Source organism: Apteryx mantelli, chromosome 1, assembly GCF_036417845.1.
Source record: "Apteryx mantelli isolate bAptMan1 chromosome 1, bAptMan1.hap1, whole genome shotgun sequence".
In the NCBI taxonomy this organism is placed as follows: Eukaryota; Metazoa; Chordata; class Aves; order Apterygiformes; family Apterygidae; genus Apteryx; species Apteryx mantelli.
Window position 1 is genome coordinate 35,719,600 of NC_089978.1, and position 455,192 is coordinate 36,174,791.

General features: G+C 38.4%; 3 protein-coding genes and 1 long non-coding RNA gene across 8 annotated transcripts; 1 reads left to right on the top strand and 3 right to left on the bottom strand.

Annotated features, from left to right (window-relative positions):
- Positions 1 to 353: 353 nt before the first annotated feature.
- DGKH (diacylglycerol kinase eta) lies at positions 354 to 156,929 on the bottom strand. Its single transcript, XM_067292456.1, has 29 exons — positions 156,735 to 156,929; positions 76,154 to 76,264; positions 74,703 to 74,783; positions 57,116 to 57,220; positions 56,662 to 56,794; positions 48,950 to 49,056; positions 47,696 to 47,821; positions 46,251 to 46,353; positions 44,370 to 44,532; positions 41,822 to 41,930; positions 41,421 to 41,560; positions 39,608 to 39,695; positions 35,551 to 35,636; positions 33,917 to 34,016; positions 32,293 to 32,569; positions 31,711 to 31,839; positions 25,522 to 25,656; positions 24,292 to 24,409; positions 23,223 to 23,333; positions 22,972 to 23,068; positions 20,187 to 20,294; positions 17,423 to 17,536; positions 16,999 to 17,133; positions 15,842 to 16,008; positions 13,882 to 13,987; positions 11,972 to 12,064; positions 9,131 to 9,250; positions 8,656 to 8,764; positions 354 to 1,015 (listed from the first exon to the last, which is right to left on the bottom strand). The coding sequence occupies exons 1-29, from the start codon at positions 156,906 to 156,908 to the stop codon at positions 963 to 965; spliced, it is 3,498 nt and encodes a 1,165-aa protein (XP_067148557.1). The 5' UTR covers positions 156,909 to 156,929; the 3' UTR covers positions 354 to 962.
- Positions 156,930 to 177,342: 20,413 nt separating this feature from the next.
- On the bottom strand, positions 177,343 to 200,621 carry LOC136991405 (uncharacterized). Its single transcript, XR_010883601.1, has 3 exons — positions 200,539 to 200,621; positions 199,553 to 199,710; positions 177,343 to 177,563 (listed from the first exon to the last, which is right to left on the bottom strand). It is a non-coding gene; the product is annotated as an uncharacterized lncRNA (long non-coding RNA).
- A 226-nt stretch (positions 200,622 to 200,847) lies between these two features.
- Positions 200,848 to 395,039, top strand: VWA8 (von Willebrand factor A domain containing 8). Of its 4 annotated transcripts, none has more exons than XM_067292461.1 (45): positions 200,848 to 200,940; positions 212,698 to 212,775; positions 223,454 to 223,584; positions 225,697 to 225,807; positions 238,361 to 238,528; positions 240,466 to 240,630; positions 241,030 to 241,079; positions 241,410 to 241,518; positions 244,491 to 244,595; positions 250,956 to 251,087; positions 252,464 to 252,598; positions 252,680 to 252,757; positions 257,468 to 257,628; positions 258,980 to 259,093; positions 268,366 to 268,534; positions 268,875 to 268,952; positions 272,343 to 272,458; positions 273,336 to 273,442; positions 275,378 to 275,484; positions 280,245 to 280,316; positions 290,866 to 290,942; positions 307,129 to 307,204; positions 307,891 to 308,026; positions 309,233 to 309,352; positions 311,389 to 311,594; positions 317,371 to 317,522; positions 325,999 to 326,107; positions 327,039 to 327,177; positions 328,220 to 328,422; positions 334,861 to 334,977; positions 335,460 to 335,524; positions 335,625 to 335,750; positions 336,490 to 336,599; positions 338,669 to 338,823; positions 340,577 to 340,778; positions 347,092 to 347,173; positions 349,652 to 349,856; positions 367,004 to 367,112; positions 367,839 to 367,995; positions 371,711 to 371,819; positions 377,049 to 377,174; positions 379,055 to 379,213; positions 391,259 to 391,357; positions 392,616 to 392,854; positions 394,641 to 395,039. In XM_067292461.1, coding segments are annotated over exons 2-45 (5,496 nt in total). In that variant the 5' UTR covers positions 200,848 to 200,940; positions 212,698 to 212,774; the 3' UTR covers positions 394,750 to 395,039. The 4 variants fall into 4 exon arrangements, with proteins under 4 accessions (XP_067148562.1, XP_013803767.1, XP_067148576.1 ...); XM_013948313.2 differs by lacking the exon at positions 200,848 to 200,940 and adding an exon at positions 212,369 to 212,445; XM_067292475.1 differs by lacking the exons at positions 200,848 to 200,940; positions 367,004 to 367,112; positions 371,711 to 371,819; ... (3 more) ...; positions 392,616 to 392,854; positions 394,641 to 395,039 and adding an exon at positions 212,369 to 212,445 and having other exon boundaries at positions 367,839 to 367,954.
- Positions 395,040 to 429,324: 34,285 nt separating this feature from the next.
- On the bottom strand, positions 429,325 to 441,672 carry RGCC (regulator of cell cycle). Of its 2 annotated transcripts, XM_067289678.1 has the most exons (5): positions 441,585 to 441,672; positions 441,244 to 441,420; positions 433,217 to 433,324; positions 431,644 to 431,706; positions 429,325 to 429,767 (listed from the first exon to the last, which is right to left on the bottom strand). In XM_067289678.1, the coding sequence occupies exons 1-5, from the start codon at positions 441,619 to 441,621 to the stop codon at positions 429,760 to 429,762; spliced, it is 393 nt and encodes a 130-aa protein (XP_067145779.1). In that variant the 5' UTR covers positions 441,622 to 441,672; the 3' UTR covers positions 429,325 to 429,759. The 2 variants fall into 2 exon arrangements, with proteins under 2 accessions (XP_067145779.1, XP_067145780.1); XM_067289679.1 differs by lacking the exons at positions 429,325 to 429,767; positions 431,644 to 431,706 and adding an exon at positions 431,713 to 431,886.
- Positions 441,673 to 455,192: the final 13,520 nt, after the last annotated feature.

The following is a 455,192-nucleotide window of genomic DNA, read 5'->3' on the forward strand; positions in this document are numbered from 1 at the left end:
GTGAGGTACCGGTCTTTCAAAAATACTCATAAATTATTTACCTGATATACCTTTTGTACATGGTATATTTAAAAATCTATCTGTACAGTGTTTCATTCATATATAATGCATATAATTTGCTGAATATGGCACAAATGCTAAGTTTCCACACCCACACATCCTTTGCTGTAGAACACATTTAGGTAAAACACAACACTGAAGAATAGAAAAGTGCCTGAAACTGGGGGGGTGTGTGTGGGGGGAACGACACTCAAGTAGTAATAAATTAAATCTCATTCAAACCGATATAAAAGTTGTTCAAGTGTTTTAAGTATCAGATGGGTCATGCAACAGAACAACAGACAGGTCGGGCAGGCACACCATGCATTATAGCTTGCATTCATGGCATAACAAGGTATCTGTCACCGCTCTGCGTGGCCAGGGAGCGCTAGGTACCTGAGGCATTGCCAGTCTCACGTGTTCAACCCCGGAAGAGCCAGCTCTCGGTCCCCTGCATGGGAGGCGTTACGGCAGCTATGCCTCGGGACGACCAGATAACCTCATGCTGTACACTGATATCTTGCTGCATTGTAAAGAGAGGCATACTGAGCTGCATGTAAGCAAAGCAATCATTTCTTAGTTATATTTTTCCAGTCAGTGCAGTTCACTGTATACCAATCAATTTACCCAGATGTGCTTATCCAAACTGGTCAAGCTTGTACACCAAGAAAACATCTTCATGGAACCTTTTACTTTTTTTTGGCACAAAACCTTTTATACTCTTGAAGCAAGCTCTTCACCGGACAAGAATTCAGAGATTTTAGCCTGTACAAACACACCAGTGCTTTTTCTTCCGAACAGTAAACTACAAAGACAGCTAAGTGCATGTAACAGCTTTGCTTCTCCAGCAACTTCCCCTCTCTCTCTAGGGAGGGCAGCAGCATAATTACACTTCAGACAAAGGGGTGTTCTTGCCAAGCTCTTTAATTCCCTGGAGAATTCGCTTCATATGGCCCACTTTCGTTATCCCCAGGTCCTACAGAAATAAAAAAAAAAAAAGAAAGAAAAAGAGGAAGGCTTATTTACCAAATAAATAAAACAGCAATGATTATGATCTAGCTATGCAACACATATCTAGAAATGTGCTTACTGCAATCAACTTAACATTAACTGGAAAAGATTCTGGGGTGCTAGCAAGTATTGCCTAACAAGAAATTAGCTTACAGCACACAATGAATCTCTCTCTGTGCTGCAGAGAGAAGATTACTTACCTGCAATAATCTCAATCCAAGGCGCTGCAGTATCCCTCAAAAACATATCTTTTGCTTGACCACTAAGTATAAATGCTTTGCACAATTTCTGGAGAAGAAGAACAATCTCCCCCTCCTCTCTAACACAGCCATCAACAGCTTGGTAGGATGTGATGGATTAGACCTTCTGTCCAGCAGTGTTACTTGATTTGTGGCCCTATGATGTCTATTTTCAGCAATGAGTGCACACATCCCCAGTTTCTCAAGGGAAAGTGGATGTAATGTGTACAGGCATGTAGGACAACTTCCCTTCAGAGAACAATAGATAAGGTTAAGCATTTGTTTTCATTCTATAAAGGTAAGTCTCCTTACATGGGTACGCTTGATGATTAGAGAGCTAGGAAAGAAATTCTGAGAGACATGACAGTCACATCCTACAGGAAAACGAAAAAGCATAAGTACAAATCTCTTTGTAGCCACCACTAAAGCAATTAATATCAGCCAAAATGTTTCTAATACTGGTTTCTGGGACACCTCTCCATATGACTGATAGTAGACAACAGATTTTTACATCAAACCTCTTTCAGTATTAACAACAGCTTTAGCAGCATCTTTTTCCAATTTTTACTAGTCCAATGGTCAGAGAAGCAGAATGGGATCCCCAGCTGTGCTACTGATCCCCAACTGTGCTAATAAATTTTCATCTTGGTTCTCTGGAGCTCTGCTTCCCTTATCTGTATAAACCAGCTTTGAAAAACTCTTTAAAATCCTTGGTTAATGATGTCAAATAAGTGGCACACACAAATATTAGTTATTTGTAGAATAAACCTTATGTAAATAGTTTGTGATTAAATAAAAATCTTTTAGTAAAGTTCACTATCTATTCTTCTGAAATACAAACCCTTTCATTTTAATAGGAGAATTTGCCATTACAAACACATTAAAGTGAGGGAGTACATGACACAGCTTGAAATAATTATTTTCATGCAGAGTAAAAAGTAAAGCCGTATACAACATTCTCTACATACTTTGCACAAAAAAGACTGTATCTACCTTTCCACATCCACAGAAACCTCAGAAAATCTGTATAGTACTTAAAGGTGTTAGCATGCAATTCATTATGCATTTCTCCAAAGAAAGAAAGGGGTGGTAAGATGGGCATGAATTCATTATTTTATTATAAATGAAGCATAGTACAGATTTAACAGGTGGATTAATTTTCAGAGAGCCAAGTTTGAATTCTGGTTAGGTGAAAGATGGAAAAAACCTGTTTATATCTTCGACAGAAAACTAGCAATACTATAACATGTGACCATCCTTTCCAGTACTTTGGCACAAAATTAAAGAGTTCAAGATGTGTTCGTAGAAGGCCCAAAACTAAACTTTCAGGACGATTTACTGCTGTTCATAAACCTATCTGAAAAAACTTTTTTCACATCACATCATTTTATATTTTGTTACAGCTAATACATGATTATCTCATTTTTTAAAAGCTTAATACAAATTTTTAAATTAAGAGAGTTGATATGCAAGCAGTAATTGTTAAATGCATCCAACAACAAGAGCAAGTTTTATCATTATAAAGTTGGAGAATGTTTTTTCTTATTCTAAACTTAAATTTACAATGAATTTAAATACGCACAACTCTCTGAAATATCCCAGTTGCTATCTGGAAGAAATTCTACATAGGGAAAATCCATAGGATACTTTCCAAACCACAAGAAGCCACACATGTCAAAGGTTAAGAACTTCCAAATTCTTCAAAAGAAACATTTTCCATGAGTAGAACTTCTGCTGGATAAGCAATATAGCGAGGTATTTTTAGACTTCAAAGATCACAAAGGAAAGAATCATATTAAGAAATTTCCTGAAAATCTAGCCGCTTTTTCATCAGCTTTTACAAAGTCTCACCAACACTGCCTATGTTACAGAGGTGACTTCAGTTTTGTTTTCATTCTAATTGAAGTTACTGTAATTTAGACCAAAACAGTAAGTCTCAAAAGTCTTACCTCAATTTTTCATTACATTCTGCCACACTTAAGGGGAAAAAACAAAACTGACCAAATAAAGTCTAAATTTTTATGCTTGTGTAATTTCCTCCAAACCAGTCTATTAAGAGTTATACAATCCTGATACTAGAAACTACTGAGTGTTCTCAGTTTACTACTGGTGCAGGAAAGTTTGCAGAAATTCTCTCATCTTAAAGGAAAAGATTTTGCAACAGCAGCATATCGTGTATCATTCACAAAAGGAAGATCTGCAAAAGTGCATGCATTAGTTACATCATGAGCTGTATAATCTGTCCCTATTTAACTGATATCAAATAACAAAAAGTTGATTTCATCAAAATATGGTTTTGAAGACAGAAGTCTAGCCAGAGTTTGAGCAAGGAAAGAGTCCTCCCTCCTTCCCAGCTACAGCCTTAAAACTACAGGATCACCTCTCCTTATGTTCTCCCCATCCTCTTTTCCATCTCTAGGACTCCAACAGATGAGGCTCAAAACATTCTCAAAGAGAAAAAAAGAGCTGGGCAAAAAAAAAAGCTAATAAAAATCCTTGAAACAGCCTTCAAGAGTTCTTCATCTACAATATATTATGGTGATTTGCCCCCTATCTGCCTGGCCAAGAAACCATTCATCCCAGGTTTGCCCCACAGATTTTGTCAAAATCTAATACTATTAAACAATTTTTATAAAAAGTCTTTAATACTAACATCTTCCAGATTAGAAATCTCCCTGACTTACATTGCCAGTGTCAAAAGACTTCAAATATGTCTAAAGTCTAACAAATCTTACAAAAAATTTTCTCTGTAAGTCCTTTTTAAAAAAATCCTTCTGCAAAACACAGAGATGAAATTCCACAATTCTTGGCACAGACTTTAGCTTAACTCTCACTGCTCATTAAAAGCTGTCAAGAGATGTGGTAACCATTTCTGCAAAAAACCCTACATTTCCATGGAGTGCTATGGAGACATTAGAACTGCAAGTACCACCTAGCCCTATCAAACCTGTTGCAGTTCCGACTACTACTAAATTGCATGCTTAGGAACAAGCCTGTCAATGCTAAGAAGTGCCAGCATTTACTTCAGCAAAATAAGAGTCTAGTTTTCAATGAGCTTACTTGTAAAAGAAGGTTAATTAGGGAAAAGAAAAGAAAAAAGAAAAAAGAATCAGGATGAGCCCTCTGTCTCCAGCTTCTACAGCACACTTCATAATTCACTGCCCATCCTTACCTTGAGGAAAATAAAATCACATCGGTGTACAATTCTAAGATGCCCTTAAATAAAGTCAGGCACAGGAGACTGGAGAAGGGGTATTACTGTGTGTGTGTGGGGGGGAGGAATGAAGAGGTGTCTGGTTCGAGGTGGAGGTGTTCTCCATTTGCTAGTTGCTACCCACTGAGCTAACTGAGAATGAGATCCACAAGCAATGCAGAAATACAACTATAGGAGTCTAATTCTTCAGTCAAGGTATTGATCTACTTCAGTGATGTGGGGGAAAGGAAAGGTTCATCAAATCCTTATCCCTACTGCTTTTCATCTCTATTTTTGACCACAGAAGGAAAGGTGGGCCCAGGGGGTTCAATTAAAATGGACAACTATTTTTCCTGGTGTAGATATGAAAGGTAATGGAAGGAAATCCATCACACATGACTTAAGAGGCTGTGAATCAATGACAGTTCCACTGAGCTTGTTAGGAAGCACAACGGTTGCACTGAAGGAGAGGCTGCAGACAGACTATAGCTCACAAAAGCACTGAAGACTCATCTGCACATCTCAACAGCCAAACGGAGGACAAATTAACAGGGCAGCTTGTGACATGTTCCTCGTTTCCCCAGGTACCACATTATATGTCTTGACACCAATTCAGGTCACTGGTCAGGAAAGCACAGCCTGCCTTGAGCTATCCTTAATTGGCTGCCTGCAGAGATCATGCCCCGTACGTATTGAGCAGGATAAGTGCTAAACTCGGCTATTTCGATTCAGCGCTGCTACATAGAGCACAACCCACGTCTGGCCAAAAGCCTGGCCGATCTTACAAACAGCACTGCTTTGGAAGGTTTCAGCTCTGCTAACAAACAGACGGGACAACTCTAGTGCCAGCCACCTGTTAGCACGGGATCTACCCTTTTTGCAGCTTACATACAGCAACCCCTGGCCGAGCTACAAATAGAAATTTAAAACATGCATAAATGCTTCCAGAGAGCATTAGCGAGAGGGGACAGTAAAAGTTTGTCTCGCAGTAGGCTCTATCCAAGACAAACCTTTAGAAATTTCAGGGCATTACCCTTTGTGATGGTGTTTTATTTGCACTGATTCAGCATTTGTCTGAGCAACAGGGATAATAGGTTGATGAATACACTGCTGCAGATAGTTACTTGGTTGAAGTGCCAGTCAATCTTCCAGGCATGCAGACAAATTGGTACCTATCTAAGGCCAGAGACAATGCCTAGTTAAACATTGATCTTGCCACTATCATTTATTTCAACAAATTTGTCAACTTGATTCTTTTTTTGAGAGAGAGAAATTCTTACTCTTTTAGCAAAACTATGCATTGCACGATGCTGAGTTTCCCATTTAAGTTTTAAATTTATTCAGTGACCATTCAGGATAGGAACTTAACACACCTATGACTGGAACATTGTGGTGGATTTCTTGGACAGGTTTCTATTTTTAAGTTTTTGCATGGAAAGACTATACTATCCTGAAAGAAAAGCACTTAACATCCTTGGAAAGAAGTTTATGGGACCTAATACCAAAGGGTACGATAATACGCAACAGCTAAATGCATCATATCAGACACAGCTATCTGTATCAGCTACATGTTACTGTAACAGTCACACAATGTAAAGCACTACCTTATAATGTCAGGATTTCAAACTACATGAGAAATTTTAGGAAAAATGGCATATGTGTATCAAAGTATTGCCTATATCTGGAGGCTACTGCACTGTGGCTAGAACAATGACTTGCACTCTAAATGTAAATGTTTGCAATTTATACAATACCCTACTTCCTATCTTACATGCTAAAAGCAGTTGCAAACACATTATCAAGAACTCGTTACCACTGGGTTCCCGGAAAAAGTCATGTAATGAATCCCCAAAGATATAGTCTCTATTACATATAATGGATGCACTTAAGTGATTCCTGAAAAAACAGCAAGCTCAGATAACAGCCTCAGACTTTTAGGTAACATTTCTCCCTGCAAAACTTAGTTCTTATCAATCTGACCTCAGAGGAAGGAAGTTTCAGACTCTTCAAGACAACCAAAAAGACAAAAGAAAGTGCTTTAAAAAAAAATAATCTATACAGCTAAAATCAGGCAGAGGTTTGTCATGGATGAAAACAACTACTGAGAAAGTCTGTTTTGACACACAAACGCCAATGCCATCTAGGTCCAATGCTGCAATTTATTAAACTGGCTTTTCTTTCTCACACTGACTATCCAAGTGTAGTACTACAGTAAATCACCTCAATGAATTTTTAGCTGTTGACCCTGCAGTAGATATATTCACAAAATTATTTCCACCAGCTTGATAAACTGATCCACACTGATCCTGTTTAATGAGTCTAGGTGAAACAGTGACTTTTGAAGATAACAATGTATTACACTGATGTCAGTAAGATATCAAAAGAGCTTTTCCTGTGCCTTCTGCCATAAATTATTGTGCTATCATTCTATATCAAGTGCAAGAAAAGGAAATTTCTGATATCACAGATATTCTTGGCTGCAAGTACAATTCAGCATTTAAGAAATTCAGGCCAGAGGACAGAGCATATTAGTTTATTGCATGTTTGCACAGTGTAAGCCAAGCTACAAGCACATAACAAGTGCAGGGAAAGAAGAAAAGTTGGTTGTTGTTTTGTCAAAGAAAATGGTCAATAGCAGAAAAGTAGCACAAAGGAAATACCTTAAGATCTCGCCTTTCCAGATGTAAAAGCTCAGAGCCTCGGATGTCATGGCTGATGAAGATTTCTTTGTACTCTCCCAAACTGAGCAGATCCAGCCAAGCAGCAACTTCATCTGTGCCCCATTTTTGAACTACCAAAGTTAAGAGCAAAACCCCCTTAATTTCTACATGCTCAAATGCATTACAAGCAAAGGTTAGGCCAAAGAGAGTGGAAAACAGAGAAGAATTGCCGTGCTAGCAAAGGGAAAGGTTAGAGATGTCATTTCCACAAAAACCTGACAATTTCCTTTTACATGCAGGTTGTAGGTTAGCAATTAACATGAGGAAGTATCTAAACAAAGTTGGGGTTCTTTGCTTTGCAGCCATGCTTTCAGCTTTACTCCAGTTTCTTCAATAAGGCCCTTAAAACCTCATGTCCCACAAATTCACATCAAATCATCTTAGGATCAGTGATGCAAAGGCTAAAGTTGTTCTTCCTTATACCATTAATTTATTAGTAGTCATCCAGGGGAAGGAGAAGCCTTCAAAAACTAATTAACATGTAAAATTAATATATAAACCATACCTCAGATATAGCAATGGCAGCAAGCAAGTCCATTTTTATTTGAAAATTTCTAGTATTCTTAATTAATGTAACAAGTATTCTTTAAGCTACTGTGTTACACAGGCTATTAATAAGCTCTCTGCAAAACATTGTTCTCTAAGGTTAGTTGCCCACATTAGTTCAAGTAAGACCACGCTTATTGAAAGACAATAGAGTTATGCTAACAATTGCTACAATTTTGCAACTCCATTCAACACTGGTTATATTCACAATGAAGTGAAATCTGAAGTCTAATCTGAAATCTAATCAACAACTGCAAGATTTTGCAGATTTCGACCTATTGCCCATTAAAAAGACCAAGATGTGGAAACAGTTTTAGGACCATGGTCCTTGGATGTAATCTTAAGGAAGTAAGTTCACAGATAACAAAGGGAAGAGAGGAGAGTGGAGTTTGTTCAAGTTCTACTGATTAAGAGATCAGTATTGACTACTGTGGCTTTTCGTTTGATTTGTCTAACTAACCCTAAAACTCATCTGAAATTTAAGGATAGCTGGTTAATTAAACCAGTGTGATAAAACCTATTGCACAGCTTCTCAAACTAATCTGAAAAACACGAGCTGGAGTTTCACAGGGAAACAATGTGTTCACGTATGGCTTGTGTTGCTCTGAGTTAATTAAATTTAACCACCAGCCAAGACCCAGGTCCTGTTTCCTGATGAAATAGCAATTATATGAATCTTTGCAGTATTTCTTTGGTTCACCTGGAAGTCTTGGGGTCCTACTGAATCATGCTTTCTAAATGCACTGAAAGAAATGTTCCTCTTAATGAAGACGTCAGTTCAGTTGCCTTTCACTTTGACTGGGTCAGGACTTTACTCATAGGTAGAGTACATTACTTCAGCTCTTACAAACACATAAAATCACATTTTCCCCAAATGCTATTTTTCTTGCAATGTCAAAACACATACCAGGCTGAGGGCTGGTCTTATGCTTCTGGACTTTTTCTTTTTTAAACTTTGGCACTATGCGAAACACTGTACTTCTGTTGTTTCTCTTAGCATAATCCAGAGGGGGATCCTACATGAAAGGACAGACATAGTTACCTTTAATTAACTGAAAGCAACAAGGTTAAATTCTGTACTTGAGAAGGTAATCCATAGCTAATCTCAAAGACTAAGACCAAATTTTTCTTCTGTAAAGAAGTATGTCAGGATTTAGCTCTCTATTTGTTTCTTTTATTAAATAACCATTAAATACCTTTAAATTCAGAAAAGGAAATAAAACTGAAAAAGCCCTAAGCTTAAAAGCTTGCTCACAGCAGACAGAAGGATTCGGCATCATTACTGAAATTGCCTATTCAGATTATGAGGGATTCTAACTTATTTTCACCTATTAAAACAAAATTAAGTTCAGTTAGAAACAGGAAGTATTAATCAGACTCACCTCATCATCATTTGCTTGAAAAACATAATAAAGCCAAGGAATCTCAGCAAGTTTTCTCAGCTCTATTTCCACACTGTGCAAAGCATCAGACAACAGCTCTTCATGGGGAGCTTCTAACTGCTGTTTATAAAGAGATCAGAAAAATAATATTAGTAGTATTCTTAACCTATAACATTTAACCTAGAGGCATTGTTACCACAGAAATAGATGACTAGTTTGCAGTGAATATATATAAACAGTGAAAACAAATAATCTTACCAAATTAAATCTTCCTTCAAAGATGCATCAAACCACTCTGACACTACATTTAGTATGGTCCCAGCCACAAAGGGATGACTGATACAGCTGAGATTTTGGGTGTGGACCAGCTGGACCTAGCTGTCAATCACTGTCATCATTCACCACGCTTCTGACTCTTCATGCACCAAAAGTTATCTGATAACATTGCTACTAGAACACAACATTAGAAATGGGAACTTCCAGCACAAAAGAGATAAAAACTCACTAGAAGAACAACGGCCTGGAAAATCTTTGCGTGAAAAGCAGTGAAAAAACTTGAATAGATGGTAGTATGACAAAGCCCAAGTTATCATTTGCAAATTTCTTCATATGATGGATAACTCTCTTCCGGTCAAGAAAGAAAACATAGATCTTGTGCCTTACCTAACATGCTCCATTCTCAAAGGCCTTTCAGTGATAGTGTCTGTGCTACCCCTTCTGAATAGGTGAGACATGGAGTGGTAGCAACCGCTGCCAGGGGCAGCAATGGGGACAAGGTCTGGAAGAGGGTCACATACGGCAGCCCCAGAGGGGGAGAGCCTTCAGGGAAGGGCAAAGAGGAAAAAAAAGTGTTGGTAATGTAAAAAAGCTTGGGCTTTCCTGACCCATGTGAATTTGGCTCTATCAACATTTTGAGAAACTCATGGTGGTGCCAGTTTTCCTTAAAACCCTGGTCTGAAAACTGTGTTTTGCGTCTGCAGTGAGAGTCAAACCTGTGAAGAAGGGAACAGGCAGGCAGCTGATCCACAGGAAAGCAGTTTGGGTCTTTGTCTGGGGTTGCTGAAACAGCATTTTGAGGCAAACGGTTGAATCCCAGAACAAGTCGCGTGAAATCACTAATAAAGCAATCTGAACACCCATTTCTCTCTTTCAGGTAAAAGTAGTACCAAAGCAGTATAGAATATCCTTTTGAAAGGATCTAATGAAGTTATATCCTAACTAATATATTTCTAAAATAGAGTTGTAAGAGAATCTTTGATCTTTAGTGCTGGACAAAGATTTTGATATTGTGACTTTAAAATACAGTTCTAAACAAGCATAATGTCAAATGAGTGTAATGGACACCTCTGGACGATAATCTAGATATCTTCTAACAGCCTTGTTATTAAAAAATGAGTTTGATGTAGACTCACAAAGACATTTGCACAGACTATAATGAGAAACAGAAGAGCAATATGTAAGAATCAGAAATGCACAAATAAATCAAATTAGGCTTTGGAGTCTGATCAAGGGACCAATTCAACAATGCAATCACACCTGGCTGTAGAAAAGGTAGTGTTTCAGTGGGAAGGTTTTCATAATAACATTATGTTCTAGACTGTCTTGATAAGTCATACTTGTCCTAGTATTGAATCACCAGCTCAAACCTTTTCTTCTAATTCCTCTTCCGAAGCTATTTTAAAATTAAAACAAATTTCTCTATTTTGATTCCCCATTAAGTCTGAAACGAGAGATTAGTAATAGCAATCTGGAAAAAAAAGCAGATATTTTTCCTTTTTCTTGGACAAAATTATCTAATGAATAACTTTCCTTTTTAAAACTCCATAAAATTTATCATATGAGCCTAACCTTCGACTACTTTTAGAGCTTCAGCGGTCATAAGCCTTCAGACCATACTAACTTTTGGGTACTTTCGGACGGACTTGTACCATCTGTCACTGGTGTAAAAAGGTACCTGAACCAGCACCATAAGCTTCATACTCTAACTCACCCAAATGAAAACATTCCTATTGATATCAATTTGTAATTATAACACTCAAATCAACAGTAAATTAATAATAAGTTTGCTTCTGAATCCAAAGAAAATGTAACTGTTCCTACTGAGGATCTTTTTAATATCAAAACTGGACCAGCATAGAAAACCTGACATCTTTCTTCTCTTCACGATGTCACATGTAGGAATTTTCTGATTATACATCCAAAGTTCAACAATTCTTAAGCAGTCTTTCACCATTTTAGATACAGAAACACTAGCAAAGGGAGAAGATGCAAAAGACTTCAAGTGTCATCAGATGTAGGAGCACTTAACGATTAACGGCTATAAGATACCTCCTGCCAGGTATTAGAACAAGGGTGAGATTTCCTCACCCAAATTAGATGTGTAGAAGTTGAATGTATGAATCTGAATGACTCTCTCTAATAAACCAGTCATGCCAGGTTCTCTTTAAACTCTGAAGATATGCAGTGGAACATCAAAGGTTCCCTTAAATGCTAAACCTCCAGAAGATATTTATCTTTAAGATAGGCCTCCAGGACAGGTCTGGGTGAATCACCCTCTGCAGCTTTACTTATTTCTCTCCACAGGCCATTAAAAAGAAGAGCCCAGGCAATGAGCTCTCAGACATCTGAAGTGAGGTGAGATGGCTGCCAGCCTAGGACAACAATTCATAACTCATTCCAGTTCAAGCTACCAATGCAGTGTAATATCCTCTGATCGGCCTTACAGAGCTGCAATAGCATGTCATAAATTCTGCGTTGATCTTTTAAATCAGTGCAGAGTGCAAAGAACAAATCACTTCTAGTATCAGTGAAGGAATAAAAACAAGTATTTTGTCACCTTACCAAAGGAACTCTTCCTACTAGCAGAGATTCAGTTTCATTATGCAGGGCCTTCACATTGACAGCTATCTCCATGGCAGTGTTTCTGGTAAGACTCTGGGGAATAAGAAGGATAACAATCATTTGAAGGAATGCATGTTGGACTAGCAAAAGTACTCTGGGCTTATAGTACACAGCTGAAGGACCCTGTCCTAGGAGAAATATGTCAATTTAGCTCTATACTGACAAGCCAATCCACTCAAACAAAAGACAACCACCATAAAGCACAATTCACAAGCTGAAATCTGTATTCTTAGATAAACCTAGACCTGACTGTGTGTTAGGATATCTCACCTGCTTATCTGGGGACATAACACTCCCTTTTAGTCTGTTGCAGCACTAAGACTGGAAAAGGAAAATGTACTATTTATTTATTGTCTTTTCCTCAACTTTGTTTAATATGACCTGATATGACCCTGAAGATCATGCAACCAGACACCTGTGAGATGGACCCATGATATTTATAGCTGGCAAAGGCCAGCAGAAATGCTGTAGGCCTCATTTAACAAGATTGTCCATCTGAATTGTTCACATTATCCCTAGCAGAAGTAAACTGCTAGATGTAGTCTAAGAAGAAAGGGTTAGCTAGCATATTTACCATAGCGATGAGTGACTGGGTAAATTTAGGTTAGATAAAACTACACAGACAGACTCTACCCAATTTATCATCTGGGTCCAGCCTCTGAAAACACCCAGATTGTCTAGTGTAAAGAGAGAAATCATCAAACTCAGTTTTCCCCTACTTTACATTTCTCTGGGTAGCACTACAGCCCAACATCTAAGCACAAAAGGAGGTGAAAATTTGTTATGAATGCATCCACATTGATTGACTGTTATTTATGTGTGTGTGTGTGTGTGTGTGTGTGTGAGAGAGAGAGAGAGAGAGAGAGAGAGACATGTATATACATACATATACATATGTGTAATATATACGGTATATATGCAGTTACAGCATTTGTTCAGCTTTGTCATGTCTCCACTCTGGGGATATGTCTATATATGTCTTCAAGTACATATGAGCCTACTTTGCCTATTGTATTTGCTCTTTGCTGATATGAGTTTGGCTTACTCGTGCTCAGAGCTACATTAGTACACCACACTTGATTTAATAAGCACTAGTGCATCGCTTTAGGATGAGCATCCCAGGCTGTGGCACTTCCATTGCAGACAGAGCAAGTCCTTGATTGCTTCCAAGAGACAACAGACACACTCTTACCATGCCCCTGATCCAAACTCTGTATCTCCCTTTTGGCTGTGTGCTCCCCCCTTAACAAAAAACAGAAACTTTGCATTTTCACTATCGTTAATGTCCCATTCTAATCTCCAGCCATCAAAAAAGGCAACATCATCGGGGGAGGACATGGAGTGAATGCAGAAACTGCATCTTTTGCCTTCTCAGATGTCACACTGTCTAAGATCAGGAGAAGACTCTTGTGCCTCTTCAGTACAAACGCGGTTCTCCTAACTCCCATTCCTGGTATTATTAATAAATTTCAGAATCATGGAGCATGAGCTCTGCCACATTCATCAGCTACAAGATGTTTCCATAAGCCTGCAAAGAGCTGAGACTTCCTGCTGCTACAGAGAGTAGCACCTTCAGAATTGGAAGTAACTTTCCCTTTACCTCCACCTTTGATTAAGTGGCAAAAAGGGGAGAAGATACAGCATCCATTCATCCATTAAGCAACTTGACTTAAATTTGAGCATGTGTGTGTATATATTTGGGAGTCTTGGTTATCAAAAACTTCAAGAATTATCATCCTATTTGGTATAGTATGGGGACACGGAGTACAGAATAGCTCCTGTGTCACAACCTTAGGCAAACAGATGGTGCAGTTTATTTACTTATAAGGAAATCTCTGTTATTCCTTTACCTCAGGAAACCTTGGGTTGGCTTTATTTAATGCATGCGAACATGCATTGACAGCATGAGCAAGCTCCTGTTCCAAGAGGCCATGTACTTTTGCTGCTTCACAGATTCTACAAAAATACGAAAAAGAGAAAAATATTTCTTATTGTATTTACAGAGCAATTCTTAAAGTACAATATATCATCAGATGAGAAAATATACAAAGATGTGTTTCACAAAACACTTTAATGAGTCCTAACTATAGTCCTTTATAACAAAAGTTCAAATACAAGAATCTCTTTTAGCAACAGAGCACCTCATGTAAATGACATTCATAATACAGAAGATTTATTATTGTTATGAAATACCGAGACACATTTATTTCTCTTAAAGCAAAACTGCCATGCAAAAATTATACCAAAAATGTGGGGCTATTAATTCATATAAACATTAAAGGAAAACCCTACTATATTAAGATAGCTTATGTGAAGTTATTTAAGAAAAATTACACCTGTTACACAAACCATATCATGAAAAGCTCAAGAACGCCTTTAGATTCAACATTAAAATTGGCTGCAAAAGCTTGAGGTTATGAGAGGTCCAATTATAAATGGACCTTTAGAACAGTAAAGTTTTTAAGGTGTCTTGGCTAAACCTTATTTTGGGTAAATTATAACCTAAATCATTCTTCCTTGCCTACTTAAGTCACCACCACAGTATAAAGACAATACATAGTTCTTCAATTCCTTTCTTATATTGTTAGTGCTACTAAACAGCCACTCCAAGAATTAATTTTGAGGCTTAAGAACATTCATCATGATGATAAACCGAATAGAAGCTTTATAAAATGTTTTGATTTAAAAAGACCTTTTCTTAAAAAGTAGTTTTTTCTGTGAAAATTAAAGTCTCTTTATTAAAAAAACTTGCATTTCAGGGAGAAAGTAGTTCTTGAAGATAAGCAAGGTTGTGGGATCAGTTTTGCAGCAGCAGCTCACTATCACCTCAACAAATGTAAATTACTGAGATGTCCGGGGCAACAGAGATGTTAGGATTTTGAGTGTTAGCAATCAAATAGAAAACTGCAATAACAATAAATGAGTGGATGAATACATAAAGGTACAAAGTGTTTATTTGGCAATTTGAGCTCCTTGAATGTTGGTGTTGTAACTGTCTCTGCAATATTTTAAGAAAACTTTAAGGGTCAGTGAAAAGTGGTCATCATTTTTTTCAACGTGAATTACGAGTCTTTAGGGAGAAATAAAAAAGGAAGAGGAAGCAGTGATGGTGGAACAGAAAAGTCAACAGAAGAAAAGATTTGGCAGGTCAAATCTGGAACAGGAGAATATTTCAAATACTCAGAAAAAAAACAAAAACGAAAAACAAGCAGCAAACACCTGAGATTCATCTGTCACAATGAGACATCAGCAATGCAGATGCCTATACCTGACCTAGTCCTCAAGATTCCCGTTATAACCAATGGAGAGAAATAGATAATTTTAGGGCACAGGCATCTCTTGTAAAGGGTGCATCTAAAAGAGGTCAAATGCACAGGGGCTCTAGAAATATCTTGAAATATCTAGAAATATGACTGACTATCTGGGGAGTCTGGCATTACTAGGTCAGATGGATACATCCACAGCTCTAACTTATAAAGTTGACCTCTAAGGTCTTTTTTTTTCTAATGTATGCTTTTGTATAAAATGAGACGTTTCAAACAAAAACCTCTCTGGAAAAAACTTTGTTTTTCTGTTTCCATTACTCCTTCAAAAAGGCAGTTTTTACTAGAAAAAAAATCTGAACAGCTACATACATAAACAAGTTGAGCCTTAAAAATCCAAAATCCAAAAAAATCAAAAGACTAATAGAGTGGAACATTAATCAGAAGATGAGGAAAATATACCCTTTTAAGGTTATATATGCATTTCTATGAATAATTCAGTCTTTGTGTATAGATTGCCAACCCAAACTTATTAATTTTACTGTACCTGGTAATAAGTTCTTCTGCAGCTTGCGAGCACAGCTGGATCTGTGCAACTTCCTCTTCTGTAGCCAACTCAACAGCCTGTTGAGGGTACAAGGGAGATCGAATGACAGGTTTGCAGGAATCATACTTCTGTTTGTCTTCCCAAGACTTCAGGGTATTTTCAAAAGCCTAGTCAAAATGAATTATACATTCAGTTCACAGCACTTTCAGTATTTACTTATATTTTTATATATATATAAATATGTGTGTGTGTGTGTGTGTGTGTATGCATATAAACGCATGTGGAATTGCACACAATCTTACATATATAATACAAGCGCTATACATAATGAAATGGTATTTCTTTTTTTTAAACTTAATATACAGAATAGGTCACTTCTGAAAGCTGTCTCTCTCCCCCTTATCCTCAATAAACATCTTTTCAAAACTATATGAACACAAAGACAATACTATAGGCATATTTTGCGAGGATAGGAAGTTCCAAATCTGAAAGTACTACAAGGTTCAAACCTTAAAAAAAAAGGTAGAAAAACGTAACAAATTTAATAAACAAGTAGTTCAAATGCTATTAATTCCAGAGTAAATTCAACAGCCAGTTAGCAGACAGAGAACTGAGGGACAGTTAAGCCTTTTATGCCATTGTCCTAAAGAAGCATGACCTCTCCAGTGGCCGTGTGACGAGATTCTGCTTGTGTCTCCTCTTTTTGAGGCTGCGTCATGGGGAAGAGGAAGGACTAGTAGGGCAGAGACAGGGGACAAAAATCTGCAAGTTGATATTCTGAAAAATGGAGATTTTAAAACTTTGCCACTTCTGCAATTGTGCTAAAACCTCCCATATGTGACTGTGTATATACAGAGTGCCTCAAAGAAAAAACATATCAAGTTTTGACTGTTATTCATCTTAGTATATTAATAAGAATATAGGAATAGCATTAATCAAACCGATAAAAGTTAACAAAGGCCTGAGTCATTTATATGAATGAACAATTCTCTGCTAGGCTTATTATATAAATTATATAATTATAAATAATTATATAAATTATTTAAAGTTATAAAAGTTATTTTATAAGCTTTGTTTTTGCATGTTACAATTGAACCAAATTACTACAGAAAGCAACATTAATAAAGGTATCTCATAACACACTTTCTGCAACATACTCTGTCTCGTGTTAGCATCTGAGCTCTGTTTTTATGTATAATTTTAATAACACCGGGGGGCTGGATCCACGCCTCTCCATCGACTTGCACTGGAACCCCTTCATCGCCAAGTATGGTGATCTTTACTGACCGACACTGGAAAAGAACAAACATGTTATTTTACAGAGCAATAAATATTAACGAAACTGACAGTCCACCTGAAATATGTTGATTACTAGGAGCTGTGGCTTCCCTCCAGGTTTGTCTCAAGGATGAAGCACTTTTATAGTTTGTTCATCATGCAAGACAATTTGTTAGCCGCTAAAATTAAAACAACGTCAACGCTTTATTAATGCATAGGGCAGTGGTCATCTAGAGTACGACTGCTCTCCAGCACCCTGAACTGCTGCCAACTATGTTGCGTGCTTTCAAACGAGAAACAAACCTGAGCTATCCTGTGGTGCTGCAGTTTGATGACTCTTGAAACTGCCATCTGCATGCTGCCAAATACTGCAACAACTTCTAAGATTTTATCATCAAATGATGGGGCCCCAAATATCTGAAAGAAAAAAAAAATCCATTTTTGATGGTAAACCTATTGCTTAGCTCGTATGTTAAATGAAACATGAATTCAGTCTTCTTTTCTGTAGGTTCAACTCCAGATTCACTTTCGACACTTAAATACTCTAATTTATTTAGTGTAGAATAATTATACTGTCTCTCAAAAGTCATAGGAGTGCGATACTGTAGATTGTAGATAAATGTTATCTTAAAAGGGCAATAATAATAGCATTTTGAATATCTGAATGACCAGGTATAATATCCTTAGATGGCATATTTCAGTATGAAGACTAGGATATGTTTTTCAAAACAAGATGAAAGGACTATTCAAATCTCCACTTCGTCAAAGCACTTAATACGTAAGAGGTTCTTAAGAAAAGTAATGTTGCTTTTTTCTTCTTAGAAATGCTTCTCTTCCTACATTCTAATTCTCTGGAAACCAACATCAGAGTCCACAGTCTGCATTATTAATTGGTGCTTTAATAGTGAAGAGAATCTTGTTTGTGCTGCATCAAATTATCTGCTGTAAATATGAAAATTGCTTTTGTACAGAACAAATGTCCTCATCCAGCCAAGACTTTGGATTTCTGTGAGCTCACGAAAAGCACGCGACATGCCATTGCCACCTGGTGTCCTGCAGGGGAATTTAGCCATGCCCTGGGGAAGTCTTAGGATGGAGTTTGACTGGCGCAAGGGCCCGGCAGTAGATACCATAAGCCCTAAAGTCACTTGAAGCTTGACCTTTTCATCCTGATATGGAAAAGGGAGCAATGAGGGAGAAAAATCAGCAGGAGAAGTCACTCCAGTAAGAGTTTAAAGGGTAGCGGTGCTCAGACTACCTCAAGGGACACCATGGGCAGAGTCCATGAAAGGAGTCCAAAAGCTGCAAGTAGTCAGAGCCTGTCCAGGAGTGCCCTGAGAGAGGACTTCCTGGGGGTGAAGAATAAGAGGGTGAAGACCCAGGACGGTGTAATCTAGATAGCAGCTGCAGCAATGGTTCAGGGAAATAGGGAGAGGATGGGGAAGAGGGTGAGGATCTTTGGTCCTCATTGTCCCTTGAGCCAGCAGGAGCCCTTAAGCCCAGTGTAGTGAGTGGTGGCTTTGACCAGGAAACCGAGGAGGGGCTGGTTCTCAGGGAAGGAACTGCACAGCACAGTTGCCATAGATTAGTACCACATCCAGGTGGCCCTGGTCCCCACAGCATCCCAGGTTTGCACAGATAAATCTTTGACAGACCAGTGTCAAAGAACAAAAGCACAATTTAACTTGGTCTAGAGTGTTTTGAAGCAAAATTTTCTCACTCTCTCTAGATTTTTTTGTTTACCAGATATGATTATCTTGAAAAAAGCAAAGATGGTGATTCTGTTATTCCAAGGTAAAAAGGTATGGATAGCTCTTGATCCAGTTTATGCATTTTAAAGCTCTACAGCTTTTTTCTCCAAACAGTATTTCAATAAGTGTAACTGATATCTACATGGCCAGCTCAGCCAGGGTTAAGAAAAAGTGATTACAAAAGCTCATTTATTTTTTGCTTCCATTTTAGCAAGAGGAAGGGCAAACCACAACCCAGTCTTCTGTGTCTCTCCACAAGTAAAACATCTTTGCTGATAAAACAACTGTTTTTTTGGGTTTTTTTTTTTTTTTTTTTTTTTTAACAAAGACAAACAAATCTGTAAGTATTAACATTCAAGAAATAATTCCCTCCTTCCTTAGCGCATCTCATCACAGGTCATGTTTCCAGCCTGTCTTTTTCAGACCAGAAAAGCATGCTTAAACAAGCCCAGCTCAACTCAGTCAGTGTGGGGCTATCCTGCTTGCCTCACCGATAATATCTCAGAAATAGCTGCAGGCAACCACTTTCTTCTGTCCAGATAAGCAGAATCCGCAGCATTTCAGACTGTCATCATCTCTGACGATCAGTCACTCCAAATTGCACTAAAGCAGCGAGTTATACACCTAACTTTGTCCAGAACAAACACGTCACTTTGCTGGCACATCTGATCACCAGAAGACTAACAGTATCAGTAAAACTGCTCCAAGAAATATACGTTTGCTGTATACCACTATGACAGCTAGGACGGATCTTCTCTCTCTCCCTCTCTCTCTCTCTCTCTCTCTCTCTCTCTCTCTCTCTCTCTCTCTCTCTCAGTGAGGGGGCCCAGGGAGAAAAATAAACACCTGAACAGGAGCTGGGCAGACACGAGAGATGCATTCAAGCTATGAATGCAAACATGGAGAATATCAAAATGTTAGATATCCCTAGCCAAATACAAACATAGCTGCCACGCTCTGACATATAATAAAAATAAGAAAAGGACATCAAAACTTGTTTAAATTTTTTTGTGTGGTGTGTGTATATATACATATAAGCATACATATATATAAATAGATATATCTATATCTATATCAATACACATTAGAACCACAATCTAATTTGAAGTAGAGTTCTGAGTGATAGTTTAATGCCAAAAAAAAAAGCGCCATATTTTGATTGAGACCTCACAGTTTAAACTCAAACAGTAAGAGTCCTGAGTAAGAGTTGTTATCCATACTATATGCTAGTACTACTAAAATTAAATGAGAACAGCAGCACATGGAATTAATTGCTGGTTCTGCTCATAAGGTTACTTTTCTTTAGTGCTACTCACATCATCTTCTTTGGTTCCACCCCAGAAGTTAGTCCCACCAGCGTAGCTGGGAATGTTTAGCACAGCTATACCCTGCAGACTTGGAAGGGGGATGTACTGTCCGTCACACTGTAATGGATAAAAGCTCATTCAGTATGTAAGATAAGTAGCACGATAAAAGTAATCAACCATTTTTAATATATGAAGCTTCAACGGAGCCAGCAGGGGAGGACAGTCATTAATACGTTGACACAAGCTCATTCCACCTACACTGTGAGGCAGCTCAGATACAAGCCTCTTCTTCTCAAGCTCAGCACCAATTTTAGAGTTGAAAAAACACTAGTACCTAGAGCAGAGCTGTTAGATATCTCTTCAGAGAAACATTTTCACATCCCTTATTGTGAAATTTCTCGTGTGCTATCTATCAAGCATTAGGAATCTTTTTGCAATGAGAAAAACTATATCACTGAGTTTAAACAGATGACCATGGACATTACAAAAAGTCTCATTTACCCATTGAATAATTAGACTCCCATCTTATAGCTGCATTCCCAAAATTGCAATACATTTGTTATTTAGGTAAGTCCATTAAGTTGAAGAAAAAAAAAAAGTCCTAAACCCAAGAATGTTTCTGGCACAGCCACAAACATGGAGTTAAATATTTATTTTGTTAGCACTTGTATACTTGGCTTCATGTAAAAATAACTCACTCTCCTCCCAAAAGTACAGAGGCAAATCCAGAACTGAACCCACTGTTGTTACTCTGGCTGTGGTTGGAAGTTGTTGATTTTGCAGGCAAGAGGTAAGTTCTATGACCTCTTGCCTTTCAGTCCCTCTTTGGTCCTCCAAAAAACATAAGCAACTTCAAGTGCTACTCAACGTGATCGCACATAGCCATACGTACAAACATACTGTATAAACATACATGTATGTCACCATACATACCATGCAAAAACCATACATAATCAATCTCACACTACTTATGACCAGAGTAAATTTACTGACTTCAGAGAAATCACTCTTGACTTAAAGCCATGTAGGTGACTGTAGAGCAGAGCCCAATAGTCTCAAAGCCTTGACCTGGGAGTCAGAAGTGCTGAGACATGCTGAGAGCCCTAGGCAGCTGCTATACGTTAGTTTTCTTGTCTGCTCACCAGGAATACTTTCAGCAAGTCCTGCAGCAGTGCCACAAATGTGTATTTGAAGCAAGCAGGGAATATACTGTCATAAGTGCTGGACTCTCGTGTTACTTCGCGATAGCAAACTTACAAGTCAGGTAAAATTTCCTTTAAAGAACATTGCTAGATTACCAAAAGTTACATGTCCCACAGAGTGTCTTATAATTACACAAATGAACTAGAAATCCTCAGGAAATTTTTGGTAATTTATCAGGAGGAGAGAGTTGCAAAACATTTTCAGAAATGTGCTTAGTTTTTTGATCTTAGCAACAAGACAGAATTCAACATTTTAATCAAAATCTGATAACACCCAAAATGTGCTGTGAGATTAATAGATGCTGCATAGCCATTTGTATTACAGAGCTTTGCCCCTAATTCCTGATATTAATATTTTTAATTTTCCAGTGCTGTGCACCTAATCACAGGTTTTAGCATAAGGCTGATATTATGCAAGGCAATACTAAATATGAGATTTCTGCTTGCTGGTTTACTTCCAGAAATATTCAAAAATAATTATGGAAAGGTCAGATTTGAATGCCTTATTGAATCTTATTCAAAAGATCCTCAAATTAGAAATCTATCTATCTGCACCATACATAATGTTCTTTCCTGTCATTATATTCACTAACTACTGCATAATTCCTTGATAATTACTCAGTCCTTAGATAACAGCAATCTGCCTCTATCATACAAAACCCTCCTAAAGCTCAGTGAAGAGAGATGCAATAAATTAAAATTACTCTCTCAACTTAAAAAGTATCATCATATAAATATCATGAACTTCCATATGAGATATTTAACATGAAAAAATATATATACATATATTCTCTGTCAACCCCCAACCTAGATATTCTTTGGGTGAAAACAACTGTAATTATCCCTTTTTCTGCATTTGGTAACCATTTATATCTCCTTTCAGTTCCTAGTATTGTGAAAAAGACTTATATTTGGTTTTAGAACCAATTTTAAAATTAACCATGTTTAGACAATTTACACTGCATTTGTTGTTGCTGTGATACTTCCTTGCTTCCCCTGTGTGCCTATCTCAAATACATATTTGAGAAAGTCCCTACATTCAGAACCTGTCTTTCTCTGTCAGGAATTTTTCCTCTAACAACTTCTGTGTCCTTTCTCTATATGCGTAATCAAGCTTTCAGACGGTTTAAACTGAACCTGAAGGATTAGGACACTATCTCTTTCCTTCTGTTTAGTATATGCAAGTTTCTATTATTGTCCTTAAAACCTGGTCTCACCCTTTAGTGTGGTGAACATTAGGAAACATATCCTTGCTGTATTAATTATAAAAGATTTTAAAATAAATATATAAATAACAAGTAACATTAAACCCAGTATTTTGGAATATTTTCCACCAAGGAATCACCTGGGGAATCACCTCTTATATAGCATGCATATATATATATATATAAATATATAAGTAAATAAATATATATGTGTGTGTGTGTATATATATATATTTTTTTTTTTTTTTTACAGTGTGCATTTGAGGGCAGAATTTTAATGTCTTGGGCTGACACAAGAACGCTAAAAGGTTTCAAAAGGAACCCCAAATTCTGAACTACATGTTGCAGAAGCAAAAAAAACTCATTAAGCTTACAAATAAAAATTACCTCAAGTTGAACTTTTTGTTCTAAGTTCTTGTAAGTCCTCTGCAGTAACTCTTTTGTGCCAAGAACTCCATACCACATCATGTTTTTCGTCCGACTTCTGAAAACAGGTAAAATAAGATTTACATACTGAAATACACAGATTATTATGTCTTGTAATTTAGGGTGAGGAAAAAGTTAAGGACTTCAAATAAAGAGATAAGAAAAATAAAATTATGAATATGTCTTGGCTCTGCCCCTTAGAATCCTATTACCTGCACTTTTCAGGATGCTCTTCTCGCTTGTTATTAAATTCAAGTGAAATTTTTGCATCTAATCCAATTCCAAAGTAATTGTTCATGACACATTTTTCCGAATATCCCTCCCTGTTAGAAGAAAAGTGGTCATTATGTGTGCATTTGTACAGTACCTGGACATACACAGCTTTGACCAAGATTGTGGTTGGTCTCAGAACATCAACAAAAGATGACATGAGGTGTTTCCTCTGAATTTCTCCATGGAAACACAATGGCAGTCGAAGAGACTGACTATCTGCCAGATCCTTCACGAGTGGGAGTTCCTCCCCATCAGATGGAGAAGCAGCAGCAGCACATTCCCATCCTAGCATTTCTCAACCAAACCCAAAATATAGAGTTCTAACACTAGAGTACGGGAAAAGAGCTGCCTCAGGCACTGCTCTGAGACAGCAGCACCAAACCAGGAGAGCATACAGGCTGTATTTAGGCACACTGGGGCTGGATGGTCAGCCAATGCTGCCTGTACATCAATGCTTTGCTCTAGGGGATCCACAGAGGGCAGTGGCCCGCAATCCAGTTACCATCTGTAAGTCTCTGCCAGCACTACACCAGGTTCTGGGAAGCGGAGGCAATTGAGGACACAAAATTTGCTCCCCCTCCACCACTCATTCAGGGGACGTCCTTGTTCCTCCTCCACTGTCTACTGGGGAGCGCTCAAACCCTGCTTCAATGCCTTGCTGTTCAGTCCAGCACTTCAAGCAGGAAAACCCAGCTTTCAAGCACTGCCCTCCACTCCTCCTTCTCTCAGAGCCAGTAGGCAAGAGGGAAATGAGCAAATGATTTCTGCTGCTGCCACACTGCTCTGCACTACCTATAACTAAGGGCCTATTCTAAAATGGCACAATGCAATCTATTTTCAGACCTTGAGCTCTACTGCCTAAGAAAGCTGCGAGTTCATCTTAGTCATTCAAATGATGACAAAACAGAATTTCATGACGAAAAAGAGATTAAGAAAAACTAAAGAAGTTAAGAAAAGCGAACTAAAAAAAACTCATAGTAGATATGAAAAAAAAAATAAAATTCTTACAGCGAATCTGGATCCGGGTCAATAAACGGTGTAGCACCAAATGGATCGATATTTGCTAGTAACATTTTGCTAATAATTGAACTTCCTGCAATAGAAGCAGCTAATCCAGCTCTTAAACCTGATAAGAAATAGGAAGAAATAACAATTTTCATTTGATAAGCAGAGAAACATAGATTCTTATAATGTAAGCCACATAATTCTGAGAGACAACAGCATTCATCAAATCCATACACTGAGTGATTGTGTTTCCATCTCAACTTTTGCCTATATTGTTTATCTTTTCGGGTCTAGGCTCTCTTGTACAGAAAGCAAGCTGGGTGAGGTGCGGTGATTAACTATTCAGGTACCACACTGAAAGAAAACAAAAAGGAAAGAAAAGAAAGTTCGGGATTTCAGGCCAACAGTGACTGGCTGTACACAGAAATCAAATGGATTACCTAACGTCCAAAAAGATTACTATAGATTTTTTTTTTTTTTTTTAAACTTAGTCCCATCTTCCTCTCCAAACTTTCATGGTTTTCCATGGGTCTAATATAGGGGTAGGCCACTATCATAAATCAACATTCATGTGGACGGTTCTGCAACTATCAACTATTCTTCAGTTAAATATTTAGCTTCATAAGTATAAGCTGAGTAGGAAGTTCTTTTCTCACTCAAGATGTGCAGAAGCTACCACTTGATGCTTTCAGTAGAAAGGAAGAAGGGACAGAAACCAAGCCAAGACTAGGAAAAAGCAGAGAAAACAAGCATGCAACAAGAGAGGAATGGAAAAACAATACTGGAATGAAGCAAGCAGGTAGGTAGGCCTGGTCCAAGAGAGACTGAAAAATGAACATTTCAGTTATACTTTTCCAAAGAGGTATGTATGGACATCTCTTATTCAGAGGGCTGATCCTGACATGAGCCTGTCCCTCAGCCTCTTAACAAGCTCCATTTATTAGGATGAATAATAGAACATCTGGAATTTTGTTTTTCCTTTTCCAGAATCAAATGCAACACTTCTGCTACATATCTGGTGCTGTGCCAGTCAGGAACATTTTACATGATTTGCATTTCCTAATATGTGATACAACACAAAGATCTGTACATCGGTTCACCTCTATTCAGAAAGCGGCACTTCCAGGTAAAACCCAGGGCTTGAAATAAAAGGTGTTATTTGACAGGAAGCAGGGGAAGAGAAGGCAATATTAAAGTTGTGAAAGGAACAGCAGATTTCAAAATCACGATTACCTGGGCAGATAATCCTCGTGTTAAGCACAGGGAGGTTTTCTTTGCTGGCAGCCAAAGCCGGAGCAGAGAAGGAACCTGTCTGAGAATGGATACCTCGACTTGCACGTCGATCTGGAGATCTTGGTGCAGTTTTAACTGTGCAGAAATAGTAATAATAAGAGCACTAATTAGATATATCAGCACATTACCAAATGCATAGCTTTATAGCCCTCAAAATATTTCAAAAGCAGTAATTAATATCACCCTTCTGTGAGAAATGTCCTTCTACAGCACACCACTTTTTTTCTTTTAAATACAGGGGAAAAAAACCCTCACAAACAGAAAGATCAAGTGACAAGCAAAAATAAAAATGCATGAGTATGCAAGGATGTGAGGAGTTCCCAGCTTCTGGTTCCACCTGTTAGCAAAAAATAAATCGTATCAGCCTTAAAATGTTATAGTATTTAGTACTGTAGTAAGTTTCCGCTAAACATAACAATAGGTTTCACAAAAAAACGCAGACTTCAGAAGAAATGTCAATGAAATAATAAGAATTTAAACTTAAATTCAATGTATATTTATTCATAAATATATTATATGGCTCATTATTATTTATACCAATTTTAATATAGGTAACCATTAGAACCCAGGCCAAAATCAAGCCAGGGTAATACCCAGTCTAGACTATTTGTTTTAAGCAGCTGCAATGGATCTGCCTGCATCAGGTTTCTGAACTTGACAAAAGCAGAGAAATCAATCAGACATTCACACAAAATTCTGACATATTTATCTACAGCCAAACTGAACACTGCAAGGGAAGGGAAAGCCATATCCAGACACTCTTGCCTTCTGCAGTTAAAAAGATCATGGGGGAGATCAGCTTACTATCACTTCTTTTTCACAAAGAACACAAATTCCCCAAACAGTTGAAATAACTTATTTGTTAAGATTCAACAGAATAGGGATCAATAAAGCTTTATGACACATAGCAAGCAATGTTTGGTAGCTGATCAAATTGTTGGTGACAAAGGCAGACAGGAGCTCAGGAAAAAGAGATGGGAAAAAAGTCATGGGGAAAGAGAAGATATTCACAAAGAGAAAATACCAGCTTAGTGAGGCCAGTTACTCCTTGGGGCTGCCTCCGTAGGTGAAGAAGAAGGACAAGCTTTTCAGAGGGCTAACTTCGGGTACTTTAATTTACTTTCCTGGCAGAACCTGTCTTTGACAGAGGGAGCTCACCAATGCTCACACTAGCCTTGGGAAGTCAACCTCTGTGAAAGTCAGCCCTCCTAGCCTTGGTCAGGAATCGGTGCCCCGAGAAAGAAAGTTTGGGTATTGCCGAATGCTCTTTGGTATGGCACTTCCACGTGCACTCAGAAAGCTTTTGTACACAAGATGAGCATACTCAGACAATTCTTGGCTCCCTCTGCTCCAGTTTATTTCACATGTTAAAAGTACTTCGGCTTCGGAACAACTTCAACCTTGACAAACTGAAGAAACTCAGAAAGCAAAACAGAAGGATTTCAAAGTGATCTGAAATCTTCCTCTCGAAATCTCAAAATTAACTCAGCAAAAGCAGAAAACTAAAATGATTAGGGCTAGCACCAAGAAAGCAGTAGGAAAGCACTGCCAAGAACGGGGTGGGAAGGAAAAAAAAAATACCCTTTTTTGTGGCAGGAGGGACACAGATTAGCTCATGTCAATCATGAAACTTCAGCCTGAGAGTAACGTGGGTACATTGCACAAAGACACCATTGAGAACAAAATGCAGAGCAGGAAAATCTAAAGAGAAAGGTAATAACAGGAATCAGAGCTTAGAAATTATATTCAGATCAATTCAAGCTAGGATTTGGGCATACACTTTTTAAATGCTGACAATTTATCATGGACCAATCAGTGAAATGCTGAATTCTTCTTCTCCTTGTATCTCAGGAATAAGATTACAAGCCTTTCTGGATGACTTGCTTAAGTTGAACAGAAATTATTAGACTCATGACAGGAATAAGTGGGTGAAATTTTCTGGACTGTTTTATGGAAGGTCTGACTAAATGACCTAATGCCTCCTTCTGACTTTAACATCTGTAAACTAGCCTTAGCAATTATCACAAAATGAAGTAGTATTGTGTGGTATCAATACAACACAATGATTTGTATATGTGCGTGACAAAACATTGTCCTATAATGTTAAAAAAATGAAAAGAAATAAAAATGGCAAATGATACCTAAAAAGAGTTATTAAATATTTAGATGAAGGTAATTAACATATGGAAAACTATTACCTTCATCAAATGACCAGGGAAAATTCTCAGAGGGTAAAATATAATATTCAGAACACAATTAACTTCCATTTTTCATAATGCTACTGAAAAATTCACAATGCTGTTCACGCAGTTTGTTCTCTCTGTACTGGGGAACAAGGCAGTTATATTAAATAGGAAAATCAACAGAGCAGCCGCTCTTCATCTGACAAATGAGACTCTTGGGTATAACTGCAATAAAGATAAACTTTTGCTGTTCATGCTCTGATAAAAACAACAGAGCCCTAATGAGTAAAACTAATATTTCATTGCAGATAATTGAATTCATGTTTCATGCTTTCTCCCTAAACACCTCTCTCCCACTGACAGCATTAATATGCACTCTATTTCCCACATTTCAGATGTATGAAGAATAACAGACCTCCCTAACAAGCACAGAAATTGTATCACCAAGAAACAAGGGTTTTATATACATATGTGCATATATACGTATGCATATATATGTATGCATATATATTTGTATGTATTTATGCATGTATTTTTATTTTATTATATATTTACAGCAGTAGGAACAGGTCATCCACCATGCCCATAGAGCTGACATCCTCCATGAGCTACCGCTGAAAGTGAACAAGCAACAAGCACTGATCCCTATAACCAAGGTAAAAGGAGAGGGGCCAAACAAGAGACAATCACTGAAGAAAGTCTGGAATCCATTACTGGGAAAAAGGAAGTGTGAGATCCTGAATAAACAGAAGCCCCAAGAAACTAATGACCTACACTTAAGGTAGGAGCTATTGACACAGACACCAGATTCAGTGCAGAGCCTCAGGAGGACGATACCTCTTGAAGGTCTCGATGCAGGCTATTGTAATAGGAGGAGATGCAAATACCAAACAACTTTGTTGAAAACCCATTTTGCCACAGGCAGTGGCTTGCTAAATATCTAGAGGATGCCTTTTGCTGTCCCCACCAGCCACCACTGTCTCTCCACAATTCAGATTTTCTCTAGTGGCCCATTCTGGTAATGTGGCAAAGACTGAAATTTCCACCTGCAGTACCTAACAGCTTTCCTAAAATTATTACGCACTTTGTTCTCTTGAAATAACCCTGCCACATGAACTACTGGCCAGCACAGAACACCATACTGAAGTCTGTCATGGGAAATGGCCAAACATGACATCTGGTTGGATTGGCTTGGTGCCCAAATCCAAGCAGGGGGAAAGGTAAGTGAGGGTCTCCTACAGATGACTCGTTCTTCTGCCACTGCAGCCACTCATGGGCAGTTTTCATAAAGGACACATGAAGGAGTGATTTACCCTATAATTTGAATGTGGGAATTAGTACTGTGCTATTTCAGGAGATAAGTGGAGAATACTATTCTATAAATACTATTTTAAGCTCAGTCACCAAACACTCCGTAGCCAAAAGGAAAACTGAGCAACAAAATGGGCTTAGCAACAAAATGGGCTATCACTTCATGAAAATGCTACCTTCCAAGAAAGTTGTTTCAAACTCAAATCACTCACTATTCTGATTGCTTCATACAATGAATGACACAAATAATACAATTGTGTTATTTGTGCTGCATTTTCAAACCCAGCATAGGCCACCCACACAGAAATGCTGTCCTCCTTTTTTGGAAAGTAATCTGCAAAACCCCACAGTGTGGAGCAAATGATGCTCCTACTGAAAAGCAGGAACAGTTAGACAGCAGCAGCAGTTGAAGTGGATCCGACCAAGGACAGAGCTGGCACGGGGCTCTACAGCTTGGAAAGCAAATATAGCTTGCTATAGTGGCTTACTATATGGCTTGCTGTATAGCAGCCAACAGTTGTGAGAAGCCAGCTTGATGTGGCTTTGGGACAACCAAGCTAAAAATTTTGCCATGGGAAGGAGCCCTAGTAACTTTGACAGTGATCTTCCACCTGAAATAAGCTGTGAAAGCTCAGAGTTGAAGATTAGAGCATTGAGTAGCTAGAAAAATTAATAAGATCATGTTATTTTTCTTAATCCTTCTTTGGCCTGTCCATTTCTAAATGATTTAACTTAGTTAATTTCTGCAAGTATTTCGTAATGGGGTATTCTAACACGTGACTGAACTATTTACAAATCTGTTCCTCTAAAGGAATATCCAGACAATAATCAGTCAATTAATAAAAATGAAATAAAACTCTTAACTTTTTATCATTTAAAATACATTTTAGCACTCATACCATTCCAGCTTTAGAGTCTGGTACAGCTCAACAGAGATGGCAGGAACAATTTTCCATATTAACATTTCTTTTTAATTTTCCAACCCAAACTGAATGAATACAGAACCTGTACTGCTTTTTTAAATAGCTCCATTCCAAATCTTTTAAAATCTAAGATACCCTGCAATAAGACCACCAAAGCATATACTATGTATTTAAGCAAGGTGCTATTTAACAAAACATAGGAAAAAGCAATCACTAAAAAACTCTGACAGTGAAAATAAAGTTAAAATTAAGACACATTACACATTATGTAGTCTTAAGTAAATGTTACAAGTAAAATTCCCCAAACACTGATGCCAGGAGTTCAAGAAATTCACAAATAAAGGTTCCACCATCAAATTAAGTCCACCATCCTCTAGTCCGCAGATAATAGATCCTTGCCTTTTGGATAGCAATGGCTCATCCTATTGAAAACATAAATTTCAATATATTTTTGAGACACCTAAAGATAGAACTTGAAACAATCTCTTTAAGCTATCTGTGATACAGGAAAGCCTCATCCTACCTTTTGTGATAGGTCATCAGGGCAAATGAACAGCTCTAATAGGTATCTAAAAATATCATAAATAATGGCTGTTTGAATAATCAGTATCTATGCAATGCCTAAACAGGCTCCGATATGTATTGTATATTTAAATGTGTATGTACCTGTGCATACATGTGCCCATACAGAAATCATGCATTTGCACATGCATTTTAGTTACTTTTGGAAGTCAATACATTCAGGATACATAGCAATGCAAAATAAGTTGTTTTCAGGCTGAATTAAATATTTCTTGATGCAACTTAAAGAGAACATTTAATTTAACTCTTGAGCACAACATGCATGAGAAAGAGGCAGTAGTGCTAACACTGCCTGCCAGGCAGGCTGGACACAAATGGGATACCAAAGACTTTGGTTCAAATCTCCGCTCTAAATTAGGCAAAAAGCAGGACTGAACTCAGTCCTGACACTTCTCAGGAGAATTCCATGCTCCAATTTCTATTGTATACTTTCCTGCTTTAAGTTGTTCCAGTTCATTCATATAAAACACTTAAATATCCATTCTGTCTCAGTTCCAGTAACTCTGTCTCGAGGTAAACTCCCAGATGAGACATCAGAATTTCATTGCTGATGCAATGAATGAATATGTCTGTTTTATACAAAGTTAAGTACCCTCAACAGAAACGACTGACAGAAATTCCTATAATATACCCTAAAACCCCTGTGACTGAGACACGCTATCACCGCTACTAGCTAGGTTCTAGTCTCTGCTCAGAACTGGACTAAACAGGCACTTCTTTCCTCAAAAATGCCTTCTCAGCTTTGTAAATCTATTCCAAAAGACTGTTCATCTTATTCCTGGCATTTTTTCTCCACTTTTATTTAGCCAAATCTATTGAAATGTGTGAATAGTTTCTACTTAAACAACACTCCAGTACTTGGCAAATAATAGTCATGGAAAAATATTCTATCAGACCAATTAGAAATGACAATCAAAGCTTTAAGCTTTCACACACTGTCCCAGCACATGCAATACAAGGGGCTGCAACAATCAGAGATACAAAAGAAAGCCTATGCAGAAAGAAGATTTTTTCAGAAAGTATATGATATAAAAACAATAGAAATAATCTAACCATTTTAAGTATGGGGCCAACAAGGTTGGTTTCATAAAACTACATGATTTAAATGATTTTATTTCTTAATTACTCACCTGACTGGGACTCAAATTCCTTTGTATCTTCCTCTTTTTCCTCTTCTTTTGATTCATCCAATTCTTTGCCATATTCTAGTGGGGACTGGTTCACTTGTTCTTCATTGTGAGCATTCTGCTCATCCACAACTGCTTATTAAAAAAAAGTTTCAAATATTTTAAAGAAAAATTTACACAAATTGAAAATTAGCTTCTTGTTTCTGTGGCTTTAATTTCAGGTTTACAAATATTAACAAAGGGTTTCTGTTGCCAATTCAGTGAAAAGGAGCCTAGCAACCTTTTGCCCATTGACAAAGATTTACTGCTGGAAATTTTCATTCTGTGGAGGAGTATAGTTACAAAAGAAACACGCTTGTGCACATTCAGACATGCGCATGTGTGTGCGTGTGTACACTGCATACAGACAGTCACCAATATCCAAACAAGCAGAACTTCTTTTCCTTGCAGCTTGTAACAAGCATTTAATTTTATCCGCATGAGAATGGAGAAATCAAGCTTTAATATTGAAAACTTATGCTAGTTAAAAAAAAAAATCATCATCATTATTATATCAATAAGGAACAAAACATGGCTGATGTGCACCTTTTTCTGCTTGTTCAATGATCTGCCTCACTGCCTTCTTTAAACTGTTTGCCCGCAGCATGAGCTGTTCTTTTGGTTTGAAGAGTTTCTGGGTGGAAGACTTTGCAACACACTCTGCCAACTGCTCTTTACTTTCAGACAGGGATTCTTCACTGGAAAATTCCTCAGCTTCTTCTTCCACGATGGGGGGAGTGACGCCTGGGAGAATGGGAGCAGCCTGGGCTTCGGAGTGGAGAGCCTGGAGCAATAGGTCTAGCTTCTCATTTAACTCTGAACACTGAGACAGTACATTGCGAACAAAGGGGGACAGAACACACACACGCACACACACAAAAACAACACAAAGAAAAGCAGTGAACATTTGGGGGAAATTAATACCAGATTATATGGAGGGTTCTAAACTCTCCATGAGGGAGGAATTAAAACCGTCTATGTGAAGTCCAAACTCAGATTTACCATTTTGCAACATCAGGTTATGAGTAGGTCTGCATGGCTTTTTGCAGACAGACCCTGTGACATCCACCCAACCAGACTGGAGCAATTACACCCCAAAAAGCTATACTCAGACTAAAATAATATACCATGCTAAACCCAGCCTGCCACACAGTGAGGGTGCAGATTAGATCTTGCTCCTTTTGGATGGTTTGCAGCACAGTCAGAAGCACCACAGATTTGCCCACACCCTGCATTAAAACAAATTGTGGGCACTCAATAACCCCAATTTGAAGGACTAATCTATGGGAAGATGCCCAGCTGCTCAGCTGAGAACTCATGGTATACTTTTGGCCACACACCTGTACATTTAAGCAAGTGTGAATTGTCAGAGAGCAAAGAGGGTTAAGCCAGAACCAAACATGGCTGAACACCTCTACCCCCAACTATGCAGTTGCTCTCTGCAGGAACACTGGAAAAGAGGTGATTTTCTGTGCTTAACGGAAAAGAAACCAACAATATTTTTCCTGGAACAGAAAAAAAATATATATAAAAAAATATTCCTTTTCTAAAACGTACACTGAATAGCACAGAAATGTGAATCACAAAATAATTGCCATCTAGTAAGTACATTTCTTGACCCTGGGATTGTTAGTGGTTTGGGGTTTTTTTTTCTTTTTTCTTTTTTTTTTTCAGTTCATGTAGGTTTTGTGCCTCAAACCAGATCCCTTTTTATTTTTTTTTAAACTGATTCTGCAACATGATCTCTACAATTTGCAGCCTAATCCATTATTTTTAACATTATAGTCTCTCCTCCCCTCATTCTCCCAGCATATTTTCTCTTCATTATTCTATTGGTTTCCTGTAGCTAACTTAATTCCTTTTAGAGGAAAGTACAACTTCCAATGCAAAATATTTCTGTCTATCCCTATGTATTTTTATCCTGTGTGCTTTAGCCTACATGAAGGAATAGAGAAAAGAAAGCACTACTCGGTTTAAACAGAGTTCACAGAGATGTTTAAAGTTGTTAAAAATGTTTTAGAAATAACTGCTCTATCTACTAAGAAGAGAAGCATTTTAAAGTTATGGACCTCAAAACGGAAGCCAAACTGGGCATCCACGAGCTATTTGAAAATTAAAAACTGACAAGCTATAAACTTAAAATTAACCCCCCAAATAGTCATAATCTTACTTTAGTGGCCATGGCATCAGCTTCTTCTGCATTTTCCATTGGTTTTTCATAAGTCTTCCCTATTTTGGCAACAAAGTCCTTTACAGTTTCACATAATATTCTTCGGACAAAAATAGGAAAGGGAAGAAATCAAATGAAATAAAATAGATACATTTTAATATTAAATTCTTGGATTAGTTTTATTAAAGTTATTAACATGTTTTTAGGGTTTTTACTTAAATTAGATCCAATGCTACCCAAAACTCCTATGGATTAAAAAAAGCCCTTTAAGCCCTTTTGAGAAGAACATACTTTACATAAATGTATGTGGATGAACAACTGATTAAGTTATGGCCATCAACTCATATGCATACTACTATATACCATTTTTGTTGTAAAGGGAACTCTGTGATCATATTTGTGAAGTTGATAATATTCTCCATGGCTTGTAAAATTCAAGAGAGAAGCTTTAAAACAAAACATTTTTCTCCCGTTTTATTTAACCCTTCCATTGCTTTCCCTTCCATACCAGAGCTAGTAGCAAACTTGCATTCCCTTTATTAACTTCAAATGCAACCTCCCATTTGAAGGGGGGACCCTACAATCCATGGTGAAAATCTACTGACTTTAATGGAGCACTTCTTAGGTGAAAGCCTATGTCCACATACATCCCATTACAGGATCCACAGTCAGCCCTGAGGCATCTCTATACAAACTACAGTGGCTGAAATGAATTTTCATTGTGTAAGCCCAAGAAAAATGCGGTTCTTATTGCCTACTTGGCAGAGGCAGAGCAACTTTACTAACAAGGTGTGAACAATTGGTTAGTAGTGTTCATCTGGTTTAAATTTATTTTACGGAACTAAATAGTGAGATTTAGGAAGATACAGACATCATTTAGAATTTGAAGTTACAAAAGTATTCTGCAGTTTAACTTTCAGCATGCAGCATGTGAATGTTAAAAATGATATTTTATTAATTTAACAGAAAAAAGAATGAGATGTAAAGACAGTCACATGTATCATTGATTCTATGATCAGTCTTTTGCATACCACAAAATATAAAACAGTTTTTCACATATAAAGTATACGCAGAATACTTCTGATTTCAGATGACGTCCATGATTTCTAGAGTAGCTATCCCTCATTTTTAAGAGTTTCAGTTTGGAAAAAAATCTATTCTCTGAGACCACTGGCTTTTTAATTGATACAGACAGAGCTATAAGAGAGCTACACAGCTGAAATTCTTCTTTGCATTGGTGAAATAGTTTGTCCTCTTACCAATATGGTATAAGCAAAACAAAACATAAAAATTGTAATGTGAACCAGATCACCTTTTTACATTAGTAACAGTAGATTTCATACTTAAACTGCATGCTGGATTTGAGTGACTTAAAATCACATTATATTAACATAACATGATTTTTTTAAATGTTCATGTGTTTGGTATTAAGAGATCCATTACAGTTGTACCATATAACATTTCTACAGAAAAAAACATCCACTCTACAAAGTACAAATGAGGCTATATTAAGCCAAGCCAGCTGAGCCAGTCATAAGAAATTCAAGCTTACACAGAAGATTATTATGGTCATATACAGTGATGTTACACAGGCAGTTTATCCTACATATCAAACGTAAAAACCATCAACTCACTTGGCAGATGATATGACAACTGAGTGCTGATCAGAATTGAGGATTTTTGCAAGATGAGCAGCAACTGAATCCTCATAAGCAGATATCTGAAAACACAGAAAAACAAGACTTCAGTTTCCACATGCTTCAGCTTTTTAACACCAAGTAGAGTGTTAAAACACCTCCAAGAAACAGCAGGATTTCCAATGCAGGTCTAGCCCAAGGGCAAAAAGCAGGCAACCCAGCTTCTACCTGTACACTGTATTTTCTGTACTGTATTTTTAATACTCAAAATAACAGTGAATCTGAGAACTTCATCTAGAGAGCTCTCTTTCCTCTGGTAGAGGAAACAGTAATTTATTCCTAGGCTATAAATAGTCCATGCAGTAGAAACAATCTACCTTCTTTTTAGATTTATAACAGTCTATGTCTTCTATTTCCAAACAAAGCAAGTTTCCCTCAGACTAAGCTGTTTGACAAAGAATCAAAGTTTGAGGATAGGTTCCTGAATTTTCTTTTTTACTGTCAAATGGTATCTTCCTCCCCAATATCCCCACTGACAAAGGCTGCTAAACTGATACAGTTATATCAAAACCAATCCTTAATGAATAAACCATGCGGGGATTAGTCTTTACTAGAATGTTTGGGAGAATGAATGTGTGCATCTTCCTTCTTTTATTGCACAGAAGAATTATAAATCCTATGATACTCAGGAAAAGGTCTGGAATGGATCAGAATTGCATTTTCACGCACTATGTCCTGTCTCAAAATGGGCATAGATCCAGGTTTCAGTTTTAAAAGAAAATTCTAACCAAGCTCTAAATCTGAAGCTAAAAATAACTCTGCAGTTCTGAAATTTTCTCAAGGCTTCTTTTAAGAATCTCTTAAAATCTGATACTTAGTGTGTTTTGGTTCTTGATATTGAACAGCTAGAAATGTCATTCTTCCTTTCCCCTAAAACCCAACCTTAGCTGTATAACTCTGACAGTAAATCAATTTTAATTTCAAGGGAAAAAAATACATAAACACCTAATTTATAAGCACAAACATACTAGTGTTTGAGCTACAGCAAAGTCTTCTGGGACCAAACCAAATGAAGTAAGTATCCCGAAACTGGAAGAAGGGAAAGGAAAGGGAAAGGAAAGGGAAAGGAAAGGGAAAGGAAAGGGAAAGGAAAGGGAAAGGAAAGGGAAAGGAAAGGGAAAGGAAAGGGAAAGGAAAGGGAAAGGAAAGGGAAGGGAAAGGGAAGGGAAAGGGAAGGGAAAGGGAAGGGAAAGGGAAGGGAAAGGGAAGGGAAAGGGAAGGGAAAGGGAAGGGAAAGGGAAGGGAAAGGGAAGGGAAAGGGAAGGGAAAGGGAAGGGAAAGGGAAGGGAAAGGGAAGGGAAAGGGAAGGGAAAGGGAAGGGAAAGGGAAGGGAAAGGGAAGGGAAAGGGAAGGGAAAGGGAAGGGAAAGGGAAGGGAAAGGGAAGGGAAAGGGAAGGGAAAGGGAAGGGAAAGGGAAGGGAAAGGGAAGGGAAAGGGAAGGGAAAGGGAAGGGAAAGGGAAGGGAAAGGGAAGGGAAAGGGAAGGGAAAGGGAAGGGAAAGGGAAGGGAAAGGGAAGGGAAAGGGAAGGGAAAGGGAAGGGAAAGGGAAGGGAAAGGGAAGGGAAAGGGAAGGGAAAGGGAAGGGAAAGGGAAGGGAAAGGGAAGGGAAAGGGAAGGGAAAGGGAAGGGAAAGGGAAGGGAAAGGGAAGGGAAAGGGAAGGGAAAGGGAAGGGAAAGGGAAGGGAAAGGGAAGGGAAAGGGAAGGGAAAGGGAAGGGAAAGGGAAGGGAAAGGGAAGGGAAAGGGAAGGGAAAGGGAAGGGAAAGGGAAGGGAAAGGGAAGGGAAAGGGAAGGGAAAGGGAAGGGAAAGGGAAGGGAAAGGAAAGGGAAAGGGAAGGGAAAGGAAAGGGAAAGGAAAGGGAAAGGAAAGGGAAAGGAAAGGGAAAGGAAAGGGAAAGGAAAGGGAAAGGAAAGGGAAAGGAAAGGGAAAGGAAAGGGAAAGGAAAGGGAAAGGAAAGGGAAAGGAAAAGGAAAAGAATTGGGCACCCACTTTTTGAAATGAACTTTAACACATTACCTATAGCAAGCTTAATCTATTCTTTTCCGGAACATCACAATTCAGTAAACTGTGCAAAAAACATTAAACCAGAGATAGAACAAGGTAGTCAAAACAGCTTTCTCTAACTCAGAATAACGGCACGTAACAATAGCCTACAGAACTGATTTTCCAAAACAGAGGTTTTGTATGACCAGTTCCTTCAATTTTGAGGAGGGACTAAACCTAATTTCAAAGGCAGAACTAACTAGAACAAAATGGTTTTTTTTGTTTTGTTTTGTTTTGTTTTTGTTTTTACTTTGTCATCCTGACAAGAGGATACACACACCAACAGTCTTGTAAAATCAGAGAAGATAAAGACGCAGTGTGCACTGCTGACACCAGAAAGAGCTGTGTGCAAAACGACCATATCAGAATTGCAGCCAGTAAAGTCCTGGCCTTTCTGCATCTCTATATCACAGAATGGTTGAGGTTGGAAGGGACCTCTGGAGATCATCTAGTCCAACCCCCCTGCTCAAGCAGTGTCACCTAAGAGCACATTGTACAGGATTGCATCCAGGCGCGTTTTGAATATCTCCAGAGAAGGAGACTCCACAACCTCTCCGGGCAACCTGTTCCAGTGCTCTGTCACCCTCACAGTGAAGAAGTTTTTCCTCATGTTCAGATGGAACTTCCTGTGTTTTAGTTTGTGCTTGTTGCCTTGCGTCCTGTCACTGAGCACCACTGAAGAGTCTGGCTCCATCCTCTCGACACCCTCCCTTCAGATACTTGTACACATTGAATAGATTCCCCCTTAGCCTTCTCCAGGCTGAAGAGTCCCAGCTCTCTCAGCCTTTCCTCATAAGAAAGATGCTCCATCCCCCTAATCATCTTCAAAGTCCTTCACTGGACTTGCTCCAGTAGTGCCACATCCCTCCTGTACTGGGGAGCCCAGAACTGGACACGGTACTCCAGATGTGGCCTCACCAGGGCTGAGTAGAGGGGGAGAATCACCTCCCTCGACCTTCTGGCAACACTCTTTCTGATGCACCCCAGGATACCATTGGCCTTCTTGGCCACAAGGCCACATTGCTGACTCATGCTTAACTTGGTGTCTACCAGCACTCCCAGGTCCTTCTCTGCAGAGCTGCTTTCCAGCAGGTCAACCCCCAACCTGTACTGGTGCATGGGGTTATTCCTCCCCAGGTGCAGGACCCTGCACTTGCCTTTGTTGAACTTCATGAGGTTCCTCTCTGCCCACCTCTCCAGCCCGTCCAGGTCTCTCTGAATCCAGCCAGCTGTCAAAAGTTATAACCTCCATGCCAACTAAAACATCCTGAGTCATCAAATTATGCAAGAACCTGCTGATTAACTGCTTCTCAAGTACTCTTGTGCTAAAGTTGATATGCATTAACTTGTCAGGAATAAACTAACTTGTCATTCTGAATCAAACTTTTTATGCTAATTAATTTGATTACAGCCTTTCATTCTCCCTCAAAATCGAATCCTCAACAGATAGTATAAGCACAAATCTAGTTTGAAAGATATACTAAGCTATTCTTTCAGGCCACTTAGGATTCTGAGTTCTCCAAAAGAACAAAAAGAGCATTAGACAGCATCACCCTAAGTCATTTCTACAAGCTCTGAACAGCTCCTCTGTTTCCTTCATCAAGAGAACACAAACCTTGCTTTCAAAAAGGCATTTTTAACTGCTTATTCCAAATTCAAAAGGAGTAATAAACATTTTGCTTTTTCAATATATACTTGCAGAAAGAAATTTTTCTGACTGTTTCACTGAAGACTACTCAGCTTCATTCATTTTTGGCAAACAAAACAGAACTGGAAGTCCTAATTATTTGATATACATGGCATGAACAGAAGTTGACTCAATTCAATTAGCAGATCACAAAACATCTGTTTTCTATTTTGCATGCAAGTACTTTAATTATATTTTAAATATTGTCATTCCAGCAGCTCAAAGTTAAGTCTATGCAACAACTAAACAGAACAAAAACTTCACCTGGCATTCCTCCGATTCTTCTTCTGCAGTGACTGGAAGAATAGAAGGCTTTGCTGGTAATTTTAGTTCATATGACATTATACTCCACCTAGAAGAAATGTAAGATAGCTTTTAGGTTTCCAGATTATTATAGTATCATCCTTTCTCTAACATAGCAACAAAAGAAAATTCACTGTCACCCCATAGAATAATTTGTTTAAAAACAAAAAAGGAGTTTAAGTTTTAATTGTAAGTTAACTGAACAAAGATGAAATATTTGAGTCTAAAGATAATAATTTGTTCTTTGCTCAAATTTTTTGTTAGTGATTCACGAACAAATCCTGGGATGTTCAATGATGGTAAAAAAGACTTTTCCAGCAAAATATTCATGGTGCAGAAGAATTCACATCATGCAAAATAACTGCAGAGGTCAAAGGAATATAGATGTGCTCCTAGAAAAAAAGCTCTAAATAAGATTCGCTTTTCATCTCATTTGGGGGCAGGTAGCCATGAGAACAAAGCAAGTGGTGAAATATCTTCACTGGCATATATACTTTTTTTTCCCCTGGAAAAGGACAGTACTCTAGAGTACAGATTGTATGAAACTGCTAATATCAACATCCTTCAAAGCCTGCTGAAAAGAACAAGTAATCACTGCAGGTGGCCTTGGGAGCAAATCTACAGAAATTAGAGTAAAGAATGTCACTAAGCTCATTTCAGTACAGGAAAATATAAACATGATTTAATCTATGAATATTTCAAAATGTCCAGGCCAGCAATTATATCTATTGATCAGCACCAAGCTTTTCTTATGCACTTTGTTGTAAAATGATCAAATAGTTTGCAAAAGAGTTAAAAGCAAAAAAAGGATTTTCTTCTCTATTTCACAAAATACAAAACTAAAATAAAATCCTCTTTCATTAGATTCAAAGGTTTGTAACTCTTATATACGTGTGTGTGTTTGTAACTACAGCAAGAACATAAACACTCATGAGAGAAAGCATACACTGAGTAAGAAAAACCAGCACACACATACATGCAGTCCCTTCAAAAAACAGTGCAACACCTTCATTAGAATGACATGATCACCAATTTCTCTTTTTAAAAAAATCAAGATTCTTCCTTTGTTTTCTGGATGAAAATACCTGGCCTGCAAATATCATTCAAAACAAGGAGTAGGATGACATTTGGTTTCAACTGAGAAAATGCCTCAAACTGAGAAGCTCAATTGGCCCTGTGTTTATTTTACATAAGATATGTTCAAATAGTAGTACTGGATCAAGCCAAAGATCCATCTAGCCCAATGTGTCATCTACAGCAGCTGATGCCTAAAGAAAATACAAAAAGGGTGAAAGCATAAGATGAGGTTTCTCTCTACATCCAAAGACACAGAGCTCAATTATTTCCTAAATAAAGATGCTAACTCTAATGGTATTCAACAGTCCACATGGAATTTTCATCTATCACACTGAACAAAATGGTTTTGAATTTACCCCATTTCTTAATGCTTACAACTTCTTGTGACGGGCAGTTTTGCAGCTTCACCGGTTACCTAAAAAACTACCGCCTTTTGTTCACCTTTGGAACTCTTGCTAGTCTTGTCAGATGTTCTCCCCTCTGACCCTGCAGTTGAAAAAGGACACTGAAGAGCTGTCCCCCATTTACCGTCTTGACTTCACTCATGATTACGATCTGTACACTATACCATTTTAATCTCTTTTAAAAAACAAAACAACTCAATATTATGTTTCTGGGATAGATTTTAGGCCGTCAAAAACCCAAACATACAATTTGAATCTCATGATAAATCCTGCGTATACACATTTACGTTTACCTGTCTAACATTTTTGTGCTGGCTCGTTCTAATTTTTCCAAAATCTGAGGAAGCTGCGTATCATCATCACAGGATCCTCCCCAACCAAGGACACGAGCAAGGTCATTCCCAGTACCAAGGGGTAACACTCCTAACTGACACTGAAAAACAACATAAGAGCAAATCTATTATCGAAAATTAGAAATAAAAAGTACAAACTATTACAAATGCTTATTATTTCAAGCAACAAATGTTGATTTTATAGCTGATGTCTAAAGCTTGCAGATCAAATTGTGTAGTCTCAATACAATTTGTCATGTTTACTTAAGTGAAAATTTTCATTTAACAGTAACTATTGAGCTTGGCCCTACCTCTACCAATAGATAAATGACAAAGAACCAAGTCTAAGTATACACACTTGCCTGTTTGTGCAAGCTGAGTTTATCAATTTCGGACAACACCCAACCAACGCTTCCATCTCCACCACATACAAGAATCCGGAAGTTGTCAAACTTCTGAAATAACCGTAAACTGGACGGAAAATGTGACCAGTTAGAGCCTATATTCTTTAGCAAACATTACATGAAAATACAGTACACAATACCTTTCATGATGATTCTTCTATTGCTCTGAAGTATGTGGATACAACTTACTAAGAAAATAAATCTATCTGCATTCCATCTATTGCTGTACATTCCACTTATACTGACACTTCTGATAAATAACATGCAGAGTTTTTTCCCCTTGATATATCACATATTGTTTTCAGGATTTTATTATTATTGTTATTTAAAAAAAATACTTTTCTAAGCTATGAAATCTCAACTGCTCTATGCTTCCTACTGAAGTCAGAAGCATAAGGCACCACTGTGGTCACTAGGAGTTTTTCACAAGAAAAGGTTAAGACATGACAACAGGATGTGCTCCACAGTATGGGTGGGCAACTTAGCCTTTTGCAACTTGTGACTTGTGAAACTTGTGAAATGCAGGGACAGTTGGAGGCAATCATTACATATAAGGTGATCACAACAATATAAAACAGATAATGCTCTATTTCATATGAGATCCTTAAGGAGTATGCTGCTCTCACTTCCTGTGGCTCTTCCTTCTATTCTCTAAGTATTAACAGCTACAGAATACAATACTCTACAGCAGTAGAGAAAGCAGGATGAGAGAGACAGAACAAGCAGAGAGGTGAGACAAAGAAGAAAGAGGAATGAAATGTGAAGAAACAGGCAAGAGATTAAAAAAAAAACAGGGATATAAACATAAAAAATTTTGGAGAATGTTAATTCTTAAAATTATAAAAATATATCTATTTATTTTAATGCATGTTATTTTCCAGAATATGTATCATCTCAGAACTATTTTAAAAAGCAGCATATTAAGACCACAAATTTTTGAAGCATTTCTGCTTTTCTAAAAGAAAATAATGTCACTTGTTTATGATCGGCAGATACCTATTCAGAACAACAGAGGCAGGCACAGAAGGAAAAAAATGTTGATTCCAGATCAGTTTCTGCTACTCTGAGAAAAGGGAGAATATCCCCTAGCAATACACTCCCCCAAAGAATGTGACTGTGCTTCTAAGATCTAGTAGAAGAAAGAAGACATCAGCACTAACTGATAGAACAACTGCTAAGGACCTCTCTTTGGAAAACATTGGGGAAAAATAGATAAAAGCAAGCCAGCTGACCTATGATTATTGTGCAAAACCAAAGTGAACCTCCTAAACCATGCTGCTGTTAGAGACACCTATACAAAGCAAGAGAACTTGCAAGCAGAAAGACACATTTTTCAGACTGTCTTCTCTCAAAAATTGTCTCTCCTGTAAGAGGACCCTTCCTTAAGTATACTTTGTCATTAGAATTACATGCACAAAATGTTAGCTGAAAGGGACTTACGTTAAAGTAAGATTTAAATCAGGGTTATAATGAAAAGGAAGTTACAATTTAAATAGTTAAAATAACATTTCTATAACACAGTACTAATTATAAAAATCATCAGCTGTGTTCCATCATATTTGTACAATTTGTCCACTATTTGAACTTAGTTGTTCTGCATTTTTGTTGTCCATATTTTTATCATACAAGCATAATTCTGCATCTTTAAGAATACAAAAATTAGTGTTTCCATTTGCTGTAACTGATATTAATAGGCCATTTAATCACAAGGCTACAGCTGAGTGGAACAAAATTAACAGAACCCGAACAGAAAGACATGCATGAATTCAAACTTTATGAGTCCACAAGGATGCTTGTATAGTGGCCACTGCTATGCAGATTTCACCCCTCTCTCTCCAACAAGCAACCCCGGGAATTTGAAGAATGCCTGCTGGTTTTAATCATGGATTTGCTCCAAATTCTGTGGGATGCTCATCTTCATAACCATTTGCATATGTTACCTAAAAGAGATTTCAAATGTAGGTCTCCAATGACAGAAGTTTTAGTGCACTAGTCAATCGCTGGTTGTAGAATCCTCAACTGACATTTGTGTTTGGAATTCAAAAAGTGATAGAGTATATTTGGACAAATAGGTTTTTCTTTAGCTAGTCATTCATGATGAAATTACAGGAATATCTGACTTATGTATCTGAGACAGAAAAAAACATCCAGACAACTGTGCATAAAGGCCCTGCTTAAGGAAGGCATTTAAACACGTTCAACCATTTTGAACCTTACCAGTTAATATAACTCAAAGCTAGTCAAAGAGCCACAAAAAAATTTGGACTGCTGAGATTTTTGGTTTTGAATTTTCAAGTGAATTTTTCTAAAAAGAAAATATTATCTTACAATCACTTCACCCACCAGAATTCATATTAAAATTCCATTAACTATGACAGATTTTAAGTAGGAAGTCACATACTAAATACTGGTGATGGAATTATAATAATAAGGGGACAACACAATACTATATTTTGCACTAAATTCCCTTGCAGAAAGGATTGCTCAAGATTTCCAAGGTCATTACCCTAAGTGAGGTCCTCCATTCATTAAATCGAACACCTGAGCTGGATTTAACGACTGTTTGAATCGACGAAGAAACTTTACTCCCTGATTGTCTCCACTCTTTGAGTTAACAAAAACTAAAAGAGGACTGGCACAGGATGGCGGGCATGTGGCTTTCCAGAAACCTGTGAACATAGTTAGAAAGAATGAAATAAATAAGGCTTTCTAATATGAACAACACAAAAAGAAATCATGAGAAAGAGGAGGAAAGGAATGAAGGACAAAAGGAGTACATCTTATCATGCATAATGTAAATGCTAAACTGAATATTAGCCCTACCAAGGAAAACATCATTGCTCACTATTTACCAGTTCATTTTTTTTCTCTAATATTTCCAATGCCTAGATTTAGTAAAATCCTGAAGACAATAGCTTTATTGTTTTTTCACAGCAAAAAAGGTGACTTTCTAGAATACTTCTCAAATCTCTTCTTCACAGATTATCACATAATGATATATATGTTTCAGTTATAAGTGTTTGTGTTTTATCTGATTTTTTTTAACCTCACTGGGTTGAACTGGATCATCCAAGTCTGTATGAACTTTCTAAGAACACTCATAGATTTAAAAAGTTACAGGATTCAATGGCTCCCAGCTGAGACTTTGCATGAGAACTTTTATTTCAGACTGAAATTATACTATTAATTACAATGGAATTACTGATCAGACCTTCAATTGTGATACAGAGCTTAATTAAAGTCAATGCAGATCTTTCAGCTGATTACAGTAGGCTTTCAGTAAGGCCCTTAATATGCTCTACTAAGGGACACCATTGTCACTAATACTACTACTCCATGAAAGAAGTGGATTCTCAGCACCATTTCAAAATCAGACATCACGGGTATAGGTTTTGACATTTCAGGCAATATTAACTATGTTTTTTTTAATTGCCTAAAACACATAAGGAAGCAACAACTTCTATTAAAATAAAAACATAACATTACAAATCTAGGAATGCTAATATAATTCCACGTTATCATAATGCATAATTTAAAATAAGGTTTGTTTTATTTATTTAACTGCCAAGAAATATAAATGCACATATGGAACAATCTTCTTAGCATGAATAATAAATAGCAGCATGACGCTCTGGTCTGAGACATTAAATAGGAAGTGAATATGAAAGAGTGAATATGTACAGTATAAACAATTATTTCTATTAATTTCACAGATTAAAAGTCATTACATTCTGTTAAAGTTGTTGGTCTACATTTGCCACCAACATAAACTACAAAATTAAAGCAGTCAGATTTCACGATACTCCTTATTAATTCCCTGACCTCATATACAGACTCCTATTGCTCCTACAACTCCTCTCTATTCTGAGCCACCAATGAGCACCTCTGAGTTTTGAACATCTGCTGGGTTTTCTATCTGTGTGTTGCAGGATTCTTACACTGCTTATATTCAGATTTAGAGAGAATGTGGGAGTGATTCGTCTTTTCAGCCTATTAAAGTAGCTATTGGATCTGAGCCAATCAGATAGCTAACCTCTGCATAGAGCAAAGTTATCCAGATTTTGAGAACTCATTCTGTGTATGACCCATGTCAGGGAGGCATCAGGCCCCTTTATCCTGAGGACTCTGGTCATTCAGTTGAAAAGTTTCCAACAATCATAAATGAAAAGAAGAAGAATTTCAAGTGGGAGAACTTTCAAAAATGTTTTTAAAACCATGGTAGGTAAATATTCCTCTGAAAAAATACACGGAAAATTCTACTCTTCTCTAAACTTGAAGACTACATCCACCTGTTCAGCAGAAGGATTTTAGCCTTGTTTAGTTATACAAATCTCACTAACCACAACAACTTCAGAGCTGCCACTGAACACACCACAGTACTACGTACCATCAGAGTCTATACTGTTTAATGCTGTTGGAGGTATGATCGATACCTTACATTGGCCAAGCGGACATTTACGAGGATAGAGATCTTTACAGGCAGTGTGAACCTACAAAAGAAAAAAAGAATTATTTCCCTACCCTACAATGTAATTTTTGGGTGAATGCATAACTGATATAGTATCTAGGTAACAAAAATGGATTAATATATAACATTTAGGTGTAGAGGGAAGAGGAGTGGAACTATACAAAAACATATGAGTGTTCAACCACAAAGGCCTTTCATTCTACAAAATATAAGTTTGGAGTACTTCATCTTCAGATACCCCTATGGCAGGTATGAAAAATTCTTATGACCAAGTAAATCACTTAGCTCCATCCAGTAGCAGGGGAGGACCAAATTCCCAGCAGCCATGCCGGGGAGAGCAGGCACACACAGTGCAATAGCTCTGTACTTGCCCAGCCGATCTGGATGTTCTGGAGGACATACGTGCACTAAACCTAGCACACCTACGAAGCCAGAGAAACCAGCCAAAGGCAGGGCCTGTGACCCATAAATCACATGTTGTACAGGCCTCTTCCATAGTTATTGGAAAAACAGGCTCTCACAGCAACTGCTGCAGCTCACCTAAATTTTGAATCACCTCCGGAGGTGCCAATCACTTTCCAGTGCCTGGACACAGAGCCTCAGACATCTACATGCCTAATGTCACAGTGAAGTGTATAGAGTTAACTTTCAATTAGTAAAACCTACACAAAATGCCCTGAAATACTTTAAAAATCTGCCGATTTCCCACTTCTAAAGCCTAGCATAAGAAAGCAATTAAGTGACAACGAGGAGAAAATTGTATTTTAAGGGAAACAGCAATAGACTGTTAGAGAATTTCAGTCAGCAATATGGAGTACACTGAAGAAGAGCACTTCAAGAGTCCAGCAGCAATATTTTTAAATATTTCTAAAGATGAATGCAAATCATTCATAATAAAAAAAGACAAGTAGATAACATATAATCAGACCTGCAGAACAGGCTTCTGAACCTTAAGTTATCTTGAAACACTAATTCTTTAAAACCCTTTCCTCAAAAAAAGGCTCCAATCTGGACCAAGTAAGTACTACAGACCTGATAGAAAGCCTACAAAAGTCAGTACACACAAGACACTAATGTATCCAATAAGTTTTGAACCAGGGCCTCAATGTTTGGAGAAGGCAGAGAAAACACACTGGATGTCAAGGTCATTAAATAAAAGCTGCATCTGTGGGGATACTAAAAACTAATTGTAGCAAGTAGGACAGTCATAAGAAGTTATGAATGTTAAAGAAATATGAGTTTGTAGAAGCTGCCTGCTCCTACTTCAATTCAAAAGCACAGTTCTGAAATGACAAAGTAAAAATAATGATGAACCATAACGCTGGCAAAATCCTAGACATTTGGATGTGGTCCATTGCACCTACCATAGCTTTACACCAAAGGCACTTCCAGTCTTGCAGGCGTAAAACACTGCCGCAGGTCTTGTCGCAGACTGCGCATTTGGCACTGACAGGCAAATTACCCTCTAACCACTGGTGAGGCATAGCTATCTGTGAAAAAGGAGTTAAAATGTTAAACACCCTGAAATAGAAATTGAAGGCTCTTGTCTCTCAGTTGCAGGTGGATTTAAATGACTTCCCGTAGCTCTACCCTTTGAGCAAAACTTCTTGCCCCCATATGGCAGACTAGGATAAGCGACACCGATTCTCACAAGCGAATGCTATGAATGTGGACTGCGGTGCTGTTTCATATGCTAAGCAGAAATACGACACTGAAGAAGTAATACACATCTTATTCAACTGTTCTTGATACAATGGTAATAACTAACCACAAAAGAACAGGTCACTTAAATCTAGAGTCTCCATAAAACAAATAAGTACCCGTTCACTTAATGTTGCATACATTTCACAAGCCAATTAAAAACATTACAATTCAGAAGAACAGGCAAGACAGCAGAATACCTCAGGGGCTTTAGTCACCCCTCTCAGTCACCATGAATGTCAAGTCACAGCTCTATAAAGCTCAGCACAAAGCTTAACTCAACACACTTTTTGTCCCAGTAATAAGATGTGCAACGCTATGTAGGGATGAAATTACACTGATATTTGTGCAATTTAGGACTAACCTTCTAAGGAAAAGTTTCATGCCAGTGGCACGTGCATGGTTGTGTTTGTAAAAATAACCCATCTATCACAATAAACCTCTGAAAAGCTTTTGCTGTTTCTTCTTTCAATTTTAAAATTCTTGCTTTCATCAGTAAAAAACCTTCCATATGTCAGTGAATTCCAAACAGGCCTCTTGGGGAGTAACCATCAGCAGGAAGGACACAAAATGGATTGCCAAAACAGTACAACAACAGTATAAAATACCACCTTTGCTCAAGAGCAGTAGGAACTTCTCTGAGCAATTCTCCAGCCTCAGAGTTTCTCTGCATGTGGTCTTTAAAATCTTGTAACACAGCCACATTCTCATGCCCACGGATATCAAACTTGTCTTGTAAGAGAGGAATATCACTTTCGTTCTAAATATCATGTTAAGCTTTGAAAAGTGTTCAGGAATACAGCCGCCTACCATTAACTTTAATGGGTCAAATGACAACACTTCTATGCTTAGCCATTTTTTCCCCCATAAGGAAGAACCAGCTTTTGGAAAATACTGTAAATATGAATAATACTTACACCATCTTCATCTTCAATGATATCTTTTCCAATCGAGGCTAATGTAGTCCACTTGCAGTTATTTGTTGCTCTGACAGCACATCTTTTATGTGCTTTGAACTTACACACTGTAAGGCACACATAAATGTACGCTATGTTATTTGTTATATTTCTATGACACGGATCTTAAAATTTCAAAAAAAAAAATCAAATACAGCTATTTCATGAAACAGTCAAGTACATGTTCACTTTGTAGTTGCACACATGACACAAACCAAGAAAAAGAAAAATCTGAGTTTATAATCATTCTAGCTTTAACTCCCTAAACTGGGTTTAGGGATAACAGAAACTATATGCAGACTTAATAGTTTTTCATCTATCCTTTGAAAGAGTTCAACAGTCACAAACATTCAAGACCAGAGTATCTCTGTCACCTTAGAGCTGACTTAAGAGTCAGTTAAGAGAAGGGGCTCTGATAGAAGAATGATTAGAAAATTCAGCAGCTGAGGAAAACCCTGTTTTGTTTGCTTAGCTGTGGACCGCATTACGGCTGTCTTCAAATTCACATTTGTCCCCATTTTTCAGATGCAATGCAAGGTACTAATATACCTTTAACTATGCTTTTGCCCTTTCTCTTCCTCCTGTGACACAACTGAGATACCCAGTTTGATTTTACAGGAGGTCGTGGGAGGGTATTTCTGAGAAGAATTGTGCTTCAGGAGCTCTGCTTCTTTCTTAGGCTAGAGAATCCCTTCTGGGCACACCGCTGTGCCTGTTTTCCTAGAAGCTGCGAAAATGAAGGATTAGGTGGTGATATGTTTATTCAGGAGACTGGTAGTTACGATATTTTCCAAGAGGTTACATGAAGTGAGGAAGCGCCTGACTTCTTGCTGGACTATTTATACAGCAATACACTAATTGTAATATTTAGTACAGATATCTAGCACAGGCAGACATTCTGACAATCTAATAACTGTATTTTGTTCAACTTAATTAGTATGACTAGTTAAGGATACCGTACTATACCAGAAAGACTGATGCATACAACTGTGAGTATTTATGTTACTGGAAGTGTATGAGATCATTCTATTTAAAATGCATTATATACGTTATTTTGACATAGAGCATTAAAGGTTTATGAGAACTAGCCAGCAGACCAAAAGCAGTAGTCTTTTTTCAAACAAATATTTGACAGGAAGCGATCAAAAGCTTTGGCCCATCACTTGTTCACCATTAAAAACATTAAGCCTCGGTACAAAAGGTCTTGTGAATCATAAATTTCTCATTTTAATTCCACTGATCTATTGCCAGATCAATTTAAAAAAGGGAATGGAGACTAAGCAAGCAAAATCTGAGTTTGAAAGCAGTCAGTTGTCCCTGCTCTGGGAAATGTGTGAAAGTATATACTTAGCTCAAAGAGAAGCAAACAGAAAAAGGGGGTTTGTTGGTTTACAGGAACTCCCCGGTCATTTCAAAAAGCCGCATTCATAGACCCCAAGTGTGCAAATATCCCGTATTCCTCAGCTAACAGGATAGGCTCACATTTTCAAAATAGCTCAGCATCATATTTTTGCGTGTTTGCCAATATAAACCGGTTCTAAAAGAACTCAGCTCACACTGCAGCACAGAAGTAAAGGCTGCATTCTCAAATGTGCTGGGCCTTGAGCAGTTTTGCCACTTGAACATTTTGGAGAAGAGACACCATACAACTCAGTCTCGTACCCAGAAATGACACATTCGTCTTTGCTGTGCAGATCAAGCTGTCACAAATCAGCAGTGAGGGATGGTAGAAAATGACTAAGAGATTGGATAATATACAGGCATAGGAGGCAAAGTAAGGGAATTTTCAAATCCTATTGGGCTACCGTTGGATTAGATCTCAGGGCTTTGGATTCAACTTCTGCTGTCCCAATAAGGCAAGGCTACAACTCACGAGTTCAAACCAAGGATCTATAGAGTTTCAGCAATGCACACCGCTGATAGTATCCTGACAAGCAACAGCTAATATTTGCTTTATGGGCACAGTATAGCCTGCTCAATCTCAGTTCAGGCTTTCTGTAGGTGCCCCCCCGCAACCCAACTGTCATCAAACAATAATTCATGTTATTTCAAGCATTAAACATTGTCAGAAACAAGGATGGTAAGACATGGATGGGACTTTAAAGCTTTTAAAATGAAGTCTCTCAAAGTCACAAAATACATAGCAGCATGGAAGACAGGGGTATAAAAAAGGGAAATTTTAACTAACTCTCAACCTTAGTTTCTATTGCCCTCCAACTTCTTTTTTCTCAAATAATATTACACTCCATTCATGAATCAGTCTGATATCAGAAATCTTTTGGAAACATGCAGACATATTGCTAAATATCAATTGTCACTACTTCGCCAACGAAAATTAAGAGATGAAAAAAAGAAAAAAAATAGCCAATCCAAAACTAGGCTATTCATAGAGCAATTTTTTAAAGTTTAATTTCCTGTGTAAATAGTTGTAACTGGCATATGAAACAAGTCTCTCTGAAAGTCAATCAAGCAAACCATTTAATTAGCAAACAGTTGACACAGTTGCACCAGCATCTGTTGTCAGACACAGTGATTAAATCTACAGCCATTATTATCTATAATGAAGTTAAGTCAACATTACTGAACATTATCATAGGGACCTCTTACACTGAAAATATACATCTTTGTAACAAAACCCTTTTGCCCCAAAGGCCATTTATTCTATCCACTCATCAATTAACTCAGCTGCACTGGGAAAAAATATTGAGTGTCCTGCCAAACTTACCACTCTACCACCAATTTTCTGATGAGCTTTCTGCATTCTTCAAAGAATAGCTGCTGGCTCAGACTGTTCTTTTCCAACCTCAAAGGCCAAAGGCAAAGTTTTGAAATTGATCTGAAGATCCCTGAGTCTGTATCTACAGTTTAAGGGGTCAAGACGGAAGGATTTATCTTGGGGGATTCCATGAAACCTGCTGTTTTGTTTCCAAGAATATTCTCGCAGGCAGGATTCACAAGCCACAGGGAAAATAGGGTGACAGACTGACATGAAAACAGCAATCTAGCTTCACTTCAATTTGAAACCTATGCTAATGATGCTATAAAAGATAAAATTCTCTAGCTCCTTGTTAGTTTTTACTATTTTCTTGAAAATAAATAACTTTGAAAGTTAATTTAATATTACACACAGTATGGTAAAAGAACACTTACATTACGAAGTCAAGGACTACAAAGTTAGGTTACTTGTGCAACCCTAATATAGCTTCTTCCTTATGCAGGTGTGAAGTCTTCAGTTATATGATCACATGCTTTTTTTTAACAGGACCCTGATTCACCACCTGGGATGAAAGGTTCTTGATAAGTATGCAGCTGTGCAGTACTCTAATACCTACTGATTTTCAACAGGCATTTGCCTTATTTACCATAAGCTAATCCAATACTGCTTTTAAGACACAATTGTTCATTTCTTCATGAGCTTTTTTGCTGTGCTCACCACTACAACTTTTGAGTGCTTAAAAAACGCATGTTAATTTTCACAGTGTACTGCCATGATATGGGTTTGCTTTTATTGTCACTTACAGAAGGGGTAACTGAAGCATAGAGAGATTAAAAACAATGTTGTCCAACAATTGTGGGGGTTAAAAAGACAATGGAGGCCTGACTTTTCAGTACAATGTATCTTCAAAGTATGTGTGTCTTCAAAACACAGCTTTAATTGTTTTTTTTTTTGCAGTTACTGAATACTCAGCATCTTTGTGATATAGACCCCAGGTCATCAAGCTAGGTGCCCAGAAAATAAAAAATACACAACTAATAATTGGATGAAAAATCCAGTTTATGTGATTTCCCCAGGATCACATAGGGCTGCAATGCGATACAAAGTCTCCACGCACAGTTTTCTGTTATAGCCTTTAATCTGTTAACTGTGAGGCATCCTCTCTCTTCCCGGCTACTTCATTCACAATTCACTTTCCAGCTTTTGCAGAAAATGTGGCAAAAGTCCTGGAGACAGCGACTACCCAGCCATTGCTTATACAGTATTCTATGCAGTGAGTAAGATGATGAGGGTTCTCTGGGGAAAAAAAAGCAATTGTAATGGAAAAAGATCAGGTGAACAATGGACCAAGAACCATTTGTAGAAGCAATTTATTCCTGATTCCTGGTATTTTCTTATTGCCCGACTCCATGCTCTTAAACTGTTCTTTCAACATTGTTTTGTGTGTGTAATTCATTATAGCAGAAAGCATCTCATCTGCATTGCATTATTCATATTTATGAGGTATATTTGATATTCAACCATCAAGATTCAGTCATAATAATGAAAACACTACATAGAGAAATACTTTGTGAATAATCACAAAGACAGTGTTCCACTGGCAATGTCTTGGACAGAAATGCTTTATTAATCCAGAGTAACTGAGGCTAATGAGATTTGTAAGAGTTAGATAATGATCTATAGATTTTTAGGTTTCTTTGTCTAAGCATCCCACGTATCCCTGTGATAACCTGATAACCTCATACTCCTGAGCATACAGCAAACTAAACTCTGAATAAGAGAGACTTTTGAGGAGAACAAGGAACAAAAGTCTGACTTGATTCAAATGGTTTGGAACGATTTCCAAAGGAAGGCAGAAAATATAATTTAATTTCTCTGTCCTAGTAAAGACAGTAGATGAATGCAGGGGAGATCAGTCCTTTAGAACTAGCTAGAGGAAAATGCTTATTTTTCAGCACAACATACTTAGTTAGACAGCACTTGAAAAATATAGTATATTTTAAGAAGACATAGAAGGAAGAACTAGTGGGAGGAACAGCATTGTATCTCAAAGGAACATACAATTAAATTTTTAAAAAGTCAAATATTTCTTTGAACAGTACAAAGAATGAAGCGTGGTTTGATATGAATTTACTTCTCTTGCTTGTTCTCCACACCGATTCTTTGACGTCTAATAAGATGCAAGTTCATACTATATTCTTTGCCCTAATGAATGCGATAACATACTCTTTTTCTACACTGGCTTCCACAAAACTTAAGGAGTATTTTCAAGGTGGCCTGCATTTAATTTGTTCAACATTTGCTGAAAGTTACTGGGAGGGAAGGGCCCTGAAAAAAGGAGGCAGACCCACAACCCACCTTATTTCCAAAGAAAATGAGGCTTGTGCAATCAGGCAGAAAAACAGTTGGGTAGAGCTGCTGGATACCAGCAGGTTGAAGAGAATGAAGTATTAAAGGACTGATCTTCTAAAGCATTGTGAGCTGCAAAGTATCAGCAGTGGGATTTATTTTTATTTTTACCTACAGATAATAGTCAAGAATCAGACCACAAAGAGTACAAAGAACCTAAGCTACTTTCAAGAGAACCTGGCATGCCAGTAATCTGATCCGCTGAAAGGAGGAAGAGTTCCAGTATCTACTGAGGCACATCATCTCTCCAATACATGAGATAATAGAGAAGCCTGGGTTCAACGACCATACAAATAATTGAATTTAATATAGATATAAATGGATTCCCAGCGTAAAGCAGCACTCAAGGCTTCAGATGTCAGGCATGAATATTTAAACAGGTTTTTTAAAGATGCAGTGAGAAAAAGTGGAACAGATGATGTCTGGGGAATCTTAAGACTCCATACCTACTATATCATCTCTTCAAAATCTCTATATTGTTAACATAGTATAAGTCAAGGAATAGATAGTGAAAATGTATTTGAAGTGCACATGAGAGAAGCAAAGAGATATGAATTCAATCACACAAGAATTTCAGACAAATAAGTAGTATCAAACCAAAATACACTTGTTATATGAAGAAATTAAGGAGGTTTAACAAGGGCTTTTACAGGCATACAGAATCAAGGTACAAAGTATGAGTACTTCAGTTAAAGAACCAACCTTCAACTAAATCAGATTAGATGAGTAGTTAAGGTCCTCATATATAGAGAGAGACAGAGACAGAGACAGAGATATATACATACATACACACACACATAAATATGCTTCAAAATTTAAAGAACAAATATATAAACTAGTAGCTAAAAAATGAGAGGAGGTAAATTATTAACAGATAAAGGAATATCAGAATATCCACACCTAAACCAATCCAGGTCCTGTATGTTTATGAGATTGCAGAACAGAGGAAGAAAATCCAATCTACCATTAAGAGACATTTGTAAAAATTGCTGAAAGATCAACTGGCATCACAAATCTGGATAAATGTATCATTAGTTTTTAATATGCAATGCAGAAAGGTGACAAAGCACAAAACTGGAAATATAGGAAACTTCCTTAACGTAAAGCTAATGCCAACTCCTTAGAAATCAAAACCACGCTTAGAATCAAAACAAGATATTGAAAAATCAGAAAACAATGAACTAAAATCATTAACACAGATAATCTTACAGGAATAACTCTTGCTAAACAACCTTTTAAAATAGCTATAACATTACCTTATGAAGTTAAATACAGTATGAAAGGAAAGAAGCTCAGGCAATACAGTATAACTGTATTTTAGTTAAGCGCTTGTTCCTACATTTGCCAATATCAGACACTGAAAATACCCTAATTGCCTTAAAACGGTCTAAGTGACTTATAGACAGTGGAAAACATATACCAGAAAAGCTGGAAGTAACTGTGTTACATCTAATTTCTATGAAACAGCTTCATTCCATTTCTTGGCAATTGCACCATTAGCTGCCTTAAAAGCATGGACAATTCAGGACAGTAGGTTAATGTTTCCTTTAGTACAGTTTCCCTAGTCCATATTATGCATATAGCTGAAGTATTGTAACAGCATCAGCACCATAAATGCATTTGCAGTCAGGTAACACACATCCAAAAATCAAGTTTTGAAGGGTCTATGTAACAGTAATTCTTTTCTGGACAGTTAACTATTTTGTAAGTAAATACTTAATGATTATTAATACATAAGTGTGAAAGCGTCACCTAAACTCACCTCTGAATTTCATATATACCATAAGGACACAACAATGCTTAATTTTCTGCTGGATTCTAACACAAGCAGACTTGTTACTGCTTTTTCACTGAACCTAGCAGAAAATAAGTACATTAAAATTGAGTGTTTCAGATTTATCACAGATATTTGCTTGCAAAAGATCTTTTCCCTAGATAAGCTTAATGCTGAAGCTTTAGCCGCATCTCCTTTTTGTTTCTGTTGGTTATTATCTATTTAACTGTCAAAATGCAAAGGCATCTACATCTCTATCCCTTAAATGCATTTTAAAAGCTATACATCTACCCTCACAGCCTGTACTGCAGGATGAGCAAGAGAGCAGCAGAGCAAACAGTAACTGGAGGGGGAAAGGTGACAGCACTACAATGTTAATAATTTTTATAGATTTGGAGCAGAAACAACCGTTATAATTTTTTCTGGGGCATGTTGATTCTGCAAATTAGTAAGACTATTCTGGTTCACATCTGCACTTTTTAAGTGCAAATCAAAGAAATCCTATCTTTTCTTGCAAACCTTCCACCCAGGCAAGCAATTTCCAAAGTGGTAGCTGCAGCAGGAGGGACCATTTTACTGAAATGAGTGAGGAAAAGGCGTCCAGAGCATGAGGAGTGCGAGTCATGTCATCAGCAGTCATTCTACCAAATAGATTTCTCCTTCCATTTTTTTTCTTACTCATTATTTGCAGAATCATTATCTGTCCTAAACTTTCAGTAATTTGTCAACTTGCACAGCATTATAAACAGAGGGAGGGGAAAGCATTAATTTTACCTTCACAAGACAGGCCATGAGAGGTGACTCCAGAGAGGCTCTCCCTACACACGTTACAGAAGGTAGGTCGGGCATGGGAGCAGGCGTACCAGTTATGCATCCCTGAGAAATGTTCCACATTAAACTGTGCGGTCTAGTAAAGGAGAAGTTAAGACAAATTTGCAAGTACAGAACACAGCTACAGTGACTGAAATTACCGAGGGTTTCCGTATTACTGGGGACAGTGCAATACTCAGGAAAAGCAAGTTCAAAGGGAGTTTCAGCTTGCTCTTCCTCCAAACTTCTGAACAAAATTATCATAATAAACTGTCATTTGGCTAGTAAAGTTCTTAACGCGAAGCTAGGTTTTGACTTTAAATATACATTTCATGCTAAGGAGGGCTAAACTACTCCAGTTGTGTGTCCTGTAGCTTGATCTCTTGAGCAGGTTGCACTAACAGGGATATTAACTTACCTCATAGTGTTCTCTAGACTGTACAGACTTCAGAGAGCTTATCCAATCCTCCATTTCTTTTCTGTTCTCAGCACACAATATTAGCCTCCTGAACGGAGTGATTATCTGAAAAAGATTTGCATTGTGAAGATTCTAGACAGTGGAAATCATTACAGAATAGAATATCTGATAAAATTTTTCCTCCAGGATGATGTAAATGAAAGACACACCCCAGATCACAGGATATTAAATGCTTAAAAATTATTATTTTCTTTAATAGACTACCAAAAACAGTTTGCTTTTCTTTCTTCCGTTCCTAAGATTTGTATCAGGTTTTGATACAGGTTTTTACAATGTATGTCGATCATGACTCCTTTTCAGCTCTTTGTCTACGCACTGGGATTTGAACACTCAAATAGAAAGCTCTGAAATTGCTAAAATGACCTTTCTAGAAATTATTAATTGAGGAAGATTTCAATCCTATTCCATAACAGCATTATAGCAGCTGCAAGGTCCATTCAAATTGCTGGAGACAGAAACAAATCATATTGATAAATAAAAGCCTGGAAGCCAAAAAGGAAAAAAAAAAAAAAAAAAAAAGCTTTCATCATATTTTTCTATCTCTTATATTGATATTAAGTTTACAAAATTTTAAGCATATATAAATTTAAAACAAAACATTCTATATAAAAGTTAATATAGGAACAAATACAAAAGCTTTATAAAAAGACAAAGAGAACAAAAGCAAATAGCTGAAATCATGTCCTGCAGTCCTAGAATGGTTGAATGAATTCTTGAAACAAGTTGATGCTGGGGGAGCTCTAAGTGGTCTGAATTTAGACTCTAGAAATCTGAAAATGCAGTATCTTGGAGGGTCAGAGTATAAGCTGTTTTCCCCCTTTCCCTCACCAGTAGAGAAATAATCAAAATAACAGTAAGGCACCAGAAACTATCAGCTAACTCCCACTGAAATTATTTTGAGCACTGGACTAAAATAGATGAAGCAGTTACTTCCATAGCAAGGAATTTAAAACAAAATAAGTATATAAAATCAAAGGAAAAGTTATTTGTTTTGTTGTATGAAGCCTGAAAAAATAAAACTAAATCCTCTATAAGTCGCATACATAAATCCATTGCATATTATGTACCACCCACACTTGCAAATTACTTAAATAAAACAAAGATTAGACTACCAAAAAAAATGTCTGCTCTGAGTATTGTTTTAAATGCTACAGGCTAGATGTTGTAACATTTGTACAATATTAGCAATCATTTATCTACATCTGCATTTACTTACCCGATCTCTGCTGGAAATAGTCTCTAGTCTTGATTTGTCCTACCCACTTCTTCATTAAACTGACTGAGCTGCACTTTAACATATCTCAGAGGCAACGTAACTGAAGTGCAGCAGGCAGCAAGTCACATGAAAGAGAGGCAAAAGCTCTCCCGTTTTTTTTTTGTTTTTTTTTGTTTTTTTTTTTTAAGATGCAGGCACTTTGCATGGAATGGAATGGTTTCTCTCTGTTTTCTATTTCCTTCAATCTTGCCTAAGTTTTTTAATAAGGTTTATTAGTAGCTATCCACGACTCTTCCTAAAGAACAGTTAATGCAAAGAGCAATGCTTCTCTCATTAGTTTGGAGCCAAACAGACGCTTTATTACTTCAAAATCTTTTTCTAGGCCAGATCATCAAATGAAGCCCAGAAAAGCCATTAAATCATAATATAACCCTGGCTCCAATAATAATCAGCATTCTCCAGGAATTTCCAGGTTTCAGTCGCCTCAGAAATCTTATTTGTGCAAATACACCCACCAAACTATTTCCTATTATATAGCATGATATCATACTATGGATTAAGTTAGGAGAAGTCCACCAAAAACACTATGATTCATGTCAGTCCTTCCCGCATGTTCACTACTGATTCTAACCAGTAGCCAGATGTTGTGAAATGCCCTTAAGCAACAACAGCTGCATTTGTTGCTGAAGACTTGAAAATCTTGGTCTTTCCGAGTAATATTTATTTATATTACTCATGTCTTTAATACTTCTGATCACAGAAATCCCCCGCATGCCCCCCTTCACTCTCCCTTACCCCCCAAAATCAAGACCTTGGTTCAGTTGCTCAAATGCAATTCTCTAGTGCCCACTGAGATGTCCTTTGGTACCCAAAGCATCAATCCAGGGCTGGCAGATACAACAGAGGACCAGACCACCTGGAGCAGCAGCTATAACCCTGGTGGGACACCAAAGGACATCTCAAAAGGTACTACCCATCCACCTGTTAACAACCAAATCATGCCACCCAACATTGCTAGTGAACATACCATTGCATATAAACATACCAGAAATTCCTATATCCTAAGTTTTTATTAAGTATTTGTTCAGAGAAATTTCAAAAATCTAAGGGTTATTAAGTTATACAGTAATGATCACATAAATGGAGGACAAATTATTATTAGTGCTATAAAAATAAAGTGGAAAGTCAGAAGACTCATACATATTTGTATACGCAGCACACAAGATGATGATTAATCTACATATTCTCCTTGATTTGCATATTTCTAAACAACAAACTTCAGGAAGGAATATGCTATATCAAAAGAGAAAAAATGTATTATATGCAAAAAATATTGACTACACTTGGATTCTTTCTTCAAAAAAAAGAGAAGCTAAGCAGTCCATTTACATTCCCATTCATTTTAATGTCTAAAAAATTACGGAGAAGATATATTCTCACTATTTGTTAGGTATTTCACATAACATAAGAACTCAGTGAGCTAAGGGAATGATTAGCAAACAAAAAGAGCTGTTTGGGTTTTTTTTAAGCAACACATCATTAGGATTTGAAATTTATTCCCAAAGGATGTTCAGGAGACTAGAAGTATAAATGTCTAAGAAAGGATTTGACAAATTCATCAAGAGTAGATGCAACACATACTATCAAAGAGAGTACTCCTGACCTTCAGCTTAGTAAATCCTTAAACCCCACTAATTACTGAATGCTCAGAAGTTATGCAAGAGGAAGGATCACTGTACGTGCCGTTTCTTATGCTACTTTCAGGATTATCTGCTGTTGTTAATGATCAAACACAAGATACTATATTACTCTGATTCAGTATGGCTTTATGAGCTTTACTCTAACTCAGGATAGCTGTTCTTGCTTATCCCAAACTCAGAATGATTTCATACACCTTCTCATTTGCACAGAAGGCATGCTTTCTTTTGGATGCTCAAAGAAAGTTATGAAAAACTAACTTAAGTGGTATTTATTATAGACAGTTAAACCGATAGGCGGACATAATAGTAAAACAGCTTTAATTGCCCTAAAAGCTAATTCTAGCCATGTAAATCTGGATTTTACTACTAATGTCATCTCATTGCTTGCAGCCATATTCAAAATCCCGTGGGCAGTACCTTATCTTCTATTGTCTTATTCCATATTACCTTTTTTCTGGATTAACCTGCCCCAAATATTATTATTTATATATCACTCAATACACTAAGCTTTCAACAGACATGAAGAAACTGTTTAATTCAGTGACAAAAGTAGCGTCAGAGGAAACACTGGAAGAGCAGTTGAAGAAGTAACATGAGAACAAGAAAACTCCCCCCCCCCCCCCCCGTCTCAAATCTCAGAGAAACTCAGGTGCTAATGGTTCACACACTGACAAAGCAGTAGACAAATCGAGAAGGATGAACACAAATGAAAGGCCTTAAAAATGAATAAATCAAACAAATATAATTTAGAAGATTAAGTTACTCTGAAAATTTTCACCCTTGTCAAGTAGCCAGGAAGAAGTCATTACTGATTTTGGAGGAGAGAGTTACCAAAGCCAGATACTGCAGTATATTGGAAAGTAATGAAATTGAGGTAGTGGGAAGAGACAACACTTTTAATGCAGTGAGCGTAGGGAAAGACTATGCAGTATTTAAAGTTGAAGGGAAACAGTGCAAGTGCTAAGACATCAGAGGGAATAAAGAATATCTGGATAGGAAGAAAAATGGCCCATTATTGTGATACTGTTCCTGTTTTATTCAGAAAAGCAAGGGGCTTTTGAGTGGGGAATAAAGAAGAGAACAAGAGCACATTCTTCAGTTTGCCACCACATAGGTCTTGCCATAAATTGGGATTTTTCACACATGTTGATACTGGGATAATTCAGCATCTAAAAACATACACATACTCATATATAAGTACATATGCTCTTATGTGCATGTAAAAAAAAAAAAAAAAAAAAAGGAATTTACTTCAGTGAAAATTACCCAGTCAAGTTTTGGGATACTACTGCAACTTTTCTTTCAAACAACACCTGCCAAGACCCTTTCAAAGGAAATAAAATTGCCATTAAATTAAATGGAAATTTGAAAGCACCTTTTGTTTTCAAAGGGGTTAACTTCAACTCAGTTCTACATAGCCTTCAACACAATGAGTTTAGCCTTAAGAACTGTAAAATAAAATAAAAATCCAGGCTTTTCCCAGTAATCCTGTGATTTACTTTGTTAAAATAAAAGTTTTGATATGATAGAAATATATTAAGAAGAACAGTTCCCAAAACTTGGTGGCTACTGTTCTGGGTTCCCATCTGTGGGAGTCCCTCTCTTTTCCATGCACTCCACATGGTGCCAGTTTAGGCAGCTGAGGTAGGTACTTACCGGCTTTCAGATTCATTCTCATAATTGCAATACAGGAATAAAGATACTGCTATAAACATCTCCCGCACATGTTCATGAAGTAAAATATATAATCTCTTTTCCAATGGTCACTGTTCATTTTACTATCAAGTCAATAAAATATAAGTCATCTATAAATTAATGTCAGGGTAGCCCAAGTAAAATGATTAGTCTTTGGTAGACTCTAGCACTTACTGACAGGTACATCAACTAATACTTATATTAAGTACTGTCTAGAATATTTATACTTTCCCAAAGAGAAAACAATGGTGTAATATTGCAAAATTAATGCTGTCAACAATGCAGTAAAATGGCAGCTCCTTTGTGGATCTTCTGGAATATGAATTTTCTCCTTCCTTTCTCACTGTAACTATATCAAAACCAGATTCTTATGGTTTCAGTGCACCCATGAATGACCATAATACTACAAATTCACCCCTAAAAAAATTGCACTAATAATTTGGAAAAACTTCAGGCATGCTGAATGATATTCTAATCTGACATCAAAAACAAAGCTGAAATATCATTAAAAAAAAAAAAGCACACATTACATTTGCTAACCAAGAAAATAATGGTCTACATCTCTGCAGCACTACAGTAACAACTGTAAATCACTCAACTTCCTGCAACATGATATTTGCATTAAAGCACCTTATGTTGCTCTAAATTATTATCAGGCATTACACAGATAGCACTGTGTATGGCAGATCCTGAATTGGTTTAGTAATGCATAAACATCACTTACAATCAACAAGGGGTGAGGAAATGGTTTTCCTATTCTTTGAAGAGGTATTTTTAAAATATCTTTCTAGAACTATTGAAGAGAGGGTGGTATCAAGAAAGAGAGTGTACCCCACTTTCTTCATAGAAACAACACTTGATGCCTGGGGCATGAATATGAGCGATTTAATGCTTTGAAACTTCCCTGCACTACAAGATTTATTTCCCAGTCTCCATGAAGGTGAGTACATATGAATACTATGGAATAGGAAGTAAAAACACTAGTGTTTTCTTCTGATGAGATGGGCACCACTACAGAGGGGTGGGGACAGACAGCTGGAGCCATTGGTGCACCAGTATCTACCAGAACCTGTCTGCAAAAATCACAGCAGTAACAGTTGGAAAGCTTTCTACAGTACCCTAGTTTCTTTGGATTAAGGATACTAAACAAATTATATAGTGCAGTCATTACCAAAGATGTATTCAGTGCTTTATGATGAATTGTCAGTATTATTTTTTAAGTTGAGCAGGCAAACATATAAAATACCACACAGGGGGAGCTGATGATTTAAAAGCAAAACAAGTAATAAGTGGCTATTATATTTGCCTGAGTACAATACAGAATTTATAATCAGACCAATTAGTTTTCTCTGCTCCACTAAAATGCCATTTTCCTCTTCTTGCTGGCTTTCTGCTATTTCACTGTTGCCAATCTAACAAGTAATGAAATAATGTGTGGTTTTGGTCCCCATTATAAGAACACCACTTAGGAGGGAGAAGGAAAGGGTTAGTCCCACACAGCAACTCCCCCACACCAGCACGTCCTAGCCCAGAAGCTAGGAACAGAAAGTTAAAAGCAACAGAAGTGTGGATGAAACTCAAGGATACTATTCTGTTTCTGATGTATGATGACTTTCTTTTGCTTAAGCACTGCAGTACATCTCCAACTGTTACACATAGGTACTTGTATTCACAAATCTCCAAGGAAGGAGGAAACTAAACAATAGCTGAAAACCTCCCAATTTCAGAGAATCAAGATACAGGGTGAGACCCATCCCCCTTAGACTTTCAGCATGATTTAGACTAGCCATGGTGGGATCTCGTCAGCCAGAGTTTTCTGGTGGATCTGCGGAGGTCTTCTCCTAAAGGAAACTCCCAAAGTCAAAACCACACTTCTTTGATTATTTAAAAAAATAGGAACAAAGCCTAGGTAAGAAAGAGTAGAAATAAAAAGGTTTATACACAGCTCTTGCTCTTCTCCATGGCATCCTCTCCAAGCAGGTTCAGGCTTGATTTTCCTTAACTCTGAGTTTCTGACTAGCTGTGAACTGCCCCATCCCTTCTGATCCCTCTCCAGTCCCTTTGGGGCCTAACTGTCCACCCCCACCCCTCTCTGCAGTCTCTTGCCCAGGAGAAGGAGCTGCCAGCTCCCTGCAGCAGCATGGGAGACATGCCTGACACATCCTCTCATTTCTGCAGTCTGCTCTGCCCAGAGCAGGCTCAGCAGCTTTTCAAGAAAAGGAGCGATCTCCCTCTGCTTTCAGAGCATTCCCTCTCACCCCATCTTCTTAAAAGACCACAATACACATCACACATACCCTCTGTCATATATGCACTTTTCCCTGTTGAACTTAAAAAAAAAAAAAAAAAAAACACCCTTTGTTGGTAGAGACTCCAAAAATGGGATAGCTCTGCCAAGAAGCCTTGGCTGAATCCAGCAGGCAAGTACAATAGACTTTGAGGGACTGCAATCCTTCATTAGTAAGGGAAATAACAGAACCAGGTATTCCTGGTTGAATATATTGGGGCATACTACAGAAATCCAGCAGGAAAAACAACATGAGATGGTTTCTTTGCTCAAAGTTCTGGGAGTTCTTTTCAGCCAGCACTTGCACAAAATATTTCCTCTCCCAGCTCCCCATTAGGGTTTTGGTCCAAGTGTGCTTTGGTTTCTGGACAGGCATGCTCAAGAAATGTTTCAGTTTGCGAGTGATGCTGTGTGCTTCTGCCAATTCAGCGGGATCGGCACACAATGCTTTCCTGGACAGTGTTGAGATTCTTTTTACTTTAGATTCAAGTGCTAAGGTCCTAATAAAAGTAAAGGGTCACAACATTGCTTTCTTGCATGAGTTAAGGAGGATAAGTAACAGTGAACAGTGACAAAGCCTCTGTGTTTATATTTTAATGTAATCACTTTCCTGAGAGTATGCACTCTTAGATTTAATTTTTTCTATGAAGCCTCCAACCTTTCTTTTAAATTTGTTAATTTCTTCTGGTCTTGTTTAATTCCTTTTACCTATTTTTAGTTTCAGCAAGTACCTGCCTCATTCTATCTTGATATAACAAGAACAAAATCATCACTCTCACTGTGTTCTGATATTCTGGTAGTTTCTCTTCTTCCTTTTTTTTTTTTTTTTTGGGGGGGGGGACGACAATGACAATATTTAACCTCTCTTGAACTGTTTCCAGTAAAGAAATCTCAGTCTCTTGATGTCATTCTGTTTATTTCTGAAGAATAGAAGTAAAATCCTGTTTACCTAAATATGGTAGCATCTATAGCAGCGGCTTTCAACACTTTTTGACTCACAAGCAGGTAAAATTTTTCAATGTGTTAAAAATTTTCAATAGTTTGTCAGCCCAAAGGATTTATTGTTTGCAGACTGTAAAGCACTGATTTAGACACATGAGCTGAGAGACAGATGTGCAGGCTTGGATGAGATTGTCAGGACTGTGGCTTCCTCATCCTTGGAGATGCTCAGAACTCAATGGGACACAGCCCTGAACAACATGAGCTAGGTTGGCCCGCTGTGAGTGGGGCGTTGGACCAGATGACTCCAGAGGTCCTTTCCAAGCTAAATCACAGAGCAACTCTATTTAATATGTCATGTAGCCAAAACAGAATCCAGGTAAACCATGAAATCCAGTTGCAACATGCCCAGCCTAAACAAGTAAAACAGATCAAGAAAGTGACCATCAATGATAACTTTGTCAGAAATCAACAGTACCTCAAATTTGACCTCATGTGTCTAACAGCAACCTACTGCTAAAAGAAAAGTATTATGTCTTCTGAAATATAAAAAAGCCTTATAACAAGACAGTTACAAGAACCAGAGCTGGAAAGTTTTATGAATTTGGATTGAAGAATTTCTCTTAAATCAGTATTTAAATATAATAAAAACAATAAACTATTCTTGCAAATGTAAACTGCAGACTGCTAGGTACAGTTCAATGCCTGCACATTTCTTTAAAGTTCTTACATAAAGCTTTCTTACCTATGTTACTTTTTACTACTATACACCTAGTGCCCGATTCACAAAGATCATTGTGTCTAACTGTCAGATGAGATGGCTTCTGTACTTAAAGGAAAGTATCTGATTCTGTATTTAATGGAATCAGGTGCAAAGTTACATAAAATAGGGCAGCGACTGAGTATTTTCTTCTTTTGGAACAACAGATTCCTGTTTAAACATAATCCAGCTGCTCGAAGCCAGGGATCCTTGTTCACGAGAAGCAGGAAATTTATTCAAAGCTTACACCAACGGCACTGTTTATAAAATTATTCTGTATACAGGAACTGTACTGAGGGATACTTTTTAAGCCTTCTTCAGCATTTTAACTATTTTTTTTTTATGTAAGAGGAGAGAAAAAATACAGAAAACTAATGCAAAACTGCAGATATAATGAAATTTGGTAAATCTGTTGCATTAATTCATAGAACACTGATTGTTTTCCAAATGCCGTTACTGTTTTAACAATGCTATACAATGCATTCAGACAGGGAAATAAATGATATTTTTCATCTCTTTACTTATATGCAAGTCTTTTTATTGTGTCTCACAAATTAAAGAAATTCTTCAAAAATTAGAGGAAGAAACATAGAGGATTTATGTTTCCTGTGACCTATATTTCAAAAATTTCTGTATAAGCTCAAAAAAATGTTGAAAACAAGTTCCATGTAAATGAAACTAGATCTGAAATGTATGGTATAGACCAGAATCTTCACATTTTTAAGAATACCATTTTTTTCTCTTCTGAAAAGCTTTCAGCTTTCTTGTAATGGCTCAGTCCCAAGGGATTTATCTATGGATTTTAGCCTCACAGTTGAAATACTTTATTGCTTTTTCATAATGAAACTTAAAGCTTCAATGTCTCTAGACACTCTAGGGAAAGGGAGACAGTGCATCAAGTCAGAGATAAGCTGCTTAAAACTTGAAAGTCACACCCAAAGCTACCCAAAGAGCTCTCAGTTTTATTACGTTTTTTGTCACTGTCAGGGGGTGGGGGAGAACTAGCAAATGCTAAATGGAGGAAAAAACCTAAGTGCATCATAAGACTCCAACACTAATTGCTTTTGTCTCTCCCATTCTTCTCTGCAGCATAATTAATTTGCTATTGCAATTTTTTTTTGTTTCTAAGCTGCCTGAATATAGAGAAAAAAAAATCAGTAGAAAATTGAACAAAATGGGATCCAAAGCACTTCACCTCTGTTTCCGTGGTTGGGTATTGCTCAGGCTGGGAGCATCAAAAAGCCTTTGTCATTTAAAGGCTAATCAGCATTTGCATGAAACAGGAGATAGTTCACAACTAGAGAAGAAGTAAGTACATCAGAATAGTTAGCTACCCATGCTTGAACAGCGGTTCAAGACAACCCAAAGTTGAATCATGCTGGTGGGACTAGCACAAGAACTTGAACTGTTTCCAGGCATGTTTGACATTCTTGAGATAAGAGAGGCCCCAAGTCCTCACGGATGTCGCTCCAGGAGCTCGGGTGAGCCCTGCGCTGGACCGTAAATCCCGCATGAGGAGTGAAAGCGCCATTCCTGGATCTCAAAACAGTGCCATGCACTGACCCTTCTGATAACACCAAGGGCAATTCCTAAGAGACAACGTTTCCGGGGGTGGGTTTCAGCTCACAGAGTAAGACACTTAAAGATGACTTTACACATCAGCTACGTGTTTGAACTCCCATCACCATCACCACAGATTGGTAGCAATGTTAACACTGAATTTGAACACAAACTTCAAAATGTACTGCAAACCGGGAAATTATCTTACATTTAAAGGACAAAATGACAAAGAATACCTCTTGCAAATTATGCTGAGAGGAATCCTAAGGACAGCACCATACACAGTACACAGCAGTTTACTGATTTCTCTTTTGTTTTCCTTCACACGAGTAGTTTCACAATACTACCACAAGCTCATAGACCTTACTTGGACACCAAAGTTGTATTATTAGTTTATGTTAGTATGCAGCTGAGTTAAGATTCACTAATAAGAGAGGTTCAAATAGATGAAGGAGTGTTCACACAGGATTCTGCACTCAGTTAACAAAATTTAATGTGTAAATTATTTGAAATATGTGGTTTATGGAAGCTTATCAAGAAACAGAAACACATTTCCAAACACAAATTTGTTCTTTCTGTGCCACTATGGCTTGTTAAAGGGAGAAGTCCAACAAGCATGTCTACCTGCAAGGGAGTATCGGCAGAGACTACATGTAGAAATCTACTGAAAACATGTTTTTCCAGAGAGAAATAAAACTGCAGATGGACATGCTCCAGAGTATTCCCACAGAGAAAAATGAAAAATTTAATCACCCAGGCAAGGCCCAGGCAGTGATACTGAATTGTTTCAACTCCTCACATCTATGACACGTGGTGAGGACGGCTGCCCGAAATCTCAGCAGTGCGGAAGCTCTCCGGCCAGATCCAGGGAAGGACATCTGGCTAAAACGGGCAACCCCAGCAAAGGAGTAAAGCCAACAGGAAAGATAATATTATGCGGCTAGTAAGCAATTGGGCATCCTGCTGAGGCTATGCAGCACACAGTGTCCACCTTAAGAAAATGGTTTGCTTAAGCAAATGCTGAAACCAGAGGAAACCACCCAAATCTGGAACAAGCACAAGCCTCAAAGGCAGTTGCTAACCACATGATCCCAGGGGTCTCCCAATGCAGGAGCAGCATGGTGATTTCACAAAGCTACAGAAATAAGAAAGACAGCGAAAGAAAAGCAGTAGAAAACCCAGAAAAGGTCAGCGTAATTTTTAGTTGGGTGGCCCCTGGAAAAAGTATAGAGGTGGAAAAAAAAAACTGAGGTAGGATACTGTCGGAAAGAGGCTTGATGCTGTGAGCAAACAAACAAATCTCCCAACGTTCACAGATACTGGGCTGCAGTAAACTGGATTTTGAAAGCAAGCAGGACAGCGTCAGAGAAATTCCTCCATTAGCATCCACAAGCATATCTGCACTGAAATAAAGCCCAAGACCCTCAGCATTGGCCTAAACCCTTTCAACAAAAGGGACAATAATAAAATTGAATTGGTATTAGAATATCTGAAGAGGGAAACAAGAATACCAGCATAATTATTCCCAGCTTTAAGACCATGTTTCTAATATTGCGAAAGACAGAAAACTGCAGTGTCCAAACCCAAGGAGAAGATAAAAGGTTTTAAACTCCTTTGGGAAAGCACTCTTCTCATTTCCTCCTGATATGGCCTGGGGAAAGTTAAGCAGTTCTCATATTTAGCCACACTTTCCTCCTAACCCCCCCCCCCAATGTTCCTGAAGAAAAGCCTTGACAAGAAATCTGAGTGGCAAGCAAAGTAAATCCAAGTCTCTAAGAAATTCACACTGTCTATCCAATATATTGCAAAAGTCTGGCAACACCACAAAACACATTCTGTTTTTCAAGCCCATAGTGAATATCAAAAGTTAATTTTCTAAAATCAGTTAGAAGCAGCTAGTCTCAACAATGAGTACAGAACTGAGAAGCAGCAGTGCTATTGAAATAAACTGCTTAAAAGCACTATGCCTTCAGGCCCAGTTGTGAGAAAACTGGCAATTCTGAAAAATCTCAAAAGTAAGCAGTTGACTTGCTCGTACAGCCGAGCATTAGAAACAGCCACTGTACAGGGGGATTCAAAGACGAGAAGAATTGGTTTATGCTTTAAGCTGGTTCCACACAAATTATATGCCAGTAAACTTTATATCCGCAGCCAACACGTAGGATATGCTATGTTCAGAAATATGGATAGGAAATAGGGTAATCAGAATTCTGGAAGAAAACCGTATCAACTTTAACCAGTACAGTTGCTGCAAAGGAGTACTTGGCCTCACTAACCTATAAAAAAAGCTAACTATATCAAACTATTCAGTGAAAGGAAAAATCAATAACTATAAATACTTAGTTTTTCAAAGCCTATCCATATGTGCAGCATGTTAAGGAAATCAAGGACAACTGGATAAAGATTTTTGGTTCAAAAAGCAGAACCCTCTATTTTCAGGTCAGAGGGAATTGCTAAGTTTGACCAAAACAATGGAAATCAGGAAAAAAAAAAAACACTATTGTAACAAAATAACATTCAGGGACTAACTTTAACGAAATGCAATTCATTGCATTTTTTAATCTCTAATTCGAAAAAAATGCTCTAAAACAAAACTTAACTCTTTATTTTGAAGTAAATGAAGTATTTCAGTTCAGCAAAAGTAAAAACATCAAGTTGGCCCATAACTATTTCTTACCTTTTCTTTTTCCAGTTCAGCCACTGAACCAAAGGGGTTAACTATTTTATGCCATGACCATAAAATGAGAGAAGCTAACTAAGGAATATATTTTAAAAAATAAGAAAAATAGTCATCTTTAATATGGCAAAAGATTCATAGATAATCAGCACCTTATTCCATCGCAAAATTTTGTGATGCAATTCTTAAACTGGAAGAAAAGTGTAAAGTAGAGAAGTGGAAACATTTACAGATAACACAAAATTTTGGTTGCTCAGCTCCCCCCTTTGATCATCGAGGCACTGCAGATAGAGCCAATAAGCAGACAGCACAGTGACTTGAGAAATTTCAGTGTTGGTAAAAACAAAGAAGCAAACACCAATCAAAAGCTACATAAATAGAAAAATAGAAATTTAAAAAGAGAGAAAAACAGAGAAATAGAAAGTATTTAGGAATTACAGACAGCTCCAGATTAATAGGAAAGGAATCTTGGTACCATTTTAGAGAATAAAAAACTTGCATAATGCGGGGTTGCAGTGGAAAACAGACAAAATGCTGGATCCGTGAGGAATGTAAGAAAGCATAATTTGGAAAATATTATTAATCCCAGATATCTGTGATTTATTTTCACTTGGACTCCTGAGTGCCATAACAGTCATTCCACTTACAAGACGATATTGCAGAATAAGAGAACAGCAAGAACAGGTAAGAGTATAGAGAAAGTTTATAAAAATTATTTACCTTGAAAAATAGGCAAATAAAAAGGAGTATATAGAGATATTCTCCTTTTTAATGTATTTGTATATAAGAACATATAAAATAAAGAACAGACAGTTCACTGGCTTTTGTTGTCTTTGTCTCATAATGCTAAGAGAGGATACTTAATTAAAGCCCTATACATTAAAAGCTATCAAAGGAAATATTTTTCCACACAATATATAATGAGACTGCAATATGGTCTGTAGCATTACTAAAACCAAGAAATCAGCAAAAAAATTCATAACATTAGACATTTTTGCAAGCATATCACAGTAATCAGTGTTATTGGCTGGAATATAAAGTCTCATTTCCAGCCAATTTCTAATTACTAAGAATTGCAGTAGGCTTTCCAGGACAGCAGATCTGCAGTTCCCTGAGCCTTCCCCTCAAGATGACCACTCTTAGCAGCTGCATGTTTGACAAGAAGGATGAGATTCAGCACATGATTCAGAAAGCTAAAAGTAGGGGTCTACATTTTAGGTGGCCTGGAGGACACAGCTCCTGCTACAGTTAAGGGAGATCTAGTCAATAATCAGTGGAGCCCACAGAGACACTGAGCTGAACAACTGTATGAATCTACTTTAAAGAGTTATTAATCTTATCCTTGATAACTAAATGTAGGTGTCTAAAAATCCATCACTGAATCCCACCCTGAAGTTAGGGCAAGCTGAGTCCCTACCTTAAGTATCATCCAGTATGTTTACTCTCACATTCCCAGAGGGCAGTTTCCCCAGCTGTCATGAAATTATTTGCTCTGTTATTCTCAGAAGCAGTTAGATAAGAGAATTAATCTTTTTAGGATTTTCACTTTTCTTGAGAATGTATATTTAGTAAGAAATCGAGTGTCCACAGCTTTGTATGCAAATCTAAAATGGACTAGAAGCTGGCCTTACCAAGATCAAATGTTCAAAGACAGCTATACAAAGTAAAACCTCAAAACCAGTGTCTCTATCCTGAAATTATTATCTTTCCATCGTATCTGTCACAGAAGAGCATAACAATTAAAGTGTTTCAGACATCAGTTTGGATGGACTAAATATAAGTGCTGCCACATGATGCCTGTGCATTTTACGTGAAAATAAGCCAGGATAGATTTATAATAACCCATGGCATTTTACATGTACATGTGGATCAACAACAGAAAAGCAACACGGTTAACATTTACAGCTTTTTTTCCTCTCCCAGTGTGTATCAAAAGGTTTTTTTGTCATGGAGAGAAAGACAGAGGTACATACCTAAGACAAAAGCTACCCCGTCAAAAAGAAATCACAGTTCATAGTCATCTTTGCTGCCCTGTAGAGCTTCATTAATTTGAATATGCCCATACAAAAGTCATATTATTATTTAAAAATCCTGTTCCTTATACAAATTTATATATATAGTTATATATAGAGAGAGTTATATATATATTTATATATATATAAACAATCCCCTGAGGTAGAAGCAAAGCACTGGGTGGGGAGGGGGACACACATTCAGCAGAGTACTCAAAAACATTACGAGACTCAGCCCCAGTCCACGCCACTGGACTGTGGGTACCTGGGGAGCAAGAGTCACGCCGTGTGGCTGATGGAGAGGGTGACACAGAGCTCAGCTGGGCCCAATTGCCCTATTGATCTGCTCTCTTCCAGCACTCTTAGGAAACCGGTACCCAACAAGTAAGTGGGAAACAGAAATATAAAATGCCTGTAATCTACTACAAGCCTCTCTAGCACAAGCCTGTTCACAGGGAACTGTTTGCTAGCAGAGAGTTGATTGTTCATTGAAAAGTAATGACAATACCAGCAATAAAGTACAAACTGAAACAGATGAGCTGTTACAAGTCTAGCAGCTTCTTAGTTTAATCAGCAAATATTTATTTATCTCAACTTCCCCCTTAACCTCAATTTGTTTGTAGTAAGAAAGGGAAAATAATTCTGGGCAATAATGCTGATATTTAGTTACGTAAAATATTCTACAAACATGCACATTACAAATAAACTCAATCTTAAATCAGTGTGTTGGAACTAATTTTAGGACTTGAGTTTTATTCAAAGAAAGAGCAAGGGAAACCTTGACACACACAACTCTGTCTCCAAACAGACAAACTAGAATGGGCAAAAGAAGGCAAAAGAGTACTTTCACAACAAGTTGGGGGGTTGGGAGATTGGGGACAGGAAAGAAGGGGGTTGGACTTTTTTTTTTTTTTTAATGACAAGGACATTTGTAAAAAAAAGCAAACAAATTTAATGAAAATTATAAAAAGCATATTTTTCTTGAAGTATGTTTATTTGGACTCTATTCCATGTATGTAAGTTTGTGTCAGCAATATTCTCTACTGGGACAAGAAACCAAGAGGAATACAGTAATTACTGAAAGCAAAATTTCAGGATTTATTTTTCACTTTTTTAAACAAATGCAATGCTAGCAGAGCATTTAAAACAGAAAGAGAAAACAGAATTCTAAGAAAGACTGGATTATCTTTTAATAAGCTGGGGAAAAAAAACAAAAAGAACTGTTTCTTTTTATTTATAAGGAGTATTGCTAGAAAGCTACCCCACCCCTCTCTCCAAACCAGTGCAGGCAAGGCCAGAGATGTCTTACCCCACTGAGCTGCATTGCTTGGAGATGGGGTTAGGGAAACACAAAGGAAGAAGCCAAAAGATTAAAAGAGATGACAACTATTACCATATTTCACAGTCAAATCAGATGACACTTCAATACCACCTTTCCTCTCCACACAAAATTTCACATATAAACAGGAACGTCTTATTTAATGATTCGGTGATCGGTAACATTATACCCAGAGTTTTATTAATTTTCTTTATTTCCATAATAGAGACAACAGTGAAGAAGATTTAGGTCTTCAGTGGATGCTGAGTCTTATGTCCCTTCCTGAATATAATAAGCGACAATCATGACTCTATTGGGATCCTCAACTAATAGCCTTTGTATGCCTCGTTATTCCTCAGCTATCCTGATGCCTGAATGACAGCTTCAATTCTGGACAAGAGAAAGACCGAAGTGGAGTTTCTAAGCAATAAAAAGTAACTTTTCAAATGGCAAGCTGGTATATCATGCAGGACCCCACTCATTTGAGTGGGTCAAATTAGTCTTTTTAATATCATATTTAGTCAGTAAAGAAACTTTTATTGGCATAGCATGCCGGCCCGTCTATGCTAACGGGACCACATCATTCCAGCGCTCTGATTACTCCAGTAGCTGCCCGAGAAATACCAGAATAAGGAAGTCCTGGAGCCATAACCCACAAGCTTTGAGGCTGGCATCAGGACTGCCTCCAAAATAAACAGCAACACTGACAACACAGATCACTTGTGATAATTAAAATCTTCAGGAAAATGGAATATAAACATTTTCAAAGAGAATAATAGCATCTGCAAATAAAGAAAAGTAATACCATTGCAGTTAGTGGAAGAATTCGTGACCTTCAAGAGGGCAAGTTTACCACAATCTTCCTCATAGCTAGTTCTTGTTCACAAAACTTACTTTGCCAGAGGTTAAGAATGAGCATAGGAATGGTGTCAGATGTTATTATAGTTCCAGCAATGCAGTTAAACAATAAATGTCAAGAACTGTGTGTAAAACACACTTGTGAACTTTATATAAACATGGATGTTATGAGCACCCTTGTTTCTCATACCATTGTCAGAATCAAGGTACAACCATGAAGACAGTTTTTCATATGACTTAGAAGCTATAAAAAAATATAGCAATGTGGTTAGCAATGAAAAAAATTGCTAAATTCTGCTAAAAAAAAAAAAAGTGAGGTAACTGAGACAAAATTATCAATAGCCTATGCAATACTGTCATGTTATAAGTTATGCCATTTCCAAATAAAGGGCATTTTATTTTATTTTCAAACAAAGGAAAATGGTAAGCTATTCAGAGGATTCTTGATTTTCTTAGTAACAGTCTACGTACAGGTTTCAAGATCAGCATTATAATTGTTCCATACCGTGAAGCTGTTGTTGACATTTTTTGTGCTTGATTCAGCTACACTGGCATCTGACAGGTCAACTTCGTCAAATATTAGAGACTGTGAATGGAAAAGAACACAAAAACATCAAATACGATCTGAGTCCCCTTTCAAGTAAGCTTTATATTTGGTGCTTTCATTTCCTCTTGTCCAACCCAACTGGAAAATAAAAATAGAAATAAAAATTGAGGGGGGGGGGGGGGAGACAAGACTGCTGAGGTGATAAAACTTTCTATTTCACATCTCTAAACCCCGTTCTATTCTTTATCTAATCAGCTGAAGAGTGTAAAAATCCAAAATGGCTCCCCCAAAAATTGCTTTAAAATCTCCTTTGAGAGATTTTTTTTTTGTCTTTTTTACCAGCAGATTCAGTTGTAATGTGTACCATAAATATGTCAAAGGAGAAAGATCCACACTAATAAAATACAAATGAACTAACCAGTTTCAGGATAGAATTCTAAATTTATTAATTCAAGTCTAAAATCTGGCGCTGTCATAGGAGGAAATGGAGCTCAAGGGCCTAAAGAGATCCCATCCACTCCTTTGTTTGCTGCTCCAGTAAGACAAACATGTCATCTCCAGCCACCCCAGACTCTGGCAAAGGGTTAGAGAGCTTCTGTTAAACTCACAATGGCTCATAAAAGCAAGGAAAGACCAACAAAAACACCCTGCTCTTTCAGTGCTTCAGCCAAGTAATAGCTTTATTAAGAAGAGCAGCCTACAGATGATAACGTGGTCTTGAAGCACCTCACCTGCAGCTCCCAAGGGTCGCTGGGACAGACAGACACCACAGCATAAAGAAAAGCAGTGCCCGCGCCTACAAAACAGCGTGGTCTCAGCCAGGCCAACAAGCCAAAACGCTCTCAGTTCAGATCTTGAGGGGGAGGGAGGAAATGCCTTTCAGGACAGCACAAATATTCCCCACTTCCCACCCCCAATTTTCCCAGTGAAAATTTTAATTGATGAGAAACAGCTTTTTTCCCTTATAAATCAATTTTGGCAGAAAAGGTTCCCATCTTGATTTCATGTAACCTTTTACATCTGTTTAAGGGCACCATGGGCATCAGGCTAGAAGAATTTTAATGGAATTCAGTCAAAAGGATAATTTTTGAACAATATCTGATTTTTACTTTCTTTGGAATCTAAGATTTGACTGAGAGAGCCCACACCCCTAAAACAACGCTCAGATAAATGTATTATTTCTCTAAGTCATCTAAAAAGGTTAAAAGAACTTTTTTTTTTTTTTTTTTAAGGGAGGGAGGTCACCAGCCTTTCTTGGTTAAAGGTAATTTAGCATACTACATCTTACATATGCTTTTTTTTTAATCAGGCAATCACTAACACATCATTAAACTATTATTACAATTATAAACCTAAACAAAAGTGCATTTACCAGTATATAGCATTACTTGGTAGTATCACAGAATTACCTTTGAATCCTTAGCATAGTAAAGGGTACGACCTCGAAGTTTGAAATAACGCTTTTTCCACCTCTGAAAAGAACTGGTTTGCTTCAGTAGTAATCCTTCTTTTATGCTTGTCTGAAAAATATATTAAAATACAGTAGACAAGGTAAATACATAGGTAAGTATATAGATGAAAGTTAAGTTTTTAAATATATGTTATACCTCATATGATTATCAATTTTAATTTGTATCTATTCACATTAAATTCAGATTAATCCTCTGGACAACCAGACTATGCATAGCTATTTTTAAAACAATGACAATGTCGGCAAAATGCTAATTTTACACATACAATGAAAAGGCAGTGGAGAGGCATATAATTATTGTGGAGATGAACACAAAATAATTCAGTTGTTTGGAGAGCTGCAAAACTGCAAATGTTAAAGCGAGCAACAACTGAGGGTGGCAAAATTCAGAAAAAAAATGCTGATAACAATCCTCGCACGGCTATTTGCAGCTCCCGAATCTGATTATGTTGAACGGGAATACAATTTCCCCATAGGCCCTAATTCAACAAGGTACTTAAACTTGTGTCTGATTCAAGAACATAAATTATGCCTCTGAAGTAGACAGCATGATCCAATATGCTAAAAGTTATGCATGACTTTAAGCACCTTGTCGAACTGAGGCCTTAAGCATGAAATCAGCTTACAAATAGGCTTAATCATTTAATGGAAAGTGTGGGAACAATAATAGCCAGGGGCATTCTTGCTAGGCAAATATTTTTAGTCAAAACCAGATTCATTATGCTGATCCAACCTATTCCACTGCAAACCGAATCCTGTCTACACAGAGTCAATATTTTGAAATTAGCAAAATACAAAATTAGTGCATTTTAAATGTGTGTGCTGCTCTTGACAGCATGTGTGGGATTCAATCACACAACAGATTACATAAATTCTCCATTTAATCAGATGAAATGACACGACGTAGCATTCTAATCACGTGTCTTGAAAACATTTTTTTCAGTTTTGAAGCACACAAAGGGTATTAGAAAAAGCAAGTACATTTGGATATTATATTCCAAAATGGTCTCTAAAGCATAATATTCCCAGTTTGTACTGTAACAATGTGATGCAAATCTAAAAATACAGTTTCTAGACAACATGATACAAGGGTCATTTGCAGTTATTCTAGACTGTTTAAGGGCTTAATCAAGATCTGACTGCAAGTTCATAGACACATTCTTCTGTAATCAGATTTCAAATTCTCCTTAACTTTAAGTAACAAAAATATAGAAAGAGCAGAAAACCTTTTTATCTTCCTACCATTTCCTTTAAATGAGAAACATCATTGTTATGTGCATACACAGCACCTTCATTTAGAGATTCCTAATGTAATAAACTAAGAATATGGTCCAGTGATCATAAAGCAATTGAATTAATGCATTCTAGAAAGCACCCCTCTCAGATGAAACATCAGAGATGAAAGTTTGGATTTATCTGATTTTACTTCCCATTACAATGATCCCAAACAATGCATCCAGCCAGGCAGCCTGTGCTAGCTCAGGGGTAGTAATTCCCAGCTGAAAGGGAGTGGAGAGCATTCTTAACGCACACAATTTTATGATTGCCTGCAATTTTCTGACCAGACCCTAAGATAAGCTATTTTTACAAAGTATAAATAGATTTAATCAGTTAGCAATTCAGCCCATTGTAAATACAAGCACATATTCAAAGCTGTTTGTCGTAGCCATGCAGCACTCGTGCTTCATATGGCTCCCTGAGATTGCCAGAATTCATCGCGCAGGATGGGAGTACAGGACTTGGGTGTTAGGGTTCAAAAGAAGAACACAGAAACTCAGTTCCAAGGGAAACAGTACACCAAATACACAGTGGGCACTGACTTACTGAAAAAAATCCTAAATGGAAGGAAATCCACTTTCACTACTGTACACTGCACATACTAAGCAAACTCTGAACTTACATTCATGAACTGAGTATTTTCAGGAATTGGAAGGTGGGGTCGAAGAATATAAATCTCCTTAAGCCCTGATCTTATTGCTCACTAAAGATTAAAATTAACTCTTTCGTGTCATTTTTATGCCTACATAAGCCATTTTCCCCTATTGCACCCATTAAAACACCAGTATCCCTGGGATCAAACTAAATGCTTCAAAATTAAAATTGTTAGCAAGTCAGCCCGTCAAAACTAACTCCCTGAAACTGACAGTAAATAACCATGCCGCCTTTACAGAATGTATTTTTGTATTAAAACAGGAGAAAAACACTGGACTGGTAAATGTTCCCCCCCAAAATACAAGCACTTCATGAAATACATAACCAAAGTTTACCTTTTACCACCAATAGATATAGGGGACTGAGGTTTAAGCATCGAACATAGCCAATTCCATGGCTGCAGAAACCACACCAAGCATCAGGTTTGGGCTCCATATCTTTAATTAATTTCATTTAGCCTCTAAAACATGCAGGAAACCTCAAACTGCCAACTGAGTCATTAGCTAATCTACTAATAATGCTTTCCTGAATCTACACACAAGTCACCATACTTACAGTAATTTAACATCGGAGGGGACCTCTCCCATTACTGAATTTGGGTCCCTATTATTATATACAGCCAAGTCATGTAAAGTTCTTCAAATACATTGATCAGGCTGCAGCTGCCCCTTCAGAAAGCAGTAAGTACCTTTTCTCTCACAACTGCAATTAAGACACTGCTCCAAGATCTCACTCTTCTGATTATGAGAAACCTTCTTCCAATTAATCTCAGCTGGACATTAAATCTGAAGCATAAGCAAAAATCATTGCCAGTTATATTAACTACTTTCCTGCTGTAAATTAGGAGAAACTTAATGTGCAAATCCCACAATCCCATGTTACTTCACACATTTACAGAATCGCCTCTCATCTGCTTGGCAAAACCTCTGACTTCCCCCTGCAACAACCTGTATAATCCAGTAATACAGCATCACTCCTGATGTATGCAGCTATAATAAAAGCAAAAGTTTTAGGCATACAGTAAAAACTCACAATTACCATAGCAACTACTACAACTATAAAGAAAGTTTTAATTATCAATAAGCTTGACTGTGTTTTCAACTCAGAATAAAATTAATCAGTAACAACCTTTACTACTTTAGCCATGAACAACTAAGAAAATGATTCACATCATCCCCATCACAACATCACAATGCTTCACAGTTGTATATTTTCCTAACCAAATCTCTTTCAAAAAATAGATGTGTTTCATAAAATTAAGAAGGTATAAGTTATTGTTCAATTTTCCAAGAACATTTAACGCAACTCTACATCAAAATAATCTGAATGATAAAAATAGGTGGGATAGGTGGATATTTTGATCACTAAAAAATTAGAGGCACCTTCTTTTATTCAGTTGAATTTTTAAATCTAGACAGTTTTTTAAATATTCAGTATACCACTCCTGAAATTTCAAAACTAACACTTTGTTTCAAAAAGGACCACATTATTATTCTGATTCACTCATTTTGTAAAGTCCCACATCTGCCCAAAAGTCAAATTTTGTACTTCTGTTGCTGTGAGAAAGGCCCAAAGAAAGGAGAAAAGATGCTGAACTTGGAGAAGAAAATAGTAAAAGTGACTATAGACAAATTATTGGCAATTGCAAAGCAAAATACTGAATGATTAGAGATAAAAATAACTCTCCTCTCCACTCATTTTCAGTTATATAACTGGATGTGCTGCTTAAAATGTGTCAGGAGAGTGAAGAGAAGAATATCAGGAAGTTTCTGAAAACGAAGAGAATGAACATGGGAAGAGGAATGGCCATAAAACAGCACAAGTCAAATGTAAACAGGAAATTAAGGGAATAAAGAACAATTTTAAGAGCACCTTACAACAGACGCTCAAGCTGAGAGTAAAAAGTTCTTTAAATACTTGGAAAGATGAAAGTCTTTCATCATTTCAGCCACAGCCAGAAAAGCCAACAAAATGTTGGGCATCATCAAGTAGAGTATCAAAAAAAAAACCCCAAAAGACAGACACTGCTGCTATTTAAAACTTCTGGACAGTTCTGGTCTCCCCATCTCAACAAACAGTTAAGAGAAGATACAGAGAAAGGCAACTAAAATGATTCAGGGGATGGAGCAGCTGCCTTACGAAGAGAGACTAAAAAAGCCGGGACTCTTCAGTTTGAAGAGCAGAAGACTGAAGTGGGATATGATCAAAATTTACAAAATCATTAAGGCAGGGAGTACGGAGAACACAGAACTGCTATTCACCATATCCCACAATATTAAAACCAGGGGGCACGTGATGAAACTGTACGGAGATCAGTGTAACAAAGATAAATAGCAGCACATCTTTACACAGCAGGTAGTGACTTTATGAAATTTGCCGTCACAGAAGATTGTAGAGGTGGACCGTAAGAGCAAGTCCGAAAAAGGATTAGACAAATTCAAGGACAACACCTCTATATATGGCTCCTTTAATATGCTATGGGGAAGTACTAGGGGAATGGACTACTTAATGGCCAAACTCATGTGCTGTTCCTTAACCACCTTTCATACTGCGCTGTTAAATAGCAAATATTGTCTGACCCAACAGGACATTTATGATGTTGGATTTTTTCCCCCCAATTTGACAGTATCCATTTTGTTTTAAAGTCTGATGCTTGAGGTTGTAAATGTATCTAGGCCCTCATTTACTGTAGTAATTAATACTTGGATTGTTGATAGACCAGGCCACCAAAAAAAAAAAAAAAGAGAGAGAGAGAGATCCTATTGATATGACTTTCCAAAGGCGACTACTGAAATAAAACAAACCTTGACTGTTTTAATACTGTGGAGAGTTTTGTTTGTTTGCACAGGTATGGCTAAAGGCAGACAGAATCCTCATTACGTTACTAGGTAAAGTGTCGCAGCTCTTATTAACTCAGAGCCCCTTAAAATATTCAAAGTGTTCACTAGATTGAAAATGACATTCATTATTAAAAAATGTGACAATCAAACTCTCAAATTTTGATTAAAATTATGACCTGGGAGTTCCAAGCTCACGGTTTGCTTGACAATCACAGCATAGCAGCTTCCATTACTGCCACTTATGCTGACAGATATTTCATTACTTATGTCAAAATAAAAATAGATTTTATCTGCAGAGAATAAAAGCTTCATCAGCTGCTCAGTAAAAGGTTACATTTCTATTGAGGATTCTTAATGATAGTGAAGAAAGCCTGACATTTGAAAAACCAAACCAAACCAAGAACTATGTAATACCTATGAATTTATATAGCTAAGAAGGTCCATAATAAAAAATATTGAAAAACAGTATAAACAAATTGGCTATAAAATTGCTTCAGTTTTAGGAAAATCTTCATAAAAATAAGTACTAACAAAAACTGATCACTCAGTGTAACCTATTCAGCAATTTCCTGGGCCACCTAGAGTATCACGCTTGCCTGAACTGAGTTGGCACGGACTGCACTGCTAATGCATCCTCTGGGTTACAACCAAACACCACTAGTGACAGAGAAATCGCGAGAAGCAGCAAAATGCATATGGTCAGTCTGCCACTGTTGATAACAGCTATACCCACCCAGTTTAAAAAAAAAGTCTAGTTAGCTTTGAGAGTACAGCTTTCCAAAAATCTCAGAATGAAAACCAGTCACTTCCTCCTCCACCACAGTACTAACCTATGATTAAGCATAACAACTTTGTGTAATGAAAAAACAATATATTCTTCCAATGTTATCCTTATATTCTGTATTTTTGGGGGTTCTTTATGTGGATGGAGTCTAGTCTAAATGAAACTGTAATACAAAAAAATGCAATTATACAGCTTATATAGTGCACTTTTTCTCAACCTTGATCTTCCCTCATGTTCCCTTCCAGACTACTTTGAGGAAACAGATTTTGCATTACTGTTCTTAAACTAAAAACAATCTGACTTTCAGATTCCTATACTTAGAATAGACAGTAGAGCAGTAAAACATGAAGTAAATATGAAATTGCAGAGCAATTTTTATAATGAAAATATATTGATAACAAGGTGATATTCAGTTAGTAGACTGATGTAAAAATATAAGTTATGCCATGTATCAAACATTAATAGGATATTACTGTATTAGGATGCAACACTACACTGGGAATTAAAGAAAAAAATGTTTTAATTATAAACTTAATACTAGATGGAGAGTCAGAAAAACAGCTTTATCTGCAGTTCAAGTATTTAAACTCTCAATTTCCATCCATGTACAAAATGTTGATTTCAGTCTGTGTTCTCATTAATCAGGGGAAGGAGAATCAGCTGCAAAACACTGAAAAAGGATGGAACACTTTGTAGGACTGACTAAATGCCAAAGATCTACAGGTTTGGGTGTTATTTCACTGGGTGTTATTTCACAATTGAGCTAACTTCAGTCTTAGAGTAATATTTTGCAGCTACTCTTTAGAGCTCTATAGCTGTTCATTTTGGATTACACATGCTCTGAGCAAAAAGATTTAAAACAACTAAGTCTAACTTTTTGAGACAGAAGAATGTAAATGGCACATATCTTGGGGAAAAAAATGGAAAAAACCCAAAATATAATAAACAGTGAAACCATTCTGCTGGCATGACTTTTATTCTGTACCAGAGTTATTTAGATCTTGGTGTGGACTTGGAATGATACTCAACACATTTGCTGTTCTATAAAGCGTATGTAGTGTAGGTCCAAAATAAACCATTAGAAACAAGATGCCTCCCACAGTCAAATGCAAAAAAATCCCATTACATTTCCACAGAGAAAAGCAAACTGTTTCTGTAGTTCTATCTACTGTTATTATGCAAATAATATTTGATCAATTACTTGAGGAAATTACAAAAGCAGCATGGAACAAAAAATATATTAAGCGCTGCTGCAAACTTTAAGCAAGCCTTTCTTTAAACAAAATTCTAAATTAAACTTGTCATACTAAACCTTCTGTGTTTTACTTATTGCAGCTTTAATTTTCCCCCTCTGCAAATGCTTAAACAAATTCCACCGATGATGTCAGAATTCCTAGGAGCTACGCTTGCTAGCATATAGCCTACGCAGAACAACTTAAAGCTTGTCAGTTCCCAGGGAAAGCTGGAGAACAACCAATTTCCTTCTTGTAGGCATTCTGCACACCTATACCTGACCTTTGACAAACAAGTTAGGAAAGTGAATTTTGTCGCTGAATGCTTTTTCTAACAAGCTCAGGAATATCTGTAAATACACAATTTCAGGAAACATCGATATTATGCAAATGTGTTTCAGAAGAGTATGTTCTTAGAATCTTTACATTTATTCACTTCTTTAAAGAGATGAAAAATGACACAATATCATCCCCCCATTCACTCTTAAACCTTTTCTAAATTACCAGTTACTGTTAGAAAGTGATCTGTCGTTGCAGTCGATATCTTACTATATACTCAAGTCTGCACAGGCAAATGGCCAACAATTTCATAGATGCTATATAGCCCTGCAATCTGCAGATTCCTGATGTGCTTAGAATTATAACAAATAGAGAGGTTTATTAACTTAATACCCATGCATTTTTGAAATTTTTATAGTGCATTTCCTTTTGCTGCAGATACAAATATTACATGTTTTAATCTAATTCAGAGTTTGCACTGCATTTCAAGTTTATATTGGCCTCAATTTTGTTTCACTGGATGGCACATAAAATCCTGGATGCACATTCATCATGTTTTGAATTACATTTTCTAGTATTTTTCTGCTATCAGCCTTAGCTTAATAGTCTACTGGAATAGCTAACTCAATAAAACCTTTAATTCCATAAGAACTCATGGGCAAGAATATCTTGTTTACCTACAGATCTCTTTGGGTATGGGGAGGAAAACAGTAATAAATACTCAATTATTGAGAAAACCACCTCTATGTGGGAAGCCTAGGAATCTAATTTAAGTGACCACAGTACAATTATACTGGCAAATTATGTAACAACAGAAAAAACAATGTACAGCAACAGGCAGTTAAAAGAGTTGAAGTATTACACATTGTGCTAAATCCTTTCAAAGAGTTCATACACAATGTACCTTACTGCAATGCGGGGTGGGAGGGGCAAATCAAATTTTAATTTTTATGAAGAAGTATGTTTTGAAAGACTTTACATTTCAAGGTGTTTTGAAGATATTAGTCAAATGGTTCTCAAATCAAAGACAATGTTCCAACAAAATGCCAATGCCAATTCACAAAAAGCTCTGCAGCAGGATAAAACAGATATCTTCCAATTCTTTAAGAAAGTTATTCTGAAAGAGAATGGTAGGACAAACAACCGGTGTATCAACCATTCATCCCAGTTTTCTATCATCTGTGAACTTGCTGGGGGTGCACTCTGTCCCACCATCCAGGTCATTAATGAAGTTGTTCAACAATATTGGTCCGAGTATCAGCCCCTGGAGAACACCACTAGTGACTGGCCTTCAGCTGACTTTGTGCCGCGGATCACAGCCCTTTGAGCCTGGCAGTTCAGCTAGTTTTCAGTTCCCCTCACTGTCCATTTATCTAGCCGGTACTCCATCAGTTTGTCTATGAGGATGTTACAGGAGACAGCATCAAAAGCTTGGCTAAAGTCAAGATAAAGAACATGCACTGCTCTCCCCTAGTTCACTGAGCTAGTCACTTTGTTGTAGAAGGTTATCAGGTTGGCCAGGCAAGATTTCCCCTTTATAAATCCACTCTGACTATTCCCAGTCAACTCCCTGTCCTTCATATGTTTGAAAATGGTTTCCAGGATTAGCTGCTCCATCACCTTCCCAGGGATCAAGGTGAGGCTGACTGCCCTGTAGTTCCCCCGATCCTCCTTCTTGCCCTTCTCAAAGATAGCAGTAACATCTGCTTTCTTCCAATCCTCATAAAACTTCCCTATTTGCCATGACCATTCAAAGATCATTGACTGGCCTCACAGTAACATCAGTCAGCTCCCTCAGCACTTGTGGGTGCATCCCACTATGGCCCACGGACTTGTGTATGTCCAGTTTGTTTAAATGTTCCCTAACCTGATCCTCCTCCACTGATCCAGTAAGTCTTCTTTGCTCCAGACTTCCTTCTGCTCTCAGCAATCTGGGAATGCTGAAGGCAAATCTGAGCAGTAAAGACTAAGACAAAGAAGGCACTGAGTACTTTGGGCTTCTCCATGTCCCCTGCCACCAGGTCCTCCATCCATTCTGCAGAGGTCTTCCTTTCATTTCTGATATGCCTGTGGAAGCAATTCTTGCTGCCCTTCACATCCCTCACCACATTCAACTCCAGGTGGGCTTTGGCTTTCCTAAGCCCATTCCTGCACACTCAGACAGTGTCTCTATATCCTCCTGGATCACCTGCCCCTGCTCCCACTGCTTGTATGCTTCCTTTTTATGTCTGGGTTTTGTCAGAAGCTCCTCATCGATGTTCATCCATCCATGTTCATCCATCTGTGTTACATAGATTGCTTTTAAGATTCTGGGACCATTTCCCAGGAATCCTACTGTGTACTTCTCATGTGAGGATTAATGATCAATTATTACCTGAAGACATCTGCTCAACAAAATATGAGGTAATTTCTTTTATTTTTAATAAACAGAAGTGATCATAGAAACAGCCAGATTTTGACTCTCAGTTAATAAACCTCATCCTCTTTTATCCTGCATTTTTGTCAGTTCTAAAAGTGAAATTCCTTGTAGCAAAAAACCACCTTATTCTAAGTGTGTGCTTTTCTATAAATCCTTACAATTATTATTAAGTTACCACTTACACAATGTCTGGAACCCATACCGGCAGCAAAATCTCAGTTCCAGTTACTGTATTTTACATAGTATCAGGTTATTAAATTTCATATAATTAGTAGGTAAATATTTTATAGCCTGTATGTATAGCATTTTGGAGAAAAATAAAGAACAGTTGGTGACAAAGTACAGGATGAGTACTCAACAGATCTGAAGTTTACTTTCTGGTCAGCTACCAATTTCCTTTGTAATCTTTGATAGGTCACTCACTCATTGCACTTTGATTCTGAACACGCAGAAAAAAGAATAATACTTCTCCACCTCAAGAAGATGTTATGCTGATTCTTTCACTTGTGCAGCTACATATAAATATTACACAAGTAATATAGTCATGTACCTATTGAGCTACTATTCATTTAGGATACAGACTACTACCAGAAGAGTTCTGATGAATTCCCCAAAACAGCAAAGCACTTTTAGTAACAGGACAGGGTCTAAGCTGCTTCTAGCTTTTTCTAGCACTTCTCTTGGCAAAATCCTATTTTTTTTTCCCCCAGTCTTTAGCAGCAACCACAGTGGAAGCAGAATTCTCATATTACAATTGGGAGGAAATTCTCTCTTTTCAGATTATGAGATTGGAAAGCAGAAGAATAACATACATTGGATCCTCCCTTCCCCTCTGCTTATTGCCAGGAAATAAGGGCCTGTAAATACTTTTGAATTCAAGTTTTCTTTGTGATAAGGCTCATTCATGTACATGCTATTTTCTCTCATTCATTGGTAACTCCCAAAATTTTATAGTGTGGCTCACGCTCACATCTATCCTCTAAGAAATGCAGGTTTCTACTCTTACTCCATGTTTGAATCCTTGAATTGAGAAATCCAACAAAATGCCTCACTTCAGTCCCTGGTAAAATCATGGAGTGAGTCCTCTTGAAACACATTTCTGGGCACATGCAGGAGAAGGAGGAAATAGCACAGATTTACCTAACTCCTGAACCACCTGAATGCTTTCTAAGAAAGCATGAGTGAATTTGTGGATGGAGGAGAAGCAGTAGATGTCATATACCTCAACTTCAGTAAGGTTTTCAATTCCTTTATTTATTATTCTAAACGCACAAGTATCAGAAATAGAACAAATTCCCAAACGTATTCCTTTTCCTGCAAAAAAAAAAAAAAATTGTTGGCTGAAACCATTCTGCTGAAAACAGGGTCAGGATAAACTGAAAATTTTGGTTTTCAGCTCCTGGAAAAGTATTTAACTAGAAGAGTTTTAAATATTCAGTATTCTAATTGCTAACTTCAAATCTGATGAATATTACTGGGGTAAAGCAACACAGTAGCTGCTTAGCTACATCAGTTAAAGAAAAATATATACTTAACATTTTATTGAAATCTTTGTCGCATTTAAGATATCCATCTTTCACTTCTGTGAAAACTTTATTGAAAATATTATGTAGAAAAGCCAGATTGTCCAAATATAGGTATATTTTGGGGCTTGTTTGCTTGTTTCCCAAGCAGAGATTAGAACTGTCAGTTTGTAGGCTAGATATGTGTATTCCCTCACCAGAACAGTAGCCAAGCAAGAATCACAGAGCTCTATGTACCAAATCTCTAACTTCACTGAAAAGCATCATAAGCATCATTTTGCAGAAACACATCAATTGTCTTTAATACGCCACAACTAGAAAGGGATAAGAGGTAGATGATGAAAGAGTTATGGCTTTCTGTCTTAGTGGCCACGTATACTGTTTATTGCATACAAAGGGAAAATTTAAAAAAGGTCTAAAATAGAGAGTCAAGTCAAAATAAGTAAGAGAAGCTAGCAGTGGACTTCCAAGAGGCTGTTACTGAACTTTCATTGCCATCTAAAACACAGTAGAAAAAGTGAGAAAAAAGCTATTGGAGGAATGAAGGCAGAAAAGGGAGCACAATTTCAGCAGCAGGCGATGGTCTGATTTCAGCCATGTGTCCTATCTCAGCAAAAGCCCGACTGCAAGCTGAAGCTGCTCTGCCCCACATCATGCAACAGTTCCTGTAACAACTACAGTCCTGCACCACCTTCTAGTTTTTGATGCATAACTGCTTTAAAAGTTTTTAACGTTTGTGAGTCTTGAATGGTGTGAGTAGGATAATAGTAAAAACATTCATTTCCTATCATCTAGCAAGCTCCTTCTAAATATGGTTTGTAAGAATTACTCCAAGGACACTTTTCTAAGAACTTTGCACCAGAAAAATAACATAATGTCTCTCATACAGCTTGCTGTTCAACAGCTCTTATCGCTAAAATATAACAAATGTAGTAATCACTCACTTTCCTTTTTTCAGTGAGTTGAGCAGTTAAGTATGCACTTTGCCTTTTCGGTTTTAAATAGCTTGATGGTCACTTTTTCCATTTAAACAATTTAAATCGCTATTAACAAAATAGTTGTAGTATAAAAACAAGTAAAACCACAAACATGGACATAAATGTCCTAGAATAAAACAAGATGAAAGTTTAACATTACTATGTTTCTATTTTATTGAAGTAAATAAATTCTGGATTTTATAAAACCTGTCACTTCATATATTCATTGTGTGTGAGGATTTGGCACCTTGCAGGTAAGAGCATTTATGTGCTGTACAGTGTACTTGCTTTTAGATTGTTATGCAAAAGCTACTTTTCAGGGGAGCTATAAAAGGCAAATTCTATTTTAGCTTTAACAAAACCTCAAACATGTTCTTAAATCTTTGTTCAACAATATTTGCTCCATATCCACTAACAAAATTGGAGACTCATAAAAGAGCCAGGAGGGGCAAAAAAAGGTCTTTTAGTCCATCCTCTCCCCCAAAGTAAGATTAATTTTATACAGATTTGCAAAAATGGGTTATCTATCACTTTATTCAGGTGTCCTATATTTCGTCTGGCCCACTTGTTGTCAAAACGGCCGCTATCATCCACCATCTGCATCAGAAGACAGCAATATGCAAGCAATAGATGTGTTGTATCCCACAAGCCCAAACTCATTGATTCTGTAAAGTTAATCTTCACATGTCCTACACTTCTACAATATATATTAGGCCCCAAGTGCAGAATCCCTAGACAGATCTATGGGGGCTAAAACAGCACAAAAGGCCCTGGCTTTTCACATGACCTGAAAATCATCACAAAAATACACCCTTCTCCTTTCCTTTCTGTTTGAATCAGGTCTACACCCACCTTTGACAGCCATACTTTGCCCATTCCCAGAAGACATTTGTCTAAGATATTCTTAAAGCTCCCATCAATGGAGACTCTCTGCCACTAAATGTTTCCTTTAGTCTAAATCTCCCTTGTTGCACTTAGCATACAGCGTTAGAGGTAGTTATGATTATGCTATGCAAAACGTCTCAATGAAGTGTCATCTTCAAAAGCATTTTTGAGTTAGAAGCTCCACTTTCCTCTGGGATGTAGGTCCAGCGTCCTAATTATTTCACTGGCCTTTCACATAGAAGTGGAAAGCATGGAAAATATATATATTTTTTAAATAGTTGTGGTTAATCAGATTTCCTCTTATGTTTGCTGATCATGTTTCTTTGGTATCTACTATCTTTCTTCTGCTAAAAAAAGAATATTTTTTCTCACAACTGCTTGCTTTGGTTTAATATAGGTACCATAAATTTTTGAGATACATCCAATTTCTATGTAGGAGTATGCTGGATAAGCTCTAAAAAATCTTGCCCATGCTGTCTCACCCTTCCCATGGTTGTGACGGAGTCATCCAAAGGGAGCACGCAGCCACGCTTCAGCCATCTCAGGGCACTGTTCAACACTTCAGGTTAACAGCCAAAAACATGTTATGAGTTTCACTGCCGGGGGCAGAGGCATGCATCCTCTGTTTCAGGGCCAGCAACTTTGAGCAGAAAAGCAGGGCAGATGCTCCTTTGCCACTGAAATCACTAAAACCATCAAAACTTCTGAGACAGAGCATCCCATTTTCTTTGCATATTTGTGCTGGAGGCCAAGCAGTGCTCTAACTTTTTCCATGCACAGAAAAAGTCATAGAAAACAGACTAAAAATCATTAAGAATAAATTAATCAGATCTAAGGTGTATGATGAAAATTTAAAATCTACAGGGTAATATTCAGTCTCCTTTTAAACTAGCATGGCTTCAAAGAAAAGGCTAGATAAGTATAGTGTCATGCTATGTTAATTCTAAGAAAAATAATTCCAGCTAATTGTCACAATGCTTTATTCGTTAAAAAAGGAAAATCACTTCAGATGGAATACTTTCAGAAAAAATGAGTAGTCCAAAATCTCATTTGCACAAAGATACCGTTAGTTTGTTAATTGGTTCCAGACTAGAGACACCATCAGAGAAGCTGATTAGAAGGGACTTGGATGAGAGAAAGGTGACAAAGAAGCGAAGGCACCTACGTCAAGAGTGATTTCTGAGTCACCAAAACTTATCACTCTCTTTTCTTTCCACTAGATTATGGATATAATCATATACTAGCAAGAGGTCTGGCAATAAAAGTGATTAATACTCCCTTTTTTCTCTTTTTTCTTTTCCTTTTTACAGCAAAGTGTTTGTTCTCAAACAGTTAAACCATCTTTACACTTTGTATCTTAATAGGTTAGCCACACTGATTCAACTGGGGAAGCAGAGGAAAAACTACACTTGCCTGTTTGTATGGATGATATGCCGGCTTTATTTATCTGGGCAGAAATTACCATCACTACCAATTCTAGAGACATAGCAGTTAGCACTGCCAAAAAATTGATGTTTCCTACAATCTAAGACAAGTTTAAAATCAGCTGTGCTGATTTTAAAGCAGGTCCATTGATTTATCCCATCAGCTGCAGAGACTGCAACCATTTTTCTTTAATGCCACAGTTACTAGCAGATTCTCAGGCTACTAACTGAAGGGTGATCAATCAGTGAAACTATTTAAGGACAGCCACAGATGTGAGGAGGGCATCTGGTCCAGCTTCATCAGGCAGCAGCCTGTAAGTGTGCTCATTTGCTCTAAAGCTGCCCAACCTGATAGAAGATTATTCATCTAATTATGTTGTAGTTGCTGCTTACAAACTATCGTTAGACTTCAAGTTGTTTTTCCAGACACCATATGAACATACTGCAAAAACAACAGATACTCTAATTACTAAAGATAGAAATTACTTCTTGGTAGACTTTCCTCTCAAAACTGCAAATCAGAATTGTTAAATCCCTCCAAGACTTTCAGTTGCACTTCAAGTAGTAGCTCTGTACCCTCAGAAGTGGCAGAATATATAAGGGTTGGCCTTACGTCCCCATTCATTAACCAGTGCAGTAAATGCCCTATGAATGAATGTGCTCTCAACACAGTACCATGGGGGCACCAGCAAACAACATACTTAAACCTCTCTATTCTCCACTGGAAGTCCTGGCTTAATTTATATACCTGTTAGTTAATGAAGGTTTTAAGCTCACAAGAAAAGCCTGTAGGGGAAAAGCCATGGACAGGCACTGACAAGCTAATACACGATGAGAAAGGCAGAGGCCCTGAGGTAGGTTGGTTATTGAAGGCTAATGGCCTATTTCATCTTCCTTGCGCCCAGCTCATCTATCAGGAATGCAGCACCAAGCCGCAGAAGCCTATTTAATTAATGGATCCTGCTAGGCACCAGGCTTTTTGCTTTTTCTTCTGCATTAGAAACTGGTTGGGTTATAATTCTGAATGAGAAAGCAGAAGGTTTCTTTATGCACTTTTAATATACTTTAAGACTGATGGAGTAACAATATACTTTTTTTTTTTTTTTTTTTTTTTTTGAGGTTGAGGGTAGTTTTACTTTCTGCTACCTTAGCCACTAAAGATGATCGCTGAACCTGTTGTGCCTTGGGACATCCTTTTGGTGCTATTTATATTTGGACCAAAAATTGGCTGAATGTGGTCCAGGGACAAAAACAAGGAGTTAATGGCCCAAAGAGGCTGCAGCTTCTTAAGCAATCAAGATACAACAAGGATGCACTATGAAGCCCGGAGAAAGGAATACATTCGTTTCCAAACACGAAGCAGCAAAATTGGTCCTATTGGTTCAATACTGAAAGGAGATGAGGGAACTTCAGTGGAGGGAGACAAGTGACATGCCTGAAACAAGAAAGAGGGTCCTTAAAGCAGCACTGGCATAGAAAAAAGGACGGGGGAAAAAAAAAAAGGGGGTAGGATTATTAAGTCTAACATCATTGCCAATGCTGGGAAAAGCCTTTTGCAAATCAGTAAGGGTCTCCCACAGCACGAGCTTACATCCTATGTTTCATAGTAACAATTCACATATTTTATGAATAATCAAGGATTGCAAATAACTACACTTTGAAGCTCCTTTTTAAATTGTTAACAACATTTGATATCATTTGGTACATTGTGAAACTGAAGTCATAGAGTCATTAAACTACTTAATTGACCTATCTAGAAACCTTTTCAATGAGCAAACAGAATCAATACTGAAACACAGATCTATGTTGAAAGAATGTGCATTAACATTGCTACCAAGAGAGGAGATACCTTTACCGCTAAGGCAGCACTGTCAGTATAAAACAGGAGAGGAGTACGTCTCCGCACCTAATGGTAAGTTAAGTATCACATTCCCGTTCTACAGGTAGTTGGAAACTAATTGCAACCAGTCACCTGAGGAAGAGCCAAGAAAAAGTACAACTATAACAATTTTAAAATTACACTAATATTTCTCTAGCCTGGAAGAGAAGTAATCAATGAACAGAGTCCAGTTAGACTGTAAGTGGATATGCCAACAATAAGAACTGAAAAAAAAAATTTTTTTAATGGAAACCACTGTCTATTCTGGAACAGATTTTGGGTAATAGTAATACAGAAAATTTTTCCTGTCTGCCTCTTAAGAAAGATTAATGCATTATTATGTACAAATTAGGATTTGAGTAATAAATAAGTGATGACCACTGACCACCTTTTGTGTGTATTATATCACAACTGGGACAGATTCTTGCAACAGAGGGAAGAAAAAGCCCTCTCACCACAAATCACCATACCACACCACACACTGGTAAGTTATATATACAGGATACATATAGATACATCCTTTGCTCTGAACGAAGCATTTATTTCATAAACATTTCTTGCATATCCTTCTGAGTATACTGTTATTGACACTGGTCTTTTATATAGCAGGATGTCATGGACACTTAAAAAGCATCTACTGGTTTTGGACACAAAAACTACTTCAGAAGTAAATACTGCACTTAATAGTTTATTCAAAGATAGCTATTGCCAATGAAATCTCATATTAATCTTCTTTAAATATATTCTATTTTAGGTTTTACAATTTATTAAGATGACTGTGTAGGATTCTACACCCGAAATTTCCAGGTGTTATTTCTCTAGTCAGTCCATAAAGGCTGTTGCAAAAGGCTAGTTCTTATATCAGCTTCTTAAGTAATATTGACTTTGTAACAGTACTATGTGACAAGAACAATACATGATGATTTTTTAAATCTCTTAATGCTTTATACCTAATGTCTTAAAAAAATATTGAGATAAAAACGCAAGCGGTGTCCTTTTTTAAAATGAAAATTTACTTTTAAGTGAAAATAAACTGTAAAAGAACCTTTTGTTCCTTTCTATAAAATTGAATTATAGCTAACTACCACAAGGGGGTAGTAGTGTGATGGTAATGCTCATATGCAGTATTTTACGCTTAACCTTCCACAGTAATGGAAGCATATGGTTGCAAAGGGCTGCAAGTAATGCAAGCGCTGGCTGTGTGAAAAAGACTGCATTTCTGCAATAGGCTTTGGACAGAAGTATGTTTGATCTTTTAAAGCATACATACTTTAACGTTAGATATGTACATATATGTGGCTGATTGCATTACCAAAATCTTCAGTTTGGGCATGGGAGACTCAGGGAAGAAATGTAAGCTATCCTCTCCTTCTATAAAGAATTTGCTGTGAAAAACAGAACAGTCACAAATTAACATTTAGCGAGAAAAATATATAAAAGACTTTTGGCAGTCATTTACTGAAGACTGACATTTTCATTTACTAAACTACAGAAGAGTAAGCATTTTTGCTAAGACAAGTTGGTAAGTTATCAGTGGTTAGTCACTTCTTGCCTTAAATATAGATTTGAATATTCTATACATAAAAGAGAATGCTCAGGCTTTACTTTACCAAAAGCAAAGTTAATTCCTATGCTCACAGCTAGTGTAAGCAGGCCCGGTGTTGTTCTGATTGTTACACCAGCCGGTATCATATATAACTCACAAGAGTCAGTCTTGTGAGAGTCACTTGCCTTTAAGATAAATAGGTAATTATTTATTAGATTTGTACTGTATGCAATCATAATGGAGGAGGAAAAAGCAGAAAGTGGTTACCCCGTATATAAATAGCTATAAGTACATACAAGATCATACAGTGCAGCTGTATTACAACTAAGCAAATTGTTTGGGTGTGCAGTATTAATTGGGTGTGCAGAATCAGCTATGCTGATTCACAGACTTTCTAAATCTATTATTTTTTATTCACACAACAGTCACAAATGCATTTGGTAGTGTTCTTACATATGGTTAAGGACAGACTGTCAAGAGAAAACAGACAGGAGAAGAAAGAAATTTTTAAGTTGGCTGAGCTACAGTCCAGTGATTCGTTCCTCTCCAATCTTTTTTTTCCAAATGGTACTGCAACCAATATGTTGCAAAGTCAATAAACACCAGCCTTCCCAGAATATCTGTGTAAGTAGTGTCTGTATTTAAATTTAAATAAGTATTGTTAAGGGCTTGCCCATTCTTGAAAGTTAACACAGATTATAGGAGTGTTTGACAGTGCTGCGCAATAGCTGGTCCAGTGTGCAGTCACTCTTACCCTCAGATGAAAGCATCTCATTCCTGCTTTGCTTAATCTCCAGCTAAAGAACTCTGCTGTCAAGATGATTCATTAAATCAATAGTGACTTCTGAAATAATTCTCTTCAATGGAGTAAATGAAGCTCTGACAACTATGCTTAACACAACCCAAGAAAAACACAGGAAGAAAAAGGTTAGAAAGGGGCAAGGCATTTCATGGCAAAAAAATGGTTAAAGTCAGGGTGTACAAGTGAGGGCAGTATCATCTTCAGCAGTGACTGCTAAACCTGACTGAGTTCAAGAGCATGACGTTTCCTGCCTTGCCAACATTACTCGCAGAAGAAGAAGAGATTTAAATGGTAATGACAACAGCTTGGTTAAATAAAATGTCATCCTGCTCTATCTGAATATTTTCACCTACCATTGTAATACGGAAGGGCTTCATAGGTTGGTTAATACACTTTTTTCCTAAAAATAATCTTTCTCCTAAGCCAAACAAGGCTGAGCAATTTGTGTTGGGGCAACTATATTGGTAACTAATTTGCCAGTGTTAAACAGACTTAAGATCACCATAATCGAAGGAGACTAGAAAAAACTATTCTTGGTTTTACTTTTTGCACTTGCTAAGTCTTTTATTAAACCAGTTAATTTTAAAGTATAGTAAAGAGTCAATTCTTCCCCTTTGTAAGGCTTTTCACAGAGCAGCAGAGAAAGACATTGCAAAACAGCAGTAAAAACAGGAATACATAACTTAAAAAAAAAAAAAGATGTTTTAAGAATGGAACAAGTATTGAAAAATTTGTTAAAATTAGTTAAAACAGAAGTTGACTTCTGCCCTTTCATCTGCAGCAGTCAAAGCTTCTGGACAATGGAAGAAGGTAAGATAGAGAGCATATTTTTAGCCTGAGCTGCTGATACATAGAAAAGTTAAGTGACTTGCATAAGGTCACAGTGAGTCAGCACCAACAGAACAGTGAATCTAAATCCTATTCCCATTCTCAAACTACTGGATTGACTCATTTCCCACATCTCGTTACTGTTTGTGTTTTATGCAATACTTCATTCAAACCATGAAGTTGCTTTTGTAAATGGAATTTTTCATGTTACAGCCCAGTTTTGTAAATCAATCAAGAAAACATTTCATTACTTTTTAATGATCTTATGTGATCTCATTTCCCATGTCTTATTGTATATCCTTGCTCAATGCTAGATAAATGAGTCAAGTTTGGCATTCCAGATGACTGATATAAAATAGTTTTAATAGTTTTAATGCTTCCAAAGAATAAGTCCAAGAATATGTCTCTACAAAAAGTCTGATCACAAAATAAGTACGCTAAAACTTAGACATCACAATATCTGTAAATTAACACACATTCTTCAGGAATCATCTGCTCTGGGTTACAGAAAAAATTAACATTCGATCAGATTCTTTTCATACAAAATGACCTGGTCATTTCAAAATGACAAAAGGTACTGACAAATGATGCCAAAGATCCTAAGAAAGTTCTCTCTTGCAATGCTCATGAAGGGTCCCATGACAAAAAAAACCCAACACTTAAGTCTGAAAGAAAACTAGCCTAGTCTGGAACTGGTCACTGAAACCTGCTGAAAAGAGAGCAGTGTCCAACACTCACACTGCCTCCAACTGTTACGAAAAGCATGGATCCAAACCCTGTGCAAATACCAAGGGCTTCCCTTCTGCGCTTCTTCGTCTAACCCTGAAAACCTGCTTGTTGGAAACTTCGCTGAGAGGAGCAGGAGATATTTCCCTTCCCAAAATTAAAAGCTCTGATGGAGTCAGAAAGAGTCATAAATGCCGCTAAATTGTTACAACAGAAGCCATGCAAGGCTCAGGGCTGGGCTGAGGCAATTCAAACTGTTTTTTAGGTATCCAAAGCATTTCCCCACCAGGTTAAGGGACAACCCAAAACTTCATTCGAAGGGACAGCAGAGAAGCAGAGATCCTCCTCCTGCATTACAGCAAACCTTGGCACTTGCCAGCTTCATTCCAGTTTCAAAATTGTTTCATCTCTTCATTCATGAATGAATCAAACAAGAAGGGACAAAGAGCTTAGCTGCTAATACATCAGCTGCCACCTATCAGGAATAGTTGAACTTCTTATTATTCTGTTGCAATTTCTCATATCTTCCAAGGTTGCAGTAGCATAGACGATCAGGCACATCATGAGAAGGAGGAAAGATGTGAAATTCTGCCTGGAGATAGTCATTACACAAAGATTTTTTAAGCCATATGTTATATTTCCAGATCAAAAATCAGATGTGTGATACACCTGGTTGTGTTAAGCAGTCTGGAAGCTATCATGAAATTGTTAGTTCACTGACTCCATTTGAAGAACATCTAAAGTCCCTGATTGAGTACAATAAACACTTTAAAATTTTTTAAAATATTTAAAGCTAAGCTGGTGACTGAAAAAATTCTAACATAAGCAGTATAGAAAACAAAACTTTGAGTAGGAAAGGGCAGACAGAGTGGTTATGAGGCCACTGTACTTCCTTCCTACACATCACTTTTTCATTCCTCTAAAGGTCCCAATGTCAAATTTTCTGTTGCCAATAGCTCAAGAGCTGAACAATGGTGCACTAGCCGCTACCTTGAGACACTGGAGGTGCTTTAGGTTACTGCTGGAAAACAGTTGTGAACACATAGGTACTGCAGTAGAGACATATGCCTTCAAAGCCCAGAAGATCTCGGGAGAAAGGACACTGAGACAAAGAAGAGAAACAGAAAAAAAATCTATTGACAGCTCCCACCAGCATATCTAAGATTGCAATCTCAGAAACACTCCATTTTAGCTGCATTAAAAATATTTCCTTGGCAGAGCTGCAATGAAATGCATGTCTGTATGACAACAGACTTTCACAGATGCTGTATCTATCAGCAAACTGAATTTTTGGCAGTATAGGTTATATCAGTTGTCGGAAGAATTATAAGCTGTACAAGAAAAGAATTAAGCTGTACTAGAAAAGCTTTTGAGTTTTTCATTGATATCGTTTGTTTAAGTTCTTGACGCAAAAACAACAAAATAATCCCACTCCGACCCTACAGTCGCAATGACAAAAGTTTCTCTTGGGTTTCACGGGCCCTGAAACTCCATGCAGATTCAACAACACTTGCTGAATGGATTCTGCAAGAGCACTTGTCTAAACCTAATTCTGAAGGAACCAAGTCCAAAAAGTTTTCCTAATCTCTCAAATTAATTAGTCTATGTTAAAGAGATGATCAGATTATATACTCCAACCACTTCATAATTTTAAAGCTGAACAGAACAAAGAGTTTTAATTAGTTTGTGCTAGTATTCAAATTCAACACCTTTACATTTCCCTTCCAGGAGAACAATTCAAATATCAACTGTCCATATATCTTTAACAAATTCAATCTATTTAATATGAGAACATGGAAATAACGAACTCAGTAAAATTCTAGCACAGGCTGCGCTATTCCACACTGACACACACACAAAAATACTTCTGAATTAAGTTGGAAAACTTGAAGAATCCAAGAGCACAACGGCAAATAGAGACAGATCTTCTGGTCACGCTTTTGGAAAGGAAATAAAGTTTCACTGAGTTAAAGACTACATTATTTAATCCAGTGGTAAGAAAATGTGCATTGATTAGCAAATATATACATGTTTTAAAAAATAAAACAGCTCAGAACACAGAATACCATAGACCAGTAAACCAAATATTGATCTGATTAGATTATTCATTGGTTGGGCTGGTGTGATTTTGAAATAAGTTGAGAAAAATATACTTATTTCCACACATCTGTCTTGAAGTAAGATGTTTTTTAGTGAACCAAGACTAATATCAAACCTTCCAGATTAAAATCCCTCCCCTCTGATGCATTAAGGAACCTTGGAAAGTCTTTACCATCTCCCAGCATTCCAGTTTCCCATGATATACAGCAAGGATAATACCTCTGCCATCAGAGAAGATGGGGAAGTAATTATTTAGCCTTTGTATACAGTTTGATCTGCAAGCTTTTTATGGTGTGCCAGGTGTTTTCAATGCACCCTTGCCATGGATATAAACCAAATGAACATAGTTCACATAGTTCAAATGATCACAGAAGGCACTACTTTTTGCATACTGTAAGACTCAGCTTTACAGTAATAACCTCCAACAGAATAAGTATTCGCCTTATACATTTTTTTGTAACACGGAACCCTACTATATATTGAAAAAAGAATTTTTAAAGACCCACAAGTTAGCAAAGTATATGCATTATCCATGCTGGTTCAAGATATGTACAATCCAATGTTCCCCTCTAAAACATGGGCCTGTTCATACCACAATACTGGCCTGCTTCACAAACCATAATGGAACGTCCAGTTCATGAGTACAAAAATTCTGAAAACACTATAAAAAATATGATATTCATTTATCCTGAAATGTAATAATTTTGGTGGAATGCAGAGGCGTAACAGCCAACACTGTTAGCTGTGTCATCTTTGTATCTCACTTGTGCAAAATCTCCATATTCTGGCACATCCGAAGAAACAGGGTTTTGCACAATTTTCATACTTATTCCTCAGTTAACCACAATAAAGTAGATCCCTGCTGCAATAGCGTAGATCCCTGTACTAGGGGTGGTCACTAAAAATCTTTAAATATTTAGAGAACAGGGTTTTTTCACTGATGTATGTGTAACATCTCTAACTGTGGAATATATACACAGTGGCAGTATATATACATATATGAATATTTATTCATTTACTGCCATCAGAAATTCGTATCTCCATGCCCACAGAAACAGAGGTGCAACAGCTTCTTTCCCGGATTTTGGCAAGTGAAATAGCCTGGCTTTTCTTCCTCTTACCCAGCCATAGTGCTGCTCAATCCAAAACAAAGCCAAGTCTACCTTTCACCACTTAAAGTATATATTCTCAGGTTATCCATTTTCCCTCCCTGCAGGTAAAAGGAGTGCTGATTGCAGGGGAAGGATAGAGGACAACTTTAAGTAAGTAAATTACTTCTTCTGGGTCCTGAAAATATTTTTCAGGAAACAAAATACAAGAAAGAAAAGAATGAGGAGGAACTGCATTTGAAGCAATACCACTTTCTCAAATTGCTACGTTACTCATAGCCATAATCCATAACGACAGTTCCCCAGCACTGCTTGTGCTAGCTTTATAGGACTGTATAGATGTACTCTGTTGATTTCCCTACCTAAAGTTCTTTAGAAACCTAAAGAAAGACTTTCTGGGTGCCTACAAGCTACAAAGGCACACTGCAATGCAAAACATGCTCAATAATCACATTCATTGAGCTCTCTCCAGTTGCTTTAGGAAAAAAAAAAAAGAGAGAGAGAGAGAAAATAGATGCAAGTAGTTCCCCTCCTCATGCAGAAAGCAACACAGAGCCACTCCCTACTTTACAAACATTTTTTTTTCCTGATTAGTTCAGACAGAGCACACCCAAACTGCAGCCACTCTCTCCCAGTCGGAATGACCTCCAGCAACCTTCCTGGTAGGCTTATGCAACCAGGAAACCAAAAGCAATTCTGCGCAACTTGGCTAATTCCAACTAATAGTGCCATTGCAAACTGGAAACAAGTAACTGCCACCAAATTTACAATCAGCAGCCGGGAGTAATTAAAAAAAATGGTATAAAAGTTGCACCGAAAATTCTGAAGTCTCTGAATATTGTTCCAGTGTTTCAGTCAAATTCACAAAAATGTTTTACTTTAATGGCTTCTTTCCATCTGTGAAATAAAGACTATTAGAATTCAGTAATCTGTTAAAAACAGAAGTGTCACTAGATGCTAGGTGTACACTTCTGTCAGAATTTTAAATGCAACTTTCACCTCACACTTTCATTAATCAGATGCTTTATGCCAAACTGTTACTTTAATAAATCCTTATAAATTGTATTTCATTGGTTTTACTTCAACTTAACAATAGCCTGCATTAAAAGGCTGTTTAAAAATTCATCTTATAGGAACTTTCCAAGGAAATACTGCCTCTTTGTACATTTATATGCAGACTAAAAGGCATACACAAATTCTTATGTGTAGATGAAGTGAACAGATGGAATAGTTTCCAGTGCAGATGAACTACGGAAAAAACATGTGCGTACATGGATATGTGAGTGTGAAAACGTGAGCAACAGTGATAAACATATTGCTTATAAAAATCTTCTATGCTACAAATGTATCTGCATGGAGAAGCCATATCTCAGTATCTCAATCTTCTGCCCTGTAGGTGACATCAGGCTGCCAGATTCATCCATCATTCCAACAGGATATCTCCATGTGTAGGCAGCTTCATGGGAAGTCTGAGGACCTACAGACCACACATGTGCCACCTCTCAAAAAAGCAGGGAAAGGATCTTTTTAGGGAAGGGATGAAGGGCAAATAAGAGCCAGAATATTCCACATCATAGCACACACATTGATCCTTCTTCCAAAAAGGTAGTTGGAGGAACAGGTGTGGACACTGAGTTTTCTGAACAGCCTAAGAGAAGGAGCATGAAAAGAAAAAGAAAAAAATGCCATCATCTAACTGATGCTAGTTAAGTGATCTCACCACAGCAATGGATAAGAGAATATCTGGCAAACAACTAAATTTTGCCAAATTTTCCTAAAAATAGCTGCTCACCTGAAGCACTGGACAGCCAAAAATAGAAATGTGCTGGTTTTCTAAGTTGAGGTGACTCCAGATATGAGAAACTTGACTTCACCACAGTCTGGTTTACTGTCTGTCTCCATCTGCTGGTAAGTCCTATTACCATGTTAGATAACTAAACTGTATTTAAAACTCAGTTAAAATATCTTTAAAATGTCATGAAGTCATGCATGTTCAGGCAGATGAGTTTGCATTTCATCACTTTTAAGTAAGTTGGAAACTTTTGTACCGTGAGGCCACCGATGACACAAGGACAAAAACCAGCTGGTCGCCCCATCAAAACCCTGCACAGCCTGCATTAGCCTCAGCAGAAAGTTAAAATTTTACCGGTGCATCCACAGTCATCATCACTTCAAACAGAACAGACAACGGTAGATGGACCTGAAATGAAAATACAGAGTCTCCAGACAGTTCTTTTTTTTAATCACATTTAAATAATGATTCATTTTAAAGAGAGGAATGAAGACGATTTCCTTTGGCCTTAATAAAAGCTTTCACTTTCACCGTTATTTCTAGCCTACTGTTATCTTCTCACACAGATAAAAATTATTTAAAGAAAATCCTCAAGTTTATACAGTGAACTATCACATAATAACAAAACTGAAACTTTTATGCACACGTGCAGAGGAATTGTTTGACGAGCAACTATAAGGCACCGCTGCTCACTGCTTTACTGTCACTTCAGTCCTCAAAGACAAACAGAAATCACTGGCGGACCCCCATGTTGGTCAGTACTATCACTCAAGTTCTTCAAGATAAAACTTATGTCATAAACCTGTCCCTAAGCAAGTTCCCAATTATGTTAAATTAAACCTCAATTCACTGCATCCTACTTTATCAAGTACCTATTTTTGACATGACCATATTTATAATAAGCATCCTAAGTCATGGGAGGACAACAAAAGGGGGGGGAGGGGAAGGAAAGAAAAATCAATATACCCAATAAATACACATTAATATATCCAAGGTAGCCGCTGGATGAGGTACCAGCTTGCCTTAAGCTTTCAGTTGAAATTGCAACTGCAAAATTACTAAAAATAATCTTTTTCTTTGGAAAATTTGATTTTCATTTGCAAGCCAGTCACCGCAGTTTTGTGTTAATCCAATTATTTCACTTTAAATTACTAAAAGACAATATACAAGGATAATTATTTGGAAATAGAAAGCCAGGCAATTATGCTTAATATAGTGAAATAACTGCAAATTAAAAATACAATTTATCAAAATTTGCCTTATCTATATTCAGCTTCTTGTCAGGGTATAAGATTTGGTTCAATACTCTTCATATTAAAGAACTGCAGACAGGAGAGTATTTTCCTCTGCTTTAAATATAAAAAGAAAAAAATTCTCTTAAAGGAAATTATGAATATTAATTTCTAACAACCCTGAGCGACAAAAAAATATTAATGAATAGTGACTCTGTGATCCTGATAGGCAAGTAGGGCATCCATTTTTATATTTTTAATAGCATATCCCATTTTAGTTTCTCTCCAAATACTCAACAAATGGCTGGTGAAGCCTCTGGAAAGGCTGAACACAATTAGTTGTACATGTTCTTCTCGAAGAGCAGTCCAGGGCCAGAGAGAGAAGGATGTGGAAAAACTGCTTCTTTTGTCATTTAATGGCATCTTTAAAGAAACTGAGGCAACAGGCAGCTTTCTCTGAAGATCTGGATGGGATAAATTGCTCAGTCAGAGACCTAAGATTTACAAAAACATGAGCGTAGCCCCACTTATCAGGCAGCAAGTGATTTAGCTGTCAGCTTTATCACCCGGAGCCATTCTCCTTCGGTTATGAGAAAGTATTTGCGTTCAAAGGGAAAAACATTTCTTGGCTGTCTCAGTCCCCTCCCCAGCTCCCCTGCAAGTCCACGCAGCGACAGAGGGAAGCCGTTTGCAGTCACCTCTGACTAATATCCTGGTAACCCATTTCTCACGTGCCTCCCAGAGGAAAAGAGGGCTCCGAAGACTAAACGCCCTCCCTGGTAAATTGGGGTCAGCACTGAAAGCCGGGCAAGAACACTTCTTCCATCAAAAATAGAAGCCATTTTACTGCATTTTTGCATGGCAAATTTTCATTTCTATCCTGCATACATCAGAAAAGACACCTGCAGGGATAACTTGGCTGTATGGCACGTATGCAGCCTCCGGTATGCAAACCAGACAAGCAGTCCACAGCTTTCCACCTTCTTGCACTGTGAGAGCAAACTTTACAACTGCGTTTTGCTGCCTATGTCTAAATGCAGAGTGCTTTGCTTTGTGTTAGCTGTCTCCTGTAAAAAAAGCTAACATATAAAAAGAATTATACTTTTGTCAATTCCCGGTCAACTAAAGTTTGTACTCTTTGGTAACTTAACACTAAAACGTGCTATGCCAAAACACCTGTAGAACCTATTTAGGGTCAGATTCTTCAAAGCTGACTTTCCCTTTTGCGGATGTATCTGAGAGCATACAAAATCCACATTTTTCATTTATGTTTAAATTACAGACGCAAAGAAAAATATCAGGTTTATTCCTTGTGTTAAAGTATCAGACATTTGGTGGCTTGGGGGAAAAATGCAAAAATTTCCAAGTAAATTACATAGAGATTCCCACAAGTAATAATTTTTGAGAATAAAACAGTATTCCTGAGTAAGCATAATGACTTGGTAAAATTAATTACTTTCCTTTTTAACCCGTTCATCATCTGGTTTTCATTCTGAAGGAAGCACAGGGTTTCATCTTCTTTTGTACCGCAACATTAAACCAAGAAAATTGCCAGTGGCTAAATAAACATAATAATGTTTCATGTAAGGTTTCCAAGACTCTGGTGGGAGCTCTGCACAAAAGAAGTATTTCTGTACTCTGGGTTACGACATTCTGTTATTTAAATATTAATAAAACAGTGATGTAAACCACATTAGGAAAGAAAACAAATCTTTTCAATTAAGTTTATTTTTAGAACAAGTCCTAGGATTCCGAATACAGCAGCATTTTCTGAACACAGTGTTTTTCCCTTAAGATTTCTAACTGGCAAGACTCCATAATCTACTCAGTGGTGGGAGGTGAACTTTTGTAGAGAGAACAGAGGCTGTTTAAAGGGTACCTCAGAACATTTCTAAATGGACAGTCAAAAAGCTGGCGGCGACACGTTGTGCATCTGCTACAAATGTTCAACACAACATTCAAGTGACAAATAAAAGGGAAATTTTGAATTTTTAATGGCATGAAATGCCCAGTTATCAGAACACTTTTCAAGACAATTTTGTAAACTCAACTCTGAAGGATCCAATGAAGGATGTTAGCTCCCAGTGCAACAGAAATGCAGCCAAGTAGCACTGTAACGGTAACAGCATGAACTCAATTTATTCACCAGACTGATGCAATCTGGCCTGGACCAGGCTGTATTGTCACATCTCTACATGGAAAAAATAATAATAATAATAATAAAAATTCAAAAGCTGTTATTTTTAGGGGAAAAAAAATATTTCTTTAATGTTGCTGGATAATAGCCAGCAGCACAGGGCTTTGTCAAGATGATGGAATAACTCAGCTTTACATCTCTAAGCATCACGGTCACAGGAAACAGAGGCCAAGGCTAAAATGTGACCTGTTGTGGGAGGATTTGGTTAATCTCAGGCTTTAAATGGAACAATTTCTTTCCAAAAATAAATAAATAAAATAAATAGTTAACTGCACGGATCATACCATATTTGTTTAGCAACCATAAAATAGCCACTTGCACTCTCCATGCCACACTTCCATGGAGGAAACTGCGTGCAACTCTCTCGCATGCGGTCCCTCAACAGATCCATCAAAAGCGAGACCTCGCTTTGAACTTGGTTACTCAATGCCAGTAAACAATACCAAGAAAACCCTGTTCACACCATGACTGATTGGCAAAGGCTCTACTGTAGATTGCTTGGAAATAGCATTTTTCATTCCTATAAAAACACCTACTGCTGATGGACAGCTGGCATTTTAACAACAGTATCAGTAATGTTCGGTGCTTAATACCAGGCTTTTCAACAGAAGACCTGAAAGCCTTTGCTTACATGTACTTACAAATTCCCTTATACTGCCCCTGAGATACAGGTGAGCAGGAATCCCACTGCATAGTTAGCAGAAATAGCAGAGTTTCTGTCTAGTGTAAGGTTAAAGAGGGGGCTGGCTGCAGGAACAGGACCCAAGTGTCCAAACCCTCCATCTGTACTTTAGGAAAACCTCTCCTCCCTTCCCAACTGCAGCCTCCGTGCAGCTCCCAGCTCCCCGCTAACTAAAAGTGCACGTGCAGGCAAGCACAAACACAACCTAAGTAAAGTTCAATAAAGTGAATCATAAATACTGCAAAGAATGCACAGCATTTAAAAATACCTCCAAATAAAAACAATCTGTAACTAGCAATATAGAGAGGTTTTCTGACTGGCAAAAATCCAACACTGGTAGGATCAAGCGGGCAAAACACCAAAGGTAAAATGTAAAAAAGCAAAATAAAACAACTCCCCCCAAATCCCTAAGCACCTCTTAAGTCTATCTACTGCTCATGATTAACATAGCCATGCTTCTGATTACACTGGCTTACTGAGGTTTTCTTTCTCAAAAATAAGATGGGACAGTGATAAACTGGGAAAGTTATTGGTTCTGGTTACTGTGCACTGGGAAACCCAAGCATAAAAACAGATATACCAGGCTCTATTGGGAGAACTCAGTGTTTAATACAGCAAGGGGGTTGAACAAAGAGAAGTTGAATTTTTGATACAGAAATTATTTTAATGAAGAAGTATACAGAAAAATCTCATATTTAACAAAACGGAGCCTATTGTTCAAGTACATCACTGATGACCCTTCTTCCAGGAATTCTCACTGTCCTATATAAACATGTCTGGAAACAGTATATCAGTAAAAGACCAAAGTATTTAACAAATCACAATAAGATACCCTTACTAAAGTCACAGATAGAATAAATGTAAAAAATGGTCAAGCACAGGAGGACTATGAAAAAAAGCTATGTCACTGAAAATTTGTAATAATTCTGGGTTAGGCAGAATTGCTTTTATTCATAGGACCTATACAGTAGCAGTAGGATACAGACTACATACCTTATATGCGTACATCTCTCTAATGGGAAGCAAAACAGCAGCAGACATGATACTGGATTTTATTATAGGTCTGGAAGATTAGTGAACAGCTAACAAACATGTGGACATACAAGAAGGAAGGAGAATTAATAAAACAACAACAAAATATTTGCCTAAAGACAAGAGCAAATTTAATACAGTTGAAGTCTGGAACACACTCTAAGAAAAACCTCATGTACACATGCTTCCTAAATATGAGAAACTCAAGTAAAAACACTGACTCTCATCTGTGAACTCACTTCAAGACAACCTTGTAATAATCTTCCACATAATTACACCACCGAAAACATAACCTAGAGGACTTGAATTCTGTTCGACTTCAACTTACAGTTAAGTAATAGACTGAACATGTTACTGAAAAAAAAAGAAAAAGGGAACTCTTAGAGTTTCTGGAGTAAAAGAGATTCTGCAACTTGCTTTCCTTTGGCTATAGCTATACCAGCAATTTCCAGCAGAGTTAGCTTGAGTATTTGTGTGAATACTGAAATCCAAACCAACTCTGCCCTAGCCAGAATGGAGACCTGAGGCGCTCGGCAGCACCTGCCTCAGCTCTGCTTCAGTTACCCCAGGGAAACTGCTAGTGTAGCTATATAGTTCATGTTTCCTCTGAGTAAACTTGTGAAATTTAAAAGCTTTAAAGGAGATGGGAAAAAGGAAGTAGGGCAGAAGGATGAAGGTTACTGTAAGGGTCCACACTGCTTGCCCATCACGACCATGTCTGGTTGCTCACCACAAAGCAAGAGCAATTAATGGGGGCAAACAAAATCAGCCGTTTAATTACAAACTAGAGAACTGTTCTGAAGGCAAAGAAATTATGCTCCAAAAATGCTATTTATTTACTGCTCTTTCTAGAACAGTAGGAGCACTAGGGGTAAAGGAATAGATTTTTTTGAGTCAGTGAAAGTCTACTTGCTACCTTAACGTATTTTTAAATACCACAACTGATGCAGATACTGTTTCACCCTTTTAAAAATACAGTGTCTGACTGAAGTTCACCCCATCCATCAGCACTGAAGATAACCAGAACATCCCCTAGCACAGGTTTTCAACTGTCTTACACTAAATATCATACCTTACAAAAAACCTATGTGCATTAAAACACATTTTCTAACACAAATTTTAATACATGCCTACCTTCTGCTCTCTTCACCTCCACCCAGCATGGAGAGGGATATACAAAAGCAAACTTCACTCAACAGAAAGTATGCCTTTGGGTGAAAAGCACACAAAAAAAAAATGAAGGCTCTTCTCTCAAGAACAACATAGCAAAAACAAAAAACTATTCAGAGCATGATCCTGAGAGCTGAAAAATATCCTCCACAGACATTTAAGCTGATGGAGTAAAAACTGATTTCTTTGATTTGGGACAAAACAATTTCTATGAAGTACTTGCACGTATTGCTTCAAAACCATGAATGTAAAAAATACCAGGTGGTTCTTCAGCCTCGTCAGTTTCCACACAGTAAAAGTTCTGCATAGGTGCCTAAAGCTCGGGTTATGCAAGTGTCCAGAACGGGCCCCACTCTGGCAGAAATGAGCAGTTCAGATCCTCCCTCACATCTAAACGTGCTTCGGATTCTCAGAACATCCCCGAGGTGTCTGATCTGGCAGGTGTTGTCAACATAAACCTTCACAAAACCGACACCATGCCACTAGGAAGGAGGTTTGAGCAAAAGAGCAAATCACAGTCACTTCTGTTCAGCAACATGCAAAAGGGCTGACAGTCCAGCAGGTAACAAGTTCAAGTATTGGCCCATGACGCAAGAAACCTGTGACTGCACTCTAGCCTTCAGCTGGAGAGGGCTCAAACCCCTATGTCCATCTGGAGACAATAACTTGGCTAGAAGCTGCTGGGCTATGAAACAACGCTGTATTCATCCTGCCAAAGGTGTGCCACTTTGGAAAAAATAATTATTCCAAGGGCCTCCAAAAAAGTGGCACGGCTCCATGACTCGACATAGCCATATGATACTTCCCCAGAAGGGGAAGACCTAGGCTCTGACCTCTGCTCCATGAACCCTCTATGCAGTTTGTATTATGCAGTCCCTGGATAAAGCGCTGTTACATATTTTTTGCATTTGATGCATCATTTTGTGGATTTAACACTATGATTTTCAGGCCATAACATCACAGCTATTTCTTTTGACACTTAAAGCAAGTGAGCATGATATCTAGAACATAACCAGAACAACCTTTTTACCCAAATCCACATCTCTGAAGTTACAAGAAATCTAATAATTTCTGCTGGCTTTATCTTTATTTTCCTCATATTTCTGCCAAAATATGGTTCTACCTTGGCCTGTTTTTCATATCCAGAAGTGGTAGGGCAGTGCTTTACTACCTCAAGAAATACTACTTAACCGGCACTGAATCCACAAGCCTTAACTGAATCTACAAAAAAACTCAGTGTGATTTCCAGAGTGAAACAATAAAAATCTAGTTGTATATATGCATTTAAACCACAGAATCTTGTAAATATTTAGGTTAGTACCTCAGTTTTTACATCTGCACCTTTGAGTCACATGTGAGTAATCTTCTTAGTCTATCAACAAGTCAATTACATTAAATTAATCACCAGTAGCCCAAAATAACTATTTTGAATGTGAAGTGCTATATTTGACACTCATTAGCTAATTAATATTCTGCTTTTAGCTAGTCAGTTTACAACATTTCAAGTCTATTTTAATCTCAAGTACTCCGGTTGCTGAAATTTTGATCTGTTTAAACAAGCTGTCACAAAAAAAATACCCAACATCTTTCCACCAGGTTAACACTCTAATGTCTAGGCTCCAAATAATCCCAAGTACATGCTTTCAGGAGTTAGAATCATTTAGTAAGAGAATTAAGTTTGTTTAAGGCACAACAAAAATACATGATATCCTGCGCTATACATCCGGATACTACTGTCATGAACAGCGTATACAGGGAAGTAATTCTGAACACAGCTGCCAAATTACATTTTTCCCAGCATGGGTTCTCAACGGGGAGCACAGTTTCCGCCTTTTTTGCATTGATGCAGCCACTCTAAAGGCAGACATGACAACCTGCTACGCCCGGATCTGATCCAAGGTCCCCCCAAAGTTCACAGAAAAAATTCCTTTGTTTCCTCTGGGAGGAGGATTAGGTTCCCGAAGAAGCCACAGTTCAGCTTCTCTTGTAAGTACCTTTTCACCCCAGGATCTACACAGCTTTTTGTAGTATCCGGTCTCATTTTCCCTCTCCCCGCTCTCAGCTCAACTGTACAAACATGAAAATCTCCATGCACGTTTGTAATCGGTTGGGATGCATACTCCATTTGGATGCAAATTTCAGAGCACTCCAGAACTTTATGCTCAGACACACATGAAGAATTAACCGTCTGTGTCACCCCATCTGTCTCCTACAGTACTTTATATCAGCCCGCAACACAGTTTGGCACATTTCACCACCTAAAGTCAGAAATATTTTTTTGTTACAAAAAACAAAGTGACAGACTAAAAACATACATCTTTCTATACTTCAGGTTAGGCAGTGCCATTTCAGACAACATTACAACTACTTTTTTGGGGGAGGGGGGAACTTACTGATTTGCAATTCATCTTCATTAAAATATTCATAGTCTACAAGATCTGAAGAAAGAGGAAGTTTTACATATTAGACTAATGAAGAAATGTAAGTATAACTGGAATTTTAAAAACTGTCTTTTTTTTACTTTTGCTTTAAATGAATGGAGACAATAGACCTACAGTACTACTTATGTAATAGCAACTTACATGTGTTAACTGTCAAGAAGAAATCATACCTATTTGTTCCTGAAATACCAAGCAACTGCAACTGAAATGCCAACCATAAATAATTAGTAAACACTATTACCCGCTATGTTGTTATTTCATTAACATTTCTGTAAGAGAAAAAAATATCAGCACTCAAAGACAGTAACATCATTTAGGACTGTGGAGAGTCTTGGCTTTCACTTATACTGCAGATAACAAAATACTGATACATTTATGGAAAAGTTATCATCAAGAGAAACAGCTGATCCAAGGACTCCTGAGAATGTCAAATGTTGATATTCTATGACATTTACTCTTAAAAAACAAAAATTTCAGAAACACCCTCTAGAATCTAGAAAGGTTTCAAACTTTGCATGAAAAATCTACTGCAAGTGAAAATAAGTCTTCTGAATTTCACGTTTGGTAATATGTTAGCTTTTATTTATCATGCTATTTCTAAAAGCAACACCTCTTATAAATGTTCGCATCAGCAAGTGTGTTAGAACCAGTTTAGAGGCTTTAAAAACTCTTTGCTAACACTATCTCACAAATAGGACCTGGAAAGACACAGTGGATGAAAAAAACTTTATATTCTGTCCAATCTTATGTCACAACTGAAACTAAATTTACAAGTACATATTTCTGATGAAATGTAGACAGCACTGAAAAAATTATTAATTTTACAAAACACTATTAGAAGCCCAAGAAAAACAGCGTGATAAAGGCATGACTTGTGAATCAGGGATCTGGACTTCATTCCCACCTGCCACAGACTTCTTGATTATTAGCAATATGGCAACTTTTCACATTGTTTTTAATCTTGATTTCACAACTGGAAATAGCAAAAATACTTTCTTATTCATAGAAGAGGGAGAAGATAAATTTAGTTATTTTGATGATACATTCAGATACAATAGTCATTCTAATATCCAGAATAAGTTAGACAGACAGGCATTATTGGCAGAAGTTTCAAATAAATCTTATGCAACACCAAATTATACTGCAGTCTATTCAACTATTAGAAGTGAATACTCCATTATTTTAAAGCACATTCATATAAGATTTCCAGACAAGTGAAAAGAATGTATGGCATGATGATTTTGACACCACATTATGGCTAGCTGTACCTTATTCTGTTAAGTGTTTTTAATATACATCTTTTAAATAATTTAAGAAAGATGGTTTTATCCTTATTTTTCTGGAAGCGTCCAGAGTCAGTTCAATGCATGCACAGATGACAACAGCTTCTTAATTTACTTCACTAACCTACAAATGTGGGAGCATTGCTTTACTTTATGCAAGAGAGGGAGTATAACTCAACTCAGGAAATTTCTAGATTAGAATACACAGCATATTTTTAAATATAAAATCTTACACTCTGTATGTTTAAAAATCTTTATGTAAAGCAGACAATGCACATCTGAACTGTTTAGACGAAGAGGAGGATTTTAGCCGCAGAAATTCTAGAAAGAATGTTTTGAGTGTTCAGATTAATACCTGCACTGTTGTTCAAGTCTAATCAGAAATTAAAAATTATAACAAGGCAGATACTCTAACCTAGGTGAGCTCTCAGACAGATTTTCAGTCCAGAGCAAGGCATCAAGACCAAGTACCTGACTTAGACATGTTTCCAGTAGTACGCATGGCTTAAATTAAAGGGTTATCTGCACTTTATACATAAAATAACTCAGGTAAACTTTCAACACAATGATCTGAATTTACAAACATTTATAACAAAACATGTGACTTTTTAAACATGTCATCATATCAATTTGGAAGTGCGTGTATTTTGACACTGAAGTATCTTCACCAACAACTGCAGCAAAATAAATGTGTATGTCTAACTGTCCTAAGGCAATGGTTGATTATCTGCAAAGTCCTCCAATTATTATTCCTCATGGTCTCTGGCAAAATCAGCAGGCCAGCTTTTTATCTGAATGTCATAAATGCTAGAGAATTTATGGGTCATGTTGGGTCATCACAGACCCAACATGAGCTTCCCATTTAAGTGTGGGTACACAATCAGTGACTATTTATGATGCAGAATTTATATGCATGTGTTACATCCTTTATTACTTGAGTATCAGCATGGTCTTTTGACTACCTTGCCATTAGGAAGAAGTGTTTTAAAGTCCGCTGGTATTCTATCCTGCTTTGTTGATAAATCTTCAGATCATTGTGTAGGACAAAACAGGGTACCTGAGTACAGCTCCAAGTCAACGGTTTTCAATCTTTTTTGACCTGAAGGTCTCAAAAACAAAGATGCAAACATATGAATAGAGGTTTTACACTCTCTAACAACAGACTTGCCCTCCTCTATGACTTTTTAGAAGCCTGTGTCCATAGACACAGGGTGAACAACATTGTTTTATGAGAAACAATCACCAACAAGTTAAAAGATTACATATTCCAGTTTTCAGTATAGCTTTTGGGTCTGCAGTATCTATGAGACTATTTATTGTCAAAACATCTCACTGCTCAATGAGAGCATTTGTGGGAAATTCCCCATCAGTGACAACAACAATAATAAAATTCGTGGATTTTATCACTAGGAAAAACAAGAGACAGATACATCCATGAAGGCCATGAATCTGACTGAATTCAAATACTGGATGATACAACACAGTATCAAGGGATGAAACTGTAAAGGAGACCAGTCAGCAGGTTCACACATTCAGCCAACCGTAATTCTTATGGCTCACCACACTAATGCAAAAGAATCCAGATGCTGAGTGTGTGTGTGGGGGGGGTTGTTTTTGTTTTTTTAAATCAGCTCCAAGTCATGACTTTGGTGGACGCATGTTCCCAGACACTCTCCTGAGAGTCAAAAATTTGTGCTGTCATAAAACAGGTGAGTACAGGTAAAACTGGTTTTCAACTCTTCCCCCCCACACACACACCTGTGGACACTTAGTTAATATCACATAAATCACCCATGAAGAATCAAACGTTCAAGGAATTCTTGGAATCTCCAGGGAAGGAGAGAAACTTTGTAGAGATGGGTTCCCAAAGCATTATAGATTAGGGAGAGACAAAAGAACGGTAATTTTCACAAACATGGTTTTTGAAAATGGAGGATCTCAAACAGCCATGCTGGACAATAAAAAGAAGGCCATGTGGTTAATGACCATCACTTACGTTACATGTACTCTTGCAGTCTTCAGTCTTTCAATACCTCTGAGATACTAGATTTGTCCCTCAACGCTCTCCAAAAAAGCCCTCTTCTAGATATTGTAAAACAGCTGTGGACAATGACAGATCCACCTTTCCCCCTTAATCCATTCCTCCATTGCTTTGATGCTTTTAACTTTCACTGAAAGTAAATCTTAACAGGCTCTACATGAATATATTCACACTGTGTGAATCCCACGGAAAGCATTCCAGCTTTGCACAGTACGCACACCAGCACGAGCAACGATTCCTAATACAGCTTATACACAAGCAGAACAAGATGTTTCCTGATATGCGATCAGAGAGTCCCTCCAGCTGCTCAAAACATTCATTAAACAGCTCATTATGCTACCCACATCAAAGTCCTACTTCCAGGTATATCCACTCATTGCTAGTACAAAAACTCCAAAAGAACACCCACCAAAGCTGCATGCTCGCTGTCATCCCTCTGCTGCCCCGGTTCTCATTGCAGAAGTTCAATTGGGGCTTGCAGCAACCTTCTTAAAATCAGCACTGATGAGACCAAAGACTGGCAAATTTTCAGCCTTGCTGGTTTTTTACCCACTCCAAGGCCTTCCTCCACCAGTCCATGTATGTTACATTTACATCTTGAGCATATATTGGAATTTTTAAAAGGTGGAGTTTCTTTTAAAGTGCAGGGGTTAACACATTGTAATATGGATCTAGCCATGGACACATTTTAGTCTAGAAACATACCAATTCTGTTCACACCTGTAAATTTACTAAGATAAACTAAACTGATAAGAACCAAGTTTAAAATGAATTGAGCATTGTCACACAGGATTGGTACAAGTTCAAATAAATTGCTTTGAAAAGCTGTTTTGCATTAATCTGTACAACTTGGCTGCAAGTGCAGACCTTGGGAGATTAGACTTCTGTGATTTCTTTTTGGTAACAGAAACAAAACTGATTGGGGGTCAGATTTGTTTTTAATGAAGTTGTATTGAAAAAAAAATACAGTATACCATGGATTGGATTTGTTTAATGTGTCATATTAACTTTGACTAGAATATATAGTCCAAACTCTGCAGTGTAAAAAAATTACCAAACCAAAATTCTGCCTTTACTCTTCCTAATATTGGTTCAAGTCCTGCCCTTCCTTTCCATTACATGTAGCCACGGCAGGTACCTTGGCTGCAGAGCTGATGCAATTCTGTTATCTATATACATGGATGGAGATGAAGAAAGATCAGAGTGGAAAAGGAAAATCAGGCCATGGATTTTTTCGGACCTGAGAACTCATTCTAAAGGTCCCCAAGCAAAATTTTTATATGATATTGCTGGATTCATTGATCATTTCAAAGACTGAAGAAAAATGGGATGAAAAATGGGATGATCACTTAGGGAAGAAATATTTATCAGCAGAAAACACCAGCTCATACTGAGACAATCCTTCCCATCAAACCTCAAAGTTGGTGCTTTCTCTTAAAAGCCTTGACATATTTTCTTCAAAATACAGTAGAAAGTTCAGCCACTTTTCAACCAAATACATTGATTCTACAGGATGAAGAGCACAGCTAACAGAAGCAGCAAATAGATGCAGCAGTTTGTGCAGCAGTGTCTGGGCTCTGCTTAGAACTTCTGAGAACCTTCTTGGATATTATGGGGGCTCTCTAGGGACCCTCTGAGGAATGAGAGGATGCTTGCTGCAGACAGGTGAGGAGAGCTAGGCAAGCACAGCTACAGGAGGCTTGGGAAGGCCCTGGGAAGCTCTGGCTAGATGTAGCTGCTGCTAATGAGCTCTGTTGGTTGCCTCTGATCAGAAGGAGTTGGGGCCTTTGTTCCAGCTGACCCTTGATTAGGGCGGGTCAAGGACCCCCTTAGTCAGTGCTAGGGAGAGGCTATATAAGAGCCAGGCCTAGAGAACAGTGGATATTGTCTACCTTGACTTCAGTAAGGCTTTCAACGCTGTCTCCCATAACATCCTCACAGATGAGCTGATAAAGTGCAGGCTGGATGAGCAGACAGCGAGGTGGATTGAAAACTGGTTTTATGGCAGAGCTCAGAGGGTTGTGATCAGTAGTGCAAAGTCTAGTTGGAGACCTGTTGCCAGCAGGTTGAAGGAGGTGATCCTCCCCCTCTACTCAGTCCTGCTGAGGCCACATCTGGAGTACTGTGTCCAGTTCTGGGCTCCCCAGTACAAGACAGACATGGAGCTACTGGAGCGAGTCCAGTGGAGGGCTGCGAAGATGATTAGGGGACTGGAGTATCTCTCCTATCAGGAAAGGCTGAGAGAGCTGGGCCTGTTTAGCCTGGAGAAGGCTAAGGGGGGGATCTTATCAATGTGTACAAATATCTGAAGGGAGGGTGTCAAGAGGACGGGGCCAGACTCTTTTCAGTGGTGCCCAGCGACAGGACAAGAGGCAACGGGCACAAACTGAAACACAGGAAGTTCCATCTGAACATGAGGAAAAATTTCTTTCCTGTGAGGGTGACAGAGCACTAGAACAGGTTGCCCAGAGAGGTTGTGGAGTCTCCTTTCTTAGAGATATTCAAAAGCCCTCTGGATACAATCCTGTACAACGTGCTCTAGGTGACCCTGCTTGAGCAGTGGGGTTGGACTAGATGATCTCCAGAGGTCCCTTCCACCCTCAACCATTCTGTGATGAAACAATACAAGCAACATGTAAGAATCTTTACAGTGAGCTGACCAATTTGTAAAGAGCCATATAAAAATGAATCAACTGCCCATCGAGGGGATGTGGCAAAACTTCTTCCCATGTTATATATTTTTATCAAAACACAAATCTTATTTTCATACGTCTTCCATTTGTGGACTGTACACCACCACCTTTCTTATGCTCTCCAGACAATCATATGAAATGTTTAAGAACCTGGGGACCCACCACATCAGTGCTGAACACAAAACAGGACAGGGTTGTGCTTTGAAATGTTTGCACTGTAGATCAGGGCCTGAGAAATAGGTATAAGTTTCCAGAGCAACTCACATAGCACACAGCTTGATGTGGGTCAGCTCTCTGTTGGGAGCCAGATGCATCATTCTGGCTACTCCTCTCATGATGGAAGGGATTTTACTTTCTTTCAGAGCTTCTCTCCCATTTCATGAGCTGTTCTGAGGACAAGACACTAGCACAATACAGGCGAAAAACCTCAACAAATTGAGCACTCCCCCAATGTAAGGAAAAAGTAATAATCAAGGAGCAAACAGGCATTAGTTATTCCTAACGCCTTAGTCCAAAATAAGATTTGGAATTAGCTGATGGCCCCTTGAGTACGACTGTCATTTGTCACAAATTTAAAATATCAGAACTTTGCATGCAACAGCAACCCTGATAAACAAATCCTACCTCCCCAAACCCATGTGTAGTAAGACAGTTACAACTATGTCTGTCAGATTTACACTTCGCTACCAAAATCCCTCACTTGTTATTCAAGACAAGACATTTGGAAAGCTCTATTTAGAGTCTACACACTGACACAACCAAGAAACTTCAGCAAAGGAGTGCGATAATTTCAGTGTTCAGCACTATCAAGGTGAAATCAATTAAAAGAGAAAGACAGACATTCTATATATGTATGCTATGGACTTGAAGTCATTTGTTTCAAATTCAATTAAGCTACCAGTATCTCCATTTTCAAATATTTTGCTGCCATTACCCTTTATTCATATACTTCTGAGGAAAATCTATTTTAGTGATATTTATCCTAGCTAAAAATAAATGAGCACTTACTTCTCAGTGGCTTCAGCCTCTAATTAAAACCAGTTCTGCAGCCAGACACAGACACTATACTAAAAAGAAACAGCCTCAAGTAACACAATTTTCATTGTTAAAGAAAGTAGTTCATAAGCAATTATATCTTGTCAGCTCTAACAGTTAATCCAACCTCTTCAATGACACCCAGTTATTTTCGCACTCAACATCCTGCCACGAACCAGTAATTATGGCCCATACTTGCTACATCCACTGACACTGATTTCCAGACTATAGAGACATAGGCAAATGAGCTTATAACCTTAAGATAACCAAAGGACATCAAAGAGGTTATTTTTTGCAACATGACATTTATTCCTGAAATTGTTTGACCAATAAACAACCACCATTTTATCTTTTAACCTGATTCTAAGAGACTCTACTTCAAATGGAAATCTTTTCCACTGTGTCATTTTTTTCATTAGAAGCAAGTCATTAAAACAAAATTAATACATGGTGAATACATTGTAATAAAGGAAAAAAATGTGTAGATCTTATTTTACTCCAGGAAGATAAAGATTTCTCTTTCTGGAGAAGGGGGAGGAGGGAAAATCAAAGCTGTCAAGCAGGGCTTGCTCAAGCACAGACTCAAAGCACCTTCTCCCTCCTCCCCAAAAATGACTGGCAAAAGACATTAGTTCTCAATGTTTGTTTGCAATCTGACTGGAGTAACGTCAGAACATCAGCAATAATCTTTGAGACGTCACAGAGCAGGAGTACAGCTTGGAAAGACCAAAGAGACAAACACAATCCTTCTCTTTAAAAAAAGTTTAAAGGAAGAACCAAAGAATAATGGACGAAGACAACTTGAATTCCCAGGAAAACATTGTCAAATTGAAAAAATTGTCAGTCAAACTAATTTTCTTATATGATAGGGTAACAAACCTCTGGGTAGAGCAAAAGCAAAATGTTCTATATCTTTACTTCAGCTGACAAAACTTTTGACAATCCCTCATGACATTCTCATAACAACATACAGGAAGAGAATCAAAATGAATAATATGGGTTATTTACAAAGTTTATGAGGTGGAAGGCCGTAACTGAAAGATGTCTCTCACAATAGCAAGTATCAGTGCATATTGCAAAAGATTTGTTAATTGAACATTGCAGTGTCACTAATAAGTATAATCAAAATACTGTAGAGTACTATTCTACTGATCTGCCTGAGAACACAAAGACCTGAAGAGTTTGCAAAGGAAGTTAAGGACCTTAAGCTCTAAGAGAGGGAACTGAAGAGATGACATGATCCTATTCACCTGCTATGTAGAGTTGATTTTCAAGAGAAGGAGACATGCTATATTATGTCATATCACCAAAATGTAGTGCATCATTTGCAACTTAAACTATTTTCTTTGGTGTCCACTCCTATTTACAGCTGATAACCCAAGTCACAATAAAGCTGATTTTAAAAAGAATTATACTTTTAGTAGTTACTCAAGTGGGGGATTGTCAGATCTAGCACTACTTTGCATATTATGTCTGGTCAAGCAACTGTACCAGAGTAGCATACATCTTGGAAAAGTTTTGCTTTAGATTGTTGGCTAAAAGTTTAATGTGTGTATGTATATCATATATGTATGTATGTCAAGCTTCATGGATGTAACTATCACCAGCAAGAATCGAAAATCTGCACCTTGGAACAATTTAAGCACCAACAAGAAGAAAAAGTTTGTGTTCTCGTGAAGCAAATTTTCCAGAGGTGTTTTGTTGTAAAACCTTTTTTTTTTTAAGAGCTTATAACTTTTAATAAATTCCACTCGATAAGTTACAATTATTTAATTTTTCCTGATGCAGTTCTCCTGTACAGGGGGCTAAAGTGTTTAAGGAAAGAATAGGATGGCTGACTTTTACTCAACAAAAGGAAGATCAAGGATATCACCCTTGTCCAAGGCATGTTTCACTGATGCATTTTTTTCTCTGGCTGATGGTGTTATCAAAAGTCCCATTCCAAAGAACCAGCTCTTTAGGTTCCAAACTACAAGATTTAGAACTTTCATATTCCATCTTTTGTTTTCCTTTTCCCTTCCCACATCCACAGTCTGTAGTTGCCAACTGCCCTTTAGTGCCTAAATTTCCATTGAAAGAAAGTTCTAACTCAGCCAAGAAAACTGAAAGAGTTTGGAGACAGCACAGGTGGGAAAACATTAAAAAAAAAAAACTTAAAGAGAAAGATATCAATTGCTCTCTCACTTCATCTTATAATAAGGAACTTCTCTAATGTTCAATTAGGGTACCCTAGACAAGGGCAGATCTAAAGAATCAAAGTAAATTTGAAATGAGTTTCAAATCTATTTAACCTCTCAATGAAACTTAAAAAATAAGAAAAAAAATCACCAAGGAAATCCAGAGACAAAGACAATATTTCTCCCACTGCAACTGCAGGATGCTGGATCATTCTGATTATGATTACCCACTCAGAGAGGTTTATAAACAAATTTAGTCCAACCAAATAGTACAATGGTCGTTCAACAGCCAAACAGGTTTGGACATCCACCTGTGCCATATACATCTTCACTGACTTGGAGAGCATTCCTCCACAGTGCAGTGTCCCAAGCACAGTAAGAGAAGAAACTAAACTTAAATTAAAGAATGATTTAAAGTATTTAACATCTTTTCTCTTCCACAGAAATTTTCATATATTTTTTGCTGTCAAGCAAAAAAATTTATTTTCTAAGACCAAACTAAACACAGAGAGAAAAAGGACAAGGGACAATCCTGCAATACAGGGCACACTCTGGAAAATACCAGACTAACGAGAACAGTCAAATTCTCCACAAAACTGGAAGTAACTAGGTCACGAGTTTATAAGTGGAAGCTGTTCATCCCTGCTAAAATTCCAAGCTAGCAACAGACAGTGCTTTTTCTGTTGAGTACTCACCTCAAAACAGGTAATGTCTTGTTCTCAAAATAAACAGAAGATAAGAAGTCTGTTTAAACATTCACCATACTGTACATAGTATATTAAGCAGCTTGTATAAGGAATACTGTGCTTCTTCATGTACTTCCCTTGGTTCCTACAGCTCTCTAGGAACAACAACAAAAAAACACAAGAGTACAAGCAGAGAACTGAGTTATAAATAGAATTTTTTCCTCCTAAAATTATTACTACAACTTCTTGGTAAACAGTTTGAGTTGGAAGAAGCCTGAGAGAAAGTCTCATTTGATCCCCTTGAAATATGCAGAATTTCCACTTCTAGCCAGACTTTAAAAGTAAGCAAGTAAGCAAGATTGCTTGGAATAATGCAGGCCATCAGAGACATCTAAAGCTACATTTTTCTAATTATGCTCCATAACACTTTGCTATTTACACAAAACAACAACAAACAATAAAAAAAAACACTCCCCATTTTCATACAGGAAATTAAAAACCCTAATTATACAATCAGCATTATCAACACAAATGTTACTATCTGGAGCAAGAAAAGCATTTTACAATCACAGGAAAAAAAGAGGAACAAAGAAACAAATATTTATATTGGCTCTATCTTTATTTCAAAAGTATGATTGCATTACATTCACTAAAAAGATCTTTTTTATTACGTGACAAAATCAAGCACTCAAAAACTAACCAAAAACAGATTAGTTTGGCTGAGCAATCATAATTTAACTTCATAAAACACATATATATTTTTACAGTCCTGTAATTACAAAACGATATGCTATTTCTTCCCCTGGATCCTCAATCAAGCCAGTGAGCAGGCTATAAGATGTTCAAAGAGCAAGAAAATTGTATATTAATTTTTATCCCAATCATTTGGGGATGCCATGCCACCTAGTCTTTTATTGGGTTCAGAACTGCTAATTCTGAGCCCTCATGGCTGCAGAAACACTTCACCATCATGCTGGTCAAGCATCAGCGCACATAATCTTCTTATCTGCCCTGCGGAACAAGAATATGCTACCTTTCCCATTTTATGAATCAGGACAGTGAATTAGTGGCAGAGCCAAGAGCAGAACTTCAGAACTTGTCTCCAGTCCCTTAGAACACTGTTCATTCCTGTATTTCATAGATGTACTTCGCATTCCTGTTCCCATGGACCTCAGGGAATGTGATGAGAGCTCAGTTCTGCCATAAATAGGGACCTCAGCATCCAAAAATGGACTATTTGCAATTTTAGTGGCCATCTGTCCTAAAATTGACTTAACTAATCCTTTAAAGACTATGAGGAAGCAAGCCTTACACAGACAGTCTGCTGTTTGTCATTCATTTGTCTAAATCCCAAGAACATCTTACCTGGCCTTGTAATTTCTGGCTTCATTCTCTACACACATGATGATCTACCACAGGTGAGACACAGACTACTGCCCCAATGGCTAGCCCCACACCCTTGCTGAATTTCTTGAGCATCTTCTGTTAGTCCTTTATTAAAAGCAAACCTGTCCTTTGCACAGTTTCTCTTTCCCAGTGTTACCATTCCCTTCCTCCTTCCCAGTAACTCACTGTGTACTGCTGACAGCAGTGTGGAACCAGACTTTCATAAGAATATTTGTGCTCAGACATTATTTTGACAAGCTGCCAAAATTCTGCAGACAACAAAAGCTGCAAGAGAAAAAGAATATCTATTTTCAATCTTTTGTAACTGAGCTAAAAAAAACACTATAGGATTTCAAGCAAAAAAGAAAAAGCACTTTTTTGGCTCTGTGGTTCTCTCTACTGAATTCCAAAGACCTGCAGTAAATAATGAAGTTAACAGACTGTTTTTTAAAAAAAATAAGAGAGGAAGAAAAATCTTTTATAATGAAAAGTGTTAGGCAACCTAACGTACAATAAAAGGACATCAACCTCAGGCTCTTGATGCCTTTGAAAAATAATTAAAAGTACAGTTCAGACAGCAGCAGTAGCCAAGGCCAGATAATGTGCAAATCTCAAATCCACCTCAATGAAATGATACTTCCGTACCTGTGCAAAGCTGACCTCATTTCTTCCTTCTCCATCCCACACTCTTCCCGGTCTACCAACTATGTGCAATTACAATAATGTTGCCTCAGGTTATATCACTTCTTTGATAGGTTCTTTTTCCAAAGATATGGCTTAGAAACAAGAGGGAACCAAACAGGAGCTAAAACTTGCAGGAGCAGAGAGACAGAACCTCTGCTTTTGTAGCTACCAAGCGCACAGTCCCTGCCACAGAAAACCACTGCAATTTTGATCTTAAATGTTGAACTATAAAGTAAGCTCTACAAAGAAATTTTCATGGGCATTTCTATGGAAAATATCCTACACTGCAGCTTCAAACATCTGTGGAAAAAAAAAAGTCAAAGTCCCCAAACACTACGTAACCTACAACACTGAAATCTCATTCTGCTGATCAAAATATTAATCACAGTCAAAAAGCAGCCCCCCTTCTTCAACAGAAAGACAGCAAGGAGTTTTTTAAAAGTCTACAAATTTGGACTATACAGGACGATGACTAATTATTTCAAAACTGTGTGAATAATTTAATTTTCACTGATCTTGTCAAACCATGCTCTTAGCATTTATAAAACATCCACACAGAAGCAAATTTCTTCAACACATTCATTATTTAAATGTATTCAACAGGTTTGGTTTGGTTTTTAATTGTAAGAGATTCATTGTTCTGTGCAAACACCAATATACTATAAGGTTGTCCTGAAACATCCAGCACTGTATTCTAAATGACTCAACGAGGAAATTGCATCTGCATTCCTCTGCACATCTGGCCTTCTCCTGGCACTACAGCAAAACGCACATCCTCAGCCTAAAAACCCTTCCTTGAAATTCAGGCACTTTCCCCTCAGGGTCTAATTAGTTACAAGAATGACATTATTTTTCTAAGTTTGGACAGAATGCAGTCTCTGATACAGTTATGTCTTGGTCCACAGGTGGCTTTGCGAACTACGACCAAGTTCTCAGTTGTCACTGAGAAAGTGCAGAGCATGGAAGTGACACAAGGATGCAGGCACATCATGGACATGGAGAACTGCTATACAGCTGTCCCTCCACAAGGTGACCACCAGGACGCCTGCTAATGGTGGTGAAGGAGGGAACTAATCGCCCTTATAAATCTGCCCATCAGTGCTGTGCTGCTGGTCCTGGAAAGGAAAGTTACTGAACACTGTACCTGAGGGAAGCTCTTTTTATCCTTCCAATCAAGCACTAGAATAATCTAGTCAATAGATTATTCAGTCATTACAAAGCATGGGCTCTTTCTCTAGGAGAATTCACCCCCAAAAAATGTGACCTAAGCTTAACAGTGCTTTCAGCACAGGCTTGGTGAACACACAGAAGAGTACAGCTGGATTCTCATCTGGAAGGGTGGAAGGAAATCTACTAACGAGATGAAGTTGGAAAAAGTTATTCCACCCGCTGTCATCACTTCATTAGGTTTCTCCCTATTGTTGGAGGCTATATGACTTTTTCCTCTAACGAGTTTCATTTTGTGAGTCATTAAGCTGCTTCCTTCATAATTCAGAATCCTATTTGTGATTAAACTACAAGCTTGACTTTAAGCCACATAGTAAAAATTCTCTGCGAGTGAAGCATCTTTTTTGTCACCCTTTTGTCACCCTTGCAAGTTGATGCAAGTAGCAGACACCTACTGTGGGATTTATCTGAGCTAGTTCCCCAAGCCTACCTGTGTAGACAGTGGAAAAAAGGGTTTTCTATCACTTGATTCACTTTATCTTGAAATCTGAAAGCATCTGAAACAGGTCAGACATATCAACCTAAAAGTGTCCATTTCTCCCCATTGACTACAAAGTGGAAGTGAACTAGCTCTGTAGTAGGTAAGATGAATATTACCTCTGGCTGTCATTTTTCCATTGTCTTCTGTTCTAGACTGTTTCCCTTTTGCCTTTTTTTCTTGATACTGAAAAGCATAATCTGTACATTTAGAATTGTTTTTTTGTTGTTCTTCTTCTTTGCCAATTCTATCCCTGTGCTACAGCCCTGACATGTATTATCCACCACTGGAGATTCATTCTTACCAGATTTCAGTTGGATTCTCTGCATGAAAATCACTGCATCTGAGTTGGGTTTTTTTTTTCCTTAAAGGCATAACAAACACAAAAGCTAATTATAAATGTAACATTTGGATCTTGATGGATTCATTCCAGGGTTTGGTTACAGGTAAATTTAGGGATTTACTTTGATCAAAGCCATATCAAAAGTCAGTCCTGACCGAGAAAACCCAAGAAGATGAATTGGTTTTGCAGAATACTGTCTGCACACAAATTGCAACAGAGGCTTGATGATGCATCCAGCGCAGGGATTAGAATCACCACAAAAGGGGCTGAATAAAGACCTAGGCTTTATCCATTACCATCAACTGTACTTTTTGCTAATTATTTTTCATATTCCTGGGATTTTTGCATGCACATTAGTATATCAATATATTTATTCATCTTTTGCTTCTAACTTGCCTATCTAGTTTCTCCCTCTGGACAGGAATAAGGAATGTACTCCATAGTCTAAGTAGGGAGCATCAGACTCAAACCACTTATTTTTCACATTCCACTTCTTTAATGAAGTGCATTAAGATTAACACTCAAGCAGCTGAAATAGTATTTATATATATATTTTAGCGGTCAGGTCTCAGCAGACTGCTAATAACAGCTATAAGTTGCTATTTTATCTTAGGCACTTGCAGTTTCAGTAGGGAGGAACTGCATCAATTCACACGTTTGACTGTAAATATTAAAGGCACAGAGAGAAAAAAGAGGAGGAGATCATGGTCACACACAAAAACACACACACATAATTAACAGGACTAAGTTAGACCTTTCTGAAGAAAGGAATATTTTGCTGTTCTATATGCTTCAATGCTTAAACCAAATAAATCTGAATTACTTTAAAGAAAAATGCTAATTAGCATTTGTCTAGCACCTATAAAAATCTTAGTATCAATTTAATTCAAAAGAGCTGCAAATCTCAGGTTAAATTGGTCAGCTACAAAACAAATGCACTGATTTCTTGTACTTTGTCTTCACTTAGAAATACCACATCAGCTGAGCAAATAAATTGACAGATTGACTATTTTAAGCAATAAAATTTTAAACTCTTTTCAAAACGTACAGTCTTAACAGTCGTATGTTCAATGGAGTCAAGAATGTCAAATACTCCTTCTATTGGAGACACTCAGCCCTTAATCTCATGCTTCAGTTCACTTCAGGCAGGTCTATGAAATATGTCAGCCTTCAAAATCCTCACAAGCTGGAAATATGGTTGCTTGTCATAAAGAGAAGGTTTCTGGACATTCAGCATAGAGAAGGGAGGAAGATGCAATGAGGAGATGCACAAAGAGAGTCACAATCCAGCTCATTTGGTAAAAATTGCATCTAGCAGGATGTTTAAAAATGAAGTGTTTGTTTCTCAAAGTAAATCCGTGGAGCATTAAAGCAGCGTTTTAAAAATAGTTTTTTCTATCATTCTAAAATTTACATTTTTATGTCAGTCTAGATTTACAAGCAGCTTCTATATCCAAACATCAATGACATTAAAAAAAATACCACGTACATCAAAGAGATGATATGCAAATTAATCACTGAGCAGAAATGAATTAAAAAATAAGCCTGTTTGAACAGATTATTTTAGTAATTTAAACATGTACTTTTTCTTAGAAAAAAGTAACAATATTATATGGATGACTTTCCTCCAGATGCTACCACTTGGTAGGTAAAAGTATCTGTCTCTATACTTACACAAGCGCAACAGGAAAGAAAGACACAAAAACTATATAGGAGATAATTGAGAAATAGATCACTTTGTTAGACTGTTCTACCTAAAGACAAATTTCTTATAGTTTTCCAATTCAGTCTACTTACCAGTTGAAAATTCGCATATGAATTAGAAGGGAGAGTTATGGCTAACATTTTTTAAGTGCCCCTAATTCTGTGCAATTCACTTTTCAATACATGAATAGAGACAACAGAAGCCTAAATTTCAGAGATGTTAAATATATTCAAATTTTATCAATTAAAACTGAGATTGTGGGTCCCAGGGTTTCTAGGGAAAATGGTGGATATAAAAAAATTACTTATTAGTGAAAAAGTTAACCCCAGCCTTCTCTGAGTAATCACTCTGCCTACTGCTTAGGATGAAATAAGTGTACCGCCTATTAAGTCATATCAATTGCAATGAATAAAGATAACTAGCAATATAACCCTACATTTAAAAAAATCTCTAAGGTGGGAGACTGCGCAGGAGGGAGATAAACTTACTTTCACTTTTATTAAGATGTACTAACTACTACAGTGAGAAAGTTTTACACTGAGCTTGATTATTTTTAATCGGTTGGTCTTCCTTTTATAGAATAGAGAGAACATTACAGGAGATATTAAAGTTTAGAGAAGGAAGTCTATGGTATGTTTTTCCTCTGTCTTCTACCAGGCTTTGGTATCTTTCCTTTGCCAAAGAAGTAGACATAACAGACTGCTGCCTGAACTTTTAAGTTAAAATATCTTAAAATCTATTTTAGGTAGTATTATCTACTCATAAAAGTAAATTTTTGTATTTTTTTAACCACTGAAAGTTTTCAACTAGATTTCAACAACATATTTCAGTTTAAGTCTATTTTTGCTTCCATGTTCCCTATGCCGTGTCAGTAAGAGAGCAAATTGCAAAACAAATAATTTGAGAATACATAATTTCAAAATTTGTGGTTATTAAAGGTACACCTACCTCATTTTTGATAGCTAAAACAAACAGGCCTTAATTGCAGTCTCAGCATAGAAAAATCCTCTAGCATGTTAAACAGAGAATTATAGAACTCATTAGCTTTTCAGCAGAAATTTAGGTTAAATATGTGACATAAGCAAAGTTGCAAAAACTAGGCAAACTACCTCTGACTAATGCTAACTGCTTGTGTACTGCCTTATAGTTCCTAATACAGCACTACAAAACACAAACAAAACCATACACAGATAAGACCAAGTTTTTAAAGCTTTTTTCTCTAAAAATTATTGGTGTAACACTTCAGTGGGTTCTGAGTGAAATACAATTAAATTAGGTGGTTAAAAAACATACCACAGAGATTATCTTCTCACACCATCCAGATTACACTGTGAAAGAAATTTAAGTTAAAAAAAACTTCCCAGAGTAATAGATTCTAGAGAGCAGACCAAGGTTTGCATATTTTTTAACTTAGCACATATACCCAGTTTTGGAGAGGACTGAGGGTTGGAGGTAAAAGCATCGTAGACTTCAAGCAGGCATAATGCAAAACTATGAAGAACACTTAAGCTGGATGCATTAAAGTGGAACATTGCACTAGCAACCTTGTGAAAAACCCTGCATTAAAGGCTTGCGTTTTCTAAAATCATATGTTTTAAAATTATTTGAGATGCCTAGTCAAGTAGATATATGAAAAGTAAGCATCCTTTTATCAGTCTGATGATCTTACTTTGGCTCCTTGGTTAGAACTTGTATAGGTATTCATCAGCAGTTTGTTTAAGAAAAGGCATTTGCTCTCAGATCCTTTTTTTTCTTTTTAATATGTCCTTACAATGAATTGATGACATCACAGTTAATACAGTAACATCAGTGAAACCACAATTTTGTTTACTGTTTCCCTGTCAGACTCAAAGGTCCTCATGTTTCCTGAAGTAACTAGTTACAACAAAAGAATAGGAAAAATGGGTTATTACTGAGTAGTACCAAAGCAGAATTCATATACAACCTATATGCACAAATAAAACTTAGAAACTTAGGGGGAATTGTCCAGTTACACTGCTAATTACACAGTCCCAAGCATACCACACACACACAAAATTAAATTAAATTAAATTAAAGACAACGATGCTGGAAATGGATAATTAGAAAACAACCATGATCCAGCAGACACTGCCAGCTAGCAGCTGTCGTGACTAACAGAATATTGACAGAAAGCAGCCAGCCCTTTCCACCAGTTACACGTCTGCTCCAAAGCTGCAGCGACGAGATGCCCTTTAAAACCAACATCAAGGCCTGAACAATTGTCTTCTCTTCGAGATGAGCAAGGAGGCCGCTACTTGTTGACTTATCTCAGTGTCTTCTGGAGTGAAAAAGAAGACTGAAGGCACAAAACAAAAACAAACACAAACTGTATATGTTCCTCCTGCCAGGAAGACATGCCTGAAACCCCTAAAAATCCCAAAGTATGTGCAGAATACATGTGTATATGTGTGTGTGTGTATACCTACACATATATATACACACAGTGTAAGTGTATGCATGGTATAAAAGTACATATGTATCTATACATACAAACAAAATCTCAAAAATATGCAAACATAAGTATACAGAAAGCATGCATATTTGTATATATATATTTCTGTGCAAATATATATATTTGTGCACACATACATTTGTGCGCACACACACACACACAAAATTTCACCCACATCTCTTTCAAAATTCACATCCCCAAGATGTGAATCCTAGGATTAAGTTTGGCTGAGGAGAAGCAGATATATATATATATATATATATATATATATATATAAACGGATCTGGACTGTTAGCTGTTACCACAGTAGGGCACAATAATCACTCTTATTTCCAGTCATCTTTTTCACACTGTTGTTCTGCACAGACAAACCTCGAAACAAGGAGAGCTACCAAACTGTATTCCAGCCTCCAGAGCCCCAAAGGCACTAATTAATTCATAGGCCACCACTTAGAAATTTATGAAAGTGAGTATCTGAAACTCAATTAAAGAAAAGCCTCCTCCTCTTTTGAGTTGTCAGGATTATTCACTGGCCTCTCTACATTTCTCAAGACTGTATCACATTACTTTAGCGGACCATTAAATATAAAAAGCTATCAAAACATATGAGAAAAGCAGCAAAACTAAAAGTGCTTACAAAATGAGAAAAGTCAGCTTTAAATATCACTTGTGCCCTGAGAAAAATCAAGCTCTTAGATTCTGCATCTACATCTACACACTCTCTGCCCCATCTTTTAAAGGTGCCTCTTCCATGGAGATATAGGCTTTTTGTCCCACCAGTCATCCGCTGACAACTGCACCCCGACTTTCTGCACTAACAGATAGTAGGTGAAGCACATGAGCAAAAGAAGGGTATAAAACATAGAAACAGATTTAAAAAAAAGGGGGGGGCAGGGAAGAGCCCATGAATTTGGGAAAGGGAAACAGTATGAAGTTACCTCAAATTCCCCACACCATCATCTCTGCCACACTTCAGAAGTGCTCCTGTGCCTCAGGGGAGGAAAAAGGGTTACCATCTATATTTCACAGAATTTTAGTCATTTGTGAAGTGCACTAAGGAAAGTCAAGGAGAGCTTGGGGGCTTAATCTAAATTCTACCCAGAGGTTTCCACTAACTGCACTGGGGCTTCATTTACCAAAGTTGAGCAAGAAATCTGCAGCAGAACTGGCAAAACATGACAATGGATCAGTTCTCATCATCTTAACATCTGCTTGCTGAATTAACATGAAAACAACTGTAATTATTCAACTAGAGTAATCACAACAAATAGCAAGAGCTCCCTGTCTCCCGAGTGACTGACTTGATTTCCTTGATTCCTGCTTTTCGCTAGAGTCCATTTATTACGGTTTTTGCAGATTGTAAACACTTGCAATTCTATTTCAACTGATTCTGTTTCTTGTTTTTGTTGATCAGCGCTGTCAACTGTTTTAGTTCTGTGTCTCAGAATATTATAAACTGTAAAATACATCGATACAATATGAATTTTAGGTGCAGCTACCGTATATATTTATGGTCCCATGTATACCTACATATAAATGCATATGTAAATAAGTGTGTGTGTGTGTGTGTGTGTACGTATGTATGTGTACGTATGTATGTGTTCTCCCTCCATATGAATAAGCAAACAGTCCTTGGTATTCTGATTAGGACAGGCTTTAATTTTTTTAAAAAATCCCATTAGAAATAGAATGTCCCAATCACCAAACATTTTCTGCTCAATGTGTAACAGACATCTAATCTGTAGTTTTTTCTCAATTTATAAAATAAGTTTCAGAATATGTTTTATGTGTCAGGCACAGGCTGAAACTGTTTCACTGAAGAGTACGTCACTATCCTGTTGAAAATGGATAATAATCGATATTTTCTTCAAAAATAGACTTCTGGAAGAATCAGAAGCATTAAAACTGCATTGACAAAAATTCTTTCTTTCCTCTTGTATCTCCAAAACTGCCTGCATTTATACAAACAGAACTGCACCTACCAGTGAAGACTGATTATACTATAAAGATTTTGAAAATAAGGAAGTCTATTTATTAAACTGTGTGTTAAATCAACAACAGAATTCAAGATGTTGGAAGCTACTTAATTCCCTAGATACTATATTATTTTGATGGAGATTTTAACCTCATCAGTGCTCGAGTGATAGAAGAGGATGGCAGTTAATCCAGGCCTTTGTACAAATTTCAGTGCTTGAAATAAATGAAGCAGAAAGATTGGACTTTATTCCCCTTCCCACACAATTCATCCTCTACAAATAATTGTTTTTAACTTCCTGGTGCACTGCATTTCTGTCAGAACTTGCTCAGCTATAATAACCAACATTGCTAGGTCAGATCATGCCATTCCCTCTTACTCATTCTTACTAGTCTTCTTTACTTTTAAAAAAATTTATTTACTCTTAACTACCCTTTTTTGACATTCTAATTTCCAAAGAGATTACTTCCTCTCCATTTGACCATTTTTAACTAGACTCAGTGATCCAATGATTGTGGACAAAAGAATGCTATATGTAGATGAAAATATTTGCTTGGACCAAAAAATAAAAACAAAAACAAAAAATGTGTGCAAAAAGCCTAAGTATTGGAATTAAAGAATATGCTCTGATGGTACAGTTGTACAGCCATCATGAAACCTCCAGTTTGTTTCCCATTTACCAGAGCTGCAATCACTTAATCGGAGACACACTGTTTAAGGCACCCATTGGGCTGGGACTGCATGAAAACGATAGCTACCCACACAGCCAAGAAGGCTTATGGCATCCCTAAGCCAACACCCCCGTTTCCTTCACAGCAGGCCACACTCTCACACTTGTTTCTGCTTCACAGGTTTTCGCAGATTATTTGTGAGCCAGATCAAGTTCACCGTGGGGGCTGCACAAACCTCCCCTTTCCTTTCCCGATTTCCTTTCTGGTTTTAGAACCGATAGACTGACGTAGCTCTCCTCCTCTATTTTAAAGCCTGTGTTTATCCCCAGTCTAACATAATTCTTTTTTTACAAAATTAATCTCCAGCATGCTCAACGGAAGTTTTCCACATGCTCTATTTGGATGAGCACGTATTAGTTAGTGGTTCCTATTTTTAGCTGTTTTGCCTTACTTTACAGTTTATTTCCTTAAATAGCAATCTGAGTATCTACACAGAGCTACGCAGATGAAAAATAAAACATATTCTCTGTTTCATATACATTAAGGTCATGGAATTTTAAGTTTATAAATAGCAATATCTAAATTTGAGAAGTATTGAAATACAGTGTCATAATGTTAAATTAGGTGGTTTTATTTGATTATTATGACTTGACACATTGTGCAGATTTTTCCATAAGGAAATAATACACTTAATTTTATACACTGTTTGTTGAAAAAGATGGAGCTGCAGTAGCTGCTATAAAATAAGGTTACAACTAAATTCTACTATAAGCTTTATTCTGAATCCCCTTTAAAGCGGAGGCACCCAAACTTAGGTGGACAGGATCTCCCTCTGGAGGCCTTCAGACGAATCTTCCTCTCTCTGCAGACAAGGTAGGAAATTTCATTTAGTTGCACAGCAGATTGCCTTGGGCATGCAAACGTGTCCCCAAATACTCAACCTCTCCCTCCCATTTCTAGCCACTGCTCTGTATTTCACTGACCTCTCACTTATGTAAAACGCCCTGTAATCTGGATCAATGAAATCATTCAGGTTGAAATCTTTTTCTCTTTTATTTTTTTAAAGGAGTTATTTTCAGCCCAGATCATTTCAAAGATCTCATGTACAGAGCAAACCATAAAATTATATCAGAGTAACTAAGAGGAGCAAATGGCAACACAAGAACAAGGAACCACAGAAGGGGACCATGATGAGAAGCAGAAATTTCTTCATAGGGTTTCATCATTGAACGTGATACGAACAGTGAATGGTATTCAGTATGATTTCACCAAACTGGTAGTCTGGGTGCAAAATCCTGCAGTGAAAATGCCAAAGAAAAATAGCTTGCCAAACCTCACTTAGAATCAGAGGAAAGCACCGTACCTAATGATTGCATAAAGCTCTGTCCACGCTAGGGGAAAACGGTAAGCGTTGCGATTAAAGGATCCAGCTCAGAGAAGCTGAGATGAGGGAAAAGCAGCTGATGTTTTCAAAGGTGTTGGCAAGGCATGTAAGCAGGTTAGCTAACAACGGCAGAGCAACTTCTTTCATAAGGCAGACACATCAAATACAGCACAAGGAAGGGGAAAAAAAGGATTCTCTCTGTGATAGCATTGATATCGGTTTGAATTAACCAAAATCCCCTGCTCCAAATAATACGGTGCATTTACCTCTGCATTTTTATGACTGGTTCCCTTCAGGTTTTCCATCTTTTCCTTATCTACATTTTCATCGTACATCCCAGCAAGGCTATCTGCCATAACCACCTAGGCACCCTAGTGATATCCCCTCCATTTAATGTAGATTAAGCAATCTACATTAAATGTAGTCTTTAAGAAATTGGTCACCTCATCCCTGAACAACCCCTTCTCCTGTGGGGTACTTCTGTGCTGCCAGTAACTTCTGAAATATATTCACTGACTCCAAATGGGCTTCCCAATCCTTTTTACAGTACTGGAGTGATAAATTTACTAAATCAAGATCGAGATTAGATTTTTTTTTCATTGACTTATTTTTAGACTTTTATAGCTTTTTTCACCTAACAAAATGAACATTTTAAAGAAAGTATTTTTGATAATGGTGATGTCCAGAGCACGCTTCTGCTTCATAGCACAGTGCACAGTGCAATACAGATTATAATAGAAACATCAATAAATCAAACATACGAAATAGTTTAATACTATACAATGCTAGAAGTTGCCATTTAATACAGTCACATTTAAAAAAAAAATCTAAGTAAGAAGAAAACAGATGCGTATTCAACAGGCAACTGTTTTCCTGCTTCTTAGTGCTTTGAAAATAAAGTATTTTAAAAGCTGAATTAATCAACTAGCATATATCAGTAAGTATTTAGCAACACAATATAATACTCTCTTTGATAGGTTCTAAATACCTGTTCCTGCAATGTCATGTACATAGGTTTTTCAGTAAAATAAGATTCCAAAGTATGTGCCTTTGGAGCAAAAAGCTTCAAGAGGAAGCTGATCAGCTACCTGTTGCCAAAACATAATTTAAGAAATTGGCATTGTAATTAAGAAAATCAGTATGAAGGCAGTCACAAACTGCTGAACATTTCCATTGTAATAACTCATTATGCACTGTTTTACAATGAGTGCTCATATCTAATTACTTTCATTTCTACAGTAATGGGGATCAAAATAAAACTAGGATAATATTGTTGTACTATCAGCAACACAAAATCATAAATTTGATTCCTGAAAAGCAATATTCTGATCCTTTCTATTGTCAGTGAATGCTAGAAGTCTGAGAAGAAAATGTTATGAGCAAGGGAGAAAGATGGTTTCAAGTAAGTGAAATTTATGTACCCCAAATTAAAGAGAATAAAAAAAAATAAGACAGATGCTGCATGAAAATACCAAGAATACACTATACACTACTAAAATAAACCAGTTATAGATAACAAATTCTATTACAAAGAGAAATAGAGAGTGAGATACCTGTAGATTAATTAAAAATTATAATAAATAATGAAAATGAAAGAAAAGATAAAGCATAAACAGATGCAGGACCAGAAAGGAAAAAAAAAAATACTGAGACCAACTAGATTTGCTTCAATATATTGGTGACCATAAAAGAAATCTGTTTTAGAAGAAACAGTGCTCATTGCACAAATGAGTTTACTGAACACAAATATTACTACAGCAGCTGAAATTAGCTCAGGTAAAATACATGTCTCTTAGACATGTTTGTCTACCTATAAACCTGTTTTTACAGATAAACCCTTGCAGCTCACAGTGTTAAGGAACATTTTCTTACAATACTTACTGCTTCAGTGATTCTGTAGACCCATGTCTTAAATCATGGATCTATCCTAATTCCATTTTCCAGGAGTTTCCTCACAAATATGCTAAATAAAAGATTTCAAATATGTAGCGTGGCTATTCTGTCTCTCAACGTTTTTATATGCCACTACCCTCAGTTATATTTATTACTCCCAACATAATCTAATATAGAAAGAATTCATCTGATTGGCTACACTGTACAGCTGGACTGTTAGTGAAGTATTTCTATATAAAGCAATAATTTTGAGCTTCCAGTTTTGGATGTTCCATGAGCACAAAACTTTGAAGGACGAAAAGAAAAATCGCCATCTCTGAGTAAATAATAAGTTCCAGCCAAAGCACTTTAAAGCCATTTAATTTGTTTTTGAATGATCTGCATTTCTTATCAGCATCAGTTAATTTCAAACTGAAGAGAAATGTGAGACTGAAGCAGGGCATGGCTCTCCTTGCCTACCCAGATACAGATAGGAGATAGGGGCTCTGAAGAGCAAAAAGGAAGCACAAAAAGGAAAGTACTCCTGCTCATCTTCCAGCGTACTGCATGTTCCCACAAAAGCCTCCTTTGCAATGGATGACCTCTCTCCTGCAGGTAGTTTCAGGACTGAAGTATGAAAAGCACAACTGATACCAGTGGAACTCAGACACAGAGCACAGAGGGAGACCAAAAAGAATAAGGAAGGGGTGGACACAGTGGCCATTGAAGGAGACTTCAGTGTGAATAAAGGAAAAGGGAGAAAAAGCGTGAAAGAAACGTGAAGAAGTGGAAATACTGGAACTTTTCCTAAGCCAAAGCCCTCTGCCTTCCAGGGTCACCTCAACCAGTTGACACCTGGCATCTTGACTTGTCTAGACAGTCTAAAAACTTCTATTAACATCTTTCAAAAAAGGCATATTTAAAAAAAAAATCATTTCTCCTACTCTAAAATGGCACTTGATTAAAGCAATTTTCTAATAAAGAAAAACCTGGTTTTATTTATATTTTAGCATCAAAAAACTGTACTCACCTTTGTTTTCATTAAATGAGCCTAATCTATAAATACTATCTACTTACTTATCTATAATGAAAGCTAAACAGCTTAGGCATTCATCACAATAAGATGCATTTCCCCTTTGCAAGCATCCTTTTGAAATGCCTATTCTGCTGGTGTATGCACTCCTGTAAAAGTTAGCTGTGCTCCAAAGTCTCATGTAAACTCACTTCACCAGTATACTTAGTGAATTAAAATACAGTTCCATTTCCCATGTTATTTTGATTCATACTTTCCATAAAGATATTACCAAAATCAATAACAAAATGCTCGGCACTTTGTACTTCTACACCACAATCTTAAGCTGGTAGAACTGTTCTATCAAAAGTAGCTTTTCATATAGTGGACATCATGATTATGAACATTCAAAAAGTTATTTGGGAGTGAATTGCTCTTGTTCTCTAAATACACAGCTACCTTGCTCAGGTTCTTATTTAACCTACTCGTCTGAGGTAATTAATACAGCTTTTCACTAGATGACCTCAATGCTAGGTATGACTTGGTAACTCCCTCCCCACCTCAAGAACCCACAGAATCACCTTGTTGGGAACTCATCAGATCACCTCAAACCATCTGGACAAATTATGTGTATTTACAGCAGAAGAGAATGCACCCCAGAATTGCTAATGCACACACCAGAACTAAATTCCTGGGAAGAGGGGGGAGAAGGGAAGCAGTAACATACTGCAGAAGCCTCTGGCATCAACAGCAAGGCTGCTCCATCAGGCTCTGTGTTAGGAAGTGTATCTGCAGTTGACAGTTGTGGCTAAAGTAAAATCTGCCTAGATAATAGTAAGTGATTTTAAAAAAAAGGGGAAAAAAGAGAAAAAAAAAGAGAGAGGAGACCAAGAAGATAGGGAGAAAATGGGATGAATTGCTTTGGAGGGATACCTTCTTCCTTCTACTGATTATCCAGGGAGTCTGCATAACTGGCTTGGAGTAGATGACTAACTTTTGTATCGGTGAAATGAAGTGAAATGAATCCCACCTTAACCACTCCTTTCAGAGCTTATAAAAAAGGTTATTATATTCACAATACAAAGGCTAAATTTCCCTCCATTATCCCCTGATAGCAGGTTTATTACACAATTTTTCTGTAGAACAATTTGGTTGAGCAAAGGAGGGTTTTTTAATCAATTTTTCATATAGCTTTCCAGATTTAATCTATTTTTAACTCAAAAAGCACTATGGTCTTATTTTCAGGCTGACAGTTAAAAACATCTTAGATGACAGATACTGTCTATATTTACTTGTATCATAAAGCAGTTGGTTTTCTGAAGGCAAAGCATAACAAGGGTATTGTGAATTCTCTAATGACAGAGACACTGAACCTACCTGCATAATTTATGAACACATACTTTTTTAAAGTAATTATTCAATGATTTACTTGAGAAATGTTACATGGACATGAAATCTGAATGATCAGAACCTAAGTGGTAAGAAGATCAAGCTAGAAAATTATACTGGTATCTAAAAACAAAAAGACCCCTTGTCTTCAAAAAAATAGTTTAGACTATCTTTCCATGTTGTCTGTAACAAAACAGATGACTCTCAGTCCATTATTACCAGACACTTTGTCCAGATGGGTCTGCAATACCTCAACTCTGAAGTTTATTAGTTCATGACTTTATTAGAGAAGCCTAGGAGTAACCAGGTAAATGGAACGTAGTTCATTAGCAGTTATGAACAGAATACACACTAATTCAGTGTTGCAACATGCAAAGTGAATGGAATTAGGGAAAGTAATTTTAGATAACAAAATTTGAAATACTCTATATTCTATTAAGTTGCTTCCAGACTCCATCAGACAAAAGACAGACAGACAGAATCAGCTATAGAGTTAATTATCCTTCTTTTAGATCTTTCTAGTGAAATAGTCTGTTCTATTGATAAATTGATTCACTGAACTAATATTGAGGTTTAAAATTGTGGTTACATACAATTTTTCTGAGAAAACTTATGATACTGGCACCGATAAAACAGCTGGACACAATAGCTACAAAGCGTAAAAAAGTAAACACTGTGTGACTGTTAAAAATACGCATCTTATTTCAGGATCGTACATTGGTTTCTAGTTCCATCCAGTCTCTGCAACCATTGACACTTTCACTGGAAAAGAATGCTCAAAGCTGCCAAGGTATATTGTTTACTGGCATAGAGACTAAGCGCTCAAATGAGCAGTTACATCAGGTATGCATTCAGCATAAACCAAACATCACTCACAATGAAATGATGTAACAAATTAAAAAAAAAAAAAACAACTGGGGAAGAGAAGGGAACATGGGGCTCCCGAGGACACTAACTCAGGGCGCAGAAATGAATACAAATTGTGGGGTGCACTCCTGTTCCTGGAATCATTATTTTTTGCCACCGTCCGAGGTCAGCTGACACATTCCATTAACAGGTGGTGGAAGGCCAGGGCAGATGCCAGCTGAGCCCTGCTGACTCACTGTGGCAGGTGCTGCCCATCAATTCACCCATGGTGGAGGCAAGGGAAGGTGACCTCCTCCAAACAGGCCACCCATATCCAAGAAACAAAAGTGAAACCTTAGGTGCCCCAGGGACACACTGACAACACGCTCTATCCAAAGGTCATTCTCTGGGGTTGCCTTCTTGGAAATAGTTCTATTATTCTTCACAGACATTTCTGTCTGTCCTTTTCTTCTAGTTAAACACGTGCGTGCCAAGCAGCAATAAAACTCAGAAAGGTGCCTGCAAATGCATGACAGGAGTTCAGACGTATCACAAAGCCCCGCAATAAAGAACTACTTCAGAAACTGAGAAATATGCTTTCTAAAAGGATATCAAGTTCTTATCCTAGTACAACAAAACATTTAATTCTACCACCTTTATTTGTAAAATCAAAGTTCTCTTAGATGTAACTATGCTCATGTAATAGAAGCATTTTTTTTTAATTCGTTGCTAAGGCTTTCCTCCTTTCCTGCAAGGATAAAAGGGCCCTATTCTCTTACCCTGCACTAACTTCCAAGATTTTGCATAGTTAGAAATCTTTGCCTGTGTTTTGCTCAGAATAAGCACTTCCATTTACTTCATTCACTAAACTTCACAGAAGCTGCTCCCGAACAATGATTAAAGCTTCAGGATTTGAATCACTGAGGCCAGATCTACTGAAGTCTTTCAGCATGAGCCTGGGAGCTCAAAACAAAACAGAAACCATCCTGACACACTTTCATACCCTTCCCAGCAAGAGCGCTTTTCATCTCCCTTTGGTGGAGCACATCAGGAGCTGCAATGAGGCAGCGGGGACTTGGATTTGTCCTAAAGCCAAACTGGAGGGTTACAAGAGTTTTCCATGCCAAAACCCATGTACATTTGGCTACTTCTCCCCCTTCCGAGGGCTTCTAGCCTGCCTTGAGCTCCTGTCACAAATCATCCGATAAGCGAGGCTTGTCTGTGAATTAATGAGAAAACAGACAATTCTCCCATGTAATGACTGTGTAAAAGCTTCTCCAGGTACACTATTCTCTCTTCTGGTGAGTGGATAGATCTGGCAGGGTATCCAATTGGTCCTTAGAAATGCCTGAGTTTGTTATAGCTGCTTTCTTTTGCCTGGAGATGGGGAAGCTTTTGACCTCAGCCGAGAGAGTATGGTAATAAGCTGAAGTTTGGTGGTGTGACAGAACCCTTAGCCAGCCGGCCTCCATCCTCCTCAGGTGAGCACAGCAAAAGACACTAAACCATTCCAAACCCTAGGATTAATACTTTAGTATAACATATAATTAGTAAACTACAACATCATCCCATAAGCAGGGAAAATGAAAAAAGGCCAAGTGAAACATTAAAAACTTTCAAAAACAAATCTCTCCCCAACTACCTATGGCCTTAGAGGCCAAGTCCTTTCTTTGAACTCTTTTCAGACCAGCAATTCTCAGTGCTTTCTGCAACTGAGCATATTCTCCTGAAGACCCTTTAGGCTTAAGAAAGTCTCTCTCTCTCCTTCCATCACTTCTGTGACTTCCCTGTTATTCTCCCTGTTCTCCCCAAAATTCCCAAAAGCTAAAGGTACAAACTACCCTCTCTCCCTTCTCCTTGCTGGACAGCAAAAAATGGTAAGATGCCTTTCAATCTGCTGCCCACCCTCACAGTATTCTTAATAAAAATATACAACATTTGCACAGGTAACTGTGAATAAACCAATTTAAATAATTCTACCATCTGTTACGGTCAGTGTTTCTTGTTGCCTCTATCAATGAACAATCTGAAAAGCCAGTATGAGGTATAGCTGGTTCTTCTTTAAAAACTACTCATAAAAACAGACTAGAGATCATGTAGAAGATGTCCTAACATGGATGTAAAGTCTTCCAAAACAGTAAGTTTAGGACCTCCATCTTCACAGCAATCAAAAGCTCAGCTCCTAAGAAATCGCTGCTTTTTGGCAGCCTATATATTTGCAGGGTGTGTATACGGGCCTCATCCTTGAATTCAGATTTCTGCTTAAGAGAAAATAAATTTACCCAAGCCCTTTGTTTTATTCTCCGACTTCAGTTCAGGATAAGAGCCTGCTTTAAACACCATCAGATTTTCAAGAGCATTCAGCACAAACAACTCCCATTTAGGCATGTAAATAAGTCACTTTGGAGCTGCTGGATGCTGAGCGCTCTTAAAAAGCTGCCCAATGCCAGCTACTGCTGTACCACTACTTCTGTATCACTTCATGTACCGTTCACTGTGTTTAAAGATAACATTTATAGAGAGATGGTGCACTACTCAGAAGAAACGTAGATTTTTATGCACAGGTGGAAACTCATACATATATTGTTTCTTATATCTCTGAACTTAGTAAGTGTTTAAATTATACACTTCGTACAGGTGTCAACACTGAAAATAAAATGAACTTCCCTAATACTCTTCTTGTATTTCAAACACTCACACAATTTGTACTAAGTTGCAGCAGGTGATCACGAAACAGACTCATTCTTCTCTCAGTACCCATGGATACACATATTTTAGTTTTGCTCTTTTGCTACTTTTTTGATATTGAAACACCTGAGAGAGCCCATTATTTAATGGCTGAAGGGAATCCAACGGATTAAACTTGTACAGCCTCTTCTCCCATGCATTTCATTACGAAGGTAAGAATTCATATTCTTCTAAGAATTAAAGAAGCATGGACATTCCCAGTTGTTGTCATGGAGACAGCTACTGAGAAAAATGTCATTGTACCCCTGCAGATAAATACATGTGCCAAGTGCTTTGAATACGTGGTGGTAAAACCACCACAGATGTTAAATATTCTCACATGGAGATCAATTTTCTCTCAAAATATGCACTAAATATATTTTTTAAAAAAGTTATTTTTAAACATAAAGGTTATGGCATGAAGGAAGAAAAGGCTAGGCAGTTTAAAAAAAATGTTGGCACTTTCATAGTTCATGATGTCATGGAGGAAAAAATATTATGGAACAATAGTATGAGTAAAGGATCAAGTGTCAGCCCAACTTTGAGTTATCTGGATTTTGTCAGTGTGTGTTATAACAGCATTGTTAACTACAATAACTATATTTCTTAGGTCAATGGAGGATTAAAAAGCAAACAAAAAAGCAACAAACACGTCGGAAAATTTTAAACTAGGGAGGCTCTGATCCTGATTAGACCATCTCATAGTGCAGGCATTTTTATTTGGACTAGAGCACTTTGAGTCGCTTGCCACTGCAGCTTCATGTAACTGTTTATGGGGAAGACAGATCACAGAAGACGAAGAGGCTGAAAACACCAGGCAGTTCAGTTCTTCCTTGTACCGTTATCCGTATCGATTGATCTAGGCCCTCAAATGAAGCAAGGCGACTATTAAGACACTCCCTAAAGTTTTGTTGCATACTAGTTACGACAGTAGTGCTAGCAACATTGCATTGCACTGTTCAGGTAGAAAAAGCAAAGAAGGTCCCAGCAAAGAGCAGGCAAGGTTTGGGATGCTCCTTTCCTCATCAAGTGGAAGCACACAACTTCCTCTCCGTCCTCACATAACCCTTCAGATATCTTACCCTAAATAGGTATAGACAGGGCAAAAGGCAGGTTGTGAGCTCTAAAACAGCCCATAAGTTTAACAATGAGTCACCCAAAGACAAAAAAAGGATGGCTCCTGCACGCAGAAGGAGGCCTTAGACAGCATGGAAGGAATCACCCCAAACTGAGAACCTAATTCACCACTGTACAAAGACTGGGGAAACAAGGAAACAGGATTAATTGAGTACCCTGTTGTAAATCTCTCTCCTCCTAAGTTTTTTGGGACAGGCCTCCACAAGACAATGCAGTGTTTTGCAGAGATACATGAGCTATCGCTAGATGAAGTGCCGGGGAACTGGAAGCAAGATAACCATTTTCAGATGATGTAACACCCCAGCTAATTAGCTCCACTGGGAACAAAGCGCGGTGCTTAGCACGGCTGCATTGAAGCCAGAGTGCAAGTTCATTTCGGGCTACCAAGGGCACCTCTGTACAGCACTGATGTGTTCCAGACAGACATAGCCACCATATAGCAGCTGAACATGTAAAAGATGATTAAAAAAACAACAACAACAACAAAATCACCTTACATTGAGGCATAATTTTACTGGAAAAGCAGTTTTGAAATACATGCTGTAAAAAAGCAGAGAACATACAATTACACCCCAAAATGGTGATTGTTTTACCAAAGTTGGAAGGGAATTCCTACATTTGACATGCAAACAGGCAGAGCATGGATCCTGCGTTAGCACAGATTCCTACGCTGCTGCTTTCACAATAGGTAATTATGTTTATCCTAGCCAAGAATATAGCTGTTGACCAGGGTTCGGCCATATCAGGAATAATCTCTATGGCCTAACACTCTGCCCTAGCGTCCACTGAAACACAGACGTCTTTGAACCTAGCCAGTTGTTTTAGAAAGAAAAACCACAAGAACAGAAAATAACTTTAACAAAGCAGCTCATTCAGGACAGCCGTTCCCCCTTCTCACCACAGCAATCTACAGACATCACAGACATTTGACATAATGGCTAAGTGGTACACAATTCGATTAAAGACAGAATTAAAAGGCATTTTAAACAAGTGTTCAATAGATTCTATACTGTCTGTCTTAGCTTAGGAGTTGTAACTTTCTTCTCAGGAATTAAAATGTTTTCTGAAGAATCCCCACTTTCATCTGGGGCAGGAAAAAAAAAAAGTCTAGCCTTTCTAGTTTGACAGATATGGTTTAAAAAATAAGCTTGTGTCATAAGTACAGTCATCAGCTACACAAACTATTATGGCATAAGAATATGCATTTCAGAACATACATGCCTTGCAAAATGAAAATTCTGTAATAGTTATAGAAGGGCTTTCAGCACCTGCATCAACATCTAAGTCCTTTGATCCCACTAGCCTACAACACCTTCCACATTTGTCTAGCAGACAAATAGGGAATAAACTGCTTTTAATAAATTCTTATCATCCTCAGAAGACATACAAGGCTTAGAACACCATTGAAAGACAGAATAGTTCAGCTGGATTTCTAAGGAGACAGGCAATCATGTTTGACTATTTGGGCTCTGATAACAGCAATTAAAAACATACTCTCAACAAACAACATCATGAATTCATGGGCAGGGACCCACCTGAGGAGAAGTAAGGAAAACAAAAACCAGTGTACCTCAGGAGCTACAGATTATAAAAAAATAAGGGCTTTCATAGGCTGAATACTGGCTTTCAGACAACATCTTCCCTTTTCAGATCCACTCACAGAATTAAAGCATGTCCCAGAAGCATCAGCCAGTCACATAGACTAACTTCTGGGAGAAACGCTGTTACAAAGCCATTACAGCAGGCAATATCTGATATGGTGCTATAGATGTAGCACCCACCGATCATCTTACTGACCAGTCTGCCCCACAGCAATTTTAGGCCTATAGGAGCAGCAGCAAGCACATTGCACAGGCACCCACATCTTGGTTACTGTTTGCTATAAACCTGCTCAGTATGACCTGCTTATTGTGAACACAGAAGGTTAGGTGTGCACTAAGCGCAGTGTGCAAAGCACTAAAGCGTGCATATCCTCACTCTTTCTCCAGTGATAATCCTTATTTCATGCTACTGCTTCAACCACTGTATGCCTGGTCCTCTGTCCAGAGCAGGAGCTTATACGGGAGTGGATCAAATACCATATCCTTCCTTGCCGATAGACAACACACTGCCCCTCCACTGAACTTTCATTTAAGCTTCTGTTGGCTGTGATGATGCATGAAGTCACCCTAGGAGCTCAAAAAAAAAAAAAGACCTATTTGTTGGCAAAAGAAAAAAAAAAGAGATGTCAAAGAGACAGTCAAATTAATCACCTACTGTCATGTGTAGTCCCAGGACTCCAAGACACTTGCCCCAAAAGCTGTTCCCTAGTTATTTTGCTGTTTGCAAACAACCCTCTACCTGTGCATGGACCCAGCTTCGGAAGGAAGCTGTCCCACACATCACACCGTAACACGTTTAAACTGCACTAACGAAAGGGGCTGGCTGCCCTCTCTATTCTTCTGTCTCTTCCCCAGAAGCTTTTAGGAATGCTAAGCTTATCCATCCCCGTTGTCCAAATCCCAGGATGTTGACATTTCCAATTGTATTTTTCTCTGTGCAACTTGTGGAAATAACAAAGAAGATAAAAACCTCCCACCAGTGCTCAGGCAGCTGCGTGCCTTTGTTCAATAAATCCAGCACAGGTTGCCAAGAGAGACTACAATGATGAGCAGCATTTATTCTTGAATACTCTCAAATGGGCTTTCGCTATATATTCATTCCAAGCAAAAAAAAATATCAACACTACATTCTTGTTTCAGTTTAGAATTAGTTTGTATAGCCAATATATAAAAGGAGATCGTTGTAATAGACATGCTATGAAGTTCCCAAATGGAACAACATAAACAGCTTCTATAATAGGCACTACTCTGAACTTCAGGCTTCACGCTTGGCACCGCTTTTCCCAAATTTTAAACCTAAAAGAAACATCTGTAAAGGTGAGAACAACCAAGCTACACACAATGCACTAAAAATAAATAAATAAGTAAGAGAATAAGAAATTCTCAGATAGCATGCAAAGAAATTCCCATTGCAAGCTCCACTCCCTTGGGTGAAAAATAAGTGCAAATTCAGTCAGAGGTAGGAGGCTCTAAAGAAAAGAAAAAGTCAGCCTATTATACCACTTAACAAGATACCACTAGTGATTTTCAACCTTTCTACCTAAAAATAAGGTAATTTTGCAATTAAAACAAAAGCCACCATTAAATGTAACGTGTCAGAACATTTTTCCTTATTTATACCTATCAGATGAATAATCATTTTATACACTGTGTAGCTGTCTAGGGAACAAAAGTTCTATTAAAAGTGTTTCTAAGGCAGCAGTACTACAGCCCTGCACATATTCTTAGACTTTAATCATTGATTAAATGTTCCAAGCAAAATTCAACACTATCAACAAATATTCTTTCTGGGGATGTATTATTTTTGTATAAATAAAGTAAGCTAAGTATAAATGTCTCTTTGTATCAATTACATCAACATACCTTTCCAATGAAAGGAAGGCACAGAAATGTTTTTCTGCACACTACAAAATTCTGCATGCATCAAAAATCAGAATTCTCATATTGCTTAACACTGGGGAGAAGATCTGGAAGTGGTATTTGTCCATTATATGCTGAGGTAAAACAGATGAGTGATAGCAACAACTCAAGTCCCACCAAGTTTATGTGGTTCAAAGTCAAGTAAAAGGGAAAATCAAGTCTTTCAACTTAACTGCATAGTTTGAAATGTTTCATAATCACTTCTATGACAAACAAAGCATTTATAAGAGGGAAAACATAAAAAGAATACCCCGGACATGAAGAGCCAAGAAACCTAAATTTTATCAAGTCCTTGTACCAAACATTTCCTCGCTGCATTTAGATGGGTCTTGCTCTGTACCACCCTCATGACCTCTGCGTCGTCCTTCAGCACTTGCGAGAGGTGCAGAATCACCTCCATTGACTAGACCCAATGATTTAGGAGGATCTGTGAATATCTATCACTAACCAGTCACCCTCAACAGCAGTTTTCTGCATCCTACCCAAAAACCCAGGTCATCAAAAGTGATGCAGAATGACACCAAAAGCAAAAGAAAACATGGAAATAATTTAAGTTCTTGCAATTTTCTTTTGGGATAAGGGAGTTTAGTTCCTAATTCCCTTAAGTGTCTCTTAAAATTCCAGCTTTCAAATTTCAACTGCAGCAGCATACAGTCTTATGGCAAATCAACCAGTGCTACAGCTGGGAGACTATTCTAAAATAGCAATTGGCCTGGGGTGGGGAGGTTTTGTTTAGAGGGAAGGGAGAGATTTTAGACCTCGACAGGACATAACATGATTCCATACCACAGATCTGCAATCACACAGCTTTATCTCTGATACAAACAGAACATTATTTAGAATAATGCCTTCTAATTAGGCCTAATAAGTGAATCTATAAAGACACAGAAACACCATCATTTCACACACTCCTGTTCCATGCTATAAGGAATGGGGGGATGAAGACACTTTTACCTTCCAAGACCTTTCTTAAAGCTGTGTCATTGAAAAGAAGTGGTTTTTTTTTTCCTTCTGAAGACATAATCCAGTTTTTAAAACTGACAAACCCTCCTTAACAGATACAGGTTACCCTTGACCCTCGTGTAAAAGAGAGAAAGAGAGAGAATAGTTCATTTGAACTAGATCAGAAACCACAGTCTAGCAAAGCGTAAGCCATTCGCAAAGACAAGGCTCTGAGCAACCTCACGTTGCTTTTTGAAATTTTCCCTGCTTTGAGCATGGGGGTGGGATCCCATGACCTCCAGCAGTCCCTTCCAACCCAAATTATTATTATGATTCTGTAACAATTCCCATAATCTTTTTTCTACAAAAAGCCCCTCTATTCCCTCCCACACCTACACACAGTAATTTAAACTGTAGAGTAGCTATAAATAACCCTAGTGTATATTTCAAAGAAAAGGTATAATCATCCTTAGCATAAAATTCAGCAAAAGCTTATTTGCCTCTTTCCCTGGCTGTGATTTTTTTTTTTTTTAACTCACATAGAAGAATGTAAGATTTCCCAGTCACTTCCAACTCCTCTCTGTGAGCTTACCTCCCAGGGCACGGGTCTATCACAGGATCAAAGGGTAATTTGAAGTAGGAGCCCTTTACAAAACTGCTGGCAGCACAAACCTGACAAGGCTGACAAGGGGTGGGGAAGGAGGAGAACCTATGACATTACTTTCATCTCCTCCAACCCACAGCTCCCTTCTCAACAGCAGACTCACATATCAAGTGAAAGACTGACATTTTTTAAAGAGTGTAAGCAAAAAAAAAAATGTAAATAGATATTGATATGCGTGCATGCACATGTGCACAGATTTACCGGGCACTTTATGCAAGAGGTAAGATCATCTGAGTTGTACATATCATCAGGACTACAAGCAAAAATGCAAAAATTAAAGAGCTTGAATAAAAATTATATAATCTTTCACAAACCAAAGCTATTCACTGCAATCACATTTACATGGTAACACCAGGTAACATGATACAATACACAAAGTACTGATGGGCTTTTAAACATATATGGCTTGACATCGCCAGCACGTTTAATGCTTGCTTTTGGCAAAAGCTGATCAGAAGTCCTGTACTTATTAGTGTCTTCTTGTTTGAAATGCTGAAGCAGCAGCAGAACACAGTTTTGCAAGGTAGTATCAGGCACATTCATTGAACTCTTGACCTCAGAGAATTGTCAGGTTTTGTTTTTTAATTTATCTAATAAAATAAGCAAGTGGGGCAAGGGAAAAAAGTTTGTAATCTAGTAGAGAAGATACAAACACAGACCCTGACTTGTTTAATTGGTTTTGAATTTGTGCAGCTTACATTGCCAGTGGATCAGAGACAGTTGGAGACCACTGGCCTAAGCAGTAAAGCGTGTGAGGTACAAATTTGATCTTGCTTGTACATAGTTTTGAGGCACATTCTCCATTATTAACATAACAGGCTACAAAAAATAAATCAGTGGATGCACTTCAGGGAAAAATCCTTTCTTTGCCTTATAAAGGTTGAACCAGAAGCAGGCAAGAAACAGCATGCAAATATACATGTTATCCCAGCATTCATGCATAACAAAAAGAACAAGCAGCAGCCAACAGCTATGTGAAGAAGCTCTCTTAAATTCAAAAGCATTATACGGCAGATTTCCATATTATATACAAAGTTTGCTTAGACAATTTCATTCACTCAGGGGAAAGAAAATCAAGTTTAACAACACCAGAGAGAACTTTAGGTCTCATGGCTCTGAAGGTTATCCCTGTTTATTTTGTCTTTAATGAGAAGCTGTGTAAACGATAAAAATATTTTTTATTTCCTTAAAAGCTCTAGTTTAATCAGAAATGTTTGCTCTTCATCTCTAACGCAAGTAACTCACTTATATTAGCTGTCCATTGCCGAGAGTTGCTCTCTGCACTCCATTTGCTCTCCTGCACCCTCTCAGCATTCTTCCCTGGCAGAATCCACATATTATAAATATACCAAGTTAATACACAACAGAAAGAATTACTGTATACACCAATAACACATCATATTCTCTCACTGACGGGATCCTTGACTCCCCACAATCCCTTCTTTTACCCTTTGTGCTCTGTCTTTTTCACTTTTATTTAAAACGCAAAGCTTGAGACAGAGGCCCACTCAATGCCTGTCAGTAAAAAAGCTAATGTGAAACTTTCTGAGATATCAGGCAAAAAATTATAACAACAGCTGAAAATCAGCAAAAAAAAAAAAAAGGTGCACTAGTTTCAAAGTTTGTAGTGAGCCGTCTGCTCCCGAGATAGATGAGTACCCCTGAAGAAGGCAGTGCAGAGCGGTACTGTCCAGAGGAACAACCTCATATACCTGCAGCTCCTCGGAGCTTCTCTGCCTGGCAAACTTTTTTGGTCTTAGCCAGCTCCTCTCTTTATGCAGGTTATTGAAGGAACCCTTGCAGAGTTGCCAGCTGAAAGGAAAAGAGATGTTGCCCTTTCTCTGCTCAAGCTCCCAAAAAAACCATGGCGGCAGCAGCAGGCAGGAAAGGAGAGAGATCAAGAAGCAAGACATCTCTATGGGAGCATTAAGGCAAATACAGAAGTACGTGTCTGTCCTTGTGATCAACATCAAGCATACAGAGGGAGGGAAGACCTCTCTGCCTGACACACCACTGGGACTGCTGGACCTTTGAGACATCACCCTTCGCTGCTACCGAACCAGAGACAGCCACCGTTTTCACCGAGACCCGGCGAGACACCATCCTCCCTGTTTTTCCCAAGCATAGCAGCAGCTATAAGGACGTTCAGCTGTCAAGCTGAAGATGGGCAAACTCAGCTGCTAAATTTAAGCAACCACACAACAGGACATAACTGATCAGAGCAGCACGTCAGCCTCTCGGATCCGCTTAAATCTCTGCAAGCAGGAAAAACCTCGGCAGATCTTCACAGCATGACACCATGCCAGAGCTGCAAAATGACACGGACAGCCAGCTTTCTTCAGCCAGCACGTCTGGAAAGACACAGGAATTTGATGGGCACACATCCTCCCCCAGGGCTGCCCCCAGAGGGGTTTGTGCTGTTTCCTACCCAGCAAATACATTGGGAAACTGGCAACAACAAGCTACTTAGTTGCAAAAATCTATTAAGGTTGCTAAGTGACAATAATGTAGCTCCCTCTCACACCATTTATAAAACCCAAACATTTAAAGGCAAGGAAACGAATGGCTCGTATGATCATAAATTTCACACTGCCCATATAATACACAAATAAATCCTCATCAAGTATAAAGCTGCAGTGATTTCATCACAATAATGTTAACTCTCCCATGAGTATAGCTCAGTTTTTTGCTATCATGCTTTTGGTATCAAAATGTTTTTCTTCTGAAAAACTCTTCAACAGGAACATCAGTCAAATGAAAAAACTATCTGGAAATTTTTTTTTGCTATTTGTTCGTAACAGTGCAACATAACAGGAAAATTCATACATGGTAAAAGTTTTATAAATCAACTATGTTCTAACTTTGTTTTACGAAATTCTTATGGCCTACATCCAACAAGCACTTAAGCTCCAGCTTAATTTTAAGTAATTAATCATATAAAAGTGTACAGGACAACTGAAGTGTTTCAGTATGTACTTAAACGTTTTACTAGAATAAAGCTCTTATTTCATTTTAAAGAGCATTTAATGCAGTGTTCTTATTTTAGCATATCAATGAAATATCTATTTTGGGTTAATGTTAAGCTTGCTTATTGTGATAAATGCAAGGTTTATAATAAGAAAGAACGATGTCCTTTTTTTTTATGATGTGGAGGAAGTAAGTTACGGATGCCCCCAAGCTAGGCTTTTTCCTCCATTGCTAGCAAATTGAGGGTTGTGGCTTGAACTTAGTGTTCAACTCAGTTTTATGGTAACCACACTGTTATTTAGCAGCCTGAACTCAGGTTTTCAGAGAAAGATTTTGGAGAATGCAGCTCATTTTCTGGAGTCAGAAGGGGAAAGGATAAAACAATAATTGTAGAAGGAGGTAAATACAAAGGTGAAAGAAAGAGTTATTTCTCTTCATAAAAGACAAGGTCCAGGTATCAAATTATTAAACTGAAAAAATGATCAAAGCTAACCATGCTATCAATAATTTTATAGCATTACATCCACCTATGTTACAAAAAAAACAATAAAGAACACTACGGGAAAAAAAACTCAAAAACCTAATGGCCCATCAGAACAAAATATTGTTCTTGTTCCTCTGCAAATGTCAGTCTTGGTAAGCTTCAGAACTACCTTCACAAAACACTATATGTCCGTATGTCTTAACCATATTAGAGGGAAAAAATCCAAACCATCAAAATTTAAAAAAAGGTCTTCTTCTATATCCAAAATTCCAAGTGATATTCTGAGCTTCAACCAGTCAACACACAAATGCCCAACTTTACTTTACCTTTTTGCTGAGCTTAGATTTTGAAGTCTCCAGACAACATATGCTATCCTATAGAGCCCTTACCAGAAGCTTAGTTGGTCAGAGTTCAAAGAAAATGGGAGTGACAATATGAAAAAAAACCTTAGCTTTTTGGAGAGTTCCAGAGCAAGAACACTGGTTTAAACTGTTTTTTATCATCTTCAGCTAGAGGATTCAATACTTCCCTTCAGATAAAGGCTTTGTGATAGCCAGACTATTCGTTTGATCACTACTTGAATTACAAAATCACTGTAATTCTATGTGGTCTGTTACAGATACCCAAGCTAACTTGAACAGTCCCAGATAATCCATAATGTCATACAGCAGTCTTGTGTCTTGGATTCTGATGTAGCTGCTGGAAGAAATTCAAAATGTCCTCAAATTATCTATATAGCCTTACATGGATAAAGACCCAGCTATAGAATAGTCCTTCCTTGAGCTCTGGCATGACTGTTATGTGTCTTCAGGATTGTGCACATGAAGTTCACAAGATAAGACATGTCAGAAGAGGGATTCCTAGCTGTCATTTAGTCTTGAATTTGTCTCTTCTTGTACTTCTTAAAACAAGAAAATCTCTGTAAATTACACAACCAGCTCAACGTGTTTAACCTGATCTTTCTGCCAGAAAAGCATTCCCCAGCTCCTTGGAACAAAACACAAAATAATCAAAATTTCTTATATTAAAGATGAAAGTGTGATTATCTTGTCTTTCTTCATATTCACAACTCACCAGATGGCAGGGGGGAAAAGCATAGTTCACATTATTTTTCAGAATAAGTAGCACTACTTCTTTAAAGATTCTAGAAAGAAGAAAAAAAGACCAAAAGCAACTATTTTCTCAAAAGACTTGCTTGCAAATACCTACGGAAAACATTATAAGCTCCTCTTTTCTGGTACTTAGTTAGCAATATAGGCTTTGCCAATATATGCATCACTAAAATGCCTTAGCAGATTTCATTTCAGTTTTACACAAACATATGTCAGAATTTGGAGTGGTAATGACCACCATGCCTTAAATAGTGTAACTCTTTCCATTCTAACCCTGCTCTCTTCTACATACCATGTTCAGTCATTTTTAACTTTCCAAACCTATCATGTCGTAGGCTGAAATTTTCCATTAATGGATCCTTTTTTTTTGAAAGCTTACGTAGAGTTATATCAAGAATGAAAAGCAAGCACTACTGCATGATGTTTTATGCTAAAAACTATTTTGCTTCTTCCAGACATACTCAAGAACTGAATAATATATATACAGATAGGAAACTTTACATATATTACTCTGTACATAAATATGTTTGTCTGTACGTATCAGTAGCATGCACTTACAAACTGAGTCTGAATATTTCACTTAAAAATTAGGTATAAGCCTCCAGGGTAGGGGAGGGAATCAAATTTGCCAGAGATTTTACAACAAGTTTTGAAAAAAATTGGTGAAATATTTGACTAAGGATGGATCTGTGGCACATCCACTGAACAACTGATTTAATTGTAGAGTGAAAATTATGAAAAATACAAATATTGAAGACAAATATCCTGCAGATCTGCAAATCCTGCAAATATCCTTAAATCTTTTCTGTCAGGCGCCAAGAAATTGAGGATGATTGCTATGCACTTAGCCACTTTAGTTCTGCCTTACTCTAAGTTATCAGGGTGATAAAGTTTAGAGACACTACATATGCTACTAAGATTGCAAAGTAAATTGCAAATTACAATGCATTTTGAAGTCATGCAGATTCAAACAATCCTAACACACATCCACAATCCACATTAGAGTTCAGTTTGCTACCACAATGTTCTCTTGAGAATTTCTGGTACATAAAAATCATGTTTCATTTAATCAGAAAGGAATCAACAACTAGTTAGCCAAGTAAATCAGAAATTACCAAACAATAAGAGTGAAGAAAAGCAGATTACATTGCACAGAATAATGTTCATCAAGTCTAATACCACTACCAGCAACAGCACCTTACACTTAGGTGAATTAACAAACTATAGTAATCAGAGAAAAATGCATACCAGAAACAAACAGGAAGTGACTACTGGGACTTGGCACCGTGAAATGTCGCCATATGGAAGAGTTTAGAAACTTTTTGAAGGCTCAGTTTCCTAAATGGCTGGTGTTATCCACTAAGGCCAATAAAAACACAATGGGAATTTAATTAATTTACTTTTATTACTCCATAATGATTTAGGATATCTAAAAAAATATATTAAGACCCTAGATAAGATAATTCTAGTAACAACTCCTGCCATTTAACTAAACAACACTGTATCATCTCCACTAATTATAACACACCCGGGTTTCAGAAAATCTCCACGTTACAGTAATTTCGTTATTAACAAAAGCCATTTGGGGTGAAGCAAAGGAAGAAAGCATTCTCCCCAACATATTTCCAGCTTATTTATCTCACTAAATACTCCCTGTTTTCTTGCATTTCCTGACTTATATCTTCTGCTACAGCATGTCTGCTTCATCCAAAAATAACCACAGGCCAGATCCCCAATCTCAGATTTGAGAAAAAAACACACATCCAGCAGAGCTTTCCAATTAACTGTGCATGGATCCATTAACATAGGAAGCCAGGTCAGCAATGCAACTGCTATTCTTCATATCCACTTTTTAATGAAGAGTACTCAAGACAAGAGTAGGAACCGTAACTATGCTCATCTAACCACTCTTCTTCAAAGTATCCAAGGACTACTTCATTTTTTACTCTTGTGCTTGCCCCTCAAATGAGCAGAGCTAAAAAAAATGAAATAAAAAAAAAATGTGTCAGTCCTAATTTGAACCTTCCCTTCTAGACAGGTTCCAGTTCTGAAGAGCTGAAACATGGCCATCTTTTTAAGGAATACACTCTGCACTACAGTGATTAACTTTAAAGAAACTGGAACCTAGTTGACGACAGGCAGAGTTTGAGGACTGCAGCCCTAAAGAGCTAAAGTCCGTCATCTGTTTCACTTAAGGAAGGTACCGATGCTGCCTGTCTTAGCCAGCACCTTTAAAAGTTAAGAAGCCAAATTCAATGCAGATACAAGCAGAATTTTTCACAATTTAAATCCCTCATATAACATTGTTTGTACATCATCATATATACTGCTACAAAACCGACTACAGTTTGCCAAAGTCCTCAGAAAATATGATGTATATTCCAAAATGCTTTTTACCAAGACACTTTTTATGTCCTAAATATTCAGGTCTCACTGGGGGGCCAGTAGGCGTCATGAAGTTAAGTATTGTTTCAACACTCTGGGATTTCAGCTCAAAACTGCTCAAACTTCATAGGGTACTTGCCACCTGTTTATTCTGCTGCATTTCATCCAGGGAACACATGTGCTCCACAAATGCAACAGCTTCCAGGATAAGGTTTAAAGAAGCTGGCTTTAATCTCATAGAAGTGCTAATTAATTTTGGTCCTGGCACCCTTAAAGATGACTACTGCCACAGTATCACTTTATAAACAAGTATGGTACTTGAGTGAACAGCTCCTAGATATAAACAGTACTGTACCAAGGAATATTTTAGTCCTTAGCACTGCAACTTGTTCTCTCCTCTTCAGTTTTGCAGAGAGCAAAACATGTTGATCTTCAAGTTTTCTGTATCAGGGAAATTAGTAATGGCCATGTTTTGACACAGGCATGCCTTCAGAGTACTCTAAAAATGTGAGTAATAAGTATACATAAATTAAAAATACAGCTCTACCATCCATCCATTTTTAGTGGTAATTTACTGTGAAAATAGTTCCGCTGAAATCAACAAAGCTATTTGCAGAAGTTGTAGTCAGTTTTAACACCGCTTGCCCATGTTGAATAATAATAAAATTCTAAGTAGAAGAATAGAAAGTATATTATTAGCATATCATAAACAAGCAATGAACTTCAGTGTAATTATATCTTCCAACACATTATTCTCTCTTTTCATTTTCCCATGCTGTTTTTCATCACTCCCACAGCCAAATAATTAATTGTTTTTAATTAGGAAGAAAAGGGTAAAGCTTCAGAACTCACTATGAGCGCAACAAGTGTTAGAAATCAACAAGCCTATGTTTCTGCCAGGGAAAAGGTTTTGTTCTCATACATTCATTTGCTAAATCTTATTATAAACACATTAAAAAAATCCACTACTGAATGATTCTGTCTGCAAAGAATCACCATATGGTAGTTTTCACAAATGATCAACTGTACCAAAACATCTAAAAATAACATCTTCCTTAAGTAAAATAAAAACAATTACCAGCAGAGACTTTGGGGTATAGTTCTAAGCTAAGGAATCAATACCACGTTGCCAAAACGTTTCAAGTAAGTATATAAGCAACCTCTGGAGAAAAATAGCACAGTGTTAAATGGCCCACAAACATCAATGATAAATGCAATATACATGTTTTGGTTTCTTTCAAAAGTCTATTCTTAGCTGTACAACAAACCCCATCCATTTAATTAAAACCTTAGCCTATAAACACATTCACAGAGTAAGTGAAGCCTAACAAATCTAATTTGAATGAAAGGGACTAGCTGGGTAAAAGTGCAGTTCCCTGATGTTCCTTGCTCTAGTGGTTTCATGTAACCACTGATCACCAACTACTACAACAGCAAGCATACAACACCCTTAAACTAAATGGGAGTTGTCTGTCTAAATATAGCTACTTTTAAATAATGCATCATGAGTTATAAAATAAAGTGCTACTGAATTATTTAACGTAGGTCTCATCTTTAACAAAGATATATCACTTTTAATTAAATGGAAATTTATTTATATTCTGAGTTGCATATTATTGTAAATTGTAACCAGTAAAGCAATGCTTCATGAATACATACTAAACAATTCTGTCAGCAGTCAGATTTTCCTATATAAATCTGATTCACAAAAATAGAACTAATGACACAAAGATAAATGAAAGCATCACTTTTAGAGTTGTTTTAGAACTGTAGATCACAATTTTGCATGTACTCACAGCCCTCACATACATAATATCCCAACCCATAACAGTTGATAAGAATTTGTTGAGATCTCATGCTCCCAAAACTGTTTCAATAACATACATAATCCCCATATTCTCTTTACACAAATATGAGCCTTTCAGAGAGCAAATCCTTGAATGCACTTAACACTACTACAGTTAAAAAGTGCCATGCTCTCTGTCACATTAAAACATTTTAAAGATCTCCACACAGAAATGGTGTTAAAGCTGAAAGTTTGCGTGTGACTGTTTTCAATAATATGTAATAGTTGTATATTATTTCTGTATCTTATGTTGCATATTTTATATATTATATTTGTATATTATTAATAACCCCTCAGCCAGGCCTAACACCTGCACATGCAAAATTAACATTTAACAATAAAATGGGATGACTTGTTGTGTTTAGAAAGTTTCTGGAAAAAGTAAAAAATAAAAGAAAAAGACTTCCCACCTTCTATAATGGGATAATGCTACTGCTAAACAAGCACTGCTTTTTTTTTTTAAAGGTGGCTGCACTCTGAACGCAGCGTGTTGAGCGAAGGCTGAAGGGAAGATGAGCTACAAGCCGTCACAAATCCACAAACAGATCCTTACTGACATTAATGGGGGCTCTGCGAAGGAAACAACAACTCACGACCTGCTGTGCAGAAAGCAAACCGAGGTGGGACCTGGGGGCCTGTGCGGAGCCCTTTGCCCCAGCACCAGACTCCGCAGCTGCTTAGAGCAAAACCTGTCATCTCGACTTCACTGCACCCGCAGGTTAAGCCCAACGGGGCTTTGTGCAGGCGCAGTCACAGGATGCGGATCGCAGTCTGTGGAAAGTTACGGGACGCAGAAAGTAAGTTAGGTCTCATCATTTTTGCACTTTTAAGAGCATTCTTGTCGAAGTCAATTTTACAGGGAAAAACGTGATGTAAACACGCCATCCGTCAAGAAAGTTAAGTGAGCAGCCCCGCCAGGACGGCTTGGGCAGCCCGAGGCGGCCAGCAAACGCATTCCCACGCAACCCTGACAGCTGCCTCGCGCGCGCAGCCCCGGGGGCGAGGATGCAGGGAGTCCAGCCAGGTCGCTCCTGCAGCGCGAGACGCGGCGACCTCCCCGGGGGCACCGCCGCTTCCAGCCGGGAGCGGGGCGCCGCCGCGCCGCCTCCGCCCGCCCCCGGCGCAGCGCGGCGCGGCGGCCCCGGGGCTGCGGCCGCGCCGACGGCGCCGCCCGCCCCGGCCGGGGGGCAAAGCCGGGGGGGGGGAGGCGGGGAAGGGGCGCGGGAACCTGCCGCTTCCCCCGCATCCCGGGGCGGGCAGGGCGGCTGCCCCGCGGGCCGCCCCGGGGGGCTTCCTGCCCGCCCGCCCGCCGACAGATGTGCGCGCAACAGCTGGCCGGGAGGAGGCGGGAGGGAAGGAAGGAAGAGGCACCGCCGCCTCCCCGCCGCCGCCCGCCCCCGGCGCTGCTCCGGGCGGGAGAGGGATGCGGACGGGATGCGGCGGCGCGCTGCCCCCGGCGCCCGCACGGCGGAAACTCCGCGGACGGCGAGGGGGAAAGTCGCGGCGGGCACGGGGAGGCGGCGGGGCGCCCCCCGCCTCTTACCTTGCTGCGGATCTGGCCCGAGGTGGACACTTTCCGGATGAGTTTCTGGGGCCCCTCGTGCTCCCCTTCGCTGTCCGACGACTCGTCCGCCGCCCCCGGCGCCGCCGCCGCCGCCGGGTGCTGGGGCTGCTGCTGGATGGCGGCGCCGCTCACCCCCGCCTCGGCCCCGGCCATCTTCCCGGAGTCCTGCCGAGAGAGCGCACACGAGCCCGGCTCAGCCCGGGCAGCCGCCGCCGCTCCCCTCCCCGGGGGGGAGGAGGAGGGAGGGGGCGGCGCGGGAGGGCGGGGAAGGGGGCGGCGCAGGGGGGAGGAGGCGGCGGCGGCGAGCGGGCCGGAGCAGCGCCGGGCGCGGGCGCGGGCGCGGCCGGGCCGCCATCTTCCGCCGGCGCCGCCCCTCGGCGGGGGCAGGGCCGTGCTGCCGCCCCGCGCCGAGGGGCGCCGGCGGCGGGGCCGGGCCCGGCGCGGCCCGCTGCGCCCCCGAGGGGCCGCTCGGCTCCAGGGGGCGCCGAGGCCGGCAGAGGTCCCGCGGGGGCGGCGGCGGCGCGCCGGACCGCGGCCTCCCCGCGGCAGGTGGCGGCGCAGGGTGGGGGCCCCTGCGGGGCTCCCGCGGGCCGCTGCCGCCCCTCCACGTGCGGCTTGGGCGGCTCGGTGCCGCCGGCGCGGGCACGGCCGTGGGGGAAGGCGCCCCTTGGCTGGAGGCGGCGGAGGGACTTCGCGGAGGCGCGGGGCGCCCGGGCAGCCGCAGCCGTCGGCAGCAGGGCTTGGGGCGGCACCGCAGCGCCTCTCCTGCGGCTCGGTCACCAACGGGCCGCCGAGGCTGCGGGCTTCATGCAAGGGCGTTAAACGGGACGCGGGAAGGCGAGTTTTAAACCTTTTCCGCGAGCACAGGGATCCATCCTGCTCTGAAAGTGAGGGGCCTGCACACACGATCTGCGGTTAAAGTTGACAGCTGTGCATTGCCTGTTCCCACAAGCGCAGGCTTTCTTGGTGGCTCTCAACATGCGGCACCCAGCGCAGCACGTTCCTTATCTGCGCTGTGGCACACAGGTACTACGACTACAACCGGTCCGTCTCAAAAAATCTTTCAACTTTTAAGTATTAGACGTATTTGACAAATCCAAGAATAGCTTTCCAGTTGTTCTCTCCTATTTGCTTAATTTTCTTATTTCTCTGTTCATCTTTATCCTTATAAAAGAGTAACCTTTACCTTTGTCCAAAAAAAAAAAAAAAAGTGGCAGTTTTCCCTTTTAATCTCAGTTCTGGCAGCTCACACGATCTTGAAATGTCACCACATGTTTTAAATTGTGGGACTTGGAAATTATTGTGGCTTGTATATAGTCAGTGTTCAAAATAAGCACTTAAATCACAGCAATATGTAATAAAATATACAGATCTTAAATGCATAAGCTGGATTAAACATATGAAGGCAATCAATACTTGTGGCTTCCATATTCCCACAATTCTATTTCTAGAGAGGGAACTGAGAAATCTCTAATATGCTAATGTAAGTGCTACAGTACCTAAATGCAAAATAGTTAAAGAGAAGCAAAACGCAAACCATACTATAGAACCTATCCTACACCAGAAACACTTTGCCATGAACTTAATTTCCTAAACTGTGAGGTATCCCATTTCTTTCATTGGGACTCATAGTAGGTGAAATTGAATACTTGCATAGAGCCTTGCAGGTTTTGTGTCTTAGTTTGGTGTTACTGCATCAAGCACTTAAAATGAGATTCTACTACCCTTCTGTATGTAGAATACCTGCTATTAAGTTATATTATAATGGATATTTTACAGTATTACCTACATTCCTTATTAGAAGAATAATAGGCCCTAAATCCTATCATTAGCATCAGGTCTCAAAATAGATGAAGTTCTCATATAGCCCCTATTCCTTACTGGTTAGTTGTGAAATTAAAGGATGACTCTGTGTTGTCTCATTCTTCTGAAAGACAGTTCCCCTTTTTCAAAAACTTGAGATCAAACTTGGGCAAGAGCAAGCATATAATGCACTCAGTGTAGTAATTTAGGACACAGTTAAAAGGAAAGATAGGTTAAGAGAGAAATTTACGGACACTTGCTCTTTCCATCCTTCTTTCTTCCTCTTCCTTCTCCACCTCGATTTCAAGAGTAGCTAATTACAGCAGAACATGCTCACTGCAAATACTTGAAAGGAAGCTTTTGAAGGTGAATGACAACTGAATATTACCAAGAGACAAGGCAGAGTTGGCTAATTAATGTTACAGTGCTCACATACGTTACATGGAATGGTGACTGTGATCTGTGGAACACTTACTGCTAAATACGTCTGCAACTCTAACTCCGTTTAATTCAACTGAATTAAACAACATTAACTGAACAACACTAGTTACTGAGACTACTCATACTACTAAATTTGTTCCCATATTAAAAAAATCATTCAAAATATGCACATGCACAGGCATGTGACAGTTCGGTATCTGTATCACAGGACAGGGATCCTGTGCAAAGTTCTGTGCAAAACTGCTCCAACATGTTTCGAGGTTCCCTTTTTACCCACATAGAATATAGCTCAAAATTTAGGTGAAAAGGAGAGCAAAGGGTAAAGGCACACAGAGCATGTTACTTGAGTATATAATTTGGGATTAGTGCATTTGAACTTTGGGAGATCATGGAGTTGAATCTGTTGGCGATCCTAAATTTGCACCTTTGGGGATTTCTGAATAAAATATCATTTGTTTGCTTGTTTCTTCAATACTTAGACCTCAATCCTACAAACAGTGAGTGGTTAAAGTGTACTTCCAAAATCATCTTTACAGTGAAGCTTTGGAACAAACACACAGGATCAATACCTTCCAGAACAAGACATCAATCTGGTTCGTTTTCAAGCCAGTTTCACCTTTCTTGTACTGTGAGCTAATTTAAAAACTCATCTTGAATTTTATAAAGCATTGGACCACATAGCAATGAATGTAAAAGCATTGTGTTATAATATGCTAGATAATACACTAGGAAAACAGAAACAAGTTAATAATTTAGTTTAAATATAGCAGCCCTGGTCACATCTGATGGCTGTTAGAGTGCAGAGTAGTTGCATATCTGTTGAGAGATCTGTATAGGTATCTCAGATTTCCTTCAGTAAATTTCATCCCAAACAGGTAAAGGCTGGTAAGAGAGCATCTGTAGGTGCAATGGGAAATGCAAGTGGGCAATAAATAAAGTTCTTCACCTCAGGAGCTTAAGTAACAGCCCCAGCTTCTACATGCTTCCTGCACCAGGCAGAGGGGTCACGCATCCTCACATGGGCTGCCCTGCTGTCATCTGCCTCTCTGCTCACTGCCTAAAAATTCAGTTAGAAGGAGGGAATGCACCAGCCTTTCACTACAAAGTGATTCTCTTTTTTAATATCTTGAGGAACTTCAGAATGCTGTGACAAAAAGTACTGGAAATGTTCTCTTGTGTCACTTGCTGTGCAGGTTTTAGTAGTAACAACGTGAATCTGCAAACAACGGGAAACGTCCCACGAGTACAGTTCAATGATAATATGGTTTCTGCAAAGTATTTAGTGGAACTTGTAAAATTATAGGCTCTAAAATCTGCAATTGGCTAATGTTTGCAGAGTTCTTCAAAATGGAGAAAACCAAGCGTAAAGTACCTGAGCTATTCATTCATATTAATGTAGAAAGTTATTTCTACAAAAGTACGCATTGTCCATGTGCAAAACCAGTTTTTAAAATCTCAACATTTCCACTTGTTCTGCACTGATAAATAACCAGGCACCAGTTCCATAGTCCTTATACAGGTAAAACTACCCCAGATAACCATGAAACTGCCTAAATAAGGACTACCAACCTGAGTTCTGTCATTTTTATCTCACAGCTGAAATTTACCCAAGTGATTGATGTCAGACTTGGTATAAGACATATTGTATAGCACATTTCAGCTCAGTGAATATAGCTACAAATATTGTAGTGCAAATGAGGACTAAAGTCCCCTAGAATCCTACATGCAGTGAATCAGGCTCTTAAACAATATGGGGCTATATGCAGCCATTAAATATACCTATGATATTTGCATGTATTTATGTCTTTCATTTAACATACACTATTTCATACGTCTTAATAATCGGTTTAAATTTCCTAAGTAAAGCAAGGGAAGGCTGGCAAAAAGAGTAAAGAAAGGTTGGCATTTAAAAGGAGATTCTCAACTGATACAAAACAGCTCCACTGACATCTCTGAGCTATGGCAATTGATATCAGCTGATGATCTTCCCTTTATATTCACAGAATTCGAAAGTGCTGTGTAAATATATGCACTGTGAGAAAGTTTTAACTGCACCACTTCCAATACTGATAATAGAATTATGTCGCTAAAATGCATATGCAATGCAAAAAAATCCAAATACACATACACTCTAGCTGCCCTGGAGATTATAATTTATACTTTTAATGCATTATTTGATTCCAAGATCATAAATGATTCCTGCTCTAATATTGATTCCCTTAGTATTAGGCATATTTACTTTTCTCTAGCTCACTTTTGCATCTGTAAACTGAGAGATAGAATCACTTGTACTACGGCAGTGGCTATGTTTCAGGAGTAACTGAGGCAATCCTGTAACCTGTAGGCTACAAAAACATTTTGTATGCTTCAGAATGAAAAGGTATAAAACAGTGTAGGATATCTATTATCAAAATAAAGAGTTGCTTTGAAAATGTATTAGGACACATCTATGCATTCCAAGGGAAAGGTAAAATCAGGAGTCCGTTGTCATATAAAACATGAAAGTATTGTACAGAACTTTGTAATGCATATATTGAGTATATTCTGAGTATAAAGTCATTGAATCTCTCTTTGATGAGCCTTACATTTTCTATCTCTTTTATTTACTTTCATCACTTACGGCCTACTGAAGTCAGTAAGAGGTTTTCCTCAAAAGTGAGCTGCGAATTAAGGAAGGAATTTTATGGAAGTTTTAGACAGACAAGTTCAACCCTGACAGTCTAAAAGGAGAAGAAATTGTGGCTCCGTCTGATGTCCATCAGTTATTTCTCAGAATGGCTATAGGAACAGCACTTGTAAACGACTTCTGACAATTTGCATAGATAATTAATGTGCACAGATTCAAAAGCTGCAATAAATAGTTTCCCCTATCCTGTTGATCTTTTTCTGTGTTTTGAGAGGAAGGGAGGGAAGAGGTCTGGGCACTTTTTTCTTCATCATGCAGTTCTTCATGTAACCCTCCCTTTGTCCCCATTATAATAAAGAACCTGCTTAGAAGCAGATAATTTGTACAAAAGAAGAACAATGTGGCTTTTGCTGCAAAGTCTGTGTGTTTTACCAACAGGTTACCAGGTAAGGGGTTGAGTGTGTTAGCTGAAATTAGTCTCAAAGGAAATCATTGTAGTGCTTAACTTTAAAACTGCATTCATGCATGTACTCTTCACAAATGCAGTAATGAAATGATAAACCTGACCCAAATCCTGCCCTTTACTGGGGGAGGGGGAGACTGAGAAAAAAAATAGTGCTCTTTGTTTATCTGAGCCCTGCACACCAGAAGGAAGCGGCTTCAGTTGCTTCAGCCAGGACTCCGCATTTCCAAGTGGAGAGGCTGCAATTCATCTGCCTTCCGAGTTTCATCTGACTTTTGGATGACGGCAGCCAATCTAAATGTCACTGTTTAATAGGCTAACATATTCGCGGGAATCAGCTTTGCCACCTTCCTCCCACGATGTCTTCATCTCTCCAGGCAAAAATCTCGGGTTTCCCTTGCGTGATCCTTTCGGTGTCAGCTCCATGTTACCGGAAAACACATACAGCTGTTTTCCCTATCACAGCTGCATCTCCGGCAGCAGCTTCGGGGGGTGAGGACTGCAGAGGGCGTTGAAGGGGGATACTCAACTTCACAGCAAAAATCAGGCCAGTAAAAATGTATTTGGGAGGGCTTAGGGCTACAAATCCTACCTGGGAAGGGTGAATTTAGTTCCCCGTGGCTGTCTCCAGGGCTGGGTTGCTGCTTTCCTGCGAGTGAGCAGAATGGGCCAGCCGAAGTGTGGCTTTGCCACGGCTGCTGCTTAAAACCGGGTCTACAAGTATAACCGCGGACCCCGCACCAACACAACGAGTTGGCAAAATATGGCACTGCCGTCTAAAGGGGAGCTCGGCAGTGGCACGGGTCTGTGCTTCATGTGGTCTCACCAAGTTCAGGGCCAGAGACAGCCCAGCCTTGACCTCTCAGATCGTCTGAGATCTCCCGAGTGGCTGCCCAAAGACTATTTTTAGCTCTCCCTGCCTGGTGCGTGTGCGTGTGTGTGTTTGCACAATGAAGAAAAGCCCAACAACGGGACCTGACAACACTGAAAAGGGAAATCTGATTTTATCGCCCGCTGAGGATGCTTGTGACATGACTTCCTTCGGTTGGAAGGAGGGTCTCTGAGTTGCTTAAATGCAACGGAAAGCCACCCCAGCGCCGCTTCCCTCCCGGCCCGCCTGGGGGATGCGCTCCCGGCGCTGCGCCGCGGCTTTGCCCGCGCTCCGCGAGGCCGCCCGGAGGCGCGGCCCCTCGCCCGCCGCGCCTGGCCGCAGCCCCGCAGCTAACCGGCTGCCCCAGCGGGGCGATTCCCAGCCTGGTTGCAGGAAAAAAAAAATCCCCAGTGTCTCCTTCTGAAAACTGCCCCCCTTTTGCTGGACACGTTGCTTATGCTGCTAGGAGAACGGTATCTCATTCCCCCTGCCCTCCTTCCCCCGGCAAAGTTGGAGACAAGGCTCTCGGGGCTAATCCCAAGCTTTGCACCCGCGGAGTGAAACTCAGACAGGGCAATGAACTCCCCTTCCCCCGCAGAGCCGAGCCGGCGAGCGGGCCGCCGGCCGCGGCGCAGGGGGCGGCGCTCGCCCCGCGGCGGGGAGAGGCAGGGCGCCGGCGGCCGCGGTGCGGCGCGCAGCGGAGGCGGCGGGAGGGAAGGGGGAAGCGCTGATAAGGATGACAACACGAGCCCCGGGCGAAACAATAGGGAAGCAGGCAGGAAGGAGCGGAGGAAATGCCTGTGCACTGCAAGGCATGCGTGTACCTACCAGTTCCTCCCAGGCGGGGCTGCGGGCGCTATAGGGGGGGCACCCGTGCTGCTCCATCGCCCCGCAGCAGGTAGCCCTACCGCCGCGGGGGCGGCCGCCGGGCAGCCGAGCAGGTTGCGCGGGCTGCGCCTCCCTCCCGCCGCCGCTTCTGCGGCTCGCGGCGCTTCGCCGGCGCCGCTCGTCCCTCTTCTCCACGCCCCGCTCCTCCCTTTTCTCACCCGTCCGGGCCCCCCCGTCCCTTCCCTGCCTCCCTGCCTCCCACGGCCACCGGGCTCCCGGGGGAGCCGGCCTGCAGCTGCCGCGCCGCTCACATGACCGCCGCCCTCGCCTCCCGTACAGGGCCGGAGCCCGCCGCCGCCCCCTCGGCGGCCCCGCCGCCCCCGGGCCGGTCGCCGCGGGCACGAGCCCGGTGCGGAGGCGCCTCGGGTGCGGCGCGGCCGGCGGGCGAGGTTCCCCCGCCGCAGCCGCCGGCGCCCGGGCGGCGGCACCGCCCTGCCCCGGCCCGGCCCGGCGATGGGCAGCGGAGCCGCTCCGCGGGCGCGCCCCGACGTGCGCGCTCGGCATCCCGCGCCGCCCCGCGCCCGCCCCTCCGCGGGGGCCTGGGGGCGCCGAGCTCCGTGTGCTGGAGGCAGCCCTCTGCCCCCCGCACCACGGCTCCGAGAGGGCGAGACAGCAACCTGCCCCCTTTTACCCCATTTTCTGCCCCCTTTGGGGAGCCTCCTTCCCCGCAGAGGCTCTCGGGCCGCGCCGACTGGTCCCACTCCTGCCCCACGAGCAGGGGCACCTCACCACCAGCCTGAAGAACCACCTCGGCCGCGCGGGCGGCCGCTGGCTGCGGTGCGCCCGTCCTTTCTGGGGCCGCAGGATTTCTCTGCCCTCCATCAAGCCTTTTATTAATGCACAGTGTGTATACTTCAGACTTCTCGGTTTACTAGTTACCAGCATACCCTTGAACAACAGCCAAGTATTACGGCTCTTCGAGTGGACACTTTCACTTACTTGTTCCTTCCAGTTGCAGAATAGTTGGATTTGTGAAAGAGTAGGATTACAGAGGAGAGAGTTAGAAAATGAAGCTTGGTGACCGATGACATCTGAAATAATGCTTTATTTCACTGTAGTTTTTCTATATTCCTTTGCACCCCAGCCTGCCCTTTTGCATCTATCACATGGGATCACAAAAAGTGATTTCTGGGTCATCCACTTGATAAATACAGGCATCAGAAAAGGAGCTGGAGTCCACAAGAAGGAAGAAAGGAATTTGTTTTTGTAATAGTCTTATTTAAAGATACATTAATTTTCTTCATGTTTTAAAACTTTCATACAAAAATTTGGGAAACTGCCATCTAATCTCTAATTTTTGCAAATACATTGGTAATTTACAAAGAATAACACGTGCGCTATTGCCAAAGAAGGCAAAGGCTTATCTATACAGAGTTTCACCAATATAACCAAATGTGCAGAAAATCCCACTGAGTTTAAATGGTACATCCCCTAACCCAGGCACAGAGAAGTTCCCCAGTGGTACAGCTCATTTGAGGAATTGATATTGCCACACTTGTTCTAGCAGTAGTAAAAAGGAACTACTTTTGTTGATAATAAGTTTTTCCGTGGTCTGTTGATGAACTCCCTTTCTGGTTGGCCTGCAACCTCAGAAGGAAGCAAACAAGATGACTTAGAGCAGTTTGGTTTTTTGGAAGGAGACTTTGTAGAGCTGATGGTGAGCAATTGGGTGCTGTTGTCCAAGGATGTCTGGTCTCCTTCCCTTACTCCCTGAGCATGAGATACTACTAAGAAATGTCACAGTATAAAGGGCTTTGTAAAGAACTAATGTTAAAATAGTATTAGTCAGCTCACCTCGTTTCCTCATGATGCACGGGAGGTTCTCACAGGACCTGCTCTTGACATCTGACCTCTTTAGCCTTGCCCACACTCAGGTTTTGTGGCAAAACTGGCCTGCTATTAAATATGTCATGCTAGCACCTCACCTTTCCTTGCTTGCTGCACAACTGAGCCACAAAACCTGAAATCTCATATATGGGAACAAGCAGCTTAAAGTTACTTCTTCAGCTCAAGGGCTGTAAATACCCCTTTGCCCTGAAATTCAGACAGATTCTTGCTGTGCCTTAAGCCCCATTTTCTATTTCATATGGCCTAAATCGTCTCATTCCTGTATCTAGATAGATAGACAATTATGTACACCTCATTTCATCCCCTGGAGTTCAAAGCTTGGTTTCCATTAGCGGAGCAGCTAGTACAGGCCCCAGGAGATCAGAAAAAACTAGTTAAGTTTAAGGTATGTTTCAAGGTCTCGTTAGATAAGGAGGACAGAAATCAGGTGTCGCACAGATACGAACAGGTCTAAAGGAAAAGTGTGCAAGGCAGCTTCACAGCAGCCCTGCCCTTTTGGGCTCCAGAACGGGGGAGCTGATTTTTCACTCATTTCTCTCAAGCAGACGGATTCGGCCCTTGCTGCCCAGCCCTGCTCTATATAGCTGCCCGGCCCTGTGCAATTTCCCAGGGGCAGAGCGGCCGGGAAAGGGGCCGGCGGCCGGGGAGCAGCGCCAGAGGCAGGTCTCAGCAGCTGGCTTGGCAACAGCCAGCGATTCTACCAAACTGGATCTAAACATCTCCACCACAGCCTGAGGCTTGCTTTCGTTTCATTCTGATTTTCTGATTTTGTTCCAAGGTTTTTTTTTCTTTCTTTCTTTTTTTTTCCTTTTCAAGTTTTTTCCACTTAGTCTAGACATTATGGGTTGAATTTCTTGGTAGTCTGTTGCATATGCTGTGTTCAAAGATGCCTCATATCCCTCTGTCTCTTCTGTTCCCTGCCCTTAATGACTCAGTGAAAACTGGATAAACAGAGTGAATGTTTCATTATTGCCATTTTTCACATGAAGTGCATATAAAATAGTAAAACATGCCTGCATTTTCTAAGCAGAATATTTTGGGTATTGCACACACTGAGATTTTGATTCAAATGTTTTATTTAGACATATCCAAGGAACCCTCTGCACACCTTTTTAAGAATTTCCATTCCCTGGGAGGGGAAAAAAAAAACTTTATATTTTTGTCCAAAGTTGGGGTAGAAAAAGATTAAAAGAATGTTTTTCTTTTTTTTTACAAAATGTGTGTTTTTCTATATTTTTCAGTCAGCATTGCCTTTAGCATATATCACATAGCCAGTATATACTCATTTTCTTCAAGTTACACTAACATGTAGCTTCCTTCTTTCCTTGGCATACAGTATCCAAGGCTAGTCTGAGTAAATTCTTCAAGGAAACTTTGTTGTTCATTCTCTTTGTAAACATACAGTTAACTTTTTTCTATTAATAATTTTGTGTAACATTTGAAGGTAGGATTTGATCAACATGGTAATTGGGTAGCTCCTGCCAGGTAAATGCACAGTAATAACCTGCAGTAGGTCATTAAAATGATAAACATATTAGAGCAAAATGCTCATACTTGTCAATCTGATAATTTTTCAGCTAGAACTGAAGGGATAGAATAGGTGAAGACAAATATTTTAAAAATAAAATCATAGTTTTTCAGTATCATTTATTGGCAAAACCCTGCTATCTGCATGGAAACCCACTACTTTCTGTTCGTGAGGACATTCAGACAAACCATTTTAGCAATTCTGCATTTCTCCCAGTTTACACTGTCTGTTGCTTGTGACTGTTTTGCACAGGGCACCTGAAAAAATGTCTGTAGCCTGCAGTTTTTGCTCACAGGCTTTCTCCACCATGTGCATTCTCTCTTCATTATTATTCCTCTTGTTGCTTGAATAGCCACTTCTGTGCATACCTGTAAAAGACAGGAGGCATTTAAGCAAGTCCCTAGAGTTCTGGATTTCACAAGGTAGAAGTTATTTATGCAGCCAGCAGAAAATTGTCTTTTTCCTAAGTGTAGAGCTTTAGGAAGAAATAAATCACAGTGAGAAGAAAGCACTGGAAGAAGTGTTTTACTGAAGCACCAGCAGAGCTCTAGCTGGACAATATGCCCGCTGCTTCATTCCCCTCCCACCAGTTTTACGGACCTTTCCCAATTTTCTTCTGGATGGCAGCATCTCTTATTTGTCCTGGTGGTGGATAACTGCTTCTTTCTGAGGAGCAGCATCAGTAGTAAATAGGGTTGAAGTGTGTTTTCCCGCATTCACTTCACTCAGAGATATCTAAAGGAGCGTTTTTCTCCTCCCACCCCTTTGGCCATCCTGACCTGCTGCTGAATTTGCAGCAAGGACCCCACAAATCAGCAGAAGAAATTGTGGAGGTGCCTTGGCTACTCCAGTGCAAAGTGTGGCAGCTTAGCTTAGACTGCCAGCAGGTTCGGTGGGCAGCACGGCACAAACCTGAGTACTGGCTCCTTCGAATTCATTCAGACTCTGCAAATGCAACTTTTTGATAAACATTTATTCTAAGAGGGAAAGAAAGAGAAACAAATAGTAAAGCATAAGGGTCACTAATGTCATGTTTTTAAATCACATATAAATTAAAGGGAAAACATTTTACTTCTGAAATGTTCAGAACAAAAAGTAGGTGGAGAACTTTTTAATTTAAACAAGCTATAAAACACTAAAGGTTTATAACAGAAAAATTGGGGAGGGGGGAAAGAACATTGCCTCTCATAACACTTAAAAAGGAGAAAACAGGTGGCAAAATGGTTTATTTGTAAAATGAAAAGAATTTAGCCCACCCAACAACTTGTCAGTAAGTGGAGCAGTTCCTTTTATCTTTTGTGTGTTCTACTAAACACAATATTTGGGAGCTTTCCAGTTACAGAAAATCAATATATAAAATCACTAATTTGGTCAGTTTTCTTCTTGCAGTCTATCTGGTATATGTTCAAATAAAAATTAAAATAGGTGGGTTTTTTTCAACTCCCCCCCCCCAACTTATCTCACTGTTAAGCAGGGAAAACAGAAGAGGACAGACTTCTCCCAGCAGAGTTTGCAGAACTCACACAAGCGAGAGGAAGAAGTGACAAGATCTGCATGAAGTGGTGGGGGAGTATAAATGCAGCTCCATGGTTATCCAGCAAGTAAGATGGGCTTGTCTCTTTGGCCCTGCTCACTTTTAAGATGAGATAGAAGATATTGAGTCAAACATTGTTGTCACAGCAAAAAAATGAGTTTTCACAAGGGTTCAGGGATGTAATGCCATAACTGCAGAGCATTTGGGGGCCCATCCAGTGAGGCTGTGTTTACTTTTAAGCATGTAGCTTGTCCCATTTATTTTACTGGGACTATGTGTGTGCTCTCAGTGGGGAGAACAGAGCAAATTGAGAAGAGAAATAGTTGATATATAGAGAGAGAAAGCATGAAAGGAAGGAAGAGAGATGGCTATGAGAAACAGCAGAGAATGAAGGATGTGTCTGTTTACTTTTCTAAGAAGATATATTTTTCTGATGGTAGCGAATAACATACCAAGTCAGTAACTCAACAAATGCCAGAATTAAGTAAAACTGATACTTTTAGTGACTGAGACAAGTATAACAAGATTAAATTAATTCTTACTCTAACTCCATTGATTTAAATTCAGTTATCTCCAGGGCAAATTGCTCCACAAAGTTCTTTGCAGATTGTATTAACTTCCTTAATGTGGAGTTGAAATTCTGCCATTGTTCTAATAATATTACCACATTACATTCAAGGGATCCCATCGGATGGCCTGCATAGCTGTTTTTACTTTTTAGTAAAGGGAGGATGTCACATGACTTATTAGGAAAGAAAATATATTCTTGCTACTTTAACCTTGTATAAATTAATTCATTTGCATTTTAATTTTAAAGAAACAGTCTGAAACCATGAAGCAGCCATAGTGTATGTGAGAGCCCCAAATTAAAAGTGGCTAGACGTAGACGAGAACTAGTTTAGGTAAATAAAAAAGTAAATAAAAGGAGACATTTCTGTGTATTTTGGATTAATAAAGCTGAAATATAGAGAAGTATTAAAAATGATAATAGTATGTTCTGAAGTTGATGGTCATCTTTTCATTTACCATGGAAGGCACATGTGAATATTGTTTATCTTCGTTTTTAGGGAAAAAATATTTTACTCTGTTGCTGAAGATCTGTTCAGTTATAATTTTTATATTGTTAGTGCTACAATGCGATTTTGTGAATGAGTATATATTGCAGCTGGGCTTTATAGGTGTAAGTAGTTTACTATTGGAATCTACCAAACTGCATTATTCTGGACAAATAAAAGCATATCTAGGCATTTAAACTTCTCCCTGTTCCATGGTATTTTAGGACCAATGCATTTCTAAGAAAACAGTAAAAAAGTCTTCATCTCCATCCCAGCTTTTGCACTTCCATATGATCTGCACTTTGAGAAGTGGCACCAACATTTCATCCTGATGGTGGTGATATTTGTAGTGCTCCCAACACATTTGAGAAAGAAAAGCCAGTGAGATGGACTAATTTCTGAGGAAGTTCTGTTACCCCTGTGCTTATTATTGACGCTGACAATCTCTTTTTAAGTATCTATTACTAGTTAAGTATCTGGTGGAAATTATAACTGAGTGAAATAGGTAGTTCCTTGGATAGCACGGGGCAACCTGGGGAAGGGCATTAACTTCCACTGATACATGGAGTTAAAGCAAAGACCTATCAGATTTTCCTTCAAATAATGGAAAAGTCTCATCTCTGGATGGGATAGGAAGGATGTCGGTTGTGTGAGTTCTGCCCGCCCTGTGCCCGGAGGTCGCAGGACATTGGGAAAGGTGGGTTTGGCCTCCCTGTTGGCTGCAAGTGTTGCGATCCTGAGCAGACTGGGACAAAGGTCTGTTTGCTTGTGTCACTGCGAACATGTGTCTTTATGCCAGCGCTTGTGAAGTATCTGAGAAGTTAATGCTTCTCTTGCCAGTGAGGGTGGAGAAGGGCGTTGGTGATTAGCAAATACATTTTTGAACAGGTGAAGAGAAGTAGGAAAAATGTAAATTAACAACAACGTTTGGAGATGCTTTTTGCTTTAAATATATCTACACTCACACTGCGTAGGAAGAGTGATACCATTTGCAACCAACTTTTGCTCCTGTGTAAAGTCTGTGAAACCCAAAAGGGGATTCATATGTGTGAACTGGGGGTGAAGCTGTGCCAGAAAGACAAGTTTGTGGTTTGAAAAGAAAAGTACCGATATGGTGAATCTTAAAGAGACTGAGGAATTCCTGGTCAACTGGATTTATTAGGCACCATATTTTAAGATGAAAATGGCCAAATCCCATGGGAACAAGCAACGAAGGAGTCAGAGACAGGCAGCCTTTAACTGATAATATTTGCAGATGTCATGAAGACTGAAGGAAAGATAAAACATGAAGAGGGCAAATCATTGAAAGAAATTATTTGGATTGGCTGGCGAGAAGAACATAAGTGAATATATTTTAAACAGCCAAATGCAAAGCTGTGCGCTTAAAACCAAAGCCTCGAGGAAACACTTATCTTTATGAGGGGTTCTTTAGGGGATGCCATGATTAGGAAAAGGACTTTAGGGTCATGGCGAATAATCAGCTGTGCAAGAGCTACTAGCCAGAATCAAAATCTTAAATTGGATTTATGAGCAAAATTGGATTTATGAACAGAAGAATTTCTGGTACTATTAAGTGAGTTATATTGCCTCTGTGCTGGGTACTGAGGTGAATACGGTTGTGGTACAGACTCCAGTGCTGCTGCCTGCAGTTCAAGGGAGACAATTATTATTTGGAAAGGGTGCAAAAAAGAGCCTGCCAAACCGCTGAAAGATCAGAAAACATTTTTTATAGTTAAAGACTCAAGGAAGTTATTCTGATTAATGAAATAAGTAGAGAGATTACTTAATCAAGCTTGGCAGTCCCAAAATAGGAAAGAGGTCAAGGGGATTCTTCATTCAACATACAAGCTATCAGAAGCTCTAACTACTATAAGTTTAAAACTAGGGCTAGGAAAAAGGCAAATTTTTGAGCAAAGGTACTTAATCATTGGAGCAACCTACCAAGGCTTATGGTATTCACCAAATTCTTCAGCACTTCAAAAATTTTAAACAAAAGACGGTGTTGTTTTAAAAGAGGTTCTAATTCAAACTGGTCCTGCCTCAGGTATATCTAAAGACTTGTTCTGTACAGGACTAAATAATCAAACACCTATTGTACAATCTATGTATGTGTAGTCTTATATAGTATGTGTAATCTATACTGACTAAATAATCACCAGGGAACCCTCTGAGTTTATAGTCAATGGAAATATGAAATATACATTTTCCGTAGATCAAAAAAAGTCTGTTTTATTAGAGCAAATAGTGGTATACAAATGTCATCTCCCTTCCCCAAAAGCAATAATTTTTGCCATCGGAGCAGCAGAGCAGCTCTGGGACACTACAAAAACAAGAGCATTACAAATCCTGCAGCTGAGGCATCTCATCTGCATCTTCTGTCTTGCGCTCCCGATGACATCCTAGATGGCAGTGATTGAAACTGTCTGTTTATTAGATGTGACGGCTTCCATTGATGAGGCTGTTTGTAATACTAAGAAAAGAACAGATGCTAAGATGAAACAGCTTTAATTTTCTAACCACAGAGCTGTTGCTCTGTAGACTACTGAGACAGAGGCTCTGTGATCATTTAACACCAGCTATGTGTGCTTGTACATCACGCAGCAGTACAAATTTGATGAAAATCAGGCAAGAGCATATGATTCCATTTCTGTTGGTTTAGCCAGAGCACACAGTACAGTGTTTACATTGGCCTTATAATTTTATGTTGACTTTTTGCTGGCTGCAGGAAGACAGCATGAAGTTAGAGTAGCCTAGACAGAGAATACTTGCTCTGCATTAAATCTGCTAGGCCAAAATCCCCTCTTTTAAAAATCATGAACAAATTTGAGTCACCTGAGTGACTCTGTACCAGTATATTGCATCATATGATTATGGTGGCTTTGGGATCTGGCGCTATAGGTCCTTAAAAATGGATTTACTATCTTTTTAAAACACAGCTTGAGAGCCAAGCTGGACTTAGAGTTAAAACAGTGATATCAAAAAATAATCTCATTGTGCCTGCTCTCCAACCACAAATGCTAGTATGCCAGGCCCTGTGATACCTTTGAAATTGCCAATGATTCCTGAAAAGAAAAAACAACCAGACAAAAACCTCTAGCTCCAGTCAAAATAGGAACACTTTCAGGAAAATAGCTGGAGGTGCAGATGGTTTACTTTGAACTTCCTTTTTCAAAATCAAGTTTTGTCTCTCTAGATGTAGTACATTCTTTGCAAAAGTGTAACTTCCCTCACTTCTGACATATGTTGAGTCCTCTGGTTTTGGGAGGGTGCTGGGTGAGCCAAGAAGGCCAATTAATTTTAAGCATGGTTGTAGTCAGTTTAAGTGAATGGTCTACAAGAATGAGTAACTTCTTTGTCATCTGACTAGGCAATTTTAGAAACCATAAAGACAAGTCAGTTGGTGGTTGGGCTACAAGGTTTATGTTATTTTTAAGGCTGGAAGGAGGCACAGTGACACAGATGCACTTTGAAAGTAGGTTGGGAGAGAATATTCCATAAAAAAAGCAATGTATGCATCAGTGCAGTTTTCCCCAATACAGTATAGAAATGAAAACACAGTTGTGGTTGTCTGATTTCTAAGGACAAATACTTTGGATGTTCTGGAATTACAATATCAAAATATCAAAACCTACAATGTAGGTAGCATGGGAAACAAAGACTTCAAGAAGTCTGGACAGATAGTGAGCTCAGGCTCTGTGTTGGAAATCTGGAATAGCCCCACTGGTCTTCATGGCAGTAGATGAACTTGTCCCTGTGAAAGCAAGATCAGGATCTATCTTATTACTTGACATTTTGAAAATGCAGAATCAATTTTTAAAATGTGCTTCAGGACATGGAACAGCTAATTCTCCTAGTTATGGAGTGTCACCTTCTGATCTGCTGAACTTCACAGGGCTTTTCTAATGTGAATCCACAAAGGCTCAAGCATTTATGAAGAGGCATTAACCATCATGTAGCTAGAACAGCTGTGTGTCAAGTCCCCAAACCACAAAATTCACATTACTGGGTAGTCTTTGAAGTGACATTTTGAAGATACCTGAAAGTATCACTTAATAAAAATATGCTATTAGACTGATGGTCTTTTTTATTCCTTTACTCTGAGGTCCAAGAGCTCCCTTTCTCATGTAGTTTTAGAGTTCAGAGTCTCTCATTCTGTCATCCAGTACATTGGATATATGTTGTCTGGTTTTTTTGCTTATATTCATCCCGCATGAAGAAAATGCATAGCTAAAAAAAATACTTCAGGATGCTTTCCAGGGAATATCACCTACATATCGCTCAAGATATTCTTTAACATTCCTTAAGCCCTATCATGATATTGAGTGTATCCAATGACAGACTGTCCCCCTATAAATAAGTTCCTAAAATGAGCATACAGTGGAATAGCTGCCTTAAAAGAATTTTGATGTTACAAAGGCAAGCAGTCACAGAGTTAGAGAAATGCCAAAATTAGGGTGGTCAATACAAACTTAGTATGGTCCTGTTGTGCAAATGCCCAGTCTGAGACAGTCTCTCATTACATGAGAGCGTATTTTTTCCTCCTGATTTATTCCAACTACAGGATACCTGGTATTCACCAGATGGTAAGCTACTTGATATTTCTTTTATTCTTTCTTTATAGTAGCCCTTGCCAGTGGCCTAATGTATTACCTTTTACTTCCCATCCCTATGGTCTAAAAGTTCAGAGGTCAGTCAGCGTGAACATGGCTTAACTGACAAACCATTTTGATTGTGTCATTTACAATCCTCTCTGCATACCTTCTTTTTGGTGTGGCAAAGCTCTGTTCAGAAATCCATGGGACACGTTCGGCACTCCAGATAACATATCTCTATTTTAAGAAATTCCCCTGCTGTGTTTCCAAACACTTCCTTTCAAACAACAGGACCCAAGGATCCCTAATAATGGAAAGTATTATGAAAACCAAGCCTAGAGAGTGCTACTAGCTCCTTTTCCAACTCACCGTCACCCTCACAACTGCTATAGGCAGGAAAACTTGACCCATACCTCAGCAGTGTCTGTTCCAGAGCTGTACACCACTGAATGAGTGGGTGGAGCTGCTTTCCCATGGGAAGCATGAAGTGGTACTTGCCTATATGCATAATCTCCGCAGTGAGTATCCCTCCTTCCGTTGTCCCTCTTGGTTCCAGAAAACTGAATTCTATTGCATTGGTCACAGGGAGAAGACTTGCACTTAGATGCCAGGTCTGCATTTTTTCCAGGGGCAGGCATCTGCCTACACCATGCTGCAGAGAAAATCCCACCACCCAAATCCTTTGAAAGTGGAAGAAAATACATTGTTTAGTAAATACTCAGAAAAACAGATGCCTGAAGGGGTGCAAAGTGTTGCTGCTGATATTAATGATGCAATGATTAATGATTCCAAGTATTCAAGATGCAGTTAACTGCTTTCACCAACTCATCTCTAGCTGTATAGATAGAACTTGTAACTCGTATGACTTGAGTTCTTCCTAAAAGCCACATAAATACCCCATTTTGCATTAGGTCACAACAGCAGATTCAGAGATAAGTATGTTACTGACATGCAGAACTTCCTTTGCAAAAAATTACAGTTACCCCTTAAGAAAGGCAACTCCCCCCCTTCCCCCCCACTAGGCTAAAGTGCCTCAGAGCAGCCCTCAGGCACTCTGCTCCAGCTGTCAAAGTCTTTCTGACTAGCCTGCTTGGCCTTTGGAAGGGTTCAGAAATCCTTACTCACCTCTTCCAGGAAGGAGTGAACGAGATAAGCCCTAGCAGGCTTCCCTAAATCCAGTGCCTTAGAGAAAGGAAAGGCTTCTCAGAGCAGGCAAGGAAAGCTGCCAGCTTTGCCTTGAGCCAGTATTTTCTACCTAATGTTGCAGAATGGTCCTCCAAGCAGCGTTGCACTTGTTCTCTGCTACACAGAAGCTGTAAGATATATATATTTTTACTCTATTTTGAGAAGCAGGTTGTTTACTGGGAGATCAAACATTTTGCTTACTTATATCTTACTATCTCATATATGACTCCTTTGGAGTGGAACAGTCTGAAATGGTTATCCACATGTGTCTGCAACTTCCACTTTCCTGGGGAGCTGCTTCTGCAGAGTGGAGCCTTAGTAATCCTCAGTTATACAGATAAGATCAGCTCCCTCTTAGATCACCAGGTAAAAGCATGCACATCCTGCATAGTGCTGATATCAATTTTACACAAGCTGTGGGAGCTGCAGCTGGCAGAAGAACTGGAATATTTTTTAATTAAGGCACTAAATGGACCCAGGAAAAGTCTCGTTTAGCAAACAAAATGAGGACAAACAGCAAAGACAGGTACTTTGCTACTGATCTTAGCCAACTTTCCCTCAAGGGTGCATCAAGCTTCCCCCTCTTTTTTATCTGCTCTCCTGCTGAGTGTAAAAGGGAGAAAAAGTCCAAGACCTCAGTCCTCCCTGCTTTTCTAAGCTGGATCATGCCATAGAGGTGCAAAGGGAGATCCATCCCTGTGCACCAGGGACTACAGAGACTGACCAGCTGTTTCCGCTGCAGGAAGGCAGACATCTTGCACTCTACACCTCCCAAACATAAGCAGTGGCACCTCCTTTCATACCACCTTTGGCTCCCATGTAGGCAGTGATTTTGAATCCCCAAGAGCACAGAAGTGTATGTCTGAGCTGGTGCGAGTTATCACAGGTACTGCAACTACGACCTGAAAGTGGCTGAGGGAGGCCTGGCTGAGGCACAGAGTTATTCAACTACATTTATCTTTTACAGGTTGGGAAGTGGAAGTAATGAGGAGATGTATGTTGGTGGAACTGAGTAGCAGCAAGGAGGTGACATTTCACAGGAGCGAAAATGCAAATAAGAATCTAATGAAGGCCAGCTAATGGGAAGGGAAGATGGAAGCTGAGCGGAAAAGGGGTGTATATAGTCATCATGCTGTCTATTCATATTATAGTTGGATCTGTGCTCTACATGCCTTTGCATAGCCTCTGCATAGGGAAAGACCTGCAAAGAATATATGGTTTTCTTTTTTACATATACCTGTCTAATTCACTCAACCATGCCAATTACATATTCATTTCCCTCCTCAAATAACAAGTGAATACAAGAAGACAGAAATAAATGAGAATGTAAGACATGCTCTTTCACACTCTCACAATCGTCAGACTAAATGGATCATTTCTGCAGCTCCACGGAAGGCAATGAAGCTGAAATTAGTTCTTCATGCATGGGTTATGGTATTGCATAGTGATTTTTAGGCATCCATAAAATGCAGTATAAATAGTTTGTGCTCAGTCCTAAGGGTGTGGTGTTTCATTTGTTTGTATACTTCTGTTAGATTACAGCTATTCTACAAGCTCAAGGAAATATTTAATTGAAAATTTTAGTACAAATGAGAGAATAATTTTGCAAAAAGGGTGGAAAAGAGCTGAAGAGTGATAAAATAAAAATCAGAATGTGCCTACATTTGAAGAAAGCTGGGAAAATAATTTTGAAAAATATAGTAGAGGCGAGCAAGCCTACAAACTACAGTATAAACAAAGTTATTATGTCCATTTTTATTTGTTCAAGCCAGGAGAAAATTAGAGAGAGACATGAAAGGCAGTAGAGGCATCATGACAGACAACTTTCTGATGGATAACGGGCAATCCAAACATGCTGTTTTGTGTTCTTTCTCTTTCTTTGCCTATGCCTAACATTCATCCATTTGGTTTTCCTGTACATCACATCCACATCCTGAACACAATTCAGGTGGACTGAATTCTTAAATGTTCTTCCTGAAGGAAAAAAAAAAAGTTCATTGAGGTGGAGAAGGATTGAAAGTCAATAACCTTTAATATAGAACAGACTCCAAATCAGGTTGTTTCCTAAAAAAGTTAACACACCAAAAAAACTAAAAATCAGATTATCAGGATAAAAACATAAACATTGAGCACAATAATAACTGATATAGATTAAATGCAGGTACATACCTAACTAGGCTAAACCTTTCAGTCACAATCTGTTGCATCAGTGTACAGATTCTCAGGCTAAAGAATTCAGTCATTTCTGGTTCTTAAGGCATAAATGTCACTTTTTGTCCACTGACTACATCTGAAGTCAACAAATCCATCTGCTGAATCTCACACTTGCAGAATGTATTTACATCCTCTCTCAGCCAACGTCATTGGCCAGCTTAATATAGTTAAGTGGTCTGCATGACACATTCAGATCCTGTTGAATCTAAGCTCTCAAATTAAGTATGTGTATGACTTTCTCAGTTGCAGGAGGAAAGGGGAGCAAAAACAGAAATAGTCCTAAGATGCACATCTTGTTTTTATAGGTTGTCAAATGTGATGTTATTTGACAAATAGATTGCTAATTTTAACAAGTATAGTCTATTGCAAATTCTTTTAGAAAACCTTGTATCAATGTCCTTGGTAGAGGCTCTGGAGACTGAGGGAGGTGTGGAGAATAACTTATATCTCTTTCCATTAAAAGACTATAACATCTTTATTCAACAACAGTATGGTAGCTTGTCGAAACTCACCATGAGCATGCTAGACAACATAACATTCCTTAATGCAACCCACTAGTATATTGTTACCTAGCTCACTTGGAAGGGAAATTCCACAAAAACTATTTTGTGTCATCCGTTGTTTGTCTGAGCAAGTCCCCTCTTTAGAAAATAACCCTTATGAGATGTTAATTGATCCCTTCTTTGGCAAAAGTCTGAAAAAACCTCTTGCATTGAACGAGTCTTAACATACTAAATTATTTGTATTTTTCCATTTATTTCTTTTAATCGAAAGCACGTTTTCTCTTTTTTTTCAGAGAAGCTTGAATTTCCTTCCAATTCTGGGTGAAATGCCAGTCCAACTAGCTGCCAATAAAGGTTGTCCCATCTTGGTAAAGATTAAAACTAAAGAGAATTAGCAATCTTCTATATTGCTCCCCCAAATACTATGGTTTCTTTTTATCAGTTCATGTGGACATAATTTCTTTCTTTGAATAACTCTATTGCTAAACTATCTACACAACCACACTCCCTACTTGCTGAATCCATAAATTATGTTTTATATCAGGTTGTTTAGCATACATCTAATAATCAGTTAAAAAAAGAGCAGTAGAATAAAAAACCTTCAGAAGAGAGAGTCTTTTTTAGGAGAGAAAGTGCTTTTTTCAGTCAGAAGAATAAAAGCAATCTAGATACATTTATGCTACGTGACTGAAGTTTTGTGTCTTTGTTCACTTTTTTGCTAGATTTGACATATCCCTCACAAGAAACTGTGGTTCTTGAGAGAGAGAAGAAGGTAGGAGATTGCAGCTTATTATTCACCTAGATGATAGGAAAATATCTTTTATATGTCAAGCGGTACAATGTAGGTGGTATAATTTCCCATTATCTTGCGTTGCTACTCGTCTTTAACGACACTTTTTAAAATCTTCCTTGTCATTGGTATGGTGTCTACACAAAAAGTGATTGCACATTTTACCTTGTTGCAAAAAACAGATTTCCAAATATTAGAAGCAGCTCAGAAGAGTGACTATTCTTCACGAAAATGCATATATACAAATATACATATACAATGTGATTTAGAAGTTTTTACTTTATAAAGGTAACAGAGAATTTTCTATTTCGTAGTTTATTTCATTAACCAAAAGAATGAATGTGTTTGCAAATCAAAGCAATGAGAATTTAAAGCTAATCCACACACTAATATGGAACTGAATTCTGAGGTTTAAATTAGATTATTAGCAGAACTGACTATTTTACAATCTACTTGGGAAAAGTACTAGGCAAAAAGCTTTCATGGCACTTTGCTTTTGCATGACCCATGTAGCAATATGGGCCCTGGTCACTTCGGCAACTGATCAACAACTTCACCTTGGCTTTAAATGCAAAGCTGGAAAGACATTGAGAAAGACATGAAGTAAAGAGCTAATTTGAATGGAAGAAGAACAATGCATGGAATCATGAGCAGGGAAGTATTTTTAGGACTCTGAGCAGTTCATAAGAAAGTAGAAGAAAAAGGGAAGTTGAGTCTTGGTCAGCCATTGATTCTTATACCCATGACCGTATAAAGTGGAATTTAAAGAAGTGAGAGAAAAGGTGATGAGAGAATTTCAGAGCCTTTCCCATTGAGTCTTACAGAAAATGTCAGATTCTATATAGAGGAGGAAAACTGAAGGAAATATTCTTAAACAATTACAAAAATAAAATAAAATGTGCAAATATTATCCTTTTCTGGCAATAAGGAAACTTTAAACTCTAGAAGGCTTAGGTTGCTTATCTGGGGTACACCTTACTATCGTACACAGTATTTTTAATATTCTAAAGCTACTCAACAGCACTGGACTAAACCCCTTGTTTTTTTCCACCTTCTAAAAGTGACTGCATTATTCAAATAGGTTGAATGCATGTATATTAAATATATAACTTGAATATTATCAAATCTACATAGATTAAGAATACAATTTTCTCTCTTTGCATTTCTCATTCTGTTTTCCCTCCAGTCAACAAAGTCTGGATATTGCTTGCTTGTTGGTGTTTTTTCTTTTTTTTTGGTATTATCTTTTAACAAACTCTGTGAGAATATTGCTTTTTATCTTGCACCTGAGAAGGTCTTTCACCAGCAGCACACGAGCCATAATCCTGGGAAGTGGGATCAGGTTAGTATGAATCCAAGACTCTCACACTCTCCCACAGTAATACTGAGTCTATGACAGGAGACATGACAATGGATATAAGTTGTATGGGATGCAGTTTTAAAAATAAAAGCTTATATGGAAAGTGTAGATATGCGTGTATATTCTGTAAGGCATCTGATTTGGTACTTTTGGGCAATGCAATTGAGAATTTAGAACAATCAAAAATTAATATGATAATCAGTGGATTAAAAATCCACTAATTGAAAGATGACATGTTATCATTAGGGAATTGTTTTATTAGGTGCTAAAGGGATTTGTTCTTATTCTACAGTACGATATTGTCATCAATAATTCCAAAGCAAACACTCAGACTATATTATATATATTTCCAGATGATATGAAGCTTGAAGGAATGGCAAATAATGCAGAATAGAGGTCATAGAGCCCTCTCAATCATTTGATAAGCTACCTGTGCAATTTTTAGGACAGCCACATACCAAACAATAATTTGAAGAACAAAGGAAAGCATCTGAGGTCATGGAAACTAAACATCTGAACATATGCTCTCAGCCTGTTGCTGTTAGAAAAGGTGACCTCAATCTTTACTGTATAATAGGAATCCAAGTAGGAAATTAGACTATCTCTGACACTGATGCAACCATCACCACAATACAGTGTCCAGCCTTAACACTGATAGATGAGGAGAAAATTGAAAGTGTTCAGTCAAGAGTCACAAAAATGACCCAAAGGCTACAGAATGATCCATAACAACTCTCAATAAATTGTTCCACCATCTAACTAACTTAGCTTTAATTTCTGATCGTTGGAGTTTCTTACACTTTTGTCTGCTGAAGGGGAGACTCCTCTGTAATCAAATGGCTGCTCCATGTCATAGAAACCGTAATCAAGATAAATCAAACTTTCACCTAGGTAAGCTAAGTAGATTGAACTCACTGAGCTTTTTTACTGCAATGCATGTTTTTTAATCTTTCAATTATTCTTTTGATTAATCTAGGCTCCTGCAATACGCTTTTAGTTTTTTTGGAGGGGTGGAAGGGTTGAGGTTTTTTTCTGACATTGTGTTTCAGTTGTAGTTAATGCAAAAGAAACTCCTTGTGTCCTGAGTGAGCAGGAAAATTGCCAGTACATAATATCTCTGACAAAAAGGTGAAGCCTGTTGCTGAAAATACTGGTTAAGTATCTGTTTATACTATTAATTCAGTTATTTTAATGGCTATCCTCTCAGACACGGTCAGGCATCTTTGTAAACTCAGACTCAGGATTATTCTGTGAAGATTTATGCACAAATCTGACTTCATGTACTGAAACTTCAGAGACTTAAGATGTTTGTGCTGAGTAATGTTAAGCAAATGTATGAGTTTTCTGAGCCCAAACTTTCCGTTGTCTCTCTGCAGAATCTAGAACGCAATTGCAAATGTTGGTACTAACTTTTAAAGGCTTGCAATATCTCAAAGGGAGTTTTGTGAAGATTAGTTAGGAAGTTTTTCTTGTTTTTTTTTTTCAACTATGCATTGATGGCAAAATTCACTGCTTTGAGGAGCCCGGTGCATGGAATTTACTTCTTCTGCTGGTCCCCAGCTCTGAAGCTGAGGAAACTTCCATGCATGTATACACAGCATTTTCATTTGTGAGCTCCTTTGCAGATACTGAGGATTCTTTCCCCTTTTTAAAGTAGCTCAATTCTACTTCTGAAATAAGGACTTTTTTGTCTACTTTTGTTTTTAAATGCAATTTATTATGCATTTGTTGCTCAGTAAATGAATTTATGTGGGCTACAACTGTACAGAATTTCAACCTTTCTTTAAAATCTGTCTTACAAATCAGTGTCCTGTTGCTACCAGTGCTGTCAAATATTAATAAAATAGAGGAAATATATTCTTCTATTTCAGGAAATGCCTGTAAAGCCATTTCAGCTTAAGAGAATCAGATTTAAATATTATTTACAGACATGTCTAACACCTTACAACAGCAATAAATACTACTGGTATATTAAGCATTTGCTTAAATTCAGAAGATAGCAGCTGAACTAATTCTATGTTAGTTTTTCTCCTCCTGTACAAAACATGATATAACAGCTTGACAAAACATTTATTAAAAAAATCTGAAAACATTTTCAGGAAATGTATTTTATGTATGATATACCAGTTTGGAGTCTTGTATAATAATATTGCATGGGATGTTTGTATCTTCTTTATATATTACACATATGTATTAATTCACAGCAGAAAGGAGGAAAAGAGAGATAATTATACTTTGGGATATATATGGGAAAACTGCATGCTCGATCACCTCTCTGAAATGCCTGTACACCAATGCACACAGCATGGGGAATAAACAGGAAGAATTAGAGATCTGTGTGCGGTCGCAGGGCCATGATCTCATTGCCATTACAGAGACATGGTGGGAGAGCTCACATAACTGGAGTGCTGTCATGGACCTACTTAGGGACCTACTTAGAGGAATCCCATGGGTTAGGGCCCTAGAAGGAAGGGGGTCTGAGAGAGCTGGTTAATATTCAAGGATCACTTCCTCCAAGCTCAAGATTGGTGCATCCCTATGAGTAGGAAGTCAAGCAAAGGGGGCAGGAGACCTGCGTGGATGAGCAAGGAGCTCCTGGCAAAACTCAACCAGAAGAAGGAAGTATACAGAAAGTGGAAAGGGGGACAGGCCACTTGGGAGGAATATAGGAACGTTGTCAGAGTATGCAGGGATGTGACAAGGAAGGCTAAGGCCCGTTTGGAATTAAAGCTGGCAAAAGATGTCAAGGACAACAAGAAGGGCTTCTTCAAATACATCAGTAGCAAGAGGAAGACTAGGGAAAATTGCTGAATGGGGTGGGTGCCCTGGTGACGAAGGATGCAGAGAAGGCAGAGTTACTGAATGCCTTCTTTGCTTCAGTCTTTACTGCTCAGGCCGGCCCTCAGGAACCCCAGATCCTGGAGGCAAGAGAGAAAGTCTGGAGAGAGGAAGACTTTCCCTTGGTCGAGGAGGAGTGGGTTAGAGATCATTTAAGCAAACTTGACACCCACAAATCCACGGGCCCTGATGGGATGCACCCACGAGTGCTGAGGGAGCTGGCGGACATTATTGCTAAGCCACTCTCCATCATCTTTAAAAGGTCGTGGAGGACAGGAAAGGTGCCTGAGGACTGGAAGAAAGCCAGTGTCACCCCAGTCTTCAAAAAGGGCGAGAAGGAGGACCCAGGGAACTACAGGCCAGTCAGCCTCACCTGCATCCCTGGAAAGGTGATGGAGCAGCTCATCCTGGAGGCCATCTCCAAGCGTGTGGAGGACAAGAAGGTGATCAGGAGTAGTCAGCATGGCTTCATCAAGGGGAAATCATGCTTAACCAACCTGATAGCCTTCTCTGATGGAATGACTGGCTGGGTAGATGAGGGGAGAGCAGTGGATGTTGTCTACCTAGACTTCAGCAGGGCTTTTGACACTCTCTCCCATAACATCCTCATAGACATGCTCAGGAAGTGTAGGCTAGATGAGTAGACAGTGAGGTGGACTGAGAACTGGCTGAATGGCAGAGCTCAGAGGGTTGTGATCAGTGGTGCAGAGTCTAGTTGGAGGCCTGTAGCTAGCGGTGTCCCCCAGGGGTCAGTCCTGGGTCCAGTCTTGTTCAACTTCTTCATCAGTGACCTGGATGAAGGGACAGAGTGCACCCTCAGCAAGTTTGCTGATGATCCAAAACTGGGAGGAGTGGCTGATACACCAGAGGGCTGTGCTGCCATTCAGAGAGACCTGGACAGGCTGGAGAGCTGGGCGGAGAGGAACCTCCTGAAGTTCAACAAAGGCAAGTGCAGGGTCCTGCACCTGGGGAGGAATAACCCCATGCACCAGTACAGGTTGGGGGTTGACCTGCTGGAAAGCAGCTCTGCCGAGAAGGACCTGGGAGTGCTGGTGGACACCAAGTTAAGCATGAGGCAGCAATGTGCCCTTGTGGCCAAGAAGGCCAATGGCATCCTGGGGTGCATTAGGAAGAGTGTTGCCAGCAGGTCAAGGGAGGTGATCCTCCCCCTCTACTCAGTCCTGCTGAGGCCACATCTGAAGTACTGTGTCCAGTTCTGGGGATGTGGCACTGCTGGAGCAAGTCCAGCATAGGGCTACGAAGATGATTAGGGGACTGGAGCATCTCTCCTATCAGGAAAGGCTGAGAGAGCTGGGCCTGTTTAGCCTGGAGAAGACTGAGAGGGGATCTCATCAATGTGTATAAGTATCTGAAGGGAGGATGTCAAGAGGACGGGGCCAGACTCTTTTCAGTGGTGCCCAGTGACAGGACACGGGGCAACGGGCACAAACTGAAACACAGGCAGTTCCATCTGAACATGAGGAAAAACTTCTTCACTGTGAGGATGACAGAGCACTGGAACAGGTTGCCCAGAGAGGTTGTTGAGTCACCTTCTCTGGAGATATTCAAAACTGCCTGGACATGGTCCTGGACAATGTGCTCTTAGGTGACCCTGCCTGAGCAGCGGGGTTGGACTAGATGATCTCCAGAGGTCCCTTCCAACCTCAACCATTCTGTGATTTTGTGATTCTGTTATTTTAATGGGGATAAACAACACTATTTCATTCTCATCAACAGAATTGCTGCTGTTCCATTTTTAATTCTAAAGCACCTTATTTTAAATTTTAGAGGATAAAAAGTCAAAATATATGTAGCATCACTAAACTGAAGAATTTTCTGATCATAACCCTATACCTTAATTTTCCTTTCTTCTCTTGTCTTGTAACAGGTTATAAATACAGGACAGGTTATAAATACAGGCTGATTCTTCATCACAGCTCAGAAGAATCCAGCTGCAGAATGGAAGAGGTTAATGGGAATAACACACTTTTAGTTCCCATCTTTAAGGCCACGTTATTTACTCTGACTGCTCTTCTAGTTTGCCCTTCTTGTCTTGGTCTAAAGGATGACTCTGGTCCCACTCCCTGCTGCCAGCATTTAGCTCATTTATAGAAGCAAACTATGAGAAAAAGAAATAAAGAACCGTGGCACTGGATCTATGGTAGCCAGGGAGCTTTCTTGATGCCCTACCAGGACTGTAGCTACTCTTTGGTGATTGGTACAATCACCTCTATTGCCCCACCAGGGCTTTTCCAAACCTAACATAAAACTTTGCACATCCTTCTCTTTGTAGAATCTCAACAGTAAATTTCCAAACATTATTTTCTGTTTGCATCTGGCTGTCGTTTTGCCTCTCTCTCTTCCAGTTTATTTCACATATTCTGACACAATCCAAGAAAACAACAGATGGCAACTTCATCCAAGTGGGTGTTATCCACTAGGGACTGCAAAACAAGAGCTTGTTTTCCAATAACTTCCTGCCTTTCAGGTTAAAAGTTTCAGATGAACCTACTGTGAGTCTCATATAATATGAGTCTCAAAAGCAAGTTATAATACAGTGGCCAGTTTAGACAGGGACAGATGTGCCATTGACTTCAGTGAGTTGGGACTGAGCCCTGACCTTGAATGGAGTTTTGAATAAGTGCTAGATATACATCAAAACAGATCTAACTATAGTGACTAGCTTTGGATTTGTGATTTCTAATGTATAGTGCATGAGTAGCATTGATAATGCAGTCCACTGGGAGAAACAGGGACAGTATAAAGGAGAAGTAGCAGAATGAGAAGTTAGGTGGTTATATAGAAAATATCTGTTAAAAACTAGTTGGCAGATTAAAAGGCCAGTTGGCCTGGGAAAGAAGGGAAAGAGGGAAGAAAGAATGGAGGAGGGAAGGAAGAAGGGAAGCAAGGAGGGAAGGAAAGGTACTGAATGGAGTGGGAATGAACGGTTTGGCTGAACTCCTCCTCCTGAACTCAGTTCCTACTTTACAGCTGCCAACTGTGCCAAAAAGCAATGAAATAAATGCTGTAAAAGAGTTACAAGGCATAAAACAGACTTTTACTGGGATTCTTTGGGTAGAAGAGGGACGATATCAGTATATTGTCCTGACAAGATAGTCAGGAAAAGTTTTCTTTGCATTCCTTAGCAAGAAAACATCCTTTTGATGAGGGAAGAAAGAGGACTGTGAATACTTCAGGATAAATGTGGTGATGAGCTATGAAACTGCAAAGGAAGAGTGTGAAGCACCAGAAAGTTTAGCCCAGGTCACAGATGAAGTTTTAGCTTTTTCATATTTTGCTAGGGCTGTTCAGACTACAGCTGAATCAGTACAGCATGCTACAACTAATACAATTAATAGCAGTTACTGAAGAAAGGGCTACATATTATTAGAAACAGTGTCAGAACACAGAAGAAATACTGAACATAGTAAAGTCAAGGTAGGAGATAACCCTTAACCCTGGGGTAAAGGGGGTACAAAATTGAACTAGAATACAGGACATTTATGTTGACACTGCTGAAGAGGTTTCAAAAGGCACACAAAAAGGAGCAATTGAGATCAGATAAAGAGGTAAGTGGTTGGGCTTATCTCATCTAGCTTTAGATATCGAAAGTAACCCATTTAGACTTGATCCAGTGAGGCAAAGCTCCCATTAGACATAAATAGATGTTTCAAGGGTACAGCTCATATGAACACATATGCCTGCCTTTGGTAAAGATGACTTGCCTTTTCAGAGTGCCTCCTTCTTTTCCCTTATTATAAGGTGAACTTATGGTTGACTGCTCAGGCTTAGATGACTAACTTCTATTTGCTCAGGTTAGGACAAATAAATCCTACCCAAGATATGAACTCTGACAGAATAAACCATCAAGAACTTTGCCAATCATGAGGAAGACTTTCTATATTGGTCGGTCTTGTACTAAAATCTTGTATTTTGCCTGTTCATCAGGAAGACTTTGTACGATGGTCAATCTTGTTGACTTGAAAGATCACTAAACAACTGTTTAAACCCCTGGAGTTATAAAAGCAATCTGAAATACTGCTATTATTAAAACATGTTTTGCACTAGACATTCCTTCTGTCAAGAAACAGTAGGAATCGAAATGATGGGTCTTTCACATGGACTTGTTAATACTGAGAAAACCTTTCAGTGCCAAGAAATAGATTTTGTGAAATATGGATGTCGTATATTTAGCTGAATCACTTTGCCTGAACTAACATACTTAGCAAGAAACTCAAAACATTAAAATAGATGTCCAGATTTCCTGATATTGACAAAGAGGAGTAGGATAAGTAAGACAGCTGAGTAAATTAATAACTAAAAAAAAAAAATTAGGGATTATTGTGTTTAATTTTACACACCCTTCTTATTTCTTGCACTTTTTCATGATTTCAGTGCAATGATTTCTTCAGGTTTTCTCCCCCTGGTGGACCGCTCCTTCTGTGTGTCAGCAACATCTTTAATCCAGAATTTTTCTTATCATTCTTCACCTTTACTGCATGGCTACAGTTTTCTGATTGTAATAGAATGAGCTTTACGCAGCAGTGCCTCTATTCCATCCCTGACGACTACTTCTTTCAAGTTTATGCTTGTTCTTATTGCCCCAGGTATCAGCTGTCTGGGCTACAATGCATGTAAAAAATCCTCAAGCCTTCTCATCTCACTTGAAAGAAATATAACTCAATTGTATTGTTTTTCAACCATTCTTCTGTCAGTTCTGAAACTGGCTCAGAACGTAGGCTTGCACAAAGCAGACTTTTCAGAGGTCTAAATTAGGACCGCGTGAAACAAAGCAGACTTAAAGCTAGCCATATTTAAATCTTGTCACAAGTTTGGCAAAGTTTTTCTAAGCCTCCAGCAAAAGTAATCTTTCAGAGGCATAGATACATTCTAGTGCTTGACAGATAAAAGATAACATGGTCTACTCTAATTTTCAAACAATCTCTCTGTAATTTGAGAAAAACTATATATTTAATTATAACGGGCATGGTATCTGTCTTGGGCTTATTCATATTACCTGTATTATGATCTTGGAGTTCTTGTGGTGGATCACAGTCCTTCTGTATTTAACACCTATAAACCACAATGAAAAGGGTATTTCTTGCCCCAAAGATCTTACACTACAAAAAGAAGTTCAGAAAGAAGGAGATTCAAAAATCAAGGAGGGAACGGAAGGAAGCAATGAGAAACTTTGATGGTGGTTGCTGAATACTATTAATATTAGCATGGGCTGCCAAATACCATTGACTGCAGTATTTTGTAGGCAGAAGAAAGTTTTCAGGTTTACAAAAGCAAATCTGAAGAAGGAAAAGCCCATGATTGAAGGGACTTCTGTGTCTGAAAGGGCACACCTTTCTGAGTACAAGTTTTTTCCTGTGAAGGTATTCAAATTGTACTGCATTGCTGCTGATTTTCTTTCTTTCAGTGCTCATTCCAGAGGGCACTGCTATTCAAGCAGGGCATTAAGTAGATTCAGTAGTCATTAAGCAATTAGCTGCACAATTAAATCTGAAGTTAGATAAATGCTGTGAGCTGTACTCAGTAACTGCTTGCGAAGTGACACCCAGGTCATTTGTTTCCTGTTCACCAGGCCTTCTCTTCTTCAAATCCCTTCTAATACTAACAGGAATAATAATTAAGAATGATAACAAATAAAACTCACAGGAACTGTTAAGTTCCTGCAAACTGAGTGACGGTGCCAGAGCACTTTTGCTTGGGTGCACTGTCTCATAGGGCAGTGAGGTGGTTCATATTTCCCCAGCTCTAAGAGTACACAGAGGAGCTCATACCTGTCCCTACTCACCTTCATATGTCTACGCAGGAAGGGATGTTCAGCTGTTGATTTACCGAGAGGAGCTCTGTAAGAGGGCATTAGTACCTTCCCCTCATTACTACCTGCTTCCACATCACATAACGTAACTGTGGTTGGGCAGTCACCCACTCTTCATACAATATAAATCAAGGTCATGTTCACGCAAATCTTATAAACCAAATCCTTCCTCCCGTGAACTCATTTACTGTGCTGCATGGACCAACTCTGTTGATGCCTACCCGCATGAATAACTGTATTCGTTCCTTAAAATCAAAGCATCATTGAGTAGTTGTATGCAAACTGGGTTAAACCCTTAAATTCTGAGCTTTTGAAGGCAAAACTGCATCCAATATGCTTTGCAATGCTCTTGGAATGCTTTAACATCCTATGAAGATAAGTAAGCAAATAAATGTAGAAATGAAGGTAAGGCTTTTGAGAAATCCTTAAGCTGACTTTCAGTCAAACACAGAGGAAAGAATTATGAATGAAGAATAATAGTTTCCCAAGTGTAAATGAAAGCTTCACAATCCCATTTAAGCATTCTTAGAAGAGCATTAAGCCGTTTAAGGTATTAGGGCAGTGAAAGACCATTGTTTAGGACAGTGAGTGAAAGTCTAGAAATATAGGGTTACTCCTTCTAACATGGACAGATACCATATTTCACTTTTGAAAATACATTCAGAGAAATTTGAGGAGATCTTTTATTATTTAGGAGGCTTCATACTCCTTAGGGATAGAGAAGGCCAGTTGGGGGCTTTAAAAGTATATATTTTAAAGCAAAAAAATAGGCCACTCATGTGGCCACTCACAAAACAAAAATAAAGATAAAAAAATCCAAATCTTAATGTATGGGCAAAACATGTACTGCATTACTCTAATCACTTCATAATTACCATTTTCACATTTCTTTTGCTTGTAATAAAATTGAATCTTCCCAGACTCTCTGATAAAATTACACAGTTAGCTACAGTACATCAAAGAGAGCAGGTGAAAGCGAGCTGCATATTCACACACTGAAATTCTAGTTGACCTAAAAAGAAAGAGGTCTTTGTATTTCCTGCTTTTTCTTTCAGAAGCAATCCTCACTTCATGTAGTTAATGTTGCTAATTTTCAATTTGAACTGTTTTATCTGAACATAATTGAGAAGCAAAACAAATAGCTGAAACAACAATCAGATTATATAGGGTTTGTCTTTGCGCAGTTAGTAAAAGACAATGCTGCATTTCTGAAAACACTAAGAGAATTTTAATCAACTTGAAGTTTCTCTGGAGGATCTGTGTTAAATAGTCTTGTCCAGAGAAAGTAAAGATTGTACTTCATTTCAGATATGGACTTTATGAGAGACGAATATCAAACATGCTCAAGGTCTTTCCCTTTGGGAAGCAAATCCCATCATGGCCTCATGAGGACTGTTACTTTTTGTATTTCTTAAAGATTTTAGTTCATTCTTTAAATATAGATTTAATCAATTTTCTGCTTAAAATTCCTGGAAATAATAATCTCATTCATGTCAATTTATATTAAACATGAGATTACGTCAATGCAACTTTAAGTGGGATTTCAAAACTCAGATCAGGTCATTCAGAGCCATCTTAAATCTGCCCTTTTGTGCACACACAGACTGTGAAGGTTTTCCATTCGGTGTTCATGCAATGCTAATGCAATCGTGACATGCAGCACATAATGGCTCTTTCCACAGATGACAGCACAGAAGGCACAATTTTGTGTATTTTATTCACACTGACAAGGTTGAGGGGTCAGGCAGCTGGCTATGAACTCTCCTTCTCTGTTATATGGACCAAGAACATATGCCAGCAGTGTATTCATCGGCAGCTCCCTTAAGCGAGGATTTAGGATATTACAGTGACTAAATGGAATAGCTGGGTGCTCACCTCAGCCTTCATTCTGGGCTAAATCCTTCACTGTGTGTCACCCACAGCTCTCCCCCGTGGCCAGCCAGGCAGGTTGACAATTTTTCATGAAGTAATGCCTGCAGAGAGTTCAAGGGTTCAGGAAGGAGGCAATAAATATTTTTATCCTTTGAGACTGTGTAACCCCCACAGATGCCCTCAGGCCCTACAGGACAAATGTTGCAAGTTCTGGATAAAGTTAAGTTTTGTTTGATAACAACAAATATGAGCTTGTGAGATTGCCTCACAATTTATTTAATTTTAAATAACCTTTGTGACAGAATTAGCCTGTACTGAACAGGGCAACACTGAATTATAAGGGAGTAAGGTTAATCCTGTCTTCAGGAACTTTGACATTTTACTGATGATGTTATCTCATCAACACATGCTGTCAGTGGCCCTTTAGAGATTATTCTGTACAATATTTTCTAAATAGCATAATGAAATCTATTACTACATAAATGTTAGGAAAAGCTAAGGTGTTTGTAACTTAAGAAGAAAGATTAAAAAACTATAATTTCAACATGAAAACAGAAAAAGACTTCTTACTGATTTCACATACAGTAATCTTTGATTAAATATTTTGCTTAGCTCTTAGTGTAGCAGCTCTACTAACATTTTGTGGCTGTCTTGGAGCCATGGGCTTAATTTGGAAAAAAAATTAGTGTATGGGCATATGGGACTGTGATTGAACTACCACATTTACCAAGCTACTACCCATCAACTATAGTAACCAACTTTATGTGCAGTTTTAGCCCACCCCAGTTTTAAGGTAAAATGCTAAATATGAACCAGTGAAGCTGATTTAGCAGATGTGCTGGGGTGGGTCAAGCACACACTGTTACAAGTGTTGTCAAACAGGATCAAGACAAACATGAAGGACTCAGGCAAGGACACCAGAAATCTTTGCTAATGAGCATGTTTTATGCAAGTACAGCTAAACAGAATAAGCCATAAATGGCCTGATACCCTACACTGGTGATTAAAACACACATCCGTGGGTTCAATCATACTGAACTAGTCACTATCCAGGTGTTGTCCGCTTCAGCCAGAGAGACAAGATCTTGATGGATGGTTTTTTCTCTCTCTCTCTTTTTGAAGGGATCATTGTCTTCTCTAGTGTTAACACTACGCTACCTATATGCTAACTCTCTTGGCTCCTACATACACATTAGGCATGCTAGGTCTTATCAGGATATGGGTATCTGTAAAGACAATGAAATCATGTTTTGTACCTAGGTCTTCAACAACAAAACAAAAGCTTAAAAATTTATGCTGCACTTGGGTAAGTGATGCTGAAGTTGTGCATCAGCCTATGCTATTGTGTATGCCTGTGTAAGCCTCAAGTACACCTATGGTAAGGCTTTGGCAGCGTTATAGTTTTTTAAACAGTGCATATAGCTGGAATATCAATGTGTATCATAGCTCAGATGCTAACCAGTAACTAGCAAGCCCTTGAAATTCAAGCATGATGTACCCCTGCCCTGGGGCAGCTCACTCCATTTGTTGCATGGCAATGCCCAAGCCGTTGTAGCTAGTCCCATGTTTGCCTCATCGTTGCGCCATGGATCGCAGCACAGCTCCACTAGGCATGGTGGCATACTGGTAAATAATGAAGTAGTTTTGTATTGAGACAAAAGGCTGTGTACCAGCAACACCATCACCATTTGGGAAGTGCTCTCTGGCTTCTGTGATTCCTTTCAGGATGATGCATGTTGCCTGGGGTTCTCTGATCGCCATGTGCCTTCATGTTGAGTTTTTGACTGTAAACACATACCTGTTCCCTGTTCATTTCTTTTTTCTCAGAATCTACCATGACCTGGTTCTGTGGGCTAACAGTGTGCCTTTCTTTATGTTTAAATGTATGTGCACAACTCTCTGGTGTTTCTCCCAAGTCCACAGATTTTCCAAGTTTCCCAAGAAATGGAATGAAAGTTCTAAATAGACAATAGTCTCCTTCCCTGCATAACCTTGATTCATAGCCAGAGCAGGCTCATCATGTGCACCAAGTGAAGTAGGAATCATGTAGGGAAAGAAGAAGGTACATAACCATACAAATAAAGGCTATGTCCTAATGCAAAAGGGCCACATTAGGAACATTGGGAGAACTCTGTTTCTGCATTTTCTTTTGGAACATTTGACTTCATGCAGTTATGAAGTCACTAAACTACTACATTAGTTTAACAGAGCATTTTGTAATTTTCTAGAGTTAAAAGTTACAAAAATGAAATAGAAACAACCCTCCTGCCCCAGAAGTCCCAATAATCAAGCAGCAGAACAGCAACACAGATTCCCTCCGCTCAAGCTAACAGTGTGAGTGGAAGCTGTTGCAATTACCAGCTGCATGGAGTTTACTAGGTCAGTATCATTTCAGTGGGTTTCACAGCTATTTGTCAGCAGCAGCATACTGCGACCTCCAGTGTTGCCCAGAACTTAGAAGAACTTAGTGGTATTGCCACTTTCAGCCCCTGTCCTAACCTGATCCTTTATGACTTTAGTTCATGTAGCTTTTTACTCTCAGTCTACATCCTTGTATCATTTTCTAGTCCCCCACTCTCATTTCAGATGCCTGTGCTCAATTCACTGCTTTCTAACTGTCCCTCCAGGCTTGGCTGCTCATCCCTCTGCTTCCCCAGCCTGGGGAAAGATGAAGGAGTACTGAAAGCACATCAGAGACAGTCTCTTTGCCTGTAGTGCTCCCTGGCTTTGAAGAAGAAAAAAGAGGGGGCAGCCTGACTCAAGCCCTGTAGTCTTGTGCTAGACCATGCTTGATACAAACAGAATATGATGACTTCAGGCTAAACTATAATGCATCTCTTCAGAGAATGTGACAATCCAGTTCTCAGAAGCTCGTGGTTCAGCAAAAATCAGGGTCATCAAAAAGCATCTTTCTGAAACCAGAATGACTCCCTTAGAAGAATTCTAGCCCTGGTTCTAAAGTATGGGAACAGTGAAGCTCCTAGTGTAAAAACTATTTTCATGTGGGTAAAACCAGATACAGATTTATCAGGAAAGAAGGAGGTTTCATTCTTTAGTCTCTCCTCTGCCCTCCATTAGCACCAGGCAGGGCAGTATGCATTTCCCTCATGTAATGTGGCTGCTCAGCTGTGTAGCCCTCCCAGTCAGGTAGGGGTTATAGTTACTCTTCAGTAAAACAACACTTTTTTTTTCTTTTCTGAAAAGTGGCTAAGCTATTTTTATTCAAGTTTTCAAAAAGAAGTCTTCAGCCTGAGGCAGAAATTCAGCATGAGAAATTTCTGCCCAAATTATAAAAGAATGGCAGAGTTAAACTACTGAAAACAGATGGAGTTTGGCATCAAAAATTATAGATGCCATCACCTATGGCCTTTATACTCTGAACATTTATATTGTAACACATATATGAACGTATATTTATGCAGTACCACATAGCACAGTACTCACTTTTCTTATCTTCTATGTTTCTTTAAAAAAAATGTACAGGTTTTATGACTGCAGTAATGATCTTCGAGACATGTACTTCCAAGTAGACAGAGGCTGTTAGGTCAACCTTAGCTCTTCTAGGGAGCAATCAGTTGGCAAGAAGCTCCTCACCTCAATGTCATTATTTCTTACAAAAATCAATAATGACCTTATCCTTACTTGCTGTTTTAGTTCCCTGTAACAGTGCAAAGCGCAAACAGCATAATGCACACACAGAGGGTTCTGAACAGATACCAAGAAAGCTAATGGACTGAATGTTAATTTCTTGAAAGTTGTTGTAATATAAACAGGGAACAAAAACCTTTCAACCCTTAACTAAAAAGCAGTAATTATACATTCTTTGGGGGTGGAAAATCTATTATAAACACCATTTGTAGTACAAAACTTACCTTTGACACTTGCTTATTTTATAATAGGCAGAAGGAAAAGTTTCATCTTCTAATAATCATTAGATACAAAGAAAGAAATTATCACTGAGCAGCCAGTTTAGCACAAACCAGGATAGAAGAAAACACAGTTTACATTGGAACCTTGGCATCTTATTGGTTGATCCATTCTTAAAATCAATTTTTGGTTAAAACAGGTAAATTTAGGGCTCAAACCAACAAAAGAATAGCTGTGCATTTCCATTTTGATTTGATTTATATCATTCCCAATTGATCCCAGACAAGAGAAGCACCTTCCGGTCTCAGAAAGCCTCTCATTATTGTGAATTAGAGTAGCTCTGTGGAAATCAATACTTACATTGGTGCAAAACTGATGATACAAAACAGAAGAAAACAAGCCAGACTTTCTCCATCTAGCATCTAAAGCAAGCCAGCATTGTTATAGTTTGGGAAAACCACTGCTAATTTTAAACCAAGGAAACTAATTTTGTCTAACTGAAAAGAGACACTAAAGTAATCTCTTGATCTCAGGAATGAAAATTACTGGCAAGCAAGGCCTGTCTCTATGGCTTGACTTTCTCTGTTAGCATCACCAGATGAAACCCATGTCACTCAGGAAATGTGTGAGTTCTAAGAGATTTTTTTTCCCCTCTTCACATCTTCTGTGCATACTTTCAGAGGACTTTAATGATAAACCTAACCTCCAAACAAACGTTTAATACTAAATGAAGACCGACTGACTTACATTACCATAGTTCAGCCATAACACTGGGGTAAAATTCAGGCCTCACTGCAATCAATGGGAGATTTCCTATCAACTTCCAATGAAGGCAGGATTTCATTCCAGCTGTCTGCTCTGCTCTTATGTGCGAGAATTGACTATAATTAGGCAAAAATGATGCATTGTTCTTCGTAGTCTCCACCTGCACCTAATTTAGTCTTGTAGCTAGAGCTACACAGCAAAGTAGTTGGTAGCTACTAGAGAGAACAGTCTGGAAGCTGTCAACTGATAAGAGATGCTTTTTTTGAGCTCTCACTCGTTGGGATAAGTTCTTTTCTGTTAATCAAAGGAAAATTATTTTGGTTAAGAAACTTCATATTCCAAATAAGAATGTTGTTAAGCCAGGAAATAAAACTATGAAATAGCTATTTGTTACCAGTGCTGTAAATCATCTGTGAGAAGCCTTCACAAACACACCAGAAGCAGCCTGCTAAATTCTTCCATTTCATGACAGGACTGAACTTAAGCAATGATGCTTTCAGTAGAGGGAAGTGAGCAAGTGCCATATATGTACAGCACACACAGAGCTTTCAGTTGTGATTAGAGAAGGAAGCAGATGCTATATTCAAGAAATAATGTAAACTTTTATAGCTAGATAAAATATCACATGTGGGTACATTCATATATGAGTGTTCTATACCTTCACATTATTAAATTGCACTAAATTTTGAGTGGTGTCATTACTGTGAATATAGCACAAAAATGATGCAACGTTCAAGTTGTGCATCTAATTGTGTGTGTGCATGACTGTATGTGTATACAGGTATGTGTGCATATATAGTAAAATTTCCCTGCTTATAACTATGCATAGAGATAACAATGTTTCTATTAGAACTTTCCCAGGAATGTTTCAACACCAGTGAATTTTTTTTTTTTTTGCTGAAAATGGAAAGTTCAAGGCTGAACTTAAGACTGAAATCAAAGTTTTGGAAAAGTTGACTAATTTAGAAGTCTAAGATAATACTTTAAAAAAGCAAAACATTTTATAGATACATGACTCAGAAAGGACTCAAATTTAAAGCATTTAGCTTGACAGGTATATATATACAGAGGTAAAAGAAGGCTTTGTACATTCACAGCATGAAATTACTGTGAATCTATGCTAAATTTTGAAATGTATCAGTATTTCCAGTATAGCATAAAGCTATGCAGTTTTCAGGTTATTTAATTGCTTGGAGATCTGCTGCAATTTATTACTATTTATTATTCATTGTATATATCTGACAAGAGAATCAATGTATTCGTCTAATTTAATATCCTAAGATTACAAACATTTTTTTCATAAATGATTCTACTGTTAGTGGCCTTCTACTCTATTCTGCCAGACCTTCTTTTCACTTTACAGCCTACCTTTAGCCTTCAGCATTCATGAAATTCAGTATATAAGAAATTAGAGCAGAATCCATAAAAGGATGTTTCAATTTAGTTTACCCTCCTTAGACCCAGAAAGTAGGTTTGTAGACCTATATCAGTTACCAAGAATAGAATTCATACCCAACCAACATGTTAGCCAGTGGAAAACACTAAAGATTTTAAAATCTTACCTAAGCATTTAAAGCAGCGAATACTGAGCTGCAGAAATGCATCTAGGACAAGATCAGTCCTAGATCATACCATAACAGAAAAAACCCTTTTGGGGCTCAGAAGTCAAAATTGTGTATATTTAATCAGATGACTGGCTCACTCTTTAAAAACATCTCTAGAAAGAGATATAGAGGGTGTTGTCTTCTGGAAAAATTGTTCAATGCTTAAGGCATTCTATGCTTAAAGCATCTAGGAAATAGGAGATTTACCGGAGAAAACCTCTCAGAGCCCAGGTAAGATACCTACGTATACTGAGATACCTAAAAACTGAAGTATAGATAATAAAGATGATTCACTTAGAAACAGGTGACTTGACTCTGGCTTCTACCTTCGGCCAAGCTCCCTCACTATCTTCTTACTAGTGCTAAGATCCAAGTCTCAACTGAATTTTCCTTGAAATTAGTCTTGTGTCACTGGGACCTAATGAAAGTTTCAGCCTTTCACAAATTATTCTAAAATTTACTCCCAATCATCTTTTAAATATATTCAAGAGCAGTAACTTTTGTTAGAAAAGACAGCTTTTAAATATAACACTCCAGTAACATTATCCTTAATGAAAATCTAAAATCTAAACTACGTAGGTGCAAAATGCTACTACTGAATAACTACAATCTTGGGTTAAATTCTTCTTAAACTATAAAATAAAAAGTAATTTAATTCCAAGAGTTTAGGTAAGAAGTCACATTGGGATAGTATGGCACATTAATTCAGCCTTATTTTATTTATGGACAGTCATATCCATGTCACGTGCAATGTGGTAAATTATTGTAGCTCAAAGATCATAAGCTTTTGTGTCTCCTGACTTCAGTATGTTTAATTTATCAATTCTTTTGCTACAGCACAGTTTTATTCAATATTTAAAAATTATCTGCCCAGGATCTACATACAGTTTCAGAATATTTATCCACAAAACAGCATTCTAAGTGAAAAATTCAAAAAGGATTCCCAAAAGTGTATTAGTTGTATTTAGGGGAATTTTAAATGAAAGCCTTTGATACAAGAAATCAAATTTGATACAATTTCAAATTTGGACTACTAAACCTTGGGCTCTAGGTTTGGCTTCAACTAAAACTAAGCCTAGCTCATCTTCACATGTGAGAAAACAAAAAACAAAACAAAACAAAAAAACCTGCAGACTTTGGCTGGCAGAAGGCAAAGAATATTCAATTACAAGAAGACATAAAATTAGATAGCCAATGTTTTAGAAGCCTTTGTTCATAAAGGAAATTAGGTTTGAAAAGACCTTAAAAGGGAAAAGAGGGCAGAATTATAAAGCTGGGATGCAGGGTTACAGATAAATCAAGACAGGTACCTGCACCTGAGCTTCTGAAGAGCATTTATAGTATTTCATTAGTGCTATATAGATGAATTAACAGGCTGTGACAGAATTCAGGAAATTAGAACTGGGAAATCTCTTTTATGCACAAAATTAGTACAGCAACTGTGCCTCATACTTTATTTTCCAGGGTGTTTTAAATGTTTGTAGTTACAGAGTTCAGTCACATTCCTGTAAAGATCATCTCATTCTCATAGTTCACACTCCAACCAGCCTTACTGGACAAAACCTAAAACTTCCAATTTCACAGAATCACAGAATGGTTGAGGTTGGAAGGGACCTCTGGAGATCATCTAGTCCAACCCCGCTGCTCAGGCAGGGTCACCTAAGAGCACATTGTCCAGGACCATGTCCAGGCAGTTTTGAATATCTCCAGAGAAGGTGACTCAACAACCTCTCTGGGCAACCTGTTCCAGTGCTCTGTCATCCTCACAGTGAAGAAGTTTTTCCTCATGTTCAGATGGAACTGCCTGTGTTTCAGTTTGTGCCCGTTGCCCCGTGTCCTGTCACTGGGCACCACTGAAAAGAGTCTGGCCCCGTCCTCTTGACATCCTCCCTTCAGATACTTATACACATTGATGAGATCCCCTCTCAGTCTTCTCCAGGCTAAACAGGCCCAGCTCTCTCAGCCTTTCCTGATAGGAGAGATGCTCCAGTCCCCTAATCATCTTCGTAGCCCTATGCTGGACTTGCTCCAGCAGTGCCACATCCCCAGAACTGGACACAGTACTTCAGATGTGGCCTCAGCAGGACTGAGTAGAGGGGGAAAATCACCTCCCTCCACCTGCTGGCAACACTCTTCCTGATGCACCCCAGGATACCATTGGCCTTCTTGGCCACAAGGGCACATTGCTGACTCATGGTCAACTTGGTGTCCACCAGCACTCCCAGGTCCTTCTCCACAGAGCTGCTTTCCAGCAGGTCAACCCCCAACCTGTACTGGTGCATGGGGTTATTCCTCCCCAGGTGCAGGACCCTGCACTTGCCTTTGTTGAACTTCAGGAGGTTCCTCTCCGCCCAGCTCTCCAGCCTGTCCAGGTCTCTCTGAATGGCAGCACAGCCCTCTGGTGTATCAGCCACTCCTCCCAGTTTTGGATCATCAGCAAACTTGCTGAGGGTGCACTCTGTCCCTTCATCCAGGTCACTGATGAAGAAGTTGAACAAGACTGGACCCAGGACTGACCCCTGGGGGACACCGCTAGCTACAGGCCTCCAACTAGACTCTGCACCACTGATCACAACCCTCTGAGCTCTGCCTTTCAGCCAGTTCTCAATCCACCTCACTGTCCACTCATCTAGCCTACACTTCCTGAGCTTGTCTATGAGGATGTTATGGGAGAGAGTGTCAAAAGCCTTCCTGAAGCTAAGGTAAACATCCACTGCTCTCCCCTCCGCTGCCCTCTCCTTCATCTGATAAGATACTTCTTTTGATACTGCACCAATAAATTCTTGTCTTTCTTGTTTCCAATGTTCAGACTTTAAACTATTACTTAGTGAAATAACACTGTAAGATGACACAGTTGGCCACTTAAAAGAGACAACACGGATTGTGTTCTCTGTTAGAATTGCCCTGGAAAGGGCCTTTGCTCCTCTGGACCGTAACCCGGCATTTCGGAGGGCCGGTGTCTAGTTCGTTGCTCGCACATGGTGAATGGTGAGATGAAGCCCTTTCTAGGCCAGTCCTCTTTTCCTAATGCAATACTGGGAGGTGAATTCAGCACCCTCGGGTGCCTCTGCAACTTAAAAAACAAACAAACAAAAAAAACCTTTCCTGGTGTCACATCCCATCACAAAGACAGCTCCAATTTACTTTCCAGAAGGAAAGCAAAAAGGAAGAAAAAAAAAAAGTTTCCTGCCTCCCAGGAGCCCTGCTCCTCAACCGTGTTCCTGGGCGCTGCTGAGGGAGCTCTCCCGGTCTCCCCCGCCCCCGTATTTCTTATCCCCCCTGGCTCGCCGGGGCCCTTCTCCACACCTTTCCCCCTCAGCCTCCACCAGGTTCCCAGCCAGCCGCGGCCGCCCCGCTGGCGCTGCGCGCCGCCATCCCGCCGCAGCGGCGGTTGGCGGGGGGGGGGGGCAGCCGCCATCTCCTCCCCGCCCCCCGCGGCGGCGCATCCCGGCCCCAGCCCGGGCCCGGGCCCGGGCCCCGGCCGGCCCGGCGCTAGTTTCCGGCGGGAGTTTGTGCGGCGGCGTTTCCCTTCCCCCGTCCCGGCCCGCCCCGCCCCGGCGCCCATGGAGTCGCGGGTGCTGTGCCTCGGCCGCGGCGCCGGCGGCGCGGCGGCGCGCAGGGTCCGCCTGCTGCTGCGGCAGGTGCTGCGCGGCGGCGCCCCCGCGGCGCGGCCGCTCCGCCTGGAGGTGCGGGCGCTGCGCAGCGCAGGTAACGGCGCCCGCGCCGCCCGGCGCGGCTCCCCCCCGGCTCCGGGCCCGCCCTGGGGGCAGGTGGCGCCGGTGCGGGCCGCCGCTCCGTCCCTTCGGCGTTGCCGTGGTCGCGCCTTCCTCTGCGGATGAGTATTTGGGGAGGGGGACGGCGGGAGGCCAGCGCCGGGCCGGCCGAGGCGCTCGGCGCGGCTTTGCCCGGCTCCTCGCCAGGCGCCTGGCCGCCGGGAGCAGGAGGCGGCCCCGCCGCCCCGAACCGGCTCTCGCCGTCGTGCGACGCGGCTCGTTTGTGCGCGGCGCGGCCTTGTCCTTCTGCGGAGCCCGGGCCCTGCCGGCAGCAGGGGCTGCCGAGCCCCACGGCAGCTCGTACTTGCCTGCAGCGTAGTCTTGAAAGCGGCTTCCCTTAGGCAGCGCCAAAGGAGCGGTTGGGCTGACCTTGAGCCAGCGTAGGCTGGGCAGCACGACCTGAGCTGTCCCAGGGTGTCCCCTCGTGACCTCTGGGACAGGTGACGGCCTTGTGCAGGGCCCACGCGGTGTTCGGCAGTGGTGACTTACGCCTAGGGTGGGTGGCACGCTCCTGGATGAACGCCCAAAACGGCAAAACTGCTAAATATAGAGTGAATAAGGAGCAGCTGCGCGTTAGGGCAATAGAACGATACCAAGAGGTTCTGGTGGTGAGGTGCCTGCTAAAGTTCTTAATGCTTTTCATACTTTAATGCTTTTCACTTCCGTTTTTATTGTTTGATCAGAGGATTAGCTGACATCGGTTCATTTCTTTAGTGTATGTTTGAGTCTATCAAGAAGGAAATCTTTCTGAAGAATAGTTAACCGTAACATTCCATCGAGCCTTTTAAAATAGAAAATACTTTTTATTTGTGAGAAGTAAAAACACTTGTCTTTTTTGATACCTTAAAAAGAAGAGGAATAAAATGGAACAAGTTAAGGGTGTGTAAAAGGAGTGCCTGAAAAAGGTAGATCAGGTTGTTTCATCCCTTGTTGGGATAAACAGCCTTAAGAGTAAGGAGAAATTCAGTGAAACAAAACAGTAACAAATGCCATATTTCTACAAATAATAATTTGACAGTAAAATTCAGTGCTATAGAATGTAACTTAACATTTAGCAATATTCACAATTATACTGGATATGTATATGAATAATATAAGTATTCCCAGTTACCATCAATGATGGTAACAGTTTTGGTAGGAAAATTTAAATGTTGTGCCTTAAAGCTCTCAGCAATCTTCTAACTATTAAAGACAGGATGAGAGATGATGTTAGGGGTATTTGCCTTCTGGGCACCTGAGACAAGCTCTCTTCCTCTATGGTGCCTGTTGTGCTCCTATGAATTTGAGGCCTTGATGTTAAAAATACTATTTATTCTGCTTTTTTTTTTTTTTTTTAAAGTGCCTGCATATCCTCTTGCAGGCCCTATTACTTCTCTGAGATTACTGAAGATGCAAAAGAGATGGTCTGAAATTTTGTATGCAATATGTGTTTTCATGATTGCTATTATTGGCTGCTTTAATTGCAAGTCTTTGTGTCAAGGTTGCATGTCTCTTTTCTACTGGAAAGGGAGAAAGGAAAATACTTCTGAAAGGGCTGGAAGCTGTTAATCAGTCAGATAAAAAGTAAATTGTTGTCTATTCAGTAATTTGTATCTGATGTCTCTGCCAGACCAGATTTCCTCTCTGATGATACTTTTTAAGTGTAAGGGAGAAACTGTTATCTGTTTTTGTCCTGTAATATGTGAAGGAGTCATGCTCAACTCTTCAGCTCTGTCTTTGTAATGTGGAATGTGTCTTGCTGGCACACTGGGAGCTGTGGAGGAACTGACAGAGTTATCTAGTGCTAAGGCTGAAGAGAAATCTCAAAAGACAGGCACACAGTGACTAAAGGGTAAGAGGAATAGCTGGGAAGGATTTTGGTTTGCTCAACTTAAATGAGAGAAAATTAATTTATAGAAATAAATATTGATATCTGATCCATTTTTTAAAGCATATTTTATGTTTCCTTCCAGAAGACAAAAGAAAAATCAAGCTGTTGCAGACAGCGGTTATTTGTGATGAACTGTTTTATTAAAAACATTTGCTGACCAAAGTAAAGTTCTAACTAAACTCAGTTCACTGGCATTTAAATATTTGATCTGTCTAACTGTCTATAATATGAAACTTTTGATAAAAATCTAATGAAATACATAATTTCAGAGATTCTTTATGGGGATGATGGGAACAAATGCTGAGTTAGGTGAAAGTTGAAAAGCTTAAAAAACCTCTCTTTTCCAATCAGACAATACAGCCGGTATTACAGGCAAAGGAAGGTCTCACATGCTTTGTTGCTTAATAGACATATGACAACTGACGCTTCGTTGCTTATGTGGACCAAGATACATGCTAGCTTCATTCCCTGTTCCTGCAGGTCTTCCCTCCAGGTTTGCATCCTGTGCTTTCCAAAATATGGTCAGTCCCATTTTCTAACCAAACCCGTGCTTTAAGCCTAAAATATCTTAATAATACATAAAAGAGTGTTTGTCTGCTAGGTATAATATGGTCTATTATGGAAAGTATATCAGATTTTGGAATCTGTAATGTTAATTATTGGTAAACAGGATGTTAGTGGTTGTGGTAAAAATTCATAATCTGAAAGAAGACTATGAATGGCACCATGTGTTTAGAAGGCTTTTTATTTTTTTCCAGGTCTGTCACTGTCCAAAGACTAAAGAACTGGTTGTTGATGGAAGTTAATACTTTTCGCCATAGTCCCTTTTCCCACTTTACCTAGGTTGTTAACTGGTCAGAGTTTGAAACGTTGACTGCTGGGAGTGTAGCTCTGGCAATATTTTCTTCACTGGCAAAACCTATTTAAGAGACTTCATCCTTTTCTCTTTCTCGTAACGTTCATGCTGTTGTTCACAGCCTCCTCAGTTGTACTTGCAGGGTTGCATTGTAAAAGTGATGACTGAAGTTATTCCAGTGATTTGCTTTACAGCAAGGCCTTACAGACTGTTACATCAGCAGAACTGAGAACACAGCAAATGGGGGCAGGGACTTTTTAAGTCAGTTGATGAAAGTTTGCGGAGCTATGCCTGACTTATTTAAACTGATTCTAACAGTTAAGAGAAAAAGGGGTTATGGCAAAAAAAAAAAAAGTATCTTTTATTAGACTTACAGATCTAGCTGGAAGAAAGGGATGAGCTGTCAGGCGGATAAGCTTCGGCCTGACACTTTACTGCCTTCGACCTTCTACACTCTTCGGTAGGGTTTCATAGTTGTTCACAGGAGTAAATGTGAGTAAATAGCTTCTGAGTTTTAATATTTGGCAATTGTTCAAACTTTAACTTTTCCTGTTTAGCAGCTGTTACTGTCATGATATGTGTTGATATATTTACCAAGTACTACCTGTTTCAGTACATAAGCCTGAAGTTGAACCTGCTTGGCAAAGTCAGGAACTCTCAGAATAGTTGCATAGGAGATACCATAATGAATTTTGAAGGCAGTTTTGTCTATTTTGGTATCTTACCAGTATAGGAGGTTTTAAAAACAACTCTATATTGATTTTCAGTCATAATTTCATTTTAATTGAAATATGTTATTGAAATTATACTAATGCATTTGATGCCTAGGCTCAGTGTAGAATAGATTAATAGTTTGGTTTTTCTGCATTGAGCAAACTGTATTTCAGGAATTTTCACATAGTTTTAAAACACTATTAGCTAATTTTCACATAAGTAGCATTGGCCACGTAAATAAGATTTGAAAGGGAACACTGGGGATGTGGTGGGTGTCTGTTACCGCATGACTAAGAGGAGGTAGTGGATATTGCTTTCTACAGACAGCTAGCAGAAACCTCCCACTTATGGACCTTCATTCTCATGGGAGATTTCAGCCATCCAGACATCTTCTAGGAGGCCAGTCTGGTACTGTGGAAGCAATCTTGGAAGTTTCTAGACTGTGTTGGTAATAGTTTTGTGATGTGAATGCCAGAGAGGCTGGCCAGAGATAATGCTTTACTTGACCTGCTGCTCACAAGCAGGGGAAAACTGTGGCCAGTATAGTCAGAGATGGCAGCCTGAATAGTGGTGACCATAAAATGGTTGAGTTCAGGATCTGGAGGAAAGCCGGGAACGTGAGCAGCAGAACTATGACTCTGGGCTTGAGGAGTGCAGAGGTTTTTCAGGAAATTGCTAGGTGGAATTCCTTGGATAACAGCCATGAAGGAGAAGGGATCCAGGAGAACTAGAAGATTTTTAAAGAAAACTTAATGATAGCTGAGCAGTGAACCATCCCACAGTGCAGGAAGATTGGGAATTTCAGCAGGAGGCCTGCTTGGCCAAGCAAGGAACCTCTCCATGGCCTAAAACACAAAAAGGAGACATATAAAAGTGGAAACAAGGACAAACAATAGAAGAGCTGTATAAAAGTACTACTTGGTATGTACGGACAAAATCCCTACAGACTGACAAATGGCAGATCTTTAGTCCAGAGGGACCTATATAAGCTTGAGAACTGGGCCAAGAGAAACCTCATAGAGTTCAAGAAGTGTGAAGTTCTGCCATTGGACCTAAGTAATGCTGTCCATCCATACAGGCTGGGGAGGGACTAGCTGAGAAGCAGCTCTGCTGAAAAGGATGTGGGGGTTGTAGGGGATATCAGTTGAATATGAGCCAGCACTGCGCTCTCATAGCACATCAGGCAAGCCAGAGACTCGGCTGCATTAGGAGGAGCATGGCCAACTATCAAGGGAAGGTTCATCTCTAGTAGGCATTGATGAGGGTTCATCTCTAGTAGGCATTGATGAGGCTCCACCTCGAATGCTGTGTCCAGTTTTGGGTCCCCCAGTTCCAGGGAGATATCAAGAAGCTGGTGGGGGTCTGGTTGAGGGCTGCCAAAATTGTTGGGGACCTAAAGCCTGTGACAGTGAGGAGAGTCTGAGGAAGGTGGGCTTGTTAGGCTTGCAAGGAGAAGGCTAAGGAGGAAAAGTGTAATTGCAGCTTACAATTACAGTTACAAAGATGATGCAACCAAACTCTTCTTAATAGTGGCAGGTAATGTAAAAAGGGGAAGTGGTCACAAATTGTGGCTTGGGAGGTTCAGACTGGACAACAGGAAAAATATTTTTACTAGGAGAGTGGTGCAGCACTGAAGCAGGTTAGCCAGAAAGGTTGTGCAGTCTCCATCCTCGCAAGTTTTCAGACTCGGCTGAAGCCAGAGCTGAGCTGATCTAGTGCTGCTGATAAGCTGTCTTTGAGCAGCAGTTGGAGTAGATGACCTCCAGAGGTCCCTTTTAATCAATATTTCTAAGATTTTTTGATACATTGGTGAGATGGGCCAGTAGCACTTTTGGACATGTTGACGTGCAAGACATATTAAGACATATTCTGAAGTATATATGAAGCCTGTGTAACATCATCATAGTATTAACCATATATAAAACTGATTATTTGCATCATAACACTTTTGTAGCTGAGCATCATCAATCTTCCTAGCTTCTGGGCATGCTATTTGCCCAAACAAAAAATAGCTGTACTCTAGGAAATGACTGTAAGCTTCCTACATGACTGGATGTCAAAGAAGTTTTCATATTTATGTTGCAGATCTGGAAGTAATACAGAAAAATGGAGGAAAGGGATCACTTCCTCGAGTAAATATAAATAAGATTTTCTTTTAATGATACTTTGGACTTTAACCAGTAAAGAGAATCATTAACTGAAAGTAGATAATTGAAAATTAAAAATTAGCTTCAAAACTTAAAATGAAAAAAATGGGAGGTCTAACAATAATGTTGAGTAGAAATTAGGTAATATTCAGATTTTGTATGTTTGAAGTCATTATTTTGTTTTCTCAGAGGGAAAGGGGAAAGCATTCTTTTTGCTCAGAAAAACAGAAAGACTTAAATGAAACAGTTTTGCTGAGGTCGGAGACAGGTTTTGTTGTGTAAACATCCAATTAATTTCAGTGCTGTAAGTCTACAGTGTCACATCAGCAGCAGTTAAGCTCCAGCTCATCTGTATGTGAAGGTAGTGGAGGTCAAGGAGCAAACCTAGTGAGTGCAGGGAATGTATTTCTGCCTGTGCTACTCTTCTGTTGGGAGGCTCTCAGTACCAATATAAGAAGCAAAATACATTACAGTGCTACCCTGTGTCTGTGTATAATGTTTGTCACCGTGAAGATGGCAGTGAACAAGCCAGTAAGAAATGAGAAAAAGCTGTGTAGACGTGGTTGCTTTTCTTTGTCAATAATGTATTCAAAAAAGTTACAGAAAAAGAAAAAACAAGTCCTTGGAATTGTCATTTCTGTTTCTTAAAAATAAGTTGGCTCTTCAAAGATGATGGTTGACACTCTCTTTTCTGTGCCCCTACAGAAATGTGTTGGATAAATGCATCAGCTGAAAGCATCGGTTTTTTATTTTCCTTCACATTACAATGAAATCAAGATCTAGAAATATACATTTGGATATAATTTAGCTATTGAAGTTTTCTCTGATGTGATCTAATTGCACAGAGATTAGTGCTAGCAAAGCTTAGCACCTTTGCAGTTTTAATGTGTTTTTGGTGTTACTTGCTTTTGAGACCAGATGGACGGTCTGTGTACAAGTGAATGCGTAATATGCTAAGATCACTTTTGGAGAGTGTTAATCTCATAAACTGAGGACTAAAGAGGTCAAAAGGCAGTAAGCTCAGCCACCTAAAACCTAAGCGTATCAAAAGCTTCAGTGTGGTGTGTTATAAGAACCCTGATTGTGTAAACTTTTACACATGAGATTGGAATTGTGTTATGTAAAATTATTACTCAAAAAATAAATACAAGTACACAAAAATGTGTTATTTCACTGCAAAAGTGGCAAATAGAAGAAATAAAACCTTTCCTGCTATTTAAATTTTTAAATTGTAGTTGAGATGCAATCTATTTATCTTCAGATATGATGCATTACAGTAAAAAATTTAAATTAAACAGCCATTCCTTTTTCTTCTTAGCATATAGAAAAATAGTATAATTAGGGAATAAGATTTTTGGGGGGAAGAAGGAGAAGAAGAGGGATATTTGACATGATACTAGATTTTACATAGAAGACAGGTCAAAGGCACCAATCTTGCAGTGTTACTGGTATGTGATTAGATGCGGCTTCAAGAAATCTTCTTACTGAGATTATACAATAAAAGCATCCGCAGAGGGTCAGATAAAAGGTTCATCAAGCTCTACTATACTCTGTCTGAGAATGGTCAGTAGCAGGTGTCTGGGGAGGAATAAAAGCCCGGGACATTCACACAGTGATACTCTCCCAGTCTCTAGCTGCCTCCCCTGAAGTTCGGGGACCTGGAGCTGGAGGTGGTGCCTTTGTTTTCAGTAGCCCTCAATGGATTTAGTAGGAGAAACAACATGATGAATAGCCCTGCTGACCCAAAGGGCCTTTGTCAGTTATAGTAAGAACAGATGTATGTATTAATACTGTTGTCTGTCTAAAATGTGTCCCTAAAGAAGGGAGTATATGAGTTTCCATGTGTTGTAGTTGCTGGCTAGCTACCTATACATATGCGAATTGCCATCGCAGTGGAGTTGCAATGCAGACCTGTCTACTCCTGACACAGTAGAAAGCTCATTGCACGTATTGAGGTTCCTTCCATATCCCTTTGCTGCAGTGACCTGTTATCGGGTTGTAATCTTTATGTGCCCCCAATGTCTGACCCACATGGGATGGGCTCCTAAACCACCTGCTTTGTATGCTGACCGCCCCCCAAATGGGATGCCCCCCTTTCCCTTTGGACTCTGGCTTAGCTGGCACTTCCCTTGTTTCAGCAGACCAAGCTCTTTGTATACATCAGGCACTTCTTGTACCCCACTGTTTTCTCCAAAGATTGTGATAACTAAGATTATTATTTTCTGTCTGCGAGATAAGAAACCAGGGACACATCTTCACTGCAGTTAGCCTAAGCAAGTCTGGTATAAGGCTACAAAGCCATACCTGTATAACTTTTATCCACAACAGTGCAATAATAGCTTGGGAACTGGGATGGAGTATTTTGGGAGTATTCCATAATTCACAGTGGTCCATTGCATTGCTTACTCTATGAAGTTGTTTGTAGCATCTTCCATTTATTGTGGAGGTGGTGAGGCCAGACATTCTTAGTGGAATTGCTTATTACTAATTCAGACTGATAAGAAGGTGAAGACAGATAATATTCAGCAGCAAGAACTCCTCAGGAAACGAAGTGAGGCTGCAAATTGCAGGAGGATTCAAAACTCACCTCACTGACTGCTCTGCCTTCTTGTTTCTTTCCTGATCACTAAATATAAACAAATTATTTGGGATACGTGTCCTCAAATTATGAGTCTTACTGATTTAACACCGCAGTTTACCAAGCAGGCTATTGTCAGTTCCTCACCACCCAGTAACACATTGGAAAGAGCCTATCTGGGATGACATCTCTGTTCAAAGAGTTTGGAAATGCAGTAGAAATGGAGTAGCCAAACACGAGATTTTAAAGAAGTACAGAAGAAACAAATTAGACAAGAAAATATAGCCCAGGTGGAAGGGTGTGATAAGATTAGTGGTCTAATCCCCCCTGTGCTCATTTAGCTTTCATCATGCAGGAAAATAGATACTGCTGTTTTGGTTTATTGTGGCTTGAAGTTCTATTACACACTGGTAATATTTTTTTGCTTTGTGGACAGATGCAAGTTTAAGGCAACATTTGTTTCCAGACAGCAACAAACCTGTTAAAAGCTGAATGTGCTAACTGTATGCTAACTGTATGCTGTGTGCTCAGCTCTCTCCTCTTCCTCTGTAGAGTTCCCTCCCAGCCTGGTTTTCACTAAATTTTGTAGGGTCCATTAATGGCTGGAATATTCATTGAAATTTTGGAATTGATTAGATGCATTGTTCAAGAGTTAACATGTTATGGACTGACCTAAATACCATTAAAAGAGATGTATTTTTCATTTTTTTACCTAGACCAAATTCAGTTTGTTGCTCAGTTTTTTAGAAAGTGTGGAGAAATGAGTGTAAAGCTTTCCAGTACTCAGCCAGTGAAATAGGTAATTAAAATACTCTTATGGAGATGATATCATCATCCCAATGTATTAAAAAGTCTGACACCTTCTTGTTTTGGCATCTGGTATCTTATCCCTACTGTGTTTTGGAAGGCTGTGTCTGTACGAAAGAATATTTACAAGCTGAGTTGAGGTGATTTAAGCTAGAAGCTAATTAGTCGTATGCTCTTGTCTCATTGCATGTTGGCTGGGGAATGGTGAGAAAACAAATTGGCACTAATTTCCTAAGGATATATCAGGCAACCTGCTCTTTTTAGAATGTTAAAATTCTTCCTAGTTGAGCTAATGAGAGAGGTGTCAATTCTTGCAGGAAGCAGTGGGCTCCTGTGACGTTTCCTTCCTGGAGGCATTTTGGTCAACCCTTTAGTTGCTCTCCAGTGAGAAAAGTGGTTGGAGCTGTAGCAGAAGAAAGGGAATGGGAGACAAAGCTTAGACAGTAAACTAGTTTTTTTTGGTTTAAAACTTGGGTAAGTGGACACACCCCTGGGAGTGTCAAATCCTAGATTCTCTTCCTTCCTGAGGTTGCATCTTTTGTCCAGTGACCCTTTAATTTAAAATATGTAACAGTTCCCAGAATGGGGGCCAGATCCCTGTACTGTTGCTGTACTTGCTTTTGGAGTGAGTTTAAACACTTCAAGCTGAAGAGGGCACAGGAATCATAGGTACGTTTTTACTGCAAATTTAAAGATGGGCAGGAAATGAGCTAAAGCACTGAACTGTTATTCACTTGGTCTGCTTAACTGTTAGTTTGGCCCCAGCTCTATTTTGGACTGTCTGCTTCTTGGCTCTAGACAAATCAGCCAGAGAAGAATGCTTGCCTCTTAGCTGGGAAAGTAGCAACTGCTTGGTGGCACTTGGCATTAGGACTGGGATGAACCCTTGGTTGCCTTTTATATGGCAGTATTGCTGTTGCCCAAGTCTCCCACATACTGGCAAGCCATTTAAGCACTGTATTGTTTCATAAAATGTTGGAGGAACTACCAGTTTACCCTCTTCTGCCAATATTTTAAGGAAAAAAAGGTGGGCTGTTAATCTGGACTTCAGGAGCAGCAAAGACATCCAAGTGCAGACATGTATGCCAGGCTGTGAATCCCAGTCTCAGGGTCATTGTTAAGCACTTATATTTGGGAGGAAATCAGCTGAAATCCTTTCTTCAGCACTTCCTGTTTGTTGCTTTAGGTGCTTCTTCACTGGCTGCTATAAATCGAGTCCTAAATGTATAACTTTTCTTGGACTGTATGAGTAGTGTCAGAACCTATGAATTCTTGGTCCTGTAAGATCTGCAGTAACACCTGGAGAAGCTGGAAAAGAACTGCCTTTGAGTGTAAAACTATAGTCACTGCTGACTGAAAGGAGAGCTGCTGCATGGAAGCAGTTTTAGGTGCTTCTGTCCATTTGGACATGAGCTTCCTCTTCATCATCTTCCTCTCTGGTTCCAGCATTGGTCTTCTGAACTCTCTGACTTCTTATGTAGTGCTGCAAATAAGCAGCTGGAGAATGGATCCTCTCAGTTGCTGTAGAAGGAGGTGCAGATTGACAACAGGATTTTTAGGGTTGGATCTTGTTCAAGGCCATGTCCTTTCTACCTCTCAATTCTCAGAAAACACAACCATAAACAGTTCTAAGATTTGGCTTTAATTCGTGGAAAGGTAGTGTAATCAGTGTGTCGTGGCAAAACTGCACTACTGTATAGCAGTGTTACTGCCAGTCATTATAATCCTCTTCATCTCACACACATACTACAGTGTGTTAGGCAGTGGAGATGGTGTTATCTTCAACAACAGTAATTGAAAAAAAGAAGTATAATTTTACTATATTCACCAGATGACTTAGCTTCATGGTCTTAATAGTCATGAACTTGTTTGTGTGGCTCAGTTCAGCTATTGAAAAATATAACCTTTGAGTTTGTTACTAGTCTGCAGCTCATTTTCTTGGCTTCACAAGTTTTGGCTGTTGTGCTGTTTCTCTGTATGACCAATGCCTTCTTGGTGCTAACCCATTTCCTGGCTGCAAACTAGATTTCAGTTCTTATTTCTATGAGAAAGTACACAGGGCATGCCCTGCAATTTAATTCAAGCCTTTCAGTGCAGAAAGACAGATAAGACTTTTGCAGGTCTTGGTAAGGGACCAGTAAATAAAATGACAGGTGCTTGGTTTTAGGAAATAGTGAAACCCAGAGCAAAAAAATGCTTGCATCCTCTGGAACCATTGAAAGGTGCTGGATTCTGCAGCTGTACTGTCAGAGAGTGCAGGATGGACCCATTGGTACGAAAACGTCATTTTGACCTCTGAGAGATATTGTTTCAGGCTGATTGAAAACTTAGGAAAATCATCACTCCCACAAGCGTTTCTCACTGCTATTTCTGCAGGCAAACAGGCTAAAGATTTCATTTCAAGGTATCAGCGATGGTATCTGGAATGGAGTTCTATAGTGAGCTTGAATTCCATAGCTCCCATCAAAGTAAGTCCTGGTTATAACAACAATAACAAAATAAAAAAGTTGAGGATTATTAATTAAACATAAATTGTGTTGGTGCCTGATCTATTGAAAACTATTAGAGCCTAATTAGTAAACTAATGGTTCTCAAACACATTACAGCCTATGGTGAACTTGCAGTCAGCCTTCCCATAGCAGGCCTATGTTTTAGACGTTAGTATATTCTACACTTTAAAAGTATCTGGGAACTAAAATACTTCTTTTCTCTTTTTTTAGGTGATACTGTGACTATTGGAGATGTGTCTTTTAAACTCAAAACACCAAAGAACCCAGAACTTGTTCCACAGAACTACAGTAAGAATCTGTTTCCCTTTTGAATGGCTATCGAGACCTTATTCTATAAACTTGTATTCATTCAAATCACCCCATTGACTTAACTGAAATTATCTAAGAAATATATTTTGAAAAAGTACACAATGTGGGGAAGGCTATCTTTACTGAGTTGGAACTAATTCTTCATCATTTCTCTGATACAGCTGGTTAAATAGGAATCTCTTGACTGAATACAGCTAGTCCCATTAATCAATGGGATAGTAAAAGGATCTTTCATGTCTGTTTAAAAACTGTTCAAAAGGGGCCTCATCCAGCAATTGCTTCTACTAGTAATATAGTTATCTCAAGTTATTTGTTCAAACTGTGACAGTTTAAAATTATCTTTCAGTTGCAATATGATTATATGTCCTTGGAGTTTTGTCAGATTGAAGATGTATTGGATTTTTCTACTGTGATTTTTTTGTTATTTTCAGGTTGTCATGTTACTGTTGTCAGCAAACATACAGATCTTTGAAGTCCATCAAGTTAATAAGAAGTCAGCTGCATAGTGCTAAAAAGTGCTATCAAATACTTACCAAAGTCACAGCCAATTATGTACATTAACAATGTATACATTAACGATGTATACACTTACAATGAATTCATATTACCTTTTTGAAACCTTATTGAAAATGCCATAGGGCCTTAGCCTCTATGTTTCTTCTTTGTTCTTTGAAGAATACATGCTTCTGCATTTTTCCTTTGCACCAGGGATCAGCAGGTGAATCATGCTTTTGTTGTGTATTTCTTAGGACAATACTGTCCAACTATCTTCTGATGATTCAAAATGATTAGTTGCCATTTGCTCAGTACTTTCACACAGAGGCTGCTGGACCAAAAAAAAAAAAGTTCCAATCTTTCCACCCAGATAAATTTCAGGCCAAAAAAGAAGGCAAGTCTGGGAAAACAAGCACACATAGTATTTAAAAGGGCTATGTCTTTTACTATACTTATGCATGGCCAGGCCCTGAGAACTGCCAACCGCTGTCTTCATTGGGTTTGCAAGGTCCTATGACTGGAATCTGGGTGTCATCGTTCGCTTCAAGTGAATTTGCTTTCCAACATGTCTGCATTCACTCCATGACATTTTGAAGGGGAAACCAAGAAAACTGCTGGGGTGATGGGTTTTTTGAGGGAGGGAAAGGGATCCATGTTTTTTTTTCTTTCCTAAAGAGTGACACAGATTGTACAAACAGCAGGCTTGCCAATGCACAGCTGGCAGGGTGGCAGGTAACTGCCATGAGAGAGCCTGTGGGGACTAGCGATGTTACAGGTGTACAGTGAGTGCTACTAGTACAGCAGCAGCGAAGGCAGGAGCTGCTGTGCCACGGTTTATATTGTTGCATTCTTAGGCAAAGTACTTTAATACATTTCAGTACAAAAAGTACTTCAGTTCATCAGACACTCCTTATTTTATAGCAGCTGTGGGATAGCAGAGCTATGTTACTAGTGACATGTTTGGACTACTGTTTCTCAACTGCCCTCTCTTCTGAAATGCAATCTTTCTTCTGAAATGTAAAACGTTTCCGCAGCTTCTTTACATTTAATGTAAACATATATAAATAATAAATGTGTATTGATCTGTTTGTCCATTGAGAGATATAGCAGGAATATAGAATGGGAGATTTTGTTTGTTTTCAGTCAGTGATTAGTGAGGCCGGCCCGTAGTCTGCCAGGCCAAATCATTGGTCTGCGACTGGACTATGGACTGCTTAATTCCCGTGCCGCAGTTGGCATGACACTGTGGCACTTTCCTGCCAGGAGATCTAATGTACCAAAGATATCCTGTGCCATATGTCAGTCCCCACTGTAGTAACGCTTTCCATACTTTGTGAGTTCCCTGGGAATGTGGCCAAGCAATTGAGAAATACTAGTCTGTATCATTACTTTTTACAGCTTCTTAGATGATAGATTCTTACTTTTCATCATTTATTCTTGATATGTACTTTTTCATATTGATTGTGAAGTGAGTGCATCAGTCAATAAACGTGATCTGTTTCACTTATTTACATATTTTTGTAGATTGTTTTGCCTTCTGGTTTTCATGCACTGTACGAAATGTAAATGAAGGCTAAGTCTAAGTTGCTGGGACTTATGAAGTTATAGAATCTTTGCTAAATCTGATTCTACAACTAAAAGCAACCTCTATAAACACATATTAGATGTACCTTATTGTTAGTTGTTTCTCTCTCTCTTTTTTTTTTTTTTTTTTTTTTTTTTTTTTAAACAATTATAACTGAAAAGAGCTCATGTTGTAGCCTGGGACACTGTTGTTGATCAGGATGTATTTAATAGCAAGATTATTTAATGTAAATAATTTTGGTTATAAGCTTAAATATTTAATTAAAATTGAATAAGATAAAATATTCATATATTTAATAGGAGAAAAAATATTTCCAATACTTAAATACAATTTTTTTTTTGTACAGTTTAAATTTAGGAAACTTTATGCCTTAATGCTTAACTTCTATGATTATATTACCACCGGGGACAAAGTTATATTCATTTAATGAAATAAAATAGATTTTATTGGCTCCGTGTCAATTATATTCTCTCTGTGAGGCATTTAGAAAGTACAGGCATAACTAACTAAGCATATTTTTTCTTATTTTAAGTGAATTACTTTTTGTTTTGCTGGATGAAAGATTGTGCTGTAGATGTAACATGTCTTAGTGCAAAACAGATGAACACAGTTGTGTATTTATACTCATCTGTAAACTAAAATTTCATATCTTTTGAAATTTTATTATAGCAACTAATACTACATTTTAAAGTGATCAAGCTAGTTACCTAATTTCCTTTGAATTAGGTCCAGAAATAATTCAGTCATCCAGTTAAGTAGGAAATACCCCTGAAAAGGTCTGGAATCTCTCAGACATTGTGATGCTTGCCATGGAATAACAACTAAGAGGAGGGAATTGAAGCAGTTACCAGTTCATCTACCACTACTGCAAATAATGTTGTTATCTAGCTCATCATTTGTGTAAAATAGAATGCTTCTGCTGCTGTTGTTCTGCCAGATAAAAATCATGTTAAGATGCAGTAAGGTTAAAAGTGCGTATCTATAGTTTAGAGGAAATTTTAGGGATGTTATAACTTATTCTAAACTCAGCATTATTACTCTAGGCTTAAAATTGGCCTTAAAAATCTGAGAAAATCATAGCACAATAAGGAATGTAAATGCATTGGGTTACTTTAGCTTTGTCATTTTGTCACATAATTGATACCAAAACACTTAATTTTTGTGTTACGAAATTGACCTGCCTTTTAAGTCCTTTTTTGAACCTTGTTTCACATTGCAGAAGCACATAGGCTGTTTAGTGCTGGTTACTTTACGTTTTCATGTCTTTACTTTTCAGGTTTTATGTTAGGTACATAGCAACTTCTATATGAAATACTCCATTTTGTGTGTTAATATAAAATTAATTTGTTAATTTGTTTTGCTGTTGTTGGCAAATGACTTTTCTCAGAAGATTACAACTGAAGTTATGTAAAATCTGAATTGTTCTTATTTTTCTGTTTATAAGCGACAGGTAAAATGAGTCATACAGAAGGGAATTTTGTTAATGGAATTTCTGTTATAACCATGTCTGACACATTCTGGAAAGAGGGCACTTATTTTTGCACTGCTTTTTCTTTTATCAGTAAGAATAAAACCTGCATTTTTAAAATCTTGCTATGCCTGAAAAGCATGATTGTTTCTTTAATTATACTTTGGAGAAACTTTATATGATTTTTCCATGGTAGTTTAACTCTAAAATTGAATTATGAGAATACACATTAATTTTTTATGTTGAGTTCGTGTCAGGGCACTGCTTTTGTTAATGGTTCTGGAAATTTTATGAAAATGGCAATGTACCTCATATTTCACATATTTATTAATTTTGACAAAAAAATTCCTGACATAGCTCTTCCAGAACACTTTGTTCAATGACAGTGAATTCTCTGCAAAGTAGCAAATGTGCAGTTCCAGTCCAATGCCACATCCGCTCTGCTCTCTGAAGGGGCAATTGCATTTGGGAATTTGGCAATATTCATGTTGCATGTAACTGTATTGAATTGTGGACCATTAATTTCAAACTGAGTATGGTTTTATGCTGGGGGCTTGAGTCGAAAATGGGAGTTTACCTTAAGGGATTCGGTGTGCTTCCTTTAGGTTGATAAATCCAGTTACTGTTGTCAGTCGAGGTATTTGATAGGCTTCTTACTATGAGGAACTTAAACAGGAAGTTCGTGCATATAATAATGAATTAAAAATAGTAGCATTAAATAAAATGATGTGGTTGAAGGGAAATGGTTTTAATGTTGAAGAAATGAAGGTTGTTTCTGTGTAGTAGGATTAGTGGTGTCAGCAGGTCTTGTTTTTTTTATGCCTTACCTAAAACATCAGTACTGCCTTAACAGTAAGATGCCTCTGTATCCTTATCCTGGAATGATATGCCCCATTTGCAAAAGTAGAGAACAAGTATGTGTGTTCGGTTAATGCTCAAGGTAGGTTCAAAGTTGCATTGGAACGTGTCCTCATTCATCATTTTGTTTACTTTAAAAGTCTGAGTGTTGCAGAATGCAGCACATTATGGAGACAGGTTGTATTACATGATGACTGTAATTTTACGTTAACAAAGATTTTTGTCATTACATTTCTTCTTTTCTAACATAAAGAAAGATGTCTGATTTAGGAGATAGTGGTTATTTCAGCACTTAAGAGTTTTCATGTAGGCTTGCGACTGATACATTACTAGGCTGTTATCACCTAGCCAGGATCTTAAATAATGCTTTTGTCAGTAGAGCTCTGAATGCTTTGCATCATTACCTCATTTTGTCGATACATAGAGTGAGGCATAGGAAGGTACGTGAACACAGAAATCTTAGAAAACCTGGATGGAACTCAGGAAGTTGTCCAGACTGTTCGTTTTGCCTCAAAGTTGGATCAACTAGATATGAACCATTCCTGGCAGATGTTTGCCCACCCTGTTCTTAAAAACTGCCAGTGATGAGATTCTAGAACCTCTCCACAAAATTTGCTCCAGTAATTAACCATTTTTCGGTTAAAAATTTTTTGTTGCCTCACCAAGATCTTTTTTGATGTACTTTTACCTCATTAGAGCTCATTCTCTCTGGCAAGGCCATGGTGTACGGATTATTTTTTTATTCACTGTGATTTTATCTTACATAGTGGAAAGTAATTGTTATGATTTTTGAGTCATTTCTTTATTCTAGACTTAATTCCAATTTCTTTAACTGTTCCATGTTTTCTAGACTTTTGATCATTTTTCTTGCTCTTCACTAGAATATTTCGAGTTTGTCTATGCTGGACCGAGCTGTTGAACTCAAAACCAGGCACAGTACTTTCCTCCAGCCATACAGTGAGCTATGGAAAACTGCTCTAGCTATATATTTTCCTGCCAGTTGTGCATCCAGCTAAGAATTGTTCAATCTCTTCCATGTTTATGTGTCACTGATAGAAACTCAGTCTTCTGAGTCCTGTTCCGTGTTCCTTTTAGAAGGCTACTTGGATTTACATGGATTGACATTTACTCCTCAAATGGAGGAAATGATCTACCTGTATCAGCTTTCTTACACCTTCCTGTAAAGCAATTGGCTCAGAGGGGGGAAAAAAAAAGTTTACTGTGTACTCTGGGAAGGTAACTTCCCCCTTTCCAAGACGCTGCGAAGACTCACAACTTGCTTCCATATGACTGCAAGAACAAAAATTACTGGAATTAAAACTGTTTCTATGAAGAATTTATGATAGAGAATAGTATTCCAACAAAAACTGACTGTGATGCAGCCACATTATGAGAATTTGAAAAGCCTCTGTGCACCAGAATAAAATTGGAAGAGCAACAATGTTTTATTTGTAAAGGGCTAAATGTAAACAGCTGAGAGCAGGCCCCATATGAGTGCCTCACTCTTCAGCTCAGCCATGCTTCCTTCTTTACACTGTGCTGGACAACTCATTCCCTTCCTTTATTTCCCCCCAACCTGAAAAAGCTGTGAAATATGTCTCAGTGAGCTGAGTTTCTTGAACATTTTCCCTTTTTAAAATGTTTTGTGTTTGTAGACGAAGACTTCCCTCTCTGTCCCTTCCTTCCCCAAGCATATTTTACAGTAGCCACCCCCAGTGCTGGATGTACTACAAACTACCGTGTAATGCTAAAAGACCCTCTTAGTAACTAGAAGAGATTTTTTTCCCCCATTTACTTTCACCTCTCCTGATAAAAGGAGGCATTCTTGGTCTCCATCCATGTACTGTAACAAAGGTTCAGGGTATGCAGTGGTCTCTTTTATTCAGTTGAAAATAACAAGCATTGGTGTCTTCTAAGTGCCTGTAGGTTAGTATGGATTGTCCAAACTAGAATCATACAGGGAAATGAGCTCTGATGTATTATGCCTCACATGTGGAGTAGATATTCCTGAGAATCACTTTGTCCATCTGCATGTGAACAGTGGGAAGAGTAGGTATCTCCTGCATTTACGGGATATCTTCTGTAGGTTGGACACAGAGACCTGCCAGCAGATACTGTCTGCTATCTCCAGTGAATCTTGTGGCTTCACTGGGTGTAGCGTATGCCAAAAATCCAAGTACGATTGAACTGGAAAGTTTCCGAAGCTAGCATAGCCATTTCAGTCTTCATTTTATCAAAAGCTGATTTGTGGATCAGACAACACCAGCTGCTGTGTTTGCTTCAAAATTTATCCACAGTGTTTTCTTCTTTTCTTCTTTTGGGATTTCTCCATTCAGCTTTAACTGCTCAGTTTACAAAATGTTTGCACAGATTCTGCTAGGTGTTGTCCTACTCATCACATATTACAAAGCAGTATAATGCAATTTATTTCTCTGGCCATCCTTGATACACAAGAATAGCAAATTGTAGTGCTGAGTACTCTTCTGCATGTGCCAGATGGTGTCTTTGAGAATACACCGTAGAGGCTTCCTACGCACCATCCTGCAGATAAATAATACAGTGCCAGCTACTCAACTGGTGCAAATCAGCAGAGTGCCACTGAAACAGATTGTGCAAACCCAGTTTGCTTTAGATATCTGACTCATGGGATAATTAATAAAAACTGCTGTAATATACATACTGGTGCTGTTTTCAGCTAATTTGCCTCGTCTCCTAAATGTCACAGAAAATGATTCTGTGGTAGTTGTAGTAAAGTTGATGTATAGTACTTGAGCAGCAAGGAATTTTTTTCTAGTCAAGTTACAGAAAACATAGAAGTTTTGCGGTACAGATATCACAGTAAAAGTAGTCTAAATATATAAAAATAAAATACAAGATACTGCATATGTGCATCTGAAATTGCTTTTGAAAAGTAGGCTGTGCTTTGGAAACACTTTGTACATGAAGTCTATACTGCATACTGTATAAAGAAAGCTTTATATTCTTCTGATGTTAGGAGTGAATACGTGGGAAACTTAAGTGGGCTTAATATGTGGAGAGAGGTACAGATGTTACACATTACACACTCTACAGTAGCTGGAACTGAATAATGGGAGCTGGTGTCATGACTGTTCACCTTAGGAAATGCTCTCTTTGAATTTTCAGAGTTTATTTGTAACACACTTCATTTGAGTGAGCTTGCATATGGTCAGTGAGCTGACTTTGTAATTTGAAAAATGTTTTATAGTTGATCCAGCTGTAATCTGCATATGAGGAGAATGATTTAAATGTTGAAACAATGAAACCTTTTTTTAATAAATACAACCATATGGAATTCTGCCTTTTGTGTCCTTTTCTCAAAAAGAAAAGTTAAGAAATTATACAAGATTTTTAAAAGTTGCATTTTGCATATTACTCTTCAGAGTAAATAATATGTACTGTTTAAGCAAGACCAAGAGAACATAAATGCCCTGGAATCACAGAATCACAGAATCGCTGAGGTTGGAAGGACCTCTGGAGATCATCTAGTCCAACCCCCCTGCTCAAGCAGGGTCACCTAGAGCACATTGTACAGGATCATGTCCAGGCGCGTTTTGAATATCTCCAGAGAAGGAGACTCCACCACCTCTCTGGGCAACCTGTTCCAGTGCTCTGTCATCCTCACAGTGAAGAAGTTTTTCCTCATGTTCAGACAGAACTTCCTGTGTTTCAGTTTGTGCCTGTTGCCTCGCGTCCTGTCGCTTGGTACCACTGAAAAGAGTCTGGTCCCATCCTCTCGACACCCTCCCTTCAGATACTTGTACACGTTGATAAGATCCCCTCTCAGCCTTCTCTTCTCCAGGCTGAACAGGCCCAGCTCTCTCAGCCTTTCCTCATAAGAGAGATGCTCCAGTCCCCTAATCATCTTTGTAGCCCTTCGCTGGACTTGCTCCAGTAGTGCCACATCCCTCTTGTACTGGGGAGCCCAGAACTGGGCGCAGTACTCCAGATGTGGCCTCACCAGGGCTGAGTAGAGGGGGAGAATCACCTCCCTCCACCTGCTGGCAACACTCTTCCTGATGCACCCCAGGATATCATTGGCCTTCTTGGCCACAAGGGCACATTGCTGCCTCCTGCTTAACTTGGTGTCCACCAGCACTCCCAGGTCCTTCTCCGCAGAGCTGCTTTCCAGCAGGTCAACCCCCAACCTGTCCTGGTGCATGGGGTTATTCCTCCCCAGGTGCAGGACCCTGCACTTGCCTTTGTTGAACTTCATGAGGTTCCTCTCTGCCCACCTCTCCAGCCTGTCCAGGTCTCTCTGAATGGCAGCACAGCCCTCTGGTGTATCAGCCACTCCTCCCAGTTTTGTATCGTCAGCAAACTTGCTGAGGGCGCACTCTGTGCCTTCATCCAGGTCACTGATGAAGAAGTTGAACAAGACTGGAATACGTTAAGGCTTGCAGGGTTACTCCTAAGATTTTAGATTTTTTTGACTGCTGTACATTTATGTTCTCTTTTACATGACAATTTGTCTTGCAGATGTTGCTAAACCTTCTTAAATCTTGTTTCTATTTATAGTACAGCTTTTAAGTCTGACCCAAGTTTTTTCTTGAGGCCATCCTAAAAATAAAGATAGCTACACATATTAATGTGAAACGCACCAGAGGCATTTGTAGTCATGCTGTGTCAAAGCTGTTTTTGCCATGCTTTTAATGCATGACTTTTGACATAAGAGAATTTAGTTTTTCAGCAAGATTTGCAAGCTTATTTGAAAAATTGTCTAATATATGTAGTGTAATCTTTCTTTGGAGAACAGTCATGATAAAAATACACTAGAGGCATGTTCGTACAACAGGTGGAAGTAATAATGAATGTGCCTTTCAATGAGATCTTTGTCTTGCAATTTTGATGATACCTTTACTAAAACACTTTTTATTTGTGTGATTCTTTTCAAAAATAACAGATTTCTATACCTGTACAGTAGCAATTCTTCTGGTGTGTTGCATTAGCCCTTATTTCACAAGCAGTATGTGTAAATACTAATTTCCTTGAAAATCTCAAAGATTTGTTATTCACCAGGAACATATTATTCTCTGTGAGGAATTTATTTGGATTTTACCTAGTGTGTGTGTGAGAGATATGTGATGCTTATTGCTTTTGGAAAAAAAACAGTATCACAGCAAAGAATAATAAGAAAATATTCTTACATTCTTACAATATTAGCATACCAACATATGAGAGAACAGTATGTTAATTAAACATGGGCACATTAACAACAGTTGTATATATATGTATGTATATGTATACACACACACTATCTGTAAGGTTTATTGACAACTGATTTGGTAATACTAATGCATGAAGTGCTCATGTGTATGTATCTTAGTCATGTTTTGTATTGGTGGTAAAGGTATAATAGATTTCCCTGGAACTTGAAGAGTGTTTCCTGAGTGGCAGATCAAAATATTCAGTTAAAATTTGTGATAATTGGGGGTTTTAGTCACTTTTATGCTTGAAAAGTCTTTTTTGAATCTCATACAATCACTTTATATTGTTTCTATGATTTAAAAAAAAATAAATTTAACTTTTGGTATATGCTGATTCAAAGGAGAGTTGAAGCCCCTTGGAATGTGTTGCTTGCTATCTCTGAACTCTGCCCTGCATATACTGCCTCCCCTGCCTCAGGAGAGCTCATGTAGAACCAGGGCTTGTTTTTAAATTTTGGCTTCTAATTGCAACCAGTAGTCAAACTGCAAAAGGGTAAATTAACAAGTATTAATTTGAGATTTGGTCTTCCCCTCCTTTTTTGTTGCACTTCAAATGCATATATAGCATCCCAGGCACCGCCCTGTAGCCCCTTGCTTCAAACCCTATCATTGGTCCTGTCAGATTCTTCTGAAAGCAACCATATCCATACATGCATAACTAAACCTTCTCCCTCCTGGCTTGCTTGTGCTCTCTCTAGCCTCCTGCGCTAGTGCTTTTTGCTTGTTTCTGGGAAGAGGCTAGGCTGTGCTGTGAATATGTGAAGACATATTCAGGGGATAGACAGGTGCACCACAGCAGGAATACTGCCCCTCTTGCAATGTGCTCTCTCATTCTACATGATGCTTTCTAGTGCTTCCAACTTTGAAAAAAAAAAAAAAAGTTTAATTATAATCAGATTATTGTTTTTAAAAATAATAATGGTATGGTATGGTTTTAATTTTGAGAAAATGTATGGATGGCTGAGTATCTTTTTAACACTTTTTGGAACTACATGATATGTTCTTATCTTTATTTTTCTTGAAAAGTGACAGATTCTTTGGCCCAGTCTGTAGTCCACCATTTAAGATGGATAATGCAGAAAGATCTTCTCGGTCAAGATGTCTTTCTTATTGGTCCTCCTGGGCCCCTCCGGCGGTCTATTGCCATGCAGTACCTGGTATGTATGTTGGTTTAAATTCTTGGAAAAATAGTTGTTAACATTATTTAGTCATTCCTCTACTAGCCAAATTGTGAAAAGTAGCCCTAGAAAATCTTACAGCTGGCTACTTAGGTGATAAATAACTTGTTCCATAAACATGCTTTCCTAAGTTCAGTTTTTGTTTTATGGTATTTAGAAAGTACAGGCATTTTAATACATGTTTTTTTGCATAAACTCCAGGGAAAAAAAGAGAGTTGGATATCTATGTTACCATATGCTATTGCAAATGGAGAAACAGTTTGTTCTAGGCATTATGTATGTTAGAAGATTAAGATATCTGCCTGCTGTTACAGACAACAAATCATTTTTGCTTCATTGTACAAAAAAAGAAATGAAGGGGTTTGAGAGAGGAGTGTTCTGAGTAATATCTGGGAACCATTATCGGGAAGAGTAGATGCCTGTATGAACCTCTCTCAGGATGTAGGAAGAACTTGCCTACGTCCATCTGCAGGAACCATGGCAGCACCACGTGCAAGATTTCATGTTTAAATCATCGTTGCCCTTAAGTGATCTGGAGGGTGGGTTGTTTGTTTCAAAAGATGATGTGGGTAGGACTTTGTCTGCTGTGGGCTCTGTCTGGAATCTGCTTGGGCAGAGGATCACAAATGGAGGTCTGTAAACTAAGACTGATAGGAAGGTCAGCCATTTCTTTTCAGATCAGGAGATATGAATTCAAAGACTAGCTCTCAGAGGTAAAGCATACAGGAGAAAGCTGCAGTATTTTGAACTTTGGGAAGGAGAGCAAAGATTTCTTGATCCAGCAGATCAGATATTCTACTTGCTTGCTCAGTGGACTCCGTAAAATAGATAGAAGAGTTTGGTACAACCTGAAAAGAGGGCTTAGGAGACACCTAATATCCAGACATGGGACATAGAATATATCTTGTTATTTATGCATCTGTCTGTATGCACCTGAGCTATAAGAAAAGCTGCAGCCTACTGATTCAGTGCCATGCCAAGCAACTGCATGAAGGCTGGCCTTTGCATGGGGACTGATACGTACTATCGTCCCTTTAACGAAGCTGTGTAAACCTGGAGAACTTCTGTCTGCCAGTGCTGAAAGCTGCTGCTGTGTGTGCTTACATGAGGCTGATTGTTAGAGAAGGCCCTCCTGTATTTCCCCTTCTGTTTTTTTCTTTTTAATCATAAGAAAATAAAATTGAGTCTATCTACACTGTAAAGGAGTTGGTGGCTTTGTAATCCAATAGGCACTGAAAAAGTGAAAAGGTAATCATTATTCAGGTTTTGATATCTTTGTTTGATTTTTATTTCATCCAACTAGAATTAAACGTTATCTCTGAAGAAAGATCTCTTAAATATCTCATACCTTTAAACAAGTGGTAAGGGCAAGGGCAATTCACCATGAATCTGTGTTTCCTAGCAGTACACTTGATATCCCAGATATAGAAGTAGCAGGAATATCAGATATAAATGTGTTCTTTTTTTTTTTTGCCTTTAGGATAGAAAGTTCCAAATATAGTTCATAATGAATCAAAACAAAAAATAACCCAATGGTTTTCATTTTTTGAAATAGTCTATAATTTTACGGATGCAGACTGCATTTCATGGTATTAAAGGGGATGAGAACAATACAGTTCATCAATGTATTGAGAAAGCATGTGCAGGTAATAATTATAACTGATTCACAAGATAAATGTTTTTGAACAGTGGCAGAGTTGAAACTTTTGAATTCTTTATGGAAAACTTATGATTTTTATTCATGATTTGCAGATGCTGATTGTTCTTCAACGTCCACAACCAGAAAATTAACTTAAAGGACTTTACAGATGTTCAGTTGAAAGAATTTATAGCTGGTTGTTACATTTTTAGAACAGGTTTGGGAAAAATAAAAGTTTATTGAGCAGAAATTCAAACCATTTTGTTTGAGGCAGAACACACGATAAACATTTTAAAAATAAGAGATATTAGATTTTTGTTCAGAGTTATTTCAGATCACTGTGCTGCTGCCTAGAGCTCTCTTGTACAATTAGACCATTAGGCCCGTTGTTATAGTTCACTTACTTGGGTTATAGCTTTATTTTTGTAATAACTTCAGACTACTGTCCACAGGAGCTGACGAAGCGGGAGGTTGAATACATTGCACTGTCGAGGGACACTACAGAAACTGACCTCAAACAGCGACGAGAGATACGAGATGGTAGTGCTTTTTATCTTGATCAGGCAAGTTGCAATCACACACCAGCTATTGTTTACAACTAGTTTGAAGGAAATCCTGACTGATTTAAGTGATGTAAAATTAGTACATGTAAAGTGGTATATTTGGATTGCAGAATGACTGACATGTTTCTGATACGGTTAAAAAGTCTCATGTAATACTCTTTATCTTGTTACTTCTGCAAATGTTGTCTTTACTCAAATCCAAGATTACTCTGTCTCTTAAGAGTACCACAAGGTTGGTTTAGCTAGAATATTTTCAATATGTTTCAATAAGAAGGGGTGAGATCCATTCTGTGCAAGTTATGGTGTAGTTTCACAATCGTTTCTCTTGGTGCATCTCCTACCTAACACTTGCAGAACATTAGATGTATTCCTGAAATGAATCTTCTGATTTAGTTTCATTGAAAAAGAATCTAGTTCAGGTACATTAAGACTGCTGTGTTGTGAAACCCCAAAACAGTAAGTGAAGACAATTGGGAGATTTAATGCAAGAGCTCATTTCTGATCTGGACTAAAATACTGATGGCTCCTGCCATCGCTATTGTCCCAATCCATTAGTTGATTTAATACTACTGTAGAGTGACTTGAGTTAGCTAAGATTTCTCTAAGTTATCAAAAGCATGTCTCCCTTTTGATTCTTCAGGTAAAACAGGCATTTACTTTAGAATGTATAGTTTCCTAGACACCTAAAATTTGTATACAAGTTAAGCACGTAATTAAGCAAGCTGGGTCAGCTCTTCTGATGTAATCAAAATTTAAATGTGTTATCTAAAACAGCTTTCATTTGGTGATATTATAGAGGTTAATGATTTGACCATTATATATGTGAGATTTGTGGGAGGAAAGGGAGATGGGAACAGGAAGGAGAGCCTAAATGCTTTGTTCTCTGTTTTAAATAAATGTTTTCCTTTTTCTTAAATTCCCAATGATCTCTTTTTTTTTCCTCCCCTAGAATTAAAAAAAAAAAAAAGGCCTTTTCTTGAAACACAATGAGTAACTTTGAACAATAGAAAATTCTCAGAATGAAGGATGGCAACTCATCTAAATCAAGTATTTTTTAGTTAGTTTTGGGACTTCAAATTATCTCATGCTTATCTGGGAGTGTGTGGGCAAATGCTGCCTATTTGCAAAATATGAGATAATTTAAAGTTCTGTGCTGTGGATTAGGGCTTTAAACAGCTTCTCATTTGCAAGAGGATAAAAGCATTTATGGAGGCTGTGGGGTTAACTCATTAACTCATGTAAGCTCCATGGTTAGCTGCTGTTATGGACAGTCTTACCTTATCCTCATGATTACTACAGCATAGTTTAGGCAATTTATCCCGCAGTGTAAGGGATAAGTTAACTAACATTTCTAAGAACCGCTGTGTCAAGAACTGTAAGAACCTCACCAAGATGTGAGATGATCTATTAATTCTGTACTTGTGTGAACCCTGTACTTCTGTGAAGACTTTGACCCCAGTGTAAATATGAAGCAGCTTAGTTCACTTTGCTCAAGCTATTCTGAATGATCTCAGTCTCCAGTAAGATGTGAATCTAAGATTACTTTTCTTCCTCAATCCACAGGAAATTTTCAATTAAAAGGTTTTTCCCAGAATCCAGCACAACAGTACGTCAGACTAAGACTCTTCTTTAGCAACATACCTAAGTACTGAAATCAGTCTGAATTGTGATGTGTTTAAAACTCAGCATTCTGTATATTTAAGGTCTGAGAGAAAAATAGGACAATAAATCATTGGTATTTAGATGAGCACTCTTTAAATACTGTAAACATGAAGGATGAACTTGATAGATAGTGATGTTCCAGATGAAGTTTTCTAACCCTACATTTGTGTTAAAGACACAAAAAGTATGGTACATAATTATGTTTAAAACCATCACAGATCTAATTACATGTTAGTAATAAAAAGGAATCAAGTTTTACAACTTACATGAGGGCAGAATTTTAATTAGTTTGTTTAGTAATTTTAAGGTTTTCAGATGGAAAGTTCTATATCAATTCAGAACATTACAGAAGCCAGGCACTACTTTTCTCCAAATCTCAGACTATGAACCGTTTCAAGACAGAGAACGCTATCAGTAGGTAACCTTGAAAAAATACTCCCAAAAGAGCTTGAATTGTTCCCATTGCCATAGGTGAGCTAAGGAACAGGTGAATGTTGTGAGAGACTGAAGGTATTAAGTTATGCTGCTTAGATTCTTGCACCATTTTCCTTTCTGTGCAATATGCATGTCACCCAAGAGAAGAGAGCAAAGCTTAAAAGTCCGCTTTCCAGAATATCTACTGTATGAATTTTGTGGGTTAAATAAAACATAGCTGTTAGTTGTTTAAGATAGGTGCTCTTTGCATGCAAATCATAATGTAATAATGTAGTTATTTTATATTTTAAATAATAATATATTGTCCTATAATATACTATAATAATGTACTGTAATAATATACTAAAGTTGGCATCTTGTTACCGGAAATAACTTTAATGTGGTGAATTACCAAGTTTACAGACCCACATAAGTTTGCAAAGTTGTCTGTGAGTGATTGTTAAGCTATTATAGTTGCTTATAACACTCCATTTAATACTAGGAGATTAAATACTGTAAATGCATATCTCAGATGTTTAAAAACATCTGATATGTTTTAACATGAAGTTACTGAATATAATTGCAGTTAGGTATTTAAGAGATTTGGGAGATGATAATTTGGAAACAGTATATTGAATTCTATGTTGAAATGTATATTGAAAAGCCAATGGATCGAACGTTCTTGCAGATCTTGATTTCTTAGTACTTGAGTGAATGAACTGGGAGAAGATATGCAGTTAAAAGTTAGAAAAGATGTCTGATGAGCAAAAAAAAAAAATGCATGAGGCATAATTTTTTTCAAAAGTAGAGAAAATCAAACCAATGATTAGGCACTATTAAAATAAAAGAAAACTTGAATTATCAAATTTGTTCCCAATTAAAATTGTGTAAAATAAAGGATTATATTGGGGTAATGGTGTCAATCTTATTTGTTTTCTGTCAAGTACTGACAGCAGAAAGTTCTGTTTTCTTGTCTATACCTTGGTCCATTAATTTTGGGATTCAGCTGTCAACTGACAGTTAAAAGCCTCAGAAATGCTTTTATTGCTGTTATTGAGACAATTAAGTAACCTCTTGACCTTATTCTGTAATTTATTGCATGTGTTAATTATGTTGTGCATCAATTAATTAGTTAGAATTACTTTATATTACTTACATGTTTAATTTAGAGCTTCAAATTTGTTTTTTATAGATAGAAAAGCTGGTCTTATGTGGTGGTTTTATGTTGCTTTAACACTTTGTGCTTGAACCACCAACTTGATTGAACCAGTATGAACCTTGTCATATCAGCATATCGTATTTTCAAAAATTAAGCAGTTAGGTTTGATAATTTTATGTCTTCATTGTGTCATTTCTGAGGCAGTTTTAGTTTTTATCTTGCATGTGTAGAAAAATATTATATGGCTATGTGGTGAAAAACTACAAATACAAGGTCACATTTTGAAAGATTTTCTAATTGAACTACCCACTGAGTGGATAAGTTGTATTTCACTGTCATTTCTGTGTATGCAAAATTAGATACAGTATTTGGTGTATCTTTGAAATATGTGAGCATACTCATTTTTAATAGAATATCTTTGTATCCTTAGCTATACCAGCATCATAAGTTACACGATGATAAAATGTAAAATTGATTGTCAAGATACCAGAAGAAGACTCTTATACCATGGCTTGGAAGACTTCATGTAGTAATCAATTAAACATCCAGAGTGACAGAAATGACAGCTTCAACTATCCTGTCTGTAAAATGAACATGACGTGAAACCCCCTGAGATAGCACTACACAGAATTGAGTTTGGTTTCTTCTAATGAAAAAAGATCAAAGATAATTAAAAAATAAAATAAGACATGAAGTTAATTGAATGAAACAATTCATGATCACATTTGTGTGTGTGTGTATGTGTGTATATATAAATACGTACATATGTATGTATGTATATGTATGTCACAAAAACTCTTTATATACCCCAGGAAAGATATGGGCAAGAATAATTCAGCTTAAAAAAAATCAGCAGTGGGTGCCAATTGTGTAGTTCTGTGACGTACTAACTTACTGCCTTGGAGATCACAGTGGATTTTTGATGAACTGTTAGGTTAGCCACAGCAAAGGCACTGTCAAATAGTATAACTTGGTTTACTGGCTGTTCTGCACTGCAATATTTTATAATACAGGTAGATAAATAACAAAGTCCATACAAGAGGCACGCCAGGCAGTGCTCCAGGAGTTACCATTAATTTTCTTGTTGCATCAGACATTTCACAGAAAGAAAGAAATACTGTGTAGAGACCAACTGTATTTGGTTGAAATTAATCTTTGTTATCATGTACATAGTATATCTTATATCTAAGAAGAAAATGCATGATAAAGGACCCCTGTGTAGTAGCCTCAACTCTTAAAAGTGGTTTTGTTTTAATCATATGCCATACTTCTTCTGCATTCCTAAAAGTGCTAGCATTTAACTAGGTTTGTCAGATGAGGAGTTCAGAAGCCTTTATCTTGATTTGATGTGGAAGGCATTTATGTAAGAAGTATTAGGATTCTGTATTTATAATTCCTTATAGTTTAAAACTTAAGGTGTGTTTTGTGTGTTACATATATACAGGCACACCTCGGAGATACTGTGGGTTTGGTTCCAGACCACCACAATAGAGCAAATATTGCAATAAGGCGAGTCACATGAATTTTTTGGTTTCCCAGTGCATATAAAAGTTATGTTTACACTATACTGTAGTCTAGTAAGTGTGCAATAGCAGTATGTGTAAAAAAACAATGTACATACCTTAGTTAAAAAATACTTTATTGCTAAAAAATGCTAACCATCATCTGAGCCTTCAGCAAGTTGTAGTCTTTTTGCTGATGGAGGGTCTTGCCTCGATGTTGATGGCTGCTGACCGATCAGGGTGGTGGTTGCTGAAGGTTGGGGTAGCTGTGGCAATTTCTTAAAATAAGACAGCAATGAAGTTTGCTGCATCGAATGACTCTTCCTTTCACAAAGGATTTCTCTGTAGCATGCAATGCTGTTTGATAGCATTTTACCCACAAGAGAACTTCTTTCAAAATTGGAGTCAGTCTTCTCAAACCCTGCCGCTGCTTTATCAACTAAGTTTATGTCATATTCTAAATCCTTTGTTGTTGTTTCAACAACGTTCACAGCGTTTTCACCAGGAGAAGATTCCATCTCAAGAAACCACTTTCTTTGCTCATCCGTAAGAAGCAACTCCTCATCCATTAAAGTTTTAATGTGAAATTGCAGCAATTCAGTCATATCTTCAGGCTCCACTTCTAATTCTAGTTCTATTGCTGTCAGTTCTAGTTCTCTTGTCAGCCTGTCCTTTGAAATTTTGAAGCCAGGCATTGACTTCTCCTCTCTAGCTATGCAAGTCCTACATGGCAACTTCTTCCAATATAAGGCTGTTTCATCTACATAGAAAATCTGTTGTTCAGTGTAGCCACCTTCATCGGTTATCTTAGCTAGATCTTCTGGATAACTTGCTGCAGCCTCTACATCAGCACTTGTTGCTTTACCTGGCACTTTTATGTTATGGAGATGGCTTCTTTCCTTAAACCTCATGAACCAACCTCTGCTAGCTTCAAGCTTTTCTTCTGCAGCTCCCTCACCTCTCTCAGCCTTCACAGAATTGAAGAGAGTTTGGGCCTTGCTCTGGATGAGGCTTTGGCTTAAGGGACTGTTGTGACTGGTTTGATCTTCTATTCAGGCCACTACAACTTTCTCCATATCAGCAAGAAGGCTGTTTGGCTTTCTTATCATTCGTGTGTTCATTGGAGTAGCACTTTGAATTCCCTTCAAGACCTTTCCCTTTGCGTTCACAACTTGGCGAACTGCTTGGCTCAAGAGGCCGAGCTTTCGGCCTGTCTTGGCTTTCATTGTGCCTTCCTCACTAAGCTTCATCATTTCATCAGGCTTGCTCAAAGCAGGGTTGGCACAAACCTTCAATTTGTAAAAAATGCAATATCTGCGAAGCGCAATGAAACGAAGCGCAATGAAACGAAGCGCAATAAAATGAGGTATGCCTGTAGTACACTTTTTGCTCAGCCAGTGCTTCCTATACTGGGGGAGGGGCAATATTTTGTAATATGTGGGGTGATAACATTCCTAGACAATAGGGACTTGATGGATGGTGCTCTGAATCCAAGTGTTTTAACAGTGATAGTAACTTTATCATGTTCACATATCTGTCCAGTACTTAATTCTCTTTTTACTCTATTTCTCATCAGGAAGAAGTATTTAAACAACTCATCTTCCTTATTCTTGTCCAGAAGACAAGTGTTGCATAGAAAGAAGATAAAAACCCCTGGGTTTCTTTGCTGGTAGATAGTTGTGCTCTTACACCTGTGCAAAACCTGAAATTGTTTCCTTCTGGCTTGCTCACTACCCAAGATGCGACATGTTCCAGCATACCTAATGTACAAATGCTGCAGTTCAAGTAGACCTGGCATGAAGCTACTCAGATGATTAGACCCTGCCTAGGTGGGGAGGTAGCCTCTTGTAAATGCAATTTGCAGGCACTACTTTAAACACAACTGACTGCAGTATTGGTGGAAGGAGTGATACAAATAAAACAGATAATTTGACCTGTGGTAGTTCAAAAAAAAAAAAAAAAAAGGAAGTGTAGAGGAAGCTAAAATTAAGTGACTTAAGCAACTGCTCCAGTTATTTTTGCATTAACATATTTATGATTTCATCATATAGTGATTCATTTCCTAGGCTAAACTTAACCCTAGCCTAATTTTGAGAGTTGGACCTCCAGTAAATTCAAGTTGTCCGCTTCTAGTTGCTCTTCTTTCTTGCTGTCCTATGGCATTGCATCATGAATTAGCTGCTCACCAGTTCAGGCCTTTCTTCCCCACTGGAACATTACTGCTTCAGACAGATGAAGTCTCTTTTTGGATGCTAACTAGCCTGGCTGATAGTGCTCTGGTATACTGTGAATTCCCTGTTATCTTAAAAAAAAAAAAATTGAGTCAATAGCAGTATTATTAAAAACAAATAGACTGTGTCTGGTAATTTTCCTAGCCTCACAAGGAAAATCTAATTATAAAACCCACCCAGAATACACTTGATTGGCTCAGGTGGGGAGGTAGGCTGAATGGTGATGTAGCCCCCCATTAGTGGGGAAGAAAAAGGTTGAAAGGTTGAATTATTTATTTCTCTAGTTACTTTTTTATTTGACTAACCACATTAGTTACTATTTCCTTGCTTTTAATAAAACCTGAACATCGTGTTTGCAACATATAACTCAGTATACGCTGGCCTATATTTAGTGTATTGTAGCTGTAAAGTGCAAAACTATAGTTTGTATCGTAAACTACAGAGTGAAAAGTTTGTAATAAAAGAATAGAATACGTGTTTCTGATGAATAGTAGGTCTGTTTTTAATCTTGTCTGTGAGTGACATTATACATTCAGAACTTTTTTATTAAATACATGTTTTTTTAAACAACTAACATACAAGATTTTGCAAGTATTTAAGGAACAAGACAACATTAAGTCTTTATAAAAAGTTTGGCATTGTTGCTTTGAAATTGGTTGAATGTAGCTTTGAAATAGCCCTTTATCTTGCTACTTATTTTTGACAGTGTTTTTATGATGCAGGATGTATGCTATTACTTCAAGCTATTGAATAGTCATCCATCGCACTGTTGCTCCACAGCTTTTATGTTGGAAACATATGAGGAAAACAAAAACCAAAGAAATAAGTGGTTTAAAAACTGAACAAATATGTTAAAGATGTTTTTAGGTAAAGTCATACCATTAGAAATGCTGTTTACCTTCCAGATATTTTTAAAATCTAGTAAAGTAGATCCCCCAATAGGTCACAGCTTTGTATGCTTCACTGCTTTCAACATCTGTCTGTACAGCTATATTTAGAACTGCTTAGAGACGGATTACTCTGCCTCTGATGTATTATTTTCTTGTTACTTCCATACAAGTATACAAAAATCTTGATGATTTTATGATTTGATTGTATCTTCTTAGAAAAATACCTCAGTCATTTACAGAAAATTAGAAGTCTTGGTCAATATCCTCTTCCTTCCCCAGTAAAATGAGGAAGAAGAGCTCATAGAAGTATGCCAGTATACATCTCTGTCATTTATTTTCCTAATATCTTTTACATTTTGGCAAGTTTTAATGATTTATCTTTAAAAAATTTCATAAATTTTATTTGACCCATGGGAAGCAATTTAAAACATCTCAATTTCCTGTGCATTTTGTGACCTTTGTTAGCTTGGTAGGTTACAGGAACTCAAATTAATGCCCACCTCCCATCCCTAGAAGACAGGCTGCACTGGCAATTTAATAGCTATATATTCTGTTAGCCTGCTGCAGCCAGTAGACAACATGTTAGCTCAGAACCAGCCAAAGCTGTGTGTTCTTTACCAGATGGTAGAGATCTCTCTCTATCATAAGAGACCTCTGGGCATACCGTTGCTGGGATGTTTATGGGATACAGGAGAGAAGGGAAGGACTTTGGATGAGCTTGTGTAGGATATTGTGTTGGTGGAGGGAACAAGATAATTGCATTGGAAGGGACTTTTGAAACGTAGGACGCCAAAGCAGGGAAACCTTATCTCATTAGTTCTGTTGTTCACTATTACTTGCTTGTTCTGTTACTTTCCTACACTGTAATTTTGGGTGCTGTGCTTGAGATGTCATTATGGGGATCCAGTTTTCAGAGCAAGGGTGGTCATCTTCTACAAAGCATATCTCCAGGTAGCTTCCAAAAAGAAGACACTTCAACTAGTAATTACTGTTGTGCAATTTCCAGCAGCATTTGTTTTTGTAAAATTCTCAAACATAATCCTGATGGAAATCCTTTATGGAAACCCAGAATGATGTATGAGTCTGAAAGATAAAAGCTCTATACAGTTCCCGAGATTATTCCTCTCTGATTTCAGGAAGAATAGTTTTTTTGTCTAATTATATGCATTTTCCTGAAAAAACAGAATTGATTACAATTGATTTCAATTCTGGTATTTCAAACTGTACTGTTAAAATTTGTACATCCTTGTGAACTATTTCAATTAGTTTTATAAAAATGTCCTTCTTTCTCTAGTGTTTATGCATTTCAGTATATGCATTGTGTTGAGCTACTCTCTGTCCTTCCTCCCTTTCTGACACTGTATAACTTTGTTCATGTGTTTATACACTGTGATTTATGTCATGATTGGGGTTTACTGATTCCTGCAGTTGTCTTATTTTGCACTGTGTATGTGGAGAAGCTCAGCATTGTTCAGTTTTGGGAAAGACTGTGAAAATCTGCTTAGGGTTGTTTTTCTTTTCTAGTTTTTTTTTGCCTTAAAGATAAAATATATTTTTATAGGTGCAGTATGAAACTGAAATAAGAAATCTGCATTATATGCTTGGTGCATAAAGTCATTACTATGAGAATAATGCTGTATTAAGGGTTTCTGCTTCTAGAGAAAAAAATCAGCTTATCATAACTGCACACATCCCCTGGAGCAGGTATCCAGGTAACCATCCTTTCAGGGGGACAGGTGGGAGGCTGTAAGCTTATTTCTTCATCTGATGAGCAAAATAGTCCCTAGTTACAGTTAAAATAAATCTGAAGATAAACATTTAACAAATCCCTCTCAGCCTTTTAACAAGAATTAATATTTATAATCTCAGGTTTATAATCAAGATTGCATAATATATACCCTCCTGTCAAATTATACTTTGTATTGAACATTTTGAACAAACGAGGCTAGTGAGAGGATGAGACAGCACAGCTATTTCTGGGTTTTCATTATAGAATTATGAAGATGAGTTTCTTGGAAGCATTTTTAAAACATGATTTTCAGTGACAGATTGCAAACTTACTTTCCTTCCTCCAGTTTGTTATGCAGTTTAGTTTCCAAACCAATCCATCAATACACAGATAAAACTGAAATAATAATTCAGAGGATGCCTTGTATTATGCCTAGCTTATTGCAAAGACATATTACTCATTACCAACCAGACTGCATAAACATCGTAGTTGAACTAGAGATATGCAGCTGTTTTGGTCTTTGGAGCAGACTTCAGGCTATCTAATGCTAATAGTACTTTCTACAAGATCTTTAGAGATAGATGAATTGTGCATTTATTTCATTGTATTTTGGAGAGCAATTTCCAATATTTCAGACCTGCTTTAAAAGTACAGGAGGGAGCACAATTTGAAAAAAAGAATCATAGTAAATTAGCACTCAGGTGGTGGTGTTATTATTGTTATGGAGATTTTTTGGTTAAGAAGTGAAAAAACATGGTTGTGCACTGAGTCATTTCTGAAGATGATAATAAAAGGTATATATGGGTAACCAAGACAAACTACAACATACCTTTTGAAACATAATTATGCTAAACAATATAATTTTGGATTAAAACTTCCAATAATTTCCTAATTTTAGGAGACTCTGTATTTAATTTTTTTTATTTTGATCTTTTAAACTGGTGTTCAACAGGCAACACAGATTCTGTTATATACATCCTTATATTTGCAGTCTCCCCATACCCCAGATCACCTTCATGTACAGACCAGGACATAAATCTGTGTTGATACTGGAAGCCTGTTAACTCTGCAAACCTTCATCCATAGTGTGCATGTCTCAACGTGAGTCAACAAGATTCTGTGGATACTCAAAATATTTTGAAACCATATGAACAGAATGCGTATTTTCCTCTGGCTAATAAAACTCGGACACAAAGTCTTCATAGACTTATAATATGCAGAATCCTACCATCTTGGCAAAAAAAAATGTTTGTTAAAGCATATTCTGGCTGTATCTCCAAACTGTGTTTAAACAAAATAGGAGCATTTTCCTTGTGCCAGGTATTGCATTGGCAGCTGGAGACTGAAATTTTCTATTCAGCAGGTTGGAGCAGATTTTTGACTTAACCAGTTAGCTTCTTAGGGAAGAATGTTATTACAAAATTTGTCCCTCGTACACTTTTTATGAGACAAGGATGAGAGGAAAAGTAGGAGAGAGGAATTTTATATTGCCTGTTAAAGTATGATGCCCGAATTAACCAATAAAATCAATTCACATGTTGATTGCTTCTGGAAGGAATTAGTGATTCCATTAAAGGGAAGTAATCTGAGGACTATTGCTTTTTTAATGGGAATTTTCCAGATTCCTCAGGTATTCATTATGAGGCTAGATACAGAAGTGTTATATAGCATGTCTTTCAGGGAAGGGAACTCGATATGGAGATGTGTACCAGGATTTGTGAGTGCCTTTTTTTTTTTTTTTTTGGTTAAGTTACTGGCTTGAATCCAGTTTAGAATTCAGTTTAGAGACAGGACTTATTACCGTCTTAATAATGATGTAAAAAGCCTACATTATGGCTGGTCTTGCCAGTAGGTGTTTATGCTTCTATCCTGTGCATAGGAAGCACCTAAAGTAATAATTCTTAGTCTTTTCATGTACAGTGTTCTTTATCTTCTCAAATAGATCTTTGTTTGATTCTGTCGTATACTTTGTACCAAGCAGCAGTTCAGCTGTTGCACTGAACACAGTTATGGTCAGTTGTTTGTTTCTAGCTTATATTTATACTTCTGACCCTTGTACATCTTTTTGTTTTCACATGTAGTTTTTGTTCTTGTTATTTTTGTATTCTGATACCTTTTCATTATTATTTCTCATTCCGTCCCTCTTTCTCTCTGTCCTAGTTTTTGGCCTCTGTCGTATTCATCAGAAGTTTTTATCTAGCATCATATGAAAGGTTCTTCTGTTGGAGTTTATGGTAGACATGCTGGGAGGGAACTTTAGTCATTCTCCCTTTGCGACTCTGCTGATGTCTAAAATTGTGTTAAAAAGTAACAGAAATGCAAAGAAGACTCTCTGTTGCTTTTAAATGTTGCCTGTGCCTAAATCTGCCCCATTATTATCTGATTAAACTTCTGCAAATCAGGAATAGACAAGAATGCAGTATTAAACTTCAGAATCTTTTACTGAACAGTAATTGTGATTTACACTGGTGTATAACCAGAGTAATCCAGAGGAACATCTGACTTTTTTTTTACAATTATATTAAAGTATTTACAAACATGTAGAATGACCTTGATCTTCTATTTTCTGTATAAATAGCTATCCCAGAATTGTTAGATGGTGTTAAAATACACGGAAAACACAAATGAGTAAACAACATCAAACAGAAAAGGGGCCACAAGTTAATAATATACAGTGGGTATACACTAAAATTTCTGCAAGATTTTACATTTTATTCCATTGATAAAAAAGACGCTGGAACCGATTTTTGCCAGTTCTGTAATAGGAGATTAAAGGCCAGCTCAGGTGACAGCTATGTAGCACCGTGCAGACAATCAGTTGTCACTCTTCATGTTCATTGCTTATGTGAATCTCATGGAAATAAATACTGTAAGGGAAGCATCTGCTGGTTCGTTTTCATCAGGATTTCGTGAGATATGCAATGTCGTACATTTCTTTTGTAATACTGCTTTTTCTTGTTGAAAAGTGTGCAGTTCGTGCAGCTACAGAAGGCAGAATCCTTGTGTTGGAAGGTTTGGAGAAGGCCGAGCGCAACGTCTTGCCTGTGTTGAACAATTTGCTGGAGAACAGGGAAATGCAGCTAGAAGATGGTCGTTTTCTCATGTCTGCAGAACGTTACGACAAGCTTTTGCAGGTATGGAAGTGCTGTTTGGGTTTTCCTTTTTTTGACAGTGCTGGAATACTGTTGTGAGGGGAGGAGTAGTCATGAGGGAACTGGGGGAAATCTCAGCAAGGTGCCTACGTTTTTTTTCTAGTGTGACATGAGATTAAATTAGCAAGGTAAAAGCTATGGGAGAAGTCAAACATTCCTTTACTCGTTGCAACAAAAATTTTTTTTTCTTCCATGTCTCCTTTGTTTGCATCAAAAAGAGTAGGCCATATTAATGTTGTATGAAGCCTATATGTTTCTAAAATGTGAAAGCTACTCTGAGTAACCCAACTATGGATTGAGGTTGAAAGTGTTCCCATGAAGTTCAGATAATGCTTTAACATTGCAAAAATCTCTGTAAAGCTTTTAAAATGTTAGAATACTTAAAAAAAATAAAAAATAAAAAGCAGTCATGATGGGAGATGCTGTATTCCTCAATGCTGTCTAATCTTTAATTTGCAAAAGTATAAGTAAATAGCCAATCTAAATTATAGGAAAGGTATGAAACTTATTTTCTGATAGGAAATTGTATTTTAGTGTCTGCTGCTGTTGCTACTTTAATCATTTTAATGTTTTTCAAGTTTGGGGTACCGCTGCTTAAATTTGAGTGGATACTTTTAAAGCTTTTGGAGACCTTGATGAATTTCAGCAGTGTTTCCTATAATATTCTTTATCTTCCTGTCCTGTGCCGTAGTTGTCTATCACATACCTATTTGTCTCTTATATCAGTCTGACCCCTGCTCACTCAGATTTCTGTCTGTCTTACCCAGCTGTGGTTAGGTGTGTGGTTCAAACCAATGTGGCATACGAAGTCAAAGGAAGGAAATTTGCAGTAAGCCTTCTGCTATGGATCCTGACTGTATTAAATTGTCTACCATGCCATTAAGTACTGTAGTGGATTTCTGAAAATATTTTGGTTATTTCTTATTGCTCTCTGCAGTTACAATTCTACTGATCCATGCCTTTTCCAAAAACATTTTTATGGTATTTAATTAGTAGGTATAATTGTTGGAAGCATTATTATTATATTTACAAATAAGCTTTCTAAATGTAATTGTATTTAAAGACAGGATTTGGTTGCAGTTACGCAGGACATCTTCCTCTTTTCTTTTTTCTTTTTACCACTTTTGTAATGATAAAATGTTTCAAAATGAGTGCTTCAAGCACACTGCTAATAGTAGATGAATTAAATAAATCTCTTGCTGTGATGCTAAATCTAATATTGTTGTTTTGTTGTTTGGGGAATATTGTATTATATAAGCTAATGTTCATTTTCTTTTCTCCTGTGTGAATAATTACTCTAGATCTAGGTCTGCAGGAAGTACTCGTGCAGTTTCAAGAAAAACTTGACTGTAATGTGGGAAGACTAAAGGGTGCTTGTTTTATGTGCATTGAATCTTTTTGTGGCAAAGATTGAATATGCACCAAGTTAAATGTACTTTTCATGAAGGAGTCTAATGATAGTTCTGTGTTGTTTTGCTTATATAAAGCATACTTCAATTTTTTTATTCAGATTAGAGTCTCCTTTATAAGTAGAAGAAATGAAGAAAAACCCCTTGCTCATGGTTATGCATTTCTAATGTTTTAAAATAAAATAAAAATTGTAGTCTATTTATTGTTTGTTCTTTGTAAAAACAAGGTTGTAACATTTTTTTCTGAACTTTGACCAACTGTGGAGTCTTTGGGCAGCTTGCTAGGGGCCTGAAAGCTGCACTTAATTCAACATATTCCGTCTACCTTCATCTTGGAAAACTTTGCTTGTATGATCTGCAAAACTTTCTTGCCCTCTGGAAGGAAGATGAGAACAATACCACATTTTGTTTCAAGAGTCAGGACTGTTGGTCCATATGCAGCTCAGTCATCATGAGTTTTAATGATGTGATATTTTTTTCCTTCTTGTTACTTTATTTTGCTTCATTTAGGAACACACAAAAACAGAGTTAGACGCATGGAAGATTGTTCGGGTTAGTGAAGATTTTCGAGTAATAGCATTGGGTCTGCCAGTACCTAAATATTCTGGTAACCCTTTGGATCCTCCCCTTCGCTCTAGATTTCAAGCTAGAGACGTTTATCATCTGCCCTTTAAGGTAAGTATATTAGCAGAAGAGTTGGATTATGTGTACTGAGTAGAACTAATAAATATTTTGACCTTATGTTTTACATACTTCACCTCTGAAAAGAATCCTTAGATAATACATTGATCTTAAAGGGTATTGTTCATATTGCTACCTAATAAATTCCTGAAAAACAGGATTAGAGTTGTCAAGGAACACTGCAGCAGAAAAATAGCTTCCATAAAACAATACAAGTCTAAAAGAAAGTTTTGATAATGCATTTCTTCTATAAAATTAATTCTGTGTTAAGGAGTGGGTGAATTCTTCGTGTCTAAATTAAAGGAAAAATAGAAAATGCCACATCATGAGCTGTGACCCACAGTATGACCCCAAAAAATTAATTTACTGTGTGATCTTATGTTCTATTTTCAGGACCATCTTCAGCTATTATATTCAATTGGATCAAACATTTCTACAGAGAGGTAATTTTTCATAATTAAAAGAAATTGAAATGAGTGAAGGAATGTGATGTCCTTTCAGGATTCCTTGCTATTTTTGTAACTTCTATCACTGCATAGATACCAGAACTGAAGAAGTTTTTTAATATGTGTGGGTGTATGCTCAAACAGCCTTTCATATGCAGCCTTCATATAATGAATCCTTAATGCTTTAGAACTTCAGTCACACGTACGTTAGTTATTTGTGCTCAGAAATAGTTTCAGCATCGTATGCTGTGTTTAGCTTTTTATGCTTTAGTAATTTAAATATACATGGCATGTATAAAACTCTGTAATTACTTTTTTTCTATGCAGAATTTCTCAGCTCCTGTCTTTTGCTACAACTCTCTGCTCTCAAGAATCTTCTACATTGGGACTTCCAGATTTTCCTTTAGACAGCTTATCAGCTGCAGTTCAGATTTTGGTATGTGCATACACATGTGCTGTGAAACTGTTTGAACTTAGAATTCCTCAGAATTAGATCTAGATTGGTGATGTTTTTGGAAGAAGATTGACAGGAACATTAAAAAAATAAAAAAACAAAAATACCAGGGATAGTTTGGGTTTGGATTGGATTTCTCTGGGTAATATTTTAACAATGTACATGACAATACTGAAGGACAAAGTATGACATGACACAAGATTTGTGATGTCATCTAATGTGTCTTAGCATGATCATATTCTTCTAAATCATCTCACCTGACTTCAGGCATCTACAGTTTGCCTGATGATAGTGACGTTGTCATCTAGGCCCCCTTTTTTAGTTGGTGGAGAGAAATAAGCACTTTTAGGATGTGATTTTTCTGATTTGATAGTACACATGCAAATTGGATTAATCACATACCATAGACACCTATTACTCTCCATTGACACCTAAGAGGACCAAAAATAACTAGTTCAGATGTGGGTATAACTGTGTTGTAGGCACTTGCGTGAAGTGAATCAAACATTAGGACTTTGGATTGATTGGTTGATTTAGAATAAACATTGATAGAGGGAGTTATCTGAAGATGCAGGTTGTGCATACTTGAAAATATAATACTTCCTGACAGCTGCAGTCCATAGGGAAATATAACTACTGTATACTTTGCTAGGTTCGTGATGGCAGATCAGGCAGGCCAGGTCTATTGCTGTGACAGTGTCTGCTTTTGCTGACAGTCTTTCATCCCTCGTTCTTTGCAATTACTTGATAAAAAGTCAAAGTAAAAGAAAGAAAGTGCCTCCTGAAGGAAGTTGGCAAGATGATGAGATCTGTATAAGGAGAGATGGACTAGGTATCCTTTTGCAAGTGGGAAGAGGTAGTCAACCCAGGAGGGTAAAATATTAGAACAACTTCTCCTGAAACCCTCTCTCCAAGGTGCAGGTGTCTGCGAAAAGGGCTTCTAGGATAATTCTTTTATCTCCTATGCAAGCATTTTACCTGTGGTACTGCTCAGTTGCAGATTACTTCTACATATTTTACTGGATTACACACGTTAAAACATGTTTATTACTTGTTTTACTGTTTTGCTCAGTCCCCTTAGTTGTGTTCTAGAAAGACATTGTAGGCCTGATGCTTTACAGACGTAATTTTTGTCTGATCTAGCAATATTGCATCAGATACTATGAAGTGATTAAAATTCAAGTGTAGAGAAATGAAACGGTATTTGAAGGGCTTAAGGAAAGAAATACGTGTTGGATTTTAAAATAAATTGCAACTTTTTATTCTTTGAGGCCTGGAGTGAAAAATTATTTTTAAATGAATGCCAGATGGCTTTCAGAGTAATGGAAATAAAATGAGCCCTAAGCTATTATCTAAACTATGGAATGAAGGAAGTATTTTATTTTACAATATTAAGTGTTATCTTTGTATGACAGTGTCTTTTATAGATAGACCAGAACTGTTTCTTTTAGAATTAGTTTTAATCACTCAGTTTTCTAAACTGATCATTCTCACTCATTCTAGCTTAAGTATTTTTCCTTCACATGCTGGGTCATTGCCATCTTTTAATCTAGCTAGGATGATTTAACCATTTAACAGTGTGGAAATAATACATTGTAATGACTGTCTCCTTGTCTTCCATCACAGATTCACACAGTTCCAGAATGCTTCATTTATATATTTCTTAAGTTGAGAACTCCTTCCTCCTGAAAGAGAGAATATTTTTCTAGGGTGTTGTTCTGAAGAGGCTAATTTCAGATATGCCATTATAATTATGATTTATTTGAGATAATGTGGACAAATTATATGTTTTGTCTTTATGTATAGACAGAGGTCTTTTAAAATGCAATAAAGGGCTCTCTGATCCCTTAAGCAGTACATTGACTAGAATGCCCTTAAATGGGTTATTTTTACTGATGATTCTTTAATATGGAACATTATAAATAGTATTCCTGATTACAAGTGCGAATTGAATTTTGCATTTCATAAAATATGTATCTCCTGATTTCATTTCTGAGCAACTCTTCTACTCTTTTCAATTGGGTTTCTGTGTAAACCCAAGGTTTTTTTAATTGTAAATCTGCTGATTTTATTTGGATTATATGATATATTCTTTACTTGCTTTGATGAACTTTTAAAATAGTGCCAGTCCACTGACTAATTGTTTTTCACTAATGTTACACACAATTTAGTCATTAATAATTTATAACCTTTTGTACAACAAGTGATTGAGCATGACTTCAGGGATTTTGAAAAATTTTTCCCCCCACAGAAGGGTTCAGGCATGTAATATTTCTGGTATATTAACAGATTCACGGATGGTACTTCCATTTCTTTCTCTATTACTGTGGTAAAGTGGAATCCTTGTCTGGTTCAGGCAGTAGCTCCAAGAGAACTACTACTTCAATTAACAGACAGATACAAAAAGAATTATATATTTCTAACTGTGTGTAGAAAAGTGCAAGCATACTTAGTAACATTTCACAGCAAAACAATTTTGATCAAACCATTCAGAAATTTCTAGAAATTGATTAGGTAAGTAGTATCCATACAATATAGTAGAATCAGAATTAAATATTAGAAATTGCTGTGAATGAGTAAATAAAAGTATATTGTAGATTTCTTATTATATGGATCCATTTCTAGTAGTCCTGTGAAACTCAGTTATCTATGGTGGGGTCTCCCTATTCTAACTTTTGATGTCTGCAGGTAGCTGAGCCAATCACTGCAGATTCCCCTTATGCACAGGAGAGTGAGTCACTTTTAGGGCACAGTTCACCTGACCTGTTTTAGACATTTACATTATAATGAATTGCACCTGAGAAATACCTTATTTGAGATTTGAGCAGCAACTGGATGCAGGGGTCATTTGTATATTGCCATTATATTTTTATATATGATTTTCAGGTTAATAGCTGCTGAAGAATAGGTCAATTTTTTTTTTTACTATTATTTCTATTTCTGATTTGAATTAGGATTTCTTTCCTATGATGTCAGTCCAGCATGTTATTGACCGGCTTTACCCCTATAATATTTTCCTTGGAAAGGAAGGCAGGACTGCAGTCAAAGATACATTAAAAGTGAGTATTGTGCATTATAATTCCAGGGAGCAGTGGGTTATGACACTAGTTCTCTTAACTAGTATTACTTCATTATTTCAGGTTAGAAAAAAGAAATAATTTAAATAGTTATATTGTTGCTGATATTAAAACAGTATTTTAAAGAAATCTTTATAAGCTGATAGATTTCATTATCATGAAAGGTCAGAGCTTTACGTTCTGTAGAATATTTAATCTCAATTCAAGAGGAGATAAAAACTTTCACAGTATAGGTAGTTGATTAATTTAAAGTAGCTACTTATATGGTTAAGGTAGTCAGGTGCTTAAAAAATACCTTTTGGCTCTTGGCCTTTAAGATGACAATATGGCCTATTAAAATGACAATAGAGATCAGATAACATGAAATGCATTCAATGTAGCATGGTCCATAAATCATATTAGTCTCTATTTTTAGTCTGTATTAGCATTTTTTTTTGTTTGTCTTTAGCCTGATTGTCTGTTCGGTTGTTTTTTCCATGTTTATTAGTAGCTTATCAAGCTTGCAATTATGCTGGGTTATTCTGTTTGTTCTTCTAAAAAACTTTAGCACAGTGTTAGCTTTCTTTCATCTTTGAATATGTTGTAGGAGCTGCTGAAAATTAGCATTTGCAACCCCAAGCATCTTACCCAGCTTTTTCAGCTCTCTAAGTTAGAAGTTATTTGTACCTGCTGGGTACAAAGGCAAAACTTTTGTTTTCCTAAAACCAACCCTGTGTGTCAGGGAAATGTTTGCAGCCTGTCCATGTGCCCAGCTCCCATATCCTGCATTTTTGCATTGGAGCTCAGCCATGAGTTCCCTGTTTAGTCAAGCTAATCTCCTACATGTTTGGGATAGACAGTTCCTGCATTTGGAGGAGGCTGTCTGGAAAAACCTGCTAGCTTTCCTGAGCTCCTTTAACCTTCAGACCTGCCTCCTATGGGACCTTACCTGTCAGTTCTCTGAACAAGCCAGTCTGGTCTCCTGAAGTTCAGGCTCTGCAGTCTACTGTTTGCCTTCATCACTCCCTCTCAGGATCTTGAACTCCATTATTTCATGGTCGCTACAGCCACAGCTGCCATTGATTACCACTTTTGCAGCCAGTTCTTCCTTATTTGTGAATAGCAGAGCCAGCTGTGCATCACCCCGCCTGGCCAGTGCAGCGCCTGTATCAAGAAGTTATCCCTGATAGCAATCCAGATTTCTGGAGGCTTTTTGTCACACTGTGCTGCCCATCCAGTAGATGTCAGGGTGATTGATGTTGCCTATAAGAACCAGTGTCTGTGATCAAGATTTCCAGCTATTAACAGAGCAGTAACAGTCACTTCTGTTCTTGATATACCCTTATCTTAAATCCTTTGTGTCATTTTGTTTCCCATATCAGTTATGTATAGTGTATGTCTTCACATTCAGTATCATTAGTTTCCTTTATTTTCCATTTCTTATATTGAATTTTATATATCATGTCTGCTTTTGCTTCCTGTGTAAGACAGGTTGATTAGACTGGTAAAACCTTCTTTCTCAGTGATCATCTAGTTTGTGACTACCTTCCTGTTATCATTTATATTTTTCTCTTTTTCCTTTTTTGATACTCTTTCTCATCATTCCTCTTCTTATAGAACCTTGGTCCCTTTATGTCACCAAGTACATATATTTTTATTTGGAGTTTCATTCTATTTGCACACTACAAATGTTAAGTAATAAATCTTAAAAATATAGAAAGTAACCTTGCTAAGAAACTTCTGATTCTAATGGTCTTTTACCATTAGTAGTGTCAGAACTGCATTAAAGGTGGACAAGAAGTTGTTTCTTCCATCCGCAAAGAATGTTGGGGAGAACAGTCTGGCAGAAGCACGGTGATTTCTTAGTTTTAAGCCCTGTCTGCTTTCCTACAGCTTTTCAAAGACTGTCCAGCTAATATTTGCCAGTGAGTGCTTCTCTCTTGAAATATGTTTACAACTGATGGGTTAATTTGTGTGACATCAGCTAATATTTAAGGAAAATAAAAACAAATATAATAAAATGTAGAGTTAAGACATCAGACTTGGATACAGACATGGCGATGTAATCATCTAACTGATGCTTTATCTTAACTTCAGGGTGTCTTCTGTTACAGTCAGCTGTCACAGCTGAGAAGTGAGGTTGCTAACAGGCTAAAAAGCTAGTTTTTGCAGCTGTTAGAACTTGAGCCCATTTATTGAAGAAATTATATCCTCCAGACACTGTCTTCCCAAACATGATCTTCAACTTGTGTAAATCTTCCCTTACGTGCCTCCCTGCTCCCTGAGACTCCACCAAGTCCTGGATATTCTTCATGATGTTTATTCTTCATGATCAGTTAATGTAAGATACTGACTTATACCTTTCCTGCCAGTGAAAGTTGTTTGTTACAGTGTTAGTCTTTGGTGTTGTAAAGACACTTTGAAATGCACATCTCTTGTTGAGTGGATCTAGATGAAGTTAAAATCTGTCTTAGGTTTGCCTCTGTCTATAAACAAACTTGTTCATATGATACAAATGCAGCTGCTTGTGTCAATCTAGTTAGCACCTTGTAATAAAGTGTTTCTGTGTTGCACGCTAATCCACCATCAGCAGTGATCTTGAGAGTGACTTATACAGAACATCTGTACAAGAGCTGTAGTTTGCAACGTTCATTAGATCATTGGTTTGCAACAGACAGGACAGAAGCATCAAAACAAACTTGAGAATGATATGCCTATGTGTACCTGTATTTGAAGTTGCTGCATTTGGGAAATTGTATCAATTTGTAATCTGATTCTTAAAGAAAATTTTAAATTTGGGAGATCTTATAAAGAAAAATGTGATTTGGTTTGAATTCTGGCCTTTAAAGAATTATTCTGTGCTTTGATGAAATGCTGGAATTGACAAATCATTTTGACTGACAGATGGACTTTTGAAATATATTTGCAAAAACTGAGTCAAGAAAATTACTTGAACAAAACTTTTTCTGTAGACACAGACAAATCACTGCTTTTCAAGGGAAACAGCCTTCAGTGGAACATTCCCAAGTGGTAAGCTTAAGCACATAAGAAGTCTTCCACAGTAATGAAGTTTTCTTTCCTACATAGTATAGCTAGGCATTTATAAAACTTGTCGTCTTTATTTAGGTTGAGACTGGTAGTTTATAGGGGACTCCAACTATTCTGGGCTTATTTCTTCAACATTGTTCTATAAGCTTTTAGTATTTTGCTTCAGAATAATCAGAGATTTTAGTTTTGTTTTTTTTTTTTATTCTCACATTCCTTTTGCCCGCTTGGGAAGCACCCACTGATTTTTGCATTATCATCAAGTGAATCTTCCCATTAGATTTTATAAACACCATATAGATCAGATTTCTCTTAATAAATGAGCAAGTCCCTTTTTGTTTACTATCCAAGCATTTAACTTTGCTTTAAGGAGCTTCTAGAATTTTTCCTTCTGATTTTGTCTTGATTAATTTACCATTTCTGCAAAATGTCTTGTTCTTTTATCAAATAAAAGCTTGTTTGTTCCCTTTGACTCCATCTTTTTTGTGTCTTCTTTAATCTAACCTGTCTTCTTTCTTGAATACTGTTTCCCTGCTTCTCAGTAAAGAACCTCTTCAAATTACACAGCTCTCTCTCATAGAGAGTGGGCTAATAGTTCAAAAACTGGAATCATCTTTCTTATCTAGACAATTTTGTTCACTTCTAAGATCTTTCTGTTCCAAATTGTGGTCCAAGAAAGGATATTTTTCTTTTTTATCCCCAAAGTCTTTTATAATCCTTGGGGTTTTGCATTAATGAATGCTCTTAGTGCCAGTACATACCATCATAGTGGAATCTGTTCTTCAGGCTTCGTCTATTTATCCAGTCTTGTACTGGCAGTTCATGTTTTGCTTCTGGTGAGACAGTTCAGTCCTCTTGTTCCTTGCAAAATTCTCCTTTCTTCCCTGGCAGAGAATTTTCAGCAAAGATTGGTTGTCTTTGGATGCCCGCAAACATCTTTTTGACTAGCTTAGCTGTCTTGTGGGCTCAGCAGAGCAGCTGTCTGCAAATATGTCCCATTTAAGCTCTCTGTTCCTTTGACCAGCTGGATCACCAGAGTGTTCTTTGCAGTTTCCATGATGAGACATTGCTGATCATTAGATACTTCCGACTGTTCAGAGTCCTCCTTTTTTCTGATTTTTACAGTTTGTCTATTTCTCACATGTTTCTAGATGTGCAGAATGTGGCTTGGTGACTATGGACTGCCAAACCTCCTCTCTTGTTTTTGGTGGCTAGCCTTTTCTTTTTCTTTCCTCTTGAGTCTGTGGCAATGAGGCTGCCCATATCTGGCTGTCCAAGTATCTCCCAAACTTCCTGATACTTAACATAGTCAGTAGTTGTCCTTCCAAACCACAAATACTTTTTTCTCTGCAGCTATCAATTTGGATTTTGTGTAGAGAAAGTCATTTCTGGCTCAGGCAGAATGTAATGTGTTGTACATCCATTTCATGTCACTCTCTGATTCCATATCTAGCTATCATAATTCTGAATGTAGAACTGTATCAAGAAAGTGTGTCTCATTTCAAAAGCCACAAAGAGCTTTTTGCTTGCTGCTCCTGTTCAGGAGTAAGCGTAGTAACTTGTTTTTACACTAAGCTGTCCAGTCCAGCAGTATCTCCTTGCTAACAGGTGATAATTCGAATCTGTTGTACAAATTCAGTGAGGACCTGCACAGAAAAACAGAATCCTCTTTCACTGTCCTGATTTGGGGTCTAAAAGGCTAGCTGTACAATCCTCAACAACATAAAAAAAATCCACCTAAGAAGTCTTAGACTTCCAAGACCCTCCTACCTCTGTGCACAAGATCTGTTCCAAATCTTTGTTTTTGATGCTTGTGTTTGTGCAGAGACTGTTGGTACAAATAAAATCTGCTTGCTTACTTACAGTTGTCGTCTTCTTTGAGTATCTGAGTAGGGTATTTTAGAGTTTTGCATGTAAGCAGATTTGGCCCTATCCAAAACTCCATTAACTTAGTAAGAATATTACAATTTACTAATGAATATAAGATTTTAGAGCACTTGAGTTCATTTCTTAGAATCATAGTTTGAGCATTTCTTAGAATCATAGTTTGAGATACTACTCAGTATGCATTCCTGTCTTCTGTTGTTGTTCAGACCTTTAATGGTGTCTGAAGTAGGCTCAGCTGTTACCATAAAAATATAATTTTGGGCTTTTTTTTTTTTTTATACTAAAGTACATTTAACTTAAATTCATGTTTAAACATGAAATTTTTGTAAGTACTTGTTCCAGAATGGGAATTTACAAGAGTGATGAAGAGCCAAAGTGTTTGTATGAATGCTTTTCAGTAATCTTTCTGAACCTTAATAGACAGAGCTATGAACCCTAATAGTAGTAGAACTACGTGCTTTTTAAAAAATGATTTTACGTTAATGACTCCTGTTAAATTTTTTTCTAAGAATTCTAAAGAGCTTGACTAATACTCCATTTTCTCTTGTTTACTCGGCTTTTACTCTGATGAATCCTATGACACCACTATGATTTCAGTAGATTTTTAGTGACTAACTTTTTCATATATAAACCCCCCTGATTTAGTAATAAGTTTCCCCTCCCCAGTAAAATGTATTTTTATGGGTTTTTTAAAATGCTTTTCATGCTTCCTATATACAGCATAAAATAGAGAGTATAATATTCAAAAGAGGTTTGGAAAGACAAGTGGCCAGTGTCTTGTCCTTGTTATACCCAGAACATATTGAAGGCTTAATTTGTACAAGCTGTCCTCAATTTTCATTGCATGATAAGGCTGTGGAGCTAAGTAAACATAATGTTTGATATTTATTTTTATTGGAAGTCAGACATTTAAATCTGCAATTGGTTATAATGGCCTGCAAAGATCGGTGATCTATTATTACACATGGTAAAGGCTATCATCCATTTCTGTTGTTATTTCAGTCTATCGACTAAGACTCAGAAAAGTCATGATAGGTCATTTACATTTTAGGTCTGTCACTATAGTCAGATTAAGCAATTGGTGGTTCTTTTTAGCTTGGTTTTAAATGGAAGTGTAAAATATATGTGCCATCAAAAATTTGAACATGGGTATGTGAATTCTTGATTTCAAAGATTACTGATATCATTTAAGACTTACTTGAATTTGTTTTCAACAGATGTGAGCAGCAAGTTCTTCACTGAATAATGAGCAAATAGAGACTTTGACTCTTCTAGTAATAAGGCTCTTAAAGTAAATGGATTTAGGACTTCACAAGAAGTTAATCTTGAATATGCTTCTGGCTGTGTTTTCAGGAGGAACAGTTTTAAAAAACAGAAAGCTGTATTTAATAGTTAATTCCTCCCCTCTCGCCCCCGCCCTTAATTCTACAGCGTTTTGAGCTACAGGATTCTAAAAGCCATTTGCTTCCCAGAAGGATTACAAAAGTAGAAAGCGTACATGGAAACAAAACCTTCAAGGCTGATGTAACTGTCCAGATTGGTGAAAAAGAAGTGGTCTTCCAGGTATTAGTTCATATATTCATCAAACTATATATATTTTTAGTTATCATTTATTTAGTTCTATCTCATCCAGAATTTGACACTTACACTTGATTCTGAAACTCATTTGCATTGAATATTTAATTTTTGGTAGTGTAACATGATATTTATTAGAAGATCATTTAGCTACTGGAGTTTTAGATTATGATTAAACAAGATTTTGTCTTTAGATAAACTCATACTTTTCCACCTTTTATTCATTTAAGTATCTTGTATTAAAACAAGTGCTAAAGAACAGATGAAAGAAAATTTTCTAGATTTCTTATTTTTTTATTGGATTGGCATTATACAGAGTACACATGATGCTCTTGGTGCTGCTTTCTCTTTTTCTTTTAATAAAAGCAATAGTCTGTCTTTGTCTACACCTCAAATAAAATATAATGAGTGCTTGGTAATGTTCTGACACAGGATACTGGGAAAAGAGAACAAAAGAAAACACATCAAATATGATTAGTTTGATTTTCTTCCAATGAAGTTTATGGCCTACTAGATGGTGAAGTAAGGTCTTATTGAGGAAACAGATGCTGATCTGAGAATTTGGAGTGAATGCTTCATTTGAAGAGACTAGAGAGTTTCTTAAGAGTCCTCTGTAAAGGAGGTGAATTGATGGGAGTCGGAAAGAAATCACAGTTATATTGGTGAGGAATGTCCTCAGAGGGTTTGTGCCATGACAAGATAAGGGGAACAGCAGCAAACAGGAATTTGTCAGAAAAAGGTGAATCTATAAGGAGTTGATTGGACTCTTTTCTGAGGGAAAGATTTTTTTGCTTTCATTTTACCTGTACGTAGGTGATACCTGCTGAAAGTTTGTCTGCAGAATATGTATCTTTGGGAACACAAGGACATAAGGAGTTTGCAGATGAAGCAGTTTTCAGACTAAAACCAGGAAGTGGGAATAGAGCAAGTGTCTTAATGTGGAGGACAACTGAATATTGCTACTCTCCAAAGCTCTAAGCAAAATAATACCTTCAAATTTTCACAATACAGATTGCTCCTTCTCTTTCTTATTTCTCTGATGAGCAATAAGGAATTATATTGGTGATTTTTATGTTTTGGCTCTAACATGAACAGCCTCAAGTTCTTTGTAGACCCCAAGGCTACTGTTGAATTGATTCACATTTCCTTATTTTTTTCATTAAAAGCGGGAAAGGGAGGGGTGAAGGAAGTTGGGTCTATAACAAATTATACAATGTTAGTTTTTAAAGTGAAGGATTTAGATTTGATAGATGACAGTTATCAGCAAACTATTACAGTATTTTTGGTGAAGTGTAACCCAGTCCACATGAGGTCTAAAGCTATCACTGTATAGTTTATTTAGCATTTTGTTTTTTTCCATTTAGGTTCCAGCTGGGACTGGACCATTAAAACAACATTCTGGATCAGATTCTTTCATAAGGACTCCCAGCCATAATCAGCTGTTGGCAGAAATGATGCAATCCCATATGGTTAAAGATATGTGTTTAATTGGAGGAAAAGTAAGAATTAAAATTTCTTTTGTCCCTCATTTCTCTTATTTACTAGAATATAATCTAGTTCTTATTTTTTAACCTTTTTAGGGCTGTGGCAAAACAGTTATTGCTAAGGAGTTTGCTGATATACTAGGATACAGCATAGAACCTGTCATGCTGTATCAGGTAAGTTAACTATTTGCTGATGCTTTTAATATATGCTATTTCCTTTTTTTATAGTCCAAAATATAACACACAGAGGTAGATTCGCTGTGTAAGATGGAGTCTTCATGTACAACTGCAGCTTTTAAAATCACTGGTACAGGGAAAAAAACAAAGGACAGTGAAGATTTAAAAGATAGCGAAGTTTTCTGATCATTATAGGACATTAGTTTTACTCTCTCTGTTAGCGTGTTTGTCTGTAAAATCTTTTCTGATTTGCAGGGCTGGATACTATGCAGCCAAGGCAATATAGGTAATACACTGTTATTATATATACTTTAGCCCTGATACTGCTTTACTTCCATTATATTGACTCCATTATGAATACGAAAGAAAGATAGATAATTTACATAAAAATGTAAGGAGAATCGAATAATTTTTCTTCTAGCTGAAAAGAATTGACAACTTGTGCTGTGATTTAGCATGACTGACTGTCATAAAGAAAACTTTGTCTTTTTTGTCTTCTCCTCTTTGGATTTTTTTCTCTTTGAAGTATGTTTCCTGCCTTTAGGTCAGAGCGGTGGCCACTTGTAAGTGCACATTGAATGGCCCTGGAAGACCTTTTCTCCTTCCTTTTTTTTGTTTGTCCATATGCTGTGTAATTTTATAATGGAATTCTCTATTATCAAAATTATTTTCTTATTTTTCTCGAAGGCAGTTTCTTTTTTGTATTAAGAATGCATAGTGGCTTTTATGTTTGTGGGGATTTTTTAAAGTTATTTTTAATGTTCTATAGGCTTAATCTGTCTCTTGTTTTTTGGTTTGTTTCTTCTGTTGCCAAGATCTCCTAATATCCTCTTACCTTTTTTTTTTTTTGATGCCTAACACATATAATTTTAAAAAATATTGAAATTTCTGTACTTTTTCTTTGCCTATATTTCTGTTTAGACCAAAGATTTCAGGTGTGGCACAGCTGTGTTGCAGAAATGCACATTAATACGGTACATTATTCACAGGTACTATAACAAGCAGACGGTAATCTTCAGTCCTTAGCCTAGCTGCTACTGATTTACTCATGTTGTGGCCTAGGGTCTTATTATAAATGTTACTTTAAAGATAAATTTTGAGGGAAATGTTCATAAACATTTTTTGTAAGACACACAAGCAGTTGGCTTAGTTGCCTTAGAATGACAGTCATGGGGTAAGGTGACAGGAAGAACTGGAGAAGTCATGAGGGCCTCAGGGGTCTTTGAAGGGAGCGGCAAGGAGCTTACTGTACTGAGCGCAGTTCTAGTAAGCTGTAGAAGGAAGTTTACAATAATTGAAAAGATTGGGTCAGAGCAGTGTTTCGACTGAGCTGATATTAAAGTTTGGATTTAAAAAAAATTGAGGTAGAGGAAGTGGTAATGGTTCCCAAAAGTCTGGACATACAGAACAGCAAGGGAATGAAAGATTTTGGAGCTGTCAGTTGTCACAGAGTATAAGTAGCAGTAAATGTGGAGCTGAGAGGCTGCTGTAAATCTAGGATTTTTTTCTTGGTTTTATCTGGAAAGTTCTTCGGATTTTCTCACAGCATGTGAAGTTGTTTTGCAAACCCCAAGTTCTGTCGTGCTTAACTGATCTTCCATAGTTGGTAGTCACTTGCTACTTGTTTGGACAGTATTGTCGGGTTTGGATCTTGATGCACTCTAACTTGAAACAGACAAAAAATGAGAGAAAATCTCAAAAGTTATTAAAAGAAGAAAAATATAGAATATGGTTGAATACATCTGAAATATGCATGTTTTGATACATTTTAAAAAATACATTTGTTTTTCTTAAAAAAAAGTAATAACATTAGATGCTTTGCATAGCATATTAATAGCTAATTTAATGCCAGAACGAATATTAAATATGTTAATTCATTCAGTAATTGGACAATTAAGGCAATGAGAACTTTGATTCTGTAAATCTAACAGATTTCACTATTTTGGTTCAAAAAAAAGTATTTTTTGATTTTTTTTTTTTTTTTGAGAGACCAAATTCCTCTAAATCCATTTCTAAAATTTTTCATATGTGCTTCATCATTCTTTCTGTCTGAAGTTGATTTAAGAGCTCGAACAGTGTGAAAAGGGATCTTTCTTTTATTGATTTCACAGGAGAAAATGCATTAGCCACTTTAAAAGCTTTTATACTGTGAGATAAGGATCAAATTTATCTAAACCAGGGGTTCCCAAACCTTTTTGCACTTAGATCATCTTTTAAAGTAGAAATTGTCCTATAGAACAATTGCTGTCTCATTTGTGATCTTTTACATCATTATTTTGATTTCTGATTATGTAAAATTCCATGTAGGCAAATTGTTGAAAAAGGAAAGTCATTTTAGGAAAGATTTATTTTAGTTGTCCCTTAATGCAGTTAAGCAGCACCAAACGAGAAGCAGCAGCAAGCCAGCTCATTGTGGACTGTAGTTTGGGAGCTTTTAGTTTAAGAAGTTTTAAATAAAACATTTCAGGGGAGGGAAGTAGTATTTTTATAGTGATATTATAACAATTTTCCAACAACTTACTCCTCCTTCCTTTCTCCCCCCAACAAAACAATCTTAAGTACATTGCTAGTGTTTGTGTAGTGTGATGCTTGATTCTAGGATTTCTTTTTTTTTCTTTTTATGCATGACCTCGTAATTTTTCTTTACAAATTCCTTCCTATTTTTTATTTAAGAAATATTAACAAAATGTGAGTCCAAATTGGCATGAAAAGCAGGAAACAGATTTCTTCACCTTGTAATTGCCAAGAACATGATTATCACTGACAGTCATGAAAAACAGCTAGTTTGGAGGGGTTTATTGCTATGACTGCTAAAGGGAGTTCAATACACCCTTCTTGTTTTCTCTCCTGAACTTTGTGTGACTCGTCTGAAGACTTTTAATTAAAAGCTTGCTCTGTATCAGATTTTATGCCCTCTTCCTTTTTTTTTTCCTCCATATCAGAGATATTTGAGGAAATAAATGATAATGTAGTACGCTTAAAGTACAATGATTTATAAATGAAGATAAGCATTTTGTGTCATAAGGAATATAATTCTGCCATTGCTTTGCCCAAAATAAGAATAAAAAATTTTTAATTCATAGCCTCCTTATGTTCCTTTCAAAGGGAGGGATTTTTAGCATGAGAGTATTATAATATGATATCTCATAATATATAATTAAAAAATTGATGAGGAATGTAATACAGTAAATCACCGGGCAAGAACTTAGCCCTGAAACAAACCCCTTACAGAGAATGGGCAAGTATTAGGGAATGATACTTCTTTTTAATATGTCACTAAATTGAATCTGATTCAAGCATTTAAATTATGGTATAAACTTTCATTTTGTATTTCGAAAATATTTTGCGGCCAAGTACACTTCTGAGTTTATCTCCAAATAATTAACGCATGATTCTTCAGTTATTGTTAGTTTTGCAGATAGACAACACTATATATAGCACACTAGACTCCTGATCAATTAATACTAGACATTGTTTCTTTCCTGGAGAGGTGTCTTGTCAGAAGGTGTCTTAGTTGTATATTCTGTTACACAGCATTTACTTACTAGAGAATGCACACACAACTTTTGATACAAGTCACAAAAGTACTTATATTTTTCTCTGGCTTTGATAACAATGTGTATCAAGTTGGTTTTTAGACTAATTCAGTAATAAAATACTAGAAAAGATCAAACAGCATTAAAATCTAAAAATGCAACAATAAAAATATTGGCTGTTTTTATGGATCTGAATGTGAGGCTTTAAATTATACAAATGTGGAAGCACTGAAGGAACCAGACTTTGTCCTGTTATTTTAAGGCTTTTAAGGAAATGTAGAAAGAGGAAATGATTCAGGCCATATGACGTAATGTATGTTATTTTTATTCTTTAAAGTTCAAAGGGTTTGCAGTTGTAAAAAGGACACATGCAAAAGCTGCAACTGCAACAGAAAATATTTTTCTCATCTGATTTTAGGTTAAGTTCTGTTCGCAGCACAGCCTGGGGAAGGAATTTCAACTTTCAGGTCACAAAATGGCTATTAAGGCTTTCTTTGTTGTTCTAGTGCGCACCTGCTGTAATGGAACATCTAAAATATGTATGATGGAGGATATACTAGCTTTTGCTTTTGGTTATGATTTATCCCTAAAATATTATTTTGTGATACTCTGTGTGTTTGCGATATTTTGCAAGAGGGTGGTTTTTGTGTCTTGTCGGCTCCTTTCTTACTCTGTCCTTTCTTCTATGATATTTCCATTGTATTTTCTTTTTGAGAATTAGAATGTCATACTTTTTTGTGTTGTGATCTCACTTGAAGATTAATGATGAAATCTTTGCTTTTTCAGCTTCCATCTATATAAAATGAATGACACTTGTTTATTACAGGTGTAAATTGCTTCCCCCTTCTGTACACAAAGCTGCGTACAAGTTGTCATATGCTTGCATTACATTTAAGGAAAAAAAAAGGCTTTTGTTCTAGTTTCAAAATGGCAATATTAACAAGTCTAGACCTACCAGAGAAGACTGTTTAACATTTTGTGTGTGTTGGTGTGTGTGTGTGTTGGTGTGTATTTCTAATATTCTTTGGAAAAGTAATTTAAGATTTCCTGCTAATCTGCCTTGGGTATGTTCTCAGGAAAAAACAAATGCAGTTTTGAAGAAGAAAATAGGCACTTGTAGATGAATAAGACACCGCACAAATATATTCTTCTAATGAATTGATACTTACAGGATATGACAGCTAGAGATTTGCTGCAGCAAAGGTATACTCTTCCTAATGGAGACACTGCTTGGAGACCATCGCCACTTGTTACTGCTGCCCTGGAAGGAAAGCTTGTTATTCTTGATGGCATTCATCGAATTAACCCTGGCACTCTAGCTGTACTTCAAAGGTCAGGATGTGAACACAGATAAGTTGGGTGCACATGATCTGTGTGCTGAGCGCATACATACTGAGAAATTAAGTTTCGTCTAGTGAATACAACTTTATAACTTCAAGAATACTGTAAAAATCAATCTGAACATTGAAATTTTACAAAGTATGTAACATTCAATCTTCATATACTTGAAAGCAGAAGCAATTCTTTCACGTTCTTTATAAGTCTATGCTAATATTGGACATTTCAGCTGTTTGTTAATACAGCACACGTTTTTCTTTGAATCGAAGAATAAGCCAGATTTTGCCCTTACTAAACTCATGAAACCTAAAGATAAGTAATATGTGCACAATGATTTGAAAATGAAAGATCTGTCAGAAAATGTATTCAATACTTTGAATGCATTCTGCTTCTAAATAAAGTATGTGATCATTACAGTCATATATAAAAGCATACTTCATATCCATTGCAAAAAATGCTTTCTAAACATTATTTTAATAAATGAATGCATTTGAATAAAATAAATATGTAAATAAATTTATAATAATATAAATAATGCATAATAATATAACTATATGTGCATAAATAAAATAAAATTGAATACATTAAATTGAATTCAATAAATTCAATAAAAATAAATTAAACTTTCCAAAGACACAAATGCTAATAGCAGATAGTGTGTTAATAATAATAATAATCCATACTGTCAGGTCAAATTTTTATGCTATTTCAGTTGCTTGCACCATATAATGCCTTTCATAAACTTAAAGAAATCACCAGCTTTAAAAGCAGTCTCTTGCAAAAACATTTTGTGACTACTTCTTTTATTGCATATACGCACAGAGACAGAAGAGAGAATGATTCATGCCTGTTTTTCTCCTCTTAATCAGTTTAGTTTTCCCTTCTGATTTTTCTTTCAACATCATGTGTCGTATCTATCTATGTACACAGAATCAACTCCTGTATGAAAAAATAAAAGCTGGATTGGTATGTATAATAGCATTTAAGCCAACTGACATATTTTTCTTCAAGAAACAAAAGTTTAGTACTCTCTATCAGTATAACAAAGTGGCTGTGTTTTGTGCCATTTATTCACACTGTACTGATAAGATGGAAATTTTTCTTCATTTTCTAATCATATCTATTTAAACAAAGTTGACTGACTTTGCACTGAAACTCTTTGCTTTTGGAAATTATTTTACCTCCACATGTGGGTGCATCTTAAATTAGTATAACTTTTTCTTTGAGTGTCCTACTATAACCTAAATTTTGACTGAGGTAGCAATTTAAAGAAGCAGTAGCTGAAATAAGTATTTTAAGAAGCAGTCAAAGGCTAGATAAAGTTTACTTTTTTTTTCCCAAACAGGCTAATTCATGACAGAGAACTGACTCTCTATGATGGCACCAGATTATTAAGGGAAGATAGGTATCAAAACTTAAAAGAAGAATTACAGGTCTCCGATGAGAAACTACAGGAAAGGTAACGTGTTAGTTGCAGATACTGAATGCGAGCAATATTTCATCCTGTAAAGAGTTTAATCTCCTTTTTTATTACAAAAACATCTTGCCAAATGCTTTCCTCTTAAACTGATACCTTTTAATCACTAGGAGAACATGTTTTAAAAGTCAGTCTCCTCATGAGCTTTTTTCCTTTTGTGGCATGAGAAAATTATATCCTGTTTAGAGTGCTCAAACTAAAAGAAAAACATTTAATATCCTTTAACAGAAGCAGTTAGAAATTGAAAAGAAATTATAAGTACATAAAAACAGATATAAAAGTATATAATATTTAATTTTGGAACATTTTATTAGGAGCTTCTCAAAATTAAACTAAATTAAAGTTAAATATAACTTGCTACTTTCTTTTGCCTCATTAACTGGAAAGCTGGTATTTAATTTACAACTAGTATGGGGCAGGAAATCCTAAGGATGGGTTGGGACCCATTATGCTTATTCTTTTTGTTTCTTCACTTCCACTTTTCTGCTAGAAACATTCCACATATAGAAACATTTTCTAGTCCTCTGACAGCCATACTTGATACGTTGTCAAACACTGCTGACCAGTTTCAATTAATGGGAAGGGTTTTGTTGACTGTATTCCAAAACAGATACAATCTTAAGATTCAGTTATATATGAAATAAGTCCTCTGTCAGGAGCTAAACTCAGTGTAATTCTTAAGTGGCTCTAATCTTTGAATAAACAATTGAAGTTCTATGTCAGATGTCTGTGTTCACATTTGCAACGGGGGATGTGCATGTGCCTATGCTTTCAAGATGCTTTTTAGCCATATCAGTACTGGCAGAGGTACACTCGTGATGTCCACCTCTTGACATGTACCACCCTCTGTTTCACTAAATTGTCTTGCTGAATCAGATTTTTTTTCTTTGACTTGCTTTATAGTCTTCCCTTTAGAAAAGCTGGGTTTCTTTTACTGCCTGATTGTTATTTCTCATTCCCTTTAGACCCAAAATACTGTATTTTTTTTAAGAACTGTATTTTAAGTCTTCAGTAGCATTTATTTTGATTCTGTAGGTATGGTGTAATCTAAACCTGCTTGAGCAGGAGGGTTGGACTAGATGATCTCCAGAGGTCCCTTCCAACCTCAGCAATTCTGTGATTCTGTAAACCTGCTGGTTGCAAATTGTATCCAGCCTGCTGAGGCCATATACCCAGCTAGATGGGCATGCCCTGTATTTGTTTTATTTGAGTAAAGAAATACATACCAAGGAAGTGTTCCATTTGCCATGATTTTAAGCCCAGACTTTGAAAAGAGAAGCAAAAAAAGGCTCCAAGGTTCCATCTTGGAGTGCATCCCAACTTTGCATTGGACTTTGTACTTTAAAATAGATCTAGTCGTTGTGCCGGCTATTTTCATCCCTGTTCCCAATGTCCATGGTCTGGTCCAAGGTGTTTTCAGGCAGAAAGGCAGTGGTTGTGCTATTTTGCTAACTGCAGGGTACCCTTTGGCTCATACCAACATACTCTATTAATCTAGACAGTTGATCAGACGTTCTTCTTCAGTACTGCCCCTTTTTCAGTGTCAAATCCCTCTCACAAGGTTAGAGGTTCACAGCTCCCTGTTTTCCTTTACTATGGCTTTTTTTGGCAGTGGACTCCCTTGTAACTGTCAGTGCCTCTTAGATCGTAAGATTCTTCCAAGCTCTGTTCTTTAATGAGTATTCTTCAGAACCATCTTCTCACTAGGTCATCTCTGTACAGAACTTTTCTCCCCTTCACTGTCTTTGGGCAAGCTTTTGGTTCCCCCGGACAATGCTTATTGTGCATTGCTGTTGATTACTTTGGAGGCCCCATTTTTGTCTTCCCTTAAGAGTGTCCTTCTTTCCTTCAGATCCCATTGTACTGCTTTTTCCTAGCCACTTTAATATTTTACAGGACGACGTTCATCGTGAATCATTAAGCCACTAAATGATCCACTTGACTGACAGCGAGATTGATTTGGGAAGCACCAGAATCAGTTAGCAGCACAGCCCATAGATAACTTTGTCAGCATCAAGTCCATGCTTAGGGAACCAGTTTTTAACCTTCAAGTTAAGCCTCCGTGTGGCATCCACATTCCATGTGTGCACCCTGTCACTCACTTGTTTCTCCCCTTTTAAAAAAAGGGGGAGGCCTTGGCTTGTCAGCACAGCAGTTTTTCTTAGCTGCCCTATTGAGGTGGAGTGCTGCTCTGCTGTGGTTTCTCTTTATTTGCCTAAGTTGCATGTTATTGGGTTATCATCCAGTTCAGTCTTTGTGGCTGGACCGGCTCAGTGGCTTCACTGAAGATTACCTCTTGACCTTGTGGACTTGTGAAAGCTGGCTTTTACCTTCAAATCCATAAATGAGGGGTGTCTGTTATCTTGGACAGGGATATGTTCCTGATTGGAACATATAGATCCTACTTGATCTGAAAAAAAACAAAACAAAGCAAAAACAAAAGAAAACAAGACAAAACAAAACCCTATGCAGGCATTCTTGCATCTGAAAGTCTGACATGACCTCATAACACTCAAGTGTGACCATTTAGCACCATCTTGTTTACTGATGAAAATTCCTGGCAATGAATAAACCAGGGTTCATTGTACTGAGAAACTCACCTAAATTCTGGGTGAAGTCTACAGTCTGGCTCTTGTTCAACTCTCTCCTGTATGGGCCTCATTCAACAGAAGCCAAAATGAAGTGGTGCAAACCTGTATCAACTTTTTTGCTTTTGGCTGCTGTCTCCTTCAGCATCAGTGGACCACTCCTCACTGCAGAGGGCACTGTTCTGGTCCTCTTCATAGTCAGCCCTTGTGAACTTGAAGGCCTTTCAGGACCTCACCCTGTTTTTAGCTCCTTAGGTATTCTGAAAACATCACTGCCTTTCAGTGGCTCCAGGACATGATGTCAATAGTTGCTCTATCACTTCTGTGCTGCAATCCCCCCTGCTACTTGTCCTTTTCAGCGCCAGTTACCTGTCACTGCAAGCTTCAGTATTTTTCAGTGTTGCAGAACAGCTATGCGGGAGCACGCTTTCTCTCCAGGCGCTTCCTCATTGAATGAGGTCTGGGTAGTGACAGCTGATTTAATCACAGTCTGAGGAAACAGGATGGTGCAAACCATCTCTCCTTTGCCTGCAGGAGATTGGTTTGTAGGGAAGGTAAGCAGAATACACTGTAGCTTGAATTTATTAGCAGGTTTGCTGAGCAGATTCTTATCTCTGAATCATGATTGGGAGATGCTTTCCATATCAATCTTGCTGTGTGTCCATGGCTTTGCCTAGTGGCCTCAGCTGTGCTTCTGATGTTAGGGCAAGACAAAAAAGAGTTTTACTTATCCTGATTTTCTGAATTTGATTAAAGTAATTCTGGTACCGTTATTCTTTATTTGTCTTGTAGAATCTATACTGTCATTCCAGTTCTGCTGAGCCTGGACCTGGGATGTGCGCTGAGTGCACATTAAGACTAGTCCTATTCCTTTCCAATAAGGGAGTTCCCTATGGAAAATAGTTTCAAGTTTCATTTGAACCAGGAAGTTAATTTGACTCTCTTTTTTTCCCTAAATCGCACTCATACAAGCTGAGGCTTCCATTCTCATTTGTATATTGGGAACAAATATGCATATTTTATATATGATATATAGAATACATATTTTACAGTTAAAAGCAACTATTTTATTGTTAAACTTTTTATTATCTACTTGATCTCATGTATTAATGTAGTTGTTATGAGAAGCAGTGTAAGAGGAAATCACATACTGATGTATATCAGTAATATAGTGGAAGTGCTTGACAGAGTTTGCAATGTCTAAGCAGTAAAGCAGGGGCAAACCTAAGTAACTGAAAATAGTCATAGACAGAGTAGATAAAAGAACAAGAGAAAAGAAAATATTTCTGAAAGACCAGAATTTGAAGGAATGATGCCAAAAGTTTCATTAGGAAATCATTAGATTAGGAGATATCAGGTCATCTTCAGGATTTGGGGAAAAGCAATAGCTGGAGGCTGGAAGGCACCTGTGATAGACTGAGGTCTGATACCTAACTGCTATTCAGAAGAGGAACCAAGTAGATGGGTTACATGCTCAATTTCTTTTTGGGGACAGCTTTGCTGGGCAAGAGTATTGTTGATTTTAGTTATCATTTATCATAGTATAGTTTGCAGTTTCTCTCTGGAGTACTGCTTGTAATCATTCATAAGATACAAAATATCTCACTGTTGCTCTCCATTCCCTCAACTTAAAACTCACTAATGAGGTGGCTATTTGCAGCAAGATTCTTCTGCAAATTAGATAAATACAAATACCTTTTCCACAATGGAAAAAAAGAACGACTGATAACTGATGCGTTTAAGTAGACAATGTGGACTCGGTACTTAGTGATTGGAATTTTACAGCAGGATTTCTATTAAGCAAAATCTTAATAGATTTTGGAAAGGAGTACTCTCCCTAACCAGTGAGCCAAAACTTCTGTAAACATTTTTTCGTCTGTTTGTCTTCAGATTTGCACACACCTGAAGATTTTTTCCAGTTCTAAGAGGAAAATTTGAGATAGTAATAGAGAGGTTTTAGGCAATCCTTCTTCAGAAAAACAAGAAAAATTTTTACTAAGCTTTCATGCAGTCACTTCTATCTGAAAATATTTGATAATAAAATAAAGTAATGGGAATATTTTTTCACAGTTTGTTTTAGTGCCTTTATTTTTTAGCTTTTCAGGTATTCACTCATGTGGTAGAATAGAAAGCAGAATACTGCATAACCCATCACTGAAAGAGAACTTCCAACACTGATAAATCAAGAGAGTTTTTTCTTTTTTATTAAAGGGTGGTTTTTCAGATCACACTATGATCTAAAGAAATTGCATGCCTCTGTATCAAGAATGTAAACAGTATTATACTAAAGAATGTGAACACTATGAAACCATTACACTGTTAGTAACAAGGCTGGACAAAGGGAGAGGTATTCTTTGGTGTTCAGAGTGGTCTGAAGTTTTGCAGGTTAGAAATAGTATTATTATTCTTAAATTTAGTGCAATTTCATTTAAAAGTTTGATTACCTATGTAAGAGCTGATAAAATATATTCTTATTTTAAATGATGCTAATTGTTATCATGTAGTTGCATGTTTCACTGTATATTTCACTGTATTTCCACATCTGTAGTGTCCACAAGTGTTTTTTTGAAAAGGACTTTATACTGGTGGGGGTGCAATAGCTCTGTCAGGAATGACAAATAAGAGCAGCAGGTTTGCCCTTGTGAGATTGTAGGAAACTCCTTGGCCTGGTAAAAGCCTATAAGCTACATGCTAACCAGCAATTGGCACTGAATATTTTTCCTCTAGTCTTTCTTGGGCCAAATTGGCTGTGCAGTTAAGTTAGCAAATAGTCACAGTAAAACGGAATTCAGTCATTTGAAGAAACTTAGTACTTCTGTTTATGAAATTTGGGGAGAAGAAAAAAAAAAGATGTTCCTGAGAAACTGACAGATAGTCCTTAAAGATCTTTTACATAGAAGGAAATTATAGCTGCTGATTCCTTAATCATTTAACAATTGTATGAATAATTTTCCTGAATAGGTTCAAAGATTAAGAAAAAGTGCATTCAGCCACTGATTCACAGTGCATATCCAAGAATTCTGCATAGAATTTCTTATGTAATCATTGATTACTTCACTGAGACAGAGAGTTAAAGGTGGCATACAACCTTTACAAGACAAGCAGTGAAGTGCTGGTTTGTCTTATGAAGCAGTATTTTAATGTGTTTGAATGGATATTTTGGCTTTGGGGGTTTTTTCCCCCTACACAGGAAGTCTTTGGTGTGGTGAACAGAAAAGCAGCTATTTCAGGAAAATCTAGATGTATGTATGTAATAGGATTGTTTAAAAGCTAAAAGAAGTCGTTCATAATGCTTGGGTAGTCTTAATGCCTTGCAGACAGTGGATTATTTTCCATCTGACTAAGTTGAAAGGGAACACATACAGCAGATGAGAAAAATATCAAATGTGGCAGGAAGTGAATTTTATAGGAAATAGAATTTCCAATATACTAAATTTTTAACTAGTTATATTTTCTGGCTTTTACTTTCTCTTTTTTTTTTTTTTTTTTGCAGCTTTGTGATTTTCCAGATAAAGTAATCTGTTAATGTTAGAATATTATGAAATTGAAGAAAAACAGCAAGGAAACTAGAATAGGTCATTTGTAGTCCTATTAATATAAAAATTCCCAACTCATAAAATTCTTCTTATTTTAATTTTAGTAGAATATGAGATTTATGAAATCATGTACCGGGAAGAGACAACAAAAATAGTTTGCTTTTGCAAGGTGGCCTAAGGAACGCTATTCTGCATCTTTTTTAGGAGTGGCTTCAATTGCTTAGAACAGTGTGTCAATTACTAGAAAACCTTTCCTTAAAGTTGCCCTGAATGAACTGCATTCTGGTCTTCTTTTCAAGCAAGGTGGTGGTATTCCTTGTTTGGAATTAAACACTGATGTCCAAAGAAGGACATAGATGTTACTAGCCCATAGGTACACCACTATCTGTGTTGTTAGTAAACATTTAACAGAAAAAGGATAAAGACTTTCTGCATTAATAAACTAACACCAAATCCTCCCACTGTGTTTGAGGCTCATTAATTTAAAAAGTGCCAAGTTTTTAACAGGATAAATACTTGGCCTTCATCTGCAAAGAACAAAAGATGTCAAGGATCTCTGTTTTATAGAATGTAGCTCCACATAGAAACTCTTTTACATTCCTTTAGGGAACTGCTCTTGCAATGCTATGGAACAACTTCCTCTACAGTCACCGTGGTGGAAGCTGGGAACTTTCAGTGCTTTGCAGGATTGAGTCATTTGTGACATTTGTTTTAATAATAATTATACTTAGCTTGACATTTCCAACATTGCAAACATCAGTCCAAATAATAGGCTTTTGAAGTAGCCAAATATTTTTATTCATGTTTACAAACTGGAAACCTACAGCAGGGATGTTGTGATATGTCCCAGTCTAAAGAGAACATCAGTAACTTAAATTGATATTGCCATTTTAGTATGCCCTGACTTTGCTTCTCCTTTCCTCCCCATGCCATCCCACACTGTCCCAACCATGCCTTTTGAGTTAGGTGGTGATGTGGAGGTGATGCAAGAGAAATGTGTTTCCTTTACTAGGGAAATCTGACTGCCTCTTGTGCCCTCTTATGGTATTGTAGAAGGACCAGAATTAGTCCTTGGAATTTAGGTTGATTAATGGAGGGGGCTGTTTTTCTTATTAGTAACAGAGGGAAAGATAAGTCTGGAATTTATTTTATTTATCCTATCTAGGAAATATTTTCTTCTGTAATAAGGTTGGTTAATGTTCTCTGACCTTCTTTTATGCTTAGTGACAGTGACATTCCCATTGGTTCCTCTTTCATGTGATGTTTTCAGACATCTACTTCTATTTTTATCAATCAGAGAGTAGCTTCTAGGCTTATGACTTTCAGCTGAGAGTAAATGATGCCACCCCCTGTGTTTGCTTTGATACAAGCGGCTGTTTTCTATATTCACTCTGTTGTCTCAGAATTTTATTATTGTAACTAGCAAATCAGCCAACTACGGAGTAGATTTGGTAATTCATATTTAAGGGTCTTATTTTGTCTTCAGATTTTCTTGTTTGTACTATCATTTCCCTGTCAATTTAGCCAAGAAGAATACTTACCTCCAAATGTTCTGATGTCAAACATTGTAATTATATGCAAAATGACAAATGATAACAGGCATAACTACTAATGTAAGCTATCTAATTCCACTTCACTTGCTTTTTTTTTCCCAAATTAATGTCTGCTATTTTAATAAGAATACTGAGAAATTAATTGTCAAAAACAGGCTCTTCTTGCAAAATTTGACTGACTTTTATATCTGACTTATTACTGTCTACTTGCTTCTAGAGATAACGCCATTGTGCTGATTGATGAGTACCAATAAATTCCTAATTCAAAGAGGTGGTAGTCTTAAATAAGGCAGTCAAAAGATATGACGATGACGCCACCCAAAAGCAAGGGAGTGGGCTTCCAGTGCCCTAATAAATGCATCTAAAAGTTGTACATTTAAATCTGTGTTAGTCGCACTATGTCCTGTTACATTCAGTGGAATGAAATAGGCAGGCATCTAAAATACTGTTCTTCACCAAATCCTCCAGTGTTAGAACTAGGGGGCACTCACTAATTCTAGCAGATCAGTTCCATACAGATTAAAAAAAAAAAGAAAAGAAAAAAATAGAAGAAAGTACCTTTTACACTGTGGATAGTGAACTTTCAGAATGCATTGCCACAGGAAGTTGTGGAGGCAGATCGGATCAGGAAGTTCAAAAAGGGATTAGATAAACTTGTAGGTAAATAGATACGAAAGCAAATAGGTAGGGATGTATCCTCTAACCTTGAACATGGGTTTGTGGATGCTGGGAGAGTATGAGGGGACTAGGCTGCTGATAGTGGCTAGGTTTATGTGCCTGTCCCAAATAACAGCTCCAACTGTCACCATCAGAGACATTTAGCTAGATGGAGTAGATAGGATGGACCCAGTAGGGCATTTCTTAAGTTCCTGTAAGTCAGATTAATCTGCCATTGGAGGGGCCTGTTTCTCTCCACTGACTCTAAAATGAGCCACGGGTGACTGGCTTAGACTTTGAAGTATAACTTTTAGAGATATTGTGAAGTTAGGTGCATTAATCCCACCCTAACAGTCTAGCTGATTTTCCAAAGGCCACAGAGAAAGTCAGTAACATAACTGGGAAATAAATCCATCTCTTCGTGGTAGCCAAACTGTTCTCTTTAAAATATCATCCTTCCTGTCAATCTAATTGGGTAAAAGAAGTTACTCATTACTGCAGCTCCAGCAGATCTTGTTCCCTCCCTGATTTGCCTGTTAGACATGCTGCTTTAGGTAAAGCACTTGTAAAATTCCATCAAATTAGTGAGATGTGTCCAGTTCAGACATACAAAAAAGAGTAAACAGTAGCTTTGTTGCTGGTATTTGCTCAGCTTGAGGCATGCAGGTCAAATCGCAGATGAAGAGGAGACTTGGGTGCCCTCCTAGGCATAGAAATTACAAGCAATTTATAAAATTGCAAGTCACATTATACAGTTTTTGTCAGTCTTGTTTTTTATAAGGTTGAACTGCAAATGTTCTGAGTAAACATGGTGCTATGGCTCTGTGCAATAATTTAATTCTTTCTTCAACTATTGTAAATTTAAATTCGATACCCACTGCTTAAGCCACATAATACACTAAAAAAATTTTTTTTTGCAGGTCTATCTTTCCTATCCACCCGTCATTCAGAATAGTTGTCTTAGCAGAACCTCCTGTCATTGGAAGTACTACCCAGCAATGGTTGGGTCCAGAGTTTCTGACACTGTTTCTTTTTCATAATGTTCAATCTTTAAGCAAGAAGGAAGAAATTCAAATTATTAAAGAAATGGTAAGTACGTTCATTATTTTAGCCAATTTTGATTATTTTTTACTGAATATGATTATTTACTGTGTACAAAATATTTCATTATTGCAGGCCCTATTTCTGTGTAGCATAAACAATTCTTCGTTTTCAAATCCTGCTTATCTTTTGATGGCATTGGTATAAATTAGCCTTCTTATGATATTAAATGATGCTGTAATATAAAAATGTTCTTTTTCAAAACTGTATTCCTTTTCGGGTGATATAAAGCATCTGCAGCAACTGTATACTCATAGCATCTGTGTGTAGCTGTATATGGATCTTACATATCCTGCAATAAGATTAATACTGTTTTTCTTTCAAACAGATTCCAAACGTACCCAGTGTTGCTGTGGAGCAGTTGTTGTCATTAACGCACAAGCTTCGGGAGACAAATGACGCCACAGTAAGCCCTTTTTTTCAAATTTACTTTCTCCTGCTGTGACTGCATGTTTTAACAAAGGCTGGGTAAAGCATGCTAAACTATGGTGCTATTTTAGAGGCTGGCTGATTGAAAAACCAGGCTCAGAAAATTCCTGCTGGTAGTTATTGCACCACATATTGTAAACTTTTGAATTTTGATTTACATTTTTAGAACCTGCATAAGTAAGGCCTTTAGGAAATTCCCTGAATACCAGTGAAATCGGACAGAACAGTATATGTTGTCAGTGGTTTTAGATACATGGCTAAGCATGAAACGCATATGAGGTGCCTTTTGAATAGGTACGCATATAATCATGTGTGTCCAAATATTTTTTGATAACTTTGCTTTACTGGATGTTATTATATATAATACAGATCTTCAGTCATTGGAACTTTGATAGTAGAAATTATTGGGGCTTTTGGGGCAATGAGAACTACCTAACCATTATAAAATGCCAACAGGCAACGGTGAAGACTAGGAGTACAAAAGGGAAAGCTCCAGAATTCCTAGCTTCCTTACTGCTACAGGCTATTCTATTAAAGTAATTTTGTCAAGAAAAATAAGTTCTGCTGATATAGTAACCACAAAGTTCTTTAAAAAGATTCAGTCAATCTTAGTGGAAAGAAAAAGAAAGCATTGCTATAGCAACTAAAGCAGTGTATGATTTTAATGTATCTAAAATGTAAAACATTTTTAGTGGAATCCAGCAGTTTAACTAGTATGTAAATGTAATCCATTCTTCTTAGTTTTCGTGAATTTGATATTGGTAATGGTTTTCACAGTATTACTATTTAAGAAGCTGAGAAAGGCTGAAAGGCTGCTATGCTTCTCTGAGCTTAAAAAAATAAGTAGAAAGGTTGACTTTTAGGTACACCTTTTGGACACTGTTGTTACTAATAGTCTATTTAACTTCCTCTGCCTAGTGCTGTACAAATGTAGACTGGTAAATGTGTTATATTTTTGACATATTTAGAGATATACCTTGCTTGAACAGAGCATTAAAAAAATCCTCTCCAAATATGCAGATGTCTATAGCATTGTGAAATATCTAAATGAAGTGAGTGATGTTGGATAAGAAGTGAGTCATAATATGGATCGAGGGAGGATTCTTGTAGATCAGCAGTGACATGAGACATGTCGGGAATAGCATGCCTGCGTTAAGAGCTGAAATGTGTGCCTTAGGTATGTCAGGCTATTTATAGAGCTGCCTAAGTAATCCTCTGCCAGAGATTATCCTGAAATATTAGCCATTGTTTAAAATGATTTTGTTAACAATAGAAGAATACCTGTAGAATATTCAGCCCGTGGGCGTTGTCTGCGTCATTGTAATTGTTTGATTTACAATAGAACCTAGAGACCACAATCCAGATCCTGTTGAATTAGATGCCGCATAGATATAAGTTACAAAGACTGTCGCTAACCCAATTTTGAGTTTATAGTTATGCCATATAAAAATAAATAAAAAAGAGATGAAGAGAAAAGAGGAAATTTTATTATTAAAAGCTTCACACAGTTGCAGACATTCAGAAAATGTGACACACGTTTCTCCTCTGTGGGCCACTCCTCTATGCTTATTTATACCAGTGCAGAATCTGATGCTATATATATAATTTAGACTTTAAGATGTCCATGTCCTTAGGGATTGGATTTGTCAGTGTATCAGACAAGAGGCAAGAGTGGCTGCCTGCTTCCTCCCACCTGGTACAATCTGAAGTACACTCTGCCTCAATTACTGTGCCCAGCTGCCTCTCTCTTTCAATGCAGTCCCAAAGGTTGTGACTTGGGAGGATTGCTCACCTCAGCAGAATTCTTTCTGCTTGCAAATGTTTCCATTGCTTAAGATCATTTTGAAAATGGAATATGATTCCCAAAGACACTGAGAATTCTGGCTAGCGATCAAGGATCACAGGGTTTCAGGTCTCACCCCTCTCCCTGCTGATGCCTCACACATGACTATGTCATGAAGTAACACCTGAAATACCACAGTTTACAACTCAGTGTCTATAATGCTGGGTTGTAAACTATCATGGTTCAGAAGATGCTTCACAGTCCTTCATCAATGAAAGCAGGAGAGGAAGGAGTAATAATTTTACCAGTTATTTGAATCTAAATCATCCTTGTTCATTGCTCAGAGCTACACTGGAAAGTATTATCATGTGCCTTCTTAGAGTTGGAAAAAGAGTTTTGTACAATTTCATCAAGCTTTTTTTTTTTTTTTTTTTTTTAAACATGTTAATTCCTGTTGGTCAAAAAAGCAGTTTTCCGGGGAAGAGAATTGGTTTTGAGAAATTTCTCATACTTAAAAATGTTTAACGGGAAAAAAATCCTGTGAAATTCATATATTGTTACATTTCTCTCTTTTTTTTTTCTTTAATGGCAAATTTCAGTTTTGTTTTTTTTCAACTGCAACAGCATAATATGTTAAGATAATAATAATGCACTTACAAATCACTTATTTCAAAACATTTTGTTTTGGTTTATATTACCTAATTAAAATATTTCACTTGACCCAGGCAAAGCGTGGCGTGACTTATCAGATTGCACTCATTGTTGTGTGTTTCCTGCTAAAGTAAGGACCCTATTTGTATTAGATACCTTTATCTGGTAGACGTAATTATAGAATCATTTCTTTCTCAGTCTTTATATGTCTGTTTAAATAAATGATCAGTTGGAGTTTAGGGGGTTTTTGTTTGTTTCATTGTTTTAAATTTTGCTGTATTTGTTTTAGGCTTTGAAGGCATTGAATCATTTTTGTAACTCTTTGCTGAATCATGTCCAATTTTTAACATTCATTTTAACATGTGGCCAACAGAAAAGGACACAGTGTTCCAGTAAGGGCCCGCCCAGAAGGCGTGTGCAGAGGTGATACAATCTGCCTACTTCTGCCCAGTGTTGTCTTGTTTATGCATCCAAGAGTCTTACCAGACCCTTTTGCCAGAGCATTACATGTGGAGCTAATATTCAGTTTGTGTAGAATAAAGGACTAGTTTTTAGGACACTGATCCTTTTTTTTTTTTTTTTTTTTTTTTGCAATGGCTAGCCCCCATATTATTGTTAATATTGTTTAGTATTAGGTTTAAATAGCAAATAAAGTTCAACTGTCAGCACATTTTTCTTCCTCTTGCTTACTGAGTGAAGTCATAAAGCTAACCTTTTGATGGCATCATGATTTTCATGGCAGTGAATTCCTACAACAAGCACAGAATTACAGACCTGCAGATTAAAAAGCACAAGCTGCTGTAGGAGGCAAAAAGCACCTCCGAGCTAGGAGAAAAGTTGAAATGATTGCTTTTTTTTTTTTTTTTTTCTTCTGACTTGTTCTGTTAAGATCCCAGAGATCAAATAATTAAACTACCCTGTATTTTTTGACAGGCACAGTCACTGGCTTCATCTTTATCTACTCGACAACTATTGCGAATTTGTCGTCGACTGTCACACCATCCAGATGAAAGTCTTTACCATGCTGTTAATAAAGCCTGCCTTTCCAGGTAGAAGTGCTAATTTTGGTGGATGTTCAGGAGTTTCTTGGCCAACTGCTAACATGCAAGATGATTTTTAAATACGTTTTAGTAGATAATACAATTGCTATCTTGCTGCTTAAATTCTGTAATTTCTTCAACAATATTTCTATAGTATTCTCAAACTTAGGAGGAAAGAAGGAATGGTGTGGTACTGTTTTCTCATCTTTATGGAGATGTTTAACAACATCATATAAATAAAAAGACAGTCAGGTCTTCATTATAACAATACTTCACTGTCTCAGAACACTCAAATCAGGGTTATATTAATATTTGGTATGACTAGGTGTTTGCTGGAGACTTGGATTCAGTTCCAAAAACTGTATCTAAAAAAATTACGAACATCTCAATTTTTTTCAAAGAAAAGCTAACTAATTAACAAAAGCTTTGGAAAACTGAGTGGACCTAGTTCTGGAGAGCTCAGAGCTCTTTCCTTCCTCTTTAGCATCTGGGATCCAACTGAACTGAATCAAGGGAAAAGGTATTTCCAAAAAAATATTGTTTCTAATCAGACTCTAACTGGCTGTGGAATGAGAAGATTACATAACTCCAGTCCTAATTTATCCCACATTTCAAGCTTATTGCAATATTGTATAACACTGAAGTCTTTTTAAATGAATGTGTAACTACTAATTTAATTAGTTACCTATGCAAGAAGTCCAACTTATCTCCTTAGGGACAGAAGGTGAACTGTTGGAAACTCAGTGTAAAGGGAATTGACATTATTCAAGGTTTGAAGGTCCAAGTAAAGCTTCATACTGATTTTAGATTACAGCAAATAATGAAAACTTAAAAAAAAAAAAAAAATCTTTAGACAATAACCCCCCTGTTATTTTTCTTCATTTAGGTTTTTACCAAACCTTGCCAGATCAGCTTTACAGAAAAATCTGCTGGATTCTGGTATCGAGACAAGTCCAGATGACATAAGGAAACTAGGGGAGAAGGATTACCCCTGTAAGCTTTTGCTACCTTTTACTCTTCTTTTCATGAATGTTACTTAGATGATTGAGCATATAAAGCTGTATTAAATATCCTCAAAAATAAATGTAATTTGCTTCAGTTAGTTCCCTTTGGCTTTGTTCTATTGAGATGTAATGCACTCTTAGTATGATGATACATCTGTGTTGTCTATTGTAGCCCCAGCTCATGGAGCCTTGTCCTCTGTCACATTTCAGGATTTCCCAGTCAGTAAGATCCATGCCTTCAGGCTTTCTTGGACTGCTTTGATTTATTTTTAAGTTCTGTTATCACTGGCACTACTCTTCCAAAGGGTTACAACTTTGGAGCGGTTGTCTTAATCTTTCTCTGTTTTGTTCTCTTCTTTGCCTTCAGTATTCCATTGCTTCTTTCTCTTCACTGTTACCAAAATCAGCCTTTTCCTCACTGTCCCTCTTGCAGATGTACTGGATTTATGTTTTGCTTTCATTCTGATACACACTTTGTTATCCTTTTTGTTCTCTTTAAATTGCTAGTGTTGTTACATGTCTTCTTTATCAATCAGATCTTTATGTCTTGCTATATCCAACTTGTACTCTTTTGCAGTTGCCTTCAGTGCTACGCATATATTTCTCATTCTAACATTTTCTCACTTCTGCATTCTTATTCCTGCCTATCCTTTGGTATTCATGTTAGCTTTATATCTTTTTATACCTTCTGTCAGGCAGCATGCTTTGAGCGATCTGCCATTTTCCATTCACTAAACTCTTTCTTTCAACATGTATGATCTGCGCTCTTCTTCATCAGTATTCTCTTCGCTGTCCCTATCCTGCATGGTTATTCTCAGTTTTGTCATGTATTTGACTTCCGTGTTTTCACTGTTAGATCTTTGCAGTACTAAACACACCTTTGTTTTTATTTATATAGTTTCTGATTTTATAGATTCAATTTATATATGTATATATATGTAAATAAATATATGTAAATACAGACACATACACAAACCTTCATGTATTTTTATATGTGTGTGTATGTATATAGCTATACTTATAATCTGAACTCTTGCCAGTTGTGCAGTGCTGCCCATTTGTCAGGTTTTTCGTCCTGATACTTCCCTTGAATTTTCTTCATCTTTCTCTGTTACATGCATAAATAAAGGTAGAGCCATAAATGATAATAGGTGAACAAGTAAAAATATTTTTCTAGAAATCAGGCTATTTTCAGTTTCAAACCATGCAAGATTAAGAAATCAGTGGCAGATAATTTCAGAGAAGTCAGAAGATAGTACATTATTATCATTTACATTTAGGTGTTACTTTCCTAAGGACAGAATTTATGGTTCTCTTGATTTAAGAAATTTTTCTAAAGCAGTTTTTGCTCTCAGAACTACAGTTGAAGATAGCCTCAAAAAGTGCAGATTGAGCCAGATTTCACCAAGTTGTTAAACGTGTCTATTTTCTGGCATAAACCTGTTTGTACAAAAATGCAATGCTGAAAGGAGAAACCAACAGTGACTTTATATTGCTTAAAAAAAATAAAGGAAATGACTAACATATTGCTTCTGCAGTTGAGGAAATCTAGTCAAACAGTGTTAGTGGTACTTCAGTGACAAGATGAGAGTACTGAATTAAACCAGGGCAGCTGCCACAACTTTTAGTGTTCTTTAAGGTACTTTTTCCATGAGTTCACCTGTTGTCGTTTACTGTAATAGTCTTCCTTGCAATTATAAAGAGAATTCAAATTCATTATAATGCAACCTCTTGTAGTTTGTTACTAGCAGATACTCTTTGAAACATTCTCTTTCTTTAAATACTGAGAAATCATATACAGCAACACATACCCTGGGTAAAATTCATAAATTGTCTTTTGCAAGTGTTAGGGATAGCATATCTGCTCAGAGGATGCTTTAAGTAATGCGTTTGTTTGTTTGTTTGTTTCCTGAAAAATGTCTAGGTGAAATAAGCAATGGGATTCTGAAGATAGGGGCTGTAACTACACCAATTTATAACCCAGCTGAGAAAATGAAAGTGCCTGATGTTTTGTTTTATGAAAACACTCAGGTAAGTACAAATCTCTGGCTTCACAGGTACAAAAAAGTTTGTTAAATATGTACTAATGTACATATTTACATATATTAAATAACGTATTACGAGTATATTTCTGAAGGAGCTGCTTTAGGCTAAAATTTTTTCTCAGTGGATTTGATGCTTCTTTCAGATGCCTCTTTGCCATCCATTTGTGAAGAGACTATAGCAATCCTGCTGAACATTCGTAAAATGTAAAGTGACTGCTGTTGAACCTGGATTTTATGTAGAATGATTCGATAAAATGCTTATTTTATTGCTGCTGCTGAACTGAGCCACTGTTGTGGCTGGGTTATCAATTCCATTCTGAGAACATGTTTGACAGTCTTATGACATAAAGTTTTGCAGGCGTCCAGTACCTGCCCTGTATTAGAATTAACAGTGTGTTTGAAAAGCAACGTGAAGAGTAGTTAGTTTTTTAAGTCTATCCCTGTTCTCTGTGATTTTCTTTGAATTGCTTTTAAGCACACCTCCAGCACACTTACTGACAGTGTCTTGGGCGGAATCATGGCCTGTTTCCAAAAACCTGGTTATAAACTACTCAGTTATTAATCTGATTTTGAATTATGCAGAATGCAAGAGTACTAAAAAATTAGAGCAGAATCATTTGACAGGTACAGGTTTGGTGCATTCCTAGTGCATTTATGTAGTTTCAGTGTGATTCCTTCGCAAATCCTAAGATCCCAGTTGGCTAATAGCCATTTTGAGCCAGTCAATGTGCAAGAATTTCTCAGGAACTGCGTTGTAAATTAGTAAATCTCTTTAACAGGGCTACTAATGGTTAAAAACCTCTGTTTTAACAAGCAGCAGTGTTTGTAAGTTCACCAGTATTTGGCATTGAAAGGGCTGTTACCCCAAATTCTCACACTTTTTGACTGCTTTTGAGAAACTCCAATGTGTATATGAACAGAAGGAGAATAACAGAAATAATAAGAAAAAGTAGTTTGTAAACACAATGAAAGGAGAGGGCTTGGGGATTGGATTTTTCCCCTTTTGAAGAGGTAAGTGTACTGCAACTTTCCTTTCCATCTAGCATGGAGGCCTCGAAACTGTCACTTTGGGGTATCCCTAACCAAGGGAATTGCCCTCAGAGTAAGCTTTAAAATATTTTGCCTCTGAAAGGCAGCACTGACAGCTAGAGTGCTCTTGTGAAATATTTTCCTTTTAGGGGCCTGGTGTGAGTTTGCCTACCTGGAGAATTTCCTTTTCTTCTTTTTTTCCTTTCTGTTCTTTCTTCCTTCCCCCCTTGCTTGCAAACTCTTCACAGAACAGTGTGCTCTTTCTGCTAATGGGTGTCACCTACTGAAGGTCATGATAGGCCATACAAAGGGAGCAGATGAAGGTCTTCATCTTCCCCCCTAACATTTCATGTGAGATTTTTTTCTATGCTGCCATTTCACCGAAGTACTTAATTTGGGTCACTCTGAAATGAAATCCTACGTCCTGAAAGCCCTTATGTTTGCATTGCTTTTTCCATCCTCTTGCTTATAGCTTCAGTAATTATAACTGAACACTCTAGAGCAAACTGCACACAACCTGTCTTCAGATATTATGTATTTGCTTTGTTTAGGCAACGTGTTTTTTAAAAGTGCTGTGTAGAACAAACTGCTCCATATCTGTCCCTGTAGTAATGCGTTCTGAGTGATAAAGAAAACAACAACCAAATACCAGCCAAAATAGCTGTTCCCATTTAGAAATGAATTTTAATCTTAAGTTCTGTATTGCTAGTTCCTGCTGTAGTTCAGTCATTCAAATACTGTAATGATCATTTAGCAAAATCTGCCGGAATACAAAGTTGGTTTGTGTGTCTAGTGCAATACTTCCACTCTCGTGTCTAAAAACTAGATAAATAGATGAAAACAGAAAAAAAAATCCTAAGCCCTTTGCAACGCTGTACAATATAATGAAATATGTATCTTTTTCTTATGTGTATTTGGTCTTGAAACATTTCATGTTTCAGTGGAATTCAGCATTGCTGTGAAACATTACGTCTGTCCACACCAAGTGACACAGGAAGGAGTAGAAATGATTTTTAGGCGATATGCCAAATGCCACTGTCATCCCTGTCTTTAGGGAACAGAGATTGATTAAGTTCATACAATATTGATGTGTCTACATAGAAGTCCTCTATGTAAATATTTAATCTAAAATGTCTGCCTGCATCCTAATACAATGCTAATTTAGGTCATGTTGCAGAAAATATATGTACATACACACACATACATACATGTATATACACACATATATCAATACATAATATCTGTTGTGGGAAAGCTGTTGTGGAGGGGAACTAGACTGTACACACATTTGTGCAATTTAGGATGAGGAAAGAAGTCGTCAGAAGGAAGTACTCTAGCAGTAAAATCAGAAAATCTAATCAGTATGTGTGGTATGACTGACTTGGTGGAATTTGTTATGCTGTATCTGGATAAAGTTATACTCATCAGCTATAAATTTCTGGTGTGTATGCATGCCAGAAAATATGGTGATTTGCCTTGAAGTCCTCTCCCTAAATTGTATATTGAGTATTCGGTAGTCTTTTGACATGCCTGGTTAGGATTTTGCAGTATTAAGCTGTGTTTACAAGAGTTTCTTCGCTACCCCACCCTCTTTTCTGGAGAGATTTGGAAAACTAAAACATCTTCCACCCAGTTGCAAACTGAATATTTCTGTATGCTCTGAAAATGCATCAAAACTACTGTTTTGTTTTGTTTTTTCAAAATCAAATATTAAAGGTGGAATGATAATGTGAAAACAAGTATGTTTATCTAAAGGCAAGCAATCATTTCTCTAAGTAGATTGTCTGACCTACTTACAGATGACCTATTTTCACTAGACACAGTGGAGGATATACAAGACTTTCTAGTAAAGTAGCTTGCGTTGGCCTATTATCTGTAGCTGTTTGGATCCTTTTAAACAAATTATTTGTGAGGAGCAAGATAAGGTTAAATTTTGTTACAACATATGTTACCTTTATAATACTGGGTATATAAAATATACCTCAAGTACTTTGATTTAATTAGGGAATCTAATTTAGAAATTATAAGAAACATTATGAAGTTGGGCTTACATTTTGCTATCCTTATTTTCCTTAAAAATAAAGTTTAATTGGAATAGAAAGGTGTATTCGTCATTAAGCTATACCTGTCATTTAACCTTTAATTAAAAAAAGTATATAATTTTTATATTCATATCAGCTCCTTTTTATTCCCTCTGGCTTCTATAAAGTTCCACCTGGATACATTTTACTGCTTTTTTTTTTTCATGTGATACATGAAAGTGGTCCTTCTTATTCTTCATTATTTCAGTTGTTGCCATAAATGTAGCACTGCCTGCTTCCTGCTTTGTGAAGTTTTAACGTACTTCTGAGTAAAATAAAAAATGAGATGTTTGCAGTAAATAATATATTGCCCACAAGGTAATTAGTAGAGCCAAAAGGAACTATTTTTCAACAAGTGTCTTGACTGAAAATTTCAAGCGCATATTCAAATTTTAAGTAAAAATCAAATTGTAAGCTACTTCTACCTGTTTTGATTCTTCACAATTTAAAACACACACAAACACACACACACACACACACACACACATATGCTTATATGTATAAAAGCACCCTAAAACATATTTTAGGGCCCTTCCCCTCACCATTTCACAGAACAGAACGTAGGCAGCCAGTAATACCCCATCATAATTCTCATAATAATTTCTCTTAACTTTTCCCTTCCCTCCCAAAAGCTTAGTTAAAAGATGGGCCTAGTTGTAGATCTGTGAGATGAAAAGGGGCAGTTTCTCAAATAGTCAGCCTGGAAGTTCTTCATAGCTTAAAAACAACTTCAAATCCATGTACAGAAATGTGTAGTTATGTGCTCCAGGAGTACTGGTTGTGTGTATCCAGAAATGCTAATTGCTACTTACTTCATTAGTCTCTGTTTAGTTTAAATGTAACCCTATATCCTAAATGGAAAATGGAATGACAATAATATTACAAGGACCAGAATGGGACTTGAGGCCTGACCAAACCTCATTTCTCAAATTTTTTCCTTGCCATCGAGAAAGTTGTTGAATCTTCCCTTCTCTTTTTCCTATCTCCTGCATGGCAATATTGCTTTTCTCCTTTGTTTTCATAATTAAATTGTATTACTGTCTCTTACTGCCTGCTCATTTAGTGCCTAATATTGTGAGCCCAGAAACTTTCCTACAATCTCTAGACAATTATCATACCGTGTACAATAACAGTTGTAGTAAACTATGCTGAAGGTGGTAATGCATGTTTTTGTAACTGTAAGATTTGCAGCTCTCCAAAACAGCTGAAGATTAATCAGACTGGTATTTTAGAACTTTGCTTCTTCGCAGTACTGTTGCTGGAAAATAATCATACACACATCAGTGATGGTTCTTAAGAACTGGGTGACAAACATCCAGCTAGGCTAAAAGGAAACGCATTATTCTTCGTTACTGAGAAATAAATATATCTAGGGACAGCAGACACCCAAAATAATTGGAGCAGATGAAATACATAAGTAGAGTTAGTATCTTTGTTTCATTGTTTTAGTCACTGCATAGATTGCTATTATTGGCTGAGAGACTCTTTCTGTAAAATAAATAGCTGTAACTATAATGTTTAAAATATTTCAGCCAAAAGTCCTGAAAGTAAAATTCCTGCATGCTACTTTCATTACTGAGTGTATAAACTTGAGAGTATAAAAACAGGGGTGAAAGTTGTGGTTTTTTTTCTCTAGCACATGATGGTAATGGAAGATATGCTGAAAGACTTCCTGCTTGGAGAACATCTTCTTTTAGTTGGCAATCAGGTGAGTTAAACATTTCTTACAATGCATGGAACAAGCTCATTATTTAATGAAATAAAATCTCTGTGTTTTTTTTTTCAATGAAGTTGAATCCATTTGTACCACTGAGGTATTTGACCCATTTCTGATTTTTTTTTTTTTTTCTTAAATCTACTAATGTCCAAGGATTTTATGGGCATATATCTGTGGAAATATATCTGCCTTTAAATGTATTTTTATATTGCTATGTAAATAAAAAGACAAAATACTGATAATTATGTGTAACATTATTTGAAAGATATATTTACTCCTCTGAAGCAAAACAGAAAACATGTATCAAATTCAGAGTTCATAAACACTTTCCTTTGGCCTAGTTAATTTTGTCAATAATCCATAATCTTTCTTCTCTTCATGGACATTAGCATGTTTGGTGTTCACAGCCCACATGAAAACTTAGTTAACAAGAAAGGTGGATCATTTCTATTTCCTATTATGCGATCAAAATTCTCAATAAACAGGCTTTTAAGATTTCAAATTCCTCTAATGGCATCATTACAATTAATATCTTTGGTCAGTAATTCTGACTGTCCTTGATGGGCATATGTCCAACCTCTTCTTTAAAATCTCCAGTGATGGATAGCCCTAGATAACCAGTCCTGTTAATTTATTACCCTAATAATAATAAAAATCACTCTTTGATGAAAATTGAATTGTTTTCTAAGTCTAAAGTCCATTTTTGCTACTCCAGCTTGTCTCTAATTTAACATCTTAAAATGAACAAGGCCGAAACTTAGCTAAAACTATACCAGTTGTGGGAAGAATATCCCCTGATTGATTTTTTACATTTGACTTGAACTATGAAAAAAGGAAATTAGATTCTTCTGATGTGGTTTCTTCTCATCATATACTTGTTTCTTATCACCTTTTCTTATCAGCTTGTCATCATCCATCTTTCTTACTACCTTCTCATCACCTTAGGGTGCTTGTGCTAAGTAGATACAAATTGATTGTTTAGTTGTTTGTTCCACTATCTTCCTGTTTATTGAATTGGAGTTGATTGGTCCATATTGATTTAGGACATCTCTTCAGTCTATCAGAATCCTTGGAATTTGAATATTTTCCTCCTAAATCTTTTCACCCTCTGCTTACATAGCACTTAAGGTCAAGTCAGTGGGTCAGGATTGAGATGAGCGAGGTACAGGGCCGGGCACGGGCTCCTGAGCCACGAGGGCCCAGCCAGGCTGTTCCCAGCTCGCTCCACAGCTAGGTGATGTCAGAGCTGACCTTGCATGCAGGCAGCAAAAGGTGGAGGAGAAGATATTGCAGAGCCTGGTGGTGCACTCAGGCCCCTGAAACATGCTTCCTATATTGTCCCAATTTGTTGACAAAATTTTGAAGACTACATGAGTACAGTTTGGGAGGTTTAGGGTATTTTTCCAGCAGTGGTGTACTCATCTTTAATAATTTAATTTATGCCACATTTTCCCAAAGCTTACAAAACTTTCATTGGAGACAGTGCTAAAAGATTTTAATTGAGTCAAAGTATAGGAACATGTGCTGCTTTGATTCTAGACACCATCTCAGTTTCACCAGTAAAATGGAAAATCGATTGTTTTGCTATGTTTTGTACTGGCAAATTAGTAATACTTACGGTTTTTGTTTTTGTTTTTTAGTTATTGTCATGCTTTCTAAATGCTTTCAGGTTTATTTACTAATTTGTTCTGCTATTTTTCTGTGTGACTAGTTTAGGTCAACTAGCTATACTTTTAAAATACTATTTTTTTGAATACTGCATTTGCCATTCTGCAGTCTTACAGGATCACACCCATCATCCTTGATTTCTCAGGGATGATCACTAAACCTTTAGAAATAGAATTTAAAAACATTTAGTTCCTTAAATGTATGACTGTAAATTTCCTTAGTGCCTGATGAATCCTGTTCAAGTAATTTAAAAGCAACTATATTACGTAAGTATGTTTTTGTGCTACATGCACAGTTACTTTCCCATTGAAACTATTTGAGTTTACATCTTCTTTTTGTAAAGCATATGATTAAAAAAATATGTTCTTTGCTGTTCAGTTACTTTAACAGTACAATCTGTAATTAGAATTAGCTAGAGTTTTATGGTTGTCTTCTTGATACATATATCAGTGCGTGTCTGTTTTTTGCATTTGGAAGAAATAATGGTGGGTTTGGGTGGAGATACAAAATGCTGTCTGAGTTCCTTTCTATTGCATTTTTTGTTGGTGAATGAATGAATCGTGGAAATTCAGTGTAAATAACTGACAGGTTAGATACTCTGAACCTTGGTCTTTCAAAATATATGACTAACATGCCTTTGAAAGCCTTTGTCATTTCCTAGATATTTAAATAGTTGACATGTACCATAGAACATAATTTGAGGCATCAAAATTATGAATATATATTAGTGAATATCTTCTTTCAACTGTAACTGAATATGCATGTCTTTAGGTGTAGTCTTTCTTTTATAGACTAGGTTTGGTTTTGTGGGTTTCCTTTTTCTCCTCCCTCATTTTCACAACATACATAGACACACAAAATCCCTGTTGGCCTAAGTCCATCCTTTCTCATTTCAGAGCTGTAAATGTCATCTCTTCTGTGTATCTTCTAGTTAAGATCTCAGCAGCAGGAGTCCTTTTACCAAGATTGTTTTCAAGAACTGAACTTTGAAATTTAATGTTAGAAATTGAGCAAATCAGAATCCTGGTGAATATTAGGGGCTGACTTTCTTAATGAAACCAAGGAGGCATTGCAAAGAAGTGTTTTGGATACTGATGGATATCTTTAGGAGTGTTCAGCTTCTGAAGTACTTTATAACCCACTTGATTTGTGTATATTACTTGATGTTTGTACGGCCCAGAATTTCACAGAATAAATGTATTATATAAAAATATGGTTTCATCTAAATATTTGTTTACACTGGTTATTGATTTATTTTGGATGCTAACTGGAATGTGCTTCTATTTCATGTATAAGCAAACAGGTTTCTTTGGGTTCTCGGGAAAGGCAACGGATAGAAAAGAATTCTCAGCTATGGAATAGTTTTTAATTAAAGGAAATGGTAGCACTTTAAATATGGCTTCAGATATTACTTCCTGAATGAGCCTGTTTCCAGTCTGAGAGTGTGAATGAGACCATCTATAGTTTCTCAAAGCAAGTTTAAAGCAGCTTCTTCCTTGGCTGTGAAAGCAGCTATTTATTACTCTCCAGGCAACAGGCAAACAGCAGCAAGAATCCTATTTAGTAAATGCTACTTATTCTAAACTTTGCAGTCACTGTTTAGGTAGTCATTACTGTATAGCTCTTATAGTGCAATAATTCCCTAGTCTCCCAAAACAGACTGGGTTATTTATTCTTACTACCAAGGAAGAATTTTAGGCTTTTTGTGAAAATTTTCCTGATGGAGATGATACAGTTCATGGATTGGCCATTACTTGGTATCTTTTACTGTCTTCTTGAATTTTCTGTCTCCTGAAAATAGGAGAGAAGTTATGCCAATATATAACATTTGTTTATGTGGAAAAAAACTTTAAAAATAGCAGTGGCTGAAACACTTTTTTTTTTTTCTCACTGTTCTAAATTTTACATATAACATTTTCCAGGGAAGCTTTTGAAAACTATTGCATTTGGAAGTCATGTCAAAAGAGGTGTTGGATCTTTTCATCTTTATTGGTCATAGGTGAAGTCTTGGCAAACGTCAGCTGTCTTTGAAGAGGCCAAACAACATATTCATAGTTCTAAGAGGTTTCTGACTTTCTAGAGAGAGAAAGCTTATAGCTAAGTGAGAACCACAGCCTCGTCACTTCTGAATTATTTTATAACCCTGAGTTCTAAAACACCTAGCCCTGTGTTAAACAAAATTGCATTATTTTATTTGGCATTAGTCTTTTATCATAATTTATAGTGTGAGCTATTCAGATAGCTGATATAGTAAATTAAAGAGGTTTCTTCGCAGCAGTAGAACATGCCTGCTTGTAGGGCACAGTTAGCATACAGGAAGTGTTTCCTAACAAGTTGTGCTCATTTTGGCCCTTAGAGTTGCTGTATTCTCATTCACTGTGTAAATATAGAATAAATATGAACATTGTTTATATAAATACAAATATATGAATATAATGTATAAATATCTATAAAACACACTTCTACTATGGTATCTAGAGTCATCTAAAACAGCACAACTGCAGGATAATATTTCTGTGTAGCAGGACAGATGCAGTTTGTATTAGCTCCAATAGTTCTTCCATGCCTTGAGAACTACATGTAATCTATGGATTGTATTAATTACTAAGGAATAACACTATAAAAAAATGACAACAAATAATACATCTTCTCTCTTGAATAATTATTTTTAAGTCATGATGGACGTTGGATTGTCATACCTTTTTCTAGCTTTCCTTTTGCTTATGTTCTTTTTTCAACAAGAAATACAATTGTGATATTCAATAAAAATAATCAAAATAGCCAAAAGCTGCCAATTAAATTACTGCTGAAGACAGATAGCATTTCAAATTTGTACTTCTTCATTTGATGGTGTGGAAATACAGATTTTGACTTTGCCTTTGTACTTCTTGCTGAAAATTGTTTCCTCTCTTCCTCCTTCTCCCACTGGTCTTAAAGAAGGAAGGCATTTTGCAAGCTTATAAAACAAATCCTTTCCTGAATGCTGTGCAGTCTAATTAGAATGTACAAATGAGTGGAAATGAGAAAGAAATACCAAGTAGCAGAAGAATGAAGAATTCTATAAAGGTACTAAACGTTGTTGTAAATAATTTGAAAGAAGACCACTATAAATTCTATGGCAGTGCCTAGTGAAATTGTTGAAGTGGGCCCACAGTAAGTAGACTGTCACAAATATATTTGAAGAACTTAAAAATATCATGGCCTTTTGGTACATACAGTAATTTATTTCCCTGATGGAAGAATGTATTTGCATCTTTCTTTCTGCCCCCTTTCTTTAACTGAAGAAAGTGCCTCTATGAAGGCACTTTAACTTAGAGATCAGCTTACATGAGCTCTTGGACTACTACTGGGAATTTATTTTATTCTTCGAGAATTTAGTAAGACAAATGTTGGAGTCTTTCTTGAATAGATTTTAAAGGACATGCTTGAGTAGATTTTTCCTTATAAGGAAATATTCTTCTTATCTCATTGTATAATTGAATTAACTAGCTAAGTGTGGAGAAACTAAGAGTGCAGTAGTATCAGTCACCAGCAAAACTTGAAATAGCAAATGCTTAACATTCTAACTTTTCTAGAAGTAAAGGACTTGTTTTTTTAACTCCAACTTGTGTAAAAATAGACAACTTCTTCTACAAGGCAATAATGTACTATCCAAAACCAATGTTTTTGGTGGTGTTTTTCTTTTGAACATGAAGAAACTGAGCTCTAAATGAACTAAATTGGGCTGGTTATTAAGATATTTTTTGCCTAAGAAATTCTGTGTGTATATTATAGAAATCTCAGAAAATATTTGTCTTTTACTTACTACAGTCATAACAGTATTTGCATATATGCAGATATGAATGTTCTTTAAATGTGTCTCTGCTTACATTATTGCTTTGTGCCTTTGCAAGTTATAGTAAAGAAACAGAACAAAAAAGAACTGATGCGTTACTTCCTTTGGGAAGTTTCTTCCCACAGGATTCTTTCTATTGTAAATTTTTCTTATCTTTCTTTCCGTAAGGCTCCATTTCTCTTATGTATGTAAATGTAAAGATTGTATTTTGTGCAATAGGGTTCTGGGTTGAATGTGATACTTAAATTCAGAAAGAGGTATGTAATCTAGAAGTCTGTCTAAACCTGATTTATCCAAGCTGTTCAATTTATGACTTCTATCAAGGAATTGTTTATGGACTCTTGTGGTGGATTTTTTTTTCTTTTAGTGTTACCATAATTTTTGCATGCCCCAGATGATAAATTCATAATAAAATAATTAGATCCTAAATCACAGAACACTCTTGTGCAGCACATTTGTGACCAATATATAAATTACAGTTGGGGCAAGACTTAGATCACTACTGCTTTTTAGCAACTATTTTCCTTTGTTACTAACATCAAAGCAATGGTGGGGTCTGTGGCAGTGGTCCTCTGGTAGCAATGTCTCCTCTTGACATATCTTTTGCAGTTGTTGCACTGCATTATTCATATTTGTTCCAAGCAGAAAGAGAGAGACTTTTTTTTTTCAATCAGAACTATATCCTCTGGTGTAAAAAATAGCAGCCCAAAACAAATGCATGCATCCTTGCAGGTGTTTTTGTAGGCAGATACCAGCAAGCTATGGGCATGGAAGATGGTTGAGTGCCAGATGCAGGCTCAGAAACTGGACATTAGCAAAAGGGTCTTCATTTTCTTGGTTTTCATTGTTCAACCATAAGTTTCTGTGATAATGGCACCAACAATATAATTCTTGCTATGAAGTTACAAACAGAACTCTGAGACAAGGATTCTCTATGCTATATGTTAAAAATAGTGAAAAATCAAGATTGCCTTTCATTCCATAATACTAACATTTCAAAATTAGTTGTAGAATAAAACTATCTAAAAGGTCCAAGTGAAAAAGTGAAAAACTTCCTTTTTCACCAGTTGAAAAACCTGAGTTTCATTAATTTCTAATGAAACATGCTCTGTTGGAGGTGATTTAAGCTACTCACGATGACTAGATACTGAAATGAAAAAGGCCCCATTGCAATATCTTGGCTGAAGGATAGTACTGAGCAGAACAACGTAGTCACCTCTTTAACCACTTCAATGTGACCTGCAAATCATTTAAAAGAAAATAAAAATGAGATAGGATTTCTTAGCTTTTTTTCTGATAGTTCTTTTTCTAAGAGGCAAACTATTAATTTCAAAAACTTTGGTTCAGTTCTTTTCCTGTATAACTTTTTTGATTTCAGTTGAGTTGTGCAGGGGAGAAATTTGTCCCACTACTGTAATAGCTGCACCCTGAATTGCAAAATGCCTCCTGGGACCTGTAAGAACCTTGTTTTATATTCAAAGCTGCAGTTATTGTTACTGCTAGAAGATTAAGTCATTTTATCTTTAGTAACAAGTGTTTACAGTGTCAGTTAGGAGAATTTTTAAATAAGGAATTTGCCTCCTAATTGCATGATTTTATTTTTGTTATTTATGACTGCAGATTTTTACTTCCTGTTTTTCTATTTCAGTTGTCCTGTATGTCTGATGGAGTAAAAATTGTCTAATATTTGCTTTCAGAAATATTTTTATTGCTTTTAGCTGAAATGCCAACACAGATGTTATTTTCCACTTAATTTCCATATGTTTATATTTCTGTAAAATCAAGTAGCTGCAATGTTACATATATAAATAACAGTGTTAATGGCAAACTGGTTTGTCCTCTGAATGTTACCTTAGGATGCCATTAATGCAAATTGCATGAGATTATATTCTGAAACCAATCCAAGTTCAATTCAGTATTTTAGCGTGTTCATATGAAATGTGTAGTTTTGATTCTTTCTGTATAAATACTTGCCTACTAGCTGTAAGATGAATATAGATTAAAGAAAAAGGAGGGTGATTTTTTTGCCATCTTTGTCATTTCTTGTTTCTGGGATGCAACTGGCCGATTTCAGAGTTTTTCTAAAATGGGTTATTATTTTCCACAGTTCTTGTTTATCTGAAGAAGATTACCAGACACATTCTTTATCCCATGGAGGTTAGGTGAATTTGGAATAAATTTAGTTTTCCTGGTCTCATGTCAATGAGTACTACTGAAGGAACTCAGCTCTTTTTTTGCAGTTTTTTTCTTACTTTCTAAAATAATTATATTGTGCCTTCTTGCTGGAGTAACTGAGACGAGAGAAGTGGTAACTTGTTATCATGTAAGAAGGTGAAAGAACAGGATCAAAGAGCTTTGACTTGAACTTTGCTCCAACTGCTGTTGTCAACCAAGGATTTTATGTGGTACACCACAACCTCTGTGAAGGCACGTAATGTATGCTTCGAAGCAGTTCAGTCAAGAAGTTGAGCAACATTAACATGTTTCTAGTAGTTAAATCTGGTGGGAATGCCTTGTGGCTTCTGAATACTGCATGCACCTTTTAAAAATGCATCACATTCTGAAATCAAGGTATACTTAAAATAAAACAAAGGGAGATGCACAGGGAAACTGCTGCAATGCACAATACAAACTAGAAAAGGGTGAGATATGGTCATGGCACAACTCCCATGGACTTCTGTGTGTTACTTTGGTAACAGTGCTCACTCCATTCCTCCACCACGCCTGTGTGTCCTCTGAGCACTCTTTCAGAAGTGAGGTTTATTCCTCTTAATATCCTTGGTGATAACAGCATGGGTAAAAATAAGCAAAACCAGCTATGTGGTCATCTTTCCGTTGGAAAGGGAGAGGGAGAAAAAAAATCTCACTATGCTATTTTGTAGTTGGGAGTTAGTCTTTTCTGCATAATTTTAGGACGGTATTACAAACATACAGACAAACCACACGTTCTTTCTGTTAATGCACATGAAAGCCAAAGTCCTTTTTTTCTATTTACAGTAACCATTTTGCTTGATATTAAATATGTTTTACATTGATTCAATATGGTGATCTATTTCTTCAGCTTTGTTCTTGCCACAGCTGGCGAGAGTCCCACTCTGTAGAGAAAAGGATATGCAATACACTGGGGACTGGTACAAAATACTGCTGGCGGACATCTGCCCAATCCTCTGAAGGTCTCTTGGAAAATGTGAAGGAAGCTGCTTTTAGCATTGGTATTTGTGCTTGACATTAGGAGTATTCCAGTTTATTGACCCATTTACAGTTTTAAGTATCTTACTGCAAGCAGTGACAAACACATGGGAATAAAACTGTCCATATGTGCTGTAAGAGGATTGCTATCCTGTTTCTGGTTACTTTTGATGCTTCTGATACAGTTCCTGAAGTTGAATATTTTTCCTCAAATGGGTATGTTCTTTGAGTTTCTAGAAGAATTCGTTATCAAAACATCATCCTTTATTTTGAAGCACTGGGGAGTTCTTTTTCCAGGAGAGTGATAGTTTTTGGAAATGAATGGTGATAGTTTTTAAGCATGTTATAACTTCTTACTACAACCACATATGAAGCTGCAGATTCTTCTGAAGAATCAGATGGAGGAAGGCTCATGAGAAGGTGTATGGCAGAACGCTAGCCTGAATTACAGCTTTTCTGAGTTCAGATTGAGTCTGCAGTAGGATCTGTGTGGTTCTGTTTTTGTCATCCCTGCTATATTTTTTTTTCCTCTACTCTCCTGGTGAGATCTTTCCTTCCATGATTTCAAATACTACACATATGTGTTTGATTCTCTAGTCTCATAAATGTAGTCAGATGAGAGATTGTGATCCTATTTTGAGAAGTTTAAACAGTTTGCTGTTCTGCAGCTGTCAGTTACTATCTTTCCGCTAGAACTTACAGTCATGAAAGTCATAACTTGCAGTCTGAATGCTCCTATTCTGTTTTAATGCCAAGTGAAACAGATTAGATTAAACCAATTTGAGACCTCCTAATCTCTTTAATCTATCTGTGGGTTATATTTATCTCCTTTATTTTACACTAGTATGGACTAGATGGATTCATGCAGTCTCTGAATCTCAGTGGAGTGACAGTATCTTGTCAAACTGCTTCCAGCTGGGTGCATTACAACTGAACTTTGTTCCCACTCTTCCCCCCCGCCGCCAAACCTTGACAGTCTCACTTTTGTTCTGATTTCCCAAACCTGCAGCCACTTCTTTATAGGAGGGAAAAGAATTTTCTGCATCTGAACTGTCATCTGGGTGTGCATTACAATTTCAGGCCTGATCAGGAATGCACTTTTGAAGTGCATTTCCTTGCAGCAGCTTGGTACATATCATGCAGTAGTCAAGGGACATATGACCTGGATCCTTTAGGATGAGACTAAAGTGGAAGATGTTTTCCAGTAGCACACCTGATGCCTTCCAGCTGCTAATTAATTCCAAGGGACCAGACTAGGCCTGGTCTGAAATAAAAGCCCTGAAATGCTTATGTAGGCGACACCAGGGTGTTAGCAACAAGTGATTCACTCTATAAACCCACTGTTGTTGTTCTGCACTGCTAATGTATGTCTACAAGGGGAGTAATAGATCAGTTCAATTCCCAACCCAATTCCGGTTCCATCTGTTTTTTTTGTTTGTTTTTTTGTTTTTTTGCTAAATTAAGTTAAATGAGATTAGCAAATATGACCAAGGTAATGATCTAACTCCATGTGGCTGCTACTAGATGTTACCTATGGCTACCAAGATTCACCTTTTTATATTTACTCTGAGCCAACTTCCTAGCGTTCATGGCCTCACAATAGCTTTGTGAAATGAAAGGGCTGGAGAAACTGGGGTTAGTTAAAAGTATGCATAGGTGTGAGTGGTGTAACTCTAGAGACATGATCCTATTTCTGTTTATTCCTAGTAAGATAAAGAAGTGTTTTGCAAGTATATACATATGTAACATATATATATAATATCATCAGATTATGTTCAGAATTCTTTGATGTGGATTGAAATGGCTTAAACGTGTACATTATACATTTATATGTATATATTATTGCAGGGTGTTGGGAAAAACAAGATTGTTGACAGATTCCTTCACCTCTTAAACAGACCCAGAGAGTATTTACAGCTGCATAGGTAAGGTTATGTTACATTCCCATCCTTTGTTGTTTATAATCTGATTTTCCATGTTTTAAAACTCATGTTTCTGACGTTAAATTTGTTCTTATGGTTTGGAGGCAGACGCTATTGTGGTAGGTGGCACACAAACAGACCCTAGAAATGTATCTTTTATGGAAGAGTTTATATGGGCAGAGACAATAGGCTGACATTGAGGAGGGGGTACAAGAACGTACAGAGGTCACATTGTTTAACATAATAGGAAGTAGAACTCTGCACCTGCTGTTGTCAAGCCTTTGTCAAGAAGAGACTTTTGCTGAGATTTCTGGTGAGATTTTCCCAGTCATGAGGAATTGCGTGAGGAAAAAGTTAAAAGGTGCTTGTTTGAATATGTCATTCATTAGAGAAGAAATGTTCTAAATAGTAAAGGCTATTTTTTCCCCCTTTGACACTACTGCTAAGCACATTTATTTCATTCTCATCCATAAACATGTTTGGATTACAAAATTAAAAATTTATTTTTTCATATGCAAGTTAAAAAAAACCCGAGGACTTTAAGACAGCAAACCAATTTAAAATAATTCAAAAGCTGAAAGAAACAACAAGTAATGATGAGTAGTGCTTTAATATCAAATTATGTGCCTGCTTCTTATGGCCTAAATTGTGGATCAGCGAATTGGAATAAAGAATATGTCTAGAAGAAGAATCAGTTTGAATTGAACTGCACCTTTTTTCAGCTTCATCCTAATCTTTACCTATCTCTCTTCAGCTTTCTACCTCTACCATGCTGCCTCCTTCTACATGCAGTGTTTCTTAAATAGCATTAATAAAAATATGTCTTCTGATATTTTGCCCTTTAAAAACACAGTCTCTTTAACATTTTTCCCCTCAGCTTTTTGTCTTGAAATGTCTTGCCCAGGTATTCCTGATACTTGGATAGCTCTATTTCATCACTTTTCTATTGCCATTTTCTCTACATACTTCCTCTCCTAAACTTCCATCACTTCTTTCCTAAACACCGCTTTTGTGACTTGCTACTTTCAGTTTTGCATTAGCTTTCTTACTATCTTCTCTACTTGGAGCAGCCACCCATCCCTTCTGGGTAAAGCTCACTATCACTTTTGCAAATCTCATTTATTTCACAAGATACTCCAGTACTCCTATCACTCACAGTGTGTGTCTTTTTTGAAGAATTGTTCTCCAGTGAGGTGTAATTAAGCAGAACAGTACTTCAAGATAAATTCAGATAACTCAATAGAAGGATGTATAAACATACAGTTTGGGTTGATGATGGGGCTGTAGAATATAGTTACAACATGCTAGTTGGCACATGGAAAAAAAAGTCTTTTTCTCCCGTTGAAGACAAACTTCTTTAGGCTCTATACAGGACAGCCTTGGCTGCAGTGACCATGAGATGGTGGAGTCCAGGATCCTGCGAGGAGGCAGCAGGGCACTAAGTAGGATTGCAACCCTGGACTTCAGGAGAGCAAACTTTGGCCTCTTCAGGGACCTACTTGGAGGAATCCCATGGGTTAGGGCCCTAGAAGGAAGGGGGTCTGAGAGAGCTGGTTAATATTCAAGGATCACTTCCTCCAGGCTCAAGATCGGTGCATCCCTATGAGTAGGAAGTCAAGCAAAGGAGGCAGGAGACCTGCGTGGATGAGCAAGGAGCTCCTGGCAAAACTCAACCAGAAGAAGGAAGTATACAGAAAGTGGAAAGGGGGACAGGCCACTTGGGAGGAATACAGGAACGTTGTCAGAGTATGTAGGGATGTGACGAGGAAGGCTAAGGCCCGTTTGGAATTAAATCTGGCGAGAGATGTCAAGGAAAACAAGAAGGGCTTCTTCAAATACATCAGTAGCAAGAGAAAGACTAGGGAAAATGTGGGCCCTTTGCTGAATGGGGTGGGTGCCCTGGTGACGAAGGATGCAGAGAAGGCAGAGTTACTGAATGCCTTCTTTGCTTCAGTCTTTACTGCTCAGGCCGGCCCTCAGGAACCCCAGATCCTGGAGGCAAGAGAGAAAGTCTGGAGAGAGGAAGACTTTCCCTTGGTCGAGGAGGAGTGGGTTAGAGATCATTTAAGCAAACTTGACACCCACAAATCCATGGGCCCTGATGGGATGCACCCACGAGTGCTGAGGGAGCTGGCGGATGTCATTGCTAAGCCACTCTCCATCATCTTTGAAAGGTCATGGAGAACAGGAGAGGTGCCTGAAGACTAGAAGAAAGCCAGTGTCACCCCAGTCTTCAAAAAGGGCAAGAAGGAGGACCCAGGGAACTACAGGCCAGTCAGCCTCACCTGCATCCCTGGAAAGGTGATGGAGCAGCTCATCCTGGAGGCCATCTCCAAGCATGTGGAGGACAAGAAGGTGATCAGGAGTAGTCAGCATGGCTTCACCAAGGGGAAATCATGCTTAACCAACCTGATAGCCTTCTATGATGGAATGACTGCCTGGGTAGATGAGAGGGAGAGCAGTGGATGTTGTCTACCTTGGCTTCAGCAAGGCTTTTGACACTGTCTCCCATAGCATCCACATAGACAAGCTCAGGAAGTGTAGGCTAGATGAGTGGACAGTGAGGTGGATTGAGAACTGGCTGAATGGCAGAGCTCAGAGAGTTGTGATCAGTGGTGCAGAGTCTAGTTGGAGGCCTGTAGCTAGCGGTGTCCCCCAGGGTTCAGTCCTGGCTCCAGTCTTGTTCAACTTCTTCATCAGTGACCTGGATGAAGGCACAGAGTGCACCCTCAGCAAGTTTGCTGACGATACAAAACTGGGAGGAGTGGCCGATACGCCAGAGGGCTGTGCTGCCATTCAAAGAGACTTGGACAGGCTGGAGAGGTGGGCGGAGAGGAACCTCCTGAAGTTCAACAAAGGCAAGTGCAGGGTCCTGCACCTGGGGAGGAATAACCCCATGCACCAGGACAGGTTGGGGGCTGACCTGCTGGAAAGCAGCTCTGTGGAGAAGGACCTGGGAGTGCTGGTGGACGCCAAGTTAAGCATGAGTCAGCAATGTGCCCTTGTGGCCAAGAAGGCCAATGGTATCCTGGGGTGCATCAGGAAGAGTGTTGCCAGCAGGTGGAGGGAGGTGATTTTCCCCCTCTACTCAGCCCTGCTGAGGCCGCATCTGGAGTACTGCGTCCAGTTCTGGGCTCCCCAGTACAAGAGGGATGTGGCACTACTGGAGCAAGTCCAGCGAAGGGCCACAAAGATGATTAGGGGACTGGAGCATCTCTCTTATGAGGAAAGGCTGAGAGAGCTGGGCCTGTTCAGCCTGGAGAAGAGAAGGCTGAGAGGGGATCTTATCAACGTGTACAAGTATCTGAAGGGAGGGTGTCGAGAGGATGGGACCAGACTCTTTTCAGTGGTACCAAGCGACAGGACGCGAGGCAACAGGCACAAACTGAAACACAGGAAGTTCTGTCTGAACATGAGGAAAAACTTCTTCACTGTGAGGATGACAGAGCACTGGAACAGGTTGCCCAGAGAGGTGGTGGAGTCTCCTTCTCTGGAGATATTCAAAACGCGCCTGGATGCAATCCTGTGCAGTGTGCTCTAGGTGACCCTGCTTGAGTAGGGGGGTTGGACTAGATGATCTCCAGAGGTCCCTTCCAACCTCAGCGATTCTGTGATTCTGTGACTGTTTATGGTTAGAGGGCTCTAGAAATAGACTGAAATAAAAAAGGATAAACAGTGCTATGGAATTCCATAAAAACAATTTTTGAGTATAGAAAAATCAGAAATTTCTATTTCATGGGTGGCATTTGAAATACCTTGTAAAGAACCCAGTTTTTATAATACCATGGTAAAATTTATCAGACTGTTAAACAAGGATTACTGTGTTGTTAGTTAACACTATTGGATTCCAGAGTAAAATAAGAGAAAGTTTACAAAAAATCTGTTTGCTACTAAACTTCTAGATATTTTGTGGGAAAAAATTAATGCAATCAGAAGCCTGTTGGTTCACAAGTATTTTATTAGAAAATGTGCTTGAATATGCACCTCATCTTCTATAGCCCTAGGTGTTTCTGCAGGTTGGTAACTAGCTAGCATCAATATCATTAAACATGCTAACTGGAAATATTTCTGACTTTGTAGTTTTTATGGTGGCGAAATGCTGGATTATAAATCTAGAGCAGTTAAGCATTCTGCACTTGTCTTTTAGTTAACTGCCTTGTAAGGGAAATGAACAGTATTATTGCTTTCTTTGGGAGAAATACAGAGGTGATTCAGTGTCAGATGAAGGTAAACATTCTCGGCCCTTTCAGAAATGTGTCTGACAGCTTGTACCTTGATATTGCTTAGAATTTAGGTTGAAGACTCTCTAGATCCACTTCAACTAGCCTCTGGAAATGGCAGCTGAATATCTTGAGGCTCTGAGTTTCTAGTGAGCTATCAAATCTGTAGGAAACTGTCTGGTGATGACAGACGTCATCAGTTCTTGGATTGGCCCATATCAACTGTCACTTCATATAATTAGTTACAAAACAAATAATGTGCATGTATTTATAATAAAAATAGAAAATCAATAATGAATGGGTGTTGCAATGGAATAGTATCTGTTATGTTCTGAAGTAGAGAGATATATACTTACCAATGAAATGTCCTTGGTAGTGGCTATAATTAAGACATAAAGAAGAAACGGCTGGAGTGGAGAAAACTGTGAGAAGAGCTTTAAAATTAGTATAACCAACATTTTTACTAATATGTAGTATTATGTAATAAATTAAAGGGAGTGAATAAATAATAGACAAAAATGAAAATTCAAATTCAGTCTAAATACAATTTCAGAAATATTCTAAATGATTTATGAATCTAACCTCTATTTTTAAAAACTGATTTCTAATGAGACATAAGTGCCAAAATCATGAAGTAATTTTGGAAATTTTTATTTTCAATAGTTTATAAGGCAAATAGGGGGGAAGTACACTGTGATATAGTATATAACATTGTGTTATGAAGTATAATTGATTTAGGCATATATTATGAAAGACTACCTCAGCCCCTTTCCCAACAAACAGGAACATAAAAGAAATAAAAGCACTATTAAATGTGGTTTATTTGATTTTTTTACTTTCTTGAAATATTAAAAGTTCTGCTGATCTAACAGTGTACATATTCAAAGAGATTGAAGCATTTTTTAAATATCAGAGAATATTTTCCATATTAGAGGCAGTGAGCTGATACCACAAGTGATTTTAAAATCACACATTTTTTGCCTTGTACTTGAAGATGATGCAGGGAGATAGAAAACAGAATTAGGAGAAGTTTTTTTCCTTAAACATCCTTTCTAACATCTGTATTTGCTTGCTCTACCACTGATTCACATGGAAGGGTCAGCCTGACCTTAAGAATTAGATTGCTTATGGAGGTTATAAATCTTTCTTCTTAACCTTTTTTACTGTACCTCATTGAGAGGTTTTATATTCTTGGGTGTAATTGTTAAATTTTATGAACTATTTTTGGACCATAAAACGGAAACTCTTAACTGAAAGGCAGCCATGATTAGATTTAATAAGGTTTTAAGAAAAGTATTTGCTTATAAATTATTCAAAATGTTGGCTCCCTCTTCTTACCTACTTCTTAATATTTGGAGTCAATCAGGACCTAGAAAAGAGTGAGCACTGGAAAAAGGTGCTATATACTAACTCTCAGTTACCATGTACACACAACTAGCTGTATTAAATGTGGGGTTATATGATTTTAATGCTGTAACTGATAATTTGGGGTAGACTCTGCTTGGCCTCTCTCCAGGACTCTGCTCATTTACGAAGCATCTTGCTTCTTCTCCATGTGCAGTGAAGAAACTTTCATCTGCCAAGGATTCTCAATCGCCCCCTTTCCTGCAAGATAAGTTCCAGCACAGAAATCCTGAATTTCATTTACCTTGCCAGGATGGTTTTCTAGTTGTTGTTTGCCCAGGACACTGGCTCCAACTTGTAAAACATGCATCAGTGTTATCTTGCCTAATATTAAACTTTAAGTTCTTACTGCTTTCACCTTGCTTCATGTGCTTTCATGATGCTGCTAGAAAGGTGAAAATGTGAGCCCTGTGTACTTGGGGGCCCATAAGGGAACTATATAGAAATCAAAGACAGACTGGACAACTTTCTTAGAAAACTTAGAAATTTTTTAGAAACTTCGATATCCTCCAAATAAACATAACTCAGAATCAACTATTTGTGTATATTCCTAATTGTGTGAACCCTGGAAAGCCTCATCATTTTGAGGCTTCCTGTCATTACTTTTGCCCTTTCTAATGTGAGCAAAGTAGAAAGAAATCAAGAGTGGTTCTTCACAAAAATTTGAAGCCTAAGTTTCTTTAAACAGCAAGAGTCAACAGAAGAAAAAATGTTAAAGCTTTTTAGAAGACTTGAAGCAAGAACATGTGCCGCGTTAGACTATAAAATCCTTCTTAGCACTGATGAGAGTAATAGATAAATGTAAAAATGTAAGCTTCCAGCTGCTCTGCACAAAAACATCGTAAGAAAGTATCGTGGACTTTGGACTGTTGGCTCCTTTGATGTGATCAAAGAGAAAAGATTAATTTTACTTCTCTTACCATCAAATTAGTAGCTGATTAGACACAAGAATAGTTTTGCTGGAGTACAAGCATTCTATATCTGTTATTTAAGCATTTAGTTTTGCATCTGTTTGGAATTTGGTTTTACTGTCAACCTGCTTTTTAAATTTCAGTTACAATGATTTCTCCTCCTTGCAGTTACTACTTTTGTGTAGATTGTACTACAACATTTATCCTTCTGTTTCCAATGCGAGCTTGGTTTATGTCTCAAGATTTTTTTTATTTGTTTGTATTGGGTGATGAAGAAACTTGTAATAGAAAGTCCAGTTTTCTAAGCAGCTTAAGTTCTGACTAGGAGGGTGTGAAATTCAGTGGCCTACATCTTATAGTAGCTTCTGCTAATATAAATAGTTTTATGTGCTAAAGACGCTGGATTATGTGCTAGATTTATGTGCTAGATTTTATGAGCTAAAGGCACTGGATTAATACATACATCAAGCTTTTGGGATCATATGATGTTGTCTGATCTTAGCTTTCATTAAAATATACTTCTAGTCTTTAACACGTGAGCTTAAGAAAAGGAAAAAAGAGAACAAGATTTACATGTAATTTATTCTCATCTGAAATCTTAGGCAGCTAAAGAGAACTGCAGAAATACTGTGAAGAGTCACCTAGTGTGAACTCAAGATCTGGTGTTGCACAGCCATGAAAGCTGCCACCTCTATTCTACTGAGGCTCACTTGGCTTTAAGTTGTGTAGCCAAAAAGAGCAACTGGCGACAGGAACTCTCCGAAATAATTATCTGCCATCCTCAGTTGTGCTCCTAATTGCTCTGATAGCAACCAAAGCCTCCCTCTTTAAGAGGTAGCCTCTTTAAGAAAAATCGAATGTGCAAAGAAAGTCTATATTCCAAGCAGCACGTTTGTGTGATTCAGGAAGACACAATATTTTTTTCTCTGTCAGTACTTTCTTCATAAAGTTTGGTGTATGGTATGCTCATTGATTTACCAACAATTTCCGCAAGGTAGCATTTGGATGACCCCAGCTAGCTCTTATTCTAGATAAGTTGCAGTAATGTGTCTGGCAAAATCAAAATTGTTCAGTGGAAAAAATCCTTTTTTGTGTTAAAGATTGGTTTTCTCTTGTCTTTATAAAATTAAATAATCTAACAGATTAGTGATTCCTTGTGGGGACCCTGTTTGCACTGGCCTTAGCTAACACAGAAACGTGTCAGAATGGAGCAGTAGTTAAAGGTAAGGGAAATAAGAGGCGGCTTCAGACTTTTCATCGTTTTCAGATCAAGAAGAATAAGAACACTTTGTATAATAAGATTAAGTGTAGAACATTTCTTCTAGAACATTTCTTTCTTGTTATGATATGAATGTAAATAATTCATGGTTGTTAAGGGAAAATTTATCTTAAATATTTCCTGGCTTCATACTGTCTCAGCAATAGATCGGCCATAGGAAGTGCACAAATTGCAGCCCGCCATCTCCATCTCGACAGAGTGTCTGCCACAGGCATTCCTCTACAAAATTACAAACTTTCAGAAAGAAAAAGTACCAATTCTCTGCATGCTTACAGCAACTTGGTTACTGTCAGGTAGTGAGAGAACTGGATCCCCCTTGAGCTACCACAGATGTAGCCACTGAGGTTGTGATAAGCGAAGCTAGTCAGCCTCAACTCTGCTACCTGTAGTAGGTAGATCTGCAGTTACTTAGTTGTGTAAGAACGTTGCAGTCGCAGAAATAGAAGCTTTTGATGAGCAGGCTGCAGTGTAATCTGCATCAATAATACCGGATTATGAATGGATTTGGGGCTACCTGGAGCCTCAGTGAATCTGCAGAAGTCATGAGCCAATTAGGACACACACACGCACACAAAAAGAGAACAGTCCTGTTCACGTGTTCTCTTTTTGTGTGCCTGTGTGTATTTGTGAGCATCAAGAGAAAGTATTTCCCAAAATACTCTTCAGGGAAATTGAGACAGTTTGTTGTCCAGTAAGAGGATAGTGCCTTACAAGTCTTTACAGAGTCATGGGACAAAAGAGGGAGTGCTTTTTGGTGTATGAGAGTTGTTCTCTGTAATGTCTAAAAAGTTGAAGCTGCTTATGAATAGGCTTTGATGACTTTTCAGGGAAATAGAGCATATAGGAAGTTTCTTCTTTTTCTTTTAAATAAATCAGTAAGTGTAGTGCTTGCCTCAAGGGTTGTGCCCTTTAATTAGCCATATTAAGTCATAGTTCTCTGTGTGATATCCTTTCTTGCAGCTTCAGAAAACTTCTTTTCCCCCTTTCTAGACATCAGCATAGTCATGCTAAAGCTATTTGGCCTTGTTATGAATTTGATATTTACCACTGTCAACAGAATACTAACTGATATAGAAATTCTACTTATCTTATAATCTTACTGTTATTTTAGAAGATATTTCACTACCTTATACTGATCTTCCTATTGCTATGTTTCCTTTTGAAGAATTTACTTAAGAATTTAACTTCCTGTTAGAGTTACTATATTTGTTCGAGTGAGTGATGATTTGAAAGTGCGGTACAGGTTTTTTTTTTTAAATCTGCTACATTTTGTTTTGTGCCTTTTCTAGTCATCTAATAAATTACAGTAATCTGATGAACTTTTCTTCCTAAAATTAACTGAGTTTACATATGTTATCCTTTTTTAAATAAATGTAATTACATTGTGATCTTTAACAATTACATTAATGGAGAGATTTGGGGTAGGAATATGAGCTTACAGTGTCCCTACAAGCAATAATCTCTACAAACTGTGCATTAATCTTTTAATGTTCTTTCCCTCTTTTTTCAGCATGCATAATCAGTTTAAAATCTAATTACCTCTTTCCCCTACTGAGATCATTTACAACTACCCTTTCAGCTTTATTGACTTCAGATTTTTTAAATTCTGATTTAGAAAGTTGTTTCAGAAAGAATAACATAAGTAACCCAAGACATAGATGAACATCTAATACTGTAGAATTGTGGTGTACCTGTTCTCAGAATTGTGTTTGGTCACCTTTTCTTAAAAGAATATACAATTATGTGAGACAATTTAAATGCTGATATAGCTCTGCAGGTCTGTTTTAAAAGTGAAAGACCACTAAAAAGCAATCTCTGTAGCAGACTTGTAGAAAAAATGCTTTTAAGCTGCACTGTTGTGTTAGAGGGATCTACTAAATCCAGTGATAGATGTGTACATAGTTATGTGTTGACAGCCACAAAAAAAATAAGTAATTGTTTTTCATGATTTTGAGGCATGGATGTATATGCCTAGAATATTTTTCTTTGGTGTTGCAAAAAGCCTTATAGCACATGGTTTATGCAGCTCAGGTTGGGAAATAAATATAACAAGACATACTTTTGTTGTGCGGATTTATGTTCTGAAGCACTGAATGTGCTGGCTGGCATATAATAGGTTTCTTTGTCTTTTTTATTTTTGTTGTTGTTTTTCCCCTTTTCTTAGCACATTTTCAATCACTTCAGTATTGCAGTGCAAGGCTTACAGAAGTTCATGCAAGTTTGTGGTTTCTGTTTGCAATGTTAGCTTTTCATAAGCTGTGTGACTAGCTCTGAAATTGTCAGATTCCAGGTGTTAGAGAGCCGCCTCATTTATCCTTTTTGTAGAAGTTGATTTCAGCTTGAATTTTCCTGCTGGGTGGCTGTTATGGGGAAATAACTTAGGCTGGAATGCCGGGGTGTTTCATTTTCCTCTAAAGCTGAAGTAACAGTTTCTAGCTGTTTACTCAGTGAATTGTGTTCCTATACATAATAAGGGGAGCTATAGGAAGTTGTGTTTCTTCATTTATTGAGTTGACAATTAGGGTGAGTGAATTTCATTATTTTGTTAAAAGAAATTATGTGAAAATGTTACATCTTGTTTTAAAAGATGGATCACTTATAAGTAATTCTGTAACTTGATTTAAGATATAACTTGAATTAAACATATAATTCCTTTTGGCCTTTGTTCTGCCACCCTCAGTCATACCAGTAATAAGTACTTTTATACTCCAAATAATTCTTTAGATTTTAAACAAACATATGTCCTGCTGAGTAGTTACAATGCTCTAGCAGAAAAAATTTAGGGGCATAATTATCAGTGTATGCAGAGAAGGTCAAAAAGGCTTTACCATATCATTTTAACAGAGAAATGAGACAGCTGGTTGGCTTTACAGGTATTTCAGAATTTCCTGAGCATAGCGGTCAGATCATGCAATGCAGTGGCTGTACGATAGGTCAGCCAAAGAGGTAAAAGAAATTCAGTTGTAAATGTCAAAGCCATGCAGATTTTTTCTTTGGGATAAGATCTCCTACTCTTCATCAGGACAATACACGAGTGGATTAGTTAAACCAATAAACAACTTCAAATGGCTCTTGACCAAATAACTATTTTTCCAAATACTCTTAGAATGAGGTCACACCAGGTGTCTTTATTCATGTCAGATTGAAATATAGCCAAGAAGATACATGTATATCACAGAAATGAAGTACAAAAATCATTAGAATCTATATTCTGGTATTCTGATTTTTCTTGCAACGGGCATGAAGTTCCATTTGGAAAATAAGAGGGTGGCCAAAGCTGAACCTACTCTATCCAAGCTTGTTACCATGTGCACCAACCCTGAAAATACAAATTACCTTCGAGAGATATTCTCCTCCCCTTTCAGCCTCGGTGCAAGTGCACACCAAAGCCAGGACAGTATTCTTCAGCACTCGTCATGATGGAGTAATACCAGTGAATATGGATGTTTGGCATGTTAACTGAGGTGCTAATAGGGTATCCTATATTTGGGTTTAAGCCTGCTGCTGACTCATGTTTTAAAATACAGCAGTACAATACATTTTCCTTTCCTTAAATTTGATGACAATTAATAAAGTATAGAATGGTTCGAATCGTATTTTGGCATTTATATTTCAGTGTTTGGGGAGGAACAGGTGTCAGCACATACAATATATGTTTGCAGACATGTCACATAAACAACGTGCACAGTTTTATGAAGAATTTCATGCTTGGACTTCTCTGTAGGAGCATTTTTCAGCAAGGTACTCCTCAAGATAAATAACACAAATTTCAGGAAAAAAGGAACATGATTCTCCTTTGTTCCCTAATTTTTCTTTCTGGCTAGGTTCAACTTCTGTTTCTCATAACAGATATCCAGAACATTTGGTGATTTCCTTTCTTTCCATCTATCACTCCCATCCTGCTGTGTTTCAACGTCTGTTGATAGAGCTATTCAGCTTTTCCAAACAGCTCTAAATTTCATTTGAAAAGAGATAGGGAAAAACGTTTCTATCTCCAGTGGATGCAATCAGAAATGCTGAACTCGTTGGATTTGTGTTGAGGAGAATTTCATTCTAAGCAATAAAATAGATATCAGGTAATGGTTCCTTTGCTCTTTTTACGGAGTAATTTTTCGATTAAATTATTTAATAGAATTTGGATACATCTTGGAAATAGACAGAGGCAGTTTTCTCAAATGGGTATATTTGAATTGTAATCCAGGTTGCTAATAAGGACTTGGAAACTTGTAACCTGGGTGGACATTAGTTTCAGTTCACTCTTGTAGTGAAGAGGACTTAAAAATCAGATTTTTATTAAATTTTAAATTAAAAAATAAAAAGAAATTTTTTAAAATGCTGTCATCCGTAGTTATTAGCATCTGGTTGGTCTCCGTTTAAGTTACAAAGGGAAGTTGATAATTCCTTGAGACATGATCACTGCAATAAGGAACATGAGTATTTTGCAGGAAGGATGTCCCTCTCCAGCCTGCACTGTTTTGTAAGACTTGGTTAAAATCCAGTGAGATTATCCCTTCCCTTGCACCTGCTGTAGCCAAAAAAGCATTTTCTGTGATTGATAGAAATGTCTCCTGCTGTATTTCATAGTTTTTCCCAGGAAAGAAGGCGTTGCTGTCAAAGATGTAGTAACTGTCAATGACTAGTATACATTCAGTAAACCTGTAAACTTCAGAGCTGCCTTTGGGGTAAGCAATACACCAGTAGCAAAAAGTAAATCTGCATGGGCAGAACAGACAGTGATGTGAGCTAGTAAACAAAAAACATCAAAAGCAGTCTCGGAAGTGCTGCTATGAATTAAATGGTATTGTCAGAAGAAGAGTTGCTGGGTTTTGGTACCAGATTTTTTTCTCCTCCCTCTATGCTTGTGGGGAAGATTTGCATGAAAAAAATAAAAATAAGTTTTTAGGAAAGATATTGCTGAGCTCTTCATATTTTTCTTTTACAACCCGGAGAAAAATCTGCTCAGTTAAGCAGGATGAGAATTTGCCAGACATTTTTTCTCACCTGCTTCTACATTCCCACAGTCTTGCTTCTTTGTGTTAGCAGTATTTTCAACTTGGGTGCCAAATGTAATGAAGTTATGGGGTTTTGATATTCATGCCTTTGTTAGAGCCTAGTTAAGATGTTAACAAGTAAATGTGAATTAGGAGATAGACCTTTTAGTTGATTTTTTTGCGGGAGTGAAATTCTACAGTTAAGTGTTGTGAATACCAAATGTATTTTACACTTGCAAAACTCCACACCCAATATCGTTCAGAAATATTTCACATTTAGCATATTTTTATTGTTCTTTCTTTCAGTGAGTGTCTTTACATTTACGTAGTTCATTACAAAGTGGAAATTTAAGAAAAAGGCCTAAGGAGGCAAATTATTTTAGCTATTTTTTTGTACTGCTTAGTTCATGTTAGGTTTCTGAAGAACAGAAATTAATGACATCTAATTGCATAGCTTGTGCTTCTGAAAGGAAAATTACCTTTATCTGTACTAACCCCAGCAAGATCATCTTATATGCATTTGCTGAATGTAGTAGCCTAAGCAAATATTGGAGTTTTGCATGCATTTAGGTCATCAAACCAATGGAATTAATATTTGGCTATATATTTAGCTTCTATAGTACATTGCAAATCTCCTGAAATATTTCTTTAAAATATTAGGGCTGAATAACAACAGGGAACCACAAATAACAAAATGAGAAGAAAGTTAGAAGCTGGGCTTAGAATGTCAGTTGTTCTTCTCCATTCCTTCTGCACTCTTTACTGATTTATGCAACTTTCGTAGTACGTAAACTGCAAACTCTTCCAATGTTGATTTCCCCCAAAGACATAGTCAATTCTGTCTTCCTTAAATCCATAGGATAATTTCAATCTTTATGTGAGCTGTTGGTGATACTAAGCACAAGTTAGTATTCCATAGCGAAGGTTGTGCAGAGGCAGAGGCTTAACCAGTTCACCAAAAGTAAAATACATTATGTTGTGTTACGGTAAAGCACCATTTTACATTTACATTTTACATTTCTCTTTTTTCTTCCATTGTCACCTGTGCCCATCTACAGCCGCACTACAGATATCTTCCTTTCTTTCCATACTCTGTTCACTTTTTTTTTTTCCATACATTGGCTGTTTTTTATGGCTAGTGCTTTACCATCCTTTACCTTATTCTTGGCCTGTGCTTTCCTTTGATCCTCTCACTTTCTGAGTGTGCTTTTACTTTAAAGAACTCAGAGTTCAGGTTTGAAAAATATTTTCTTTTTTCTCCATGGATTAATTCCTTAAAATATTTTTTCCATGGGTTATTCCTGACTAATTAGTAACCTGCGAATGTGCCCTCATATACTCTAGGGTTTGGCTTACACATTGTAAAACCCTTCTACAGCTACAACTGTGTAGTGTGAACTAGAAATGACAACTGTTTGCAGGGCTAGGCTGATGCACGCAGTCCAAGAATTTAGTCCGTAAATAATCTGTGCCCAAGAAACAAACATCATTGGTCTGTCGTTGTTGCTTCCATTAGTGGTTTCTCTGTCCGATATAGAAGTGGGTAAACAAGGAAAATGACAATAGAAGCTTTGGTTTTGCTTTCTTAGTAGGTTTTCTAGGTTAATGGATTAAGTGGTTTTAAAAATTATGCAGAGCTGCTTTTGTTGCGTGTAGATACAATGTGAATATAATTATCTTTGGAGAGTTCTGCTATTTTTGAGAGGCTGCAGTTGCTGGAGATAAATGATGGGGGAAATCTCAACTTTTTAACCTTTTCCCTCCTGGATTAAAATTCAAATGAAGTAGCCAGATATTAAATAGCTCTCTCTGTGCTTTATTGCTATGCATGGGAGACATTGGGATAAATCTATCATGAGTTTAAAGCTAAACAAGGAAGTATTAGTTGTTAGGGAAAAAAATCCTGCTGACAGGAGTTTCAAATTGAGGAAATTTGCATGTTATGCTGTCAGTTTTAAACTGTAATTGGAAGCTGGCCATTTAGTAGTTTACTGCAAATAGCACTGTGTTTGATTTCCTGTATGCATGGAGCTTATCAGAATATTGTTGATTTTTTACAAGGTGCTACAAAATTAAAGATAGAAGTAAGGTAGACGTTTGGAACAATGAGTCAGTTTAGTTTAACCAAACAGTTTTTTATACTGCATGGCTGTGAAAGGTAAGAAATTTTTGTTGTATCAAATCTTGCACCTGATGCAAGGTTTACCAGCCTTACCTATTGACCAGCGTGTGGGTCTCAAGCAGCATAAATGTGGCTCTCATGTCTATTTATGTCACGTGAACAGCTCATCCTTCTGTTGACACAGAATTTGGATAATCCAAATTTTGAAATACAGGAGTAAAGGGCTTGCATAGCCTACTTGCCTGAAGACTGAACTGCATTTCCTATTGCTTATGGAACTGTGGGAAGCATGGGGACCTTCTGTTGTCTCCCACCTGTGGTTTATTCCTTAGATCATTTATCTCTCAGAACCCCAAGATACATGGGGCTGGTTTTATGGATCTTGACTGTATGAGGGTTTTGACAAGTATGACATAGTATCAGGAGGATTTCCCCTGGTTCCTGACATGAGATGTAGAGATAACTCCAGTGTGGAGATATCTTATGTTGGACCTTTCTGAATTGCAACTATTTTTCATTTATCTGCACATTCAGTGTTGACTGAAATAGATGATAATAGTGAAGATTAAGGAATAGTCTCATTACAGGTTTTTATTAGGCTGCTTTAAATTTGAAGGAAAAAAATCATTTGAGTAATTTAGCCACAAATAAATTTTCAAAAAGAAATACCATGCTCTTTTAGCCTCTCCATCCCATCCCAGAACTCACACTGTTTATGATACAAAATGTAGCAAGTGCTAGTAAAAGTTATTCCATCTGGTACAGTTTAGATTGAACTAAAAATAGTTGATTTTTAGAATTCCACAGATGTATTTTTAGTCTTGCTTTTTCCTGGTGATATGTCATGTGGAGAAGAGCTACTAAAATATTAACAATTTCACTATGATACAGTGAATTCCTGTTTGTTTCTTCTGGGGAGATTTCCCTGTTTGTCATGTAAATGATAGTTTAAACATGCTTAACTAGAAGTAGTAGTAATAGTAGTAATATACCTCAATGCAGAAGAAATAGATTGACTTTTCTGTGTTTTCATTTCCAGGGTTTATGAGAGATTGAGAACTGCTATGATGCTTTCCCTTGATCAACAAGCTAGCACAGTGGTCGTCTCAGTTTAAGTTCTTTACGAATTCTAAAAAATAGAGATATTGTTCCTCCTACAAAAGAGAAAAATAGAGTTTTCAACTTCATATATTCATTTTGGAGTTTACTGTGACTAAAGTTCCAGTGTATTTCAATTAATACTTTGTTTTTCCACTTTTCAGGGATACCACAGTACAAAGCCTTACCCTACAACCTTCTGTTAAAGACGGGCTTATTATATATGAAGATTCACCACTGGTCAGTAGTTACATTTTGGTTGTATATTTGGAAAAATTCATTTAAAATAGTGAAACATACTGGCATTTTCAAATACAAAAATCCTTTGTGATCTGATTACTTTCATGGGAGAGTTAGTGAGTGTGGTAACACATGGTTAACTTTTACTTTGCTCACACTGGTCAAGGTTTCTGTGCCAGCTGCTGAATAGGATAATAATCTTGGGAGTCTGCACAGACAAAGTATGACGGAAAATAATTTAGTCTGTGTTAACCTAACATACTCTAACTGATGCAGTGATGTTTTCCTGCTTCTGTTGTAGTATCTAAAAATGCCTTGCACCGACCCACTATGCTGGACTCCAAATAGTTCCTACAACTATTCTTGAGTTCTTTCAGCTTCACGTTGACAATTAGACCCAGATTGTTCATGAACTTTTCTGTCCATACGCCAGTTCATCTTCACTCAGGGTCCTCACTTCCCTCTCCAACACAGTCCTTTCCATCCATGTGCCTTTCTTTCTTGTCTCTCTTTCTTCCCCTTTGTTTCAGTCCGCTGCAGTTCAGGTCACATTTTATCCCCCATTCTGACTCCCTTTCTTCTGTCAGTGCCACTGAGATATTTACCACTACCAACTGAGAACTCAGTAATAGTTTCTTGCAGATTTCTCTGGCGGGTTGTGATGATTTGATTCTTTTCTCTTCTAGGTAAAAGCAGTGAAGTTCGGACATATTTTGGTAATTGATGAGGCAGACAAAGCACCGACAAATGTTACCTGTGTCTTGAAAACTTTAGTAGAAAGTGGGGAAATGGTTTTGTCAGATGGAAGGCGAATTGTTGCCAGTAAGTAGATAGTGCTTTGATCATTTACAATAAAACGTGTTTTTTTTCAGCAATTACATTATTAATTAGAGCCCCAGAAGAGTCTAAATTGAAAAAATATGTTTGTTTGCTGCCAAAAGGTTAGCAATTAAAGAATTTGGAGTGATTTTTTTTCCCTAGAGAAGGATTTTAAATATATGAGATGTCAAATATTTGTGTTTCAAAGATTACTTCATAAGCTACTTTTACAACAACCACAAACATTTTCTTAAATTAGTATTATCATGAATTTTGTTGAGGAATTAAAAGACTAAGTTGAATTCTTGACTGCTTATTCACCATGAAAATAAAGATCTAGCTGACCAAATTATGATTTCGGTTCTGCTCATCTGAATAGTTGGGGTATAATTTTGTCAGATCCAGGAATAAAGATGAGAGTATATCTAAGGGAGATTTTTTTAAGGGTTTTATCTAATAAAATGTGTTTTCATTATTTTAAGGTTTCCTGCAGGATGAGAATATTTTGTTATTGGAATTTTATTCATGTGTATTGCAGGAACTAAATATTTTTTATAATTTTTCAGAGAAAGACCAGTGCCCTTTTGATGTTAGTAGACACTGTGCTTTATGTAATGAGTCAACACTTAGATGGCACAATATTGAGTTGTGCTTGTGATTATAAACTGTATGTGGGCATTTTTTTTTAAATATCTTGCTAGGCAGTCGCACTTAATACTGTAGTTTTGTAGATGAGGTAAAAGGATTCCCAAATACCATGTGCCAATGGAGACGTTGCCAGGGAGCAAGAGGAGCCAGTCTGATTCATTTTCGAGAAACAGAGCCTTCACATGTGTCTCTGGCTTTTCAAAGACTTTTTTAATATATTCAGGGCAAACTTCAGTCCTGTTTTCCCAGACCAGAAGATGCCAGATCCCTATAAGAAGATACTTTCTTCACCACTTGCCTCAGCAAGGTTAAATTAAATATGAATAGCACTAGTAGTCCGTATTCCAAGAATAGTTGATGCATTTTTTTAAGTGAAACAATTCAGTTAAATTTTTGTGAAACAAATTATGAAATTTTAAAATGAAACCTAGAACACTCATAGACGAAGGACGTGCGATTAAGTTGTTGAGAGGTTTGTTGTAACCGTTAAGATCTTTTTGTAGTTGTCTGATACATCACAAAGCTTAAATATGTATTTATTAAATTTTATTTGTTTTCCAGATAATGCTAATATAGAGGGGAGAGAAAATGTAATAGTAATTCATCCTGATTTTAGAATGATAGTTCTAGCAAACAGACCTGGATTTCCTTTCTTGGGTAATGACTTTTTTGGCACGCTAGGTAAGTGATTCATATTAAATGGTGAGCTTTAGTAGAACTGATTAATAGAATGACTGTCTTTATTTCATTAGATTTCATGGGGAGAGGGGATCCTTACACATATCAATGCTGTGTTTCATGTAAGACACTCAGGGTGGGATTCAGCTTGAAGACTAACACTTCAGTTTAGGTGTGTTAATGCAAGTGTCTGAGCTTGCCCAGAAGTGGACACCTTTACATGGTTGTCTGTGTTAAAACAAGAGTTGTTGTTTTATGGCATCTAGACAACCACAGAAGACAGACAAAGGTACAAGAATTCTTTCATAATGAGTCTATACTGTATACAAGTATAAGAAAAACATAAGCTATAAGCAGTTTGATACCTCACACCAATGATTAATACACCTGCTCACTGATTTCTCCTGTATCAAACAAGCCACTGGCCAAGTACTGTCCTCTTCAGTAGAAGAGGTGAGCTTGATGGATCATTCTTTTCTCTCTCTCCCTGAGGAGGGGCTACTGTCTTTTATAGTGCTAGCACTATGCCACCTGCTTGTTAATCCTCATTAGCTTCTACATGCACATGGCCAGTGTATGATAGGCCTTCTCAAAATGCATATGTCTGACAAGATATTGAAGTCATCCTAGTTTCATGTAACCATGTCCAAATATCACATCAAAGCTTTTCATATCAACAGCAGTTTCTTTTGTACAAGCTCTTGTTAGTTCCTAAAAATCCTATATAGCAGCAAAAAGATTCCCCACGGCTTCATCTGCCAGCAAAAACAGGGATCTAAGAGAAATTAATATTGCACAAGGGTGAGTAATGAAAAAGTCTGTGTATTGGCCTGTGCTAAGGCATCGGCCTATAGGTTAGTCTAAGTCCGCCTGTGGCCAGGTTTTGGCGGTGTTACACCTGGAATACCAGCTGAACAGCTCTCCAGACTCCACTGACTGTATTGTCTACTTTAGCTTAGCCACTTATGTGCAGGTACCTTGATTTGTGTGTCTTTATTTATCTGTTAATTGAATCCCACACTCAGTGATATTTTGGCTGTTATGCTTATTCTGCAAAAAATAATAACGTACATCATAAAAGTAGGAACAAACCCAACTCAGTATTGCAAAACAGCTTTTTGTTTTTCAGGTGTAGTTTCCAGTGAATGGGCATTCCATGTCAGAGACCCACTGGCTTTGAATTTCACTCAGCCATGTTGCCCCAAGATGTTTTTATTAGAGCCTATTTCTCTTCCATGACTTAATTTCCCTGCCTTCTCATATGGAGACAAAAGAAAACTGATTATCCCAGTATTGTTGTATTTGCCTTACATGGCAAAGGTTGGGTTCAGGTTTTTGTCTTCTTTGTTGATTTTATTTGTCAAGCATAGGGATCTTTCTGCTTCTAACCCAAATCCTTTTTCAGCAGAATCCAGTCATGCTTCTGCACAGTTTTTTATGATTTTTATATATTCTTTACAAATAAATTCAGTCTTACAGAATTTACGAGTGGGGCAAATATAATGCAAATGTGTGTAAAGATTAGCTTGACAAATTTCCTACCACACTTCAAGGTATGCAGAGGGAAATGAGAAACCCAGAGGTCCTCCAGACCTCACAGGATTTGCTTTAGGGCATTCCTGAGTATCAAGATTTTCCTGCATCTGCTGGTGTTTTAACAGCATTTACAGATTGGTCCCACTCAACCTGTCTTACTTTTTCTTTAAAACTTTTTTTCTTGTCTTCTTTTCTTTCTACATTCATTTGATTTGTGTTTCTTCTTGAAGTTAATTTCTCCCTTGTGATCGCCTTCATGAAAAGGGTGGAAGAGACCTCTGTCTCTCTGTCTGGAACCTGTACGTTCTTCATAACAACTTCATCCTATGCGTTTTTCAAAGTGGTGGGGTTTTTTGGTTTATTAGTTTGGTTTTTTTCAACAAACAGATACTCAGCATCCTCTTGACCAATCACTTTTCCATTTAAGTTGCTGTTTGAAATTTAAGGAGGCTGTTGTTATGTTCTCTTTATAAATTACTTAACTGTATGCTTTTTTCTTTTAGGGGACATTTTTAGTTGCCATGCTGTTGATAATCCAAAACCACAGTCTGAACTGGCTATGCTTAGACAATATGGTCCTGATGTTCCAGAGCCAATTCTTCAAAAATTGGTAGCTGCTTTTGGAGAACTCAGGAGTTTGGCTGACCAAGGAATTATTAACTATCCCTATTCAACTAGAGAAGTTGTGAATATTGTAAAACATTTACAGGTACTGTACATCAAATTCAGATTCCATAAAAATGAAACAAAAATGCATGAACAATAATGGCATATCTTTTCTAAAACCTTCAAATATTATATTAAAAATTAGTAGCAATGAATTCAGATTTTCAATGAAAAGATTTGCATTTTGAAAGAACAAGCACATTCAGATATTTAGATACTCTTAGGGCGAGGATCAAAGATGTAGGCAAGTAGTTATTTATTGTGCATGTTTATTTAAAGATACACAAAATACTTGTGATTCTGTTTTTCCACTATGTTTAATATGAGATAATGATAAAGTGAAAGCAGTATGCATTGTTATGCTAGTCTACATTATAAAATTCCCTGTTCAGTATACAATACTTTAAGAAGAACGTGACTGTTCAGTTTATGCAGCTATGAAATTTCTGTTTTTAATCATCTCACTGGGGAGACTCTGCAGCATAACAGTAATATACCATGGGTTGAATTTGTTTCAGGAAAATGTTACATGGATAGTGACTTAGTCAACAGGTATTCGGGTACCATGATTGCTTCCTACACACATTTTAAATGTGAAATCCTGAATTCTAATTTAATAAAGACATTGTTAAAATAGCAGTAGATTCTGACTTATATCTTTATAAATTGAAGCATATTCTTTTGTCTGAGGTATTTGAAATGTAAAATACCTGAATCCTCTTTGAAATATTTTCTTCTGTTTATAATCATAAAGTAGGTAATTTATTATTTTATACTGAATTTCTTGGATTATTGAATCTTAGATTAAAAAAGCTTAGTGGAAATATTAATGTAATTATTATGATTAGAATATAATTTCTCAAATTCTTTGACCTATTATTTCTGTGTTTAACAATGCATAATATAGTAGGGCTGCATGATAGTTTTAATTTGTGTTTATGTTCATATTCACCCATATAGACATACATTTAGATCCCGCAGCTTAGAATTACTACTTAAATTTTTCAATTTGTCTAGACTTTTGGGGAGGAGATTTTTGTGTTTTGTAGTCTGTAGAGTGCCGTGAGGTCTTGTGACATGTTGAAACAGTACTACTATAATAGAAATTCAGAAAAATGCATGAACAATAACTTTATACTCAGGGTTAACAAAATTTTGACATAAAAGCTGGGGAATCTATCCAAATAAACTTGTAAATGAAATACTTTATTAGGATGCAATACCAATTGATAGGTGTTACCATATTGATAAGAATATGTACCATGTTGATAATATTGCTGGTATATTTCAACACGCATCTGAAATGAAACTGGAAAAAATATAAATTGAGGAATAATTACTGTACTGCTGAAAAGCTGATGTTTAAGGGTTTTTGTTAAGTGATCCCTTTCCTGTCTTCATATTCTTTGGCTCTTCCTACCTACCTTCTTACCTTCCTTCCTTCATCTTCTCTCTCCAAATAATCTCTAGCTGCAGTGCCCTTTATCACCAACTGGTGCTGAAACACATGGACTTAATTCTTTTCTTAGTGTGCAAACAGCATCCAGTAGAAGACTGGAAGAGCTGCATTGCTAATTGTCTTAAAGACAGTTTTTCTCTGCTCCTGCCTCCTTCACTTAAGCAGATTAGTATGGTCACTGGAAACTGGCACTGGGCATGGGTCAGGAAGGAAGGGTTTTTTGGTTTTTATTTGGTCACCTCTTTCAAAGTCAAGTGTAAATATCCAAATATATCTTCAACATGCATCTTTGATTTCTTCTATAACATTTGTCTTCAAGATACCAGTGTCTTTGAAATGATTCAACATTTTGTTTACTGTAGCTTGTTTTTCAATCTGAATAATAAAAAAGCCGGGAATAGCCAAATGTAAACAATGAATATAAACATAATGGTTATTCTAAAGTAAGAGGCTTTTAGGTCTTCAGGTAGGGAAGAAAGAGGAAGGAGGGAAATGAGTCAATGAAATTGCTGGTCCTTAGGAAGGAAGGAGGGAAGTTAGTCATATTGTTAAACAATCTGCTTTACAGCAGTTCCACAGCCCCACTTTCTTAGTACTATTGTTTTGATTTCTTTCACATAATTTTGGTATTTTTTTGCTTCTTCAAAAAAGGGTTGGAAATTTGGGAGAAATAATTGCTGTTGATTACTGTTATCTGAAAGCACATCTGAGCATTGGGGCTAGTCAGTTTAGAGAATATTCTGATTACTGAGACATCAACATGTAATTAAACTGTGCTAATCTCTGCACTCTGATTAACTGTGGTCTTCAACGTATAGAATTGTGTCTACAGTGTAGTCATAAGGACATTTTTGCATAGAGATTATGCAGACAGGGAACTCATAATACTTAGGTTGTAGCTGTAGTTTAGGTACAGCATTCTGTGCTGAGCTTTTCTTAAGGAAGGAGGTTTTTTGATGAAGCTTGGGCTGCCAAGCTAGTTTAAGGACCTGTAACAACAGGCATGAAGAAAATTGTCTACTGCAGTTGCCTAACTTGGACGTTGGAACTGTTTCCCCCAATTGATTTAATTTGGGCCTTGCAGCTCTAGATAGCAAGTAACCTGAATATAGCTTGGTAGACTCACTCTCCTGCAGTTGTCAGATTGTGTCAAATATTAGAGGTATTGATGCTAGTAGTGGCTTTTGGGTAAGGAGGCACCTCTGCTCTCCCTCCACTGGGTTTCCTCCACTGTTTCTGTGCAATCTAATTTACAATTTTTCACTAAACCTTTTCTACATCATTTTGCAAAGTCCAGATTCACCCAGTATCCCTGGCAGATATTAATCAGACAAGCCACATTATTCCAAATAAGCTGAAAGAGCTTTTCTACTGACTATTGAGCTTAGGAAACAAGATTTTTCTGATATGTCTTCTTGCCTTGTTAGTCTGAGATTGCTTTTGCGAACAGTAAATGTTTAAGGTACCTTCTGGCCCTGGCATCTGCTAATTGTCAGGCATTAAAGCATTAGATACTGATTCTTTTTATCTGTTAAAGTGCTTTCATATTATTTTCAAACACATGAGCCTACATGCACTCACCAACATTATATTAATATATTTTAACAAAAAGCATGTACTAACATATTCTGAGGGAGCTGGGGAAGCATTGGTGTTTGTCCTAAACTTTATTCTCTACAGGCAAGAGAAAGTACTTTGCTGGGTAAATACAGAGTGCCCAATACCGTACAAAATTCAGGTTTTACACCTGTTTGGTGAAGTTTTGTGCTAAGATAAGAGGTGCTTAATATTTTTTTTTCCTGTTTAGCCTAATCTCAAAAGGAAAGTAGGCTTATCCAGTCACAGTCTGAATCCCTTTCTCCCCTTGCTGCCCTGCACACACCAGTAGACTTTTACCCTTTTGGCCAACTGCAGTGAATCTCAGTCACCAGTTTTCAGAGGTCATTGGGTTTCTGCTGGTTTAATCAAAATCAGTGGTTGTGTAACAGAGAGGAACAGACTGACATTAGTTTCCCTGTGAAAGGAAAGGCAGGGGGAGAGTTCAACTGTTTTGGTTGGCAGGAGGTGATGCTCACCAAACACAAAGCACTGGTTAATCGATTAACATGCAGGTAGCTCAGGTCAAGCCATAGGCTGAGTTGCGTCTTGCCCAGCTGACAGGACGAAGGAATAGCTGGCAAAACACAGTGGGAGGGTCTCCGAGATGTAGGAGGAAGGCAAGGGTAGGGAGGAATTAGCGAATGGGGAGAGATGTTGGTATCATAGCAGGATTAGGCCTTTAGGATGGTGCTGGCAATACGGGAAATGTGCAGGGATCCGAAGTCACGAAAATATGTAGGAAAGTGAGTGATAGTGAGAACACAAGGTAGAAATCCAAAAAATCCAGACTTACTAGATATTTTGTTACCAGATAAATTGTCACTTTGTTTTCGGGAGTGCTGGTAGGAGTGCAGTAGACCTCAGTGTATATAAAATAACTTAAGATTCCTTATTTGTACTTACAAACTCTTTTTTAACAGATAACTTTTAGGTGGGCTATAGCAATACAGGTACTCATGGAAACTTAGATCTGCAAAAATAGTGATTTTTCACCCAGCCAAATTCTGTAATAATTTTGCATCAAATAAAGCATAAAATATATATAATATAAAATTATTAAAAGCAAAAACCATGTTACTGATTATTTTAAGAAACAGCCAAGAATCTAAAATGTGAAAGTACTCAAAGGTACGCACAGAGGTGTTACTTGTAAGGGAAGGAATCAATGAATGAGAACCAGACAGACTGATGAGAGATCAATAGTTTTTCCAGTAATCTGGTTTTAAAAATCAATAGAAACCAAATGATTTTTTAAAAATGTTCAACTCAAATGTTCAAACTTTTTTTTTTTCTGCTTCAAGTGAACTGTCATTGCCTTTCTTCAGTAAGTAGTTGTCCAGGCAGTTATTAAAAAGTGGTTGAATTTGTACTGATTGAAGCAGGAGAGTTGCAGTTTTTTAATAAGTGAAGTGAAGTGCCTTTTGGCAAGTACTTGTGTTCAGAACAGTTTTTTGACAGTGGTGTTCAGTTGTACCTGAGGAAATAAATTTTATAAGATGTCCTACTGGTACAGGAGGCACAGAACTATCGGTGCCATTTATTGAGCAGAAGGATGTTGATGTCGGAATGATTCAGAAAAACATGGAAATACTTGGAAACTATTAGTGAAAACAAGATAATATTTGAGGCACTTCAAGGTTTCTGCAGTCTCTAGTATAGGGCAGGTAAAACAATAGGTGCTGCGTGAATGAAATAGATTGGTGCCAGTTTGTTAGCTGCACTTTATCATAATAAAGAGCCACATCTGAAATATTTATACTGTCTTTAGTTAGACCATCTGTTGGAAGGAACCTGTGTTTCATTCAGTAAGGAGTAGACATTTTAAGCAGGATGGCACAGGCTATAAGACAACTTTTTTATATATAAAAAAAAACCAAACCTTTCTTCATTTCATTTTATCCCACTACATCAGTTCAATGACTGCTCTGTCAAGGCTTCTAAGTCTCCTGGGAAATAAAAAGGCAGGAAAATTTGTTTTCTTCTTGCGGTACAGCAATAATTAATAAGTGTAGGAAGATGACATAGGCTAGTTGTGAAATCTGGAAGGGCATGGCTGGCCCTAAATCATCAGTCCAGTTCACTAACAAAAGTTAGCACTTCCTTTGTTGGAAATACTAGTGAAAGTTTGAAAAAACTTTTTTCCTTATGTCAGTACATTGCAGGTAGTATTTTTCACTAATTTAAAAATTGTTTGTGCATCTTAAGTGAATTTCTGTTTCTACTAAAATCCATCATGGCATCAATGGCTGAAAGTCATTTTTGGTAAATAAGCAATGTATCTTCTGCTTTTCTATATTCAACATTAAGAATAAGAATGGTTAAATGAGTGGTGTGGTTGAGTACATGAATATGTGTATTTGTGTCATATCTTCCTGGTTAGCAGAAAGCAGTTCTAAATTTAAAATTCAGGCTATATTTAATTGCATTATGTTTCAATGGTTAGCCCATCCTTTTTTAGGTGTATAATAAAAATGATTATTAAAGACAAGACTAATATTGATTATTTAAATCATTTTTTCCCTACTTGTTTAATTAATTCAGGTTTAGTGTCAGTATCTTTTTTCTGATTTGAATCAGTGTTTCTTCTTTATTCAGGAAATTTAAAAAGCATTGATGACTTGTGCATCTGCATAAGCTGAGCAAAGTTACTGTTGAAACTATTCATGTTAAAAGTATTTTAACATGTTAAAAGTATTTTAAAAGTATGTAACTTAATAGAGATATTCAATAAAAGAATTTGGGGGCCTTTTTTTCTTCACAGAAATTTCCAACTGAAGGATTGGCAAATGTTGTTCGAAATGTATTTGACTTTGACTCCTACAACAAAGAAATGCGTGAAATTTTAATCAGCACTTTGCACAAACATGGGGTACCTATTGGAGCAAAACCGACCAATGTACAGCTGGCCAAGGAGTAAGAGAAACATAAGATATATATTAAAAAGACAGGTCTCATGATCACTTTTTTGATAGTCTGTTATCTTGCTGGTAACTGATCTAAGAACAACCTGGAATACTTGAAGCCAATTCTCCTTTTGCTCAAGTTTTGCTTGCTACAAATAAGTTATAATAATTTAAAATATTATATGATAGAATATTTGCTTATTACTAATATTAATCTTTAGTTAATGTGCATGTACATATTGATAGTTTGTATGGTAAACAGATACACACAAATAAAGGGAAATACTTGTTTCTTCTCCTGTGTTTTTTAATTGAATTGCAACCCATTTCTGTCCTGTTATTTGCCACCTACAGCAGCAGCAAAAGAAATAAGTTGTCTTCAGTGGGACTGGGATTTTGTCTTTAATACTCACAAAAGGCTCTACAAATATGCTTCTACAGACTATGACAAGGCTTTTAAGCATTTAAGCTCCAAGAACCATCTTTGTATGTGTCCGTATATCAGTATCTTTTAATTATTACTGGTGGTTGACACATTACACTGTACTTTTTCAGGGTTTGGAATGAAAATAGCTAATTTTTTAGAATAAACTAAATTGTAAAATGAAAACATTTAGTTCATTCTTGTACACTTCACAGAGAAAAGGCTTAAGTAAATCGTATTGAAAAGTAGTTAGAAATCTTACTCTGACTTGAACTCTGATATATAATTTGTTTATGGAGAAACAAATATTTCCCTTTAATGAAGGAAGCTTTCTTAAGAACTGGAAAGGATTTATGGAAAATTCAGTTTTCTGTAGGATGTACTACTTTTATATTTGCTAAGGAGGGACTGATTCTCATGACATGATGTCTTGATGATAGGTGTCAGTGTGTAGGTTTCTCCTGTTGGAGCACCACTGTTATCATACCTAGCATGCTACATATACCTATTAAAATAAGACTGGCAGTTTAATGGTTGTGGTGAACCTTTTCATTTTGATGACTAAAGCATTACATACCTCGGGAACCAGTGCTTGATCAACTACAGTATATATCAAATTGACAGCACACACTTGGAATTCTTGACGTAGTTTCTTTGCTAAAAGTCACTTGGAAATTTCTTTTTCAGAGAATTATAATATTTGTTGTTTTTGAGAAATCTTCATTTAAAATTTTTATATAATTTTTAGAAGTATTAGATGTAGGTTTACATGGATGATTTGGAGAGGACTGCTTAGCAACGTGAATATCGAAGGCTTAGGAAACATAATAGGAGGGACTGCTGGAATTGAGGACTGTTCAGTCTAGAAGAGAGAAGACAGAAGAAGGGTTAAAGGATCTGATCATTCTGAGTCAGGAATGATCACCTGATTGTTTTGGATCCATTGTTTTTTTAGGACAGGTTATACCCAGAAGACCCTGCAAGATGCTCATCAAAAACTTCATTTGGTTGACAGCCACACTCTCTACACTGAAAGCCAAAAGGAGGAGAAACTACAGAAGTTCACAAGCAGTTGATTAGAGTAACATCAGGATGGGACCAGGCTGATCACCTGGCTCTGGTGGTGCAGTGATCTTGGTCTCAGTATCTCACTTGCATCCCCCCACACCTGGATTTTCAAATTATCCCAGTGCTCCATGCCAAGACAGCCTTGCTGCTGGTCATGAGATTTAACCCTATGGGGCTTGCAAACAACAGGCTGATCACCCTGAATTGTGGAGACATCCTTCAGGAATGGTTTAGGTGTAGTTGTTTCTGCCTTGGAGTTAAAGAAAGCCTGGGTAACCTCTCCAAGTCGGTTCCAGCCTGTATTGCAAGCTCCCTTGATGGACTCATTGAGGCAATCAGATACGGTATTTGGACTACTGCAGAAAAGGGACTTCCCCAAGCTACTAGGTGTTTAGATCTAGAGTATGAGTACAGACCTTCTCTACACTGTTTTGCAGGAATTCAAGCGTAGAATAATGGTGCTAATCTAGTCCATCCCACTTCCTTCAGGAAAAAAACTAGGATATATCTAAACCCTTCTTATCTGATGTTTGTCTTGATCCAAGCTTAAAAACCTTCAGTGATGGAGTTCTGTAATCTCCCTAAGCAAGCCAGTCTTGTTCTTAAATATCCTTGCCCTTAGAAAGTCATCTCTAGACTAAATACATCCAGTTTTCCCAGTTTTCCCTTTTGTTTTTAAGGCCTATGGTTGTTTTCATTTCTCTCTCCTTTTTTTTTTTTTTCCACCTGATCCATGTCTGTCTTTAAGCATTGTGCCTAGAATTGAATGGGGTAGTTCCTGCTAGAGCTGAGTAGAGTGGTAGACATATGTCATGCAGCAGTCCCTTTTACGAATCCCAGTATGCTTACTATTCTTGCAACATGTAACTCATGTCTAGTTTTCTGAACATTAACCTCCATATCCCTTTCAGCAGAACCACTGAATAATGCTCATTCCCTTTCTACTGTTTATGCAATCAACTTTCTTCCTAGGTGTGCTGCTTTGCACTTTTCTCTCTGTATTGTATTGTATTTTTTCAGAGTATTTCTCTAACTTGTCAAGAGCACTCCCAGTTTTACATCTGTCTTCCTGCCTGTTTACAGTATCTTACAAGTTGGTGATCTGTAGATTTATTATGCATGCATTCTACAGTGTCCTGTTGGCAGCAATGTACCCCACAGAGCTTCACTTCCCCGGCCTTAATCTGCAAGACTTTAAAGACTTACTGGTTGGCATGATAAATTGCACAATGGTTTTAATAAATAAAGCAAAAATTAGGATGAAACTCCAAACCTGTTCAGTCTTAGGATTTAAAACCATATCTGCAACAAAATCATTGCTATTCATAAGAATGCAAATCCTCAAATTATGTAAGAGGTTTTGTGATACAGACACTAGCACATTTCCAGGAGACTCTAAGACATGAAAAGCATTATATTGATATACCGACTCATTTATACAGGTATTCTCTGGCATGTATTAACGTGTCTATTGGATCCAGCAATTTGTGAATCTTTATTTTATTTTAATACATTTCAAAGAAGCCTTTCTGACTGTCACCTATTACTCAATCAAAAAACCTGTAGAAATCAGAATTGTTTAAATCCCTGCTGAAACATAGCTGCTGTCAGTACAGGAACAAAACCACATGAGGCGCGTGAACAACACACTACAATACAGTGTCTCAAGAGGATGAATTTTGAGGATTGCATCCAACTGAAATTACAGGGAAATGTAACAGTAACCCATATGGGAATTTTAGCTAAGGCTCTGGAACTAATATACCTACTCTTAGAAGGGAAGATCAGGTGGTCACTAATTGCCAAAAGTTCTTCCAGTAGTTATTGCAGTAGTTATTGTTTCAAATGAGATCTTCATTTGTAGAAACTAATTCATTTATTTCCAAAATTAGTGTCATTGGACTTTTTTATATGGCTTCACACTGTCTTATGAGATTTTGAAGCAATTGCTAAGCTGAAATTATAGATATCCCTCAGAAAAATCTTACATCTACTCAGAGATGTGGAAGCAAAATGTTAACCTCCAGGTATCTTTTCTTTCAGAGACTGGCTCAGTATTACGAGTTCCAATTCTTCTGTAGCATATTTGTTCTGTGAAAGTTTCTCCTGTTCTCATATTAAATGGATAGGATTCTATTTAGTTCCTAAGACTTAATATGATGGTGAAACAGACTATACAATTGGACTAGTTTATATTATTTGTCACTACAGAATGTTTTTATACTGTTTTTTGAGTAAAGTAATGCTTGACTTTTTCCCCATCTAAACACTTTAGCCTTTTTGTTTCCATGAGGTTTTGTTTCAAGATAAGATGGCCATTCTTCAAGACACTGATATGTTCAGTATCATCAGCTTATAACAAAGTGATATTGTCTGTATCTCGTAGTATTACCTTTTCAAAAATTTGTATTTTTACTACTCTGGGAGGTAAAGCAGATGGCTTGTCCACCATGCATTGCCAAAACATAGTGGTAAAATGGATAACTCATTTTAGTAATTCATTATCTTTCTTTGTATTCAATGAAACTGTGTCTTTCCATTAGCATCTGTTATGTCACATTTGTCTGTGTTCATTTTAATATGCCATTTTCTTGCACAATTCAGACCATTTGAAATTCCTAGGTAAAATGGCATACAGCTCTAATTCTGGCATTCATCCTTAGTGAAATTTCCACTCCATTTTTTTTGTGCTGTCACTACGTATTTTCAAGTGCTTGCTATAACCTGAATATTCATTTTATATACTGAATACCCTATGTATACATACCCTATGTAAATTTTAATGAGTTTGCTATTCTCTTGAAAATCTCTCCTTCAAGTACTTTGTAGTCAAATGTTGGACCTGGCTCATATCATATACGTCTCTTGTCCATCCTGTGCACTGGGGCAGGGGGAGAGGGGTTTCTGCAGTTGCCTGTCAAGGAACTAGTGGTGTAAAATAAGTCTTTTCTGTCTGTCTCCTGCTTATGCTTTAATCAAAAGAGTTTTGCATACAATACAGAGATCTGGTTGGTAAAGAAGGTTCCTGGTTTCAGAATATATTTTATTCAGGTTGAAAAATTAGATGGGATGAAAGTCTAGCTAAATAGAACGCAGACACATTTAAGCCCTTGAATAATACATTCAGGTCCAACATGGAGCTGGTTTATGAGATCACATATTAAATAGTTTTGTTGCCTGTCATAATTCATGTCTGAAGCTATACTAGTTACAATAGCCAGCTTGAGAGATTTTTATTCACAGAAACTTTATTCTTACAGGGTTCTTAGCCTTTTTCCAGTATCTCTTCAGAAAGTTAAATGCATAAATTCGTAAAGCAAGTCCTATTGACTTTTTTAAAATTAGCCTAAAATGACTTTATTTTCTAAAATTGGAAAGGTACAGGTCAAAAGAAATTGGGTACTGTAGATGTCAGTTTGAAAAGTTTTCCAGCAGCAGAAGCCTCTAGAGAATTACCTTTTGACAGATTGTCTGTGACTGCTGTGTATGAAGAAAATCTGACTAAATAATAATTTTATGTAGAATTGCTGTGTCAAGTGTAGTTCTTGTGCACATCACCTTTTCTAAACAAAAATTCTACCTATATAACCATTTTATGGACAACAGTGAATTCTTGTAGAAAACCAGGATGTAAAATTAAGAGTAAACTAACATAAAAATATATTTTAAAATTTTTCTTAACCTGCAGGCTTTGACAGATCCATAATGAAAGAACTGACTAGGAATAATTCATTAGTACTTCCTTTTAAGTCTTGGGGTTTTTTTACAATCTTACTGCAGTCTGTCATGTAGGTTTTCTGTGCTATAAACCTTTTCCAGCTTTTGAGGAAAGCATAAATCAAGGTTCATTCTGTACATTACAGTTGGAGGTAGCGATGGAGTTTCAGCAGAATTCTTACCCAACCTGTGTGCTTCTGCACCCATCAGATCTCTTTGCTTCTCAGAATTTTGCCAATGGTGGCATCTCCATAGTGTTCTGTCTGCCTTTTATTATGTAAAAAGTATTTGGTTCATTCAGTTAATTTGAAATACTGCACTGTGGGAGGAGTGCCTTGTCAAGCTTTTTACTAATACTGTCACTTCAAGTTATTTTCAAAACTTGCTTGTTACCTGTAAGTCCTGGGGAGAGAAAATTGTGTCCCTACTCCAATGCACATCTTATATATATTCACTAGAGGAAAAATGTTAAGAAATACGAATGTCTTCAGTGTGGTCATGTTATTTCTGTCTCTCTTCACCCTCACTCCTGATAATCATTCAAGAGGCATGTTGATTAAAAGACCTTTAATGACACCAGCTTCTTCAATACTCTTAGTCTTTCTTAGGCCAGGTCTGTATGAGAAAGCACTAGGAAAGCAGTGATAGAGAGTTAAAAGAAACCTGAAAGATTAAGATCCCTATTACTCTTGACAAAGGAACTTTGTTTTCTGAATTCTGTTTTTTTCCTAAATTCTGATCTGCCTTTCTCTTCTCTTTGCCATTTGATGGCTTAGTCTGCTGCTCCAGAGAAACTAAATCATTCAGAAACAGGGAAGTGAATAAAACCTCAAGAATCTAGGAGAAAGGAAAAATTACTTTTCCTAAGGGAAGAGAGGAACTGTTAGCAAAGCAAATTCAGAAAGCTGAAACAGAGTGGAAATGTGTTGTTTCTTTGGGAATGCAATCTGTAATTCTGTTGCTGTATAAAGCAGGGTATTTGGTTAAAGCTGGTTATTAACATATGTTTTATTTTAAAATGTAATAAGTGTTCATGATTATTAGTGAACCCGTTGATTTCTAGGATGTTGCCCATGGGAGTAATGTGTAAGGAATTAAAAACTAAGTCCAAATCCTTGTGGAAGATGATGTTCCATTGAGCTAGCAGGAAACAATTATTGCTGATTATAGGCATATCAGAGGTTATACTACTCACAGCAATCATAACAAAAAAGTCTTCTGTTTCTTTTTGAACACAAGACAGTTTTGGCTCAAGAAATAATCAAAGTTTTGCCAACAAGTCATTTTGAAACCCAAATGGAAGCTTAATGTAGAATTCACATTCATGGATAATCTGACATATCTAATGACTTGACGGTTTGCCCTTTTTCTGTCTGCGTGAATGCCAAAATGTGAATCTGCCTTCATGAATCACAGAATTGTACATGTATTAAAATAGTACATCCTGAACGTTTTTTTTCCTAACGGTCTTCAATGTTGTAACCTAAACTATATTGTACTTGAATTTCTTTTGTCTCTGACTTAATTTCTGTTCTTAATTTGGGAAGAATCTGGCTAGACTAGATAGTTGTGAAGAATGGAAAAATGCAAACTGGAGTGAGGAAGAATGCAAAATAAATCATTCTCCAAACATTGGTATCTATTGATACTCTGAAATAGGCCACGAACAGACAGTGAAGACTCTACTGGTTCTTTTGACTGAGAGAGAGGAAAAAATTCACTGTCCTCATTGCATGTCCAAAAGTTCTGATTGCTGACAGCTGGATATTCACCTATGAGCATCAATGATCCATAGCATCTGTCTATTTTCTATTTTAAAATAACAAAAACTGTCTTTGGCTATCTGACTGCCTTGGCAGATGGTCCAAATGCAGAATGGGGTGGAAACTGAGTGACTATCTCCCTGTGAGTACTGGCATCTCCAGGTTGGTTGAGGTATGGTGTCAATGTGAAAATTGTAATGTATGTTTCTTGCATGAGTTGGAAAGATTGGAGGATAATAGTGTTTGTTCCCTGCCTTTTCCTTTAAGCTCTCAATAAAACAATTTGAAAATCCCCAAAGTTCATATATATTTCAAATGAGGTTTTTGATTTGGGATCCTTTCTTACTCTGGAAAGCATATCAAGAAGAAATGAAACAAACCTCTTATATCTAGACATGCCAGGTTCGTTGGAGGGGAGGGGTAAATTAATATAACAGTAGGAAAAAGCATCATCAAACAGGACAGAAGAGACCGAGCACAGATTTTAACAAACATTCTAAGAGAACTTCCTTAAAATAGACTTTGGAGATATTTATAGCAACTGGGAGAGGGATTGTTTTCAGTTCTCTTGCCAAGTTCTGTAGCCATACAATAACATGCAACTGCTTATAACACAAAATGCAGTTTTCATAGATCTGCTTAGGAGCAACTGATCCAAAATAAGAGAAACCATAAAGGTATGAGTTCATTAGCTTGAATGTATTTATGCCAATTAAAAATGTCAAATTCCTTTTATTTGTTGCAAATCACTTCAGAGAGAGCAGAAGAAGAAATAAAAAATGTTATCCTATTCTGCTGTCAAGCTACTTTGTCATATGCCATCATTTTCTTTTGCTATATAACTGAGTTTTGCTGTGGCCCTTATATTTCTTCCCTAAATAAAAGGCACAGAAATGAAGAAATTGCATCAAGAAAGTTAATTAAGGCTTTTGGAGATGTTCCTGTCCTTTCTGTAGGCTGTGATGGCAGAAGGCAATGGCATACACTCACATCTGTGTACCACAGCCTTTGCTCACATGTGCAGTTGCAAAATGTAGGGAAGGAATTTATTCCTTTTATTGCATGGTGAATTTGCCACTGTATTTACTGTGCCTATTTTGCTCTTTTCTCAGGGGAATGTGCCACTTACTGGAGCTCCTTTAATTGGTGCTGTCACATCCTGCCTGAACTGAATAAAGCAAACCAAGAGACATGTTTTGATATGTTTTGGATATATTTTATTATGTACCTCAAATAATTCAGCCTGGAAAAGTTTTTCTTCTGAGGCCATATTTTGTGACAGGCTCCTTATTTATTATGCTGTTTTGGTTGTGATTGTATTAGTATTCCAGAAGGCTAAAAATTTTGTGATTTAAAACATAAAAGAAATGAAATGTTTTAGTAAGGAAGCACTTTCTATAAGAGAATATTCAGAAGTGGCTTGTTGGGGAAATGTTGTTGCTTAAATGATTTATTCCATATTAGCTGCTGGTTAGTGAATATGAAAATTTGTTTGTTCCTATGCTGTTTGGCAGACTGCCGTTACCAGAACATAAATATACAGGCTACTGGAGTATTGACAACCTGGGAAGTGCACGACAGAAACTGCTGTGTCCAACAGAAACTCAAAGAATAGATGTAAAGGTTTGTGTTCTTTTTTAAAAAATGCATAAGATTTCATATGTAGGGATCTGAAAAACCTAAAATGTGATTCATTTCCTCAGGAAAAAGAGGATATACAAAGCTTCATCTTTGTTACCTGGTTTTGTTTTGTTTTTTTTCTGTACTGACTAGGAAAAAAAAGTTTATTTTTTATCATACCTAGCCCTCAGAATTTGAGATGTGCTTTAAAATCAGTAGATTTGGTCAGGAGTTCTTGAGCTTTTTGTGAGGATGTTGACAGTGCCATTTTTGAAGGAACTCTGAAGCTGTTTTGGATGCTTGGAGGTGGCCAGTTTCAGCTCCCAGATCTCAAATTTTGTATAAGATCTGAGACTGGAAAGCCAGCTATTTTTTGTTCTTATTTCACATGCAGCTGAATTCTTATGAGTCTTTGGCACTGCCAGGTTTGAATCTGAACCTTTGGTCTGATTTGACCTGCAGCCAAAGCTTTTCAGTCCTTTTCAGCTTTGAGTTCTTGGCTTAACTTTAGTAATTGTTAATTCAGTGAATAAGTAAAAACTCAACTGCAAATATGATGTGGGATTGAGATTTAAACTTTATATAACAAGAAATTGTCATTGAGCTTCTTTATGAGAAAAAATGTTCTGATTTTTCCTTGTATGGACTGTGTTTGATCAGTGTGTGATACCTCAATCATGTCACTGAGCAATGATGTTTTCAAACCAGAAAAGAATGAGGAGGAAAGGCATGGTTTGTATACTGTAAAGAAAATGGCAGTATGGGCATTCAGAGAGCTTGCAGAAAAGCATTTCCTTTTCCCTTTCATTTTTTTAATATTTGGTCTGTTCCTATTGTTAATAGCATTGACAGTCTTGAAAAAAACTTCTAGATTTTCATAAAGAATGGTGAGTGAAATATTTTAGCAAGCCCTTGTTGTTATTGTTTGTTTTAGGGACCTGTGTATTTAAATATTCAAGGATTTCCTGTGGAACGACATGAAGCCAGGTCCCTCAGCTTCACAGAAGAGCTCGCTTTTTGGACGCTGCCTTTGAGTGAAGTTAACTTAGTTTGTGATGTTGCTGTAACGAAAGGTGCAGTAAGAAAAGCTAATAACTTTTGTAATGATCCCCAGTATTACAATATATGAAATATCCTGGAGATGAGGAAGAACTGGGCTGGTGATACCATAGGTGCTTGCTGATAGCCATTGTCAGAATATACAAGGGCAATATGAGTGCAATAAAAACACTTCAGTATATTCACAGTGTATTTCTAGGAATCTTTGCAGTGGAGTATAAGAGAAATAGTGTTGTTTCTCTTTTTCCACTTTCCTTTTTTAAAACAGTAGATGAAATACAAAAATAATCAGCTATTGAAATGGGAGCCTAATTTCATTGAGACATTCTGGTTTTCAAAAGGATATGTATCCTTCTCAAACTAAATCAGAGCTTATACTGATTAAAATTCTTTCTGATTGGATCAAGCCTGACTTAATTATCTATACTGCTTATGTCCCAAAGAGAATTGCATCATTGGGAATATTCATGACCTTTTTTATGGTTCATAATTAAACACGTTTATAATGTATTGTATATTACAAACATTGCTAATGATCAATACTAGAATATTATCTTTTTCTGCTTGTAGCCTTTACTTCAAATACATTCACCAACTTTTATGAAAGTGAAACAGAAATTACATAGCTTTGGTTTAATTTGGAGAATTTTCTGAAATGAGTCAAGAACTGCTATATGTAAAGGTTTCCATATAAAGTTTCCATTCATCCCATGTATAATTATTAAGTATAGTAATTGGAAGCAGGGGGCTTCTGGTAGGAAAAAAAGGAGGGAAGACCCAGATTATAAACAAACTAGAAAGTCTGGACAGATGTGTCTTGGACTACTTGTTTGAAGAGTTAATAGCTTTGTGGCAAGATTCTTCCTGCTGACATTTAGTTAGTGTCAAGAGATATTTTCTCTCTATCTCCCTTGTCAACGGTGTCCATTTTGTTGTAGGCTTTGCTATATCATCTGAAACCATGTATCTGCCCAGTTTATGATATATATTCTTTCAGAAGAGCAATGTGCAATGTCAATAATGTTTCATTAATTTTATCTTATTTTCTTATTTCAGAAGATGAAGCTGAGAATGTTCTTTACATTGCTACATGCAATCCTGTTTCCTTGTACTTTATGAATGTTTCTAGTAAGAGTGGATACTTCGTGGATTTTTATGACCTCTTCCCCAGAACAGTTGGAAATATCTGGCAGCCTTTTGTGACTGTGGCACCGCTGGGAAATCCACTCAAAGGTCAAGTGATTCTACATGAAGAGCAGGTAAAAAAGAAAAAAAAAAAAGCTCAGTGGTTAGTATGTTTAGTGATAAGGAAAGCAGTTTCATGAAGGTAGGATCCTTGAGGTGTCTTAACCTCTGTAGATTGAAATTACTTGGGTAAGTCTACTCCTTACTAATGTGCTCCTTCTCATTATATCTTGAACCTTCAGAGTTGCTTCAGCTCTATTTTTTTATGTGGAGCTTTTTCTCTTGCACTTATTAGCTGATTTACAACATCCCTTTATATACTTTTGCATTACTGAAGCTGAGTTCTGCCTGCTTATCTGATTCCTCTTGCTGATAAGTTAGATAGGCCTTTATGAGAGAAAGGGAGATAGTTGAGTCCAGGAGTCTCAAACAAGCAGCGTATGTTCGAAAGTACAAAGCAAGCTGTTTTATGCTGTGAATCTAAGTTCTACTCCAAGCTTGTCCCTTTTTTTACTTTTTGAGAAGTATATGAAAGAGACATGTTTTCTGAGTCACAAAGTGAAATGTTGCTTATATTTCTATCATGTCACTATTTTTGGTTTGTTTTACAAATTCTGATATTTCCCATTCTGTAACACCTCAAGTATCGAGACTAGAAAGAAGGCTATGTAAACCCTGACATTTAGGGTATCAGCAATACAAATTTAGAATCACTGACTTCTTCAGTGTTGGTTTGATTGGAAACTTTTTTTCAGAGTGAAGCAATGCATACTTTCCACTTGGAATTACTATTAATGACTGATTGGAATGTTTCCAATTTAAAACTTCTTTGCCCAGGAGTGGAAAGAGACATCAGTTGATAAAGTGATGATGACTAATTTATTATTTTTATTATTATTATTATTATTATTAACAGGTTATTATGTTGCCTCGAGTCATAGTGGTTTGATGTGAGCATTTTATCTGGTCATTATTGTTGCCATTCTTCCTTTTCCTTTCATTGTTCTGAATTTCTTCCACCATTCTTCAGTAGGAGAGAAAGAGCTGCTGATGTAGAAGAACCTTTCCTACACTGAGCTGGAGTTTAAGAAGTCATTCCAATTTACAGTCATTCCGTAATGAGTGTCTCTGCTATACCTTTGCTCCAGGAATGTTTGACGAGTGTTGACACCACTTTCTGGTCTCAAGCACTACAGTTAGTAGCTTATAAGATATGTGATTCTTCTACCTTTGGTAGAATTGTGTATGCCTTCTTTAGTTTTGCCTTGGACGCTCTTTAATGTCAGTGCAGTTGTCTTGAACACCTACAGAAACACCATTTGACCTATTTTGACATGCGCATAACAAATTTGTTCAGTTCTAAACAATCCTTGGCCTTTTCTGGCAAAGTTAATACAGGAAGTTGCAGAACAGATGGCAGTCTATCTTGTGTCTAAGAATATTTAGAATGTTGCACACTTTTTAATATAAATCCCAGCAATATTCTTTGCTTTCCAAACTTTTAAAATTCCTACCATGAAAATAATTTTCCTGCTAGTTTTATTCTTAATTCAATCATAGTTGCATTCAGTTTCAGCTTCAGCAATGTGGTTTTTATCAAAGGTTCTTGTGTAAAGCTTTAAGTAGTTAACTCAATGACTGGTTTTGCCTGTCCTCATGGATTATAATTTTCAATGAAAGTGTGAATTAAAATCTGAAATAAAGATTGTTCTGCAGAAAGAATATGGTAACTCAGGGCCCCTTTCCAGTCTACTTCAGTTCAGCTGTAACATCCTTTTTTTCTCTGACTTGAAGTTTAAATACTGACAACTTCAGTCTTGCTTTTCTTAGCGAGTGCTATAGTTGAACAAATCCTATCATCCTGTCTGAAAATAAGTGTCTTTACACTGCTGGAAGACAATATAGTAATTATAATATTTCTGAATGCTTTGTATTAACTTAAGACTTCTTATGCAAAGTTAATATTAAGATTGACCTTACTCATCAAGTATGAAAATGTGTTTCATTAAAATGCAAATTTGGTTGTAAAAAGTCAGTATATACTTAGGACACTGCTCAAAAGTAATTTTAGACTTTTTGTATATTTTAAGTCAGCATATTGCACAGAAAAAATATTGAACTATGAATCTCTTATGTATTGCATGTTCATATGCATGGAGTACATTAGTAATTTACTTGGGACTGATTTTTAAATGAGGAACCAAAGCATAGGTCAGCTGGATGCTGCTGTTGTAGTCTTCACAGCCACTGCCATCCTTCCTTATGTTAGGGCTGATGTGTTGGGATTTCTGCATTTGCAGTTCCTACTGAATCAAAAGAGAGATTCTCAAGGAGTTTAGTATTTCCACTGGGAGCTTAGGTTTTATTCCCAATTCTTCCTGCTATGGAGCCATGGAAAAGTCTTGTGCTTTCTTTGTGCACCTATGAAATGAGGTGGATATTGCAGTTTATGAAATTAAATCAGTTATTACTTATGACATTAACAGGTAGGTGTATGGTCTAAGCTAATCATCTAAATACCTTGTATATCCATTGAGAGGATAAAGGTGATCTGAGAAGGTAGTGCATCCCAGCTGAGGTAGAACAGCTAAGATGAATTGCCTTATGGAAGTGCCTCTCTTTTTCCATTGACTACAAAAGGAGCCTGGGCAGCTAGTATAGCTGAGATACCTGCCTTCTGGCATACTAAGTTAGGTAAGATGACTGCCAGCCTTAACCCCAGTATTTGCAGCATTCACATATTAATACAGATAGATCAGTGGTACATTTTACCTCTAGGCAAGACTCCCAAGGATTAGGTACTTGTGCTAAAGGATGGATCAAAGATGCTTTCACAGACAAGTATAATGTCTATATGTATTTGCAAAATGTCAAGAAGTATTACTAATATTTGAAATCAGAAACTGCATTTATTTAAAAAAAAAGCTGTCCACTTGACAGGTGATATTTCATTAAAAACATAATCCACTAATTGGGCACTATCAAAGGCTAAAGATTTTCCCAAATTTTTTAATAAAGATTTTTTGAGATGAATGTTATAAAAAGTTATAAGAAAAGAACAATTTTAAATGGATCATAACCAAATTGGAAAGGATGAGATGATGATATTGTAGCTCTTCAATATGCATCTGTGATTTATTATTTCTCAGATGACATCCATCTGGATTCAGTAGAGTCTTCCAGTAAAATCAAATGAAAGACTACAATTCCTTCCTGTCCTTTTAAATAAAATTTTACTAAAACTAATCTTATTGAGGATTTAACTTAATTGTATAAATCAGAGATTTACCTGCTTTTAAGCCACCTTTACACCTTGGAAGAAAGAGTAGGTGATTCTCTTCAACACAGTGTCCATTGATCTTCTTAGTGAGCACAGCCTATTTTGCTTCTGCCTTTTCAATCAAACTGCAGTGATAGACTTTGGAGAGACGCTTCCTAAATCTAAGTCATTTATTTGTAAGATGGAATTTGCAGTGTAAAGCCTTGTCCGGACAGTGTCCTGCCAGCATCCTTTAACTCCACTTTTATCTTTCGCTGTCGGGAAGTGGGGTGGGAAGAGAGAGGAGTGCTTCAGTTTCCTTCTAGTCTCCATTACATTCTAATATATGCTTTCAGGAGAAGGATATGTTTTCTTCAAAAACAAGTTGACATTATTAAATTCTCATCTTTTTTGAATCTTATATGAGGTGAAGACTTTCCTTTCTGTAAAAAGAAAGCTCATATTTCTTCTTGCTTTTCTGTTTCCTGTAATCTCTAGTACAATCAAGTCTCCCAGATAATCTGAAGGACTCTGCTCACATTAATTAAAATGTCAGTAATCTACTTGCATACATTTCCGCATCCGTGAGGGCATCGTGGTTGAGCCCAAAACCATAAATCATTGCACAGACTTCTTTCACTTTAACCTAATGAACAATATATCTATATCTATACTAGTATACACAGTGTCAGGATTGTTACATGCATGTCACCCATAGGCACTGGTCACTGAGTAGCACTAGTAGAAAAGGTGCTGGGGGATAGGAGGCAGAGAGAGCGCACGCCGTACAGAGGTGCCAGGCTAAGAATCAGCCTTGACTGAAGCTGACAGTGAAGAAGAGCTTGTGTTTGTGAGCTTGTTTGCTTGGGACGTGGGCATCAAGTGCAGACAAGGATGAAACTGTGAGTGTAAGCATTCATAGAATACAAGAATATATAGAATACAAGAGGGTTAAGCTGAATGCTTTATATTCCTCTGCTCTGAAATTGAAATTTATTCCTTCCCCCAACTCTCTGTCTACAAGAGCATAAAGAACAACTTCCCATACCAGCAAGGTGAAATCACAGCCCTGTTTGGTTTAAGGACTTTTGAGAGGAAAATACTCTCTAAAATAAAAACAGCAGTAAGGAAAGGGAAACTTTGCAGTAACTAAAAATAAAGGCCCACCACTTCATGAGATTGATTATTGCATCTGTCCAAAGTTTGGAATTCCAGACACCAGGGTCAGGAGGTCGCCCAAAGGTTACTTTTCTCCCAGTCGAGAACAAACATAGCGGAATTGCACACCAGCGTCTTTTCCCAGCCCACTTGAAGAGTTGCCAAAGCTGCTTTTGGATGTGTTCGCAAGTGACGCAAAAATCTATTCTTAAACACAGACAGAATATACATCAGTCACTTAGTGCAGAAGGAAACCATTAACATCAAAAGGGGTGGAGTAGAGAGGCTTTTTATACTGCCAACCGCTCTCATAAATTTAATGCTAAGTGGAAGAATGTAATTGCTTCATATGTGTTCTTTATCTCACATGGAAGGCTAATGCGTTTTTTTGGTTCAGCAGTGCAGTTGCAGAACTATATAAATAAAATATGGCAGAAAACCAAAATCCAAAGCAAATGCCTGCTTTTTTTTTTTTTCCTGAACCACATTTCTGTAATTTTGGTTTGAAATACATAAGCAAACTGCTTTTTTTAGAAGTATTAAATTCCAGCTGAATTTCCCAAATGCTGCAAATAACATGGCAATATTTTAAATGCTTTACCATATTTAGTTTTAAATGACTGTCATTATTAGAAAAAAAGTTAATTCTCTCAAGTAATCCTAGTGAAAGTATGAAGTGTACCCAAAAAGAACAAAAACACTGTGACTCAGATTGCTTGTATCTGTTTTATTTAGGAGAATTTGTGGGAATTTATGTTTTATTCCCTTAACGTCTATCGTGCGTTATTGCAGATGTTATACGTAGACAGCTTGCTTTTAATAAGTCCTTGCAGAACCTAATGTCCTTGCAGAACCTAACATTTCCCTGAAAGACAAACAAAAATTTCATCCTAAGGCTTATTAACTTGTGCTTTTGTACCTTTTAAATTTCATTTGGTGCAGTTAAGGTTGGCCCTGAATGATTGTTCTCTTGAATTCTTGGTTAAACACATTAGGAGCAGCTGTGGTACTTTGTAAAAAGAGATGTTTTAAATGAACCTACAAACAAGCTGGCAACATGTCAAGTTGCATACTTTGTTTATCAGGTGCGTTCATCCATGCCATACACCCCAGACATGGCTGCGGCACCTTAAACGTAGCTGATGAGCTTGTTAGCCAGCTTTGTGTGACATGTGGCTCCCAGAGCTGGAGACAAGCTGTGACACTGTACGGCAGCCAGGGAGAGCCTCAGTGAAATGCTGTGATCCCTTCCCAGTGTGTGACCCTGGGGCGGGGAGGGGAAGTATTGATAGCTGTCCCCATCGTGTGACAGCATGTATGGAGCCTGGGACTTTGAGTAACAAACTGAGAAATCTGCAGAACAACAAAATTTAGCGTATCATATTTTTGCTTGTGATATGTGAAGGACCCTCCCATGTCACTGTTTGATATCCTGTCTGCTTTGGATCTTGATCCTTTAGAGTCATCCTTCTGTCTTCCAACAGCCATCCTACCTCTGACACTCCGTCAGCTGTCTGAGGGTGCAGCTCATAGAAGGATTTTCACATACCAGGATTTTTAATAAGCTCCTAGGTATCTGAAGTATTAGCTATGAGAGAAGTACTGAGCCATTCCTTCTCTCATCAGTTTTATGTATAAGTATATAATATAAATAATGGATGTTTCAGAGTAATGCTAAGAAAACATATAAAAACAGAAGCTAAATATTTTAGTAACATGGCAGAACAAAACTGATATGTCTTTTACCTGTAGTTAACTGCTAATGGCTGCTGTAGGTGACTTACAGCTTGGGTATGTAAGCTGTACTAGTCCACTTTCTAGAGCCTATGCAAAAATTAATGTGAGCTGTAAGATAAAAGAATATGGAAAAATGGAAATATAATTCCAGTCCTTTAGCATGTATTTACTTGTTCAGTTAAATTTATCCATCAACTTTCAAATGATCCAAGAGCATTCAGCCTACATTTCCCAGCAAAATCCATGTTGTCTTTTCAAAGCGTCTTAGGTTGCTAGATTTGCAAAGGTGCTTCATATAGATTTGATGTGGTCTCTTAAATGGGCTTGAGATGAACACAGATCTGCTTTCCATTTACAGAGTAACGTTGTGTTGTTGCTGGATACAAACAATGGTGCCCTTCGCCGACTTTTGCTCTTACCAGATACTCAAGAGACTCCCAAGAAAATATCTTGGTGGAGCAGCAAGGAAGAGACGGTGAGAAGTAGCACCTAGCTATACTATACCAAATTAATTTGGCACTTAAAGCTCAATATTGGAAAAATTGCTCCAGGATGGTTTCTCTTACTGTTTTTAGAGCCTAAGCACTTAATTGTTTCCTCCTGTGTATATTTAAATGCCTTACACAGAAAATAGCAGTTATGGAATGATGATAGATATATAAATAAGTCATACTGTCTGAGGATATGTATCTTTAAAAAAAAATCCCTCTTTGGAAATAGAACTGGGAATAACAGAACATTTTATTATGAAGGATTATGTTCAAAATAACAAACTCAATTATGATGCAATTATATGACTTGGGACAAGGGGGGATAGATAGCATTTTGAGACATAATAAATGTAGTGAATGATTCTAAGTAAAGGAAAAATGTGGTACACTTTCAAAGGAGTGAGAAAAACTCACTCTGAGATTGATCTAACAAACCCTGACTGCTGTATGACATATTTTTATACAGAACAACTACAAAATGTGCCGAGAGTTTTCACACAAAAACTGGCTGGTGTTCTACAAAGAAGAAGGGTGAGAGTTAAATTTTATGCTTTTATTATACTGATTTTTAGTAGACCTCCTCATGTACACCTCTATCTAATTATTGTTTTCTTGGCTTCCAATTTTACAGAAACCACCTTGTTGTATTGGATGTACTGGAGGGTCAAACTCATACCATCTCACTTCCAATCAATCTCAAATCTGTTTTCCTGGTGGCTGAAGATCGGTGGCTGTTGGTGGAAAACCAGACGAATCGGTCAGTTAAGCCTGGTTTTCTTTATGGTATTATTTCTTGTTTGTGTTCAGGTTATGTTCAGGAGCTTCACTTCTGGTCTCAGACCATGTGGTGCCAGGTATTGTATTAGCACCAAATAAATTATGAATATTTGAACATGCAGATCAATGTTTGCATGCACAGGTATCTCACAAGAGAGACACAAAAGTTGCTTTTTTGGCTTTCATGAATGGCTAGACACGTACAGTTGGTGTTTCAGATGCAGATTTGGTGAAACTGCAGGTAGGCATGCAAAGTAAAAAATACAAAGGATATGCCTATCTAAATATATGCCTCTGAAAATCTAGAGTAGGTTTGACTGTGTGCATGTTAATTTCTGTTTTTAAGAGGTGGTGTTGATCTTTAGAAATGAGAATGTTAGTGGACTTAGCTTTGAAAATACAGCCCCATAGTCCAGGATTAGTGCCTGCTTGCTTTACTTCATAGTCACATGAAAGAAATAATACTTTTCTTTCTTACTTTTATATACTTGCGCAGCAAATAAAAGTGTGTAAATAGTTACCAGAAGGCAAATCTGCCTCTGGCTGGCTCACCCTCTCCTATCTCACAGATGTTTGGTAAATCATATTTAGTTTTAGGAAAAGGTGTTGATAACCTTGTTATATAAACATAGAATGTTTTTGTTATTTCAGAAAATTAAAGTCCTTGTTTAGAGTTACAGATTTAATCGGGAATTATTATAAACATGTATCCTTTACAGGAAATTTCTTTTAACCAAGCGTGCCCATATGGAAGCTGAAGACAGTGAGGTCTGCCAGCTGTATGCACTGAGTGAAGAGCCAGCTGACAAGGGATTTGGCTTAACAACAGGTATTGAATGCAAGCTTGACTTGTTCTTTTTTTTTTTTTTTTTGTCATTTCTGTGTTTGCAGCTGCACAAACAAGGCTCTTTTACTTTAAAGGTCTGAGTAACCTTCTTCCTGATTTTTTTTCCTCCCCTTATCATGTTTAGTTAATAATAATATTTCACAAAGCATGACAAATTCTGTGCTCAAACTTCAGGCTGTTTGAATAAAATAACTTTGTTTCATTGTAACATTTAGTAGCCTCAGTCATGGACTTGTAGGAGAGCTACAAGGATACAGGATGGAAAAGAACAGAAGACAGCTAGGCAGGAATTAGAACATAGGAATAGAAGGGATGAAATATGTTGATGAGTCCAGTCTGTACACTGTTGTAGGTGTGCTCTACACACTCAGACGAGCTAGAAGACATTTCCCAACCCCAAAATATGTAAGAATATATTTTCCCAAACATATAATAGGCATACTCTTAATACAGAGCAAAAGCCACAGTTCATAAAAGTGTGCAGAAGGCTGAAGCCATCACACCTGTGTTATAAAATAGGGGAGATTTGTTCACTGAAATTCACAGATGACGCTAGAAAGTGAAGCATGTTTTATGCTACAGAAAAAGGCAGAAACCGCCAATGGTCATCATTCTGCGCTGTAAGAAAATGGGATAACATGTCTACCTTCAGATTTGATGGCAATTTCAACCCTGAGCATTTGGTCAAGGTACACAAAATCTTTAGTCTACCTGGTTTAATACCACTAGAGTATATGTACATCTTACCTAATAGTTTATAGGCTTTGGCCTATTCACAGTGTGTCTAAGAGAGAGGGGAAAAATAAAGAAATCACTTTATATGTATTAAAGGGGGAAAAATTTCTTCTTGGTCCTTGTGGCAGACAAACGTAAGTATGAAGAATAAGATTAACATAGTGTAAACATGATACAAGCAAATATTATTGACAAACAACAAATAAGGCTTATTTTACACAAACAACAACAAATTGAATACCAAGGACTTATCACTGCTTAAATACCCAGGATCCTTTTTATCTGTTGTACAGTTTACTCTATCAGCTTATCAAACTCCATCAGAAAGCAGTAATTTCCTTCCTCCTACTACCTTATTTAGAAACCATAATAGAATGTTAATCCTCAGATGGGTAGAAACCTTATTATAATTTCCAATCTAGAAGTATTTGTGAGCAATTAATAGCTGCCTGCTTTTCGTGCTATTTTTATCCTCTTTTTTTTTTTAATCTTCCAATATAAAAAGTCATCATATTCCCTCTTCACTTTTTCCAAATCATTTACCAAACCCAGAATGTAACATCTTCAGCCTGTTCTCACTCTTGAGGCAGAACTCATGGAGAGGAATTAAGAAAATGTAGACCAGTTTGGGTTTTCCACTGACCCAAACCAGTAGCCCATTCATCCTCTGAGGGAAGAAAGATTTTCTCCTGCTGCCAGGTAAAGGAGATAGCATGCTGATTCAAGAGAAGCAGTGTATGCTGCAGAGCTAAAGATACTGGGTTCTGACTGTGTTGATAATTTGAGGCAAGGTAAAGTGTTGTTACATTTGCACAGAATAAAAGTTGGTTTTCCTTAGCTTAAAAAGAAAGAAAACTAAACCATTATTACCGTAAATCTGTTACAAATAACATAAATATTTGATTGCAAAGCCAGAGACAGTCACCAAGAAATGTCAAATTGACACTTACCTGTGCAAACCTACATTTTGCCTCTTCGTGCATTTGCTTGCTAGCAATCTTTAATGATATGATCACATGCTGTTCTATTCCACAGTATTCCTCCCTCATTTGCATAGTAGAGGGCAAAATTAAGTGTTACAAGCAACTACAAAACTAGTGTTTCCTGATATAAGCACTTAACTTTACAAACATAACATTATTTCCTAACCTTTTTTTTCTATGTTATAGTGTGGTATAATCAAATTTTCTGCTTTTTAGGAAATTTATGTTCAAAATAATAGCAATGATTAGTGCTCAGCACTCATAGAGTTAATATTGTTTCCCATTGCACATCTGGATTTAATGATTTTCATTTTGTTTAATTTCCCTGTTTAGCATCAGAACTGTGTGTGCCACATGCAGTTTCAAGTGACCAGCTATCTTCAGAAAACCTCAGTGCAGCTGTGGGACAAAAGATCAGCTCCCCCAACAGGATTTTCTCAGATGAACATAATTATGCTACTATTGTTATTGGTTTCCCAGACCTCTTGGTAAATACTCAGCGTTATTATACAATGAAGTAATATGATCTCATTTGTTCTGTAACCAATTAAGTACCTGTTCACCAAATGATGTGGAGGAAGAAGGGAATGACAGTAAATGATCAGTTTGTGGAATGTATATTATTTGTTGCGATAGTCTAATCTAAAAGGACTTCAGAGGAGTTTGAAAAAATAAAAGAAACCAGGCAACATAATATCCGGTGTAAACAAAATTCATTGTAGGTAAATTTCAAATATTGCTGTTTAGAGGAATATTTTATAAATAATGTGCTTTGATAGATTTTTTAATTAAATATAACTACTCAGAAAAATGATAGTCATTTTGGACTATTCAGTGTGAACTTTTGCTCAGTGTGCAGCATTTATCAGGACTCTGGATTTAAGAAGAAGAAACAAGGCTATAACCCCCTTCACTATTTATTGTTGTGATTAAGTATAAATACTGCATGTAATTGCATTCACTCTGTTTCCAAAAATCCTGTGACATAAATAGAAAAGGACCAGAAAGGAAAGTGAAACTTAACAGTTTACTGACTAAGGCTGTAGCAAGGAGTGGAGATAAACACAGAGGACATAAAAGAGGTGCATTTAATTCTTTCAATGTATTTTTATTTACTATTTAGTGATACATAAAGAGGGTGATGTTTATAGAATAAATGATTGTGTGTCATGTTTGCATAATATGTTGGTGCAAATTAGAAAATTTCACTATTAACCAGAATGAATTTTGGAAAAGCCAAATGACAGAAAAAAATACTCTGAAATCCAAATATTTCATGAAAATACCATATATAGTAAGACATTCTCTGTGTCCTTGCAGTTAGTTTTTGATTTTTTTGTGATTTAGATTTATATTACCAGATTGATTATACTTGCTCCTTATTTCATGTGTATGTTAAAAAAACAGTTGTGAGTTCATTATTAGGCAAAGGAGGCAGCCTAGAAGAGGGAGTGCTACAGATGCTACACCCCTCAGGACTGGGGCCCTGTCTTTCCAGACAGTGTGCTTTTAACTGTGGTTTTAATGTGTTTAACTGTGAATGTTGAAGAAAGAATGCTAAAGGTGAATGCTAGGGGTGGAAAAAAACTCCATATTCAGACCCCTAAATCCCCTAAGTTTAGGTGTTGATGGTGTAGGTGTTTACATATGAGCAAGGTATCCATGCTCTTATTTATAGTAGCAATGCTCAGCTGACCAAATGTAAAGGTATTAAAATCAGATGATTTGCTCTGTAGACCCTATTGATTGGGAGATGAAGCATCTGGCTCACATGTAGATACCTACATTTATGTCTCTGAACATGGAGCTGAATCTGAGCCTTAGTGTCTACTTTGGGATTCAAGACTGAAATATCTGTTTGCATTTATCTAGAATAATGAGAATTTAGATTATAGTAATAGTTCACTATATTAAACCCTTTTATATAGTTTGGTTCCAGATGAGTCTATTTCAATGCTTCCTGCTCCTGGTTTGATACAAAAAAAGTGTTGATTCAACTCCAAATCATCTGCCTGACTTACTGAAGCTAGTATAGGTGGTCTGTTGTTTGTCACTCCTTTATAGGTAGTTTTAATGACAAAATAATCCAGGTCTTTTCCTTGTCCTGTGGTGACATGAGAAGTAACTACAGTAGCTACATTTGATTTGAAATTGAATGTGAAGTGGAACTCATCAAGACAAGTTTGTTCATAGGTTCAATAACAGAAACTTTTTATTCAACAGAATCTTTTTCTCTTGCAGTCTCCCAGTGAAGTGTATAGCTGGAAAAGAAACTCCTCTCTGAGTCGCAGACATGCTTCTCCTTCTGATCCATTTTATTATGGAGCCCGGAGGAAAACAGGAGCTGCAAAACAAACCAATTGTGTAACTTTATTGGCTTCTAATCAAATAGTCAGAATTTTAGCACCCGGAGATGTGCCTTTGAAAGACATTTACCCAAAAGGTAAGAGGTTCATATACTTCCACTGCAACGACTATACACAGTTGTTTTTGTTTTTTAAACTGCAATCACTCATGAAATTTTACAAAGCATTTTTAAGGAATTATGAAACAAGTATCTGAGGAGAAAATAGAGTAGTCACACACATTTTGCTAATTTTAAAATTAATTCAGACCTTACTAAACATGCTAAATTATACCTCTGAGGAATTAATAGGCTGCCTACACTGTGAGTATTCCAGTAGATGGGATCTCACTCTGCTCGCACTGGGAATCAGCTACAGGAATGTAATTGTGACAGTTCAGCAATGAATCTGCACCAGTATTCCCAATCTCTGCTTGGTGTCACACAGGCACACAGGTTACAATAATAAGAAATGCCTTATTTGTCAAACCAATTGTCTAGCTCAATTTTCTGTTGCCCTCTTGGGCAATAGGAGAGGCTAACTAGGGAGTGCATGTGAGCCCAGCCACTTTCTTCAGTTTCTTTCCCCTCATACTTCCTCAGCCTTCACAATTGTTTTATGAGGGATGTTGGAGGGGACATCCCAGCCTCAGGCTTTTAATCTCCTTTTATGGACCTGTTGTCCATGAATTTGTCTGGTCCCTTTTTGAACTCGTCTGTCTCCACAGCAAGTTCACAAGTTCGCTACTCTCTGTGATGAACACAGAAGTGCCCCTCCTTCTAGCATTGCAGGGTTTGGTGTGTAACAGTTCTGCATTCATCTTACCTATCCCCTTCATGATTTTGTAAACCTCAGTCACTTCTGCCCTCGGCCTTCTCTTCAAACTGAGGAGACCCAGGCTTTTTAGTTCTTCTCGTGTTCAAGAGCATGAGCATCATTCATGTATAGCAAAACTGTCCTCCTGATGAACACAGGTGTAGGCTGATGAAACAGGTGTAGGCTATGGACCTTCAGACATTTTTATGCTGCTCTGTCAAGCTTTCTGTTACCATTGTATCTTTACCTTCTTTAGCCAGAGTGACTAAAAATGTCCTAATGAATGCCAAATCACAGAATTTGTGAGTTTTGCATTAATTACCTCTAAAAGTCTCCAAAGAAAGATCACTACCAGAAAAAAATCTGAAATATTTGTTTGTGGTAGATTGGCAGTTTTTTTGAATTCATCAACACAAGAATCTTTTCCTGATTTGTGTTATATGAACTCTTCATCGTAGAATAAATTGTTTTATTCTAAATTAACCCACTTTTCAGAAATAAACAATTTAAAATATCTGCCCTCATTTAACACAGATTAACTTCCCTTGTAGAGAATTCCTTTTAATTTATTACAAAAAGGATAGAAAAATAGTTGGCTGAAAATATTTACTTGACTAAAGAAGCAAAATCAAGGAAATAAACAGGATAGAAAAACGAAGTTACCTAGATTTGCAAAGGAAGGGTTAACTTTTGAAAAGTTTAAACTGAATAAAACAGAATTAGCATCAATATCTTCAAACTAATTACACCACCTCAAGCTGTAATCCTGTCATAGTTCATAAACTATTAAATGATCAGACTGGGTTAATTTTTTGCAGGCAGACTGAAGTGGATGATATAAGAATTCAGAAAGGAAATCTTCTAAGCTTTTGTTGAATTAGTTCATTAATTTGGGAGGGAAGGAGAGATACAGTGCTTCCAAACGCAACCTAAAACTGAGATCATTAAGGAGGTATTTATAAAAACATTTTAAGTTGCTGTGTCATATTAGCAATTTATAACACTAGAGTGATATAATTAAAAGCCAGGGGACATTTTTCATGAAGGGAAGAAGCCTGGATACCAGTGACCTGAGCAAATTCTCTGTCTGAGAATTGGCTTCTGTCTGACAGATCAGTTTCGTTTATATCAACTGAACAAGATATTAACTTTTTTCCCTCAAGTGTGGTGAAATTTTCTCGTGAATAGTGATTGATAGCTTTAAATTTATAGAAAATTTTATGAGGTATAGTTTGTAATGTGCTTTGGGGCCGTTTAAGTTGAAAGATTCCAGGCTTTCTTTAAGATCATTATCATTGATTTTTTTTTCTAAATCACTTTTGAATTTATGAATTGCAGAAATTGATCCTAACTGAATCATGTTTAATTTGACCTTACTGATATGATTAAATTAGACCTGAGCAGGACTCTAGGTTTTCTATTCAGCCTTTTTTCAGAATTTCAGACATATTTCTTTTTTCAGTACATGGTTAGTTTTCCCCATGGGGAAGGAACTACCAGTGGAGTCCTGCTACTCAGCATGTTTATGAAAAGCCTGGAAAAATGAGCGAACAATGAAGTGACACTGTTTGCTGATGATCCTGGATGTTATTCATGGTAGAATGGGTTCTCCGTGAAGAGTTATAGGACTATAATGCTGACTATGCAATAAAATGGCAGATGAAATTCAGTATAGATAAATATAAAGTAATATACGTGAAGGAAGAAAATCAATCCTAATTCCCCATCTAAAACGATGGTCTGTGACCATTACATCTCAGGAGCATGATTTTGGAGTTATGATAGACAGTTCCATTAAAATATCAGTTCAAATCTCAGTAGCAGTCAAATGTTAAGAATTATTAGGGGAGGAGCAAAAAAAAAAGACAGAAATTCTTTGTGCTGTTGTCTAAATCCATTCTTGTTCTGAATCTAGTGCTGTGTGATTTTGGTCCCCCATCTCAAGGTGGCAGATAAATGAACTGGGAAAAGTTCAGACAAGGGCAACAAGGATGAGCAAAGCTGCATCAGCCAAATCTCCTGAATGTAGAAACAAGATGAATAAAGTGGTATATAGTGGAGTTCTACAAAATCACACATGGCATGGAGATATGGAAAAATCAATAATTTTACAATCTGTCACTACCAGAGCTAGGGGGCAGCAGGTGAAGCTAGTAGGAACATCATCAAAACAAACACAAAGAGGTGGTTTCTCACACAAGAAGGAATCAACCTGTGAAACCCCTTGCCAAAGTATGTTGTGAATGCAGAAGCATGGATCCTTGGGAATATTTGACAAATTCATGGGAGGTTACCAAATATATAGAAATAAAAATATAGGTACTGCATCCAGCTCCTGGATTGGAACTGGTTGGTGACTGAAGGAAAATACTGAATATGCTTGCCCAGTTTTTATGCTTTTCAAGCTCTAGCTACTCTCGGAGACAGGATATTAGGTTGGAGGGACCTAGTATTGCCATTGTTGTGCTCTTAAATTCATGGCATGAGTCCAAAATCTTTCCAAGTGAAAACAGGGAAGAGAGAAGGAAAGAGAGATATGCATTCATTGGACACACTTGGAAGGTGAGATTGTAAGATACAAGTTTTTACTGTGCCTGATTGGGATCCAATATTTGCAACCCCTTCTGCTAGGCTGTTGTTTCCTCTGAAGTTTGCCTCTCAGTCTACTGATTCACAGACTATTTAATTGAATGTAAATGTAACTGCTACCAGTAGCTGCTTAGCATACTGCTATGGAGCCTTGGAGGTTTGAGTATTGCCCATTCCTGTGTGCTGCGTAACTCAAGGGTGGCCCATAGACAATTCCTCTGTGCTGTTGTTTCTGTGCTGGAAACCTATAGTTATTTACCTACAAATAAGTTGTATAAGGCTTCATTCTTAAGCCTTTGGATCCTCTCCTGGGAGATGATATAGTGAAGCAAAGGCATCATGTTACATAGAATTGAGCATGTGGCAGTCCCTTGGTGTTCTTGCACTAACGTCTTATGTTGCTTTGAGAAGTTGTTTAATGTTCTTGCTTCAGTTTGCGTATCTGTCAGGCTTTTTTCCCCATCTTCTTGGACAACTGGTCAGTTCTGGCACACAGCCTTCCATTTCTATTAATAATTCAAAGTACTCAGCCAAACTCTAGCACACTCCAGTACATATTACCAAAGCTGTTCCAGGAACAACAAGCAAAGAAATTGTTTCCTTTATGTTTTATTGGAACTGTAAACTAGGGTAGTAGTTGTGTTTGAAAAAGAAACTATAACAAGTAATAATTTCCCCAAAGACTGCCAGATAAATATATGGCCACAGAGTATAAACTCAGACAAGATCATGGCAGAATCCAACAAGTAAATATTAATGTTTACTCTAAAAACAAGGCTATAGAAATGAGGGCTACTTGAGGGCAAATATTTACTTTGCTTCTCAGCAGTCTCCATATATGAATTTAAAATAACAGACTATTACTGAGTGTATACTCTCTGTTAGTTACTGGAACGACATGTAGTGTAACACACAGAATTACAGAAATAACCTCAATACGTCATCTAGTCCATCTATTTGTATAGGAATAGGATGACACATGTTTAGACTCTTCTTCACTGATGTTTGTCAAACCTTTATCTTAAAAACCTCAATTGAAAGAGATTCTAAAGTTTTCCTGAGGGGCCTATTGCAATGCTTCGCTCTCCTTGTATTATAAAAGTTCTTCATAGTATCCAGTCTTTTTTGCTGTAAAAGAAGCTGAATTATTCATCTTACCTTCACCCCATCAGGGTAATACTGCCCTCTTTATGAAAGTCTTTTAAATACTATGGGATGTGTGTTTTATTTCCTGTAGTCCTTTTTTTTTTTTTAGACCAAAAAGTTAATCCCTTAAATTTGACCTTACAGTCCATCTGTTCAAAACTTCTCACTGCATTCTTTGTCACCCCTGGGATTATCTTGTGTGTTTACATTTTCCTTTAAGTTTGATGTCTAGAACTAGACATCTGTGCTGGAAACATATAGTTATATAGAATACCTAGAGGTATTCTCCCTCAGGCCTCAGCAAAAGAAGAATAGTCACTACACTTGTTTAGATCATATTAATATATGCATATTTGTTACATGTTACATATTTGTAATATATATATTAATACATTCATATTAATATAAGGCCTGACTTTTTTTTTCTATCCTGGCAGCAGCATAGCACCATTGATTCGTACTTTGTATGTTGTTCATTGTAAGATCTTTGACTGCCATACTGAGGCCTGGGCAGTTTTTCCTGTGTTGCATTTAAACATTTGCTTTTGCTTTCTTTAGCTTCCTATTCTGCAGTCCTTTGTCTTTTCCTAATTTAATTTGGTTGATTTGTGTTATCTCTCTAATCTATCAAAGTAATTTTTAATTCTTATTTTATGGTTCTACCCCTTCTTGTTCAGTATCATCTACATGTTCTGGATCTTCATCAGAATTTAATGTGCATTTTATTCTGCATTTACCACCTAGAGAGAGAGCACATTTATAAAGACTAATACAATCTAGGCAAACCAGAAAGTGCTGTGTCACCCACAAACCTGTAATTTTTCCACCATTTTTGCTACTTCTTTTGTGTTTGATATTTATATTTTTTACGAAAGACCAATAAGGTCAGCATATATGCTACTGTAGCTAGCCTAGGGTGCTCCTGTGGGTTATTCTTTACTTGTTTGAATGTGTGTGCTGTATGCAAGCACCCATACTTCTGCAGGTAACAACAGGTTCTCCTACAGCTCAAGTAAGTGAAAGATATGCTGTTCCAGATGAAAATCTAGAGTTTCATCTATTGAGAGTGGTATTTTGTATCCATATCATGCAGTGTAATTCAGTCTTCTGGTTTCCCTTCTGCAAGGCTTAGTCCTCCTGCTCCACGCAGGTGAAAGCCAGCTCCTAACTGAAAGCCCCTTCTGCACCCAGGCAGAGTAGGCTCACCTGTCTGCAAAAGCCAGTATAGACAGACAGACACACATACACATGCACACACACAGGCACTCTCTCTCCTATATTTCTGAGGGAGGAAGCATAGTATTAGCAATAAATAATCATTAAATGTTCTAATAAACTAAATAGTAAATGCTTGATAGTCTAGGGCTTTTTACTATAAATTTATTTAAGTCTTTGCATACTGAGAATCTACGTGCAAGAAAAGTGGTTCAATGTAAGGCAAAAGCACTTGGTTTAGTATTCAGGTGGGAATTATAAGCACACAGTTTTGAAATGTTCCTCAATACACTTTTTAAGTCAGACATACAGCTGACATTATCTTCTGTGACAGAAAAAAGCGGTGACTTAGGCATTGCAATAACACCTGCTTGGTGCTTTTGTGAGTAGGACTATATTTGGGTGTAATTTTGACATCTGCTGTACAAATAGATTGCTCTTTTGCAGTTGTGCCTGCCTAGTCGCTCAGTATCAGAATAGTAAAACAATTCAGTGTTTGCAAGTTACATTCCTGTGTTGAATGTGAAAGTTTATCATTTTCTGACAGGTACTGTATAATGAAATGCTTAAATTCAATCTGCTAAATGCAAATTCAATAACCAGTTAATCATGCATCAGGAAAATAACATGTTTGTTGATTTTCAGATGTCACTCCTCCACAAACTGCTGGATACTTGGAAGTAACAGATCTCAACTCAAAGAAAATCAAATACATTGCTATTCCTAGGTAACTGATTTATTGATTAAAGCAGCCTCTTGTCTTACAGGAAGAGCAAACAGAATTTAGTGTGTATTATTGCTTCAGGATAAACAAATATTTCTTCTGATGTAGAAAGTCATTATCTACTTCATATCAGATTGCTGAGTGTTGTGAGAATAATTCATACCCAGTGTGTAAAATTCTGCAACTATTGTAGCATACTGTTTGTCAAAAATTTGTACCTATTTGCTAGCTGATACCAATGAAAATGTGGCAATTAATTAGTTAATATCAAAGGTAGCTTTGTCTTCTGATTTTCCTTTTCACTTCCTTTTCCCCTTCCCCATCTTCACCTACTTTAACCTCTGCCTTTTGTCTTTTTGTTTTGCCATCATTTTATGCTATCTTTCTTTTCCATTTTCTGCATCTTTAGTATCCAGCAGAGACAGGCAGGATGATCCTGTGTTAGATGTTAGGAAAACAGGAATCAAGTTCTGCTCCAACATAAAGTTCACCTTTGAAATCACTTTTGCTTCTCTGTGTTTTAATTTCCCCTTTGTAAAATATGCATTCCTTCCCTCACAAGAATTTTGCATAATAAATAGATTGAAGTAGTCAGCCTATACAGCTTCTGCATGGTTTTAACATATACCTGTCACCATTACAGAGCATATTCGCAAATATTTTATTATTTAAAAGTATATTTGGGTTACAAATTGTAATTTTCCATAATAATAATAATAATAATAATAATAAAGATTTCTGCTTTAAATAGAAGCCTCTCAATGACCCACATGTAAAGAGCATGTGTATGAAACCCACACATCAGGAATTTTATACTGATTTTTTTTTTTTTTTTTAGAATCCCGTCCACTCAATATTATCTTTGACAGTATTATTTGATTCTCTTTTAAATGAATTCTGCTTCATTAATCATATGTCAAATTTTTGAACTAGTAGAGATCTAATAAAGTCTAATTATTTATCTCTACTTTTTGTAGCATATATAATTTGTGGACAGTTTTAATTTCTTCAAAAAAGGATTACTTTTTGTATAGTGAGTGGGTTTCCTCAAATTACTTGCAGCCTTAACACAATCTTCCTTAAGAAAACATCTTTGTTTCAGAACTGTTCTTCACTTTATAATTGATCCAATGGCCTACATCTTGTACAGTCATTCAGAAATGTAAGGCATTAATATAGAGAGAGAGAACAACACTTTACACAGTGAATTTATTAGAAATTGCAAAGCCAAACTTCAGCATCATGAGCCTTAACCTAGTATGAGAATTTAAGCTACTTACCTCAAAATAAACCTAAGTAGAAGTCTTGATTAAAAAAAACTCCATTGGGAGGTGATAAATAAAGAAACTTTTCATATATGTGAATAATTCTAAGTGAAAACCTAAATACTTTCCTCCTTTCTGCAATAGTTAGTCTGGTCAAATGCTAAGATATCTTCTCTTCAGTTGAATTATTACATGGCATTTTCAGTCTTAGATAGAGGAATATGTGTTTATTTTACATGGGGGTCTCTTTCTTACAAGTTGTCTTCTAAAATAATATTAATTTTTTCTGATGCCAGTTCCCGATTTCAAACTCATATTAAAAAACAAGACATAGGAAGGTATTTCAGTTTCCCATTTTCAGTATAAGCATTCAAGCTAGTCAGGAAAGCGTCCTGTCTCTTAGAGATACGCTTATACATGTGGTTAGTTTTAATTATATAATTAAGTTCCATTCATTTCATTAGGGCTTCAACCTAATGGTGTTTTCCTGAATCCAAGTGTTATTGCTTCCTTTCTCTTCCACAATTATGAGCCTCGTATTAATTAGTGCCAGTTGCCAAGTCATTATGTGTGCCATTAACAGTACTGAAAAAGTGCAAAGAATCTTTTCTACTTTATCCAAATTTGCCTTCATATTACATAGCTATTAGACCCCCAGTTTCAGCAGTGTTTATCTGCAAGTTGACTGCCTGTTTAAAACAGGGCTAAGATTCTCTGCACCCAAAGCTGTGCTGTCTTTAAATGAGTGTTTAAATCTTCTTTTGTTAAAGCACTTGAGAGAGGTCGTTCTTTAAATTGATACAAAGATATTTTCCTCAGTGTCCAAGTCATGTTCTTTCCTTTTTCTTTTGTACTTTACTGTTTCACTGTAACACATTTTTTAAATTTTCCATATACTTTATAATTTTCTTTAAGGACTGATCTCCTTGAGACAGATGAGATATAGCAGTGGGTTAGGCAGCATGTTCCCTTTCAGCCTGGTCTTTTATACTGCTTTCATTATTATGCAGGTATCTTTGTCTCATCCAGTTTCAATAGGTGGCATGTTTCAGATAAAATAGTGTGTTTGCAGGGCTTAGTTAAGGTTCCTCTTGGAATGGGGATATAATTTATTTTAATTGCCACCTTATCTACAGAAATTTAGAAAAAAAACTCATTCTTCAACCTCTTTTTAATTGCAACTTTGAGATAAATCACATTCATGCTTGTTTTTCAGATCAGGTTCTCTCTCTCCGTATACATCTTGGCTGTCTAAGATCTCAGACACAGATGCCCTCTTGGCACCTCTGGGCAAAGTGGGTTTGGTTAGTGTGGACATGGGAGGTGGCGTGAGACTTTGGGAAACAGGACTCGACAGCCTCCAGCGTTCGCTGCAGGACTGGAGGAACATGATCGGACAAGAGGATGGTCGACCTGTGCAGGTAGGAGTTCCCAAACCTGAAGTGAAAAACATTTAACAAAATGGCGCAAATGAGTTTTCAGTTGGGAGAGGAGTGGAGGGAGTGCTGTGTTGAAAAACACCGTGAAGTAGGAATATACCTACAAAAAAAATTGAATAGATGTCTTAATTGAAAAAAAATCAATAGCTCAATTAGAAAGCTTATTTGTGACCCCTGTAATTACAGTTACTGACTGGTTCTTTATCTTGCAGTATTTGTATTTTTGCCAAACTCCAGTGCATTTAAATGTAAATTAATTCTTTGTCTCATGCTGATTTTTAACTGCAACTTTCAGAATGTAAGGTAGTGAAATTAATTTTAAAGGAAAACATGTATTTTTCCAGAATTCATGTATTTGGGGGAAAAAAAAATATTGCCTTTGTACTTTAGAAAAGAAACTTGAAACGTAGGTGGAAGATGCCTTGAGCTCAGAGTAGTGTCTTTGGCTGATTTTGAAAATCCTCCCAGCTGAGCACAGTTACAAGAGTCTCAATATAGCCATGTTCTCACGTGGAATGTTTGAGTAGATGTTGAAAATCTCCAGCACATACATGTAGCTATGCATGCATGGATATATGTGCACAGATGTTAATGTACTGGCTAATATGTATGATCACCATTGCAACATGGAGGTAATATTCAGGACTGTACAACTGCATTTTTAACTTTTGTTAGTGATTAGAAAATATATTATTTTACTTTGAAGAGCTAGAGTGTGCTTTAGGAGGACTTGATTTCTCCACCTTTAGCTAAGGAAGATCCTGTCTCCATCTACAGTTGAATTTATTCCTGTTGGTTATTTCTGTTTCATGAATTTCTATAACCACTTTTACAGAACATTAGAAAATGGGAAAACAGGTCGAATCTTCTCTAAATTAAATCTAAGTTTTTATTTACAAGGTGTCCAGCTACCTCAAGTGTGAGTGAGATTTATTAGGCAGAAAACATAGTTCTTTCACTCTTTTCCCACACTTGAGCTCCCTTTCTACAAGATGTTCTGCAACTATATAAACTTGTGCAACAACTGACGTGTTCTTGCTATTGGACCTCAGCAGATGTCTTTCATAAAAGTCATGAGAAAAGAAAACAGTTATCCAGTAGCACATTTGTGTGGTTACTTACTGCCTTACCAAGGCCATTTTTATTACCAACACAGTAACAACAGCACCATCTTATGGTCAGATGCAGTCGTTTTTCATAAGCCCAGTTTCATCTACTGCTCAAGTTGAGAGGATCAGGAGGAATAGTGACAGTTTTATTTGCTTTAATAGTGTTTCTCATTCTTTTTTATCTTTTGGGGTAACTTTGTCGTAGTTTTAACCAGTGGTGTTCCTGTAATGTCAATCATAGTCAACTAAACAGTAGAGAATACTGGCTTGGAAAGTATACATCATCAGAATATTTTAAGGTATCTAACTAGTAATGTCAAGTTTTATATTTCCATTACATTTTACAAAAAGGGTAAAAGGTTTTCCCACGGTCACAAAGCAATTTTCAAGATTTGTAGTAGAATTTCTCTCTCCTGACAGTCTGCCTCTCTAATTAGTAGGCACTTTTCAGGTTTTTAGTTAGATATAAGATAAAGATGCAGGAGTCATCTTCTTTCCTCTGTCAGTGCAGGATATATATAGCCCCAGTTAGTGGTTCATCAGAATTAAAAATGGCATATTGTTTGATTTAAACTAAAGGGCTGAAAAGAAACCTCCTATACAATCTTCAAACTTGCACAATTAACTAACTTCTATACTCCACATTACACACTTTACTTTAAATGGAAAGATAATGACACCTAAGAAATAAGCTTTTTTTTACAGAGGCATTACAGAGTGATAAACAGTAAATTAAAACTTACCATTTATTTATTTTACTTAAATTTCTCATGAGGTGATGAGTATGTAGTTTCTGTGAAAACTCCGTGCTCTGCTAATTGGAAATAAGGACCTAACTCAATCTTCCTAAGGATCTAGACATAAAAGCAGTACTTTATTAAGGCAGTTATTTCTGGAAATGAAAGGATTCTGTTAGCCTGAAAACATACCCTTGTAGATTCCCTGTGTAAGGTAAGCTTAGCAAGAACACCCATATTTCCTCTTCTAGAGACAATTATTTTGCTGAAAAAGCTGCAGCTAAATATTTACTAATACCTGTGTTTACAGAATTGAAAATATTTTTCAGCCACATGTTGATTCATTCATACAAGTGTATGAAAATCACATTCTACATATAATGTTTCATGCTCAAATTCTTGTTAAGTATCTTGGAGTCTAATGAAGCATCTCTAATTCCTTGACTAAAGCCATCGTTCTCAATCATTTTGTAGCAGAACCACACTTAAGAAAATGGGCAGTTTTCTACGCATCACTAGATTTCACTCCCCCCTCTCCAATTTCCCTTTCCCTAAAAGCTGCCATTGATGCATCTTTGCTCTTTCCTCCAAGCTACCACAGGCTCAGCAAAGCATGTTCACACCCACACGAGACCTATCTAGGTGGTTGGGAACCACTGCACCACAAAACACACAAAATCCCTCCATAGCTTCTGACTTTTGAAGGAAAAAGTATTAGAGGGCTTTCAATATAAATGTACTTTCAAAGAACTGGAAACAAGTCTCTGACCAGGTTTTAGTTGGAACTATTGCTAATATCATCTTGGGTTGTAGTCTGGCTTCCACAAACAAACATTAGATCTTAGAAACAAGCTGTATGTATGTAAGCAATAAAACAGAGGAAAACAAACAGCTGTTCCACTAATATTAAGCAATTAGGCTCCTATGATATAATGTTGAGGTAGTCTTCAGTCAACATCTGTTTTGTACCATTGATACACTCAGCAGAGTTCAAACTGCTGAAGCCTTGAGGCTATAAAAATAGTTTTTGGAAGTGTGGTTTATGTTTACATTTATCTGCATTTATGCAGGCATGTCAGAAATTTTGTTAATTTATTGAAGTTTTAAACTCAGAGTATGAGTACAGAATTCTGAAATAATTAAATCTGAGTACCGAGTACCTAAAATGCATTATCTAAACAGAATACAGGATTTTCTGAAGTTATGAGCTCTCTTTGAAATCCATAAATTGCTGAGTTTTCTCATTGCCTGATGTTTGTGTTTTTAAAATACTTTATTATCAAATATCTAAAAAGAATTTGAAAGACAAAGTCTTTCAAGTCTTGCTATTAAAGTTTCATGGCAACAGGCATACATATATAAGTTTGCAATACATTTTGCATCAAAGTTTTATTAATAGAAATTAAATAGAGAAAGCACTGACTAAGTTCTGGTATGGTTGGACTGTTATTTTTCAGTAAACATTGTTTACTTTTTTGTCTAATATAGTTACAGTACAATGCTTACATAAAAGTAGTTAAAAGTTAAAAGATACCTCATTTAGAGGTAGTTTAATAGGAAGTAAAGCATCATGCCCTTTAGGCACCTGTAGCTTCTGCAACTAAATTTTTATTTGTTTCTACATGATTATCAGCAAAACCATTTTTTTCTGTATTCATTACACTTAATGTTCTCTTGCTGTAAATTGTTGCCAGAAGTGTTCTGTGCTGTGTAAAAAATATGCTTGAAATGTCATCATTTTCAAAAGTCCCAGGACAAACCCACACCTTTTGCGTGCATAAAATTGTGCTTGGGTTGAAGGTTATGAAAGAGTTGGACTGTAATGCATAATAATATATATCAGAAATTCAAAATAGAATCACAGCTTTATTGGCAATCCTTTGCTAGTCTTGTTCCAGATAATATCACCATGCAAAATGACAACCAAAGTTGGTGATAATCTCTGTTATCTCAGTACCAAGAATGCCAAAGAAGTGATCTGATTGATCAAAAAAAAACCCCATTGTTATAATCTGAGATTTCTTAGGGGGTTTTTTTCTTTTTTTCTTGGGGTATGTGTTATTTGGTGTATGTGTGGAACCTGAAGTAGATGCATTCTTGCTCATGTGCTTCAGATGAGCTTTTGCGCGTTTCTGGCTGTATATGAAGGCCTAAGGAGTTAAGTGTCTGCAATTCTCTTATTGCCTATGGACTCTTCCCTCTCGTTTTCTTTTGGCATTGTAGCAGGCATTCCTCATAGACACTTGGGTACCTAATTTTCAAGCTAGCTTTGTGACGAAGTCTTTACATCTTCATCCAAGTGAATAGCTAACAAGCAAAAAAAGGACTTCTTTCCTTTTTCCCATCTGTCAGCTGTAATCCCCAAAACCAACATGACACACTTCTCACCAAATGTTACATCTGGTGATCCTGGAAGGTCCCGGACCTCAAGGGCTCAAGGCCTGCCTGTTTCACTGACTTCATCAAGGTTGGTTGTTCCTTACATCTCTTTGGCTTAGGACGGAGGCCCACTCTACTTAGGTGTGCTGTATAGGTGTCCATTTTCCTCAGGAACTTACAAATCCAGAAATGTTTGGCTCAGACTATATCTGCTGTAAGAGCTCACATGGTTACTTGAATGATCCAAAATCAGCCAATTCACCATCAAGATCACATACTGTAGGACTTGGGTGAATGAAAGATACAGCAAATGTGAATACAGAGGGCACTGGCTTTGCTAATACCAACTTACTTAAAAATAGATAAAGTACCCAGCATCGATATTTCAGCTACTGGAAATTTCTTGTGCTTTGGATAGAAAAATGGCACCTATGCTCACCCAGTGTACAAATGCAGGCACTGTAAAAAAATCAGTAATGAAGCATCTCTATCCTCCAGTCTCTTTAGTCTCAAGGCTGATGTGCAACTCTCAGCACAAGATTTTTTCTCTCAACATGTTTTTTTAGTCTTGTACTTCTTTGTATCTGGGTCAATCCAGAAGATACATGTTGGAGATGCAGCGAGGCCTATTCAGGGCAATTTTGTACCCATTTGGTCAACTACTCAAAACATTTGGACTGCCCATGCTATTGAAGGCAGTTCACATAGTGCCTATTAGTAACAGTCAACATATCAGGGGCAGGCATTTACTTGGATAATTGCTTTGTATGAAACAAGGCCCTTCTGCAGACAAGAAGAAGCCTGGAATTTCTCTTGGTTTTTTTCCTCATTGCTTTTGTGACTTGACCTGGTCTCACCATTCTCTAGCAAAAAGTCAACTGAACAGTTAAGTCATGTTATAGCTGACAGCATCGCAAAATTGAGATGGTGGAAAGAATCCAGAAATACATATTAATGAGAGAAGTTCTTTTCTTCACACCATGACAAATGCATACCATTTGAATGGCAAATGCACTAGGGACAGTTCTGCAGTAGTATGTATAAATTCAAGGAGTACCAGCTCAGATATATTTTGTTAGAACAGGTCCTAGAAGTGGATTACTCAGCATGACTTAGATATATTTTGAATATGTTTAAGGCCTTGGCACTAAAAGGATACATAAATGAAATATATATAAGAGTAAAGATGGCTTTAGATTAAGGTTTTGGGAGATTTCATTCTTGATCTTCTGCCCTGGGGAACTGACAGGGCATAATTTTATGTCAAAGATGAATGCATTTATCTTAAATTGAGATTCCTTTTCCCAGTAGCACTAGAGACATGTTCTTGTTTTTGGTTTCTGCTGTGACTAGTTAACATTTTACTGATACAGTGTTCCCACGGAGCATGAATCTTTGCAACTAGCTAAATGGAGAGGTGAAAACATTAATTCATCCATCCCTAATTGTTTACCTTTAGACATCCCTAAATATTTAAATATGTAATTCTTGCAACATATGGAGCCAGTAAGTGTTATCATTGCTTTACAGAGGAGGGAACTGAGACAGAAGGAAGGCAGGTGACTTGTCTGGGTTCATACTGTGTGTCTACACTGCAGTGTCAGAGGTGGGATAAATGCAGTATATACCTGCAAGGTTATATAAACATGCTTTTGTACCTGTGTTGCCAAGCTGTGTGGTTTGAATATTCTTAAAGTATCTTGTAAGACTGTAATCACTGCAGATGTATCTAAGCTAGGTAAAAAAGTTGCGTGTAAACACAGTGCAGCCACCTAAGAAACAAATGTCAACTTTAGGTTGTTCAAGATTAAAACATGCCCAGCTGAGATGAGTATAGATTCAACAAAACCCAAGAGATGACATGGATTTTTTCTCAGATCTAAATGGCTGTCTTCTCTGCGTTCATAGCAGCATTCAAAAATGTTAACAGAACACGTTATGCTATGTCCTGTGAACAACAGGAAGGCATATTTTATGGTTCATGTCAGTAAGTAAAAAGTGCAGTGTATATGTATGTGTTCGTCACTATTAGGTGAAAAATTCAAGGATGTTTTGTTCATGTGTCTAATGTCTAAACAGCGTTTTGCTGAGTTCAGCAGCACTCAGCAGTGGTTCCCAAGATTCTGATTTTCTTCTGCAACCCATCATTTCACCTGTTTTTGATTTGCTGAGGTAAACAGCAAATGCTGAGCAGCTGTTATGGGATGTCAGGTCCACCACTACAAATGTGTACGTATTTCAACTGAAGCCTGGTGTTAAACTGGAGTTAAAGTTGAGTACATTTTAAAAGTAATTGTTATAATCCCCAAAATGTCAGATTTCCTGTAAAAGTTAGAAGAAATATGATCATGTTAAGCTAGGCCTGTGTGGGTGTGCACGTACATATACGTATTTGTGTGCATGTGTGCCTATGTGTATACATTCACACACACACACACACACACAGAAAATGCATGTCAACCAGGCAACTTCAGTTTTGCCCAGAAGTCATACTTGGACATTAACTTTCTTGAATTAGCATTAGTTCAAGAGATTGTTATAACTTAGTGGGTACTCAGTCCCTCAGGAACTGTGTTTCATAATGAGCAAGAATAGGAAGTGGACTTAGAAAAACAGTTTGTAGAGCAGTTTAGGGAAAAGATTTGGGATCCTTGTGCCACACATACGCTTTTCTCTGAGGTATGCTACAATACTTTCTCCTCCTCTTCTCACATCCTGCTCCCTAGTCAGCCAGTTAAAAGACTTATTGGCACGCATCATGCCTCTTGTCTGGCTTTTGCTCCTGGGTTGGGTTTTTTTTGGTTTTTTTTTTGACTGGTGTGTGCCTGATATAGAGCTACAACACAGCTAAGGCACTTACCAGACTTTTGGTGGGTGCATTCAGTTTCCTTTTCCTTGGTCATATTTTAATCTGTTAGAATGGAGGGGACCTGGATACCCAGCAACATGCAGTTCTTGCTCCATGATAAAAGCATGACCTTTAACAAGTGTTGCTTGTCCTTCTTTTTTCCTGTATATTTCTAATGACAAAATGTTTCATATTTTTCTGCATTTGACCAAATGCTTATTCTGACCGCATGAGGGTACCAGTGAGCTAGAACACTGATTTTTCTCATCTTAAGTACTATCAGGACAAAACCCATAAATTGTGAAAAGCATATTCAGTGGAGAGTTTTTGTGAGTTTGGAATAACCATATGATGGCATTCTACAGTTGTGCAGGTTTAATTCTAAAAACTAAAGCAAGGGATCCTGAAAAACTTGAAATACTCCAGATTCAGAGTTATCAAGTCAGTAAGTAGATTACAAGGTACAGATTGATAGCATTTGCAATTCTGGGACCATGAACTCCAAGTACTCCAACACTAACTATTCATTGTCCCTTAGCAGTTTTCGGTGGGGTGGTGTTTGGGGTTTCTTTGCCACACATAATGAATGATGTCAGTTTAGCTCTGTGACCTTTTCCTGGACTGCATGATTCATCCTAGCAAAGTGGGGGAGTAGGAGGCAGATGCTGCCCTTTGAAACAAGGCATTTGAGTGTGGGGAAACATGAGACTAGAAAGCCAGGAACTCATAGAGCTTGATAAGTTCACATCTCTCAAATTCTCTGCAGGGTAAAATAACTCAGATAAAGATCATCAATTCTCGTTCAGCTGCTTTTTCTAATATAAATGTACTCAGGTGAAATCAGACGCTCATTTGAAGCACCATACAAACACTTTGAAAATACATTCCCTTTCCTAAAGATCTTCCAGTTGAAACTTCCAGTTTCCTAAAGATCTTCTAGTCTAATTAAAGCCAGCAGGCTAAGAGTGGAGGTGGAAATAACCTTAACTTTCTGTTAGAGCCGGCTGATCCAGCACAAAGTTCCTCTTTCTTCCTCTGGCAATATGAAAGACCACAGCTCTCATGGGAGAAAATACAATACCTCAACACACCATCTTTCACATCTCAGAGAGTCTGCACCAGTAAGCATTGCCAGCTTAGAGGCCAGAGCTCATAACATCGGTGAAAGTCTGCTGTCAGAACAAAACAGATGTATACTGATAATTTCGCTCTTAGGAAACTTGCTCTCTAATTAGCGAAAGGACAAAAGTGACAAAAATTTAAATCAAATCATCTGTTACAGTAGTATTAGATGTAGGAGGCTTTCCTATAAAACAAAATATTAAAATTTTTAATAACTTAAGTCTCTGCTACTTAAGGAGAGATTTGACAAGGTCTTAGGGCTGTTCAAAATAAGGCTTTTGTTCTTCCACGTGTACTTTTTCTCAACTTTCTTTTGACAGTGCAATGTCCCAGCACTTTTCTATCCAGAACATTCCTAATTGTGCCTTTTATTCACTTATTCTTCCTTTGCAGCTTTGGTTATTCAGGGAACTCCAGAAGAAACTGAATACAGAGTTTTCCAAGTTTATGATAGTAAATGTTTCCCAAATAAATGGATCCTTTTATCTTTATGGTAAAATCAGAAATATGAAAGTGACTAACCATTTTCTTTCTGAATGCCTGAGCTCAAAATATTGGTTGGGCTCCAGAAAGAGGCCAGCTCAGTGGACTTGCTCAGTCTCAAATGTTGATTGATTTTACTAAACATCGCAACACTTCTTTGAATTTGCGCTCTGCAGATATGACAGGGACAGTGGAAGGTATTGCCTGCAAAGCTTGCTGAATGTTAACAACTCTGTCGTGCTCTGCACTGTGGGTAAAATATTTTGCAACTACATAAGTGACTTAAAAAGACAAGTAACGAAAAAATTAGCTTTCTCTTCATCACTTAGACACTTTTGAAATGTTTACCTCAGGTTTCTTTAAACAGTACTTTGCATCTTTCATGTATAACCAACTCATCCTCTAATTTCACATAGTTTTTAGTGCAGTAAAATAAACTGCCATAGTGATGTAGTTAGGAGATGTGTAGTAGTAATGATAAATAACCAAGCCAGATTTTGTCTGCTCTGATCATATTTTGTAGTGGATTAGCATAGTGGAAAGATCATGACCTCATATCTTTCAGTTGAAAGGAATAGACTTGGAAATTTTTAATAATAACAGATAAAAGTGGAATTTACACAGGTGTTAACAAAATGGAATATCTGTGAGATAGAAGAAATGTATAATATTTTCATCATTACTTCATCCAGCATTTCATTTAAGCCACAGAATATATATTCATGGACTAAAGACTCTAAGGGACCTAATGCTGTAGAGGTTCTGAGATAGTGCTTAGAATGACAGCATTTAGTTCAAAAGAAGACCCACAGCACTTGTTACTGCTTTTCGTGTTTGGGGTTTTCTTAGCTGACGTATAAAAACTTCCTTCAGGTGCAAGCCAGACACCCCTTTTTATGTGTTTCACTCCAAGTCCCCACCTCTTTCCCACACAGGATAACCTATCTATGATTTCAGTTTTGTTTTACAAATCCAAAATTTCATTAATGCAATGATGCTTTGAGCAGGTTTGCTAATCTAGACAGACAAGTTTACTCCCTGTATGAATTTTAAGGGCTACTTTTAGAGAGAAATGTTCACAGGAGTCATACGATGAATGAAGCTTCATTATTTCATTTTGAATTCTTGCAAAGTTTTGCAGACAAGATACAAAACCAAAATGAAGCAAAATGAATAGAAAAACCTTTAAATGTATTCTATACAGCAGTGTCACTTCAGGGTAGAATTGAAGGTATGTAATGTATTGCATACGTTATTATTGTCTTGTCTAATACTGAATATTCCTTTCTGTGGAAATATGACTTGTGGGCTCAATTTTGCACCATTCGCATGAATAGAAATTGTGCTATTGATTTTTAGCAAAATAGAAAAAAAAACATATATGATACAATAAAAGTAATAAAAGTAATGAGATTTCTTTTGCCTCTTCTTGCCTTTTTCTCACTAGTTTTATAGTCTCATTTTCATTTTACAGCTTTTTTTTTCTGTCTTTGGGAGAATCAGCTTTACAATAGAATGCAAAACCAACATGAAACAAGCAGATTTGCCTTTGATGTTCAAACAGCCTGATCTGGAATTTTTGTATACCTGTCAACAAAATAATGCATAAATTCAGCATGTTGCTGCTGATAAAGAATGTGTTGAAGGAAAGGATGTACTGTGACCTGCTAAATACAGCCTAGGGTAACACTGAGGTTTTTCAGATTGGGGAGCAGGGAAACACAAAAGTTTTCCATTCTGAAGATGTAAAATCCTATAAGAAATGGCTGGCACTGTTCTAACTGACTGGAAAGGATAAGAAAAATTTAATTTGGGGAAATTTCAGGATAGAGGTATAGTCTGTTTTTTAAAGTACAATTCACATCCCTTTGCCTGTGCCGTATGTTAGTCCAGAATTAGAGTATTCTTTCTGGTTTTCTCCATTTTTTTTAAGTTGAGGTCAGAGTATTAAAATAAGTGTTTTGTCTTCTGTAAGAGGACTAGATTAGATGGTTAGTCCCATCAGGGCCAGATGCACTAAAACTAACAGGGGAAAAGTTCCTTTCCCCTGCGCATGCAGCAGGTCATCCCCAGTAGAAGCCAATGCTTCCTCTCCCATCCTCAAGCAGAAAATAACTTTTGTTGCTGTGAGCATTGCAAAGGAGCTCTTCTGGCAAGCACTCCTGAATGGGAGGCACTGACACATCTTGTTCCCTTCAGGAATTTTAATGAAGTTAACCAAATCAGAATACAAAAGCAAGCTGCTGCATTAAAGGCCATCTACTCTCTAGCCAACTTACTGTGTTGAATGGAAGCATGTCATATATAGAGTAAGGTGACAGGTCTACAACCAAAAAATGAATCTACATCAGAAATGCATCCCAGTTTGCATCAAGGAAAAACTACAGTCAAATGCTTTCCGTATTTTGTTAAAAGCTGTCACTCATTTATTACTTTTCTGTTCAAAGCTAGAAATATTTTCAGCCTCTCGTGATCTTTGCTTACAAAATCTAAAAGAAATTTCCTAACCCGTAACCATGAGTTCTTTTTCTGCCAATTGTTATATCTGAGTAGATGTTCTGCCCCTTGTTTTGGAGAATAAACTTGTTACAAGGCTGTAATGGAGGTATGGGCATCTAAGACAGTGGGAGTTGTTGGTTATATGTCCTGCATGAAACTCCCAGGCATAAGGAGAATTTTAAGTGAGAAAATACAGCAATAGATGAGATGCCCTGTCTCTGCAACAAAGAGAACTTAGTTTAATGTAATAGACTTGAACAATAAGGAACTGATGTGTGGACTTAAAATGAGTGGTTGAAAAGATGTCAGTGTTGCAGATCATGAATACTCTGGAACTTGAATGATTGAATAATAGGCATACTTAAGTATTCATTTCAGCTGACTTTGCTAAGTGTCTTTTGCTGCTTAGTTTGTGTACTATTATAAACATGCTATCAATAGAGAAATTCAGACATTAGTAGGTATTCAGTCCACAGGTACTTTGAATAGTTCATTAAATGAATCTCATAAAATGTCAGCCAATAGGATGATTTTATTGCCACCAGACAAATAAATGTGACATATTGAAGGTTGCCTGTTGTTCCTTTTATTATGTTTATTATTTGTTTGGCATATGCAAATTGAAGGCAACCAACACTTGTTAGGTTATGGAAATGCACAGTTAGGCTACCTAGGACTGTCTTTGAGGTGGTGAAGTTTCATTGCAGTGCCTGATTAAGATTACTGGGTGCTAAAATATTGTTAAGCTTACTTGTATGAAAACAGCTCAATCTAAATTTGTTAATGTTTCTGATCAGTTTTATTCATACAGTCTAAGAGCTGCATGAAAGTTCATAAACTTTTAGAATAAAATGCATTCCAAGCTCAAAAGGAAAGTACTGTAACTGTGAAGACAACACGTGTATTAGAGTGAAAAGCTGGTGTAAGTGTAGGACATATCATTTTAATAGTAGAGCACAGCAGGCCTCTCCATAATTCACACACTTTTATTGATGGGTTACTTCAAACTCCTTGCTTCCCATAGCTATGACAGTGCCTTGTAGAGGCATTGCACATTGTATCTGGGTCAGCTGCGTGATTCACAGCAAATTCAGCTCCTGTCTTTTACAGAGGGCTAATGAAAGTATCCAGATTGGGCCATGCACTCAGTGACGTATGCCAGTGATTCCTTGCTCTCCACAAGTAACCCTTGTTCTCCAGGAGTTTCTTTTATTAGATCAGAAGATTTTGTATCAGAATGCGACAGAATTATCCCACATTCACATAAGTGACATGAATGTAATTCTGCACTCAGTAGTACACAGCAGACTTGGTTAGTACACAGTATAGGGTTCCCTTACTATAGTTTTTCTGACCAGCTTAAGTCTAGACAAAACTGACGTCCTTTGATTCATCTTCAGAGTGGCCCCTGTTACAGATTGGTATGTATTTAATAGCGTTTGTCATAAATATATAACAGATGTGGAACACCTGGTTACATTGTGTTGTTGAGTGCATTAAATCATGTATGTGATTTCTCTGGGCCTGTATATCTACTTTACTACACAAAGGATGACAAGATTATTCAGTTTCCATACTGAATGTGTTTATATCAGTTTCCCTTATTCAGTTGGCTCGTAGAATCCCAGTGTTATCAGAAAAAAATAAAGTGTAGCCATGTATAACTGTTTGGCATCTATTCATACATCTTAGAAGAAACTGATATAGAGTGAGTTGTTAAGATAACATGCATCTTTCGCTGAATGTAAAATGAGTGTTAAGTTCTGTGCCTGCATAGCTGCCCTTGCTGAAGGGAGGAATAGATATGTAAGAGGCAGGACCAGAAAATTATGTTAGAGCTTTAACAATGCTTGGTATTTGCTCTTTCTTTCTTCATTTCCTTTTCTCTCAAGCACTTCATACTCTTGCCTCCTCAGAAAAGCTCATTCCTTTAGCATCTTTCTGACCTCCAATCTTCATGTTCTTTTCACATATAATTTTTTTTGTTTGTTTCAGTGACTTTGGAACATCTACAAAGCCTCCATCCATTTAGTCCTTTGGATTATACTCGTTACCTGTTGGTGTATGTGCCTTGAGAATATAAGATAGTCAGAAAAAAAAAGATTAGGCGCAAAAGAGATTTTAAGCTAGGGACTAAGATCGTTGAAGAGTACTGAAAATCTGGCTTTATAGAGAGTAAAATAAGATTCTCATATATAGCCCTAGCAAAGGATGGCAGTTAAGCTTCTTGTGTGGTGAAAACTTTAAAGAAGAGCCTGCCCAAACAGAGACTGATAAAGTAGAAAAGTGCTTTCATTCCCTGATCATGAATCACCAATATATATAAACGAGTTCAGACAATGCGCAAAAGAAACGTGTGCCATGAGTATTTTGGAACTGGTGGTTATTTTGGAAATCAAAGGGAAGTCTTAGAGGAAAATTTCACATTTTTTCCAGCTATTCTGCTCTGACCCTTACCTCATAGCTGAAACTCAAGGCTACTAGACTGAATTCGCCTGTTGTTTTACATAGCTGTGATATGCACAACAGGCTGTATGAAATCTTCACAATAATGAATAAAGCCTTTCAGTTCATATATAGCTATAAGCATATAAAGAAACAGCACAGGTTTTTCTTGAAGAGAGAACCTTAGTCAAAAATCTTACTGAAAGAAACAAAGTTGATGGAAGTCTTACAGTAGATTCAAAAGCAAAGTATACAGGAGGGGGCAGGTCAACTCCTGAGCAAGTGTATTATCTGTGTATTTGGAAGATATCTATCACAACAGTATATAAGAGAAAACTAAGTAGGTTTAGAAATTCCAATCAGACAAGTTTGGAAAAGTTACTATGCATTTCTTAAATTTATTTTAGCTTTTTCTCTTTTTTCACTACTTCTGCTTGTCTTCCTTTTCACTTCAGTCAAACTAGATTTTTTCCACTGACTGTATTTGTTTGCCAGGTTCAAAATAAAGTCGTGGATCCTTCCCCTTAACTCTACCTTTCCAACAGTTTCTAATGTCAAGAATTCATCCAGCCTCCAGTGGGGTGATCTTATCTGTGTCTCTTTCATCTCTTTATATCCGTCATGCTGAAGTATGCGTAATTGTTCAAAATGTTTTCTCTTATGTTTTTTCCTTTTTCTTCCTCTGCTTTTGTATCCAGACTCAGTGATTTACCATTTCATCTCTGTAAAGTACATCTTCAGTTCTATTCTAGTTCTCCACTAATATAACTTACTTTCTAGAGAAAAAAAAGAAAAAGCACCTTCACAGAAGATAAAAGACATTAGATATAAAATTGTTTTGAGAGACTTCCACAGAGACAGGGATGGCGGGGGCGGGGGGTTCCTAATAAGTCACTGATGGAATTATCTAAGAGCTCAGAGAAGAACCAGGAAAGTATATCCAGAGATACTGATGGGAGACACCCTTGACTCTTCCTCTCCAACCATCTAACCTACATATATATGATGTTTGCATTTAGAAATATATTATGGAAAAACTGAGAGAAAAATAAACCTCAGTAAAGCATTTAATATTCCATATTTTGTTTAGAAAGCATACCTTACTTTGAATTAAGATAATTAAAAATAAAAAAAACGACACAATGTAACTTCCCTCCAGATCATCTGTCCCTAGTAAATTCCTATTGGTATTCACATTTACTTATTCAGATTGCACTGCGCTGCTTTTCTTCAAAGGGACCTACAATGTGCTAATTAAACATAGCTTTTAAGTGTATGGTAAATAAAAAAATTACATGCATAATCTAGTGTTAATTAAAATTAGATGCTAAAATATTCAGATGCAGCAACATTTTGCTACATTTTGTGTGATAGAAGTTACTTAAAAAATAAGTAAATATATGAAAAGGCAACAGTTCCCTGACATGAAATGTACACATCTGCTGGTGTTATTCCATTCTAGTATTCTTAATTTTTCAAATATTTTGCACAGAAAAAAATACTAAGGAGGATACATTGTTATGCTGTGATGGATTGTACCACTTGTCTCTCTTTTTAACTCTCATGCAATTTTTTCAGTGTTTTAAGAGAAGTAGAAAGTTGGATGTTCTGCTGTCCTTTTAAGAGCAAAAAGTCATAATTCATTTTAAATTAAAAGCTTTTCTGTTAACCAAGCTCTGTTTCAAAGTTAAGAATACCTGCTTTAATCTGATCAATACACACTGTAAAAACAGGATTATATTAGAACCTTGTCTAGATGGAGCATATGTACATATGCACCTAGAAATATTAAATGTGGGCAACAAAAGAAAAGAAGCTCTTTTGTCTACAGAACTTTTCCCTAATAATATAAAAAGAATAGCTGTATTTCCAAATAATACTATTTAATGAATTTTTTCAATGACAAACTTGATGAAAATATAATAGGGGATGTAAGTCACAGATTATGATAGTGTATGGCTCATTCGGCTTCCTTTTGCAGAATTTTACATACTTTTCTATAAAGGACCTACAAGGATAAAAATATAAAGGATTTTCTATAACTTTATTGTTTCTCTTTACAGAATAATATTTTGTTTTGGTTCATGGGGCTGAGACTAAGTTTTTGGTTTTATGATTTTATTTTAAACCAAATTCAGCAATTTTTGTTTACCTCAATGTGTCTGATAAGTTTGGAATGCTAGCCTACCAGTTACACAAAACAGTTCTTACAGTTTATTTTGAAGGAAATCTCTATAGCCAGAAAAGTGTATAACCCTAAGGGTAACATGCTGTTGTGGTTATAAGTGTCTTTCTTCGCATGCAAATGTTAAATTAATGTAATTTTTCAGATTAGATCTTAATTGTACACTAATGACAAGGTTCACAGAGGATGTATTTTACCTCTATGAATTAACATAAATTCTATAAAAAGAAAGAAAATTATGTTTTGAACAGTTCCCAAGACACTGTTGTTAGAGCATATGTTTTCAAATCGAAAACATGTGTGGAATTCATGTCATTATTAAATTGAGTCAGCAAAGCAGAATTCAACAATTAGACTATTTTACAGCTCCAGTTAAAACCCTGATTATGCTAGTGAACTTCTGAGAAGGCAATAAATTGTATTTATTGGGGCACATAAATTCAACAGAGAAATAAATAATATAGCATATGAGAAGAAAGTTTATTTGTAGAGGTGGCATCAGTTTTATATCTGTGTCATTAAGTTCATGCAATGATAAACTGGTATTAAATTATAGAAGGTTAACAAAGTAAGGGCAGTTTACTCATGAATCATTGGTTCACTACATTACTTTTTCCTGTTATGAACTCTGAGTGTTCTTTTAGTGTCAGTCACCCACTTGAATTCAACGCCAGCCTAAAGTGACTCAGTTCTGACCACCTGGCAGCTGTTGGGTATTCAGCTGTACAGTAAATCGATGGGGAAAGTGCGGTCAGTGGACAGGTGTTCACATTAGAAAACCCACCATTGCAGTCATCACTTTTGCATCACATTACATGCCATTCTGAGCATGTAATTTGAACTAGCCGTTTATTTATGTCAGAGAAGTGCACGCTATTTATTTAGCCACTGTACATGAAAGAGGATCAGTCTTCTGAGCAATAAGGAATGCTGAGTTATAGTTGTGTGTGCATGAAATTTATAAGTGGATGTAGAGTCAGGTGTTGCTGATACTACAAGAGGCATTAAAACTACAGTTGGTCCAGTGTACAGCAGGATTTTTAATTATATTAGCTATTATCAGAAAACACTTATTTTTCTAGTGTGGGTAAGATCTGAATTCACTAAGTGGTTTGGGTGGTACTGTTCTTAGGTCTGATATGGGTCTAAAGTACCTCTCAGGAACCCTGTTTTACCCTCTTTTGCCCTGCTTTGCCCTGTTGTCATCAGCAGGTGGAATGTTGCATTTCTCAAATTCATTCTGGTCTTACAGATCTTCAGCAGTAGGTTCATTACAGTGGTTAAAATAAGAGAGCTTTACAAGTTTATTTTTTATTTTACAGATAACGATTGAGAGGGACAGTGGTTTGGATGTCAGTTCTCCCAAGCATGGAAAGGTTGATCCAAACAACATGCCTCATGTTGGTGGAAACACTTGGGCTGGTGGAACAGGTTTTCATTCATTGTTTTCTTGTGCATCTTTTAAGCATGTCTAAGAGAAATGTTGTTCCAGTCAAAAATGGATTTACACAAGGCTCTTCTCAGCTCAGATCTATAGTACTCTATACAGGGTCCCTTTATTGTCAGTGGAAAGAAGGAGTTGCAGTGCCTAACTTAAACTGCATGTAGCAAATCCCTACTTCAGTTAGGCTTTATGTTTCTCTTCATTGGCTGCATAGAGAACCTGAAACTTGCAGTCGTAGAAACTAGGCTGAGTCACCTGCCATTCTCCTAGATGTCTCTGTAGCCCCAGAAATTTGGGTAGCGTAGGAAGTAGGCACTGGGAATAGGCAAAGTGCCTCCTAATTCTAGCGAGCGTGAGAGTGATCACTGTATAAAGTGGTTTGAGAACAGTGTGACCCAACAAATTCTAGGGAGAAGAGAGTAGTCAGAATGAATGGCTTGAACAACGAGCAACTTTGAGGATATGTGCAAGACTTCCATGGTCTAGGCTTTGTATGAGTTGAAACTCTTCCAGATCTGACCTCAAAGGACTATAAACGTGTATTCCAGTGGAGTTCTTTACCATGATAGCTGTTTGTTTTTGAAAATCTATGACAATGAATATTTCTACTGGGACTATCGGCAAATTTTGTGAACATCTATAGATACGACAATGGCAGCTTTAATGAAAAAGCTTTTGTATTTTTTGATTATTTTTTAACTCAACCATTCTAGGTGGGAGAGACACTGCTGGCTTAGGTGGTAAGGGTGGGCCATATCGATTGGATGCCGGCCACAAGGTTTACCAAATATCTCAAGCTGAAAAGGATGCTGTTCCTGAAGAGGTTAAGAGAGCAGCACGGGAGATGGGCGAAAAGGCCTTTAAACAAAGGTAACATGAAAGTCTTTATTTTCCCTTTCATTTCCCAGAAGCGTTTGAAAAAGATATCTAAAAATATTTTTTTTATTAAAATGCATCTATTAACTGCCTTACCCTGGTCATGATCATTTAACAGTGCTTTTTAGCATGTGTTTAACTTGTCTGGACAGGATGTACAGAACGTTTTATTGAATTAAACCACACTGTTAAAATGACTGTGTAACTAGGTAGAACAAAACATAGGTAGACTGATAATAAGACTGATGCGAATATTTACCTTCTTAAAAAAGGGATCTACCATGTGAAAACTGTGTGCAAGACTTGTGTGTCTAAATCGTATGTAAGATCTGTAGCCAAATTGTTAGATGATTTGAACTATTAGAGCTCAACAGACAGCGTTACAAGAACCATAGCTCTTGCCAGTATTAGTGTAACGCATCTTGGCTACTATACACAAACTAACCGAGTATTTCTTAGCCTGGGCACAGAGATTCAGACTTCTTCCACTGATTGAACTCTGAAGTCAGACTCTGGTACTTTGCATAACAAAAGCTAAGTGTTTTGACAGTCATACAAAATGAGTTTTACAGTTTCAGCCCAGGGCATATGAAAATGTGAGTATCTGTCTGAAGCAGTACTAGATGCAGATTAAAACATAGGAGTGATTAAATTCAGAAGTATCTTAATAAGGAACTCATGATTTGCTGTTTTTAATAAAGTGGTTCCCAATGGGGATGTAAATCTGGGTACTGTTAGGAGCAGGTGAGATTGTCATTTACTTTATGTATAAATAAATAGGTTTTTAAGCACAGAGCACACATTTTATATGAATCACTGTATTTAAAAACAGCAATTTAGCTATTGCATTCAGGTCAAGTTTCTTTTTTAATCATGTTTTCATTACTAAATTGCCTACAGCATTTAGCACAGTCATTAAGGCATTAATGATTAATTAAGATGAGGAGAAAACACAGATTATAGCAGAGTTTCACAAGAAAAGATCCTGAGAGGAAAAATACCTTTTAGTAGTGATTTAATTTACACAAGCAACATATAGAAATTTAAATTAAAAATACTTATTTAAGGTTTTGTTTTTGGGGGGAAGGCAGAGCTGCTTGGTTCTCCCCACCCCCCAGTGTTTTGTTTTTTTGTTTTTTACATGTAGAAATTAGTGGGTTATGCCTTGGTAAATATGGGGGGCAGGGACTGCTTTTAACCCTTTGTACATCTCCATTCTTGAAAGTTGCTTCATAATAGAAACAGTTGATATGTTAGGTCTTGGATACTGTACATCTCTCTATGCCTATAGACATTCGCAGACACAGCATACTTTAATGAATTTCTACCTTCCTAAATAATGGTTTGTAAAGTTTGTGCTAGGAGAAACTGCTAGATACTGCTATACCTTGTGGAAAGAGTGCAGCTGTGTCCTGTAAAATCTGAGTATCTGCACATGACATAACAATTCATGTCACGCTAAAACCAGTAAGCAAGCTGTCCCAGTAATAAAAGTGGCCCATTCTGAAGCCATGTTTGATTATTATTCTATACCTCTTTGGGCAGCTGTGAGAGCTGGCAGATAGAAGTTAAGAAAAGGTAGGTTGGAGTCCTCAGGCTAAGGAAAAAAATAAGGGGAACTGCAAAATTTACTGTTTTGTTGGTGCATAATTATCTGGAAGGGAGAATCTTAATATGAAAGCTATTGATTGTTTTCCTGGCTAGATAGTACTGGTAATGGAAAGCTTTTTAAGTTGCCCTATTTCAATAGAATAAAAGTTATATCTGTTCATTCTACTGTTCTTTACACCGCAATTTTAATCTCCAGGGTGTCCTGAGGTTTTTCACCTTGCAAGAGATTTTTGTGAAGCTGACACAACTCAGTGAATTATTTCCACATTTCATCATAATTAAGACAAACATGGCACATTTTTTTATGCATTATGTCATTGTGTTCTAGAGCCCTTTCTGAAACCAAAATGTTTTGACCTCTCAGGAAAGATCAAATGGTCTGTATAAAACTCAGATACTTAGCTCTTCTGTTTTTGATGTGTTTTTTTTAATTCAGTATTATACCTTATGCTTTTTTTCTTAATCTTACAATGAAATGCTTTTCGGTAGTGAAAGAAAAATAGTTAATGTTGTATTTACAGGCATCAAACTAGACTGCTCTTTGTTGATATCATTTTTAAATATATCCAGCACATTCATCTTGATAATAAAGACAACTTTTAACAAATAGTTGAAGTGACATGTGAAAGTTAATAAGACTGAAGTTAGTAAACTCTTGAACAGATACAATATTTTTCACAGCAGTTTCCTGAACCAGCTTGCTCTGTGGATTGTTGTAGAGTCTAACATAGTAAAACTGCACAGGTGGCTTTTTGTTTGATACTTCAAGAAAACATTTTCTTCATTGATGTGAAGATACTGAACTCAGTTTGCAGGAGCCATAAAGTAAATTGAAATGTACAGCATGGGAAGTTACCTTTTCCTGCCTCTAATGAGTAATAGTTGGCTGTAATGACTATGTCTATACATAGTTCAAAATAGACAGCAATTTGGGTCTGGACCTCATTTCCTGTATTGTTTATTCTCATGTATAATGTATGGTCCATGCAAGTAACTTGCCATGGTATTAAAACTTTTATCATTAAAACTCTAACTGAACTGGTCTATATATCTGTTAGTATCTGTTTATAGTTCACTTAAAAGTCCGTATGTTCAAAGCACTGTGAATGAAGTTACGGTGATATGAAGTGCCTGTATTCAAAATAAGCTATACAGATAGACTAATATGTCTTAACTTAGGACTGAATCCAGCCACAAGCTGGATGGAAGAGTGGGCAGATACACAATTGCTGCCTTGTTACGTGATGCTGGGTCACAGAAAATGTCAAATAGTGCACACACCCAGCATAGCCATCTGTGCCTTAGCTTGTGCTTCACCCTTGGACCTCTGTAATTACATCCCAGTCCTGCGTTTCACCGGTTTAAGAGTATCTGCTTAGATATGATGTTCATAACAACAGTACAGAGCTTTAAGTAGACACATCTTATCTTAACTTACAGAAAAAGCATGTATCTGTTTTTATAGCACAGATGTTACTCTCTCTATTAGATCTCTACATAATGCAGAGTTCAGTGACATGACTCTTTTTTTGTAGGGGAGTACATTTTTCTTAATGTTCATGCACAACTTCTTTGTTTCAAGGTTTCATCATTTTATGAAACATAAAGATAGGTATTTGAGATGGAGTGACTAGTTGTAGGTCTTCAAGGACAGATTTTAGAGTGTGTCTTTACTTAACCTTTGTGTTAAAGCATAGATCACGGTATGTTTAGAATACTTTGCTGGTGCAGTAATGAATAGTGAACTGACGATCCTTTTAAGTGCATATAGCAACACCTGAGCCAATAAAGCCTTCAGAATTTGATTGCAGTTTTCAGAACATCTGATTTTCTTCCCAAACATTAAAGCAGATTAAGAGAGAGACAAAAAATTAGTAGTCTTTGTATGTTTTAATGTGATGCAGTCCCTGTAGACATTGACAATTACCTGTCTTTTCAAAAATTCACAAAAGCAGCTGCCATTTCTTTGATTCATCTAGTGTTTGGTCATTACCATCTGAATTTTCCAGTTATCACCAAACAAGCTTATTCACATGTATGAAAATGGATGATATGCTTGTTTCCTGAACTATTCTTAGCTCCCTGTTCTTTACTTTAGATTGAAAGAGATTCAGATGAGTGAATATGATGCATCTACTTATGAAAGATTCTCCGGAGCAGTCCGACGACAAGTTCAGTCGCTCCGCATCATCTTAGACAATCTGCAGGTAAGGTTAGATTCACTGATAAAGGAACATGCTGAGCTCATTACATTATGCCCAAAGTATTACCCTGCTATATTTTAATATTCTGTCACCATCTGATGATGATACCTTTGAGGGTTAAAAGCAAATTTGGGTTCTAATCACAGTTAGGACAAATACAGTCTCATATAACCTTTTCAAAGGCAGCTTTTAATTGGGTCTCAGCGCTTGTCTCTACAAGTTACAGTATTCCCATACTACAGTCTACAGAGATTACTTATTCAGGAGCACAATTTTGTGAGATAAAACACTATAAGTTATTAAAAGAATATGTGATGGTGTGTAGATCACGATCTTTGTCTTTACCTTCTGTCCAAAAGACATTTTTTTAGCTTAAAAATGTAAATGCTGTAGATGTTAAAGGAGAGAAACACTTCTCCAAATCATAGCTTATATGCAGCTGAAAATAAGAATTTTTCTCATGTTTGTTTTTAACTCTTGATAATAAAAGTAAATATAGCCTCAGTCTCCTAAGTGGAAACTAGTCAAAAAGACCAGTTTGCCTTTTAAATTTCTAGTAATTGGTCCTACAGTTGCTCCAGGCTTTATTGATCCTGGTATTCATGTACAGTGTAAATAAAAAGTTCATCATTTCAAGGAGGAATCTACTAGTCCTCAGTGAAAAAGAAATGAAAAAAAATTACATTTTTAATCAGAGGAAGGTTCTTAGAGATGTCTCATTTCTGTTGAAGGCTACCAATCACTAATATACATATATGTAAGTATACTAATTAGTCGCAGTTCGATGTCTAATACGTCTCCTTACTTCAGCAATAAAAATGAAATATAAAAAGAAATGACCTTGTATGGGTAAGGTTTTTGACCTCCTGGGTCAAAAAATCCAGTCCCCTGTTATTGCAAGTAAGAAAGGTAACATTCTTTTTTGCCTCATTTATATCCTTAAGCCACTGTGACTACAGCAGTGCTGCTATAATCACATGCACACACAAAACTGTTAGCCGATTTCATCATGAATGTATCAGTTCAGAGAGCAGTTTGTACAATGGACATGTAAGATGGGCTTGTAATAATACACTTTGATTCATCCATGCAGCTAATATATTTCAATTCAGGAGTTAACTTTGGGTTTGTAATGAGAGTTTTTAGCTGCAAAATTTTAGCTATAAATCTGTTCTTCCTATGTTATTTATAATCTACCTGTTTGTTTTTACCATGTTTCTAGCAGACATGCAGTTGGAAGCATACTCTAGGACAATAAGTGAATCTTCAGTTTAAAGTCTTTTTTTAATTTGCTTTATCTATTCCTTGGAGCCAAAATTCTCATATTCAGGGATCATGATAATCATAATATAGTATAATTTAATATAAGGAGGCATATCCTGTTGCTTGATGTTAAAAAGGCCATTTTAATATCAAGGCAAAGTCTTATAAGCCTCACGATTTTATGAAACTCACTAACTTCATGGAAAAAATCTGTAACAGCTAACCACAGAGATAATGAAAATATTTATAATGCAAAAACAAACTCACTGAATTCAGAAAAGCTAGCTCTTAGGATAAGAACAATATTGAAAGCAGGATTTTAACTTTATACATTTATTTACACATTTTGGTAGTTATTTTATAAGAAGATGCACTAGGAAAATAAAGATAAATCAGTGAACTGTATTCATGATAACAGGAGTTACTTAGCTGAAAAATACTTTCCATTAATTGGAAGCTAAATCCAAGCACATTTCATATTATCTCCATGAGAAAAAAAAAAAATTTTATTCTTCAGCATGGTAAATCATTTGGCCCTGGTGAGAGACATGCCATTGTCTCCCCTTTTTTTCTGGATCCTAAATACACCATGGGTGCTCGGCTAAAACTGTTTTCTTTCTCTGTTACCAGTCAGACATTCCTTATTTCTGTAATAAAAAATCAATAGCACGGTCAGCTGTAGTAAACTTTGCAGCTCAGATATCAGTGTGCAGTTGTAGTTTTTAAATTTATGAAAAACTCAAATTACCGTCTCAGTATAGATCACTTTTAGCTTTTGAAAAATGTTTGAGTTTGCTTTGTTTCAAACTGATTGTGTTCACATAATGAAAATATGTTATCCATGCTTATTCAGTGTAGATTTTCTTTTGGACATGTGTGTGTTTTAGTTAGTTTGGGGGAGGGGGTGGGTGTTAAATGTTTCTTATATTACATTATACTTCCAAGAATCAGGAGGCTGGGATTATGATCCGGTTGTAGTTAATGTCTCTCAAAAATGAGTAGCAGCAGCAAGAGATATTTGGAATAGGCTGTTTCAATATAAGTAATGCACAAATTAGGTATAAGAATATTATTTCTTAGTTCGTTTGATTTTACGTAACTCACTGATCCCTGTCAACTGTTTGAGCAAAATTAACAAAGTACTACAAGTCGTAGTATGTCTTGTGTAGAAATAGCAAACCCAGAACTTCAGGAAATCCAGTCAAGCTGCTGTAGATCTGCTTTCTCTCTCCTAAAGCTGGCCAACCCCTGAAAAAAGCTCATGTGTCTGAACTCCAGATTCAAAAATTATGGTCAGATAGTCACTTGGAAAGCACCTCCTGGGAGCAATTAGATTTTAGACGACTTGGCCTCCAGAAGTACTTCTCTTTTTATTGATTGCGGAGGGAATCTGTGGCTACTGTCCTCCCAGTTTCTGAATCCCAGTTAGACACCTGTGTTTAAAGTGGACGAACCTGGGCCTGAGCCTGGGGCTCTGTTCAGCTGAGCCTGCGTGGGAATCCTCCGGTCATAGCCTCAATAGTAAAATAATGGCAGTGCTATAATAAACATGGCTCAGCGAGCTAACAGCATGGAAGCCCCTGTGCCCTGTCAGTAGTAGTGCTCACGCTTTCCCAGTTTCAACATCTGTTCTTTTCTTGGGACATATGTAGAAAGTTTTCCAAGAAACTTACCCCAGAAACAAATGCAGACCAGGACTGGGAGTATTTCATACCATCCTATACCATTACAAGTAACATATTTAGATGCGATTACTTCAGATAGACAACTTTTTTTTTCTGTGATTTCACAGTTGTATTTTGTAATTTTTTTTTGTAAATATGCCTTTGGTATCTTTCAATGACAAGAATTACTACAGTGGCATATTGTCATCAGCCATTGTGATACTGATGAAAAGAGATAGTATCTAGCACAATTTTTCTCATTTTGAAAGCAACACGAGCAATATAGGTAATATTTTTCATCAGTACAGTGGCAGTATATTACAGTAATAATGAATTGTATATTCTTTTTAATAAAATTTCTAAGCAATCTGTATATGTAATAGTTCTGTTATTCTGTTAAAGTTGTAAATATCCATGTTGCTTTTAAACTTGTGAAAATTATGTATTGAAAGCTCTGACAGTTATGTTTTATATATGTGTGCATTGTATAACACACATACTTAAGGAGAATTTTTTCTGCTTTTATAAAAGAGAAGAAATTCTTAGAAATTCTACATGAAAGAGACAGATGTTAAGTAGCCTAAATAATTTTAGCATTATTTTGGAAGGAGGTTAGGTCACATTTTATCAGTATTCTTTCCTGTTTTAGAAGAAAAATGTTGACTCTGTGTTCCTCTAATACAGTTTCAGTTCAAATACTGTTTATTGTTGCATAAACAGAATAACAGACAAGCTTCAGAAGACAGTAAATGGTTGGACGGATTTTTAACCATGTCCATAGTTAAAAGAATTTTCTTCCCACACTGCTTTTCCTTGAACAGCAAATACCCTTAAAGCTGAAGTGTTGTTAATGAAAACAGTAGTGAAACTAATTGAGAATATGCTCAATGAAGCTGAATTTTTATAGTTTTCTGTTGTTTCTTTCTCCCAAATACCAAAAGGAAGCAAACCACAAGCACTTGACAACATCAGCCCTCAGTTCTTGAAGTGTTAAGGGTCTAGGTATGTTCCAGTACTTACAGGACTTTCCCTGTGGCTTTGTGTTCTTTCTGCCCACTTTTTTTCATAGATAAGTAGTCCATCACTCTTAAATAGCTATTGGCAACTAGACAGTAATCCAGAAGTTCTTTTTCCATACACACAAAAAAGCAAAACCATCAAAAAATTTGATCAAAGCAATTTCAAAGATTTTCTGAGCTTTAAGAAGCCATCATCTGACTGTTCAGACTGTACAAAATTGTAAAGACTATTCCTCTCAAATCCCAGGCCTGCAGTTTACTTGGGATTTGTAATGTAATGCTTCCAACTAGTCAAAGACAAACCGGTTTTCATTCATGAGAACCGGTATCTAAGGCAGTTCATGTCCTGCTGGATATTTGATTTGCCTCTAGCTACGGACCTGCAGTCAGCTGAGAACACAAATGCATTATACATATATAAATTAAAAATCTTTCCTTCCTGGGCTTACTACCAGTTTGAGCAACTTTAAACTGAAGATTTAAGCAGAAATTAAATAAACTATTAAACCCACATAAACAGACTTTGCTGTCTTCAAATGGATCCTGTGGCACATGAACCATGATGAAATTGTCCTTCGAAAATATTCTTAAATATATTGTTTATATTCTTAAGTGCTTGAGTCTTCAGTCTTCAACACTTGCTTCTATGTATAGGAGTTACATCAGTATTTGAGCTCCTGGACTGTAACGCATTTTCATCAAGTCAGACTGTAGATAACTAGTGTTCTTTTAAACAAAATAAAATAAGCATTTAATGGATTGTCTCTTGATTAGCACAGTTTTCAGTGTGTTTATTTTAAAATAGCGTAACTGTTTATTATGAATATTGTTTTAAAAGAAACCACTTACCATTGCCTAAGGTTATTACTGTTTAGTTTTACTTTTAAGTCACCCAATTTATTTTCTTGCACTGCTTGAATGGAGAACTCATAATGGTCAATTATGCATGTTCCTCTGACTGTATGCGTTTCTGCACAGGTTTGCTAGTGTGCTATTTTCCAGTGCGTTTGCAAGAAAAAAGACTAACATTTCCACAATCCATAATTAAACTCCCATATGCAAAAAGGCTTAAAGAAGACAAAATTACAGAGGGAATGTACTCTTTGTCAGTGATAATTACTCTTTCAGTGAAAAAGAGCAGGACCAGTATGAAATTTCATTAACTTATGCCAAAACTATCACATAATTACAAAGAAAATTAATTTGTATGTCATGTTCAGTAGGTACTAAATTGCATAAAATACACCCACATCAATGAGTGAATTAAGGATGCTTTTCTGTTGTAGGCCAAGGGTAAGGAAAGACAATGGCTGAGACACCAAGCTGTTGGGGAGCTGGATGATGCCAAAATCATTGATGGGCTGACAGGAGAAAAAGCCATTTATAAACGACGGGGAGAACTTGAGCCACAAGTAAGTATCCAACAAGTAGCGGAGGGAGACAGGGAAGAGGATAACAGGTTTGCTGATTTCTTAGTGGGTGTATGTTATATATGTTTAGAGTTTCCATGAGTTATATATAGAGAGATGAGAAACTCAAAGGTACCATCTCTGGCTTGGGAAATCCCTGAGACAGAGATGACTGCAAGATGGAGGATTTGTTTCTCCTTTTCTTATAGTCTTTCATACATATTTGTTGTGGGCCACCCTCAGAAAGAGGATGCTGCTGTAGGCAGTCCTTTGTTTTGATCCAGTACAACAGTTTCTATGTTCTTATTTTGTATTTTGATGAACTGAAGATGATTAGCAGAAAACACTTTCCTTGTTTGTCTAAAAAAAAGGAGATTTTCTCACTAACTTAATTGAATTTAATTTTCACTACGACACCCTGGGAAGTTTAAAAAAATTGATGATCTTTACAAATGTCCTCTCCTTAGTCTGTGATATGCCAAGAATTTCAGCTTTCACAGATATTTGGATTTTCAAAAATAAATACAGTAATGAGAAAAAAGTGGAAGTAAAAGCCATTAAGATACAATAAAATTGACTGTCCTGTGGTCCATTTCAGCCATTCCTCAGGAGCAGTATGGTTAGCCCTATGTAAGTCAGTAACCAAGAAACTAGTTGATTCAGACCAACAAAATCCGTCCAGAACTAGTGGGCTAGTTCATATACGTTAACAATAATATTTAAGGACAGATTGTTATTTTTAATTACATTAAGAATTTTTCTAAAATAAATGAGCGCAACATCTTTTTGCACAGCAGCTATGCACGTTAGATGAATCTCTGGTTTTAATTTTTAGGGTACTTGGTCTTGACGTCTGTTGTTTTGAAGAGCTGATAGAGCTTGGCCGTGCCTATGTGAAAGATCAGTAAGGAAAAAGTGGTTAGATCCTCATTTCCAATTCTACCAAAAGAAAAGAATTCGAGGTTACTCAAAGTATATGTTTTAAGACTTTGGAAAATAGTTCAGTTATGAGAGAAAAGGGCCAACTTTAGATTTTGAGTTAAAAAGCAATAAAAGTAAAATTTAATGGGTCTTCTCCATCCCCCTGCTTTTGGTAGAACAGGGATGTCACACTGAAGGAGTCATTAGAAGAGGGAAATACACTAATGCTTCAGTAGTACTTGTGTGAGAGACAAATGTTTGCAACTCAGTTACAGGTAAAAGGAATATTTTTGGTATTTGCTTTTCTTGAGATTTTTTTTTGCCAGATCATCTTTAATAGCCTTATACTTGAAGCCAGACTCATCCCATTGCATATTGTAGAAAGCACCTCCCTTTAATGTACTGTGCCAAAAATTGTTAAAACAGATGGGGATTGTTTTCAAGAAAAAAATAATAGTTTCAGGATCAGAATGAAAAAAAGATGAGTAGTTAATCAAAACAAGATTTCAAACATTTCTAGAATGATATTAACCTCAGCAGACAAGTTTTTACAGCCTTACAAGGGTCCTGTTAGTGCCGTAAGCCAAGAGAAAGTATTTCCCATATGAGTCTTGGCAAAAAGAGCAAATATGAGAGTCTTTTTACTGAAATAAAATGTTAAGAATCAGAAATGTGACAGAAGAGATATTTCCTCACAAGAATGTGTGGAACTTTTCCTGGTATTTTGTTTCCAGTCATAGAAGGTGAGGAAAAACATTGAAGGTGAATTTAAAGAGTTAGAAAAACAGTAAAAATGCTTTTGTTCTTTTTTTTTTTTTTTTAATAATCTGCCTTTGCTGGATGAAGGCTTCTTGCTTTGCAAAGAGTGTTAAGTTCTCTTTCTAAAAAGTTTTATCCTTACTGATGCTTAGCTTTCCCATATATATAGTTTCTTTTTTTTTTTCCTGCTGTTTCCCTGTTAGCCTGGGAGCCCCCAGCAGAAACCTAAACGCCTGCGTCTGGTGGTGGATGTTTCTGGTAGCATGTACCGCTTTAATGGAGTGGATGGACGACTGGAGCGCTCCATGGAGGCTGTCTGCATGGTCATGGAAGCTTTTGAGAATTATGAGCACAAGTTCAAGGTAATTATAACTGGGCTAGAAGTTCTGTGGTTAATGGACAGACAGTGTAGAGCGGTGGAAAAAGTGTTTCAGCAATCAGTCCAGCCAAAGAACATTATTTATTCCTGCGAGGAAATAAAGGCTTTAATCTGTTGCTAGCAACCTGAAAAATAATATTAGTGAATGGGTAAGAAACATTGCCCATTTCAGTAGCGGAGAATTCAATTTAAGACCAGGTGTGAAATATGCTGCCTTTTTTATGCATTTACTATAGATGCATTTATTTATTTATTACACAGAATCACAGAATCGCTGAGGTTGGAAGGGACCTCTGGAGATCATCTAGTCCAACCCCCCTGCTCAAGCAGGGTCACCTAGAGCACATTGCACAGGATTGCATCCAGGCGGGTTTTGAATATCTCCAGAGAAGGAGACTCCACCAGCTCTCTGGGCAACCTGTTCCAGTGCTCTGTCACCCTCACAATGAAAAAGTTTTTCCTCATGTTCAGACAGAACTTCCTGTGTTTCAGTTTGTGCCCGTTGCCTCTTGTCCTGTCACTGGGCACCACTGAAAAGAGTCTGGCCCCATCCTCTTGACACCCTCCCTTCAGATACTTGTACACGTTGATAAGATCTCCTCTCAGCCTTCTCCAGGTTGAACAGGCCCAGCTCTCTCAGCCTTTCCTGATAGGAGAGATGCTCCAGTCCCCTAATCATCTTTGTGGCCCTTCGCTGGACTTGCTCCAGTAGTGCCACATCCCTCTTGTACTGGGGAGCCCAGAACTGGACGCGGTACTCCAGATGCGGCCTCAGCAGGGCTGAGTAGAGGGGGAGGATCACCTCCCTCCACCTGCTGGCAACACTCTTCCTGATGCACCCCAGGATACCATTGGCCTTCTTGGCCACAAGGGCACATTGCTGCCTCATGGTCAACTTGGTGTCCACCAGCACTCCCAGGTCCTTCTCGGCAGAGCTGCTTTCCAGCAGCTCAACCCCCAACCTGTCCTGGTGCATGGGGTTATTCCTCCCCAGGTGCAGGACTCTGCACTTGCCTTTGTTGAACTTCCTGAGGTTCCTCTCCACCCACCTCTCCAGCCTGTCCAGGTCTCTCTGAATGGCAGTACAGCCCTCTGGTGTATCCGCCACTCCTCCCAGTTTTGGATCATCAGCAAACTTGCTGAGGGTGCACTCTGTGCCTTCATCCAGGTCACTGATGAAGAAGTTGAACAAGACTGGACCCAGGACTGACCCCTGGGGGACATCGCTAGCTACAGGCCTCCAACTAGACTCTGCGCCACTGATCACAACTCTCTGAGCTCTGCCATTCAGTCAGTTCTCAGTCCACCTCATTGTCCACTCATCTAGCCTACACTTCCTGAGCTTACCTATGAGGATGTTATGGGAGAGAGTGTCAAAAGCCTTCCTGAAGCCAAGGTAGACAACATCCACTGCTCTCCCCTCATCTACCCAGCCAGTCATTCCATCAGAGAAGGCTATCAGGTTGGTTAAGCATGATTTCCCCTTGGTGAAGCCATGCTGACTACTCCTGATCACCTTCTTGTCCTCCACATGCTTGGAGATGGCCTCCAGGATGAGCTGCTCCATCACCTTTCCAGGGATGCAGGTGAGGCTGACTGGCCTGTAGTTCCCTGGGTCCTCCTTCTTGCCCTTTTGAAGACTGGGGTGACGCTGGCTTTCTTCCAGTCTTCAGGCACCTCTCCTGTTCTCCATGACCTTTCAAAGATGATGGAGAGTGGCTTAGCAATGACATCCGCCAGCTCCCTCAGCACTCGTGGGTGCATCCCATCAGGGCCCATGGATTTGTGGGTGTCAAGTTTGCTTAAATGATCTCTAACCCACTCCTCCTCCACCAAGGGAAAGTCTTCCTTTCTCCAGACTTTCTCTCTTGCCTCCAGGGTCTGGGGTTCCTGAGGGCCGGCCTGAGCAGTAAAGACTGAAGCAAAGAAGGCATTCAGTAACTCTGCCTTCTCTGCATCCTTCGTCACCAGCGCACCCACCCCATTCAGCAAAGGGCCCACATTTTCCCTAGTCTTCCTTTTGCTACTGATGTATTTGAAGAAGCCCTTCTTGTTTTCCTTGACATCTCTTGCCAGATTTAATTCCAAATGGGCCTTAGCCTTCCTCGTCACATCCCTGCATACTCTGACAACGTTCCTATATTCCTCCCAAGTGGCCTGTCCCCCTTTCCACTTTCTGTATACTTCCTTCTTCTGGTTGAGTTTTGCCAGGAGCTCCTTGCTCATCCACGCAGTTCTCCTGCCCCCTTTGCTTGACTTCCTACTCATAGGGATGCTCCGCTCTTGAGCCTGGAGGAGGTGATGTTTGAATATGAACCAGCTCTCTTGGACCCCCCTTCCTTCTAGTGCCCTAACCCATGGGATCCTCCATCCCCCTCACTGGCAGGATTGAGGAGAAGATGACCTGGGCTCCCAAACCCTTGACCACCATCCCCAGAGCTCTGAAATCCTGCTTGATGGTCTCCAGTTTGCCCTTGGTGTCATTAGCACCCACATGGAAGAGCAGCAGTGGGTAATAGTCCGAAGCATGGACGAGCCTTGGCAGTCTTTCCATGACATCTCTCATACAAGCCCCTGACAGGCCACAAACCTCTCTAGGCATGAGGTCAGGTCGGCAGATAGGTGCCTCTGTCCCCTGCAGCAGGGAGTCCCCCACAACAATCACCCGCCGCTTCTTCCGGGCGTTCCGGCAAGGCACAGGGTCTGTTGTCCCAGGTACTTCCCTTGCAGCCATGCCCATCTCCTCCTCATCCTGGAGGGCACTAAACCTGTTCTTCAGCTGCAAGTTATTGAGCAGAAACACTTAAGCCTACAGAACATAGGTATATATGTGCTTGGGGACATGCAAGAATGCTGTTTTTCCATGCCCCCAAGTACAGACAGGAGTACTTTGTGATGGAAAAAGACCCCACTCCTTTGTTGGTTATTCATGATCTCTTCCAGGTATCTGAAAACAAAATTGTCTGTTTTCTCTTCTGAAAGATGTTAGGTCCCAAACATTATTTAATGGTAGCCTGTAAAGGAAATATAAATAAAATTTATGCCTTTTTTTGTCTCCATAAGCCTAAACAAGGCCCAGGGCAGGTTTCTTTAACCTTCAAGGTGAGAAGAATGGCCAGTCTGGAGTTAATTCTTGACAAACTCAGTGTTTAATGGAAGAATAAAGATGTCAGATGTCTTTATTGAAGAGATTTTCGAATGCAAAACTTAAAATACATCTGAACCAAATGTAAAATCTTCTAAACAAAATGAATAGAAAGCTTATTTCAGATCCATTCAGTCAGGTCTTCTTCATATTGTTCCTCTGATAACATAATCGTACAGGTTTCTATTCTTCCATAGAAGATTGTCTCCTGGACAAAACCAAGCCATTTGAGACATGCTTTTAGAATGTCTTCTACAAAGCCAAACATTCAGACTTTCATTTGTCAGAGAAAAAAGGAGACACGTACTGTGTTTTCAGCCTGCTTTCCTAAGAAAACAAGGGTGATGCTACTATACTGCCTGTCAATCATGTTTCCCCCACCCTTAAGCTTTGGAGCATATTTTCCCATTTCAAACAAATTTGAAACAGTTCTTGAGTTCCCAAAGATATTAAGTTCCTACAAATGTCATCAAAATATGTCAGATAGGAAAGAGGCTCTATTTGTATTCCCATTAGAGAAAAATGCTGCACCATAAGCTTAGACCTCAGCCCAGAGAATCTGTGTGGGAGCTCAGCTGTAATTAACAAAATCATGGGAAATGAGGGGTTTATTGGTTCAGCTGCTTATGTGTCTCCTGTTCACTGATAATAGAAAAGTTAATGACAAATATTTAACAGGGGTAGTGTAATTATACAGCACAATCTGCTGTAGCTTGGTAAATTGGGCTTATCTGAACAACATGCGTATTAGTATTGCCACATGTAAGGTCATCCACAAAGGAATAAGTAATAAAAGTAATGGACACATGGATAAATATGATACGTTCAGGTATAGTCAACATGGCTTTTGTTAAGGAAAGTAATGTATTTTGAAAGAGTCAATATACATGTGACAAGGAAGGTTTGTTGATAGAGTCTCTTTGGATTTCCAGAAACATATGACAAAGTCTCTTACCAATGACTCATAAAGAAATGAAGGTACTTTAGGGGCTTAAAATATAGAAAACAGGCAATTATAAGTGGCGATTTTTCAGAATGAGGGAGTGAAGGGAGGTCATTGGTGGAACTGCATTGGGATTTGTGCTGGGGCCAGTGTTGCTGTGTATATACATAAGTGATCTGGAAAAGGGGGTGGATAGTGAACTGACAAAAGTTGCTACCCGAATGAAGTTATTCAGGAAAACAAAAAGGAAAAATCCAACTGTGAAAAGTTACAGAAAGACCTTGCAATAAAGAATGGCTGAGAAATAAAATGGCAGGTTGTGTTTGGTGCTATTAAATGTAAAGCGCTGCAGATGGAAGAAAACCATTCTGATTTTAAATACGCGATCATAAACTCTCAGCTATATATTAGTGCTCAGCAAAGAAATCTTGTAATTATGGTGTATGGTTCTTTGAACGCTCAGTGCCCACCAGCTGTCAAAAAGGCTAATTAAATGTTAGAAATTATTAGCAAAAGAACAGAGAACAAAGCAGAATGCCACTATAAAAATCCATAGTGCATTCACATCAGGGATAATGTATGCAGCTGTGGTGGTCCCCCATCTTACAGAAATTATTGTAGAGCTGAAAAACCTAGAAGTAAGAGTGACAAAGATTATAGAGGGTATGGACATGTTCCTGTACAAGAAATGGCTAAAAAGGCAAGAACTCCTCAGTCTGGAGGAGAGAAAACTCAAAGAGCTGATAAAATCATGACTAAAATGAGAAAGGTGAACAGGGAACAGTTGTTTGCTCTCTTCTAATACAGCTGTTCTTCGGTTGTTAAGAACAATAGATTATTCTGCTCTTAATTTAGAGACATTGTCTTACAAGATGAACACTGAAAGAGATGCAGTGCATTGGTAGATAACCAGCTGTCTTTGTTTCCAGCTGAGAGCCCAAACATGACCCTCAGGTGCATGGTCAAGGAATAACATGTAGGAGTAGACAAAACAGACAGCTCTGTGTGCAGAATGAGTGAGATAACTAAGGACTGTGTTCAGTTCTGGGTTCTGACTTGGAAAAGGATGATGTGTAGTTGTAAACCATCCAGAGAAGAGTTAGAAGATACTAGTCTGAAAATGTCCCCTTGCAAATGGAAATTGTTTTTTGTTTTTTCCAAGAGAAGGTTAAGTCTTCCTCACAATTTATAAGGACCAATGTGAGGAAAAGATTTCTCTTGTAAGTCACTGCATATTCTTATACTTTATTTTTTGGCTAAATTAGACAAATGCAAACTACAAATATTTTTTTAATTTTAACTGACGGTAGTGACGTATTATATAACTTCTGAAGAAACACGGTGGATACTCTGTCATTTAAGGTCAGTAGGGAAAGAGAAAGTGTCTTTCTAAAAGTCTGTGACTCAAACTGAAATTAAGAGCAATTTCCAAGGTCAGCTTTTATGCAGCTTTTTTATATGCCTATTGCAGATTACTATATCTTGTTTAGAAATTCTTGCTATTGGCTAGGGTTTTGCACCGCATATAGATGAAACCCTTCATTTGGCCATGTAAATAGCTGAAAAGGCAGTTATAACATTGAATATGCTGTCTAACAACCACTTACAAGTTATAATAACACTTGCACAAAAACCATGTGCAGTTATTAGATGTGAAAATTGCCACTCTTGGATGATAATAAGACAGGAGTAGTAATATTATCCTTACAATCTGCATGAGTCAAGAGAGCTGGAAGGCTAATTTTATGCTTAAAATAACAGTGGTGGGGAAGATTTTGGAAATTTTAGTGACATACCAAGGAGAAAAAGTCAGCTTCTACATCTGTTCAACTTCAGTTGGCCTTTAGAGCAACTCTCCTCCATATAAGCGCTCCTTCCACTGGATAGAGGACCTCTGGGGGCCAGTAACGGCCCCTTGATTCAAGGCTGGCCAGATCCAGTGTGAGCTGTGTCAACTTCAGAGTTACTTTTGCTGAAGGGAAGAAAGATATTTTTCCATCTCCATATCTCGCTCTGCTGCCTCAATGGGATTTGGTTCACTCAAAGCATAATATCTACAAGAGTATTATAAGCCTCCCCAGAGATGACTAGGACAGCAGACAAGATGTGGCCTTATACTTCACTGGCCATGGAAATTGTCCCCCAAATGAGCACTGACAGCCCTTGACACAGTGGCTGCTTTCAGAGCTCATTGCTTCGGTGTTGTCCCTAATAGGGAGGACGGAGAGGGGACATAGTGAAGACAGACATGTGAGAGATTAGATGATTTGCTACATCCTAAGGATCTGGTGTGGCAACTGCTACACCTGCATGAATGTGACCAATAACCGGAACAAATGCTATTTTCTCAGTTTCTAATGCATATAATCAGGTCTTTAAAGAATAAGAGCAACAGCGATTGTTTTAAAATATCAGTGACTCCAGTCTGTAAAACGCTGATGCTTTGCAAGGTGCTGCTAATTTTTCTCAGGACAAAACTGAAGTTTTGGTCTGCAAAATAACAAACCCTTCTCATGTCTAAAGTAAGGAGCAATTTGAAAAAAGTGAAAGCAACTCACAACTGTGTTGTGTTCAATGAGGAATCTACAGTTTATCATTTACTCTTTTCTTTCTCTTCCTGATCCTCTTCTTGGCTTCCAAGAGTGGTTCTATAGAGTAGACATTTTTGGCCTTCAGATATGCTTGCTGTTACCTGCTTCTGTTGTAGCCTCACCTGCAAAGGTCAGGGCAGCATTTGTTGCCAGCTTAAGGGGTTTCTTGTATAACATGTATGGAAACTGAGGAACCATCAGGATTGTTGAGCAAAACATTCAAAGGGGATTACATAGCAACGTTCCCTTCCCCTGCTATCTAAGAGCAGTGCAGACTTTGAAAACCAATTCTTGGCCTTTGCTCAAGATTACTTTTCTGCTCATGTTTGGTTTCATTCTCTGCTAAAAAAGGTTGTGAGTGAATCAGGTGGGTTTTTTGCTTGGTTGTTGATTTTGTCTTACCAGCTGAGCTCTCCTCATATATGGTACCCTTTGGTGTCATTGACAATACAGATTGATTTGTCTTTATAGTATTGAATGAAGGTGAGTCATACTTCTTTCCTGGGCTTCTTGTACAGAAGTAAAAGCTAGATATTGACTATGTGGCTGTTCATAGAAGGTTAGAAGAGTGCCAGGAGGTATTTGTCAGCTTTTTATGCTTGTGTAGCACAACCTGCCTGTTTCCATTTCCCATAACGGCAGCCAGTGAATCATTCCTTGTCAAGGGGGAAATGGGAGGCTCATCCCACAGCCAGGAAATTTGTTTAAATTAACAACCATCTTTCAAAGTCCTCCTCTGATGTCATCTCTTCCACACTTCCTCTAAAGTGCTTTATTAAAGAGAAGAGTGGGAGTGAGCGAAACATGGGAAGCCACATTCTCAGTCTCATCCTAATAATGGAGTTAAATACATTCCTACAGATGCATCTGTCCCCTTTAAGTGTGCAGATGCACAAGTTACAGATATAAGTTATAATAAGCAAGTTATTTTGCAGAATTCAAGTTCTTATATCTTTTGTAGATCTCATTTTACATGTCAATTATTTAAAAATGTACAGAATGGCAGTTCATTCTCTGGTTTATCTGAAGTAGTATTGTGCCTGTCACACAAAGCTGTATGGTTTTGTATCATCCCTAATTACTGACAATTGCACACATGATGCCAGATTTAGGAGGCTGTCCAGTAAATTATATAATAGTGAATTTATGAAGTCTTTAAAAATTTTTAAGTGGTTCAGTAAATGGCATATTATAGAACTGACAGGAAAGGCCCAAATTTTATTTATTGCAATATTAAAGGGATATTGCAGATTTTATATGCCAATTTCAGCATTCCCCATATAGAGAATTTACTGTGGAGGCACTACTGTTAATTCAGGAAAAGAACAAATGTTTCACATGGTTGGCAGAATAGTTTCTTTTAAATAATAAACAAAAGGCTTGACATAAATACCAAAAAAAAAAATTAATGTTCAGTGTTGTCCAAAGAAGAGATGAATTTCTAAAGATCTCACCCTCCAGCAGAGGCCTGTCCAACTCACACTGGCTTTAACATTCAGCATGCATCTTCTTTCAGCTTTTTTAAATGCCTTGAGAAATTAAACCTTTCAGTGTGGTAGCAGCAGAAGACAAAGTCTTCCATTTTACCCATTTCAAGCAGTGGCAATCATCCATTCAGCAAAAAATATAACAGTGGAATGGGATTTGTTTTAACCTGTAAGGAAAGAAGGCAACAAAATGAGACTATTTAGAGAGACGTGTTTACCTATTGTGTACTCAAAGCTTTAAATAGAGTATTTCTTTTCTCAGTGTACCTGAGGCTATTAGAAAAAGAGCCACTGTGCACCACAATAATATATTAATTCAATTAAGTCTGCACTGTGGCAAACAAATATTTTGCTCCTGGATTTGTCCTGAGAGCTGTGTTTTATGAAACAAACAAAATAAAAATTGGTTCCAAGCAAGGTCTTATCACAGCTCCTCTCTCACTTTTAACTCCGTCCTTCTGCTGTGGAATTTTTAAGAAAAAGGCACTGGAGCGCTACTCTTTGGGGGTCCTTTTTCTGTGCGTCTCTTGAGCTGTGTTCTGCTTCCGTGGTTAGTGCAAAGGAAAGAACCTCCAGTTTTGACAAAGCATTTATAGGCCTGCATGTGTTGGGGTTCCCAGTTGGGCATGGCTATGAAATGGAGCTGTCTGCACCTTTTCTTTGAAGTGAGCACAGCAAGATACCTTTGAATCACTAAGGGTTCATTTTATTAGAACACAAATTAGAAGGAGGTAATATTTTGTTTAAAGAAAACCTGGGTGAGACAGATTTAAATACAAGGTCTTAAAATATGTCTCCTTCTTTACCCATGCAGAGTGGAGTTCTTCCCTCCAGTTTTACTCTGTCCCTTACCCTGTTTTCCTGGGTTGCACTAAACCCCACACGTTCCCCTCTGCAACAGCCTCCTGCTTTCTGTCACCTCTAAAGCTTGGCTGTGGGTCTGGGTCTGCTCCCTTCTCCCCCAGGCTGCAGTCCCATGGCAGCTTAAGTCAATCCAAGTCAGTGCTACTGTGTTCCTGTCCCCTCCTTTGCTCCACCGTGTGTACACCTCTGACCTAGCAGTTTGGGGAGGTAGGCTTCCTGAAAGCAATCTCACACTGATTAGCTTTTGACCACTTCTGGTGTCTGACTTGACTTCCAGGGGATGAGAGGAGCACAAGGACCAGCACAAGGGAGGGCTGCGGATCGCAGCGCTTCCCATCGGCAGTGTGTGCTCTCGGGCAAGGCAGGATCTCTCCCTGCTTTTGGGGAGGCTCCATTTGACCCAGGATGCAGCAGCCAGGACGAAGCAAACAGCCACTTCCTCCCTGCTGCCTGTCCACGCTTTTTTAACAAATCACAAATAGCATAGTAAACTGTGGGCAAAGAAACAAGAAAACAGGTAACATCTGTTAGATGCATATACACACACACATATACACATGGGCACACACAGAAAATAATAAACAGCTAGCTGAGGATGGAGCAGAGAGGACATGGTGTTCCCAGGTGAACAGTTTACATGCCTGCAATAGTTTGCTCAGATAATTTCAGGCTCGCCTTGCTCATACCCGGGCTGTCCGTTCCTGCCTTGAGCAGGAATGTGGAGGGTGCCGAACTGCAGGGTGCATCTGGGATGTCTGGAGCCCTTCTCTTTGCATGAATTGGCAAACTGAGTTTAAACCCAGCCTTTTTGAGGTGAAGGTTTGTCTGTTATTTTTGTGTGCCAAGAAGCAAAATGGTATTCCCAAATAGCAAAGTAGGGAGTGTTCCCCTGAACTCAATATGATAGGGCCTATATCACAGCACCCAGTGAGGGAGGTCTGTGAAATCCTAGGAGGGAGCCCGTTATGAAGGACTTGTACTTCTTTTTACATAGGAGAATGATGGCATTGAGCTTTACATAGTTAGGTAATTGATTTAAAAGTGGTACCAAATACAAAACTGCTCAGAAAATAGTGTGTGGAATTTTGGATTTAAGAGTCTACCCTAAAGATCGCATAACATTTCTGACATTACATAAGAACTAGACTAGCGCTGCATATTTTCTGCTCCATTTAACCACCTCTTTATTTAGTTCCTCTGATTTGAATAATCTCTAGTTTTTGAAGCAATACACACACACTCTTTTTCTGCGTTTCATGTTCTGCTTTTGTTCCTGTACTAATTCCAAAGTATGTTGAATGTAACCTCAGCATTATTTTCAAAATCCATGTATTTTAATTTCCCACTTTATCTTGGAAAGCTAACAGTTTTAGGAAGACATAAGTAACAGGTAAATATTTATCAGGAAAGAGGGAGTCTGAAGAAGTTATTGGTGAGGAAAGGCTCTACTTTCAGAAGAAATAGGTTTTTACGAGAAATTGTGTGGCAGGCAGGCAGCTTTACATGATGCCGAGTAGCAAATACAAGAAATGGAAGAGCTGAGAGGAACAGGAATTAGAAAAGCCAACAGAGCAGAATGAAATAGGAGTACATGGGGACTAGACTATATGAAGATTTCCTAGGGGAGGGAAGTCTGGATTTTGTGAGGCTGTCACAAAATAGTCTGACCCTGGGTGAAATAATCTATAGTATGTGGCACATTTACTGTTTTGCAGAGAGAGGTGTCATCTTTAAAAATGTTGTTCCAGCTGCTATAGCTTTCTTTTACTGGCTCTCTTGATTTATTTTTAAGTAAGTTAGGGCTATGGAAACCAACAAAAAGTGCTTTGTTGATAAAGAGTGTCATTTATCCAATCTCCAGTACCTGACTTGTACCAAGTTGTCTTCCATAGGACGGACAAGCTAGAAGGGCTTTGAGAACAGGACCCACCTTTTACCAAATGATTATGGGCCAACTAAGGACAAGGAACCTGGCAGGCACCTCTAGGCATTAATTGAATAAAAGATAACAGAAGGGCAAAATGTTGGATAAGGGCTCTCTTGTCAACTAAATGCATCTCTGTGCCAGCTAGTCTGGGTGAAATTCAGGCATGTTCATGCACATTCCCAGGGGCAGATCTTTTCTAGCTGCAGTACACCGGGGAATTGCCAACTCAGGACCCTCCAGGCTTAGGATCTGTGCTCTGTGCTCTGTTTCTTGGTGAGGAGAGCCCTTAAATCCACTTTTGACCTGTTCAAATTGTCCCTGGGGTGATTGTTACATCCACAGCACAAAGAGCAGGCCAGGACTTTGCCATAACTCAGCTTGTCTTCTTTTTCACGTAATGATGATAAAAATCTCACATAAACAAAAGCCTTCAAAATACTGTGTTATTTGTTCAAAAGGATATTTGAACCAGTAAAACTCTACGTGTGATTTTTGCAGCATCTTTCACAAGAAAGTGATATGAACACTGTCTCCTTTAAAAATGTACAGAGACTCTTGGAATTCACTTCTCTGCATACTTTTAGCAATGATTTTGATCTATTATGCACAAAAGTAAGGAGTACAGCTTTTAAAAAGGCTTCTAATACTTTTTTTGTCAGAGCAGAATGAGGTTACAAAAACAATTCATCAAACACTGGAGCTACTCTTGAACAATCCACTTTTTGTTTTCCAGACTGGAGAGAAAGTAAATTGCTACTTTAAAAAAATGAGTGGGCAATGTGAAAGGGCAAGGTCTTGATCCTGTGCATCATCACTCTGCAATTGGTGGGATGAGGTGAAAAACAGACCACAGAAATGAGTAACCGTTCTTTAATTTCATTATTTTAGCAATTTCTCTCTACCACATTTTCATGTCAGTGAGAAATTGCAAGTAGTTCCTTTAAGCAGCTCATAAGCAGTGAGTAGTATTTTTTTTTGTTGAAAGCAAATTGCTTTTGATCTATCTTGTGTCATTCTGACCCAAGGGTTGTTCATGATTAACAAATGACTGATTAAGTTTCTTTCTTGCAGTATGATATTGTGGGACATTCAGGAGATGGCTTCAACATCGCCCTGGTTGGGAGTGACAAAGTTCCCAAGAACAATAAGCAAAGATTAGAGATTCTTAAGGTAAATCCTACTGATAAGTAATGCCGAATAATTAAGGATTCGTGACTTCAAAGATAAAATTGTATGTAGGTCACAGAATGCAGGGCATAAAGAAAGAAAAGCTGATAGAAAGACAAGGAAGCAAAATCTGTGCGTTTGTGTAAGGCTGAATTAGAACCTTTCAGAGACGTTGGTATAAATCAGACTGTGCCAAAATAAGAGGCTAGACATACCTTTTCTGGACTGTTGTCATAAATGCCTCATTTTAACCACCTGTCAATGGATATAGGAAGTTCCAAACATTATGCAGTGATATACATTCCACCTAAATCATATGGTGATATTATTAGTGTGTAAGTGACTAATTTAAACTGCAGAATGATCCCAGATCATCGCTTTTGCATGGTATCTTGAAGAAGTAGGATGTTACAGTAGGAAAGTGTGTGAATGCTAGGTTTAAAGCACGTTAAATCCCAGTTGCAAAGTAGTGAGTGTCTTCCTCAAGATTTTACTTCAACAGGATGCATAAAATGTGAATATACTGTAGGATTTACCTGGATGGCATCTTGGTACATTAGTTAGAACTTTATATTTATATTTATATTTAAGCTTCCTTCAAGGAATATCTTTAAAAGATTCTCAATTAGATTAGATTAGATTAGATTCGATTCGATTCGATTCGATTTGATTAGAACAGGATTCTCTAATGTCTAAAATTCTTCGCCATCTGCGTAGAAAAGAGCTTCATCAATGCAAACAGTGTATTTCTCCTTTTCTCTTTAATACTGTTTCATAAAAGCTCAAGCAAAATGTTTCAGCATTTTTAAAACCTGTTGCCACTGTCAGGAGTCCAGTATTTGGTAATAACTGTGACACTAATAGGATGTAGAAATCCAGTACAAATGATAAACAGGTGGAAGCTGGTCACAGTATTAGGAAACTAAGCCCTGTTTTCTTCCTCAAATACATAGGAATGTAGCTATTCAAACTGCAGCTGATCAAAGTATTTTACCTTCCTTAGGGTCTAGTGTAATTCTGCTTGTGTGTGGGTTTTGTTTGACCCACTGTGTTTTAAGAAGTGATAACTATCTTAAAATATGACAGGTTGTGTATAAAAAGCTACATGTTCTGTAGTATCTGGAGCACTGTCCACATTTCAAAAGATGCTTCCCTTAGCATAGCATGAATGCATATTTGCTCCCCCTTGTGCCAGCTGAAATGAATGTTTATTCAGAAGGTCATCTTATCTGTTTCCTTTTGGCTTATGTTGTGCACACAGATCATGCATGCCCACTCTCAGTTCTGCATGAGTGGAGACCACACCTTGGAAGGGACAGAGCACGCCATTCGGGATATCGCCAAGGAAGATGCTGATGAATACTTTGTTATCATCTTGAGTGATGCGAATCTTGAGCGATATGGTATTCTACCATCAAGGTTTGCCCAGGCCTTGACCACCAATTCTCAAGTCAATGCTTTTGCCATATTCATAGGATCCTTAGGAGACCAGGCAGATAGGTAAATATATTTGTTAATCCCTCATATAACTTCATTTGTTTCCATTCATCATGAATCTAAACTCTGCTTTTAATTAATTACAGTGAAGCTAGGCACAGTTACCCCCTGCTGATGTTCTGCACTAAGGTTTTGATCTACTAAAGAGGAGCTATAGCTTTTACTTGTGTCGGGGAGGGCATTGGTTCGTGAACCCTTGCGGACATCCCTTGTGGAAAGTTAGATCAGAGTGTTCTTAGCGTCTAAAGGGAGCACTTGGATCCATTCTCTCACTGCAAAATGTGCACTACTCACGTATCTAATATCACTACAGAATCACAGCTGAGATGTGGTGCCTTTGGCCTTTCCCAATATAAGGTTTAAGTGTGTGTGAATAGCCTAAGGGAAAAGAAAGCAAATTGAAACAAGAGAAAGCTGGAGTTTAACGGCCTCTAAAACTGTTAAAAATCTGACTCAGATGCTACCCTTGCGTTAGGACTCAGATATCTAAATTCTTTGGAGAGTTGGAGCCTATTTTTAGTGCTAGTCCATAATTTTACTTTAAATTGTTTAGGCACAGGGGAAGATAAGGAAATTCTGTCCCAAGTGACATTCCACATCCGCCAACGACCAGTACATGCAACAGAAAGCTGTTATAGCGGCAACTGTTAACAGAGCCTTTTCTGCTTCTGTTCAAGTCTTTGACTAGAGCAGGATAAGTCAAAGCCCAAAGGGAACTGGCCCTCAATATGCAGTTTTAATCAGAAAGGGTTTGAAAGATGCAGCTGCAGAGCAAACGTTAGTCGTATCTGCAGGTCCGTACATCAGAGCTGCATTATGCAGTAAAAAAGAATCCATTTTGAAAGACTATAATTATAGAATGTCCTTTTACTTCTGCTAGGAGGGGAAAAAAAAACATTGGCCGTATCCTGCTGTGTAAGAAGAGATCATATAATTGCCTAGTTCACTGGGTATGGAAAACGCACACAATGCTGTCACTGAAATGCATTTCTATGTATGTGTAAGTGCAGCATTAGACAAAGCCTTCCTGTAACTGGTGTGGGGGAAAGAGAAGGGAATTCTTTGTAGCAGCTTTTTAAAAACTCACTTTAAAAGTGAGACTTAAATTACTGTTGGAAAAATGTTGTGAAGTACAAAATAAAACTTGTTTAAAAAGCAGAGAAAAAATAAACTCCAAGCCTGCTGACTGGACATGAGAGAGGTGGATTTTGTAAAGTACATCTTGTATGGTTTTTTTTAGGGGGCATAAGCTGTGAATAAAAATGTGTCAGGCTAATATTTGTAGAAAAATATCTTTCCATCTAATCTGCTGTGATCTAGAAGAGGAAATACAAAGAGCACATTTAGACTCACTGGACATTTTGAAATGAAAGAGTTACGGGTTCAATCAAAACATGCTATTATGTTTGGAGTAAGTAAATATCTTCATTTTCAGAGAAAATTTTCAGCTGCCCTTGGAAAATCAGTGGTGTCAGTACCTTGTTGGGTCACTGGTACCTTCATCAAAGCCAGATTTTTTACATGTCTGAAATAAGACCTGAATAAAAATCTCTTTTAAAAACACTTGGATTGTCTTGCTGAAAAGACCTCTGTGACATAAGTGCTTTCAGTGTTTCCTCCCACTGCTGCTTTCCCAAGCCTTTAATTGCACAGTGAGACAGCGACGTGAATGGCATGTATTGGCAAGGTATTCAAAAGTAAAAGCATCTTTTCTTAAGGAGCTCTGGCTTGCTGTAGGGAACATAATTTGAAATGGTAATTCTTTCTTGTCCCTCATTCTGCTCCTTAGGCTGCAGAGGACGCTACCAGCAGGCCGCTCTTTTATTGCCATGGATACCAAGCAGATCCCCCAGATCTTGCAGCAGATCTTTACATCTACCATGCTGTCGAGTGCCTAGTCATCGCTGATGCTGTGACGTGTGTATTCAAAGAAGAAATCCACTCCTGCCACAGATGTGAACCCTAAAGCTGAGGATAAACACCGTTATTAATGAAGTACCTGCTGTTCTTTAATCAGAAAGCCAACTCAAATCTGCACGGTAGCTGTGCTGTAAGATTTCACCACAGACCTCTCAACTGACTTAAAATGGGTTCAAAGAATTGCAGGGGGGCTGAGGTGAAACTCAGGACGGCTGCAGAATGAATGTTTTTCCAGAGGGACAAATAAATAAAGGACTGTTTGCGATCATTAGTCTGGCTGATGTATTGCCAGCACTATACTATCATCTCGCTCTGTTTTATTAATAGCATCTCTTGGTCCTCTGGGGTTAGGTAATGTTATACAAGACGGAGCCAGCTCAACTATTTCAGTGTTTTCTGTGCACAGGTCTGGATAGTTAATTCCCTCTGTAATTCTGAACAGGACTGCTCTGGTCAAAGAGGAAACCCTGCCTTCCTGCATGAGTGCTTTCTTGTCCTGGTCGGCACCCGGACTACACCGCTGGGTGCTGGGAACAATGGAGCGGTTTGGAAACACAGACCGTCGCTGTGTGAACATCCATTATCTGATCAGGCACGGCACTCTGAGTTGTCGGATCGAGAGAAAGTGGCTGTTAAAAAGAATTAAAAAAAAAAAAAAGATTCTTTCAGCTCTGCCCTTGAAAAATGAAGGGAAAGGGTCAAAAGGGTCTTAAGACCCACCTGCCACCATTTCCAAGGAGTGAAGTACCGCGGCAACTGCTTTGTAAAGCAGAGGGTGACATCCCACTTCGCTGTTGCCCAGAGTCCCTGGGAGGGCCATGGCACCCCGGAGACTGGAGGTGCCTTTTAGATGGGGGAAACAAAAAAGTTACTAGCATTCTGCTAGAGCTCCCTTATACTCTTGCTTGGGTCTTTTGAATATCCATCTGGAGGGCATATCTAGGTATTCAAGGTTTTTTCTAAAGGAATTAAAAAAGAAAATGTGTTTTGATTTTAGCAAGGTATCTGTGTTGGGATATATTTCTTTAATACCCAGAATATTTATAAAGACATATTAGAATTCAGTTGGCTGGTGTTTGGTTTGTCCCTGAAGAGATATCCCTATTTATATACTACAGAACAGATATCTTGTAGTGCGTCAGGGACACAGAAATACTTGAGGAACTGAATTTATCATTTAGCTAGCTGGTGTTTCTCTGCATCACTAATACTCTCTGCTCATATTAACTAATTTCAGAGTAAATGATTAGAAGAAGATTCAAGGAAGAGTGCTCATAAAAATCAGAAAGTAGCAACTATGGTACTTCACTTCTAATATTTCTCTTAATGCTGCAGTTGCTCAAATTGCACTGTGAGCAGTCTTTTGTGAGGGGAGGAAACATATCAATTTGGTCTTGTTACATACAGCCATCAGTGGTTTAAGGGGTCCAGTTTCTAATGGCCATTCACTACGTCAGTCCTGCAGCAGCCTACCTATGTAGCCTGCTTAACTTCCACTCAAATATAAATGCTACGAGTGTCCAGCAGTTCAAAATATGAGACATCATATAATTTCCAGTTCCAAAAGATGCACTTCATTTCCAAAGGCTCTGCCTCCCTTAAACTGAGGACAGGCATTCAGAATTGTAACTTCAAAAAATCTTTACCATAGTGTCAAAAATGGCCTGCCTTTAGGAAGTGTTTGAATTTTTGGGGCATTAGTATTCTTGTTAGTACGCAGTCTTTTTGGAAACAGCTGTAGGCTGTGACATCATGTAACAGTAAGTCTTGCCAAATATTGTGAAATAATTGTTCAGACTGAACCGCAGAGATAACCCAAACTCAGAGCAGGCGTCGCTTTGATTGTCTGGACAGCTTCAAAACTCCTTATGGCATGAGGGGACGGAAGGCATTTTTCAAAGGCTTGTTATATTGTTATGATAACTATATACATGAAAACAAAGAGGTTAAAGATGGAATTCCTGTTTGGAGAGCAGGGAATTGGGAGGGGAACGTTGGGAAGATTATCCCTGGCTGTGACAAATACATACATGCGCACACACACACAGCTACTTACAGAAGTGCACGTCAAAATAAGTAGATAAGTATCTTGGCCTTGCAAAAACATTTTGAGATATTAAATGCAATAAAAAATTGGCATATTAATAATTCTGTTAGTAATTGTCCTTACCTGTAGTAATTCCTTTGGCACCTCTGATTTTATCACTAGCACTTATTTAAGAAGGAAACATTTTATTCTGGTCAAAAGTACTGTACACTTTCTAGATTACTTGAGTGGATAAACTTTCTCACTTTCCATATATTTACACTATGACACTGTCATCTTTATAGTAAAAATTAGTGTTATTTAAGAGAGACTGCAGTAACAAATTCCATTTTAAACCTTCTGTTTGGGTATCACTGTAAATGGTATTTAATGTCACGCTATTTAACATTACTCGTTTGTGCTTGGTTTGGTTTGGTTTTATTTTTTGTTTCAAGACACATCGGTCATGTTTCACTTCCCGTTTCAGGGAGCCACAGGATACGGCTGCATTCTCAGACCAGCTGCTGCAGGGAGCGCGGTTGCGAGGGTCTGAAAGCAGCTTTTGGTCGAATTTGAGAGGAAAGAAGAGATTAATGAAAAGGTTACTTTTTAGTCCAGAAGGAGGATTTTCCTTTTTTTTTTCTTAACAGCACTTCATTGCAGACCATATTTGACCTGACAGTGTCTCTCTAAACTGCTGAAGTTCAGTGAGAAATTTTCCCTGGGCGCTGTGCATCTCTCACCTGCTTTAATGCCCCTCACTACTGCCGAGAAATCAAAACAGCAGCTGTGCTTGTTCCTGTCTCTCAAGGACTAACAGTGTTATTTCACTGCTTGGCTTGCAAGAATTTAGCAAACGCACTTCTTCGACGTCCCTGAGCCTTGCAGAGATCTTTGGTATGCATTTATTTTTTCATTAGTAAAACACTTGAGTAATGTGTCTGCACTTTAATTAACAGCTGCGCTAGTGAATGCTCTTGTTGCTATACATGCACCAGCGTTCGCTGACACTACCATTCGCTTTGAAAGGAAATGATATTTGCTTCACTATATTGTTTGCTTCACTATATTAAGGTATTTTCATCTCTTCTCACAGTTTATTATGACACTTTCAAGCTCATCCGTTTTTATGGAAAGGCACTGTTCGACTGAGTGAATAGATTTGTCAGTTTGAGAGGGTCCTGACTATTGCGAATGCTATGAAAAAATCATCATTAAGTAATTCTAACTACCTCTTATAATGCAAACTTTTATTTAGGTCTGTTTAGATATTTAATATGTTCATACTAACTAAATATTTGGCTAGTAACATTAGACAGTCATTTAGGATTATTATTTAACTGAGGTGGAAAGAAACATATAGAAAGCCCAGACAGATCTGTTTTCAGTCAGAGCAAGGCACAATAAACATTTAAAAATGTAAGCAGCCTCACATGACTGCATGTAAAAAGGGTATGTTAGCATGGAGTGTGAGGAGAGTTAGGAGGGACTGGTAATCTTTGACTCCCGCAGTTACTTTCTTTTTAATTTTTCTTTACAGACATTAGGTGTGAAACATGACTGTGAATGTGATGTTGGAGTTTATCTGTTAGTCTGGCAAAATTAAGAATAAAGATCTTAACTTCTGCTCAGATATGCTGATGTAGTATTCAATCAAACAAACATATGATAAAAGATTTAGATATTGTTAAAATATGTTAAAAAAAAGTTGTTAAAAACATGATATGTTAAAAAAAAAAAAAGAAACTGATGCCCAGTTGGGGATACAGGTAAGAGATGCAAATTATTAATTATTATATTAATTATTGCAGAACAATTATTCAAACAGTTTTGACAAAAGAAAACATGCAATTATGCTATGTTGGCTATTGCACATTATCTTGTTTATTAATAAATAACATTCCTATAAAAATGCAAATGTAAAAGATACTTATTGAGAAATAAAAATACATTTCCTAACCATGTATTGAATCCAGAAATCTGATTTGAAAATGAAATCATTGTATGATTATCTGTCAGTCCTGACAGAACCTCTATATTAGAAAAGGCTGGGATTTTAGTTAGTGTGTTTAAAATTGTTTCAGTGTTAACAGGTAAGCTTTTTAGTTTGTCTGCTATAACTATATTGAAAGTTGCCGTCCAGCTCCTAGATAATTCTGCTTCTGGAGCAGAGGAAGTATGTCTATTTTGGCCTCACCTGGAAACAGAAAAGTCAGCCTTGCATTTTATCACTTCCTATGCTTTCTGCCAGCATCTGGGGAGGGCAAACCACCTCTCCTATACTGATAATGAACCTTTTAGAAAAGCAAAGTCAACATTTCTCCCTTTCTGTTTCCACGCAAGGTACAGTAACGGCACTCAAGGCATCCCACAAGATAAGTTACAGTCTTTAACTACAGACTGATGGTCGGGATCATTTGGAGAAGTCATGTCACTCCTATATTGGGTAACTAAAATGCCTCCCACACCTTAAGGGACTGTGAAAAATGTTTCGAGACAGCTAGTCTGTGTAGGTGTTTGTTTGAGGTGACCAGGGCTCTTTGCTGGGCCGGCTGATGATCTGCCAGCTCTAGCCAAACAGTGTGTGAGTGTTTGTTTAGAATATTTTATAGTGAACAAATTCCCCTAGAAGAAACACACTTGCAAAGCAAACCTTTTAACTGTAGAAGGACTTCATCTTCTGGGAGCCAGGCTTTACACTAGGCACTTTAACCTTTAAAAGGAAAAAAGGTCTCTTTCTCACCAGTCATGCACCGATTCATAAACAGATTATTTTAGAATGTCATTTTGCAAAAATCCTGAGTAAAAACAATTTTATTGGTGGCTTATTTTTCACTGTGCAAATTGGTACATTGTACATCACATACAGTGTGATGTACAGTATCTATTCTATACTAGCAGGTCTGAGAAAAGAAAAAAGTTATGTTCTGATATTGCAAACACTGTAAAGTTATATGTATTGGTCAGTCTTAAAACAAGTTAAGAAAACTCTAGTTCATAGTGTCACCAAAATAAGCAAATAACAAATTGCCTAACTCAGAAGAAGTGCTTTTGCTTTTGAAACTGTTGTGAAAATGTGAACAGCAGCATCACTGAACAAAATGTTTTAAACTACATTTTCTGGAGAAATAAGTGTATGTGGAAGATTTGAAGAAGAGATACACTCCAATATACAATCCAGTCTTTTTCAGGATGAAGCTGGTTTTTTTTTTCTTTTTTTTTAAGTTTTGTCTAAACCAAAATACTTTGAACCTTATATTTGCAAAGATTAGGACAGCATTATAAATTTGAATAATTTCTTTTTTCAGGAATAGCTGTTCTCTAACCTTTGACAGCATACATAAGCATACAAAAATTTAACAGATATCTTCATGTTAATCACAACATCTTCAGTCTGCACATCTGGTATTGGTTGTACGCAGGAAAAATTCTGTACCCTCCATACTACATCAGTGGAAAATCTGATTCAAGAAAAACGTAATCACAGTAAGTATACTGATAGCTGGAAATGTAAAATCCATTACTAGTCTAAATTATAAATCATCTTCCTATTTCACTGTCTAGTATTGTAACCTTTTTTCAGCAAATAGAGGCAGAACTAGACCTCACCTAATGTTATGTTACTTAGACATATTAATGCATGTTATTTAGAGACGATCTGAAAAGTACTTGGGGAAATGGGGAGGAAGGAAATTATTAACTGGTGGGTCCCTAACCACTCCTGGCATCCCAGCTTTTGCCCACGAGCTCCCCAGCCGACACATAAGGTTTTGCTTTGGGCAGGCAGAGCAGCAGCTCCAGCAGACCCAGGTAGGGCTGGGAACGGGGCCTGGCCCTGGCTGCCTACAGCTGCACTTCCCCATCGGCTCAGCGTAATCCGGCACCAGCGCTCACCCGGTTCACAAACGACCATATGGGCAGGGAGCAGGGAGGGAAAAAAGAAGGACAAATTATTAATTTTCAGCCTGCTCCGCTTCCTGAACTGGCTTGTCTCAAGTGCAGGTGTCACTATGAGGAAGAGCAGGAGAAAAGTGCAAACATGCAGGTAGGGGAGCGGTGAGAAGACCTACCAAGCAGGGTCACAGCAGTCCTGGACTTTGCCTACAATAAAAACCATGTCCTAAAGCCATGAGAGGCTCCATGGTAGCCTTGTTCAGCTGGGAGAGCAGGATGGAGATGCTGCTGCTTCGTGGCCAAGGCAGAGGCTCTAAAGTCCTGCTGCAGGGACCCTGAGGACCAAAGCTGTCCTCACAACAGTGACCAGACTGCAGGAGGCTCAGAAACAGTTCTTTGGAGCTTGGCAAACCTTGAAATGTTTTCTGTATAACAGTGTTGGTATGGAAAAATGCTTCCCACTCGTATCTATCTGTCTGATGGCCTAAGTGGACGCTCTTGTGGGTCGTGAGGACAGTGGGTTTAGGAGCCGAACCTGGGTTCCCGCACTCTACAGGAGCGATGCCACAGCTCAGCTGCTGTAGCAGCAATGGGCACTACAACAGCACTTGCACAAAGTCTGTTCCTTCTTGCTTTTCTGAAAGATTTGTCGCTCATTCTCAATACCAGTGCTGATAGCAGAGGGTGCAGATGTGGCTGGGCAACCTGTGCTGAAGTCAGCACTTCAGCTCATTCATTCTGGCCTCATTGGCCTTAATCTCTGTGCTTCAGCATCCTCATCAATAATGCGCAGAAAATAAATTCCTTTCTACCCTAGGCACGTGTTCAGGATGAATTAAGGCTTGTTAACATCATCAGACAAGTGATGGCAGGGGGGCTGGACTAAAATGAATGTGTTCCCTGAATGCTAATTCTGTCTTTTTATTCCTTCTTAAATGCATGTAATTTAGTGCCTTCTAGCATAAGCCAAAATTTAGAATTTCCTGGAATCTTTTACTGAGGGTAGAAACATTCACTGAGCACCTATAAATTTGATGCAACTCACAAATTAAAAAAAAAAGACCTTTTTGTATCAGGACTTGATACAAAATCCAATCTTGGCAACAGCCTTTTCAGTTCAAATCATTTAACAAGTATTTTATGGTAACTGCTCTGGAAAGGCTCTCTAAGTAAGATGACAATATTACATGCAGACAGTGGTTTGGAAAAAGTCCAAAAATAGCATTACTTGGTTAGGAAAATGTATTATATAGGAGAATGATATGAGGAATGGTGTCCCATATATTTTTGCTTTTGTCATGACTGAATCACATTCCCTGCAGTCTGTATCAACATCTGCCTTTCAGCTTGGATTGGGTTTACATCCTTAAGGTCCCCTATTACAGTTTCCAAATTGAGAATTAGAATTTTTTTTTTTTTTTTTGAGAAGTACAAGTTGGTAGTGATAGGGATGCTCCCATTTCATATGCTGCATGAGCTGCACAGTGATTTATAGAGGCATCCTGCAGCAAGGAATATGCCTTCCTGTTTGCGTAGTACCGCACATGCTGTTCCAACCCAGTAAATATTTAATAGTAATGAAGGAGCAATGTTAAAGCATTGCCCCATCCCCTTCTCCTGCTCACGCAGTGCAGGAAAGGAGAGTTCAGATACAGATTTAGCAGGGGCAAGGACAACGTGTCCTCTCCGCTGGCCCGTGCAGCTCGCAGTCCCCCAACAGAGCCGATGGTCCTGACTGCTGGTCCTCTCCTGCCCCATCCCTCCCACAGCTGGGGGCTGTGCCTGCACAGGAGTCTACTCTGTCAGCTGAATTGGACCACTTTTGGCTCACATGAAAGACCGAAGTCCATTTTAATGGAAAGCCTGGGAGTTCTGCACTCAGCAGCAGAAATTGCAGTGGAAATTTGATACAACAAAATGGCTATGTTTTTGCAGTGTAATTATCCGGAATTGCTCTGCAGATCCCTCCTTCTCCCCTCGCTTCACAACCCCTTTCATGTTTGTTGCTGCTCCTGTGCCACTGAACCAAGCATGAATAGGGAATGCTGAAACTTGGCGTCCTCTCTACCCACTGTCGCAGGGAGTGGAAAGGAACAAGTAACTTTCAACTTCTCTTTAACCAGAACTCATAACAGTTGCCAAAATGAGCAAAACTATACATCAGCTATGGCTGCCATAGTCCTCCCCACCACCCCATTTTTTCACATGACCCACTTTCAATGTGGCAGAGTTTCAAGGTAAAAAGCCAGATGCAAGAGGAAAGATGAGACCTTAAATTTCTCAATTTATTTGCTCTAATTCTCTGGCTTGAAAACTAGTTGGAGCACAGATTTAATGCTACAGATGGAAGCATGCAGGTAACATGAAACACTGGCAAGTGTGCTTGGATGCGTGAGGAATGCACAAGTTGGGCAACCTAGCTGAAGTTGACATTTTGGGGTAGCAATTGTGTTAGGAAGAGCAAACCCCAAGGAGCCGACAGTCTGACCCCAGTGTTCACGCTCACGCAGGGCAATGCCGAACTGGTGCACCTGAGGCTGCAGCAGCACAGCTGCTCTTTGTGGCATCTCCAAATTCCCAGCTGGCGTTATTTTTCTCATTTGAAGAGGACAGAAATAGTTTCCCTCTCCTACTAATGTAACTTGCACAGCCCCTTTTCTGATGCTTCCCTTGGACAATAGTGTTGTCCTCTCCAGTACGGGAAAAAGCACAACTCTGAAATGTCCATGGGCCACAGAAAGACTTTGCCCCCCGAGAGATCGCCTCTGCTAGGGCTGTCATGATGGCATCTTTACAGCCCTAGGTGGAAAATCTGATCCAGTCCACCATCCGGCAGGTCAGTTACTGCTGCACTAGCTGACAGGTACAGGATACAGGCTGTCAATCACCACTTCAGCAAACTTGCCTAGAAATCTCCTTCCACCTCCTCATTGGGGGCCTGGGAGCTTAAAAAAGCATTCTCAGGGTCAGTGGCCTCATGGGGTTTACAGCTCTCACTGCTGCAGGGCTGTGGCCTCTTTCTGGTGTTTGGTACCTCTATGTAATCTGCTTGTGGAGGATCCAAAATATGCACAGTTTTGTGCTTACATTCAAAACCAGAGCTGATAATTGATTGATTGATAGTGAGTAGCAGCACCACATGCTGAGCAACATGGAGGAACATGAAGACAAATGGACATAAATTTGTAGGGCAGTGGAGGGGGCATCAGAGCCACTGAGAGCTTATCCTGCTGTTCCATGCAAGGAGCAATCCATGCCAACTAAACAGCAGGTTTCCCTCTTGGCTATGGTGCATTTATGAACTCAAAGCTCTTCTCTCCTCTGCTTTAGTGCCAGATCAGAAGGCTCCTTCCACCCCAGGTCCCTCCTCTACCTGTTGCAAATAGTCCCAGCAGATCAAGGATTCATGATAGGGTCCAGTCTTTTGCCAGTAGGATGTGTAGGAAGCAGAAGATCTCCAGTTACATGGAAATTTGGGTTCAACATGGAACAAAACCCATGCCACAATGCTAAAGATACAAGCCCTGAATTGCAAAGTGCATGCACTAACACGGTCCAGAGTTAATGCTGCTTGTGCTCTGGAAGCTATGAAGGAAAATTCTTTTGATTAAGTTTTTAGCATGTGAAGCTGTAGCTCTAATCTTCCCTAATTGCATAATTTTATCTAGTCATTTGCAGCTGGATGAAAAGTCATTGTTGATCTCATAATTAAAAAGCAGAGGAGGAAGGGCAGCTATTTACATTTTTATTGTATTATAAAACTTATTAAGAACCTCTAGAGATTGCCAATGGCCAAGATGTCATTTAAAATTAGCATTTTATGTGCTTAATCCAATATATGGAATTGCAAAATCTGAACAAAACAATGTCTGCATAAATGAAGCAGCTTAGTGATTTATGAAGCACTTGAAAGCTCCTGATGCTTTAATGTGTTGAAAGCAAGTCAAAACCTATTAGCCTTTTTTTTTTTTTTTTTGTAATCATCTTTTCTCACTCTTTAATACAGCATCTGTCCATCAGATAGGCAGATGGTCTGTTACTTTAGACACAAGTTAAAGCTCTATCATTGGTATGTGTAAGTAAGTAAGTTCCCTAAATGAGACACCCATTCCTTTCTCATCATCATATAGATTCCAACAATTTGCTAAAGAAAACTGGTAATATACACTGAATAGCTACAGTGAATCGTTGCATTTACACCTAACCATTGGCCATTATAATGAAATATCATGTGAGACATTTGAGAAGTTATTTATTTGCATAATCTATACAGCACATCTGTGATAAAATCCTTTATAGAAATTGTAGTTAGCATGTGGTTTTAGAACCTCCCTACTTCCTTTGAACTGGTTTGGACATCCTCGTGGACACCCTCATATAAAGTACATTGTCTCAGTAACATGATTTGTTAGGTGAAAAAAAAAGGAAGCAGCCATTCTCTGAAAAAAAATAAAGAAAGATCCTTTGCTCTACCCCCCCAAAAGAAGTAGGACAAAAGAGAGAAAGACAACTCACTTCAACAAAATAAATGAATGCAGAAATAGATGAGAGATGGTTAGATAGAAAGAGATGGGAAGCAATCCAAAGACCCAAGATGAGGCAAACAAAAGCAAATGGCCAAGAATAAGTGTGCCAAAGTGCAGACTGAGACAGAAGAAAACTTAAAAGACCATTCTTCTTTCCTTATTTAACCCTCTCGAGTGTCCTGGAGAATAGACGTGAGCGGGCGTCTGATTCCAGGCAAGTGTTGGTCTCTCTGCAGCCTGCCATACAGCGGCTCTTCCTCCTGCAGCTCTTGTGCACCCAGACCAAGGCTTTGCAGGTCAGCTTCTCTCTGTGTTTTAGGCTAAAACCTTCTCAGTACCTCTTCCAGAAACCCTAAGCAACCCTTCAGAAGGCACAGGTTTACACTGGGCACTTTATTTTGAGGTGCGAACACACTTTGGATTGACTGCTGCCCTGCCTTTACATCGTGCTGCTGTTAGGGGCATCCTGAGGCAGCAGTCAGCATCACCAGCACTGAGCGCAGGCTCACGCGGCATGTGGCTGGCTGTCACCCCGCATCCTGCAAAGTCCAGCCGACACCAGGCTGGAGCTTCGAAGGCAGGCAGTGAAATAAAAGGTCATGAAGCCTTTTCCATTACCATGGAGGAGTCTGAAAGCAGCGTTATTTAATGTAACTGGCTGCTCTTAACAAAAGGCACATTGTTTGTCTGCATGATTTTTTTCTAGCAAAAGCATGTGTGTGAATGTGAGAAACTCAGTCTGGCAAAGCCAGTGAATGTCAAAGTTTAGTCAGTTTTCCTCAAAACAGGAATCCAAGATCTGATGGGTTTAAAAAATAAATAAATTAAGGCCCTTTGAATTGCTCAAGTTTCACACTCCATTGGAAACTAGATGAATGTCAGTCACTCAGCCCATAAATTTTTCTTAGCCCTTGGAGGTTTGAATGAAACTGGACCCCTGTTAGAAGGGAACAGTTTCCAGGCCTGAGCCTCCACTTCCCTTGAAGCTGCATTGCCTGTTCCTGCCAGCTTTCCACCCAATCAACATGCTGAACCACCCCAGTCCCGAACTAATGATGTAGCCATTAATGTTGTCCTCCTCTTCAGGGTACAGTTAATGTCATATATTTTTTCTTCCAGCTTCTCAGTTATTGCTTGAATAGGATCTGGCCAATCTACCAGAAAAGTACCAGACATCTGTCCTTCTTCCTACTGTGGCCTGATGCAGGGTTTTCTTCAGAGGATATTAAAGTGTTACGGTACAGAATTAGATTAGGTCAAGATAGGTATTAAGATTCTTGCAACACACCTGTGATTAAGATATAGTTTTAATCTAACAAGGGAATAGAAATAGGAATAGGTAGCAAGGAGTAGAAATATTTGAGCCTGGTATCCCAGATCTCTATAAACTAACAGGCACAGCATACTCAAAACCAATTTGCAGCTGCTCTGAGCCCAGTTCAACAGTCAGCAGCTATTTCCCGGTGTTTGCTCTCTCTGATAAACACCTGCGCAAGAAATAAAGCACCCTTACCACTCCTGTACACCAGGTCAGTGTCTCAGCCCTGGGGTTTTCCTGCAAAACAAACCACAGTATTTTTAGGTTCTCTCGGTAACTATCATCTCCCAGTATCTTTGTATTCCTCATTGAGACCTGGCTATCACTAAAAGGGGTGAAGCAAATTCTTCAGGGAGGCAAAGACAAATAAAATTTACACATAGGCATAAAATTAACTAGTAGTTAATTGTAGTTGGTTTTTGAAAATTATTTATTTTCAGCCCAGACGTTGTGTTGTTTGTAAAGATACAGGTGCTAGGCAAGTTTAACTTTTTTTTTTTCCTGGAAAGCTAGTCATTTTATCGCTAGCATTAATACTTCATTCAATCTCTTGGTGATTACCGTAAAGCATGCAAAGAGATTTGTGATTATCATTTGCTTATGGAGAAAACTTAGAGCAAAGACATAGTCTAGCATCTGAACACATCTGCTGCCAGATGCAACACTACCTATGTGCCATTTTTGGCACAACCTAATAGTAGCAAAGTGCCTGGGAAAGATCCAGCTGGGTTTTGTGTGCCTACCTTAAGATGACTCTGTATTTAGGCTGCTGGGCTCTGTTAATGTATGCTATGCATAAGCCATGCACGTTAAAAATATGAGGAGAGAGCTATCTGAGGATGCAGACAGGATGTTTTCCCTCTCCTGCTGGGCATTGAAAAGGTGCTGGCTCCCATTGCCCTGGGGGCTGCCAGGGACACAGGGCTCAGGGACACAGGCTCCAGCCACCAGCATGCGGATAAACAGGAGGAACCTAAGGACAGAGATAAATAAGAAGCTCAGCAAGGTGAATAATCCCTCATCCAAGGTCCGGCTGGCTGTTCAGCGGGGTGCCAGCACACATTAACCTGTCCCTGGGGCTGCCCTGACTTAGACTCTGCAGCCGGTGGCCGATTCATTTTTATGCATCATCCCATCTTTTTAGCTTGACCCTCTGCAAGAACCATTAAAATTTCTCTTCAGCCCCTCCAAACACAAGGACAGAGTTTGACATTAACCCCCACAAACTACTGTTTGCAAGCAGATACGTCACTGTGCTCTCACACTCTCCAGCTTGTGTGTTTGACTACAGCAAGAACAAACTCCTTCCCTCCCTCTCCTGTCCAAATAACTGCAAGAATAGAGCATATTACAAAAATACCCCAAAGGTCCTATGCTTTGGAGGCAACCCCATCCTCCCCTTGGTGCAGGCCGCTGGCTGTAGCCTTTTTGCTGCCAAGCGGTCAAAAAGGACGGCCGGCAGACAAGTTTGCCCCTTCCTTTCTTTGCAGGAGCACCAGCATGGGCTACCCCTCAGGTCCCCTGCAGGTCTCCTCCTCCTGCAGGAATTTCATACTGTTCAAATTCAGGCGGAGGGCCCCAAAACTGGTGCAGAGGAGTAGGCTGGTGGCTGGGCACAGAGCAGCCCCCGAAGCCTGGTTCCTGCAGAAACCAGCAATTCCTGAATACGTGACACGGATGGAGGCAATTCTCTTGCAAACGAATAACCCATCCCCATTTTTCTAGTATTTCCTAAGCCCTGGGAGTCCAGAAAATCCCAATCACTAACCAATCTCTCATTATCTTAAAACCAAAAACCCTGTTAATGTCTTTACCTCATACTCTACAGCCCTGGAAACATACCCAGCTCCTTCTTGAGTTACTTACTTCAGCTGATGATTTTAGCAGTTTTTTTTTCCAGATCTTGGCTACTGTTCCTTGAGAAAACTGTACCTGACCCTCATATGTTGTGGCTAGATCTGTCCTCAAGCTTGGCTCAGTGGTTCATTATTCTTGTTAACAGACTAAAAACTGTAGATGAGTGAGCAATTAAACAGCGCGCTGCACAGAGGTCTGCAGGCATCTAAAATGGATTAACTTCTTCACCATGTGTTCATTAGTTAAGAAAACATTTCTGAGTATATCCATACAATGAAAACACTGCAAGCACTTAAACCCAATTTCTGTAGCCTAGTTTAAAAATTGTGTTTTATTTCAGCAAGTCTCCCATTGCAACACCTGAAATGCCTTTTCCTCAAGCTGAGTGACAGAGGATGTCAGCAGAGCCTAGCTCTGCTCACCATGCACCGTGCTGTGCCAAAGAGACCATGCACATCTCTCTAAAACAAGCTGTTACATTTAAGTCTTGTACCTTTGGTAAAACACAGCTGTTTTTTTGCAATGCACACAGCGGCAGATTTGACCGAGACGGTGCCAGGCTGGGACAAGGCAGCTCTTTCCAAGCCACGCGTCGCAGGAATGTGGGAATGTGGGACTGGTCCCCATGCACATACCTCACGGGCCAGCACCAGGCACAGCCCCACTCTAGCTAGTCCTTTAATAAAGTTTAATAAAGTTCCCATTTACCAGCACCCAAAGCTTTTGCTCAATTACCCAGCATGTGGTTTGCAAGACAAAAGACTTCAGAGCTGGCAACTTATCCTTTATTAAAAGTGTTGTTAATGGTTAGTTTGGGCTCTTTTGAAATTCAGAGGATTTTACGGGCCTTTCTTGTTTCAAACCATAAGCATCTTTATAAAATCAGAGCGGCCTCCCAGCCAGCCTGCTGGCTTGCACAAAACTGATGGGTAATTTATAATCAACACCCAGCAAGACCTCTTTGCTTAAACGGAGGCTTGATGGCTGGACCAGGGGTAAAAGGGACAGACCAGGCATGAAGGAGGGAGCAGAAGTGGTGAAAAGCCAACCAGGGGCTGTGCAAGCCAGAGGAGCACGATGGAGGAGAGCGCGGGCTGCGAGAAAGATGCTCCAAGCCTCCAGCCAAGACATCAGCCACCCAGAAAGCCAAAATAGAGGTAGGCCAGGGTGTTGATTCCCAAAGGATGTACATTTGCATCCAGTAAAATGTGACAGGGTTCTCCGACTGTGTTTTTGGGCTCAGTTTCACCATTCCTCCTTAGGTGACACATTTGGGATGCTACGTCCAATGAACCAGTTCCCCATTTCTGATGTTGGTATAACTGTGGAAGGGTTTCAGGTAAGCTCAGCACTAATCGCACTTGCTTCCTCAGCTGCATTTGGAGCCAAATGGCTGAAAATCAAAGTGCTGTTTTCAGCACAGTGACCCTATGGCCTGTCCTGATGCCCCTCTCACAGCTGTCCCTTGCAGTGGGGTGCTGGGGGGATGACATACTAGTGGGTGCCCCGGCTGCTGCCGTCCCTGATGCTAAACCATCCATCAGCAGTGACAAGGGCCATTAGAGAACAAGTCATATCGCCCAAGAGAAAGAGGATATAGAAACATAATATTCTTGGGGGGCCTTAACTTATTTCCTCTGTCCAAATTTTACTTGCAGGCCTGTTCTTTATCCTACCACGTATCTTCTCAGCAAGCATGGCCCCACTGAGGCAGGTATACTGAACGAGTCACAGCTCCCTCAGCCCCTCTTTGCAGCCCGTTGCTATTTCCTGCTCATCCCAAGTTAGCAGCACAAGCAAATTGGGATGGCTTGCTCGAAGTACGCCAGCTGCTGCATGATCACGTACAAGCAAAAAAAATGATGTTCCCAGGCCTGGCGCTTCCCTGCAGAACAGCCTCCTCTTTGTGGCTTCAAAGAGCACAGTGCTATTTATGGCAGTTCAGTTTCTATTCTTTAGCAATTTCATGTTCATTGCAAAACAACTTTCTATTTTTGTAACTTGACACAAAAAGCACAGACAGTACAGATTTGCCAGCTGCTCCTTGGGATAGCCTTTAAGAAAGGTAATACCCACTAACTTTACCACCAAGTCTTCCACCAGTGGACCTCCGCTCCCCTACTCCCACACACGTAGCTCTCTCATTGAGATTTTTTTGGGACCTACCTGTTGCAGGCGGGCATGCACCTCATCTCTGGCAAAGAAGGTCCTCACGGGCAACTTTCACTTTGGGGAGAAGCGCATAGGGCAGGGCTAACGGAAGTGCACTCCACATTTCAAGGCCTGGAAAGAGCTGTGAAGCCTCTTCAACAGCTGGCACTGAGTTTTTCAAGCTGAGGTCGAGCTGTTGTATTCTCAGGTCATCCCAGCTCACGGGAGATGCAACGGAGGGATCTGCAGGTCCCACTGCAAAACACAACCCTTTTTGCTGACCCTCCCCAGCACTGCCTGCATCAAAAAGCCAGATGGAAACCATCACCCCAAGCAGGGGGAAAAGCCCCTCCAGCCACTCCCTGACCTCTACCATAAAAACATATGGAGCTTGCCTTATTTCCAAGTAATCCTTATAGCTCTCAATTGCGCCAGGTCTACCTATTTGTTTAAGAACAGAGGATTGCCCCACAGCACAAGGAAAGTCCAGGCACCTTCGGTCAGATGTCTGAGTGAACTTGTAATTACCTGTAAACACCTCTGGCTGTACTTGTTTTCCTGTGCACATGCAGTATTTGATTGTGCAAATTATGTGCAGGCTTGTACAATACCATCCCTGAAACCATAAGTCCCCATGTGCACAGCAGTATGGTAAGGAAGAAGGAAAAAGAGACATTTGTGTCCCTCTTTGCTATGGACAAAAATCATTACTTTTAGTCAAGGGTTAAAACCCTTGCAAATCTTAGCCATTGCTGCCCAGGATCTAAATGACATTAGCTGCCCTACTGTTCTATTTTGAAATACCTCGCTGTTAATCACAAAACAAAGGTGTTGCTTGTCACTTGCTGAACGTGTCTGGATGCTTAAGAGAGAGAGTGCAACTCCTGGCCCTCTACGTGTTGACTTCCACACATGAATCTGGTAAGGCACATTTTTTCTTTTTTGCATTTCTGGTGCATGCCAGAAAAGCCTGGATGTTATTCACAGACGATGAGGCCAAAACTGGTGTCTGACTTTTGAGGGAAGGAGGAGGAGGAGGAGGATTGGCTCATAATCTGCTGTTAAAAAGCTGCAGAGAAATAGCTTGAAATACCTGTAGGACTGTTATTGCTCACCTCAGATCTACATAGTTGTCGTGACATCTGCTTGAGAGAGGCAAGGAGAAATGGGATAGCTTATTTGCAGTTCAGGATGACATGAGTGACCATAAACGTCAGGCTGGAAGAGAGCCATTTGAGAGTGCTACCCTATTCAATAGCATTTCAGAAAGAAATATGATCAGTAGGGAATATCTATATGCAGGCAAAGACAGTGGCACACTGAGACTTGCAAAGACATAATCGGAGTTCTGGCCCTGATCTTAATTGGAGAAACACGTTTTCCCCATTTATTGCCTCCAGAGCTTCAGCATACTCACTTTGGAGCCATGTTGTCCCAGGTTTGTTTGCTTGCTCTCGTTTTGTAGCCAGCTCCCCAGTTCTCAGTTTTTACTCAGAGATGACATTAGATGAGGTTTCCCCATTTGTTTTAAGCAAAGCTTCTGGCCCTTGTGGTTGCAGGGAAAGTTTTAAAAATATGGCATGGATCAAGCAAAGGATTAAAATGCCAAAAGGCAAAGAAAAGAATGACCATTTTTGATGTCTGCTCTGAAAACAGTTTCATGACAGGTTGTAATCTTATTGATGCATTTTGAATATTGCCATAACTTTAGATATCTTCTCCTTAAATTCTTCAGAGAAGCAGAGAACCTGGGGAAAGCAGACAATAACACAGATGAAAGTTTGACTGAGTAAAAGTTAACATAATTTTTGGCAAAGCGGATGTGTCTTTAGTGCTCTCCTATTTGACCATTCTTACATTTTCATCAAACTGCACTTCACTCCCCACTGATATGAATGGGAGCTATTCCCTGAACACTTTGTCATTATTAAATACTCAAATTTCTTTAAAATTCTGTCTGAATTTCATATTATCCACCATGACTCTTTGCTTCTACTTAATTGGACATGTCCCTGCAGACTCCTGCTTGCAAGAGTCTCATTGCCACTTAGATATGAGCACTGGTGCTACTGGCAGAGCCGCTGGAGCGATGAGTGCACTGGCCTACAGCTGGCTGTAGTTGGGAAGCATTTCTCACAAGCTTTGCACCTTCTCCTTCATCAGATGGGAAGAAGAAACGCTTGGAAGTGAATCCGTGGGCAGCCACATGCTTTTGAGGCCAGCGTGTCGTTTATATTGGATTCAGTGGACATAAGATAATATCAGCTCTCACCAGAGATAATCTGGGATTTTAGTGTAAAAGAAAAGAAGCATCTGGCATTCAAGTTTAGTGTGTTATTCAGACAGGAAAAAGGCTCTTTGTGCACTGAGTCAGAAGATGAAAACGAGGAAATATATATTCAGCAAAGAAAGCCCAGGAAAGACAGCAAGATATGCAATAAATTAACATCAGACTAAGTATCCAGTAAGGCACAATTAGCCAAGGTGCAATTCCCTAAGACATGTAAGTATTCAGGAGCAGGGTAGCAAAATAAATTAGTGGTGTGGCTCATTCCTAGGCAGTACAATGAAGAAGACTCTATCCTCAATTAGATGGAGTCCCCTTCACTACTCTTAAGACCACGATAAAAATTGTTTTCGCCCTCTAGAAGGTTTTCCCTGTTGCCAAAATCCCTCTGGAGCAGGATATATAGTTTAGCATTGGCCCACCAACGTGATGGCCACGAATCCCAGCCCACGAGCAGCTCTGGGCCCCCCAAAATGGGGAGTGCCACAAACTGTGTCTTCCCTCCACTGTCTCCAGCTGTGGTCTCTGGTGTCCACAGGGATGCGGAGCTGCCAGGCGCCGGGGCCGCCGCTGGGCTGGGTGATGGAGCAGCATCGATACCTGGCAGAGCCCAGGCCTGGGGGGACGAGGACGCCCGATCCACGCTGCTCCTGGACAGCTCTGACTTCCTGGGAGACTGGTTTTATAACTATGTAGGAACATAGTTAAACCAATGAAGAAATAAAATATAAGTAATAAAAGTAATAAATGAAAGTAAATAAATAAGTAAATAAATAATAAAAGTAACTGCAATAACTAAATAATCTGTAGTAACTAGGCCATAGTTTTTTTTTTCTTCCTGAATGTATCAAAATGTTTGAACTGATCTGTTCCCACTCACTTGATGCTTTGGTGTTTTAACAGTAACAGAGATCATCCTCACGCTCTCTCCTCTCCCTCCATAGATGGGAAGAAGAAACTGAGCTTTTCATCAACTCCCAGTTTGTTAGGATAAGCCAGTCCTCCTTCAAATGGACTCGTATAATTAACTGGAAGGAAGGATAGGTTTTCTTTTCACTGTGCGAAAACACTCTACCATGTCTAAAGTTAGGTTAGGATTTCAGGTTGTAAAGTCACAGCCAGTGACTTCTGCTGCTCCTCCGGCTTAACTTCTTTTAAAACAACTTCAGATGTTTGTAATTTAGAGGGTTCATGGTAGGATTAGCCTCATCATAATTTCAGATTGTATTTTTTTTTCAAATGAGAAGAAAAATATCCTTCCTGTGGGTCATATGACACTGATCCAGCACGCCTGTCAGTCACTGCCAATGCGGGGAGGAGGTGAGGTGCAGTCTCTTGCCTCTCCAGCCCCGGCCCCAGACTTCTACCATTTCCCTCGTTAAAATAACATAAGGGCGCCTTTAAGTTACAACACACACTCAATAAGTTAACTAATCAAACAGAAACTTACCCCAGCAAAACGAAGCACAACCCACGGATAGCCTGCAGTTACTGGATCCAACCCAAGGGATGGGAGGGTGTAAGTCACTCGAGGTGGAGAGATGGGAGCCACCCTTCGGGCCACAACCCTCCGTTACACCAGATTCAGGGTGAGGTGAAACTGCTCCCTCCTCCTGTAAATCCCTAAGGAGCCACCGGTCCTTCAGGAATTTAAGAGGACACTGCCTTTCTGACATGTTTTGTTTCTGACACGAGCTAAGATGTTCTCACTATTTTCCAAAGAAACCCAGGGAGCTTCCTAAAGAGATTATTTAACCCAAACAGCTGAGCTAAATTCCCCTTCTGGTGGGGCTGTTCTCCCTGGGTGTGCTCTCCTTTCAAAGTGAATTACATAGCTCAGTAGACACACTGATATTTTTTTATTTCCCTTATTCAATGGGAATATTATTCAATGTCACACTATTGCGTGCTGCAGCCATCTCCTTGATTGGTTGCAGCACTTCAAAGCAAGATGAAGACATACTTTACATTGATTTGACATGGTTCCTCCAAAATTGGGCCCTATGTTTGTGAGCCTCTGAGACAAGATACTGTTATTCTGCAGCTGCTGTTTCAATGGCAAGGCAATCTGAAGCTAAATCCCACGTTTCTACCTCAGCAGGCAGAGATTTAGCTGGGTGGGCACCATTAACATTGGTACTAGCGGACTGGAGAGAATCCCAGCCCAGCCACGGTGCATGTGTCTGGGCTGAGATTAACTCTGTTCCCCAGCTGTGATTTACTGCTAAATCTCAAATATTGCGAGGAAAAGAAATAGCTATGAATACTGACTTTTCTGTCACTATTAGCAACACGTTGTGGGATTGCAACAAGTTTCTTTTAAGCATTTAATTACAGTTATTCATATACACTTCTGCATTACAATGCATAACTTTTAAAAGCCCCATGTTTGTGGGGCATCTTTCAGTGTCATGGTTGACCCTCATCTCTGTGCAAAGGCAGATAGCCAGGAAGGGCTCCTCTGAGGCCAGCTGGGAGAAAGACACTGCGCTTGCAAGGAAAGAGAGGTTTGGAAATGGAGTTGGTTTCAGATCCTGCAGAACCAGAAGTTTTTGGCAGGGAGAACTGAAATGCAGCCGATAATTTAAAAACATTAGAAGACTTTTCACACCGGAGGACGTTTGCGATCGGATGCTGCTGATATTCAGTCACCGCAAGAGGCCCCAGGCTCAGCTCTTGGCTGCAGATGAGTGTCCCCGTCCAGCCACAGATTATGGGCTTCAGACAAAAACAGTGGAGGAAATCCTAGGGTGTGCATTACGCGCAGAAAATCAGAGCCAATTATCACAGTGGCCCCTTTCAACCTTCACCTGGCATATGAACACTATCCAAAATGAAGAATTTGGATCTGGCACTATCCACACCCAGTCTGAGGCCGCCTCCGCATGGATGTGACTCTGCTGTTGGATGCGGCAGCTCCCTGGGCCCAGGAGGACTCTGGATCTAGAGGGGACCTGAAAAGCCCAAGCCTGCATCCACCCCTATCGGAAACACAGTGGTTGGAAGATCCCAGCCGCTCCTGTCAGGAGCCTTTTTGGACCCCAGGGGATTATTTTGGGGGAGCTTTGACGGCACAATGGGGGGTCTGCAGTTAGACCAGCGAAACTTCAGAGCCGCCCTGGTTGAATTAAACATAACATAACCTGCTCACGGGGGATGAGAACTGTGATGTCTAAATTTGTATTTCAAAGTCAGCACTTATTTCAGGGCAAAAGGAGAAAAGCAAGTTCGGTGCCTCCCGAAATACCCTCCCAGCACCTGCCACGTCCCTGCGAGCTGCCAAAGGCTGAGGTCAAGCTCTGAAGGAAATCACAGCTGGGGCAGCCCCTGAAAAGGGAGTGGGCGCATCTTGGCAGGGACAGCCGGTGGCTCATGTCCTTCTGGCAGGGCGACCATCCCTGCTGGTGGGGCGTTGTTATTTTGGATGAAGTCGATCACTCCCGAGTCACGCCGAAGCAATGTGAGGCTGCTGACCACGGCGGTGGGAGGGGGGAAACGTTCGTACGGCTTTTGTGTGCAATCCTGGTCCCTTGCGTGGAGTCCATCCCCCTCACCAAATCCTGCTGCAATTGCCAAAAGGAGGCGGGAACAGGCCCAGCGTTGAAGCCCGCACCTGAAGAAGTGCAACGGGAGGCTGGGCTCTTCATTAATCCCAGCAAGCACCCAGGCAGCGCTCCTTGTGAAGGATGCCGTTCCCCCCCCACACACACACACACTCCGTGCTTGAGTCAGGAGCCTGGAGGAAAACCAAACTGCACCACCCAGACTAGCCTGCAGCTGTCAAGGACACTCTCTCCGAGGCTTCGGCTGCAGCTGAGCCCCACCGCAGCAGAGCCTGCCAGGGCTAATTCCCGTCAGCCAGAGTCATTCGTTGCGGGGGAGTGTTAAGGGGGGTCTCTGGTTTTATTAAGAGAGAATACCTGTGGATATGTAGGAGGAGCAGACATCTCCTCAAGCTTACTTGCACAGGAAAATTTGAAAACTATTATTTTAAACCAGCATCATTTCACTAATATTTCTATGCTTCAGATTGACTTGGATCGGGCCAACTAGAGTAGATTTTCTCATGGGGTCACATGTAGGAGTCTGGGGTCTTTTGCACTGCATTACAGCACTGCATAAATAGCTATAGTAAGTTCAACCTGTGAAAGCAGCCTGCAGCCTCCCCGCATCAGGAGGGGGCGTCACCGCGGGAAAAGCCACTTCAGTCTCTCGTTGGGGTTGCTGAGGTTTCCCAGTACAGACTCAGCAGCTTGCTCAGCTCTGGTCAAAGGAAGCAATGGGCTAAATAGGAAAAAAACTGGTCTGAATCCAAACCTTTAAAAGTCAAAACAGCTGTGGCTTATGCACATGCACCATTAAGTAGCTCTGGATTTTTATTGCTCTGGCTCGCCGGTGAGCATCGCAGCAACCCGAGGCAGGGCAGCACCTCGGCTGCTTCCAGTTGCAGCAGGCAGAAGCGTCGCGTTGCAGGCCGCTCACGGCTTGGATGGCACCTTGTTTTCCTGAGGACTGAGCCGACACGCTGGGGAGAGTCAGTGCTACCATCCGGCAACAGCTCTGGGTGTTGCTTTGGCAAGCTCCTCTTAAAAGTAGTTTTTTCCCTCCCAAAACTTTGGCTGAGGACTAAACATGATGAACCTCGTGATGAACATGATAACTGAACCTCTCCTTACCTACAGAAGAGGAGGAGGAGGAGGAGGAGGAGGAATGACTTCAGCTAGCAGGGTTTGGGGCCAAACTTCCTTTAAACCAAGTCAGTAACCCCAAAAGTCCTGGATACTCTATACGGTGGTTTAAACAAAACTTAAAAGGCCATAGCAATGCTTGCCTGAATCTCTACAAAGCTTGACATGGCAGCAAATAGCCATAGGTTCCCAAGGCAAGGACATCTCTGCTCCCTTTGGGAATAAAACAAGCATCCCATGGCTTGTCCATCACAGACCCCAACAAGGGATGGGACCCTCCAGTCAGCACAGTGAGATCCCAAGGGGACTGCAAACAGCAGTGAAGCACTGGCTGGGTGCACATGTGTACATACATGTACCATATTAATATGCTTTTTATTTTTTTATTTTTCCTCCAGTTTCATCAAAATTAACTTGACCTTAGATAAAGGCATCAAACCAGGCTCTGCATGACCAGGCTCAGCAAATTGCACACCCTGCAAACTGGGGGCGTCTGGAGATTTTGCATCTTTGTTTCATTAGGAACAAGAGCCTGTTGTAATTCTGGCGCTGAGATGAGCTGAGGACATCAGTTTCCATGCAAATCCCTATGATATCAGCCTGATTATGGGGAAAATAAAAGCTAGAGAGCACAGCAGCTGGAGAAAACCCAAAGAATCAGCAAAATAAGAGGCCTAGCTCTTGTCTGAGCAAAGCTGGGAGAGTTTGGTTTTCCTGCCTTCTCCCTTTAGCATAGTCAGTTTGCAGCCATACACTGCTACCGTATATTAGTTTTCCTCTGTGATAAAAAAAAATCTATGCTTCCAAGACTGATAGGTCTATCATCTTGCCATTTGGCACTCGCAAAAAACAAGACAAATTAATTTTTTCTCTTGGAAGTATTTATTACAAGAAGTCAAAGATATGGTGGAACTAACTATTTTGGGAAATGCTCCGTGCATGTCCCCGAGCCACCCACTGGCAGAGAAGCAGATCTAGCTTTACAACAGGCATTAAATCACCCTGCTGAGAGGCTCAGAGTGACCTTCCCAGATCCATGGTGCTTTTGGGAGCCTTTTTTCCAGGCTTTCTGCACACAAACACACACCAGCCTGGATAGCTGGCACCTGGATCCGTTCACAGTCTACTTCCCGTTTCAGATATCAGCATTGCCACATGGGTGGGAAGAGAGAAGACACCAGAGCAGTATGAGCTGCTTGAAGTTTTTTCATCTGCAGCTACATTTGTAGCTACAGTGAAATGGTTTGAAACAGAGACATTCTGAAAGTGAAAATTCCTGCATAAAAACAGTTCAAGAAAGTTTTCCGTAAATGTTTGAGTGCTTTTATATTTTTTCCCTATTCCCATTTCCCTATTTTTTATCTAAATAATGCATAGGGAAGTCTGCCCCTTTGGCTTGGTAATGCAGATTTTATTTTAAGGGAAGAAAGATGAAGTTTTTTGAAAGGTCACAGAGAAAGCATAACTGGCAGATGCTGAGGTTAGCTGAATGACTCCTTCTTATTTAGCCACCCAGCCATGAGGATTGGGCAAGAAAGGCACATGACTTGGTCATCACTGGGAGAAAAGCTTGCTTTAGTCTTAAACACAAGCCCATAGACTCCAAAAATGGGAAGTGAAAGACTGTGGACATGTCATATTCAAGAAATATGAAAATGGATCTGATATTTTAAATATTTTGCCGGTCAAGACTGTCTGCTTTTTTTGGTGCATGTTCTTTTCCCTCTTCCCCTCTGTCCCCATTCCCAGTAGCAACAAACAAAACAGCTCATATAACCAGGCCCTGTCCTGTAAATTTGAGCTGTTTAATCACAAAGAAAAAAAAGTAACAGACAACAAATTCCAATAGCTTGGTGTCAATGCCCTTAATTGTAGAAATCCGTGTGGGAGAAAATCCTCTCAAAGGTGCAGGCTGAGCTGCCAAAACTGCTGCATTTTTCCCCCACAAGGAATAAGGAAAACAAAGATCCGACCTGGCTAAAAGCTGCCATTCAGTTGTCTTTAGATGCACAGTTAAGGTGACTATGTCCCTCCATAAGTGAAGTGAATGAAGTGGGGAGAAAGGTTGGGTCCTGCAGACCCATGTCCTCTTCTTCCGGTCAAGGTCATCACAGTCCCCTCTGAAACCAGGGGCAATACCCCTAGGGATCTTAATCTTTAGGATGGAGAGATGGCAGCATTTTATCACTAGCATTTCACAGATATCCAGCCTGAGTTCTGCAGCAAAATGCGATTTTATGGCACTCCAGCAAGGCATTTCACCTGAGCTGGAAACAGAGCCACAGGATTGAAACATGCTGCTAAGTGTGGAAGTTAAATAAAGACAATTTAACACTTCACCCAGAAAACAAACAGTAGCTTTATTTCTGCCAACAGTGAGTCCTTCAGAAATGGCTGGTTTTAAACATGTTAACTATTCTAGTAACGTGAGGAGTACTGCACTCAGGTAGAAGTGAAATATCCCAGGAGAGTGGGATTTTTAAACAAAATTGTCTAGTCTCATCCTCCTCTAGAAGAGCTGGTGACTGGTTGAAGTTGCTCTTTGCTGAAATTGAATGAATTTGGGACAAAGCCAAAAAAAGAACAAAATGTACCATCAATCACAGGATTTCTGGAAGACCCAGAATTAACATTTGTCGAGAGCTGGAAAGACTTGTCAAGTCAAAGAAGTCACCCAGACATATGCTTCCAAGAGACCGCAAGGAGCTCCAACACTGTGGACGTGATAAGGAACCCCAAAACAGTGAAACCTCCCTGCAGCAGACAGCAGTGAAGACATGCGGGGCATCAGGTTGCTGATACCTGCACCAAGTGCCATGAGGGGAGAAAAGATGCAAGAACTGTTTCACTTTGGAAGAGCTTGCCAGCATCAGCAGAGCACTCATTCTGCAGATACAGGGATGACCAGGAGACACCCAACCTTCAGCAAGAAGTCACTCTGAAAGCACTCGAGATACTGATTTTTAAACTAACGTGCATCACATTTGTGCAGGCCAAAGCAGGACCAAGAATGACATCAGCACTGAGAGCAATAAAATGGGTGGAATTGGGGGTTTACATGGATCAGCTTATACACATGAGTGTATATGCAAAATAAACATATGGACGAATATTCAGAGGATTTAATGAGCATTAAACAAAAATGGAGATTGTACTTTGACCTGAAAGATAGCAAAAGCTTGACCAATGGCTTCAATCAGCTTTGTAAAAAGCCGGAGTTGTTAGACTAAAATGAGACAGAGACGGTAATTCTCTCAGGTACAAAAACTGCATTTCATACAAGAATTAAATTCAGCAAGCTGCATAAGTAGATTGTAGAAAAGCCTTGCTAACATGTCTCACATCTGAGTAGAAATCATTACAGAGATTCCTTGTGGTTCATTTTGCTCTCATTAATTCTGAATAAGGTTCTTGGGAAATTAGAAAAGCTGTCAAGAAGCTGTATGTGCTTCCCACACAGACCTATTTTAAGAAAGCAGGTGAATTTCTGAGAGAGACACTGGAAACCAAAGATGACTCGTCAATGCAGCTGCTGGGCAATCCCAGGCAACCACATCATGTAATGCCCTTTGGATCAAGTGACTGTGGTCAGCATAATTATAGTCGCTCTACAAAGCCAGCGTTACGCCTCACTGAAATATTTTTCAGGACATGTATCTGTGTCTACTTCAGCTGTCAAATTCTCTTGCACAGAAACCTAAAAACTCAAACCTAAATTTTCAACACCAATAAGAGATAAATCACCAGAACATTACTATTTAATTTGCACATAGACTTAAAAATAATACTAAGTTGGAGTGTCCCCAAGATGTGTCTTTCTGCAGCACAGAGTTATGTGAAGGCAAAACCTGACATTTTTATCAATACATTAAACAAAGCACACACAATTGGACAGGCTAAGATTTCTTCCTTCCAACACAAAAGCCAAGTATAAAACTAAACCTTTCCTCACCAGCATGAAAAACCATTAATTAAAAACCCTGTGGTTAAAACATCCCACAAAACAGGAGGGAAGAGGGGAAGAGGGAAAACGGGAAACTACATGGACTAGGAGAGAAAGTATGAAATCGGATTTCAGAAAATCCCTGCAAATAAAGCCCCTTTCTAATTTTATTGCTCCTCCATGCTTGATGACGGTCTAGTGCAGCCCAGGACTAACAAACGCAAGCCTCTAACTCAGTAAGACACAGGCAGGCAGGGAAGGAAACGCAGAGAGCAGTGCGACTCCACAACCCTGTTCAGCCACTGAGGCATCGTACAAATAGGAAATTGCCATCATTCATTATACAGTGAGAAATCAATGCTGTTGGGGAAGACCAGGGTCCAAGACACAGGTGTTTATGGCTTGTTATGCATGCACAGTATTCACTCTCTTACGTTTCCTGCTGCTCGACAGCTCAGAGGGATGCGTTTGGTGTCTAATGCCAGCTATGATACATGAGATTTAAAACCCTGGAAGGATCACAAGGTCTTTCTGCCTCTGAGGCCACACAAAAGTGGCTCATGTCTTTTGTAGCACTAATATCTTTCCTCTAAAGAACCAGGTGAAGCCTATGGGTGAGGGTGAAGGAGGAATGAAGGCTGCAACTTTTGACTGCGTCTCTCTCCTTTTCGCCTGGCTTTCCTTGGAGCAGTCTGGGTGAACCAGCTGGTTGTACAGGCTGCAGTGCTCATCTGTTGACCCCAGCTGGGAAGGGGGCACAGGAGGGATGATTTTTGCTATGTACAAAACAAAGTAGAGGCAAGAGAACAGCTCATGGAAAATACTTTATGTTAAGAGGTACCTTGCACAGCTGGTGGAAGTATGAAGAACCACAAGGATCCTGCTGAAAGGCATTACCGAAAACACCAAGCAAGGTTACCAATGCTTTTTGGACAAATTTCTAATAAGCCCCATTCTACAAAGTGCTGAACTCCATAACTCCATTGAAATCTGTGAGGCTGGAGCTGCCCAGTAACATGATCTGAACAAAAACACTAAGGTGCTGCTTCTGATTTTGTTCAACTAGGGCTCAGGGATGCTAAAGACACTGCCTAGGGCAAGGTGCTTTCTGTGAGATTACTTAAAGCCATAGAAATGCTGTGAGCAGCACTTGTGGACAACTCCCAACAGGGAGACATCTCAGACTCCCTCAAACTAAAGCTGGTGTCAATGTAGTGTAATGTGTAATGTAGTCTGCAGACCACTGTCACCACCAGTTTCCTTCAGACAAGTGGTTGGGCAAGTGCCAGACTCTCACCTTCTCCCTCTAAGTCAGGGTTGATGCATATTGGAGAAAGAGTGACAAGTTTCCACTGGCCCATACTTGGGACTGTGCAAATATAACCCCTGGCTATCATGGCTTTATAAATGGACTATTGACACCATGGTTCCCATCATCATCACATGACAAGGAAAGCCAGACAAGTGCCAGACACCTGAAGTCTGTTGCATACTTACTTTCCCAGCATCTCTGAGAGGATGAAAGGGCTGTTAACCCCTGCATTTGATGGGTAGCAAAAGTAGAGTCCTGAGGTCTCCCGTGATTTTTAATCAGGAGTTCAGCTGTTAACACCAAATCAGCTCTGAGGACCTCACTCTTACAGTATCTGCACCTAGTAGGAGCAGCAAAGGACTGCACAGAACGCAAGTGGTGGTATCTAAAAGATGCAGAAAACTCAGGAAACAGTGTATTATGTCAAAAAAAAAGCCTAAGATCACCAGGAACAGAGCAGTGTAAAGGGGTGAAGCTTAGACACCTGTCTGTACCCAGGACCCTCAAACATCTTGCCTGGGGGTGTGTACCTACAGCCTGTCTGAAGAGGGCAGGGAAGTAATATGATAATGCAAACAACAACAGGATTAAACTTGATTCTGCCTAGCCCACTGCACCAATTTTCTGGCAGAATGAAAATCTTGAGCCATAAAGAGAAAAAGAGTAGCAGTTTAAAATTAAAACATTTTAAGAAACCTGGCATATTTATTAGAGAAAGAGAACTTTGCATAGTCAGGGGACGCATGCTCTTCCCTGCAGTGCTCACCTCAGCTTTAGCCACTTGCTAAAAAACAGGCTTTAGGTGGGCGCCTTTGAGCTATCAGGCCAACCACTCAGCTCTTATTGGTAAACTGAAGAATCCTTTGTAAATGTTGTGGGTTTTTTTTTAATTATTAACAGGAACTGGTTACTATGTGCAACAACCACCTTCAGTGCTGATTCTTCTCCAACTAGAAAGCCTGGATTAAACCAGGAAACTGCAGAATATCCTTTGGAAACAATTATTGAATGGAGCTGGATGCAATAAGCAGCAGCTACAATTAATGTTTCATTCATTTGCCGGTCTTTCTCTATCTGTGAATACTAGACTTCTTAAACATGGAAAAAGGAAACCTGTTAGTCTGTAAAACTAACAGAAGTAGGTAGTGCAGAATAAGATAGCAAAGAAAACAACTGTAAACTTCCGGTACGGAAATCTACCAGAACTATGGAGTCTATTTCCCTAAGAAAATTTCCCTTGTGCTTTAAAATGCTATATAATATAGCATTCCAAAGAGTTTTGAAACAACTAATGTGTAGCTACTAAAGTGTAACAAACTAAGCTTGTATTAGCAGCCTAAAGCTATTAAAATATATGCAATGTTGAGAACTAGTCTATAGACGCAGATTGCTAAGAACAGTGTTTAATGCTGCAAGAGAACCCAGTAAGGTCACAACTCTAAGTGCTAAATATTTGCAGGCCATCTCCTAGTGTAATCCTGCTGCCAGGAACTGTGGGGGAATGGGAATAAGCTGTATATAATTTCAGGAATCGCTTCATTCCTCATGGCACTGTTGCTATCTTTCAAAGAGGTGGAGAAAAATCAGGGGACAACATGATTGCCCACTCAAATTTAGCCTGGATATTAAGTTAATGTTTTTTAAAAAGTCTTCTGAGATTAAAAAAGTGACCAGAAACTCATATTTATGTTGCACAAGAAAGATGATACCTTCCCAAGTTCTACAACTTTCCAGAGCATTGATCAAGCCACCAACCCAGCTACTTCATGACAGAGTTAAATCCCAGCCCTGTTGAGTTAATGGAAATGCCCAACACAGCTGCAGTGACAGATGCTCCAAATCCCCACCACAGAGCTGAAGCAAGCTGAACTGCTAATGTTGGGGTGATATATCTCAATCAACGAGATGTACAGCTTTTCCACCTGCAGGCACAGTACAGCACCATCCTTTTCTGTAGGGGCAATTCAGCTGTAGGCTAGTATTAATACCCTCAGCAAGCAGTAACTCTCCCGTTCCAGTGCAGCAGATAGAAAGCCAAAAATACAGGCAACCCTGGCTAATTAAGTCATTTTGTCACTACTCTTCCCCAGGCCCAGGCCCACAAGCTGGCACACTGTAAGGCCGATAGTAGGCAGGTTTCTTCCCCAACATGCACACTTTTCTTTAGGCACTTAATTAAGAAGCCCAAGTGAAAAGCCTGGTTACCTATAGTCCTTTGCAATGTTCACTGTAGACAAAGGAAGACCTTTAAGAAATAATTCTGCCTCCTTCTCCTTCTTTCTTCCTTTATTGGCCCTTGAAGGAGCCAAGGACAAGTAACATCCTAGCTTAGGTGTTTTACATAAGTGCCTAAGTCAAGTCGGATGGGTCTGACCTGATTTCATATATTAGCAGGATTAATTTTTTTGGAAAAGTCAAGACTGCATATATACCAAAATACTGTGATTTGTTTTTTTGAGACAACACAAGGGCAATGCTCTTAATTATAAATACTGTTCTGAAATACATTATAACGACAGAACCGAATGAAGACATTCAGTATTACAGCCACGTGCTATGGAGAAGGGAACATTCACATCTAGCTTCCAGCCCAATTCAGCATGCCCGAGCCTCCCGCAGAAGTCGGTGAGCTCTGCATACCTTTGGGAATGGAGGAGCAGGCCTCTAGTCTGTAGTTTTAAGAGCCAAAATGATGAATATTTCAGTTTCCAAAACATAGAAGTGAAAGAGCAAAAGCAACCAAAAACACTAAAAAACACTTTGTACTGACTGGCCTGGTTTAATCCCAAAAGCCATCTTAAAGCATTTAATCTAAAAGAAGAAAGGACCTTGAAAATAGCCATTTTAATACTGTAAAACAATGAAATATAACAGCCAGCACCATCTTACGTTATTGTGAAGTTATTTAGATAGCTAGAGCTGCTAGCCAAGCCGAAATGAAGTCAGTAACTATTAAAATAACATAGAAAACAGGACTTTTCTCCATTGAGAATAGGGAGTTTGCAATGTTAATATGTAGAGCTGGATTTAGTTCAAGAGCTGCTGCAGTCATATTGGCTTTATGATATTGAATTTGCTTCCAAACATGGCAAACTGTAATACTGGAAGTTTCTCTCCAACAGTCTAGCAGATGTGACGTCTAGCACATTCAGGCACCTTCAAATAAACGGATCTCACACAAGACAGACAGGCTCCAGAGGGGCATGAATAACTCTTGGACAGCCAACTGTGTCCATCTGAGCTAACAAAGTTGTGGTTCATCCATGGAGATCTATGCTAGGTGGAACATTTCTCATGGCACTGGGGAATTCATAGAGCCTGAAGCAGCTGAATAGTGGTCTAAAAGCAACAATTAATAATGACAACTAAGAAAATCTCTATTCGTAGGCATGGTTATTTCCCAGCAGGCAGAAGCATTCTGTGTGTGTTTTCTCTTTGCAAACATCCACTTCTGAAAACAAGGCTTAAATGAAGCTGCTGAGCTGTGAAGGTGATTTCTCTTCCCCTCTCTGACCCTTCACATCAGGCAGCCCTGATGGAAATCAATTCTACATCCAGTGTGCACTCCTAAGCAAATATCAGTAATGGAGGCGGAGGGGAAAGCACCGGGACAAAGGGCTTTAGGAGTCAGCAAGGATTGAGCCCTTCCCCTATAAGCAAGCTTCACAAGGCAGAGCCTGCTTTTCCTTTTACATAGTCACTGCCAACATTACCTTTCCCCTCCTTCCCAAGTCACCTGGCTGTAGGTGCATCAATAGCAGCTGAAGACACATATACAACCAGGAAAAAAGCCCTCTTCTTGCTCTTTTCTCCTCTCCCCCTTATAAAGGGCTCAGAAAAATGAGCACATTACCAGGCTTAATGAGTTACCACATATCAGCTGAGCCTTGGTGACCGTGCTGAGGACGCACACAATCAATAGCAAACCCAAGATAAGACACATTATCTCAAGCCTCAGCGATGGAGGTTTAAACTAATCCATTTAACCTTGAGTTTGCAGTAGGTAAAGAGCATACGTGCAAAGAATTGTTGCACCTCATCTTACGCACGTTAAGCTGTGGCAATACATCTGCTTAGTGTAAGCTCCTGATTTCCATTTCTAGAAGAGTGGCGTGTTGGCACAACAGGGCTGAGAGACTATCTTCAAGTTCGAATTTGGCATCACAGCATAAGAGGGAGGTCAAAGCAAGGATTAGAAAGTTAGGCTGGCCCACAAGGATAGTAGAGCTTCCAGCAGTACTCAGTTGGGGATAGAGCATCACATGAGTTCTCAACAATGCATTTTCCAGTGCCATACGTAGAGTAATTAGATCATGAACTTAAGTCATAGATGTACTCTGGTGAAATGAGATCTACATTACTGCCTTCATTCTGACACAGCAGGACATTCAAAACTGAGAATAACAAACAGAAGAATTCAGATCAACAACTTAGCAGAATACACTCCCAGATTTTGTAGCTGCTTATCTCCAGAACTGCTGCATAAACAAGCAGAAGTCTCCACCCATTTATGCCTAATAAGATTAAAAAAACAGACAGGTGGTGACTTAACCCCTAACTCCATAATTGACTTCACATCACATGAAATGAAGAACATGCCTTGTTTTAAACCTTTAGTTATGAAGGAAAAGTCTTCAAAACTGGGTATCCAGAAGGACAAAGTATTGCCATTCTGAAGTACTATATTAGTTCAGTAATATCACACTGTGAAGGGAGATGTCCAGCTCTGAATAATCATTATAGGTCCAGAGCCTTCAACTGTATCAAGCAGCAACTGAAAGTACACAGGGGAAGTGGCAAACTCATGCCCTGCACATTTGCACAGAGAACAAAAGCAGCTGTGCACCCCCACCTCCCAGCAGCGATTTGAAGTAGCCTCCTCTAAAACATTTAGTTTACTTAAAACTCACTTAGTTTGATTATTCTACCTTTGGGACATTAACAGTCATCATTCACAACCACTCCATCTTTCATCATTACCAAAAAGTGTTAATTTTAAGAAAGACAGCCAAAAACCTTTGCTGCTATTCTTCAATTAGCTTTAAAATATGCCTTATGCAAATATCTACCAATATTTCTTACAAAAAAGAAACAGAAAAACCCATGAGCTTGTCTTTCAGGCATTCCCTTGTTTGCTTTCCCTCAGTACCTGCTAAAAGGCACAGTGCCTCTTCCCATATAACAGCAAGTCCTATGCCAGCCAAGGGAATCCCCCTCACTGGCTTCATGTAAAAAAACATCTATTAATATATGGGACCAGCAAGAAGAGCCAGATTCTCCTCTCAGTTATACTAAGGCAGCCAAAAGGAGAATTTGCTCCTGTGCGTTTATAGTACAGCAGCATTGAATTTCCAGTGCTCTGACTTTGCCAAAGCAAGCCCACCTTGCTGCTCAAAGGGATTTTTCTACTGTGCAGGAGCCTCTGAGTAAGGATGTGAAGGTCCTGCAGAGTGTAGAAGCACACTGCTATCTTAGACATGAACCATTCCTCCTTCCTTCAACACAGACTTTGAAGCTGCTGTAGAAAAGAGGAATTGCCTCCTCAAAAAGCAGCCACCACCTTACATTGCACTGCTGACTGAAAGCAGGGAAAAAAACCCACACACTCCTAAAAGTGTTTTCAGAGACATTCAAATGTACCCAGTTTATCATGGTTTAGTTTTCTAAATTCCCAGTTTTCTGCACTGGTAAGATCGCATTTAACAAGACCCAAATTCCTCATCTATTTTTAGAAAACAAAAAGAAACAGATAGGTTCATATCAACCCCACGAAGTTCCTGTTAGCAAAAATGCAGGAGACTACTTTCACCCAAACTGCAGAAGACACAGGTCTAAATCCATCCTCTCAATCAACTGGTAGGTAGCTGTGCTAAGGGCCCAGGCATACATCCACTCAAAGAAGAGAAGAGATCAGAGGGGGCACAATATCTGTACCCCTCACTCATGTAACTGCTCACTAGCCTGCTTTGGTCAAAGACAGACCTGCAGTTTAAAGAAGCCCAACTCAGTTTGCCCAAATAGATTAGGGAGCAATCACATGAGCAGCTCAGACAGCAGCAGAGTGTAATGCCTGCAGCAGCTGGAGGAGCTCACACGATGACATCTCCAGTGCCTAATGCATATGGGAAGAATCATATCCTTTGTAAAAATGCAGGTTCACCTGCCACTCTGAACAACACTGATGGCCAGACATTCCTTTTCAACAAAGGAGGGGCAGTTTTGGACTCAGGAGTCTGGTATGGGAAATATCCAGACACTCAAGTATTTCTTGGTGCTGCAGCCCCATACCTTTAAACCTGTGGGCTTAGATACCTAACCTGCCAATTAGCATTTAATATAGAATCATATGTGAATACTCAGTTACTAACATTGATGCTTACAAAGATACCTTTTAAACACGGTTTGAATAGGTGCTATTTTTCAAAACTAAACTGTACTAAGTCAGTGTTACAAAATTCTTATTTAAGCAACGTGAAGAGAAAAATGTGACGTTCCATATGAAGCCAGCATAGTATATTTTGCCTATCAGGAAATACACCCTTATCAAATACTTTAAAACCTGATGTTTTTATTAAGAGCTTAATTTGTAATCACTTTTCAGTTCTGTTGATATGAAGTTCAGACATCTGGATTCCAGTTCAGGCTTTATTTGTATACAAAAATATATTATAATGGAAAAGGCATTAAAAGTTCTCAACTATATAAAATTACAAATATTTTTTCATAAAAGCAACTTTTAATTAAAATTTAAGCTATATTTCAAAGCAAAAATATAGCAGTAACACTTAAGTTATCTGATTCCACCTGCTGCAGAGTAACAAAACCCATGCTACCTGTTAAATACTTGCAGGAGATGACAAAGGTTATGTTCAGAAGGTAAATAGCTTGGGTAGCAAAGTTAGACAATGTCAGCAGTTCTCAGTGATTGATGTCACTTATCCTTGGGAGGACATATTCATAGGCAGGCACAATGCCAAAATTCTGTTTCACATACCTGTAAATACAAAACAAGATCAGTTCTATATTTAATAGGATTGCATGCTGTTGACATACCAGATATCATATTATGCTTAGCTTTCTAGACTGTCTGACATATGGCAAAACTATGCATTTTTTAAACATGAGAGCTAAGAGGTTATATTGTGTAAAGATTTAAGGCAATTTCTGTTCTAACAAGTACACTAGGCAAAAGGCATCAGTGCAAAGCTTTTGCATAACCTCAAGTATATAAATGGAACTCCTCAATAATGTGATAAAAATATCAGATGGAAGTTTGACTTCTCCCAGAACTCCAATGCATGATAGAGTTAGCATGTCACCATAGAGCAAGCGACACTAAACAAAACTGTTGAAATAACCAGAGCATTTCCTTAGTTGGGAGAAAACCCTACAGCAGGTAGCAATCCCTGGCCTCACCTTCAATGTGCCTTGCAGGGGGGCAATGAAACTAATATGTAATAGGCAGGCTATTTAAAGTCACCTGCAACATAGCTGTACAAGATATACCAACACAAATATTTGAGATTTTGGGGAGGTTTTGTCCTTCTACATAGGCAAACCTTCAAATTCAGAGTTTTCAGAAGAGCAATCAGTCAATTAAATTTCAGTGGTAAAGACAATTAGTTCAAGCATGCATCCATAACAGAAGTCAGGAAACTAGAAATGTATTTTAAATAAGGGAAGTGAAACTAGGATTAAGATATGAGTAAGACGACAGGGAAGTAGGAAGATCACAAGCACAACTGCCCTGAATTTAATTCAGGGCAGATGGCCAAGGCTTCAAGAATTACAGGAAAGGAAGAATACCTAATGGTATAAGACACTGAATTCATACTTTTGTCCATGCTGCCATTTAGGTCTAATCCTGTAATTTGTTTTGTCTGGAACCAGACTGCAGAGCCACACAAAAAACAGGATCATGCCCCAAACAAACAGCATAGGAAGAAGCAGGAAAAAATAGGTAGAGTACACAGTGGGGAGAGGAGTTTAAGTTCCTAATGAAAAACCCAACAGGGTAATTGGAAATCGTAACTCCCAGATAGTGACAGAAAATAAGTGGTTTAAATTCATTTCTGATAGAAATTAAAAATCAAAATCCTGCTTAATCTAGTCTAAGATAGATACAGATATCTTCTCCTTAACCATCTCATAAAGCAAGTTATAGTATTAATAAAACTTCAGATTGATCTCTCACTATGGTTACTGCTCCAGTTATTTAGCTTTATAACTAAGAAGCATGAATCCACTTCTTAGCAGCTTTGAGTAGTCCAGAAAATGATGCATTTACTCAGTCTATGCACTGACAAGGAGAGGTGGATTGCAGCTGCCTCAGAGATGGCAACAGAAGTTCATGGGAGTATGGCATTTTGTCACACATGCCAAACTGCATGCATCGTGCAGGGACACAGAAACAGCAGGAGCAGCTTCATTGCTACCACTAACCCTGAGCCTGCTTAAAACAACCCAGTAGAGACAGTGTTCATTATATTTTTGAAACACTTGTGTAACAATTTCAGATTAGTCCATGTAACTCATTCAGATTAACAGTCAGTCCCTACAAAAAGGGAAAAGATGATCCTGGGAAAAGAATTTGATAAGTGAGAACATCTATATAGCACAGAATTACACTGAGCAGGAAAAGGCTGTCTGAAGAAAAAGCCTTGAGCTTTCAGGCAGAGACCTTAGTTTAGTCTGTTTTACCTTCCTACCTACATATGGGAATCTTCCTTAATCTTCCTGCCTACAAGCAAATTAAATGTAGCCACATTATATAAAAAATTGTTAATCTGCTTTTTATTTCTGATACATTGACTTTCACCACTCTTTGAAGGGATCAAACAAGACGCAGTCTACTAATACAATCTACTTACTTGCTAGTGTCCTGTCAAGATCAGCAATAAAGTCTTCCAGTTCTTTTGTATCTCCAAGCTTTGCTGCAAAGAAGAAAGGTCACCACAGCTTAAACATGACATTTCTCTGGCCAAGAGAACCGTCTGGACCTGTACAATTCCCCAAATAATTTTCAGCGGTATCAAACGTGCTCTGGGTTATTTTCAGAAGAGTCTTCCTGACCTCTTTCCTTCAACAAGGTTGCAAAGATGTCCAAATGCATTCTTAGAAGACAGGAGAGACCAGTTTAAAACTTTTTACAGTTCTTTTACAGTTATCCAATTGATAAAAGCAAAGCAAGCCACTTAGCTTCCTTAAAGCAGAGGTTGAGGTGGGAAAAGAAAAAAACAGGTCAACTAGCCATGTCCTTGCTACTGTGGGATTCTTCCTTATTGTTTACATATATATAAACCTATCTATATCCATCTCAGATATTGCATTCACAGCCCTAAACATATCCCACCCAGTTAGCTCCCAGGTCTGCCCAAATCTAAACCTCTTATATCATGCGAATCAGTGGTTTGCTTTGACATCATGTCCTTGATCATGGTCCATACACTACGTTTGGATCTAAACATCCATCCAAATTTTCACTCCTAACAGAGGAAGCCATTTCATTCAATCCAGTTTTACTTCAAGTGGCTTCCTTATCTCATTTCTGTGATATATTCCAAACTGGTTCAAAGTCCATTTCTATAATTCATCAGGAACAGTATCTTGACCTTTAGTACAACTCCTTGCCAAGGATTTCCTGCCAGTTTAATTTTTTTTTTCCTACTTATTAACTATGGCTCATTATTTCTCCCTAGTATCATGCTCATCAGTAAAAATGCATTTTACCGGTTACTTGTGACTGGTCAATGCAGACAAGGCCAATGAAAGCACGAAAAGTTCTTGAGCACTTACATGAGGAGACTTACAATGAAAGCACCATGTAGTACATAAGCATGTCTGTTCCATTTATTGATATGTCTGCTCCAGAGTTAATCTAAGCTACCCGAGTGAAACAAACTCCTGTAGAGTTGGACCAGCTGCAAGACAGAATCCTTTCTGAAATAGCATAGCTACAAAGAAGGAAGTAATTACTACATATATGGTTATCAGCAGTGCAAGGTCTACATGCATCTGAGTACTTGTGTTAACCTGAATGGCAGCATATGGCTTCTCAGAAGTCACCCACTGCACCTCTGCATTCAAGTTAAGAACTTCTGTATATCAATGGGACACAGGCTACTTCATCACTTAAGTTAACTCTGAAGTATTCCATAAGCAGCATCACAATTTTAGGTCAGCCAAAAACAGTAATTTCCTTTAGCTTGGTGGTTCAAAGTAAAGAGTTGCCAGGCCACTTGTGAAGTGTGGGTGCAATGTGCTATTGTGTTGATCATAAACAGTAACAGCACTTGCACCTGTAGCATGCTTAACAGTAATGCTTAGTTCTGCTGTCACCATAAAAAAAAAAAAGAGCCAAGTCATGTGTGTGAATCCTTGCTCACCAGGAGACAATACAGTTGAGAATTAAAAAGAAATGCAAACAAATAAAATTAAGTTTACCTTTACATGGAGTTACTGATGGAGATGGTAGACTTGGAGTAGATGTGGTTGGAGAATTCAGCTTTTCATCACTGAAGCTGAAACTATTTCTGTAGAGTGAATCTGCACCTGCAGGAAAAAATTACATTACAAATTAGACTACCTATAATTAATACCTACTGCAAGTCTGCAATAGCCTTAAAGAGAAATGGGAGGTTTCTTGTACAGACAAAGTCTGTACAACTCAAATTCAGACTTCACAGCCAGAGGGACAAATCAAATCATCTATTGTTTGAAGGAAAAGCACCTATGTTAAAAAGCAAGCCATCCTAGGACCGATACTTACCTCCTGGTAAGGAAAGTGTCAGCTTTCCCCACAGTCAGCATCAATTGGGAAAAGTTACAGAAAGAGAAGTTATCCTACATCCACTAAATTTGGCCTGCCTGATGTACAATATTCTGGGAAATTTTGGTAACCTGAACGTTTTCCAAAAGCTATTACAAAAACTAAATAACGAGCTCTAGTACAGGGACAGTTCCCCAGAAACATTGTTATCATATAGACTGTAATTGCATAGTTTGCCACTGCAATGGCAGTAACAGAGCAAAAAGGAGTGTCTAGTTAAGACCAGAAATCCCTACCTGCCCAATATCATTCATTAACAACATCTTTCTCTGATGCTGCACATAATCTGTCCAGTTATGTCTGAATGTGGTTGTGATACTGCATTCTGCTAAATTCAGGGCTGAAAGGTCTGACTTGCTGTAGAATCAATACAATAGCTGTGACACCCAACTTATACCACCTTTAACTGATGAATAGAGAATATTCAGCATTGTCCTCACCCCTGAAAAGTAGCTCCTGAAAAGCATAAAAATCAAAAGAGGAGAAAAGAAAAACCTAACTGCTTTGCATTAATATTTCTTACCAGCACCGTACAATGCAATATGAACTCCAGCACATGCATGGACTCAAAGTAACAGATATAACATTTCTTCCCGAAATCAGCTTATGGGCCAACTTTAAACCAAAACCACTTTTTTTAAAAGCCAAGATGCATACCCCAGTGAACAAGAAACTACTGAAAACATACTGTTTTTAAAACAATACTTCTGATTTCCATTGCACAAAAATATGAACTTCCACAAAATACAAAATATGGCTCTAGGGCAGAAAGCTCTGGGAGAAGGACACTTCAGTCCTTGCTCTCTACCAGCTGCAACAGACAAGATTTGCTCATTCACCTTCAAAAAAGGGCCCTGGAAGATTTCCATTGCCACACAAATCCAACATCCCCTGCTAGAGGCTGATGCCAAGGATCTCATCACTACCACCCATCCTCATCCAACCCTTTCTCTTCCACTGCAATGTGAGTTTATTATTTATTACTTATTTTGTGGCTCTGAAGTTTGTATAAACACAGGTAGCACAATCAAACTATGACTTAGTTGTTTAAAAAACCCCCGCCTCTTTAAAAGAAATCCTTTAAAAAAATCTGAGTTAGGTTACTAAGTTGATCTGCATGAGTTAGGCTAAGGCAACAGCTGCAAAATTAGAGGTTTACAACAAATATGGATGTATTTTACTTTGGCAAAGTAATTTGTAGTTAGCACTGACCTTTGCTGTTCCAGTATATAGTTAAACCACAAAGCAAAAAAACACTGCAATACCATGTAAATATAGAATGTTTCCATGAAATAAACAATTGAAAGGTTCTGGACGGTAATTAACTGAAGGAAGAAAGCCTCTAACTTTCCCTTTTAAAACACGCAATGGAAAAGTTCAGCCATCTGACTTTAATATTATGTTCTTTCTAATATCATCATTGATCAGGATATAGTTTTAAGCAGCACTCATGGCTAACTTTGCTCCTATTAGAGTCAGTGCAATTTTTACTGCAATTTTCAGTGAGGAAAGTTCTAGAGAAATTGCATCCCTCAAGCTTTTCAGAGGGGAGCCTTAAAATTCCATTAAAATGTCTCTGCAGATCATGAATTCATCACAAACAGTTCAACACTTAATGAACAGACTGCACAACTCATTCCCATAGCCTATTTGATTAAAAAAGAAATCAGGAATTTCTAATGCCATCAGTAAACAGAAGCATTTATGGTATAAAGAGCTCATTTCACAATGCATGTGTTGCAGCCCTCAAGGATAGTGTTTATTTTGATCATAATCATGCTTACTTTGCTGCATTGTTTATAATCTTCTGCTTAGTTATCAACCATCGATTCCAATACTGACACCAAAATCACACCTTTTCCCTATCTAAGCTTCTGGGCTTAATGTTTTAAAAGATTTCAAATCACATAATTACTAGTTACAAGGAAGTGATCTAGGAAGCCTGAAATTCAGACATACAAGCATACTTTCTCATTATAGGCAAAACTTAGTATACTGCTCCCCCATCACGCTACTTGCAAGGCAGTGTTTCTAATACCAATCTTCCCCTTTAATAATGCTTCCTTTTATAGAGGAAAGCATAAGGGAGACAAACAGGTATTATGGAGGTGCAAGAACAGGAAATCTTACAAAAGGCAAGCATCTCTTTTCCTTAAATTGAAATACCTGGAAAGCAACCTATGTACCCAAAACTTCTGGGTTTTCATCCCCTTGAATGTATCAAACATTTCATAAAACGTGTTATTCCTTAGATTTCATAAAACATTATTTCTCCATACAAGGCTTGTTTCATTTTTTCATTATACTATATTGCTTTCTTGTTGTTAGAGACAGGTCATCAGAAATCTGAGGCAGCAATCCACTTAAAATGCTCTTCATCATATAAAATTAGGATTTATTGTTAAGATCAAAGGTCCATCTACTCAGCGCTCTGTCTCTGATAGCAACTCATAGCAGATGCCCATAGAAGGGTTTAAGAGTGGTGCAGGAACATACTGATAGTTGCCAGATATACTCTACCAGTTCTAGCAATGCACAGATCAACATACTTAAGGCAGCAGTACTCTTAGCATTTAGTCCTTGATGAATTTTTTCCATGACTACCTAGTTGCTTTGACAATGTAAACTTAACATCCACAATACCTTAAGGCAATACTTTTTACAGTTGAACTATACAACATGTGAAGAAATATCTCCTTGTATTTGTTTGAAATCTGCTAGTTTAATTTGATGTTCTCATACTGTGAGAGAGAGCAAATAGTCCTTCCTACTTCATTTTCCTAAGACCACTTTGGATGTTTTGGAAGACTAGATTGTCCCCACTGAAGTAATCTCTTTTCTAGGCTGACAGTCCTAGCCTGTTTAGTCATCTGGAAACCATTTTACATCTTCAATCATTTGTATTGTCTTCTGCATCTTTTCCACTTATGTACTGCAAGACTGCAAATGTATACTGGCTTTTCAGAATGACTGCAGCAGTACTAGTGGCCAATGTGTCATCTTTAGATAGTAGAGGCATTAGCACAGCCACACGCATACTTCCATGGCATGTAACTACAATTGCTTGTATTACACCAGGCATTGGGTGTTAACAGGAAGCAATTCAGCTCCTTAGTAAATCTGCACCTGCTCAGTTTTGAAATTAAAGCATTAAAAGAGTTCTACAGGCACTGAGGGCCTTTTGATGTGTTTGAAAGTCAGGAGGCATTGTCTCAAAGCATTTACACACTCCTAAAAGTTACTATGAAGATACACTGCAGGCTACATCAGTGCAAGAACTGAACTGATGTACTTATTTTCCAATGCTTTTGATACAGAGAGACTAGAAGCTGAACCTGTTTCAAGAAAATGCACCAGTAGCTAAAAGTGTAAAACACCACTGAGCACAACAGATTATGGTTTAGCTTTTAGGTGTTATTATAGCTTTGGCACAAGAAATGCTAAAGCATTTCCCTTCTCAACCTTTCATTTAGTCTAACTTTCTATTCATTATTCCAAGTCTAAACTTGGAAGACTTTTGTGCTGTTGCTATATACTATACTGGCAAAGGGCAATGACTGGGCATGCAATTTATATAAGCAAGCCTGCATTTTTCTTTGCAAGCTTATTCCAAAGCACAAGAAGCAAATAGCATCTGTAAAAGTTCATGTTTTTCAATATAGCTGCATCTGCACTAAAGGCTTTTGACAATACAACACTATTACAAATCACACTATCACATCCAACATATGCCATAGCTAGCAAGAACTTATAAAAGTATCTCTTAACTTAGATGTTTCAGCATAAATAATGATCTGAAGTATGAAGCTGTTATACTTTGATTCTGTTGAATACATCAAGTTGAAGTGTAATTAGCATTAATTTGGATAGTTCAGCAACTCAAGAGCATCTATTATTGGAGTGAATTACCTATTGCATCACGATTTCCAGCACTGACCCAATCAGCTGTTGTGTTTAATACAACACTTGTGGGCCAAGTACTAAGATCGTCTATCTGCACATGCTAGCATTTTTATTATCGTAAGGGCTATGGTCCAGTGTCGTATGTACAATACTTAACCACAGCCAAGGAAGACTTTGGCCAAAGATCATTTAGTCTAATCAGACAAGGTGCAGGAGAACCAAGTATTATTGTGCTCATTTTCCAAAGAAGTATCTTTGAATTATATTTTTTTTCCCCCTAAGAGGCTGAAATGAATAATAAGAACTTCAATTAGTACTTTTGGTGCTAGCTCCCTCAAGAGGAGCTTTTAAGGTAAAAGCAATATCTACAGGATTAACTGTATTGATAAAGATATTTTGTAAATACTTCTGTTTTCTAAATTAAATGGCCTCATCCTCATTGCACAAGCCTCAGGAGGAGAAAGGCTTTCTTTACCCTACTACAAAACAGCATTGTTCAGATACAGCCAATGCTAGTAGTTTTTGGAGAAAGTTAAATTTAAAACTTGTTAATGTGCCCTGAAACAAATGACTGCAACAGTTTAAGATGCTACTGCCCAATCTTACAATCCCACACTAGACTCAAAGATATCACTGCAGGAGTGGCAGAACAATAGATATTCCTAACTGGTGTGGAGTGGCTGAAGGTCAGGCAGATTAGATTACTCAGCCAACAAGAAAAGATAGTACTAAAATATAGTGGTCTGAACAGTTCTGTAAATACATAACAAAGCACAGCTGGAATCACCTGTACCACTAGATAGCAGGATTTTGTAAAGATGGAAAGAGTCTTTGTGAATGAGAGTAAAATTCCAGCTGTTCGCAGATAATATTGTTGGAATTTCTTCTGCTGTTAGAGATTTGTGTTTAACAACTTGCTCTCTCAGCCTACTTTCTCTTTGATCCTGTGGTGATGTTTAACCTAAGTGTTTCCATGGGAACAGAGGGGTCAGGAATTCAGCAGTCCACCTTCAAAGGACAGAGACCAAGGAAAGGTAGACCAAGGGAAAGAAAAACTTCAGCTTGAACAGAAAGAGCCTAGACAAGTAGAAAACTCCTTGTGTCTATTCTTAGACTAGACATAGCGAGTCCGTAGCTAGGTTACATCAGACATTTCAGCTTGTTTTATAAAAGGGCCTCTTCATAAAAGTCTGCAACTCCTCTCCAATCCTACTATAATTCCAAATTAAGAAGCTTTCTGCACTGAATGATGTCTTTGGGAGAAGGGTTCTGCTGGGTCTTTGAGAAAAGTGTAAAGTTTCTAGTGAAAATATTCAGGGAAGTAGACATTTGCTCATTTAAAATAAAACTGACAGTGCTAGAAGTTCATTCTGACTTCAGATTTTTTCAAATTAAACTGGAGTTTAAACTAGCCTAAGTGAATTTACTTCATAAGAAAATCAGGTTAGCTAATTTTCTATTTTCTTTCCCTCAATCATATCCTCATATGCTTGGCACAGTTGAATTCCAGTAGACCACTTCTGGACACTGGCATAAACTGGACTAGGAGATGCACTAGAAGACAGTGATTTCTTCATCAGAACCACCCTTCACATTGATGCATCATTAAACGAGGAACCCCAACATAGGTTGGAACCTGGAAGCTTGGCAAGTTCCTAAAACATGGTCTTTGAAGACTTTACTCAAAGCCTTTAAATCCTGTCTACCTCTATTAATGTATTCAGTCTAAATCAGTTCAGATGTGACAGATTTTTGTTTTCCAGGTCTTCCTGAAGATCTCATCTGCCATTTTGCATGAGCATGCTGTTCCTTACTAAGCCTTCTGCTCTGTAAGAGAACACCTTCATTTTCCTCAAAAGACCCTTCCTATCAGTTCTAATTTAGCAATTTTAAGCACTGTTAAAGATTAAGTTTTCTGAACCACAGCACATATGCTAAGTGACTGCAGGCAGGCTTCAACCACACAAGAGGAATGAATTCTTGATGCTGTTTTGTTTTCTCATGTTTTGCCAACAGTAGAGTATTTCACTAGACAGAGGATCTTGAAACTATCTATTTTTGGTAAGAGTATGCTAGAGGTTAATATATTAGAATATTGGAGACTACACAAAAAATTGTAACACTAGGGCTCTGCTATTGTAGTTAATGATAGACTTGAATTTAAGGGCTGCTCATATAATTCATCAGCTTGAGTCAGTAAAGGCAGGCCTCATCATACATACCCCCAGCCACCCAAAAGGCTAGTGTGTAATCTAAATCAGGTGTTTGTTTCTAGACTTCCCTCCACAGGGAGAGAGACTTGCAAAGAGTGATTCATCCACTCTAAGAAACAGATGTATCAGCCTCAGGAGGCATCTATATACATCCGCAGACTACAGAAAAAAGCCAAAGTTGTAGTCAGGCTAGATGTCAGAGTCTGGGGCAGTTAACATTAAGTGAGATGAATCCTACCCTTGATGATGATGATGTTATAAAGTGCTCTGATACTAGGGAGAAGCAATAGGGATAGCTTCACCACTAGGAAGACTAAGTTACTAATGTTTTAATGTTAGGTCCACAAAACTGCATAATAAGTCACTGAATTGATAAACAAAGAGGCACAGCAGAAATTAAAGGAGCAATTTTATGATAAATAACAAACTCAGAAAGCTTAAGTTTTGTAAAGCTACCTATATAGAAAGCTTTTAGTTTAGGAACTAAGATATATTTGCATTTATTTGATTTTTAGAATTTCTGGCAAAGTAGCCATTGATCCTATTGCTTCCAAGGAGGTCAGCAGTTTTCTCAGTCTCACTCTTTGCAATAGGAAAGATGTATTCTCTCACTGACTAGCAAGAATAAGAGAGGCAAAACTTAAAAAGAAAAGAAAAAAGTACCTGATCAAAAATTCAGTTCATTTTACATCTCCTGTTCAAAGCTGCCTTGATATCAGTTACCTACTTTTCTTGCTCCAAGTTCCCCATGCACTGTTTATATACACATAGTATATGCTGATGTAAATTATTTTTACAATGACAACCTGCAAGCAGTGAAGACACCTCCACCAATTAAAATGAACAGCTGATTTAATTTCAGTCAGTTCTTCAAAGTACTTCAGCTCACTCATTCAACTGATATTTAGGCTAGTAAAATAATAAAGTATCCCTGAGGGTCTCCCTTCTAAGAGAGATCTTTTCCTAAAAAGGCAGGATACTTCAATATCTTCCCAGCCAGCTGGTACTTTGACCTTCTTTGTACCAAGTTTTTCAGCCTTACCTACTGTAAGGAAACCAGAGATAAAGAACGGGTCTGATGTGCAGCAAAACTCTCCTTTTCCTCACTGTCTCTCTTCAACCCTGAGAATCCAGACAGGAAACAAAATCCCCAACGGACTTTTGTCCTTGACCTCTTCAATAGGGTCCAACAGAGACAGGGTGCAACCGATGCCTCAGACCTCCACAGGGACAAACCCAGCAGGGTCGGACTTCGCATTCTCGATACTTTTAACCCCAAAAGTAAACTGTGTTTCTAAAGCGCGTTTTGTTTCGTTTTTCCCCCATGCACCCCTGCTCTCTCTCTCTCAGGGAGGGGGGTACCTAGTTCAACACACACTTTTGATTTTCCCCGGTCTGTCAGAGGGCAGGGACCCGGGGGGGCCGGTGCCTGCTTGCTCCGCGCCGGGCGGGCGGCAGGTGCGCCGCGGCCACATCGCGGGCAGGGCGAGGGCAAGCGGCACGCTCACACACATTCACACACTCACTCTCGGAGTCGCTGAGGCCGCTGCCGTCGCTGACGCTGGCGCTGCTCCGCCGCTTCATGCGCTCCAGGTGCTCGCCGTAGTGGAAGCGGCGCCGGGCGGGCGGGCACGAGAAGTCCTCCAGGACGGCGTCGAACTCCCCCAGCGCCTCCGCCAGCTCCCCGCCGTCCTCCAGCAGCGCTGCCGGGCACCGCGGAGCCCGCTCAGCGCCGCCCGCCCCGGCCCGGCAGGGCGCCCCGGCCCCACGGCAGCCCCCCGCCGCCGCCGCCTCCGCCCCGGCCCCCGCGCCCGCCTCAGCCCGCCGCGCCGCGGCGCCCCCCAGCGGCCGGGCGGCGCGCACCCACCTTCCCCCGCCGCCCGCGACGCCTGAGGCGACTTCATGGCGGCGGGCCGCGGCGCCAGGCGCAGGGCTGCCCCGCCGCCGCCCGTGCCTCCCGCCGCCAGCATCAGCCGCCCGGCCCCGCCGCCGCCTCTTATAGCCCGCCCGGGCTGGGGGCTGAGGCGGGCGGGGAGGAGGCGGAGGCGGCAGCCGCGGCCCGCCCTGCCCGGCGCGGCCCCGGCCCCGGCCCCGGCCCCGGCGCAGGTGCGCGCCGCCACAGCGCGGCCCCGGCCGCCCCGAAGGCCGGGAGCCCGCGGCCGCGGTGGGGGGGGGGGGCCGGGAGAGGCCGCGGGGAGCCCGGAGAAGGGCCTGCCCTGTCCCCCGCCCCGCGGGGAGCTGTGGGGAGTGGGCCGCCGCCACGGGGGTCGCCGGACCCCTGCTGCCCTCCGGAGCTGGGAAGCCCCTTGCCCGTGTTTTGGGCTTTGGCCATGGGGGCTGGTCACCACTAACGTTTAAATAATCACCACAAAATAAGAACAGTTTCACCATCTGGAGCAGTTTCACTGCTCTTTTTTGGAGCATGCTACCACTGGTGGTGATTGGGGGGCACAAGGGCTCTGTAACCATGCACCGAGCAAGGATGGACCTTACTGCCTGCTTGGCGTTAAAGATCCTGCCTCTTCCTAGAGCTTCAAGAACAAGTACAGCATGGACACAGTAATTTAAGACTGGCTTTCTCACTTGCCTACAAGCAAGCCAACCTAGATGCTTGGTCTGAGGCTGGGGTTTCAAGAAAACGATCCGTCTAACAGCTCACTGCTACCAAAAATGGAAAGCCTTGCTCTTCTTCCTCTGATCTCCACCCTTGTCAGCTCGATCAACTCTGGCATTCTTGGCACTTCTTCTTTTGGCTGATCCAGTTTGCTAATCTAAACTATTTAGGTTTCAGAAGGGGGATGCCTGTGGTGGCTTTCTGCTGGGCTGACAGCTCGTGGAGGGATACTGCAGGTATCAAACCCAGATGCAAGGACTGCAGGGAATCTTGCAAAAAAAAGCACTAGACTGGATCATCATCCTTATCCAGTTGGGACACCTACTAGTCCCAACTAGTAGAGAGTATTGGGCAAGATGAAGGGGTGGCCACCTGCATTTTTCATTTGATTTAAGCTTGCTATGAAATGCCAGGTGAGCCCGTGGCTTTGCCCGTGGCAGCAGTGCTGCTTCAGCTGCTGTCAGGAGCATGCTCCCCATCACTGCACTTGCCGCCTGCCGTTTTGTTCTGCCATCCTGTGTTGTGCTGGCATCTGTTTGTGCTGTCCTGTGGTTACTTCTCAGCCAGATTGGTTAGTGAGCTGCTGAGTTAGTGAACAAGGCCACAGGGGCAGCTGGGCCAGTACATTAAAGAGGGTGAACTGAGGACAGGAGCAGATGGTGGCAGAGACGCAGGGAGCTGCTCAAATGCACAGACTCATAGTCTGCGCTGTGTCAGCCAGGTTGCTCTCCGGTGGAGAGGTTTGCATATTCTTAGGAGGAAGATAATGGCACTTGTCCTTAAGTCAGGTAAACCTGATGTGTATGCATCCCATAGCTACCCAAAGTTGATCTTTTCCTGTCTCTCGCTCATTTTAAATAAAAGCTGTCTGAGCAGCTAAAATATCAGTTCTGTTAAATACCCTTTGGGCAAGATTCTGTCACATTTAGTTACAGCCAGTAACACTGAAAACAAACATCAGGTGCTATTCCATGTGTATGAGTCAGGAGCTATGATTATATTTGTGTGTTGATAAGAACATCTAGAATTAAAATAGAAGACTTGAGGACAGAGACGGAAGAAAAATATTCTCAGAATCATCTCAGATGTGAGAAGTAATGACATTTTCAGACACATATTCATTGCTCCTGCAAGATATAAACTGAGAAAAGATACATTCTATACAATAAATCATCAGTATTTGACAGATTTTGTTCACCTCTCCTTACCAGCTAACATGGATACATTTATTGATTTTTTGTAGTGAACCAAAAGAAGTTCTCATGCTGAGGTTGAATTTTTATTTCTGTGGCTTCCTTCCTTCTTCTGGCCTTCCTCTGTTTTACTTTCTGCTAATAAAAGTGGTTACAAACAAACATTTTTTAAGACAGTAGTGACAGTCGGCTTAGCAGAAAGGCCACAGAGCCAGCCAAGGTGTTGATGGCTGCAGGGAAGGACTCTATACCCCGGCATCCATCCTCAGGCTCCTTAGGTCTTGCCAGGAAGATGCTTTAGGCAAGCAGCCGGGAAGGAAACAATCCAAGGATTATGTGCCTTCAGGCAGTAGCATCAGTCTGAGGGTCACATGGCTCCTCAGCCATCAGAGAAATTCCTCCCCTCAGTACGGACAGCGAGAGACCAGCTGGCTTGGCGCAGGTGCCCCTGTTGTGCAGTCAAGGGTCGGTGTATTGGAGCCACCAGAATCGGGCAGGCAGGCCCGCTGTCTGGTGAGACGGCATCCAAGTTGTGTGCCGGTTGCTGTGGAGCCCCGCAGCAGAGAAATGGCTCTGTGCTGGTTGCTTGCTTTCCCATCTCGCGGAGGGATTTTGTGGATGAGTTCCTCGGGTGAGAAGTTCACAGCAGCAGGACCCAGATCAAGGTGAGGCAATTAGAAAAAGAGCAGAGGACGGTCCTGCATGTGAGGAGCCCTGCGGGCTTGCCATAAAGAAGTGAGGAGTGGCCCTTACCCCAGCAGAATTGGAATTGCTTCATCTCGGAAGTAATTCCTACCAGCCAGCAATGCTCTCTCCGACTACCGCCTCGCAGGTAGAGGAGCAAGCCACTAAAGAGCCCAGCTTCCCAGGTGCCAGGGCAGGGGAGCCAAGGCTACTATGACACGCAGGGGTCCCAGGCAAACCTCACAAAGGTTTGCTGACCACTGAGGGCTTGTGTCTCACGCAGTCACTCACGCGGGTGGATAGCACCATATATGGAAACAGGCCGAGATGGAGGCTCTCAAGTGGACAGGCTGGCTCTTGTCTTTGTTTTCTGCCCTCATCTCCTCAGAAACATCTGCCATCATGTTGCCCCTGTGTGTGCTTGGGTTGGTCGTTCTCTCTATCTCCTCCAACACAGTTGCACTCATTGTCCAACTGCACAGCAGAACCCAAAAGAAAATTGGAGACCTCCAGCCTCTTAGATTGTGAAACCTGTCCTGAACATAGGTGGTCTCTCTCCTGAAGGAGAGAGTTCAGATGCAAATTGCAAGGAAAAACTAGCAAGTGCCTCTTTGAGAGGGGCAGGAGAGACTTCAGGCCGAAGACAGGCACTGGAGGTTGGGCCTGCCTAGTTCCACTGCTCGCACAAGCCCTTGCGTTCGGTCAGCAGAAAGACCTTCTTGGCACTCCATGACCTGATGGGGTTAGGTTACAAGTTTCTCATTGATATTGACTTCACATTAGCGTGCCATTTCCATGGCCATCTAAGGAAATCTGTTTCTTTTCTTTCTTTTTTTTTCATTTAGCAGCAAGTGCTACTTCATTATGACGGAATGGCATAAGAGGCAGATGATACGCAGCATCACCCTCTTTGGCTTTCCTTCTTACGGGTATTTCTGTAGCCCCTTGGAGCCCTTGTGTGCTGTGCAAATGACAAGCAAAGTGATGGTCCCTAGCCTAAGACACTTCCAGTCTCCATGCATGCAAAGAGGCCACACCTGGATGTGTGCAATGTGCTCATCCAAGGGCTTTGAAGATGAAGGCTGTGGGAACTGACAACAGTGCCCTCTCTTTTCCTGAAAGGAATTGTTTCAACGGCCGAGATGGAATTACTAGTCCAAATGTGCGTGCGGTCCAGCCACGAGTAGCACACTTCTGCGGGAGATGGGGGAGCTGGTGTCAGTCACAGAGGGTTTTGCTTTTTTCACAGAGTAGAATTGTTTTGACAGAAGAAACGCTGAGAGAAGCTGGCAGGTCCTTAAGTGCAGGCAGTGAAAGCACTTGTGCAGGGGCGCAGCATCGGCACCTTCTCACAACGCTGGAGCAGAGGCACCCACCCCATGCGCAGAGGAGCAGCCCGATGGGCAGACTATGAGCTCTGCAGCCGTGAGGTGGTGTAGTGCTTCGCCCTGCATTTGCTCTCTACCAGTCCCTTCAGAAAACACTGTTCTTTCTCCTCTGGACAGCTGAAGCTGTAGAGAGCAGGAATCATGTGAAGGGAGACCCTCACCTTTACAGAGCTGACCTGTGGCAGAAAAAAGTAACCAGGGCAGAAGTGAGATCCCCCCATCCACACTGTTTGTGCCGAGCCTGCACACCAAAGCCTTTCCTCAAGCCTCCCCTTGCCCAAAGCTGTGGGCTATGGGACACACCTTTGGGGAAATGGCTAACTGCCTTGCGATTCTGGAGTCCCCATCCTTGGAGATGAAAAAGTCTTTGGATTACTTTGAGAAAATTGTTAGCAATGCGAACCTAAAAGCAGCAAAGTCCACTGAATATATCATTCCTTTTTAAATTCTTGCTCAGCACTATTTCAGTACAAAGATAAATTGTTGGAAATTCGAAATAATTTGTTAGGAATTTGGCATAAACCATTTTTTACCTGAAATCTCTTTTATAATTTCTTTAACATTTCTCTATTGGCAGTATATCTTGCACCTTGCCCAGGACCATATCCAGTCAGGTTATAAGGATGGAGATCCACAGCCTCTCTGGGGAATCTGTTCCAGGCTCAGTCACCCTCACAGTGAAGAAGTTCTTTCTTATGTTCAGATGGAATTTCCTGTGTTTCAGTTTGTGCCCATTGCCTCTCATTCTGCCACTGGCACCACTAAGAAGGATCTGATACTGTCCTCTTTACACCCTCCCATAAGTTATTTATACATATTGATAAGATCTTCCCTCAACCTTCTCTTCTCCAGGCTGAGCAGGCCCAGCTCTCTCAGCCTTTCCTCATATTAGAGATGCTATAGTCCCCTAATCATCTTAATAGCCCTTTGCTGGACTCTCTCCAGTAGCTCCATCTCTCTCTTGTACTGGGGAGCCCAGAATTGGACATAGTACTCCAGATATGGCCTCAGCAGGGCTGAGGAGAAGGGAAGGATCACCTCCCTTGACCTTCTGGCAATGCTCTTCCTAACGCAGCCCAGGATACCGTTGGCCTTCTTTGCCACAACAGTGCTTTGCTGGCCCATGTCCAACTCATTGTCCACTAGGTCCCACAGGTCCTTCTCTGCAAAGCTGCTTGTGACCTTGTTGGCCTCCAGCATGTACTAGTAGTGCATGGAATTATTCCTCCCCAGGTGCAGAACTTGGCATTTCCCTTTGTTGAACTTCATGAGGTTCCTCTCTACCCATTTCTCCAGCCTGTCAAGGTCTCTCTGAAGGGTAGGACAAACAACTGGTATATTATCACTCCTCCCAGTTTTGTATTATCTGCGAACTTTCTGAGAGTGCACTCTGTCCCACCATCCCGGTCATTAAAGAAGATGTTAAACAGTATTGGCCCCCATATTGACCCCTGGGCTAGTGACTGGCCTACCACTGGGGTTTGTGCTGCTGATCACCACCCCCTGATTCTGACAGTTCATCCAGTTTTCAGTCCACCTTACTGACCATTTATCTAGCCCATACTTCATTAGTTTGTCTATGAGGATGTTATGGGAGACAGCATCAAAAGCCTGGCTAAAGTCAAGATAAACAACATCCACTACTCTCCCTTCATCCATCAAGCCAGTCGTCTCATCATAGAAGGCTGTCAGATTGGTTAAGCATGATTTCCCCTTCATAAATCCATGCTGATTAGTCCCCAAAACCTTCCTGTCATTCATGTCTGGAAATCATTTCCAGGGTCAGTTGCTCAATTACCTTCCCAGGGATCAAGGTCAGGCTGACTGACCTGTAGTTCCCACAATTCTTCTGGTCTTTCTTAAAGGTAGGGGTGACATTTTCTCTCTTCCAGTCCTCAGGAACCTCTCCTGATCACCATGACCTTTCAAACTAATCAAGAGTGGCTTCACAATGATATTGCCCGGGTCCCTCAGGAATTGCTCAAACCTCAAGTTTGTCATTGGCCTTCTCTACTTTAAATGTGTCCTTTACACTCAAATTTACCATTTTCACAATCATTTCTAGGCATGAAAAAGAAATGATTCCATAAGCTTCCCTTCTTTATAGGCGTATGTTTGAGCACCTTCTTTCCTTAACAAAACCTGAACTCTGGGCTTAAAAATCTTTAGCCATGTTTACTGCTCCACAGGCAAGTGTCTTAACGTTTCTTCTAGTAAATACTTACATTTTCTACTGCAGTTCCTCTTTCTCCTAAGCAGTCTGTGATTTCACTGAATGCAGCTGAGATTTAGCTGGTGAACTTTAAACTTCCATGTAAACCCTTAGCTTATACATGAGGAAAAAAAGATTGATTTTTTTATGCCTATCAGTTCTGTGTTAAAGACCATATACCAATGCATCTGTATAAATATTCTTTAAGGGCCCCAGTGTGCTCCAGCTCCCACATTAGGTGTGTTTTTGCCATTGATGCCAACAGGAGCAGCCTGTTCATCTGACAAAATGAAAAAAATCATTTTTAAGTGCAGTGCCCTGAAACTCTGCAAACTGATAAGCCTGGCTGTTCTTTTTTTATAAGTAGAAACATCCAACACAACTTGTGATGTAAACCTCAGCTACTGAATCCTTCCCTTCTTCTAGGCAGAAAGTGAATTTCTTCCTTACCATTCTGCTAGGCAGAAAGTGAATTTCCTCCTTACCATTCAACACAGTGTCTCTAGATCCTCCTCAGCTGATGATACAGTGTTTACAGTCTAACTTGTGGTTTTCTATTGCATTTTTAATGTCACAAACTTGTGAGCCACATAGCTATTTAAACCAAAAAAATCATGTCTGTGAATATTCTTCAGGGAAAGACCTTTAAAACATTAGCAAGTACTCTGATGTTGCCAGGTTGCAAGGTTCACAAGGTACTAGTCTTCTGAGTGAAATATGAACTAATCTGGGACACAGAACCTTATCTTGCTACACTGAAGAGAATCCAAGACCTGATTTACACAGGCGTTGGTGCTTGAGTAATCTAGTGGTTTTCAGATGGTGTCCCACAGACACCTAGAGATCCATGAACTACTTCTGAGGCATTCATGTAAGACAGGTGGAAAAAGAAAAGTAAATTTACTGGAAGTAGGTTAAAATTCATAGTACATATGCAGCTCCACTGGAAACTGGGGTCGCAGATGGAAGGAATTTGCAAGTCAGAAATGGTTGAAAAGTTCTGGTCTGAATAATCACTTTTTTCCCCAATTTCAAAGATGGGAGTACCCCCAAAATATTGACCTTTCTGAGTAAACACCATGTTCCCACAATTAAAAGCAGACTTTTAATGAAATCCAATCCCATATTCTCAACTGGTATTAGTCTTGGACAAAGCTAGAATGACAGATCCCTGCCAGTGGAAACAGCCTGGGGGTTTGAACATATAATTTCTAGAGGTCTTTTAATAATTTTAGTCTGTTAAAATAATAATTCTTGAAAAAAGTAATGCTACTAACTTTTAGCTGAAGGAAACCAAGGGAACTCTGAATTTAGACAGCTGTAGAGGAGAAAACTGAAAAGTGTCACAGGATGAAAATGGCATAGGTGCCAGCCAGACTGAGACTCAAGGAAACCTAACTCCTTGGTATTGCACCAATTTCAAGGTAACTCAACCCAGCATGATCACAAGAATGGAGGAAGCCAGGGAAGGGAGCGAGTGTAGGATGTCATTCCCAGCCTTGCTACTGAAGCAGACTGAAAGAATAGAGTCTTACTCTCCCTTTTATGCTCTATTGGCGTTAAGGAGGTAGGAGGCAGAAAGAGAAGGCAAGACCACTTGTTTGCTGAAGGCATATGGCTGCATATGTTAGAAGTGTAGTTCTTTATTTACTTGCGTTGTAGTAGGGCCAGTCACTGACCAGGACCCCATTGAATCAGTCACCATACAAACATGTAACAAAAGCAGTAATCCTTGTGCTTTGGTTAGCTACTAAATCACCCTCATTTGAAGGACAAGGATTTGCATATTTATGGTTGGGAAATAATCACACTTTTCTGTAGCACATTGGACCCGCTCCTGCTAATCAGTGCACAGGGGCTTGTACAGATGGGAAGAACAGAATCACTGTTAGGGACAGTGACCATGTACCGCATCCAGCTCTTTCCTCTGACTGCCTGAGACAATTGCATTTCAGTTTCAGAATAATTATTAAAGGCCCTGGGTTTTGTCCATTTTTCTCAGCCTAGAGTAATTTTTGTGACAAGCCATAGCAGCACCTCTTGTCCTCCCAAACAAAAGTTAAGTGAACCATGCTCTAATTCTCCCAGCCAGAGGGAGGATCTGTGACAGCAACTTCATCCATATGCTCATTTTCTATTTCCAGCTTCTATTTTATAAATAACAGGCTTTCAAAATTGCCCATGCCATACTGCCCAGTACCAATTTATTAGTGTTATTCCTACAACAAAAGATTTGCATGCAAAAGTGCAGACGCAGGGTATTTACAGAGGAGGACAGTAGTTAAAAAAAACCACATAAAATACCACTGGAAAACACAGGCCTTACCACTGTAAAGACTAGTGCTAAACCCAGTTCTGCACATCCAGGTTCGTCCGCCATTGTACTGAAAGTGTGTGTATTAGGCCATTGTATCTGGGATTACTTAGGCCACAAGTCTTCCGTAAGGTGCACCTCAAAGAGCATGTATCAACTTACTATATATATAGCATTGTACCTGGCTTAGTACTTGGCACAGAAATGAAAAGAGCTGGTTTATAAGCCCTCAGCAAGGAGGAGACAACACAGGGGAAGAGAAGGTCTTTGGAGACAGGTGGTGGTCAGGTCTCCTCAGCCAACCTGTATTGTGGTAGGTCATACACTGGGGCCAGGGCAGGCCAGGGTGGCCATCAGCCAGCATGCTCCTCATTCCTCAGGAGGGCCAGGACTTCTCTCAAGATTGACTGTGTTGATGAGAGGTGGTCTATTAATAAAACAGCCATGGGCAGAGACAGCTTCCCTGTGATGGGTTATCTGTTGATGCCATTTCCCTTCTGCCCCTTCTGCCCCTTAGAAATGGCCAGTGTCCTGATATTGTCCATGAAGTGTATTAGGAAGGGGAGTGCTTGGCACACCCAGGACTTGGAACAAATCCATAAGGATCGTGGTTTGTTCCAGAAAAATATGCCTTTTCTGTTCGGAGTTGGGGGAGAGGAATCTGTGCCTTCACAGAACAGCATTCACAGCCTGATTCAACCAGGTGTGAGGTGCTCCTCAGATATTTTATCAGAGCTCATTGTCTTTCCACATCTATGTACCTACTGTTGGTACAACAGATAACGTCATGCAAAACTCAGAACTACCACCATCACTGACAACTACTGCAGACTTTGGAACCTGTAATCCAACAAATCAATAATAATTGTCTCTAGATTGTGTGTATTTATATATACATATGGAATTAAAAGGGCATTATTAACTTAAAGACATATTGTATGATTTAAGTATGATTTTTTTTTACATCCAAATTCTTAAAATTATAGATATTCTCCCAATATGAAGCAACTATATTATTATAACTGCAATACAAATATGTTGGACATATATGGCTTTTTAGCAATATGTTTTAGAGCACTATATATAAGTGCTAAAAATGGCTTCTGAAAAAATCACCAATGGTTAAGGTAGCATTTTGTGACAGCAAGTGATGGGGTGGCTGGATGCAGCTCCAAAAGGCAGCTATCCTGCTGCCTTCTTCGTCCCCTGCCCTTCCTGCCCCTCACTTCCTCTCCTGGCTGCATCTTTTAGCCCCCTCACTGTGTGGCTCTGGTTTGGATTTGACTCTTTCTTGAGCAGCTTCAATTTACTCAACCACCAGAAACCAACCTACTACTTTCTCCGGGTAAGGGTCCTGCTAAGCTGTTGATACGAGTCTGTTCACAGAAGTGAACAGCGTGTGCCGAAGCCTAAAGCAAGGAGTGAGGCTGGAGGAAGAGTACGTCAGAGAGAAGACAAAACGTTGCTCTGCTTTTAGCAACAAGAAATCCTATATATCTACATCTTTCAGTACCATGTGTAACAGTCTAGGTAGCACATCATAATCCAAAAGGATACAAGCCTCACAAATCTCAGCATTGCAATAACTATTTTTAGATGTTTGGCATCCTGGGGTGCCCATAGCCTTGAACTGAATACAGAGGTCCTGACAGCAAGTTTTCCAGTCTCTTGATTTTTGAAGAATTCTCTGCTTACTAAAAAAAAGAAAAAAAGAAAAGAACTAGTGAAGTTGTAGGCTCCCAAAGAAAAGATTTACATCTGTTGATATCACCATCAGTTTACTTGTTTTTAGTTATTGCTGCATCCAAACAAGTAGCTTGTGGATGCTTCAGCATTCACAACCCCTGTTTCAGGAATGCTGTAGCCTAGCAAGAATAAGGCACCTGCTAACATTTACAGCCGCATAGGAAGGGTTACAGGTAACCTCTGCCCACAGTCAGAGCCTGCTGTGGTCTAGAAGCTCTGCAGTCTGCTCAGTACTGCGCTGTGCCTGGGCTAACCCTCAGGAGGTGTCCTCACTGCCCAGGTTAGTACTCTAACCCCTCAGCTAATGGGTCATGGTCTCTTCTATGGCCCCAAAATAGTAAATTTATCCATGGCAAATCTAACAATTTCAGCCATTGTTTTGAATGGCCCTAAAGAGGCATTTAGGCATGCAGGGAACATTATTAATAGAAATAAAAGTTCCTTGAACTTCCGGTGTCCTCTGAGTGCGTTTGAAATTTAATCAGTGTTTGGATCAGCTAAACATCTTCAGTGACAGATAACAGGCTCCTTTGGTGCCTAACTCCTTTTGTGGATCCTTTAATGACTTTCATACTGGTAGTTACAGGGCCAGGCATCAAGCATTTACAGTTTGCTTGTGATTATTGATGTGTTTTATGACAGCTTATTACTTGCAGTATTAACCCTTGTCAGAACTAGAACTGCTGTGTGCTGGGAGCTCTATACACAGCACAGGAAGATAGCTTCTAGTCTGAGCCTCATTTCCTGCTTTGCTTTAAGTTTAACCATTTATCATACGTAATCAGCCCTGGAAATACCATCTATTTCCTTCTCCTCCCTTAGCGCATAGTTAAAATACATCTATGAACCTCTCAAAACCTGAATCTCCTCTTCAACTTAACAGCACACTCTCAAAGACTTTGTCTAGACTTGAAATATGTTTAAGCATTAAAGTTTGAGCAATGAACAGAAAATATATTTAGTCTATGACAAATTAACTGAAGTGAACACCAAGCTTCAAGGCTGATGTGTTCTCTTCAGAAGTCTGAGGAGAGAGAGGTAGGAACTCGGCTGACGTACGCTTTCTGCATACGTAATGGCTCTCCCAGAAGGTGATGCTGATCATGTGTGGACTAAAACACCTTTCAAAGTGTCTCTTTCTCTCAACTGGTATAAAAATAAGCCTAGGCAACCATGCTGTCAACTTCAGAACTCCAAATCCTAAGGTTGTCTGGGTTGTATGAACCTAAGTCTAAATCAGCTGTTTAAGTGTGTACAAAACAACAATGATCTCCCTGCACTGCCTGAAAGAAAATAAAGAAAATAGACGTTTTCTTATAATATTGTCTTATTATATAAACAAGAACAAAAAGAATACCAGAAAATAAACAGACTGCTGTTGCCTTTTGTTACTGCAAAATTATTCTGCGTGCAAGACTTCCCTCTAGTGGAAAGTCCGTGAACTGACCACTTTCCATTATAAACTGAAGTTTCAACATGAAAAAACAAAGGCCAAAAGTATATACAATGATACCGTTGAAACAATAAATGGCCAGCATCACAGTTTCAGGCTGAAAAATATAACTAGGATCCATTTTCAAGCTCCCAAGTGCATTCATTTTCAATTATTTGTCAGCTCACCATATCAACTTCAGATCAAATCATGTGTCACTATGTAAAAGAAAATGGCTTTATCTGTTTCTGTATTTTAAATAATAACTTCCCAAAGTGCACAAACACATCATGGGCCTGCACATGTACATTGCATTTACATATGAAAATATGATTCTTATGTCTGACTCTTTTGTCAGGCTTAAAAGCTGACGTCTTCCTAGCTGAGGGATTCATTTGGGGAGTCTGGAGTTGCTAGAGCAGAGCAGACCTAAGAAACCCCTTCCTCTGTCATTGCTAGTTCTGAACTAAACTTTTGTCATCCATAGGGCAGTAGGGTACAACATTTTCCATTAGGGCCTGGGCTTTTGGAACAGGCTTATTCCTCATGATGGGAAGTTTGTCAGCCTTTGGGTACATTGGTCTCTTTACATCTGTCTTTCTCCCCCCTTGTGGGAAAGATAGAAGGAGAAATTCATGTAGGACAGCAGTACTACTGCAGGACTGTACAGGAAACTGGATGCTGGGTCAATTAGTTCTCATTACATTTATGTTGTTAACACAATACTTTGGTTTGTGCAGGGATAAATGATGGGGATTTATAAAAGAAACAAGCCCCCAACAAAACAGTTCAACGCAAAGGAATTTCTGATTTCATGACAGTAGACAGATAAGCTTTTACTATAATTTGTAGCAATCCAGATCAGTCCATCAACAGTTTCTCGTAAAGACTATGCGAGACATTTTGAAGGTTTTGCAAAGATGGGTGATGAACATATGCGGTCTACCTACTCTCTGTATATGCCATAGCAGAATACTTAATGTAATTGCTGTGTAAATAAAATCAAAACATTAGGTGCTGTAAGAGAGGAAAGGCTGCAGAACATCTGTTTTTTCTTTTGTGGATGCCAGCTAGCACACCTACCACAGGATCAAGTCACAGTTGTGCCCAGGTCTCGTTGCATAAATGCTCCAGTAAGATTAGTTACACATATTTAGAAGCACAACTGCTACTACCAGTTTTTCAGAACTGCTACTACCAGTTTTCAGAACTTTCAGAACTGTTTCACAGGCCTCTGGAAGAAAAGGCAAAGCCAGCTTGACAAAGCTGGGCTGAGATACTCAGCAACCAGAAAGAGGCAACTTCCTGCTGCCATAGGAGGCGCATCATTTTTAACACCCAGCTAATCAGTATTGGTAAATAACGAGCAGTAATGGTTCCTGCTTCAATACGCTGGCAGTGAAACCCAATACGAGGCACATTTGCCACCCAGCAACACACAGTACAGTTTAAGAAGGGCTGACCTATCTCAGTTTGCTGCTGATGATGATTTTGATGATAATCCGATATTTCAGGAAGCCAGTTCATCCCATTAACCACCAGAAAATTAAATCAGCCAAAAATAAAATATTTCTGCCAGTTTAGCAAGCTCAACTGGCTCCCCGCTAAACCGCACCCTGAACTATCTAATACTCCAAGGCATGTTTAGATAAGTAAGGTCCTGCATTCACAGGCAGCCTTTTGCTGTACTTTTCCTGCATTTGCAGGTTTTTCTCCTGCACGGACAGCAAACCAATTTTAAGGAAACCAATCTGCAGGTTGTCAGGGCACACCTTACACCACGCCCATCTGCAATACAGATTAAATGTGGAAGAGATTTTTGAGAATGCATCTCAAGAATTTGAAGCGTTTCCATATGGTATTGATAAAAGACATTCAATGTTTCTTGTTAA

Excerpts from the sequence above, each read along its gene's own strand:
- RGCC (XM_067289678.1), bottom strand. The coding sequence starts at position 441,621 with ATGAAGTCGCCTCAGGCGTCGCGGGCGGCGGGGGAAG. Across the intron at positions 433,325-441,243 it reads CGGCCTCAGCGACTCCGAGA|GTGCAGATTCACTCTACAGA; the intron begins GTGAGTGTGTGA and ends TTTTTCCTGCAG. Across the intron at positions 431,707-433,216 it reads ATCAGTAACTCCATGTAAAG|CAAAGCTTGGAGATACAAAA; the intron begins GTAAACTTAATT and ends TCTTCTTTGCAG.
- DGKH (XM_067292456.1), bottom strand. The coding sequence starts at position 156,908 with ATGGCCGGGGCCGAGGCGGGGGTGAGCGGCGCCGCCATCCAGCAGCAG. Across the intron at positions 46,354-47,695 it reads GCCTTTGGTGTAAAGCTATG|GTTCACACTGCCTGTAAAGA; the intron begins GTAGGTGCAATG and ends TTTCTTTTGTAG. Across the intron at positions 1,016-8,655 it reads TAAGACCAGCCCTCAGCCTG|GACCTGGGGATAACGAAAGT; the intron begins GTATGTGTTTTG and ends TTATTTCTGTAG.
- VWA8 (XM_013948313.2), top strand. The coding sequence starts at position 212,391 with ATGGTATCTGGAATGGAGTTCTATAGTGAGCTTGAATTCCATAGCTCC. Across the intron at positions 327,178-328,219 it reads TGATGTTGCTGTAACGAAAG|AAGATGAAGCTGAGAATGTT; the intron begins GTGCAGTAAGAA and ends TTCTTATTTCAG. Across the intron at positions 349,857-367,003 it reads AGGATGGTCGACCTGTGCAG|ATAACGATTGAGAGGGACAG; the intron begins GTAGGAGTTCCC and ends TTTATTTTACAG.